This window comes from Enhydra lutris, unplaced genomic scaffold, assembly GCF_002288905.1.
Source record: "Enhydra lutris kenyoni isolate GAN:26980312 unplaced genomic scaffold, ASM228890v2 scaffoldscaffold113, whole genome shotgun sequence".
Classification (NCBI taxonomy): domain Eukaryota; kingdom Metazoa; phylum Chordata; class Mammalia; order Carnivora; family Mustelidae; genus Enhydra; species Enhydra lutris.
The window spans coordinates 39360-539472 of record NW_019154197.1 but is presented as its reverse complement, the minus strand read 5'-3'; the positions used below and the strand labels follow the sequence as shown (position 1 = coordinate 539472).

General features: G+C 40.0%; 2 protein-coding genes and 1 pseudogene across 2 annotated transcripts; all 3 read right to left on the bottom strand.

The window, feature by feature from the left end:
- Positions 1-62312: 62312 nt before the first annotated feature.
- Positions 62313-134282, bottom strand: LOC111139699 (glutamate decarboxylase 2). Its single transcript, XM_022492029.1, has 16 exons — positions 133784-134282; positions 133023-133082; positions 132677-132826; positions 131475-131708; positions 126702-126792; positions 126030-126142; positions 121996-122111; positions 109674-109753; positions 87530-87584; positions 85301-85417; positions 84356-84420; positions 78160-78238; positions 74267-74416; positions 69033-69140; positions 68605-68694; positions 62313-63111 (listed from the first exon to the last, which is right to left on the bottom strand). The coding sequence occupies exons 1-16, from the start codon at positions 133857-133859 to the stop codon at positions 62938-62940; spliced, it is 1758 nt and encodes a 585-aa protein (XP_022347737.1). The 5' UTR covers positions 133860-134282; the 3' UTR covers positions 62313-62937.
- A 4249-nt stretch (positions 134283-138531) lies between these two features.
- Positions 138532-379382, bottom strand: LOC111139708 (myosin IIIA). The gene is made up of 34 exons (XM_022492055.1): positions 379339-379382; positions 364597-364781; positions 361685-361819; positions 340253-340357; positions 339585-339684; positions 322641-322717; positions 319275-319420; positions 316485-316550; positions 313548-313703; positions 270865-270964; positions 269087-269203; positions 267771-267875; positions 267581-267664; positions 262764-262966; positions 251658-251756; positions 251456-251570; positions 237374-237500; positions 232573-232783; positions 228338-228485; positions 210113-210266; positions 208591-208679; positions 206579-206708; positions 199760-199839; positions 199225-199302; positions 192762-192967; positions 185599-185710; positions 183178-183340; positions 181467-181590; positions 176770-177661; positions 174705-174849; positions 153986-154092; positions 146150-146190; positions 144633-144776; positions 138532-138649 (listed from the first exon to the last, which is right to left on the bottom strand). Exons 2-34 carry the CDS (start codon positions 364762-364764, stop codon positions 138532-138534), a joined length of 4845 nt encoding a protein of 1614 aa, XP_022347763.1. The 5' UTR covers positions 364765-364781; positions 379339-379382.
- On the bottom strand, positions 149750-153552 carry LOC111139697 (annotated as a pseudogene).
- Positions 379383-500113: the final 120731 nt, after the last annotated feature.

The window sequence follows — 500113 nt, the reverse complement described above, 5'->3', positions numbered from 1 at the left end:
GGCAGACAGAATGGCAGGCAGAGGCAGAGGGAGAAGCAGGCTCCCTGACGAGCAAGGAGCCCGATGTGGGACTCGATCCCAGGACGCTGGGATCATGACCTGAGCCGAAGGCAGCTGCCCAACCAACTGAGCCACCCAGGCGTCCCTAACAGGCTGTTTTAATTATCAATGTTTGATAATACATATTAATATCTCAGGATTCTTTTTTTGAAGACTTAATTTTTTTTTAAAAAGCTTTTATTTATTTATTTGACAGAGGGAGACACAGCAAGAGAGGGAATACAGGCAGACAGAATGGCAGGCAGAGGCAGAGGGAGAAGCAGGCTCCCTGACGAGCAAGGAGCCCGATGTGGGACTCGATCCCAGGACACTGGGATCATGACCTGAGCCGAAGGCAGCTGCTTAACCAACTGAGCCACCCAGGCGTCCCTAAAACTATCGTTTGTATTAATTATGCTGACTTGTATTGATTTTTAAAATCACATTTATTTATGTTCTTGCTCTCTCTCTCTCTTTTTCCCCTTTTAAGAGTATTTGGGGCTTTCTTCAAGCATACTTCAGTTACCTCCTTATTTTTAGAACCCTCAAGAATTCTCACCTTTTTACACTTGCCTTTAACTCTGCTTTGTTTCCTTTGCATTTGTACTCCCTGCAAATTAGTCTTAAGCAGCCAATATATAAAGATGGTTATAATTGTTATGTTTTTTTTTTTCTATTGACATTGCTGTATAAAATGACACTTCTTCCTTTTTTTTTTTTTTTTTTTTTTTTGAGAGAGAGAGAGAGAGTGAGTGAGTGCGAGGCGGGGCGGGGGGCAGAAGAAAAGGGAGAGAGAGAATCTTAAGTTCCAGGCTGCACCCTGACATGGGGCTTGATCTTACCACCATGAGATCATGACTGAGCCAAAATCAAGAGTTGGACGCTTAAATGGCTGAGGCACCCAGGCACCTCGGCACTGCTTCTTGTAAAAAATTATAAAAATCAAATTTGTCATAAGGAAGCCCTGTGGGGAAATGTAATATCCAATTTAGCCATGTACAGGTTCAGACTGAATGGTGATGACTTTCCTACTGATATCTTCTGTAGTTTGGGAACATTCCTGCTGAATCTGACTTGTTTACTCTTGTGTTAATATTTGGGAGATCAGCAAAGCACCTTTTTTCTAGCCATTAAGTCAGCTAATGAGCAGAGAAAGGCAAACTTCATGGGATAATCAAAGCTTTATGTGACATATTGAAATGTTCAGTACGAGAGCCAAGGTAAAAACTTTTTGTTTCAACCATAATAACCAATGTCTCAACACTATTCACTGACACTGACCTAAGAGGGAGGCTTGTGTCCTTGGTGTGGTTATAAAATAAAGCCTTGAGATGGAACTGAAGGGCTGGTGAGGAGTAAAAGTCTCTATCTCTGAGACTGGGATTCTTTTTTTTTTTTTTTTTTAAAGATTTTATTTATTTGTCAGAGAGAGAGAGTACACACAAGCAGGCAGAGAGGCAGGCAGAGAGAGAGGAGGAAGCAGGCTCCCTGCCGAGCAAGGAGCCCGATGTGGGACTCGATCCCAAGACCCCAGGATCATGACCCGAGCCGAAGGCAGTGGCTCAACCCACTGAGCCACCCAGGCGTCCCTGAGACTGGGATTCTTAAGCCTGCCACAGATGATGTACTTGGCTCTATGTTTGGCTTATTTTCAGCCACATTAAGAGACAGTCGCATTTGATATTAGCTAGCAGTGTAAGAGCACCCAATCCATGAATGTTAAAGTCACCCAGACTATAATTTTTTAAAAAATATCAAAGATAGGAATATAGCATGTGTCTGATGTAGTCTACCCTCAAGGAATTTTCAGTCGAAAGATATCATCATCTTTATGTTGTTTATTTAAACCCAGATGTTTAAATATTTCTTACTGTTGTTAGTGCAATGTTTCCTGATCATATAATTAATCTTATAAAAGCTAGTTTTTTAACAAGTGGTTTCTGAATGAATATATTTACATATTCCTAGCTACTGGGAGATGTCTATGAGGGGTATAAAGTATAATATATCATACATAAATTGTATGTTGAAATATCAGGGATGCTGAGTTGCACATATTTTGCATTTAAGTGAGTTTAACTGCTATATATAAGAGTTAAAGATACTTAAGGAATGAATATTTTTTTCTGGGGTTTATAATTCTTTAAAGTACACTTTTGTGTGTCTTAGCTAGGGCTACTTTAATAAAATATCAGGGTGGCTTAAAAAGCAGAGATTTATTTTCTCACAGTTCTAGAGGCTGAATGTCCAAGATCAAGGTCTTGGATGATTTGGTTTCTGGTGAGAGTTATTCTCCTGGTCTTCTAGCTATGTCCTCATGCAGCCTTTTTTTTTTTTTTTTTTTTTTTTTTTGCGTGCACACAGGAGGAGTGATGTGGGTATAGGGTCATTGGATGGAGAGAGAGAGAGAGAATTCTCTGGTCTTTTTATTTGTAAGGACGTTAATCCTATTGGATCAGACCTTATGACCTCATTTAATCTTAATTACTTCCTTAAAGGCCTCATCTCCAAATATAGCTTCTCTAGGCGTTAGGACTTCAACATATGAATTTGGGGATGGTGAAACACAGACAATTAGTCCATAACAATGGGTAATCCACAGTTTCACATAGAGAAGTTAAATTATCCTTTACTTTATGAGAGCTGGATGGAATTTCCACATATAGTTGGGGGAATTAAGTTATGAGATACTGTTGTAATTGATATTTGAGTAATAAGCATAGACATACCATGGATTAATGCGAAGTTGCCTTCATTTTTTTTAGTCATTTACATTTAATAGAGTACTATCAGTGCCGTTCTTTCATTGTGTGTAAGCTAATTAAAAACACTAATATGTCATTTATTCCCATTCCACTCCTAATAACCATTTGTGGAATAATTAGCATGTTCCAGACACTAGCTAAAATTTTTATATTTATTAATCTGTATGATAACTGTGTTAATAAGAGGAATTTTACTCTCTTTATGGTGGTCTTGAGAAGTAAATGACTTGCCAAGTTCACGGGGCTTATTCTGGCAGAAGCCTTAAGTGAATCTGTTTAACTATCTCAAAACTTGTGCCTTTTTCTTGCATCACTGTTTCTTAAAAGAGAGTGCTATATGTACAGGGATGTAATGGAATCAAAGGCAGTACTACATTGGGATTCCCCAACTTTGGGATTCTGGATCATTTAACCTTGTTCCTATTTACTGGGCAGGATAGCTATAAGAATGCTCTATTTAAATAAGCCCAGGGGTGCCTGGATGGCACGGTCCATTGAACCCCCTACTCTTGGTTTGGGCTCAGGTCATGATCTCAGGGTCATGAGATCCAGCCCTCCATTGAGCTTCTCACTTGGTGTGGAGTCTGCTTGGGACTCTTTCTTCCTCGCCCTTTGCCCCTCCCCCACTTATGCTTATGTGCACTCTTTCTCTCAAATAAATAAAACTTAAAAAAAAAAGATTTAAATAAGTCCAACACTATAGCCCTTACCTATTGAACTCCAAGAGAAATTTGTTTTTTAAGATTTTATTTATTCATTTGACTGACAGAGATCACAAGTAGGCAGAGAGTCAGGCAGAGAGAGAGGAAGGGAAGCAGGCTCTCTGCTGAGCAGAGGGCCCGACATGGGGCTCAATCCCAAGACCCTGAGATCATGACCTTTGCCGAAGACAGAGGCTTTAACCCACTGAGCCACCCGGGAGCCCCTCCAAGAGAAATTAAAAAAAAAAAATGTTCAAGTAACCACATTGAGAGCTATGAATATGTACATCTTTAATGATAGTATCCAAGTAACTTAGGCTGTATTTCTGCAGAGCAGTCTGGAGCCTAGGCTGAATGTTTGGTAGCTACATTCAAGCAGAGTTGGTTTTTTTTATTTTTTATTTTTTTATTTGACAGACAGAAATCACAAGTAGGCAGAGAGGCAGGCAGAGAGAGAAGAAGGGAAGCAGGCTCCCCGCTGAGCAGAGAGCCTGATGTGGGGCTTGATCCCAGGACCCCAGGGTCATGACCCGAGCCAAAGGCAGTGGCCTTAACCCACTGAGCCACCCAGGGGCCCCTCAAGCAGAGTTTTGATGCTTCATTTTTCACTTGTATAGTATGGGTTAATGACCTCCTAAAAATTTAAGTCAGTTCTTTCTGGTAACTGGTGCTCTTTTAGGGCTACAACACAGTAGCATGGGAATTTACATCAGGATTTACCAATAGTTATCTGTTGAACAGCAAGTATTAAATGAACTTCATATTTGGAGGGGAGGGGTGTGGAAGATTGGGGGAGCCTGGCGATGGGTATTATGGAGGACATGTATTGCATGGAGCACTGGATGTGGTGCATAAACAATGAATTCTGGAACATTGGAAATAAAAAAAAAAAAAAGCCCATGAAGTCAGCAGATGCCAGAGAAATGTTGGCTACAGGGCATGAACGTGGACTCCTGACATGATATGGACAGCTTTAAGGAAGTGGCAAGATAAAAATAAATTAGAGAAGAACTAAGTTCCATCCAGGTCTTGACCAGGCCTGCCCAGCTGGCTTTCTATAAACTTGTCTATACTGATGAGTATGTAGGGCCATCTTCTTGGTTTCCATTAAAATCTACTTGGGCAGAGAAAGGTGTCCTTACTCCTATTTTCTTTTTTATCATAATTTAATATTTTCATTTCACCTAGAAGTTGAAGACAGATCATAACCTATAGTTAAAATGATAGGAAGTTGTTACTGAAGGGATATATATATCCTTACAAATCCATGAAGCATCCCATTCCAACTTTACTTTGTGCTGAGTTGGGCAAGTTTTTGCACTTATTTCAAATGATAGTTAATTAAAATTTGAAAGCATTTAAATTTTCACATAAAGTTACATTTTACAACTCTTTCATTGCAATGATAGCAATTCAGCAGTTTTAGAATTTCTTTTTATAGCTTTTGAAATTGTTTACTAGAGATTTTGACATTCTAATATTATGTTAAATTTGCAAAGGTGGATTTAGATAGCACTGCAATGATAATATAACACACTTAAGGTTCTAAAAATAATTGACTCTATTTTGGAGTGGCATTGATATGACTATTTCAAAAAGAAAATCTTCATTATATCTAATTGCATTAAGAGAAGGAGAATCTCGTATCAGTGGGGGTCCAGTTAAGAGGTGGAAACATACTGTTAATTCAAACGGGGAAAATTTAATGTAAAAATTATCATTTTCAACCACTTGGGCTGCTATAACAAAACACCACAGACTCTATAGCTTATAAACAACAGAAACTAATTTTGCACTGTTTTTGAGATCAGAAGTCCAAGATCAGGGTGCCAGCATGATCAAATGAGGGCCCATTGCCAAGTCCTTTTGTTGTATTCTCATATGGCAAAAGTGGGGAAGGCAGCTGTCTGGGATCTCTCTTATAAAGGCATTAATCTCATTCATGAGGGTTTTTACCCTCATTTTCTAATCACCACCCAAAGGTCCCACTTAACTAATACTGTCACAATGGGCATTAGGATTTCAGTATATGAATCTTAAAGGGACACACATTCAGACACAGCAATTATTAACTAGGGAAATGTAGGTCATTACTAAAAGGAGTAAAAGAAATTTGCAGACAATAGAGCAATAACAAAGTTAGGGAAGAGCTGCTACCTCTAGGGCTAAGGGGGAAAATCCAAGCAAAGAATAAACTTGCAAGAGGGCTCTTTCCACCCTAGAATAGATATTCAGACCTCTTTGAGAGGATACATCTGTAGCCTACTAGATGCAAAAGAGGTTCCTGAAGTCCCTAAGTGCCTCAGACCAGAGCTGGTTGTAGCTGTTGGGCTGGGGCTGGTGAAGAAGGAATTTTTCTGGCTAGGGTGCTAGCCAGATTTGCTGAAAGGTGAGAACCAGTGGGTCTTTCACATCCACTGGTAGCCTCACCATAGATGTAAGAAGAAAAGCACATTCAAATGAGGAAGAAAAACTCCTTTCTCTTACAGTGTGCCTTCCGTGGCCTCTGCAGAAAAGCTTTACCTTGTGGAAGAAGACAAAGAAAAAATGTTTATAAGGTCTAGCTTCACTATCACAAAGCACTGTAAAGAAGGGTAATTCCACAGTGAGCTACCACTTCACATATACTAGGATGGCTATCAATGTCAGAAAGATCACAGGTATTGACAATGGTGTGGATCAACTGGAACTCTCATGCATTGCTGGTCAGAATGGAAGAAAGTCCTGCAGCTGCTTTGCAACAGCCTGGCAGTTAGTTCCTCAAGTGATAACATTGTTACCATATGACCTGACAGTTCCACTCATAGGTACACAGTCAAAAGAAATGAAAACACAGGTCCACACAAACCCCTGCACACAAATGTTTATAACAAAAATTTTCATAATATTCCCAAAGTGATAACAACACTTGTCCATTAGTTGATAAAAGGATAGGTTGATAAAATTTGATATAACCATTACAATGGAATATTATTTGGCAGTAGAAAGGAATGAAGTCCTGATTCATGCTACAACATGGGTGACAGTAGAAAACATTATGCTAAATGAAAGAAGCCAGTTACTAAAGATCATACATTTTATGATTCCATTTATTTGAAATGTCCAGAATAGACAGAACTATAGAGACAGAAAGTAGATTCGCAGCTGTCTGGGTGGGTAGAGGATGGAGAATAGGAGGTGATGGCTAAATGTAAAGAGTTTCTTTTTTTTTTTTTTAAGATTTTATTTATTTATTTATTTATTTATTTATTTATTTATTTATTTATTTAGAGTGAGCAGGGGGAGGGGCAGAAGGAGAGGGAGAGAAAGAATCTCAAGCAGATTCTGCACTGAGGGCAGAGCCCAATGTGGGGCTGAGTCTTACCACCCTGAGTTCATGATCTGAGCTGAAATCAAGAGCCAGATGCCCAACTGACTGAGCCACCCAGGCATACCTAGAGAAGAGTTTCTTTGGGGGGAGATGAAAATGTTCTAAAACTGATTGTGGTGATGATCATGTAACTCTATGAATATTCTCAAAACCACTAAATTGTATATGGTAAGAGGGTGAATTGTATGGCATGTGAATCATATCTCAATAAAATGTTATAGGCTTTTTTTAATTAATAAAAGGATAGATTTGGAGACAAATTGATTCCTTGTACAAATCTTAATACTTTGGACAACAATGTAGCCATTTTACTATGTTAAATTATTTTTATTTTTACAGGAAGCTACCAAAAATATCTGAAGCCAAGAAGATAGGTAAGTTGCTCAGAACATGTTTTTCCTGTTTCCCTGTCTATTGTTGTTATATAAGTAGTATTGTCTTATACAATACTACTTCAAGAGAGTCTTTAAGAAAGGATTCACACTTTTGTCCTTCCCAGAGAGAGACGCTGTCTGAGAAATGTGTAGCAGAACTTATCTCTGGCTTAGAGGTTAAAGGGTCAAAGTATCAAACAATTTGTTAATATGAAAATACAGGTCTGGGTAGGAACATGGCCTCAGGTCCAGGTATGAAAAACAGCTAGTTGGAAAATACATTACCAGTCTGAAGATTAAAGGACTGTTGATGGAATGAAGGTAGTATTTTGTATTAAATGACTAAGTTTTTGAGTTTTGCTAAGTAGAGACTCCTTTCTTAATACAAGAGAACATTTTTTCTCACGTGCATTACTCTTGTAGTGCCTTACATTTAAAATTTTCAGGACATAAATCAGTACAGACAATTCTGGATCATGCTTTAAATAACTTCTCTCTCTGATAATTCACACCCAAGATTGTTTAGTTGTAGAGTTTATGTTCATCTGTAGATGATTTGTAATGGTTTTCTCATTTTCACTCTATCTTTCTTCTATCCCCTCTAGTTTGACAAACCAGGAATAGGAAGCCATAGTATTACTCTAAATATTGATCCTAGTTGTATTTAAAGAGATCATTTTCTTTCTTGAACTATGGAAGTATCATAACTAATGTTTTTGTTTTATTTTGGAGGTTAAACCTTCTAAAAAGATCAGGAATGTAGAAATGTTATTTTTACTTTTAAAGGAAGAAAAGAAAATATATACATTTCATGTTAACTGAAGGAGACATGTGGTTTTTTGTTTTTGTTTTTTTTTTTTTGTCTTGGAGACCCATTTAATGTGGATACTTGAGGCCTGGACAGAGTGGGGATTGCCCTGGAATTGGGGCAGGCAGGCAAAGGTCTCAGGCCCACACCTGACCCCAGGAAGGGGTCATGCTAAGGGTAGTAGCAGAAGGGTGGCCCAGGCAAGCAGAAGTTATGAGAGCCCAGACCAGAGCCTTGCCCAGGGAAGCAGGGTTGAGGCTGGTTGGGGGCTTCCAGAATCTAGGGACTGAGCAGTGCTAGACGCCTCCCTAAACTGCTGCTGGAATTCAGGGCATGTCTACATGTTAAACTCAAGAAGCTCCTAGGAAGGAGTGGGGGTGGTCATTCTTCTCCTCTGAGTGGGTCAGTCAGGAGTTGATCTGGTCAAATGTGGAATTGTTGGCAGCATATTCTGTTTCCCCGAAGTGGTGGTCCTTATCATCCATATCCACCTCCACTGGCTTGCATAGGTTCCCACAGGGGAACAATACTGTGGGCTCAGACACCATGAGGGCCACGCTATGATGGAACTTGGTGACTGTGCAGCCTACAGCCAGTGCTTACTATTTTTAAACAATTTTTATATTTTCCTGAGTGGCTTCAAATACACTGAAGGTCTCAGTGTATCATTTAATCTTACCCTTCTATTTCATTTTTAAATATTTTTTAAAAGACTTCATTTATTTATTGGAGAGAGGGAAAAAAGTGTGCACACATGTGAGAGAGCTCACGAGAATAAGCAGGCTCCCCACTGAATAGGGAGGCTGATCGATCCTGGGCTAGATCCCGGTACTCTAGGATCATGACCTGAGCCAAAGGCAGATGCTTAACCAACTGAGCCACCCAGATGCCCCTAATCTTACTCTTTTAAACTAATTATAATTTTTAGAATTTGAATATTTTCCTACAGTGGAACAACTCTCATTACCATATAGTAATATGATTCATAAATATTAAACACAAGTTTTGGACAATATCATAGCTAATAACTCAATAAAAATATTAGGTTCCTTTGTAGTTTTGTCATGTGAGTTGGTTTATTTTTATTTTTTTACTTATGAGAGAAAGAGAGGAAGAGAGAGAGGCAGAGGGAGAAGCAGGCCTCCCACTGAGCAGGGATGGAGTGGATAGCCAGAGTCTTCATTCACATCATTTGAGGTCAATCCTGCATCATTTAAGTAGAGCATAAGCTCCTTGACAGTGGGATTAGGTCAAATGCTCTAATGGTAGATTTAGTGAAAGAACCAGAGAAGATTTTCCTGAAATGAATAATAAAGTTCAGTTAGTAAATGTTTCCACATCTTTGGGAAATCTGGCATAAAGCCCTCTACATGGGTATTTAAAATTCAAATAGCCTGTTTCTAGACAAAAAGAGCAAAATATTAAATGGCCTTAATTGAGATGATATGAATGTGCTTGGTCGTTCAAACTTACTTACAAATATAGGAGCTTTCAAGTTTTAAGAAAACATGTTTGACAAAAAGAAAAGAAAAGAAAAGAAAACATGTTTCACACTTATATTTTGAGAAAGTTTTTGCACTAGTTCTACAAAGATAATCTGAAAAATGAAGTTCATTAAAAGGCAGAAAATCAGGGGCACTCGGTGGCTCAGTTTCTTGAGCCTCTAACTCTTGATTTTGGCTCAGGTCATGATCTCAGGGTCTTGAGATGGAGCTCCATGTTGGGCTCTGTGCTCATTGTGGAGTCTGCTTGTCCCTCTCCCTTTTGCTCCTCCCCCACTCTCACTCGCTCTCTCTCACTCTAAAATAAATAAATAAAATCTTAAAAAAAAGAGAGAAGAAAATCAAAAGCTGAAATGGATTTTCTCTCCTGTCTGCTGTGCTGTCATTGGCATTTCTTTGCTTCTTTAGTTGAAGCAGAGTGGACTGGTTCTATGCTACTGCACCACCTGGGAAGTGAAATGGTTCTTCATACTGTTTGTAGGTTGCAGGTGGGAAAGAGAACCTAAAGAATAACTTACCTGCACTATTACTTCATAAGTTGGAGGCCAGCAGATGTCAGCATAAAGACACAATTTCTGCTGATTTCTGTTAGCTAGCTGAAAAATTGGGTCCTGCTGCTCATATAAATGACAGCACCTGGAGCTTTCTCCCCCTTCCAGATGATAATCCTCCCTCTAGGGTGATAGCAGCACTTATAAGTATGTGTAGAAGAATTATTTCATGCTTTTTGAAATCACCTGTCCTTGTACACATGACAAATGCCACCTCTCAGGATTCTCATTCTACATTCCCAGAGGAGTATCTTGGATTCTGTGTCTTTGATAATCTCTACAGATTTTTGTGATGCCCAGTTAAGATTGAGAACTCATGTCTGAAGGAGTAATAACAAATATATAACTTTTTCTTCTTTGCATACTTGTTTTTATCTAAGTGTGTCCTTGGATTTTACTCTTCTTTGAAAGCTATTTGTTGATTTATTGGGCCATTTTTCGTTAATTCATTTATAAATTACTGAGTCTACTATGCCCCAGGAATTGTGCTAAGTAAGGTTGAGAAGAGTACCCTTAAGTGTGGTTGAGAAAATATATAAACAAGGAATTTAATATAAGGTGACAACTATGATGGAGATAAACTCAGCAGTGAGGAGGAGCTTTTAAATTAAGAAACATGGTCATGGCATGACTAAAATATTGATAGGGAGGAAAGGAAAAGAAGCCTGGACAGTCATTTGTGCCCCTGTCCTTGGTGCTGAACCGTCTCTTCATATGCTAGGGTAAAGAAGTTTTTCCTAATACCTTAATTTACCTATACCTTAATATAATTTGTGTGTTATTATTTTTATTGTTGGACAAATCACCACATTTTTGCCAGTGAGCATTTCTTCAGGTTGTGTCATGAATGATTTGAAGTATGGTCAATGTACTGTATTTTAAAATTATTTGAAATAATGTCTCTCCGTGTTTGTCATCAGTTTGATAAACAGATGACTTTGAGGATTTTGCTTTTGATATTTAGGGATTGCTTTTTTCATTCTGATTTGTTTTAAAGTTATATAAAATATTTACATGATTCCAAAGTCAAGTCTAAAACACATCATATTGTATTCAGAAAAGTCAAGTATCTGACTCCAGCTCTTCTCTCTTCTATAGATAATCCTTTGATGTATTTTATAGGTTATCCTTTAAAAGTAAAAGTGTGCATGTGAGAGTCTTTCTTTCTTTGTTTTTTTCTTTCTTCCTTTCTTCTCCTTTTCTTAGATAAATACTACGTATATTCTTCTCCATCTCGTTTTTTTCCAGCTAGGGTTATATTTTGATAATCACTTCATACTAGTGTATAGAAGTAATCTCCATTCTTTTTTATAACTGTGAGTTGTAATAGGAAGCTTAACTTACAATCTGTTTTATACTTTGTAATAGATCCTTTATATTTAGTATATATAGAATAGATTCTGTTCTCAGCAACTGTATTCAAACCAATAAAACACCCTAAAAAAAATCTCTTAAGTGAACACTGAGACATCAAAAGAATATTCACAGAAGCATTGTTTGTAGTGACAAAACCTGGAAATAACCTAAATATCCATCAAGGAGGAAGGATGAATATATACTGGTCAACAAATAGAATGTTGTAATAATGAAAATAAATGACCTATAGTTGTGTACATTCAACATGGATGAATCTTAGAAATATAATATCATGCCCAAAAGACAAGTTGTAGATATACATTATTTCATTTTTAAAGAAATAAAAAATGTGCAAAATGAAACCATATATTATATGGTTTTTACAAAGATACAATCATAGCACTAAAACCAGAACTAAAAGCAAGGTAATGAGAAACACAAACTCTAAAATGGTGAAATACCAAAGGGAGTAGAGGGGGTAAGGAGGAAGAACAGTGAGATAAGCCCTCAGAGGGCTCCAAAAGACAAGGGAATGCTCATTTGTTATGCTAAGTGTAGAATGCATGACATTCTTCTTTGGGCTTAGGAGTAGTTATAACTCCAACAGGTGTTATAAATATTTTGTATTTACTCAATATTTAATATATTTTTCTAAAGATTCATACATCAAGGGGTAATGTTTAGAGATCAAGGACATGCAACTCTAAGATGAATTGAAAAGTCAACTGACAGTATTCTGTGAATAGTTGTTCATGGCTTGGAATAAATATTTCACAGCCAGAGTCTTACTTATAAAATGTAACAACAATGTGCTCGGGAAAACTGTACTCAGTGACTCCAAAAGTGAGTTGAGTAAGGGTGAAGATGATGATGTCAAAGGTACAGGTGAATAATTTGAATACAATTGTTTTAATGTAATGAGAGAGTGGAAAAAATCACCATTGGTAAGTTAAAAGAATTTTAATAATACATGACTTAAGTATATATATGTAATTGGGTTAAAAACAGTATTATCAACAGGTAGATGTTTGACTATTTTGTATACGTTTGTATATCCAAATTGACCAAAACCCCTGTAAGTGATTTGTACAATACCACCTCCCCACCTCCTGTAAATGTAATGAAGGGTTGTAGAAATGAGACGAATCATTCTCTCTCTTCCCTCTTTTCCTCCCCTTCCCATAGGGCAAAATTAACTTTCTTGGTAGCCATAGTTATTTTTTTTAATAATTTTTTAAAGATTTTATTTATTTATTTTAGAAAGAGCATGGACAGGAGGGGCAGAGAGAGAGAGGGAGATAGAATTTCAAGCAGATTCCATGCTGAGCACGGAGCCTTATGTGAGGCTTAATCTCATGATTCTAGGATCACGACCTGAGCCAAAACCAAGAACCAGTCATTCAATGAACTGCACCACCCAGGTGTCATAGTTATTTTTAAATGATGTCACCTATTTCATCCCTTTATTTTTGTCGTCTGAAAACCATAGGCTCCTGGAACTAGCTGAATCCAAAGGTATGGCTGTGGTGAAGGCTTCAGAATCCACATGCTTCTCGGGCCTACCTAGGCTCTTGGAAGTCTTACCTGCATGGCTTTTTTAATGGCTGCTTTTATCCTGAGCAATAGAAGACACTGAAAGTTTTGCTGAGCACTGCTCTAAATCACTGGGTCACTGTAGTTCTTCGTTTCCTGTTCCCAAAGTATTGACTGTTTTCTTGCTCTAGAGCTATGCAGTTTCACCAGATATATTTTTAGGCTATTGAATTTTCTTGGCTTGTTTTTTACTTCCCCTTTAATTTAGCATTTCCAAGTTTGCTTCCTTTTCTTTGTCTCCTATCTGTGGGTATCTTCTACTTTATGGATTCACCAAGTTCCTCTTCCTTTTTATCACTTTCTGTGAGTGCTCAATTGATTTTTTTTTTCACATTGCCAGATATTGTTATGAAGTCTCTGAATTACCTAGACAGGTCCTCAGAGTGGTCATAGATTTTCAATAAATTCTGTAAATTTTTGGTGATAAAAAGATAATACTACTAATACCACCATTTAAGCTACCTATTTACTATGCTATTCAGGCGTTGCACTAGGCACCTTCCCTAAGTAGGAAACCCTTGACTGGTAATTTAATTTACAGTTTTAAGTTGTACAACCTTACAATTTTGATTTTTAAATTTATTTTATAAAAAGTCAGGCTTTCCCAATTTCTACTTACCCAAACCACTTTTTTTCTTTTAGACAAACAAAAGGCACATTAAAAATACATGCAATTCAAAACATTGACATAGTCAATCTCTTATATTCATTGTTTATGGGTTTCTAAAACTGGAGCTGATACTAACTAGCAGGTGGGCACCATTATGGTATCAGTTCTGATTGGTTGAGCTTCCATTCTGAATGGTCAGTACACATTCCCTACCAAACATTAAATATTTATTAAACATTTTTATTATCCTCCTCCCTAAGGTGCTATAATCTCATTCTACCATAGATCTGATACAGAAATTGAAATGGAATATGGAATAGTTTAAGGAAATTTTCAGTGGCAGGTAATTTTTCAGGATGAAGCATTACTCCTTCTAAAGAGCTGGTGCTCTAATTACCTCAGCAGCAGTAAGGTCATGGCCACTCACAATTCTTGAGCTCCTTCATTAGGTAATTTCTCATGACTAGCCAAGTCTTAAACACTCAGAATGTGATGCAACAAATACAGAATCATTTCTGTATATTTAAGGACACCCATGCATACACTATATCCTTTGGACTAGCTCTGCCACAATGCAAATATAACCTTCCAACAGAAAATTTAGAATGAATTTTTTTCTTTCAAGGATTTTCAGAACTGAATTATATACCTTAACATGTTTTCATTTTAGAATGCTATTCCTTTTTTATGATTAAGCTTGGACTTTCCATTTAAAAATTCTGCAACATTTGGAAAAATAGACTTTCCAAGGGTAGCATTAACACAAATAGTAGGTGTATAGAAGGAAAACAGTCGGCCTGAGAAGGTACAGTACCTCTGGTTGGTAGGTGTTATTGATGAGGATTTAGAACTATGAGGACAGGATCTATGTGCCAGCTCAAGGGTTGGTGAGATTCTGATGGAGAATCAGAACAGAGCCCCAAAGAGCAACCTAGGACAATGGTGCAAGACCATCCCATAATATGCTGTATAAACTTCACTTATTTTGAAACCATTGTGAGTATTTGGTATTGTCTCACCTGGTTTCCCAGATAGAAAGCTCCAGTGTGGGGACTGTCTGATTCAAAACCACACTTTTGGCAAGGCTTGTTGCTTGGCAAATATTGGAGTAAATACTTCGGTTGTGGCAGAAAAGGAAGTGAAGAGAAAAGAAGAAAAAATAAAGAAAAAATGGAAGAACATAAAAAGAGATATAGAAATAAACAGATTAGGAGGAAAAAAGATCAGAAGACTGAGATGGTAAACAAGGGGTGAGAAGAGGGAAAAGCGGCCAAGGACATTTTTTTAATGGAAGAGTATGAAAGAATAGTGGGTTGGGAAGAAGGCAAGAGACTAAAATGTGATTGCTGTAGGGTGAGATCAATGGGGGCAACTGAGCAGATGTGAAGTGAAGGGAATGAAGGATGTGGATGTGGTTTCCCCATGCTGATGTTCCCATTGCTCATTGCTTTAGCAGGAAGGCTGGTTCTGAGGATCAGCAGAGGCAGGACAGGAAGCTGGATCCAAGGAGAGCCAAGTCAAAGCTGCAGGAAGAACAGGGGTCAGATGGGAAATAGGTTGATTTCAGAAAACTACTCAGAGGAGGGGCCTGGAACAAGATGAACAGTCGGATGGTGAGAAAACACAGACAGAGAGCTCTCTCCCAGCCAAGGAGCCTCTAATCCACTCCTATCGGGTCAGGAACAAAATCCAAGGCTTGGCTCCTGAGTCTCTATTTGAAAGCTGCTAACAAGGTAGGAAATATGGTGCATGATGTCAGAGGCATACTTAGTCTTTCGTCAAGTGCTGTTCTTCCTTGGAAACTGGGTATTGATTCCAGCTGAAATAATAAGCCCATTGGAAGCTTTACAGCACCAAAACGAGATTTGAAAATAGTTGTCTCTAATCATGTTAAGTATAGTAGGAGTCAATGACCCAGTGACTCCATTATACAATCTAAAAACCCATTATTTTAAGAAATTTAGGCAGCAAATTTAAGGTGAACATTTAAAATTGGGTGAAATTCTGTGTAGAATTCACATTCCATTGAATTCTTGTCTTAAGGAGAAATGGGTTGTGTTTAGAATTCAGGCTGCATAGAACTGAATGTACAGGTTTAAACCAGCAAGCTTTAAATCAGACCAATAGCCACATGTCAGAAGAGGCTGTGCTAGTGTAATTTTGGTTTTAAAGGAAGCAAAAACTGATGACTATCTTCAAAGACCTTGACTACAAATTGAATCAGAGGGTTAAGTCTCCTGAAAACCTCATATAAATGTTCACAAGTGTTTCAAAAGGCAAAGTAAAGAGAAACTGTGGAGGACTTTTTATGACCTTCTCATCTTGCAGATCCTCTGAGAAATATTTCTAATGGACGAGTCTGCCTCATGGAGAGCTCATAAAAAATACGGAATGGTAAAGAATGTTTATCATTTCTACAATTTTTAACATTAATTATGTGAGATTGACCATTTTTTGTCCATTTTTAGAGCATCTCCTGCTTTATCACACACGATAGTTTTTCAGGTATATATTGGAGACTTGTTATTAGCCAAGGTCTTCCCAAGAGAGGGAATTGATGTTTATTGCTTTTCAGCACACATGCTCCCATCTAAAGACATGTGTGAGGGGCACCTGGGTGACTTAGTTGGTTATGTGTCCAACTCTTGATTTCAGCTCTGGTCATGACCTCAGGGTCTTGGGGCTCCATGCTTAGCAGGGATCTGCTTGAGATTCTCTCTCTCTTTCTTCCTCTGCCCCTCCCCCCCTCACATGGCACTCCTGTGCTCTCTCTCTCTCTCTCTCCTAATAATAAATACATAAATAATCTTAAAAAAAAAAGGCATGTGGGGGATCTCAGAGACAGATTGTGTGAACCAGAAAAGGAGAGACAAGAAAAACAGCAGCAACTCCTCATCACAGGACCCTTTTCCCAAAATCATTTTGCTGAAGGACACATGGTACTTCCTCTCTCAAAGCTCTTAAACTTATTTGTCAGCTGCTTGAAAATCTCTCATTTTCCCCATTCTCTGTTATCCTATACATAGACCCCAAGATGTTCTCTCTCCCAGCCCCATTTCTTTTGAAAGAGACATTTGCACATAGAAGAACCCTGTTCAGGGTATACCCCTTCCCTCAAACAAAAACAAAAAAAAAAAACATGGGTTTTCTTTCAGTTTTTGTTTTGCTTTTATTTAAGAGAAAGGACCCCTTTCCTTTACAATTAGACATCTGCTCAGTCTTTGGGACATCTTGGACTCATCTGTAGAATTCTACCACTCATCTGTCACCCCACAAATATTTGCTTATGGACTCTGTTTCTTTCTAAATATAAGCTCTGATAAAAGCTGAGAGAAATCATAGAATCATTCCATATAAAATGCTCCAAGTGGATTTTTCTCTGAAGAACATAAAGTTTTCGGTCAGCTAAATATTCTTTTATCAAATGAGAGAAATAGAGAAATTGTATCCATATAAGATAAACATGTACAGGTAGATTTACGCATCTACTGCTGCATTCAATCTGTTGTGATATGTTGTTTTGATTAAAATATATGAAGAAAACTTGGCCTCTCATAGATATGCAGTCTGCAAAAGAGTATTTTGGTAGTCATTTCAGATAAGTGAGTTGTACTGGGAAATCCAAAACCCTATCTGTGAAGTTTTAGTACTCTGCTGCCTTAAATTCCACTTGTTTGTCTTACATTTTTAATGGGTCTTTTAGCTGAGTATGATTTTGTAACATTATTTATGGGTCATGTAGAAAATAATGATATATTGAATTATGTAAATATTCCAGATATTGGCACACTTAATTACATAATATAAAAATCATATTCGTGAAAATCATCATCGTTATTATCCTAAAAGTTTTAAAAAGTTTATGGTGGTGGATATGAATTTTCTAAAATTCTAATTTTTTGCTTGAAAGGTTCAGAGTGGGGTAGGCAGAAAAGTTCATCCTGGCACCTCTTGAAGTTGACTCTCTAGGTTGTGTACAGGGCTATATTTTAAGTCCACGATATTTAAGAATTTTGACATCTTATTGGAGATTAGAAGATGTCCTTTCAAAGATGGAGCTTAGGTTTGGCAAGTCCCAAGTTCGAGATCTCTTTCATCCTCTTTGTGCAGCATATTATTATGTACCATCATCTACATTCAATTTGATCAATGATTTACATGCCCCCCACTTCATGGCTCTTTAACATGATATTTATTTTTAATTTTTAGCTATATTTCCTATCCAACTGGTATAGATGGAAGGAGGTACTTGTCATCCAACTATTATTAAAAATCTCGTATAAATGTTAAGAGAGCCCATGAACCAGGGTGAGTTCTGAGTCTTGAGTTATGAGAAAATGCAGAAACTCATCACAGCAATTTGCAATGAAAATTTGAATATTACTGGAAGCAGGAATGCTGATTATATTGAAATGGACAGAAATAGCACCTCATTCACTTGCAAATAGACAACTTAATTTCAAATGAGTTTTTCTAGGTTGTGATATTTTTTGCTACCTTCTAAAACTGTTTCTCCTCAAAAAAAGGCCACATCCTTTCAAAAAAAGGAAGGTGCATTTTATTAAAAGGTCAAATAATTTGCAAAGCTCATACAGTGAGTGTAGAAACAGGATATTAAAAATCTGTCCATGTCTACTTTCATATTTTACCCTTGAGAAAATTAAAACAATATACATCTTCTGAACAATTAGTATTACCATCTGTTACTACTCACAGATGTAGTCAATAACCTTGTGCTTTTAGCTTCTTGATTTTTAACATTATTCTTCTAAAACCACTTTTTGGGGTGGGGGCAAGAGGTCTGAGCTTTCTGTAATGCCACAGTAGGAAACTAAGTTTCTTTTTAAAATATTTTCACAAGTGATCTGGATAAAGGAAAACAAGAGCATGCATATCAGATTCACATACCATACTGAATTGGTTGGGACTGAAAACCTGCATGAGTTGTACTGATACTTCATGATATTAGAACAAAATTTAAGTAGAAATTGAGAAATCAGAAAAATAGTCACACACAAAGAGGGCAGAATTGGGATAGAGAAGTGGGTCACTTCCTCGGTGCCCGCGCCTCCTTCTCTGTGAGCGTGACTGTCCCCATTACCCTGGAAAGGCTTCTTACTTTCTATGTAACATTGACCCTTGTCCACGGCTGACTGGAAGAAAGTTGTCACTTGACCTTCATCATGAGCCACCCAGATTCTCTCTTGTGGGAATCTGGAATAACAACAAGGACAGCAAGGAAATTTTGCTTCATGTTATTAATATATATTTCCGAGACATACAATGTCAGGACTCCAGGTGAATCTGTAAAAGCCAGAGCCACACGAAGAAAGTTACAGGAGAGGAGCAAGATTTGGATCCTCCTAGAGGAGGTAGATGGAGAGTACAGCTGATGGGTAGGAGAAAAAAAAAGATGATCCTCTGTCTTGGCTAGGTGATGAACATTGGGTAGGGTATGTGCTATGCTGAGTGCTGTGAATTGTGTAAGACTGATGAATTACAAACCTGTACCTCTGAAACAAATAATACATTATATGTTAATAAAAAAAAGATGAGAAATCATTGTTCTATCACTTTATTTTTCCTTTAATCTTCTGTTTCTCCATCAGTGGCAAGGGACGGAGTTATGGGAGATGAGGCGGAGGACTATGCTGGAGCTTGACCATAAGTGTTGTCTAAGGCCAAATTAAGGATTGTGAGTCTTGGCCTCAGGGTCATGGGCGTTAGTCAGGAGTGGCCTGATCCTACTTGTTTTAGGAAAATCTCTCTGGCTGAAAAGTGGAGAGTGGATGCCTGTGGCCTGGAAAGACAGAGAATGTTGAGAGGTGGATGATAGGAAGAATAACTCCCTTTTAGCTTTAACTTTCCTTGTGGCTCAAGTTTCAATGTCCTTAATATAACCTTGTCTTATCCTTGAGATTTTTCTTTTCTTTTCTTTCTTTTTTTGTTTAGCACCTAAGCAACCCAGATTTCCCAGCAGAACTGCTGGGTAAATATTTCCACATGGATTCCCACAGTTACCTCAGAGGTTAAGATGTTCACAACAGAGCTTTGACCCTGTGCTCCTTGTTTGAGAGAGTCTCATAAAACTAGAATTTTTCCTTGCTTTTTTGGTCTTCTTCAATTCCCCATATCTAGTTTGTGACTAAGTCCTACCAGTCCTTCCTAGTACATCTTAAGTCTGTGTACCCTTTATGCCTCCTGACTTTGTTTTCTGGAGGCTTCATCAGCTCTCACCCCTGTTCTCCCCACTCTCGACTCTTCCATCTTCAATGCACATTTCCCCATGGATGCCAGGTGGAGCTTTTTGAAACATGAATTTGTCTATGTCACTCCTGAAATAAAATCGGCTCAGTTTCCAACATCTAGCCCTAATTTATCACCCAGCTTTACATCCCACCAATCTCCAAACCAAACCTTGCAAGTGCATTAACTTTTCATTGAACTTGCTTTCTGTTATTCTGTCTCCTTTCCTTTATTTATTTTATATCCTTTGTCATGAGGTACATTTCCTACCACACTTTTACCATCTAGTGTCTATGTTCTCTTCAAACTCAGGAAGAAGAAAGCTTTTTTTTTTTTTTTTTTTTTAATTTTATTTTTCATAAACATATAATATCTTTTTATCCCCAGGGGTACAGGTCTGTGAATCGCCAGGTTTACACACTTCACAGCACTCACCATAGCACATACCCTCCCCAATGTCCATAATCCCACCCCCCCACACCCCCCCATTAACCCTCAGTTTGTTTTGTGAGATTAAGAGTCATTTATGGTTTGTCTCCCTCCCAATCCCATCTTGTTTCATTTACTCTTCTCCTACCCCCTTAACCCCCCATGTTGCATCTCCTCTCCCTCATATCAGGGAGATCATATGATAGTTGTCTTTCTCCGATTGACTTATTTCGCTAAGCATGATACCCTCTAGTTCCATCCATGTCGTCGCAAAAGGCAAGATTTCATTTCTTTTGATGGCTGCATAGTATTCCATTGTGTATATATACCACATCTTCTTTATCCATTCGTCTGTTGATGGACATCTAGGTTCTTTCCATAGTTTGGCTATTGTAGACATTGCTGCTATAAACATTCGGGTGCACGTGCCCCTTTGGATCACTACGTTTGTATCTTTAGGGTAAATACCCAGCAGTGCAATTGCTGGGTCATAGGGTAGTTCTATTTTCAACATTTTGAGGAACCTCCATGCTGTTTTCCAGAGTGGTTGCACCAGCTTGCATTCCCACCAACAGTGTAGGAGGGTTCCCCTTTCTCCGCATCCTCGCCAGCATCTGTCATTTCCTGACTTGTTAATTTTAGCCATTCTGACTGGTGTGAGGTGGTATCTCATTGTGGTTTTGATTTGTATTTCCCTGATGCCGAGTGATGTGGAGCACTTTTTCATGTGTCTGTTGGCCATCTGGATGTCTTCTTTGCAGAAATGTCTGTTCATGTCTTCTGCCCATTTCTTGATTGGATTATTTGTTCTTTGGGTGTTGAGTTTGCTAAGTTCTTTATAGATTTTGGACACTAGCCCTTTATCCGATATGTCATTTGCAAATATCTTCTCCCATTCTGTCAGTTGTCTTTTGGTTTTGTTAACTGTTTCCTTTGCTGTGCAAAAGCTTTTGATCTTGATGAAATCCCAATAGTTCATTTTTGCCCTTGCTTCCCTTGCCTTTGGCGATGTTCCTAGAAGAAAGCTTTATTAACACCAGAGCATAGAGCAGCAGTGGGGATAGAGGTAATCTGAAAACATTTTATTGGGGCTAAAGTGCATCACTGATGATTTTATGTGAGATTTGAGAAGGCAGACAGAAACTTAAAAAAAATTAGAAAATCATTTTTTGGTTATCAGGTACTGTATAGGGTTGGAGTTGTATGAGATCTGGAGCCCAGGCTCAAGAAGATTGTGATCTGGCAAGAACATAGTTTTCCAATACAGTAAGCTATCTGGAAACTACTCTCTTTATCTTTAAGAGCTAGGTGCATACGCACACATTCCAGACTGTTCTAAAGATTGCTGACATGGTACCAGAAGATGGCTTCTGGAAATACTGACCTTTGTTCTGATTCCCAGCACTAAGTTCAGAAATGAACTTGAACCCAGCAGGAAGACCCTAGGAGGTGGAGAATGGTGTGTTTGTGTTTGAGATGGTTCCATTGCCTGTATAACTCCATGATGGGTGAGGTGTCTTCAGCACAGGTGAGGTGATCTTTAGCACACTTTCCGATTAGGACTGATGGGAAGGAGAGCAGTTAGGCTTTAAGTACCATCAGCAGTTGTGCTTCCCTAGGAGGGATTTTTAGAGTCCAGAAACTCGTACCCCTGGCTCTCCAGGGTGACGTTGCTGATCTCTTTACTGTGCATCTTGGCTGTACTTTGTGTCCTTTCTATGAATAACCTCTTCAATTTACTTAAATCTAGTCTGTTCCCAAACTATGAAAGCCTGAGCCAACTATTATATTTGTCAAAATGGTACCAGCTTTATTTATAGATTTATTTTTTGCTCTTTTGAGGCTTTCTAAAAGCTATACCCTTGAGAAGTATTGGGATCTAACTGCATTTTTTCAGATGTTCAAGAAATAGATAATTCTGATGCCTTTATAACTGTACTAGAATATAGAGAAAGACAAGTTTTTTATAAAACCAGCATATAAGTTTTGACGAAAATAGCACAAAAAAGAAAATTATAGGCTAGTCTCACATGTGAATGTCTATGCAAAAATCCTAAATAACGAGGCAAATAAAATCCAGTAATAAACTAAAAAAGTAGACAAAACCACATAGAGTTTATTCTTTAAGACTTTAAAGAAGGCTTAATCAAGACATTTATTGACAGCTCACCTTATTAATAGACCAAAAGGTAAAAAGATACACTCATATCGATAGGTATAGAAGAGGTATTTGATAAGTTAATGTTTATTTCTGACTTTAAAGAAATCATAGGAAAATAAGGGTAAATGAATAGTCCTTAATATTTTAAGAATATATTTTTAAATCACAATGTAGGACTATACATACAGCAAACACTGGAAGCATTCATGTTAAAATCACAGATAAGATTAAGTTCATGTTAAACTCACAGGTAAAACTAGGATGCCATTACCCTTACTACTACTTAACATTAATATATAAAAGTTAGTAGTTTTCTTATATAACCAAAAATTAGGAAATAAAATGGACAGACCAAGTCCTGTCACCATAAAGATGTTTGCAAATATCTCTATAGAAGTATATAAAAGAAGACAAATAAATAGAGAAGCATACCTTATTCATGGAAAGGAAGACTCCTTAGACTTATCAATTCTTCTTAAACCAATGTGTATATTCGCTAGGATTCCCCATGTAAAACTAGCCCAAGATTCTGGGGAAAATATGTCAAAAATAATTCTGAAGTTCTTCTGAAAAAATAAGCATAAAGGAATATTCGGAGAGAGAAGAGTCACAAAAGGAGAATAACTTTATGACATCAAGTTGTGTCATGAGACAGCTGAGAATAATGACTAAGAGGTTGTCTTTAGGGCTAGACAATCTAGGTTTAAATCTGGCTCCTCCACTTAATATCTGTGTGAACTTGGGTAAACTATTGAACTTCCCTATGCTTTATGTTCCACATGTAAAAAAAAACACAACAGTATCAGCACATAATAAACATTCAATAAATCAACAAAATAAAATTGCTGTTGTCATTATAAAGTGACTTTAATTAATATATTAGGGTACTTATACTGAAATGGGTGGTATAATCAATGGAAATGATGGAGAATTCAGACATAAATGCAAGAATTTATATGATTTCAGTATATAAAGAAAAGTGGTATTTATAATAATTGAAAAAGTAAATTAATAAATAATGTTAGAACAAGTGGTTAGCCATTAATAAATAGATCCCTCCATTACTTCTTAAATACAAAATAATCTGGAAGAAATTCAGATGGAACAAAGACTTAAATATGAGAAAGAAAGGCACAGAAAAGCTAAAAAGAAATGAGAAAAACTACTTTTATAATTTTGGGGGTGTGGAGGGCCTTTATGAGTAGGCATAAAGACCGAACATGCTAATAAATAAAAGATAATAATAAATAATAGTAACTAAGATAATAATAATAAATCATAGTAAAATAATAAAAAAATAATAAAAACAAAATGCTAATACCTTTGCTTCTGTGAGAAGTAAAACTTTCTTTATGACCAAAGGAGAGCTAACAATCAAAACAAAAATGAAAGCAAAAACAAAATTCCCCTCCACTCATTAAAAAAATATGCTAATGAAAGTCAAGAATAAGATTGACTAAGTTTCTGTGCCTGAAAAAATGAGCAGCATTTGCTTTTGCTCTAAGGAAGAAGGTGTAGAAAAGAAACGTGAACAGACAAAGATGGCGCTCACTACTGGGGCTGCCTCACTGTCTTTGCTCCTCCCTTAGAGCTCAGTTGGGCAGCTTCTTTCTTGTGGGTTCTTTCTGCCACTACGTCCTCTTCTCCTTGTGACAGAAGCATGTTCTGCTCATATACTCTGGTGGACTGGTTCAGTCATCTTAAAATAGCACCTGGCCTATAGTAGGTTTTTAATAAATGTTAATCATAGTAAAGATAATAAGTGATTTTTAAAATTAATTAATCTCTTGTGTTACTCTGTCTCTTGCAAATACCTATGTCTTCAGTGTCTCCCCTCGCATCCCAGATGACCTTGCAAAAGAATTTTTTTTTTTGTAAAAAAAAATTTAAATAAATGCAGTTGCCATCCTGAGAGGAATTACAGTGCCCGGGATAATGAATAAATGTGTAAATACATGTGAATATATATGTACATTTATACATCTATATGTGTACATATATATACACACATGCCTCTATACACACATTCACACAAACACAAATTTACCTAGAAATATAGCCTGAACACATCCGTATATTTCTGAAATTTGCCCTGTACATGTTTGGTTCTATGTTCAGTAATACATATAAATCCAGAAACGCATATACTTATAGATATGTTCATATATACCAATTTTATTCTATGCCTATATAAGCGTATGTACTGGTACATCTCTACATTTGCAAATGTGTAGAAAAATTCCAGTGATCACACTCTCAAATCTCTTCACAGAAGTTATCTATAGGGAAGGGCTGTCAGGTATGTTTCTTACTTTTCTGTATGGGTTGGGTTTTCCAGATGTTTTATTATTTTGGCAAAATGATAGACTTAAAACTGAAATCGTTTGGAAAAAATCATAAAAGATAAAGTAAAGATAGAAAATATTCCCATGTTTAAAATTTCCAAGAAAATACTCGAAGTCATTTTTACCACCATCATATTCCAAATGAGTGGAGGACGGCTCCTTGAATCTTGGGCCCTCTACTTAAAAAAGACCAACAGAAAGGAGAAGCAGTAACCACCAAGAAGGGGACTGGTGATCCTCTGCCATAATTCCTCTGCATCCTGCAGGGGCTTGTGTGCCACTTGGAGAAACATGGAGGCACTGGAGGGATGGAGAGGGGTGTCTCTCCATCCCTTAGGAGCCCAATCTGGATTATCCAGTCTCCTGACTTGTCCCCCTATTCTTTTGGACCATTTTTCCTATTTCTTATCATCATTCTGGGGAAAGGGAAATGGAAAGAGAAAGAATACAGATCCTAATTCGTTCTCTCCCCCTCCCCCCATCCCCGTGTTTGTGTGTGTGTGTGTGTGTGTGTGTGTGTGAGAGAGAGAGAGAGAGAGAGAGAGAAAGAGAGAGAGAGAATTTTTCCTAATAGCTACTGTTAAGTGTTCTTATAGGAGAACCTCACGGAAGCAATTGTTGCCTATTGTAGACTTGAGTGCTGGGGAGTAATATAACACCTCGCATGTCACATTTAAGGATTTTAGACCATTTTACTTTTTAAAAGTACCAATAATTATGATTTGCCAGCCTCAGCAACAGCGCTCATCAGTATGCTGGCACTGTGGCTCAGAATACAGTTTCTTTTTATTTAAATGTGCTCAGTTCCCCTCTCTGCTTGTGAAAGGAAACTGAGAGGTCTAATTATATATGAAGAATAGATAAATGGCAAAAGAAATCTTTGTCCTCCAAGAACCACAATAGAGAAGTAGGAATAGAAGACGAAGACATGGCAAGAATACCAAGTAATTATTTTCTTCATGTCCTTAGAAATCGAGGTGAAATCTGGCACACGCCAGAAGCTTACCAATGATGAGAGAGTTCACAGAAACTGCTGGCTATTGAAGGAAGACTACCCGCTCTCAAAAATAAAACTGTCTTTGTGTTCCATGTGTCCTTCAGTGTGAAATGAGCAGAAGAAAATAAACGAGGACCCAGAAAACATTTTTCCCCAGGGTGATCTCTGAAACAGTTGATGAGTCCATTCTTTGTCAGTGAATACTGGAGGGAAAGAATGCAAATGTAGATGCTACCTTGTGGCACAAAAAAAAAAAACTGGAGGAAAAACAACATGGATTCCTTGAGGAAGACACTGCTACTGACGGGCATTGCCCTTTGAACAGGTGAAAACTATAGAGGTCCAGATTCTAGAACAGGTGCCCTGATATTATAAATTGGTGCCAATGTCTGAACATCATAGTGCCAGGCATGAGCCAGGAAGACGCTGGTGCAAAATTTCAGGCGACTCCATCTCACTCTGAAGGGTGGATGGGTGGGCGATTCTAGTGATCACTGGGTGTGGATGTGGAGGTTTTAGAAGCTGATCATGGGCTGGAGGAAAGGGTCAGGGGTGAAAAGAATTGGGAAGGAACACTCCAGACACTGAGGCTTTGGTTTTGTGTTGGGTTCATGCATCTCACTCAAGTTTCTGTTGGTTTTATGCACATCCCAAGTACATCATAGTTTTCCAGCTCATGTTACACTGTTCACTAAGGTAAAGTAAGTGACTGGATATGCTGAGTGATTCAAGTCCAACTCTGCCAATGTAGTTTTATGCAGCCTTGTCTTTTAAATGTGGCACTATCGTAATGCAGTATTGGCAACCATGCTCAAGGCTCAAGGGAATAATTATAGTTGAAAATTTAAAAGCCCTGTAGAGAAGCTTTCTATGAGAAAAAGGTGGTGCTTTTCTATGACAGAAAGGTAGTGCTTTTCTTAAATACCATATTCTGGGAAAAGCTGATGAGACTCTTTGAAATTTTCTTGTGGGATCTCTTTGAAGATGTCATAGAATTTTCTGCATGGGACAAAAGACTTAAACATAATTTTAGTTGAGGTGAGTCTCAAGTTGTTAATGATAACTGGAATGTTTATGGACATCTGTAGTACTTGAGGTTTGCTTCATGTAGAGTAATCTTGTTTTCCCAAAGTAAGTCCATTGGTGTCACTCTCAGACCTATAGTCTCTGGATAAATCAGGTTATTAGTTCTTGCTTCAGTCGATATCTATTGTAGACAGAAATGGCTGGTGTCTGACAAGTCAGATTTGGCAAAGATGGGGCCACAGTGGGGCAGGGCTGGGCAGGGAGTAAAGAGATGGCAAGGAGGGGGTCAGCAGGGAAATGAGTCGCCATTACTTACCGCGAATTGCTTTGCACATGGTAGAGCTCATAGGCCTGTTCATTGTCATAAACTGAGACATTTATGGAGATATAGATTCCCAGTTGAGATTTCCCTTAGAAGCCAGGAAAGAATTCTAAGTAAGGGGCATCAAAAAAATCTATGAAAAATTCCCAACAAGCAAGCAAAGGCTTGGAGCAGGAATCCTGGGTTCTCTTGCTTTTCTTGGACTTATTTCTCATTCTTATGTTAGGTGATCTAACCTTAGAGCTACACATCTTCTACTCCTTTTTCCTGTGTGCCTTTTTGGAATTCAGTGCAATACAGTACAGCAATAAAGGCAGCTGGGAACTGTTGTCTACAGTGGGGAATATGCATTAATGAGGTGAGAAAGCAATTAGAGAGAAAAAGAATCACATGAATATTACTTTGGAACCATTAAAATTCTGAGTATCTCAAACTTGCTTAGGAAAACAATGGAAGCTATTTAGGACAAAATAATATCTTTTAAGATAAAAAAAAAATCTTTTCAAAGAAGGAGATTGCAAACTTGAGAGCATGCTTGCTGAACGGTGCCAAATGCATTTTTGTGCAAGGAAACCAGGGGTTGCCGGGTCTGAGGTTATAACCATGTGAAGAAAGGAAATTTAGGGAGACTGCTAATATATTAAGTATTCCCAGCATTTCACAGATGAGGAACAGTCACAGACACAGGGCTGTGTCCTCCAATAGGACATTGCTATTGTAGGGATGCCTTGGCCCGAGTTCCTTCTCCAGGTGTTTAATTCTAAAATAGGAGTGTTGTAATTAGTTTCATCACTGATTTTGACAGGTTCTATATTTTATTTTGTTTATGTAAGAGTTGCCAGTGAGATGAAGTATATTTTAATACAGATTTTGAGTGTCACCAAGCCCCTTTTAATCTAGAATGATTGGTATGACCAGTAGGATATTTCAGTTAACTATTTTTCTATAAAGGCAGAATAAGCATTAACATATTTTATTAAAGGCAATAAAATGCATTTGTCATTAATGCTTTCATTTGTTTCATATGTGGCTTGAAGATGGCTTTGCTTTTTCTAGACTATGCAAAAGCATTTCAGGGACCTATTCTTCTAAGTGTCATTTTTACTCACAATAATATACAGCATCAAACAAGATGTTCCTTATGAGTTTCTGAATGATTCTATTCTGTGTAAATTGTGGTTCTTGGACATTGGTTGGTTATCCTTATTATTTTTTTTCAATTCACAAAATGTTTACTGAGCACCTACTACATGTCATCACAATGCCAGCTGTGGGCACACACATGTGAACAGAGCAGAATTACAGGCTTTGGGGTGGGGGAGTGTCACAGCCTGGGAAGGGAAACAGCTGAATAAAAAGTAAACTGGTCACATGCTTAGGTGGTTGCAACCATTCATGCCTATGCAAGGAACAGAGCTAGCAAAGAGGAGGACAAGAGTAGAGGGGACTTGAGGGCAGCTGTTTTGAGGAGATGGTGGGTGAACAGCTCTTTGAAGGACAGATGAAGGAAAGATGTTCCCGACAGAGGCGCACTCTGTGTAGTGTGCTGGGGAGTCCAACATAGTCGGTATGGCCAGGAGGGGAAGGGCTAGGATGCTTGGGGCACAGAAAGGAGATCTTGGCAAGACTGTAGGCTGGAGAGATAAGAAAGACCAGGAACATAAAGGGTTTGTATATCATGCTCGAGAATTTGGACCTAATAATTAGAGATGAAAAGGGAGCCTGTGAAAAGTATTAAGAAGGACAGTTACCTAACACTTTGGTGAGAGAGTGGAAGGTGTTATGGAAATCGGAAGGTTGAACTAACAGATTAGCTTTTTCATAGTGTGATTGTCCTTGATGACTAGAGAAGACGATGACAGTAAGAAACTTATTTTTATGTAAATAAAAGTACATATTTGATTGATGTGTTTATTAAAATTTTGTAAAAGTTTAGTTTTGTTAAATTGGCTTTAAGGACTTCAAAGAAAAACTCAGAAGAAATGAGAAGGGGAATGTTTTAAAGCCAATTTTGAGTCCTGGTGTGGTGTAGCTTATTACTCAGAACAATCGTTTTTACATTTGAATTTTGCAGAGACTTTCATAAATTTCAATTTTCCTGAATAAAGGAGAGTTCAGATGAGTAGAAGCAAAGCTGAGGCAAGTCAAGCCTAGAAATTCCAAAGCCATTACCATCACAAAGGGATCAGTCACAATTCAAAAGTCATGTGCTTAGAGTTTTTTTTTTTTTTTTAAAGATTTTATCTACTTATTTGACAGAGAGAGAGATCACAAGTAGGCAGAGAGGCAGGCAGAGAGAGAGAGAGGAGGGGAAGCAGGCTTCCTGCTGAGCAGAGAGCCCGATGCGGGGCTCGATCCCAGGACCCTGGGATCATGACCTGAGCCGAAGGCAGAGGCTTAACCCACTGAGCCACCCAGGCGCCCCTAGAAAGTTTTTTAAAATTATTTTTTAAAAGATTTTATTTATTTATTTGAGATAGAGAGCAACCACAAACGGGGGGAATGGTAGGCAGAGGTAGAGGGAGAATCCCCTGATCAGGGAGCCCAATGCCTGGCTCGATTCAGGACCCTGGGATGGTGACCTGAGCTGAGGGCAGGCACTTAACCAACTGAGCCACTCAGGCGCCCCAGAAAGTTTTCTTTTTAAAAATATTTTATGTATTTCTTTATTTATTTGGAGAGTGAGCAGGGAAGGGACAGAAGAAGGAGGGAGAATCTTTTTTGTTTTTTCTAAATGTCCTTGAATATATTATTTATTTATCTGATAGAGCATGTGGGCACGGGGGAGGAAGGTGAGGTGAGCGGGGAACAGAAGCAGACTTCGTGATGAGAGGAGTCCAAGGCAAGGCTCCATCCCAAGACCCCAAGATCATGACCTGAGCCAAAATCAAGAGCCTGTCACTCAACTGACTGAGCTACCCAGGCGCCCTGCATTGATTTTTCTTTTTTATTTAGAGTTCTGCTTATGGTGAAGCCTTGAGGTAGAGAAATTGGGGGAAGTTTTTCCTCATTCAGGTTCAGTTTTAGGAATCCTCTTGCACTGGGATGGTGGTGGTAGGGGCAAGCTACTCCCCAAGCCCATTCCCAGGGGTTTCTCCTGAATTTTACACAAATGAGTTGCTAGTCATGAAGGCTTTTTACTTTTGTACATATTTTGCAAAAATTTTGCCTCTTGCTATTAATATTTGCTTTGTAAAAATTACATTTAATAAACCTGGGCAGGCTCCCCTTCTTAGAATGGGGTCATAGATGCTGCAGCTTGGAGCCCTTGGATAGGGTCACTATTAATCCGTTATAAAATAGTGTTTACTGCTGCTGGGCAATCAGAAGTACTTTTTTTTTTCAGACAGACATAATTGTAAGTATTATTTCCACATGATGTTACATTAAACTATCCTTAAAGGGGAAAAAAAAATCTTCAAGAGGATTTAATAGTTCCCTTTGAGAGACCAGATTTATATACTCAAGAAAGGCAATGCTTTCTGTGCCTCTTTGTGTCAGGTGATGGCTGTGTCTTAATTTGGAAAGAAAAAAATTCAAAAGGAAAGAAACAATTTCTGAGACTTTTCAAGCCTGAACTGTGGCTTTACTCAGAAGACGTTGAAGGTCAACACTGCCAGAGTAAAATAATTCCACAGAAATAGAAACTCCCTGGCCTTTCCCTGGATCCTTCAATAATGGCATAATTTTACATTTATGTAGGTGGCTTTCTCAGAATTCACAGAAAAGTAGTTACACGAAACCAGTAGTAAGAGGGTTAACTTTGCTCTTTGAATTTCAAAGCCTATTCTAAATTCATTCATTATCATTCTGTCTGAATGTTGTGTGGGAACTGGTGGAATAGGGTCTTGTCTGGAAGGCCCGGTTTAAGTAAACTCTGCCTCACAAGGGCCTCAGACTCAGGACCCCAAGATCAAGGGTTGCATGTTGTACCTACTGGGCCAACCAGGGGCTGGAAGGTCTGGTTTAAACTGAGTACCCTACGGAGTGCAAAAAACAGCCAAACTCGGTCTGGGTGAGCAAGTGTCATGCCACTTTATATCAGAAACAGTATATGATTTAGACTTTTTGTATTCAGTTACCTGATTCAGTTTAATAAAGCTTGATACACATTTATTGACCAAGATATTTTTGGCAGGCACTAATAGAAGTTTTAGAAATGAGTAAGGTGAAGTCACAGCTCTCAAGTAAATAGGGAGAAGGAAAGACAAATAAATAGACTTCTAAACTTGCCAGTTCAGTTTATTTTTTAAAAATTTTATTTATTTATTTGAGAGAGCAAGAGAGAGAGAGAGAGAGTGCATAACGGGGAGGGGCAGAGGAAAGGGAGAAGCTGACTCCCCGCTGAGCAGGGAGCCCAAGGAGGTGAGGGGCTCTATCCCAGGATCCTGGGATTATGACCTGAGCCAAAGGCAGACATTTAAAAGACTGAGCCACCCAGGCTCCTGAGAATTGTGATTATTCTTAATGACTGCAAGAGGATGTCAGTATAGCCATATTTCCAAGTTGGGTTCTAAACTAGGATTTGCATCAGAATCACATGGAGCTTTTTAAGAAAATGCACTTGTCTGGCCTCCTATCACTAGAGATTGTGATTCAGTAATGCCCAAACCTAATTCTTAGGAGTCCACTCTTAATGTAATTCTTACCAGACAGGGAGCACCTGGCTTGCTCTGTCATTTGAGCATCTGCCTTTGGTTCAGGTCATGATCTTGGGGTCCTAGGATGGAGCCCCACGTCTGGCTCTGTGCTAAGTGGGGAGTCTGCTTCTTCTCCTTCGGCTCTTCCCCCTGCTCATGCTCTCTCTCTCTCTCTCAAATAAATAAAAAAATGAGACAGAAGGCCTGCATTTTGATACAAATCCAGTTGGGGGAAAGGTTTATGGGGTATTGAATGAGGGACATAGGCATATCCATTCTTCTACACGATCAAGGTTTCATCCCTGGATCAAGTGGTAAAATCAGGGAGGCACTTTTTTTTTTTTTAAGATTTTATTCATTTATTTGACAGAGAGAGAGAGATCACAAGTAGACAGAGAGGCAGGCTGAGGAAGAGGGGGAAGCAGGCTCCCTGCTGAGCAGAGAGCCCGATTCGAGGCTCGATCCCAGGACCCTGAGACCATGACCCGAGCTGAAAGCAGAGGCTTAACCCACTGAGCCGCCCAGGCATCCCCAGGGAGGCACTTTTAAGGACATGTTCCTTAGTTCCCTATTAAAATGCTTTCATTAGTTATCTTTTCGACCTTCTCACAAGACTTAGTACCTTATTGCTGTTGATGAGATACAGATCTCTGCATGTCTCCAGTGCCCTGCGTGAAACCCCAGGTGGAAAGTTTCTGAGAGATTCATGCTAGAAATAATTGCTTTCTCTCTTTCCTTTCTTTCTCTGTATGGGTAACAGAAGATATGAAACTGACGGGATCCATTTCCAGGGGCTGCCACAGCAAAGTACCTCATAGTGGGTGGTTCAAGTAACAACACATAGAGTTTCATGGCTCTGGCATCTAGAATTTCAAAAGCAAGGTGTTAGCAGAGTTGGTTTCTTCTGAGAGCTTTGAGGGAGAATCTGTTTCATGCTTCTCTCTTAGCTTCTGGTGATGTGTTGGCCATCTTTGGCATCCCTTGTAGGTGGCATTCTCCCTGTGTGTTCACATTGTCTTCCCTCTGTACGTGTCTGTCTCTGTGTCCACATTTCTCCTTCTTATGAGGATGCCAGTCATATTGGGCCCATAAGGCCCAACATAACAATCTCATCTTAATGTGATCTCATCTTCACCTGCAAAAATGCTATTTCCAACTAAGGTCATGATAGATAACAAAGGTTAGGATTTGAACATCTCTTGGGAAGATATAGTTCAACCCATAACACTGCCCATGTTTCTGATTTCACTTTAGTTGCCAGGAGACTCAGCACCCAATTTGAGGTACAACTATGATAACCATTAGAACCTCAGGGGTTAAATATTTGCATTTTATTTGTCATCTTTTATGATTGTATGCAAGTATATGTTTTCACTGATCTTGATTTTTTAAAATTTTACTTCTCCATTTTATTAAATATTTCCTGTATGCCATTTAAATACCTTTTTGTTACAAGTTGACGTAGAAGGAATGAAAAGAATATTTATTATATTTCTCCTGTGGCAAGCTGTAAGCAAAGACTTTCAAGAGCTTATGCACATTGGTGAGAATTAGATGAGCTCACGAATGATTCAGACATTAAGAGTGGGAGAAATACAGGGAGATCAAAGAAGGGAAATAACATTGGGGTAAGTGTGGTAAGGGTCTGGAAGAGCTTTGGGAAAGAGATGAGCCTCATAGAACAGGTAGAATTTAAATGATCAGAGCATTCATTTTTGGATGGGAGAAATATTTTAAATGAATGCTTAGAGGTGGAAAAGCACAAGACAATACTGACAACAGTTCAAGTTTGGATGGAGGAGGAAGTTTTTTGGAGGAAGCAGGGAAAATGAGCTGGAGAGAAGGTTGAGTCTATTACAGCGGTTCCTAAAAGGTGAATTCATCCTTGCTAATCCAATGAACACATTTGGGCTCAAGGGAGAATAAGCTGACTGACCTCAGTGCGAAAGATGGGTTGGGTCACAGGAAAGCAGGAGGTAGGAGGTGGATATTCTATTGCACAATTACTGTGATTGCTAGTCTCCAGCTTCCCGTTCCTGGGGGCCTGCATTCAGTGATAGGGATGCAATGAAAAGGAGGACAGCTGCAGAAGTACTTGAAAAGTAAGAGTGTCACTTGGTGATTTGTGTAAGGGAGGAAAGAGAAAGAGGAGGTAAATGGCTCTATTTTTTCCTTTACCAATTCTCTGTTTTAACTCTACAATACAAGAAAAAGTAACACATCAGCATGATTTAAAAAAAAAAGAGGACTCCTCTGGATCTCCCCCTTTGCATTTGAATTTGCAAAAATCAAGCAATGTTTTTTCACTAGAGACCTCATTCTGGATTCACCCATCCGTCAACAGGTCCACGGTTGTTGAGGCCCATGCTCCATATACAGAGCTATGTGTTGGGGACACAACAATAAGTAAGACACCGTTACGGGCTTCAGTGATTTGACAGTGTAACTTTGGAGCCGGTGAGCCCTGCTTCTCAAGCACTGTGGGAGACAACAGGAATAACATTCAGCAGACGCCTAAGTGCGGTGACAGGAATGGCATCTCAGTTCAAGAAGCTGTTTGTGTTCTCAAAACATCCTTGCTCATTTTTTAGAGGGAACCGATTTTCCTGAGACTTCTAAAAAATCCACTTTCTTTTTTAGAGCAGGTTTAGATTTGCAGCAAAATTGAGCAGAAGGCATAGCAATTTCTTACGTACTGCCCCCCCACCCGCCCCCGCCACCACTCATGCCTAATTGGCCCCATGATCAACAGCCCCCGCCAGACTGGTACAATTTTTGTGATTGATGAACCACCATGGACACATCGTAATCGCCCCAAGTCCATAGTCCATATGTTAGGGTTCCCTCTTGATGTTACAGAATCTGTATTTGGACAGATGTATAATGACATGTCTCCACAATTATAGGATAATATGGGATAGTTTCACTGCCCTAAACATCTTCTGTGCTCCCCACCCTTCCCCAAATCCTAGCAATACCTGGTCTTTTTATTGTCTCCGTAAGTTGTGCCTTTTTTGGAATGGCATACAGTTGGAGTCATACAGTTTGTCGCTGTCTCACATTAGTTTCTTTCACTTGGTAATATGCATTTAAGTTTCCTCCAAGCCTTTTCTTGGCTTGATGGCTTGTTTCTTTTTAGCACTGCATAGTATTTCATTGTATGGATGTGCTATGGTTTGTTTATTCATTCATTCACTGAAGAACATCTTGGTTGCTTCCAAGTTTTTAAAAAAATATATAAATAATTAATTGATTAATTTTTATTATGTTCAGTTAGCCACCATATAGTACATCATTAGTTTCATATAATAATTTGTTAGTTGCATGTAACAGCTAGTGCTCATCACCGCATGTGCCCTCCTCAATACCCACCACCCGGCCACCCCATCCCCACACACACACATACCCCCACCTCTGAACCCCTCAGTTTGTTTCCCAGAGTCCATAGTCTCTAATGGTTTGTCTCTCTCTCTCTGATTTCTTCCCCTTCAGTTTTCCCTCCCTTCCCCTCTGGTCTTCCACGCTATTCCTTATGTTCCACATAGGAATGAAACCACATGATAATTGTTTTTCTCTGCTTGACTTATTTCTCTTAGCATAATCCCCTCCAGTTCTATCCATGTTGATGCAAATTGTGGGTATTCATCCTTTCTGATGGATGAGTAATATTCTATTGTCTTTTTATCCATCCATCTTCTTCTTTATCCATCTTCTTTATCCATCCATCTGTTGAAGGGCATCTCAGCGCCTTCCACAGTTTGGCTATTGTAGACATTGGTGCTATGAACATTGGGTGTTAAATGCCCCTTTTTTTCACTATGTCTGTATCTTTGTGGTAAATACCTGGTAGTACAATTGCTGGGTTGTAGGGTAGCTCTATTTTTAACTTTTTGAGGAACTTCCATACTGTTTTCCCAAGTGGCTCTATGTCTTCTTTGGAGAAGTGTTTGTTTATGTCTTCTGCCCATTTTTGGACTGGATCATTTGTTTTTTGGGTGTTGAGTTTGAGAAGTTTTTACAGATCTTGGATACCAGCCCTTTATCTGTAATGTCATTTGCAAACACCTTCTCTTATTCTGTGGGTTGCCTTTTAGTTTTGTTGATTATTTCCTTTGCTGTGCAGAAGCTTTTTATCTTGATGAAGTCCCAAAAGTTCATTTTTGCTTTTGTTTCCATTGCTTTTGCAGATTTGTCTTGAAAGAAGTTGCTGTGGCTGATGTCGAAGAGCTTACTGCCTATGTTCTCCTCTAGGTTTTGATGGATTCCTGTCTCATGTTGAGGTCTTTCCTCCATTTTGAGTTTATCTTTGTGTGTGGTATGGTATAAGAGAACAGTCAAGTTTCATTCTTCAATCATAGCTGTCCAGTTTTCCCAGCACCATTTATTGAAGAGACTGTCTTTTTTCCATTGGATATTTTTTCCTAATTTGTTGAAGATGGGTTGGCCATAGAGTTGAGGGTCCATTTTTTGGAGTTTCTATTCTGTTCCATTGGCCTATGTATCTGTTTTTGTGTCAATACCATGATGTCTTGGTGATCACAGCTTTGTAATATAGCCTGAAGTTAGGCAACATGATGCTCCCAGCTTTGTTTTTCTTTTTCAACATTCCTTTGGCGATTCTGATTCCACACAAATTTTAGGATTGTTTGTTCCAGCTTTTTGAGAAATACCAGTGGTATTTGAATAGGGATGGCATTGAAAGTGTAGATTGCTAAAGTTTTTAAAAAAATATTTTATTTATTTGAGAGAGAGAGCAAGCATAAGCTTGGGGAGGGGAGGAACCAGAGGAAGAAGAAGACTTCCTGCTGAGCAGAGAGCCCAGTGAGGGGCTCAATCCCAGGATCCTGGGATCACGACCTAAGCCAAAGGCAGACACTTAACCAACTGAGCCACCCAGGTGCCCCAGTTGCTTCCAAATTTTGACAATAATGAATAAGGTTTCTATAAATATCTGTGGGCAGATTTTTGTATGGATATAAGTTTTAATTCATTTAGGTAAGTACATAGGGATGCACTTACTGGATCCTATGGTCAGACTATGTTTAGTTTTGTGAGAAATTAGCAAACTGTCTTCCAAAGTGACTGTATCATTTTGCTTTCCACCAGCAATGAATGAGAGTTCCTTATGCCGCATATCCTCACCAGCATTTGATGTTAGTGTTCTGGATTTTGGCCATTCTAACAGGTGTGTAGTGGTATCTCATTGCTGTGTTCCTTAGACTTGTAAGACAATACAGCATATAGGAGAGGTGGAGGCAAGTAAGGAAGAAAATACTGTTGGGTGGAGATGGACATCAGTAGCATCAACTGAAGGAGATATCAGGGAATCTGACAGCTTGGACAAGAAAGAGAGACTATCACAACTGTCATATCCCGATTCTAGACTCAACTAGGAATAGAGAACTATTCCAGGAAAGAAAAAAGTAGTCAAGACATCAAAATGTTTACAGAATGTCTGGCAAATGTTTGGTAATTTTTTTCTCCTTCTACATATGTCTAGAAAGTTCCCTATAACTTGGTGATATCACTTTGTTCTAATAGTGGCCAAGCAGAATTGTGGTTCTTTTGTAATTCCTAAAAAATTGCTTTGAACTTTTCCTTGGAGAAATGCTGTTATTTTGTGGCACCAGATTCTGAAAAGGATCAAGGAGTAAAGAATGGGATCAGTTTTCCAGCTAGTAAATTACTGATTGGGAGCCTCTTCCAAGGTCTTGTTTACCCATATATATAAAAGTTTAGGTATCACTGGCTAGGAGCATAGTAAGAGATTGACCTCCCCTGACTTGTGTCAGACATCCCTAAATAAGATTTATGCACAGGTGTTTTTTTTAATTATAGATGTGTGTGTGTTTGGGATGTTTTTTAATTATAGATGTGTGTGTGTTGCCAAAAGTCCAAAGCTAAACAGTCCCTGGAAAGAAGAAATTTTGTTGTCAAAGTGAACCTGCCAACACATTAATTTGCCCATGGTCCCATGAGAAGGAAATGTGTGTGCATGTGTGCGTGTGTGTGTATGTGTGTGGTGGACAGGGAAGAGGGCAAAGGAATACATGCCTTGAATATAAAGGTAATATGGAATTATTGGACCTCAAAGTACAAGCCTCTCTGAGCTACCTGATATATCTTTTAAGCACCTTTGAGGACAGGCTTAGTTAGGCTGTAGCAAATTGCTGTGTAGGAGTGCATGGCACAGCTCCAGAGGGCGCTATTCACATAGACAACGAAATGAATCGTGCCCCCAGGGATTATGTCAAAAGACAGCTCTGGCTTGGGTTTTTACCCATCTTTAAATTCTCTGTCTCTGTGGGGCACCTGGGTGGCTCAGTGGTTAAGCTTCTGCCTTCAGCTCAGGTCATGATCTCAGGGTCCTGGGATCGAGTCCCACATCGGGCTCTCTGCTCTGCAGGGAGCCTGCTTCCTCCTCTCTCTCTCTCTCTGCTTGCCTCTCTGCCCACTTGTGATCTCTTTCTGTCAAATAAATAAAATCTTAAAAAAAAAACCCTTTAAAAAAATTCTCTGTCTCTGCAAATCAGAGTTATGCAATAAATCTCTGTTGACTCCATCAGGAACTTTGTGTAGCTTTTTAAATAAGCGGTGTTGTCAGTTCCTTTCTATCACAAATATTTGGCTCATTCAAGGAGTTTTCGACCTAATGAAACTTTTTAATACAGCTCTCTCAAAAAGTGGCATACAGGATATGGAGAAAAGGGAACCCTGTATACTGCTGGTGGGAATGTAAATTGGTGCAGCCATTGTGGAAAATATGGAGTTTCCTCAAAAAACTAAAAATGGAACTACCATATGATTCAGCAATTCCACTTCTGCGTATTTACCTAAAGAAAATGAAAATTCTAATTCAGAAGGATATGTGCATCCCTATTTTATTGCAGCATTATTTACAATAGCTAAGATATGGGAGCAACCTCAGTGTCCATTGGTAAATGAATGGGTAAAGAAGATGAGATGTGGTTATATATATATGCAATGGAATATCATTCAAGCCATAACAAAGAATGAAATCTTGCCATTTGTGACAACATGGGTGGACCTAGAGGGTATCATGCTAAGTGATATAAGCCAGATAAAGACAAATACCATATGATTTCACTTATATGTGGAATCTAAAAAACAAAGCAAATGAACAAACAAATAACAGAGAGAAATAGACTCAAATACAGAGAATAAAGTGGTGTTGCCAAAGGGGGAAGGGGTATGGGCATGGGTGAGATGGGTGATGGGGATTAAGAGATATGAACTTCCAGTTATAAAATAAATAATCCTGGGGATGAAAAGTACAACATAGGGAATATAGTCAATAATAATTATAATATATTGTATATATAACCCAATAATATTGTGGTACACTTACCATGGTGAGCATTTTGTAATTTTGTACTTATTGAATCACTATGTTGTATAACAGAAACTAATTTAATATTATGTCAACCATACTTCAATTAAAAATAAAACTTTTTAAAAAAGAACTGATAGTGAAAAAAAATGATATACAAGGCAGAAAGTGTATGGATATTTAGTATTTATTCACTAAATATTAGATGCCTACCATGTTCCAGGAACTGTTCCTTATTCTGAGTATTACAGCAAGGTAAAAATAAGCAAAACTCCTTGTCATCATGGGGTTATATTCCAGTGAACACAGGGGATTTAAGAAAATTTTACGGTTAGATTATATATACATGTGTATAACTATCATATAGAAAATATATACATAGAGTTTGGGGATTTTGTGTATATATATATATTGAGAACATACATAAGCCCCCACACAGAGATCTATATTCAAATCCATGCAAATGACTCTACATATCTATGAAAATCAGTAAATGTCATTGTCATTTTTTTTAAGATTTATGTATTTTAGAGAGAGAGAGAGAGCAGAGTGGGGTGGGGACAGGGACAAAGGCAGAGGGAGAGAGAGAATCCACAAGCAGACTCCGTGATGAGTGAGGAGCCTGATGCAGGGCTCCATCTCAGGACCCTGAGGTCATGACCTGAGCTGAAACCAAGAGTTGGACGCCTAACTGACTGAGCCACCCAGGCACCCCAGATGTCACTGTCATTCTATTATGCAGGCTGTATTTCCAACTATGGTTCATTACAACTAGTGAATAACAAGAAGATAGTCAAAAATAACTCATCACTCGAAAATTAAGAATACTGTTCCATATACTTCTTCACGTGTTAAACAGAAAATAAAAACCAAAACTATAGGCAATTAGAAACAAATAACAATGAAAGTACTTTAAATTAATATCTATGAAGAGGGGAGAAAGCAGTGCTCAGAAGAAAATCTATAGACCTCATTGTGTTTACTAGAAGAAAGGAAAGACGGAATAGAAGTAGAGCAGGTAACAGCCGACTGTTGCAGTCCGTGTGGGGAACTACTTGGTGTTTCAGGTGAAGGTGTTGAGAAGTGTTTGATAATGGATTAGATTTCACAGAAGTGTGAGTGAGTTGGTGAGGGAAAGGGAAAGTATTAGCCATTGTCGGATAACATTTCAGTGAAATGAATTCCAGCCAATTTGGTAATTAAATTAAACATTTACGATTTAACCTTCTCTCTCTCCCCTCCTCCCATTGGAAGAGAAAAGCTTTATTTCAGAATGAAGGACTTTTAGGCATCGGTAAGAACGTAAGTGAATCTTTTGAAGCATGAGGCGAAGCAGAAATTTCCTGAGATAACTCGATACCCACTTGCAAAACCTATTGTGAAGTTAACTGAGCTTACTTCTTTCAGGGTGTGGTATGGTCATCACAGTGACTCGGGAGGTAGGAAACAGGGGCAGGGCTGATGGGTGGATGCTGGCAAAAGAGAAAGGGTGGGGACTGCAGGTTCCCAATTAGCCCTTCCCCATCCCCTGGATGGCTGGAACAGGGGTGACCCAGCCATGGCTCTCTGAGATTTGGTGGGGGTGAGCAGTACTAAGTGGAGTCTTCTATAAATTCTCCCTGGAGGAGGAGACAAAGGCTTTCTCCTCCCTGAGGCTGCTTTCTCTGCCTCTTATCCCCATTTCTTGCCTGAACACATACAGAGGTCATCTGCTCTTCCAGACCTCTCTCCTTCCCCCACAGGCTTCCCAAATGCGTACTCTTGTTTTCTTAAAACTCTATATTATTTTAGTCGGTATTAAATAATTTCCCATACTAAAACCTCACTGATAACTGCAAGAATTGGCCTTTGAGGCTGGAGCATGGGGTTCTAGTTCAGATGTTGCTACCCATTGGCTTGGTGACATTATTTGTCTCCCTGTGCTTTAGTTTCCTAACTGCTGCTAATGGAGTTGAACCCCACGATGTCCTCTGGCGCCATTGCTTGGATTCCCATCCAGTACCACAACTTGGAATAAAATCTCTCACAAAGAGGTGTTTTGTTAGAAAGCATCCCATTTTTTTTTGGTATGATGGTGCTGTAAACCCTTTACAGCAAATTGGCTCATTTTGATTCTCTTATAATTTCCACTCATGGTACATGATTTTTCCAATTGAAAAATCTAAGTGTGAAAATGGGGGCAGGGTGGAACTACAATGCTGGTTTGGGAAAATGCTTGAAAAGGAAATTTTTAAAAGGAGGGAAAAACACTAGATTTTCATTGTTTAAAGGAGAACAATTTTGAAGATTACTATTCTTATGGCATTTCTTATTTAGCTTGTACATCAAACAATTCAGGGAACCATTATACTTACAGACAACTAAAAACTTATATCTGGGAAGACTTTTTTCTCTTTTAAGAACATTTACATTCATTAAAGTATTTAGACACTACCAAACTAGAAACTATTTTTAAAATGGTTTTTATTTCGGGGTACCTGGGTGGCTCAGTGGGTTAAGCCACTGCCTTCGGCTCAGGTCATGGTCTCAAGGTCCTGGAATTGAGCCCCGCATCGGGCTCTCTGCTCCATGGGGAGCCTGCTTCCTCCCCTCTCTCCACCTGCCTCTGCCTACTTGCGACCTCTCTCTGTCAAATAAATAAAATCTTTAAAAATAAATAAATAAATAAAATGGTTTTTATTTCAACCATTGTTCAACATCTCTTGTTTTATCTTTAAGATTATGTTTATCCCAACCTCAGATTGGATCCTTATGTCTTTAAGATAATCACTGTGTGGAGAGCATGTTAAAAATGTATTTGACAGGGGTGCCTGGGTGGCTCAGTGGGTTAAGCCTCTGCCTTCAGCTCAGGTCATGATCTCAGTTCTGGGATCGAGTCCCGCATCGGACTCTCCGCTCAGCGGGGAGCCTGCTTCCTCCTCTCTCTCTCTGCCTGCCTCTCTGCCTACTTGTGATCTCTCTCTGTCAAATAAATAAATAAAATCTTTTAAAAAAATGCATTTGACAGGGGTGCCTGAGTGGCTCAGTGGTTAAACATCTGCCTTCAGCTCAGGTCGTGATCCCAGGGTCCTGGGATTGAGCCCCATGTCAAGCTCCCTGCTCAGTGGGAGGCTTGCTCCTTGTCTCCCACTCCCCCTGCTTGTGTTCCCTCTCTCTCTGTATCTCTCTCTGTCAAATAAATAAATAAATAAAATCTTTTAAAAAATGCATTTGACAGACTTATTTAGCTTACCATGATATACTCTAGATCTATCTACGTCATTGCAAATGGGCAAGATTTCATTCTATTTGGTGGCTGAGTAATATTCCATATTGTGTGGAATTTATCCATTGTGTGTCTTTCTCCATTCATTCATTGATGGGCATCTGGACTCTTTCCTTCTTTCCACAGTTTAGCTATTGTGGACATTCCTGCTATAAACATTGAGGTGTAGGTGCTCCTTTGAATCACTGTTTTTGTATCCTTTGGATAAATACCTAGTAGTGCAACTGCTGGGTCATAGGGTAGCTCTATTTTTAACTTTTTGAGGAGACTCCATACTGTTTTCCAGAGTGGTTGCACCAGTTTGCATTCCAACCAGCAGTGGCTTCATGGTGACACATTAAAGAGGAAACCTGTCTGTAGTCTGCTTTGTTTCCTTACTTCAGAGTAAAACAATGTGCTTTTAGAAACTAGTAACTGAATGAAGAGTATTCTGGAATTGCTTGCCACAATCTGGAACTCTTTCATTAGGCAACTCTCAGTAAAACACAGAAATGAATGTGTGTGGTTTTGTTTTTTTTTGTTTTTTTGGTTTTTTTTGTGGTTTCCATGTTCCCTAAAGAAATGGTAATGGGAAGTATGTTCTGTTGAGTTGCTATTCTGAACACAGCATGCTGTGATGGTAGAGCAACATTGACATTCACTTTCAGGTGCTTTTTACTGAACTTTCATGTCCACTTTCCACTTTCCTTAACTTTTCATCTCTTTATCTCTTCCTTATACTTTTTGGGATAGTATCTTGACCCATTTTTCCAGGGTACTTGCTGGTTCTTGGTTTGTATCCACTCTGCTTTTTAGCTTATCCTGTAAAGGCATTACTACCATTATATGTTTTGTACCCTGTGTCACCTGGTTTCTTTTTGATAACTATTTCTTCTTACTTCATGTTTTCAGTATCCTTCCTTATCTCTCTGAAGATATTTCTGAGGCTTAGCTTAAAGCTTCAGTCTGTCTGAGTTATTGATTCCCCTTCTCTTAATATAGATTGTCCTATTTTTTATGTCTTTCTTTTGTAATATCCATGGTTCCAAATATCTCATAGTTTTCTCAGGAGTTTATGGTCTCACCCAGCCATGTTGGTTTCTCGAGTGTGCTATGACCTCAGGTCTCCTAGCCTGGCCCCTTCCGGTGAGTTGGGGAGGGTTGCTGTTAAAATCTAGGCTCGGCGTCTTCCCATTTGTGCTCATTGTGAGCTACCATTGCTCCTCACAGAATCTCCTAGTACTTCCACTTGAGGGACTGCTATTTTCCAAAAGTTTCTCCCAAGCTTCTCTCTCTCTCTCTTTTTAAAGATATTTATTTATTTATTTATTTAAGAGAGCACGAGTGGGAGGAGGGGCAGAGGGAGAGAGAGAATCCCAGACAAACTTCCTGCCCAGTGTGGAGCCCCATGTGGGGCTTGATCTCATAACACTGAGATCATGACCTGAGCTGAAATCAAGAGTCAGAGGCTCAGTGGACTGAGGCACCCAGGTGTCCCTTTTCCCTTGCTTCTAATTACATTGCCTATAGGTTGGAGATGGGGAGGAGATGATAATGCCCAGGGTCTGGATAATGCACACGGTCTGACTGATACTCCAGTTGGCACTGTACTGCCTGATGTGACCCTGCTGTCCCAAGCCAGTGCTGTCCAGGTACTGTTGTTTTTCTATTCTGGAAGCAGGTGAGCCTCTCTGATGTTCTTGCCAGAGGAATATGGGTGAAAAACAGGGTACAACAAAAAAGTCGTTCCCTTAAAAGTTCCTTGTGTGTGGCAGACTGTATCTGCTCAAGGCTGGCATTTCTCCTCCAATCTGGGATCCAACCACCACACTCTCTTTCTCATCTGCGGGGTGGACCAAGGACCCATATTTTTGCTACATGATACCATCATCTTGGTTGTGGCTACTTTGACCAGAATGGACACTTGACCCAAACAAAGCTCACCCAGCCAGATTCTTCCTTAAGAATAAGAACAAGAGACAGAGACTGGGTCAGGTAATTCAGAGCTGGGTCAGGTAATCAATAATTAATGGTGGGACAATAGATGGACCAAGCCCAAACTCTTGCAACTAGGGTCTTTGGAGCATGCTGATCAGTGTTTTCCCAAGTCCTGGCCATCCCTGGGGTTCCTGAGACTCTATGAGCTTTCTAGAATCCTAACAATTTTTTTTTTTCCTAAGCTTGTTCAGTTGATTTTCATTACTTGCTGGCAAAAGAACATCATCTAATAGAAGGTAAATGGTATCACAACCTTCCCAGTTAGAAATTAGGGCCAGCACGGAGATGAGTGGCAGCAGTAATAGGGAGGGAATGATGGATTCAAAGTAGTGGAACTGATATTGCTAGAACTTGGTGACACCTGGGTGTGGTTCACTAGATTTCATTTTCTTAGAGCACAGTGACTGATGAGGTTTTTTCCTCCTTTCTGAGGTGGCCCAACCTTTCTTTCTTTCTTTCTTTTTTTTTTTTAAAGATTGTATTTATTTATTTGACAGACAGAGATCACAGGTAGGCAGAGAGGCAGGCAGAGAGAGGAAGTGAAGCAGGCTCCCCGCCGAGCAGAGAGCCCAATGCGGGGCTAGATCCCAGGACCCTGGGATCATGACCTGAGCCAAAGGCAGAGGCTTTAACCCACTGAGCCACCCAGGCGCCCCTGGCCCAACCTTTCTTAAAGCTTTATGGCACTGAAGGATTACTGAACCCATGGCTAGTCCTAAAACTGGATTTGTTCAATACTATCTATCCTTGGGGAAACACAGCTTTTAGGGAAGCAAAATTTTCACATAAGACTTCTGAGTGGTACTCTGTACAGAATCAGGGTTGCAGAGGAGGTGCTGGAAAGTTCTGCCTGGGCTCTGCCTTGGCCCTGGGAGGCCTCTCCTAGGAAACCCCCACCCCAAACAAAAGTGATTTTGTCTGCCAGCCTCCACATCACCCCTTTACTCATAGATGCTTCCAGGACAATGACTATTTTAAGTTTGCTTTTCAATGCCTATTATGCAACAATGGTCTCTACGGCCAGAATGCAGGGCCGCCCACAGCCACATGCTGGTTCCTAGGCTGTCCCTTCTCTCAGAGTTCGGCCCCTGGGGAGGGATACCCAGGGCTTCCTCACGCTCTGTGCAAGACCCAGATGCCGCTCCCTCTTGTCCTTATGGAAAACATCCTTCACAGAACTCTGGCTAGTACCATGTCCTGTATGGATTTGCTTCTTGGTCTCTCTTGCCACACTGTAAGCAAGTTGAAGTCCGAGACTACAATATCTCCCCCTAGTCCCCCAGGAGCTAACATGGCAGAAATACTCCATCTTTCTGCTGATCTACTCTTTTGGTGCTAGACCACGACTCCCGGAAGGCCAGAGAAGGGGAATAGGGCTGTGGGCCCAGGGAGTTTAGATAGTGTATAGATTATGCTTTTTAACATGAGAAGTTTATATTTATATCTTGTGCACCACGATGGGTCACCCCACTCCTGAAGCAAACTGTGTGTTATTTAACATCAGAGGGAATACTGACTAGGCCCTTTTCCATTTCTTTCCTCTCTTCCTTCTGTTTTTCTTCTTGTCCGGGCACAGAGAAGATGAGATAATTATGGGTTCTGTGCCAGACAGAACTTGAAAGGACATGGTCCCTCTGTAGGGCTGTTCTTAGCTGATAGGAGTCCTTGTGTATGATCCTATTAAGTGTCCTGGGGAGAGACAGGGAGAGCAGCTTTCTTGGCCTGTGCATGACAGGGGTGAGGCAAAATGAGATTCTTCTTGAACATGGGTCTTGTGGTGTGGGATGTGAGAGACACAGCCTAGCTGATTCTTTTCCTTGCATGCTGAGGCCTTCCATGGAGCATGTGAGTCTGCCCCACAGCTGCCTTGGTGTCTGTCAACCTGCCGTCCTCTGTCTCAGGTGTCTGGGGCTCACCAGCTAATAAGTGATTATCTGGTCTGCGCCTTGCGGGGCCCTATCTAAATAGAATCCAATAAAACACTTATAAATGAGTTTACTGGAGCATAACCCACTCCCAGTGTTCCCGATCTTTCCACAGAAGCAGATGCTCTCAGTTGATGTTTTGTTGAAACGAGTGAACGAAAGAACAAAAACCCCTCAGTTTCTATGAAGAGCTTCCCAGGGCGGCAAACAATCACATTCACGGTGAATGTTTTGCTCTGGTTGACTCCCAGCAGCGATTCCAACAGCGGTAATTCTGATGGTGTAAGGAAGAAGAGCAGTGACGGGACAGGGGAGAGAAAAGGAGGGAACAGTCTCTGGCAGCTCTTGCCAAGGGCCTGAAGATATTTTCTCATTGAATCTTTACAACCCTCTGCGATAAGTATCACTAACCTGTTTGTTTGTTTTCTTTTAAAGATTTTATTTATTTATTTGATAGAGACAGAGATCACAAGTAAGCAGAGAGGCAGGCAGAGAGAGAGAGAGGGAAGCAGGCTTCCCGCTGAGCCGAGAGCCCGATGCGGGGCTTGATCCCAGGACTCTGAGATCATGACCTGAGCCGAAGGCAGAGGCTTAACCCACTGAGTCACCCAGGCGCCCCTCACCTGATTTTTTAAAAAAAGATTTATTCATGTATGTATGTATGTATTTATTTATTTGGGGGGGGTGCGGAGGGAGAGAAGCAGATTCCCTGATAAGCGTGGAGCCTGACATGGGGCTTGATCTCAGGACCCTGAGATCATGATCTAAGCTGAATTCAAGCGTCGGTCGCTTAACCAACTGAGACAGCTGGGTGCCCCTCACTCACCTGATTTTACAGATGAGGAAAAGACGTTCAGCATTTATGGAGACAAGGGACAATACATGATGGGGTGTAGGGAATTTTGTCCTTAGTCCAAGAAGTGTCAAAGGGGCTTCTGGAATTCTAAAATAGCTGTCTTAGATTCAGAATGATTAAGGCAAAAGCTTTGGCCACGGTTCTGCCCATTCTTCCAGCCCTCGATTCCTGCATTGAATATTGCTGTAATTTCTAGATTAATTGGTGTCAGTGGCTTGGGACTCTTCATCCATTAAATTTATTCCCAGATTGAATAATCTCTTATGATAAACTGTTATAGCTCATCATGACAGGAGCAGGGATAATGACTCAATGTCAGAGTTTAATTTTCTACCCATACCTCAGTGTAGATGTTTCATCTTCGATCAATATTTTACCTGAAATTTCCATCCATCCTTTGGAAAAAGTGAAGTGCGGGATTGCCTTGTTTTTGCAACCTTGATAAGCACATATATGGAAAGAAAGAATACTGTTTCCTCATGTCTTGGCTGCTAAGTCATTATGGGAACCTGAGTATAAACCAGCGTGGGCCCAGCCGGCCATGGGGACCCACAATGAGGAATGTTTCTCCCTCTAGAATAGGTCTCAGTGGCACAGAGGTAATGTTAACCTTCCAAAACAACCTAAATAAAAGGATACTAACAAAAATCCCTATTCTCTACTGTCTTGATCTTGACAATCCTAAAACAGATATAAAAGGAGATCGAGGGAAGGCAAAAGATTTAGTAGCAGGATTTCCTTGACTGACTAAAATCTGAATGGAAAGAAATCCTTTGCATGTCTCTTTTTCTCAGGTTTGTATAATTGAATTTTCTTGGAATCTACAAGGTTAGCGTGTTCAGATAAATTGAAATTCCTCTTAAAGTCATTTTCTTGCCAGCTCTGATAAGCTTTTCATTACTTTGCCACAGTCAGAAGCCCTAGTTCTGACTAATCAAGATCACAAAAATTTTTTCCAAAAACAGGCGATAGGAGTCCAGGTAGAGAGTGGCTTTGTAGCCATGTGAGTATATATTCCGCTTGTGTTTATCTGTGCACACACCACAGGCCAGGACTCATGACAACAGATGCTGGGCAGGGAGGATCTTCAACTCAGAACTCTTAGTGTTTCTTTGCTACTTGCTTTTTGATGTATTGGAGGCTCTTCAATGACTTGGGGGGGTCACTGGTATGCCCCATTGACTCATTCTCATTGTATAAATGGCACCTCCTAAGCCTTAGTGAAGTGACCATATTAGCAATTCCAGTGAAGCCAAAGCTGATGTTCTGTGCCATTTAAAAAAATATATATATTATTTATTTGGCAGAGAGAAATACAGTGAGAGAGGGAAGGAACAGTAGCAGGGAGAGTGGAAAAGGGAGAAGCAGACTCCCCGCCGAGTGGGGAGCCTGACGCGGGGCTTGATCCCAGGACCCTGGGACCATGACCGGAGCCAAAGGCAGACATGTAACGACTGAGCCATCCAGGTGCTCCTGTTCTGTGCCATTTTGCGCTAACTCTGACGGTGGCTTGTCTGACACAAGGATGTGCTATGGGGAAAGGTGTTCAAAACAAGAACTGGGTAATTCATCCCAACTAACATAGCTTACTTCCTCATTCTCGGCCTCTTTCCTTGGCTATCCTGTCCGGCCTGTGTGGGTCTCCTCCCAGTCTCTATCATCACTGAGACCAAGATGACCAAGCCTTCTTCAGTCAACAGCCTGCTGTCCTCACGGGTGATTCAATGGCCTTGTGCAGGAAGATGCTGCTGTGACCCCCTCTCCGCGATCAGGATAATCTTCTCTAGATGAGTTAAGAATGAAGGGCTTCATCTGAAGCCTGGTCCTTACGGGCACAGAATAAAAATAAAATGAACATATATTGAACATTTTCTATGTTCTAGGCATGTGGTTTTCTTCTCACCTGAATCTTACTATCACCTATGAGATAAGTATTATTTTTATCCTTGCTTTATGGATGACAGAACTGACGTTCAGAGAGGTAAAGTGATTTGCTCAGGGTCACAGAGCCGATACAAGGCAGAGCTGATATCTGAGGCCAGGCAGTCTGACTCCAGCAGCTGCCTCATTGGGCGAAAGTAAACATGAACACAGGGATCCAGTCTCTCCTGGCCAAAGCCCGGGTTTCCAGGCTGCCACAAAACCCATTGCAATGGGCCTCCTCCCATGAATTATAGTATTCGTAAACACTTATGTACTCAACCAGATTTGTAGTTATTTAGCCATGAAGTCGTTGGGAAGGGAGCTGATAGGACTTGGTGCCACTGTGGATGGCAAGGACAAGAAGAGGGTCCCCTGGGAACCCTCAGCTTGCGTAATTAACACATCTGGTGTGTTGTTTTATCATAAATCCTAGGCAGGTCATTCCAACACCAGTTGGGTGAACACAGTGATTAGAATCCTTTTACTATTACACATGAAAAAAATACCATGTGAGGAATATGTTTTAAAATCTCATATACATTGGGAGAATACTGTTTTTTACAGTTTAAACAAATCCCTTCAGTTATTTGGTCTTACAGTCCCCCCATTTACGTATGGGATGGCGAGGTTAACACAGAGCTTGGTTTCTCTCCTCCTACCCTTCTTCTTCCCCAGTCCACACTGCAGACTTCTAGGAATTAACCAGGAAGGCAAGAGTCAAGGAAATCCCTGGGCTTTTAAAGTCTTTGCCAATCAGAGTTTCCTCCACATAAACAAAGACAGATGTTAAAACAGGTGCTTTTCCTAAATGGACATTTTGATAGATGTTGTCGGGATTTGTCAAATTCCACGCAGCGGCCAATGGTGTTGAATGTGTAAATGAATCGCAGACAAGGAAACTTTGGGAAATGTGAAGTAGGGAAAGAATTGCTGTTCTACTCACTGGAGCGTCGGAAACATCCCAATTATGAAGCAGCCCTATAACTCACTCTCACACAAAGTCCACAGACTGAAGCCAAGAGGGGGCTTTTGTCCTTCCCAGGTACAGCTTCTCCTCCGTCTATCAAAGAGTAATTTGAAAGTTTTTAGCTTCTAATATCTTCCTTTAAAAAAAAAGGTTTTATTTATTTGTTAGAGAGAGAAAGAGAGCGTGTGCACAAGCAGAAGGAGCGGCAGGCAGAGGGAGACGGAGAAGCAGGCTCCCCGCTGAGCAGAGAGCCCGATGTGGGACTCGATCCCAGCACCCTGGGATCATGACCTGAGCCGAAGGCAGAGGCTTAACTGACTGAGCCACCCAGGCGTCCCTCTAATATCTTTTAACAGCTGGCCTGTGCAGAAAATGAAAATCTTATAAGATTGCATGGCCACAGTACAGCCCCTGCTTGGGTAAATCACAATAAAATGCAATCAATCAAGGAAGACTCCAATGCCAGGAAGTATGGGGATGTGTGCGAACTTGAAAGTGAAAATGTTATTGGTGGATAAGTAGCTTCTAGCAACATGGAGATGACACCCCAATCCACAGTCTTCCCAAGTTTTCCCTTTGATTTGCAAATACTCAAGCCAATTTAAATTGCATTAATTTTAAAGGCCCATCAACTGCCCTGAAATGGAAGTTGGGGTGGGGAGAAGCTGAAAGCCTTGATTAAATTAGTGACTCTCAGATTTATGGTTTATATTTAAAAACGCTGTTAGCAGAGCTGGTAACTCTTTCTTTCACCATCAGTATCATTTTAAAAATGACAGGGGCATCGATGAGAAACGTCAACAACGAAATGTAACAAGGGCATCATCTGAGCTGAGAGACCGCCCTTCCAAATGAATGGCTTTGGTGGTACAAAATCCCTTCTTTGTTGTCCTGGTGTTAGGGGTTAGTTGGACAGTTAGGTAGTCGGGGCTGGGGTCCCCAGCAAGAAAATCTGGAGTCAGGACAGTGAAAATAAAACAGCACTGACATCTTGTTCTGGAACCTAGACAGGACTGCACTATCATTCTGCTTTGCAGCCTTTGCAGATAGGACTTCTGCAAAACATCCTGACCTAAGGCAATTAGTCACAAAGTATTTGTCACCGTCATAAGCAAGGGACCAGTTAAGACACAAGCCCCCAGATGTCAGCAAAAAAGACCATCAGCACATGGACATCAGCCTAATAATGTAGACAGATATGTGGCCAAAGCCCCGACTGGCATGACTCAGGGCACCCTGATTGCTAACGATAGCTCTGCAAAAGAGCTCATAAAAACCCCTAAACTTAGAAACTCCGAGGGCAACCCTCTCAGGTTCCCTCCCTCCTGGGTTCCTTCCTTCTCCAGGAGCTTTATACTATTACTCAACAAACTTTGCCTCACTGCCCACCACTCTTCATCCGGTCTACCTCTTCATTCTTCATGACCGAGAACCATGGGCACTAAAGGCAGAGAAATCCTGCGACACTGATCTTCTCTATTTTGCCCCAGATTGGAGATATCTTCACTCCCCTTGGGTCCCTGACCCAGGGCTTGCAAAACTATGGACCAGTTGATCTTGAAGAGGGAAATTACCCAGAGCAGGCTGGGCTGGCAGGCCCCAGAGGATGGAAATTTATTAGCAATAGTGAGAGATAAGCAGAAGCCCCCCTGGGAGTGAGAGATAACCAGCCGTTTCTGCTTCTGTAGACACCCGCCACCAGGTCCGCTTCCCGCCACCAGTTTCCTGCACTGCCCTAACCCCTCTTCCTGCCGAAAGCAACCCTCCCCCCAAATTAACCCCACCTACCAGCAGTCAGCGCAGCCCTTTGAGAACCTGAGGTCAGGTACTTCCCTAGAAAAGCTTTGTAACCCCGCTGCCCGGGACCCAGAATTTCCAGCATGAGCTCGTCTGGGTCCGCCAGTGGAAAATAAACTGAGTGCTCCTACTTCTCTGGGTGTCGCTTGGTTTCTTGCCGGTCTAGGTTCCTGCAACAGTCTTTCAGCATCTTTCTAGGTCTTGAAGCCTAGGAGTAGGAGGCCTGTCTCTGTCCTGGAAGTATGACAGACAGACTAGATTCACAGATGACAAACAAGCTGGAGAATGTTTCCAAAGCAGCATGGCATGGGTGCTGGCCAGCATCACACAGACGGAGCCTCTGAAGGCAGTGTGTTTTCTAGAGGGTACTCGAGGAAGGCTTTGTTGGAAGGTAAAGCCGAGTCAGGTTTTGTGTTGAGTAGGTGTTGTCTTCTAATGAGAGATTTGGCAAGTGAGAGTAGCTCCCTTGGACTGGGCTACCAAGCGGAGACCTGGCGAGCTGGGTGTGGAGAAGGGGCTCCAGTGTTCCTCAGCAGAGACGTAGACCTCAGGTGGCCATGCTCACTTACCCCGACTTTGGGGTCTTTCCAGCCACCCCTGGGCCCCTCATGTCAGTTTTATCCCATCTTTCTTTTCCCATGCAATCATCTGCTGTCTCTATAACAGAAGTTTGTCCACTTGTAGTTCTGTTACCCTTTCAGAGCAATTTTTATGGTACGTTTTCCTCAGATAACAATAGCTTAGGGGTTGGGAGAAGGATGAATGGTGGCTAAAGGGGGCACATCGGTGGTGCAGTTACTCCTGGGAACCTGCTACCCTCCTCAGCCTCCCTTCTCCTGGCCTACCTCCTTTCTGGGCCTCCCCATTCACAGGCATAAAGAAACAATCATGCCTCTTTTTTTTTTTTTTTAATTTATTTTCAGCATAACAGTATTCATTGTTTTTGCACCACACCCAGGGCTCCATGCAATCCGTGCCCTCTCCAGTACCCACCACCTGGTTCCCCCAACCTCCCACCCCCTGCCCCTTCAAAACCCTCAGATTGTTTTTCAGAGTCCATAGTCTCTCATGGTTCACCTCCCCTTCCAATTTCCCTCAACTCCCTTCTCCTCTCTAACTCCCCTTGTCCTCCATGCTATTTGTTATGCTCCACAAATCAGTGAAACCATATGATAATTGATTCTCTCTGCTTGACTTACTTCACTCAGCATAATCTCTTCCAGTCCCGTCCATGTTGCTACAAAAGTTGGGTATTCATCCTTTCTGATGGAGGCATAATACTCCATAGTGTATATGGACCACATCTTCCTTATCCATCCGTCCGTTGAAGGGCATCTTGGTTCTTTCCACAGTTTGGCGACTGTGGCCATTGCTGCTATAAACGTTGGGGTACAGATGGTCCTTCTTTTCACTACATCTGTGTCTTTGGGGTAAATACCCAGTAGTGCAATTGCAGGGTCATAGGGAAGTTCTATTTTTAATTTCTTGAGGAATCTCCATACTGTTCTCCAAAGTGGCTGCACCAACTTGCATTCCCAACAACAGTGTAAGAGGGTTCCCCTTTCTCCACATCCCCTCCAACACATGTTGTTTCCTGTCTTGCTAATTTTGGCCATTCTAAGTGGTGTAAGGTGGTATCTCAATGTGGTTTTAATTTGAATCTCCCTGATGGCTAGTGATGATGAACATTTTTCATGTGTCTGATAGCCATTTGTATGTCTTCATTGGAGAAGTGTCTGTTCATATCTTCTGCCCATTTTTTGATATGATTGTCTGTTTTGTGTGTGTTGAGTTTGAGGAGTTCTTTATAGATCCTGGATATCAACCTTTTTCTGTACTGTCATTTGCAAATATCTTCTCCCATTCCATGGGTTGCCTCTTTGTTTTGTTGACTGTTTCCTTTGCTGTGCAGAAGCTTTTGATTTTGATGAAGTCCCAAAAGTTCATTTTCGCTTTTGTTTCCTTTGCCTTTGGAGACATATCTTGAAAGAAGTTGCTGAGGCTGTTATCGAAGAGATTACTATCTATATTCTCCTCTAGGATTCTGATGGATTCTTGTCTCATGTTGAGGTCTTTTATCCATTTTGAGTTTATTTTTGTGTACGGTGTAAGAGAATGGTCTTGGATTGGAAGAATAAACATTGTTAAAAATGTCTATACTGCCTAGAGCAATCTATACTTTTAATGCCATTCTGATCAAAATTCCACCGGTATTTTTCAAAGAGCTGGAGCAAATAATCCAAAAATTTGTATGGAATCAGAAGAGACCCCGAATCACTAAGGAAATGTTGAAAAACAAAAATAAAACTGGTGGCATCACGTTACCTGATTTCAAGCTTTACTACAAAGCTGTGATCACCAAGACAGCATGGTACTGGCATAAAAACAGACACATAGACTGAGTAGAGAGCCCAGATATGGACCCTCAACTCTATGGTCAAATAATCTTCGACAAAACAGGAAAAAATATACAGTGGAAAAAAGACAGTCTCTTCAATAAATGGTGCTGGGAAAACTGGACAGCTATATGTAGAAGAATGAATCTCGACCATTCTCTTACAGTCATGCCTCTTAATCAGTCAATGATAACAGAGTATTTTTCTAGCACACTTGCTTATTGGGAAATCAACCCTTCCCATTCTCCTTAAACTTGGTCTCTGAACTATTGATCATTTGGTGAGCGTTTTCTCCTATTTTATGTCAATAACTGAAACAGATTTGAATTTTATTATTATACCACTGAGTCCATCAAATTGTAGTGGATGTGTGTGTGCGCAAGTACATTTTATATATGTAATTATATACAAGTGTATACAACTGTGTATCTAGATGGAATACATAGACACACACACACACATATTTGTGTATGTGTGTTTGAATAGGCAAATAAATTAAAGAAGACAGTATTGGCTGGCCCTGTTATTGGAAAATGTAAATGAAACCTCAGACAGGGTTGCCTGAGATGATAAAAATTGAGCTAACTGGACATTGCCTTGGGTTTAATTTTAGTGCTAGATGTGTTCACTTAATTGGATTAGGAAGCAGTTCTTTTTGCTGGCTCAAAAATTAAACAAACAAACAAAAATCTAGTTTGTAAAAGCCGAGTGTAAGAAGCCCAAGTTAAAATGTGAAGAATCACGTAGTAGAAAATTTTAAGCTCTAGTTGAGGTGCGGGTGACCAGAAAAAGCTAACATAGGGCAGGGCACTATTAAAGAACCTTTAGGAATTGTGTATTATCAGGGTGTCAGAATGGGGCATACTGTTCCTCTTGTATAAGGATCTGTGAACTTTCTCATTTGACAATGATAGAGTCTGAGATTTTGGCTTGAATCATACATTGCTGTGGCTAGGCAATGGTTTGCATTTTTATTTCCCACTGGGGCATTTTAGAAGTTTGTGAGAAATAAATGATGAAAATATTATTATGAAAAAATTAAATGAAATGGCATGATAAAGAGTGAAGAAAGTCACATCAGTTGGTCTGAGAGGGCCTTGCCAAGGAGGTGGTTGGAGCCCAGCCTGACTGAGAAGAAGGAGCCAGCTCTGAGAAATTCTGGGGACAGCAAGTTCTCAGTAGTAGGCATGGCAGGGGCAAAGGCCCTGAGGCAGGACTCAGAAAAGGCCAGGTGGCATTGAATGTGGGGGAGCATGGTAACAATGGAGGTGGGAGATGTAGGCAGGTTATTAAGGTAGACCAGAGGAAGTCAGGCTGCCTAGCAGGTTGGGCAGGTCCTGAGGCTTCACCAGGAGTCTCATCTTAGTGCAAAGTGCTGCTTGTGCTGTGAATTCACTGACTTTGGAAAATGGCTAAACTTCTCTAAGCCTCAGTTTTCCCAACTGTCAAATGAAGGTGCTGGATTAACATATGAGAGCATCCGGGGGCCCCTGAGGGGTGCAGGTGTTTGAACATCCAGCTCTTAGTTTCAGGTTAGGACATGAACTTGGGGTTGGAAAGTTGGGCCCTGTGTCCAGCTCTGCCTTCAGGGCAGAGTCTCCTTGGGTTTCTCTCTCCCTTTCCCTCGGTCCCCTCTCCCCTTGCTCATTCTCTCTTTCTCAAATAAATAAATATTTTAAAAAATATATGAAAGCATCTGACATATGGTAACTCCTCAATACAAGTTAGCTGAATCCATTAATGCATCCTAAGGGCCTTCCGAATTTATAAACCTGTAATCTTTTTTCCCCCCACTTAGTCCTTTTATTTATTATTTATTTAATTTTTTTTACTTTTTAAGTAGGATCCATGGCCCATGTGGGGCTTGAACTTACAACCCTGAGATCAAGAGTCACAGGTTCTACTGGCTGAGGCAGCCAGGCACCCCCTACTTATTTATTTTTAAAATTGAAGTATAGTAGACACACAATGTTACATTAATTTCAGGTGTACAACATAGTGGTTAGAGAAATTTATACAAGATGTTACGCTCACCACAAGTGTAACCCATCTGTCACTCTACAGCATTATGACAATATTATTGACTATATTCTCCATGCTCTACCTTTTATTCCTAAGACCTATTCATTTCATAACTGGAAGCTTGTATCTCCCCCACCCCTTCACCCATTTTGCCCATCTCCTACCCTCTCCTCTCCTCCGGAAACCATCAGTTTGTTCTCTGTATTTGTGGGTCTATTTCTGCTTTATATTTGTGTTTATTCGTTTTTGTTTTTTTTTTCTTTTAGATTCCACATATAAGTAAAGTCATATAGTATTTTCCTTTCTCATATAATATTTGTCTGACATATTTCTTTTAACATAATACTCTCTAGTTCCAACCATGTTGTTGCAAATGACAAGATCTCATACTGTTTTATGGCTGAGTAGTATTCCATGGTGTGTGTGTGTGTATCTTTGCCTATTATTTATATATATATATATAAATTTATATATATGTGTGTGTATATATATATATATATCTCTCACACATCTATAGCTATCTAAATACTACATCTTTATCTCTTCATCTCTTGATGGACACTTGGGTTGTTTTCATATCTTGGCTATTGTAAACAATTCTGCTATAAACATAGAGGGGCACGTATCCTTTCAAATTAGTGTTTGTTTTCTTTGGCAAATACCCAGCAGTGGAATTACTGTATTATATGGTATTTCTTTTTTTAAAAAATATTTTGGGGCACCTGGTGGCTCAGTCCATTAAGCATCAGCCTCTGGCTCAGGTCATGATCCCAGAGTTCTGGAATGGAGTCCCTCTTTGGGGTTTCTGCTCAGTTGGGAGTCTGTTTCTCCCTCTCCTCTGGTGCCCCTCCTGCTTGTGTTCTCTCATCCTTATTAAATAAATAAATAAATAAATAAATAAAATCTTTAAAACAAAATATTTTGAGGAACATCCATACTGTTGTCCACAGAGGCTGCACCAGTTTACGGTCACACCTACAGTGCACAAGGGTTCCTCTTTCTTCACACCTTCGCCAAACTTGTCTCTTGTCTTTTTCATTCTAGCTATTTTTATGCATGTAAGATGGTATCTTATTATGGTTTTTTGGTTTTTATGGTTTATTTGTATTTCCCAGATGATGAGAGAAAATGAGCACCTTTTCAAATGCCTGTTGGCCATCTGTATGTCTTCTTTGGAAAATTTTCTGTTCAGGTCCTCTGCCCATTTTAAATCAGATTATTTGATTTTCTTGGTGTGGGGTTGTATAAGTTCTTTATGTATTTTGGATGTCCTCCCTTTATCAGATATATCAGCTGAAAATATCTTCTCCCATTCATAAACCTGTAATCTTTAAGATTTTATTTATTTATTTGACACAGAGAGAGAGATCACAAGTAGGCAGAGCAGCAGGCAGAGAGAGAGGGGGGAAGCAGGCTCCCTGCTGAGCAGAGAGCCCGATGCGGTGCTCGATCCCAGGACCCTGGGATCATGACCTGAGCTGAAGGCAGAGGCTTTAACCCACTGAGCCACCCAGGTGTCCCAAACCTGTAATCTTAAACCACCTACATTCTTCCTTGGAGATCAAGTGCACCCCCACCCCCCTTTTCTCAGCTGAGGATGTTGTCTTGTCTAGAATCACACCACACACCAGGGGAAGATCCAGTGTTGGTATGGATGGTGTGTGCCTTCTACTTGTGGGACACCAGTGGAGACTGCACAATTTTGTCGGGGGTATGTGTGTTGCTGGAGGGGAGGACAAAGAGAGGGGTGATAATGTAGAAGGATGAGAAATAGACTCTGCTTACAATCTACATTGTTCAAACAGAAGAAACTACAAAAGATGGTATTTCCAGCCTGAGCGTGTTAGATGAGTGGAGTGCCTGTGAACACTACGGACCAAGAGCAAGTAGTTGGGGAATTCAGAGGGTGACAAAGCTGACTTGTAGAAGTCTTATATAATTACCAGCATTGGTACAAGAACAAGAGTGTTGAAAGCTTTTTGGATGCAAAGCACTATGCTGAGTGCTATACATACATTTTATTTAACCCCCTCCAAAACCTCATGAAGAAATCTACTATTGCAACACTATCCATGAGATTCTGCTTCCTAGGGCAAGGAGGAATGGGAGATTCTTCCCAGGATGAGGGAATAATGTGAACAAAGGCAGTAATGCACAAAATGTTGTCTCCTTTGGCTGTTGTCTTTGTTCTCCTATAAGCAATATTGAAATTATCTAGAAACCTTGTCTCCCCCTTCTTATTGTGTCCTCCCCCAGTCCTGTGTCTGCCTGAGGTAGTATCTGTTTACTCTAGACTAAAACCTTTAAGGGCATCTTGAACCCACTGGGGCAGCCTGGACCTGATAAGGCACATTAGGATATATTCCACCAATTAGATTCCCATTGTTTTCTAGTGTTTAACCTGCCAGCCCCTCTTTAGCTCTAAGAGCACTGGAGAAAAGCCCCTAAACATGATAGCCCCAAGATTCAGAACCCACAGAGGTGCAGAAATAACCAGTAATATACAAGAACATACACATAGCCCATGTATATATAGCACTGGATCGTGGGCCTGAATCATCCATGTCCCAGCTCTCCTGAAAGCTGTGTGGGCCTCTCTCGCTTTCCTGGGCCACAAGCCATAGACTATAGGTTTTGCTATAGATTTGAGACCCAGGGAAATGGGAACATCAACTGAATATTTGCTACCGTTGTGACGTTATTATATTTTTAATTGTGATCATCGTATTGAGGACTTTGTTTTGTTTTTAGGAGCCCTTAACTTGTACAGATTCATATAAAAATAATTTGGTGTTAGGGAGGATGTGGGGTGGGGGAATAGGTGAAAAGATGTTCAGTCTCTGAATCAGTAAATGTTGAAGCTAGGTGAAAACTTTGTAAGAATTTGTTTTACTATTTTCTCTACTTTTATATGTATATGAAATTTTCCATTATAAAATGTTTTCTAAAAAAAGGACTGGATCAGCTTCAAGGATTGAAGCGTGGGGGGTAAAACAATATCCTTCAAAAGTGACAGTAAGAGTGATGGCAGAAGTAAGAGCCCTTTTTTTTCCAACAAAGACCCAAAGACCCTCAGACCTCTGTGAAAGGCAAGGTCCTTGTATTCAGGGAACTTGTTAAAAATGAGCTCCACAACAAGGCAAAATCAGAAATAAGCAAGCAGAGCCTGAGACGTGACCACATTTACACATTTATTTGGGTTTAGAGAGACAACACAGATAAAATACTTTGATCATACACAAGTTTATATTTGGTAAGAAGAACAGGTTGTCACGTGTTTATATGTTTTATTTTTTTCTGTCTTTAGTAAATGGCATAATGTTGGGGAGATGTTGATGTCTTTCAGAAACACCAATTGGGAACAGTATTTTGGAGCACAAAACTAATAAATACACAGTGTTTGTACGTAGCATCTGAAAACAGGAGAGCACGTGCAAGATGATACCCACCGTGAGGGTCCTTGATTCCCTGTCCTGCTGCTATATTTACACCCTACTATATTTACACCAGAACATCCATGTCCTTAAGGAGTGGCTCCTACTCCAAACCCCAGTGGGGACAATACCTGCAATTTGGGCGGTTTGTGACACTCCATATGGGTCTCCTCTATTCTCGGAGATGAGCGGCGTTCCCCTTGCATTTTTGTGTAATCACACTGTTCTCAAAGGAGATTTCTCAGTAGGGAGCTTAGATGAGGGCATGTTCTCTATTAGAGCAGATGTGGAGGGCATACAGTTTAGCAGAGAGAGGGAGAGAGCGCGCACAGAACAGATGCGGGTGTTGTTCTCATAATATCGATACAGCTACCACACAGAAAAAGACATGTCAATAATATATTGTACAAGCTTTTACAGCAACACAGTTGATTTGCAACACTGTACAGTTCAGAGCTAAAGTGCACAACCCCAATCTGAGGTGACAAGACAGTACTATCAATATAAGGAAGGCAACACAATTTATACACACGATTGATTTCCTTTGCTTTCTTTGCAGCCTTGTGACAGTACACAAAGTCAATATTGTTTTTGCATCTCAGATAAAGACATACCACACGTTTTTTCAAGTATTTAAAAATAATGAACACAATATTGCTGAATAAATGAAAATGGCCATGCCAAATCTGATTAACCTAACCCTAGACTTTTCTAAAATTTGGAAAGGATGGTCCCACATAAAGGTCTTTGGACGGGAATTTGACCTAATGTTCACAACCACCTCCCTCCCTCTCTCTCTTCCAAGTAGATTACAGACCTACTTTAAAGAATATTTTATTTGACTACTGGGACCTATTGGGCTTTTATTTACCTCCTTTGCTGGATTGTGGTTGGCAGGAATTTCACTGCATAGAATTGAGCAAGACTCCCAGCCAACTTGGGGAAGGATCTGGAAGGGACAGGGAGAGGGGAAAACAACCTATTTGTAAAAATTATTTTGCTGGAATTTCATACACAGGTGCAAATGCTTCTCCTTTTAAATTCCATCATACTGTCAAGTTAAAAAGCAGCAGCTTCTCCTAGAGGATCTGTACTGCAAGGCATAGCATCCTAAAGTTGAGAGGCGTCTATCTATGTCAGGGCCCTGGGCTTCACTGTCTTCTCCAAGCAGGACAGTGGGTTTGACAGTTAGTGTCTCTGCCTCTGAGGTAGGACCTTTTGGCCTGAGGCTCCAGATAGATGGGCAGCTATGTGCTTAGTCTCAATGGCCCATTTCTAGAAAGGAAAGGGATGCTTGGCCATGAAACATAACCTCGAATGGGAGGCTATTCCTTCATGAAATTCTGGGGCACAGATAAAAGTTTTCTCCTAATCATCATAGGGAACCCATTTTCTTCCTAGACAGGAAGGACCCAAACCTATGTTCCTTTCAAGTGTCAGTGTTTTTGGATATAATGTGGGAGAAAGAATGTAGGGGCAAGCTCATGCAGATTCCAGATGGTTGGATCTTGTGGTTATATTATAGGCCATTTCTTTCTTTCTTCTCTTGTATACCTATAGTCTTTCTAAGGTACATATAGAAAGAATGAATGTTCTAAGTTGCTACCTGCAGTCCGCATAGATGAGTCTGTAGTCATCTCACTAGTACTTGGAACCTGACAAACTGTGGTCCCACAAATATCTATGGGAGCTCTTGTTAGCTTGGGTCTCTCCATCAGGTTTTCAGGGGAAGAAGAATGCTTTAAAATATTATCCTGAATTCTAAGGATCTTACTATCTCTGTATATTCTGGTCACTTTGGATCTTGACGAGTGGCAGATAAAAGAAGGTCCTAGGATGCTGTCTCAAAATTTCAGGTGAGGAGACCACTTCATGAGAGGAAAATAACCACCCATGGGATAGAAATTAATTATTTGGGATTCCAGTGATTGGGAGCCCAGCAGGAGAGAACTTTTGTGGGTAGGAGAGGGGAGGGAATGGGAATAAGCAATTACCCAGGAGGTAAATGACTCCTTTCTGGACAGTGACAATATGGTGCCCAGGATGACTTCATTGTTCTCACACAGAGATCCTTTCTCTCAAGGCCGAGTTTAATTTTCTGGGCTCACCACCTTCTGGAGTGTGCGTCATTTCTTTTTGTTCAGGCTGATTAGATTTTATTTTTATTTTCCCTAATTAATCCAAATGACCTAATAAAAGAATACGGTTTGGGAAGATGTCTCAAGAATGGGCATCCACCTTCTGTTCAAAAAAGCTGAACTGGAAAGCAGAGTCCAAACAATTACCCTAGTTTTAGTCTAAGATGAAGCTTGGCTTTTCATGCTTACTGAGTGGGTCTGCTCAGGGTCAACTGGGCAGAAAACTCAACTGAGAAGAGAATCATTTTGTCGATCTGGTCAGTCATTTTAAAGAACCTACAATATTCTTTTGTGTTTATTTTGTAATACTAACTTTAGAGATATGGTAAGCCCTCACATGAATAGAAAGAAGGCATCATACCTTTTAAGAATTTTGTGGGCCTATGTTTCAAAATAACTTTACTCAGTGTTTTATTGTGCCTCCATTAAAAGAAAGAGAAAAAAAATCTGGCTTAGTTTTTATATCTGCCCCTGCAGTTTGTATAACCCATATAAAATAAAAATCTATATGTTACAAAATAGGATTTCTTTTTAATATATATATTTTCCTTTTGTAAAATTATATGTATTTAAATACATTTGAAATGTTGCTATAGGTAAATTAGAAATTTTTTTTCTAATACTATGAAAAAGGCAAGAGTTTTTATTGTCAACATACATTTTATATGTACTTTTTCCTTTGGACTGCACCCCAAAGAACCTTTTAGGATTCAGGGGCAATTTGGCACTATTCAATCCTACTACTCTGAAGTGAAAATAAAGCTTGATTTGCATACTATATTAAAAGTAAGGGAAGTAGTTATAACAATTTTAAGCTTTTCATTATTGATTAGAACACAGCCTTTTGTCACTAATTTTTAGAGAGGTATTCTAAACTTAGGAAAGGATTTTTAAAAGGAGCAATGTCTTTTGGATTTTTAAACTGTACTCTACTTTGACACCACAATATAGAAATAGATTTACTTTGGAACAAACTACAAATACATTCACACAGTTTGTGACAACTTAATTGTCTACCTAGAGAATTGAAACAGCTTAGTGAGCTATGTTATTATAAATCTTGTCCAAGGCGTTCTATTTCTTCAATCAGGAAGTCAATGTCTTGGTGAGTTGCTGCGGGGTTTGAGATGACCATGCGGAAGAAATTGACCTTGTCTCCCAAGGGCTGGTAGCTGACCATTGTGGTCCCATACTCCATCATTCTGGCTTTAATCACTGGGGCCACCTGTGGGAGAGACCAGAGCCACATGGTGATCCCTGGGGACTCTTCCTCTACTAAAAGAACCCAATATCAAGTAGCATTTTTAGTTTTTAAGTAAACAACCAGACTCATATTTGTTTCCATTAAAGGAACAGTCCCCAAGGTTTTGTTTTTTGTTTTTTTCTGTATCAGAGCACTAGGACAATTTAATACATCCAAATTCTTGAAGGTGATAAGATGAGTGATAAATGATAGGCTCTCAGGTGCTTGCCCCCTCATCCTTGACCTTGTGAAAAAGAAAACTGCAGACCCCAATAGAGTCATGCTAGGCCACATCGCCAACCCTGGGCTTTATACCTAACCCAACTGCACTTTCAACTTCCCCCAGGAATATACTCTTAACTGGTCAGTAAGGAATCCTCTGGTCAGCACCAATATGGTACTTAGTCCCATGGCCCCTCCCCATCCCCCAAAGAAACATGAGGTAATCACCTCATAAGACCCTTTTCCCCAAAGAAAGACGAGCTCACCCAAAATAATTCTCTTTTCTGTTTGTGACTTCCTTGTCCTACCTTTAAAAACCTCTCGCTTTCTATAGCCCCTTGGAGCTCCCATCTACTTCCTAGATGGGATGCTGCCTAACGCCAATTAGATCTTTAAAACATACTCAGTTGAGTTTTTTTATTTAACAACTTGTAGTTATGGATTTGGGAGAATGGGAAGAATTGGGTATTGGTTCCAAGGCTAAATGGTTTAGCAATATAACATTTTCAGGGAGGCCTTTTTGTTTTTTTCCTCAGTAGAAGTAAAAACACTGGAAATAGAACATAGCGCAGAGAATGGTTACCAAGAGATAAGCATCAATCTCCAGTGATGTCTGAAAATAAGCAGAATTTTGAGGCCTTAAAGCACTTTTCTTTCTTGAGACCCTAAAGCCTTCCAGTTTCTTTTCATTCTCCTTTTGCATTATCTCAGTTTGTAAGATTTTTTGAAATACATTCCTTAATCATGATGGAGATCAGCTGAGGCCAAAAGTAGAGCCCACAAAGACTTAACATTACAGACGAGGATCATAGGCGAGATTTTACCCCATGTACGCCAGAATGATTATAGATAGCGTCAGTAGTTCTCTGATGACTGTGTAGGAGATGAAGTTCAAACTCTTGAGCTCAGTGCAAAGGTATTTTGTCCCCCAACTCTGGGAACTCATCTTCCAGTGCTCACTAAAATCAATCTTCAACTCTGACAAGATGTACAGTCAAAATCCCTTGAATGTGCCATGTATATTTTTCTCCCTTCACACTTGTTCTCAGTCCTACTGTGTCACACATGTTGTCTTGGCCTCGAGTCCCCCTTCTCTCCCATGTCACATCCTACACAAGACTCCCCACAGACTTACAACCATGATAAAGCCTTTCCTGACTCCCCTAGTCCAGTAGCATCTTTTCTCTTTTAAGTGGTAAACACATGATCCTTACCCATAGCATCTGTTTATAGACTATTTCCTTGTCCTATTCCTTAATTGAAATGTAAATACATACATAGAAAAGGAATTCCAAATCCATGTGTCTGTAGGAATTTCTGGAAGAATCACATAACTATTCCTTAATTTTTATTTGTGTAATAAATCATGCTTATTCTTTAGAACTGATTAAAAACAAGGTATGATAATGCTTTACTCAGTGAATTAAACTCTGATTTCATTTTCATGGGCAATCCAAGCAAAACCAGATAGAAATGGTATTTATTATTAAAGACAATCATCTCTAACTTTTCAGATAAATCAAATCAAATCAAAGGTCAAAAATTTAAATAGTAACAGTCATCATCCCAAACAGGTTTTGGTATAAAGTCAGATCGGATCCTTCCAGTTGCTGAAGCTAGCTGGCTTGGAGAAATCACAGCTGTCTAAACACATATGACTTTTGGCTGCTTCCAGAAAATGTAGATGAACTAAAATTAGCAGGGACATGGAACATCTACTTCATTGAATAATCACTAATTGCAAGTACAGAAGGAAAATAAGAGTCTGACTCTTCTGATGAGTCTATAACATTTTCTCTTATTTTGAGGTGTTGTCTTTTGATCTCATTCTTGGATTTGTTGAATAAAGATAGTCAGGAAAGAGAGGCTACACGTTGAAGGTTTCACGAAAGACCTCAGCAGAAGCTCTTGGGGCTGCTTTATGAGTTTTAGGATGTCATTTTCTCCCTTGTGTCATGAGATTTTTCAATCCCTTAGAAAACAACCAGAGAACTATCCCATAATTTGAATCCACTTTTTTTTTTTTTCTCCCAAGAGATCTCAGGTTAAAGTCACGGAATCATGGAAATGTATTTTTTCACTATGTGTCACAAAACCTTTCTGTTTCAAAATCTTGGAATCATGAATGAAATTTCTGGAAAAATGAAAAAGCAGATGATCTATTTTATTTTATCTCCACTGTTTTCCCTCTGGGATTGTGTGTGTGTGTGTGTGTGTGTGTGTGTGAAGATTTACTGGTCCCTAGACATTATACTTTAAGGGCTTTGTACTTAAGAAGAAGCTTTTGTGTGACTCTGAAAAATTACTGATATAAATAAACAAAAGTTAACCCTGATATTTTATGTGGTTGTATTGTGAATTCCAACTCTGACTTGCTGAATTCTCTATCTTGAAAATGGAATCCCAGAAGAGGAAAAAATTAAGAGAACTCACTTTGCAATCCCCAGACTTTCAAATTTGAATTACCAACTGTATAAAAATAATTGACTTATATTCTCATGGCTCTCCCCAAGAAATTATCTCCATTCCCATCGTAGTTTATGTGATTTGCTAAAACCTGAGAGGCATCTGGAGAGAGCTATATTAAAATGGGGGGGGATTCAGGGTTGATTTTTGCACAGAAAGTGATGGGAAACCTCACTTTCTGTTCTGTTTTCTCATCTTGCCCCATCCCTCACCCCAGCAATAATGAATTGATTCAACAATTGAAATTGGCCAGATTATTCCATGGACTCTGTCTGGTCAGTGGGTTTATAAAAGAGGTAAAGCCTGTAAGAATGGAAACATCTAATTTTTAACTAACTTGTTAAACAAAATTAGTTATGGGTAAGATGATACATACTATGGAGAAGCCGCATCCTAAAACCTCAGGAAAAAAAATATTATTTCTTTCCTGTCAAATGACAACAGGCCCCTTATTGCCTCCCTAGCGTCTTCTTCAGTGGGACCCTCACCCTGCCTCCCTCCCACCTCTTGAGCTTGATTTCTGGGAATGAGCAAATGAGCCAACTTCACTAACACTTCAGACATGACCATGACCCCTTCTACCCAGACACATGCACCAATAGATCCCCGTTCTAGAAGCTTTCTTCCATACATTCCTCTAGGTCAGTGGCTCTCAGGCTGGGCTGCACCTTGGGATCACCTGGAGAACTTTTAGAACCATTCCCAAGCCCATCCCAAAACCAACTGAATTAAATTCTCAGGGTTAAGACCTGGTCATCGGTGTTTTCTATAAAACTTCAGACTGACTCTAGTGTGTGGCCAGGATTGCAAACCATTACTCTAATTCGGAAGATTGACTGAAACACCTTAACCATGCGTCGGTTTCCTCCTGAGGAGGGTCTGATCCTGGATTGTCTTCTGGCAGGTGTTCACATTTATAAGCCTTTCTGGAGGTTTTAAACCACACAAAATCCTGCTGTTTGACATAGAAGGAAATGAAGTATTCGGAAAGGTCAGTGAGGCAACCCAGCCTTCTTCACAGTGAGGGAGAGGGCCTGCCCTGCTCCTGGCAGCGACTGGAAGAAGTCCCCTTCTTTGTGATAAATGGAAAACAAATGAACCAACTAACCCAGCCTCTGAGATCCAAATAGACACAATCATCCCTGGTTTCCTATTCCTCAACACTGGGATGTGGCCCCACATTTACCTCCCTTCAAGATTCTCTTTGGGTACATCGTAAACCAAATTCACCCGTGTGTAAATGATGAGAGCAGGAGAGGAAAAAAGATCAAGGGTATATTACTGGCTACAGAACTCTGAATCTCAAGCCCTCTGGCTCTGGACTCAGTGATTTGGGGAAAGTGGTTTTTTTTTTTTTTTTTTCCCTTCCCTGTGCTTCAGTTTCCCCATAGGAAAATGGGGAGACAGCAATGCTTCCCACACTAGGTTTCTCAGACTGAAGTAAGTGTTTAGACCCACGATGGGGCTGCTCCTGTCCAGATATCACATCAGGAAACAGACACTTAACTTTCACATCCTTGTAAATGCTCTGTTTGACAAGAAACATGGAAAATCCAGTCAGCCAATCCCCAAGACCAAGCCAACCCTAGCTCTGTACTTATTTTGTTGTTCCTCACTCATTTTTTTCTTTCTTTTTTAGAGAGAGTGAGAGAGGGTGCATGAATGTGTGCGTGTAAGCACACAAATGGGGAGGGGAGGGGAGGGGGAGAGGGAAAGCGAGAATCTCAAGCTTGTCCCACACCCAGTGCAGAGTGCGACACGTAGCTCCATCTCACGACCCTGAAATCATGACCTGAGCCAAAATCAAGAGTTGGACACGTAACCAACTGAGTCACCCAGGTGCCCCTCCTTATTCATTTTCTATCTGTCTCTTCTCGTTCCTTGTTCTTAATCCTATAAAAGCTTCTTGCATTCCACCCCATTCTGCAGTTCTGTGGGTCCCTGGGAATGGAGGCTGCCTGCTTCATGAAGTGTTAAATCAAGTTTGCTTACATCACCTAAATCGTCTTCTTTAGTCATTTCTAACACTTACGATAGCTGAGTGATCTAATGCTAGATCAGAGTTGAGCCTGGGACACGGTGTGTGCTCTACACGGTGGCTGTTAGTATTGTTCCTGCCCTGGTCCCTTCTGGGGTTCACCATGGCTCTAAAGATTCCACAGGGTGGCCTTGACCTTAGCATCTCAAGGGGTCACAGTGGCCCCGATTTCTAACCATTGCCGGCTCCTGAAATCTCTTCTGTGCTTCTAATGGTTTTGCTGGGCAGGTCAGCCAACTTCACCAAGGGTTCTTATTGCATCGTGAATGGAAGCAAAACTGTCACCTGATGGCTTATTTTAAGATAGCATAAACTTGCTCTCAGAAGAAAAGAAGCTGGGGCATCTGGGTGGCTCAGTGGGTTGAGCCTCTGCCTTCAGCTCGGGTTCTGATTTCAGGGTCCTGGGATCGAGCCCCGCATCAGGGTCTCTGCTCAGCGGGGAGCCTGCTTCCCCCTCTCTCTCTGCCTGCCTCTCTGCCTACTTGTGATCTCTCCCTCTTTGTTAAATAAATAAAAAAATCTTTAAAAAAAAAAAAAGAAGAAAAGAAGCAAACAGAGTAGTCAAAATTCTAGATATACCAGCTCCGAATGGCTTTGTTTCGTAGGAGTCCAGGAAGGGGAGCGCGCCTGTGCACCAAGGTCAAGGTTGGGTTTCTCCTAGAGACATATGCACGGCAGAGAGACGCCATGCATGTGAAAGGCCCAGTGGACGCACCGAGGTCTGGACCAGAAGAGCCTGTATCCCTTACCTTTGAGAGGCGGCTCATTCTCTCTTCATTGTCTTCTAGGACACGCAAACTTGGTGGCACGTACCAGAAGCAGACATTTGTGTGCTGAGGCTACAAGGAAGAAAGTAAGATTCACACTAGGCCCATCGTGGCAATTTAGAAAATCCCAAGGGCATTTCAAATCTATTCTGCAGCTTCCCAATAGAATTCCTGTTTTAAACCCGTAATCATTTTGCAGTGCCTGACTCTCATCACACTATACAGAGTTAGTTTTGTGAGTTTGCGTTTTTTACGCCAGCTTAGAACAGTGACCCCCTCAGCCCAGCTTCTCCTTTGTAATGGCCCCACTTACCTGGACAGTACGTGATTGACATAACAACAAAAAAAAATCAGTGATAAGTACTGGAACTGACTAAACTTCCTGGGACCGTAGAGATCAGAATACGTACCTTTCCATCAAACACCATTTCGTATCCTTCTCGGTTTTTTATGATATTGTATAAATACTCTGCCAGCTCCAAGCACTTATCAATATGTGCTTCAAACCCAGTGGTGCCCTGAGTGAGAGAAGAAGAAAGCTTATCAGGCAGCCTGAGGAAGGTGGGTGGGCTCCCTGTGGACTGATCTCTCTGGAGACTGAGGTTTTCTCTGCCACTTCCGCCTCAGCTCTGCCCCATACTTTCCTCGCTCAAGACTGTGCTTCTGAGGCTTTTCTGGTGATTATTTCTCCCTCGATGCTCTCACCTCAGGTGTTTTTGTTCCTTTCATGTCACCACAGCTCCCTACAGCGGATTCCTTTTCTTCCTGAGCCCCCATTCTCTAGGCAATTATTTTGATTACTCGAGGGGAAAATTTGCCTCTGCCATTCCGAGGGTAATTATGGAAGTCATTAATGACAGGAGGCTGGGCTGTTCTCTTCCTGCGGAGAAGCAGCATCCTCAGAGGGCCCTCCGCAGGACTGCTTGGCCCCTGCCCATCATGAAAAGGTACCATTTCCGGATCCCACTTTTGTTCACCAACATACCCCCATTATAGAACAAACAGGCTAGGTACTCAATGAATATTTGTTGAACAAATGAATGTATGAAGCTCAAGGGGCACACAGATGCTTTGTTAGCCTGTCATTCTGCAAAAAGCTCATTAGATTTCTCCTCTGGGGATAAATGACTCATAGGTTCGTAACGGGGGAACATTATCAGGGCGGTCTTTCAGTTCCCGGCACTAGACGCCCAGGACCAGGACTTGGGAAAACAACACTAGAGCCGTGGACTGGAGCTGTTTGATGGACCTTGGGACACTCCAGGGAATGACTTTTTCCAAAACGGCTTTCCTCCTAACTCCTTCAGCATTTGGGGAGGGCTAATGGAAAGCTTAGACAAACAGCTAATGCTCAAACAGCTAATGCTCAGATTAATCAACCAGTGATTAATCCAACATGGAAACTGGAGGGAGCAGCTGTAATGGCTGTAAGATGGGCCTACACTCCTACTGATGGTCACGTCCTCTCAGCTAAAAGGGAGAGGCAGCACAGCCAGTGCTCTAACATCTGAAGCCTTAAAAAGTCTGATGGGTTCAGGAATCATTTCTACGGAGATTGTTGCCCTCGTTGATTGGTCAAAGAGTCTGACTGGTTCCTGATGACCCCAAGGAAGGATGCTGATCGATGCCTGAACACTTGGGCCAGAACCTACACCATGTACTCTATGACTTTGTGGTGCCAAGGATTTGGGGTTGGTTTGGACTGACCTTGCTGTTTGGGTATGCTGAGGATGGACCCTAGATAGGAAGGAGGGAAGTTCATTGCTCTCTAAACTTGACCCTTTGGGCCAGTCCAAGGTTGGCTTTAAACTTGCCTGTACCTGATCTAAGATATGGAACCAGTAGGACTCTGACCCTGTCCAGCCCCATGGCCTTGACTAATCTTACTGGTCACATGGGAAGTGTGGTGCCTGTGTGATATCCCTCCCACACGGGGACATGGTAACATAAAACGAATTCTCTGAAAAGGAGTTTGGTTGTATTGCAAAGGCAGGGGGATTATCACAGGCTGGGGGTGGGCAATTCCTGTAGTCTTTGCTAGTCTGGGACTTTACTTGAGAGGATAGGGAGTAACCTGGCCATCCCCTTAGTTGTAAGCTAAAGAGGTACAGGGCGAAGTGCACAGGAAACTCTCGTGTCCTCTTAAGAGCCTGGCCTCTCTTCATGTTGGATATTTATAGGAATAAGACCCATGTTTTATTTTCAGGGTTCTGAAGCCTTTTAGGAAATTCTCCAAAATGTACTCATTCATCAAATACTTGCTGAGCACTTGTCATATGCCACACAGTCGTTACTCTGACGATAACAACAGCCCCTGGAACACTCCATCAGGCATGGTCTCTCCATGATCTGGGTTGCTATGAAGGAAGCTTGAGGGCTCTGAGGGGCGCGTCTCAGTGGAAGTCTGGACTCCAGCATCCAGGTTACGTGGAAGGAGCCGCAGGAGAAGAATGATTTCATTTCCTCCCTCTTTGTCCACACACTTAGGGTTGGTTTAGATTGACCTGGCCGAAATGCACGCTCCACAAGGTGTTTCTCTCATTCACTACTGTCTCCCTCTTACCAGCAGGGCTGGCATACAGTAGGTGCTCAATGTGTATTTGTCGAATGAGTGGATGAATGGATGGGAGTCTCCTTTTAATCCCTGGGGCAGTGTTTTTACACAGTATGCTGTGAGGAGTCATCTGTATTGACATCAGGTTAATTGTGTTAATAACGTAGCCCTGCTGGTTGAAATCCTACGTATTCTACCTATCCTGTTCTACACACTTCTCCAGGGCGACCTCTTAATAAATCATGCTTAGCTCTCAAACTAGGAATGGGCTCCCCATCCTTTAACTTCTTAAGGTGCATCCTTCCCCCCTTCTTCTCTCTCCCTCCCTTCCTTCCTTCCTTCCTTTCTTTCTTCCTCTTTCTCTCTCTCTCCTCTTTCCTTCTTTCTTTTGTTTGTTCATTCATTTTTTTTTCCTATCTACACTGAGTTTTAACCACTGGGGTAATCTGTGAAATCTGGAAAATAATCATCAAGGCTTATTTAGCATTCTCTAATAAAATACAGACAAAATGAAAGATCTCCTGATTAAGAACAGAGCTGAGGGCAGGCACAGGACCTTTGCTCATGACAGGCTTACATATGGTATTACTGTCTGGAAAGCCTGCCAGCATTCAGATCAAGAAGCTGTTTTTTTTTTCTTTCATACATTTGCTTTCATCAAGTTCTCTTGGACTTAATGGGATGGCTGTGGTCAGTACATTTAGCTCCATCAGTCATTAACAGGTGAAGGATTATTTATAGTCAGGTTACTAGTTTTCCTGTGGTTTGTACTGCCAAGGAGAAAATGTGGAAATGGGGATTCACTGGAATACCGTAGTCTCCAGGCATCTCTGAGAATAGAGGGTTTACTGCTTAATGCTGCCTCCTCCTCAGTATTGTTTTTGCAAGATCATTCTCTCATGCCCGAGGGGATGCAAGACAGAATGTCACGGTCAACACTTTCTCAGTTCTGCTGCAGGCAGGCTGACATCTTCCCTGGCTGGCAGCACCGAGAGCTCTCACAAGAGCGTGATGACCCTCCCACCTCCTCTGGATTATAGGACGGAGCTTAGGGCTTTTATCATTATTACCACTTTGTTTTGCAAAACATGCAGGTTTAAGTAAAAAAAAGAAATAGAAGTTGTCTAGATGCTTAAGGTTTGCCATGAGGCATTAAAGGAATATGCATCCCTAGTTTATGGGTAAATTATGCGACTGCTGGGATAGTTCCTTTTTTCTCTTTTTTTATTCCCTCTCTTGATGCCTTTATTTCAGCGCGTTAGAGCTGAGCTCCCCGGCCCTTATTTCAGGCTTCAGTCGTTCCTGTTGTTTCCTTCACACCTGATGGCCTCCACGTTATTTCTCTTATGGCCAAAGACTGCCCCATGCTGGTGAGGAGGCTTCAGCTGGGAAAGGAGCAGCAGGAGCTGATGAAGCGTGAGAGGAACACTTTTGGGTAAATACAGCTAATGATCATCCTCTTAATAGAAACGCCGCAGGCAAGGGGGGCAAAAAGGATGATCCTGAGCAGTATTTAGAGATCACGCTTTCCTCAACTACCTAGCTCATGTTCATGTTCATCCCTTTTGATTCCCACCAATCAAGGAAATGAAAAAACTACTCATTTTCGAACAGTTGGAGAGGACGCCAATAATTCCTGTTCCCGATTTACTTATTTTTGCCAAAGGAGACATTCTAAGTCTCATCTTGGGTGGTGGGGACCCAGTAAATGTCCTTGTCAGGCTCTCATCTTTTGAGAGAGGAGGGGGCTCGTGCCCATCCCACCATCTTTCCCAGTTCAACAACTCGGGGCAGCTGCTCGATACTTAGCACCACTTAGAGGAAATTCAGGTAGGGCAAAGACTTACGGAGGCTCGTCTCAAGAATATGCAAGCCCAGCCATCCCCAGAAACCCTCTGAGAATCTTTTCTGCATTCACCGAGAACATCTTTCTAGTTAAACCGCCTTTCCCCCCGAATAGCTCTAAAGAATCTTCCGTAAGATAGTTGCTAACTGAATGATTTCACTCCCAAACCCCCTCTGTTTCCTGTTAGCTATCTGCCTCTCTCCCTGCTCAAGGCTTTCCGTTGACTTTGAAACGTCTTACAAACCAAGACGTAGGGAACTTTCTGCTGTAGACGTGGTTCCTTACACAGACGCAATCTGTGGCCTCAACCTGGCAGGTCACACGTGTGCCGACCAAGTTATCTGTGCGTCCTCTGGGATGGGAGGGCATCCCCGTTTGTATGGGCTACTGAGAAAGCATCCGGCCCAATCCATGGCCCCTCCCTCAAACACTGAGTGCCTCGGGGTGTACCAGCCTCCCTCTAATCTTGCCCTTTCTTTTGTCAAGTCTCCCTTGTGGAGTCTTTGAGCGGTTGTGTTTTCTAACTGTGTGTCTCTGGCATGTCCAGCTGGCTCTGGCCATTGCCTCCTGTGGGAGGTAAATGAAACCAGGTGGGAAGTCACTGATTTGTGACACCAAAATTAGGAATCTGGTCCAAATGAGAAAGAAAACTCTTTGACCTTTCCAGCCTCCTTACAATTTGGCATGCAGGTATCCTCTTTGAAGGCTGCCTATAGAGTTTCTGTTTCTGAGAGGAGTGATCAAGTGTGGTTAAATTCTGGGGTAAACAGAGAAACCTTACAAAAGGAGGTCACTGGGTAGTTCCAGGTTTTGTTTTTTTGTTTTGGTTTTAAAGACATGATAGACGATATCCCTTGAAACGTCAAAAGGAAGCTATCGTGGTGCGTTCTGTCCTCCAAACAAAAAGAGGGCATCAGACCTCCCAAGGGATCCATCACTGGGTAAAAGCCCAGAGTTGAGAGACGACAACAGCAAGATCACAACAACAACAAAATGCCTCTTAAGAATCCAGATGTTCTGCCGTAGAAAGCAACCTGGCTTTGTTTTCTAAATGAGCGAGCACGGGAAGCAATTTGGCTTCTGTCCTTGCCCGTGCGGAAGGCAGGTATCTAGATACGGGATTAAAGAAGCTTAATCTCGGGTGATTTTCAATTTGGAAATCCATTTTTAACCTCATAATTTTTAACCTCACCAGATACAGTTTCTGTCTTTAGTCAACACTCGGACGGTCGACCTGTGCTTACCTTTGCCCTCCACATTAGCCATAATTTGAAAACATCGACATGGCGTCCGCACTGTAGGGCCTTGTCCCCAGTGTCGTAGGACAGGTCGTAGTGCTTGTCTTGCTGGAAGAGGTAGGAGGCATGCATCTGGTTGCAACTCTGCATCAATCCCTGGAAGAGAAGAGAAGACTTAGGAAAACCTCCTGAATTGATCAAGTACTCCGTTAGATTTACATTGTGATGAAAATGATTAAGGAAAAAAAATTTTTTAAAGGGACACTGAATTTCCTGGAGGAAGAAAGCAGGAAGAATCAAGTGTTGGAAATGGGGCCAATCGGTACCTTGGCTCAGGTGATTGAGTGACTCTTGATTTCAGCTCAGGTCATGATCTCAGGGTCGTGAAATTGAGCCCCACGTCAGGATCTGCAGGGAGCCTGCTTAAGATTCTCCTTTCTGCCCCCCCACCACTGTTTGTGTGCTCGTGCGAGCACGCATGTGCACTGTCTCTCTCTCGCTCTCTCTCTGAACAGGTGAAAAATAAAATAAAATGGGACCAATATCTGGACAGGATGAGCTGTTGCGATAGGACAGTTCTGTGGGATAAATGGCCCAGGGTCAAATGTAACTACAGGTTAATAACAAGCGCATATGTGCTTTAACTCTCCATTTGAGAGAATGCTTATTTCTTTAGCAACAATCATAATCAGGGACACCTGGTGGCTCAGTCGTTTAAAGCCTCCGCCTTCAGCTCAGGTAATGATCCCAGGGTCCTGGGATCGAGCCCCACAACGGGCTCTCTGCTCCATGGGGAGCCTGCTTCCTCCTCTCTCTCTCTCTGCCTGCCTCTCCGCCTACTTGTAATCTCTGTCTGTCAAATAAATAAATAAAATCTTGAAAAAAAAGTAACAATCTTGATCAGAGTATAGTGTTCATTCTTTGAGGGAACATCCTGCTGTTTTGGTTTTGTTGTAATTGAAATACTTTAAAATCCCTTTGGTTCCATAAAATACTAAGAGTCCGATTCATCTAGTGTTTCATCCGTACTTAGTTCAAGGACTTTATCATTTGGCTATTAGGGCTTGAGTCCTCTTTGGAAGTCATAGCTTTTGAGATAGTTTATTGTTATTGTTATGTGCTGATGTTGTTATCCTGAGATGTCTTAAGTACCCAATCTTTCAAATGCCATAGTCTCCTTTCAAGAGTGGTTACTACTGCATTTTTATACTCAGTTGCTCGGGGTGGTTAGAGTGGGATGTTTCACTGCCAATGATCATTAATTTGTCCCAGCACCAGAAGCTTAGTATGGAAAATGGGTGGCAAAGTGACTGAACTATTCCGAAGAACAGTGAATGAATCATGCGCTCTGACTAAAACAGCATTGTCAGTCTCCTCACCAGAAACCCCACCACGTTTCCATTTGTCATGAACCACAGGAAGCCTTCAACTCTTTCATTATCTACAATATAACTGTGATTTTACAAAAGCTTTGGCATTTGTTGTTTTTTTTCCCCTTGTGACTCATGACAAGAGAAGACCAAAACATGATCACCTAGTTGAAGTTAGAAGTGAGAATTCTTTAAAAAAAAAAAAAAAAAAAGTACCCAATGAAAACATAATGTTTTGCAACTACAATTTAACTGAGTCCTGAAAGACCAGATAGTAGGCAATGAAGCTGGGTTTGACCCTATAGTTTGGGCTTCATTTGCAGTGGAATTCATCGAGAGTGAGGGAAATTAAATAATTGTAATAGAGCCATAGAATGACAATGGATTTGAAAAAGAAAATTCACTCGAAGACCAATAAGATTGAATATTGCAATAGGTGCTTCTGTTTCATTTTGTGGTCACAGAAGCTTGACATGCAATCTCGCTCACAAAAAGGTGCCACCAGTCGTAAGGGAGATCACCCCAGGGTCTGGAATGATGGATAGAGCAGACCTGGGATAGGAAAAACAACTCAAAACACAGGCTCTCCCAAAGGCTGGCCAGCACCAGTCTCACTGTACAAAAGGATAAATGAAAGTCATGTTTTTCACATAAAGGGCCCTGATGAGACAATACTCTGATTCCAACCCGTCAAACAGTTATAGACCGTTATGTGGCCAATGATTATAAGTGCACTGATAATTGCTGTGCTGTCAAACAGTTGATATAAAAGAAAGTCCCAGGGTCAAATAAATTAAGGAAACTCAATATCATAAATCCCTTCTTCAAGGATAGTTTCAATATATATCAGCACATTAAAGGCTCTGATATGCCCTGAGGTAACAAAACTTCCTTTTCAGTCTTTAATCTAAAATATCCCAAGTTTTTTTTAAACCCTGAACTCTCTTATCACAGAATACTTAATACAGTCCTGTACAGCAGCATTATTTCTTGTATCTCAATAAGGAACATGCTGTCAGAGCATCATAACTCTTGGATTTGGAAGGGATCTTAGAGCTTATTTTACTCCTTCTCAGTGAAGGAATCTTTTCTATCCTCTTACTAATAATTAGCTGTCCAATCTCCAATCACTTCTCCTGGCAGTGAATTGATTCCAAGGGAAACCATTCATTGCCTTTGGGGAAGCTTAATTTTTAGAAGAGCTTTCCTTTGATTGACTGGAAGTCAGACCTAAAGTCATGGCATATTCTGATTGAGCCACCAAATCAAACCCAGTACTACTGACCCACTTCCCCAAAGCTGCAAGGAAAAAATGAATCTCTTCCCCTTGCAAGTCATTTAAACTGTGAAGGCTGTCATCCTCCAGCCCTTCAAGTTTCTTTTTCTTTTTAAAGTTAAACATCCTTAGTTATTTCAGTCATCCCTCTCACATGTTCACCAGTTGTTTTCCACTGTTGGAACCCTAGCTTGATGGGATCCCATAAGCAATCTGGCCTTGACCTAAGCAACCACTTGAGGCATGGTTTAACCAGAGGACGGTGGGAGACTACAACCTTCCTCATCCTGACACTCCACTTTTTTTTAACTCATTAATATTTTATGAATGCTAAGTTTCTCTTGACTCATGGTTGACCTTGCTGAGTACAACCTAACACATTCTATGCCCTTTTCACAAGTACAATGTAGCTAAACCCATATATCTATGGCTGAATGATTTTCAACAAGGGTGCCAAGACCATTCAATGGAGAAAGAGTTGTCTCTTCAATAAATGGTAGTGGGAGAATGGAGTATCCGCATGCAAACTCCTACCTCACACCATACACAAACATTAACTCAAAAGGGTTCAGAGACCTAAATTTAAGAGCTAAATTTAGCCCTGTTTTCTTAGAAGTGTTGGCAAGGATGTAGAGTAAGTTGGAACTCTCATGCATGCTGGTGGGAAAGTAAAATGGGTCAGCCACTTTGGCAGTTCCTCAGTAAGGTAAATACAGAATTACCATATGATTCAGCAGCTCCATTCCTCCATTGAAAACAGGTCCATCATTTGAAAACAGAGAGTCAAACAAATAATTGTCCACAAACACTCAGAGTAGCTCTATTCATAACAGCCAAAAAGCAGAATTAACCCAAATGTCCACTGAAGGATGAATGGATAAACAAACTGTGGTATATTCACACAATGGAATATTGTTCAGCCACAAAAGGAATGAAATTTGGGTACGTGCTATGACATAAATGAACCTTGCAAACATTATGCTAAATAAAGTAAGCCTGACACAGGCACAAACACACACAGTACAATTTAGCCATGTATGAAACATGCCTGTCTTGTTGACTCAAAATAGAACCATCCTATACATGGAAATAAGAATAGGACTTCATAATTATCCTCATGAACAATTCCCCCTTTCTGGATATGGCTCACTGTTCTAGCCTGTGAATCATCCTGTGTTTGGATTCTGTCACTACACACATTTACTCTACCAAACTCCACTGATGGACTGGGCCATGAATCAGGAAAGACGTACCTCTTCTCTAACCAGGAGAGCTGAGCACTGCAAAGGGACACCCATCATCTTGTGGGGGTTCCATGTCACAGAGTTGGCCCTAAAGGAAAGAAATGGATTTAAGAGGGTGACACCTATGACTGGCTCAGACTACAAGGTCCTGTGCCAGGACAACAGAGCTTTGAGGTTCTTACCACTATTTCTCACGCTAAATTTACCAAAAAAGATGTGGACTCTTAAATCTACAACCTTTTTTCATCTACAGAGAGAGTAAGCAAGTGTGGACATCTTCATGGGCTCCCTCCCTTAGCTCCCATGGAGGAATTTGGCCAGCCTCCATATGGTCTGAGAGTCCCTTTGAGTGACTGGGGTCATCCACTCCCGCATCCTGCCTTTGGTGGCCAAGGAGGAGGGCACCATGCAGGTGAAGGGGCTATCCTCGAGTGCCTCTGTTGTTCCTGGAGGCATTACCATAGTGGCCTGGGGCTCAGAGCGATGGCTCATTTCACTGCTTAATTTTGTTCTTCTCACCCATCTTCTCCTTCTTCCTCTTCAAATGAATTACATTTTTCATATCTGTCCTTTCATAATAGCTTCTAGTTCATCCCATTTCCATCTCTTCTCTGACCTAGATACGTCCGTCTAGACCACAGGTGGGATATGCTATGGCTTCAATAGCAGTTTCCAAACTATTTTATCCCAGCACACTTGAGAACCATGATGCTCTCCCATCAGTGGAGATACAATCTCTCTCTAAGGTCTGATGTCTGAGGACATCAGACCTCCCATCAATAGAGATGGTCAAGGATTTATGCTTTTTGAAATTCTAAACCATAGTTCTGTGTCATATTCTTGTAGTAGTAGTAGTAGTAGTAGTAGTAGTAGTAGTAGTAGTAGTAATAGTAATGATAAAAATAATGATGATGATGGTGATGATGATGCCATCAGGGGTGCGTATAGGCCATATGTTCAGTCTTGTGTCCTCGCTCTATCCCATGCCCATTTTCATTTTTCATGACACCATTTTCATCACACCAGATTATTTTTTATTCTCAGAAAATTCTATTTTTATGCTCCTGGGTCTCTTAATGCTATTTTCTCTTCCTGGAATTCATCTCTCTTTGCTTCACTTGGATAAATCTTACTTATTGTTAAGTAAGATCAGTGATCAAGTGTTATTTTCTCTTCAAACTTCTTCAATTTCATTCATCTTCTCTCCCTCACTCCCCCTGAACTGCTGCAACCAGCTCCCCCTCCAGCTCCCAGGGAAAGCAAGTGTCCCCTCCATGAGTGAGTTCCCATTGCTCACTTGATGTATTTATCAGGCCAGATGAACCCCTGTGCGTCTTCTGAGAGCCTAAGGGATTCCTTGGGGATGAGAATCATGAATGTGACCTTGGTATAAACAGATGCACAAGAAGAGGGAAAGTAGAGCAACCCAGGGCAGCTGTCTCCAAAGTGTTATGGGTCGCTGCCTGTTCTCTGGCTGAACAACAGACTTGGGCTTACCTGCTCCCTGCACTCAAGGTGCAAGAACCTTGGGAAGAAATGAGAAGCTGGGAATGATCCCATTCTTCTGTCTGATGAATGGCGGGCATCAGCTGGCCAGTCAGAGAACGCTTACTGGCCTGGGGATCTCATCTGAATCAGTGAATAGGCCAGCTCATCTTCTGATACACAGTAAGCATTAAATAAGGTTGGATCCTACTATTAATTCCAATTCTAACATTTACATACTTTGTGCCATTGAGTGCATATACACTGCTTCTAGAATATTCCACAGCTTCATGCCTAATCCTGACGAAACTCAGCTTTTTCAGTAATGACACCTGATGGGGAAGAAAATTTCTCTGACTGGAGGTGTTTGTTTAGATGCAGTGGCCAACTTGTCTTTCAAAGACTAGAGCAGATTCTGCCGAGCCCCACAACGACCTTCACTGAGTTCCCTGTCCTGCCTCTCTCACAGAGGGGCTGCCTCATAAACGCAGCAAAAAGCTGCACAGAGTGATTCAGTGACATGCCCTTAGTCTGTTTGAGAAATGTTGGCAATTTATGAAAAACAGCCCCAGGTTCTTTCAAAGTATTTTGCTGTGAGGTTCAGTCACGTGGTTTCTTTGATTTACTCTAAGTTACAGAAAGCTGACTCCCTGAGGGCTGTCTTAAGACCTGTCCTTGTGCCCTCATTTGCCCCTCAAACTTAGCAGACCCCACACAAATTCATTAACTTGCCCCTCCTCATCCTTCCAGATCTGTTCTTTCTCGTGTGTTCTGTGCCTCAGCGCCTCACACTGTCTTCCTCCCACACATCCAGCTCTCAAACCTCAGCGTGTTAGTAACATTTTCTTCTTCCTGCTCTCCCGACATCTCCCCTTTCAGGTCTAGCTTTTTTTTTTTTAAACTCTGTATAAAGTGCTTTATTCTATAGTACTTCATGCTTGGAATTTTGGAGGAAGATGTTTCAGAGAGTACAACAAGCTAATGCTAGCTGGGTCAAAGATATCTACAAAAAAATGTTATCCATACTTTTCAACATATTATAGAAGTCTGTAAAGTCTGTCAAGATGGAAAGTCTCGGGTGCCTGGGTGGCTCAGTGGGTTAAGCCTCTGCCTTCGTCTCAGGTCATGGTCTCGGGGTCCTGGGATAGAGTTCCACGTCGGGCTCTCTGCTCAGCAGGGAGCCTGCTTCCCCACTCTCTCTGCCTACTTGTGATCTCTCTCTGTGCATCAAATAAATAAATAAAATCTAAAAAAAAAATGGAAAGTCTCTGGAATTTCTTAAAGTATTGGAAAATAAGTCAAAAAGAAGTATTATATACAAAGAGTGTCAAAGCATTCTATAATATACAAGGCTCTTCGTGTAACTAGAAAGCGACTTATCTATATAAACACACAGAATGTTTCAGAAGCAGGGGAGGTCAACAGAAGCACCGGCTCTTTGAATTATATGTGGTCCTGTAGATGAGCAGGTCCCTGTGATGGTTCGTCCTGTTGCCTGGATAAGCCACACTGCTCGGTCCCTCCATTCATTGCCCTCCTGGGAGCTACTGCCCAGTTTGTACCCTCAGCTTCTCCCACCACCACTACCCCTCACCTGGACATTCTCAAGAGCTCAGTGGCTTCTACTGGGTCCCTGGCCTCCATCTCCTCTGAATCCAGAGCTGCCTCTCCAAAGGGCAGGTGAGATCATATGACTTGTCCCCTCACTGCCCCCTACCCCCTCTGCCCCCCACCCATGGCTGCTATGACAAGGGCTTTCATTCCCCACTCCAAGCTGAGATACAGAATGCTGTCCATGCAAAATAGTGGCTCCTACAGCAGGGACCCTCAGCTCAGGGATTTACGGATCCTGACTTGGCCCTGTGGGCAGGCCCTCCATTGAGACTCCCTGCGCAACACCTGTGGACACCCCACGAGCTTCCTAGTCACAGCCGTGAGTCCCACAGGCTCCCTCCAAACTTATCTGGACTTCTTCCAACGACCCTTCCAGACCTCCGTGCCCTTGATCTTCACCTTGAGCGTCCATCTTCTACTTCCATCTGAGGCAGCACCAGTGCCCACACCCATGCGAAGGCTTCCTTGAATGACCCTGTTTAGCAGGAATCGTCCCTTTCTGTGCTTGCCAATCAGCTTGCTTGTCTGCCTCTGAGCCTTTACTTCCTCTGCCTTGAAGCTGAAGCCATCATTGGCTGTCACTCTTCCCTACTAGATTCCAGGTCCTCTGAAAACAGGCTTCACACCACAGTCGTCTCTGTGCCCTCGCTGGGCCTGCTGCTGTGCCTTGCATAGGGCAGAGGTTCAATCTCTCCTGAACTGAATTTCTAAACCCCTGGCTCTTGGGGCAGGAGTGAGGACAGTGATTGGTAATAAGGCTGAAGTTGTTCCAGGACCTTCAGCTGGGCCAGAAAGGCTTCAGAGGGGGCGGCCACAGGGGGACACTGCAGGCAAGCCACAGCCTGCTGTGGAGAGGGATTAAAGGAGACAGCTGGCAGTGCACAGAAGCATACTTGGGGGTGTTAGGACCCTTGACACACCCTCTCGGCTATGCTGTCTCTAGAAAATTTGACAGCATTAGCAAGGAAGAAAGCCATTACTAAGAACTTGGTAGGTATTTGCACAGAATGCCGGGTAGGCTCTGGTTACTTGTGCCATTCTGTTAAGAGGATGACTGTCTGGGCACGGGAGCACCTCCTGATCTGGGGACAAGAACTGACCACCAGTTTCCTCCCCTTTAGAGTAAATCTTTGGGAAACTGGGTACCCCCAAGGGAGGCAAATTTCTGTCCCTAAACGAATGCCCATGTCCTTATGCCCAGGGGTTTCCACTGGCTCTACAACCGCATTCAGCAAAGACGGTGTGCCTTTTGCCAATAAGTCAGCAAGACAGACGGTCTCGGGCATGTAGGTGGCAGTCCCTCATTTTCGGGGGCTTCATCTTTGGCTCTTCGACTTTGTAGATCCAGTTACAATATGGTTTCAGAACTGCGGCAATTGGAGGAGACTCCATGTTCCATGCTGAATGTTCGAAGCTTTGCTCCGAAATAATAGTCTTTAGTTCAAAAGTGTGTGGGTGTTTATTTTTCCAAGGCTCAGGGTGGGTAATTTAGTGAGCTTTTAAGTCATCACTGGGGAGGACGCGCCAGGGCTTTCAGCACTCAGAGTCCTAGGTGGCATTAAAGGTACAATAATAGACGCTTACTTTTTGTGCCAGTCAGAAAGAAACTGAAGGAGAGAAAGTACTGCGGACAGGCCAACTCTCAAAGCACGAGAATTCGGTTTTGCTCTGATCATCTGAGCAGGCACCTTCCAAGCTGTTCTTTTTTCCCCTCCCATCATCTCTCCCTGTGTAGTGCGTTGCCTTCTCCTTTAGTGTCTGCTTTCGTAGAGATCTTCATGGCAAAAAGGAACTGGGCAAGGGAGGAGCCCCAGAGGACCAGAGGCAGAGGCCAAGACTGGCTCAGGCTGGCTGGGGCTCTGCCCGCCTTCAGCCTCCCATCGCTAAATGGGAACCTGCCATCAGGGCACGGGTGTGCTCCCTGCCAGCGCCTGACCCCAGTCGGCTGGCTCAGGGACAGCTGCCCTGCTGACTTGGGCCTCCGCTGGTCTCTCGAGTCTTCCACGGGCAAGGCACTGTACCCCTGACTCTGCCTCGGTGGCCCCCACCCCGTCGGGTTCTCTGCATGTGAATGGGTCTGGGCATCGCGGAGCCTGCCCTGCACATCCATCCCAGGCTGGCCGCATGGCGTCTGTGCCGACAGGTGCTCCCACGCTCCATCAGCTCCTCACCTCATCCCGGAACAGAAACTGTGCCAAGATGTCTAGCGGCAGATCCAGTGGGAAACTCTTCCTGGGCGGCATCTGGCTACTCGGCAGGGCATGGTGGGCCCTTGGCGGCCTCTCGGACAAGCTCAGGCTTTCTCGGTTAGTTGCCTGGAGGGTCAGAGCTCACCTCTGCTGTTGACCTGCCAGGATGTCATGGGAGAACTGGGGAACGCCGAGCTTCCTCTGTGCACGGTCCGCAAAGCCCAAGGCTGATTTTGCATTCTATCATTTTTTCCCCCTTTTCTCTTGAGATCTGAATATGTTTTACGTTAATCAAGTATCACCTCTTCACCTCTTTTAGGTTTAGTAGCTTTTCTCAACCCTCTACTGCTTAGTCTCTGGGTGGGGGAAAGCTGCTTTGCGACATCAAAGCTACATAAAAAAAAGGAAATTATCATGGGAATGAAACCATGAAATGATGCTCTCACAAGTAAGTTTTGCTTTCCACTGGCCGTATTAAACCCCAAACCCATGCTTTCAATGCTGACAAATTATACGGTGCAAAGTCACTTGTTGGTTTACTTGCAGCAGCGGAAGTTATCCTTTTAGGATAGATCTTCTCCCCAGGAAACTATGACCTGTCAATAGGTTTTAAATAATTTTGGTCGTTGGTTCAGAGATTGTAGGAAGGTCATTCCTGAGTCCTCTGGCCAGCCATGGACTCCAGGTAGGAATCTCTATTTGAGAAACATTCTGCCTGGGCCACTGGATAGAGCATTGGATGTCTTTCTGTTATTTATACATGATATTCATGGGTCTACGACCACACAGGTCAAGGCACACAAACACTGCAGAGAATGGGCTCACGTGTGTTCCAAGAGTGCTTGGAAATTGTATACAACTTGCTTTTCACATTTAGCTTTCACACATTACATCGTTAACAAGAAAAGTGGGTGTACCTCTCCACGCCGCTCAGTTTCCATTTGTGCTTCCGGGACATCAGTAATCCCCCACCCCAAGCTGCCTGCGAAAGGAAGATCATAGAAGAACAACTCACACTGTGAATCAGGGGAGGAAAAGAAGACTGGTAACCACTATGCAGGGGAACACTGGGGGATCATGGAAATCTTCCTGGTTCAGCCTTGCTGAGTAATAGTGGATTAGTAACAAGCCGTCTGCAGATAACAGCTGGTCTTTGAGTCATACTGGTCTAAGCTTAAATTGCTTCTATTTGTCCTTCTAAATCTTGACAATTTTTTTTCTTAATTTGAAAATGTTTTGGTGGGCACATCTTCATTTCAGTGTGACTAGGTCTGGAGTAAAAAACATTTCAAATATAATTTATCTTCTTAGCTGGTTCAGCTAAGGAACTGGAAACCTGGTGGCCCATACATCCTAGTAAGCATACATCTCGTGTCTGCTTTCCTCTCCAAATATACAAATATCTGACTTGAGTTTGAGTGCCCCCCACCCCTGGGGCTTCCTATGTAAATGTAACTCTTTTTTACCTCTTGGATCATTCTTATAGGGAAGTACAAACTACTGTGTGTGGTTGTGTATGGATGTGCGTAGTTGCATTCCTCCAAGGATGTTACAGACTGAAGAATGAAGAGCTAAATGCTCAGCGTGGGTACTGGTCATAAAAACAAGCATATTATCATGTTGGGGACATTGAGGCAGGTCAGCCTCTGACTTCCTCCAGTCAACGTTGGGGTTTGTGTGAGTTGTGTGCTACTTTATCTCTGCATGCTTCAAAAGCTTAAATATCCCCATTCTGAAAATAGGCTCCCAAAGGGAAAAAACAGAGAGAGAGAGAAAGAGAGAGAAAACAGATTTCATTCCATGAGCCCCAAATGAATAAATGTGCAAGGACGTTTTCGTGGCCACCCCTATGGGATACTCACATCCACATGCATCCAGATCTTGTACTTTTTGCAAATATCAGCAACCGCCAGGAGGGGGTCAAATGCTCCGTACACAGTGGTCCCAGCCGTGGCGCTCACAAGGAAAGGAACAAATCCCTACACAAACAAGAAAGCCCCAAACAATGTCAAACAGGGTGTCAAGGATTTTTAAAAAAAAATTTTTTTAGGGACGCCTGGGTGGCTCAGTTGGTTAAGCAGCTGCCTTCGGCTCAGGTCATGATCCCGGCGTCCTGGGATCGAGTCCCACATCGGGCTCCTTGCTCATCAGGGAGCCTGCTTCTCCCTCTGCCTCTGCCTGCCATTCTGTCTGCCTGTGCTTGCTCTCTCTCCCTCTCTCTCTCTGACAAATAAATAAATAAAATCTAAAAAAAAAAAAAATTTTTTTTTAAAAAGATTTTGTTTGTTTGTTAGAGAGAGAGCGCGTGCACGAGCGCACAAGCAAGGGGAACAGCAGGCAGAGGTAGAGGGAAGAAGCAGACTCCCCGCTGAGCAGGGAGCCTGATGGACCCTGGACTCGATCCCAGGACCCTAAGATCATGACCTGAGCCGAAGGCAGACACTTAAACAACTAAGCCACCAAGGAGTCCTGATTATTATTATTTTTTTAAGCTGATAAAAACAGCGGATATTCTCCCTCTGTCATACATACATCTCCAGTTTTGGAACCATGACGAGGACTGTTGACCCTTTAGAGCCTGGGAGGATAGTAGAGATCTCCAGGATCTGAGTTCTCCAGGCCATTCTGTTGGACCTGCCAGTTGCCTTAGGAGAACAGACACTGGTTCTCAGGAGAGGCCACACTGGACCCAGAGGTGAGGGAGCTTTATGGTGGCCTGCAGCCATTTATATATTCCAGGTAGATACTCTTTGCCCCAACTTTGTTCACTTTCTAGTCTTCCTTTTTGCTCACTTTCTAATCTTACTTTTACATAACAGTCCCCTAGAGTGAGCAGGCAAAAGAATAAGAAGGAAATCTTACCAACCCCATTATTCCTTTTTGGAAAACTGTGAGATCATTTATTTGGGATGCCTTAGAGGGAAGGGTTCATGGGCTAGACAATAAGCCATGACCATTATCTAAGTAGTCTTCAGTCTGTCTGGCCCTGGCTAAATGAAAGTTGCTAGACACTAGTAGAAGAGTGCCTCAAACAGAATGAACAGCTGTGATGTGACAGGATGTCGGAGTCCGTCTTTAGGTGGCAGCAAAGGTTTAATCTTGTGGTTTACTATCCTAGAAGTAGTTCGAATACAGAAGCACAGGGAACCTCCTGCTGCCACTTTGTAGAAAAAAAAAAGAAAAAGAAAAAGAAAAGGCAGAGAAAAGAAATAACTACTCCTAAGTTGATAATAATCAAATACACATAGCCTGCCATTGAATGAAGAACTGTAGGTCTTATCCACTAAAAGTTACATTAAGGGAGTTCTACAAACAAGCTCTCTGGTTTGCAAACCACCCAGGGATAGAAATGACTTTCTAGAGCTTTGTGGAAATCCTTCACAGGTCTCCAGAACTTGCTGCTTCTATGACTTCTAAATTGCTTGCCGGAGAAAAAGATGCTTGGAGAGCCAATCATAACCATAGTCCTAGGCAGGAAAAATTGGCCCCTTTCAAAGAACCACACCGTGGTAACTCATGCTGCATTGGTATTGTGGTATCTTCCACTTGTGAAAATGATCTTTCAAATGGATGTCTGTTTAATGCCAACTCTCAGCGTATAAAAAGACGAATGCTGTAGAAACTCCTACAGCATCACCGTATATGTTATCACAGGGTATATTATTTAAACAGCAACTTAGATATTTCCAAAGCAGGGGCTGCAACTCAGAGAAATGAGTAATGACTAGATATAAAAATCCCATATTCTCAGTAAAGCGGGGAGGTTGAGAATTGGGTCCTCTTTTCAAAACAAAACCAAAGTGGCAGCACCTGGGTGGCTAAGTTGGTAAAGTGTCTGACTCTTGATTTTTGGCTCAGGTCATGATCTCAGGGTTGTGAGATCCAGCCCCACACTGGGCTCTGCACTGGCTGTGGGACTTGTTTGGGATTCTCTCTCCCTTTCCCTCTGCCCCCCACTACAGCCCCACCCAAAACCCCAAAAGCAAACAAACAAAAAAATCCAAACCAAAGAGTGTTCTCCACTAGATGGAATCAGAAATATGTACCCTTAGCTTGTTATGGGCTGGATGAAGCTCCCTACAAGCACTTACTTTTTGTTTGGCTTCAAGGATCCTTCTTTCAAGATCAGATGGGATCATTTTCCCCCTGACAGGAAAAATAAATATATTAGGGGTTTGCTTCAAATAGTTTACTTTGTGGTCTTTACAAGCAGCCGCATCAGGGTAAGAGGTCAACCCTAAATGATCAGTTAAAACAACTCGTTGACTGTGTCCAGGAAGAAACACAGTTTCTCCCTGAAAGATGCAGGATGTAATTTCTGACACATCGAGGGGACTCAGGAGCACACGGTGCTGTTAGAACGGCCACGGGGCCCTCTAGGCTACACAGAACCTGCTTTTTAGGTCATCCCCCTAACTCGGTTGAAAACAAGCCTGCTTTGGCATAAGACGCTTGGCAATGAAAGGACAGTGCGGAAAAGAGGTTTGTATTCCCAATCTTCGAATGAATGTAGCTGCAATTTCACATATAGATGACATGCCAAGAAGAGAAATCCATTCGAAACAATTGAATGAAAATATGAAGTAAAAGAGCTACCTAATTACATTCTAAGTACTAAAAGCCTGAAGCCGGCCAGAAAAACAGGGGCTCAAATTTCAAACAATTAGATACACGGACTTTGGAAAAAGACACATCCTTTCTTTCCTCCCCGAAATGTTTCTTTCCTAAAATAAAAACACAGATAGTTCTAGGCTAATTATAAAACCCCATTATTATAATAATCAAAGGAGTTGGTTTCTATAAGAAGAGAGATGGAGCTAGATGCGTGATCTTAGTCAGGTGACTTGATTTCTCTGTGCCTCTCATTACTGTCCCTGGAACACAGTGATAATAATATTACTTATGGAGTTATGAGGTTTAAATGAGTTGATAACTGCAAAATGATTTTAAAAGTGCTCAGCATGTGGGAACACTCCATAATTGTTAGGTTTTATTGTTGAGATTGTTATGTAACATGACATCCATCTCCCAAGACTTTGGGGGGGAAAAACAAGGAAAGGAGAGAGTCATTGCTTGGTGCCAGGAACAGTGAAAAAAAAAATTATTTTAAAGATTTTATTTATTTATTTGACAGACAGAGATCACAAGTAGGCAAAGAGTCAGGCAGAGATAGAGGGGGAAGCAGGCTCCCCTCTGAGCAGGATCCTGGGACCATAACCTGAGCCGAAAGCAGAGGCTTCAACCCACCCAGGCGCCCCAATAGTGAAAAAATTTTAAAATAGCTCTCTTGAGGTTGCTAAACTGGCTTAACTTTTCACATCAGGGTCATTGATCTAGGTTTTTAAAAGGCAGTTTGGAAAAATAAATTATGGGCAGGAGGTTGTCACAATAACAGATGGGAAAGGCTATTGCATTTAGGGAGCAGTGTGGGGAGGGGCTGGTATTTGTCTTGAGGTCAATAATTCATTCCTGGCTGTCCCTGTGATTTTAAGTACAGAGCAAGCATTGGGCTACTTCATTATATCTTCTAAGTTTTACATACTGAAACTTGTTATTTTATTATGACTTACTTTCCTAACACCCATTTTATAAAAATACTTCGAGCATTATATAGTAAGTTTTATTTCCAGCAACTTTCATTCCAGGCTTACAAAGGAGGCACCGCAAAGTAGTTGGCGTGTAAAGCAGACATTAGGCCTGAACGCTTCAAGAACCACTAATTTATGTGAAGCTGTCTTCCAAAGGAAGGCAGTTAAAACGCAATTATCTGGCAACAGGAAGGGACAAGTTACCAGTCATTAGTCAGGCTGGGTTGGAACAAAGGCCAGTGAACCTATCTATGGTGGTAAGGGTACAATCTTGGGTGGGAGCAGCCCATCTCTGGGGAACTTTGGTGAGATGGGGCTTCTGAAGGAGGGACAGAGGGAAGGGAAAAGCAGGGGGCTGTGGCGGGGACAAGGACTTCACTCCCTACACTTCTCCTTACACTTCACAGCTCGGCCTTGGGGGCAGCCCACGAAGCAGTGATTTTCCATGTCTCTAGATCAGGCTATGCTCAAACACCTTGCTTCAGCGCTGATCTAAATAAAATGTGCCGATTTCAGAAGAAATTTGGGTATTGAAGCTGTCTTTTACATAAAGCTTTCAGCACATTAAAATTGCCATTGTATTTTTCTAGGTAAATGTAGAAGCTGAGAGAGGATTCTCAGAGACAGGTTGCAAATCCCCAACTTTCCCTAGTTTTCTACGTGCCCAAGGAGAGTAAAACACTCTCTTTTGGAGAGTTTTGGGTGACAAGTTTGAGAGCGGCAATTCGCGGGTCTAATCACACCTGGGTGTTTTGTTAAGCATAGGCAGTAAGGTGTCACCAAGAAGTCACAGATCAGGATACATTATAATCGGAAGGGGCTGAAGACCTGTTTCCAGTCTAATTGTGTCATTTTTCAAACAAGGAAGTGGCCAAGAGAAGGGAGGTGACTGCCCAAGATCAAATGTTGGTAAAAAGTTGATTGTAACTAGACAGGAGACACCAAGCTTCCTAGAAAGGTCAAGCAGATAGGAAACCTATTTAGAAAGATTGGAGTCTTTTAAGATAATAATCCTCGCCGATAATACCTGACTTTGCTGGATCAGAAGTGTCATTCAAGTGCGCTGGGGAGAACAGTAACGAACAGACAGTCTGTTCCATTTCCCTATCAGAGTTTTGGGGCGGGCTGGTAAAATAATCAAGTTCAGGCAGAAAGCAATGGCTGTGGCTCTTGACGGGGACAGGTTCCAGACACCCTTGGGCACTGTGCCCAAGATACTTGTTCTATCCACTTAGGATCCCAGAGCCTGAAGGTGGCGGGTATGTGCTGGAGGTTACGCGAGAGGAAGGCAGAAGTTTAACTCAGGGTTGATAGTAATTTGGTGACTTTACCTTAATGACTGGCCAGACAGCTAGTATGGGGGCCTCTGGGGCCAAAACTTTTCATCTTTCTGTTTATCTTAGAATTTGCTCAATTACTTTAGAACAAGGGTTCTTAAAATTTAAGTGTGCATAAAAAATCACTTGGGTGTGCCTTTAAAATGCAGATTCCTTGGCCCCGCTCCTAGGGATTTTGATTCAGGAGGTCGATTATCGGGCCCAGGAATTAATTCTTTCCACAAATATGTACTGAGTGCATACTAGGCGCCACACACTATTGGGGGAACAGACCAGTTTTTACTCTTCAGGGCTTCCATGCTAACAAGAGAAACAAATGATCCCACAGTCGAAAGGACAGACAGGCAGAGGAATCTGCATTTCTAACAAGCCCCCCAGAGCGTTCTGACCTGGATCCACATGCTGGGAAAAGATTGCTTTGGAAATGGAAATTTTAGCCTGGTAGGCATTAAACAATTGTGTGACAGACTAGCCAAGGACCAATCGTTAGTAGGACGGCCATCAGGGCCGAAGGGCAGGGAGCAGAAGGAGCTCCAGATAGGGATCGTACATTCCCTGCTGGTGCTGTGGGGCGAGAGAACATCTGGGTGACATCCAGCAGGTCCTCTGAGGACTAGAAGCTGTCTGGCCAGGCCTGGAATTTCCAGATGAACATCTCTTGGTGCAGGAAGGCTCTGGACGGCAGCTGTTGCATTCTGTAGGTCTGGCCTCAAAGTATCTCCAATAGCAAAAAATGCATATCTTTAATGTTTACACATCTTAGCCTTTCGGCACACAATTAAGTAGTGACTGGTGCTTTGTAATGCTGTTCTCTGGTAGTTGTTAGTGTTTATGAAAAGGGCTGCTATGGAAGCGGGGACTGTTGGACCAGACTTCTGCCTTGGATGTGGCTGCCTTATACTGAGATTTCTGATTTTGCAACAGTCTTTAAAAATGTATATAAATGCTACCAGGTCAGATAACATCACAAAATTTCCTGGGTAAAAATCCCACCATGGCAGCTAGAGCTGCCAACAGGAAAATCTTGTAGGAAGAAGTTAAAAACACAGATTCATGAAGGAGAAAGCGAGCTTACCAACAGGAGAATGTTGACTAGAGAATTCATATGTCTAGGCAGGCATCCCAATAGTCACAAAGCAGGTGCTGGGGTCCTTGGTGACCCTGCTCATTGGCCCTGATGAACCTGTAGTAATTCTATCAAGTGAGTAGAGGTTGTCTCTGTTTGCAGAGATGTGTGCAAAGAAGGGATACGTCTTACTCCATGATCTCTGACCCTCCTGCCAACACTCTACAAAGGTTACCATTGTTCGGATCTCACAGACAAGGAAACTGTGGCTCAGGGAGGCAGGTAGATGGGCAGAAACTCAGAACGTGGAGACAGAATCACCAGGTTCTTGTCCCAAGACCTAGGCTCATTGTGTGTCCTTTAAGAATTAAGTTCTTCCTTGGGCTCATTCATAAAACGATGACAATAGGACCTCCCCTCACAAGGATTCCATGAGGATTAAATGGGATCATAAATAGAAAACACTACAAAGCACTGAGTATAAAACTCTGTCTTCATATAGCCACCGCTCAGTACATATGAGGTGGTCTCTCTGTTGTCATTACTAGCCGTGGTTCTAGTGGTGTGTGACCTGCCGGGTGCCACGCAGCTAGCAGGGGGCAGACAGCAAACCTAGAGCTGTCTTGTATCAGAATGCAGGCTCTTAGCACCGTACACCAGATGTCTTCCAGAGCATTTAAGGGGTTCAAACAAAATATCCGCCTATCTGAAAGGTTGAGTTCTAGAACTGCAATAACGTATGTAGGGTTTTTTGGAAGCCCCTCGAAGTGAGTACTTCCTTGATCCCAATTCTTTTGGCTATTAGTACTGTTTAGTAAAATAAAAACTTATCACCTCCTACCAAAATATTTTGCTCCATCATTCCCTGGTGATACAGTTCCTTCTAGAATAGTATCTAAATCGTAGTGGAGTAACCAAAGTTGGCCAATTTTTTGGTTTTGTTTTTTTTTTAAGTAGTCAGCACGAAGCAAAACTATTTTTTTTAAACATAGATTGTGATACAGGGATGGTAAAGGGAACTCATGGACACAAGCCAATTTTCAAACTGCCCAGACTGTGTGGTAACTTGAAAATTTCAAGGACTAACTGGGGAAGACTGTTACAGGAATTGTGGAGCAGCGGGGAAACTTACGAGAGAGATCTCCTGGGGAGAAAGCTCTGTGTGTCTGCACATGGCTGCTGCCCATGTGGGTAACCTACTCTAGGACATGACCAGAAGACAGACTAGCAAACTCAAATCCAAACCGACCATTCCGGAAGTACTTGTATTATGAAACCAAACCCTCTGCCAAAAATTTTTACCATAATTAGAAACACTAAGCTTCTTTGGTCCCTTTAATATGGAGTTTGATTTGGAAAAAAGAATTTTAACTTTAACAGATAACCACAGATAACTTTAACAGATAACAGATAACCACATTTTACTCTTTTAAGATTTGTTTTCCAATACACACGATGGGATCACCCAGCATTACAGCCAGGATAGAGGAATAGGACATTTTGGGTGACTTTTGTATCTAATTCCAGCAATTTTTAAAAAATTACTTTCTCCAAACACATTTAATTCACACAGACACACACACACACACACACACACACACTCACTCACTATACAACAATCCAAGTGATGTGCAACCGAGGAGGCCAGCTGTGATGTGGTAAGGAGCTACTTTCGTTTTCACACAAACCCCCCAGATCGCTGTCATTGGGGGCCAGCATTGAAGCTCACAGGGAAGTATGTGACCAAGGAAAGTGTCTACGGGCAAGAAGAAGTGCTGGCCATTTCTCATCACTGCCTCAACTTCCCCAAACTGCCATTCCACCTTCCTGAACACACTGGTAGAGAAAAGAGGGGGATTGTGATAAAAAGTTTAATTCCCCCTGTAAGAAAGCATACTTGGCTTATTCTAAATAACTTCTGAGTCAGGGAGGAAATCAGAACTGCAATTACAGAACATTAAAAATTAATGACATGGGAATACCACATGTGAAAATATGAGAAGCACCCTAAATCATCTTCAGAGGAATACGAATAGCCTGATGGGCTTTTAAAGTTAAATAACAGAGAATAAAAATAACTAAATATTTAACCCAAGAAGCTAGGAAAATGAAAACAAACAGTATAGACAGAGAGAATGAATGAATTTTTCAATGAATTAGAAACTTTATTATGTAGACTAATTTAATAAATTCAGAAGCTGGTATATTGAAAATATCAGTGAATAGACAAATATCTGATTGGTTCAGTAAAGAGAGAAAATGTAACATTTGAAATAAGAGAGGAGGTTATGGAAAAGATATTTTAGTATTATAAAACTTTCTATATAGAGATTTGTGCTAATCTTAAAATTTTTGAGGAAATAGATAATTTTCCCCTACTAAAATGTAAATTAAAAGAAGTGATTCAAGAATATATAGAAAATTTGATGCATGCCTGGGTGGCTCAGTGGGTTGAAGCCTTTGCCTTCTGCTCAGGTCATGATCCCAGAGTCCTGGGATTGAGCCCCATATCGGGCTCTCTGCTCAGCGGGGAGCCTGCTTCCTCCTCTCTCTCTCTCTGCCTGCCTCTCCGCCTACTTGTGATCTCTGTCTGTCGAATAAATAAATAAAATCTTAAAAAAAAAAAAAGAATATATAGAAAATTTGAAAAAAAAATTATAATCAAGAAGTAAGTAGGGAAAAAAGTTACCAAAAACAACCCGCCAAAATGACAGGCCCAGATGTTTTAATAGTGAATTTTAACACATTATTACTGGTGGATAATGCCCTCTAAACACTTATACAGAAGACAATGGGAAGCTGCTGGATTTATTTCTAGAAACTACCTAATTCTAAAAGCAAGATCTGTCAAAGGTAGCCCAGAAAAGCTTACCAACATATCTTATAATATAGATACATAAATCCTGACTTCGTTTTTAAAATATAATACAGAGAAAATTACAGATTAACATGGAACCAAGTAGAATTTGTTGCAAGAATACAAAGAATGGAAGGGAGATAAAATAATAACTAGTATCTGAAACTATAAATGAGTAACCTGAAATAATGTATAAAAAGAAAAACACAGATCTTTACCAAAGGATGCAAAAAAACGATTTGAATAAAGAGACACGTGTTCTTTGATGAGAAAACTCAACATTGCAAATACAGTTGATCTCTAAACATAACACAATTCCAACTGGCTCCCCACTGTTTTAGGGGAGTTTAGGGGAATGGGAATCTGAGACAACAAATCGAAAGCACAACTAATAAAGAATATTCAATTAAAAAGAGGGCAGGGGTCATATTTTTCTCTACTAGAATGTAGAACATATTATAACACTATAGTGATTAAAAGTATGGCAATTGAGCCTAAATAAGCAAATCAGTGGAACAAAAATAGAAGACTAGGAAGTGATTAAAGCATTTTGTTTGATCACACATGGTGTTGGAACAATGTTAAGCAAAAACTAAGTGGATAAAAAATAAAAAATAATTATATATCACTCAAACACCACAGATCAAAATAAATTTCAGTTAGATCAACTATTAAAATAATAATATAAAGGTTCTAGGAAAAAAGATGAATATTAGTATGTACTAAGAATGGAGAAGACTTTCTAGAAAGGACACTGGAGGTAGAAAATGTATAATTGATGATAGCTCTATCAAAAAATGGAATACTTTTATAAATACCATAAATAAAAGCGAATGATACATTTTGTAAAACATTGACAACATACATGACAAAAACGGCTTTGTGTTCTTTTTCAACTATGAATGACATAAAATGTTCAACTTTGCAAATTATTGAAAATGAAAATATAAATAATTAAAAAATGTTTCTACTCCTCAAGTTGACACAGGTCACTTAAGGTTTTAGTTTCTAGGATTAGTAAGAACATGGTGAGCAGCCACACCTTTATACTGCTTGGGAGAATTGTAAATTGGCTGGTTCTTTTCTGAAGGGCAACATGCCAGCAAGTATCCTAACTCTTAGTGCAGACTAGTCCAAGGCTCAGAAACCTATGTTTAGGAATTTATCCTAGGAAAATAATATAGGTATGTGTGCAAATATTTAGCCACACTGATACTTTAATTAGCAATTGTTTAAATAATAAAAATTCGAAGTAGCTTACATGTCTAACAACAGACTTGTTAAGTAATGTAAATTCTAAACAATAGGTTATTAAATAGTAATTAAAAATTGTACTGGAGAATTTCTAATGACATGAAAGTTGCCCAAAATATTTTATTAAGTAAAAAACAAATTTCTAATCAGTAGGTTTTATATTTAAAGACATATAATGTATTTGGAACAATATGCACCAAAGAATTATGAAAGATTATGTCTAAGTCCTCCCACTTTCCTGTTTTTCTACAATGAATATGTGCTGTTTCTGGAGAGAATTTATTATAAGAAAATAATATTGTAATTGTAAGAAAATAAGAAAAGAATGTTATGTTTGTTTTTTATAAAAAGAATGGGCTATCCCTCACCTAATACCAAATACAAAAATTAACCCAAAATGGGTCAAGACCTGAACGTAAGAGCTAAAACTATAAAACTATTAGAAGAAAGCAGAAAGCATACAGCAAAGCTTCATGACATTGGATTTGGCAATGGATATTTTCATGGACACAATGCCAAAGGAACAATCAACAAAAGGAAAAATAGACAAATTGGACTTCATAAAAATGAAAAATTCTTGTGCATTAAAAGGCACCATCAGTAGAGTAAAAAGCATCCCACAGAATGGAAGACAGTATTTACAAATTGTTGCAAAATCTGATAAAGGACTAACATCCCAAATACATAAAGCACTCCTTAAGTTCAACAACAAAAAAAAACAAACAACCCAATTCAAAGATAACCAAATGGACCTAAGAGGCACAGACAGAACATTCCATCCAACCGAAGCTGATACACATTCTTCTCAAGTGCACACAGACGTTCTCCAGAATAGATCATATGCTAGACCACAATAAAACATTTTAACAAGTTTAAGAAGACTGAAATCAACAGGATCACCCAGCATGTACATCACCTTGTACTGTCTTTTACAACCACAGTGGTATGAAACTAGAAATCAATTAACAGAAGGAATAAAAAATAATTTTACACACACACACACACACACACACACACACACACACACACACAAAATGGAATATGATGCAGCCATCAAAAAACTGAAATCTTGCTATTTGCAATGATGTGGATGGAACTAGAGGGTATTTTGCTAAGGGAAATAAGTCAATCAGAGAAAGACATTTATCATATGATCTCTCCAATATGAGGAATTTGAGAGGCAGGGCAGGGGGCTGTAGAGGGTAGGGAGGGAAAAAATGAAATAAGATGGGACCGGGGAGGGAGACAAACCATAGGAGACTCTTAATCCCAGGAAACAAATGGAGGGTTGCTGAGGGATGGGAGGGGAGAGATAGGGTGGCTGGGTTATGGACATTGGGTATGTGCTGTTAATTGTGTAAGACTGATGATTCACAGACCTGTACCCCTTAAGCAAATAATTCATTATATGTTAATAAAAAATAAAATAAAATAACCAGAAATTAACAATCAAATAAATAAATAAATAAATAATAAAAGGATTAATGCCAATCTTTCCCAAACTCTCCTAGAAAACTGAATAGTAGGAAACATTTCCAAACTCATTTTATGAGACCAGCATTACCCTCATACCAAAGCCAGGTAAGAACACTATAAGAAAAGAAAATTGTAGGCCAATATCTCTGAAGAACACAGACGCAAAATTTCTCACCAAAAACTAGCAAACCAAACTCAGCAATATATTAAAAGGATAATACACATAATCAAGTGGGATTTATCCCTGGGATGCAAGAATGGTTCGACGTCTGCACATCCATCAATTTGATGCACCACATTAACAGAATGAAGGACAGAAATCATATGATTATCTCATATGATATCAATAGATACAGAAAAAAACATTTAACAAAATTCAACATCCTTTCATGATAAAAAATTGTCAATAAATTGGGGTTAGAGGGAAAGTATCTCAACATAATGAAGGCCACATATGACAATCCCATAAGTAACATTATACTCAATGATTAAAAGCTGAAAGATTTTCTTTTAAGATTAGGAAGAAGGCAAGAGTGCCCACTCTTACCACTTCTATTCAGTATAGTACTGGAAGTCCTAGCCAGAGAAATTATGCAAGACTGAGAAAAAAAAAAAGACATTCATATTGGAAAGTAAGAAGTCAAATTGCCTGTGTTGCAGATTACATAATCTTATATATAGAAAGCCCTAAAGACTCTACAAACAAAACCTTGTTGGAACTAATAAACAAATTCAATAAAGTTTCAGGATATGAAACGAACATAAAAAAGTCAATCCCATTTATAGAAACATGAAAAAGAATCAAATACTTAGAAATAAATTTAACCAAGGAGATAAAAGATAAAAACAAATTGCCATGTGACCTGTCAATTCCACTTCTGAGTATACCCAAAGGAATGAAAAGCAAGGCTCAAAGAGATATTTGCAGACCTGTAGCCAGAGCAGCACTGTTCACAATAGCTAAAACATGGAACCAACCCCAGTGGTATAGACATACAATGAAATATTATTCAGCCCTAGAAAGGAAGGAGCTGATGACATTTGCTTCAACATGGATGAACCCTGAGGACATTATGCGAAGTGAAACAAGTCAATCAATCACAAGAAGACAAGAGAGTCAGGTGCCTAGAGTGGTTGAATTCATAGAAACACAAAGTAGAATGTGGCTGGGGGTGTTTTGAGACGAGAGAGGAGAAAGGGGGATGGGGAGCTTTTGTTGAATGGATATAAAGTTTCCATCTTACAAGATGGAAAGAGTTTTGGAGATGGATAGTGCTGATGTGCACAGCACGAATGTCCTTCATATCACTGCACAACTGTATACTTAAAAATGACTAAGATGTTAAATTTTATGTGTATTTGGCCACAATTAAAAATTCAGGGGAAAGGAGACAAAGGACCAGGCCTGACTGGTAAACACAAGAGTTCTGAGTCCAAGCCCCAATTCTTCACTTTCCAGCGAGATGATCACAGACATGTGCCTCTCTACCAGGGTTATAAATCGAACAGGGAAAGGGGAACTCACCACACTGCTTGGGACTCTTATGTACCTAGAAACTTCACAAACTGGTGCTGGCACCAGGGAAATGTGAGGGGATATACTCTTCTGTGTCTCTAATAAGTGAATTAATTAGATCAATTGTGCAAAATGCTTAGGAGTCCGCCTGGCACATAATAAACACTCACGAAGTGTCAGCTTATTTTATAATCCTTCCTGATATAGGACATAATGAAACACATACACCTCAACACTGCTGAGTTCTCTTCATCTAAACCCATAGGAAATACGACTCTCAAAGGGCTGACCCCAGTCCTGCTCAATAATTGATTCAGAGTCTCTGTGAAGTCTATCCCATTACAGTGCACTCAACAGCTCCCCAAGGGCCTGAAAGAGTTAATTAGCTTCCCTAACCGCTTTCACACTCTGGCCACAATTGAGCTAATTTAATAAGAGAGTATAATGACCCCAGATTATTTATACTTTCAATTGTTTAAATCGATTGAGTGATGAAGTGTGGTATTTAACAAGCACAAGGAAATATTATCTGACTGTAATTTATAAAGCTAAGGGATAGATTAACCTGAAAAACTAAAATTTTTACAAAAATATAAGTGTTCATTTTGTGGTATACAAGTATTAATCAAAATACCTACCAGAGATCTTGTGCTAGGTGGAATATAGGAAGGCCGGTGACTCTTCCAGTCTTCTGCCAACCAGGTATCATGTATTTTGCTCAGATTTGTTTTCTCTAAGGTTTTACAGCAATTTGGATAATTTTTTCAAAGATTTTATTTATTTGTCAGAGAGTGCAAGCACAATCAAGGGCAGAGGGAGAAGCAGGCTTCCTGCTCAGCAGAGAGCCCAATGAGGGACTGGATCCCAGGACCATGGGATCATGACCTTAACCAACTGAGCCACTCAGGCGTTCAATTTAGATAATTTAAAGGAAACCCCAAAGGGAGGAGTAAGAGATAGAAAATGGGAAGAGAGTGGCAGAGAGTGCTAGAGAGAATTAATTTCTCAAAGCACCTGTGAGTCCGTAGTGATGGTAAATACATCGCACACACGGAGTGGGGAGAGGTTTCCTTACAGTAGTAGAGTGACAGGAACGAATAGAGAAGAAATGATAGCATTAGAACATCGTATTTTACAACCATCATCACCATAATTCAGGCCAGAATCTTCCTGGTGAATGAATGTTTAGGAGGAACAGAATATTTATATAGTCTCAGAGCATCACCTATAAGATAACCCTCAAAGTAGAGAGCAGTCATTTTACAGGGGAGAAATCTGGCGGACACGATCCTAACAAAATGGTCAACGTTGACATTACTAATAATATGACAGTCCTCTTGGAGAGGTTATGACTGAGAAAGACAAGGATCACCTCCCTGGAATTCCTACCTAAAATGCGTTGCCTGAATCTAACCATGAGGAAATATGAGACAAACTCAAATTAAGACATCTTCTACAAAATAAATACATGCTTCAAAAATATCAATGTCATGAGAGATAAAGGAAGGATGAGGAAATGTTCCAGATGAAAGGAAACATGAAAACATGACATGAAAACGGAGTGTAATGTGTGGTCCTGGACTGGGAAAAACATAGCTTTAAAGAATATTATTGTGAGAATTGATGAAATCTGAATAAGGTATATTGATTAAATAATAGTCTTGTGTCAATGTCATCTGATTTTGATCATTATACTGTGATTATGTAAGTGACTAGCCTTGTTCTTAGGAAATGCACATTGAAGTTTTTTTTTTTTTTTGCACATTGAAGTCTTAAGGGGTAAAGAGTATGATGTCTGCAAGGAATTCTTAATTGGTTTAGAAAAAGCTGCTATCTATAATGCACATATAATTTGTATTTATAATATTATAATATTCATTACATTCAAGAGAGAATACTGAATAATGCACTTGGAGAGAAAAAGAACTCCAAAGATGTATATTAAAACTCAAAATGGATTAAAGACCTAAATGTGAGACCTGAAACCATAAAAATCCTAGTAGAGGCAGTAATTCCTCTGATATTGATCATAGCACCATTTTTCTAGATACGTCTCCTAAGGCAAAGGAAACAAAAACAAAATAAACCATTGGGACTATATCAAAATAAAAAAGCTTTTGCACAGAAAAGGAAACCATCAACAAAACAAAAAGACAACCTACTGAAGGGGAGAAGAAATTTACAAATGATATATCTGATAAGGGGTTGGTACCCAAAATATATAAAGATACAATTCAATACCAAAAAAAAAAAATCAAATAATCCAATTAAAAATGGGCAGAGGATCTGAACAGAAGTTTTTTCAAGGAAGACATACGGATGGCCAACAGACACATGAAAAGTTGCTCAACATCACCTATCATCAGGGAAAAGCAAGTCAAAACCACAATAAGATATCACCTTACACCAGTAAGAACAGCTAAAATCAAAATGACAAGGAGAACAAGTGTGGGTGATGATTGGTGAGAAAGGAACCCTCATTCACTGTTGGTGGGAATGCAAACTGGGGCGGTCATTGTGAGAAATAGTATGGAGGTTCCTCCAAAAATTAAAAAGAGAAATACCACATGATCCAATAATTCCACTACTAGGTATTTACCCAAAGAAAATGAAAACACTAATTTGAAAAGATACACGCACCCCTGTGTTTATTGTAACATTATTTACAATAGTCAAGATATGGAAGTAGACTAAGTGGCCATTAATAGACAAATGGATAAGGAAAATGTGGCGTGTGTGTATCTATATACACACACATATACATATGTGTATATATATGTATACACACACATACATACATATATACAAAATAGGAAAAAACAGAAATTGGAAAAAAAAAAGTTGGGATATGTTAATGTCTAAGAACCTTTCCAACCCTGAGGGTTTCTGAATTGAAATCCATTCACAGCTTCAGTCTGGTGTAAGCCCAGGGCTTTGCCCCTCCCTCACTCACAGGTCCCTAACCTCTCCCCAGACCTTCCAGAACCACTCCTGCTTTCTCCCCTTGTTTTCTTCCAGCTGTATAATGTAAGACAACTGCACAATTCTTGTGAGCTCTTCAGAGAAAGATTCTACACAATTTTAGCAAAAGCAATAAGGAACTCCCAAGAGAAATTAAACTTCTGCTATGTATTTTATTCCTTCTTTTCATATAATTCATATTTCCTGTCTAGCAGGTCCTCCGTCTCACAGTTAAATATGCCTTAAGCACCCTCCTTAAAACAACGAAACCAAAAACCATCCTGAATTCAACACCCCTCCAACTTCTAACCTCCCCAGTTCCCGTCAGGGCTCCACCTTTAGAGAAGGGGTCTGTATCTGCTCTCCCCGCACATCCCTCCCTCCCAACTCCCGCCTACCCTTCACCAGCTGCAAACTGCCTTCTGCCTTCACCCCTCTACTGAAGCTACTTTTACCAACTCACCAGCCACCTCCTGATAAGTAAAGCTGATGGGCAGTTGTTGATCCTTATTTCATCTGTTGGTAGTATTTGATGCCATTAACCACTTCTAGAAAGATTCTCAAGCCCTCATGCCCCAGTTCCTCATCCTCCTCCAAGGACTCTGGCTATTCCTTCTCAGTCCCCACTGAGGGCTCCTCTGACTCAGTCTGTCCCTGAAATGTGGATGCTCCCTAGAATTCTGTAGTAGGCCTACTCTATCTGGCTTCCAGGGCATAACTTCAGAGCCTTGGGCTCATATTTCTGCATGCCTATGTGACACCCCCATTTGGATGCCTCATAAGTTCTTCAAACGCAACATCTTCAAATCTGAACTCTTCACTTTGGCCAGGGTTCCCTGTCTCAGAGAACAGCAAGCCTGGCATTCATCCTTGACTCTTCTCTCAACCTGCACACTTATCTGTCAATAATTCCTAGAAATTCCAGCACTCATCTACATCAGGCCAGCCCACCATTCAGCACCTACTTATATTACTACCACAGCCACCAACTTCCAGCCTCCAACCTATACTTCACTCTGCATTTAAGATGATCTTTCTAATGCCAAAACAGGCATTTAAAATGATCTTTCTAATGCCAAAATATGATGTCACTTTGCTGCTCAGAACTTTTCAGGGGCATCTCACGTCTTCAAATCTACAGTTCAAACAGCTTAGGATGGTTCATAATGTCCTTCATGACAAGGTCATTCTGACCACTTCCCCCAAGAACTTCTTTTCAGTCCTTTGGGTAAGCCAACATCCCTCACATCCATGGCTTAGAATGTGCCATGACCTCTGCCTGGAACATTCTGTCCTTGTCATCTGGCTAATTCCCATCATGATCCCTCTGGATGTAGAATTAGATATGTATCAATAGCAGCCTGTACTCTGCCTCTCACGACACATACCTTTCTCAGGTGTTACCACTTGTTTCAAAGTCTGCCTCTGCACACTGGACTAAGTTTTGCAGTATCTGTGACCATGTCCACCTTGTTCACCACTGTGTTCACTGTATGTCACTCAGAGGGCTCCCATTTGCATCATATGGGAACTCCATATTCTTACAAATTATCATTCCTAGAAGTTTTCTCCTCTCCTCTGTCTGAACCTTTAGGAAACATCTTTTTGCTTAGTGGCCCTATCCAATTCTGAAATACCACTCAGCGTCTTCCACAAATATTTATTTTCCTTAGGTATTAACTCACACCATCAATGCAGCATTAACTTGGATTCCACTAATTCAAAATTTGCAACTATTAGACCCGATGATACTTTAAAAAAATTTTTTTAAAGATTTTATTTATTTATTTGACAGAGACAGCAAGAGAGGGAACACAAGCAGGGGAGTGGGAGAGGGAGAAGCAGGATTTCCACAGAGCAGGGGAGCCTGATGTAGGGCTCGATCCCGGGACCCCGGGATCATGACCTGAGCTGAAGCCAGATGCTTAACAACTGAGCCACCCAGGCGCCCCTAGACCCAGTGATACCTGAATAAAAATTCATCAATCCCATTACTGTGAAGATTCAACTTTTTGCTTCTAAGGAAAAAAAAAAAACTCTTACACTAGAACTTATGAAGTTGAAGATTCATTTAGCACGTTATCCTCTTCTGAATTTAATAATTAATTTTCACAAAAATAGGGCATTCTCTTTAGTTATGATACTTCACATTCATATGTAAGCCATGGTGCAATGAGATTTTCCATTGTCATATTTTATTTATTAGAGTAATAATAAATTTAATATGCCTCTTGGGGTGCCTGGGTGGCTCAGTGGGTTAAGCTGCTGCCTTCGGCTCAGGTCATGATCTCGGGGTTCCAGGATCGAGCCCCACATTGGGCTCTCTGCTCAGCAGGGAGCCTGCTTCCCCCCACCCCCTGCCTGCCTCTCTGCCTACTTGTGATCTCTCTCTCTCTCTGTCAAATAAATAAATAAAATCTTTAAAAAAAATTTAATATGCCTCTTGATTTTCAACTTTGAAAGAATCTTTTCCATGAAGATTTATTATACATTTTTCTTTCTTTAACTGAGTATCATGTTTCACTTTGAATGGTTAATCAAACTGAACCCCTGTAATGACTAATTAAGAGATAGTACCTTGCAGTATTTTCTTCCATATGTGGCATTGGACTAGAAGACTATACTTCTTCACTAGGACATTTTCCTTCATTATTAGCTTCCTACTGAGTCAACTGTCTGTAGAACAAAATAAAACCTATCACCCAGACTAATGGTTTATAGTTTATAGATAGGTTTATAGATAAATAAAATAGGTTATAGATAGATAAAACCTATCACCCAGACAGACTAATAGGCAGAGTCAGAAAGAGTTACTAAGAAATGAATGTCTTTCAACTGACAGAATGGGAGAAGATATTTGCAAACAACATATCTGATAAAGGGCTAGTATCCAAAATCTATAAAGAACTTATCTAACTCAACACCCAAAGAACAAATAACCCATTCAAGAACTGGGCAGAGGACATGAACAGACATTTCTGCACAGAAGACATCCAGATGGCCAACAGACACATGAAAAAGTGCTCCACATCACTCACCATCAGGGAAATACAAATCAAAATGACAATGAGATACCACCTCACACCAGTCAGATTGGCTAAAATTAACAAGTCAGGGAATGACAGATGCTGGTGACAATGCAGAGAAAGGGGAACCCTCCTACACTGTTGGTGGGAGTGCAAGCTGGTGCAACCACTCTGGAAAACAGCATTGAGGTTCCTCAAAAAGTTGAAAATAGAGCTACGCTATGACCCAGCAATCGCACTACTGGGTATTTACCCTAAAGATACAAATGTAGTGATCCAAAGGGGAACATGCACTCGAATGTTTATAGCAGCAATGTCCACAATAGCCAAACTATGGAAAGAACCTAGATGTCCATCAACAGATGAATGGATAAAGAAGATGTGGTATATATATACAATGGAATACTATGCAGCCATCAAAAGAAATGAAATCTTGCTATTTGTGATGACATGGATGGAACTAGAGGGTATTATGCTTAGCAAAATAAGTCAATCAGAGAAAGGCAATGATCATATGATCTCCCTGATATGAGGAAGTTGAGAGGCAATGTGGGGGGTTTGGGGGAAGGAAAGGAATAAATGAAACAGGATGGGATTGAAAGGGAGACAAACCATAAGAGACTCTTAATCTCACAAAACAAACTGAGGGTTGCTGGGAAGAGGGGGATAGGGAGAGGGTGGTTGGGTTATGGACATTGGGGAAGGTATGTGCTATGGTGAGTGCTGTGAAGTGTAAACCTGGCAATTCACAGACCTGTACCCTTAGGGCTAATAATATATTATATGTTAATAAAAAAAAAAGAAATGAATGTTTTTGAGAGCAGGTCCAGGTTTATGTTTATAAAACCTGGATGAACTTTGCAAAGTACATTAGGAGAAATGAGAAGGCAGATATGCCCTTTGTCAGCCTCAAGGGATTTTCTGACCCACACATCTAACTTTCACAAGGACATGATTAATAAAAACAAAATGGCTGCCAAGCATGCTTTAACTGATTCTGACTGGAATGGTGGCTACAGATGACTATCCAAAGCCTGCTCCTTGGCCCCTGACCTGAAATACTTCAATTTCACTTAAGCTATTAGGCCAGACTCTCAGTGTTAAACCTAGTCTAGAGAGATGATGTGAATTATCAACACAGAATTAAAGACTACATGTAGCTACCAATACAGCTTTAATTTTTCCCCCAACATGCTTTCATACAATACTGCTGGGAGAATAAATTGGTGAAACATTTTGAAAGCCAATATGGCCTGATGTATCACTTTCCTTAATAATACTCATATAATTTAAGTTAGCAATTATACTAAGAAATAATGCTAAATGGAGAAGCCTGGGCACACATGTTCAATGAAAGATGGAAGGATTATTTATAATAGCAACACCAGAAACAGGGAAATGAATTGGGGGGGAGTAATACTTTGTGTTTGCTTTCTACTACTTCATATCATTTTTAGTATTTTACACTTGTGAACACATTTAATCTTTGTAACAACCCTATGAAACAGGGCCCTTACTTTTTCCTTTTTTCAGATAAGAAAATATGAGAAGCACAGAGGGATTTACCCAAGCTAGCACTGGAGCTGAGACAGGAAGGGAGAGGGGGGTCAAAGAGTCCAGCTCTGGAAACTGCCCTGCAACGCACTATCATGCTTTCTCATAGGTTTTGTAGTAGAGTGTGTTTGCAATAACGTGGGAAAATACTTATCATGTCTAGTTAGAAAAAGAAACATGGTCACAAATATGTAAATTAAAATAGGAAAAGAAAAAAACCCAAACCTCTATGCTTGGAAAAAGAGTTTCAAGATTTAGACACCGTCTGGTGCTACTGATTATCTTTGGATGGTGGAAAGACAATTTTTCCCTGTAATTTTGTATTTTTTAAAGGCATGTATTGCTGTTTAGATGGTAAAAATGATCATTATTCCTCTTTAAAACCTCTCATGTGCTTCTTGCTCCCAGGTCTGAACTGTGCAGGTCCATTTACACACAGATACTATTTTTTAAAGATTTTTAAATTTTTGAGTAACCCCCCTGTGGGGCTCAAACTCACAGCCTTGAGATCAAGAGTCACCTGCTCCACCAACGGAGCCCCCCCCAACACATGGCTATTTTTTTGATAAATACAATACAATACAGTAAATATATTTCCTTTATGACTTTGTTAATAACATTTCTTTTCTCTAGCTTACTTTATTGTAACAATATAGTATGTAATATATATAACATACAAAATATGTGTTAATTGACTGGTTATGTCATCAGTAAAGCTTCTGGTCAACAGTAGGCTCTTAGTAGTTTAGTTTTGGAGGAGTCAAAGGTTATATGTGAATTTTTGATTGCAAGGGGTGGGGGTGTTAGTGCCCCTGACCCCCCACGTTTTCAACTGTACTTCCTTCCTCCTTGCTTCACTTTGTACTTCCATTGCAATTTTTTTCCCCCTCCTGGGCCTTATTTCTCCCCTCTTTTATTTCTTTTTCATTTTGCTCTTTCTTCTTCCTCCTGTATTGTTCTCTCCTCCCTTCCCCATCCCACAAGGCTCATGACCAGAAGGGGGAAAAGCCCCCATAGCCCTAGGTGCCTGGTAGTCCCTTCCCTGTGTCCCCTCCCAACGGATGTATGTGGCAGGGTAGGGCGGGGGGTGGGGAGGATTTGCAGGGGAAAGTGAGGTATTTTATGAAAAACAAAAACAAAAACAAAAACAAACAGTCATTGTTTTAACATTGTGTTTTAGTGTTTTTACTGGCTTCTGAAACTGGTGACATAAAATTCTTTGACCTAAAAATTTCAGGTGACATGGCTAGCCACTTATTTTAGACCCCACCGGTTTCCCCGTATGCTCTGCTTTCTGCTCCTTTCTCTGCTATTGGTGAACAACAGACATCTTTCGGCATCTGTTCCTGGCAGCCTCATCTGCGTTCCCTGTTCCTGCAACTTTTTTGCTTTTCCTTCTTGCCTTTCCTTCTTTCAGGCCTGCACTTCTCTTTGGAGCACACTTCTGCCCTCAGACCATCCGTAGTCCTGAGGCCGGCCTCTGGTTCCCAGGAATGCCTGGCTGCCTGGTTTGGTGGGCTCATCCCAAGCCCTCTTGCACCGTTACAACCTGATTCTCACAGGAGTAGAAGCAGTGACATTGATGCCTCGAGGAGTGGCGTGAGGAGTACCCTCTGTTCTCCCAGGTCATCCCTCACCCACTGGGGTTCAAGGTCAAGAACACCTGCTAACCAGACTAGATTAGAAGATGGAGTAGGTCAGCTAACAGGGCCTGTCTAGACCATCCTTCCCTGAATTCTAGGCTCCATATAAGAGTTGGCTACAGATTAAGAACAAATATTAAAGTCATCTAAACCTTTATTCCCTGTTAATTTTTGCAGCCGTGCCAGTTTTCTTCTTGAATCTCAGTTCTTAAGTATCTGAGAGTACTGGTCTTAAAAAATCTTTAAAAAATCTTGGAAAAGTCTTAAAAAATAACCAGTTCCAGGGCGCCTGGGTGGCTCAGGGGTTAAGTGTCTGCCTTCGGCTCAGGGATGGCTCAGGTCAGGATCCCAAGGTCCTGGGATCCGAGTCCCACATAAGGCTCCCTGCTCAGTGGGAAGCCTTCGTCTCCCTCTCCCACTCCCACTGCTTCTCTTCCTTTTCTGTGTCTCTCTTTGTCAAATAAATAAATAAAATATTAAAAAAAAAATCCACAAGCAGTTCCTTCTTCAAAATGTCCCAGCCTTGCTCCAATTTTTCTAATCTGCCATCTGTCTTAATGCTAAAGCCTCACAGCCGGCCTCACTGACCCAGGTCTCTCTTTGCCTTGCTTCCTGAAGGATGGTTTCCATCATGCCCTTCTCGGATAAAAAAAAATGCTTTCAGGTGACCTTGATTACTGATCCATCAAACTCAAGTGCTAAGTTTAGCCTCCTCCTACCACAACAAGGAAAAATAAAACATCCCTCTTTCTTTCTGATTGTGAAAGTAGCACGTGTTCATTGCAAACAACCAAATCAGATCAGGCAAGACATAAAAGTGTGGACGAGAAAATGGCAATCCCTTGTAATTTTCCCTGCCGGAGAGAGATGCATCCTTAACCGTGTGTTTTGTTGAGCCTTCAACATCCCACATGGCCCACCAGGCTTGCCATGGCTCTTCCTCCTGGACACCCCTGGTCATACCGCTTTCCTCGCTGGAGCCCCACAAGCTCACTCCTACTTCTGGGGCTTTGCTTGTGGGATTCAGCCCTCTGTGATGGCGCCCATACTTCCCCTCCATCCATTCAGTTCATCCCTCACTTTGAAAACCCTTTGAAAACACAAGTCTTGCTTGTTGTGCGGAGCCTTCCAAGCTCTAGCAATCTACACAAGAGGTGTTCTGTGCCACAGGATTCAACCCTGTAACTGTGTCCTTCGGGTGCCACCCCATCTCCCTTAGATCACAGACTGTCAGGGAAACGGGATGATGCCTTATGCTTTTCTGGAACCTAAAGACATGGTGGGCAAACATAAAATCTGCCTAATAAATACATATAAAAAACAGATGGCTAATTGAGTAGCTTCCTTCTAATTTGGTGAAATTGCTTACTCAATTCTTTAGAGATTAAATTAATTCTTTATCAGTTCTAGTGAAGATTTACATGGATATTCTAGAAATGCTTTTTAATCCTACACCTATTTCCAGACTACCTATGAGGTTTGGGCACCCAGTAAGGCAGGGATTTTCCCTAGGAGAGCTCTTTGGTTCCGGCACGAAGTGGATGAGTTTCTGGGGGCATCATTTACTTCCTGTTTACTAAACTGTCCCCACTCCTGTAATCGGTCCATCCATCTCACACCATCCACGGCGCCTGGAATGACGACACTTCCATAAATCGATGCTCAAACCGCTGGTTGTTGCTTAAGGACCCTGGTGACAAAATCACCCCCATACCATCTTGTGACTGATTTAACAAAGGTTCCAATTCAGTCAAGGGCCATGGAAGGCTCCACAGCACTGAAGAACGACACCCCAGGACTCCAAGCAAGAGCCCACATGAAAAAGAAACAGCGAACAGCAAGGCGGGATGGAGGCGGGTTTGCCCCCCACCCCACAGTCAACGCCTGCGTCTGGACTAAGAGAGACAGGTGTGGAGTCACAAACTGCCAACCAATGAGGCTACAGATGCGTACTCACCTCTCATCGCATTTAATCAGAATCACGCTGTCGGTTCCGATCCCCAAAGCTGCAGCTCCCTTCTTGAGAGAAAAATGACTCTGTTAAAAAAAAAAAAATTGTAATTAGTTGCACATAAATTCAAAAAGACCTCAGCTGGTCTTTTTCCTCCTTTTATTTCTAATCTCCCTCAACAGCCTGGATTGCTGAGAGAAGATGGCATCCTTCCGCTGAGCCTTTTTTTTTTTAAACTGTGGTAAAACTGTGGTAAAATCTACATAACGTAGGATTTGCCACCTTAACCATGTTTAAGTGTACAGTTCCGTGGCCTTAAAGACATTTACGTGGCTGTGCAACCTGCACCACTGTCCACCTCTGGCATTCTTTTCATCTTGTCACAGGGAAATTCTGTACCCATTGAAGGATAACTCTTCATGCCTCCTTCCCTCAGCCCCCAGCAACCACGATTCTACTTCCTGTTTCTATGAATTTGACTACATTAAGTGCCTCATGTACGTGGAACCCTGTAGGATTTGTTGTTTTGTGACTGGCTTATTTCACTCAGCGCAATGGCTCTGAGGTTCATTCCTGTTGTAGAATGTGTCAGAATTCCCTTCCTTTTTAAGGCTGACTCCTGTTCATTGTAGGTGTACCCACAGTTCCACTCATCCATCAGTGGGTACTGGGGTGGCTTCCACCTTTTGGCCATGAGGGATAACGGTGCTATGAGCGAGGGTGTACAAACATCTCTTCGAGACCTGATTTCCATTCTTTTGGGTGTATCCCCAGAAATGGAATTGCTGGGTCTTATGGTCATTCTATTTTTTTTTTAAGATTTTATTTATTTGACAGACAGAGATCACAAGCAGGAAGCGGCGGGGGGGGGGGAAGCAGGCTCCCCAAAGAGCAGAGAGCCCGATGTGGGGCTCAATCCCAGGACCCTGAAATCATGACCAGAGCTGAAGTCAGAGGCTTTAACCCACTGAGCCACCAGGGGCCCCGGTCATTCTATTTTTGACGAATTGCCATCCTATTTCCCACAGCAGCTGCGCCTTTTTGTGTCCCCACCAGCAGGGCTCAATGATTCCAATTTCTCTACAACCTCGTCAAGAGTTGTTATTTTCTGGTTTCTGATACTAGTCATTCAAATGGGGGTGGGATGATACCTCATTATGGTTTAGATTTGTATTTCCCTAATGATTAGTGATGTTGAGTATCTTTTTATTGGCTCATCGGCCCTTTGTACATCATCTTTAAAGAAATGTCTCTCTGAGGGGCACCTGGGTGGCTCAGTGGGTTAAGCCTCTGCCTCCGGCTCAGGTCATGATCTCAGGGTCCTAGGCTCGAACCCTGCATCAGGCTCTCTGCTCAGCGGGGAGCCTGCTTCTCTCTCCCTCTCTGCCTGCCTCTCTGCCTACTTGTGATCTCTGTCTGTCAAATAAATAAATAAAATCTTAAAAAAAAAAAAAAGAAATGTCTCTATGAGTCCTTTGCCCATTTTGAATGGGTGGTTTTGTGGTGGTGGTTGTTGAACTCACCTGAGTTTCTGGGTGAAGATAACAAGACCCTGGGACTTTTCAATGGACCTGCCATCCCAACACACAGTAACCCAAGCCACTTTTACATATAAGACATAAAAACAAGCCAACTGCCTCCAGGAACTAGGTACTGTATGGTTTCCAGGCTTATATTTTCCTACCAAGAGAGGACACGCAGTCTCTGTCAACTTTAGTGAAACTGGGGGCACTCAAGTAAGAGAAGAAGTTCAGTCCAGCATTCTCTTCATCCCAGACTTGTTGGGGAGCTAACGCCGGTGCAGGCGATGGCTCGGCCTGAAGGAGGACCGGGGAGAAGGCACCAGTCCCTGGCTTGGGCAGTACGGTGTGCAGAGAAAGGCCACACTGACAAGCCACCGCCAGATCTTCGTGCTTTTGGGTACAGAATCCCGGGTAGGATGCTGAATCTCAATGGCTGTAATCATGGGGTAATTTGGAGAGCTGAGAGAGGCTAACGTAAGCCCAGCTGTATGGCATCTGCCCAGCAGCCTCTTACTATTAACTACAGATCATTAAGCTGTCCAAAAGGAGGGCTTCCTCAATTTACATCTCCAAAGGGTTGCTGACTGGAATTTTAAGTTAGCAGTCCATAGTGTCCTCTCCCTGAATGCCCACTTTTGACTCATCTGAATTCTTAAATACGCAGCACAGGCACTGTTAACATGTGTATTTTTAGGGGATGTGTCTGATAAGCAAGAAGAAATCACATTTCTAACAGTGGCCAATAACATGAACCAAGACACGAGGCACCGCCTAGAGGAGTTTAAAGGGCCCAGTGTAGCTGAGACGTGGTGAGAAGGGGCCATTAGCTCATTTTACAAACTCAGAAAGACAAAGTAGACCATCCTTCCCGAGATACCTGGAAACTAGGAGAGAAAGCTTAACTGGGTTTGTAACAGTGAATGATAACAACAACAACAAACAGAAGTGTTCCCTCTTGCATGGTTAGCAGATCCCTGGGAGGCTCCCAGAAGAATGAGCTGGTGGGGGGGAGGGGGGTGACATCAGTGTGTCACTGCAGGGCGGGCACAGAACAGAGGAGCCAGCTGTCCACTGAGCAAGCACAAGGCCCCTCAGTGAATGAGCTTGAAAGCACTGCTCAAATCAAGCACACACAGAGACCAGACTTGAAAATTTCCTAAGCCAGACAAAAGCCAGTTTAGTCATACAAGCAAAGCTTAATTTAGCTTATTTTGCATGACAAATGAGGCTAACGACCTGGGTCACATCGCGCTTATGCCTCTGAACATCATAACCGAAACTTAAATTCTTCCCCCAAACTGATAGGAGGTAACCACTAACCAATTCACTTTCATTGAAGAAAATTCTAATGTTGTTACCAATCCCTGTTAAGAATTAACCGTCCCTCCCTCGGAGCTCCCTAAGCTGCTTTATAACAAAATTCTCTGAGTCTCAAGCTTATGTTTTGGTTTCAGGGCTCCCAGTTTGCAAACTGCCCTTTTTTGGCGTGTGCACAATAAACCTTAACTAATTACTACTTCAGTGATTCCTTGGTTTTACTTCTGTCTCTGTTTCAGTCCTAAACTGCCAAATGGCAAATTGAGGCCAAGTAAGAGATCTGGCGCACCTGGTCAATGAGAGGCAGTAATCTTGTCTGGTCTTTAATGAGAAAGAATAGGGATGCTCAAATGAGGAGCAATTACCTAGGATAATTGATCACTGTAGCAAATGCCACACACTTAAAGAAAAACACAGGCCCAAAGAGAAAGCTTCAAGATGGAGAACAAAGGTTATATGAGGCATGAAAATAGAAGATCAGGGACCGAACACTGAGCCTGTTTACATTTTCGGGAAAGGGAAAAGGGAAATCACTAGATGTTATCCACAAATAGTAAGGACCGTGGCAAGCAAGGGGCCAGAGGGCGGCGGTTGGGGGTTGGGGGGGATAAAAAAGACACTACCTAATGAGGAAGAAACAGTGAAAACAGCTTCAATAGCACGTCTCCGTGCTGGTGAGACAGCACAAGTGTAATCATTTTTAATCCTTGGCACCACGTTTAATGGAACTACTTGTTGATGAACCACAGCAGAGCAGCAGGCTGGAAGCCGAAGAGCCCGGAAACCGGCATCTGGAGAGAGCTCAGAGGACGCCTGCTCATGAGCAGAGGGCAATAGGGACATGTGGTGTCAAGGTGAGAGAAAAGGGATCGATGGCTCAGGGTGGCTTCAGAAGGTAAAGCTATGAACAAAAATTGAAAGCCATAGGGAGTCAGATGTGTCCCCAAATCATCAAGGCCCTGGTAATGATCAGTCATTCATCACTAGAATGGCTGGGGGTGCAGGGGTGCGCCTGGATGGCTCAGTCAGTTAAGCGTCTGCCTTCAGCTCAGGTCATGATCTCAGGGTCCTGGGATCGAGCCCCACATTGGGCTCTCTCTCTCCTTCTCCCTCTCCCACTCCCCCTGCTTGTGCTCTCTCTCTCTCTCTGTCAAATAAGTAAATAAATAGCTCAGGTCATGATCTCAGGGTACTGGAATCGAGCCCCACATCGGGCTCTCTCTCTCCTTCTCCCTCTCCCACTCCCCCTGCTTGTGCTCTCTCTCTCTCTGTCAAATAAATAAATAAAATCTTAAAAAAAAAAAAAAAACGGCTGGGGAATGAGTTAATGAATATCTCCTCCACCCTGATTTTGGAAAAATATTATTAGACTTGATAGAACCTAATGCTTATTTAGAACTAACTCGTATTTTTATTTGGGTAACAGATGTTAAAACCCATCTGATTTTTATTTTTTACTAAAGAAAAACTTTAAGGTTGATGGAAGATTAATTTCTCGATCTTTTTAAAAATATCATAAGTAATCTAGATACAGATTACATGATTCAGCTGACATTTGAAAGATGTGCAAATGACCATGGGGTTTTATGGTTATAAAATAATTGTCTTTACAAAGTAAGCAAGCTTTCTGGGCTTGAGGAGGATGAGATTATCCAGAGTAAGAATTCATGAGAATGAGAGCCCATAGGCTGAGGCAGGGGCAGGAGCTCCGTCATTCCATCTAGCCCTGTGACTAGGGTGGCGCATCCGCTGCTTGCTTCTGTAATGGAGACAATAAATCTGTCCTGTCTTTAGGGATGGTGAGAGAATGAGGGGAGCGGTGGAAAGCTCTGAGACAAACCACTCAGTCTCTTGACATGCTGGTTTCTCTTCCTCTATTGCAATTTAGATAAGCAGTTAAGTATCTGGATGTGACCATTGTTGGTCACATCCAGATACTTAACTGAGACACAGATTCAACTGCCTGGTGGATCACAGGGCTTCAGGGAAAGCCTCTGCTAAGCCTGGAGACACAAAGGTTATTAAAACAGCCCTCAGTCTCTGGCTACCTCCCCTACCTTGTTTCCTGCCTCCCCTCCTCTTGCTTTCTCTACCTGATGGTATTGGACTTTCCAGTCTTTGGTGAGCTTGCTAAATTTGTTCCTCTCAGTCTTTGTATTTGCTATTCCATTTCTCGGAAAATCCTTTCCATATATATATATATATATATATATATACATATATATATATATATGTATATATATATATATATATATTTAAAGATTTTATTTATTTATTTGACAGAGAGAGAGATCACAAGTAGGCAGAGAGGCAGGCAGAGAGAGAGGAGGAAGCAGGCTCCCTGCCCAGCAGAGAGCCCAATGCGGGGCCCGATCCCAGGACCCTGAGATCATGACCTGAGCTGAAGGCAGAGGCTCAACCCACTGAGCCACCCAGGCGCCCCCTTCCCTCAGATATTTATGTGGCTCCCTCTCTCATTTGATGTAGGTCCCTGTGACTATATATCCTCTCCACAGAGACCTTTTATGACCATCTTGTCAAACAGCCCCCTTCTGCCCTATTCTCTTGTCAGCATGTGACATTAGAGTAAATACTTGTTTACTATCTGTCCCCTACTAGAACATAGGTTCCATGAGGGCAAGGACTTTGGTGGTTGGTTTAGCAAATATTTATTATTAGCAAATATTGATTGAATTTGACCATATGCTTAGCAAGTCCAGAAAAATGTCCACTACTTATTGCCATCAATCTCTGGCCACAAATCCCAATACTGAGGTGTGGCTTTAGTAATTGGAGCCAATTGTGAGCTAAATAGACCCCAACACCTCTCATCTAAAGCCCACTATAAAAGCAAGTCCAGAGATCTTCTTGACACCCACCCCAAAAGGCCCAAGATGGGGTCCTTCCCAAGTCGGAAACAGCTATAGGCCCTTCTAGCCAAAGTAGCTGCTTTGGGGAAGAAGCAACTCATAACTTCAAAAGAAGGAAAAGGGCACACTAAGTTGGAAATCTCAGCTCTTCTCTCTTCTGACATTCTGTCAAAAGCTCTGTCTTCTAGCCCTAAGGCCTATTGATTGTCCTTGGACTTGAACACCTTTGTGAATGGAGTGAATGAGGTGTGTGTAGAGATATAGGACAGAGATGAATGGGGTGGGGGCTTACACATCAGGACCCCCAACAAATAGATCCTAAAGCCCACCAATGAATGAGTTGAAATCTGCTTCTTTGATCCCTCCACATGCTTTGGACACCCTGCCCCACTCAGCGATATTAGGACTAACAGTCTTCTTCTTCTCCACACTTCTTCCACACATTCATTGATTTGCTCTCTATACATCCTGGGATTTGAGGAAAATGATAGCTTTTTCTGCCTTAGACAGACTGGTAGTTCTTGTTCTTGCTTTTATTCATCAAGTGGCCTTAAAAGAGCATTCTGCTTTCTAAAGCATCTGATTTACAAAGAAGCTGGTACTCTGTGAGACCACTTCATTGATTTCTAATTATAATGATTTGGAGGATAGGGGATCTCCAAACCATGTTCTCAGAGACTCTGTGTGATACTGACGTGATATGGATCTGGTACAAGGCGTTTCTGGGAGGCTGCTACTTATTACTCATAGTTGTACAGTGTAAAGTTACCTGTTGTGAATTTGTGCCCTAAGTAAGTCCTAAAAGAATGATGTGTACGAAGATTAAGTTGACATGAGGAGAGATCCAAGGATGATATCTGGTGACAAATGTGGACATCAGCACTGAGCATGAATTCAGTTATAGTGATCACTCAGTGTCGTCTCGGGGCACTGAGAAGAGTGACTGTCCCTTCCAGACCCCCATCTTTTCCTTCCCCCACTGTACACTATGTGCCTCTTGAGAGCAGGCACTGGGTCTCTTCTGTTCACTGTTGTCTGCCCAGTGCCTGAAGCAATGCCTGGCACAGAGCATACTGAGTGAAGGTATAAAGAACACATCCCACCGCCCCATGGCCCCATGGCCGCACTGTGCCTTCCTGCCTTGTACCTTTGTCTCCTACTGCAATAGAAATGCCCCCACAAGAGGCCACACCTAGGTTTTACCCATCACTTACAGGACTCTCAGGCTCTTTCCTGAGAGTAGGTCTTGATAGGATTGAATAGAAGGAGAAAATAACACAGGGGTGATGAGGGCCCTGAAATGAACAGGAGGTGGGAATGCAGAGGCTGAAGGTAACCTGCATTTAGCTCACAATTTCACTTACTGAAGTTCTGTCAGACTAAGCCTCTGTCTAATGGAGAGCATTACACGGGAGCTGTCTTTCCAAGCTGCCTGGGTCACTGTAAGTTCTTTTTTTTTTTTTTTAAACATAAAAAACATCTGTTTTTGGAATGGAGCCCTCTCACATAGTGTTGTGATATGAAAACCATCTTTCTAAACAATTATTACAATCATCTCCCTGTGTAAGTGGGCGGAGGCCATGAGGAGTCTCAGCAGAACATTGGCGACTGGCTGTGAAGAGTGGAGTGAGTTGTGGTGATTTGCCTAAAAGATCCCACTACCTATCCTGATTATGAAGAACATTTTTCCTTGATGCAAATACGCTGTTTCACTGAGGCTATTTCTGGGAGAGCTTGTTGCACACAAAGAAATAAGAGGAATTTGTAATGAAGCTTGTTTGGGCTTTCGAAGGATTCAAGCAGAGATGCGAATTATTCATCCAGAGTCTTAACTTCCCTCTAAACCTAGTTTCAAGAAGGGACTCTAAACTCATCAGATTAATTTTTGCCAAGATCCTCTATTACTGAAGATTCGGTGACAAGGATGAGATTCCAGCAAAGAACGAGTATGGAATCAGACAATCTTTAAGATCCTTTCCAATTCTGATTTTTTGTGATTCCATATTGGGGAGGAAAATAATCTTAAAATTCTTTACTCAGAGTGCTATCTCTTGTTTCAACTCAGTGATAATATTTACTTCTTCTTTTAAAAATTTAAAAAAATTTTTTTAAAGATTTTATTTATTTATTTGACAGAGAGAGATCACAAGTAGGCAGAGAGACAGGCAGAGAGAGAGGGGGAACAGGCTCCCTGCTGAGCAGAAAGCCTGATGCGGGACTCGATCCCAGGACCCTGAGATCATGACCTGAGCCGAAGGCAGAGGCCTTAACCCACTGGGCCACCCAGGCGCCCCATATTTACTTCTTCTAATGTTCTTCATAGCAATACTATTTGTTTAATTTAGTCCTACTCAAAATTTCCAGAGAACAATTGGATTTGAACAAACAGAAAAATGTAATAGCTCGACCTCCTTATCAACAAAGAGAAACTTCTTGTCTGAGTTGGTGTCCAGAAAAGGGATCGGTAGCTTTTGGGGTACAACAGAGACGGTGAAGGCCATTTAGTAAACAAAAGATGACCCTTCCCTTCCTCAGTGTGTGATGTTTCTCAATGTCATTTCCATCCCTATGGCTCTATACACATGCCAAGTTTTAAACTCACTGCTCAGACTAGAAGAAAGGACAGTAACTTGACCTGGCTCAATAGATCAGGAAATTAAATTAGCACTAGAATAACCAACATGTGGAAAATAAGGTTTTAGCAAGGATGCTACACGTGAATTTAGAGCAGCCAGCTAGAGTGGTGTAGAGGTCACCCAACCCAGTAGTTGAAAGAACAGTGTTGGGATTGTCAGGAAACAGGCTCAAGGTTTGACTCTGCCACTGACTAGCTAAAAACCCTGGGCAAAGCATCTCCCACCTCTGGGATTTGGGTTCCTCATCTATAAGTAAGGTTGTGGGGTTTAAAAAATTTTACTTAATATTTATGTAGCGTTTCCTACATCCCAGGAGCTGAGGTGAGTTGTTTTATAAGAGACTCTCATTTGATTCTCAAAAGTATTGGGCCTTGGAAACTCTCAAAGAGCTTGGAGAGAGATAATACTTGAAGCAGCTTCTGCCATAGCCTTTGGTCTTCCTTCCCTCCACTGGATCCCAAAGCAGCTTTCCCACTACTGTTTCTCCTTGCAGGTCAAGGACTCAGGAATGAAACCACCATGCAAAGATGGAAATTGTCTGGCCTGGAGAAAAGGAATTACATGACTTGATAATCTTTTTCAGCTTGTGAAGATCTATTTTCGGGGCTGGTGGAGTCAAGGTAATTGTAAAACTTGGAAAAATTAAGGAATTTATGGCAGGCCTGAAGCTGGAAGCAATTATACTAAGTGATGAATGGAATGGAATGGAATGACCCTGAGGTCTAGAACCCAGAAGAACCTAGATATAGAGATCATGTTACCTCTTAACCCAAATCTTCATGAGCAAGGCTACTTCAAGGGTTCATCTGTCCAGAATGGTTTAGATCAAGTGTTCAATGAGACATAGCAGTGCTTTAAATGAGCTCTAACTGTCCCCTCCAGTCCAGCCCTGTGAGATAATAAGTAAAGTTTTGTTGTTGTTGTTTTGTTTTATTTTTAGTGTGGAGAGTAATAATTTAGCAACACAGTCACAGTACAAGAAAAGATCTTGGTGGAAATTTTACTTGGGAAGGTATAAAATGTCAAATTAATTGATGTGCTGTGGCATACAAGATGTTGTCACTGAATCTTTTGATTTGATTTCTACATAGGTAGTTGGGGCATGGACCTCACTGGCCTGGGAGTCAGGAAAACTATTTAATCCCGGCTCTACCTGCGGCCTCTTCATTCAAAAAATGCTAATAATAACCTCTGCTCTGCCTGTCCTACAAGAATGTCGTGAGAATCAAATGAGCTAATGTATATTGGAAGTGTGGTGGAAATAGTCAAATAGTTATAGGATATCAGGTATCATAAATTAGATATCATAAATTAGGATATCATAAATTAGAAAAAGAGTTCATCTGTCAAAAAATAGGTATAGAGGGGCGCCTGGGTGGCTCTGTGGGTTAAACCTCTGCCTTCAGCTCAGGTCATGATCTCAGGGTCCTGGGATCGAGCCCCACATCAGGCTCTCTGCTCTGTGGGGAGACTGCTTCCCCCTCCCCATCTGCCTGCCTCTCTGCCTGCTTGTGATCTCTCTCTCTCTGTCAAATAAATAAAATCTTTAAAAAAATAGGTATAGAGTTAGAACCAATTGGTATTTTAGGAAAGGTTCATAATTCAAATGTTCTTTCATAATTATGTGCATGGATAAAGGTACAAGAAGGAGGAGGAAGAATGGAATGGCTGTTGTACAGCTGAATCACCTTTCTTTCACTTAGAAGTCAAGAATTAGCCTCTTAGTTTGCTGTAGCAAGAAACAGAGGCATAGCATAGAATTATTCTCAAACCACATGACCTGGGCTTTGTGAGCAAGGTTAAGTCAATTTCCATGAAGCTTGAGCCAAGAAATTCACACGAAACTAGAGAGCACAGGGCAGCTTTCTGGTTGACCAAGCTCATTTCGGGTTATGCAAACAGCATGGAAGCAAAAAGAAGATGCTCAGTATAAGATCATCTGAGCTTTTTGAGACTGAGAATAGAGTAACATTTAACTATTTAGAGGTACAATAGTATAGGGAAATAGTAACTGGAAAAAATATATCATGGTTTTCTCTCCCGAGAAGCTGAAAAATGAAAATTATCTCATTGTGAGATACTGGCTTAATAGGTTGAACAATGCTCTTTCTGCAAAGATGTTCACATCCTAATCCTTGAAACCTAAGAATATTTTACCTTACATGGCAAAAGGGACTTTGAAGATGTGATTAAGCTAAGGGTCTTGGGTTGGGAGATTGTCCTAGGTTATGTGGATGGACCCAATGTCATCACAAAGATCTTTGTGATAGGGGTAGGGAAGAGAGTCAGAACCAGAGAAGATGTGGTGACGGAAGCAGAGGTCTGGGAGAGAGAGATTTGAAGATGTTCAGCTACTGGTTTTGAATTGGAAGAAGGGGCTATGAACCAAGGCAGGCAGGTGGCCTCTAGAAGGTAGAAAAAACAAGGACATGGATTCTCCCCTACTGTCTCCAAAGGAACAGAGCGTTGCCTGACCTATTATAGATTTCTGACTTCCAAAACTATAAGATAATAAATTTATGTTGGCTTACTCCATTAAGTTTGTGGTAATTTTTTAAGTAGCAATAGGAAAGTAGCAAATAGGAAAGCAAAGGCAGGTAATTTCAGGCTGTGAATGTCTCTGCTAAATTTGACCTCTGTAAGTTGAGGAAGGACAAAGGAACAAAACAAGAAAATGATAAAACATGACCAAAAACAGAATGCTGACGATAATTTGTTAACATAAATCACTAGTTTCTTTGAATCAATGGCTACTGCTATGGTTGTGAATTGTATTCACTGGTTTCTAGTTTGTACTTGCCCTTTGCTCCCTTGTTATGGACACACACACACACACACACACACACACACACACACATCACTTAAAGCAGAAAAATTAAAGTTGTATGGAGATCTGCCTTGACTCCCACTATAACTCCCTGCCTCTCCAACTGATGTCTCTTTACAGGAATCTCTCATTTCCCTATAGACCCCTATACCTTCCCCATCTCCCATTTCCCCCACCATCAGAGGGCTTTTTGATCTTCTCTGAGGCAACTCTTTCCCAGACCCTAGGCTACTCTGAGGCAGAGGTTGTGAAGGAAAAATCTCAGGAATTCCACAGCAGGTAATGCTTACTAACGCCTGACAAGAACAGCCTCTGGTTTACTGCAGGGCTGTGTGTTGGGAGAATTTGGAGCCAAGATGTTGCTCAAACAGCTACAAAGCATAACTTTGAGCTCGTGTGTGGTTTTATCTCTGCAAAGGAAGGAAAGCTGGAGGCCTAGCAGAGGGAAGCCATCTAGGTTGTGAACAGGGTGGGCCACTTTATTCAATGTGTCCTCAGAGGTAGGGAGAACGGCTTTAACTCTTTGAAAGCCATGGAAAGAATATGAAGTACTATGCTGTGGCACTCAGCTAGGAAGTCCCAGCTCTCAGCATCCTGCCTGGCCAGCAGCCTAGCAGGACACAGGAGGCTGTAATGGGCTGAGACAGAACTGACCCGAAGATCAGATATGACAGATAGGACCGCTAGGCCATTTCTCCAGAGTGGTGAATCCTCTGGTTAAGTCCGCCAAAGATAAGCATTAAATGGTGCAAGTCACCATTAAGATAGAACATCTGGTCAGAATTTTCATACAGAAAGATTGTTATCAGTGGGACACTCCGGAGATTTGAGTTATGTAATCATGGCCTCAGTCGTCCAAATGAGTTCATAGTCACTCTGGCTTCTCCTCTCTTCCTTCCCCCACCCCCCACAACATTATTACAGAAAAATGATGTGTAGAAACTAGGAGTAAAACATCCTGCTTTCTCTTTGAGGGTTTTCCTACATTTCAAAGAGAAAGGGGTTCACCCCATTGTGCCACTCAACTGATCTCTCCCCTCATTCTCTCCCAAGAAGTATCTACTCACTGGGGATAAAGCATTTCCAAATATGACTCTTTCCACTTGGGCTTTACAGACTGTAACTTTAAACTTGGAAATAACAGAAACAACGTACATGCTCTGATGTGAAGGCAATGAGCCTGGGAACAGCAGCCATTCCTTTCTCCTTGACTTCTGGGAACATCTTAAACCGTGCAATCAGCATGGCATACATGTTAGATATAGCGCCACCTAAAGGAAGTAATAGCAACACACAGTGACCTTTTGTAGTCCTTACCAACATCATTTCACATGCAAGAACCATTCTTTATTTCCATTGACCTAGACTCCTCCTTGGACACAGGGAAAGGCCATATTTATTGGTTATTCTTTGAACTGAATCCTCAAACTCAGACTGAATCCTCAGGCTAGGAGGGTCAAGAGAAGGGAGCATCGGGCCAAACCATAGGACACATGCCACCCCTTTGTATCCCAACTGAACAGAACTGCCAATTGATTCTGCTTTTGCTGGGACTCCTCTGAAGAGGTTCTTTAGAACTGAGAAATTGTTGCCTTCCTTCGCACCATGTAAACGTGGTCATTCTTCATTAGGCCTGTGGAAATCTTATTTTTATCCTGATGGAGAAAACATTTCTTTTCATTTCAACTCAGGCAATGTCTTGTACTTGCACAAAGATAAGTCTGTTGTAGCTAATGGTGTGGACTGTTAATCCACAATTCTCATAGAATGAGGATAAACATCCAAGCCCATTTCATCAGACTCATCTGTGCATTTCCCCAGAAATTCTTTCCACTCAAAGACATCACAGAAATATAATTGTAATAGCTGAACAAAATCTTATTTCATAATGATAAGAAAACACAAAACTAAGGGAATTTTAAGTCTATGTTGAATTGCCTTTCCTGTGTCATCCTAAGATTGTCAAGGATTTCACACCATAACATTTGTATCTTATAAGTAAGGTCTCCAGCAAAGAAAAGTGAGCTTTCCCCCAAGATTGTTGGAAAGTTTAGAATTTTTGCAACATAAGATGGAGACAGGTTGTTGTGCATGCAAATGGAAATGATGACATGGAAACAGGGACATCATGAGGCAGAGTGAGGCCACTATCTCCTCCTTTCCCATAGGGGACACACTGGGCTTTGAGTTCCCTTCCCTTTGGGTGGCTGAGGAGCAGAGAGCTCTTTGTACCAAACTGAATGGCTCACATAGGGCCATGACTTTTGCCTCATGCACCCTGGGTCCTGAAGCAAGAAGGCAGCCTGGCCCTGGCTCTGTCTTCAGTCAGAATAAGGGCAATTTCTACGTCTTCTGAACCCCAGAGACATGCGGCAAGCAGAATCCAGGCGTGCTTTGAGCAGACACCTTGTCTACAAGGGCTGAGGTTGTAGGATGCTGCTGGGAAAGGGACCAGCTTTTAAAGGAAATTCCATTCCATCCTATGGTTTTTCAGTTTGGGCATGAGAACGGCTTGTTGGGTGGCGGGGAGCGGGGGTGTGTACTGTTCTGTGCACTGCAGGGTGTTTAACAGCATCCCCGACTGTTATCCATTAGAGGCTGCTAGTACTACCTGCCTCACCCGCACCCCCGCCCAGCTGTGACAATTGAGAACTTCTCCATTCAAGGCCAAATGTCCCCTAGGGGTACAAGAGCCCCAACAGAGAAGCACTGCCCCTGTTGTTCTTGTGAGAGAGGCTGGGGAGAAAGGAGGCAGGAGAAAAAGGGGAAGATGAACACAAAGAAAACACGTCACATAGCACAGTTATTCAAGAACCTTCCAGCTCTACCTTGCCACTCCTCATTTTGTCTCCTCACTCCAATTATTCTCTGTCTAAAGATCCAGGAGCCCTGAGAGACATGAAGAAGATTCTGGATCGTTAGAGCAGACTGCTTTGTGTCACCCAGGCAGGAGGACAGATGAATCTTGAGAGGAAGGATGGAATAAACAAGCTCTGAATCGTCAGGAAAATCCCGTTAGACAGGGAAAAGTTTGTGACTAAGCCAACATATCCTTTTCTTCTCCTTTGGTCCTTCATGACTTACTGAGTAGTGAGGAATACTCCAGTAGTCTTCAGCTCCCAGGCATAGGTGACATCACATAAACAGATTTCTTCTAGAAGTTCCAGAGAACTTTCCATGAAGCCTCTGGATGTTATAGACGGAGGTTTAAAGTAAAATGAGCTGAGCTATGTATTCAAGTCACAGACCTAAATCTCTGTGTTTAGTCCCAGGCAATGGGACTTTCAGATCTCAGGCACATACGAGGTATGATTTCCCCTATCCCGACTCCTTAAATTGGAAGACCCTATATCCTAGGAGTAAGGCTGGAGACTACCTGGAAAGGCATCCATTTGCAAGCGAGGTTGCTATAATCCATCTCTCCTCTGTAATGCAGAGGTATATGTAATGCAGAAACAGGTTGCCAATGGCCTTTTCTTCTGTCCCCTCCCCACTTTGCAATGTCTACATTATACTTAGCATGACGTCAGTGGCTTCCATCTTGACATGAGAGGATATGGATCTTTAGGCTCCAAGGAAGAAGCCCCATGATCAAGGTTAAGTCTTTCCACATGATCATCTTCTGTCATTGATGGGGGCATCCATACTTAGCAGAACTGCCAAAGAGGGTTCTTTCTCTGGGTGTATATTTTCTGGGGCAAGAGGGTTCCAAGAACAGCTAAATTAGGCCTGGCCCAAGCCCCCTTAGCCAAGCTTTCAGGGTTGGCAGGAGCAGCTGTTCTCTTGTCTCTCCTGGGAACCACTAAAGAGAGCTCAGGATGCTCAATCACATAACCAACCTTGTAAGAGGAAGAATAGAATAGAAACAATGCTGGTCTTTGAACACTACCTAATTCCTCATGAAAAATACCTTAAGAGCCTCAGTTCCAGACAATGATGACAAAGTTCCCTCCATGGGGAATGGTTTTCCAAAGGAGAACTGAGTTCCCTTACAAAATAAAGGCTAGCTTTAAATTCATCACAGCTGGTGTTTAATGGAAAAAAAAAAAAGGCTAATTTTCCCTTCCATTTAACTAACATGTTTTCCTTCAGCACCTGAAAAATGGTGTTGTATCTTTAAAAGCATAAAATATAATAGCAGATCTAAGCTTGTAGGTAAGGCTGCTTAATTTAAGCCCTACCCTTGAGGCCACTGTTGCCTGCCTATCATTTCTTCTTTCAACCTGTTCTTTATTTTTCTCTCTCCCTCATCATCCACTTGTCTCTGTGGGTTTGTGGAAGGGACATCCTGACATGGCCCTTGCTAACATAATGGCAGGAGTGGCTGTGGCCTCCCCAACAGGGCCAGTCTCCATGCACGGAGCGCCGGCCCCATTCTGATGACCCTCTCCTGCCACTGATTAGGTGATGGTCTGCGCACCAGGTTTATTTTCCACGGGTCAGTGACTCTCCCTCCCAACCACCTTTCTAACTTCTATTTCTTCTCTGCGTCAAAACCAAGGTCACATACAGATCCGGAACCAAGGGCAAGGCTTTTTTGTGTCAGGTTTGATTCTCTTGGCTGCAAGAGGTGTGAACAATGGAGTTTAGAATCCAGTGGCTGGTGATAAAAAGCAGGATGCAGGAAGGGAAGGCGAGAGAAGCCTCTGGAAGGAATCAACACCCTCTTTTTCAGCTTTAAGAAATGGTTTCCCAAGTCACTGTCTGCCCTCCTTGAAATTGATGTAAATCAGCTTCTCTGGTTGTTACTTGAAAGGGACAGAGTACCTACGCTCTATTACATAGCTGTGCCTCATAATGCATCCCGAAACAGAGAAGGCTTTATTAAATGAGGCTACCCTTTCACTAATTGTGGGAAGAGTTTCAGAGAGTGAATTCCCTTATGAGGAATCTTTATTCTTCTGTTCTTCATGATCCACACATCTTCTAGATAGGATCACAGTAGAAAGACTGGGTAAATTTCCACCTGTTTATCCTCTTTCTGAACACAAATAACTATTGCTCAAGCATGGGGAGTTGGCTTGGAAGCATGGTCAATGGTCATGAATTATCACACTCATGCTTTTGATCAACATAACCTATTTAACATAAGCAGAAATACAGACTAGGTATTTAGTCGCTCCTGTGTTCATAATGAGGCACTGCATATCAGAAGAAAAAATACAAAGAAAGGTTGAAATATCATATACCAGGAGAAAATATCCCGTCGCCAGAGCCCCCTGGCCAGCCAATGATTTCTCTCATTTTCTTTAGCGTGACATATTCCAAGAGCACAAAGACTGGAGCAATTTCATAGGTGAACCTGAAATGTAGTAATGGCCACATTTTATGTATGTATATAACTCGAAGAAATACTTCATTGTTACAACATCTATAGAACTACTGTACATCCCTTTTCAAACTCTACATTCACAAAGGTTTTGATTATAACATTGAACAGAGAGAAAATTATGTCTTCTTAAAGGTTGCCCATTTTTCTATATTCCTAAAGTCAAGAGCTTAATGCTCAAGGGTCATTTATCATATTGAATAAATAAAGAACATTACAGAGTAATACTACTTAAAAGACATCATCTGGTCCCGTTTCTTGTTCGCATTATACATAATTATAAATCCAAAATGCCAAAGAAAGTGCCTTTTGTGTTTGAAAAATGTTATATAACTTTGATTGCATGAAAGATACATCAGGACTCTTTTAAGTTAAAGTGAACACCCATATACTTCTGAAGTTTGTATCACTATGTTAGAGGCTACCTAATTAAAAAGAGATTTTCACATGAGAAGTAGAATAAAGACCACAAAATCTCACTAATAATGATCCTGGATTAAAAAAAAAAACAACCCCACATTTAACGACTTACATGTTCGTGTTTGCTGTTGATGTCAACCAGTCTGCTGCTAATCCAACCATATCCAGTCCAGTGGAAAGTTGATTGAAATATCTGGGATGCCCTGAATATAATGGAAAACCAGAATCAGGGCTGCATCCAGTGAAACTAAATGCCTCTCAAACACAGGATCACTCTAGCTAAAGAACTTTGAAATATCCTTCAGTAATAGGAAATCCATATTCAGAAATCCATCATGTGCGTGCGCGCGCGTGTGTGTGTGTGTGTGTGTGTAGGTGCGTTCACACAGGCGCACCCAAAAGGAGCATTTCATCTAACAAGAGGGACTATTTTGGGTTTTGGTATTTCTTAAAACACACTCTTAAAAAAACTTCCCCTAAACATTATCCTATTAAAAAAAAAAAATAACAAGTGGGGTTTGCAATGTGTATGCTAGTTTATTTCCTAGCATCCCTTCAATACAGTTGCAAACTAAAAATGCTCATGTAATCCAAAGCTATTCTTGCTTACGCTCGTGCTGCTAAAAGTCCTTTTTTGTTGAAGTTGTTCTGGGAATCAGTCATAGCATGACATCCGCCAGGCATGCCAATATTCGTAATGATATCAGTGACAAATGACTGATGATTACAAAAGACAAGGCAAAAATGGGAAAATAGGACACTCTGTTGAGTGATTTGTCCTGGATTCAAAAGGTGATGGTTGCCTATAGAGGGCATGGGCAAATCTAATTCTTGTTGATTCTTTTCGGTCCAAATATTTGATTACAAACAACAGAACTCCTTCACAGTTGTGATTTAAAATAAAGCGGGATACAGTCAACATCACTGCCTTGTCAACAAGATACATGAAGATATATTCAATGGGCTGATGAGTCCATTAGCAAGGCTTATCTAATTAACTTCTAGATTTCTCTGAAACTCTCTAAAGGAGTTGACATCCAGATACTCCTGAGGCTATTATTTTAAATGTGATTGTAAATACCTCATTAGAATTCCATTCCTTGTCTTGCCCCATAAAAGCCTATCTCTAAATCTGTGATTTGCTTGGCAGAAAAAATTTTAGAAGATGATCAATTATGGAAATAGCATCTGATAAGAAGGCGGCCTCCACTTACGGACACCTGTGTGAAGCCCGGGGATGACGGTCTCTCGGGCCAGCATGGGCGGAACAAGATAAAGGAAAGCAATGGGGAAAGCAGGGACAAAAGTCAATACAGAGCTTATCTGTAGGACTGGAGTGCTCTTATCAGCCTCCGGCATGTGGCTAAACAATTAGACACGGAGAAAAGATAGGAGCTGGAAAAGGGCGCATTTCAAAGAGACTGGGATTTGTGTGGCTCTCACTCACTCTCGGGCTTTGTTTTGCCTCCCCGTGGCTGTGCACAGTGCCCTTCTACCTTTTCGCTCTTTACCAGGCCCTCTGATGCTGACCCTGTCAGTTTATGTATCCAGGGAAAGTGAGAAAGCTGCCGCCCGGGGGCCATGGTCTGGAACAGCTCTCCCCTGTCTCTGCCTCATTGACTCCCCATTTCATTAGAGCTCACAGCTGAAATCACAGCCGCTTCTCCCTCCCGATGCCCCTTCATTTCTCTTTCCCTAAGCCATATCTTTAAAGCAGGAAATTAATAAAGATTAGCAAATCAATCCATTAATCTACTCTCCCAATTCATATGCATTTTCTGGATGAATGTGGCATCTATTATCACACACTATTTAACACTCTGGAAACTTTGGCATGAAAACCTCTGCAAAAAGAGAGAGAGAGAGAGAGAGAGAGAGAGATAAATTCCAAGGTATGTGTCCAGCCCCAGGATATCAAAAGGCCATTTCATCCTGCTACCTGCCACTGGAAAATTGGGAAGTAAGTCTGAGGCTTCCATGGCTTGACTCCCTTCTCTATTTTTTTGACTCGATCTCCCAAGGCACCTGAATCTCTCGTGCTTCAAATTTTTCGTTCACTGACGGTGATGTGAAAAAAAAAATGGAGGGAGATAGTTTGACAGGTTAGAACAACATGTCCTCTTGATTTCTGCAGGAGTATGCTACAGAAATACTCTATTTGCTCCCTCCCCGTGACTCCCCGCAGGCTGCCGGCGAATCCCGGCAGGGCTCTCCGAGAGAAAGGGTGTGAGAGACCTGCTTTGGAGGCTGCCAGCTGTCCCAGCCGTCCTGGGCATCCAGCTGCCGCCGCCGCCGCCGCCCCCACCCCACCGGTGCAGCAAGGAGGAAACGTGAGATTAGAGCCGCTCACGCCTCTGGAACGCTCCCCACAGATTAGCAAATGAGCCGCGAAGGCTGCACGGCCTCGGCCAACAACCAGCCCCTGGCGGCCCTGACCCTCTTGTCCACCATCAGCTGGCGAGGTCTACAGAGTCGGTCCAAACTGCTCTCTGGGTACCCGCAGCACGCACCCAAGGATGGCCTCATTTATCGATGCTTCCATTTCTTTGTCTGATGGCTCCGTTAAAAGACTCAAGACATTAACCCCTGCGCTCCAACCCCCCTACCACTACCACTACCAAGTCCAATGGGCCCCGAAAATGTTAATTATTCCAGAATTCTATCATTCTCTGCAGTTTTCAGTTTTCTGTTCCAACAGTTCTTACAGATGTAATTTTAACAATACATGAAGACTGTCGTTTGCAAGTATCTTCCCCACTGCCCTTCACTCCTCTCTGAGCTTGGAGCCCAAATGGAAATTAGATTACGGACTCCTTGGTAGAAAGCAGGTGCTAATGTATTTTATAAAAACATCTCCTGAGGAGAACTAAAATGCCTAATGGTCACAGAGATGGTAACAACTTTACAGACCCTAAATAGGGCTAGTGGTCAAATACTAGTTATAGCATAAAAACCTGTAAACTTGCCAGTCAGAAAGAGGTGGACGGTGTTAATTCTTTGAACTGCTATTTGGGGGTGGAACAGGGAAGACCAGAAGACTACATATGTTATGAATAATATTGATATTGATGCTTAGAAATCCAACTTCATCCCATTTTCCTCTGAACTTCAAATAAAATGCATCAGAACTACATTTGACCAACAGTTTCACAAGGATTATGGCAAAATCTAAGAACTGAATGGTCCCATCTTCTCCTGATGCTAAATGAAGCATTGACGGACAGAACTATGACTTTCATTGACTTGCAATTCCCATTATCTTAACTCTTTAAATTACACGTCAGACATCACCAGCTTTTAAGGATGAAGATGTAAAACATTTTTATAGGTTCTTTTCAGTTTGGTAGCAATAAAAATAATAGGTAGCAACCTACTATTATCATATTGAAATATTAGGGTAGGGGAATGGGTCAAACAAAAATGAATTAAAGGCACTGTTCAGGTTTGCACCCACACATACATCAAAAGCTGGGAGGAAGAACATCTGTAATGCCTTGTATATACATCGTGTGGATTCTCTGTGAACATAATTGAGAATGATAACTAATAAGCCTTCAAAATTCATACTCCACAGACCAAGTGTGATCAAAATCACCAAGTTCAACTCCTTTCCCTATGTACCTAGTTCTAAGTCTATAGTCCCACAGAAGCGGATACTAATAATGCAGCAGATCGATTTCCCTAGGCTGCTTCTTTGCATACTTTTCCTCTCTGTTGGTATAACAAATGGAAAAACAAAACCCCAAAAAGTAGCTAAATGTCACACAGCAAACATCCGTAAAATGCTTGTTGTTGATGAGAGCAATATGATAATTCATTAACCAAAGAAATGGCAACATAAAAAGATCAAGTTCCTATGGTAATTAATATTCATGTGACATTTTTATTTGCCAGCGGATCTTTTTTAAGGCTACAAATCAATTTAGAGCCACAAGGTATTCTATCCCTTGTGGTATTCATTCATACTTAGTTTTATTGCTTTAAGGAAGTGTAGTGATATCATGCATCAGCATGGTTAGAGACAAGGCAGGAAAAGAAGGGGTAGTCGTGATCTGGGGAGACAAACAGCTGATTTTTGCGTAGATAAAATGAAAGCTTAGAATGTGCCCAAATAAATGTTACACCTGGGGCTGCAAAATGAATAGTGTATGAAGACTACTGTGAAAAAAAAAGCAATAAATACAAAATACATTTTAAAATAAGGATAAGGATACTTGATTCCCCTCCCCCACCCATTTTCTTCATTTTATATTCAGAATGGCTACGAAGCACACACACATCCTTGTATATAACACGGTTGAATAGTTAAGCTAGTTTGTATTGTGTTTTCTTTTGTGGACATTTCTTTTAAAAAAGGAGAAAACCTGGGGTTTGAATCTGAGGTCCTGGCCATTTGAGACAATGCCAAATTATTGTCTCTCTGTAGCGATAATTACATAGAATGGTTTGTCCAATGTCTGACCATTCCTACTCCGTGGAAATGACTAGCACTACACTAGTATTGGGCTTCTGTTTGGATCATGCCTTTTGCGCTTTCATTTCTATACTCCCTTTCTGTCTCCATTTTGGGTCACTTCTACTGGCCTCTGCTGACAAATGGTTGCTTCTACATCAGTGATTAATCTCCACGGCCAAATGCATGCAATGTAAAATCTGATGATTTATACTTGATACATTTATAATGTTTCTGATATTATCAACTTCAAAAACATCAATAGTAAAGGGTGCCTTTGCTTTATAGCATTCTAATAATGACTTTTTTAATTGATGAAAATAACTCTGTAAATGTGAAAATACCAGTAACCCCAAAACAGAAAACATTTTTATAGAAAATAAAAATTGTAAAAGGAAAAAAGGAGCTTTATTATTTTTGACTGGACAATACCTGTTTTAATTGCATATTTTAGAGTCGTTTGGCAATGCATCAAAATTTCCTCCAAATTTTGTGGTTGGTCTGCCAATTCCCAGTTATACTCTTGAAGGAGCTCATTAGGGTAATGGAAATCAATCACTTTGGTTGATCTATCGAAACTTTTCACCACATACTGAAGCAAAATGTCCATAACGTCTTGCAGAAACGCCAAAGTGGGCCTTTCTCCATCACATGCTGGCAGCAGGTCTAAAGAATGGAATAAAAAATGCCACATTTTAATTTTACCGTGAAAATATCCAGGCAAGATCTTGATTCGGCAATTTCTCTTTGGATTGAGAGATGTTGTGCTTTAAAAATCTGGAAACGCAGAGTGTTTTCTTTAAAGGGGAGGTATTTTTCAAAGATGAAGGAAAAAGAGAAATTGCGGTTTCTCCCCCCACCCCAAATTAGTTCTTGCATTTCAATCCACAACGTGTTGTTTGCTTTCTTTTTAAAAAGACTATGCCTCCATTCATCTGTTTCACAGGGGTCCTTCCAAATGTTATATCTCAGTAAATCATCTTAAACGATTATGGAAATACGTCACATCAGAAATGTTTGAGGATTGCCTTTGGGCAACTCAGGTAAAGTGGAGCATGCAATGTTAGGATCTCTGACCCATTAAGATGGCTCGCCATTTCCCAAGTCTGTGTGTGTGTATGTGTGTGTGTGCGCGCGCTAGCGCGCTCATTTATGTGACTGGGTGTGTAAACACAGGGGAGTAAAACCCCGTACAGGTCTCATGTGAATGTAATAGTTTCCCCGTGAAACTGCATCTATGAATTACTCTTTTGATCTAAAGACCTAGAACGTCTCAGCAACCAAGTCCTATTCGTTTCAGCGGCCACCAAGAAGCCGACCTCGAGGTTCAGCGCGCGCGGGGACCTGCGCTAAACGCAAACCCAAGGGCGGCTCTGGGACTAGAGCGCCGAGGCCCTGGAGTCCCCTTGGAACGCCCGCGCCCAACGCTGCGCATAGGCCGGGGTTGGGGCTCAGATGAAGGGACAGGCACAGTGTTTCTCGCTTACAGCTGAAGATTCACCCAAGGTCCGCCCGCCTCCGCCCTGATTCTCGACGACTTGGGTCAGGGCCCTGGCACTGGGTCCCTTTTCGTCGCGGTGGGTGGGGCTGTGCGAGGGACAGTGGTTCCCGGGGACCTCACGAAGCGCATTTACCTGTTGCATGTAGAAACGCATAGTTGACATCCGCTTTGGGGCAGCTGCAAGGCTTCTGATTACAAGCGCAGGCGGCCTTCCGGGAGGGGGCCCGCGGGGGCTGGCTCCCGCCACTCTCCGAGGGCTTCTCGGCGTCTCCGTAGAGCAGGGCTAGGCAAACACAACGAGAGCGCTGGTCAGCCGGCTGCCGACCCCGGGTCCCTCGCCCCTGCCTATCCTTGGCCAAGAAACCTCAGCTCCGCTGTTGGGGATGCGGAGGTGAGAAGGTGACATTGCCCCGCGGGACCCAGAGGCGACTGACTGGCCGTGTTCGATTCCCTCCCCCCCTCATGAGCAGGGCACTCACCGCACAGCTTGTTTCCGATGCCGCCTGTGAACTTCTGAGCCACCTGACACCAGGCTCTCGCTGCAGGGAAAGACAGGTAGGAGGACAGCGAGGCAGAAAGAGAATGGCAGACGTGTGAAATTTCGTTCTACGGGAACAAACGCACTAAACCCGGGGTGGGGAAAAGGGCCGCCGGGAGCTCCGCACAGAGGACAGGTGCAGGAGGCGCGCGGCAGCCAGGCGGCCCGGCCCAGCCCGACCTTACGTTCGCTGATTTGTTTTCAAGAGAAACCCAGACTCCAGCCCTTTGCACTTGCCTTCCAGGTGCCAATAGGAACGTTCAGGCAAACCCCCCTTCCTGCCTTGCGAGTTTTCCTAGATATCGAAGCTGTCCATTTTCCTCGCAGGCTCTCCTTCCAGACCAAGAATTCTCTCCCATTTTCCCCCGTTTCCCACAGCCACTCTATCCCTCTACAGGGTCCAGACACCAAGATGGTGGGAGTGCCCCAGGCCCACGGAATTCGGTTTCGAGGAGACGCCTCTGTGTTTGGGGGGCTCTCCCAAACTTCACTGAAAGGAGTCTGAGATTCTTGGGCGTCTTTCCCAAGAGATAAGGGCATGTGGGGTTTTGGTCTCTTGGGACATCAGGGACCTACAGCGAGGGCAGGGCGAAGTGTCCGAAGTTTCCTGTTGCAGATGGAAAAACCTCCTTCGTCTTCCCTAGCACTGCAAACCCCAGTCCACCCGCAAAGCTCTCCTGGAGCAGATCCTTGTTCCCCTACCTGTGCCGGGGTTCTCGGGATCCCCGGAGCCATCTTCAGACCCGAAGGACCAAAAGCCGGAGCCCGGAGATGCCATCAGCGCTGTGCGACTGGAGCGGGTCGCCTCCGAGTGCGAACTGTCGGCGAGTTGCCCTCGGCTCGGCTCGGCTCTGCGCGCGCGTGCGTGAGTGTGGCGGGAGGAGGGTACCGTGTGGGGACCCGCGCGGCCGTGCGGCAGAGGGTGGGTGTCACACAGGGACAGGAAACGTGCGTGTCTGCGTGTTAGTGCGTGTATGTGTGCTGGGGTTAGGGCTTAGAGACGTGGCTGAGGTTAGATAGGGAGGGAGACCGAAGGGTCCGCGCCGCAGGGATATGGGAAAGCGCCGAGCGCCCGAACTGCTTTTGAAGGGGAAGGAGTCCAATCCGGATGGATGAGGGGGCGGCGGAGAGGAAAAAAAAAAATGGGAGCGGGAGGATGCGAGGCAGACGTGCTCACGAGCTGGAGTCAGAGCGTGTGGGTGGGAGGCGTGCAGGGGAGCCCCTGGGGAGCGCTAGCCGCGAGCCTGCAGACAGCCCCCGCGGGCTCGGGAGCGCTGTCCAGAGTGCTAACGCGGCCGACTGCGCGCGGCTTCAGCGAGGGGTAGACCAGACAGACCTTGGCGAGGCGGAGCCGGTGGCCGAACCGAGTCACACACAGGCATCGATTGGCGTATTGTTTGAGGTCTGGCTCCTGCTGCCGGGAAGGAGGCGCGATTTCCGCGCCGCCTTCCTCCAAGACGGTGCTGAGGTCGCTGTGACCTCGAGAGTCCCGGCGGCTGGGCTGGAATCACGAGCGGTTCGTGAGCTTGGGGAGGGGACGGTGGGGGGAGGGCGCCTACGCACTGAAAGGCTCATTTCAGCTCTTGAGTGGAGCCTGACGCCTTCCTACTGAGGCGCGCGGTGGTCGGGAGCGCGTCATTCCCGTGCTTCGGGGAGCGCGGTCACCGAACCCACCGTCAAGGATCTGAGTGACGGCTGGGAGAAAGACTGCTGATGGAGGCAATTAAAATCCATGCAGGAGCCTATCACCGAGGACCTGGGCTGCGGAAAAAAAAATAAATAAAACGAATGGAAACTTCTTGGAGGGGGCCGAGGGAGAACTACTAGAATCAGCAGGCAGGATTGACAGCTGATAGGGTCAGCTGATCGGGTCATTTGGTGACCTTGGCCCGCGGAGGCGTGGAAGGGTTTGCTGCTTCCGTATGACCGGAATCGACGTGTGCGTGGGACGCAAGTACAGTTTCCAGCTAAGCAATCTGAGCTTTCCAAATTCAAGGCGGAAAGAAGGCATCGCCTGCTGGGGCCTCGAGTCTGCAGGCCTCAAATCGATCATCTCCTCCCCACCCCCAACCCCTCCGGGAATCTTCACGATAGCGGGGGGAGGGTAGTGGGGGCGGCGAGATTCACTATTTCTGAGGCCTTCTGATAAAGTCAGAATCGCGACTCTCGTACAATATCCTTTACGTTAAAAGCTGTTAAACAAAGGGAAGACGCCCTGAGACATTTGGGGCGTGTTGAGTTCGCGCTGCTTCTCTTGGTAGCGGAGATCAGCGTCACGCACATCTTGCGGCTCCTGGGCTCTGAGAGAGAGGCCGAGGAAGACCCTGGAAAGGCTGTGTCCTGCCTTCCGCCGCGTGCATTCCCTTGAGCGAACGTTTTTCATTTCCATTCTGTTCACAAGCCCTCATTTCTCTGCTCTCCTCAATCAAGTTACCAAAGCCGCTGCCAAAGCAGAGACTCACGGATCCTCTCTTGGCCACAGCCCTTCGATCCTCGCTTAGGGAGAGCGTCGTGGGGCCTGCGTGGCCGCATTCAAGCCCAAGTCCTACGTCTCAGGCACGCGGGGGCCTGGTAAAGTCTTTCCACGAAGCTTTGTCTTCTTTCGTGCGCGGGAGAGGAGGGGCACCAGGATCCAAACCCCTGCCCCCGAGTGTTGGCAGGGAAGGGCGCTGGCCAAGGTCCTGCTGTTAGACTTGTTGCAAAACCGGCTGTGTCGGGAAGCCTGCCTCCGGCCGTGGGCGCTTAATGGGCATGGACCCAGGCCTCAGTGTGGCCACCTTCTCCGGAGCTCTCGGCTTCAGAGGACCCAGGTTACAACGCCAGGGTGTAAAGACTCCGTGGTTCAGCCGTCTGCGCGCGGGCAGGGCAGCTGCGCGGCTCGCGCTCCAGCAGTCGGAGAGATCGGTTCTTTGTTTAAATCCACACCAAATTCTGCAATGTTTTGCTTCAACCCAGAACGCTGGGGTTGCAGAACTTCTCTGCAATGGATAAGTGGTCGAAGACATAAAGATTCTTTAAAACAAGCTTTTAAAACACTCACAAAGCCCCGAAGGAAGAAACGGATTAAAACACAGGGAAGGTAGAAACCACAACACCTGTACTTAACATAATTTTTTTTTTTTTAACGCGGCATAAAATCCCACTGTTTAAACTCGATTAAATCCCACAGCTCTGGAGTACTTTGAGTCTAATGGCGGTATTTAGATTTTTTATTTAACATACCCTACTTCACTGCACTCAGGGATCTGATTTGTCTTCCCTTAACGTGGTCCCTCCCTAGACGGCAATTTGCTTCATAAAGACTTTGATTTTGTAAAGGAGCCCACTCCCCCCACTCCTGGGCTTGGCACTGGAGATAACAAAAGAGCTCAGCGAGGTAATAATTACAGTCATTAGTTCACAAAGGAGGCAGCCACAGAATGGGAAGGGGGGCGCAGCACTCTGGGGAAAAGCTTTCGAAGCCTCTTTCTCAGCAGGGGGCGAGAGACCCAAGCTCCCAGTGCTGCTCTCCTGGGCAGGTTTCCTGCGTTGACCTATTTTTTTGTCCGTGGGTTATCCAGAGATCGCACTACAGGTCTCCCAAAGAAGAATGTCTGCTACAAGTTTTCCCTTGAGTCTTCCCAGGGCCCAAATGTCAAAGGACAGAAAAAGGGAGATGGAAAGAGAGAAAAAGAAGGAGAAAAAACAAAGAAATACAAAAGAAAAAAAAAAGGGAAATAACACTGAAACCTTTCACTGTGTGTTTGCGATTCTCTTTTTCAGTTCCACTGAAAAAGGGGGTGGAGAGTTTAGGGAGGGCATCTATTGCCTCCCAGTCCAGTGACGGAAGGGCTGGGCTCCAGGTCTCTGGTCCACTGTGGGCCACCTTGAAGCTTGAAGAGGCCTGGTAGCCTAGCAGCGGAGCTCAGCTTTTCCCCCCAGAGGGCCTCCTGGTGGCGGGTGGATGCGTGGGTTGGGGCATGGGAACTCGATTCACGATGCGTTCCAGAATCTCTCCCCTTGACAGTGGGCAGCGCGCCCGCGCTGGTTTCACTGGTGCCTGTGTTAGGCCCAGCCTGCAGCCCGTCACAACAGCTGTCACCCCAAGGGCTGACTCCTGAGTGGAGGCGGCAACCAGAACCTAGAGAAGGAGCAGGGCCTACAGTGCACCTGAACTCTGAGCTCTGCTCTGCCACAGCGGGAGGTTTTCCGTGGAGCTGGTCTCATCTGTAAAGTGAGGAGGCTGACCGAGTTATCTTTTGGGGGACTTTTCGGCCTCAGCATTTTGGGTTGGAGAGTACCTTACATCTGGTGGGCGAGCTGCGCAACAAACACCCGCTCTCACTCGATCCTCCAAAAATTTCCCCCAAGTCTCCTGGTTCTGGGCCGCAGGTGCAACATACCCCATACCCCAAACCCATCTCCCAATTCTGTCCTCCTGAAATCATCTCACCATCCCTCCTGACGCTCTTCAGACAGCGTAGACACGGACGGTGTCAGTGCCATAGAAGAGCTCACCCAGGTTTTAAAATGAGATGCAGTCAACTGGGGAAGGCAAACCTCTGCCCACCCGTTGCCCTCCCCTCTCTCTTAAATACACCAAAATTCGGAGCCGAGGAGATTGCCTTAAATCTGCAGACTAGGAGAACCTAAAAAACTTGACAGTTGGCGCAATGGGGCTAAAGGTGTGTGTGCCAACGAGCAGTGTGGAGGGATTTGGGGGATCGTCCGGAGGCCAAGTTTGGGTGGCAAGACCTGGGTTTTAACGTTGATGGTATGTTTGTTTGGGAGGGTTGGAGACAGGGGCTGTTCGCTGGAGACAGGCACCGCCGCCCCCCTGCCTGGGCACCTGCACCCGCGCAGCTGGACGGGAGCTGTCCAGTCCTAAAGGGGAATATCTGTGGACCAGCCCCGAAAGCCACGGACTTTCCAAGGCACTTCCTTTATTTAATAACCGCGGGAAGAGAAAGCGCGAGTGTGAGATGAAGTTCCATCTTCAAAGCTTCCCCCGCCCTCGCCTCTCCTCCCATCCGGGCTTTGTTTTGCTCGCCCCTCGAGTGTCCCGAGGGCCTGGGAGAGCCGTTTCCAAGGGAAAAGAAATTTGTGAAGTCAAGCAAAACGACGGGGAGGGATCGGCGAGAGCTCAGGCGCAGTCGGGTCCACAGGAGTTGCAAATGAGTGAACAAAGAGATACACGGGGGGCCAGGGACTGGGATGCCCGGACTGGCGGGCTGGTGGGAGTGGAGGGTGCCGGAGTGAGGGGACACGGTGGCCGAAGAACTCTCACTTCTCCGCCTTCGAAGAGTTGGGCCAGGCACTCGAGGGGCGAGGGCAGCGGGCAGCCCGTGCCAGGGTCAGGGCCTCGGCTTCAGCTCCCTGTGGCGCTAGCGTCCGAGGGTCTCCCGCTTTGGCCCCTGCAAAGCCCCGCAGTCTGCGCACATTCCCATGGGGTGGCCTCCGGAACTGCCGGACTACACCTGCTGCACGAGGCGCTGCCGCTGGGAGGTCTTGCGCAGGAGCCTCCTGTAGTCGTAGGGGTTGGCTGCAGAGTCCTTTTCCTCCTGCTCCTGATTCTCCTGCGCCCAGCACCTGCAGCGAGACCCAGAGTCAGCGGCGCCACGCGACAGCGCCGCCCCGCCCACCCAGCTAGACGGTTCCACTCCTCACACCTCCCACCACTGGCCGACATTTAAGAGCCGCACACTCAAAACATCAGGATAGTGGCCAAATGCAACCGTGTAATTTTCTCAGAAGGTTTTCAGTTTTCCCCAAGCAGGCAGGGGAAGCTGGTGACTCTGTCTTCAGATGACAGCTAGGGAAGGCGTCAGAACGTATAGCTGAGAGAGCTCAGCTTCCCTCCGTCTGCAAGAACTCACAACCAATAAACAACTATTTGTTTTAGTACCTTAATTTTCTTTAAACACATTTTAGTCAAGCAGGAAAGTTCAAAGTGCCTAAATAGACAACCATCGTTTTGCATTTTAAAACCGCTCAAACGTTTCTCTGCAGCACTCCTGCCACATCTGATCCACCACTGCTAGCTGAGCGCCCAGTCAGCTCTTTCAAGGAGGCTTTTGGGCCACTTTTCCGGAACCTACACCTGGGAAAGCCTCCCAGCTTTACCTTCAGATTCTGAAACTTGCCTGAGGAAGAAGGTGCTTCCTTACACAGCTACACAGATGTATTCATTTACTTATGCCTACTAAGTGTTAGCCGTCAGCGTAGGCTAAAGGTGAACTAAAGTCCCCAGGCTCATGGACTTTAATCTAGTATGGGAGAGGACCACAGACAACCTTCATATGCCACGTGGTGAGAGGGGAATGCAGACAAGTAAGGCAGGCTAATGAGATAAGACTGATGCAGTATACAAGCAATTACATTGAGGGTGACCAGGAAAGGCCTCTCTGATAAGGTGACATTTGAGAAGAGACCTGAAGGGAAGAGGAGGGGTGGGGCAGGCAGATCTCTTAGGGAAGAACAGTCATTCCAGGGCAATGGGTCAACCAGTATAAAGGCCCTAAGACTACAGTGTGTATATTGTGTTCTTGGAATGACAAGGAGGCCATTATGGCTTGAGCAAGGATTGAGAACAGGAGGAATGAAGGGACAACTGGCAGATAATTGAGTGCTTTGGGACCATGGCAAGGATCTGAATTTTACTTAGAGCTAGACAGACATTGGAGGGGTCTGAGTGGAGGAATGGTTCATTAAAGGATATGGTTGCTAGAGTAGGTAAAGTAAGGAGGTCTGTTACAAGATATTGCAATGGTCCCAGCTAGACTGATAGCGGCTTGGATGAGGCTTACAGAAGAGGAAAGAACCGATCAGGTTTGAAAGAGTTTGCTAATACATCGGATGTGGGGTGTAAATGAAAGGGATCAAGAAGGTCTCCAAGGTTTTTGGCTTAAAACTGGAAGGATAAAGTTGCCATTTAATGAGAAGGGGAAGGTTATAAGAGGAGTATATTTGGGGGAAAGAGGAGGATAAATATTTTGGTTTTGGTTTTGCAAAGTTTGAGATATTCATTAGTCAAGAGAAGATGATGAACAGGCAGTTGGATATATAAATCCTAATCCAGACTAGAGATTTCAGTTTAGGAATTTTAGGTACAGAGGTGATATTTAAGGTCATGACAGTATGTGTTGATAAAGCAAAGGACTGGGACACTCTCATGAGGAGAGGTCCGTGAAATGAGGAGATATCAGCAAAGAAGAATGAGAAGGAGCAGCCTGTGAGGTAGGAGGTAAGTCAAGGGAAGTACTGTCCTAGAGGCCAATGCAGAAAATGAAGAAAATTTCAAAAGAAAAAATGAGAAATGCTTCTGATGGGACAAGATAAGGATTGAGAGTAGATCATGGGATATGGCAGAATTGAGATAATCTTTGACCTTGGTAGGGGCCGTTTCAGTGGTGTGGTGGGGAGGGAATCCTGTGTGCAGTGGCCCATGAGGGAATGGGAAGCAAGAACATTGAGGAGGAAGGACTGCTCTCACAGAACTCTTTTGCTATCATCAAGAGCAGGAACACGGGGCTTGGAAGGGGGAATGGGTCCAGGGTGTTTTTTTATGATGGGTCCAACTGCATCAGTTCACAGACTGTCGTAAATGGTGCCATAAAGAGGAAAAACACTCAAGATGCAGAAGAGGGAGGGGACAGCTGCAGGACAATGTTCTTGATAGATGGAAGGACCTGGATTCAGGGCACAACAGGAATGTCTGGCCTTAAATAGGATGACAGATGCCCTCGGTAGTAAGCTGAGGGAAGTCTATGGGCAAGTGGTAGATTTGGCGGTGGCAGTATGTGTCTGTTCTCTATTATTTCCCAGTAATATAGGAAAGAAGATAGGAAATATAGTAGTAGTATATAGGAAAGTAATATAGTATATATGGTAGTAATATAGGAAAGAAAGCAAGGAGGTTTTGAAGGTTTGAGGAGAGAGGAAGGGGTCTGAAAGAGTGGACTGGGAAAGTGGTACAGCGGAATTTTAGGGAAGTATTGCAAAATAACTCTAAGGGCCTGCCCCTGGTGTGCGCTCATGTAACTTGAGTGAGATTTGGTTGTGTTTTTCTCTAGCCATGTACAGCTATGTAGGTGCAGGGATGGATTGGGTAGAAAGTTGGGTTTACCTAGTGCTGGGGTTTGTCGGTTGACGATAACTGAGGGAGAAAAGGGTCACTGAAGGTATACGCAAAGCAGTGAAAATAATAATGAAAGGATAGGGCTAGATTTCTGCTTGTAGATGAACATGCCGTTATTCTGGTCCATTCTGAATAGGGAATTGTTAAAAAAAAAAAAGACACCTTTGGGAAGGTCTTTAGGGCATCTTGAGCTCAGCGGATACTTGACAGGGAAGGTCTTGGGTAGCATCATCATGGGCATCTACAGGGCAGGTGATCATTCTCCTCTGATGAACTGACTTGAATTCTCATGTCTATTCAGCTCATTTCCGTTATGAGAATATTGAGTATCAACCCTCTGCTAGGTACACCAGACGCATTATCTCGAATTCCAAGGACAGCTTGGCAAGACCTGAAGTTCTCCTTAGCCTTGATCTGCATATGAGGAAACAGACCAGTTCTACCTGATAGAGCACGTGAGGAGTGGAGTGAGGGTTCAAATCCATGGCCACACCACTCAGATCTCATACTTTCCCCACTGTATTCCTCTGTCTCTTTGCTGCTGGTGCTCCCTTCAGGATTTTCCTATCCCTTAACCAAGGCACTCTTGTTCCAGTTTATTCCCCCACCCTTTACCGTCCTCGCTGTAGCTCCTTGTTATAATGACAACCTGGCTATGCCTTCAAAACCCCACCTCTCTCATTATTGCTCAACACAGACCCCACCAAGACCCACCTTAGGAGGACAGGAGGGAACATCAGTTTTCTTGTCTTCTAATGACATTCTCTAATCACTACCTACTACTGCTTTTACTCATTTAAAATCCAGGAGACTCTCAACTTCATCACTGCTGTGGTCCCTGATTCCCAGACCCACTCATACCTTCCTGGGTGACATTAGTACCTGGTGTGTATGTGTGTGCACATATTCAATATATGGTATGGAAAGTATTATCAGAATAATATACTTATAAGTATATAAAATAATATACTTGTTTATATGTAAGATATATATTTGTCATAATAATTTAATGTATATGATAATTATATATATATTCTTTCTGCAATAATATCTTCCAATATAAGTCTAATGCCAAGTTTCTCTGTCCTCAAATGTCTTTTAGAGCTATTTTTTTGTTTTTTATTTTCTATTTTATTTTTTTGTTTGTTTTAGAGGTAGTATTCAGTGATTCATCAGGTACATATGACACCCAGTCCTCATTACATCAATTGTTTTCTATTTTAAATCCAAGATCCCATCAAAGTTTACTTAGGGTACTTGTAGTTTTATCTTTTTAGTCTTCCTTAGCTCAGAAAAATCCCCTCTTGGAATTACCTTGTTTGATCATTTACTCTCTCTCTGGAGTCAAGCTCCTTGGTGATAAGGATGGCTTTGTGTGCCCCCCTGTGTCCACGCCTTCCTCAAGCACGCAGCACAGGGCTTTGAACACGGAGGCAATAGAGTAGTGATCCAAGTTGTTGACTTGAAACTCCAAAAGGCCTGTGTTCAAATCATGGTTCCTTCACTTTCTATCTGGGTGACTTTGCATTCGTTAAATGTTGTCGGCTTAGCGTCCTCATCTCTAATATGGAGCACTAAGAGGTACGGCCTCACAAGTTTGCTGTGAGGATCAAATAGCTGAACAGCATAGTGTCCAGGCCAAAGGAAGCACTCAACCAATGGAGGCTTCTAGCATTCTCAGTCTAGTGAGTATTAACTACACATCCCCAGACACCGCTGGAACCCCAGGCTGTATTTCAGGGACATAATGCTTTTACAGCAGATGTGTGTCTGTCGTTGGGGGAAGGGGAAAAAGAATATACTAGAGAGGAGGCAGATTGGGTTGTTAAAATGGGAAGCAGGTAAGTCAGTGGAAAACAATTTGAGCAAGAAGTGAAAAACCTTGGATTTTAGTTCACTAACGCAATGTGTAGCTTGGAGCCAGTCACTTAACCTTTCTGGGCACTTGTGCAGAACCCTGTGACTAGACTAAATTCTAAGCTGCACCAGTACGTTACAGGTCTTGACCTCAAGATACAAGACACACATCTCCTTTTGGAGACGGGGCAGAAATCAAGTAGATTATGGAAAACCAAATAAAGATGAAGAGAGCCACCATTCATGGAACCTCTCCCCTATGCCACATGTCCTTCGCATTTTGCTTAATCTCTAGGACAATGTGGTGAGACAGTTATGAGTGAATCCTTTTCCAGATGTGGAAACGAGCCTCGACAGGTTTGGTACTATGAGCAAGGTCCCTCAACTACCAAGTGGCAGAATCAGGATCCAAATCTAAGACCCACTGACTTTAAAACCTCTTGTCTTAACTACCGGGTCATACTGTATAAAAGAGATGGGGAGGGTTGTGAGTGCCCAAGGCTCACGGGAGCTTGACTTAGGATTTTGGAAGAACAGCTTCCCATAGGCTGTCATTACTCCCTTTTCTTGTATACCACATTTCCATTTTACTTTGTGCCCTCAATTTCAAAACTTCATAAAGAATTTTTTGGGGGGAAAAATTCCCAAAGTAGTAAGTAAGCTACAAATGGTCTAAGATACTTTGTGTCAAACAAAGTTAGAGGCGAACTGAGAGGTCAAGTCCAAAACACACATTTCGGGGCACCTAGGTAGCTCAGTCAGTTCAGTGTCTGCCTTCAGCTCAGCTCATGATCTCCAGGTCCTGGGATCAAGCCCCGCATTGGGCTCCCTGCTCAGCAGGGAGTCTGCTTTGCTCTCTGTCTCTCTCTCTTTGCACCTCCCTACCGCTCGTTCTCTCTCTCAAATAAATAAATAAAATCTTCTAAACCCTCCCCAAATCCCACATATTTCTATATGAATCTCTCTTCCAGATATTATTTTGGTTTGATGTCATGGATTCTAAGAAATTACGCAGCATAACTGGGAAGCCAATAGGAGTTTAAGATTACACTGGTTAGAACTTAAACACAGATCTTGGATGTGGTTTATTGCTTGTAATCAGTATGACCATTTAATTTATCATCCAAAGTGAGGTATTTCTTAAATTAAAAAAAAATTTTTTTTAAAGATGTTTATTTATTTGAAAGAGACAGAGAGAGAGCGCGTGTGCACATGCAAGTTGGGGAAGGGGCAGAGGGAGAGAATCTTCAAGCAGACTCCCAGCTGAGTACAGAGCCCAAAAGCCCATGGGATCATGACTTGAGCTGAAATCAAGAGCCACCCAGGTACCCCTAAAGTGAGTTACTTTTAAGAGAGGGTGCTATTAACAATGACACCAAGAAAATAGGTATGCAACTGGGTTGTCTGAACACCTACCATAATCCTTGAGTTTTCTTTTAAACAGTGCATCAGTCTTAAGAGGCAGTATTCAGTGAGAATATTTTGCTCTAGTCCAAACAAACACAATGGCAGTGCTTTAGAAATGGAACTGGGAGTAGACTGTGGAGAAGGCTTGTTCTTTAGGAGGTCGCTTATTACCTTTCGTTAGCATTAAAACCTTGATGCTGGTATTCTCCCTGTTGTCTTCCTTCTCTTAAACCAGGGTTATGTTCCTTCGGTGCTGAATGACTGGGCAAAAATTCCTTATAATAGAAATCTTCCAGGTCTAATAATTTTCCCTGACTGTAAACAAACACATAAACACATCATAGTTTTGGTCTGCTTTTCTACTCAATCTTACAGGATACTGGTTTTCTTCTTTTATCTTGTATAATTTAGGAGTAACACATCCATGTCCACAGAAACAAGAGGAGTCTTGGAATGCATACAACAGTACAAACCATAAGTTAAAGAGAAAAAATGAAACCCTCATCTCTCACTTTTACGAGAACATTAGCTGCTAGAGCAGGTTTTCCTGGCTTCATCTCATTCACCTTGGCAGAAAACTAGAAGCTGCTAGACAGCCAGGTGACTGCAAAGTTCTTGTTTGGCCAGTCTAGGGCAGGTTCACAACTGACCCTTGGGCCAGTCTAAGAAAAGCTAACCTTTAGGTGCCAACACACAGCATCTTCCAATTTTCTCAGCCATCCGTTAAGTACAATGATGATAGCGTTTCATTGATCTCACCTTACTTCCTTCATAGGTTACTTTCTGTCCTCTCCTTACGGTTGGCCTGTAGTGGGCTAATTTTTGTGCTAAATTTTAATTCCCGCACATGATATACACATGGGTGTGTGTGACCATCATAATTCTTGGATTTACCCATACTAGTTCTGGTTCCTGTGGTGCTCAGTCCCTATAGTCTGATGGGACTTCATACGAGGTAAACAGGTAGAGGTCTGGAAGATGACCACATGTTACAGTGTTTCTGGGGCAAAGTGCTTTTCCAGCGACGGATACTGATTTACAAATGAACTTTCAGAATGCCACTGATGCATAAGTCAAGGGCTCAGTGTCCACTGGTGCTTAATAGAAGAACCCTCGATTGTTCTTAGCACTCTCTGGAAGTCAGTTCATTGCAATAAGGTTTTAACATTAAAATGCAAAAGTACCGGTGGGCTGAAACGTTACAGGAAAAGGGGACTGGGGTGAGTCTAAGCTGCCACTGGTGACACAAACCGTATTTCCTGACGGATCCATAAACAGTACAAGGAGTGAGATTTAGCATGTGTTGAAGAACAAAAAGCAAAGGAGTTTGGGAAAAGAAAGTTCAGGGACACAAGCATGTTCAAATTGTCTGATCAAAACCATGTCAACGGACGAAGAAAAGCAAATTCTGTATTGGGACAATACAATTCATTCATAAACTACTGGAGTTCTTAATGTATGCCTTGCACTGTGCTAGCTCAATATATTTCCAATAGGTAAGATGATCTTCTAAATGACATATAAAGCATATGTTTATAATAAAAGTAAGTGTATTGAGAGGATGCTACTTTCCAAATCTATCCATGTAAGACAGATGATTTTTTTAAAAGGGGACTGTCAATCGTAATTTGAACATATGGAATTATATTTTGGTTTGATGACACTGAAATCTAGAAATAATAATTTACCTATCTTTCCTTGGTCTTCGTTTTTCTTCTTGGATTGACTTCTAAAAGGAACAGAAAAAAATTAAATCAATAAAAAAATTAAAAATCAATATAATAATAGAACTAAAATAATGTAATCAATAGAAAATAATTGATATATTTATTATAATCTTAACATATAAATATATTTGTTCCTATAAAGCCAACTTAGAAAGAAGCAAGTGGATACAATGTTTTAAAAATCGAATGAAATACAATTCACTCAAAATTTGCCAATTATGAATTTGTGATTATATTTTGCCAGGCCTGGACTGTAATTAATCTTTGCATTCCATGCCCAAAAAAGAGTTTACCGCATAGTGGCCAATTACGAGATTACCTAAGATTACCCAAGGTCCATCTACCTACCAATGAGAAAACATGTATCAGAATTCCTGGAAAACCCGTCTATGACACATACAGTGGGACAACACATACAGTGAGTTAGGCAGGTTGATTCCTTTGAAGTCTTGTTTCTATGTCATTGTTGGCCACTGGCAAAGCAGATGAGTGGACAGTGAAGGCAGGTTTAACAGTTCACAAAAGAATGGAAGTGTGGCTTCACTAACCCACAGAAGCCCATTTATGGCCTAAAAGTAAGAGCACAGATGATATATGTGTTCATTTGCAAAATTTTCTCCCAGTTGAGACTTGGTGTATCAAGGCACAAATCACAATATGTAAGCCTGGATTTAATTAGATACGTTTTAATCAAGACCTCAGTCTGAACTCTAAGGAAAGGTACTTCATTTTACCTTACACACAAAGCAGTATCACCTTTTGAATTGTAACACCAGTAATGTGTTTCATTATGTGTGCCAGTGCTAGGTATCTGGACTCACTTATTTATATGTTGCAAGAGCCTGCCTGACTCCGAGGCTGAGACAACAAATAGCACTCACCTTGAACAAGCTAAAGATACTGAAATATGCAAATATTAAGTCGCACCATAAACATGCAAGACAACAAAAATGGCAAATAACAATTGTTTGTCAATATTGAGGGTTGTCCCTAGTATTTTTAGGCACACTAAATCATTTATCTTTCTTATGATTTATCATTGGTAATACACTAAAACGTCAGATGAGTCAAACAGTTCATAGTTTCATCTCTTCTTGGTTGGTATTTTAGTGGGTGGAGGAGGTAGAAGGGAATGCTTAAATGTATCGAGTCTGGGAGCGGACTGTTCAAGGAGTGACCACGTAAGGGCAGGAGACCAATTACATCCCTGTCCTCCTTCCCATTTCCTATTGCAGTCTTGATCCGATGCCCTGGGCCAGGAGGTGCTCACAAATAATTGTACTGCCACTGCCATAGGTACAATGGCCCCCAAGTGAATGATCCCTGCACCCCAGGTGGTGTTTTTTGGGGTTGTTGTTGTCCTAATATGACAAAGGTCCTGTGTCCTTGATCCATTATCTGAAAAGATGTCCCTTGTTCTTGGTAACCATTTTCTATAACCCAAAGTTATGCTTAACTTTGGTTATGCAACAGTACGGCATTCTGTTGAGTGATGGAGATCCCCTTTACACCACCATGAATCAAATAACCTTCTGGCCCTGAATTCTGAACCTGGAGATGACCCCTTTTTATTCAGCATCTGCATTTCCCTCTGGGAGGTGGTGTATATAATTTGGTTCTCAGTTACAGGAATTCTTAGTAGAGGGAATACCATTCAGGCTTATACTTATATTTCACTCTTGGCCATGCTAGAATTATCTAGAATTATAGAATTATAGAATTATGCTAGAATTATCACTCGATATTATATTTTTTCTAAAAATTATTTAAGGCGGTTTATCATGGAAGCAATTACACAAGCAAGGTAATAAAGTGGAAATTGTAAATAAGGAACAAAGAGGACAAAAGTGTTAGGATGGAGCCTTATGTTTGTCCCTCAGTGTCCTGGCAGCTGGGGCCAAAAGGGACACACGAAACCGCACTCTTCATCATGAAGACGGAAGCGAATTGTCCCTCAAGGGAGTGGCCTTAATACTAATTTTATCACCTGGAGTTTGTATTAGTGGCTTTATTTAAAACAATGTTTTCAACAATAGTTCTGAAATGACAAACCACTAACTTGAAATTTGAAATGAAAAGAAAGAAGCAAATGTCCAGTGGCAGTTTCTTGCAGAGCTAGAGTAAAGAAGGGAGTGCAAGAAGGAGAGAAAGATGGCGCAAGGAGCAGATGTTCTGGGGAGGCTATTTCTTGAGGAGGTCTTTGGAAGAGGGAAGCCTTTGCTTAAAGGACTCTCAAGAATCTGTCCTCAGTCAGCTACACTACAACCCCTCCTCAGAATTTTAAAATTCATATCCGTCACATTACGGTGGACACAATCTTACATTCCTTTTGGAAATACACGAACACTTTATTTACTTAGATGGCTTCACAAGGGTGAAGAAGGAGCCAAAAGGTAGAAGGAAAAAAAACACATCCCAACACCCAAACTACCTATTTCTCTTACCTACTTACTAGTTTAGGGAAGGTACTAGAGAATAATAACACCGGAAGGACCTTTGAAGTGATTGTGTTTAGTTCCTCAGTTTTGGAGGAAACTGTTGGCCCATCACTTCTGCTGATAGCTGCACAGCTGAGTACCAGAAACAACAGGGTGTGTGTGCTCAGCTCACTCTGATTTTGGACACAAAAATAGCAATGTTTCGGGGGCACCTGCGAGGCTCAGTCAGTTAAGCATTAACTCTTAATTTCGGCTCAGGTCATGATCTCAGGGTCCAGAGATTGAGCCCCGTGTGGGGCTCCCTGCTCCACGGTGTCTGCTTCTCTCTCTTTCCCCCACTCCCTCTGCCCTTCCCCCTGCTCCTACTCATGCCTTTCTCTCTAAAATAAACAAATCTTTAAAAAAGTAGCAATGTTTCCTAGATGTAAGAGATTAAGAGCCTCACATCATAGAAGAGAGCTGGTATTGGTTTGGGTAGTCAGAATGACCATGGAAAGAAGGGACCTTTAAGGAGAAACAAGAACTATAGGAAAAGGTGAAGCAACGGGGCACAGAGCTCTTTGTGTGGGGAGGGGCAGGGGCTTGAATCCCATGGCTCAGCAGAGGGGCTGTAACTGCTAGTGAGTTCCTGCCTTCACAGAGCGCATAGTCTGGAGTGGAGAGGCAGACAGGAGGAGAGAACACGTATATTTCTTCATCTCTGAAGAAAATGAAGCAGGGCCAGGAGAATACAGAGAGATGGGATGCTACCTCGTAAATCTAAATAAATACAACAATTTTTCCCTCAGTGGCCTTGGGTCATGAAGGAACGGTTTACAGTGTGTAGTATAATTTAGAAAGAGTATCATGAAAACCATTTCAAATTACAGGGAGTGTTTTTGTTTTTGTTTTTGGAAACAGATCTTTTATTATGTGTGAATCATGAATTCATGTTCCTCCTTCAATTCAAATGCTTTACCGGAAGTGTCTATAATCTTCACTTATTGCATACCTCATTCCCTAGAGCCACATTCCTTGTGTCTGTGGGTGTCTTTGTGTGGTTTGGTTGTTTCTTATATGAGGAGGGGGTTAGGCATGGCAGTTTTGGGGGGGGTTTCCAATGCCATAACCATTGCTTTCTTTTTCAGGAACTATATCCAAATCTTTGCTTCATTTTCCTCAACAGAAATGAGGTGCTTGGTTTGTATTTTATGTTTTCTCTTTTTTGGATGCAGTTGGTCATACTACATATAATAAAGAATACAACTCTTCTAAAGTCTTGAGATTTATAGATCGCACAATCCCGTCCTACATCCCATTCCATCCTCTGGAAGAAGTAGACCATGGTGCTCTCCATCAGTAAGCCACTCAAGATGGCCCAAAGGAGAGCTTTCAGTTGATCTTCAGGGTCAATTTAATTGTCTGAAAATTTGATTTAAGGACAAATACTGTAATGAGTCTGGGGAACAGGAGTGTGTTATCATATTCCCAAATGACAGCTGGAAGCAGTAAGAGTTTCCCACAGCTAGATAATAATAATAATAATGCTTTCAACAACAAAATGAAGTTGAGGGTTTTTTTTTTCTTCCCTGCTGTCATCGTTCGTTCTACCCACAGGAAAGTAAAAATGCCAACCAAAAACGGCAGTTTGTTCCAGAGAAGCAACCGCAAACATGTTGGAGAAATCCCATTTCTTGGTATATCTGATGAAATCGTCAGGTTCGGTGCTCTGGTTTGAATCTTGCAGCCGTCACCACCTTAGGAATGCTTCACAAAGCAAACAAAATGTGCAGAGTTTTTCCTGCATGTTTGTTTTAGTATTAAAAAGAAGATGCCTCTAAGGCCTGGGCTTTGCATAAAATAGGATTAATCAGGGACGCCTGGGTGGCTCAGCTGGTTGGACGACTGCTTTCAGCTCAGGTCATGATCCTGGAGTCCCGGGATCGAGTCCCGCATCGGGCTCCCAGCTCCACGGGGAGTCTGCTTCTCCCTCTGACCTTCTCCTCGCTCATGCTCTCTCTCACTGCCTCTCTCTCAAATAAATAAATAAAATCTTTAAAAAAATAGCATTAATCAAGATGATAACAGGATCATACTTGATACATTCTGTCTACAGGTTTTATGACAGGATTTGCCGACGGTTACCTTCACTCCACAGTTACCGTCTTGGTACAACTCCTCGGCCCCCTGGTTGCATTCAATGCACTTGTACTGGCAGGAGGCCGAGGCATCCGTGGCAATGGCTGCCTCCCCCTCTGTGTTCCCCTTGCCCGGTGGTTACCACTCCACCTACTGGAGCCCACTTCCATGTAATTATAGCCAACCTAAAATTCCAGAAAGTGTTTTCCCGGTTAAAGCATGTGGGTCTCACATCTAGAGCTATAGATTCCACTCTGCGTCACGCCCCAAATTTGGGTAAGGGCCAGATAAAGAGGACCATGTCGTATGTTGTTGCTTATACTAATATCCTGGGTTTCTGTGCTTTATTTTTCATGGAAGCCACAGATTTCAAGACTTAGGGTTATAAAAAGAATTCAAGTCCTTAATAGTTGAAGAGGTATTAAACCCTCTACATTGATTTAAAAAAGAGTAATAGGAAGGCAAAGTCAACTTCTGGAGGGCAGGGACTCATCTGTGAGGGTCAGGATCTGCTGCATGATTCCCAGTGAACAGGCCGTTGTCGGTAACAGACACTGCACCATATTTCAATCTCTTATCAGCTCTCACGTTGAGAGTGGCATCCATTGTTGAAGCCCTCACAGTCAATGGTCATTCTGGCCGCAGTTAATAAAGGTCACTGAGCACCATTTACCACTTCCATTCAGATTTAAGAGGGAATGTCAGGTAATTTCTAATCTTGTTCTCTGCTCTTCTTTCCATTTCACCACATAAACACATGTCAGGCTATGAGCTTCCTTTTGGGGTGGGCAGTGTAGAAAAAAAATCTGTTTTCAAGATTTTCATAAAGTAAGAGTCAAATGGAGCTACCTGGAACTTCCGCTTCCTCGATTTACTTCTGACTGCATTTCGCTCACACTGCTCTGCGCTCGTCTGTACCATAAATATTTATTGCACACCGACTATGTGTCAAGCTAAACGCAACAGGCAAACTCCTTGACCTCATGGAAACCTCATGGAGCTCCTTTGGGATTTGGGAGTATCAGGAAGGCTTCCTGAAGAAAAAGACATTGAGACTGAGGTATTTTGTCCCCATAAGGTGAGAACAGAAAAAGGAATTGGTTCTGGGCCGAGGACAGAGCATGTCCAGGGACAGCTGCCTACTGACAATGTGAAGCTTGGGTACAGGTTAACGAGAGGGAATGGCTGGAGAGGAGAGAAAAAAGGGGTGACTGAATGTCAGGAGCTGAGGCCGGGAAGGTAGGCAGGGCCCTGGTGTTGACCAGCCCTTCTATCATAGGACACTAGGAAGTCATTACGAGGTTTTCCATCAGAGGGTGGTGCGACCAGATGTTAATTTTAGAAACCCAACTGTACAGTGTGAAAGATGCATTAATGAGAAGGGGAGTAAAACAAGAGAACTGAGAGGGAGGACAGATGCAGAAATATCAACTGGGAATGCTGGGCTCATGGTGTGGAGAGAAACAGAAATTCAGGAGATATTTGAGAGGTAGGTTTTTGGATATGAGATGAGAAAGGGGGATGGGTCAGGATTTTATTCTGATTGCTGTTTTGTAAAAAGAGCTGGTCGTTCATTCACAGGGACCATGTGTCACACATTTCTATTTATATGAAATGTTTAGAACATAGATTATAGATTAGTGGTTGCCTAGGGCTGGAGGGAGGTAATGGGGAATGACTGTTAATGGGTATGGAGTTTCTTTTTGGGGTGATGAAAATATTCTAAAACTGATTATGGTGATGGCTGTACAACTCTGAATATAATGAAAACCATTTTATTATATATTTTAGGTGGGCGAATTGTATGGTATATGACATATACCATAGCTCAGTAAAGCTGTGTGTGTGTGTGTGTGTGTGTGTGTGTGTGCATATCCATGTACAATATGTAAGACAAACACTAGCCAGTTTGAGATCTGAGTGTAGAGCTTGAGAAAGATCTGGCCAGAGGCGAAGATTTGGGAATGGGTAGTAACTGAGGTCATGAGATTGTCCAAAGGTAATGAGAGGAGAAGAAAGCCTAAGGTTGAGCGCTAGGCAACACCAATGTGGAAGGGGAGCCTTCCAAAGACACTGGAGAGAAACCCCTAGAAAGAAGAGAAGACTAGGAGGCTGTTTGACTTGGAAATCAAGTGGGAGCTCTATTTTCTGCCGAAAAGCTAGGAAAAATTCCAACGGATGGGAAGCATTCTCTGGGTGTGGAGGGAGAATCCTTGTGGCAGTGGGGGTGGAAGAGGGAATAAGCATGGCAGAGGGAAGGATCAGCAGGTGCAAAGGTCTAAGGGACGTGAGGCCATGGCTGTCAGGATTTCCGGCAGTTAGCCGTGGCTAGTGGACATGGGGCCTGGAGAAGGGGCTGACAAGTAGTCCTGAGGCCCATGAGGAGAGCCCCCAGCATCTGGACTTCATGCTGAAGGAACTGCTGAGTTCTCAGAGGCATCAGCAATGGAGGAACTCTCTCACAAGATGGTCTAGAGAAACATTCTGGTAGGGGCTGGAGACGCCAACATTGGCAGCCTGAAATATTCTAGGTGAGGAACGAAGGTAGTCTAAAGTGTCGCCGCTGGGGTCGGAGACACGGCACGCATGGGAGTGAGCCTCGGCCAGGAGAAGCCCTGCTTTAGGCAACAGATGGATGTCAGGAATGAGAGAGAGGGCAAGATCCAGGACGATTCCCAGGTTCTTGGTCCGGGTCACCAGTGGATGATGGTGGCATTTCACGGAGAGCAGGAGCAGGAGAGGAAGCGCAGGTTGGCGGATGCACACAGGGAGTAAGCAGGGCCTGTGCAGTAACCTCTTACTGCACATAGCTAATGACCTGAGCATAGCTGATGACCCCGGCAGCTCTGGGGTGCCTATCTGGGTCTGAGTCCTGACCAGTGAGAGGAGGACACCACCTGAAGGGCTCTTCATAGGATTAGATGTCACAGTGTGTGTGAACACCCCTCTTTCTAGGCCTGGAATTTAAAAGTTGCTTAAGTAAATGTCTCTTTCTTCCTCTTTTCCCTTCTTTTCCTTAAGCTCGCCCTTTGACCAGAGGTGGCCCTCTGGAGAGCTCCTGTTAACGACCGCTTCTCTTTCTGGGTTGGTATTTGCATCTCAGCTCACCTAATGCACGCTCAGAGAAGACTGCTGGAGGATGGGGGGTTTACAGGACTGTGGGGGCAGGCTTGGACCACGATGAAGAGGGGTGTTAGTGGATGCTATGGCTCCCATCTGGTAGTAAGAGTGAGCCACTTACATGTAGCAGGTAATAGTATGTGGAGTCCTCAGGGCTATTTAATGTTTTGGGTTTCCGGGGCCGTCTTGGGGGTCTCAATATTTTTGGCTCTTCTTCTTTAGAGATACCTATGAGAAAGGTGATCATAAACAAGCATTCAATTACAAGGACTATTATCAAGCAATGTGTTCTTTTGGGGTAAATAAGAAATTATATACATACAACTGGGGCTCAAGCTGGGAGAAAGAGGAAAGACCTTTGTTCCCCCAACCAACCCTTGTCATATCCCTCACCACACATTCCTTCTGACTGTTTGGTGGTCTGGGGCTTTGACAGGTAAGGGAAAGGAAAGAAGGGGAAGAAAAGAAATGCATAGTTTGGTAATGTGGAATAGCGTACAGAAATTCAGAGGATGATGAGGAGAGGAGTTGAAGCTACTAGAAAATTCTTCAAAAGGGGTATTATGCCAAACATTTAAAGAAGAGTTAATACCTGTTCTTCTCAAACTATTCCAATACATAGAAAAGGAAGGAGAATTTTCAAATTCATTCTATGAGGCCAGCATTACCCTGAGAGCAAAACCGGATAAAGACATCACAAGTAAGAAGAACTACAGGCCAGTATCTCTGATGAACATAGATGTGGAAATACTCCACAAGATACTAGCAAACCGAACCCAACAATACATTGAAGAAAATCACTCACTATGATCAACCCAGGGATTTATTCCTGGGGTTGCATGGGTGGTTCACTAGTCATGAATCAATCAACATGATACATCACGTTAATAAAAGAAAGGGTAAGAACCATATGATCATTTCAATAGATACAGAAAGAACAGCTGACAAGGTACACACGTATTCATGATAAAAACCCTCAACAAAGTAGGTTTTGAGGGCACATACCCGAACATAATAAAGGCCATTTATGAAAAACTCACAGCTAATATCCTCGATAGGGAAAAACTGAGAGTTTTCCTCCAAAGTCAGGAAGAAGACAGGGATGTACATTCTCACCACTTTTACTCAACATGGTCCTGGAGGTCCTAGCCTCAGCATCAGACAACAAAAAGGAATCAAAGGCATCTAAATTGGCAAAGAAGAAGTAAGACTTTCACTCTTTGCAAGGTGACAGGACACCCTACATAGAAAACACAAAAGACTCTGCTAAAAACATGCTGGACCTGATAATTCCATAAAGTCTCAGCTTACAAACTCAATGCACAGAAATCCATCCAAGCCGTGCTCCATCCAATCTCTACTTCAAGGACCATCTCCTAATTTGTGCCCGAATAAGAACACTGCTCATTTGCTGGCTCGACTCCCTTCTAACTGTAGAACCTCAAGCTATTAGGGTCTTCAGACCTGGCTTTAAAAACCTTCACCAAGAACAAATAAAGTTTGTCGTCATCTTCTGCTCTTTTTTCAATGTAGCCAAGTTCTTAAAGCTGCAGCAGCATCATTAGTTTCTGACGTTCTATGCACTGGGTTGGTAGTGCTCGTCACACGTGGCTTTACATTTACAGAGCCAATGGGCATCTCAGCAAGAATTTGTCTGTTTGTCATGATTCATGACCACTGCGTCTCCTGACTGCTTTTGTGCAGAAATGTCTGTTCAATGGATACATCAAGATCAAGATCAAGATCAGGGTGGGAACAGGGTAGGGTGCTTATTGGAGAATGACTTACATTCAACTTACATCTGACCATACGTTTGTTGACTGGACTTTAAAGGCAATAATAGATCATGACTTTGTGTAATAAAGGGGAAGGGATGATTCCTCATCTACATGTAGAAATACACAGAGAAACTGAATTTCTCCAAACCATACTAACCAACTCAAGTCAAAGAGAATCAAATCAATGAATATCTCTACTATGTGTAAATAACCACAACTGGTAGTGCAAACCAGTTTCAACCAGGATAGAGACTCGAAGTTGTCTAACTTTCTAGTCTCATGCCCAGTCCACTAGGTGAACATGCTTATCACAATGACATTCATATTCTCACATAATCTAGCTCAATCACTTCAGAATCTATGAGAAACTACTGGATGGCAAAGATAGATCAGCGAGCTGGGAGTACTTTATAGATGTGTAATGCATGGAACAATCAGAGACAACCCCAGAAATCATACATTCTTTTTTGAATAAGACAAAGAAAATGAGATCTTCATTAAGGAGACCCTGTTAATAGACATCAGTGATAGGAAGGGTGAAAGCCCTTTCCCAACTAATCTCTGGAGTTTTGTCTCCTGTTCTCTCTCTCTGTTTCTCTCTACAGGGATAGAAAAAGGAGTGGAGGGAATCCAAGTATCTGAGCCCTTTCGGATCCTGTCTTAGATTTTCACAAACACCAGGAAAGATGATAAAAGCTGGATTCTTGCCGCCAGCACAAATAGTGGTCTTTTAGTTTTTTCTTTCTCCTGCTTATCATCTCTCAGTGCTTATTAAACAGCTTCTACGGCTCTTGCAAAGTCTTATCATTGTAAAATGTTTTGGTTTTATCCTCTTATGTTATTCATTTGAATTTGAATGGGAAGAAACAAACATATGGTATGAAGATACTGTTTTTAGAAGCATGAAACTGCCCTGTGACTAAATTTTAACTTGACTTTATTTACTTATTTTTAAAAGGTTTTATTTATTTATTTGAGAGACAGATACATATAGATATATATAGAGAGAAAGAGAGAGAGAGAGAGAGAGCAGGAGCAGGGGCAGCGGCAGAGGGAGAGGGAGAAGCAGACTCTCCACTGAGCAGAAAGCCCGATGTGGGACTTGATCCCAGGACCCTGAGATCATGGTCTGAGCCGAAAGCAGATACTTAACCAACTGAACCACCCAGGTGCCCTAACTTGATTTTAATGTTAAAGTCTGAATTAAAATATCAGGGTTTTACTATTGTAACAGAAGTTAATTAAGCAGAAGGTGGCAAAGAATCTGAATAAAGGCCAGGAGAGTGGAAAACAAAACCAGTTCTGGCAATAAAGAGAGACCTGCTCTTGTCTCCACTGTCTCATCAAAGGTTCCCCCATTCAATCTCATTTCTATTACCCAGACTATTGAAACTGCCTTCTACAAAGTCAAGGGTGACCACTTTATTGACAAATACGAAGGCCCTTTATCTGTCCCTCAATGGCTGACTTCATCATTTAACATTATCGACCACCCCTGACTTTCATGACTGAGGGTGAGATTTCAGAGGGGCGATCCCTTATCTGATTTAACTTCGTATTCCTGGCACTTAAGGACATGCTTGACATACAGTCAGTGCTTAATAAAATGTTGCTGGATGAGCAAATAATCCCTTTGCCTCCTGGACTGAGTCACTCCCCTCTTCGTTCCTTGCACTTCCCACAGTGGACTCCATACTGAAAAGCTTCCGGATGCCCAGCTTAGGGTTGACGTTCTCACCCCGCCAGAGCTCCTGTCCCAATGTCTTATGCCCTGTTGAGTACTTCCGTCTCAAACTCTCAGGCTCAAATGCACTGGTGGTCACTTTCTTCTCCATGTAGGATTCTATAGATCACAAGCTCCATGGCACGCATCATCATTTCTGTCCCCCACCCCCACCCCGCTCCAGCTTAAAATGTGGACATCACCTTTGCCTTATCCCTTTTGCTCATTTCCTATAAACAGACAATCATCAACTTCTGTCAATTTTTGGATACATACTTTGAGATGTCTAATAGTCACCCACTGTTTCTTCCTGTCTACCACTGCTACCACTCTGGGCTAAACTGCTCATTTAATAATTACAGCACAGCCTTCACCTGTTCTCTATGTTTCATCTCACAAATGAACACCAGCTACCCCCACCCCCTTAACTATCATTTTAATTATGAGGTTTCATTTTCAAAAGTCTATGATGCTTTTTTTTTTTTTTTTTTTTTTTGCTTCTTTGATTAAGCCTAAACTTCTCCTAAATCCAGATTACTTAGAATCTCGGCAGTTCCAATTTTATAACCCACTTCCCCCAAAAATGAACTATCACCTCTGGTCAATCTACTTACCTCACTGAACCCTGACACACCATGTCTATAGCCATCACTTTGCTTATTCTCATTTTCTACAGAAAAGCTTCTCATGGCCTCACTGAAATCTTAAGCATGCTTTTCCATGAAGCTCTCACCAACTGTCCAGTGACCCCCCCCTCTCAGGGACACCAACAGTACTCATAGTCTGTACAGATCATTCGAAATGAGTTGTATCCGCTCAAAATTCACATGTGAAGGACCTCGCCCCCAGTACCTCAGAATATGACCGGAGAAAACGTCTTTAAAGTGAGGTGACAAGGATGGGTCCTGATTCAATATGACTGTGTTCTTATAAGAAGAGGAGATTAGGACACAGACTCACACAGAAGGAAGACCATGTAAAGGCACAGAGAGAAGACTGCCATCTACAAGCCAAGGAGAGCGACCTCAGAAGAAACCAACCTTGCCAACATACAGATCTTGAGTTCCTAATCTCCAGAACTATGAGGAAATAAATTTCTGTTGTTTAAACTACCATCTGTGGAACTTTGTCATGGAGCCCTAGACAAACATAAAATCTTACTCTTTTTATCTGTGATTTTTTTTTTTTTTAAAGTGGAGCCATACGTTTTTTGAGTGGTAGAGATCATGACTTATGTTTTGATGTCCTCCTGCCTTTTCATGATTGTTCTCCATGTGGTAGGTGTTTGGAGATGGTAAGAGGTTAGATGGATCCATTTTAGCTCAGAGACAGAGCGGTAAGTGAATTTTGTTAACTGCAACACCATTCTCACTTTTTACAGGAAAATAAATTCCTGATGCTTCCAAGATAAGTGTAAGTAGAAGAACCAATAAAACTCTTGAAAGAGAAACCAGAGGAATTCAGGAACAATCTAGGGGTATGAATATCTTAACCAAAATCCAGAAGTCATAAAAAAGTAGACATATTTGGCTATTAAAAATAGATAAAGATTAATACGGCAACAAAATCTGAAGACACAAGATAGATTTGGAAAACTATATTTACCATACGAACGACAAGTCAAGGGATTGTATTTGTAATACATAAAAGTGCTAGCAAATGACCATAAAAATACAGACCAGCAGGGCTGCCTGGGTGGTTCAGTGGGTTAAGCCTCTGCCTTCAGCTCAGGTCATGATCTCAGGGTCCTGGGATCGAGTCCCACATCGGGCTCTCTGCTAGGCAGGGAGCCTGCTTCCTCCTCTCTCTCTCTCTCTCTCTCTCTCTCTCTCTGCTTGCCTCTCTGCCTACTTGTGATCTCTCTCTGTCAAATAAATAAAATCTTTAAAAAAAAATACAGACCAGCAGAAAAAGAGGGCAAAAGTTTTAAAAAGGAAGTTCAAGATGAGCAAATCTAAAAAGTCAATAAGCATAGGAAGGTGCCAGTGCTGGCTAGTAGACAAGGCAATATAGGTTAAAATAACAAGAAAATATTATTTTACTTTAGGGACATTTAGCAAAGATTAAGAAGAAGGTTAACAACAGTACTGAATAGGGTGTAAAAAAAAAAGTATGTTCTCACAAATTGTTAAAGAAAATGTTGATTGATAGGGCTTTTGGGAAAGCAGTCTATCAAAACTAAACATACCTTTCAACTCAATAACCCTACCCTGGGAACTTATCCCACAAAACTAAAATCCTGGCATACCGGGACATTTTCTCAAAGATGTTATCTAAAACCTCTTTCATAGTGGCCAAAGATTGAAACAGTGAATGTCTAGCAAGAGAGAAAAGTTTATTTAAGTCACTGTGAAATACACATGAAATATTATCTAGCCAGTAAAAAGAATGAGTTAGAGCTATGCCAGCTGATGTGCAGGGAATCCTGCTAAGGAACTGAAGGAGAAAAGCAAGATGTGTATACATTTATATTATGATCTTATTTATATAAAACAATGACAAAAATCTCTGTATGTGTACGTGGGTATAAGTGCATGCATGTATATCTGTGTATCTGCAAAAGCAATGAAAACATACATGCTTTAGGATAAAGGTTGTCTTGAGGGGGCAGGCAATGTGGGCTGGGGAGGGACAACAGGGGTAAGGAAATAGGGGAAAAAGGGTATATCAAAAAATACTTCATTTATGTAAAATTACAAATAGGCAAGTGGGTATGTGTATATTATAGAGATAAAAAATGTCAAAATGTGTTGGATTTTAAGAATTTCTTTTTAATTCTTGTCTCTTGCAGAATCTGTTCTCATGTTCATCCACGGACTTTTTTCCTTCACCAGGATAATGAGACGCAGAGGGCTGAATGTTCTTAAAAGGGTGTCTCACTTAAGATATTGCCATGCAAAGTGGCCAGCCAGTAAGTGAAAATTATTGATGAGTGTGTTCAACAGGGTCTGATTGCATTTAAATTAAATTTCCCCAGACTATTTTTTATTTTTGAAGACCAAACTTCCCATGAACTTATCAGCATACAAATATTCCAGAAAGGCAAGTTGATTTTGCCCTCTAAATTTTTGTTCTTTTCGGGGGGGGGGGGGCGGTACAAACACTGTCCGCTAACGTCATTCTAACCCCTTAATTACGTAAGTGGCATAAACATTTGTAATCCCAAATTATCAGCAATGTTGGCAGTAGCAAAATTAGGTTTGTGTCTGTTTTGTGTGATGCGCATGATAAATATTAGCTTGTAAAGGTTATTGCTACATTAAATAGCCAGAAGGTAAAATATTTATTTATACTGTAGTTCTGGTAATATTTAGGTGGTTTAGTTTACCAGGAATGCACATTTCTTTGACTAGTGAAAGGACAAACAGTTCAATATATTTTTTTTTTTTGGATGAAAGCTTAAAAGTCATTGGCAATATTTGCTTTAGAAACTTATTATCTCCGTATTATTCTCATTTTAATAATAATTAACTATTTTACTTAAGTATACATTGAGAGTATAATTTGCATAAGTATCATCTAAATCAGATATTAGCAGAACAGAAAGGCACTTCTGTTATTGTAATTTTTTAAGAAATCCATTTTTTAGTTCTTTGTAAATTTCCCATTTACTGCTGACAGTCTGTGAACTTTAAGCAATATATTTGACCTACAGGAAATCTTAGAAGAGAGGAATATTCATTGCTGCATGTCAAAGGCAGAATTCATGCACTCAGGATTGCAACCTGCCTTCCAGAAGGTACTGTTTCCACAGCCAGGCCAGCCAGTGTGGAGAAGACAAGGTACAGTTCAGTCTACACTGGTCCTCTCTCCCTTGCACTCCCTTGCACGCTCTGGAGACATTTTCATTTCTTGTGGTTACCTTGGATTTGGCCATTTGCTTTCCTGTATGGTCTGCCTGTGCTCTCTTGAGTCTACCCGAGGGGAAAGGTTATAAGGGGAGGTGCTTCTGCTATTCTGAGTGTCCTTACCGCTCTGGGGATGCCTTACCATGCCCTGGGTCTGACTCACAGGCTTCCTCTGACCTTCTCGATTGGCCGCTACTGGCCTCCATACCCATTTAGGACTGCCCAAGTGACTCCTTCGGCTCGTTCTTTTCTACCAACCAAAAACTGATGTCCCAGAGCCCGAGTGCATCTGCGCTTATTCCGTAGGGCATGGGCTCTTCAGCTTTTTGCCACTCCCTGATGTAGGCACATTGAGCTAATATCCAGAACCTTGAGAAGTGAGCATTTGGTTTTTAAATTGTGTTCCTAGGTTTAGGTAAGGTGCTGCCCTCCAAGCCTGCCCCTCATGTCTATTCTAGTTAGGTCACAGGAGAAACACAGGAGAATAAAGCTGCTCTGTTTGTGGGGGAGGGGGGCAAAGAGACATGCCCTCTAGATTACCATTTGGCTCTTGGACATGATCACTGCATATCTGCTTTCGGTGGCAGGCACCCTCGTTGGGCTGAGGTCTTGGACTAGAGGCCTCAAAGCCTAGCTCTGCTCTAGTCATGGGGTTGGTTATGTCCTTACTTGCAGCTGTCTTGCACACACGTGCACAGTCATCCAAGCAGGACGCCCTAAGAGAGAACACACACGGTGACAATGATGATCTCTCGAGAGTGCCTTCTTCCTGGGGGATGGCGGACCGTCATGCCGGGCGACTGTCCACGGGACTATGGGCACGGTCAGACAACAAAACACAAGCCTACTTGCCCGGAGAACCATATTTAAGGCCCCTCATTACATCTTGGCTGTTTTTGAAGGACAGAAGATCTTAATCTATCTGAAAAGTATCTGCGTAGATAGCCTGAGGGGGAACCAAAGTTAATTTTTCCCGAAGAGCCCAGTTTTAGATAGACTGATTCATAGTCATTTTCTCAGATTGGCCTTTGGAAAACACAATAGAAGAACGTTATCTGATTCTAAACACACAACGTTTACTCTCTTCTTGCCCTCTGCTCCTACTTGGTAACACGCAGATTAGGTGGTTCCTGTCCAGGTGGGGTGAGAAAGGCTCACAGTTTTAGTTAAGCCATTCTTCCTGACTAGAGCCTGTCTGGTCCAGAGCATGGCTGGAGGAAATGTCAAGAAGGCTCTCAGTGACCCAAGCCAACCTGGCAACAAAGAGGACGTCTCTGGAGGTGACACTCTAGTCTTCCCACACATGGCACTAGAGGCTCTGTACCAGGCTTCAGTAACATTATTCAGAATTTGATGCAGAGGTGGACTCTGAAGGCCCACGTCAGCGAGGGATGGAGAAGTTCCACTCTCTGGAGAGTGCGCACCTCGTTCTCCCTCAGCCAGTACACCCGGCTTTTCTAGAGCCTTTTGCCCAGGTGCTCTTCTTAATGAGCCGCCTCACAGGGAGGTTAAGCTGATTATTCACAGCATTCAAATTCCAATTCTGTAATATTTTATCCAGTAGTTAGGTTAGCTAGCCGTTTGCCAAGGTTATTCTTTGAAAAATGAATTTTCGGCGCTGTTAATATTCGATCTATGGACGTGTCATTACTTATTAATCATTTTCTTCTTGTCTCATTTTATTTTTTGCCAGTACATAAATTTTTCCTCTTGCAGTTGTTTCCTTAGGCTATGTCCTCGTAAGTGGGTTTATTGGGTCAATGATGCACACCTATTTCCATTTTTTTCTGTATTGCTAAATCACTTTCGAAATACTGACTCTACAGTCTTACCATTAGTGTTTGGTGAGAATAATTAAATAATTAAATTAGTGTTGGAGAAAAATTAAACATTCTCATCACTGTTAAATATTTTTTCATCCTTGCCATTTTGCTAAGTAAAAAACAACTTGCTCTAACTTGTATTTCTATTTCTAGGTCATATATATTCTTATATATCATATATATAATCATATATATTATGATCATATATATTCTTATTCGTCACTTGCATTGATCAATGTCTTGTGCCCATTTTTCCATTGGGTATGTTAATGTTTTTCCTGATTATTTATAAGAGCCCTTTGGGCAATACACATGTTCACCTTTTCCATTTGTTCTAAGTTTCTTGTCTTGTGTTTGGTTCTTTAACTTCTAATGACACTTGATAATCTCTCGAAGGCTTAAACGTTTATGCAGGCCAAAGCTAGCCTATCTCTTCTTTTAAATTTAAAAATTCCTTTTATTACTCCTTATGTTGGATTCTTTCCTAAGCAGAGATTGTACAGACTTAGTTCATATCATTTGGCTGCTTTTGGTTTATTTCTTACAATGAAATCATTAACGTATCTGGGAAATATTTGCATATCCAGCCTGAAGTAGGATTATCTTATTTCTTCTCTCCACATCAGAAAAATTTGACAAATTATCCATTTACCTCTTATTGTTCTGCTGTGTGTCTTTTTGTGACAGGTTTTGATATATATTAGGGTTAATTTTAGGGCTATTCTACTTCTTTAGTCTGTAGGTTGGTTTTTATAACAGAGGCCTATGGTTTTAATTATTAGAGCTTCATGTTATTCATTTTACTATCTAATAAAGAAAGTCCTCCTTTGTAATTATTCTTTTTTTCTGAAATTTACAAATGATCTTTAGGGACATCTCAAGTTCTAAAGAAAATCTCATAGAGATTGAATCGCAGTTTTCTTTTTCAACTTAGAAATGAATTTTAGAATAGTCCTGTTAACAATATCTTATGTTCCAATCCAGAAACAGTGTGTCATTCCATTATCCACATCTTTTTTGCCTCTTTGTGGTTTTCTTGCCAGCTTTATTTCAAACTCCTCCACCTTTTTGGGTTATTATTTCTAATGTGCTCTTTTCCCATTATACACTTTTACAGGAAAGAAGATCTACTTACCTATTCACATATATATCTTTGCTGAATATTGCTGGTACCCGTCATTTTGGTTCACTCCTTGCATTTTTAAGACAGAAATTCATGTTTTCTACTAATTCCCTTACAACTTCTCCTTTTCAATAGCTATGCTATTATAGTAACTTCTGTTCACTGGGGTGCCTGGGTGGCTCAGTCGTTTAAGCGTCTGCCTTTGGCTCAGGTCCTGGGATCAAGTACCTCATTGGGCTTCCTGCTCAGCGGGGAGTCTGCTTCTCCCTCTGCCCCCGCCCCACCAGGCTTGCGCTCATGCTCTCTCTTTCTCTTTCTCAAAAATAAATAAATAAAAATTTTTAAAGAGTAAAAAAAAAAAAAAAGACTTCCTTTTCCTGTTTCATTCCATCAGGGAGAAGTTCCCAAATAATGTAGAAGAGTATAGTCACTAGCATGCTTATCTTAATCCTACTGTCTAATGGAACTGTTTCCAGTGTTTTACAGGAAATAATGATATTGACAATTGGCTTAAGAAGTGTGGTCTTCATATTGTTAAAGAATCTCCTCCTATTTTTAATTTGCTTTTCATCAGGACCAGGTGTTATTTTATTGAAAACTGTTTCAGTGTTTATCAAGATGACTTTTTTCTTTTGACCTTTTGATACCATGTTCCATTAATACGAGCTATTTAGAGAGTCTCTTAGTGTAATATTGCTTTCAATTAGTATTGCTCTTAGGAGTTTTACCTCTAAATCGTGAGATTGGCTCATAGCTTCCTTTCTTTCTCCCCACCCCCTTCCCTCCTTCCTTTCTAAAATGTTACCTGTCAGACTTTGGTTTCAGGGTATGTGACCTTCATAAAATAGGTAATTTTCTATATTACCCTTTTTTCCCTCAGATTACATAACGTGGGAATTACTTGTCTCATGAACTTTAAATGTAGTTGTCTAAAATACTGAGTTCTTGTCAACTTTTCTTTGACAGACACATCATCATGTTGACTGACTTCTTTTCAGAAATTTATATTTCATCCTCAAGTTGTTTTTGTGAAACTGACTGCATTTATAGTATGGTAGGATTTTGGTATTATCAACTGCATTTGTTATAATGTTCTTACTTCTAATTTTTTGTGGATTCTTTTTTAAGTAATTAGGAATTTATTTTGTTGTTTTATTTTCAAATTCTTATCAAGTTATTTTCAAATAAAACTATTAGCTTAGCTTCATTTAGATATTTGGTATATTTTTGTCATATCGTAATTATTTCTTTTTTCTGTTTTTCCTGGTGTTGAATAACCTTGAATCTCCTTTAAAAATTTCTCAACTTACATTCTTTTTCATTATTTTTTCTCAGTTAATAATGAAAACATTTAAGGATTTGAATTTTCCTATGCATATAGACCTGGATGCAACCCATACATAGTTTTTATATGTGGCTACTCCCATTTTTATTAATTAAAAATAATTTATAGCTCTAATTATTTACTTCATATTATCTTACTGATTTTTAATTTCCTGATATGTGTTTTTTCAATTCTATCTCAATTGCATTATGGTTAGAAAATGTAATCTCGTTTGATTACGATTTTGGGGAGTTTGTGGACTGGCCTAGTGTGTCTAGTTAGAAGAAACAAAGGAGATTGGGGAAGGGAGAGAGACCAAGACAGAGGCAAAAGGCAAAGGAAAATATTAATAATATTCAATCTGTGGTGAGTACTAGGTGTTGTATGGAAGTACTGAATCACTATATTATACCCTTGATACTAATATTACACTGTATGTTAACTGGAATTAAAATAAAAAATAAAAAAAACACTGAAAAAAATACAACAGATATTTGAAAAAAAAAGCTATTGTCTCTACAGGATGTGAAATTATAGATAGACATGAATTTATGGTGTTGATTATACTATTGTATTAACTATAATTTCTCTTTGAATTGATCCCACGTAGCTAAGTAGTACGGTGTCAAAATAGGTAAAGAAGAAACTCAGTTTCCAGTGCTGCTGATATTATTGCTATTTTTGTGTGCATTTTAATCAAAACTTTAAAGGGAAGTTGGGGGAAAGTTTATTAGCTACATGATAGGAAGTGTATTAGCTACCTCCACAGTTTAGAGTAAATAAAAAGTGTAGAATGGGGGGAAATATTTTGAGTGCCAAAAGTGCAGCTGTTTCCATCAGAAGCTTCTGGGTCAAGTGTTTTGTCTGAACTAATTCAGTTAATTCATCAGAAATCCATAATTTAGACTGTAAACTTATGTGAAACAAACTCCTTTATGTGATTAGTATTTAGTATGTAATTAAATGATCCTCACTGAATTGTAAGATTGTAAATAAAGTCATTTAATTTTATATACTGACTTTTCTTCTTAAGAGACTTGGAGAATTAGTATTACTTCTTATGAAGAAAGAGGAATAGCAAATAAACTCAGGAAGAGAAATATTGGGTGGGAAGCAATAGAATTCTGAAATCTCTCTATTTTTCACTCTTACTAAAAAAATAATTCTATAAAATACATAAGCCAACATTATTTGAGCTAGCTGGCTATCCCATGGATGTGAGCATGTGGACAGACACAGGTGGACATATATTCTTGAAAAGTCTGCAAAATGCATTTCTAGGTGCTGGCATCACAATGGCAAGGTGAGAGGCAATCCTAAATAATCAAGCAGATCAAATCTGCATCATAATAACTGAACGTATCACAGGTCATTGCATGAGTCTAAATGCCATAAAAATTTAGAAATCAATGGAAAATTATGATTTCCCCCCCCTGACATTTACTCTCAAAGCAACCTAAAAGCATCTGTATTATATCCACTGCATGTGTACATGGCAAGGGACTGCTTTGATCTAGTGTTGAATATCCTGTTGATATTATGTAAATGAAGCATGAGAATTACAATAGCATCCTTATTTGTTAACCTTGCAACCCATTAAAAAATTACAGCCTGTTGGATAGTCACAGCTTCTTTGTAAATGGAAAGAAAGAGAATATGCTTTTGTGTTCCCAGAATTTGTCCTGCAATTAATCTTTTTTCTTCTCTTCACGATGGTCAAAACAAATTGCCAGGTGTACCATAATTAGGAAGCAAAACATCTCCCCCAAACACCAGGCAGGGAGAAATAACGCAATGTCATTGTATACTTATGAACACGACAGAATGTATTAGGATGTATGACCCAACGGCTATGCTCTGGGTATACATACCTTACACTACCTTTCTCTCAACAGAAATGCAAGTGCAGTTAGCACCTGTCAGGTTCAATTTTTTAGAACTGCTATCAAAAGAAAGATATAAAATAAGTAGTTCATGCACTTACCTTACTTTATTTTTAAATTTCTTAACTAGCTGCTCAGTCTTCATTTGGACATTATTTTACCTTCACACTTGTGCACATTAAACAATACATCTCACAGAGAGATAAACCTTACAGGGAAAGTTATAACTTATTAAAATTAACTTGGAAAGTTTAGTTATCGGGGCACCTGTGTGGCTCAGTTGGTTAAGCGTCTGCCTTTGGGTCAGGACCCTGGGATCCTGGAATCCAGCCCCTCAACAGGCTCCCCGCTCAGTGGGGAGTCTCTTTATCCCTCGCTTTCTGCCCCTACCTCTCCGCTCGTGCGCTCTCCCCCTCTCTCAAATAAACAAATAAAATCTTACAAAAAAAAAAAAAAAAAAAGAAAAATTTAATTATCTTCGCACACTATCCATGTTTTCTAGGGCTTTTTTTTTTTTCTTTTTAGAATAGGTAAGACGTTCTCCCAGGCCACTTTATAGAATCCAGCTAAAGCTTACTGAGTCCTACAATAGAGTCTGGAGTAGCAGATAGTTGGAGATGCCTATTGATTTCTGAGACTCATGAGAGAATTAAAATTTCAGGTGAGGGCGGCTGGGTGGCTCCGTGGGTTAAGCCTCTGCCTTCGGCTTAGGTCATGATCTCAGGATCCTGGGATCGAGCCCCGCATCGGGCTCTCTGCTCAGCGGGGAGCCTGCTTCCCCCACTTTGCCTGCCTCTCTGCCTACTTGTGATCTCTCTGTCAAATTAAAAAAAAAATTCAGGTGACTCTTAGGCTTATTTTAATGATGGACTTACTTATAAATGAGCTTGACTTTGGTTTCCCAACTGAAATTCTTCCTGGGGAGGCACAGTTTGCCAAGAAGGTCTGTACTGCAGGGGTAGACTGAGGAACCTGAGCTAAGAGCATCAGCTAAATCTGCCTCCACAGGTGAGGGTGGCAGCCAAAGTCGGCACTTAATAATTCTGATGATCTAAGGAAACAGGACTTCTATATATTATAAGAATGTTTTTACCTGGGGTGCCTGGATGGCACAGTCGGTTAAGCATTTGACTCTTGGTTTTGACTCAGGTTGTGATTTCAGGGTTGTGAGATCAAGTTGGGTTCTGTGCTCGGCACAGTGTCTGCTTGAGTTTCTCTCTCCCTTTCCCTTTGCCCCCGCCCCCTGCCATGCTCTCTCTAAAATAAATAAATAAATATTTTTAAAGATTTTATTTATTTGTGTGAGAGAGAGAGAGAGCAAGCAGGGAGAACAGCAGCAGAGGCAGAGGGAGAAAGAGGCTCCCTGTGAGCGTGATGCGGGACTCGATCCCAGGACCCTGAGATCATGACCTGAGCTGAAGGCAGACGTTAACTGACTGAGCCATTTAGGTGTCCCATAAATCTCTCTCTCTCTCTCTCTTTAAAGAACCTTTTTTTTAAACCCCTGACTGGAGGGGTTGAAAATCACATAATATATAAAAATCAATGAACAGGGGCACCTAGGTGGCTCAGTCATTAAGCGTCTGCCTTCGGCTCAGGTCGTGGTACAGGGGTCCTGGGACCGAGCCCCACATCAGGCTACCTACCCTGCAGAAGGCCTGCTTCTCCCTCTCCCACTCCTCCTGCTTGTGTTCCCTCTCTCACTGTGTCTCTCTCTGTCAAATAAATAAATAAATAAAATCTTTAAAAAAAATAAAAATCAATGAACATTTAAAGAATGTAATGTTGCATTTTTTGTTCTTATAAAATCCATAGGTTCAAATCTTCACTCCATTGGCCACTAGACTTGTTCTACTGTAATTCTTGGAGGAAATTAAGCAGCTTCCTGGCCAATTAATAAGCAGCTACTGAATGTCTACTGTGTGATGAATGTGTAATAAATAGGGTAACAGAAAAATGAGCAGAGAGTGGTATATGTTGAAAATCTATTTGAGGAGGACAAAACTAATCTACATAAAATGACTTTGAGGAAGAGTAAATGCTGACTGCTGTAGTCATAATCCACTCCTCCAACAAGTGTGCTCCTGTGCAAAGTTTGTGATGCCGGCAGGTGTCGGAAAATACCGGAGAAAAACCACTAGAACTGGAGAAACAGCGAATGGGTTATGGGAGTTCTTGGCTTAAATGTGGTTAGGTGATTAGGAAACTTGGTTTGTTTTATAAAGAGAATCAGAGTCTAAAACTTAGACTGGAGTTTGCCTCTTCTGAAGTAAGAAAAGCACATGTAAAGGTACAATGATGGATCTAGAACCAGGGCAGGGATTAAATATTGACAACTGACAAAGCAAAATCTGGCCCAATTTGTGATCGCAGTTGGAATTCTTTTCTTTTCTTTCTTTCTTTCTTTTTTTTTTTTTTTAAAATTTTTTTTTTTTTTTAAGAGAGGGGGGGGGGGGGGGGGGGGGGGGGAGGGAGAGCGCAAGCATGGGGTATGATAGGCAGAGGGAGAAACAGGCTCCCCACTGAGCAAGGAACCCAAGACCCTATCCCAGGACTCTGGGATCACGACCTGAGCTGAAGGCCGATGCTTAACTGACTGAGCCACCCAGGCGCCCCTCAGTTGGAATTCTTCAAACTATATTTGCCATAAATTTTCACAAACTATTCAAGAAATTTTTTAAAAAGTTGCATTGATCTTTAAAGTACATGAATATAGATTCTCTCAAATGATAAAGCCTAGCAGATGTAGTAGGTGAAATTTCCCCAAATGTAGCACAATGATTATTGGCATCCCCTTTTCCATTTGTATCTATTCTGACATTAAAAAAACTCTGTGAATTTAGTAAGTAGTTGTCAATGCATAGGAAATTCAATGGATAGTTTACAATTCTCTTCTTAATTGACTCTGTTAGCATCATTCTACACGACACCCCAAAAATCTTCTTCATGGAGCTTCTAGGGTAATGGGACCCCCCCATGTTCTTCCCACCTCCCCAGTTGCTCCTCTTTGCTGGTTCATCTCTCCCTGATCTGTATGGGTCTGAAATCTTACTCTAGGCTCCCTTCTCTTCTCATGGTCAGTGACTTCCTGAATGATCTCATGGCTTCTGTAGCCACATACTTATCCACCTGCCTAGCTAGCAGGTCTTCTATTGTCTAAACTTGACCTCTAACAGTCACCACCTCAGCCACCATTGCATCCAATCCACCATCATCTCTTGCTGGCCTTCCACATGTATCCTTTGTGCCATCAAATGCTATCCCTACAACTCAATAGGAATGATCTTTCAAAAATGCAGTTGTCTATTGTAGGGTTGAGTTTTCGGTGTACAACAATTCAGATGTACAAAAATGCAGTATGATTTTCCTAAAACTAGACTTAATTTTTACCCTTTAGTGCTCATTTCCATTTTCTAGTGTTATATTATTTTTTTAAAAAGATTATTTATTTCCTTGAGGGAGTGCGTGTGTGTGAATGGGGGAGGGGCAGAGGGAGAGATTCTCAAGCAGGCTCCCTGCTGAGTGCAGGGCTGATGCGGGGGTTGGGGGGGCTGGATCCCATGAACCTTGAGATTATGACCTGAGCGGAAATCACAAGTTGGCTATTCAACCGACTGAGCCATCCAGGAGCCCCAAGTGTTCCATTATTTTTAATGAGTCTGAGTTAAACTCAGTCTCTTTCAATTTTCTTAGTGTCTTCTGAGTAAACTTAGTCATTTGAGGTTTCTGACCCTCCTCTTTTCTCCCTGGGGCCACATCCAGGTTGGGAATGGGGTGGGGGGCTTTTGCAGCCTCACAGCATCAATGAAGTTAGTCCTTCCTCTCTGTAGCTACATCTCAGACTTTCACTGGCATCTGCCGAGAGTAACTGCTCTCTAGTCTCTGGTCACTAGGATCTACTACTTCTGCCAACATCTTCCCTTTCTCCTTGGTTCTGGGTTGTCGGGTCCACCCAGATCCTTCTGTGTCTTTAGGCCACTTCACAGTCTCTTGTGGGCTCCTCCCCTGCTGTTCTCTGGGACACAGGACAACTCAGATGTTTACCAAGTTCACCTTAAAAAAGCGTCATAGAGTATGCAACCTGTCTCTATAGAACGAAAAGGCTCTCTCTCCGCTAAACCTCAAGTTAAAGAAATGTCCTGAATTACAATCCTTTCCACATGAACTGAAATTTTATTCCTGGCATTTTTCTTAGGTCCATTTAAAAAATGTCAGATTGAAGAATAAAGTGAACGAATTCAACTTTCTGATAATATTCTGCTGCTTTAGTTCTCTCCAAAGTCCTCAACAGAGAATTCTGAGAGAGAAAAACAGAGTTGGAAGCATCATACTTCCTGATTTCAAGCTATATTATGAAGTTAGAGTAACCAAGAAAGTAGGATGTTGGCATGAAAACAGACACCAAGATCAATGGAACAGAATAGAGAACACAGAAATGAACCCAAGCATATATGGTCAACTAATTTTTGACAGGGGCACCCAGAAGACACAAGGGGAAAGGATAGTTCCTTCAACAGATGGTGCTGGGGAAACTGGATATCCACTGGCAAAAAAATAAAACTGGACTCCTCTTACATTGCAAAAAAAAGCACCTCAAAACGGATTAAGGACTTAAACATGAAACCTGAAGCCATAAAAATCCTAGAATAAGACATAGGGAACAAGCTCCTTGACATTGGCTTTGGCAATAGTTTTTTGGATATGACACTCAAAGCTTAAGAAACTATCAAAAAAGCTTCTGCTTGGCAAAGGAAACCAACAAAATAAAAAGGCAGTGTATGGGATAGGGGAAGGTATTTGCAAGCCATCTATCAGGTAAAGAGTGAATATCAGATAAACAATTAATATCCAAAATATATAGGGAACTCACACAACTCAACAGCAAGAAGATAAGCAACCCCAGTTTAAAATTTGGAAAATGACCCAAAGTGGCATTATTCCAAAGAAGACACACCAATGGCCAATAGTAAATGAAAAGGAGTTCAATATCACTGATCATGCAGAAAATACAGATCAAAATCCCAATGTGATATCATTTCAACATCTGCTGGGAGGCATATTATCAAGAAGGCAAGAGAAACAACTGTGGCAAGGACGTGGAGAAAGGGGACACTTATACACGGTGGGAATGCAAACTGGTGTGGCCAGTCTGGAAAACAATAAGGAGGTTCCTCAAAAAAAGAAAACTAGAACTACTCTCCGATCCAGCAATCTCACGTCTGGGTACATAACCAAAGGAAGCAAAATCAGTACTTCGAAGAGATATCTGTGCTCCCATGTTCACTGCAGCATTACTCACAATAGCCAAGACATGAAAACAATGAAAGTGTCCACCAACAGGTGAATAAAGAAGGCGCAGCGTGCCCACAGCCACGTACACAATGGAGTATTATTCAGCGATGAGAAAGAAGGGAGTCTTGCCATTTGGGACAGTATGAGTAAATCAGAAAGACATTAGGCTAGGTGAAATACATGAAACACAGAAAGAAAAAAAAATGCATTATCTTGTATGTAGAATCCAAAAAAAAAAAAAAAATCAAATGCATGGAAGCAGAGAGAACAACTGTGGTTAGCAGCCATGGGGAGGTGGGAGGATATGAGATGTTGGTTATAGGGCGCATGGTTACAGTTACGTATGATCACTAAGTCTAGAGATCTAATGCAGAGCATGAGGATTATAGTTTATAATACTGTACTAAATACTGGAAATTGGCTAAGAGAATACATCTTGGGCACTCACGTCGTACACATACCCAATGGTAACTGTGTGAAAAGAAGGAACGTTAAGTAGCTTGACTGTAGTAATCATTTCGCTGTGTATATTTTGTATCAAATCATCAAGTGGTACGCCTTAAATATACACAATTTTTATTAAACACACACACACAGTCCCTGATATGTTTAAAAGTGTAAGTCATAACAAAACATCAGTAGGCTCTCCTCCCTCCCTATCTCCCTGTCCCTAGGAAGCCACCTCCCCGCCCCATCCCTCCTTTCTCCTTAAGCACAGGGCTGAGCTGCTTACACAGGGAGCCCCGCCTGGCATCCCTTACTTCCCCGACACCACCATCCCCTTAGTGCCCTGCACTCACCAGGCCTGCTGCACATACAACCAAGAGGGAAGCCAAAGTCCCCGCCTTCCCCCTCTATCAGCAGGCCATCTGCGCATGCGTCACATGAGGCCATCAAACCAATGGGCATCTGGGCTCCAACGTGTTAAGTTGTTTCTTAACAACAAGGGGTTCTGGGCCAGTGCTTGACAGCAGTGGCGAGAAAGTGCCAGAGAGCCACTTTTTTTTTTTTTTTTTAAAGCTTTTGACTTGAAAATAATGTGACCGCATAATTGATCGAAACATTAAGATATTTTCCTTTCTTCCCCTATCAGACAAATAGTCAGGCTCATCTTAGTATTTTCCTGCCTAAGGGATTTTCGCAGAAGCTGCGTAAGGTGAGCAGCATTTCCAGGTAGGGGAGGAGGGTGCTGAGCGAGTGTGAAGCCTCCAAGAATGTGAGGGATAAGAAATACAGATTCTCCCAGACAGAGGTCAGCAGCGGTGGTGATAAGGCTTCAGAGAAGAGGGCTACTTGGAGCATGTGTGGACCAGGTGAGACTCCTAACCTAACCGTTTCCGGGAGCCTCCTGCAGTTTTCAGGTATAGGAGCAGGAGCTCCTGACTTGAAGGGGTCATGAGGCCAGTGAGGAGATGGGTGTCCCAACAGTAACTCTGTGGGTAAATAACTAGTGACCTCAAGCTCTACCTGATCCTTGGGTAGGTATATAATGCCACAGGGCCTTTGCACGGTCTTGGACAGCGGAAGGTCTGATAAATACTGAGTCTGAATCCCCTACCAGTTTGGTGAAATGGGAGCAGAGGGTGACTTAGGTTGACCAGAAGAAAATGTAATAATGCATTTGGGTTTGTACAACTGAATGGAGATTTGAACCTTCCATACTCTACTTAAGGTTGCAGACATTGACAAAAGGAATGGATATATTTCATTTTTTGCTCCCTCTTATCAAACCTGCACCCTGCCCCACTCCCCCAAACTCCATCCATTTCTACTCCCTTCTGGTATCATATGCCAAGTTCTAGTTAAAGTGTATATAAAGGGAAAAAAGAAAAAAAGAGAGAGAATGAAGTCAGAGAAAATAGGAGGTATGTGGAATATTCTGGAAAGGTTTTTATCTATTTATGAGAAATGGAATGAAATGAAGGTTCTCCCCAAAACAGAACATTAATTATCTCAAACCTGCCAGAGAATAAAGATCAGAAACAATAAACAAAGTATCTGGCACTGCCTTTCCCATCAGGAGGTTCTAACTCTACTGATTTTTACCTGAGAGGCACTGCTGAGAAGAAACTCGTCTATTAATTGGCTTATGAGGACAGTTACCCAGATAGAGAGGCTTCAGTTGCTGTGACAAAATCATTTCATTCAGTTTTTTCTGCAGAATGAAATATTCTTCAGATAACTTTGAAATCTAAAAAGAAGGTCATGTGTCAGATTAGATCAAGGAAAAGAATTCACAGGGCTCCAGAGGTACCCTGGGGGCTGGTAAATGCCTGACTGACAGTCCCCCAGACTCTTCTCCAGAACCCACCCTTACCCTGGTCTGAAAACCCAAGGTCTGGAAAAGTCCTCCCCTGGCCAAGCCTCCTCCCCCTTCGTGCTGCTTGCGCGTCTCACATTTTCCATTTAAAACTGCCAAACGTGTTATGCTACTCGAAGCGTTCCATCCTGATCAACTCCTCCCGGGGTTCCTGACACCAGGTTCCTGACCCTGTCCCTCCGCAGCAATTTTGCCTTGTAGAAACCCTCTTTTGCCTTGGAGTGTGTTAACCCCGTCTTCTCCTTTCCAGTGTTCTCAGTCTGACTTCAGGCCACTCTCCTCTCCTTCCACCTGGCCCCTCTGCCTCTGTCTGGTCTGCCTCCGGGCTCTGTTACACAGCTGTGCTACTGGGCCACATGTGGGGCTCCTGCTCTTTTGCCTCTAGCTTCGTCCCCGTGGAGCACTGAAGCTACTCCTGGGGCATTATTAGCCAGCTCCAGGGAGACAGCTTGGAAATGCTACATCTCCTCCACATCTCTGACACACAGTAGGTCAGGATTTGAATCTCCAATCTGGTCTTTAGGGTGAGAAAACGTATGCACCAAGGAAAAGAAAGACCGTATGTGTATTAAACTCTGTATTTCCATGTACTTAAAAAAAATAGAACAGGAGGGCACTGGCAGAGCTGTAGGAACAGTCAGACATTGGGAGATGTTTGGGCCACACCTCTAACATGAAAGAGGGGTCCAGGAGCAGCTATGGTGTTTTTGTATGGACTCACTGTCAGAGACAAAATGCAGAGTTTAGGGTCCATGAGTATTAGGCAGTCCCTCTTTGATCTAACTCATGATGAGATCCATCCCTCCATCCCTCCAACCCTCCCTCCCTCCCTCCCTTCCTTTTTAAAAGTACTTTCCATGCCCAGCATGGACCCTGATGCAGGGCTCGATCTCACAATGCTGAGATCAAGACCTGAGCTGAGATCAAGAGTTGGATGCGTAACTGTCTGAGCCACCCAGGTGTCCCTAATGATATTTCTTCCATGATTTTATATGCTATTGACTATTCTGGCAATGCATATTAACTTATAATATGCATTTTAGAGGTCATCTAGTTAAAATCATTCACTTTACATAAGAGAAAATAAAGGTGCCCACGCACAAAGTGATTTACTGAAGGTTGAACGCCTAGACAGAAAGCAAGATCTGGAATCGGCATTTCCAGGAGCTGCTCGCTGTGGTCTCCCTCCAGAGCAATGATTATCAACGTTCCATACACAACCCATGAGAAGCCCTAAAGCCACCTGCCTCCTTCTAGAAACAGCTGAAACATGCCTACTCATGGCACGGATATTCTCCAACAGGGAGTCTTTCTTTGTGGGTTTTCTCTATGGCCTCATTGTCATGGTATAACATGTAGAGTTTCATCTTCATTGCACATATGTCTGAGTATGGCGATGCCTAATTTTGAAACCTAGAGAGGTCTACTCAAAATTTGGGGCAGAAAATGCATAGACTTCAGAGGATTTATAAAACTTTTTTTTTCCTTAGCTATAATGAAAGATCTCAGATATGGAAATCTGCATTGTCAAACGCCAACATTTTAGTTAGGTGTAGGACTACTGGTCTCTTTACTATGTAAGATTTCTGTCATATCTTACATTATTTCTTATGACATATTGTTATAAAAAATTATGGCTATTTGAATGGCAAAACCCTTGAGGCATTACAAAAGAGGTTTGCAGTTTCATAAAAACAGGTGAAATAGAATATCAGTTACTCATGAGCTGTAGGTTTACTTCAGTTACTGTGTGGTTCCCCGAGATTTCTACTAGTAAATCTATTTACGTACCTGTTTTGAAAAGATGGCCAAATCACATGCTTCTTTCTCTAAATCTGCTTTCAGGTCTTTGTCATTCTTTGTCCTGAAATTACAAGATTCCTCATGTGTTGTGGGACAGGAATACAGATCGTGAGTATTTCTTGCTACTTCGGTCTGTGTTGCAACAATCTTTTGATTTTTAAGAGAAGATGTCCTGTCCTTCCTTACTTGCTGCCTTCTCTTGTAGCCCCGGAATTTGCTCTGAATGAACACAGCTGCTCTATCTTCTTCCTGCACTTGGACTGTTGCTTTGGACTGTCTCTCTTGGACCATCTCCGGTCTCAGATGGCTGCATGCTGGTGCCTTCTGGGTGACCACCGATGTCTTCTTTTCCTTTTCCTTGCTATCTGCGTTTTGGTGGACTGACTTTTGGCTAAGACTAGGTTCCAAAGCTTTTTTAAAAGAAGGCTGCTTTGTCTCATTTTCCCCTGACCAAAGTCTTGGGGAGCTTGGCCTTTCTAACAGGGCCTTCCTTTCTAGATATATTGCTTTGGATTCTTCAAAATTCCTTTCCTCTGCATACGTCTGGTAGTAATTCTGGACCACAGAGTCCTCCTTCTCCACTCTCCTTATCTTACTGTTCTCTTCCGGGTCTCTCATGCACTTCTTTTTGGGGTGTCCTTCTGCCCAAGGGTCTCCCACCAGCTGTGGTTCTCGCTTAGCCTCTTCCCCAAACATGTTATTCATTTTGTTCTGAGTTTGATATTTTCTGTTGTTATTTTCAATGGCCAGAGTGCCTTCCTCTTCAGCTTTGAAAGTAGAAATGTTCACTACAGATGTACTTCCCTTATGGTTTGGAGCTGGAATGATTATTTCATTAGTAGAGACTGCATTTTCTGTCTGTTTCTTCACAGAAGATTCCCTGGGAGAAACAGATTGCATCTGAGTACAGGATACTGAACTGGAAATTATTTACCGCTTCCAGCAACAGCTCCACACTACCTGGTGTTGGGACAACAGTCCAAGGGGCGAAACAAGCTCAAAGTAAAAGTTTCTCAAGTCACGTTAATCAAGTCCTTCCCAAACATTCTCTCTGGCAGCAGAAGTTGGTGGCCACTCAGATTAATGATAAAACCAGTTTCAACTTTGGGTGAGAAATATCCTAGTGTATTTTCACCTGAGGCATCAAAATTCTAGGAATTTAATCACTTCAAGATGTGTCTTTTTCAAAAGGAAGCACCTACAGGGAAGAGAAGTTGTGGAAAATGTGCCTAAACTTGAAACTAGCAAGCTGGGTGTGTTCACTAGGCTGACGTGCTGTATAAGCGCGAAGTCTGCTGATCACAGGAAGTATCATACAAAATTAAGGGAAGCAATGTTCCCGCTACAGTTCATGATCATGTAATATGCTGACCAAAAGTGCACAGCTGTTACTTTACCAATATTCTTCCAAAATGATTTTCCCTTACCTTGAAGATAACATCTTCTCTACAGCCTTTTTTTTTTTAAGCCACGTTTTTTTTTTCCCCTTTTGGTGAGGACAAAACCCTCACAAGAGCAATATGGCCATAAAAAGTGTGCTAAGGTACAGTGAAAAAGTCATAACCTGACATGCTACTTGGGGGAGTTTTGCCAAAAACTTTTCGATTTTAGCTCAGGAAAGCCATGGAAGAGTTTTGGTCTTTTGCAGTCTGTTTGTACGTAAGGACCTGTCTTAAAGCTGAACTTGGAAAAAGTTATTGGAACTCAAATTTCCTAATCCCATTGGCTACTTCCTAGGCCTATGATAGCATCTTTAGGTTTATGTGGGAGGCACAGTAGAGTCTCTGTTACTCTGCTAGGGACAGAGAACTAGGTGGGGTACCAAGAACCCATCATTTCAATGAGTGGCTATGCTAGTATTTTGAATACTATGAATACTATGAATACTTTGAATACTATGCTAGTATTTTGAATACCTTCAAAATACCCCCAGAGAATGCCTTTATTAGTCAGAATACAAGTAATGAAAAAAAGATAAGCAAACTATATCACAAAGCTATAGTAATCAAAACAATGTGGTACTGGCCTAAAAACAGACTCATAGACCAATGGAACAGAATAGAGAGCCCAAAGTAAGCACGTGCATTTATGGTCAATTAATTTATGACAAAGGAGCTAAGAATGTACAATGAAGATAGAATGGTCTATTCAATAAATGGTGTTGGGAAATTAGACAGCCACACACAAAATAATGAAACTGGATTCCTGTCTTACACTACTATAAAAACTAACTCCAAATGGATTAAGACTTGAACATAAGACCTGAAATCCTATAACTCCTAGAAGAAAATGTAGGCGGTAAGTTCCTTAACTTTGGTCTTGGTAATGGTTTTGTTTTTTGTTTTTTGTTTTTTTTTTTTGATTTGATACCAAAAGCAAAGGCAACAAAAGCAAAAAAGAACAAGTGGGACTACATAAAATGAAAAAGCTAAAAACAAAAACCAAAAACCAAACAAACAAAACAAAACAAAAAAAAAAAAAGAAAAAGAAAAAGCTTCTGTGCACCACAGGAAACTATCAATAAAATTAAAAGGTGACTTACCGAATGGGAGAAAATAGGTGCAACTCATATATCTGATAAAGGGTTAATATCCAAAATATATAAAGAACTTATGCAACTCAAAAGCAAAAAAATAACCTGATTTAAAAATGGGTAGAGGATCTGAGCAGATGTTATTCAAAGAAGATATGAAAATGGCCAACAGGTGCATGAAAAGGGGCTCAACATTAGTAATAACCCAGAAAAATACAAATCAAAATCATGAGATGTCACCTCCACCTGTGAGAATGGCTATTATCACAAAAGACGAGAAAACACGTATTGGTGAAGATGTGAAGAAAAGAGAGTGCTTATGCAATGAGAATGTTGTATGTTGGTGGGAATGAAAATTGGTACCATTACAGGAAACAGTATGGAGTTTCCTCAAAAAAACTCAATAGTAATACCAGCAATCCAACTGCTGGCACTATATTTAAAGGAAACAATGATCTTAAAGAGATCTCTGCACTTCCATGTTCATTGCAGTATTTCTCACAAAAACCAAGAGCTGGAAATAACCCAAATGTCCATTAATGGATGAATGGATAAAGAAGTTACAGTATATGTATACAATGGAGTATTATTCAGCCACAAGAAAGAAGGAAATTCCACCTTTCATGATAACATGGATGAAATAAACCAGACAGGAGAAGAAAAACACGGTATTCACTTATGTGTGGAATCTGAAAAAGAAAAAAAAAAGCAAAAAGACAAAAAAAGAAACAGAGAGTTTTGGCTGTGAAAGGGTTAGGTGGGGGAAATAGGGAGACTGGTAAAAGGATAGAGCCTTCCAGCTATTCGATGAGTAGGAGTAATCACTGTTCAGTAGAACTGAATTTTGCTAAGGGAGTACAACTGAAATGTTCTCACCAAAAAAGCATCAAAGAGAACTATGTAAGGTGATGGATGTAGTAATGAATTAAATGGGGAAATCCTTCCACAATGTATATGTATATCAAATCATCATAATGCACACTTTAAATATAATTTTATATGTAAATAATTTATAATTTTATATGTAAACCATAAATTTTCTATGTAAATACCTCATGTAGTGGAAATTTTTAAAAAGATGAACCAGTTCTTGGGATCTAGCATACAGCATGGTGGCTCTTGATGATACTGTATAATGGACTTGAAAGTTGCTAAGGGAGGTGTTCTTACCACACACGGTTGTAATTACCGAGGTGAGGGAAATGTTAACTAACCTCACTGTGGTAATTATTTTACAATATATACATGCATCAAATCATCATGTTGTACACCTTAAACTGACCCAGTGTTACATGCCAATTCAATCCCAGTAAATTCGGGAAAAAAAAAAAAAAGACAAGGGGCCTCAGATTGGGGCTGGAATGATCTCTATCTCTTATAAGGAGATACAACTTAGGCATCTTTCGATCAATTCAAGTTTTATCAATGAGGCAAAATCTACATATTATATCCCTTCCCCTTAATCCCTACCGAGATCCTCCACGTCCCTACTGTACCCTTTGCACATCTTTACAGCAGAGTTAACTCGTGTTTCTAGAATCATGCATTTATTAGTTATATTTCTTTTCCATGAATCTGTGAGCAACTTTTAGGACCAGGGTTTTGTCTTAATTATCTATGTGTCCCCACAGCTTAGCATAAAGCCTTCTGTATGAACGAATTCAGGTGGATCTACTAATACGTACTTAGAAATATGATATGGAGGTTCAAGAGAAGAAAGGGCCAAGGGCCATGTTTTGAAGATTGGATTACGGCTTAGGAATTAATGGCATATTGGATATTAAGGCCATGGGAATGAATGAGAGAGCCCAGAGATGATGATATTTAGATGTGAAGGAGGATTTAAATATGGGGAGAAGAGGAGGAATGAGCAAAGGATACTTAGAATTAGGAGCAGAAATGTAGAGAGAAGTCTGGCAGAAGCCTAGGAAGAGAAAAGCTGTGGAAGGAAAGAGCGGTCATCAGTGAGAAATGCCAGTGGACTTTCCAATAGGATAAAGAACACAAGAGTGGCCACTGGGTGTTCACTGACATTTAATGGTTCAGTATTCGGACCTGATTAGGTGCAAGAAAGAGTGAACTTTATTTTGACTTCACAGATTTGGAAAAAATGTATAATGTCAAAATGGCATAAGAATGAACATCATTATACCTTTTATTTTCAAAGTTTTTCTTGTAGTCAAATTCCTGATCATAGGTTTGAATGGTTGTTGTTGCTGTGTTTTTCATGTTAACATTTTCTTTTCTTTGTTTCCTGACTAGATGTCCTCTTGCAGCTGAAACATATAAGGTGGGGAGTAGTGCTAATTAGAATAAAGACAAAGACACATTACTTAAGTAATAGAAACACTTTTTTTTTTGACCATCAGTGTCAAAGAGGAAAATTAAAGACTCCAAATAGAACATGTTCATTGAAAATACTGTTCATTAAAAAGTATTGTTCATTAACAAGATTCTTCTAGATGACAAGCTATAGTAAGAAAATAACTAAGGCACCTTTTGTACTAAGGAGAGTCTGGGGATGAAACTGAAATGAAAGAGATTGGCTAAGCTGATGAAAAAGACAAAGTATATTCATTTGCTTAAAATCTGCTGATAACTACTTCGGCTATTTATGGGAGAAAGTCCCTGTTAACTGAGTGTGATGTTTTGGACTTTTTGGGCAATTATCCTTGGAGCCAGATACATTTCAGAATTCAGATTTAAACTTTTTTATTTTATAAAGGTAATTCAAAGCAAATAATATACATTCTGTAACGTTCCCCATGCCAGGGAAGCATTCCATAATTAAAACCATGAATATTTCTCTGGGAAAACTGTATTTTTACCATGGGCGATGAATAAAGGGCTATAAATATTAGGTCATGTTTCACTGCTAGATGAGGTATGATAAACCTTTTCTTTAGTGTTTTACAAATTTTGGAATTGAGGATAAAGAATTTGACCCCAAATTATAGGGATTTGCATTTTGATGTTTCAGTGAGAAGTTAAGGGCTTTAAAATCCCCAAAGATATGAACCATTACGAACGGACAGACCTGCGACTAGAACATGAATCTTTCAAATGTTAGTCAACGATTCTGCCCACCATGTCCGTGTTCTCCAGAAGGCAGGCTGCAAATCCATGGTAGATTAGAGAATCGATTTAGTGGGCCAAACCTCGTGTCTAAAAATGAAGTGAAATAAACCAGAATAGAAAACATCAGAGTGCCTCGCTTGTAGTAGGAGTGTGTATCAGGCTGCAGAGTAAAATATGGTTTTTACTATGGAAGTCCAATTAACGTATTTTGAAAGTTACTGTATTAAACCATGCCAGGCTCTAAAGTTAGTTTCTCCTAGAAAAATGGAAAGTGAAATCTAAAGTCCACTGACACATTTTAATAAAAACATGTGAAGTAAGATTTTAAATATTATTTCCCTAGAGTTAACAGAAAGAAATGGATGACCTTTAACAAAATGAGATTTAATCAAGTGGTCAAAAATTAGGGCAAATGTAACCTTTGGAATAAAGTAGGAAAAATGTTATTGTCCAAGGTATGTAATAATATGATTCCTGTAATTTGTAATTAATTTGATCACTTGTTGTATCTTACACAATAGGTCAACTGTGTTTCACTGATGCCTGACAGAAAATTGAAAAATTGAATTATTTTATCTAAAACAAAGACTTCAAATATTAAAAGTGCCCATCACTAAAACAATCTGATTTAGATGTGGTATAGAGAAAATATTAACATGACAGAGTCTGGAATGAAACACAAAAGCTACGTAAAAATGGAGGTTTGTATATATGATTAGATTTTATGTCCATCCCCAAATGTAACATTATGTTTTGTTACATCGGGAGACCACCTAAGTGATTACCTGACTGTATTACTATAGCACTCTCTTTCCTTTTCTCCTGTATTTTTTGGTATCTTCTTGAATCCAAGAATCCTCTGACACAGGCTTGAATCAAAATAAGCTTGTCAATGGCTTCCTTTCGCATTAAATTTAACTGTTCCACATGGTAATATTTCAGGAACACCTTAGAAGAATTAAAATAAAATACAAATAAAAACGATGACACACAAATGTGAACATGTCACGTGCTACGCTTTGCAGAACAGACTGTATTCTGACTCTTTTTAGATTTTGGACATCACTACCTTTCGCTTCTTTGGCCTGGATTTTGCTGTAACGTTATGGATTTCTATTCTTGAAGGAAACCTCTGTTGGAGAAGGAATACTGTCTAGCAATCGTACGGTTATTTGCAACAGGTTTTGTGGAATGGGCCAGTGAGCGTGGAGGGTGTTCAGCTCTTTGACTGAAGTTTTAGCATCATATATTTGGAGCAAAGCTAATTTTTGCGTTTCTTAAAAACTGTATTTCCCAAAGTTAAAAAATCTTATAAACCTAGTTGTAAGATAGAGGACACTTACAGGTATAGTGATTCATCTGTCAAACCTTTATTGAGACCTGCTGTTATGTACTCATCTGCTGGGGATACAGAGGTGAATAAGGCAAGGGTGCTGTCCCTCAGGGGCTCACAAGGGGAATAAGGCAGAGCGATGGCCCCAGACGCAATTAAAAACATTCTCACCAGACCAGTGGCCACCATCAAGAAAGGAGGGCTGACTTTTCAATCACTGTATAACCAAAATGAATCAGGGAAATACAGGAGCCAGAGGCCTGGAATGGTTCTCATTTAAGAGTTTTCTTCCTCCTTCAGGAAATACGAAGATTTTTTTTCTTTTAATATATTTACTAATAAAAGTCACCTAAAAGAGAGTCGATGGAACACACTAAGAGAGTTACTTCAATTCAAAAGTAAGAGCTCAGTCATGAGAACTGGAAACACGGAAAGTTAGTTCCATTACTTGAAAGCTTGGCATCACAGGCAAACAGTCTAGCATTATAGGTTCTGATGGAATCCAGTTTTAATTTCTATGGGACACTATGTGTTAATATATTTAGTCCATTCTACTGTTGACAATTGATTTAAAATTCAATCTGTTTAAAAAGGTCATCCTTTTATTTCTTCATTTATTTTGCACAGCGTTAGAAATGCTTCTGTATTGAATACTTTTATCCATCTTAATGAGTTGGAAAAGGTGAAGTGGAAAAAAAACAAATAGCTTTAAAATGCTACTTAAATACCAAGCAGAACTGGAACTGCAAAGGGTCGTTTTACAAGTTAGAACTCTGTTGGAAGTCAGGCATGTGTTTCAGACCATAAATCGTGAGATTTCAGCCTGATGAAATTAATCATTGTGATCATCTCAAAGAAAATGGTGTAAATAGGGGCGCCTGGGTGGCTCAGGGGGTTAAAGCCTCTGCCTTTGGCTCAGGTCATGATCCCAGCGTCCTAGGATCGAGCCCTGCATCAGGCTCTCTGCTCCGTGGGGAGCCTGCTTCCTCTCTCTCTCTCTCTGCCTACTTGTGATCTCTGTCAAATAAAAAAATAAAATCTTAAAAAAAAAAAAAAAAGAAAATGGTGTAAATAAAAAGCACATCTTTTTGGTGCTCAGCATGTGTCCTTACTCAATAGTGAAGGAAATATGGATTACTGGTACCCTCTTTATTTCCTTACCTCCCCATTTTATCATGCTGGAGGGTATCTGAAAAGCCATCCTTTCCCCAAGCTGCAACCTGTCTTACTTCCATATTCAAAATTTATTATGATTTTTTTACTTCATTCTCGAAGGGATTAAGTAAATTAAGATCTCTCAGGTCTCAAGTTCAATACATAAACACACCAATCTCCAAATACATACAGCAAGTTTACTAACAACGGTGAATAGTTTGCTCCAGATAAATTTCAAGTTTACAGCAGACGCAGATTTGAGAATTAGGAAGAAAAAATTAGATAATTATAATTCAGATCATTACGATTCTCTGCAGAATATATTCTGTATCTATATTATATGATATTAATATATATTAATGTATTCTGAATATTTACTGACTATATTTGGTGGCAATAAGATAAAATGTGTCAGTATGTTTTTAGTACTATATGAAATGAGGAATTTTTTTGATAAATTTTTGTTTTTTGATAAATTTTCAAGAGAAACTTTTCTTGAATTTCTTAAAAGAAACCTTTATAACAACAAAGTGTTTCATTTTGCTGAAGAAAACCTTTATAGATTTATAAATTCTATCTATACTCCCTATTTTAAGCTAGAGATTCAGTAACACAAAAAAGCCATAATATTTTTAAGTACTGTATAATGTTAGAATGCTCAGTAAAGGCAGCACAATCGTTAATTGTATTTTTCTTAAAAATTACACAAAAACATTACTTTTGTTTTTCCAAGAGCCCAATTATCCAGACCAGCTTTTTCCAAAATGGCGGCGCAGGAGTCAGGACTCACTGGGGGCTCTTCGTTCCATTTGTAGCAGAGAACATGGTACCTTCAAGTGGAAGAAAGGGCTGGTTAGTATTTCACAAAGTTTCCACACCTCAGTAGCCTGGTGGACACTTGACAACTCTGTGTAGGGAAGGAAGAGACTCCCAGACTTAATGCAGGGGCTCCTGCTGGCATTCTCAGAACTCGCAAGTAGACTGACAAAAATTCGGACCCGTCTGTTTGTGTACATTTGAGGACTGTTTTCTCAGTTTAGCGATTACTTTTCAACACTTACCACTGAAATCCCCCCACAAAAACCCCATTACTAAAAAAAAAAAAAAAAAAAAAAAAAAAAAAAAAAAAAAATTAGTTGAGTCTTTTTTAAAAGATTTTTATCATTTATTTGACAGAGAGAGAGAAAGAGAGCGAGCACAAGCAGGGGGAGTGGCAGGCAGAGGGAGAGGGAGAAGCAGACTCCCTGCTGAGCAAGGAGCCTGATGTGGGACTCGATCCCGGGACTCTGAGACAATGACCTGGGCTGAAAGCAGACACTTAATGACTGAGCTGCCAAACCTAGTTGAGTATTTTTAAAGAAGCAAACTTTGCCTGGGTACAAAAAGCAGAAGGATGGCAGTGGCAAGAAGCAGAGGGCAAGATTTTATTCTTTTTTTTTTTTTTTTTAATCTTCACAAAAATGTTGGAAGCTGATCTTAAAATTGGACAGAGTTAATTCTCTGCGAACTTCCCACCACTGTATATATGCCTTTGATCACTGTTTTTCCTTGAGTTACACTATGTCTCTCCCTGGACATTTTCTCTATTGGTTTAATACATATAATTGAGGAAAGGAAGCAAGTAAGGGCTTAATGTTGGAGAGAACTGAAATAGGCCCTTAGGTTTTCAAACTGACCAGGTGAATGAAAGGAAGAAAATCTGGTTTACCCTGGTCAACAATCTTATGCAAAAAAGGCCGCTTTCTACAGGTTTTAACACTCCCTTATTTTTTTTTTTAATTTCTTGGTGCAAGATTAACCTGCCAGTCCAGAGGAGACAAAGCATTGAGTTTTGGTAGGTTCTGAATTTCAAAAGAGAAGTCATGGTGTGTGGAAGACTGGGGTAGCATGGTCAGGAGAGTTGAGTTCTGATATTGACTAATTACGTGTGTAAATTGAGACACATCAGGGAACCTCTTTAAGTACCAATTTCTTCCTCTAAACATGAGCCTGTATATAAAACCTCTAAGAAGAACATATTCTAGCTCCACCAAGTGTCATCCTATTAAACATGTGGATGAACCAGTTTCTGTTAGGCTCTTTGGAGAATTCTGACCTAGAATGGTCTAGAAAGATGTGATGATCATAGTTTTTGCTGCCTGTGTAAATAATCTTGGGGGGGGGTGCCCATTAGAGGGCCCTTATCCTTCAGGACTGCCAACTTGAGGACTAAATTTACTTGTGGACACCTTGTGACTGAGGAGCTACTCTGTCCTCTCAGCCTCCCAACCATCTCCTGGATTTGCTTCTTTCCAGATCCAGCCAGGATCTCATGGCTCATCATACGAGCAACCTTTAGTGAGCTCCCTTTTCTATTTGTAGAGTGACAGCTATCCTTTTCTTATGTCTCCCGTTGAGTTGACAGGTGTTCAGAATGATTCGGAAGCTATCTGGCTGAATTCCTGGGACCAGACAAAACTAAGGTCTCCTACTCCTCCACCATCTTGGACTCCTCCTCTCCCTCTTGGTCTTTTGTTGCATGTGCTCTGCAAACATGCAAACCTGGACCCCCCAGTCATTGTTCTCTGCCTTCCTGTCAGGCTTTGGAAACCTGCCAGGGAAAATTACTGTTCATTACCAGTGTTCTCCCCTATAAGCCCGCAGTTTCCTGAGTTAGCCCAACCCACAGAAACACCAGAATCCTGACTAGTGTCCATGACCACATTCCTCATTCAATCCTCACAAGTGTTTAATCTCTCCTGCCCTGTTCTCCCCTCTCTGCACTGCTCTCAGCAGGTAAACATGACTGCTAGTTTACCAGAGGCCTCCAGACCCAAGCTCTACTGATCTCTTCCTCAGCTATAGATATGTTTGTCCACTCTTCCCTTCTTCTTCTTCTTCAGAGGAGATCTCCACCCTCCATCTGCCCATGTTCTAGATGCCACCTCCTCCTTCTCTTCTCTTCTCTTCTGTGTATTTTCAATCCCTTTTCTCTCTCCTGGCTCCTTCCATTTAGTATAAAACAAACCCTCTCCATCTGTCTCACCTGAAAGAATTCTCTGTCTCCTACTAGCTTTAGAGATCAGTTGAAAGATTGCTTAAAGGAGCTCTCCATTTCTCCACTTCCCATCACTGTGTAGCTCCTGGAATCTGATTTAGTCACACAGTAAGGAGGACTCTTACTCCAACACATAAGACGTTTTAGAGATGAAATCTAAAGGGATGTCTTCCATCCTAATCCTAAGTGTTCTTTCTGTAGATTTGGATATTGTTGACACCTTTCTCTGGCTTGAGTGTCCCCACGACTGTATCCCATGTTGTCCCTGGCTTCTTCTCCCTGTTGGTCTCCTGCCATGCCTCACATTTAGAGTTGCTGCACAAATGCTAGTGTTCTCCAATGTCCCGTCTCTTTCTAAGCTCTCCCCACAGGGGTCTCATCTACAGGCAGAGTTCTGACCATTCTCCAGTGGATGAGTCCTAAATCTTCCTCTTCTGCCTTCTTTACACCAACTCGAAACACATCACTCTGCCGGCCTGCTCTACACCTTCCTGCTCTTCCCATGGACACTCCAAACTCAGCAAGTCATCACCTTCCCTCTCCTCTGCTAGTTTCTACCCTTGTGAATGGTATCACCTCCTTTCCAAAGGCAATAAAGCTAGAAATCTGTGTGTCATCCTACATTCTTCTTTATTCTCCACTCAGTGCATCCAACAAGCTTAAAAACTGCTCTGAAATCCATTTCTTTCTGCCTATTCCTCCTGCCATTGCTTGACCCTGCTCATCATCTCCTCCCCTCCGGCCCTCTGTAATTGCCTTCCAACTGGTCATGTCCACCCTCCCCCAGCTCTGTCTGAACTGTCTTAATAAGATGAAAATCTGATCATGTCCTTTCCTGAATTGAAAGTTTCCAATAATATCCCCAGTTCTAAGCCGTGATGTCAAAAACAGGTGCCTTCAAAGGCTGGGCACACAACATATGTAATTTGGAGAGCGGCAGACATGTAGGAAATACAAAGGTCACACCTGCCAAAAAGCAGTCATTTAAAATGAGCTGACATATATAAAGATGGCACGAAATCACCCTCCTCCTCCGTATCCCTGACTGCCTTTCCAGCCTCACCTTTGGCTAGTTTCCATGGACAGCTCGAGGTCCAGTCATAAAAGCTATTTAAAATTATGCCAAAAGGCCATGTTTGCTCATGCCTCCTGCCTTTGTATGTGTTGTTCTCTCTGCCTGCATGTCCTTCATCCTCACCGCTTGTTCCTTTATGGAAGACTCACACTTTCGATATTCTAGAAACTCTCCCTAATGTATCTTTTTTTTTTAATTTCATTTTTTTGTGTGTGTTCCAAGATTCATTGTGTTTATGCACCACACCCAGTGCTCCATGCAATAAATGGCCTCCATAATACCCACCACCAGGCTCACCCAACCTCCCAACCCCTCTCCCCTCCAAAATCCTCAGTTTGTTTCTCAGAGTCCACAGCTCTCATGGTTTGTCTTCCCCTCCCTCATGTATTTTTGATGAATAGACTAACTGGGTTAACTGGCATTCTCTTTCCCTGGGTAAGACGCACCGGCTGGGGTCCACGGCACACTTGGAGCTCAGGGGTGGCAGCACTCACTCGTGGGCTCGTGTGCTTCTCCTCCTGCTGGGTGAGCTGTGTTTGCTGCCAATCCTGTTTACACCTGCACTTGAGGTGACATGATTCAAAAACATATTACATAAGGGCACCTGGGTGGCTCAGTCGGTTAAGTGTCTGCCTTTGGCTCAGGTCAGGTCCCAGGGTTCCTCTCATCAGGCTCCCTGCACTGTGAGAAGCCTGCTTCTCCCTCTCCCACTCCCCCTGCTTGTGTTCCCTCTCTCTCTATGTCTCTCTCTGTCAAATAAATAAGTAAAATCTTAAAAAGAAAATCAAGTGTTCTTTCATTCACTTGATAAATATTTATTGAGTACCTGCTATGTGCCAGGGACCCTTCTAAGTGCTGGGGATCCAGCAGTGAACACAACAGATGGGTACCCTTGTCCCTGGAGTTGACATTACATTGTATGGTAATGTACATAATTAGGTCCTTCTTCCCACAACTAGTCTGTGAGTTTCTTAATGTCAGAAGCTCTTTTGTTAATCTTTAGATGAAGATTGGGGTTAATCTTTTTTTCAAGGGCTAGAACATCATGGGTGCTCAATTAAATGTCTGCTAAAGGACTAATGACCTGCCTCTGGGACTTGCTGGGTTAATAACCATTCAGATAGACCAGCTGCTATGGAGGAAAGTCCCCACATACCCCAACATACTATCTTCTGCTTTGCTTTTAATGGGCTAGCTTTATGGTTTCTGTTGTGGGATTCAAGACCACAGCACTGTAGGTAAAAAAATAATTTGGGGAGCTTGGGGCTGAGGCAAGAGTAATAATGAAAATAATTATAACTAAACTGTATTAAGGACATTTTGTTCTTTGAATAAACGCCATATATATTATTTCATTTAGTGCTCATAACCACCTAATGAGTAGATACTGTTCTGATCATCGTTATTTGCAGATGAGAAAGATCGAGGCTTGAAGTTTACAGCAGTTACTCAAAGTCACTTTGAACAAGGTCACACAGTTTGATAGTGATAGAATTGGGGTTTGAACTTAGATTTTCTTTCTTTTCCCCCCACCCCAAAACCTGGGTTTTCTGAATTCAAAGCATGTTTACTTCCCTACTTCCCTACACTAGTGCCTTCAATGAGTCCTGGTTGTGTTAGAGTTCCAGAAGCTGAACCACGGTGTGTACGTGCCTCGTGGAAAAACAGAGCCCACTTCGGGAGCCTCTGAGTAAAAGGGTTCATTTGAAACAACTATAGTAAAAACCCTGTGCAAGGTAAGTTCATGTAGTGTATCTTCCCCTACGATTATCTCTTTTTCACAAAACAGAAGAGTTTATCTACAACAGAAGAGACAAAGCGTCTGATGAACTTTACATCTCACACGGAGGTTTAGTCAAAGGCTAAGGCAGGACAGAGGAGAATGATTTTGTCCTATTTACACCTCCACGGGGCCTCTGAAAATTGTTCTGCCTCCTGAGAGTCTCTGCCAATTTAGATGACAGATTTCAAATTAGTGACGGAGAAAAGGTTTAGCCTTTTAGTTCTGGAACTTCCTGTATTCAGAATAGCTCTTCTCATGTTCTTTGTATACTTAGTTTTTTCCCCCTTCCTCATTTATCATGTAGTAATTTGGTATTCTATATAGCATGGGACTTTGAAATACATTTATGAATTTATTCTTACTTCTGACCTTCTAAATAAGCAACTTTCAACTACAATATCATCAAGAAAATAGGCTTAGTTTTCCTTACTGTCCGTAGTGTAAAACCACGAATAGCTGAAACTGTAATTAATCCAGCCTTCAAGGCTCTCTTGATGTAATTTTAACCTGGTCAGTTTTCCCATCTTATCCTCTGCCAATTTTTGTCACTTCACTAATGCCCACTGTGCTAATTCAAACAAATCCAAAACCTTCTAAGCTTTTGACATGCCAAACAGTATGCTGAGAAAGACTTTTCCTGTCTTTTCCAGAAACGGCACCTACCGTTAGATTCTAGTTTCAACCTTCTTCCCTGATTCTCTTACGGGCCCTCCTGGAGATAATCTTTCTCTTCTCTGATCTCTTGCACTGTGTATATCATTCCCTTGGATCTTGGTATTTATTATCTTCCACTGCTTATTAACTTTCCATGTCTATGACTCTGGCCATCTTAACTGGATGGTTAATTCTTGAGGTTCAAGACAGTTTTAAAATATGGTGTCCTCTGCAATGCTTAGCGTACTCCCAGCATGGAGCCAGCATGGGTCTTGAACTCACAAACATGAGATTAAGACCTGAGCCAAGAACAAGAGTCACACTTAACCAACTGAGCCACCCAGGTGCCCCAGCAGAGTACCTAAAGAAAAGGTCACTGAAATGCCTTGGTAATTATATTAATATTATTTATATTAATTTTTAAGCAAGTTAAAGATCAACTCTTCTCCCAAAAAATGAAAAACATGGGACACCTGAGTGGCTCAGTCAGTTAAGCCACTGCCTTCGGCTTAGGTCATGATCCGAGGGTCCTGGGATCGAGTCCCGCATCAGGCTCCTTGCTTGGTGGGGAGCCTGCTTTTCCCTCTGCCTTTGCCTGCCACTCTGCCTGCTTGTGTGCTCTCGCTCTCTTTCTGACAAATAAATAAATAAAATCTTAAAAAAAAAAAAAAAAAGAAAACAGGTCATATTTTGATTTTAATTTGACCTTTGAAATTTCTTTGTATCAAGTACTTTTAGGTTCTCTGCATTCACGTACAGGATGGAGAATTTACTGATAGCCAGTAAGAAATTCCAGTATTTTTTATTTCTTAGTTTTGGATATAAAATTGGGTCTGCTCTGTGAGAAGGGAAGTAAGTCAGTGATTGGATAATTACTGTACTTCTGAACCCTACAGTCTGAGGCTTTAAAATCTGTCTTAAATGATCACTGAAGATTTGCCGTTTATGAGAGTTACCATATTTGTGTAATTTGGCTCTCCATCATGAAGAAGTGGTAGGGTTTCCTTTACTTTAAGGTGCTCAAAATCAATACCTTTCTTATCTTTTTTTTCCTTAATTATAAATCAAAATGAAATATTTACTTATTTATTTACTAGGTTTAAAAACTTATTTCTTAAAAAACAAGCTAGGTAATAATTACTGAATACCTGAATGCTTTCAAAACTTTCTTTTCTTTTTCTTTTTTAAAAAAATACCTTTCTTTTCTTTGCCAGGTTTCCAAAGGTGGGGGGGGGGAGGAAAGAACTACCACAGATTGCTGAAGATACAATAACTTGCAAAAATAATTAGAATTTTTATTTTACTTGGAACCTTGAAAAGAAATCCACATACCGCTTTATGAAGTTGGAGAAAAGTATCCGATGAGAGTAGCCCAGCCTCCGAATTCTTGCTGTTTCCAGAATTCCAGTGTAGCGCAGCTGTACGAGAACTTTCTCTTTGTCATATTTTCTTGCCTGACGTTCGTTATTGGGTTTGATGCAACGGACAAAGTGAGGTTGGCCCACCACCATTTTGGATAACAAATCCATCAGGGAATACTGTAATATGTAAGAAAAATAAATTTCCCAGTGTAACATACATATGTAACACACATAAACTTAGAGGCTTGCAAGTGTTTTTATTTATTTATTTATTTAAAAATATTTTATTTATTTGTCAGAGAGAGAGAGAGAGAGAGAGACAGAGAGAGAGCACAGGCAGGCAGAGTGGCAGGCAGAGGCAGAGGGAGAAGCAGCCTCCCCACTGAGCAAGGAGCTTGATGTGGGACTCGATCCCAGGACTTCTGGATCATGACCTGAGCTGAAGGCAGCCACCCAACCGACTGAGCCACCCAGATGTGGGAGGCTGCAATAAGGCTTGAGATGAGGACCAAACCAGGCCCTGACTTGTGCCTCCTTTAAAGTCCGAATAACCTAACAAAAGGTTTAGGATGGGAAAAGTTGAATAGCACTGAGAAAGGGTCTGTGCTATGTGTTGTGCGCTCGCCTACGTGACTTCCCACACGCTTGCTAAACAAATGAGAACAATTTGGTTGGGGTCATAAGTTCATGGCTGGTCCTTGCTGCCCTAGTACAGCCCATAAATTACTTTCAGGTTTGCTGTATCAATACAGAACACTTGTACTGGCATCAGCCATTTGGCATCACGAGGTCTGCTTATAGTTAAATGTGAAACTTATTATGGGAACTCGTGGTTGTTTAACTAGACACAGATGTTTTGCTTCTCCTATTGTAATATCACTATCTATATGGCCTTAATGCTTTGAATAAACTTAGCACTGTTGGACATCCTCCTCAGTGCTCCTCCTGCCCCCATCTCTCTGCTTCTCAAGTTCTTTTCTTCATCCTCCTACCCTCACGTTCCTGGTCGATTTGTCGTGCCGGCCGCAACACCCAGATGTCCCAAGTCTTTCTTTTTATTATAAGAAAAAAAAACCCCTGAAAACTGAATGTTATACCTGTTCACATTAATTCACAGTCAATGGAGAAAAATCCATATTAATGAAAATTTTATTTATAGCATATTTTTAAAAACACAGATCTACTAAAAAAAATGTAGAGGCATTAACTCAGAACTTAGCTATCAAAAGGTTGCCTGATCCAAATCGGCAAAGAAGAATTCAAACTATCACTCTTTGCAGATGATATGATACTATATGTGGAAAACCCAAAAGACTCCACTCCAAAACTTCTAGAACTTGTACAGGAATTCAGTAAAGTGTCAGGATATAAAATCAATCCACAGAAATCAGTTGCATTTCTCTACACCAACAACAAGACAGAAGAAAGAGAAATTAAGGAGTCAATCCCATTTACAATTGCACCCAAAACTATAAGATACCTAGGAATAAACCTAACCAAAGAGGCTAAGAATCTATACACAGAAAACTATAAAGTACTCATGAAAGAAATTGAGGAAATGGAAAGAAATGGAAAAATGTTCCATGCTCCTGGATTGGAAGAATAAATATTGTGAAAATGTCTATGCTACCTAAAGCAATCTACACATTTAATGCAATTCCTATCAAAATACCATCCATTTTTTTCAAAGAAATGGAACAAATAATCCTAAAATTTATATGGAACCAGAAAAGACCTCGAATAGCCAAAGCAATATTGAAAAAGAAAGCCAAAGTGGGTGGCATCACAATTCCGGACTTCAAGCTGTATTACAAAGCTGTCATCATCAAGACAGCATGGTACTGGCACAAAACAGACACATAGATCAATGGAACAGAATAGACAGCCCAGAAATAGACCCTCAACTCTATGGTCAACTAATCTTCGACAAAGCAGGAAAGAATGTCCAATGGAAAAAAGACAGCCTCTTCAATAAATGGTGTTGGGAAAAATTGGACAGCCACATGCAGAAAAATGAAATTGGACCATTTCCTTACACCACACACGAAAATAGACTCAAAATGGATGAAAGACCTCAATGTGAGAAAGGTATCCTTCAAAATCCTTGAGGACAACACAGGCAGTGACCTCTTCGACCTCAGCCGCAGCAACATCTTCTTAGGAACATCGCCAAAGGCAAGGGAAGCAAGGGCAAAAATGAACTATTGGGATTTTATCAAGATCAAAAGCTTTTGCACAGCAAAGGAAACAGTTAACAAAACCAAAAGACAACTGACAGAATGGGAGAAGATATTTGCAAACGACATATCAGATAAAGGACTAGTGTCCAAAATCTATAAAGAATTTAGCAAACTCAACAGCCAAAGAACAAATAATCCAATCAAGAAATGGGCAGAAGACATGAACAGACATTTCTGCAAAGAAGACATCCAGATGGCCAACAGACACATGAAAAAGTGCTCCATATCACTCACCATCAGGGAAATACAAATCAAAACCACAATGAGATATCACCTCACACCAGTCAGAATGGCTAAAATTAACAAGTCAGGAAATGACAGATGCTGGCGAGGATGCGGAGAAAGGGGAACCCTCCTACACTGTTGGTGGGAATGCAAGCTGGTACAACCACTCTGGAAAACAGCATGGAGGTTCCTCAAAATGTTGAAAATAGAACTACCCTATGACCCAGCAATTGCACTACTGGGTATTTACCCTAAAGATACAAACGTAGTGATTTGAAGGGGCAGGTGCACCCGAATGTTTATAGCAGCAATGTCTACAATAGCCAAACTAGGGAAACAACCTAGATGTCCATCAACAGTCGAATGGATAAAGAAGATGTGGTATATATACACAATGGAATACTATGCAGCCATCAAAAGAAATGAAATCTTGCCATTTGCGACGACATGGATGGAACTAGAGGGTATCATGCTTAGCGAAATAAGTCAATCGGAGAAAGACAACTATCATATGATCTCCCTGATATGAGAAAGTGGAGATGTAACATGGGGGGTTAAGGGGGTAGGAGAAGAATAAATGAAACAAGATGGGATTGGGAGGGAGACAAACCATAAGTGACTCTTAATCTCACAAAACAAACTGAAGGTTGCTGGGGGGCGGGGGGTTGGGAGAAGGGGTTGGGGTTATGGACATTGGGGAGGGTATGTGCTATGGTGAGTGCTGTGAAGTGTGTAAACCTGGCGATTCACAGACCTGTACCCCTGTGGATAAAAAATATGTTTATAAAAAATAAAAATTAAAAAAAAAAGTTGCCTGTACATTCTTAAGGCAACTTTAATTAATAGATAATATTACTCTTCATATATTGGGGCACCTGGGTGGCTCAGTGGGTTAAGTCTCTGCCTTCAGCTCAGGTCATGATCCCAGGGTCCTGGGATTGAGTCCTGAGTCAGGCTCTCTATTCAGCAGGGAGCCTGCTTCCCTTCTCTCTCTCTCTCTCTCTCTCTCTCTCTGCCTGCCTCTCTGCCTACTGGTGATCTCTGACTGTGAAATAAATTTAAAAAAATATTTTAAAAAAATTACTTTTCATATAATTTGTTTGTAAGTAATTATATCCCTTCATGGAAGCTTGCTGATATATAATATTAAGGCATATGACTTAATTTCTTGCTTATACTATTAATTTCCTTGTCTAATTCCTTCTTTATAGAAAGTATGACAGTAAACCCTTCAAGGCCTGTCAGAATCATCTCCTGGGCTAACATAAGAAATGAGAAGTGAAAGCAGTTTACTATATAGGATGTAAGAGTTACAAAAAGAAGCAAAGGCATTTAGTATTCTAATGTGCTCTAGCTTGATAATTTTCTTATTTATTTTAGAATTTTCAAAGTCACATAGATAGGAAAAATGTGTGTTCACCAATGGCTTATTAAAGTGGTAACCAATGACAGGACAACTAAGTATAACAATAGAATAATCACAGTTCACCTAAAAGGGGAATCTTAGAAAATGATGTTGAAGAGCAGCACTGCTATTCACTGGCAAGAAAACGAATGTGTGAACAGAGACAGTTGGTGTTGGTTGGATTTGCTTTTAGTGTTGGAAACATAGAAGCCTATGGTTACAAAGCCAGAGGAAGCCAAATATGGAATTACACAAATGACAAAGCCTTGGATTTGCTCAGCTTCTTTTTGAGCACTGAAACTCGGATGTGATCCTCTCACAGCTGGGCTTGCCACTTGGGAGCCCCTTTTGAACAAAACATTATAGGGGTGCCTGGCTGGCTCAGTGGGTTAAAGCCTCTGCCTTTGGCTCAGGTCATGATCCCAGGGTCCTGTGATGGAGCCCCGCATCGGGCTCTCTGCCTGGTGGAGAGCCTGTTATCCTCCTCTCTCTCTACCTGCCTCTCTGCCTACTTGTGATCTATGTCTGTCAAAACAAACAAACAAACAAACAAACAAACAAAAAAACCTTAAAAAAAATTAAAAAATCATTATATACTATGTGGAATTATCTTCCATCACTTTTCACTTCAGCTTGAGGAGGAAAATGATTTTACGAACTAATGTTTTAAACACACGCACAGTCTTGGATGCCAGCAACAGTGGACTGATGATGGTCTTGGATAACTCACTTAAAAAAAGGGAGATAATCTGTCTGTAAGTACACTTGCTAATTTAGCTCTGCCGTGGTCTTGCTGGAAGGTACCAGCAGGAAATGTGAGATAGTAAGCATATAAAGGTACTATGAGCTACTCAAAGATGATTAAGCACACACTCTCTGCTATGAGCTTACGACTTGAAAAAGTATTTAATAAAATCACCCAGCTATTTTTAAAAGCATTTCATGATTCTGTTAGAAAACTGAATTTACTCACTGAACACTTATAGTAAATTTAGCCTAATTTCCTCTCCTTCTGCCTTAAGTTATATTGCTAATAATTTCCAATTTTTAATTGGTATTTTCTTCATTTTCATTGGCTGGTTAATATGATTTGTTATTAATTTTTAAATTGTTTTTAAAGATTTTATTTATTTGAGAGTGAGCGAGTGAGTGACAGCATGAGAGTGGAGAGAGGCGCGGAGGGAAAGGACCCCAGGATCATGACCTGATGGAGGCAGACATTTAATTGACTAAGCCACCCAGGTGCCCCAATACAATTTTATCTGAAGAGATAAAGAAGAATGGACACCAATAATGAGGGCAGGGGTATCTAGAGTTCTTCAGAGAACAGAGGAAGTAAAGTATTTCTTATCTTCCTTTTTTCCCCTATTGTCCAAGGAAGAAAGGTAAGATAAGATCACCTTGACCTCATGCTAAGGACACAGTGGCTGACTTTCCTGGCATGTTACTATGCTTCCCTGATATCCTTTCTTCTTGCCCCACACCTATACCAGTTCTTCTTTTGAGGTTTTCATCTTGTCTATGTGCAGGGAGATATGGAATGGACCTGGATGCTCAGCCTTGTCCGATCTGCCCACCCAAAGATCATTTAGGAGTGGGAAGAAGAAGTGGTAGGTATTTATCATAGCACTGAATTAAAAAACCTGTCAGGTTTTGTTCTAGTGGAAAAGTGTTTGGTTCTTTGGACGAATCTTTTTTTTTTTTTTTTTAAATATTTTATTTATTTATTTGACAGAGATCACAAGTAGGCAGAGAGGCAGGCAGAGAGAGAGAGAGAGAGAGAGAGAGAGAGAGGGAAGCAGGCTCCCCGCTGAGCAGAGAACCCGATGTGGGGCTCGATCCCAGGACCCTGAGATCATGACCCGAGCCGAAGGCAGCGGCCCAACCCACTGAGCCACCCAGACGCCCCTCTTTGGACGAATCTTAACCAAAGTAGAAACTCTGATTAACTTAGCATGCAATAATTTTATAGATAAAATATCAAAGCAAACCAATCCATGGGTTTTTGACAGTATTCCCTACTATGTTCTGTATCTAACAAATAGTAAATGGAATACAATGAGAATTATCTTTTGCTAATAGTACTGTGATACTTATTACTAGCTTTTGATTTGTAACTCTCATTTAAAATAAATAACAGGGACATCTGGTGGCTCATTCAGTTGAGTGTCTGTTTTTGGCTCAGGTCATGATCCCAGAGTCCCGGGTTGGAGTCCCGTGTTGGGCTCCCTGCTCAGCAGGGTGTCTGCTTTTCCCTCTCCCCTTACCCCTCCCCCTCCTGTCTCCTCTCTCACTTTCTCTTTCTTAAATAAATAAATAGAATCTTAAAGAAATTAAAATAAATAAATAACACTCCTGGGGTGACTGAATGGCTCAGTTAAGTCTCCGACTCTTGATTTGGATCAGGTCATGATCTTATGGGTCATGAGATCAAGCTCCGCATTGGGCTCTGTGCTGGGCGTGGAACCTCCTTAGGGTTCTCTTTCTTCATCTCACTCTGCCCTTCCCTCTGTCTGAAATAAATAACATTCCTAAGCACAACACACCATAATTTAATAACTTACTCTAAAATATGATGCCACTGTTTGTGTCTTCATGTTGGTTGTCTCTATGGCATGACGTGTGGCTTCTCCACTTTGATCCTACAAAGACCAAGAAAGACAGTGATGCTTCAGTATCCACTATACTCTATGATCTACAAGGAGCCCACGGAATTTCCTTCGGGTTTTCATGGTCTATGCTTTCAAATACATAAAATAACAAAAGGTTAATATTTTGCTTAGGGTAATTGTTTTGTCAACCCCACTGGAATTTTAATTGGTTGTGCAAGGAATGTGAACTTAACTAATATATTTTTAGTTGGTCTTAGTGTAACATTAAAACGAGCTATAAAGGAAGGGTTAGGAATGTATCATAACTGCATGATTCTTTTAGTGGCTAGCAGTAATATGAACATAACATAGCCGTTTAAGCAGAAAAAAAGATCAAAGGGAGGAAACCTAATAAGTAAAATGCTACTTACTTTTAGGAGCACACAAACACTGTTGTTCTCAAGGTTAGATTTTTAGACTCACTGTCATACAAAATGCATGTTCTTACCTTGGTCAAGTTGATTGATTTTTCTGAAGTCCTCATTTGATAATTTATTAAATTTCCAGTTTTAGAATGTGGCAGATTACCTATAGGAATGTGGATGAAATTAACATACATTTTAGAATTCTTAATCACTAAAAGACTTTCCCCATTTAGTTAAGTATTAAAATAAACATTGTTGATGTCATAATAGTTATCCTTGGTTAAGTATTTATGAGAAATTTAAGGATAAAATAATATTACAAAATAATTTTAAATAAATTTTAAATTCAGAAAAAAAACAGTTTGGAGCTTAGAAAAAATAGAGGTAAGTGTTGGATTTCCTTTAATTGCTACAAGATATGATGATATCAACTAATTTGCTGTGTGTGTATGTGCACGTGTATGTATGCATGTATGTGTTAAATGGATCTGAGATTTTCTTTAATGCAAAGGTACACTTTACAATGGGACTTAAAAATCACATGGATTATTAATTCATATGAAATGGTTATAAGAAAATCAAGAATGGTTGAAAGCAATGGATATGTTCAATCTAACATTCAGAAATATGTGCCTGTTACTAGGTCTACTTAAATGTGCACAACCCAAGGCCTTGAAAATGTTCTGGTGTAGTGAAAAATTATGGTCCCAGAAGCCAGGAAGACATGGATTTGAATACTAGCTGTAGTACTTAAATTGTGTTGCCTGTGGATCATTTACTTAGTCTCTGAGTTGCATTTTGAAACCATAGAATGGTGATAATGTTGCCTGCCTCACAGAATTTTGATGACATGTGACAGTATGTCAGGTGCATGGTGCGTGCCTGGAAATGTTCATTCTTATTCTCTCTTGTCCCACACCTCACCAAGCACAATAAACAACCAACCCACAATCCAAGAGTTCATCATTCCACCAGTAATGTTCAAATATATCTCCAGAATTCAGTATCACTTCAGAAAGATTATTTCTTTTCATTCTCATTCTTTTAGGTGAGAAGTAGAGGTGACGTGTTTTTTGTTTGTGTGTTTTTTAGAGGAGAGAGTGTTGTGTGCATGCCAGGGGTGGGGTGGGGACAGACAGAGAGGGAGAGAGAATTTTAAGTAGGCTCCATGCCCAGTGCAGAGCCTGATGCAGGGATCAATCTCGAGACCCTGTGATCATGACCTGAGTCAAGATCATGAACTGAACTGAAATCAAGAGTCAAGTGCTTAACTAGCTGAGCTACCCAGGTGCCCCAAGGTGACATGTTTTTGACAAATCCTTCACATTCTTTGTGGTGGTGAAAGCTGCCTCTGAAGTGATGATGCAGGTGGGACCCTGCCTGGGATGCAGCTGGCAGTGCCTCTGCTGTGCTGTTGTTCCCCTTCCCTCGTTATCAGGAAAAGTGCTGTGATGGGTGTGCACACTGGCTTTCATGCTGGGCTGCACACTGGACTGTTCACTCTTCAGCTGTGAGACTTACTGTAGGCAGCAGAGTGGACAGAGATAGTAACACATGGTATTCAGAGGGGCAGCTGTGGACTTTCATTTGTTTTTTGTTTTTTTTTAGGGAAAGTTTTAGAAAAAATTACCAAAATCACTACAGACTAATACAAAGGACTAGTAGCACATTAATTAGAATAAACCCAGTACTTAATAGATACCATTACTTAATATTAGCCAAATAAGAAATAAAATTTAAGTTTCTCTGAAAACTGAAAGACTAGAGGAAATTTACTAAAGGATTAATAATTTCAATGTAACAAAATTTATACACTAGTCATCAAATTCTTTAACAACAAAATAAATGAAAGCCTTCTAAAAATTCATTAATGCATATCAACAGGAACTAAAATTAGCATAGATCTTAATTTCAGAAAATATATCCACTTTGCCTTTATAGCTGACTGATGAACAAACCTGTAATAAACCAAGGTAGCAATGCGAGCTACAAGGAACTGTAGTACATTTCCTCTTAATAATGTCTGAATTCTATTTCATATTTTAAGTCATACGTGCAACAGGTTATCTCAGAATCTTGGAGACAGTGTAATATAGGACTGAAAAACCCAAACTTTCAAGCCCACTTCTAAGACTTCCCACAGGGGCAACACTGGGAAAGTTGCTGAACATTTCCAAGACTCAGTGTCTCATCTGTAACAGTAATTCCTCCTCAGAGTGTTGCTATTAGGAGTAAATAAAAGTAGTCAGCACAGTGCCTAACACATTGCAACTTCTAAACAAATTCATGAAAAAAATAAAAAAAAAATAGGGGCTCCTGGGTGGCTCAGTGGGTTAAGCCTCTGCCTTCGGCTCCGGTCATGATCTCAGAGTCCTGGGATCGAGCCCCACATTGGGCTCTCTGCTTGGCAGTGAGCCTGCTTCCTCCTCTCTCTGCCTGCCTCTCTGCCTGCTTGTGATCTCTCTCTCGTTCTGTCAAATAGATATATAGACTCTTTAAAAATAAAAAAAAATAAAAAATAAAAATAAACAAATAAACAAATTTATGTATTTTTGTTGTTGTCATTATTATTATTATGTTTGCATATCTAGATGAATATAAAACCCAAATGTCTCTGATAGCTTTGAGATTCGGAGTCACTGAAACATCTTTGATTATGAAATTCTCTTTTCCCTGGCTAATGAAACATGGTTTTGCTGAGTCAGGAGACAGAACATAGTATTGAGAACCTGGCTGCATATTTTATAAAGGTAAAAAACATGACATTAAGTGCACGGATGCAGTTGGTGGATATAGAAAGAGATGACAATTGTTAAAGTCAAAATTGAAGACATTTGTTTCTGGGCAGGATAAAGCAACACAGACTGGATTAACTGAATGACTAAAAGAAAAAAAAAACAACAAACAACCATACAATATATATGAGGCAACAGTTTTTCTTCCTTTTCATTTTTTATTGTAAAACTTACATATCATAAAATTTAGCATCTTAATCATTTATAAGTGCACAGGTCAGTAGTATTAAATACATTCATAATGTTATGCAACCATCACCACCATACATGCCCATAACTTTTTTCATCTTGTAAAACTGAAACTTTATACCCATTAAATACTGGCTCCCCATTCCTCCCACCCCCAGCCCCTGGCAACCACCATTCTGCTTTCTGTCTGCATGATTTTAACTGCCCTAAGTACCTTATTCTGAATAATCATACCATATTTGTCTAGGAATAACAGTGTTTATACATTGTGCATCAAACAGTACAGGACACTGATCCCCAAATGAGGGGAAACAAATGAGGTGAACCCTATGAGTATCCCAGCTTTCTGTCTAAAGAGATTTACACTGCAAGGAGGGGAACTCAGGTGAAGACTAGGGAAAATAACAGATGTAACCAATAGAAAACATGTCAAACCATAGAGTCAGTCAAACACAACATATCAATAATCACATTAAATATAAATGGTTTGATCACCTCAATTAAAAGGCAGAGATATTTAGAATTTAAAAAGGCCCAACTACACGCTGTTTACAAAAAAAGCCCTCTTTAAATACAAACAAAAATAAGATGAAGTTGAAAGTATAAAAAAAGACATACCATTCAACCACTAATCCTAAGAAAGTTGGAATCTCTATATTATCAAGCAAGTAGATTTCAGAGCAAAAACTATTACCAAGGATAAAAATAGTATTAATAAAGGGGTCTGGTCATCAAGAAGCCATAATAATAATTCTAGGGGCGCCTGGGTGGCTCAGTGGGTTAAGCCTCTGCCTTCAGCTCAGGTAATGATTCAGGGTACTGGGATTGAGCCCCGCATTAGGTTCTCTGCTCAGCAGGGAGCCTGCTTCCTCCCCTCTCTCTCTCTCTGCTTGCCTCTCTGCCTACTTGTGATCTCTGTCTGTCAGATAAATAAATAAAAAATCTTTAAAAAAAAATACATGAAGTGAAAACTGATAGAAATGAAAGACAAAATAGACAAATTAGATTATAATCAGATATTTTAAAACTCTTCTCTTAGTAACTGGTAGAACCAGGAGAGAAAAAACCAGTAAGGATATAGGAGATTTGACCAATACTATCAACCATGTTGACCCAATTGACATTTATATAATTCTCCATCCAACACAGTGAAATACACATTGTTTTTAAGTGTAAATGAAACATAAAATAAGATATATTCTGGGCCATAAAACATGTCTCTGTAAATTTAAGTGGATTAAATCATACAAAATATGCTTTCTGAGCACTATGGAATTATATTACAAGGCCACAACACAAAGATATGGAAAATCCCAATATTTTTAGAATTAAAATTTAATACTTATACATAATCCATATAAGTACTTACATTAGAAAAGAAATGCTTTCTTAAATCAACGACCTATGATCTCACCTTAGAAATTAGAAAAAAGGAGACAAAATAAAACCCCACGTAAACAGAAGAAAGGAAACAAGAATGAAACCCCCCCCCAAAAAAAGAAAGAAAGGAGGGAAAAAAATAACAAAATAGAGAGCAATATCAATGGAGAAAAATCAGTGAAACTATAAACTAAATGCTGGTTCTTTGAGAAAATCAGTAAAATTGACAAATCTCTAGAAAATCTATCAAGAATAAAGTGAAAGAGGACACAAAAGATTCAGATCAGGAATGAGAGAGCTGATAAAACTCCAAGATCTATAGATATTAAAGGATAATATAAGGGAACACTATAATCAAAATTATGTCAATGAATGTGACTACATAGATGAAACAGACAAATTTCTTAAAAGATACAACCTACTAAAGCTCATTCAAAAAATTAGATAATTAAATATTCTAATATTTGTTAAAGAAATTGATTGAATTTGTAATTCAAAACCTTCTCACAAAAAAAGCCTTCTGGCCCAGATGGCTTCATTAGTGAATTCTACAGAGGAATTCAGAAAGAATTAATACTCTACTTTTCCTGGAAGCAATACTTCTGAATTCATTCTATGAGGCCAATATTACTCTGATCCCAACATTAGAAGAAAATTAGAAGAAAATTATAGTCCAATATCCCTCATGAACACAGATACAAAAATTCTTAACAAAACATCAGCAAATTTAATCTAGCAATACATGAAAGTCCAAAGCATCATGACCACGTCACATTTTTCCCAGGAATAAAAAGTTGGCATAATATTAAAAAATCAATCAAAGTAACTCATCATATTTACAGATTAAAAAAATAAATGAATGATCGTTTCAATACATGCAAAAACGCATCTGACAAAATTCAAATATGCCTGCCTGGTAAATACTCAGGAAGCTAGGAATAGAAAGAACTCCTCCTCCTGAGAAAGAAAGTCTATGAAAACCCTACAGAGAACATCCTATTTACTGGGGAAAAACTGAAAGCTTTCCCCCCAAAATGAGGAGTAAGACAAGAATGTTCATTTTTAGCACTTGTACTCAATATTGTGTTGGTGATTCTAGCCAGTGCAACCAGGCAAGATGAAGACATAAAAAGTAAACAGAATGGAGAAGAAAGGGGGAACTCTTTTTTCACAGGTGACATGATTATCTATATAGAAAAATCCTATGGAATTTACAAAAAAAAGAAAGTTACTCTAATAAACGAGCTTAACAATACTGCAGGGTGAAAGATTAATACACAGAGATCACCTGGACTTCTATATACTAGCAACAAACAATTTGAATTAAAATTACCATTTATAATAGCATAAAATGTGATATATAAGCAGATAATTTGACAAAGATATACAAGTTGCACACACTGAAAACTACAAAATATTACTGGGAGAAATTAAGGAAGACAAATAAATGGAGAGCTCTATTGTGCTCCCTGATTGGAAGACCTAATATTGTGAAGATATCAATTCCCCCAAAATTAATCTATAGCTTCAGTGTATCCCAATCAAAGTCTCACCAGGATTTTTGGTGGAAATTGACAAGCTTATTCTAAAATTTATATGGAAAAGCAAAGGAATTATAATTGCCTTGACAGCTCTGAAAAAGAAGAGTTGGGTAGCTTATACTACCTGATTTCATTTTTTTTTAAATTAAACTACAGTAATCAAGAAGTGTTGCACTACCTTAAAGATAGACAAATATCAGGGACACACAATAGAAAAGTCTAGAAGGAGACCTACATGTATATAGTCAATTGATTTTCAACAGGGCGCCCAAGCAATTCAATGGGGGAAAGAACAATTCTTTCAACCAGTGGTGCTAGAACAAATAGAGAAGGGTCAGGAGTGGGGATGGGAGGGATTCCAGAGTCATGAGGAAACATCATCTGGGGGTGATGAATATGTTTACTACTGAATGTGGTGATGGTTTTACAAGTATATATGCCTGTCAAAAACGTATCACATTTTACTGTCTAAACATGTCTTTTTTATTGTGTCAGTTATATCTCAATAAAACTGTAAAAAGAAATGCAAAATAATAAAACAAACTCCAATAAAGAAAAATAACCCAAACTACAGTTTTTTTCTACTTAAAAGCAAATGCAAACATGTATATGGTTGGGTGGAACAAAGGCATGTAAGTTTTTAACCAATAAGGCAGAGCTAACTAAACCTATAGAGCCTTCAATACTAACCCGAAAGCTGTCCAGTCCTGAAGCAGAGGTCACTCTGAACTTTTCAGAGGGGAGCATGTTTTTCTAGTGAGTAGCTAAAATACCACCCTATTTTCTGGTTCGTTCTACAGACACTTTTCTTTAATGAAAACCTAGTTTGTTTATACTCACTTTTACATGTTCTTCAGACAGTTTGGGCAGAATGTATTAAAAAAATGCATATTTAGTGAGCTAAAAACAAACCAACATAAAAAAATTGAGACTTATACTCATGAAAATCACAGTCAGAAACTATAGGATTGGGCCCAAGGAAGTTGCCTTAGCTTACCTGTTTTTGTCAGAGGGTGACTGACGAGTTGGCGAATTACACTGTTTTCTGATGACCTCAAAAGGAGCACAATATCCGTTGGAAGAGTGTCTCTATTCTTAGCTAAGAAGCCACTTGCGTTATAGAGCACCTGTTGATGAAGTACATTTCAGTGTCACAGTCAATGTCATCCTCCTCGTCATCATCACCATCAACAGTGGCAGGGGCAGAACCATCAACAGGTATTTACTGAGAACTTCCTCTGTGCTGAGTGACAGGTATACAAAATTCATAAAGGCAGTCCTTTACAACGTGGTTGGAGGAGCAAACTTTTCCATGTCTACAGTATTTTTTGTCAGAAAAAAATCTGTGTCTCGCTAATTTTATTTGGGTTGAAATCGTGGTTTGATTCTTCTCACTTATTATGCTGGAAATTTGGTATTGTTTCCTTTCTCTGTTTGGAGGGTAGAGGGTGGCATAAAGGAGGCACCTGAGGCCACCAGGCATTCTCATTTCCATGATAATTGAGTCACGCACAGTGAATCGGCCATTACAGATTTTCGTCTCAGTAAGGAGTATGATCTAAGTACACTATGAACATTCACATTTCTGGCACTTCTAAATAATTTTAGGACTTTCTAAAGATCAACGTAACCCAAAGATTTCTGTAGGATGATCTAATATGGTTTTTGTTATGGGTTGAATTGTGTCCCTCCAAAATTAATATGTTGAATTCCCGATCCCAAATGTGACTGTATTTGGCTAGGGTCTTTAAGGAGGTAATTAAAGTTAAATGTGGTCCTAAGGGTGGGACCCTAATCCCATAGGACTGGTATCCTTGTAAGAAGAGAAAGACCCACTGGAGATCCCTTTCTCCTTCTCATGTACTCAGAGAAAAGGCCACAGGAGGACACTGAAGGATACACCCATCAGCAAGCCAGGGAGAGAGGTCTCCTGACCTTGCTGGTACCTTGATCTTGAACTGTGAGAAAATAAGTTTCTGTGCTTTAAGCCACCCATCCTGCATTATTTTTCTTATGACAGTCCAAGCGGGCTAATACAGCTCTTAAAAACAACTGGATAAAATGATCCTAGGAAATTCTTAATGGATGTTTTTTTAAAAAGCTTGTTTGGAAAAATCACATGCTGAACACCATGGGAGAGGCCATAACTATAATATTGAAGGCAGATTTTTTTTTTTTCCAGTGACAGAAGCCTGTGGAACAGAGAAATCTTAGCAGACATGAATCTTCCAGGTTCTGTGTTATTTTTTGTTGTTCATGTGTTTTTCATTCTAGGCATTTCTTTCTTAATTTTAGTATCTTCTCAGTCCTCCAATGTTTACCACATCATTGTGAAGGAGTGACCTCTGCAGAAGGGAGACAGAGCATCCTCTGGGTTTAGGTTTATCGCTGAGGTCTGCTCTGCTGTGGGAATGTGCATAGACAGCCAACTGCTAAACAGTCCATCAGGCAGCCCTACCGAGGCTAGCTCCGTTATCTAACCACACCTCCAATCTAGCACTTTCTCCTGTTGGGCGGGAGGAGAGACAAAGTCTTCTGTGGAGAGAGAAGCACCTCAATACTGAAAAAGGCAGTTTATGTAAAAGGTTCCCCGCTATCATTCAAAGAAGCAAAAATAGGTCCCCATTGCCAGCCAATCTCACCCAAAGCCAGATCTTAGGGTCAGAAAGATGGAGGCTTTGATGCTTGTCTCTTTGTTTTCCTTTAGTTTCTTAATAAAAATTCCTGTAGAAAAACTAGAGCATTTGTGTTTGAAAAAGTAGGAGAAGGATTTTTTGGTTAACCTTTTCAGGATAGATGTTAGAGCTGGACGTTCTGGAGTGGGAGTGGCTGGCAGTGGATTGGACAGATTGGAGGAAGCTGGAGAACAGTTAGGGCCAGTTTGGGGCAGAAACAGATGGCCATCTCATTTTAACCATCTAAATATTTCGGGCCATAGCTTTCATGTTTCTCATTATTATTTGATAAAGGACTAAGAGAAACTCAGTTATAATTCTTCACAGTTCTTACCTTTCCTGCATAATGGTGAATTCCAAAACTAAGTTCCATTCTTTTGGGCCTCCAGAAGTATTGCGATTTCAGGTTCCCTTCAAATTTTTCTATAGAGAAAAAAAAAATTGAACTCCACCCTCAAGCCATGTAAGGAGATCCTCAGAAAATACTGATTAACAGAATCATCTCTTTCACTGTAAAATGGACAATGTGCACTGAAAGGACAATTTTACATGGCTGACAAATGCAGATTTGAAGCAAAAATGGTGAGACCGAACTCAAGATCGTGACTGTAACCATTCTATTATGATTTAGAGCAACAACTCTTAAACCTTGGCAAGCAACAGAACCACCCCTGGAAGGCCTATTAAAACACAGAGTTTCTGACTTAGTAGGTCTGGGCATGGGTGGAATCCAAGAAGTCACATTTCTAGAAAGTTCTCAGGTGAGGCTGATGTTCCTGGTCTGGGAAACCACATTTTTTTTTTTTTTTTTTTTAAGATCCCACTTCTTTATTTGACAGAGAGAGACACAGCAAGAGAGGGAACACAAGCAGAGAGAGTGGGAGAGGGAGAAGCAGGCTTCCCGCTGAGCTCCATGTCCTAGAAGGGACATTTTAACCTCAAAATCAAGTGATTGCTATGAGACATTTAACCCCAGAACTTTGGGGTTGTTTTGCTCTCCATTAGTATTGTCCAATTAGAGGAGAGAATAAGCCAATGAGTGAGTCAGCAGGAAGCAACCTCACAGACTTAATGGTAAGAAACAGACTGTCACCCAAAATAAATGAGAGAAAATGTGAATCCAAATTTTCTGCAAATATTTATTATATATAATCAATATCTCCTACCATCAGGGAATATGGTATTTCTATATTAAAAATGATTTTTTTTTTTACCTGAACAAGCTAAAGTTTTATTTTTTAATCTAAGGAATAAGACATTTAAAATTTTTACCATTTTAAATGATAATCATTTAAATACAGCATACATAACTTTGCCTTCTTAAACAGAAAAAAATGAATTCATTTATGCTTTCTTTGATGACTCAGGATTATTGTGAATATTTATTAATGTACTATAATTTAGAAATTACTAAGGTACTAGAGGCTGTCTGCCTCTATTAGTCAAGTGATGAATTTATTTCCTTCTCATTAGCTATCTCTTTCCAAATTCCAGAGCTGGCCTTGTGCCCTGCCCTCCAATTTCTAATTTGGAGCTGGGTAGTTCCTTTTTTGAGGAGGGGGGCTTGATAATTTCTAAGGTTATTTCTAACATAAGATCCTACGACTGAGGGCTCTACCACTGTAAGGAAAAGTCCAATATCAAACTTGTTTAATTCATCACTAAATATTCCATCCTATTTTAAACATTCACTGGTCCAGATATGAGACCTAGAGCCTCGTCTTTAAAGTTACATATGCAGGCTTTGTGATAGCTACTTTCTCCCAGATAATTGAAAACCTATTATTTTTAAGTCATTCAAAACATTAGATGACTGCAGCACAAAACGAGGCAGACATACTGGATTGGAAACTCACCCACAAGGGTCTGGTCTGTGGCCTTGGGAAATCGACTTTCTTCATCGAGTAGGGATAGCAAACCCATTGGCTTCTGCAGAAACATATCTAGGAGGGACAGGTTATCTTCATATTCAATCACTCTGGCATTAACACCCTCATTTAGGTATTCATTCTGTAACAGGACATGACACATAGAAGAAATTCACTCAAAAATGTGTGAATTGTGACATCGTGAATTTTTGATAGGTAGCTTGACAGTAATTACCCCAAACTCTCTTTTACGCATATTATAATAAATTGCTTCCTATGACATTGCCCTTAAACTGAGGCTATCATTTTATTTTTCTTTCCCTAAAACTGTTAGTTCATTAAAGTCATCGGTGACTTGGTAATAATAAAATTTTCTAGTCTCTATACCAGAATTATAGACATCTGAGGTATTCAAAATGCAAGAGAATGTGTTGGTAACGAGCAGTAATAAAGTTACGCTCCAGAATTTATAGAATATCAATTAGGTATATCTTAGAGTTATATTATCCCCAATTTAAACCTTTGATCTAGTTTCAGAATCATATGGTTTCACTTACTTGTGCAGCATAAGGAATAGCATGAAGGACATTAGGAGAAGGAAAAGAAAAGTAAATTGGGGGAAATCAGAGGGGGAGATGAACCATGAGAGACTATGGACTCCAAGAAACAAACTGAGGGTTTTGGAGGGGACGGGAGTGGGGGGGTTGGGTGAGCCTGGTAGTGGGTATTAAGGAGGGCACGTATTGCATGGAGCACTGGGTGTGGTGCATAAACAATGAATTTTGGAACACTGAAAAAATTAAATTAAATTAAAAATGAAAACAACAAAAAAAAGAAAACAGATGAACATAAGGGAAGGGAAGGAAAAAATAAAAGTAATAAAAATAATAAAAATAAATAAAAAATAAAATAAGATAAAAACAGAGAGGGAGGTGAGCCACAAGAGACTCTTATCTATAAGGAGCAAACTAAGGGTTGCTGGAGGGGCAGTGGGTGTGGGGGGTAATCAAGGAATATGCATTAAGGAGGGCACTTGATTTAATGAGCACTGGGTGTTAGATGCGACCAATGAATCTCTAAATTCTACCCCTGAAACTAAGAATACACTACATGTTAACTAACTTGAATACAAATAAAATCTAAGAATAGTGGAGTAAAAAAAAAAATAAAAAAAAGAAAAGAAATGGATCTCTCAAGAACATTTACCTAACTTCTCAGTCATGATGACATTTACATTGTCAATAGGGTGGACAACCGTGGGTCATAGGAATGACCAATGGATTTAGAACCAACAACCCATAGGTGCATATCCAGACTCTGCCTCTTAACTGGCCATATAATTCTTTTGAAATTTTTTTGACTCTATAATCTCCCACCGTCTCATTTATCACATGGAGGAAACAATTTTCATCTAACAAAGTAAGTCTATCTGGTACATTAATAACCAGTTGTTATTGAGTATACCATAAGTTGCATAAAATAAAAAGGATAAATAACAACTAGTGTTAAGATCATGGGGCCCAGGCAACATGGGTATTGATGATCTATTTTACCAAAGGGGCATGAAGAATGGTGCTCTTGGGGTGCCTGGGTGGCTCAGTGGGTTAAAGCCTCTGCCTTCGGCTCAGGTCATGATCCCAGGGTCCTGGGATCCAGCCCTGCATCGGGCTTTCCGCTCAGCGGGGAGCCTGCTTCCCTTCCTCTCTCTCTGCCTGACTCTCTGCCTACTTGTGATCTCTGTCTGGCAAATAAATAAATAAAATCTTATAAAAAAAAAAAAAGAATGGTGCTGTTGCTCCGTTCCTATGACTCTTCCCCCACACTGGGCCCCTACCCCAGTGCCGCAGGCTATTAGAGGACATGCATGACCCTGGGACGACTGGAAGTTATGCTCCCATGCAGGGCGCTCATGAGTTCTCAGGTGATAAAGCAGTTATCACTGGGAAGTGTAGGAAATAACTCTTGCCTCGGGCAGAATATTCTTCACCATTCAGAACTATAAAATGACAGGGTATTTTCATTATTATTTTAACTTAAAAAATTTTTTTTAAGGAGGCTCCATGCCAGGCCTGAACTCACAACCCAGAGACCAAGACCGGAACTGAGACCAAGAGTTGGACGCCAGCTGAATGAGCCACCCAGGGGCCCCTTCATTATTATTTTAATATAGTCTTTAATGCATTAAGTATTTTCACTGAACATCCTATAATAAGGCATCGTGATGGGTGATAAAGAGATGTTTAACACAAACTCCCTGTCCTCAGGTGGATTTAAGATAGAACTTGAGTGATAAGGTTAGTAAATAAATACTCAAATGCAAGGTAACATACGATAGATAAACGATACTTACAACGTACTCTATGGAGTTCAGGGAAAGATAATCAATTTCTGGCAACTTTGTGGAGGAATTTAGCCAATGGCAGGTGGGGCACTTAATAAGCCTAAATTTATAACCAGTATTTTGAAGACTTATGAAATTGAAATCTCATTTCAAGGGCGTCACCAGGAAAAAGAAATATACATTTTTTAAGACAAAAAAATTAATACGTAAAAATTTGGCAGTGCCCCTTGGCCTGAAAGGTAGACCACCTGAAAGCCATTTGGTTTATCCAGTACATCAAAATGGAAACAATGTCTGGAAGTTTCACAGCCTTTGCATTTGAAGGTAACCTTGAGAGCCATATGTAGACCCAGAATGACTTCGCTAGTAGACGTATCAGGCTGACAGCACATTACAGCTTAAATGACAACTGCAAAGTTCAGAAGAGGTTTTGTATGTTTTGTATAGAAAGCACACAAGGTTAAGGTCTCAATCAGTGCATTTATCATTTCTATTTGCCTGTGTCAAAACCCACGGAATGCTTTTGTGGCAGGTCAGACAGGAAAGAGATGAGTTACGTGGGAAACAATGGGCTCCCCTTGAAGATACTTGTAAGTATTAGGGACTCCAGGCAAACCGACGGACAGAACATGCTGTTATGGAGGAGTTATAAAGCATTTTGAGTAAAATGAGCTTGCATAGAACAACCGATTATGTATTTTTGTAGAGGTTATGACCTCAAAATACTTAGTTGTTTTTAAGCGTAAGTGGAGCAACGAAGCTCTTAGAACTCTTAAGAAAGTCCTTTGCTATGCCCTGTATGTTAAAAATACATTTAGAGCAGAAGATAAGTGGAGTTATTAACTTCAGTAAAGGACTGCTTAGCATATATTATCTCTGCTCTGTTCGGATGGCCTGAGTTCCCTTTTGAGAAGGGCAGATGAATAATTATTTAAGTATAAATCAAGGAGGGGAGGGAAATCAGAAGACTTGGATGTTAAGGAGGCTTCATGCCTGAGTCGAAGGCTTGCTTGTTTTTCACTGAGTTTTCAGGGCGAGTTGGGAAAAGGACACGGTGGCAAGGAAACCCGTGGAAGGTGGCCCCCCACGCACAGCTCTGGCCTAGACACAGGGCTATAACGTGTCCCCACAGGAGAGATTCTCGATGTCGAAGGTGAGTCCTCCGCCTCACACAGCAGTGTGGAAGGGTGGCTCCCGTAGGCTGAGAGGCTGCAAGCTTCCACGTGGCTTGGAAGGTGGATGGGGACGTTGGTTTCCACCCCTGGGCACAGACTGTCACTCAGTTGAGGATGGACTCTCACCTCCTCGGGAGACCTTCCCCCATGGTCCAGACTAATTCAGCAACACCCACCCCCCCGCCCCACCATTCATCAGCTGGTGACTCCCTATCTCTCTGCCGCCATGTTTCACATTCTTTCACAGTATTTCTAGCATTTTTACTGGTTTATTATTCTCCTTCTCTTGTTAGAATGGGAACTCCAAGAGGACAAGCACTTTTACTTACCTCTCTATTTTTGAGCTCAATATCTAGGGAGACCTGAGCGTATTAAATAAATGACTTTGTGTTAGGGATTGAACTGCTCCCCGCTCCTGCCCCAGCCAAGTTCATATGTTGAAGCCTTCGTATCCAATGTGACTGCATTTGGAGATAGGGCTGTTCAGGAGGTGATTAAGGTCAAATGAGGTCATAAGGGCATGGCTGGAATCCCATAGGATGGGTTTTCTTTTATCTTTAGCACAGATTAGCTGGTCAACTCGTGAATGTTTCACAGGCTCATAATGAGCATTTCTAGACTGATTTATTTTAAAGCTTGCAGCAAGGTGCTTTCTAATCAGCCCTGCACATATGCTCCTATGTGTAGGCACTTGCTGCGTCCTCGCCAGCACTGAATATTCTCATTAAAGAACTTTTTCTGGTATTTTTGAGAGGTGAAAATTATAGCGCATTGTTGTAGTTGCATTTCTTTGACTGGATCTTAAACTACTTGAGAGGATGGTTTAGAGGGAAACAACATATGTCTATGCTTGGCACGTATTACACAATGCCCGTGGGCTACTATGGAGAGTGTTATTATTCTGGAACGGATAATCATGACCATAATTTAGCTTCTTCTTGGGCTCAGAGGTAACATCACACCACCATCCATTGTTGTGATATCGCCGAAGATTCAGGAAGGAAGAGATCAGAGGTAAAACAGAGGAAAAGCTAAGGGGCTTCACTGAGAACATCCTGATGTCAGGTTAACTTTTTAACTTTTGTTCTTTTGTCTCTTCCGCATTTGTTTCTACATGTTCTCCTGGTCATGGGTTAACTCTGTCTTCCTTAGGAGTTCATTCTGAAGATGCCTGGCTGGCTTAGTCAGCAGAGAATATGCCTCTTGATCTTGGGGTTATAAATTTGAGCCCCACAGTGGGTACAGTGTTGGAGGCCACGGCATGGTTGGAGTTGTGGATCAAACCAGGCCCTGACTTGTGTCTCCTTTAAAGTCCGGACGCCTTGATAAGGGGTTAAGGACAGGAAAGTTGAGTAACACTGAGGAAGGGTCTGTGCTATGTGTAGTGTGCTCGCCTACGTGACTTCCCACACGCTCTCCCTACAGAAGGGAACAATGTGGTCAGGGTCATGAATTCTTAGTTGGTCCTCGTTGTTCTTGTACTTTCCATAATCCACTCCCTGGTTGATTGTAACTTCTTGTATCAATAGTAGCTAATGGCATTAGCCGTGACTACCTGGCATCACGAGATTTGTTTGTAGTTAATGTAAACTTGTTATAGGAACTTGCGGTTATCTGACTAGATACTGATGTATTACTCCTCCTATTGTGGTCTGCCTTATAAATGCTTGTAAGATGTGGAATAAAATCGGCACTGTTGGACATCCTCCTCAGTGCTCCTTCTGCCCCCATCTCTTTGTCTCTTAATTTCTTTTCACCATCTCTTACCCTCACGTTCCTGGTTGATTTGTCGTGCCGGCCGCGACAGTACAGAGATTACTTAAAAATAAAACCTTAAAAAAAAAAAAAAAAGGAATTCATTCCTGAAGCTGGATTCTGAGTGTCTTTCCTGGGGAAATTATCTTCTTTTTCCTCCCCCAGCTTCACTGAGGTATAGCGGACATATAACATTGTGTTAGTTTAAGGTGTATTGTGTACTGACCTGACATACTTATATATTACAAAATGATCACCACCATAGAGTCAGCTAACTCCTCCATCACATCACTAACTACTAGTTCTTTTTTTTGTGGTGAGAATTTTTAAGATCTATTCTCTTAAGAATTTTTAAGAATATGGTTCAGTTTTATTGGCTGTGATCACCACACTGTACATTATTAGGCCCATAGGGCTTACTTGTCTTCAGACTGAAACGTTACACTTTGACCAACATCTCCCTATTTCCCGCAGCTCTCAGGCACTGGTGACCACCATTTTAATCTCTGATTTTCACTTAGCATAATGCTCTCAAATTTCCATCTATGTTGTCACAATTAATAGGATTTCTTTCTTTCTCATGGCTAAACACATTCCATGGGGTATGTGGGGGGGGTGTGTGTTTATGTGTAAGATTCTCTATCTAGTCATCCTTTGACGAAACCATTGTTGTTGTTTCCACTATTGTGAGCAATGCTTCAATGAACATGGGAGTGCAGACATCTCTCACAGATCTTGTTTTGATTTCCTTTGGATATATACCCAGAAGTGGGATTGCTCAATCATATGGCAGTTCTATTTTTAATTTTTTGAGAAGACTTCATACTGTTTTCCATAGTGGTTACAGTGATTTATATTCCCACCAATAAGGCACAAGCATTCCCTTTTGTCTACACCTTCACCAACACTTGTTATCTTTTTAAATGATAGCCATTCTAACAGGTGTGAGGGGATACCTTGTTGTGGTTTTGATTTGCATTCTCCTGATGATTAACAACGTCAAGCACCTTTTCATGTACTTGTTAGCCACTTGTGTGTCTTTGGAAAAAGTCTGTTCAGATCCTTTGCCCACGTTTTAATCAGAATTTTTGTTTTTGCTTTTGCTCTTCAGTTGTATGAGTTCTATATGTTTTGGGTATTAACCCCTTATCAGATATATGATTGACAAATATTTTCTCCCATTGCATAAGTTGTCTTTTCATTTTGTTGATGGTTCCCTTTCCTGAGCAGAAGCTTTTTAGTTTGATGTAGTCCCACTTGTTTAGTTTTGTTTCTTTGGTCAAATCCAAAAAAACATTGCCAAGAATGATATCAATGAGTTATCCCTTATATTTTCTTCTAGGAATTTCACAGTTTCAGATCTTGTGTTCAAGTCTTTTAATCCATTTTGAGTTGATTTTTGTGCATGGTGTAAGACAGGGGTCCAATTTCATTCTTTTGCATATGGCCTCCCAGTTTTCCCAGCACCATTTATTAAAGAGACAATCCTTTCCCCATTGGGGAAATTCATTGGGGAAATGGGGACCATTCTTGGGACCCCTGTCAAAAATTAATTGACCATATGCTTGGGTTCATTTCTGGGCTCTCTACATTGTTCCATTGATCTATGTGTGTTTTTATGCCAATACCGCACTGTTTTGATTACTATGGCTTTGTAATGTAAATTTGAAATCAGGATGTGTGGTGTCTCCAGCTTTGTTCTTTCTTAAGATTGCTTTGGCTTTGGGGTGCCTGGGTGGCTCAGTGGGTTAAGCCTCTGCCTTCAGCTCAGGTCATGATCCCAGGGTCCTGGGATCGAGCCCCACATTGGGCTCTCTGCTCCGCGGGGAGCCTGCTTCCTCCTCTCTCTCTGCCTGCTGCTCTGCCTACTTGTGATCTCTGTCTGTCAAATAAATAAATAAAATCTTAAAAAAAAAAAGATTGCTTTGGCTTTTTGAGGTCTTTTGTGATTCGATACAAATTTGAGGACTGTTTGTACTGTTTCTGTGAAAAATGTCATCAGAATTTTGTTAGGGACTGCACTGTATCTCTAAATTGCTTTGGGCATTTTAACAATATTAATTCTTCCATTTATTTATGGCTTCTTCTATTTCTTTCCTCAATGTATTATAGTTCTCAATATACAGATCTTTCACCTCCTTGGTTAAATTTTATTCCTAAGTATTCTTTTTGATGTTATTATAAATAGGACTGTTACCTTAATTTTTTTCCCGATAGATTGTTGTTAGTGTATAGAAAAATAAATGATTTTTTTATATTGATTTTGTATTCTGCAACTTTACTGAATTTGTTGAATTAATTCTCATAATTTTTTGGTGGAGTCTTCAGAGTTCTCTACATGGAATTTCATGTCATCTGCAAATAGAAACCATTTTACTTTTTCCTTTCCAATTTGAATGTCTTTTATTTCATTTGCTTGCCTAATTGCTCTGGCTAGGATTTCCAATACTATGTGGAATAAAACTGGTGACAGCCGGCATCTTTGTCTTGTTCCTGATCATGCAGGAAAATCTCTCAGCTTTTCACCTTTCAGTATGGTAGCTGTGGATTTGTCCTATATGGCCTTTATTATGTTGAGGTATGTTCCCTCTATATCCACTTTGTTGAGACTTTTTTTTTTTAAATCACGAATGGAATTTAAATTTTGTCAACTGCTTTTTCCGCTTCATTCTGTTAATCTGGTGTACCATACTAATGATTTGTGTCTGTTGAACCATCCTTGTACCCCTGGAATAAATTTCACTTGATTATGGTATGTGATAGTTTTAATGTATTGTCAAATTTGGTTTGCTAATATTTTGTTGAAGACTTTTGCATCTATTGTTCATCAGGGATATTGGTCTGCAATTTTCTTTTCTGGTAGTGTCCTTGCCTGGCTTTGGTATCAAGGTAATGTTTGAAGTTCCCTCCTCTTTTATATTTTCAAAAGAGTTTGAGAAGAACTGGTATTAATTAATTCTTAATTGAAAAATAAATAAATAAATAATAAATATAAATAATAATATAATAAATATAAAAATAATTATGTATAATATGTTACCAATATGAACATTAATCACCATAATTATAGTCATCAAATATTATTCATTATCAATTATATTAATTAATTAAAATAATTATTATATGATTGATTATCTTGAGACTGGTTAATTATTAGTTATTATTAATTCTTAATAATTCATTGGTAGAATTTTTCGATGAAATTATATGGCCCTAGACTTTTCTCTGTTGGGAGATTTTTAATTACTGATTCAATCTCTTTACTAGTAATCGACTTGTTGATATTTTCTCTTTCTTCATGATTTAGTCTTGTTAGGTTTTGTGTTTCTAAAAATTTGTCCATTTTTTCTAGGTTTTCCAGTTTGTTGGTGTATTCATAGTAGTCTCTTATAATCATTTGTATTTCTGTAATATCAATTGTAAAGTCTTCATTTTCATTTCTAATTTTATTTACCTCAGTGCTCTCTCTTTCTTTTTTGGTTAGTCTTCCTGAAGATTTGTCAATTTTATTTATTTTTTTTTTAAAAAATCACAGTTCCGGGGTGCTTGGGTGGTTCAGTTGGTTAAGTGACTGCCTTCGACTCAGGTCACGATCCCGGAGTCCTGGGATTGAGTCCCACATCAGGCTCCCAGCTCCATGGGGAGTCTGCTTCTCCCTCTGACCTCCCCTCTCATGCTCTCTTGCTCTCTCTCTCTCAAATAAATAAATAAAATCTTAAAAAAAAACAAAACAAAACACAACTCCTGGCTTAATTGTTCTCCTCTATTGTCTTTTTAGTCTCTACTTCATTTATTTCTGCTCTGATCTTTGTTATTTCCTTCCAACTTTGAGCTTAGCTTGTTTCTTCTAGTTCACTTAGGTATAAAGTTCAATTTATTTATTTGAGATCTTTTTTTTCCCCTTAATGTATATGTTTATCGTTACAAACTCCCTCTTAGAACTGCCTTTGCTGCATCCCCTAAATTTTGATATGTGGTGTTTTCATTTCCATTTGTCTCAAGGTACTTTGATTTTTTCTTTCCATTTCCATTTGACCCATTGGTTGCTCAGGAATACACTGTTTAATTTTCACATATTTGTGAAAACAGGCGGACTGCATCAGCACCACCTCATCATTAAACCGTGGGAGAATACTTTCCACTACCATCTAGGAGTTTGGTCTAAGTATGAAATTTCCGAAAGATTTTCGTGAAATCACCAGGGTTTCAAACAAGGAATCTGGCTCAGATGATATTTTTCTTTTATGAAAGGTGGGCATATGTAACAACACGGAGCAATGGAGTCCTTCACTGAAATAACACCTGTGAAATGAGGTCATAGTGAGTCTATTGTTTGACACTGCTCCATAGTTTCAACTATTTAAGAACTAGAAATATATTAAACAGCTGGTATAGATGATCATCAATATTTATTCTCTTATGTTTGCAATTTGGAAGTCATAAATCAGTATCTCTTTTATTTTTAGAAGGACAGCCCACTTAATACAGGATTTATATCAAGGGATGATATCAGGATTCCATTTAGGTTTGCGGCATTCTGGATAGACCATCGTAGAAGATGGCACATACTGACATTCCTCAGACATCCGTGGAACACCTACTACATGTGTGTTTAAGAGAAGGTGGGCCTGGTTAAGGTAGACATGAAGACAAAAAGGTAGAGTCCCAGTCCTTTAGGGCACAGTGAATAGTCTCTCTGCCTTTCCATTGTAACCCTGAAGTCACATCCCAGGATTTCTTTGCTGGTGCTCTATTTTCTTTTTCAATTGTTCCTTTAGTTCCACGTCCTTCTTTTCAGATGGTTTCTGCTTCCTCCAGTGTCCCAGTCTCTGCTACCAACACCGCCTGCCCCAGTGCTGATGCTCTCTCCAGTTTCCTTCTTTCCTGCCTTACGTGGAACCCCCTTGGCCTTTCATGTGAAAGACTGCTCCTTTCTCTCTTTTCCTTCCTTCCTCTCTCTCTTCCTCTTTCCTTTCTTTCAACTCAACGGAGCACCCTTTTCTTCCACATGAGATTTATTTTGTTAGCTCCCTGGTTCTTCTCAACTTTGCTTATTTGTTTGTTTGTGAGAAGAACCCCAGATATGTAGCAGAACTTCCAGATTCTGGTCCTGGCTCTATTTCAACAGACTGTGACTTTGAGTAAGTAACAAGGAGTCATTTTTATCTGTCATATATAGATGATCTACTTAGGTTTCTTTTGGTTCAAACATTTCAAAATGTCCAAACTGCCTGAATGTGATGTGAAACTTAATGAATGAATGCATAAACCTTCCGCTGATGGAACATGTGCAAGGGGTGGGTGGAGGGGAAGGAAGCCAGATAAACACATTTATCCCTTGATGTCTGCCTTTTAGGAAAAGAATTCTTACTCACCAATTGCTCAATGAGTGTTCACATTTATGGAAACACTGCCCCCAGAGGAAAGAAACTATTGAGAAGAAGTTACTCATTCTAATAATCTTCATTCTAGGAAAAACATTTTAAAGGTTGAAAATCTAGGATTTAGGGGGCTATTACTACTCAAAGTGAGTTGAGTGTTTTTATGATAGTGAAAAGAGAAACTGTGCTGCCTTTCATTTTGAAGTAAGTTCAAATGTAAAGAAAAGTTGCAAGAATAGGACAAAGAACTTCCGTGTGCCCAAAGTTCCCCCAGTTCTCCAACTGCTGGTATTTTACCATATTTACTTTATCATTCACTCCCTTTCTATATATATATATACACAGTATTTTTAGTAGGAACATTTCACTGAAGTAACTAAATATTTGTAAAAACTAAAAACGAAGAAAACAAGGTAGTGATATGTGTGCTGTAAAAATCTAAACTCTTGATGTAAAATAATAATTATGATTTGAAATCTATCTCCTCCTGTGCTTTCTATCCAAAGCAGATCTCAATGATCCTGTTGATTTTTACATAAATGTTAATGGGAGGCCACATCATTAACTTGGGAAGACACAGGTCACTGATTCAGAATTTGGCAAGTAAATTACTGAGAAACTATTTTAGATAATTTGTAATAAAACATACTTGTTTTATTTTACATATATTTAATAAAATTTTGGGGGAAAAGTTTTAAATGGTGCTTCCTAGAGCAGCTTCCTTTTTTAGAAAAACAAAAAAGCAAACAATGTATGTTAACGTGAACATTCTTTTTTTTTCAAATGAGCATTTTTTTAAAAAGATTATTTATTTATTTATTTGACGACGGAGATCACAAGTAGGCAGAGAGGCAGGCAGAGAGAGAGAGAGAGGAGGAAGCAGGCTCCCTGCTGAGCAGAGAGCCTGACACGGGGCTCAATCCCAGGACCCTGGGATCATGACCTGAGCCGAAGACAGAGGCTTTAATCCACTGAGCCACCCAGGCGCCCGTAAGGTGAACATTCTAACGTAGGCACTTTTTGTATAGGATACCTACTCTTGAAAACTCTTCAAAAGCCATAAAAGATCTTACAAATTTATATTCTACTGGCAGGTGACAGTTTTTGGCTTATAAGGATCAGTTTTGTCAATAGTAGGCTCGAACCTGACATGAAGAAAACTAGAGTCACTGAATAGATCTATGCTCCCAATTATGTATTCCTTTAAAAATTATTTTATATCATAATGAAAATATATTTTTTTATTTTTTAAAATTTAAAAAAATTTTTTTTTAAGATTTTATTTGACAGAGAGAGAAATCACAAGTAGGCAGAGAGGCAGGCAGAGAGAGAGGAGGAAGCAGGCTCCCTGCTGAGCAGACAGCCCGATGCGGGGCTCGATGCCAGGACCCTGAAATCATGACCCGAGCCGAAGGCAGAGGCTTTAATCCACTGAGCCACCCAGGCGCCCCATGAAAATATTTTTTAAAAGTTTGAAAACAATACCAAATTATCAAAATAAGTACCACAAATCCTCACATCACATTAGAGGTGCTGACCCAACTTCACTGATAAAAGAAAAACTGTGTGTGCAGCACGGGTGTGGGGCAAGGGATGAGGGGGACACGGAGCCCAGGAGGCAGCCTGCCAAGAGCCAGCAGGAGAGCTGCGAGCTGCTGTAGGGATGCTCCACACACGGACCCAATCACTTGGATTATCAACTTCCAAACTCGCTCAGTATGTGAGAAGTTTAAGGAACATTTGTATGTGATCTCAAATAGTAACCCAAACCTTGGCTAAGCATTTAAAGAGCAAGATGTTTTGTATCAAGGGTTTCTTTGTTTTTTTTTTTTTTTTTCCCTGAAGATTTTATTTTATTTGAGAGAAAGAGAGAGAGCACAAGTGGGGTAAGGGGGAGGGAGTGAGAAAGGGAGAGGGACAAGCAGACTCCCTACTGAGCACAGAGTCCAACGAGGGGCTCAATCCCACAATCCCGAGATCATGACCTGAGTCGAAGTCATGTGTTTAAGTGACTGAGCCACCCAGGTGTCCCTTGCTGTATCAAAGTTTTCTTAAATGAACGGCTGTTTTAATGCTTAAAGAAAATGCCTATAAAATGGCCTTTATCACTTGGAGAGCTAAAATAAGACTAATGCTACCACCACTGCACACATATGGTTTGTTTCATGGGGAAGAAATTTGGATATGAAATAGAAATTCACATTTTGCAAGCAAAACAACTTGAAGAGATTTATAAGGAATTTATTTTGAATTGCCCACACATTTTTTTTTATCAAATGACTGACTCTTTTTACTTTGTAATGTAAAAAAAAGTTGAAAGTGTAGATACTGTATAATGGATGGATTTTTGTCCTTTGTAATTGCCACAAGTTATGTATTGGAGCCCATATTCAACATCTCAAAAGCTTCAAACTTTAGGCTATGAACAGCTGGAGAGGAAAGTCATATACATTACTTACTCCAAGAGAAGCCAGAGCCGTTAATTGCGGTTCTTGTTTCCATTATGTGCTGTAAATGGTTTCCTGCTTATAAAATGACTTCCAACTTTTAATTTTAAACCCACGGGCAGATATATAAATGATATATGTACATCTTTGTACAGAACAAATATTGATAGCTCACTTTAAAAATGAACTTTAGTTCTGTTAATAGCCAGGAAGATGTGTTCCACTAATGGATAAGAATATTCCCCTTAGGTATAAGTAGGAGTAGAAGCAAGTAGAGTGAATCTTCAAGATTCTAGAACAACACTTTGTAGGATACCTAATGGGTTCCAAAGAACAATGGCATTTGTTCCAACTCAAACAGATGCCCATTGGTGACTCATCAATGGTTGGTTGTTCATTCCCCTTGATTTGAAACAAACTTCTAGGGAACAGGGTTCATTTCTTTTGAATGTGCTACACCACAATCGTTACACCGTAGTGCCCGATCGAAAGAACAGACAAAACCCACCAACTACAGCATCAGCTTGACTCCAACTTGAAGAGAACTTCAAGCTTTCTATCACACTTTGATTACTGGTGTCCTCTCTCTCATATTGAAGAAAGGCAGAAAACAAACAAAATGACCAAACAGAGGCAGAATCTTGGCTAACAGCCCGTGTGAAGGCTACTGTAGAGAGGCCCCCCTTACCAGACTTGGAGCTACTTGTTTGCTGCCCTTTGAGCTGCTAACTAAAAGCTTCTGGAAAAATATAGGAGTAGACATCCCATAATAATGCCAATACAAGTATAATAGGGAAAGCTGACCCATGAACACCTTATTTGTCAAATTAAAAAAATTGACAGAAATAATGATACATTTTTCAGCTGCAACTCATTTAGAAGAATTTGAATCTTGAACATTAAAAGGTTACAACTATACTCTTAATGTCTATTTGTAGGGGGAGGGACTGCTATTGTTATTTGATTTTCAGACCATTGTTTTTAGATATAAAATGGTCCCTTTAAATTTTGTTAAAATCAATATATTTAAAACGGTTCACCTACTGCTGGAAAAGGACGGCAGCTTCAGCATCAAACTCCAGAACAATTTCAGGAGTTATGTGTTCTTGAAGACTATCCACCCAGCAAACTATGGATTAAGTCAGTGCCATAAATTCATTCACTAAAAATTTAGTCTATTGATTATTGGTATAACTGTAGTCTATTGATTATTGTTTTAACGGAAAGTAAAGGGGGAGGGGCACCTGGGTGGCTCAGGAGTCTGGACTCTTGATTTCCGCTCAGATCTTGATCTCAGGGTTGTGAGTTCAAGCCCTGTAGCAGGGCCAGCCCTGCACATTTGGCACAGGTTCTCTCAATGGTAACATTAACAGCAACAAAAAGGAAGTAATGGGAAAACGATATTCAAAATACCTTTATAACCAACTTTGCTGAAGTGTCCCATATTATTAATTAATTAATACATTACAAATACAAATAATACACAGGAGTGTCCTGTATATGACCTATCAGTTAACTTGGGCTAAATAAGGAGAAACCCTTTTCTTATAAATGCTCATTGGAACATAAATAAAGGTTCCGATGTTGTAGGACTGACTGTCTGTAGAGATAATGTCTGTTGGTTTAAATAGAACCAGAAGCTGTTTCATCTGTGAAGGTGTTGCCTGAGGCTTTTGTCTTGCTCAGACTGCTCTGATTATCTGAATGTCCATAAAATCGAGAATGGTATGTCTTACTGATAAGCAATAACGGAACTATTAAATCAAGGCGCTCTCTGGTCAAACCTATGATTATATTGGATCAAGAAAATGTGACCATGACTTTAATTAATGTTTTGGCTTAATAGCTGTTTCTTACTTACAGAAATCAGAATAAGTGCATTCTTTATTTTGTTTGTTTTTTAAGATTTTATTTATTTGACAGAGAGAGAGAGAAAGAGATCACAAGTAGGCAGAGAGGCAGGCAGAGAGAGAGGGGGAAGCAGGCTCCCCGCTGAGCAGAGAGCCCGATGCAGGGTTCGATTCCAGGACCCTGAGATCATGACCTGAGCCGAAGGCAGAGGCTTAACCCACTGAGCCACCCAGGCGCCGCAGAATAAGTACATTCCCCACCTGTGATAGCTACAACACGTAGCTGTAGTTAGCATTTCTCAGTTACAATTTTTGCATTCACAGAGAAGTGACAGAGTGGGGAAAAACAAAACAAAACAAAACAAACATGTGCACGCACATGTTAAAATCTAGAGACTTACTGACTAATCCCCTATCCAGCGAATCACACATCAACACATCAACAGCCAGATCACTAAGCTACCAATGCCAGGCCCATAAGATTAGGAAGCAGGGATTCTTGAGTAGTTACCCCAGGAAGGCACTTGAAAGGACTGTGAATGGCCTGGATTCTAATTGAAATTTTAACCCGCTGGGGGCAATTTTGAGTTGTTTTGTTTTGAAAGTCTCTCGAGGATATTTAAAAGAGCCTTCCAGAATAGTTTCATTTGTATCAGGCCCAAAGGCAAAAATCATTAAGAGCATTAGGATCATGGATAAAATTCAAGACTATCAATCAAAGTGCACTGTAAAATATAACAACCTATAAAAAGTGAAAAGCAAATAATTATTGAAAATTATGGGGGTGCCTGGGTGGCTCAGTCATAAGGCATCTGCCTTTGGCTCAGGTCATGATCCCAGGGTCCTGGGATCGAGCCCCACGTCAGGCTCCCTGCTCAGCAGGAAGCCTGCTTCTCCTTCTCCCACTTCCCTTGTTTGTGTTCTCTCTTGCAGTCTCTCTCTCTCTCTGTCAAAAATAAATAAAATCTTAAAAAAAGAGAGAAAATTATGTACACTGGTTTAAAGGTTAGTTCCAATAAAACCAGGTTCTAACCTCAACCCCAAAGAAAAGAATCACAGAGATCTCCCAAGACAGGCTGTTAATTAATCAGACAGGAAATACATGAGGATGTACCCAGTTCCACGAGGGAGGTAATTCTAATAGAAGCCTACCGAAAAGTCCAAACAAACAAACAGACAAAATTTACTTATTTCAGGCTCTGGTTAGAAAGGATTCTGTGAACACTGTGAGGAATTAAAGCAAGATGACACTAATTTAATGAATATTCATCAAGCACTCGCTACATGTTGGGCTCTGAAGATACAAAATTAATTAAAACATAATCCTTGACCTCAAGGAGTCTGCAGCCTAGCGAGAAAGGCAGAATTATAAACCAAATATTTTTACTGGAGCACAGAGGAGGGAAGAACATGAACAAGTCACATTAATTTTCTGGATTTCAGTAATGAGAAATGAAATGTAACACGACATTCTGGCATGAGTAAGTGGGTGGACAGAGATGTCACTCACTGAAGAAGAAAGATGACAAGTTCAGTTCCAGGTAAAGTTCTGGAAACTAGCTTAAATGGAGGCCAAGAATTCAAAAAGTGGGATGGGTGGGAGATGGGGGCTTGAGCATCACTAGCATGAAGGGATGACTGAAATAATGGAAACAAATGATCTTTCCTAGTGAGTGTAAGAGGGTCAAGGACAGAACACTTCAGGGCAGTTAGCATTTAGGACAGTAATTCCCAACCTTGGCTGTATGTAGGAATAGAGTGGGAAAATTTAGAAGATATTGATGCCTGGGTCTCATCCCAAGAGACCTGATTTAATTGGTCTGGAGAGGGTCTGGGCACTGGGATTTTACAAAGTTACCCAAGTCATTCTAAAATGGAGCCAGGATTGAGAACTACTCATCTATGGGACGGTACAGGAAAAATAACAAAAAGATGGTATTTGGGATGCCAAAGGAGGGGTCTTCCAGAAACACGAACCTGCCAACCACATTGAAAATTACAGTAAGGCTGATAACGTAGAGACTAAAATGTTTCTGATACAAATAATGACTGATGAGATTAGGAAGGCCCATTCCAGTAGGGCAGGGGATGTCAGAGCCAGATGCTACAAACTCAGTGTATGCAGGTGGGGCAGAATCAATCCAGCGCAATGAATACCAAACATGCTTTCAAGAAGTTTGGCGGTGAAGGGAAGAGAGAGGCCATGGCTAAGAGATAAGCATATTGGAGAAGGGCTTTTTTTTTTTTTTTTTTTTTTTTTTTTTAAAGATTTCATTATTTATCTAGACTGAGGGACGGCACTAGCAGAGAGAGGAGTAGAGAGCGACAGAGACAAAGCCAGAGAAGAGAATGAGAAAGAAGAGAAGGAATGAATATTTGGTGGACCAGCTCCTGGGGGTAGATGAAAGCTATGCAAACACAGATAAAATCTTATATTTTTGCAACCCCCCCCCCCCTTTTTTGGGGCCCAAGAAATGTCAAGATCTAAATGTTTTCTTTTGGTACTAGTGTTTTCACAGTGCAATTCTAAAGTAAATTCTCAATAAACCTATTTTGAATTGAAAGAGGTATATGTCCCTCTAATTTATCTCAAATTTAAATAAAAACTTCGGTTCTAATCTTTAAGCACAAAACAGTTTCATACTATTAAAGGGAGCCCAATGACATACGAAACGATATAAAATATGACTGCTTCTCTTAGACCTGATAAAATAGTTTAAATAATTTCAATACTACAGCTTTGCCAAATGTAATTCAATTAAGTCTCTGATTTTTGAAGCTGAATCATAAATTACACGTTGTACCCTGACAAAATTGCCATTTCGTGGCATTTGCATCAAACCCATTATCTTGTGTTCTGTTGCCTAGTTACGGGAATTCTGAAGTTTAATGCATTTTAGACGGATATTTAAATTTGACACAGAATTTCAGCTATGCAGTCTACAGAAAGAGGAACAGTTGGACACATCTGCTTCCTTAAATTTCCAAAGGAAACTTCTTTGTTTACACAGGCTCAGACCTGCTAGGTTTTCTGGCAGGGTGCATTCATTTTCATTGGAGGACATTCAATACCACACATTGAGACACAATGAAATTATCCTTGTTTTCTGGTTTTGTTTTTGTTTTTACTACGGGCACAGAGAAAAGAAAATCTTTCCTTTGCCTATCTGTTTAAGGCTTGAAAACTGTGAAGTCCTGCTTTGTTGGTAGAATTCTGCATATAACACATACACAGGCAGGCCTCTCTATAGTGGCTTGACTTACCTGTTCCCAGGTGAACACATGTTGATTGAAATAATACTGAATTTGTTCATTTGCAATATTAATGCACAGCTGCTCAAAGGAATTTTTTTTGAAATTTTCGAAGCCAAATATATCCAGAATACCGATGCTTAGTTCATCACCATTCTCACTGGAAAATTAAAGAGGCAGGATTTTGAGTTCTTACTTACTTTCTCAAGAGGGAATGTATAGTGGGGTATCTTCAAGCATACTTTTGTGATTTAGCTAAGAAACTACTACCAAGACGGAGAGTGAAAATTTCTCCAATGAATATAAAGTAGGTAGCATTAACTTTAATTTATAAAAGATACACAATTTGCCTTGTACTACAGACACAGCTCCTTCAGTTTCTCATGGAGGTTCATGGGTGTAAGAGCATAGCCCGAAGTCCTGAATCATAGGGAAAACCTGGCCAGCACTCCGAACACAGCAAAAATATGTTCAGTAAAAATTATAGCAGAAAAGTGAAAATTCTGTGTAAGAGTATCTTTAGTCTTCCACTTTAGGACAATTAAAACATGTTGCTAAAAATATTTACCTCTTTTAAAGAATCAATATTTACTTTTGAGTTATTCATTCATAATAATTTAATATAGAATAAATAGTAACCTGGAGAAAGATATAAATATATTTGGATTTATTTTATAATCAAATACTTTAAAATGCAGTTAAATATTATTTTATTATTTTTTAAAAATATTTTATTTATCTGAGAGAGAGTGAGAGAGAGAGAGAGAGCATGAGCAGGGTGAGGGGCCAGACTCTCTGCTGAGCGGGGAGCCAGACCTGGGGCAATCCCAGGACTCCAGGATCTTGACTTCAGCCAAAGGCAGATGCTTAACCAACTGAGCCACCCAGGCACCCTAAATAACTATTTTATAATTAAATATTCCAAATGCATGCTTTTCCTGTTCCTCCATAATAATTAATTCCTCTCTGTTCATTAAAAGTTAGATACTTGGGGCGCCTGGGTGGGCTCAGTGGGTTAAAGCCTCTGCCTTCGGTTCGGGTCGTGATCTCAGGGTCCTGGGATCGGACCCTGCATCGGGCTCTCTGCTCAATGGGGAGCCTGCTTCCTCCTCTCTCTCTGCCTGCCTCTCTGCCTGCTTGTGATCTCTCTCTGTCACATAAATAAACAAAATTAAAAAAAAAAAAAGATACTTGGTCAAAAGTTTACCACTCCCCCAAGAAATATATGCATTGCAAAGTTACTTTCATGTCAATTTAAAAAGGAGAGAATAGAGGTGCCTGGGTGGCTCTGCAGGTTGAGCGTCAAGACTCTTGGTTTTATCTCAGGTCTTAATCTCAGGGTCATGAGTTCAAATCCAGTGTGGAGTCTACTTGAAAAAAAATTGAGAGAGTATAAACATCTCTCTGTATTCACTATTTATGTAACCTAGGTTAACTCTTGGTGCTGTGTGAGGAAGTGATTTGGAAATGATTGTTGTCAGCTGCACGCTGAGAAGTGAAATATATTCTCTGTATTTAGAGGAACTGACTGAACTTAGAATGCAAACTTCCAGGACCCTGTGACGGGATGGACAAACGGAAAGCTATCCAAGTACTATTTATGAAGAGTGAGTATAAATTTTTGCTGGTTTAGTCAAAATTATCATTCTTTAAAAAAACTGTTGTCCCGCAGGATCCCACTGAGATAGATATTTAACTTGTTTAATAATGTGTTAGAACCAGAAGACCTTGGAGTTGACCTTATTCAGGGATTCTTAAATTGGGATCTGCTAATGGCCATCAAGGGTCTGGAGTCACAATCACGTGCCATATTTTGGTGGGTAGGTGTCCATTTTTTATTTTGGAGTGAAGAATGTAGTTTTCAAGAGATTCTTAAAAGGCTCCAAGTTACCTGCCAACAATTAAGACCACTGACTTGTCATTCCACGCCTTTACTGAACAGGCTGAAGAAGACAGATGCACAGAAAGGCAGTGACTTGCCCAGGGCTGCACAACAAGTTAGCGGCAGAGCCCGGCACAGAATGCAGGCTCTTCCAAATCTTAAATGTAAATCTGTCCAGGTTGAACTAAACTATTTGAATGGTCCTATTTTAGTTTCTTAAACATTCTGTAAAAAAATTAAAAAATGGGCAGAAGATATGAACAGACACTTCTCCAATGAAGACATCCAAATGGCTATCAGACACATGAAAAAATGGTCATCATCACTAGCCATCAGGGAGATTCAAATTAAAACCACATTGAGATACCACCTTACACCAGTTAGAATGGCCAAATTAGCAAGACAGTAAACAACTTGTGTTGGAGGGGATGTGGAGAAAGGGGAACCCTCTTACACTGTTGGTGGGAATGCAAGTTGGTGCAGCCACTTTGGAGAACAGTGTGGAGATTCCTCAAGAAATTAAAAATAGAGCTTCCCTATGACCCTGCAATTGCACTACTGGGTATTTACCCCAAAGATACAGATGTAGTGAAAAGAAGGGCCATCTGTACCCCAGTGTTCATAGCAGCAATGGCCACGGTCGCCAAACTGTGGAAAGAACCAAGATGCCCTTCAACAGATGAATGGATAAGGAAGATGTGGTCCATATACACTATGGAGTATGATGCCTCCATCAGAAAGGATGAATCCCCAACTTTTGTAGCAACATGGACGGGACTGGAAGAGATTATGCTGAGTGAAATAAGTCAAGCAGAGAGAGTCAATTATCATATGGTTTCACTGATTTGTGGAGCATAACAAATAGCATGGAGGACATGGGGAGATGGAGAGGAGAAGGGGGTTGAGGGAAATTGGAAGGGGAGGTGAACCATGAGAGACTATGGACTCTGAAAAACAACCTGAGGGTCTTGAAGGGGCAGGGGGTGGGAGGTTGGGGGAACAAGGTGGTGGGTAGTAGGGAGGGCACAGATTGCATGGAGCACTGGGTGTGGTGCAAAAAACAATGAATACTGTTACACTGAAAAGAAATTAAAAAAAATAATAAAAAAAATAAAAATCTAAGATTTGGATAGCTTCCTTTACTGTAGGGAAAGGAAAGTGACTAAGGAGTGACTAGGCTCTAGCCAAATTTTCAGCAGATCGCCTGTTTGGGTTGTACTCTTCCGGGTACCAATGAGGGGCCAGATGTACAGATGGTAACTAACACAGCGAGGCTGTCTGTGGAATATACCAATACTGAAAATTCTCGAATGTTTCCATTTTCACTTAAAAGTGTGGCATCCTACAGATGGCTACACATGAACATACAAACTATCTTGACCGTTAAATCCTAATGGGCAAATTGGATTTGATTTGCAGACCCAGTCAGATAGGCTACAGGGAGGCAAGAAGCAATTCCGAGGGATTCAGAGTTGAGAACAGGGAGGAATAATGGACAGTCTCTCAGGCGTTTTGGATAATATTATGGAGTGGTACGTATTTTAGCGGAAACATGAGAGTGAGTTACTCATCTGAAATGTGTATAAAATGGTCTTTTATGCTTAGCAAGCAAATGTGAGCAAGGTAACTTAGGGTGGGCAGCTATCTTATTTTTTTGTATACAGATATCTACAGATTGTATAATTTGTGGCAGAACAAAGTTTTAGGTGTAAATGTAGGGACTTATATCTACGCACAACTCCTGGTAGGTACACAGACAGCATTCAGTTAATGGTGGCTGTGATTCTTTATTTCTAAGATGAGGGCATAGACTTATGGTCAAATAACATTATTGTTTATATATGGGTTCTATCATTTACTATTTATTTAGAGTGTTTCTGAACCAAATTTCATTACAGGTCATAAGACCTACCCTTACAGGGTTATGGTGACAGTTAAAATATAAAGAGAAAGTTTTCCTTTGTCTTCAAGATTTAATATGATCCCTTAGAACAAAGAAAACATGAAAAAAAAAACCCCTGCTAAAATGACATTTCATGCAAGTATCAAATGGTTTATACTTCACAACACACTCTCTTATTAAAAGAACATATACATGGATAAGATGTCACAGGAAAAATTCACTTTCTATTATATTTGTTCATGTTGCTACTATTTTATGTTCCAGCACTTTAAATATTTTATAGCTATCTGGCCGAATAAAGTGCTACTAGGAAATAAAGCAGATCTATTGAAAGGGAACTTTAATAATGACACGGTAACATTAAGAACATCCTCAGAAGGACTCCTATACAAATCCGTAAATTAGAAAACAGATCTACATCACGTGACATTTGGGGAAAAAATGTCTCCTGAGGAATTTTACCTTAGTGAGGCGCCATGCTTCAGTAAGCTGTTGATATGATTGACGATCCAACTGAAGAGTCGCCCGTACAAAGTTTTCGCCATGGCATCTCGGACATCAGTGGCTTTTTCTACGGTATTGGGTCGTATGATGGTTTCTCCTCTAGTGACCACACAGTGGGAGGTGAGAGCTTCTTGGAGCTCATCTGCCTGAATGCAAAGCAGAGAAGCAGCTGGAAGAAAGAAACAGAGGTGCTGTTAGAAAAAGTCACGGCCATGCAGTCACTTCCCATAGAATGAAAACGTCTCAGTCTACCTTCTTCCAAAAACATGAAATAAATACGGGAAGACTTCATAATGTAAAAATAAGTTCCTATACAGTAGTTGTCCTGGGTCTTCTTGATCATTTTTCTCTACTTGACTGGTCAAATGTAGGCTGCCGTGTAATACAGCACAACCCAGACCGAACTGGCTGACAGCAGGGAAAACATTCGCACCAGCCAGTGGTTGTTTATGTAATGCTAAACACAGTTCCATTGAATTATGTTAAATAATGTAAAATTTAAATTATTCATTTAAATAAAGAATAGATTTGGAATAATTTCGATACCCATCATTACATACATATTTTTTAAAATGCAGAAATTAATTGGAAGATTACTTAGACTTTAGGGATAAACCCAAACAAATGTATTTTATGTAACTTCTGCAATATTTAACCAAAAAAGCATAAACCTTATCTTGACATACATATATATGTACATAAATATATATATATATATATATATATATATATATATATATTTAATCATACTACTTCTCAGTTACACATTTTAATTACTGAAGTTTGTTAAAATGTGATGCCTGGAACATTTATTTATATTTAATGATAAATATCACAGGGAATTTTAAATAAATAATATTTAAATTCAGTGGAGAAAACTCATTTTTTTTTAATTTTTTTTAAAGATTTTTTTTTTAATTTATTCATTTGACAGATAGAGATCACAAGTAGGCAGAGAGACAGGCAGAGAGAGAGGAGGAAGCAGGCTCCCCGCTGAGCAGAGAGCCCAATGTGGGGCTCGATCCCAGGACCCTGGGATCATGACCTGAGCCGAAGGCAGAGACTTTAACCCACTGAGCCACCCAGGCGGCCCGAGAAAACTCATTTTTGAATATAGTAATCATCTTTAACCCAAACTATTACATGACAGACTATTTTTTAAAATCAGTGGTTCTCCTTTCAAATTATTTTCTACATTTTGAACTTACTTTTAGCATTTGGGACAAGCTATTTCTTGGCTATGTGGCTAGGATCATTGAACCTTACTTAAATAATTTTTTTTTTTTCAGGGATGCCTGGGTGGCTCAGTTGGTTAAGTATCTGGCTTCGGCTCGGGTCATGAGCCCAGGGTCCTGGGATTGAGTCCTGCATTGAGCTCCTTGCTCAGTGGACAGCCTGATTTTTCTCTGCCTGCCGTTCCCCCTGCTTGTGTACTCTCTCTCTCTGACAAATAAATAAAATTTTAAAATCTTTAAAAAATTGAAAAAAATATTTTTTTCAGACTGTGGAAGTAACACAAAGTCACTGCAGAAATCTTACCTTTGAAGTTAACATTCTGCATTTTTTTTCCTTTAAGCATGCTTACTGCTGTTATCCTGCACATACAATTCATCTTAATAAAATATCTTAAGCATTTCTCATTTTGTTAAATATTGCTTATAAATGATTTAATTTGTTATATAATATTCTGCTCTATGTCATAATATATAAACAATTTTTAAGTTGTTGGATGTTTAGGTCATTTCCATATGTTCATAATTATAAAGAATGCTGGGATAAATATTTGGGGCATGAAGCTGGGTTCTTGTATTATTGTCTTAGCATAAAGTGCCTAAGTTCAACAACTAGTCCAGAGTATATAAACATATGTAAGCCTTTTGATATATACTATTTAGCTGCTCTTTAGAATCTCTGAACCAATTACATTATTATCAGACAAGTAAAAAACCAATAATTTCAATGCAATTTCATGGACACCACAGATTTTTTGAAAATAACCAATTTGATAGGAAAAAATGCCTTCGTTTTTCAATTTGTTTTTAACTGACTCTTAGTGAAGCTAACTACTTTCTTCTCTTCATATTTTTTATTAGTGATTTGTGGTTTTATTTTATAAACGGACTTTTGTCATTGATATATTTGTCTTTTCCTAATCAGCTTAGAAGAGTTCTTTATAGCTCACACATATTGCTTATGTATGTGTTGGAAATATTTTCTCTCATTTTTCACTTGTATTGTAATTTCATTTATCTTTCTTTTGTTAGTATGAAAGTTTTTAATTTTTATGTAGTCAAATATCCATTAAAAAATCCTTTCTGCTTTTGCTTCTCTGCACATAAAATCCTTCAAGTCTTTTCTCATCTCAGAATTATATAAATGTACTTTGTCTTGTGCTTTTATGATTTTTTGCACTTAAATTGATAAAGGTTTGGAATTTATTTTGGTATATGGTATATGACAAGAATTCAGATTCTTCTCCCAAATGGCTAGCCAGTTCACTGTCCCTACAGCACTGATTCCCTAGTGATTTTGTAATGCCATTTCCAGCAATTCTACCTGGATCTGTTTCTGAATAGTGTCTCCCATTGATTAATATGTCTATTTCTATTCCTACATTGTTCATTCATTCGACGTATATTTATTGAGTGTCTACTATATGCCAAGCATTCTACCTGGGAATATATTACTAAGTATAATACCTTATAAGACAGACTTCTAGTTTTGATCATCTTTATCCAGAAGGAATGGGAAACTAATCAAGAAATTTAAGTGGGAAGATAGAAGGAGAAGAGGGAGAGGAAGTACAAGGAGGGGGGAGAGGGACACTGAGAGAACCCACTGCTACACGCACTCAGTGGTTTCTGAATGATTGTGGAGAATGGCCTGGAAAAGCTCAAGAGTTGATGTGAAGGGACAATCGGGAGGTCCCTTAGCTCAGGTGAGAGGTGATTTTGTCTTCAGTGAGAATGATGATAATGGAGATAAAGTGGTTAGTTTTGAGAGATATTTGTAGAACAGACAGAACATATGCCTGATTGAAACAATGCACGTATAAATCCAACAGGAAACATGGCCTTGGTTTGCAGATAATTCCTTGCAACTTTAATTACAAACTATTTTAAGTAAGTCAGCAAAAATTTCTATTTTCCATGAATGGCTATTCCGGAAAGCACTTTAATTAATTTTAACTATATTCCCATTAATATTAACCTTCTGTGACCCATTTGACTGTCTTCTTCTATCCAGAAAAGGGTTCTCACTTATCAAAGTCATTTCTTAGTTTGGTAGTTTCCAAGTATATGCATATCTACAACACAGCTCTATTGTAAATCATTCTATTCACTGCTGATAACTTTTCTAATTATAATCAGTGGTGAGATTTGAATCCATCATTGGAGTTTTCTGTTTTTTCCTTCCACTTCTGATAACTGAGGACTGCTGGGAGCTACAGATCAGCTCGGAGCTACTGGCTCACGGATGCCAAAAACTACTAGATTTACTGAATGAAAGGTCAGCCTGGGATTTAAGCAACCTGCAGCACATTGGCTAAAAGAAGGCCCAGCTTTTTGTGGGCTGGAAGGAGCTCTATGGCTCAGAAAATCAATCAATAAATATCAGTCTAAAACCTTCTGTGCCAATTGACTTCATTTATATATGAAAAATCAGAGCAGGTTCCCAGGGCCATGCCAGTCATTATATGCCAAACTCAGTCCTGCTGTATTACCAAGCTGGTCCCAGAGACACAGTGGGAGGGAGATGATAGGGATCTGGGGACAGGTTCAGGCCAGGATGCCTGGCATCTTGTCCCCTGAAATTACCCTAAAACATCTCATTCTGTTTCTTATTAAGTATAAATCAGAAAAAATACATATAAATAAAAATTTATATCATAATTCCTTAAGTTATGAATGAAATGTCTAGAAAATCTGGAACTATGGGGGCTTATGACCATATTAAAAATAAAAAAAAGTGTATATTCTAAATAAAAAAGCTATGTCACCACAAGATCAATGGGAAAACTTAAGTTATTGGAATAATTCATCAAACTTTGCTAGTTAGAGAAAAATGTTGATTTGAAGCAAATACCATGATGCACTTTTCTTATATAGAAAATGATCACAGGGGGCCTGGGTGGCTCAGTGGGTTAAGACTCTGCCTTCGGCTCAGGTCATGATCTCAGGGTCCTGGGATCCAGCCCTGCATTGGGCTCTCTGCTCAGCTGAGAGCCTTCTTCCCCATCTCTCTCTGCCTACCTCTCTGCCTACTTGTGATCTCTCTCAGTCAGATAAATTTAAAAAATCTTAAAAAAAGAAAAAGAAAATGATCGTAAAATCAGTCAACCCAGGGTGAGTGAGTATAAAAACCACCCAGTATGAAAATAAATATACAAGTCTTTATTACTTATAAAATGATACAGATGCTAAATCTATAAAATAATAGCTTTTACTCCTTTCAGATCAGTTTACTAAATTTTAGTGATATTTTCTGTGTTTTTACAGTGAAACATCAATAGCTCCTAAAATAAGAAAGCCTAGTCTTGAGAAGAGTTTTCTACAGTAATCAGTTAATTTGTAGGCATGAAGATCTGTTTCAAATATTGGCCTTTAAAAACTTCATTTTATGCAAATTGAATTGGAGTATTCTTTTTTAGGATTCCAGATAAGTACAACTGCCTGAGATTATCTTTATGAGACACTTACAGTATTCCATTAGGCGTTTTTCAAGAGTTCAGTTTTGAGCAGAAGATAGTAACACTCACAGTTCTCCAGAGCTGCATGATTGGAAATGTGGCTCTTGTCAATCTGGTGTTCAGTTGCCACGGAAGAAAACTCGATGTTGCCAACATTCAAGATTGCAGCCAGGATACTGTATATACTTCCAAGTTGCTGAAACACACCATACAAATGTTAGCATCACCCTCCCCTGGAGGGCGGTGGCGATGGCTGGGGACAGAGCGGGCAAGAATCCCAAGGCTCCAGCACAAGGTCATTCTGCAGAGGATGATGTCAGCCTCTGAGACCCATGTAGGCTCAGTCTCCTTAGTCATTTTAGTATGAGAGGTGGGCATGGTGCCTCTTTGCCAGTGAGTGCTAAAAAAATATTTTATGAATGCAAATACCAGTAAAAAATAGAAACGAGGAGTTCCCCTAGGAGGAAGTAGAAATAATTGAATTCCTTAGGCCACAGATCAATCTATCTACATGAAACTGAACTTCAGAACTTAATGTGGTCCTGTCCAGATGCTCCTTTCCCTTGAGGCATTCTTAAAAGTGACATTATATGTGTGGATAAATGAGAGTGAGGAAAGAGAAATCCAAAGAGCCCAGCGCCCAAATCAAAGGATATGTGTGATTTAAGTTTAGGCATGAAAACTTTGGACAACAGCTTAGAGTTTATAGTGGTAAAACCCTTTTAAATAAGGTACATCAAAATACATCAGAAACACACCCACACCCACACTCTTCTTGGAGGCACTGGAGGCATTTTGCCAAGGAGACTATGGTCATTGTAGTTGTCATTCCAGCTATGTTCAAGGTGCAGTAAAGTATAGGAAAGAGACAAAATCCTTTATTGTTGTCTTATGTTGCTGCCTTGATTCTAACTCAGCTCCTCCACTTATCAGAAATGATTATCCCATCCGCTCCAACATCCCAATTCATGATAAAAACTATCATGAAAAAAATGGAAAAACTATCATGAAAACTATATGAAAAAAAATCTTCAGGGATATTTATTCATTCATATATAACATATATATGAGTATAGATTAAATGAATATATAAACATTAAAATAAATATATTTATTGAATGACTATACAGACATATCTTTGACTATCTGTGTTCTCACTTATCTGGTGCAACATATACTTTATGCCAGGCCTGCTTTAGTCACAGGGGTTTCAGCAGAGGCAAGACGAAGACATTTGTTTCCTTGGGGTGTTCAGGCAATGAGAAGGCCGACATTAAGAAAACAAACAAAGAGATGAACATGACATTTTCAGTAACTAAATGGGCTGTGAAGGAAATAAAATGTAGAGGAGTGAGAATGACTGGGGAAGGCAGGGAGGGCCTTTTGAGGTGGGGAGGTTAGAGAAGGCAGTCCTTTGGGAAGCAGAGACCTGGATGACAAGGGAGTCGGCCAGGAAAGAACTGGAATCAGACTGTTCCAGGCAGAGGGGACAGCAAGGACAAGAGCCTGCTTTGCAGAAAGAAGGCCAGAGTGGGGCTGGAGGACAGCGAGTAAGGGGCAGGGATGTGGGTGTGACAGGGGCCACGATGGTGAGCTTGGACAAGACCAGCCAGGCCCTCGGTGCCACCAGAAAGGGTGTGGGTTTCATTCAAAGGGCCATGGAGAGCCACTAGAGATTCCAAAGTAGGCAGCTGTGATATTTGAAACATGACTCTGCCAGGATGTGGAAATGAACGGATTGGAGGCAGATGGAAAAGTAGAATGGGCAGGAGGCTAGGGAGAGGTGGTGGCTTGGACTAGGACAGTGGCAGAGATGGAAAGCAGAGGATGGACTGGGGCATATTTTGGGAGTAGAGCAGTAAATACGCTGATGGGCTGGTGTGAATCAATTTTCTAAGAAAATTCTCTTGGTAAGGAATTTCCATTTGTAAAACGCATAACTTGTAAAGAACCAGCCAGCGTGGGCTTCAGTGGCACGTGGAGAGTTAAACAGAGCCTCTGACATCCTGCTCTACTTCTCACAAGGCAACGACAGACCTTGTGGATAATCTACACCAGGAATACTTCATAATTAGGTTGTTGAAAACTATTCCTTCGACACTTCGACACTGTGTGTATTTGTCAATTAGGGACTGGAAAGTTCAGATGCGTCCATTCCAAAGTCATATTTGAACAGTGTTTAGAGATCCACAATAGAGAATCACATGCTGAATCGATGGACATACAATTCTTATTCAGCTGTTTATGAGAAGGGTTGAGTAATCCTCCCAGGCTGGGGCTCTCCTTGATATCCTATAGTTGCAGTATCCATTTGGATTAAAGTTGGAGGCAAAAAATCAGGGCCCTGGCTCAGTTTGGCTTGACAGCTAGCTTGATGGGGCTCAAAAGGGCCTGACCTCCGGTATAGGTATGACCTTGACCAAGCACTTGGGTTATTCATGGTACAAAGACTAATCATCTCTGATGTTGGTCACCCTAAGGAATTCAAAACAATTTTTGTTTGATGGTTAACAATAATAAGCAAAAGAACATTTTCCCATATAAAACTACCGAGGCAATCTAACAACTTTCCATGAGCTTTGAATGAGCTGAGCTTTGAATCCTGACTCCTAGCCCATTGAATGTGCTATACCTTCCCACGGAGGAAGAGTGGTTTGCAGGAAAAGTGTGCTCCAAGTGCTCTGCAGAGTCTGGAAAACACTCACAATCCCTTCTACCCACTCCACCTCCTGCTGTACAGCTCTGTCTGTCCTTGAGAGAGCAGGACTGCTATTGCTTTTGCTATATTTGCAAGGACAAACACAGTTCTGGTTTGCTGGAGAGTCAGACCTTCATGGTTCTGATGCATCAGGCTCGAGCCTATTCCACTGCTGCTGGACATTTCTGCTTTCTGTGCTTGTACACTAGGCTGGTCTGCTAGGCAGACAGCAAACCAAAACTATGTGTGTGGGCAAGGTCCCTTTCCTCTCTACGCCAAGTTAATCTGCCCAAGGCAAAAGAATTCTGTTAGAAGGACTCTCCCTCTTCCAGAAGTTTACTGTCCTACCCCTCTTATTCAGTCATCCACCCATCCATTCATTCATTCAACCGTCTTCTGTTGACTATTTATTAAGCATTATGGGAGATACTGGGTATATACCGGGAAATAAGAATAATTTCTGCTCTCAAGTACTTTACATGTTCCTAGAACCAAAGGGCATGGATCATTTCCTATATTGAATTTCTATATGGGTCATGTCTACTTTCTGTATTTTATTATAGTTTTAAAAAAATTAATAGGCTTTATTTTTAGAGTAGTTTTCGGTTCACAACAAAACTGAGTGAAAGTGCATAGTTCCTATGTAGCCCCTGTCCCCCCCGCTCCACACACACAGCTTCCCCCATTATCAATATCCTGCATTAGAGCGATACATATGTCATAATCAATGAACTACACTGACACATCATTATCACTCAAAGTCCACAGTTTATGTTAGAGTTCACTATTGGTTTTGTACATTCTCTGGGTTTTTACAAAGGTAAAAATGATACATTTCTACCATTAGAGAAATTCCATTACCCCAAAAGTTCTCTGTGCTCTGCCTGTTTATCTCTCTTTCTCACAATCTCTAACCACCACTGGTCTTTTACTGTCTCCATGGTTTTGCCTTTTCCAGAATGTCATATAGTTGGGATCCTACAGTATACAGCCTTTTCAGATTGGCTTCTTCCATCCAGTAATGTGTATTTAAGGTTCCTCCATGTCTTTTCATGGCTTGATAGCCCAGTTCTTTTTATTTTTTTCTTAAGATATTATTTATTTATTTGACAGACAGAGATCACAAGTAGGCAGAGAGAGAGGAAGAAGCAGGCTCCCCACTGAGCAGAAAGCGCCATGCAGGGCTTGATCCCAGGACCCTGGGATCATGACCTGAGCTGAAGACAGAGGCTTTAACCCACTGAGCCACCCAGGTGCCCCGAGCCCAGTTCTTTTTAGTGCTGAAAAATATCCTATTGTTGGGATGTACCATAATTTATTTATCCATTCACCCACTGAACTTGACATCGCAATTACTTCAAGTTTTGGCGATCAGAAATAAAGCTTCTATAAACGTTAATGCACAGGTTTTTGTGTGGACATACGTTTTCAATTCCTTTGGGTAAATACCAAGGTCCTTGATTGCTGGATCACATGATGAGAGCAGGAGAACTCTTCCCATGGAGAATGTCACGTGAAGAAGAACTTTTTATTTTTTTTAAGATTTTTATTTTTAAGTCATCTCTACACCCAATGTGGGGCTCAAACTAATAACCCTCATAACCCTGAGATCAAGAATCACATGCTCTACTGACTGAGCCACCCAGGCGCCCTCTGCCATGTGAAGAAGAAGACAGAAATCAAGGTGAGGCATCTGCAGTCCAAGAATCACTAAGGATTGCCAGGGAATCACCAGAAAGTAGGGAAGAGGCATGGATCGTCCCTCACAGCCCTTAGAAGAAACCAACCTTGTCTCAAACTTCTCAGCTCTAGAACTGTGAGGAAATACATTTCTGTTGTTTAAGTCACCCAGTCTGTGGTACACTGTTATGGCAGCCCCAGCAAAGAAATATAGTATCAATGCTTTTTTGTTGCATTAATGAATAAGATATATAGCCTTGGGATAAGCAACGTGTTTTTTATCCTTAACTGTTTAAAAAGCTTAAGGGAAATATCAAAGACATAGTAAGAAATATCAAAGACATAGTAAGACAATTACTTTTGTGACTTGAATGTAAATACTTACTTGATAGTACACTTATAATTTTAATTTGAAAAGCATAACATAATTTGATTGCAAATTATTTTCAAATGTATAAGATAACTTGATCTACTACATTAGTAATTTTGAATTATTATATTTTCAGGGCTAATAAATTTAAGTGTTTAGGAAGATTTTAGTTAAATGATCAGGAAGTTTAGAAAGTCCTTAACATTCTTTGTAAGACTGCTGTGTCGTCATTCAGAATATTTGAAAGACTGAGATGCACTAAATTTTTATCTGGTTTCAGGGATTTAAAGAACTTAATTAATGATGTCGGTTTAGGACAACTTGAGGTTCTATTTATGAGTTAAGTGAACAAAGTTACTGAATGTTGTTTCTATTCTCATAGAAACACTGTTAGATGCACAAATTCAAACAAAAGATGTGTCAAGAGAATGAGAAGACAAGCTCCAGATTGGAAGAAAATATTTGCAAAAGGTACATCTGGGAAAGGACTGTTATCCAAAACATACAAAGATTTTTTTAAAGTCAACAGTAACGGACGCCTGGGTGGCTCAGTTGGTTAAGCGGCTGCCTTCGGCTCAGGTCATGATCCCGGTGTCCTGGATCGAGTCCCACATCCGGCTGCTTGCTCAGCAGGGAGTCTGCTTCTCCCTTTGCCACTCTGTCTGCCTATGCTCTCTCTCTCTCTCTCTCTCTCTGACAAATAAATAAAATCTTAAAAAAAAAAACTCAACAGTAAAAAAATAAATAAATAAAAAACGTAAAAAAACGAGTTAAGGACCTTAACAGACCCCTCACCAAAGAAGATATACAGATGTAAAACAAGTATATGAAAGATGTTCTAGATCATGTGTCATCAGGAAAACACAAATTAAAAACACAAGGGTAGGGGCACCTGGATGGCTCAGTGGGTTAAAGCCTCTGCCTTTGGCTCAGGTCATGATCCCAGGGTCCTGGGATTGAGCCCTGCATCGGGTTCTCTATTCAGCAGGGAGCCTGCTTCCCCTCATCCCCTGCCTGCCTCTCTGCCCACTTGTAATCTCTGTCTGTCAAATAAATAAATAAAATCTTAAAAAAAAAAAAGAATTTAAAAACACCAGGGGATACCACAGCATACCTCTTAGATTGGCGAAAATCCAAAACACTGACACCACCGAATGTGATAACTCATAGTCCAAAGAAAATGTATTCGGTTATTATTTTAGAGAATCATAAGAAATGTAAGCAAAATTAAAGCGGAAAAAGGCATTTTCATTTTGGACTTCAGACATATGACTCTGGGGGCGCCTGGGTGGCTCAGTGGGCTAAGCCTCTGCCTTCAGCTTAGGTCATGATCTCAGGGTCCTGGGATCGAGCCACGCATCAGGCTTTCTGCACAACAGGGAGCCTGCTTCCTCCTCTCTCTCTGCCTGCCTCTCTGCCTACTTGTGATCTCTCTCTGTCAAATAAATAAAATCTTAAAAAAAAAAAAAAGACATATGACTCTGTGCGAAGAAAAACAAATAAAACTTCCTGTCATGACACAGTAAGTACCCTCTCTAAAATAAGCTGAATCATAAAACTAGTCATCATTTATTTTAAAAACTGTGGCAGGAAAATGGCTGAGGAAATCATGTGTTTTAAAAAGTTTTAGAATTTTCCAATTTGTGTGATTTTTAGAGGCTATCTGATTCGGCTTTGCCTCCTTTCCTTTGGATTATAATGACTCGCCAGTGCACAAGTGAATTACAGCTTCGGGACACAGATACCATGGGTGCTATCAACAACCAACTAGAGAAAGCTAAGGGGGAGGGGAGAAAGGGAGGGAGAGAAAGATACTCCTCTTGGAGAATCACCGTAACTATGCTGCAGCCTCTGACACAGGACACACTAAGAAAGCCAGTGAGATTAAAAAAAAAAAAATCAGGACTTGGATAAAAAGGAAGTAAGCACCTACTCAGTTTACGTCCACTGTCTTCCAAACCTGGTCAGTCTGCCCCGTTAACTCTCGGAGTCTCTGCTTTCAGATGGGAGACACCACGTCTTAGGAGAGTCACGCTGGACTGGACTAAAAGTTATTATTTAGCAGGGACTGTGTTTCACTTCAGCCACAGATTTTATATTTTCCTTTATTCTAAGCTGTGTGTTTTGATGTTCCCATGTCGGATGAACGCTGAGCATGTTTAAGTTTGGAATATGATGTTTGAGAGAAACAAACTTGACGTGCCAGTAGATGTTAAACGCAAGGCTGGTTTAATGTTACTGAACATTGTTCTACCAAGCAAGAGGAAGGGGCTGAGCCAAATAGAAGTAAAACCCTGCCTCTAACGAGGGGGACTTAGAAGTAAACAAACCAATTAAAAATGATTCTCTGCTTCTAAGCTACCAGCCTCTGGGGGAGGGAACTGCTAAGATCGGGTCTTCTGATGGCAAAGAGCAGGGAAAAGAGCTACAAAGGGATCCAGCCCTGGCCAGAAGCAGGAGCTGTCTGCCTGGGGTACAACATGCCTCCAGCTTGGAGAAGGCCCTGAGATGCGGTTAACCTGTGATGTGTCCCCCCAACCCGTCGGCCAGTGGGGCCACACCACAGTCCAGAGGGGCACCTACCACTAGCAACACTCATCTTATGACCAAGGACTGGAGGGGAGGGTAGATGGCTGCTTTTTTCTTTATTCGTGGCCCACCAATCAACTGGCTTCTGCTTTGAGAGCTAGGAAACCCCTCCTTCCCCCCAGTGCTGAAATCAACTTGTCCCCACAGGTACAAGCTATGGGTGAGGGCAGGGTTAGGGAGGGCAAGTGACAGAGCAGAAGGGGAGGAGCCAGGTTTGAATTGGAATTTTGCCAGGCAAAGTGGGGAAGGTGCTCGGGGCAGCAGGGAGGGACTGGGGTTGGAGTAGGGTTAGGGTTAAACTAATTCCTACCATGTCAGCAGGCAGAGCAGCAAACATCCTAATTTCACTCATGATGCAGCCAATCTAGGATTATACTGTGTTGAAACACTCAGGAGGACAAGGTTTTGGCCCTTTGAGCCAGAGAGCAAAAGACTCCAGTGGTCACCTGTGATGCTCGGGACATCAGGAGTAGAGCATAAGAAAGGGAGCTGGAGTATGGCTGAAACTCATGCCTCCCGAGTCAGGGACTTCCTCACCCAGAGCTGAAGCAGTGACAAACACATTTATTTTACCTATAATAAAAGTAACAGTTATATTAGGAGACCTATGAGGGATATCTGTGACCTTGGATATGACAGTTCAGGTGTTGTTCTTAAAAGGCAGTCAAGTGGACACAATGCCACACCCAGACCTCAGAGCACATAGCGGGTGGACAGCACTCTACTCCTTCCGTGAGAAGCCACGGGAAATTCTATACCACCAATCAACTGTCAACTCCTGTGCCGTCCTCATTGTTTCTCTCCCAGCTCTCCAACGAAGCCTGCTATTGGTCAAGCCAATTCTCCCATCCTCATATATCCATTCAGTCGCCCTGCCAACTCTGTTGTCACTGTTGTCTTCTCTTGTGAGGGCAGAGCGGGGGAATGAGATTCACACACGGGCCACTGTAAGAACCAGGCAGCTCTCTCCCCAGAGAACGTTCTTCACAGTAACATTATAGCTAAGAGCAGAGTACAAGCTTCCTCCAAAACCTTCCTCCAAAACCTCCAAAACCAAAACCAAACCAAAAATGGATTCTTTGTTCCATTTTATGGCCTAAAAGCTATCTAATGCATCGACCAAGAGAAGGCCCCCAGTCATCTCCTTTTTTTTTTTTTTTTTTGGTTTGTTTTTAAAGATTTTATTTATTTATTTGACAGAGAGAGATCACAAGTAGGCAGAGAGGCAGGCAGAGAGAGAGGAAGAAGCAGGCTCCCTGCCAAGCAGAGAGCCTGATGCGGGGCTCGATCCCAGGACCCTGAGATCATGACCTGAGCTGAAGGTAGAGGCTTAACCCACCGAGCCACCCAGGCGCCCCTCATTTCCTTTCTGCCCAGGTACCTTGGAGCCACCAAGTTTCCCGATCTGAGCGACAGTTTACTGGCTCTGGACTTGATGACAGCTTGAGTTGTAAGACCATAGCTACAGGCAGGGTCGGTGAATCGACAGACAGCTGGCAAGCTGAAGTCTCTATTTGTAAGCCAAAGAGTTACTCAACTTCAGCTCAAGACCTCTCAGGATTAAACTATTTGACTCAGGCTGGATTCCACCTTGGCTTGCTGTTGAATCTACCGTATTGTTTTCCTCCTGTCCATGTAATTCACAGTTGTCTGGCAAAAACGGAGAAGTCTTTGGGGAAAGTCATGTGATAACTCCTCTGTGATCTAGAAAGTTATTTCTCCTTGGTTGGTCCTGGAAACAGCCTGCTAGTTTCCCTATGAATGCTCAACCTTTTAGCCACTTCTCCAGTTAATTCATCAAGGAAGATTACATTAAGTTTATTCCAGAAATGTTAAGGATACTTACATATTAAGAAATCTATCAACATAGTAAGTGATATCAACAAGTTGCTGCAGAAAAATATGATCATGTCAATCGATGATAAAAAGACATTTGATAAAATTCTATAGTATTCCTAAGAGCAGCCCTAAGCAAAGCAACAATAAAAGGAAATTATGTGATAAAAGCTCTTTGTCAGAAATAAGAGCAAAACACTGAAACTATTTTTATTTAAAATCAGAAAAGAGACAGGGAGGCAAGTTATAATCCTTAGTAATTAATATCGAGACCCTAAGTCTTAGATGCTTTAAGTACACAAAAGAATAAAATGACTGATATAAGAGGAAAAAAAGTATAAAACTATCCCTTTTGCTGATGACATGATTATATATTTACAAAAGTCTACCAGCAGAAAAAAAATATTGAGGATTACACTAAAAACCATGACCTGGTTAGAAAAAAAATCCTAAAAATAGAGCTTAAGTTCTAGATAAATAAAAACATAAATTATTAAAAAACTCAAACAACACTTAAACAAAGGGAAAGACATGTCATGATCTGGGATGAGAAGACATAAACAACATTATCAAAATGACAATGCCCCAGAAGTTAATATATAAATTTAATACAGTTCTCCTTAGAAGTCCAGCTGGGGGTTTGAGAAGCAGATAAGTTAATCTTAAAGTTTCTATAGAGAAACAGATACCAGACAATAGCTAAGGCAAGTACTGAAAAGAAGAAAGTGAGAACAGGACTTGCCTTCTTGATAGGGATGACTTACTAAAAATATAGTATTAAACCACTGTAATCAAGTCAACAGAATATTGTTATAGAGACAGAAACACAGACTGATGGATAAAAGAGAGACTCAGAAAGAGATTTCATGTTATATAAGACCTTAATATAAGAGAGGTCAAGCCAGTAGGCAAAGGGTAGTCTTTAGGAGTCTCATGCTCTACCGACTGAGCTAGCCGGGCAGTTAAGGGTAGTCTTTAATATAGTGTGAGGCATGACTGGCTCATCACTGGAAGGAAATAAAAGTGATGCCCTATTTGGTACTATGTGAAAAGTAAATTTCAAATAGATTAAATATATTTAATACAGTGAGTATATTTTTTAAGCTTTCTAAAAAAAAATCTGGGAGACTACATGTAGTAAGGGAGACAAAGGGGAGAATTTTTAAACCAAGTTGAGATCTCTGATGTCACAAAAAAGATAAACTTGTCCGAATACATAAAAATTAAAACCCCATTTTTGTATGGTAAAAGATGTGACTTAAAAGTAAGTATGTCATGGGGGTGCCTGGGTGGTTTAGTCAGCTGAGGTCTGACTCTTGATTTCAGCTCAGGTCATGATCTCAACGTTGTGAGATCGAGCCCCGTACTGGGCTCTGCTCAGTGTGGAGTTTGCTTGAGATTCTCTCTCTCTCTCTCTGCCCCTCCCCAGCTCGTGCACACACACCCTCTCTCTCAAATAAAGAAATACATAAGAGCTTTAAAAAAGTAAGCCAAAACATATTTATAACACAAATGATAAAAAAAGTCTATAATGTTCAATGAGAACTTACAAACTGACTCAGAAATGGCTCAATAAAAAGGACAACATAAAAATACAGTTCATACAGAAGGAAACCCAAGTAGCCAGCAAACAAATGGAATTAACTCAAATTCACAATTAGTCAAGGATATGCAAACTTGAGTTGGTACTCACACCCATCATCAGATTAACAAATATTTAAAAAGCTACAACACAAGGCAGAGATGGTGATGGGAAAGATAGTCACATACAATGCTGGTGGAAATATGAAGTATTTCATAGTTGTTGGAAGGCAATATTGTAATTCATATTCAAATTTAAAGTATACATACCCTTTGACCCAGCAATCCCACTGCTAGGGACCTATCCTATAGAAATAAATAGCACCAGGAAATAAAGGCATTATTTTGGTTTTGCTCAGAGTGACAAAGATCTGGAAACATTAAGAGACGTATGCCCAGTCATATGTGAATGGCAGAATAAATTATGGTAGTACACGCCATGGGACACTATGTTGCCTTTAAGAGTACTGATTTAGGGCTATACTAGATAAGTTGAAGGGATTTCTGGAAGCTATTGCTGAGTGAGAGAAACCAGGTATAGAAAAGTTGTGTGATATAATGCCGTATTAATAAACAATGACCATCCCTCCAGAGGCATGTGTATGTTATATATGTGTACATGTATGTATGTGGTGTGTACAATGTTTTATGAGCAGGGAGACAAAAATGAAATTTTGGATTACATATGCTGAGTTGTTAACATTCATTGGCTGGGGAAAGGGAAAGAGAGCAGATGTGGATGGGAGGGGTGAGATGGGGAAGAGAGAGCTGAACAAAAGCAAAGTTTTACAAGCCCGCACTAGAAAGTGATGAGCTGATCCCCAAATTTCACACAGAAATTTGAGGGACCCAAAACAATCTTGCAAAAGAACCCACACGCTCCAATTTCAAAACTTATTATAAAGACACAATAATCAAGACATGCTACTAACATAAACACAGACAGAGAAGTCACTATCTTAGAATTGAGAATTCAGAAGTAAAGCTCTACATTTATACATTTATGTCCAACTGATTTCCAACAAGGATGCCAAAACCAGTCAATGGGGACAGAAGAGTCTGCAACAAATGGCTGTGGTATGACTGCGTGTCCATGTGCAAAAGAAGTTACTTCGCACCAGAAACAAAAATTAACTCAAAGAGGAACAGCAACCTGTATGTAAGAGCAAAAACTATGCAGCTCTTAGAAGAAAACTAAGGCATAAATCTCTGTGGCTTTAGATTAGACAATAGTTTCTAATCTATGATACCAAAATCAAAAGCAATAGAAGGAAAAAACAGGTAAACTAGACCCCATAAAAATTAAAAACGTGTATACTTCAAAGGACACCATCAAGAAAGTAAAAAAACAACTAATGGGAGAAAATTTCTGCAAATCCTACCTCTGATAAGAGACTTGTATTTACAATATAAATAATTCTTACAACTCGATAATAATACACAACCCATTTTTTTTAAAAGGTAAAGTATGTGAATAGATATTTTTTCAAAGAAGAGATATAAATGACCAGTAAGTACACGTAAAGAAGTTCAGGGTCACAAGCCATTAGGGACATGCATATCAAAACCACAGTGAGATATACTTCATACCCACTAGGATGGCTCAAATATAAAAGATAGATGGGATGTGGAGAAAGGGGAGCCCTCCTACACTGTGGGTGGGAATGCAACTGGCGCAGCCACTCTGGAGAACAGCATGGAGGTTCCTCAGAAAGTTGAAAATATAGCTACCCTACAATCACACTACTGTGTATTTACCCTAAAGATACAAATGTGGTGATCTGAAGGGGCACGTGCACCCTAATGTTTATAGCAGCAATGTCCACAATGTCCCAAAAGAACCTAGATGTTCATCAACAGATGAATGGATAAAGAAGATGTGGTGTATACACACACACACACACACACACACACACACACACACACTCATACATACATACATACAATGGAATACTATGCAGCCATCAAAAGAAATGAAATCTTGCCATTTGCAACAAGGATGGAACTAGAGGGTATATATTGAGCAAAATAAATCAATCAGAGAAAGACAATTATCATATGATCTCTCTGATATGAGGGATCTGAGAGAAGGGCAATGGGTAGTGGGGGGATATGGAGGGAAAAAATGAAACAAGATGGGGTCAGGAGGGAGACAAACCATAAGAGACTCTTAATCTCACAAAACAAACTGAGGGTTGCTGGGGGTTGGGAGTTAGGGATAAGGTTTGGGTTATGGACATTGGGGAGGGTATGTGCTATGATGAGTGCTGTGAAATATGTAGGCCTGATGATTCACAGACCTGTACCCCTGGAACAAATAATACACTATGTTAATTAAAAAAATAAAAAATAAAATGAAGGACAGATGATAGTAAGTATTGGGGAGGATATGGAGAAATTTGAAATGTCATACACTCCTGGTTAGGGTATAAAACAGTGCAGCTGCTTTGGAAAACAGCCTAGAAGTTCCTCAAAAGGTTAAACACTGTTACCCTATGACCCAGTAGTTCTACTCCTAGATTTGTACCAGGAGAAATGAAAACTTATGTCCACACAAAACAGTTGTACATGAATGTCTGCAGCAACATTATGCCTAACAGCCCCAGAATGCACCAACCTAAATATCTATCAACAGATGAATGGATACATAACATGAGGTAAATCTATAAGGAGAAATATTATTCAACAATGAAAAGCAATGAAGTGCTGTCACATGTTATAACTTGAAAACTTTAGAAAGTTGAATGAGAGAAGCCAGTCACAAAGGATGATATATCGTATCACTCTGTTTTTGGGAACTTTCCAGAAGAAAAAACTCTACGGTGATAGGAAGCAGAGATGAGGCAGGAATGGGGAGGAACTCCTAAATGCTAACATGTTTCTTTTAGGAGTGAAAAATTTAGAGCATGAAAATATCCTAAAAATGATTATAGTGATAGAGGCGCAACTGTGACTATACTAAAAGTCACTAAAATGTACCCTTTCAAGGGCTGACTTGTATGGTACGTGAACTACATCTTAATAAAGTTGTATTTAAAAAGTTGCATTGAAAACAAGACTGCACTAAAAAAATAACATGCCATTTGCTCCTGCTTATGCATTTGTATAAAATGTTAATTATATGGGGAGAGGCAAATGTAAGCAAAAGATTAAGAACAAAACCAAATTCAATTATATGTCAAGACCACTGTTTCTTTATGTATAAAGTAAATATTGTAACATTCTAGTAAATATTCTAGTTATTTCATGAGGTTGTTTCAGTAACTAAAAGGACAATTCACATAAAACACTTGATACAATGTCTGGCATGTATTAGTCACTCAATAAATGGTCATTCTTACCATGAGCGATGACAAAAAGGTACTTCCTAAAGAGGTTCGATGTCTTTCAAACTTACCTCCATCGTAAAACCTAGGACTTTGAAACATTGCTCAATTAATTCATGTTGGGATTTATAGAAACTATTATTCATCATGTCCTGTACTGTTCTGAGGTGGTCGTTTTGTAGGTATCTGAAAAAATATGAAAGGATGAGTCAAAATCTAAAGTTCAATGGAAAGTGAAAGCATTACTTAGAAAAGTGCCACCTGCTGTGTTACCTGGGAGGCTTATTTTCAGGTAATTTGTAATGGGCTAGTTTCTTCTTTTCAGCTAATCCAGCATAGATGTAGTAAAAGATATGAAAATTTTTTTCTCCACTGAAAAAATAAGACATTTTCAGTAAGGCAATTTAGTAGGAATATTTGCTAGTTGTTAAAATTACTTGAAAATATAATTATCAGAACAACTATGAGCACCACCACAGGCTTCCCGGAGTACTGAATTTTGGCTCGTTATCGTCATCATCACTATTTTCAACAACCACTATCATTAAATTCCAGACACTGCTAAGAACTTCATAGGAATCATTCAGTGCACATGTGTGAGTGATTACCAGGCATTGTTCTAGACACTGGAAATGTGGCAGGAGTGAAATAGTCAACAATTACTAAACTCTTGGATTTTATATGCCAGTGGGAGCAGAGAGTAAAAGAAACAATTTTATGATGATATATCAAATGGTCAGAAGGGCTACATTATCCCATTTACCTGCTGTAACACCCTAGTTACTCAGAGGAGTCTCTCATTTTATATACATGGATACTAAGGCTTAGAGGGGTACCATTCTCCCCTCAGGTCACACAGTTGATGACTAAATTGGATTCAAACCAGGGCTGTTAACTTTAAAAAAGTTTTTTGGGTTAGTTTTATTTTCTTTCCTTATTTTTTAAAAATTTTTATTGTGTTATGTTAGTCACCATACAATACATCATCAGGTTTTTAAAATTTTTATTTTTTTTAGTGTTCCAAAATTCATTGTTTATGAGCACATCATTAGTTTTTGATATAGTGTTCCAAGAGTCATTGTTTACATATAACACCCACCGCTCCTTGCAATACATACCCTCCTTAATACCCACCACCAGGCTCACCCATCCTCCCCCTCCGCCCCACCGCTCTTCCTCTAAAACCCTCAGTTTGTTTCTCAGAGTCCACAGTCTTTCAAGGTTCGTCTCCCCCTCTGATTTCCCCCAGTTAACTTTTCCTTTCCTTCTCCTAATGTCCTCTATGCTATTCCTTACATTCTACAAGTAAGTGAAACCATATGATAACTGACTTTCTCTGCTTGACTTATTTCACTCAGCATAATCTCCTCCAGTCTCACACATGTTGATGCAAAAGTTGGGTATTCATCCTTTCTGATGGCTGAGTAATATTCCAGTGTATATATGGACCACATCTTTATCCATTCATCTGTTGAAGGGCATCTCAGCTCTTTCCACAGTCTGGCTAATTGTAGACATTGCTGCTATGAACACTGGGGCACATATAGCCCTTCTTTTCACTACATCTGTATCTTTGGGGTAAATACCCAATAGGGCAATTGCTGGGTCGCAGGGTAGCTCTATTTTTAATTTTTTGAGGACTTTCCACACTGTTTTCCAAAGTGGCTGCACCAACTGGCATTCTCATCAACAGTGTAAGACGGTTCCCCTTTCTCCACATCCTCTCCAACATTTGTTGTTTCCTGCCTTGTTAATCTTTGCCATTCTAACTGGTGTTAAGGGGGTATCTCAATGTGGGTTTGATTTGAATTTCCCTGATGGCTAATGATGAACAGTTTTTGATGTGTCTGCTAGCCACGTGCATGTCTTCATTGGAGGAGTGTCTGTTCATGTTTTCTGCCCATTTTTTGACTTATCTGTTTTTTGGGCGTTGAGTTTCAGAAGTTCTTTATAGATCTTGGATATTAGCGCTTTGTCTGTAGTGTCATTTGTGAATATCTTCTCCCATTCTGTGGGTTGTCTGTTTGTTTTGTTGACTGTTTCCTTTGCTGTGCAGAAGCTTTTTATCTTGATGAAGTCCCAAAAGTTGATTTTCGATTTTGTTTCCCTTGCTTTTGGAGGCCTGTCTTGAAAGAAGTTGCTGTGGCCCATGTCGAAGAGGTTATTGCCTATGTTCTCCTCTAGGATTTTTAGGGATTCCTGTCTCACATTGAGCTCTTTCATCCATTTAGAGTTTATTTTTGTGTATATTATAAGAGAACTGTCAAGTTTCATTCTTCTACACATAGCTGTCCAATTTTCCCAGCACCATTTATTGAAGAGACTGTCTTTTTTCCACTGTATATTTTTTTCTACTTTGTCAAAGATTATTTGGCCATAGAGTTGAGGGTCCATATTTGGGCTCTCTACTCTGTACCACTGGTCTATATGTCTGTTTTTGTAGCAGTACCATGCTGTCTAACCAGGGCTGTTTAAGGCCAAAGCCTCATCTTTAACTACCTTGTTAACAGCCTTTCTGGGGTTTAGTTTTCTCACTTGCACAAGAAATCTCTGTGGTCTATGTATAAACAGCATTCCCCAGCTTCTGGAATAATACAAATAAAGGAGTAATAGCAATAATATATTCAATTATGTACGCTTATGTGTACATATAATAAATATACATGTGTATATATTATGTATGCTTATATATGATGAAATAAATCATAGCAATGAAATGAGGGACTGGAGAGTAAAACTAAAATTATTTTGTTATTATAAGATGTTATTATAAGGTACTGACTATCATGTTATTTGAAGGAAGACTTGGATTAGTGATAAGTATATATTGAAAACTCTAAGGTAACCACTAAAAAAGTGAAAAAAGAAGTATCATCAAAATATGCTAAGAAAGGTGAGAAAACAGAATCATAGAGAATGCTCAATTAAAAACCACAGAAGGCAGAAAAAGAGTGGGAGACAAAAATAGGAACAAAGAACAAGGGCAACAATAAGAAAACAGTAATATGATAGCTATGAATCCAATTATATCAGTAATCACTTTGAACATCAATGGCTTAAATAATACCAATTAAAAGACAGAAATTGTCAGAGGGATCAAAAAAACAAGACTTATACATATGTTGTCTATAAGAAACATACTTTAAATATAAAGACACATATTGATTAAAAATAAATGAATATTTATTTATCCATTAAATAAATGGGTGGCTGGGTCATTAAGTGTCTGCCTTCGGCTCAGGTCATGATCCCAGGGCCCTGGGATCGAGCCCCGTACTGAGCTCCCTGCTCAGTGGGGAACCTGCTTTTCTTTCTCCCTCTGCCTCTCCCCCAGCTTGTGCTCTCTGTCTCACCCTCTCTCTCAAATAAGTAAAATAAAATCTTTTAAAAAAATAAATGGATAAAGGAAAATATACCATGCTAACACTTATCAAAAGAAAGCAGGAACAACTATTATATTTCATACAGAGTAGGCTTTAAAGCAAGGAATTTATCAGGGATTAAGAAATATATTACATAATGATAAAGGGTTAAATTCCCCAAGAGACATAATAATCCTTAATGTTTACAGACATAACAATGGAGCATAAAACTATGTGAGGCAAAAACTGATAAAAGTGCAAGGAGAAAGAGAAGAATCCACTATTGTAGCTGGGAACTTAAACACACGTCTCTCAGAAATGGACAGATCCAGCAAGCAGAAAAGCAGTAAGGGCACAGTTGAATGCAACAATAATATCAATCAACTGGACATAACTGATATCCTCTAGACTACATCATCCAAAAGCAGCAGAACTCAAATTCTTCTCAAGCTCATATGGAACATTCATCAAGACAGATCACATCTTAGGCCATAAAACAAACCTTAACAAATTAAAAATAATTGACATCATATAATCTCTTCTCTTAGATCACAATAGAGAGACTAGAAATCAATAACAAAGATAACTGGAAAATTCCAAAATACATGGTGATCAAACACTGCAGTTCTAAATAATACATGGTTCAAAAGATAAATATTAAAAGAAATTTTAAAACATTTTGAACTAGGTGAGAATGAAACTACAACTTACCAAAATTCATGGGATGCAGTAAAAGTAGTGTTTAGAGGACAATTTAGAGCCTTCAATGACTCTATTAAGAAGAAGAAAGATCTAAAAACAATAATCTAACTTTTCATTTTAGAAAGCTAGTTAAATGAGCAAATTAAATCTAAAGTAGAAATTGAGAGGAATCCAAAGCAGAAGACAAGAAATAACAAGAAGTAGAGCAGAAATCAATGAAATTAGAAATCAGTAGAGAAAAACCAAAAGCTTTTTTTTTTTTTTTTAAAGATCAATAAAATCAATAAGCTTCTAGGCAGGCAGACTAAGAAAAAAAAAAAGAGGACCAAAATAACTAATATCAGAAATAAAAGAAGGGACATCACTTACCAGCCCATGGAAATTAAAAGGATAATAAAAGAATACTATGAAAAACTCCATTCTTCAAAACCTAGATGAAATGGACCAATTCTTTTGAAAGGTCCAATTTGCCAAAACACACACAAAAGGAAATAGACAATCTGAAGAGGCTCAAAAATCTATTAAAGATATTGAATCAATAATTAATAATCTTCCAAAATAGAAAGCTATTGAATGGGTTCGCTGTTGAATTATGCCAAATATTTGAATTATGCCACATGGATTCACTGTTAATTATACCAAATATTTCCTGTAGAATTTATGCCAATTCTCTACAGTCTCTTTGAGAAGATAGATGCAAAGTGAATACTTAACTTGTTCAATGAGGCCAGCATTATCCTAATACCAAAACCAAATAAAGATATCATGAGAAAATTGTAGACCAATAGCTTCCATGAACCTAGATGAAAAAATCCTCAACAAAACTTAAACAAATTGAATCTGGCAATGAATAAACAGAATTACATACCATGACCAAATGGTATATACCCCAGGTATGCGTGGCTATTTGAACATTCAAAAAATTAATCCGTGTAATTCATCATCTCAGTAGGTTAAAGAAGAAAAATCACATGATCATACCAGTAGATACAGAAAAATAATTTGACAAAACCCAACAGCCATTCATGACAAAAACTCTCAGTAAACTAGTAATAGAGGGAGACTTCCTCAACTTGGTAAAGAAGATCTATAAAAAAACACTACAGGTGACATCACACTTCATAGTGAGAAACTGAAAGCTTTCACACTAGGATCAAGAACAAGGCAAGGATGTCCCTTTTCAACTCCTTTTCAACATTGCATTGGAAGTCCTAACTCGTGTATACAGTTTGAGAGGGGGAAAGCAAAACTGTATTTCTTTACAGATGACATTATTGTCCATACAGAAAAAGCTAAAGAATTGACAAAAAAAAACCCTCCTTGAACTAATAAGCAATCATAGCAAGTCTGCAGGATACAGGTTAACCTATAAAAGTCAATCTCATTCAAAATCCGAGCAAGTTATTTTGTGGATATTGACATTTAGATCCTAAAGTTTATATAGAGAAGCAAAAGACCCAGAATAGCTAACACAATATTGAAGAAGAAAAAGTTTAATGGACTGACATTGCCTGACTTCAAGAATTCTTAGAAAGCTGTAGTAATCGAGACAGTGTAGTATTGACCAAAAAAGACAAACAGATCAATGAAACACAGAAACACAGAGAGGGCCCAGAATAAATACAGTCCATTGACTCTTGATATAGGAGCAAAGGTAATACAATGAAGCAAAGACAACTGGACATCTACCAGCAAAACAAACAAACAAGCAAAAACAAAACAAAACAGAACAAAACAAAAAACCAGGAATCCAAAGACCTTACACCTTTCACAAAAATTAATTCAAAATGGGTCATAGACCTAAATATGTAAAACACAGAATTATAAAACTCCAAGAAGATCATGTAAGAGAGAAATGAGCTGATGGTGGCTATGTAATGACTTTTTAGATGGGACACCAAAACCATGATCCCTGAAAGACATAAGTGATACACCGGACTTCATTAAGGTTAAAAACTTCTCTGTAAGAGAGGTTTTCAAGAGGTTTTAAAATAACATTGTTAAACATTTGATATTTGTGCCTCATCCATAACTCTGTAAGACACTCTATTCAGTCTTTAACAAATAAAAACGCTTAATATGAAGGTGTGTGACTTGATGGAGTGATGAATGCGGATTCTTGCTTTCCTTGTTAGTATTTCAAAAAGAATCCAACATTTTGAAAGAAAAAAGTAACACTGTTTTTGATTAGTATACCTTCTGGGTTGAGACTCTCCCCTAAGTCTGGGATGGTATAATATCACCGCACCTTGGAAGAGAGTTCAAAGGGCCAGGAAGTCCAAACCTTTCAAATGTCTGAATCAGAGGGAACAAGGGCTCGAGACAAAATAGTAGCAGAGAACGGGAAAGCAGAGAAGAGCTGTGAAAGTCATTCTAGAGATCGACTCCCAAGTCTTTAGACATGGAGAGTGAAGGGAAGGTCAGAGGTTTTCTATAAATGGAGGAGGATGGTTTCCTACCCCCAAAAGGGGACCAGCAGGAAAAGAAAGACATTTAGGACTATACATATACAGTTGAGTTCTATATGGCAGCAGGATATCTAGGTACATGGAAATGAAAAATGTGAACTTAGGTGGGAGTGAGAAGTACATCTTTGGGTGTCAGTCACATAGAACTAGTTGTTGGGGCCACGACAGCAGAAGAATTGCTAAGTGAGAGAGTAGAGAGAGAAAGAGGGACAACCAGAAGACCACGCTTTGGTAAACACACATTTGGGGAATGGATGGATGAATCAAAGTCAGAGAAAAAAAAATTCAGAGAAGTAGGAGAAGAATCAGGAGAATCCAGTTGGGGAACCAAAGACAGGTGAGCTTTTCAAGCAAAGGGTGGTGCATGGGCTCGGACGTTGAAGCAAGGACCACATGTCCTTAAGAATGATGTTCCCAGCCATCCCTTGTGCAGTCCCCAGTAACGCTTCAGTGAACACCAGCATTGTGCATGAGCAAGGTCAGAACCAAGCTACAAGTTTACTTCTTGCCTTTTCTCACCACGACAAAAGTTCTCAAAGACTGGCACAGCACATAATTTAGTTTGTTTTGTTCTAACAAAATCACATCAATTGCTCTACACATCACACCTTTAATGCTTAAACGGTTGCAGTGTACAATTAGAGATGTGAGTCATAAATGTAGAAACACAAAACTGCTGGTTTTCTCTTTAATTATCAGTTTACATTTACTGAGAATTGTAATTGGACAGGCCCTGGAGATGCTATAGGAAATACATCAACCTCCGGTTGGATAAACAATCAGAGAATTAAAGAAACAGGAAAAGAAGATACTGCCAATGATTTCCTATCTCATATGCTGCCCCAACTACATCAAAACTGCATTTCAGAAGACAGAAGACCACAGCATCCCATACATGCTCATAGGACCAGTGGTTCCCAGGACAGAATGGCTGGGGACAAACACAGGGTCTCGGCAATTTACCAAGTAATATTTCTCCACCCCTAACTGTGGATCTTCTAATACTTCTTCACTCAGCCATTTGCAGAAGGGTCCTCAGGTCTGTCTCATGTGTATTCATCTGCTTGGAGCCTGGAGGTCACCTATGTGGCCAAGACCTATAACACCCTCAAAACTGTGGCAAAGTTCTCACAGGGGTGTGGCTTACCCTAACTGTGAAACTTCTGAATCTTCAACAAAGTGGCCAGCAATAAGGCTGGGAAAGCCAACAGTGCAGCTTTGCCTTCATAAGGCCTCAGTGTTTTTAATTTTCCATTTTTAATTCCAGCTTCCTCCACCAAGGACTCCTTCCTCCAAGACACATAGTCTCCTCAATCCCTCTCCCTTGGCTGCTCACACTGAGCAGATAAACTCATTGCCTACTTTCCTGGGAGACTAGAAACCAACAAGTGTTCAGCAAGCTTTGTTTCAAAGCACACATGATCCAGAAGCCTGAGCTGCTATACTAGAGGAATCCTACCTCACTCAGCTTTGTATCTCCTGTGCCCACTAGAGTTCCTGGCACATAGTCGCACTCAATTAATATTTGCCAAAAGGATGGATGGACGGATGGATGGGCGGACGGACAGACAGATGGAAGAATGGTGGATGTTGGAGTCAGACAGAGACATGGGTTCAAACCCCAACTCAGCCATTTATTAGTTTTTTGGTATTATGTGACTTATTACAATTCTCAGTCCCAGCCTCCTCATTTACAAAATAGACAATAATATCCATTCTATCACTGTTAAAATTAAAATAGATAATGCATATAAAGTGCTTAGCACAGTGCCCAACACACAGTAAGTGCTCCATAAACAATATTTTCCTTCCTCCATAGAGAGCACCACAACTGACCACAACTGCCACTTTGTGGATGCCTCCTGCAGCATCTGGTGCAAGGCTGGGCCTCTAGAGGAGCACAGTCAATGCTTTGTTGCAGGAAACTATAGTAATGGGAGACAAGGGCAGTGAAACAGCTATAATTTCTATTCGTGAGAATTACTGAGGATTGACTTCAATCTGCTCCTTTTCTTCTTGAAATTAAGGAGCCCCTTTTAAGATTTCTTCATTAAGCCACAACTGACATGATTCTGCCATCATTAGGAACAAAAAAATATATATATATAACAAACATAAATATATATTTATAAATAGTTAAATATATAAGTATATATTTATAAATTACTTATGAATCATTTATAAATATTTAAACATATATAAGTAAATAGAACTATCTATAAAAATAAATGTGGTCAGAAAATAAATGTGGGTGGGACAACATGGGCAGAAGCAAAAAGAAAAAGGAAATTATTCTCTTAAGGGCCACCTGGGTGGCTCAGTTGTTAAGCAGCTGCCTTTGGCTCAGGTCAGATCCCAGGGAACTGGGGTTGAGCCCCCCGTGTCTGGCTCCCTGCTCGGTGGGAAGCCTGCTTCTCCCTCCCCCACCCCCCTGCTTATGTTCCCTCTCTCGCGGTCTCTCTCTCTGTCAAATATATAAATTAAAAAATCTTAAAAAAAAAAAAAGAACTTATTCCCTTAAAATAAAGAGTAGGTTCATTTTAAGACATAAACATCTGTTCTGGTTCTTGCCTGCCTCCTCGGATCTATTCTCTACTCTTTGTTTTATGCTCTGTGACCTAGGAATTCTTCAGTAATCTACTTGGTACTTCATTTTCAAAGACCCCAAGAAGCTTCTCTAGAATTTACAAATGCTATTGAAATTAAGTGGAAGAAGAAAATGGGGGTAAAAAAATTTAAAGAATGAAAAACTATAAGGCAGCCACGCTCCAGTGACAAACAGACGGATTTCAAGTTGATTGTGAATTTGGAACTTAAAGTGTTGACTGGGGGACCCAATAAACAACACTATAAAACTAGAATAGTTCTTTAGGATAGTTGGAAAAAAGCTTCACTAATTCACAGTATGTCTAAAATATAATCCCAATTGTACCATTTCCTAAAATGTATCCAACCGTATAGCAGTCAGTACTAACAAGATTATGTCTATGGTTACAAACCCCAGGGCTTCAGTGGGGAGCTCCAGAGGTTACTGTTTCCAAGGAATTCGTGACTGGCACCCCAGCACAGAGCTCCAGAGAAGCCGCTGTGAATGGTGCCCCCGACACTGTGTATCATGGTGTCCCCCCGAATCTCAGGAGTCAGCCTATTAGGTCGTTCTTCCCCAGAGGCCTCAAGGAGAGTCTTACACAGTTATGAGAACAGGACAGATTAGAGAACTGGTTCCATCTCCCCATCTGGGTGAGACCCCTGAGGTTCCTCTAGGTGGCCGAGGGGCTGACATGCATATCCAGTAAGTTCTGGGGACCCAGCACACAGTGCTACCAGTGGCTGTCATTTACCGAGCATATTCAGTGTCCCAGGTACTGCGCTAGGTATCATTTCTAAGCTTCACACAACTATCCACACTATTACTGCTAACAATGGCTTAGGCTTACGGGGTTCTCCCTACGTGTCATCCATCGTGCTACATACTTCACAGGCATCCTCTTAACTGAGAGGTAAGTACTACTGTTATTTTCCTTTTCGTGATGAAAAACTGAGGTACAGAGAGGTTAAGTATTTCAAATCACACACACACATCGGAAATTGCAGAACCCAGATCCTAGAAGGGTTTTTAGGGTTTAAATAACTGACCCAAAGTGAACTAACATGTATGTGGTGAAGCTGCAACACAAAATATTCATCTCGTAGTCATTCCCTGTGTATTTTGAATTGAGGATCAAAGCATAATTTTCCACAGTGAAAGCCGAGTTCAGGAGGTGGACTCCAGGCAACTTATATTCACAATTTATTCATAAATTGAATAGTAGCAAATTTGAAGGTATTTATATTAAATTTAATAATGTACTGGTATATAATAAGATTTGTGTTCCCATGATTTTAACAAAAGACCTATTTCTATAGTAATGTAGATATGCTTGGTGTAAAACCAACATAAGAAAAATGAAAGATTCTACCATGCCACACTTTTAAAAAGATTTTTAAAGATTTATTTATTTATTTGAGAGAAAGAGCCTGCATGAGGGGAAAGGGGCAGAGGGGGAGGGAGAGGGACAGACTCCATGACGAATGTGGAGCTCAATGCGGGGCTTGTTCCTAGGTGCTGGGATCACAACCTGAGCTGAATTCAAGAGTTAGATGCTCAATGATGGAGCCACCCAGGTGCCCCTAACTTGCCACACTTTAAAAAAATAATGTAACAATAAGGTAACAACTAAATCCAATGTTTTGAATATAGTTCCCACATAAGAATAACAAAGATAATTGGAATCATTAGGACAGTAGAGAAATTTTGTCATTCAGCTACAAACTACCAAAAGGAACTCAGTCAACCTAACACCAAAACATTGTATTGGTGGCTGAAATCGGCTGGAAATTAACAGGACAGTACAATTAAGCCCATACCTGAGACTTTTATTTCGTCTCTTATATATAACCATGGGAGGGATAGAATTAATACAAAGATCTATCTATATATTCTAGCACTAAAAAGAAAAAAGACTCTTATTTCTAATTAAATTTCACATTAGTTTTATGTAAAGAAATATATTCTCTTCTACTTCAGAAATCTCTACAATTTATCCTATTAGCATCTATGATGTTTATAGGTTTTATATCTGGTATCATAAATTCAGGTGATTTATTACCTCTTCTACTAGACGCAATATGTGAGAATAAGACAGTGCCGAGGGATCTCTTTGATTCTAACAATAAGTGCCTTTCACATAGAGGATAATCAATAACATTTTGCTGAGTTTTTTGAATAAGTAAGACATTCTGCTAGTAAAACAAAAGCATTCTTTGCTTGTTCCCCAGGAAAAAAAAAATATTTGACACCAACTTACAGAGCTTGGCGGATAACTCGCGATTTCTCCAGAAGGTATTCAGAAATCTGTGCTCCCACGACAGCTCCGGAAGAGGAAAATTTCATTTCTAAGTATTTCCCAAATCGGCTGGAATTGTCATTTATGATAGTGGAGGCATTGCCGAAGGCTTCCACCAAATTGTTCACTTGTAAAATCTTCTCTTGCAGGGTTCTGTTATTAGCCTAGAGAAAATGTCAAGATATATTTTTAATGTAAAAAATTAATTCTGTATATAATAAAATGTCTCTTCATTGATAAGCACTACATGTAGACATAAAGGTCTTGACAGCACATTCTTGGCATAATGCCAGATGTTACAATATCTGGCCCACTTTTCCCTTCCTCTAGGTGAGTTCCCACTTGCTTTCTTCAAGGGGCAAAGAGATGTTTTATACTTTTTCAACTGAATACAGTTCTGTTCAGTGCCCGATTTACAAAGACAATTTGTAAGCAGTCTACGCATGGTGGGGTACACCTCTCATTTTATTATTCCTCCTCTACCTCTCTGGGGCCCATTCAAATATTCCCCAAAGTCAGAACCACTTCTGTTGCTTCCACGGAAGCTCCTACAGCTGAAAACCAGGGAGTAAAGATTATTTTGAATTCAGAAGCAGGGGAAATGGAATTATTGTGAAAACTGAGAAGAACTCAAAAGTATGGATGGAAGCGGGTCTGCTTGGCTGTCCTTCTATTTTCTCCTACACTGTCTCATATATTCCTTCCCTCAAATAAGCTTGTTATGATTATTATTATTTCCTTATATACCACTTTACTGGGTGTTCCATCAAGTAGAAATTTATTTGGTTAAAAATCAACCTCTAGGAGTGCCTGGGTGGCTTAGTTGTTAAGCATCTGCCTTGGCTCAGGTCATGATCCCAGGGTCCTGGGGTCGAGCCCCACATCATTTCGGGATCCCTATTGGGCGGGAAGCCTGCTTCTCCCTCTCCCACTCCCCCTGCTTGTGTTTCCTCTCTCTCTGTGTCTCTGTCAAATAAATGAATAAAATCTTTTAAGAAATGATTAAAAAAAATCAATCTCTTTTAGAATGCATTTTCCACTCTAAGACAATTAAGGAGGTATCGGTCATTCACATCTTGGTAGAAATTAGATCGAGTAGATTATGTTTAGGGTAATACCTTGTTGAGATCAGCTATGTTGAAGGTATGCAAATTATATAAGGAAGGGAGAGGAGCAGTTGGTATTTCTGGAACATAGGCCACATTAGTACATAGACGGGCTAGAGGGGGCATTCACAGTGAGGGTCTGAAGGCATATAAAGCCTTTTAGTATCTTCCAAAAGAGGCAGTAAACATTGCGAGAAGACAGTAATGAGCACTGGGACAAACTTGGCTCTTCTAAAATGTTTGGGGCTGATCTTGCACTCATGAGAAAGGTGAGAAAGCATCTTTGTCCGCCTGTATTAAAGAGCAGTGCCCTCCTAAGATTTTGAGGCCTGCATATTACAAATGTAAATTTACTCCACCAAACATCCCATTTTTGTATCTGGCAAATCTTTATCGAGGAGAAAAGTAAAAAAATATAGTAAGATCTAATAAGGGGAGGATTCTGGGGAATGGAGATAAAATATACATATATATTCCCAATTAATATTAAGTCACATTTTTAGATCTAGGAAAAGAGAAGGTGATTAAATAAGTCTGCTGACCCTACAAACAAAATTCACATACAAATTAATCCATCTTTGATGAGACCCTCTATCAAGCCACAAACCAAGAAGGAATAGCAAAGGCCCTCATGGACGGCCCTTGAGTAAATTAATTCAGGGGTTCAACTCTTCTATATGCTGTGCCTCCCTCAAAATTACATCTCTTTTTCACTGTGATGTTTATTCTAGTATTAAGGAGGGGGAAAGTGGATGGGCAGTGAGATGGGAAAGGGATGGAGATGACAGTCCTGAGCACTAGCTTCCTGGTCTCTACTGGCTCTTCTAGTCGTGAGGGGGTCAAAGGTCTGGTTAGTGGAGGGCAAATTAACCCAGTGACCAAGGTATTTTTCTATTCCATATCCACACACGAGATTGAAAATACTAAAATTAGTTAATTGACTTTTAATAAAAACACAGAAATCTTTCAACTCATTCTGAAAATGAATTATACTCCATTAAGCACTTGTTCTGATAAGATGAAAAGGCTTCACCTTTTTATAGAGAGATTGGTTCTGTCCTAGCACACACAGTACTTTGTAACATAAGATTCCTATAATCACAGTGATGGCAAAAATTTTAACATAATGCTATATAACTATGTAGATCATAATAAAAATATTCACAGGGATAAGTTGTATACAATGGGTTTTGAGGGGCTCTTTTGTTTGGGGTATTTTTTAGTCACCCTAATAAGAACATATAATTCTTGACTTATTTCAAGGACCCTATCTGGAAAATCAAGCCAAATCTCTATCATCAACTTCCTTTTTTCAAAAATTAAGGTATATTTTATATACAATAAGTTTCATCCTTTATAGAGGACTGTTCTAAATGTTTTTTATAGATAATTTTTTAGGGTTTTATTTATTTGAGAGACAGAGAGAGCAAGAAAGAGCACAGGGAGAGGGAGAATTGGACTCCCCACTGAGCAGGGAGTCCAACGTGGGGGTCGATTTCAGGACCCTGAGATCATGACCTGAGCCAAAGACAGATGCTTAACCAACTGAGCCACCCAGGTGTCCCTAAGAGTTTTTATAAACATATACAACTATATAATCCTTACTACAATCCACACATAGGACAGTTCCATCACTCCCCAAAACTGTATCATTACCTTCTGTAGCCAACACCTCCCTTCATCCCCAGCCTGTGAAAATGACTGATCTGTTTTCTGTCTCTACAATTTTAACTTTTCAGGAATGACATATAAAGTGAATGATATAGTCTGTAGTCTTCTGAATCTGACTTCTTTGACTTAGCACAATGCATCTGAACTTCATCCAAGTCTCATCTAATGAGATTCACTCCTTGTATCATTCTTTGCTCCTTTTTGTTACTGGGCAATATTACATTGTTTTGTTTACCCATTCCTGGAGATTACAAATAAAGCCATTATAGATACTTGTTTGTGGTTTTTGTGTAAACATGAGTTTTCATTTTATTTGTATAAATAAGTAGGATTGCTGGGCTGTACAGTAAGTGTGGTTTAATTTTATAAAAAACTTCCAAGCTGTTTTCCAAAGTGACTGCACTATTTTGCATTTCACCAGCACATACGACAGTTCCAGCTACTCCACGTCCTTCTTGGCTGTTGGTACTGTTAGACTTAACAAAAAATGTAACCATTTTAATAGGTGGGTAGTGATGTCCCACTGTGTTTTAATCTGCATTTCCCTAATGACAACTGATGTTGAACATGTTTTCTTTTTTTTTTCTTTTTTTTTTTTCTTTTTTAAGATTTTATTTATTCATTTGACACAGAGAGAGAGAGAGATCACAAGTAGGCAGAGGCAGGCAGGGGCGGGGGGGGAAGCAGGCTCCCTGCTTAGTAGAGAGCCCGATGCAGGACTCCATCCCAGGACCCTGGGATCATGAGCTGAGCCAAAGGCAGAGGCTTAACCCACTGAGCCACCCAGGCACCCCAAGAACATCTCATTTGTTTATTTGCCATCTACATATTGTCTTTGGTGAAGTAATTTTCAAATCCTCTGTTTATTTTTTAATATATTTTATTATTTAAGAATAGTTGATATGCTCTTTTGTTCATTTTTTTGTTATTTGATCTCTTATTATTGAGTTTTTAAGTTTTTTTTTTTTTTTTTTTTTTATAATATATGCTTTAAGGATGCAGATATTTTATCAGATATGTGACTTGCAAATAGTTTCTTTGAGGATGTACCTTGTGGTTTCATCTGCTTATAAATGTCATTCAGAGAGCAGAAGAAGTTCTTAATTTTGGTGAAATATAATTTTTTCCTTTGTGGATTATGCTTTTAGAAGTCCAATGCGCTATCCATTGCGCCACGGAGCCACCTGGATTATGCTTTTAATGTTGAATATAACTATTGTAGCTTTACAGTAAGTCTGTTGTTCTTTTTCAAAATTGATTATTACAGCTCCTTTGCATTTCCATATAATTTTTTAACTCAGCTTGCCAATTTTTACAAAAAAAAAAATTCCTGCTGGGATTTTTATTGTAACAGCACTGAATCTACAGATCAATTTGTGAAGATGTGGCATAATAATATGGGTGTTTTAATCCATAAACATGGTATATCTCTCCATTTATTGGGGTATTCTATGATTTCTTTTATCAGTTTTTTCTACTTTTCAGCATACAAATTCCATATATGTTTTATAAGACTTCGATTTAAATAGTTAACTTTTTGGTGCTATTGTAAATGAGACTTCTAAATTTCAGTTTTCAATGAGTTGATTATTGCTGAGAGAGAGATATATATATATATGTTGCAAATTAACTTTTGTATTATATATACGTTTATAATGTATATAACATATATAAATACAATTGATTTTTGTATATGAACCTGCAAGCAACAAAAGGAAAAAAGTAAAGAGAGTATTCAGTAAATGTACTTGGGCTAAAAAGGGAGAAAATCACATTTATAAAGCCTTCCCTACTAAGGGTGACAAAAGTTAGAATACCCTCAAAACGGAGCATACACTTTTTCTACTGTTTGTTATATTTTAAACTCACAGAAGATAGCAAGCGTGTTTTATAATTTCTGTACCTTATTTAATGTGGGAATCAGTGAACATTAATCTAATCAGCTATATTAGGCTTTGAAATATAACAAATATTTCTGTTAGGATAGAGAAAACATTGTACCTTTCCAAGAACCGTCAGCTGTTGAACCAAAAGATGAGCACTTTCTGTCTTTCCAGCACCACTTTCTCCAGAAATAACAATGCACTGCACAATAAGAAAAGGAAACCATGAGAAGACTTTATCCTCACAAGATGTGGCGCACACACGAGAAGCTAAGAGGGGAATTTCTAAGATGTGAGACTCTCCTTACCTGATCTGAACTGTATGTTACCATTGACTGGTATCCTAAGTCAGCCATTGCAAAAATGTGAGGAGGATTGGCAGTTCTTTTTGCTCCAATATATAGTTTGGAATGCTAAAGGTTAAAAAGAACACATTTTATGGGGCTTTTCTTTTTGTTTTTGTTTAAGTCTTAGATTATTTACAGGCAGAACTGCCAATTTTTTAAAGCAAAACACAAGTCAAAATACATTTTCACCAAAACATGACACACACTCCACACACGTACTATACACACATATATGCACAATTATATAAAATAAAAGCTTGACATAAAAGAGCCCAGATATGTGATGTAACATAATAGCATACATCACTCTGGTAGCAGTATTTAAAAGGAGACTCTTGAAAGCGCATAACCACTTCCAAAGCAGAACTTAATGTTTCAAAATACTATTATCTCTTTAAATAAAAAGATACTATAAATAAGACAACCAGGTATCATTTCGTTGACTATTCCCTGGATATAATCCTGTCTGACATACGATCACCACTTTTTTCTTTTCACATCACTTGACATATAGTCTATCATTTGACTTGTCCAAATCACCAAGTTAACTGATAACAGAATTTAATGAAAGCCCAAACTTCTGGAACTTAAGTTCAAGGCTCATTAATTTACCATTATTCTTGTAAATTTTAAGGTGGTAGAGAATGAGAGAATTCTTTACTTCTCACATATAAAAAAGCTATTAATCATAATATTAACTGATTTTCTAGAATACACAAATTGCTAAAAGAGAATAGGTCCAATTAAAAATGAAAGACAGCTTAACTCAATTCCAGAAAACTGTTCTATATTTAAACCATTAGGGCTTGAATAATGGATAATTATATACTCATATTCATAAAACACACTCTACCTGATACTAAAAACCAATATGTCAAAAGGAATTTTTAAATTCATAATGACAAGTTTCATAGCCACTAAGTATATATTACCTGTGAGACAATGTAATTATACTCTTGACTCTCCCATACTTGGTTCAGAGGGAGATAATACCCTGCACTTTCACAGGTATCTGTTTATCATTATGATGCATCGTATAGACCAGTTACCAGTGACTGGAAGTAGTCACCTTTCTGCCATAGAGTTTTGGAGGAAGGAAGACCAGGAACCACATCCAGATTGATTCACCTATTTTTTCCATCTCTCTGTTCTAGCAGTAACTACTTGTGTTTTCAAGGCACTGAATGAAATTATCTTCGGCCTCATCTAAATTAATTTAAAATCTGAATAGTGTAATTATTAGTACAAAGTAGAAGAATGCAAACCAGACCACATACCTTTGTGGAATAAAGACCCAGACTCTGAAAAGGGTTCAGAGCAATGAGTATATCTCCCACATACATATAAATCTGATCTCTGCAATAACACTTCTCAAGTTGTTCTGAGACTATATTCTAAAATAAAACAAAAAGAATTTTTTTCTTAAAAATCATTTAAGGTCACTTACAACTTAAAATATAGACAGTAATAAATTAAACATCTGGAATTTGGACTGAGGATCAGAAAGGAATAGACACACGGAGTCTAACACTGGGTCAGCAAGTATCTTTCCACCTGACAGACATTTTCTGTTTTGAGGGCCATAGAGGGATGGCACTGTTCTCCATGTTTTCCAAAGGCCATGTGAGATATTACATGGGTATTATGTATAGAGAACCTTCCAGAAAATAAGTAAATGCAGAAGGCGACATAAAGAGAAAGACCAATAGAAAAGGAAGGGGAGGATACAGAGAACATGACTTTATTGCAAATCAAGGTTATTTAGTGGTTCTGTAGAACGTCCTAGCCCTTTGCTGAGACATTTGGCTTTATGAGACACAGCAAAAAGTTCAGAAAAGTAACTTTCATAGTTGATAAATTGTGAGTACATGAAATCAATTTTAATAGTGTCAGAAATCATCATTTACAGTGTGACAGAAGAGGAGAGCAGATCATAGCTCAAAAATGAGAAGAAAACAAAAGCACAGACAACAGAAACAAACAAGCCCCGTGTCTAACATATAGGTCATCAGTATGATGAGCAAAGTCTTCTTTATAATCCACAAGCCTAGAAACTCCCATCATTAGAGAAATTGGTATGAAAAGATTTATAAAGGTGCTGGCAATCTTTGACTTGCAAACACTACTTGATTAAAAGATGTTTGATGTTCTCAAGAAAGATTATTTTGAGGAAGTAGAGTTGTTTAAGCAACCCTAAATTTACCAAATGACTACCTCTGTTCAGAAAATGTCTCCTGATTTGTTGAATTTCTAAGCAAATCTCAGGCATTTATTAGATGTATTTAAAGAACACTGATGATCAGGCAGGATAGAGATCCTAACCTTTTACTGAAAAGGAGCTTATTTCTCTAATGATCTGATTATCCAGAATAAAGGGAGATGAGGGGAAGGGAGACTGAAACTGTAATTTACTGGCTTGTATTTGTACCTTTACAAGAGATGCTTGAAATAGTTCTGAGGTCACTGGGATAAGAGGAGTTTCAAGCAGAATTCTGAGTAGGGACTTTGGGATCCCATGAGGGGGACAATGGCCATTGTAAGAGAGACAGGCTCTCAGGGTTTCCTAGAGGCCTCTGGGTACAGCCACTGAGAGTGTAGCAGAAGAGAAAATACAGGGAAAACAGCAGAAGAGAAAATAGAGCAGAAGAGAAAATAGAAAAAATGCTCTGTGGAGACTGTAGGAGGCAGACCATTTTCTGACCTCAGTATATCATCCCTCTGAGACTCCCAGAATGAATTCAGGGGAGGAAGGGTCTATAACTTATAAGCAACTCACGCTAGTGGGAATCCAAACCTTTGTAATTTGACAATAAAAGAAAGAAAGAAAGAAAGAGAGAGAGAGAACGAAAGAGAACGAAAGAAAGGAAGATGGACATCAGGCTGAAGAGATCTGGAAATCTGAGTTACACATATTCAAAGTGAAGATAGGAGAGATAATCAGGACGCCAAGAGACAAGCAAAGCTTGTAGATATTCCAACAGCCTCCTGAGCATATCACTTCTATAAATTAAACAAAATCTAGAATGTTTAGGTTTAATTAAACTGAGTCTCTTACCTCATCCAAAACTTCTAGGGTTGCCAAATCGTCTACATCCTTCAGACTGGACATTAGTGATCTATTGAAGTTACTTTTCTTGGTGTGAATGCGTTCGTGTCTGTAGAGCAGTATAAAGAGAGAAACCCCTTCTGACTTGAGAACTTATTACTGATCACAGTGGAGGTAAGTTTTAGATACATATGAGACTACAAAACTTCTATAAAGCTGATTTTCCTAAATTCAACACTAACCATCTCCCAGAAAATAGCCTAATATATTTGGTCTGTTTTCTCCTCTCTATAGGAAAATTACAACATGTCAAACTTCCTTCACCGATGATGAAAAGAGTTCATTATTTCTATCAAGAACTCTCCCATATATAATTTGCTTTAAAGCTTCCTCCACATTGTGATTTAATCTGTTACAAAGTGGTGAGTCAGAGAGATGTGAATTCATAAGATTCCCAATGGTGTCTGAGACCGTGTCAGGCCATTGGTGGCTAAGCAATGGTTACATTAGAAATTATTATTCAGCAGAATTTAAGAGGAATGCAAAATCAACTCCACTGTGGATTTTCAAATGGTTAAATGGATGAAGGAAATTGGTTTCAGGCACCGGAAAGTTTATTTTCAAGGAAAAACATTTCAGCAACTTCTGACAACAGCCAGAGGATCTTGATTTGACACGAAGGCTGGAGAAGTTGCTGAGATAAACACCAGGGTTTGTTTCAACTTTTCTGGACAGGAAATTATCATCTACTTGGTATTTTGAACAAAACTGTACCTTCAATGTTTATTTTGGGAGATAAGTAGACTTTTGAAACAACATGGGGTTAGAGGTGCCAACCCCCATGCAGTCAAAAAACCCAGCTATAACTTTTGAGTCTTCAAACCTTGACTACTAATAGCCTTCTGTTGACCAGAAGCCTTACCGATAACATAAACAATGGATTAACACATATTTTCTGGGTTTTTTTTATATATATAGTATTCTTATAGTAAAGTAAGCTAGGAAAAGAAAATGCTATTAAGAAAATCATAAAGAGGAAATATACTTAGAGTGTTAGACTGTATTTATCGAAAAAATCTGCATACAAGTAAACCCATGCAGCTCAAACCTGTGTTACTCAAGGGTCGACTGTACTGTCAAGCATTTCAATTTGTCCATTAGTAAAAGGAGTAAGTAGACTGTGAGGAATAATAAGAACCATATCACTTACTCAGCAAACAACATGTCAAACTTCCTTCACTGATGATGAAAGAGTTCATTATTTCTATCAAGAACTCTCCCATATATAATTTGCTTTAAAGCATCCTCCACACTGTGATTTAATCTGTTACAAAGTGGTGAGTCAGAGAGATGTGAATTCATAAGATTCCCAGTGGTGAATTAAGTCACTATTTTTTTTTTTAAACTTTAATTCCAGTGTAGTTAACATATGGTGTTGCATTCATTTCAGACGTACAATATAGTGATTCAATAATTCCATATATGACTCAGTGTTCATCACCATAAAAGTGCTCTTAATCCCCTTCACCTAATTCAGCCACACCCCACTCACCTGCCTCTGGCTACCACCACCAGTTTGTTGTCTATAGTTAAGAGTCTGTTTTTGGTTTATCCCTTTTTTCCCTTTGTTCGTCTTGTTTCTTAAATTCCATGTATGAGTGAAATCATGTGTTATTTGTCTTTCTCTGATTGGCTTACTTCACTTAGTATTATATAAACTCTCTAGCTCCATCCATGTTGTCCTCAATGGCAAGACTTCATTCTTTTTAATGGCTGGATAATACCACATCTTCTTTATCCACTCATCTACTGATGGACACTTGGGCTGCTTCCAGACTTTGGCTATTGTAAATAATGCTACAGTAAACATGGGGGTGCATGTATCCCTTTGAATTAGTATTTTTGTATTCTTTGGGTAAATACCCAGTAGTGTGATTACTGGATTATATGGTAGGTCTATTTTTAGTTTTGGGGGGAACTTCCGTACTGTCTTCCACAGTGACTGCACCAGTTTGCATTCCCACCGCCAGTGCACGAGGTGTCCTTTTTCTCCACATTCCTGTCAACACTGGTTGTTTTAAAATTAAGTCACTATTGGGATGCCTGGATGGCTCAGTTAGTTAAATGTTTGCCTTTGGCTCACGTCATAATCCCAGTGTCGGGGATCGAGGCCTTTATGAGGCTCCCTGCTCAGTGGGGAGTGTGCTTCTCCCTCTCTCTATACCCCTCTCCCCTGCTTATGCTCTCTCTCCCTCTTAAAAAAAAAAGAAAAAGAATTAAGTTACTATTGATAATCTGTCCCCCCTCTACCCTCGGCCAGCCCTTCCTCTGGTTCACTGGATCTACCTTCTTTCACTTACTCAAGGACACCACTGGTTCCTCTCTCATCCTAACGTCCTTCAATTTTTCCTCTCAGCTATCATAGTACTTGTCTCAAAAGTCTCAAAAGAAACAAGCACAACACCCTTCCTTGACTTCCATTTTTCCCCCCATCTACTGTTCTATTTCCTTGCTTTATAACAAAAATTCTCATAAGAATTATCTATACTTAATTTCTTTCCATCCAGTAGGAAAACTCGTTTCAGCCAGGCTGCCATCTCTCAACCCATGGAAACAGCTTCTGTTAGGAATATTAATGGCCTCACACTGCTAAGTCCAATGGGTAAGTCTAAGTCCTCATTTTATTTAACAGACTGGCAGCACTGACCAACTTCTTCTTAAATACACTTGTTTTGGTGTCTTGTACACCTCTCTTAATTCTTTTCCTTGCCTCACTGGCATCTCCATCTGAGAATCATTTTCTGGTTCCTCCTCATCTTTCGATTACATTTGGGATCTCTGGAGCTTCAATCCTTGCAGTTTTTTTCTTCTCTATCTACATTCACTTCCTGCTTTAACTACCACCCACACACTGACAACTCTGCTGATCTTCAGGCTTAAGCATCCAAATGCTTACTCAACACTTCAGCTGGAAGTCTAATTGGCAGGCTTAAGACATCCCAAACCATGCTCCTGAATACGCAGCCCCAAACCTGCTGTTGCCCCATGATTCTCATCCCAGTAGGCGGTGACTCCCCTCTTCTGATTGTTCAAGTGGTCCTTGGATCTTCTTTTTTCTCATATCCTTCATGCAATCCATATACAAATTTTATCAGCTCTACTGACAAACTCTATCTAGAACAAACCATTTCTCACCGCCATCACCTCCACCATATTGCATCCCACTACCACTATGGCCTCCCACCCCACTGCCACCTTTGCCTTCCACACTCTTCTCAACATTATAGTTAGTAAGATTTGTCCTTCATTTATATTAGTTCCTCCTCAGCTCCACCTGTGTGATGAAACTTTATTCATTTTTCACAGCTCACCGCAAATGCCACCTCTTCAAAGCTTCTCAGCATAATTCTATACAACCTTCAGAACAAATATTTTAGTTCGATCACTTCAACCAATCATTTGTATATGGGTCTTACTCACTTTACTAGATTGAGAAGTTCCCCGGGATGAGGAAATCTCTTCAACCTATGGAGCTGGAAGAGCTGGACATCCATATGCAAAAATTTAAAAATCTAGACACTAACCAGACCCCTTTAACAAAAATTAACCCAAATGGATCACAGACCTAAATGTAAAATGCAAAATTATAAAACTCCTAGAAGATAACATAGGAGAATATCTTGATAACCTTGGGTTTGGAATGAATTTTTAGATACAGCATGAAAACCACCATCCATAAAAGAAAAAAATCAATAAGTTGGACTTCATTAAAATTAAAAACTTCTGCTCTACAAAAGATACTGTTAAGAGAACAAAAGGAAAGCCACAGACTTGGAGAAAATATTAGCAAATCACGTATCCGATAAAGGACTTGTATCTAATAAGGATAGTTGTACTCTTATTTTCAATTCTTAGGTTCCTCCATCTTTATGGCATTTATAAACATTCACAGATATGCCCTTATTGGTATGGATAATTTAGTTACTATTTGAATACCTTACTACACTGTAAATTCCAAGATACATGAGACTATTATGTGTCTTTGGTTCCCCCCCCGCGACTGTATCTGGGGAAGAAGCAGATTATTTAAAACATAGTAGGTTCTCAATAAACATTAGTTGAATAAAGTAAGTCAGAGTATACCCCCACAGTTTCTGGCACAGAAGTTCTACATAGTTGGTCTCAGTATTTGCTGAATTCAATAGGTATCATCTTACTTACGCCCCTATTTCCAAAGAGACTCATATTATTTTTGAGAAAACAGAAAAAGAAGTCTAATTACCCATTTAATTAAAGTGAAGAACGCTGAATTTTTCATCTGTTTTTTATAGGTTAATTTGGCAGCTTAAGACTATTCCTGGAGAATTACAAGAAGCAGGTGGTGAAGAACTGGGAGATCAATATTTGGCTGGCTAATACTCCTGTGAATCCATCCACTCCTGTGAATTCTTCCTCCTTGATGCTTCTGATATTAGTTTCCAAAAACTTAGAAAAGATGTTGTTATTGTAATGATTGAAAGCCTCCAAGGACTCCCCATTTTCTACAGCATGACTTAAAGACTTCTTGGCATGGAATTCATGTCTCTTCACAGCCTTGTCTCGAAGAGCTTTTCCAGCTTCATCAACCATCATCTCTGTACAGAACATTCTCCAATATGCCAATTATTCTGAGATTCAGTGCTTCATTCATTCCATTTTCTTTGCCTGGAATTAGTTTCCTTCCATGTCTCCGAAGTTCTACTTATCATGCAAAGTCAGGCTCAAGTTTCACCCTCTCTGAAGCTGTTGCAGGACTTTCAAGAGAGAGAATGTACCCCTAGCAGGGAAACTTTCACCTTTAACTAGGCATGTTACCATTTTTAACCAGACTAGGAGAAACTTGTGGGCAGAGACCAAGAATTATTCATCTTTCTATGCCTGGTATCAAGGATATAGAAGTATGAAATACCCAACTAGTCAGTGTGCAAAACATAATCTCTCTTAATGTAACCAATCCTTGTCCTTCCCTTTTAGTTCATATCCCGTGATTTCTGGCAAACCTTTCAATAAGTCAGCTGACACCAGAACCTACTTGACCTACCATTTTTCAAACCTCTTACCAATATCCACAGAATTAAATTCCATGATTCACAGGTTCTTTTTGGTTTTGTTTTGAGAGAGAGAGAGAGAGTGAGAATGGGGTGGTGGGAGCAGAAGGGGAGAGAGAGAGAATCTTCAGCAGGTTCCACGTTCAGTGCGGAGCCTAATGCGGGGTTTGATCTCACAACCCTGGGATCATGACCTGAGCTGAAATCAAGAGTCGGATGCTTAACTGACTGAGCCACCCAGGTGCCCCCTGTGATTCACAGTTTTAATGGAAAATATGAAATTTAGCTTTGGTATGTATGTACCCAAGTGTGGAGAGGTTGTCAGGGTGTTATCTGCTGGGAAAAGAGGGAGAAGCACGTGTGGAGGCCTGAAGACAGGCTATAGGACATGCCCAGGAAGGGCCCTGTCACTGAAACAGTGAGAGGGACCCTGGTGCCCAGTGAGCCTGGACTCCAGTCATAATGGGAAGTTAAAGAAACATTTTAATCAAGAGGGGGAGCCTGGAAAGAACAGAGTGGAGTAGCATATTCTAGTCAAGGAAAAAAGTCATTTTATTGTACTCTAAAAACAAACATTATCAACTAAACATCATCACACTTAGGACAGCCAAGAAAAGTTAGAATTCTAGTAGTAAATATCTTATAATTTAGGGTCATACATTCTAAGAACATATTATAAATGTGGCATTTCAAATTAGTAGAGAAAGAAAAAATTCAAGAAATTGTGCTGGAACAGCTAGTTAAAAATTTGGGAATCATGTACCTTATGTAAAAATAAAGCCCAAGTGTATTAACAAACTTACAGATTTAAAAAAACACTCATAAAAGTTCTAGGAGAAGATACAGAAGAGTTGTATAATAATAATAATGGGGTAGGAATGGAATTTTTAAGTATGATAAGATAGAAAAGAGAATAAAAATATGGTATAGATTTGGCAAGATAACAATTTTAATAAATGAGTATAATAAAAACCTAAGTTATAAGGAAAATAAAAAAATTTGCAGTGTGTATGATGGACAAAGGATTAATATGTTTAATATTTCAAGAACTTTTGAAATTCAATAAAAAGAACACTGAAAATGAGATCTCATGAGATATTAGGATAGTGAAATTGTACTGAACACATAAATTTTTAGGCTTTTCTATTTTGATTTGGGAAGATAAATCCATTACTATCATTTCCTAAAAAGACATGTTATCACCAGAAAATACTTAAAGCTAATAATCTTACCTAGACTGATGGTGTTAAAATAGCTGAATCATATAATCTCTGTTGACTCTTCCAGACCTGGAATTCTATAATTTGTCAACCTAATGGGCTTGATAGTTCTGTGTACTGATTAGGTGTATTACCCAGAAGGTGGGCAATTGCTTCATTACAAAGAGAAAATGAGGAACCATTTTCTGTGACTCTGAAAAACTCGTGGTTTTGCTTTGTGTGTCACTTATAAAGACTTTATCAGGGTAATTGTGGAGTTGGCTTGGCTCTACTCTAGAACATGACTCCTCTATTAAGATTTCTCTTCAACTCAAGGGTAGAGAGGCTGACGGATTCAGGGCATGATTGGGCCAGTAGCGATAATGGGTATAAAGTCAGGGTAGATTATGGATTGACTGATAAATTATTAGACATGGAATTGAATTCTGAGATAGTTGATGGAAAATCAAAAGTTATTTCTGAAGTTGATGGAAAATCAAAAGTTATTCTGAAACCAAGTTGCCTTGGTTTGGATTGTGGTATTCATGATACCAAAGTAACACCAGGAGCAAGGGCTCTAGAATCAGAATGCTCAGAGCAAACACCAAAAGAGTTTGTGAGGATAAGTAAAATAGATTATTTCATGGAAACTGCTTATTTGGAATGGGCATATGAAAATGTCTAATACATAACAGCTACTATTATGTCAGTTGTGGTTTTGTCACTTATTAGCCATGTGACCTTGGGCATGTAACTTACTCCACTTTCTCAGACATAAGATGGGAATAATGCAAGTCTATTTCATAAGGCTGTTATGGGGTGAAGTTCCATAACGTATGTAAAGTGATTCATTCAGCACCTGCTATGGTTAATAAATTTTAACCATTATTTTTATGGTCATGGGTTCAAGCCTCATCTATATTTATATTTACATTTAATATTTACTTTTAATTTAGATTTAATTATATTTTAAATTTATATATATATATATATACATATATATATATATATATGTATTTAAAGATTTTATTTATTTATTTGAGAGAGAGAGAGCACAAGCAGGGGGAGCAGTAGAGGGAGAGGGAGAAGCAGGCTCCCTGCGGAGCAGAGAGCCCGATGAGGGTCTTGATCCTAGGACCCCAGGATCATGACCTGAGCCGAAGAAGGACACTTAACCATCTGAGCCACCCAGGTGCCCCTTAAATGTATATTTATACTAACTTTATATTTAGCTGTCTCCATCCTCTTCTCATTCCACAGATACCCTCCTGCCTTCAACAAACACGAATTGTAAAAACGTGGCACTGGGCTCAGCTCAAACCGAGCAAGAAATGGGAAGAATTTGGGCCCGGGTCTTGTGAAGGATTTCACCGTATTTATTATTAAATCCTATGTATACCCGGAGGGTAGTAGCTCAGCAGGAATTAGGCATTCTGTCAGATGACAGGGAAATAAGCAAACTCTTCTTTTTCCCCTCCTCCCTATTCTCATAGCAGTGTTTTGAGCAGTGTTGAGCAGTGTCTTAGGCTGACTTTACAGAACAGAGCTGAAGTTTAGTTCGGTTCATGGCGAGAAGCTACACAGCTGTCTAGCACATCTGGGTTCCTACAAACCTCCCTCCCGCCTCTTGCTGATCAGGACCGAGCGCTGCTCTCTGCCAGGTCCGTTAAACTGGAGAAGAACCCCCGTGGCCACTGGACTTGCCTCTCCATACTTCTGCCCTATCTGTATGCCTGCACTGTCAGTTCCTGTTAGACAAGGCTATCACGATGGGCTGCTCTGGAAAGCATGGTCAGCACTGCTGTCACTTGGTTGGGCCTTACACAGTATGGAGACAACAAGGCAGAAACACACACACACACACACACACACACACACACACGAAAATAGTTCCAGCTGTCATAACAAAATAGCAATAGTGAGTGACTCACTTTTGTATTCTTTTATGTGGCATTGATATATGACTAGTTGAGTCAATTATATCCTTGTTCAGCTTTAAAATTAGCTTAACATAGAAAAAGCAACTCAGTTAACAGTACATAAGATCAAAGGGCATAAGAGTGAAAAGAACAGTTAAATATATAACAGTCCAATTTCCTTTCATTTTAAGAATTATGAAAAGTGAGGTCAGCAAGCCTGTGACATGTCCAACCTTGTATCAAAACACAATGAACCAGGTGATTGATATGACATCTCCATTCCTATCCTGGTTTGTTAGGCTTTTCCCCCCAAATCTCTCTCTCTCTCTCTCTCACACACACACACACACACACACACACACACACACACACCAAACCCCAAGCAGAGTCTTAAATTATACATGTTTCAACATCTATTATTGCATTCATTCATTCAACAAATATTTACATTTCTGCAGCATCCAATATGTCTCAGACAATTTGGAGCTTGGCTAAAGCTAGGAAAAAAACAGATAAGGTCTGTGACCACACAGAGCACACACATCCTGATGGAACAGTTAACAATACACGTATAAGCAAAAAAGTTAAGATAAGTTGAGCTAGGCCTGATATGTTTGCACAGATTCATTTTTGAAGAAGAATGTGCTAAAATCCAGTAGCACTGGTTTTTGCCTCAAATTCTACTCAATTAACGGACAAAACTATATTTGCTCACATGGGTGCAGGGTGGGTCATGTGGGGTGGATGTCTTTGGTAATCAGTTGTGGCCAACAAAGAATAACCAGACCCTGAAAAGGAAGTAAGCCACTGAAGGTGCTATCAATAGGGATGTAAATGTTATAAGTTTCCTTGGTTAGCTTTCTACAAAAGACCAACAACTAAAGGCCCTTGTTGGCAGCCCTGTCGGGACCCCTGTCACTCTTGAGAGCTTTTTCTGTATCTTTACTTAATAAACTTCTATCGCTTTACTCACAAAAAAAAAAAAACACACACAAAAAAAAAAAACCAAAAAACAAACCAAAAAAACCATGTTATTCACAGTTAATTCAGGTGCATGCAATTAGTGTATAAGAGCTTTCTCTGTAAGTTAAATACTTTGAAAGCTATTAAAGTTGTAATGAATGATTAAGAAAAACTGAATTATATTCTATGAACAAAAATTTTAAAAGAATTGGCAACTGTGAAAATATTTTACACCTTACTTGTCTCTTTCGGTCACTAATATATCGTAAGCACCTAAACAGTAGCTGGGAGATAGTAGATAATAATAGAAGTAGATGGAATAAATGAGAGGATAAATGATTATTTGTCAAAGAAAGATGTCTAGTTCAATCTGTGTCACTACCTTAATATGATATCCATGTTTGTCTGAAACAAACTGAATTCTTTGGAGTTTGTGTAAATAAAAGCTTTCAATTTTTCCTAGTATAATATTGGGTATTTCTTTTAAAAAAATTATTCCTTTATTTGAGAGAGAGCAAGAGAGGGAGCATAAGCGGAAGGGGAGGGTCAGAGGGAGAGGGAGAAGCAGGCTCTCCACTCAGCAGGGAGCCAGACTTTGGACTTGATCCCAGGACCCTGGGATCATGACCTGAGCTGAAGTCAGACACTTAGATGACTGAGCCATCAAGATGCCCCAATATTAACTATTTCTTAAAATGAGGATGTATACCTAGATTTTTAAAAGAACATCTAAATGTTTCTATAATTTTATACACTAGTGGGTATTTAATTAATCATCACTGCTATTGTTCTGGTCAACTTTCATTTTTTTGGTATCAAATTTAAAAAAAATGCACCCGATGATTTGTTAGATTTAACTACATACTAAATACCTGACAGTAGCATTGTTAGGCAAAAATTTTTTGATAGTTCAAAAAAAACATGTTAGGGGCGCCTGGGTGGCTCAGTGGGTTAAAGCCTCTGCCTTCTGCTCAGGTCATGGTCCCAGGGTCCTGGGATCGAGCCCCGCCGCATCGGGCTCTCTGCTCAGCAGGGAGCCTGCTTCCCTTCCTCTCTCTCTGCCTGCCTCTGCCTACTTGTGATCTCTGTCTGTCAAATAAATAAATAAAATCTTTAAAACAAAAAAACATGCTTATAGAAAGGGATAGCTATTGATTTCAGAAGCACATTTCCTTTAGAATCTTCTTACATCAGTGTCATTTTAATAAAAACCTAACTGTGCGATTCAGTCCAACCTGTATTTATTGAGACCCTGCTATGGGCCGGGCATTGTCCTAAGTGTTGCGGGGTTACTGTAGGTGAAAAGGAATACAGACCCTACATTCAATGAGTTTCAGTCAAGTGTGAGCTATAAAAACATTTAAAACAACACAAGGCATATGGTTAAGTGCCAAAACTGAAGTAAAAATCAAATATTAGAGAAATAGCAAGGAGGCAATAATTCCCTTCTGGGGAACGGGGAATGGGGCTCTGCAGGTCTGGCACTCAGTCTTGGTATTTGAGTAGGAGCAGGATTCCGTGAGCTGAGGAAGAGTGTTTGTAGGTGCAGTGGTCACTGGTGGGTGGTCAAGTCTGTGGCAGCAGCACGTGGGAATGGGCAATGTAGGCAGGTGCCCCACGACAGTGACGGTCTGTCGCAGCCAGAATGCAGAACGCTAGTGTGGGAGAGGCTGGAGGATGAGGAAACTAGGTTGGAGAGGGCATGATTGTTGAGAAACACAGACCTCTCCCATGCATTCAAATTCCAAATGTCCAGAAAGCAAAGCATGGACTTCTGTAAGGAAGCCTAGAACTTCTCCGGGGTTTCTCACTGACTGACCCCCCATCTGATTGGCTGCACATGCCAGAGATCTGCCTCCCTCTCACCTCCTATATCCACGCCATCACCAGGTTACTTTGTTTTCTTCTCCTTAAACTTTGTTGGGGCTCCGTTTCTCTCCATCTCCAGTGAGGAGAGGATGGCCCGTTGACTGAGGTTGGGAACAGTAAGAAAGGCAGGAAAAAACAAATCGGAGGTCATGAAAGCTACAGAAAACATGTAAGAACAGCTTAGAAATGTTGCCAGGGGCTGCTGATTTGATACGGGGCAGAGGTGGTGGTGGTGTTATTTCTTACAACTAAACTATTCTGCTCTCCTTCTAATGCCTCAACAGAGAGGTATTCAATCAGACCTCAAATGTCTATTTCTGAAGTAAAAACTCTACTCCTATTCCTTGAAGATCAAGCCCCCACTATTCTTTACTTGGATTATTACAAATAGTGACAGTGACTTTTTAGAACGTCAGATAGGTGACTCCCTGGTCAGTGCCTTCCAATGGTCCCATGTCACCCAGAGAAAGGTCCCATGTAAACCCACCCAACCCTACCCCGCTATGTCAGACCTTGTCTCCTAACGCTGTCCCCCTGCTCCCCTCCTGGCAGGGCTTCCAACACCTGGCACACTCCTGCCTCAGAGGCCTCCAGACTCTGCCCCCACCTGTAGACCCACTCCCCCCACCCCTGCCAGGACTCGAAATCCTCCTTCCCTTTCTCTATACTTACTCCAGCGCACACTGCCATCTAACATGCTACCTCATTACTGACTTATTTTATTCTTTGTCTAAGTTTTCCCTTTGATAATGTAAGCGCCACACTAGGTTTTGTTTTGGTTTGGTTTTTTGTTTTTTGACCTGTTGACTGATCTACCCCTTACTCCTAGGCCAGATTCTTGCAAATGGTAGGTTCTCAAAATGTTTCTTGGATAAAGGAGTGAATAGTTTGTTTTACTAAATGTTCATTGACCGTGGAGCCAAAGAAATTTTATTGTTTTTTCCTCTGGTTATAAACAATTGGAAGATTAGAGAAAAGGGGTGTGTGTGTGCGTGTGCGTGTGCGTGTGTGTGTATGTATACACACACACATATATATATATATACACATACACACAGATACACATACACACACACACATATATATATATACATAAACATACACAGATACACATATATACATATACTTCAAGATAATTTTACACTTCTAACATTTTCCTTTGGCCTTCATTTTATAGAACTGGTTTCCATTCTTGTCACTTTATTAAATATTTTACTTCTGAAAGACTTGGAAAAAGCAAAGTCAGAATCCTTCCCTAAGATTTTTGTCCTTTTGTGAAAAGTACAGCTTTTTAAACAGATTATATTTCTCATTTACTCTGTCATACTGGAGAGACATAGTTTCAGACTATAAATATTTTCTCTCTGCGTTGTCAAAGGTCACACATACCCCGAGGGTGCTTATTATGGCTTCACTTGCGTTTCAGTTCTGCTCACGGAAAAAAGAAACTATTGCTGCCCGATGTTAAGTTTTTATCCTGCCTCTACAGTTGTACTATTGTCATGCAACAGCTTTATTTGCTTTTACTTTGGTAAAATATACTCTTGTAAATATCAAGCTCTGTCTTCTAAGGTAAGGCAGAAGCCACCGGGGGTAGTGTTGAAATCCTTCATCAAACATAAAATCAGTGGCTTTTTTTTTAGTTTCCTTATCCATCTTTAAATTCCAGTACCTAAGTCACAACTGGCGGTACCATGGGAGTGTAGGCTCTCGCTGGGACGCCCTGGAAGACCAGTTGTATTTACGTGCACTTGTGCCCCTTTGGCCAAGTATGTAGTTGTGAAACGATGGTGGGGAAGGGAGCACACACCAGGCCGGCCAGCCAGATCAGCAGGCCAACTCTGGCCATGACTGCAGTGACGGATGTCAGAGTCACCCAGCCCCCAAGACATTTCTAATTGTCTTTTTCATTCACAGAGCTCTTCCTCTCTCACATATAATTTTGTAAAGATGTGCTTTCATCTGGACTGTACAGATACACACTTGTTCACAAAATCTGTGGCAATGCTAGAAGGACAAAGTTGGAAAAATGATATGTGAAAGCAGATGAAAATCTATACTGACATCTTCCTTAATTTATTCCAAATCTCTGCAATAAATATCCCTACTATTTTCTCCCTACTATTCTAAACCTCTCTACTACTTTGCCCGGGGATGGAAGCATATGAAATAAATGGACACCCAAAGATACTGTCTATAATTAGCATGTTGTAATATGATACTCTGTACCATTATAATTTCATTATTGACACGTTTAAAAATCACTCCTTGATTTTTCTTTTCTCTAATGTTATTTGCCCATTCATCACCGTGACCGAGATTCCATACTCTAGAATAGGGATTGGCAAATTTTCTCTGTAAAAAAAAAAAACCCAGATAAATAAATATTTTCATCTTTGTTTTTTTTAATTTTTTTTAAATAATTTTTTTTAATTTATTTATTTGACAGACAGAGATCACAAGCAGGCAGAGAGGCAGGCAGAGAGAGGAGGAAGCAGGCTCCTTGCCGAGCAGAGAAACCAATGCGGGGCTCGATCCCAGGACCCTGAGATCATGACCTGAGCCGAAGGCAGCGGCTTAACCCACTGAGCCACCCAGGCGCCCCATATTTTCATCTTTGAAGGCCATCTGACCTGTGTCACAACTACTCAACCTTATTACAGTGTGAAAACAGCCATAGGGATAATACATGAGCAAATAGACATGACTCTGTTCTAATAAAATTTCATTTACAAACTAGGAGGCAGGCCAGTTTGGCCTGTAAGCCGTAGCTTGGGGACCCTCTGTTAGGCAAGAGATCTGGACAAAAAGAAAGGTGTAGAAGACAGGGATGGTAGATATTACCAGTGATCAGTGGGTCAAAGATAGATAGTTTTTAAAAATAAATAAATATATTAAAGATTAATATATGCTTGATGACTGAGAATGAAACTATTTTTTTAAAAACTAAACCATGAAGTGCTTAGTATTACATTAAAACTCACAAGCTAGTTGCAGAACACGTGAGGCATATCATTTAATATAATTAATGTGTCCATGAAAGAGGTATGGGGGATCAAGGTTTGAGAAAGTGAATCTTTTCTCCAATCACTCACACTTTAATTTTAGAAAGATATTAACCCTGACTACTATTTTTCAATGGCTTCTAACATTATAGGCATCCTTGATGTTTTAAGTGATAAAGCATGTTAAAATGATGTTTAAGAGCCTTGTTAAATTTTCCATTAGTGCTGTAGTTAGTTGCTTGAACATAAATAGGTTTCTAGAAAGACACACAAAACACTGGACATATTGGTTGCCTTTGGGCATAAGTAAGGAGACTATTTTTCCTGATGGTTCTTTTGCACTACTTCAATATGCATGCGTTACCTATTCAAAAAACAGAATGAGGGGCGCCTGGGTGGCTCAGTGGGTTAAGCCTCTGCCTTCAACTCAGGTCATGATCTCAGGGTCCTGGGATCAAACCCTGCATCAGGCTCTCTGCTCAGCAGGAAGCCTGCTTCTCTTCCTCTCTCTGCCTGCCTCTCTGCCTACTTGTCATCTCTGTCTGTCAAATAAATATATAAAATCTTAAAAAAAAAACAGAATGAAAGAAAATATAGTTTATGTTCTAGTATAGATTTTGATTTAAAACTACAAAGCAACTGCATCAAGAGAAACTATATGGGGCGCCTGGGTGGCTCAGTGGGTTAAGTGTCTGCATTCAGCTCAGGTCATGATCCCAGGGTCCTGGGATCGAGCCCCCGTGTCAGGCTCCCTGCTCAGCGGGGAGTCTGCTTCTCCTTCTCCCTTTGCCCCCCTCCTTTGCTTGTCTTCTCTCTCTCTCTCTCTCGTTTGCTCTTTCTCAAATAAATAAAATCTTTTTTTAGAAAAAGAAACTCCTTTATGAGTTGGACAAAAGGCAGTCTCACCTATCGAAAGGACTAATTTTATTAAGACAATTAGCAAGCTTTAAGTAACACATACTACCTGGTACTCTCTGTTAGGTGGTTCTGGGCAGGGGAGAGGGAGCCTGTGTGCTCTTAAGAAAAAATCAGATATCTGGAAGCTGATGAAAAATGTTCCCAGTGGGAAATCTTCTCTCTTTCTGCTGTAAATGTGACTTTTCTGTGCTATTATTTTAGATAGAGTGACCTGTTTTTAGATGTTGAAATAAGACTGACATCTTAGTTTACAAGAATATCTGACGGCTATTGTCCAAGGGCTTCTTACCTCTTTCTTCTCCTCACTCTCAGCTTATAAACAGGAGAGTAGAGAAGAGCCAGTTTCTATAAGGAGACTTCTGTGGCAAAGATGGAGAGACTGGTTCCTTCCATAGGCAGAATTACCAATGCCACAGTAAGTATCCATAGGGAAACCGCCATTATAGAAGATTAATCTGTTTACGAACAAACATGGCCAGGGAGTTTTGTGTAGTTTGCCTGGTTGAAGAATGATGGCAGGAAGGGTCACTAGAAAGTGTGTGATTATCTTGGTTACATTCACTTTTTTCCCCAAATATAAAAATAAACTACATTCTTTGTTTAAAAAATTGAAAAATGTCAAAAGGTGAAAGCAACAAAATCACCTATAGCTCCATCGCCAAGAGATAACCCCGATTAACATTCTGGTGTTTTACCTTCTAGTCTTTTTTCTATATACTTGTATTTTAAACACGTTAGACTTTTCTCTTGGCCTCCTTTCTGGTTGGCATGGATTAAAGTGTCTCTACTCTGAGCAAAGGCCAGTTCACCCATTCTTCCCTTCCATATGCTTTGTCAACCTCTTCCTGCCGGGATCTCAACACGCTCTACCAGCCCCCAGCTTTCAACATCTCTCTTTGGATGCTCCATGACTTCCAGCAGCTGCGCCGTATCTGCCCCTTTCACAGCTGAGATTCCTCAAGGAGCAGACCCCGTTCTCTTCTTTCTCAGACACCTCTCTCCTTAACCACACCCAGCCGGGGCTTCCCTTCACCCATTCTGCGGAGCTGGCCCTTGTCAGGGTCACTGAAGAACTTCCAGTGTCCGAACTGTCAGTCTATTTTTGAATTTTCAGCACTATTTCTCCTTGAAATACTTGGTTCATGTGTCTTACAACAGACCACACTCCCTCAATCTCCTCTCCCTCTGTGGGATTCCTAAATGTTGGTGTCTCCCAGAGCTCTGGCCTAGGTCCCCTTCATTCCTCTTTCTAAACACTCACCCAGTGCCATGGCATTTGTTCTATAAGCAAATGACAAAAAAACCATTTCAAACACGAACTTCCTCCCTGAAGTCCAGACCCCTCTATCCAGCTACCTACTTAGTAGCTTTACTTTTATGCTTCATGGGCAAGTCAAATTTAACATCCCCCAAACAGAATTCATGACCATCCTCCACCTATTTGAATAAATATGGGGGAACTATGCTATTCTCCATAGACCGTGAACAACACCTACATTTTAGGCCAGGCTTTCCAGGTAATGTTTAGACAGATAGATAGATAGATAGGGCATCGATAGAGATAATTTTTTTTGAGGAACCTGTGGTACAGTAATAGCCATATAGAATCAACCATGACATAATAGTATTCCATTTCAGTTTCTGTCCCCAAGACTGAAATTGTCATAGTTAAGTATTATTTATTTCCCCTCCTTTCCTCTTTTTGAAAAAACCCTGAGCATTCTGACTTCAGATTTTTCCCTAAAAAAACCCCACAAAAAACAAAAACAAAACCCAGCTGTATTTATATAAATGTATAAAAATCTAACTTCAAAGTGAATCATGATCTTCCAAAACTAAAAAAATTCTGTTAAATACAGCCTTTTTTTTTTTTTTTTTGCAGAGATTACAAAACTAAATGGGGAAGCAAACAAGATTAGGGCAGCTGAACAGCTAGAGATAAAGCTTTGCGTGTTTGGCAGTGAGAAATGAGGGGCATGTCATTTTAAATTCTACTCAGAAAGACTGAAATATTGTGCTCTAAACCTTGACTTCTATCCTTAAAAAATATTTCTCTCCTCTAACATGGCAAAAAGATGGTTACAAGTTTTAGCTCATTTAAAGCACAAAATTTTCCAGTAAGTTATGCTCAGTCATCTTTTACTGCCTTTGACATGATGGCGAAAATATATTTAGAGGATAAAAATGTGAAGACACTCAGGGAAAATGGTATGTCTGCCCTCCACACACCCTGTGCATCTTGCCTGGCTGCAAAAAAATGAGTATCATTCACACTGTGTGTCCTGCCTCCTTGTGAGACACAGCAGAATCCAATATTTAATGTAATCTTAAGCAAATGCATCTCTTCTTATGGCAACAACACCAAAAATGGATGCATTGAAATCCTAGACCATTGCTAATTTAAAAAAAAAAAAAAAAAAAGAGAGAGAGATAATATTGCAGTATTTCTTGCAATCTTTAAAAAGTAGGTCAAGGCTTTTAACAATCAAAAGACAACCAAAACAAAAAGGTTATTTTTCCCCCTCTAGAATAAAAAAAATTTTAAAGGCTAATGCTTTGAATGAAAGACCAAAAGATGTATATGCAGAATTTTTCAGGAAATTTTGTTCTTTTTAGAAAAATGTGTCCTATTTTGCTTTATTTAAGTACATGCACTGTTGGATTTATACCATTTTACCCCGTGAAATCAAATGTAATCATTTTCAGGAAACTCTTTAAATAAAATAATTATAAAATTATAAGAAAAAGTATAAATATTTTTAAAACAAGGGGTTGAATCAGTTTAATATATCTAAAAATGGGTAATGCTACCATTAAAATAATGATTTCTAGAGTATCACTGCCAAATTGACATTACAGGAATTTGGGAATCTGATACAAGCTTTCAGAATCTGTAAAGTGATCCTAATGTCTGACAAAATTTAAATTACCCTATAAATTACATATATACTATAATTAGCATATTTTAATACTAAACGTTAATGAAAAATGATCTTCCATTAACTGAAGCTGAAGATATCATGAAAATGATGCAAATCAGTTCACCTGAACTTCAAGGAAATATCAGAGGATTTCATCCTCGTATGTATGCTGAAAACATTTTTATGTGAAAGCAACTTTATGTGAAAGTACTGAAGGGGACAACATTTTTCAGGCTAAATCAGGACCCTGATAATAAGCAATGAACCAGAGAAACCAGGGAGAGCTTTTTATTCTACCTAGTTCTCTGCCTGTCTTAACGTCCTGTCGACACAGCTAATATCACAGATATTCTGGGTTGTAGAACAAATGCGCTCAGAATTTTCCCAGGCTCGTGATCCACAGTTCACACTGCACAACTCCAGAGGGCACCATGAATCTTGGATCTTGGGGCTCCAGGGTGAAAGTGTTCACGTAATCTATGACATCAATTGTACCTTCTGGATTTGTCCAGCCTGGGTCACCCCATATCACTTAGAGGTACGACAGGGGTCATAACACAAGCCATCCTAGTTTGCTGCTTTATTGCATCACATGTAGGGCTTTTGTTGTCTTCGTCCCATAAGGATGTGTCGCAATTGCTCATCCACTCCAGCTAGACATCGCTGTTACTCAGCTCTTGTTTGGCTGAGTATCAGTCTCCTTCCCACTTTGCCAGGCAGACAGTGGCTGCCTCCCTGTTGGTCCCTGGGCGCCACTGCAACTCCTCTGTGTGTGGAGTCCTTGCCAGTGAGGCTGGGCGTGTTCGGCTTCACTCATCAGGCACAATAGCGTCTCTGGGCACTGCATTCTTTGCTCCTCTGCTGATAATCCTCTGGTTCATTGTGGAAATGACGTGTCTTTTCCCCTTGTGTTCCATGCTGACTGAGACAGGGCACGTTGTTGCTTGAACCCCATTTATAGGTTGAGGGAAGCACCTCTTTCAGTTTCTACTTATAACCTTGCTCTTCATTAGGTCCCAGAGATGTACCCATGTGGCTGGGCTAGGCTTGGGATGGCTTTCGTTAAGAGCCAATACTTGTATTTAGAATTGTGACTCCTTCTAACCACTAGGGCTTTATGATTGGGTAAAATCCGTGTTCTTTCCCTTAGTGTCAGTCATCTCATAGAAGATTCTATGACCTTTGGCAGAAAGACTCCTGCTGGGCCAACCCACCACCTACAAGAAATGCTTGGCTTCATGAAAGAAATTGAAGAAGACACAAAAAGATGGAAGACCATTCCCGCTCTTGGATTGGAAGAATAAACATTGTTAAAATGTCTATACTGTCTAGAGCAATCTATACTTTTAATGCCATTCCAATCAAAATTCCACCGGTATTCTTTAAAGAGCTGGAGCAAATAATCCAAAAATTTGTATGGAACCAGAAGAGACCCTGAATCGCTAAGGAAATGTTGAAAAACAAAAATAAAACTGGTAGCATCACGTTACCTGATTTCAAGCTTTACTACAAAGCTGTGATCACCAAGACAGCATGGTACTGGCAAAAAACAGACACATAGACCAGTGGAACAGAGTAGAGAGCCCAGATATGGACCCTCAACTCTATGGTCAGTTAATCTTAGACAAAACAGGAAAAAATATACTGTGGAAAAAAGACAGTCTCTTCAATAAATGGTGCTGGGAAAACTGGGCAGCTATATGTAGAAGAATGAAACTCGACCATTCTCTTACACTGTACACAAAGATAAACTCAAAATGGATAAAAGACCTCAACGTGAGACAGGAATCCATCAGAATCCTAGAGGAGAACATAGGCAGTAATCTCTTCGATATCAGCCACAGCAACTTCTTTCAAGATATGTCTCCAAAGGCAAAGGAAACAAAAGCGAAAATGAACTTTTGGGACTTCATCAAAATCAAAAGCTTCTGCACAGCAAAGGAAACAGTCAAGAAAACAAAGAGGCAACCCACGGAATGGGAGAAGCTATTTGCAAATGACAGTACAGACAAAAGATTGATATCCAGGATCTATAAAGAACTCCTCAAACTCAACACACACAAAACAGATAATCATATCAAAAAATGGGCAGAAGATATGAACAGACACTTCTCCAACGAAGACATACAAATGGCTATCAGACACATGAAAAAATGTTCATCACCACTAGCCATCAGGGAGATTCAAATTAAAACCACATTGAGATACCACCTTACACCAGTTAGAATGGCCAAAATTAGCAAGACAGGAAACAACATGTGTTGGAGGGGATGTGGAGAAAGGGGAACCCTCTTACACTGTTGGTGGGAATGCAAGTTGGTGCAGCCTCTTTGGAGAACAGTGTGGAGATTCTCAAGAAATTAAAAATAGAGCTTCCCTATGACCCTGCAATTGCACTACTGGGTATTTACCCCAAAGATACAGATGTAGTGAAAAGAAGGACCATCTGTACCCCAATGTTTATAGCAGCAATGGCCACAGTTGCCAAACTGTGGAAAGAACCAAAATGCCCTTCAATGGACGAATGGATAAGGAAGATGTGGTCCATATACACTATGGAGTATTATGCCTCCATCAGAAAGGATGAATACCCAACTTTTGTAGCAACATGGATGGGACTGGAAGAGATTATGCTGAGTGAAATAAGTCAAGCAGAGAGAGTCAATTATCATATGGTTTCACTGATTTGTGGAGCATAACAAATAGCATGGAGGACATGGGGAGTTAGGAGAAGGGAGTTGGGGGAAATTGGAAGGGGAGGTGAACAATGAGAGACTATGGACTCTGAAAAACAATCTGAAGGGTCTGAAGAGGTGGGGAGGTGGGAGGTTGGGGGAACCAGGTGGTGGGTATTAGAGAGGGCAGGGATTGCATGGAGCACTGGTGTGGTACAAAAACAATGAATACTGTTATGCTGAAAATAAATTAAAAAAAGTGATTAAAAAAAAACAAAACAAACAAACAAAAAAGTTAGAAGACAAAAAAAAAAAAAAAAAAAGAAATGCTTGGCTTGCGGAAGTTGGCACAGTTTCCGTTCCTTTCCCAGAAGGCCTGGGTGTCCTTCACCTACGCGAACAGACTCTCCTTACTGGTTGCCCAGACATGTCTGAATCTCCCTTACATTCAAGGTGGTACTTGTTACATAAACCATCCAAGAGTGTTAAACCACATTAGTACTATGAATATTGGTAATTTCAGTAAGATTCAGATCCTCCTGTTCTAGTTATTCATTGCTGTGTAACAATTATCCCCAAACTCTGCAGCTTCATTCAACGATTTTATAATATCTCATGATTTGTGGGTCAGGGATTCATGCAGGATTCACAGATAGGAAACTCTTCCGCTCCATGTTGTATCGGTTAAGGTCATTCAGTGCTAGTCATCTGGTGAGTAGGCTGGTCTGAAGGAGCCAAGATAGTGTCACTCATAGAGTTGGCACTGGGAGGCTGGGCTCAACTAGGATGGTTGCTCGGAGTGGTTGACGTGTCTCTCTCCGGCATGGTGATCATGGTTAGTCACACTTCCTTCATGGCAGTTCTGGGATCTCAGAGGTTGTTCCAAGAGACAAGAAGCAGACAATACCAGTTTTTTTAAGGGCTTAAAACTGTCATAGCCTTACTTCGGCTATCTTTTATTAACTGAGGATGTCAGAGAAAGTACTGGGCCGCAGGGGTTGGCAACATAGACTCCCCAACAAGAAGCACCCAAAAACTGTGGCAATCTCTAATTCACACCCTGTCCTATTTTATCAGGAAGCTGGCCAAGAGTTACTTCAAGTTAAAGATCATAGAGTAAAGTAATTATTCATTTCCTTGACAACTCATTAAACAACAAAAAGGAGGAAGAATTGAAAAGTGTCTTTCTTTAATGAAAAAACAGAAATGGCCATAGTCCCAAAGCATAATCATAATGGTCAAATAATGAGAAATCTGTATTAAAATGAGAAAGGAAGCTGAAAACCAGCATGTGACCCCTTAGGCCTCCCCTTTTCTGAGTTCTTTAATTATTCTCTTGGGTAGCTAAATTGTGACACCACATGGTTATTTCCAGAAAGGGACTTTGCTGAAAGAAAGTGCACCACCCTGAGAGTGGGATTCAATGAGCCTTTTCTCAGAGCTGTCGGTTCCAGGGGTGTGAGAAGTCCATAGTGGGAAGTGGGAAAAAGTCCTGAGAAGACCCGGTTCACATTCAGGAAAGCAAGGGGTGGGAGAAGACCAGGGAAGAGTGACCTATCATCTACTTGTCAGTAAAGGAGTGGTTGGTGGCCAGGGGAAGGCCAGGTAGAGGGAGCAGGGAAGCAGCAGCAGTCGATAATCAAGATATGACATGACACAGAGAGACTGTCATTAGAGAGACCATGGTATGAATGGTGTTCCCTGGGCTGGTACCGGCCAGTGGCCTTGTACAGTGACTTCTTAAAGGCTCAAAACTGAGGGGAGAAGGCAAAGAAAATGCAGATTTGGTAGGAGGGTGTTCAAGAGAATCAACCTAATCCAAGCTGAAGAAGTTTCAAATCATCCTTCTTCCATTCACCCTTATTTTTTTGGTTAGCACACAGCTATTTCCAATTCTACTTGGAAGACATCCATCACCGTATATTCTTCTAACCAAAACCAAAACCAAAACCAAAACAAAAACAAAAATGGGCGAGGGGAGAAAGAGGAGTAATTAAGGATTGATTATAAGCACAAGGTAACTGAAGAATATATATACCACAGGAAAGAATTGCAGAAAATTTTCAGACAGAAGTTCTCCATCCTTCAAAGATGCTTCTTATATGATCTCATTAAGACAGCAAACTCTGAAGATTTTTTTTTCTCTTGAAAGAGATGGTCCAAAGATTTAATAAACAGATTATAAGACAATAGAAAGAGATAAAAACTGAGTTGTCTGTGATCAGAAAAGGGACAGAGGAAAAATCATGACTGAAGAAAAGATGGGGAATAAACATGACTGAATTCACAGACAGGGTAAGGCACATGGGTTAAGTACACAAAATGAAAGAGAAAAGAACAAAGATTCAGTTGGCTCTCATGAGGCAGTGGGAGTTAGCTCCTACACGTGGCCCAGTGTAAATGAAATGGATCTGGAAAAATGGTCATTAAGACACAGCTTCGTGAAGCTTCTGACCCCCCAAAAGACATCCTGTGAAAGAACCAGCCATGAACAAAGGGAGGAGGCTCATTGCCTTGGTTCTCTCAATAGCAATACACCTGCCCCAGACAGAGTGGAACAGGGTTTGCAGTGTTTTGAGGAGAAGAAAACACCGACCTAAGTCTACTTTACCTAACTAACCTGAGCTTCAAGCTTAAGAAAGCAAGAATTTAGGGTTTGAGGCTTTCTAGAAATAATTAGGAGTTGACACCATTTACTGACCCAAGAGAATAATTAAAATAAGGTTCTCAGAAAAGGAAGGGTATAGTCGAAAAGACTGGAGGTGTACATTGAATCGACTTAAATACAGAAAAAAGATTAAACAGCCCTAGAAATTGGCTCACAGATGGACTACAAACATGAAGCATTAATTACATAAAAGAATGCGGTAACAAGTCCAGGATGTGGACATCAAGGAGATGGGAGGAAGTGTAACTATGCTAACTTCATTCTTCAGAGCAAGGAGGTAGCAGAGGTTGTCTAGAACTGAATCAAAATGAATCTAACCTTTTAATTTAAGCAAAACCCAAAAAGTCTTGAGGTGAAGAGATAAACATTTATTTGACTTTCAACAATTTTTTTTCCTTTTTGCCCTAAGTTTCTCTTTCTTCTGTTAAGTTGGAGTAAAATACTTCAAAGAGTATTTATATAGTTTTATGAAGTATAACCATTGAGAGAAATTGGGCAGATGATACATGGGTCTGTCTATATTATTTCCTACAAATGCATGTAAATTTATAATATGTCAATAAAAATTTCAATAAAATAGTACTTATAGAAGAATTCCACATTTGTAAAAACTATCTTTCTTGCTACACACACACATACAGAAAGAAATCTAGAATTGTGTTCATCAAATGTTTATGTTGGGTATTTTTTTCCCCTCCTCTTGGTGCTGTGGTTTCAAGGGATTTCCTAAAACTTCTTTTATATTTTTATGTATTTGTTGGGTTTTTAAATAATAAGTAAGAGTCACTTTTAGAAATAAACTAATATCCATATTCATTATTCTTTCAAAAGAATTAAGAAGCAGAGACAATCAAAACAAGTTTCAAAGCAAAAGTTTCCAATGGCTCCCATCTGAGAAAAGTCATGGAGTGAGACAGGCAAAGATTAAGTGGGAGCATGTGAATACTGTGTTGGCAAAACTGTAAAACCAGAGTGATAATGAAAGCTTGAGTCCTTTAAATTGGGGCTTCAAACAGAATATGCAATATTCTCTTACAAGAGGCAGAATTGACATCGTAGAACCTCATGTACTGGTTATAATAAGACACTGGCATGCCCAAATCCATTCACTCTGTAACTTCCACTATGAAAACACCTCTAAAACACAAGATTTACCCTCAGGGTATTGGTTAGATTCTCCTGATGAATGGATAACTGCATTTCTAGAAAAAACACAGAGATGAAAGTTAGAAGTTTCAGTCCTACCTCTGCAAGGGCTCACTGTGCCTTAATGGTGTTATCGTAAAAGAAAGAACATGACCCATGAGCACACAACTTCATAGAGATGACTTTAGAAACAAATGAGAGGTTTGTGTAAATTTTATTATTTTTTCCCAAGTCCTCTGTTTCTGCCCCTATCCCAGCAAGAAAACTATAAAAAGAAGTTTTCTCTAGAAAAAAATGAAAAAATCCTTCTCTCAAGAAAAATCTTTCATGTTGGTTCTCCATTATTTTTATAGTTGAGTAATAAATAGTTAAATACACTATTAATTGTGTCTGTTAAATATATAAAGCCAGATGAGGGCTTTCTATTTCAGATCTCAACCCAAGCTCTTTAAGTCAAGATTATATACAGTTGGGACACCTGGGTGGCTCAGTCGGTTAAGTGCCTGCCTTGGGCTTAGGTCATGATCCCAGGGTCCTGGGATTGAGTCCTGAATCCAGCTCCTTGCTCAGCTTTTGAACCCTCTGCTTGTCACTTTCTATTTGCATTCTCTCTCTCTGTCAAATAAATAGATAAAATCTTTGAAAAAAAAAAGTTTATATACAGTTGATCTTTGAACAACATGGGTTTGAGCTGCATGGGTCCACTTGCATGTGAATTTTTTTTTTTCCAAAAAATACAGTACAGTACTGTAAATGTATTTTCTTTCCCTTATGATTTTCTTCTTCCTAGATTACTTTATGGCAAAAATAGAGTATATAAAATATATAGCATGCAAAATGTGCTAATTGACTGTTTATGTTCTTAGTAAGCCTTCGGGTCAATGGTGGGTTACTAGCAGTTCAGGTTTGGGGGAGTCAAAAGTTATATTTGGATTTTTGACTGCACAACCTCATGCTGTTCAAGGGTCAACAGTATATTTATTGAGCACTCACTGCTTGCAAAGTCCTGGACCCAGCACTGGAGATCCAAAGATGATTAAGATTCACAAAATATATTGTATATAAGTACCATTAAGTGATGGCGATAACTTACACTGTGCCAGGTACCACGCCCATGCTTTTTAGGTGTTTTACATTTATCCTCACAGCTTCATGGGGTAAGCAGTATTTGCATTCCCATTTCATAGACAAGAATTAACTGGGTCTAAGGAGAGGTTCAGTTACGTGCCCAGAGTCACAAAACTAGTACATGGCAGGACTAGTACACGGAAGGATGAGGACTTGAGTCTAAGTCTGTCTGGCTCTGAAGCAGGAACAAGGGGCTGCATGACCACAGAAGACAGAAAATGTAAATATACTTAGGGATTGGGGAAGGCATCTCAAAAGTGGTGAACTGACTTTTGGAGATACAGTTTTGAAGTGTATTTTCAAGGAGAGAATGAAGAGGGGAGATTTCAAGGAGAGAATACTGCATGAGTCCAGAGATGAATGAAAAAGCATAGCCAGTGCCCTTGTGGCCAGGGTGAAAATGGGGAATGGGATAGGGAAGGGATGGACACGTTGGTGGTCACAGGCCCACACACTGTCACCAGTGACATGCTAGGAGCCACTGAGAACTTGTCCTTTCAGACCTCAATGAAACTAAAGACTGAAAAATAGCACACTAGAAGAAGTCTCGGAGTGTGGTTTAACTTCAAGTAGCAATTACCAGAGAAATGGGACAAAGTGTTTTATAAGTTAATGCAGTTTTGTTGGCCCTCACTGTTCACTTGCTTACTAATAACAAATGCAAATCCTTAAACTCATTGCAGAGATAAGGGGCTCTTTCCAAGAGAAATGAAAAGACCACTACATTGATGATCAATTTTTGTCCAGTTGTCACTAAAATCAAGTTAGTACATGACTGTATCCCAAATATTTCAAAAATGCTGCCAATGAGACTTCCATTTTAGACTTACTTATTTCTATACTCTACCCTCTTGATTAAAACAAAGAAGTCTAGGGGCACCTGGGTGGCTCAGTGGGTTAAAGCCTCTGCCTTCGGCTCAGGTCATGATCCCAGGGTCCTGGGATCGAGCCCCGCATCGGGCTCTCTGCTCAGCAGGGAGCCTGCTTCCTCCTCTCTCTCTGCCTGTCTCTCTGCCTACTTGTGATCTCTATCTGTCAAATGAATAAATAAAAAAATCTTAAAAAAAAAACAAAAATAAAAAAACAAAGAAGTCTAGGGAAATGTGAGCAAAGATTTCTTGACCCTTGAACATGCTACTCAGTAAAGTGCAGGATCGCAAAGAAATTGGTAAAGGCCGAAATGTCCATTAGGAGTAAAATCATACAAAGCAGTCCCCAAAAGTCCAACAAAAACTCTTTGTATCACCAGTTTTGTGAAGGCCAATTTCTACTTCCAGTGAGAGATACAGAAACCAGTAAGAGTACTGTTCTGAAAATCCTGGGATTTGAGCTACATACAACCCTGTGCTGGCCACAAGCTTGCTACTGAATTGGGAGGACTGGATTTCTATGGGCTTCCATTCTGGTCTCTACAAAAAGGAACCAGAAGAGAAGTTCCTTCCAGTAATAGTAGTCTCTTTTAGTATGACTATTCTCTGGAGGAAAAAAAAGAGGGGGGCAGGATGATACGGACAGAAACTGAACGAGGTGTTAGGACAAATGGGTTCTGGCCCCAGATCTTCATGACAGAACAGAAAATGACCCTGAACACATTCTTCCCCCCCCCACCTTGGTTGACAGTTATTTTTCCCCTGTCCTTGGCGGTTTCTTCCTGTTTGTAAAGAATTTTATTCTGAAACCTCAGTGTAACTTACTCCTAGGCATTATTCACAGCTTGTTAGGACATTTTAACAACTTCTTCTTCCTGTTTATTTGAATTCCTTTATTTATTGAGACTTAAAAGCAGAGATATGCATAATGGGTTAATGGGTCTTCCCTAGAGAATGCTTATTCACTAGCCTGTTCCTTATAAAACTCCTTAAGGGACCATGCTTAGAAGTTACTTAGCTCTTATGTGGGAGCTTTTCTGGAAGAGGAAGTAGTAAAGAAAGGCATAAGGATCTATTTTAAGGGGGAAGGATAAGTTATCACTTGTTTTCTAAATTTCCTGGTACTAGATGGGCCCTTAATACATTCCCCCATTTCCACCTGTCATTTTTCTCGATTCCCTATCTTGGCCAGATGCTGTCACCTGTTTGTGCCTTATAAAGAACTTTTCTCTTAGATTTTATATGGACAATTCCTTCACCCCTTATTTTGGCCAAGATAAACCTGGAATTTTCCAAAATAAAATTTACTTAGAATATATAAGCACGTGTACACAGATGCATACATCAAACAATTAAAACAACTCACAAATACATAGAAATAAATATACCAATTGATTTGTCATCTCCAAATAGCCAAACACTAGCCATTAATGTGTTGGTCATTCAATATGATGGAGACCAACTTCTTTCACTTTAAAAAAAATATATAATAGTTTTAAGTTAGGAAGAAATACTGGGGACAAAAAAAGCATCCCAAAGTACTGCCATAAACAGTCTTGGTGCTCTGTCTCTGTGGTCGGCTCTCTGTGGGTATCTCCAACCATATTTCTTGAGTTTTCCCCTTACAACTTTGATTAAATGCTTGCCTTTCTGTGAGCATTGCCTTTCTCCTTGCTTTCTTGATTTTGCTCAGGCTGTTCTTTCTAGAAATAATGTTCAGCAGGTGGTAACTCTATTTTCACACGTGACTAAGTCCTGTTTATTCCAGTGGGGTTTCAAAGGCCACCTCCTGGATAAGCCTCCCTGTCCCTGTTACCAAAAACATTCTCTGCTTCTTCTAACTCTCACAGGACACGGTTTGTATTCCTTTCATGGGACTGGAACGTCTTATTTTGTATAATGGTTTTTTACAGGCTTGCCTTATCCCTTTTATTAAAACAGAAGCCCCCAGGTGCACAGACTATATACGCTTCAGCCGTCAGCTCCCACATGGTAGCATGCGGTCCAGGTCTTTACACAATGGCCTCAATAAACACTGGGACAACATCGGCATTATCTCAATTCATGATTTCCATGGTAGCAAGGATTTTGGCACCATTGGTGTTGGGTTGAATGGGGGCATAAGAAATTTAGCCGTCCTCTGGACTAACACAGAAAGTAGGAAAGAAGAATACTTCAAAATAATCCCTAGATTTCTGGTTGGCATAAGGAATTGAGCAGTGGTGCCATTAATAAGAAAGGGACCAAAGAACTGATTTTGGGTGGGACAGTGTAAATTCAATTTTGGACATGTTCATTTTGAAGTGTCTTTGAAATATTCATGTGGAGATGGGAATCAAAAAGAATGGTTATTATAAGAGCCAGGATAAGCATTTTAAAAGCCCCACATATTAAGGGAAATGAATAAACGTTCCAAAGGGTACATAATTCTCACGAAGACATAGTTACAGCCATTAGAGAAAAATTATCATGCCCAGAAAATAGAATAAAATAGAATCATGCATTGTAACACACTGAAAAAACCCTATTATTACTTCCTACTGATTTTTCTGGGTTTTTTTCTTTCTTTTTTTTTCTGTAAAATCAGGATCCCATTCAACTGAATTTTCATGACATAAAGTCTTATATCTAAATAAAGAATTGAGAACTTGAACCAAGGCTTTCAGTCCTGAAGAGTTGGAAAACTTAGTTTGTCTTTCATTTGTTAATCCTTTCAGATCTGTCTCAAAGTCGCCTTATATCCTGGTTTGAAAACCATATATGCTGGGACAAGTGGGGTGATTTTCTTTTAATTTTATTTTTTATAAACATATATTTTTATCCCCAGGTGTACAGGTCTGTGAATCGCCAGGTTTACACACTTCACAGCACTCAATATAGCACATACCCTCCCCAATGTCCATAACCCCCCCCCCCCCTCCCCCAAACCCCCTCCCCCCATCAACCCTCCGTTTGTTTTGTGAGATTAAGAGTCACTTATGGTTTGTCTCCCTCCCAATCCCATCTTGTTTCATTTACTCTTCTCCTACCCCCTTAACCCCCTATGTTGCATCTCCTCTCCCTCATATCAGGGAGATCATATGATAGTTGTCTTTCTCTGATTGGCTTATTTCGCTAAGCATGATACCCTCTAGTTCCATCCATGTCGTCGCAAATGGCAAGATTTCATTTCTTTTGATGGCTGCATAGTATTCCATTGTGTATATATACCACGTCTTCTTTATCCATTCGTCTGTTGATGGACATCTAGGTTCTTTCCATAGTTTGGCTATTGTAGACATTGCTGCTATAAACATTTGGGTGCATGTGCCCCTTCGGATCACTACGTTTGTATCTTTAGGGTAAATATCCAGTAGTGCAATTGCTGGGTCATAGGGTAGTTCTATTTTCAACATTTTGAGGAACCTCCATGCTGTTTTCCAGAGTGGTTGCACCAGCTTGCATTCCCACCAACAGTGTAGGAGGGTTCCCCTTTCTCCGCATCCTTGCCAGCATCTGTCATTTCCTGACTTGTTAATTTTAGCCATTCTGACTGGTGTGAGATGTTATCTCATTGTGGTTTTGATTTGTATTTCCCTGATGCCAAGTGATATGGAGCACTTTTTCATGTGTCTGTTGGCCATCTGGATGTCTTCTTTGCAGAAATGTCTGTTCATGTCTTCTGCCCATTTCTTGATTAGATTATTTGTTCTTTGGGTGTTGAGTTTGCTAAGTTCTTTATAAATTTTGGACACTAGCCCTTTATCTGATATGTCGTTTGCAAGTATCTTCTCCCATTCTGTCAGTTGTCTTTTGGTTTTGTTAACTGTTTCCTTTGCTGTGCAAAAGCTTTTGATCTTGATAAAATCCCAATAGTTCATTTTTGCCCTTGCTTCCGTTGCCTTTTGCGATGTTCCTAAGAAGATGTTGCTGCGGCTGAGGTCAAAGAGGTTGCTGCCTGTGTTTTCCTCAAGGATTTGGATGGATTCCTTTCTCACATTGAGGTCCTTCATCCATTTTGAGTCTATTTTCGTGTGTGGTGTAAGGAAATGATCCAATTTCATTTTTCTACATGTGGCTGTCCAATTTTCCCAACACCATTTATTGAAGAGGCTGTCTTTGTTCCATTGGACATTCTTTCCTGCTTTGTCGAAGATTAGTTGACCATAGAGTTGAGGGTCTATTTCTGGGCTCTCTATTCTGTTCCATTGATCTATGTGTCTGTTTTTGTGCCAGTACCATGCTGTCTTGATGATGACAGCTTTGTAATAGAGCTTGAAGTCTGGAATTGTGATGCCACCAACTTCGGCTTTCTTTTTCAATATTCCTTTGGCTATTCGAGGTCTTTTCTGGTTCCATATAAATTTTAGGATTATTTGTTCCATTTCTTTGAAAAAAATGGATGGTACTTTGATAGGAATTGCATTAAATGTGTAGATTGCTTTAGGTAGCATAGACATTTTCACAATATTTATTCTTCCAATCCAGGAGCATGGAACATTTTACCATTTCTTTGTGTCTTCCTCAATTTCTTTCATGAGTACTTTATAGTTTTCTGTGTATAGATTCTTAGTCTCTTTGGTTAGGTTTATTCCTAGGTATCTTATAGTTTGGGCGCAATTGTAAATGGGATTGACTCCTTAATTTCTCTTTCTTCTGTCTTGTTGTTGGTGTAGAGAAATGCAACTGACTTCTGTGCATTGATTTTATATCCTGACACTTTACTGAATTCCTGTACAAGTTCTAGCAGTTTTGGAGTGGAGTCTTTTGGGTTTTCCACATATAGTATCATATCATCTGCAAAGAGTGATAGTTTGACTTCTTCTTTGCCGATTTGGATGCCTTTAATTTCCTTTTGTTGTCTGATTGCCGAGGCTAGGACTTCTAGTACTATGTTGAATAGCAGTGCTGATAACGGACATCCCTGCCATGTTCCTGACCTTAGCGGAAAAGCTTTCAGTTTTTCTCCATTGAAAATGAGATTTGCGGTGGGTTTTTCATAGATGGCTTTGATAATATTGAAGTATGTGCCCTCTATCCCTACACTTTGAAGAGTTTTGATCAGGAAGGGATGCTGTACTTTGTCAAATGCTTTTTCAGCATCTATTGAGAGTATCATATGGTTCTTGTTCTTTCTTTTATTAATGTGTTGTATCACATTGATTGATTTGCAGATGTTGAACCAACCTTGCAGCCCTGGAATAAATCCCACTTGGTCGTGGTGAATAATCCTTTTAATGTACTGTTGAATCCTATTGGCTAGTATTTTGGTAAGAATTTTTGCATCTGTGTTCATCAAGGATATTGGTCTGGCGTTCTCTTTTTTGATGGGATCCTTGTCTGGTTTTGGGATCAAGGTGATGCTGGCCTCATAAAATGAGCTTGGAAGTTTTCCTTCCATTTCTATTTTTTGGAACAGTTTCAGGAGAATAGGAATTAGTTCTTCTTTAAATGTTTGGTAGAATTCCCCTGGGAAGCCATCTGGCCCTGGGCTTTTGTTTGTTTGAAGATTTTGATGACTGTTTCAATCTCCTTACTGGTTATGGGTCTGTTCAGGCTATTTCTTCCTGGTTCAGTTGTGGTAGTTTATATTTCTCTAGGAATGCATCCGTTTCTTCCAGATTGTCAAATTTGTTGGCGTAGAGTTGCTCATAGTATGTTCTTATAATTGTCTGTATTTCTATGGTGTTAGTTGTGATCTCTCCTCTTTCATTCATGATTTTATTTATTTGGGTCCTTTCTCTTTTCTTTTTGATAAGTCTGGCCAGGGGTTTATCAATCTTATTAATTCTTTCAAAGAACCAGCTCTTAGTTTCATTGATTTATTCTATTGTTTTTTTGATTTCTATTTCATTGATTTCTGCTCTGATCTTTATGATTTCTCTTCTCCTGCTGGGTTTAGGGTTTCTTTCTTGTTCTTTCTCCAGCTCCTTTAGGTGTAGGGTTAGGTTGTGTACCTGAGACCTTTCTTGTTTCTTGAGAAAGGCTTGTACCGCTATATATTTTCCTCTCAGGACTGCCTTTGTTGTGTCCCACAGATTTTGAACCGTTGTGTTTTCATTATCATTTGTTTCCATGAATTTTTTCAATTCTTCTTTAATTTCCTGGTTGACCCATTCATTCTTTAGAAGGATGCTGTTTAGTCTCCATGTATTTGGGTTCTTTCCAAATTTCCTCTTGTGATTGAGTTCTAGCTTCAGAGCATTGTGGTCTGAAAATATGCAGGGAATGATCCCAATCTTTTGATATTGGTTGAGACCTGATTTAGGACCGAGGATGTCATCTATTCTGGAGAATGTTCCATGTGCACTAGAGAAGAATGTGTATTCTGTTGCTTTGGGATGAAATGTTCTGAATATATCTGTGATGTCCATCTGGTCCAATGTGTCATTTAAGGCCTTTATTTCCTTGTTGATCTTTTGCTTGGATGATCTGTCCATTTCAGTGAGGGGAGTGTTAAAGTCCCCTACTATTATTGTATTATTGTTGATGTGTTTCTTTGATTTTGTTATTAATTGGTTTATATAGTTGGCTGCTCCCACGTTAGGGGCATAGATATTTAAAATTGTTAGACCTTCTTGTTGGACAGATCCTTTGAGAATGATATAGTGTCCTTCCTCATCTCTTATTATAGTCTTTGGCTTAAAATCTAATTGATCTGATATAAGGATTGCCACTCCTGCTTTCTTCTGATGTCCATTAGCATGGTAAATTCTTTTCCACCCCCTCACTTTAAATCTGGAGGTGTCTTCGGGTTTAAAATGAGTTTCTTGTAGGCAACATATAGATGGGTTTTGTTTTTTTATCCATTCTGATACCCTGTGTCTTTTGATTGGGGCATTTAGCCCATTAACATTCAGGGTAACTACTGAGAGATATGAATTTAGTGCCATTGTATTGCCTGTAAGGTGACTGTTATTGTATATTGTCTCTGTTCCTTTCTGTTCTACTACTTTTAGGGTCTCTCTTTGCTTAGAGGACCCCTTTCAATATTTCCTGTAGAGCTGGTTTGGTGTTTGCAAATTCTTTCAGTTTTTTTTTGTCCTGGAAGCTTTTAATCTCTCCTTCTATTTTCAATGATAGCCTAGTTGGATATAGTATTCTTGGCTGTATGTTTTTCTCGTTTAGTGCTCTGAATATATCATGCCAGCTCTTTCTGGCCTGCCAGGTCTCTGTGGATAAGTCTGCTGCCAATCTAATATTTTTACCATTGTATGTTACAGACTTCTTTTCCCGGGCTGCTTTCAGGATCTTCTCTTTGTCACTAAGACTTGTAAATTTTACTATTAGGTGACGGGGTGTGGACCTATTCTTATTGATTTTGAGGGGGGTTCTCTGAACCTCCTGGATTTTGATGCTTGTTCCCTTTGACATATTGGGGAAATTCTCTCCAATAATTCTCTCCAATATACCTTCTGCTCCCCTCTCTCTTTCTTCTTCTTCTGGAATTCCAATTATTCTAATGTTGTTTCGTCTTATGGTGTCACTTATCTCTCGAATTCTCCCATTGTGGTCCAGTAGCTCTTTGTCCCTCTTTTGCTCAGCTTCTTTATTTTCTGTCATTTGGTCTTCTATATCACTAATTCTTTCTTCTGCCTCATTTATCCTAGCAGTCAGAGCCTCCATTTTTGATTGCAGCTCATTAATACCTTTTTTGATTTCAACTTGGTTAGATTTAGTTCTTTTATTTCTCCAGAAAGGGCTTTTATATCTCCCGAGAGGGTTTCTCTAATATCTTCCATGCCTTTTTCGAGCCCGGCTAGAACCTTGAGAATCGTCATTCTGAACTCTAAATCTGACATATTACCAATGTCTGTATTGATTAGGTCCCTAGCCTTTGGTACTGCCTCTTGTTCTTTTTTTTGTGGTGAATTTTTCCACCTTGTCATTTTGTCCAGATAAGAGTACATGAAGGAGCAAGTAAAATACTAAAAGGGTGGCAACAACCCCAGGAAAATATGCTTTAGCCAAATCAGAAGAGATCCCAAATCGTAAGGGGGGAGAAAAGGGATAAAAAGGTTCAGAAAGAAAAGAAAAAAAAAAAACAATTAAAAAAGAAAACCAATAAAGAAAAAATATAAAAAGGAAAAAATATATATATATTAGATAAACTAGTTAAAAAATGTTAAAAAAGAAAAGGGTAAAAGTTAAAAAAAATTTAGCAGAAGAAGAGAAAAAAAATTGAAAAAGAAAAAAAAATTAAATTAACTGCAAGGCTAAAGTATCATGGGGAGAAAGCCATGAGTTCCGTGCTTTGCTTTCTCCTCCTCTGGAATTCCGCAGCTCTCCTTGGTATTGAAACTGCACTCCTTGGTAGGTGAACTTGGTCCTGGCTGGGTTTCTTGTTGATCTTCTGGGGGAGGGGCCTGTTGTAGTGATTCTCAAGTGTCTTTGCCCCGGGCGGAGTTGCACTGCCCTTACCAGGGGTCGGTCTGAGTAATCCGCTCAGGTTTGCTTTCAGGAGCTTTTGTTCCCTGAGCGCTTTCCGTAGAGTTCCGGAGGGCGGGAATGAAGATGGCGGCCTCCCGGTCTCCAGCCCGGAGGAGCCGAGAGCCCGGGGTCCCACTCCTCAGTGCGCCCTCAGAGAACAGCGCCCAATTACTCCCGTCACCCTGCCTCCGGCCGCGCTCCGAGCTGACCGAGCCTGCGACCGGTTCAAGGTAACCCCGAGCTTAGAGCTCACTCCTCGGCTCTTCTCTGTAGCCGGATTCCCCGTTCTAATACCTGTAAGCTCTGCGACACTCAGACGCCCCCGATCCTTCTGTGACCCTGCGGGACCTGAGGCCACGCTGACCCCGCATGGGCTTCACCCCGGTTAAGCCTCTGAAGCGATGTCCCTCAGCAGAACAGACTTTTAAAAGTCCTGATTTTGTGCTCAGTTGCTCTGCGCTTGCCAGGAGCCAGCCCCTCCCCCCGCGATCTACCTTCCCGTCGCTTTGGATTCACTTCTCCGCCAGTCCTACCTTTCAGAAAGTAGTTGATTTTCTGTTTCTAGAATTGCTGTTATTCTTCTCTTTGATCTCCCGTTGGATTTGTAGGTGTTTGCAATCTTTAGATAAGCTATCTAGCTGATCTCCCGCTACCTGAAGTAGTCTCAGCCTGCTACTTCTCCGCCATCTTGACTCCTCCAAGTGGGGTGATTTTAAGACCACCACAAATACAGCCATTATTTTTGGCCTAAGAAATAACTATGTTTGAGTTACTTAATTCTTACAAACATTCCTTTTTGCTTCTATAAAATATAACCAAAACACAATTTATACACATCAAAGTTAATCACCACTAGCATATCGAGGGTATCAAGCAAAATACTAAAGTTATTTTGCTTTGTATATAAAATGTTAAAGGTAACATGTTAATAATATAAACACCACAAAACGAAAATTTTTAAAAGAGTGATTGATTGATTGATAGTTAGCAAGTGGGAAGAGAGGCAGAGGGAGAGAATTTTTCAAGTAGACTCCCCACTGAGCATGGAGCCTGATGTGGGGCTTGATCCCAGGACCCATGAGATCTCAACCCACAAGATCATGACCTGAGCCAAAACCAAGAGTTGGAAGCTCAACCGACTGAGCCACCCAGGCGCCTCACAAAATGAAATCCTGGTTTGGGATTTATCATTCAACTATGTACTGGGGTAGGTTTTGCCTTTATTTATAAGGAATGCACATCATACCTTAAATAACACTTTTAGGTAAAGGTTCAAGATACATAAAAGAAAGAATTTCAGAAGCTGTTTGCATATTCCACATAATTTATTGCTTTAGTATCTCAAAATAGCTTTCCTTTCTGGGGAGAAATTCCACGATGGTGGCAAGAAAGGATTCTGCCTCATACAGATACCAGAAGTAAGGGAGAAGCAAGGGCTTCTCACTGCATTTTCTTCACCTACAACATGGATTTGTGACCTAAGAATGGGAACCAGATGGTCTTGTATTGGAACTTAGAGTCTTGAGGGAGTGACAAAGCTCAAGGTCAGTTTACAAATATTTTGGGGTGGTTGTGGCATTTCAGAAAGCAGTGTTGCTGTAGGACTTGGAGCAGGGAGGGTGGGTGTCAGTGGTGGCTTCTTAGAAGCAGCTCTTGGGGGAGGCTATTTGAGGCTTCCTTTGCTTCAGGCATAAGCCTGGCACTCTAACTTCCTCTCAATTCTCTGAGCCAGCCAGCATTTTTCCCTCAATTGCTTTTCTTCTTAAATTGGGCTGGATTGTTTTTAGTCAAGAAAGCTTAATAGTACATTTCAATTACAAATGACTTTATCTATTCCCATGAAATCAGGCAACTGAATACAATACTGGATTCAAGAGCCAAACTTTTCCTTTTTAAAGATTTTATTTATTTTTCATTTGAGAGAGGGAGAATTGAGAGAATGAGTAGGAGGAGGGGCAGAGGGAGAAGCAGAGTACCTGTGCAGCAGGGAGCCCGATGTGGGACTCGATACCAGGACCCTGGGATCATGACCTGAGCTGAAGGCAGACGCTTCTCCGACTGAGCCTCCCCGGTGCCCAAGCCAAACTTTTCTTTTAAAATATTTTACAATTAAAAGTTCTCACTGATTCAGTCTGCATTGTAACACTTTCAATTTAACTCCTGTGAAAATGCATTTCCATGGTTTGAGAGTTAGTCATGGAAGCAACTGCGGCTTCTATGCATCTCAATTCCTCAGACTAGTTGAGTAAGTTATGCGAGTGACTTGTTATATTCAGGCCTTGACTCAAAAAAGAAAGTTCTTGTATCCATCCCACAGTGCCTTCTAACATTGCCCCCGGCCATTATTGGGAAATTTAAAGTACTCAGTTTGTATTCAATTTATCATAGGACAGTCTTCTTTAAAACCAAATTAGGATTTTTAAAAAAAATTATCCAGCCAAATACATATATCAACCCAATTTCAAAATGTCAATATCACATACAAAAAGATGTCAGCTTTGAGTTAGCCATGTTGATTTAGTACAGTCAGATTTTGGATCAACTTTACCAGTGCTGGGAACTGTACCAAATCAAATAATTCTGCTTGATTTTGAAGACTACTTTTTCCCAAGGTGTTGCAAGTGGCTCCCTGCAGTGTCTCTTCTTTTGCCTGAATATATTTCACACTTTGGAACTAGTATAAAAATGCTGAGAGCAGGAAAATACTTCCTCTTCCTACGACCTCAGACTAAGTTCTATGGCCAAAAGTGTGTTGTATATTAATGATCCAAACTTTACTCTCACCCCCTCCAAATATACACTTGTGAAAGATGAAATATTTTTTAAAATATTTTTTAAGTTGAATTAAAACGACAAAGACCTTCTCCAAAACAAGATGAACATGACAGTGGACCTAAAAAGTCAGATACACCCTGGGAAGGAGGGCAGAAACCACAGGCTGACAAAAGTCCAGGACTAGAAAAAGGCGGAAAAGGCCAGGACAGTAAAGGCAATGAAACACCCCACTCACAGTGAAGGCCCTAAGCTAGGCTGGGAGCTGAATGTGGGAAGGGTTGTCTCTTACCTAAAAGAGAACACTGAAAGAATTCTGCATCTTCTTTCTTTTTTGGACCCAAGTACCTGTGATGGCAAGACCAAGCATACACTGGGTCTACTTCCTACTGTTTCCATGACCAGATCTGCAATATCCTCAAAGTGCTACTGAGCAGAAAGACTCCTGAAGCCATATTACGGCTAAGGCAAAACTTTCAAAATAGGAGAAAAGAATGTAGAAGAAAAGAAAAAGCAGAGCAAACTGCCCCTCCCCACCCCCGGTTCCAGGCAGGAGAGCAAATCAAAATTCTAAACCCCAGAAGGAAACCAAATATTAAGGAAGCAAATAAACTCAATAATCAGGACAATTCACCCTGGTTGGAATATAAATCAAAAAATGACTGTTAAAGAGTCTATAGAGAAAAAGAAAAGAATTACATTCACACACACACAAAATAAATTAGCCAGATATGAACAGCCAGATATAAAAACAGAAATGAATAAGGAACGTTTACAAAAAGTAAGAAACTGTAGAAATGAAAAATACAGCTGTTGACAGAAATATCAGCCTGAAAAAAAAGTTTACAGGGTAACTCTAGACTAGTCCTATTCTAAGGATTAGTGAATTGAGAAACAATTTTGAAGAAATCATCCAAAATACAGCAGAGGATTGATAAAGGAAAGACAAACATAAAGGAGAAAGCATAAGACACATAAGGTATATTGGGACATTGCATTATTTATCTCTTAGAAAATAAAAAGAATAAGAGAAGATCAATATTTAACGGAATAATGACTGAAAATTTTCCACAATTCTTAGTGAAACAGAAGTTCTCACATTGAAAACATATTCTGAATTCTTAACAAGATAAACAAGAATCAATTTTGTGACTCAAACACAAGGGTTGAATTTAATGTGGTGCCCAATGTAGAGTTGTTTTCAATAATTTTTTTCTTTGTTTTTATCTCTGGAACTTAGAGCAACAGACTTAGAATCTAAATATTGTTTAATTCAACCATTCTTATGATGTTTGAATGCTGGGAGACAATTATCCATGGGTCTCTCTCATTTCTGCATGTCTTATATTAGCTTTGTTTCCAGACTGTATTTCCAAGAATGCTTGTATAGCAAATGATGGAAATTAGAGATAGTGTCTCTCTCCATGACAGATGGAAGTTGTTTGCTTAACAAAATAGTAAAGATAATGTCTGCTCCAGGACAAAGTTTGGGCAGGTTCACTAGCCCTTCCCTTTTCAAAGATTGGAGTTTCCCAAGCTCAGGGTCCCTACACTATCTGGCAAACCCACTGTATACACCAATCTATCTAGGTCATTCCACATCAGCACTAGGATTTGTGGGACAAGAATAACCATCATGAATATAAAACTTATGTTCCTGGCTTAACAAGAATAGTAAGGTCCTTTGTCTCTGATCCTGGAGTCTCATATCTTCTGCCAATATGCTTGTAACTGGCAGGTCAACTTATTAGCTTGCAAGTAAGGTAAAATCTCAAATTTTCCATAGTTCTTGAGCACCCAACATGATGCTGGTACACTTCAATTTCTGTTCATTTTGTTTGTTTGCTTGTTGTTTGTCCACTTGCTCTGGGAAGTGTGGGATTGTGGCTGACTATGGAACTACAGTCACAAAAAGAAGGAAGGAAGGACATGTGTGAGCCCAGGGCCATCTCCTCACTGTAAACTACATGCCTCCTTCCTTCTTCTCTGTAATTCATTCCACTCACAATGTAATGTTTCCTCACTACAGGTATATGAGTTCTGTTTCTCTAGCAAGGCTGTAAACTCATATAGGCAAGGCCTAACCTCCAGAGATGTCTACTATCATTTACTCATGTGAATAAAGCCTGGGTTTAGGGACCAGGATTTGAATTCCTGCTAGGTCATTCATTGCCTGTGTTGCCTTGTAGAAGTTAATTAGCCTCTGTAAACTTTGGTTCTTCTCAGCTGTGAAAATGGAGTGTCCTATATCAGGGATGTTACAAAATCACATGAGATAATATAAAGTCCTAACAATGTCTGGCACACAGTTAGGCATTAAACAAATAGGAATGAAACATGTGACCCCTGACAGGAACTCAAATAGAATCACCTTTTAAGTCATGCACTATTTTCTTTTTTTTTTTTTTAAGACTTTATTTATTTGACAGACAGAGATCACAAGTAGGCAGAGAGGCAGGCAGAGAGAGAGGAGGAAGCAGGCTCCCTGCTGAGCAGAGAGCCTGATGTGGGGCTTGATCCCAGAACCCTGGGATCATGACCTGAGCCAAAAGCAGAGGCTTAACCCACTGAGCCACCCAGGCGCCCCCATGCACCATTTTCCACTCACTTCTCCTCTCTTAGCCCTTAAATAATGATATGCTCCTTAAATGAAACTGATAGAATTCTCAAGAATAAACTGAAACTACAAAAGGCTACCCTTTGACTTAGCACTGTATCTAGGAACTTATCTTAAGAAAAGAATAATAAGGGATTCATGTGCAACTCTGTTCATTACAAAGTTACTTATCAGAGATAGAAACAATTAGTAACAACCTAAATATCTAATAATAGGTGATTATTTAAATCAATCATTAAAAAGTCATACAAGGTAATGCTGGCAGTATTTAAAAAATCTGTCATAGAATAATATGAATGACATGGATTTAATGACATGGCTATTCACTCTTCAGTGGAAAAAAGCAGGCTCCAACACATAGATCAATGGAAGAGGATAGAGAGCCCAGAAATAAACCTACTCTTATATGGTCAATTAATCTATGAAAAAGGAGGCAAGAATATACAATGGGATAAAGACAGTTTCTTCAATGGTATTGGGAAACTTGGGCAGCTACGTGTAAAAGAATGAAACTGGACTACTTTCTTACACAAAAATAAAGTCAAGATGGATTAAAGACCTAAATGTGAGACCTGAAACCATAAAACTAAAAGATAACACAGGCAGTATTCTCTTGGACATTGGTTTGGACATTGGCCTGGACATTGGCCTTAGCAACATTATTTATGGACATGTTTCTTCAGGCAAGGAAAACAAAAGCAGAAATAAATTGTCAGGACTACATCAAAATAAAAACCTTTTGCACGACAAAGGAGACCACTAACAAAATGAAAAAGCAACCTACTGAATGGGAAAAGATATATGCAAATGATATATCCAATAAGGGATTTAATATCCAAAATATATAAAGAACTTTTACAACCCAACATTAACAAATAATCTGATTAAAAATGGAAGAAGACATGAATAGACATTTTCTCAAAGATATACAGATGACCAACAGACACGAGAAGATGTTCAAGATCCCTAATCATCAGGGAAATGCAAATCAAAACCACAATGAGATATCAGCTCATACCTGTCAGAATGGCTAGTATCAAAAAGACAAGAAATAATGTGTTGGTGAGGATGTGGAAAAAAGGGACTGTTCACACACTGTTGGTGAGAATGGAAACTGGTGTAGTTACTCTGCAAAACAGTATGGAGATTCCTCAAAAAATTTAAAATAGCAATACCATACAATCCAGTAATTCCACTAATAGCTATTTACCCAAATAAAATGAAAAACTAATTTGAAAAGATATATGCACCCATGTGTTCACTGTGCCATCATTTACAGTAGTCAAGATACGGAAGCAACCCAAGTGTCTATGGAAAGGTGAATGGGGGGACACCTGGGTGGCTCAGTTGGTTAAGCAGCTGCCTTCGGCTCAGGTCATGATCCCAGCGTCCTGGGATCGAGTCCCACATCGGGCTCCTTGCTCATCAGGGAGCCTGCTTCTCCCTCTGCCTCTGCCTGCCATTCTGTCTGCCTGTGCTTGCTCTCTCTCCCTCTCTCTCTCTGACAAATAAATAAATAAAATCTTAAAAAAAAAAAAAAAAAAAAAGAAAGGTGAATGGGTAAAGAAGATGTAGTATAACTATATAATGGAATATTACTCAACTATAAAAGGAATGAGATCTTGCCATTTGAAAAACATGGATGGACCTAGAGGGTATATGCTAAGTAAAACAATCCAACAGAGAAAGACAAATATCATCTCATTTCACTTATATGTGGAATCTAAAAAACCAAACAAACAAACAAACAAAAATCCCCAAACAGTCTCATAAATACAGAGAACAAACTGGTGGTTGTCAGACGGGAGACAGTATGGGGGATGGGTGAAATAGGTGATGGGGATTACCAAGGGAAAAAAAAAGTAGGTTCCAGGACACATATAAATAGTATTCTAATTTTTAAAAAACGTATATCCATTCATAAGATACTAGAAGGTTATAGATTAAAATAATATACTTGATTCATTTTGTTGTGTACTTCTCTGTATCCTCTTAGTTCCCTGACATAAACATATATACTATCTATAATAAGTAAAAGGCATATTCAATATTACATAAACTATACATAGTAGATTATTAGAAACCCAAATAGGAAGTAGGAGTAATGATATTTAAAATATTTCTGAATAGAGTTCAACCAGAAAAAAATGATACCAAGAAATAATACTTACCAGAAAGTCTTTTCAGGTTTATGTCTCTTTTTAAGTCCCAGATATAAGATACCTTAACTTTACGGAAGATCAGAAAACACAAGAAAATGTATGCCAACACTAATCATCTACTAAAGTTTACGTTCTTTATTCTGATGAAGTTGTTTAGAAAATGCTGCAAGCAACGTTACCAATATCGGGATGCAACTCAACACATGAATTCACTTTTCATGCAAATATCCCCTTATCTCAGAACCCACAGTGCACTAATTTAAATGAGTTCTTTTTTTTTAACCTTCAGCACTATTGCATTATAAAACTGTGCAGTGTTATTAGGTGATGTTTGGACTTTGTGAATGAAGATGTTATTCGATTACCTGGCCTTTTCTGTGCCTCCCATGCCTTGATGAATGCCGATGAATTCCATGAGCTGTTTTTGCAACATCATGTCTTTGCCCTCGATTTGAGTAATGAATTTATGCTGTAAAAGATCTGACACTGTTGGGCGCTTTTCATAATCTTTGGTCAAGCACCTGCACTGGCCAAAAAAAAAAAAAAAGAGAGAGAGAGAGAGAGAGCAAGAGAGAAGGAAAGAAAGATGTAATTACTAGATAAGTTCAAGTTTTGACGTTATTATTCATACTCCTAACAACTAGTGTAACACAAGAGAGCAACGCTCCTCACAGTGTTCATCCTGAGAGGCATGTCTCAAAGCATGTTAACCTGCAATATGGTGGAACGCATGTTTGTGAACGAGGACACGTCTGGGAGCAAGGCCATGTAGCCTTCCCAACTGCTGACTAAACACGGCCCCCTTGTGCAAGCATGTTGGCATAGAGGTGAAGAAACGCAATCTCCCCTGCAGGCCCCCTTACAAGCCAGCAGCTAAAGAATGAAGGATTGAAGTCATTACAGTTTGAAAGCTTATCTAAAATTAAAACAAACTTTTCCGTTTCCCTCCCCTAATGCTTTTAAAGGCTTCTCGGTTGATCTATTTCTTTTCTACGTGATAAAACTGCTAAACTAATGTGCTGGGGATGTTTAAATTCCACATTGGTGCACATCATTGGGGGTCTAGATTGTAGCATGAGAAAGGATAAAGTTAGTGAGGACACTTGAAACAGCATCACAGGAGGGACAGTTGAACAAGTGGGACATTGAATCAGCCATGACAGCTGTCTTCAAATATCTGGAAGAGAGATTCGACTAGTTTTCAGTGGTCACAAGAGACAAAGAACCCAGGATCGATTTGTGGAATTATGAGAGAAAGAGATTTGAGGGCAGCATATGGAAGAACTTTTCAACAGGGAGGCTTCTCAAAGTTACAATGGGCTGCACTGGGTAGGATCACCTTAATTAGGGATGAGGACATCCTGATGGGATGGCCACTCAGTGCACATGCTCGGGAAGGATTTATGCCCTGGATATGGCTTGGACTGTGTCAACTTCCAGTACCCTTCCCACCCTAGGATTCAGAGGATCTGTGCTTGTGAGACAACTGATCAGTGCTGGGCTGGCACTTGGTGACATAGAAAAAAAAAGAAAGAGGAAGAAGGAGCCATGCCTTGACTTGGGCCGTGGCATTTCTAATCTGTACTGTCACTCCTCCTGGGATGATGATTTGGCCATTTACTTTCCTGGGCTTAACCAGTAACATATTTCCCAAGGATGGTAAAATACACTAAGGAACCAGGATGATGATATCTGAGCATTATGAATAAGTGCTCTTCGTGATCATTTAGTTTAACAGAATGCATCCTTTCCTGACATCTGGAGTTCTTGGTCAATGGATTGAGTGTAGTCACATATGCGACTCTTTTCTCCAAGTAAAAGTGTATCAAAGAGCTGGTATGTACCAGGCACTCTGTAGGACGGAGGCGTTACAGGGACAAGTAAGGCATATTCAGTGCCCTGAAGTTCCTGTCTGGGAAGAGAGGCTTCCAAACAGCTGTTCCTCACGGAAGAGGAATAAAACGCAGCAAGGGCACACAGGGCAGAATGCTAACTAGCTGCTGGGAGGAAGTCGGGAAATGTTTCCGGCGGGGTGTGGGGGGACTGTGTGAAGTGCGTTAAAGCCACAAGTTCCACTGAGGATCTCTGTGGAAGGACCGCAAACATGGGGCACAATTACGAATTGTCGGGGCCCTTCAAAGTTCTTGGTGATTCTCCCAGAAGATGCGTAAGGTCTGACTACACTTCATCAAATCTTCTGTACTGCACGGTCCGTACTCAATAACAGATGCTCATGTGAAAACTAGGGAACAAAATTTGACTATCAGTCCGCAGGTTTTCATACCCCTTAACTCTAAGCCTTTTGTCTTTGCAGGAATAAGGGAATAAGCAGATACTCTTGGTAGAAACACCAATGACTCTAGTATGGGTATGACTGGGTCCTCCACTTTCTTTGCCCTTTCTACATTTTCTGAGTGGTGTCCAACACACATAATCTTTTTTGGGGGGTGGGGCTTTATTTACTTATTTGAGAGACAGAGAGCATGAGCAGGGGTAACAGCAGAGAGAGAAGGAGACTCCCTGCTAAGCAGGGAGCCCAACCTGGGGTTCGATCCCAGGGTCCTGGGATCATGACCTGAGCCAAAGACAGACACTTAACCAACTGAGCCACCTAGATGCCCTGACACATGTAATCTTAATGTCCCCTGTCTCCCATTTACAACTTGGAGTCATCCCTTACCTTATTTATCAATATTATTGTTGTTTATGGTGAGGACATAATAAAATTGTGATAAGAGGTTTGTGGGGCAGATATTCAGAAACTGTTGACTCATATCTTCCAGTCGATTGCCCAGAGGCACTGCCCTTGTGCTAAATATTTGTCAAATTAAAATGTTCACTGAATTTCAAATAATAAGCATTTTATCAAACAATTATCTGATTCAGTGACTGCAATGAAAATTCCAACTGTGAAGGGAATGAGTGATGCAGATAAACAAAGGGTTAAAAATAGTGGACTGAACCAACAGGGGGTGAGTAGGTGGGAGATGGGAGGGTGTGACTTACAAAAAGCAGGTAGATGGAAGGATGTGTTTATGGACCATGAAGCAACCTCAGAGGCATAGCTATCTTTAAGCACATGAACATGACCCTAAGATCATTATTTGAGCAATAGTGGATTCACCAAACATTCAGAAGACAGTACAAATGCTGGTTTTGTAGACAATAGTGGACACCCTCTGGGGCTGTTCCATAGAAAAGAAATAAGGAGGAGATTCAGAAGTGTTGTAAAAGGCACATTTCCAAGTTCTAGCAGGATGGTATCTCTTGGTTTTTTAAAAAAAGACTCTGTTGTTACTCACTTGCTAATGAAGTCATTGAATTCTGCTGACCATATCTCAGGCTGCCTTAGTTTGGGGGGTGGATTCCTGGAAAAAATAAGAACCAAGGTTGGATTGTGCACATTGGCCAGTCGGTGCAGAGTCAGAGCTGAACAGACTAGAGCATGAGTGCGATCGGGGGTTCTACCAGGCATAATCAAGCATGACCACAGTTTTCTGATTCAAAGACAGATGATTCGTTATTAAGCACTCTTCATATAAAACGACAGCTTCCGGGGCGCCTGGGTGGCTCAGTGGGTTAAAGCCTCTGCCTTCGGCTCAGGTCATGATCCCAGGGTCCTGGGATCGAGCCCCGCATCGGGCTTTCTGCTCAGCAGGGAGCCTGCTTCCTCCTCTCTCTCTCTGCCTGCCTCTCTGCCTACTTGTGATCTCTGTCAAAAAAAAAAAAAAAAAAAAAGACAGCTTCCTTGTTTCTCAGACAGCACTTAATATATGACCCAATTTTTCTGATAATTTTTTTCTTTTAAGGAATCTTTTTCCTTTTACCCGAGTGTCCTAGAGGGAAACCTCTAAACTTGGCAAAATAGAAACAGCGAATACTGGGGAATTTTAAAATTTTTATTATTTTTTTTTAACTTGAGTCCTGCAGAAGTCTCTGAGGAATAGCCAAGGTACACAGAGGTGACCTGAAAGGTGGATCTTTCAGAGTACAAGGGACACCGTAGCAGACAAGAGCAGAGTAGAATGCCTTTAGTAGGAGTTGTTCTGTTGCTGTTGGAAATAAGGTTATGGAAGTAAGGAACTGGAAAATATGATTAGCTGGAAAGCTCTGAATGCCACTTAAAATATTTTGTTATTAGTTGCCTTTATTTTAAGGCCAAACAAATCTTGTTCTTCTTTGGCATGATCATGAATACAAAGGCACATCCCTTGAAAATGAGGCTGATCTAACTCCGTCATCAAGCAGCACCGATCAACCATGATGGCTGAATTCGCTGAAATACTGCTTTCCACTAATCCTAACAGCTCTTTGTTTTCATTAGTGGGATGGAAACACTTTGTCTTCAGTTCTGCATTACTCCTTAAATAGCTTATAATGAAATTAGTGTATAGTTTATACAGGCTCATTAAAGAAAAGTGCAGCCACTCATCTACCCTAGATCATGCCTCGAGCTCATTGTACAAGTCTTAGGACTATCTGAAGATTGCTGATTTGCACATTAAAAGAAGTCATTCTCTTCCCCAAGAGACTTGCTTTGCTTCTTGTCCTCCTGAAAATTTCCTAAGATTTATTGGCTTGCTTGGAGTACAACAAAGTTTTGATGATTTTAGAACATTTAGAACGGGGTAGCTTTTCAGAGCCCTTATTTTTTTTTTCCTCATTATTTCTATAGCTCATGTTCTAAGACCTTCATGCTAGAGATATAATGGTGGCAGAAGTAGGAGGAAGTAAGTAAGAGGATGCAATTTCCAGAAGCACCTTGCTCTCAGGTACACGAAACATCAGTGTTGTCATCCCTTGTCCATCCAGGGTTATCACCAAGAATCACTGCATCCAGCTAACTCTGGTAGTTTAAACCATAAATAAAAGGGCTCAGAAAGTGTAGTGCTTCATGCCAACACCAAGAGTTAGTGTATATATTTTTTCTGTTTTCCTCATATTTAATGAAATGTCTTAGACTTGGCATAGGTTTTCTATTCTTTTTTGTAATCTTATTTCCCCACTTAGCAACCAAACAGCATATTTTACAAATAACTAGACCTGAGATTTACTTAGAAATTGTTATGTAAAGGATGATAAAGTCATGATAATTTAGAACATAGGTATCAGAAAGGAAGTTCAAAGATAAAGTGAAAAATACATTCAAAAATCTTTGGTCTTCTACTGATTTAAATACGTGCCAAATATTCCAAATAGATCCCTTTCAACATGAATGTAACATATTGGCATTATTTCTTTAGAACTGGAGAACTGTTCCCCAGGGCTTTGAATATATGGTCCTAAGTACTATAGGCATTAAGATGACAAAATTTGTTTGAAAAAAGTATGTAACTTATCACCTTACCACTGTGCATTCTACTGGGACTACAGTACCGGGCATAATCCTTAAGACAGTCCTCAAAAGGGAACACATATATCATAAAAATAGGCAGTCTTTTCAAGTCAGTGTTCTGAAATGTCTAGGAACTAACCAAAACATATATAAAATAATATTTAATTAATAATAGGATAGACACGGGAACGTTTGTCAATATATCCACCGAAGGGAAAGGTCTACACAGAGAGGAAAGTGCTTTCATGACTCCAAAGGGATTATTCTAAGTTTACTGTTTTATATGAATATATTCAAATATTAACATATTTAAAGTCTTTGCTATTGTATCAGTAAATTTTGTGTATCATTTTATTAATGATATCATTTTAAACCTCCAGAGAGAAGTCTTAGCAAGTAGTAAAAAAAAAAAAATCACTGGATTGATAGAGCAAAGCAAAGCCTATCATTGTGGCACCTAAGGTGGCCCCGGGCCTTACTGACAAATTTGGGAGTAGATAAAGAATGGGAGGAACTGCTGCTCTCAGAGCTCAAATCCCTGCAAAAGGAAGACACATTAAGTACCTAGAGAAAGCTCTTACTTAGATCAGGGAAATGAAACCACTGAGTACATACAGTGTTTCAGAAGAGGCAGAAGATATCCCAGGCCACTGTGCTCCCACTTTGCTAAAATACATTGACTATTTCCCTGATGAGCACCAGCTGAAGGGAGAAAGACGGGCTACAGACACCGTACCCCCCATGTTAGTCCTCTGACCTTGGAATTTTGAAGAGCGCTCTCATGGGATGCAGGTCAGCTAGCGGAGGCTCTCCATCCCCTAGCTCGATGGCCGTGACCCCCAGGGACCAGGTGTCACACCTGGCATCATAAGTGGTATCCAATTGCTGCTCACATGCAATCACCTAGCAGAAAATGCAAAACAAGTAAATAAATAAATAAATAAAAACAAAAAAACCAGGGTGAAGTTTGTGATTTTAGCAAACACTGTAACAAAAGTAAGCGTAAAAGTCCCAAGTTTTATATTAAAAATTCATGTGACAAATATTTACAAGTTTTAGTCCTAATAGCCCCAAAGTGAAAACAAGCCAAATGTCCATCAACTGGTGGTGGGTAAACAAAATACTGTGCATACATACAATGAAATATTATTCAGCCATCAAAAGGAACGGACCATTGATGTATGCTACAACATGTGTAAACACTAAGAGAAAGAAGCCAGACACAAAGGTCACATACTGTTATGATTCCATTTACATGACACGTCCAGAAGAGGCAATTCCATAGACAAAAAGCAGATTAGTGGTTGTGGAGTGACTGCTAATGAGTAAGGGGTTTCTTTTAGGGGGAAAGAAAATGCTCTAAAATTAGACTGTGATGATGGTTGCACAACCCTGTGAACATACAGTTAACAATCATTAAACTGTACATATCAAATGAGTTAATTCTATGGTAGATGAATTATATCTCTAAAAAGCTGTTTAAAATAAAAAACACATTCAGATGAATTTTCTCTTCTTTTGGGTCTCTTGGTCTTCCTTAGTATAAAAATGTATTTTGCCCCACCAACTTTTTTTTTTTGTTGCTGTTGTTATTTTTTGACGTCATATATGTGGTCTAGGAATAGCTTGCCAAAGGCTTGGGTGAATTTTTGCTCCAATATGCCTAAAAAATCCTTAGCTTATACTTTCCTAGGGTTACTGTAAATACAATCCCCTTTTTCTTGGCAAAATCTCGTGGCTTATAAAAATGAAGGGTCACCTACCACGGTCACTCTTTCCCTAGTCCCTTTCATCCTGAAACACACACACGGACCCCAGTCTGGGAAGGATGGCTTTATGTTACCAGCAAATGCTTCCTCTGAACTAGAATTTAATTTAAAAATGTCAGTAGAGAGTTCCACTGTTCAACTGATAAATGAACAATATTGCCTCTGAGGCCCTAAAAACACTGAAATAATTCTATGCCATTAGTTATGGAGAATATATTAAATTTTATTTACTTTGCTGCTTTCTAATTCTATGAGATTGGTCATTAATAACATAGAGCTGGTGTATAACCCATGACTTCACGAGTTAGAGAGCTGGTTATTCAAAATATATATACTTCAACAATTCTAGGTAAATGGAAATTTATTGAAATACTGCCAATCATTCATAAGTTGGGAAATGTTTATTACAGAAAAATAAGTACAATATGCATAAAATCTGGAACATGCACATATTTACACAACAGTTTGAAAAGATCACAGTGAGGGCACCGGGGTGGCTCAGTGGGTTAAAGCCTCTGTTTTCGGCTCAGGTCATGATCTCAGGGTCCTGGGATCAAGCCCTGCATTGGGCTGTCTACTCAGCAGGGAGCCTGCTTTCCCCTCTCTCTCTGCCTGCCTCTCTGCCTACTTGTGATCTCTCTCTGTCAAATAAATAAATAAAATCTTAAAAAAAAATCACAGTGAACCTTTCCCTTTTAGGTAACATCCACTGGTTTGTTAAGCAGAAAAGAACTTTCAAACTGTGTTTGTGCTATTGGAGTTTTACTAGTAGCAAATAATGACTTATCAGTAAGATGACAGTCCCATAATTGCATATTAAGAAGTGTCAATTTTAATTATTAACTCATTTAATACTCTGGTAATTAAATTTTAGATAGATCAAAATATTTTCTCTTACTTAGACAGTGGTTCCAAGATTCACTAATCAAAATTGCTTTTTTAACTAGAAGAAAACTTAAATACCTAGCAATGGCTTTGTTACTATAACATGGAAAATACAAAACTAGGTTATTAACTATTTAATATTAATCAAGTAATAACATAATTATTACATAGTATAATATTTATTGTTTTTCTATATTACTAAAATACATAAATAAGCTGCACTGTTTAATATTAACCCCATATTTTATTAATTTCCAATTTTAAAATTTTTTTCATAAGCTTTTAAAACACTACTAATATATCAGAACAAACTGAAGAAACTCTCACTTGACATTCTCTTACTCAATTTTGGTTTTCTCTATATGACCACACTTCCTATTTCTATTCCAAGGTGTACATCCTGTTTAAAAATTTTTGAATCCAGGGTACCTGGCTGGCTCAGTTGGTTAAGTGTCTGCCTTCATTTGGCTCAGGTCATGATCTCAGGGTCCCGGAATTGAGCTCTGTATAGGGCTCCCTGCTCAGTGAGGAGTCTGCTTCTCTCTCTCCCTCTGCTTGCCATTCCCCTGTGTGTGCTGCTCTCTCTCTCTCTCTCTCTGTGTCAAATAAATAAAATCTTAAAAAAAAGCTTTTGAATTCACTGGAATTTTTAAAATTCTAAAGATAATGTATCCTTTCTCATGTTTTATATTCCATTTACATTTACATTTCACTTTTTTGCAAGTACTAATTGAATTAATATTAAAAAACACAAGGGTTTAATCCCCAAACACATTTCATTCTAAGGCTTTGCAATATTAATGTAGTATTTGAACCACTTCCCGCCCTTGACTCCCTGGAAAATGGTAAATAAATAGCAGAACATTTCCCAGAGGTTGAAGAGAGAGCTTTCAAACATAAGTGTTCTTTATGGATAAACATAATTAAAAAGATTAAAGGCATTAAGAGTGGCTGTGGAGGGAAGATGGGATTCTAGAAAACTTTTTCCCTCAGGAATTTTGGCAGTTCATCCACAACTTCCCAAAGGTAACGGTTTGAAAAGAGTCTATTTAAGTTCAATGTTGCCCCCAAGCAAGACAGGCCCAATGTAGGAACCTGTGATACAGGTTAGTCACCACAAATCTGATCTTCAAGGCTAGGGATTTTCTTAATATTTCTACTATAATATTAATAATATGGATGCATGTTAAGCAAATAAAATTAAATTTAATTTAAAAAATTAAGGCTGCAAGCAGTTTCTCTTTACCTCATCTGATTCATTCATTCACTCCTTCATTTATTCATATTCATTCATAGTCCATTTACTGAACATCTCCCATGTTCCTTCTCACATATGCAAAAACCTTGCATAAAAACAACTGACATTTTCTTCTAGTACCTTCCAAAACACATATGGAGATAGAGTATGCATGGAAAGGAAAGTCAGAAAAGATCAAATATTACATCTGTCCCTCTCAAAACTATCTGACCTCAGGAGCCATCCAAAATGGCGTTCCTACGGAGGTGTTCCGACGGTGCCGAGTGCTGGTGAGCTGTGCAGACACACCTGAAAGAAAGACACAAGACTTCAATTCTTGCATTAATTACTCAGGCAAAGAGACTCCAGCGGCAGTATATTTCCTTACAAACTACCATTAAAATTCTGTTCCTTTAAAGTTGCCATGGGACTTGAACTTCATATTAAAGTATTCTAAGTCAGGATTTCCTCATCGCCAAAATACAGAAAGGTCCTCTAATTTTCTGCTTCTCATATCCAACATCTCTATCATTAAAGCCCCATTTAAAACATTAAAGTCAAGTTTTATTCTTCTATGCTGACAGCTGGTCCTGATCATACTAACCTTTATTTTTTGACCTCCTATATTTTTAACTACCTGTCTATATTATGTAGTTTGGCATGTAATTGTTATTTGAATGATAAGATTCCTCCCCTCTCTCCTCCTCCCTTTGCCTACTACCAAATTCCGGTGAGTTTGAGACTTTTTCTATGGTGGTATGCATATAGTAGATTTGTGAATGTGAATAAAATTATTTTCCATCACATGATAAACTTTGGAAAAAAATCACACCCTGTCTAGAAGTTTTAAATTAATGGTATCTATTTAATCCAATAATGGAAATACAATCAGTTCTATTCCTTTAGAGAGATTATAGAAGGAAGGACTACAATGAAGAGGTAAAACCAAAAATTTCAATCATGTCATCCCACTAATTACACCTGGTTAGATATAATCATAATTGACCTTTAAGAAGATTAGGAGTAAAGTCTTTCCTTGCATTTCACATTCCTGCTCCTCATGCAGACAGCAGGCCTGGCCTGGTTACCTCTGGCCTTCCAGTGCTCTTCCCTTGACCTGCTCTGAACTTGATGGGTTACACCCAAACCATGGGCTTCCCTTCCCTGATTTCCCTGTTTTGAAGATTTTATTTTAGAAACAGAAAGAGCGAGAGCAAGAAGGGGGAGAGGCAGAGAGAGAGTCTCAAGCAGATTCCATGCTGAGCCTAGAACCCAATGCAGGGCTTGATCTCACAACCCTGAGATCATGACCTGAGCTGAAACCAAGAGTCGCACACTTAACGGACTAAGTAACCCAGGCATCCCCTGATTTCCCTGTTTTGAAAAGTGCCTCCAAGGTTGTCACATTTATTTTAGGCTCTGTCTATTTATCTTACAAGCCAAGTAAGACAAAGGCATTAATTAAGATTTAAATTTGGATTCATTTGATTCTTCCAAGTTGGCCTTTGACATTTATCATGAAACTCAAAGGCCATATTCAGCCAAAAGGGTATTTTGATGGTGGAAATACGTTTAAATATTGTTGGAGTATACTTGGGCGTAGGGTAGGCAGTATGTTTCAGTGCCATATTAACTGCATCTCACAATGACCTAACCTACCTATTCCACTGATGTATAGTATAAATCCTGCCCCAAACAGAATCTTCATCTATGGCCTTCAAATTCTGTCTTTGAAAAAGTTAATCTTTTGACAGAAAAAAGTATCCTCACTAAATAATTTTTCAAATTCAAGGGAGATGATCTAATCTGTGCATGAAGATTGTCTCTTAAATATTTTTTAACAGTTTACCTGAAGAAAGAGCATCATTGCTTAACAGGACATTTCTCCAGAATATACCCCCTACCTCCATCTCTACTCCAGGCATTTTAACCTTTAGAAAAATTAAATTTAAATCTAAACATTTCATATTGTCTTTTTCTATAAATTAAAAGAAGTGATTAAGCTCAGATTTTATGAGAGCATCAGAATATTGTAATTTATTTACATAAGTGGGAAAAGCACATGGATTTTTTTTTTTTGAGATTTTATTTATTTGAGAGAGAGAAAGAGAGAGCATGAGCAGTGCGAGGGGCAGAGTGAAAGGGACAAGCAGACGCCCTGCTGAGCATGGAGCCAGATGTAGTCTGATCCCGGGACCCTGGGAACAGGACCAGAGAGGAAGTCAGATGCTTAACCAACTGAGCCCCCTGGGTGCCCCGCAAATGGATGTTAAAATCAATTCAATTTAAAACTGATTCTAAATTTACTGAGATTTATTCTAAGGTATCTATCTATCTAAATTTACATTTTACTTGATCCTGTTGCACATTTGTCTCAATTTCTTAAAGAAAGTTTAAAAATTCAAATGTCATTTAACTGAAATGTAAAGGGAAAGGAAAAAAAACCACAACCAAGTAATAAAAAAAAAATCAAAAGTTTTGCTTCAGGCAGGAAAATGACCTTTTAGAGTAATCATGTGATATATTTATTCTCTTTTTGAATATGAAGAAAAGATTACAACACTAGGGTTGACATTTCTCAGCAAGTAGTCATGTCCTGGTGTCTGAATTTATAACCATGGATGTTTGGAAAGGACCTTCCTGCCACACTCCACAGGAAATAAATACATATGGAAAGATACTAGCAAAAGGTTTTTTAGGGTGTGATATGTGACCCAAGGTAGTCCATTCAGGTTCTTTTTCTTGGAAACGTGAATCTTGAGTGGAGTGGACTCTCAGGGAGGAGGTAACTAGAGCAGAGTCATCCAATGGCAGGGCTCGAAGGTCCAAGTGACGCTGCCCCTGAGGACAAGGGCTGCCATGGCCCTTCCTAGGAGGCCAGATAGCCCAGCTTCTTCTCCCTTGACTTTGTAAGCCTGTCGGTGTTGTTTTCAGTATCCTTGCCTCAGTTGGTCAGAGTTAGTTTCTGTTGCTCACAAGCAAGGAACTCTAGCTAACATAAGACCCAAATGATTTTACACACAAAGGAGCAAATTAGTAAGAGTAATAGTCAATAATGCGTTTACAAAGTCTACGAGTTATTAGGTTTTATATTAATATGAGACTATATTACATTTATATGTTACTATGAGATTAAAATTTTTCTAGGACAGCGTTTGGCCTCCAAACTCTTTAATCACACATCCCAAAGAAGAAGAAACTCATAAGTAAACATACAAATATAGATATGGCTACAGATATTCTCCATATATTTTCTATTATATTAACTTACGCATTCTGAAGCACATAAAGATAATTTTAAAGGATGAGATTAAATAATAACTGTATTATGACTATGTCATAATTAGTATGGGTATTTTTTCTGCATCCCCATGATGTCTTGTAAGCATGCTGGCATTGACACCCCCTTCAAAGACCACTGGTCAGAATGTGGGCTAATGAATTAGTGTTCTTGGGGTCTCACATATCATTAAGTGGCTTTTGGGATCCTGCACAAAGAATGTTTTACACCTGATTCCCATACAGGAAAAAGACACTGTAAAACTATAAACAAGAAAACTGTAGCCCAGAATGTGAAGAAGAAAAACAAAAAGTCTCAAGAAAGTGAAAAAGAAACAATGCCACTAGGTAGAATAAAAAACCTGTGGGTCGGGGCACCTGGGTGGCTCAGTTGGTTAAGCATGTGCCTTCAGCTCAGGTCATGATCTTGGGGTTCTGGGACTGAGCCCTGCATCAGGCTCCCTGGTCAGCAGGGATTCTGCTTCTCTCTCTACCTCTGTCCTTCCCCTTGCTTGTGTGCTTTCCCTCTCTCTCTCTCAAATATCTCTCTCAAAAAATAAATAAAATCTTAAAAGGAAAACTAACACTTGAGTCTGATAATATTGGATGATATTAATGTTAAAAATAAGACACACAACTGGGCGCCTGGGTGGCTCGGTGGGTTGAAGCCTCTGCCTTTGGCTCGGGTCATGATCTCAGGGTCCTGGGATGGAGCCCCGCATCAGGCTCTCTGCTCAGCAGGGAGCCTGCTTCCTCCTTCTCTCTCTCTGCCTGCCTCTCTGCCTGCTTGTGATCTCTGTCTGTCAAATAAATAAATAAAATCTCTAAAAAAAAAAAATAAGACACACAACTAGGAAAGAGTGACAGAAGACCTTTGCCAAATTTCATGTGTGTGTTGAATGTTTCTGTAATCTTTCTTAAACCTCAACATCATTTTACCAACACAACCAAATAGCTTTGAAGCTAGAAGGCAACTTATCGGTCATAAAGTCTAACGTGTTCATTTTCAGCTTAGTAAACTTCAGCTGAAGAGAAAAGTAAGTTTCCCGAGGACACATGACATTTTTATTTGGTATGAATTCTCACAGGAAAAGTAGCTAAGAAGGTAGAAAAATGCAAAATTCTATTAAAAACGATTGCCATAAATTACTTTAAAAGGCAACAGGAATCCAAATTATGAGTTCAGAAGGCCTAGGAAGTAAAGAAGATTAGGAAAATCATCTTGTCCAGAGAGGAAATAATGGACTAAGTCACCAAAGTAAACAGTTATGTAAGCATCTCAAGGGATAAGATGCTAAAAGTTTGGAAAATTCCATTTTCCAACAGGAGGAAAGGAAGGAACAGGAGGCCAGAGGGAAATAGGGCTGAACAGAAAACAGGCTAGAAGAGTGAACAATGATCCATTGAAAGTCAAAGCCTCAGGAACATTAGGAGGTGTATGTTAATGATTCTTAAGCCCTTTGCTTTGATTATATTGAAATTTACATGCTGTTTTAGGCCCTTCCAACAAGGCTTTCTGGCTGTTTGATTATTGTACAGCCAACTCTGTTCCCTATTGTCTAAGTGCTTCTTCTAGGGAGAAAAAGGTGCCAAGAGATCTCTGAGAGCCTTAGGGAGTCAGAAGAAACATGAAATATGTGGTTTCCAATGTGGTTTCAACAGGACAACTTCAGGAAACTTGATTTGCTACCCATACAGCAAAACCCCTGACATCTAAAGAGGGCAAAGGGAAGAGCATGGGATTTTGTTGTTGTTGCTAAAAATAAAATACTGCAGGAATGAGAATTGAAATTCTAAAAATATGGATTTTTTTCAACAAGAAGAGGCCTTAAAATTTATTATACCATTCAATATCCTCATTTTGTTGATGAAGTTAAGATAGTGTGAAGATGAATCTGGGCATGGTACCCAAATATTTGGTCAACTATTATTCCAGATGTTTCTGTGACTATGTTCTGGATGAAATTAACTGTGAATTAAGCAGATTATCCTCCATACCATGGATAAGCCTTGGTCAGTAAGTGAAGGGCCTTAACAGAACAGAGACTGACCTCCACTGGGTAAGAAGGACTTCTGCCAGCAGCCTACCTTTGGACTCAAACTGTAACTTTTCCCTGGGTCTTCAGCCTGCCAGCTTAACATTACATTTTGGAGTCACCAAGCTTTCATAGTCACATGAACAATTCCTTTAAAATAAGTCAGTTTCCTCTCCACCCGCCACCCCTGCCCACCATAGTTGTTGATTCTGTTTCTCTGGAGAACTCTGGCTGATACAGATTTTGGTACTGAGAATAGTTAGAGGAACTGAATCTTAAAGACGAGCCTGGGGTATGATGTGGTGATAGAGGTACACAAAATACCAGCACTGGATACTTCTAATTAAACACTTACAAGAGGCATGGTTCAGGGTGGAATCGCTGGGCATCTTGACAAAGTAATGAATATAATGAAACTGGCTGGTTTCTACTAATGTTGCTGGACAAAGTGAGGAGAAAAAGAAAGATGAACTCAGGGATTCGAATTCCCAGCTCCAGTGCTGCATAATGACCTGAAAGTTTCTATGTCTGCCCTGAAAGAGACCCTTCTCTCCAGTCAATAAAGAGTTGAGATTAGTGAAAGCCAAACCTAGAATCTCCTTATTAAGGGTGTGGGTTGATGGAGAAAGGAATAACTTGGATCAGGCTGAACTTCCCGATAGACCCACTAAGCAGAGACTTTGCATTTAATATTGCAGCTTAGAAAGTCAGAAAGTGTTGGCTGGTTGGCTGGGACATGGACGAAAAAGTTGACCTAGTAAATGATCTTGAAATGCCAGAACCATACTGGTTTACTCTAGAGGAAGAGATTCAAAGACTTAGGAAGACTGGAATGTTAGAGTGGATTCTTCATTTCAGACCTACTCACCCAACAAGGGAGCATCCAGAGGATGCCTTTCAACATAACTGTGAGAAACCCATTTTTGAGGGGAGCCCCAGCATCCTTGAGAGCTCTTTTACCATTCTTCCGTGTAGGCTAAAACTTACATTAGGAGCTGCTGCCACTGAATTAGGAAAGCTAAGTGCAGTGGGAGTAATTGGATCATAGAGTGGCAGGGGCCAGCTAGTGGTCCTTAGTGGCCAAGCACAAGGTGGGCACAGTTACCATAATGGGTGGCAGGGCCAAAGCAGTCACCAGAAGTCTCTGAATTGCTGTTGCCTAGTTGACCTTGCTGTTACGAAAAGTGAAATAGATGGGAAGCCTACTAAATTCGTTAATCTGAACAAGCAAAATAGTTCTATGTTAAATGAACAAAAGTCTCACTTGAATCATCAAAACAGTCGTGGCCCCTCCATCAGTCCCAAAATTTGAGCTGGTTTACAGACCCAGAACCTCTTGAAGGGGAGGTCACCCCTTGAGAAAGGGACCCCAGTATATTGCCCAAAATGTACACTGTTAAAACTGCCTCCCAGCCTTCCCCAAAGGGACCAATGGCCTTTTACCAGGGTGTCTGTGCACTGGGGAAAAGGAAATAATAAGACTTTTGCAGGATTTCTAGAGACTAGATCTGAATTGACACCAGTTCCAGGAGACCCCAAATGTCACTGTGCTCTACCAGTCAGAGTAGGGACTTAACAGAGGTCAGGTGAGCAACGAGGTTCCATTCAGATCCATCTCATGGTAGGCTCAGGCTTCTGTTTCATCATTGTTAGTTCAGGAGACTGGGGTAAATCAATGACTCTTTATGATTTTGGGGGTCACAAACTGCTTAGTGAGTTTTGTGAAAGCTTTATACTTTCTCATTAGGAAATTCATATTCACATAATGTTTTGCATATAAGGGATATCAAAAACCTCCTGGCATTCTTATACTTAATATACCCAGTGATGTTCAAGGTTATCTCCAGCTTTAGCTTTTAGCAAGTCTAAAGATGACACAAGGTAAGTGACTCTGTGCAACCACTACTCCTATCCATACTAATGTGATTTCCCTTGGAAATCTGTCCTCTCTCCAGTCTACCTGGCACTAGATCTTTCCCTTTTTTTAATACTCAGCTCACACTGTGTAATGGAGATTGTGTAGTGCTTTCTCTAAAGACATCAAGATTACCCTGCTCACTGCCAACTCCTTGGCTTTGAACAAATAAACCACGCACTTTGAGCTGTATGTGCATTTGATTCCATATGACTTTGTGCGTGTATATAGATGCATAGCATTGAACCTGTTACAGAGAGTTGAGTACAGTCAACCCTTGAACAATGTGGGGCCTAGGAATGCCAACCCCCACACACAGTCAAAAATATGCATATAACTTTTTAAAAAATTTATTTATTTATTTTATCTTTATTTTTTTATTTTTTATTTTTTTTATAAACATATAATGTATTTTTGTCCCCAGGGGTACAGGTCTGTGAATCGCCAGGTTTACACACTTCACAGCACTCACCATAGCACATACCCTCCCCAATGTCCATAACCCCACCCCCCTCTGCCAACTCCTCTCCCCACAGCAATCCTCAGTTTGTTTTGTGAGATTAAGTGTCACTTATGGTTTGTCTCCCTCCCGATCCCATCTTGTTTCATTTATTCTTCTCCTACCCCCCAACCCCCCACGTTACATCTCCACTCATGCTTAGTGAAATAAGTCAATCAGAGAAAGACAACTATCATATGATCTCCCTGATATGAGGAAATGCATATAACTTTTGACTCACCAAAAACTTAACTGCTAATAGCCTGCTGTTGACCTGAAAACTTACCAATAACATAAACAGTCAATTGCCACATATTTTGTACATCATATATGTTATATACTGTCTTTGTACGACAGAGTAAGCTGGAGAAAGGAAAATGTTATTAAGAAAATCACAGGGGTGCCTGGCTGGCTCGCTCGGTTAAGTAACTGACTCTTGGTTTTAGCTCAGGTCATGATCACAGGGTCTTAGGATCGAGCCCCACGTCAGCTCTGCACTGAGCGTGGAGTCTGATGGAAATTCTCTCTCTCCTTCTCCCTCTGTTCCTCCTGCTTGTGCTCTTTCTCAAAGAAATAAATAAAATATTTTTAAAAAAGAAGAGAAATACACTCACATTACTATACTGGATTACAAATAACACATGTATAAGTGGATCCATACATTCAAACCTGTGCTGTTCAAGGGTCAACTGTCTATAGAATACTCCTTAAGTATGGTGTACTATTATCACTGATCCCTTCTTATCTTATTTTTTCATTCCCTTTTATTCCCAATTACCTCTCCCATTGTCCTGTCTTCTGTTCCACCATAAAAGTCCTTTTGCTTAAAGCTTTTCAGGAATTGGAATTTTAGAATTACAGATTAAGATAATATAATTTTAGTCTAAACAATTATTTTATAGTAAGAAAAACTGGGGGTGCCTGTATGGCTGTTGGTTAAGCATCAGACTCTTGATTTCTGCTCTGGTCATGATTTCAGGGTTGTGAGGTTAAGCCCCAAGTCAGGCTCCATGCCCAGCTTATGATGCTCCCTCTCCTGCTCCCTCTGTACCTCCCCTCTTTGTCTCAAAAGAAGAAAGAAAAAAAGAAAAGGAGAGAGAGAGAAAGGACGGAGGAAGGGAGGGAGGGATGGGTAATTCTTACAAAAATATAAGAAAAGTCCTCTTTGATTAACCTAAAGTCATCAGACTTTACCATTACTACGAGAGAGGTATACCTGGTACTCTTATTAAAATGTCTACAGCTGCATTGAGGTAAGTAGATTGTTTTATGTTGGGTAAGTCCCTAGATATCAAGTTTTCTCTGTTACCAAATACAAACTCTTTCAAAACATCGGAAATCCATTCTTGACTTCATAACAGAATTTTTTGGTATACTTCATGTAATTTAACTTCAACAATTAAAAACTAAAATTTTGACCATCTCTTGGAATATAGGGCCATGCATATCCATAAGAAAACAAGTTATCTAGAATATTTAGAAAATATCTTTGTCTTTCCTTTTCCATAACCCTCTTTTTAAAAAATCTTTCTTTATTCACAGCTACTTGCAAAATGGGATGGCTCAGGGAGGCTTGCTTGTGCCATGTCGGCCCACTCCCTGGTCATGATTAACTGAATCAAAGGAGAGTACCTGACCCAGCTTGTCCAACTGAGCTCCTTCTTCTACTTCAAACTCCTTTTGCTTGGGGTGCTAAAAATCCAGGCCAGGTTAGCTATTGCCATTGGACCCAGAGGCCACAGAGGCTGAGAAGGCTGAGACTACTCTTTCAAGTAGCCTTGATGGGCAACATGAAAACTCCAGAGGCTGGTCTGGAGACACCCAGAGAGAACAGAGAGGAGAGATTTGGTTTCTCCAGTGAGAAAGCAAGAGACAGCAAGTGGTTGTGGTTCTTGCCTTCCATTCTTCTGTCGGTTCCAATCCTCTGAGTCCTGTTCTTCCTATCTTGTCCTTTGTGTCTTACTTTTGGGGAGCTCGTTTGGTTTTCCTGCCCCTACAACTACAAGACCCTTGACTGAGACATATAACATTACCTATGATGTTAAATAACTTAATTCAGCTTTGGAAAATATTGAGTTTGGAATACGTAAGCCTATAGGTTCAGTTGGAACCACACAGCCATAAAACAAATAGCCCATTTAGTCATGGTTCTGCTGTAGATAACGAAGGAATTACAAATGTCATTTCTTTCAAATAAAGGTCACCTCCCCAAAGTACAAAAATAAATTCTAGCTGAGTGAAATATTGGGTTTTTGTGTAAGTATGAAAATTCTAAAGCTCTGCCAACTTGTAAAAATGGTTCTTTTCCCTCATTTTTTCCATTATTTCTTTCTATAAAGCACTAAATCTCACATTTTCAAGATTCATAACAACCAGCTACCAATACACACATATATATATACACACATAGACATATATATATATAATATCTTTAGACATATATATAAACATCTTTCTACTTCAATAGTAAATCTCCAACTCTATTCCACAGTTTAAAAAGGTTTTTGATATAATTTCAACCTTAGAGAAAAGTTGGCCAGAGAGGTACAAATAACTTCTTTCCTTCACCACTGAAAAGTAGGCGACGGGATGCCCCTTTACCCCACAAAGACTTTAGTGTGTGAGTGCTGCCAACAAGGACATTCCCCTACATACCAACTGTACAACTAACAAAGTCAGGAGATGAGCACTGATATATTTCTACCATCTAATCTACAAACCCTATTCAAAATTCATCAATTGTTCCACATGGGTCTGTCCTTACAACAAAAGGATCCAATCCGGGATCACGTGTCACATTTAGTTGTCATGTGTTTTTAGCTTCCTTCGATCTGGAGGAGTTCTTTAATCTTTCCTTGAATTGTATGACTGTCACACTTTGTAGAATGTTCCTGAATTTGGATTTATCAGATATTCCCTCACGAGTGTATTTCTGGTGGCAATATCATGGAAGTGACACTGAGGTTATCCCATCGCATCCTAGCAGATGGGAGGTGACTGTCACTTGCCCCATTCCTGGCTGTGTTCATGCTGATCAATTGATTAAGTTTTGTCTGCCAGGCTCCTGTCCTGTAAAGTTTCTTTCTTTCTCTCTCTCTCTCTTTCTTTCACCCTGCCTCCTTCCCTCCCTTCCTTTCTTTTTAAGATTTTACTTATTTCTTTGACAGAGAGAGTGCACACACAAGCAGGGGGAGCAGCAGGCAGAGAGCCTGACGTGGGGCTGGATCCCAGGACCCTGGGACTATGACCTGAGCTGCAGGCAAATGCTTAACCGTCTGAGCAACCCATGTGCCCCTTCTGTGAAGTTTCTGTTTTTCTTTTGTAATTATGTATTTTATGAAATATTTTAAGACTATGTAAATAGCCTATTTCTAGTTAAAACTTAACACACTAGTTTAGGATCCACTGAAGTTTGGGGATGAATTAATTATTACTATGATGATTGCCAAATGATAATTTAAAAATCTTCATTATTCCTTCTGCTATTTATTAGTTGGCATTCTTCTGCAAGGAAAAGTTTCTTTCCATTCATTTATTTATAGATATAAGTAGGCAGCTACGGATTAATAGATATCTGTTTTATTCAATGGGTGACCATCATTACTATTATTATTATTTTGCGTCTCAAATTTTCCCAGATTTGCTCAGTGAGAATTCCTTTAATTTGGCTTCATGTACTTTTGATATGTCTCCATCATTCTTTTAATATTTCCTTCTTTTTCAGCACATTCAGTTCCAGGTTCATCCTGTATAGCCCATAATGGCCAAGAATCCTGGCTTCCTCTTGGTTGAGAATTATATTTAAAAAAACAAGAGGTAGGTGCTTGATGGGTTTGCTTAGGGCACCAATGTTTGCTAGTCTCTTAGTGGAAAGAGCTGAATAATACGTACACATACACCCATACATGCCCATCCTACATGCACGTTCCATCATATTTATTTTTATATTTATTTTATGTTTGTCTCTGTATTTTGAAAGCCATGAGTTCACACTGATACCTGTGATTCCAATCCCTAACACCCCTGGGGGTTCAGTTTTCTTCCTTTCCATATTTGTAATTCTTTTCTACAACATTAAGAAACCTGGCTCCCCTTGTTCTTATTATATTTCCTGATGGTATTAATTCCCCTTCATGTAACAATCTCTTGTCTCCATCGTGACCCCCTACACAGATGTCCTTCGTATCTAGCTTCGGCTCTGACAGCCTGATGTGGGGTCATCACTATCTCTCCAAACAGATCCTCTCCTTGCCCCACTTGGGGGCTCAACACTCCATACCAAGCACAGCTACCACCCCCTTCCCGGCATGGATGCCCTTCTCATCCCCTTCAGGCCCAAACTACATGGCGAGCTCACCCCACACTCCTCTGCCTGCTCACCACCACCCTCCCCCAACTCTTTTATTCTGAATTGTTTGAGAGGAATGGAAGGAACTTCACAGTTTTTAAGTTCAGGTATGACTGCCTCACTGGATGCTAGAAGTGGGTTATTAATAAATAAATCACAACTTCACTTTGACCTACATTACTCATGGGGGATTTGGTCTAAAATTGGGCATGTGGGTAATAAGAGATTTAAAGTCATAAAATATTCTGTCATAAGAACAGTGTCTAAATAAATCACAAGAAGTACATTCTGTACTTTCGTATTGAAATGTTAACTATCCTATTAGAAATGAAGTTCCCCAGAGAGAAATCATTGAAATGAGAACTGGGAACTGCCCTTCAAATTCAGTCTCTCTTTCATTTTCCAGTCCAGATAAGGACTGCTTTTCCAGACATCAGTCTGTTTGCCTAAAGGGGTTTACTTCCTGGGAGATCATATTATTTATTGATTGATTATATACCAGTGACTGTTAATGTATTTCATTAATAAACATTTACAAGTTCCCTTGTCTTTTTACTTTCTGAGGTGTCTGGGGGATTTCTATAAAAACATAACCATTGAGCAACAACAAAAAAGGTTTTCTTAAAGGCTGTATTCATAAGGAGCATTAGCCAACTGAATCTTACTTTTAGTATAATTAAGTAGCTTAATATAATACTTAAAATACTTAAAATAATACCAAATTTATTCTAGCAAAGGACTACTTTTTATTTTTGAAACAGAAGCTATTTTGGGAACTCATATTTTCAGTATTTAGCAACTATTTTAAAAAATATTTAGTTACTATTTATCAAGTACGTACTAAGCGTGCAGCACTGAGCTAGGGGTTAAGGGAGAACTCGAATTCATGATAATGGTAATAGCTCAAGTTTTTACAATGATAAAATGTCAATAATTATACTAAGTAGTTTACCGGATCATGCAATTTACTTTTCACAGCAATCAACCATCTGAGGTAGAGAATACTCTTTTTCCTATTTGTAGATGAGCATTTTGAGGTCCCGTGGAAAATTTTGCCTCTCATTCATTCACTCATTTGAAAGTATTTACTGAACACTTTCAAGGTGTTGGGACCATGTTTGGCTCTGGGGACCAAGTGCTAGACCAGAGACCATGGCACCATGAAGCCTACAGCTTAGCAGGGAAAGTGGTCACATTAAACATATGAGTACAATCAAGTGTGACAACTGTTGGCTAAACAGAGTGTGGGGTGTTGGGGGTACTCCGCCAGGCAAACAGAAGTCAGCTGGGTGTAGGGGTGAAGGGAGGTTTCTTTCTTTCTTTTTTTTTTTTTAAAGATTTTATTTATTTATTTGACAGACAGAGATCACAAGTAGACAGAGAGGCAGGCAGAGAGAGAGAGAGGGAAGAGGCTCCCTGCTGAGCAGAGAGCCTGATGCGGGACTCGATCCCAGGACCCTGAGATCATGACCTGAGCCGAAGGCAGCGGCTTAACCCACTGAGCCACCCAGGCGCCCCTGAAGGGAGGTTTCTAGGCAAGGAACCCATCATGTCTGTAACCGGTCACAACATTTAATAACACTGCACTAAGACACCCAGAGCAACTGTAGTTTCTTCCATTTGCCTCTGCTGTGCCTCTTTTTATGCCTCTACCTGCTGGCAGGGAGGGCAGGAAACCTTAGTCAGATCTAATAAACCTATAAAGTCCTTTCAGACAGAATCCAGTCTCCCTTGGATAAAACTGTCTGGTCCATCTCTCCAATGGCGTCCCTACTCCTTCCTCCCTCCTGAAGATGGGACCGTGTGTATAGGATGAGGAAGGGTCCTTGGGTGTGGAGGGTCACTAGCCGTGGGGACCACATACCCATGTGTCTGCCCAACTGGCCTCCCTGGCTGGTGCTGGCATCAGCTGAGCTTGCAGTCCACTCTCTGCATGTAGGCGGGCCTCCCTGGGCCTCCCTGGCAGACTCAGGCTCACGTGGGCTTCAGGGGCAGCTGAGAATACTTTGCAGTCTGGCTGTGCCTGCTGTTCAGACCAGCCCAGGTGATTTGCTCTGCGCCTCACTGCCCACGCTGAGCAACCCCTCTAGGAACTTCCCAGATCCTCAGTGACTTTTGGGCTTCTGGACACTAAGGGAAGGGTTTGGGGAAGCTCAACTTGAGTACTTCTACTGAACCACTTTATAGGTCCAGGTGTAAATGATAAGGACATTGCTCACTCCAGTCTGCAGCAGTGTCCTCTCTGGAACATGGATGACAATGGTGGGGAGTGTGTAGGTGACAGCCTCCTCCTGCCCTCGCTGTCAGCTTCACTTTTATAAATCTCATCTCACTCTCCTGCCTCTTTCTCTGTTTCATCTTTCCACAGTCTCCCTAGAATTGGAAAGGGTTCCCCTCTTCTTTCTGTTCTCGCTTGGGTGGAATACTTTGGGGTATCCCTGGAAATTTCCCCTGTATGCTAAAGACAAGACAAAACAATTCAGACAGACTTTCCTCAAGAGGTAGCCTGGGTCTTGCTACTCAGACAATCATAAGGCAAAAGCCTACGCAAGGGCTGGTGGAAGGCAATGACCAGAATACTGAGCAAGACCGGGCCAGGATCAGCTACACTTTCCGAAAGGGTCCCCCCAGGTTACAGTGCAGAGAATGGATTGGAAGAAAGGAAGAAAGACTGGACGTAGGGAGTTTAGGGAAGTAAAGTGGAGGAGGTCTGGTGGCCAGGACTAGAGAGAAGCCAGAGAAGTGGAGTCTGGGGACACATGTAATAGAGCTTCGGACTAGTTGTAGATGTGGGAGGCGAAGGGGAAGAAAGACTCGAATAAGCCTAAGATTTCTGACTTAAGCAACGAAACCAGACTGCTGACTTTTTTGAAGAGAAGAAACTCCAGATATGAAGCAGATTTCTGGGGATGGCTGAGGTGGTGAAGCTCCACTGGGACATTCTGAGGACTGGCAGGCATCTGGGCACAGTCCTTCGGGAGCCAATAACGAGTTCACTGTTGATTTTGTGAGGTGAGAAGTTCAAATAAAAGGTATCCTAAAACGCTTTACTCCCAGCTGCAGCCTTCCCTGAACCTTTGATTTCAACATTACATGAGGACATCTGTTTTCAGCGTAAATTCTGCCGGTTGTGGTTTATCCCATCTGGCCCCTTCTGCCCTTGAGGAGTTTCACTAGGCTTGCAACTCCTCCCCCCAGGTTTTAATTCCTTTGAAAACCAACAAATGGTTTTAGGCAAACTGAATCCAAGTCCTCTTACCGCGGAGAACAGAAATATAAGCATTATCTTATATGCAAATAATAGCATTTTCGTATCCGGCGCTGTGAACACACGGAGTAGGTGACTGGCCCTCTTTCCTAACTGTTGCTGAAAATAAAGTCTGTAACTCAGTTCATCCAGAACCAAAGCCCTCCCTTTGTCAGTTTCCCAACTTACAATTATTTACAAAGGTATCACATAAAAGGTCACTTTATTAATTATCTAGGCATATGATTTTAATCTCGGCTACTTTGGAGGGTGTCCCAAGAAGGTGCATTTCTCAAAGCTACTTGGTTTATCAGTTTTTCTTACATGACTGAAGAGAATGACCCTTCGTATGGAGAAAGGTAAAGGGTTTTGTTGTTCTTTTCCACTTTGGGCACAAGTTGCTGTTAGTATACTAACGCAGCCAGACTGTTCAAACACACAGCTCTGAGCTCAACCAGCAACGCAGACTAGCTGCATCCCAGCTGTTCATCAGAAATTCACTGTCCAGCTCACTGTTGCTCAGCAGTTTTTGAAAGCTCAATTGAGGAAAAAAAAAAAAAAAAAGGAAGGTACATGCATGGCTGTTTGAAGGACATGCGATTCATCAGCTCCTCTCTAGATGCTCTGAAATTCATTCTGGGGTTAGCCAGATGAACAGGGAGCTACACACTCAAACATTAAACTCAATTAACTTCCACCTTCCCTAAGCTTGTTTCCAAAATGCAAACTGAAGTAATATTCATTCATTCAACTATTACTCCCTGAACTACTACACCCAAAGCATTAGGTCTACAAAATAGAATAAGACAAAATGCTACTTCTGAAAGACCCTGTCTGTTTACATTTCTAAGTATTTTTATCAAAGGAAAAGGACCTAATAGATAATAAAAGTCCTATGAGATAATCACAAAATGGGAGGAGTATCAAGAGTAAAGAAGCACCAAGAGGAACACCTTCCCCAGTCAGAGTAAGGGAAAGGTGACTGAAGGACACTCAACACGGAGATGTTCTAGAATCATGCGGCCCACTGTCCTGGGAGCAGCGCGCTCACAGGAATCCAATGGGAGGAGGTGTGGGAGGACACAGTCACACCACTAAGTAACCACCCAGATGAACAGGGGACAACTGATGCGCTGTCCTTTGGCTAAGACACAGAAACCCGTCTGGCTTAGTAAATACGGAAATGTATTTTCCCACGTGACAAAAGTTCCAGAGTTAGGGCAGGTGCCAGAATCCGTTAATTCGGTGGCTCAATTCTACCATGGAGGACCCTTGTTCTTCCTGCCTCTCAGCTCTGCCTCTCCCAGGACAGCTGTCCTCTCGGGACAGAGCAGCTCAGGACGGAGCAAGATAGATGGAGCAAGATGGCCGCAGCACGTTCACATATGGCAGCAAGACAGATGGGAACCTGAGAAAGAAAGAGACCACCTCTCCCCGTGCCTCCTTAGGACGGAAACAATTTTCCTAGAGACCTTTGAAGGTTTCCCCTCTTGCCTCAAAATGCTGCATTTGGACCCATGCCCATTTGTAAAGCACCTAATAAGGGCTGTGGGACTACCACACAGGCCTAATGTAATCATTTGGGGGGCTGTCAATTTTAGACCATTGATCACGCCGACTGCTACTGTGGTGTTTTGGGCACAAGCTCACTGGCTTGAAGAGTCACCCTTTCTTCTGGGAATCTCTCACTGACCATATTCACAAAAAAAATCTCTAACTTTCCTACCCCAGTGGAATACTGTTTTTTTTCTCCACTTTCAATGCCTAGAAAGCGAGACTCATGGAAAATGATCAAATTTTTATCATAACTACTCATTTTACAGAAAACTCACCCATTTTCAGCAACACTTACCAAAGTCTACGAGTTTGACTCCACCTTCAGTGGTCAACAGAATGTTATTTCCTTTTACATCACGGTGGATGGTTTTGTTGTTATGCAAATGCTGAAGTCCCTAAGGGGTGGGAAACACAAGACTTTTAAAGAAAGCATCAAACAACATTTTTCAGAGGGTGGCATTTGTGCACAATCAATTGGAAATACATGTCAAAATTAACACTCAAATAGTCTTAAAATGTTTCGCAATGAGTAAGTCAAATCAAAGTACCTCATTTCTGCTGTGGAGTTTATAAAAATTCATAAACTAGAGCACCCTCTTCCTTAACTCTTATCAAATACTTCATTAAAAATGTGTTGATCTCAGTAGATGAAACATTCTGTATATTTATTTTAAATAATGGCAAATAAAAACCAATTAGTAAAAAAGACACAGTATCTGCCTTCATCACAATCAGTCTCGGAAGTATAGGTAGGACATCAGAATTCAGGGTTCTGTTAACATATAAGGAGGGTAGGTTTCTAATAAAACAAGGAAGTAGTAATGCCAAACATTTCAGATTCTGTCCATACTCTTGCATCAATCAATACTAAGGCAGTGATATTTTTCTAAAATTAGGATCCACGTTTTTTATTGAACGGTGACTGCCTCATAATTAATGCGTGACCAATTTAAATTGCCTTACCAATAGTGCTTCATGTAAAATATAGGCAATTACGGGTTCACTCATTCTTTGGCCCCTCTTCAGAAATCCCTTCACAAGATCAGCTACTGATCCTCCATTGCACAGCTATAAAGGAATATTCCAAGATATTAAAATGGATATGACATTTTAAGTACTTGCTCTAAAAGGTTTTCTGAAAACATTTTTTTGAAACTGTCTCGATGTTTTGTTTCAAATGATTACTCTCATCATCTTTATGGCTTCATAAATGAATGTGTAAATTGTACTAATGTGCAATTAATTATTAGAAAACAGTTTTCATGTGAGTTACTTTTTAGAGAAGCCCTGGGCTTGATTTTTAAATTCAAGGAGAATAATTATGATTCCACAAACTAGTCCCCAATTTTAGCATCTAGGGCTTAAAAAAAAAAGTAGTCTTGATTTCTGATTGTTTCATTAATAGTGCAAAAAAGACCTCAATACAAGGATATATACTATTTTGTATATACATTCATTAAAAACATGACCCCCGTTATGGCAAAATTGCAGAATGCATTAAAATAAGGACTACAAATAACATTTCAGGTAACTCTTCTAAATATGCTTCTCAGGCTCTTTAGTTTCCTTCCACCCCACCCCACAAAAGTAGGGGAATCTAAGTGAAAAAACAAAAGGGAAGACCACGGTAAAGGATTTTTCATACGAAGGTTCTCCATAGCTAGGTACACAGAAAACTTTCAAAAGACCTACAGATTTGCAGAACAGAGAAGCACCAGTATTAGCCCTGGAATACAAGAGGGGCGATAATTAGGTAAATGGTTCCAGTGAAGCTTGGACCCCATTGAGTACTTGATCTTTTAATCTCTGACCCTTTAGCCTCTACCTTCTGCCCTGATTCTCCTCTGGGGCTCTGGTCCATGGTCTGACCCTGACCTTTCATCCTCCTCTCCTGCCTGCCTTTGTTACCCACCAGTGCCTGGGAGCTAAAAGCCATAATTTCCCTGACTCTCTAACCTAAATAGAGGCAGAGAAAATAGGTCAGAGGACATCGTAAACCCCTGGCATCCTAGTTTGAAATAATGAACACATTTTCTCCCCAACTTTTTCATAACATGGTAATTCGATTTTATTGGATGCCCAACACTTCTGATACATTATGGATTAGGTAATCATAGTTCAAATGTGTTAAGTGCATACTTTGTGCCAGGGACATTTCTAATCCATTCACATGAGTTACCTCTATACCTCATCTCTCCCTAAATAGGGTATGATCTTCTCCGTATTAAAGATTGGGAAAGTGAGACACAAAATGATAAAGTAACTCGCAAAAGATCATGCAGTAGTGACAGAGCTAAGAGAGGCACTTGGACAGTCTGATTCTAGAATGGAGCCTTCACACTTAGCCAATTTGCAGCTCATGTCTTTCTAATTCAAAGAAAACTTCTTTCAGCTCAGAGAGGAGCCCCAGCATTCCCAAACCTGCATTTTTTTCTGCATCAGGAAGGGGAACAATGTTTCGTGGGACAAACAAAGACCCTTGTTGTCTAGGCAGCCAGAGAACAGGGTCACCCTGCCCCCATTGTGGCCTAGCATGACTGGCTCAAAAAATTACTCAAAATTGAAAAGAAATTCAAAATTCTTTCAATTGCATGGCACTTTCAAAGAATCAAGTTTTAGGGGTGCTGGGGTGGCTCAGTTGGCTAAGTGTCTGACTCTTGATTTCAACGCAGGTCATGATCTTGGGGTCATGAGATCAAGCCCCGCATGAGGCTCTGTGTTGGGTGTGGAACCTTAAGATTCTCTGTCTCTCTCTCCTTCTGCCTCTCCCCTGCTTGTTCTCCTTCTCTCAGAAGAAAGAAAGAAAGAAGAAAAGTAAAGAAAAAGTACCAAATTTTAGGGCCGGTTTTAAAATATCTAAAAATCACTGTGGAGAAACTAAATGTCCTTTGCAATTTCTCCAAAGTGTGGCTTCTTTTTGGCTGCATCTTCTGGGGCTGACTATTATGTTAACGCAAGAGGAAATAGCTGGAAAGTTGCGGGGCGGGGAGTGGGGGGGGAGGGATAAAGGAACCCTAAAGAATGTGCAGGAAATAAAATAAAAAATGAAATACAGGAAGAACTAATGCAACCTTGTAATTCACACTGAGCAGTTTAAATTTTATTTTCTCTAGTCAACTTTTATTTCAGTTGTTTTTCCCATTGAGTCAAGGTTAGAATACAGGATTTCTTTATAATAAATTCTCACTTTGTTTTTTAAAATGAGGTATATTGAGATATAATTTACATAAAATAAATTTAACCCAATTTAACTGAAATTCTGAGTTTTGACAAGTGCATTCATCATCTAACCGCTACCACAATCAAGATACAGAAAAAATTCAGGACATAAAAATCTTCCTTGTGTTTCTTTGTAGTCAAACCCCTACCCAGCCCCTGGAAACCACTAATCTGTTTTCTGTCCCCATGGCATCACCTTTGCAATACTGTCATAGAAACTGAGTCATAAGGTTGAAGCCCATTGAGTCTGATTTCTTTGACTTTACCTAATGCATCTAAAATTCATCTCTATTGAGTATTTCTTTTCTAGAAATTTTTTTAGAATTTTCTAGAATATTGAATATTCTAGAAAAGAATATTTCTTTCCTAATGTTTTAATGTTCATTCCTTTTTTGTTTGTTTGTTTTAGAGAGAGGAGTGTGAGAGAGCATGAGTGGGGAGAGCGGCAGTGGCGGGGGGAGAGATTCTCAAGCAGACTCCACACTGCCCAGCCTGATGTGGGGCTCAGTCTCATGACCGAGAGATCATGACCAGAGCCAAAATCAAGAATACGATGCTCAACCAACTGAGCCATCCAAGTGCACCACTGTTCATTACCTTTTTGATGCTGAATATTCCATTGAATATTCCATTGAACAGATAAGCCACTGTTTGTTTATTCACTAACTGAAAGACATTTGAGGTATTTCTAATTTGGGGCCATTATGACCAAAACCATTGTAAACATTGCATACAGGTCCTTACATGAATATACTTTTCATTTCTCTTGGGTAAGTACCTAGGACAGGGGACTGTTGAGTCCTATGAGTCATATGTTTAACCTTCTAAGCATCATCCAAACTATTTGTCAAAGTAGCTATCCCATTCTGCATTCCCACTAGTGGTGTAATATACTTTAAATGCATATTGTTAAGAACAATCCACAATCATTTGAGCTAAAACTGACAGCCCAAGACTGAAAAACTCTGCATTAAAGAGATTAAATAACAGTTACCAAGATTATACATTAAGTCTTGAATTATTACATGGGAAAATATATTATTTACATGGAAAAATAATAATGAGCAAGTACTGTGGAATACCATAGATGGACTGGTAACATCAAGTTGGAAGGGAAAAAAGGAAAAGATTTAAAGACAGGCTAGAATCTGCCCTTGAAGATGTTGACAAGTTTTCTCCTGCTGTTCTGGTGTACTGACTTTGGTTACGGTGTCTTCTGCAATTCAGAAGTGTACTTTGGGGAGCGGCGGATTCAAATTTATCAACTTTTTTCTTAATGTTCCCTGTTTTACTTGGTCATGCTTAGAAGAAAGGCTTTTCCCTAAACTAAGATCATTACAACATTTTTGTGTTTTCTTTTTATGATTTTATGTCTTTTAACATATTTTGATCTTTATTTCACTTACAGTATTTTATTTTTTAATTTATTTCCTTTCTTTAAAGACTTATTTATTTCAGAGAGAGAGAGAGCAGGGGAGGGGCAGAGGGAGAGGGAGAAAAGGAATCTTAAGCAGGTTCCATGCCCTACGTGAAATTGACACTTGACCTGAAATCAAGAATCGGACTCTCAACTGACCGAGCCATCCAGGTGGCCCTCACTTCCAGGGTTTTAAATGTGTAATATTGAGTTTGTTTCCAGTAGACAGTCTGCTACTGGATGTGATGTCACCATTGCTATACTCTGCATTCCAGTGAATGCCTGGGCCTTTCTCTAGATTATCTACGAAATTCCTCTGATTTCTCTGTTCTTGTGAAGTATCAACTTGTTTTAAAGCCTGTTTTAAAGCTTGTTTAACAGTTGGTTTATCAAATAAGTCATCTCTTATTATCTTTCCAAAAATTTCTGGGCTCTTCCTGCACATGTACTCTTCTAGATGAAATTCAGAACCAGCTTCTCAAAGACAGGACTATAAATAATTTGAATAGCACAATAAATTAATTGTTTCAATAATGTAATTATTTCATACGACATTTGAAAAAGAATGATCATTGATTGGTTGAAACTTTTAACCATATGAAGATAGAATGACCAAAATTTTAAAAAAATGACCAATTACCAATCAATGACTAAAAAGTTAAAAAAAAAAAAAAAGAAAGAAAAGGAAACTTCTAAAGTGGGGAGGATTTTAAAAGCCCACTAAAATCCTTAAATTACAGATCAAAAAGAAAAAGAAAACTCCAAAACATTATTTGAGTTTAATATATGGAAGGACTAGAGTAAATTAAAGAGAATAAATAAATTATGAAAACCAGATATTCGTGTTTTACTTCCAGATAATGTGAATTTGAGATAACAGAAGCTTTATTTTTTCATTTAAATCTTTTACTGTACTGTTTGCTATATATTGTGATTATTAATAATATACATACAATTTGTTTTCAGAAGTATTATTTAAAATAAATATCCAAATACTTGCAGCTTTTAAAATATCTAGTTTATGATACTTAGGTTTTATTAAAAATCCAAGCCCAGTCTAACCATTTGCATACCATCATTGCTTTTCCAGGGTTTCATTAAATAATTAGTGCCTGGTTAGAGAGTGCACTTGAACTAAAAATATTTGGTGCCTACTACATGCATGACCCTATGACAGCTATTGACGGTCTACCTCAAGTTGAGAGTCTTGAAGACTTCTTGATGAGGGACAAAACTGGTCCCTTACCACTGCTTAGCATGGACCTTCTATCAGCACCCTTCCATGGGAGCATCTAGTCTGTTTTCAATGTTCACCTGGGCCTCACCTTCCCAAGATCGTAAACACTACCCTCACAGGAAAAGAGAGATTAAAGTACAAAGACCAAAAATAACTCCTGTTTAGAAACCAGGAAGAAAAGAGACAACAAAACAACATAAAATTGCAAAGGGATGGAAAGTAACAATGAAATCAGAGACAGAACTTCCCCAAAGTACAGAGACTCTGATGTGCGATATTTTTATCAGGAGGTCTCATTCTCCATCTGGGAGTAGTGTTAAGGTGGGAAACGAAGAGAAAGGGGAAAATGCCTTTTTCTTTTGTGTACCTACTTTGCAAAGGATAGGTACCTCAGATTTTATATCTTCTAGTATTTATAGCTCCAAAAGTTAGAGTGTGTAAATCTAGACGCCTGCCCTTTGAAGTCATAAAATTCCCATTTTACATAGCTTGAGGCACAGACATTTTGCCCACTTACTTGTTGATTCATTTTATTTTATTTTTTTTTATTACTTATGCTGAAGAAAAAAACTGCCTCCAAATAGTCTTTTTTTAAGAGGTTAATGACAGAGAAAATCACAAATATTTTTAAATTGAAAATCCTCCCCCTCGTGGAATCTATGCTGGTTCTCTGCTTGACTATGGTCATGCCTGCTGGTAGGGGAAATTACTGCATGAGGCTTTGTGTGGACCTTGACCAAGAGGAATTGAAGATGTGGACGATTCCCTCTTTTTGGATCCTGCCCAATGCCTCCTACCCATGTTCTGTACAGAGAATAGCAAAGTTTGTTTCTCTGGCTGCTGTGGTTTGGTCTCTAGGATAGAAAAGAGTCTTCTGAATGAAGGTTTAAGAAAGTAGGTTGAAATGAAAGCCCAACGGGGGAAGAGGGCAAATATAACAAACATGGAAATTATGAAACAGACTATAGGTGCCAAATGTCAATAAACCACAAATGAATGTGTTGTTGAACTATTCCTAAAGATGCTCGAAATGAAACAGCACCATGAATTCTCAAAACCTCACTTAGAATTACTGGTATTTCAAATACCAATACTCTTGGTGAAATATGCTTTTGCTCAACTAGCACAAAATACCTTTCTTTCATATAAAGAAAAGTAAAAACAATAAATTTTAAATCGAAGTGTACTTGTTTTTAAATGATCATGAAGGATTAAATATATAAAATGATGTTTCTGAATTAGGCAATACATCATTAAAAATGAAATTGACCTTAGGTTTTCCTTTAAAAAGAACTGCATCCAGATGAATGGTCATATTTAGCTTATGCAATTCTTAAATCGCCAACATAAACTAAGATGGGGACCTGTAATGGGGGACTGAAAACCCTTAAGGATAGTTTTGAAACACAATGCTATCAGGAGCCCTTAGTGTTCTTTAATCAAAAAAAACTGAAGTATAATTTTCTTAAACCAGAGTTACACTAATAACAGAGCAGCACTAAAAATGAATTCTCTAATCAGGCTACAGTCGAACATTTTAAAAAACAATCTAAATCAAAAGGGATGAGATTCTATAAACAGACCATTACAACTAACTTCCAAAGACAGCCTTTATAAGTTTTCTAAATGTATTGTGTCTACATGATGTTTGGAAAGCATATATTTCTACTCAAATTTCTGAAAGAAGGCTACTAATTTCTATAATTGGCATTTCTGACCTTTGCCATTTTTCAATTTTTTTCATTATTGGATCTGTTTCTGGATTCTTTATTTATTGCATTCATCTATCTAGCTTTTCCTGCAACAATATCCACCATATTAATAACTATAGCTTTTTAACAAGAATTATATTTTCTCAGGCAAGTCTTTGTGATGTCAATTTTTTTTTCATTCATTCTGGGAATGCTCTAAGGCCATATATAGTCTTAAGACCATATTCTGTGGGAGGCCACAAAAGCAGAAACTTGTATTCTCTAAAACTCATTTCTAATTTTCACTTTGCTCATCAACATTCGTGTTTGAATATTTTTGTAGAAACCAGTCTTAGGGAATGCCTACAGGTGAAACTTGGATTATATGGGTTCATGTGTAACATTAGAAGACACCGTTGTACCATATGCAAAGTAGCTGTGCCATTTCATGTTGCCTAAGCAAAATGAAGAGTTTGATGGACCCCACAATCTCACCAATATTCTGTTTTATTAGTCTGTAATTATAGTCACTTTTAGTGGATGTGTAGCACAGTGTGATTGTGGTTTTAATTTAAATTTTACCAAAGATATTGAATATATTATATATATGCTTTTGTGAAGACTTCAAGCTTTTTACTTATTTTTTAAAAATTTGGGTAGATGCACTTTGTTAGGTGAAATTTCCATCTATTCCTCATGTGCTGAAAGTGTCTTATCACAAAGGGGTATTGAATTTTGGCAGGTGTTTTCCATGATTTTTTTTTCTTTGATTCTTCTAATGCAGTGATTTGTAATGCAGAAAATTGTAATTTTTTATTAACATTTTAGTAAACTTGTGTGCTAGGGACAGAGCCCATTTAATCATGATCTATTAACATTTTCATATATGTTACTGAATTTGTTAATATTTTACGAAGGACATTTACATATATAGTTATGTGGAATGTTAGAATATAGTTTTCTTTTTTTGTAATATCTTCACTTTCTTTTGTCAGTATAAAGCTGTCCTCATAGATGAGTCAACAAGACTGATTCTTTCTTAAAGATGTCATAGGATTGGTTTTTCCCCCTGAATGGAATTGTGAAGAACTCTGTGGACCTATTCCCCCATGAAACAACAAGAACTGGTAAAAATTTAAAAATAAACAACCATTTAATGTCTTCAGAAATTGTTATAAGGACATATAGCAAATAAAGAAACATTGGAGAACAAAACTCAATCTTGGTAAGAATAGTTAGAGTCTGTGGCAACCGAACCACCCTGCTGTTCTCACCCCCAACCAGGGCATAGTGACAAAAGCTCTACTCAGCATGAACATAACCAAGAAGATAGGGTGCTCTTCCCATCAGTTCCTGAATGGGAGGTCTATGGTATCTTTTTTGGGAGGGGCAGACCACCAGCATTTCTCACCCCTTACCCAACTTTGTGCTACCAAGCCAGCTACAGAGTCCACCTTCCTAATCCACAGTGCTGCTTCTCAAACAGGATGAGATGGGCCACTCTCCAAGACATGCTGCCAGTTCCAGAACAGTGGCTCAGATATTTAGCCCAGGGAGAGAGGCAGGCCACAAAAACAGAGAGCTCCAAGGTTGGACCTGACATCTGAGAGAGAGTGGGGAAGATCAAGCCTAAGGATTTTCTTGAAAACAGTGGAGGCTTTGGAAATTATAAGGAGGCAGGTAACTCCATGAGAACAAGTAGGTAACCACAGACCAGCTAGCTTAACAGATTCAAGGAAAGAAACAGCTAAGAATAACTCTCTTGGGGTCAGAAAAATCTCAAAGGACTCACCTCAAAAAGCACCCAGGCATAGACCCAAATTAATTAGATCAGACTGGGAAGTAATTTTTGCCCCAGGACATTGTTGAAAACAATAGAGGAATCAGCTGGCAATTAGTGGAGCCTAATAACTGAGTGTTCACCATAGAGACAGAAAGCCTTCTAGAAAGATCAGGGAAGGAGAGGTGTAAAGCACTGTTAAACCCATTGCCATCTGAGGGTGACTGCACAGGCCCAAAGCGTACCCTCTGAGAAGGAACATCAGAGGCTTCATACCATGGGGGATAAGCCAAGTTACTAAACAAACAAGCAAACAAAAAAATAAGCTTCCCCTTATCAGTATCTAGAAGTCCTATAATACATTAAATATATGACATAGAATATCCAGTTTTTAATCAAAAAAATTATGATATGCAAAGAAACAGAAAAGTGTCATTCATACACACAAAAAAGAGCAGGCCACAGAAACTGCCCATGAGAGAGCCCAGATGATGAACTCAGTAGACAAAGACTTCAAAGTAGGAATTATAAATATGTTCAGAGGATTAAAGAAAATCATGCTTTAAGAAGTGAGGAATGGTATGATGATAATGTCTCATCAATAAAAAATATCAATAAAGAGATGGAACTCATAAAAAAAGAACCAAATGAAAGTTCTAGAGACGAAAATTATATTACAGTAATGTATATGATAAATTCAACAGGGGACCTCACCAGTAGATTTGAAATGGCAGAAGAAAGAACCCGCAAACTTGAAGTTAGATTGATAGAGGTTATGAAATGTGAGAGAAGATAGAAATAAGATAAATGAACAGTTTCAAGGAAATGTATGTATGCCCATATAAATGTATGGGTAGGCCAGAAGAAAGAAAGAATAAGGAGCAGAAAAAAATAGTGCAAGAAACAATAGCTGAATCTTCCCAAGTTTGATAAAAACAGTATTATTCTATACATCCAAGAAGCTCAATGAACTCAAGCAGAATAAACACAAAGAGATCCATAGTCAGATAAAATAAAAATAGCCTAAGCGTGCCTGGGTGGCTCAGTGGGTTAAGCCGCTGCCTTCGGCTCAGGTCATGATCTCAGGGTCTTGGGATCGAGTCCCGCATCAGGCTCTCTGCTCAGCAGGGAGCCTGCTTCCCTCCCTCTCTCTGCCTGCCTCTCTGTCTACTTGTGACCTCTCTCTGTCAAATAAATAAATAAAATCTTAAAAAAAAACAAAAAACAAGATTCTCTCTAAAAAATAAATAAATAAATAAAAATAAAAATAGCCTAAGATTAAAAACAAAAAAGAGTATCTTGAAAATAATAGGAGAAAATTAATTGTTATGGGAAAAAGAACCCCAATAAGATTAACTGCTGACTTCTTATCAGGAACTACTGAGCCCAGAAGGGAGAAGGAAGATATACTCCAGGGGCTCAATAAAAAATATCTGTCCACCAAGAGTCTTATATCCAGCAAGAATATCTTCAAAATTAAAGAGGAAATTAATACATTGCTATGTAAACAAAATCGAGATAATTTGTTGCTAGCAGATCCAACTTATAAGAAATACCAAAGAAAGTTCTTTAGGATTAAAGCAAGTCATCACAGAGAGTTATTTGAAACCACATTAGAAAATAAAGAGCATTAGAAAAGGTAATTATTTTTTTTAATTTTTTATTTTTTAAAGATTTTATTTATTTATTTGACAGACAGAGATCACAAGTAGACAGAGAGGCAGGCAGGGGTTGGGAGGGAAGCAGGCTCCCCACTGAGTGGAGAGCCCAATGCGGGGCTCGATCCCAGGACCCTGGGATCATGACCTGAGCCGAAGGCAGAGAGGCCTTAACCCACTGAGGCACCCAGGTGCCCCAGTAAAGGTAATTATATTATCATAAAAGACAGTATACATGCTTGTTACTTTTTCCTTAACTGATTTAAAAAGCAATCCTATAAAACAATATGTACACAATTGTATTATTTGGTCTACAGTATATAGAAATGCAATATGTTTGACAGTAAGAGCACTAAAGAGGTGGGCTGGAAGAAAGTTGGATTGATGTGATGATACCAGAGGGTAACTGGAATTCACAGGAAGAAATGAAGAGAACTGAAAATGTTAAGTGAGAAAGTTAATATAAAAAACTCTATGATTATACACTTGCTGTCCTTTCTTCTCTCAACTTTGCCAAAATACATAAAATTAAATACAGTAGTTATGAAAATTATTGTACCATTTATGTGAAATGTATAATAATGATAGTTGTAAAAATGAGTAAGACAGACTAGAAATATACAGGAAGAATAATTTCTGTATCTCTCTGGAATTTAGTTGGTATAAATATTTGATAGAATTTACCAGTGAAGAAACTGGGTCTGGTATTCTCTTTATTTTTTATGGGAAGCATTATGAATTAAGTTTCTTTTATTTTTTTTTAAGATTTTATTTATTTATTTGACAGACAGAGATCACAAGTAGGCAGAGAAGCAGGCAGAGAGGGGGGTGGGAAGCAGGCTCCCTGCTGAGCAGAGAGCCCAATGCGGGGCTCGATCCAAGGACCCTGAGATCATGACCTGAGCTGAAAGCAGAGGCTTTAACCCACTGAGCCACCCAGGCGTCCCAGTTTCTTTTATTAATATAAAGCTATTTACGTTTTCTACTTCTCATATCAGTTTTATAGTTTGTGTCTTTCAAGGACAACATCAGATAATCAGTTGCCAAATTTATTAACGTAAAGTTGTTTGTGGGGCAGCTTGGTGGCTCAGTGAGTTAAGCGTCTGACTTTTGGTTTCAGCTCAGGTCATGATCTTGTGGTCATGAGGTGGAGCCCCACAACAGGCTCTATGCTCAGTGTAGTCTGTTTCAGATTCTCTCTCTCCTTTCCTCTCCCCCCACACCCCACTTGCATACCTTCTGTCTCTAATATATGAATCAATAAAAAATCTCCAAAAAATAGAAAGTTGTTCATTACATTTCATTACTATCATGCTAATGTCTATAGATACAATAGTGATTTCCCTATTTGATCCCTAAAATTGGCAATTTGTACGTCATCAATTTTTTCTGGATCTATCTAGAGATATTTGTCCAGTTTATTAATGACTTCCAAAGAACCAACTTTTGCTTTCATTTTCTCTGTTTTTGTTCATTTTCTATTGATGCTTATTATTATCTTCATTATTTATTTTCTTCAGCTTCCACTGGATTTCATTTGCTTTGATTTCTTTAGCATCTTGAGGTAAAAAATGACAAACTGGCATTGAACCTTTCTTCTTTTCTAAAATAAGCATTGAAAGGAAGTATAAATGTCCATCTAGCCACCGCCTAACTGAATCTCAGAACTTTGATATGTCATGTTTCCATTACCATTTCAAACTATTTTCTCATTTTCCTTAAAATTTCCTCTCTGAACTAAGGGTTACTTTTGAAGTACATGGTCTAATTTCTAAATATTTGGGAGTTTTTCTGATATCTTCATTTTTAATTTAATTCTCTTATGGTCAGGCAATATATTTGTCATGATTTCACTATTTTTAAATTTGTTGAGATTTGTTTCATAGTCCAGTAAACTCAAGTGTTCTTTGTTATACTGATTTTCTACTTATTCTTTAAATTACTGGGGATAGAATGTTGACTTTTCTATTTAACGTTGTGAATATATTGGGCTCCCTGCTTGGCAGGGAATCTGCCTCTTCCCCTCCCTCTCCCTCTCCCTCTGTGTGCTCACTCTCTCTCTCTCTCTCTCAAATAAATAAATACATCTAACGGAATATGTCCATTTCTTTTTTCAATTCTAATAGTTTCTGTTTCATGTATTTTAAAGCCTTGTTATTGAGTACATATTAAAGCTTAAGTACATTTGACCTTCTTTTGTTTTTAACTTGTCTATTCCCTCCCTCTCTCTGTTTCTCTGTATACTTCAAGTGTTTGTATTTGGTCTTGCTTTTCATCCAATTTGACCATTTCTGCCTTTGAAATGTAGAGTTTAGACTATTTCCATTTAATGTAATTACAAATCAGGTTAGGCTTAAGTCTACCATTTCCTATTTTTTTCTGTTTTTCTTTTAATCTTCTTTTCCTATTTTCCTACTTTCTCTGGTTTGAATGTTTGTAGTATTCCATTTTATCCTCTATTGGCCTATTAGCTATACTTACTCATTTTATTTTTTTTTTGTGCTTGCTTTAGTGTTTCCAATATGCCTCTTTAACTTATTACAGTCCCCTTAAAATAATATTACAGTAGTTCACACATAATATAAAACTCTTAAAACTATATATTTCCATTTTTCCTCTGCAGTCTTTGTTATTTTTGCCATACATTTTAGTTATACATGCTAAAACCCCCAAAATATGTAGCTAAAATTGTGGATTTAACTCATGATTTCTCTTTTAAAAATACTAAAATAATATTATTAAAAATATTTTTAATATAAAATAAAAAGTTTCTTATTTATCCTTCTATTTACCACTAATTGTATTTTTCTTTTCTTTTTGTAGATCTGAGTTTCCATCTTTTTTAAAAGATTTTATTTGCTTGTTCAAGAGAGAGAGTGTGCACAACTGGGAGTAGAGTGGAGGAAGGGCACAAGGAGAGGGAGAAGCAGGCTCCCCACTGAACAGGAAGCCTGATGTGGGGCTCCATCCCAGCACCCCAGGATCATGACCTGAGCCAAAGGCAGACACCAACCAAGTGAGCCATGCAGGCACCCCTCTGAGTTTCCACCTAAAATCATTTTCCTTCAACCTGAAAGTATTTCTTTGACATTTTCTATAGTACATGTCTCTGGTGGTAAATTCTTGTCCTTTGATGAAAATGCCTGTCCTTATTTTGCCTTCATTTATGAGTAACATTTTCACTGTACACAGAAATGTTGAGAGCACATTTTTCCCCCATTGCTTTAAAGATACCATTCCACTGTATTGGTTGTCAGTAGCGACTCTTACCTTTGACTCCTCAATGTAATGAAATCTTTTTCCCTCTTGTTGCTTTTATATATTTTTCTTCATTTTGAGTGTTTGACATCTTGATGATGGCATACTTCATGTAGTTTTGTTTCTCCTACAGTGGAGATTCTGAGCTTCTGACATCTACAGTTTCTCAGTGTTCACAAAATTCAGAAAGATTTCAGCCATTACCTTCCCCCAACCCTCACTCCTGTTTTCAGACTGCAGTTACATGTAGCTTAGAATACTAGGTAATGTCCTGTAGGTCACAGGGTCTTTTTATCTCCCCCTTTCATTTTTTCTATCTGGTCAGTCAGGACAGCTTTTATTTTCCTGTCTTCAAGTTCACTGATTTTCACTTCCACACACTTTACTTCTAATCTGCTGTTAAACTCAATATTATATATTTTTCACTACTGATATATTTTTCAGTTTTAGCAGTTACATTTAGTTCTTTTCTGTAGTTTCCCTTTCGACATCATGTTCAGGTTTTCCTTGAAATTCTTGAACATATTCGTAATATCTGTTTTAAAATTCTTACCTCCTAATTCATCAACTTTGTTATTTCTGGGTCTGTTTCTATTGACTAATTTTTCTTCTGAAAAATTCTGAAAAATCTGAATCTTCTGGAATCTTCTGAAAAATCACATTTTCCTGCTTCTTTATATATTGAGTAATTTTTTACTGGATACTAGATTTTATTAATTTTATATTTGAATTCCTAGATTCTGCTGTCTTCCATTAATGAATGCTGAGTTTTGGTCTGGCATACAATTAATTTACTTATGGACCAATGTGAACCTTTCAAGCCTTGTTTTTGAACTTTTTATGGGTATGCCTAGGGTAGCTCTTATTCTAGGGCTAATCTAGCCTTTCCTCTAATGCATAAGCTTTCAAGGGGTTTACTAAATGCCTCAGATGTTTCACAAAGTTTCTCCATTTTGGTTGGTCAGAACTCAAGTATCTCTCAACCCTGCACAAACTCTGGTAGTTGTTCAGATTACAACTTTTCAGTAATTCTCTCCCTGATCTTTTACCCAACTACCTGAAATTTTGCTCCATATATAACCAGCTTGGTTTTCGGTCAAATACCTCTTTGCAGATTTCTGAAGCTTTCTTTCTGCTTATCATCTCTTTGCAAGTCTCAGCCACATCTGCTTTTCCAGTCTTTTCAGTTCTACAAGATTACACTGACCTCCATGGGAATGCCCTCCTAGAGCCTGTGGTCTGGAAACTGCCTCCCAGAATAAAGCTGAGGTGATTGTAGAACTCCCCTTATTTATCTCCTTTACCAATGTCATAGTCCTGAGCTTTTTTTCAATGTTTGAAAAGTGTTTCATATATAAAAATATATTTTATTCAGTTCTCTAGGTATTTGTGGTATAAAAACATGAAGACAGAAGTTATTATCAAGGCCAGAAGCAGAAGTCCAGGATTATTTTTATGTACTCTGAAATTTGAGAACCTCTGACAGTGTTTTCTGAACTTTTTTTTTTAAGATTTTATTTATTTATTTGACAGACAGAGATCACAAGTAGGCAGAGAGGCAGACAGAGAGAGAGAGGAGGAAGCAGGCTCTCTGCTGAGCAGAGAACCCGATGCGGGGCTCGATCCCAGGACCCTGGGATCATGACCTGAGCCGAAGGCAGAGGCTTTAACCCACTGAGCCACCCAGGTGCCCCATGAACTTTCTTTTGATAAGAATCACTTTAGTACTTGTTATAAAAAGCAGTTTCCAAAAGCTCATTCTCAGAGTTTTTGCTTTGAGATGAAGGTGATGCTTATCATCAGAGTATTGGAGGAAATATTAAAAAATAAAAGTAACCAATTATCCTTTCTTTCTCAGGCGGCAGATTAAAATGTTACCTACTCAAATAGGCTTTCTTTGACTTGTCTCTTCAAAAAAAGTCTTCTCTTTAATTATTAACACCTCATTTATATTCTTTATAGCACTAACAAAAATGTATAATCATTTAATTAGTTTATTTAGCCTATGTTGTCTTTCTCCAACATTAGACTATAAGCACCATGATGACAGCGTTTTTCTGGTTCTCTATTGGATACCCCAAACCTACCAAAAGAGAAAGGAGCACTAATAGGTATAGATCATTGTAACTTGGGCCTGGCCCAAAGTAACAGTATACCTATGGAATTAACACATGACTGTATGAGAAAACTTAAGTTCTATACACTAACGCACACACACCTACACACATACCAAATGACAGAAGGGCATCTTTTCACATGTCTGGAAAGTACCTCTTCAAAGTGTGGATGTCTGATTAATTTCAACAAAATAATGTACCAAATTCTGCATTCCAATAAAATACTGATATAATATGAATTAGAATGGCACTATCACCTAATAGCTGTTTCCTCATGGGTAGTGTCTAACATCAGTTTTCACATTACTTTTCTAATGTGTACACTAGAAGCAGTATTTTTCAAGGTATCATTGACACATAATATAATTGACTCATTTAAATATGCAGTTTGATGTTGTTTGGTAATTTGTATACAATCACGTAACCACTAAATCAAGATATAAAACAATTCCCTCATCCTAAAAGGTTTCAAAATTCTTAGAAAAATGCCATAAAATTCTGGTAAAGTTAGAAATAAGAAATCTATGATAAAAAACAATCAAAAGAAAAGAACTTAGCAGAAATATTTTAGTGGCTGATAAAAATATACTGATTTGCCAAGTGGCAAAATATCTCTGGTGACCTCATGCTTTTCCCCCCTGAAATAATACTACAGATTTCAATCCCACTCAAAGAGCAGATGCTTTCACAATCACTGGAGTACCATTAGGGAAGAAAGACATACAAGTGTGGTATTTATTATTTATATATTTCCTGCGTTAAGAGAGGGTGAAGAAGTTTAGACTTTTAGACTGCTTTTTCCATCTTGCCCTTTAAATAAAAAAATAAAATGGAACGACTCTAGGTAATTTGCTCTCTGTTCTGTTGCAAGTACACCAAATAAGAGGCTTTTATAGGAGAGCAGGAAGGGTTGTTCCAGCCCTAAGAACATGAAAGGAATCATCCTGTCAGCCGGCTACTCCACTGCAATTGAGCACAGCTAAAGGAAGGAAGGAACAATGCTGTGCCATTAGGGCAACTCAGCCAAGCTTCCCACTCCTGCCCCACTTTTCCCTGACCCCTCCCACACCCACAAACCCGCAGTGGCTTTGTCACCCGGTCTGTGTACATGTTCTCTCCAACATGGTAACATTAAAGGGTTAACTGGGCAAATAGAAACCACTTGTTTGTGGTGACTCACGTTCTTTCCATCAGCCTATGCTTCCTTTCCTCATGACAGGTTTTATCTTACCGACCAGAGGGAAGTGTAAAAACAATGCATGAGAATCAGAGTAGTATTTATTGTCTATGAAAACTGTGTTTACCTGAAATGTGCCTTTATGACTAGTTACTGAATTTTTGGGCTTCCCAATACTACCTGTAATTTCTAGTCTTTGATCTCTTGAAAGGGATATAATTTTAAAGAGAAAAACCGCTATAATTGGAAAGCAATGGGAGAAAGCGATGTGACTGCTAAGAATGAACAAATCAGGACGGATTCAGATAACTCACAGAATGCAATCTGTAGCACCACCGGGAAAGGAGCAATTATAGCTAAAATGGGATTATGAAGGGAGGGGTCTCTCCGCAGAAAGGTGTCCGAACTCTGATTTTTGACTCCATTATGGCAGAGTGCACACTAAGTAAAAAGTCCCTGGGACAGAATGCTGGATTTCTTACCTCCTTAAAATGTGGCTGTTCTTCCAACCAAGAAGGGGGTAATTATCGTTAAATCTCAGTTCCCTTTGTGTCCATCAGTAGCAAATGCTTAATACCAGACTGATTTAACTCAATTTTGACTCATCGTTTTTAGTCTCCTGGGTCAGTGATAAACATATGCAGAAAGCGGACCACCTCCCACCCTCTGTCTCCACCACTGACGCTCAGAATAGACACTAGCACACGAAGCACAAAGACAAAAAGAGGTATCTACATTTTACTAAGCAGGTCAGTCAAGAAATATGGTAATAATAAGCAGACACGAATATATGTATGGTATTTTAAAATGGGATATAAGTAAAAAAAAAATATATTAGGTTCTCCCTTTATGCCTACATCATTAGAAAAACCGAAAATACTAAGTGACAATAAAAAGCCCCATAGACATTCTATCGGTTCCCACAGCAGAAAACTTTCCACCCCATCTGTTATTGGACAGTTCCATTTCAAATATGCAACTAGAATTTCAGAGGGCTTAGCAACTAGCACTCTTTTCCTAAATCTGGGCAACAATTAGCCCGTCTGAAAGTGAAAGTACAGAACTGAGAAGGAAATAATTCCCAAACAGGGCTCTGTGTATTATTAATGCTCAAAAACTTAATAAAACAAAATGAAAGGAAAGTACAAAGGGAAAATACAGGAAAGAGAAAAATTGTATCAAACTGAAAGAAATAATTCAAGAATCACAACTAAATAATGGAGAAAAGAGGCCTGTAAGACTGGAGTAAGTCTTATTTTTCTTATTTGGATCGAAGTATAAATAAAATGATTTTTCATGGTGAAATATCACCGAGCAGGAGTTTGTCCAAGCTGGGACGGCCTCCCCACATGCCAGGCTGACAATGAGGGCTGTCTCCAATCACTCACCCCCCCGAAGACACCACCTTCTCGAAGCAGATTCACGCCAGAAGCCCATCACTGTTAACATGACTCTGGGGGAATATCACAGCCTCTCCCTGGCCACTCTTTGGTTATCCTCGTGCAAAATAATTTATTTGGGCTTTGTTATAATAAGAGGTATAATTAGCAGTCATTTTGTAGAATAAGGTATTGATGCCACAAGCCAATTTTCTGAAAGCGCGGTACTACAGCACCTGTACCGTTCATGTTTATAAATCAGGTAATTGTACATCAAGCCACTTCAGTGTGTATGTAATTAGTCTAATTTACATATGTAAATCAATTATCTTATACACAGTTTGCCAACTTCTTGCTTTCCTTTATTTTTCCCCTCATGTTGCAAGCTCAGATAGATCAGATTTCCAAAATACCATTTTAATAAACTATCAGTTTTTTTTTTCCTCAAGCCATTTAGGGATATTTCCAATTCCTCCATCTGATAATAAAACACAAAGACAAAGTTCAAAGAAGCTGTTAAGTCTCTGCTGATTCATTATATCAGGAAGCTGCTTTACTTTTACTGGATGTTCCAAACCCTTTTAATCAATCTTTTCTGCTCTCACAAAAGAACATTTCACTATGCTCAGGTGTCTCCAACTCTCACCTAATTTCAAGTGATAATACTGAGAAATGACAATATAATTAGAATACAGATTTGATAGGCATAAAAGACAATGACTGATCTCATTCAGTTTTTTTAAACTCTGGGCAAAGATCTATACATTTACCCTTGCCATTTAGGCCTACCTGACTCTCCATTGAAATGCTGGTCTACCAGTGATTCCACATTGGAAAAAAATTGAAGATGCATTACTGAAAATGTTTTGAAGGATATAAAGATACAGAATTTTATTCAAGACCACATTAAGGATCAGATTAAGGATCTCAAATATGAACAAAAACATGAAATAAACTTCGAAAATTCTCCATTTATTTTAGAGAAAATGTTTTAAGTTCATAATGTACATTCTATTACTTAAGTAAAGTTTAGATGACTACAAGTTTTGCTTCGTTTTAATATGTGACTTAACTAAAACTATAAAGTGATCTTAATGGAGAAAAACAAAGTAATTCTCAAATGATAATACACCGCCTATTTTTTAAACAACAAAACCAGTTATTTAAAAAATTTTTAAATTTCCATAAAATAATGTAATACACAGTTTTAGATTCTGAAAGGGTACTTGAAAACACTTTCAGATTTCTGGAAGGAATTCTGAAAGGAATTAAAAGAATTAAAGGTGGTTGATGAAACATATAAATGTATTTCCTCTCACTCATTTATCTCCGTTAAAATGCTAGTAAGGGAATCAAAAAGTATAAACCACAAGAAAAAAGAGAACAGAAAAAGAGAGAGCAGTAGATAAAAGATTTCAACAAAACTTTTCAATATGAAAAGACTGGTGATGACTGATTTGGTAATGAGGGAAACCACAAAATAAAGCACTAGGTGAGAACTATTTTGTGGTTACCTGTGCACATCAACCTAGGAGTTGGGAAGGGAGGGGTAGAAAACAAGGGATCCTTTGGAAGTGTCTACTCAAAAGACTTGACACTCTCTTATCTCACATACAAAATATCAACATCCAAGAGCCTGTCCCAGCACTCCTCACATACTTACACATTCAGGCAAGAGACTGGAGGTTTTATTCCCTAGAGAAACTGAAGGGACTCAAGATTTGGTGGCATCAGTACAATGGATAATGAGAAGAAGGTGTATGAAACAGGGAAGTGAGCTTGGAAAGGGGAGGCCAAAGGATTCAGGGAACGGTGGGTTCCATGTAAGTGACCAGCAGAGACACCAGAGAGCTTGGTCTGATATGTGGCAGAACTCCACTGTGGAGCAGGATGACATACGGTTCCAGAAGCATGAAAGCTAAAACTCAAAACACAGATTATAAAATGAAGGAGTAGAGAACCTCAGCCATGTATTTCCAGATACACTTCATAAGCACAGACCTGCTCAGGAGAAGGAGGCACCACTAACCGAATCGGCATTCCTACTGCTCTGTATTACAAGCCTTTTGGTTCTCCTTGCTTTTTGTTAACCAGGTGAATGTATTTATTTTGCAAAGAGTAAAAATGATTAAGTCTATCTGAAATTATGTTGAGTGAAAAAAGAGGAAAAGTTCATAAATAATACCGCCAATCATTTTAAACATACCAAAAAAAAAAAAAAAAAAGATGAAGGAAATATGTTAAATGTTGAGAGTGGTTCTTTTTATAGTTTCAAGCATTTTCTACAATGATCAGCTATTTAAAATCATTTAAAGAATTATTTAAAAGGCGTAATAGAAAAAATATAAAGTATGAAAACCATACAATTTATAAGTGTGTCACTGCCGAAAAAAACCAACAAAACTTTCTGAAAGAAATACAATAATCAAATGCTAATAAAATCATAATGAACATAATAAATATATATTATTACAGTGAACCAATGAAGGTTTTCCTAGTCCTGAGTTTGATAAAAGCAACTATTTAAAACACTTGTGAATTTTACCAGAATTAATGATTACCTCACTTTAATAATATTCAATGAAAATTAGAAAAACTACATTCTTTTAGGACAGTTACCTTACTTAACAGGGCACCTTCCTGTATATATTCCTGCATCAGAGAGAACCCACTCCTAGGAGACTACAGCTTCCCTTTGGGGACTTACTTAGTATTCAACACCATTTCTGATAATGTTTTTTTCCCCCGTAAATGTAAATACCTGGTTCTATAGTTTATGACATTAGTATTCAATGAGGACAGAAAAAAAAAAATCACAGCTTTCCATTTTTGTCTAATGAAGCCTCACTTACATTAATTTTCTCTTGTACCCTAGCACCTGGCACAGAGCCTCTGTCACGTGTTAGCTGAGCAAAATACAGATGAATAAATCAATATTTTAATGAAGTCCCTTTCCAGCTTGTTCTTCCGCAAGGCAAAGAACCCGTTTCTTTTTTTCTTTTCTTTCTTTTTTTTTTTTTTAAGATTTTTTATTTATTTATTTGACAGAGAGAGATCACGAGTAGACAGAGAGGCAGGCAGAGAGAGAGAGAGAAGCAGGCTCCCTGCTGAGCAGAGAGCCCGATGCGGGACTCGATCCCATGACCCTGAGATCATGACCTGAGCCGAAGGCAGCGGCTTAACCCACTGAGTCACCCAGGCGCCCCAGAACCCCTGTTTCTTGAGTCTTTTATTGTGGAGATATTTCCTCTTAGTCGTTAATAGTCTTTGTGGCTTTTCTTTAATTTCCTAATGTGTCCTAAAAGGACAAGGCCAGAACGGGGCAAAACATTCTGCTAAGCCTGTGACCAGTTAGGAACAAATTAAAGGAAGGGTTTCCTGGTGTCCATGTTACATAAACATTCAGTCATCCCAAGGCTACACTATAAATTTCCACACAGAGAATAATGTTGAAACACTCACCTCAAGAACCAACCACAACTTGTCTCCATTTATTTTATCCTTCTTAAAGTACATCCCATAGAATCTGACCACATTGGGGTGGTCGGAAAGCGTCTTTAAGATGTTATACTCTGCTTCAATCTCTTCGTCAATGTCCTAGTTTCAAAAAGTCAAAGGAAGAAAACCATGAGAAAAACATGAATTACGTCAAAGAGACACATTAGAGACCACCAAATAGAGAATTTAATTTTGTCAAAGCAAGGTTATAATAATGGCTTTTATTGTGCTCAATAGTACACATTAAAATTTCTCATGCCATTATGTAAGGGGAGAGATTGTGATTTTCCTGCTAATCAAATACATCTCTAATTATGTTAATTTCACTGAGTTAAAAAGGGACAAATAAAAGACTATTTTTGTATGCAATTAGGAAGAAACATACATGAAGAAGGATTCCAAAGGATATTCCTTTCTTTGCAGTGTTACCTTTGTTTCTGTGGCAAAGCCACTGATTTGAAATAAAAACTTTTAGGTGGTTCATTTGGTGCCTTTGAAATAGACAATATATAGAAGTTTTCTAAAAGTAGTCATACAAGCAATAAATGCCTATCTTTCTGAAAAAGTAAAATAAAGTTACACATAAGATGCCATTTCGCCTTCAGTTCACTACAGGCTCAGTCGCCAGAAGTAGAACAGGTTGCTACCCTTGCCAACAAAGATGCAAGATAAACACTTAGTCATGTTTGTAGAAAACCACATCCCATGAAAGGACTCAAGAGTAGTAATAAGAGAAAGGCTTCGAACACTGTTTTTACAGCAACATTTAGTGTCCACGTTGTTTTATGACAAAATCATGTAATCACAGAGCCGGAAAGAATTTTAGACCAGAGCTCTAATTTGAGAAAAAGAAGCTAAAGCTCAGAGAGGTTGGTCACAGAGCTGGTTAGTGTAAAATCAGGACTAGCTTGCAAGTCCCCTGCCTCCTTCTTTCTAATCCCATTCATTGTATCTCGTATCAAAAGTTATAAGACTCTCTTACTTAAGAAAAAGCCACTCTATAAAGTGCTTGGGATGCATTTAAACTTATTTCACGAAGATTATAATCTCTTGGTTATAAATCTTTTTTATTTGGCTTGTGACATTATGAAGGAAGAGGAAATAGATAATTCTGAGAAAAACATACATGTACTATAACAAGAATAAAAGCAGCAGAAGAGCCAATTTCATACCAGAGTTATAAAACCAATATATTTTATTAAAGCAATAGAACAAAACATGATTTTAAAGGTTCATAGGATATGAAACAGGAGTAAATTATAAAAGAACAATGTCCACGTGTATTCATAATCCATTTGTCCTTCTCCGTTAAGAAGTGGAGGAATGGGAGAGACACGCTGGTTATGGCACCAGACATGGGATCCGGCTGGAGCCCTTTCTTTTGCCATCATGAACCCCAACCTCTACTTGCAAAGACCAGAGGAGATAGGTACAGTCACTCTGGTACAGCTTCATTTGTATTTGTGTCTCTCGTCCTTCAGTTTAAATGGTAAGGACTGCCTGGGTGGCTCAATTGGTTAAGCATCTGCTTTTGGCTCAGGTCATGATCTTGGGGTCCTGCGATAGAACTCCATGTCAGACTCCCTGCTCAGTGGGGTGTTTCCTTCTCCCTTTGCCCCTCCCCCCACCCTTAATCCCGCTCATGCTCGCTCTCTCTCTCTCTTTCAAATAAACAAATAAACAAAATCTTTTAAAAAATGGTGAGAACTTTCCAATAGGGGAATATGAAAACATTCAGCATCAGTTAAGTCTGGACATAGCTGTCTCTCTCTTTTTCTTCCCCCAGCGTATGTAATTTATTGCTTGAAAATAAACCCCTACTCTCCCTCTCCTCTGCTCAAAATAATATGAAACGCTGTAGTTATAATGGGTTTAGTAGGAATAAACAATCAAAAACAGAAAGTGCAATCCTGGAGACCTTTTGCAGAGTCCTACAGTTTGTTAGTGTAAGAGCTATGACAAGGACCAGGAGTCCCATGTCCTTCCCAAACACATCATGTCACCCCATCATGTGTGCAAGGGTCAGGTAACTGGAGAAACCGCTCTCAATAGAAGTTCAGGGATTATGGGATCACTGACCTCCTTTTGGCTCACCCAAGTGCTGCGGGGGAGCTACATATTTCCCAGGAGCTGAAAATGTTCCAAAACAGCCAGTTCTCATTCCCAGAAAAAAAAAGGGGGGGGGGCAGGAGGGGAACTCATCAACTTCTTTACACTCTTCAAGCCCCCCCCCCAAAAAAGCCTAGAAGATTCCCTTATCACAACTGCTATTCCAAAAAAAGCAAAAAGAGTACCCCTACTGGGGCATCACTTACAGAGGCCAAAAGACTACACATGAAATTTCAGTTCTTCACAAGGAAACTGACCCTGATTATAAGGGAATACCATTTCTGCTTAGAAACATTTCAGCAAACCTGAAAATTAATTTCCTATCTCTGAGAGAAATATAATTTAACATAAATTATTTCTGGGTTAGCTTAAGAGATATTCTGCCTGAAGCCTCAATAAAAGCAGGAAGAAAAAGAGATCTGGCCAAGATGACATCTGAGAATGACTTCTAGACCCTTGAGTCTGTTCTTACAACCTGTTTGAAATCTAAAATAACATTAAATCAACTGCCGAGCTATTAAGAGTTGTATTTATTCATTTACTTATTTGTATTACATATTTGTTCAATTAAATATTTATTGGTCCCTACTGTATGTGTTAAGTGTATATAACAAGAAAAGCCTAACAGACTTTTTTTTTTTACATTTTCTTCAATGGCAATTGACATTGTGACAAATCAATAAAGTTACTGTAGACTTTTTAACTCTTTAGTACAAATAAAAACAAAGTTAATTCGTAGGAAAAAACTGAAAAATAATGTGACATACATGAATCGGGTCCAGAATTTTCACTGCTGCTTTTTGGCCATTTTTCTTATTCAACACTTTAAAAACTTTCCCGTAAGTTCCTTTGCCAATTGTTTCGGTGATTTCCCATGTATCAGAAGGATCAGGAAAGTTATCAAAGATGATTGTTTTTCCAGTTAATGGAAGCATCTCACAAGTCTAAATCCCTAGAGAGAAAAAGTATAGTTTCAGCTACATTTGATTTGGGATATTAAATCACACACATAAACTCATGGGAAAATATCTAACATTTCACTGACATGATAGAAAATACACAGCAGTAACCAAATGTACTCAGAATTACAGAAAATTTTAATTTCAATTCTTTTTGCAAACAGATCAATATGAGTTTAATAATCCTTTGTAAACAGGGCTTTATTTCTACGTTTAATACAGTCCCATATTAATTGCTCTTCATTCTTCTCATATTAAAATAAGAGGCACATATTTAAATCACTTTGATATACTGCTTTATATTCAGATATTAATACAATGAATAAAAAAATTAAAATTAACCATAGAGATGATAAAATTCAATTTTGTTAAGGCAAATCCTACACTTTGAAGTGATTATGTGTCTCCTCTATGTAAAACCCAACAATGGGTCCCCTCATATTGCTTTTAGGAGTTGGCTTTTTGTTTTTTGTTTTTTTTTATATTTTATTTATTTGACAGAGAGAAAGAGAGAGAGAGAGCACAAGCAGGGGGAGCAGCAGGCAGAGGGAGAGGGAGAGGCAGTCTCCCCGCCGAGCAGGGAAGCCAAAGTGGGGCTCAATCCCAGGACTCTAGGATCACGACCTGAGCCAAAATCAGATGCTTAACTGACTGAGCCACCCAGATTCTCATACTACTTTTAGGATGAAATTTAACACAACCTACCAGATCCTTTAAAGTATGGCCCTCGCTTAATGTCCTAGCTTCATGTCTCAACTCTTTTTTTCCCGGATACTACACACCAGTCACTCGGGATCATTTAAATTCATTTCTTTCTTGCTTAACAATCTTAGTAGACATGAATCCCTCCCACATCTGCCTGTGGTTTCTTTACTAAATTCCAACACCTTCTTATCTTTTAGCTCTTGGCTTATTAGTCATTACCTCTGAATGCGACCACTCTCCATCCCATGTGGGTTGCATGTCCAACCCTATACTCACGTAGCACTCTACCCTGTTTATCCGATCTTACAATATGCCCTACACCTGGCACAGTGCTGAGATAATTAGAATACAGCCAATGAGGTCAGGTGACTTTTAAAAGCAGATGTTATATGTGACCTGAAATAAGATCCCAGGTTTCTTGACTTCCCAGTAATGTTTTTAACCTTCTATGTTCTTCCTATATTATATTCAACAATTTATATAGAATTACCAAAACAAAAAACAAAAAAAAAGTAACAGAAGGGGCTCCCACAACTTCTGGTGGCCCTTACATTTTTTTCAATTATCTGTGTAAACGCTCACTATCTTTGGTGTTAAAAAGTTGTGTGCAGTTGTGCTTGTATGTGTACGCATACATGCAGAAACGTATCTTTTAATAAATAGGTATCATTGCTACATAATAATGTCAGCCCATGAAATTCATCGGTCTAACCACAATTTTGTATCTCAGCTACACCACTGATCCACTGAGTCCTCTCTTTATAGCCATCAACCTGTTCATTTTTCATTCCTTCTTCATTTGCTTCTTCCCAGCATAAATTCTATAGCTTGAATTACTATGATTTCCTTGCAAATACCCTTAACTCTCTTGTTCCTCTTTCTCCGCCATCAGTCTCCCAGAATAAAAAAAGCCAAGTCTGATTAAACCCTACATGTCCTCACACCCGTGACTATAGCTAGACAAAAACTACACAACCATATTGACTGGTTTCACTTCAAATTCAGAATAACAAACCTACAAGTAGACCCTGGACACTACCTAGAAGTCCTACTGTGTTTCCCTGGTTTGTCTATTCCTTTCTCATTATTTCACAGCGATCTCTGTTCTCACATTATTCTGTCCTCAAATTGTTCCTCTTTATTCTCTATCCCATTGCACAAAATTTCCCAAATGATGCCCGTACTTAGTAAGTACTGAAAAGACAAAAGCAACAATAAACTCCTTAAAACTACAAACTTCTCATCCTGAAGACTACAAACCAATGTGCATCAAACATGAATTCATTCTCATTGATTCTATCATCGATTTTTGCTCTTTGGCCTCAACTAGTCTGTTTCTTCAGTTCCTTCTCAGCCTGCAGATCCTGGCTAAAACATCACTTTCTTAGGAGGGCCTTTCTTGACCAACCTACATAAAGTTACAAAAGAGTATAGGCTTTATTTTTACTACCATAACTGCCATTCCCAGAATAACGCCTAGCAAAAAAATAAGGATTAGGGAGAGCAGGAAAGAATTTTGAAATTCTAAACAAAATAAGGATCATGTTCTGATTCATTATACTTAAGGGCACATCATCTCACAAATGGCTATGAATGGCTCTAAAAATTACATCACTACATAAAAACACCCTCATGAATAGTTCTCAGAACACTTAATCTTTCTAAAATTTGTGCCTTTGATCCAAAATGCAATGGAATAAGTAGGAGGTAATCAGTAATAATCATCGCCTTTAGTGATTTCACAATCAGTAACATGATAACTACTTCTTACATCTATGTACTTGAATCATGCAAATAAGCATTTATGCCATCCATATAATGTAAAAGTTAGACCAAAAGACCAAATTAAATCTTGTTAAATGCCTGAAATAAGCATTTTTACCCACAAGAGACATTCATTATACGGAATACTGCTTTTCAAGTGGTAGAGTTATTCAACATGATTTTAATTTCTGCGACATTAATTGTTAGGAATTAACTATTGGTATTTAAATATACAGACATAAAATGACTGAATACCTAATGTATGCAGAGTATGTTAGAGTCTTGGGGATACAAAGATAGTCAACTCATAGATAGATATATGTAAGTAATATTATGAAAAGTGACAGATAATGGAAACAAGCTTAAAGTGCTATAGAAGCCCAGGTGAAGAAGCAATTAATTCTGGAGTGATCATAAAAAGATACAGAAAATAAGCAGGATTGGAGCTGGACATTAAACATGAATGGAAGTTTGTCCAAAACATAATTTCCTCTTTAACAATTCTCAGTAAGATAAACATTTAAAGCAGTGCATTGTTATATTATAAAAAATTATAAAACAATAATCACAGAATAACTAAAGCCCAGGTGTTTGGGAAACAGAATACACTTAGTCAAATGTCATTTAAAAGAAAAAAAACTCCCAAGAAGTAGATGAAATGAAGTCTAAAATGACATCCTCAGAATTAAACATTAAAGAATTCAAAACCTTAGAATAGAAACAAGTCTTCTGAATTTTACGCTGTACTTTTTCCAGTACTGATAGGTTATTATTAAGAATAAAATATCAGTTAGTAAACAAACGATTATTTAATGATTATAGTAGGTTGCATCCTACATGGCAATGATCGTTCTTATTTTTTCTAGTCCTTTACCACTCACGGAATAAAAAATAATTCTCTAGCTCATAAAAATGAATAACTTCTTAATTATATGATCATATATGCTAAATATCTTTTTGGCATATATACAGTAAGTACATATTTTGTACACATGTATGTACATTATGTATTATAGTATATATTATATATATATTTTGACATATGTATTTACCATAATTCAAAAATTTTAAAAGCTACATTTAAAAATTTAAAAGCTACATTAAAAATTTTAAAAAATACATTTAAGCTTCCATTTTAAAAGCTACATTTAAAAAATGAAAAATCATCTTTTTGAATTGATTTACTATGTATTGAGCTGCTGAGGGGTTTTTTTCATGATTAAAAAAAGACTATATTACAATGAAAAAAGTATCTTACTTCAGGATCTTATCAGTCATATTAACACTTATTTTGACTGCTTTTGTAAACCTTTCTTCCATTCTTCTTTACTAAAATAACCAAACTGACTTCATGCTCATTCTAAAACACAGCAGGGCTGATCTCCCTTTGGGCTATGTTTTCCCTCTGCCTGGAATGCTCTTTCTCTAGATATCCATGTTGCTTACTTCCTCACTTTCTTTAATTCTTGCATCAGCCATCACATCCTCAGTAAGTCTTATCCTAACCTAACCACCCTGTTTAAAATGCCACCTTACCCCCCTCCACCCTATCCTATCTCCAAACTCCTGGTCCCTCTTTCCCCACTATATTTTCATAACATTTTTTATCTCCTTGATGCTACAACACTTCCGGTTTATTATGTTTTAATTATTGGTTTTCTATACTACTAGAATTTAAGCCCATGAGCACTGAAATTTTATCCAGGTTGTTCACTGATATATCCCAAAGACTCTAAACCCGTGACAGGCACAGAAGTACTCAATAAGTACTTGTTGAATATTGGATAGAAATGAATAGAACACAGTAACCAGAAAATTTTCAGGTGATTTTACCAATGAATTCAATAAAATGATTAAGAAAGAAAGAATGTCATCCGATGCAAGCTTTTTTCAGAGACCAGTGATAGACAGAACACTTGAAAGTACCTACAAAGAGACAGAAGTTTTTGTTTTTTTTTAAAGAACCAAACAGAAATTCCAGATATGAAAATTAAAATAATTGAATTGAAAAATTCCCTGGACAAGTTTAATAACAGACTTGCACAGGCAGAAGAAAACCAACAAACTTAAAGCCAAGTAATTTGAAATTATCAAGTCTGAGGGGAAAAAAAGAAAAAGAAATGTAGAAAAATGAACAGAGCCTAAGGGACTCATGAGATCCCATCAAGAGGACCAATATAAGCATTACGAGTAAGAGAAGAAGAAGAAGAAAAAGAAAAAGAATGAGATAAGGAGAATATTTGAAGAAATGATGGCTGAAAACATCATAAATTTAAGTAAAAGACATGGATATACAAATTCAAGTAGATGGATCTACAAACCTAAGAGGCCTCCAAAACTGCAAAGATAAATCCCAAGAAACCCACACTGAGACATACTTTCGACACACTTTGTCGAAAGACAAAGACAAAGAAGGAATCTTGAAGGCAGCAAAAGAAAAGCAACTCACCATTTACAAGATTTCCCAGCAGAAATCTTGTAAGTCAGAAGGTAGTGGGACAACACAGTTAATGTGCTGAAAGAAAGACTTGTCAACTGAGAATTTTATATGCAGCAAAAGTGTCCTTCAAATATGAGAAAGAAATTAACACTTCCCCAAATAAATAACAGCTGAGGGAGTTCATTGCCACTAGATCTGTCCTACAAGAATTGCTAAAGAGAGTCCTTCGGGTTGAAGTGAAGGATGCTACACATTACATAATGATAAAAGGATTAACTCACCAAGAAGATATAACAATTATAAATATATATGCACAAAACATCAAAGTTCCAAAATATATAAAATAAACACTGATGTAATTGAAGGAGAAATAAACAGCTCTACTATAATAGCAGGAAACTTCAATACGTTGCCTTCCATAACAGGTAAAACAAAGAGACAGAGGCCAGTAAGGAAATACAGCACTTGAACAACACTATGGCCCAAATGGATCTAAAAGACACATACAGAATGTCCATCTAACGACAGCAGAATACACATTTTTCTCAAGTGTAGATGGAACATTCTCCAAGATAAACCACATGTTTGGCCACAAAACAAGTCTTAATAAAATTTAAAAGGCTGAAAATATACAAAATACCTTTTTCAGTCGGAACATGATGGAACTAGAAATCAACAGCCAAAGGAAAACTGGAAAATTGATATATACATGGAAATTAAACAACACACCATTAAATTAATAAGTCCTCTAAGAAATCACAAGGAAAATTAGAAAATATCTTGAAGCAAATGAGACTACAACATAGCAAAACTTAAGGGATACAGCAAAAGCAGTGTGAAGAGGCAAATTTATGTTAAATTTAACATAATATTTATGTTAAACATAAATATTATGTTAAAAAAAGAAAAATCTCAAGTCCTAATTTTATACCCTAAAACTAAAATTAAAGGAAGAGGAACAAATTAAACCCAAAAGAAAAGGAAATAATAAATACTAGAGCAGTGATAAATAAACAGAAAAGACAAAAACAACAGAAAAAAATCAACAAAGCCAAGAGTTTGTTCTTCAAAAGATAAACAAAATCGACAAACATTTAGTTAGAAAGAAAAAAAAAAAAGGAGAAGAAACAAATAAGCAAAACCAGAAATGGAAGAGGGGGCATTACTACTAATTTCATAAAAATAGAAAGGATTGAACTAGGAAAAATTACATGCCCACACAATGGATAAAATAGATGAAATGGACAAATTCCTAAAAACACACAAGCTACCAAGGCTGAATCATGAAAAAATTAAAAATCTGAATAGGCCTATAACTAGTGAGGAGATTGAATCAGTCATCAAAATTCTCAACAGCAGGGACGCCTGGGTGGCTCAGTTGGTTAAGCAGCTGCCTTCGGCTCAGGTCATGATCCCAGTGTCCTGGGATCGAGTCCCACATTGGGCTCCTTGATCATCAGGGAGCCTGCTTCTCCCTCTGCCTCTGCCTGCCATTCTGCCTGCCTGTGCTTGCTCTCTCTCTCTCTGACAAATAAATAAATAAAATCTTAAAAAAAAAAAAATTCTCAACAGCAAAAGAAGCTCAGGACCACGTAGATATACTGGTTAATTCTACCAAACACTGAGGATAAGTTAACACCTTAAACAAAATTTAACACCTTAAACTCCTAACAAATGAGGACTAAGAATTCTTAAACTTCCAAAAAATTTAAGAGGAGTGAACACTGCCTAACTCGTTCTATGAGTCCAGCTTTACCCTGATACCAAAGCCAGGCAAGGACATTGCAAGAATACCAATATTCCAATAAACACTGATACAAAAATCTTCAAATAAAATACCACCACTCTGACTTCAACAGCGTATTCAAAGGGTCTCAATAGCATATTCAAAGGATCATACATGATGACCGAGTGGGATTTAGTCCTGGAATGCAGGAATGGTTCAATATATGAAAATCAATCAATGTAATACATGATATTAACAAAATAAAGGGTAAAAAATGTTCATTTAAATTGATGCAAAAATGTGTTTGATAAAATTTAATATTTATTTAAGATTTAAAAAAAAAAAAACCTCAAACGAAGAATAGAAGAAAATTCCCTGGACATAATAAAGGCCATGTATGAAAAACCCATAGCAAACATCACACTCATTGGTGAAAGACTGACAGCCTTTCCTCTTAGCACAGGAACAGGTAAGGAGGCCTACTTTTGCCATTTCTATTCAACACAGTACCAGAAGTCCTTGCCAGAGCAAGTAGTCAAGAAAAAGAAAAGACATCCATAGATAAAGAAGGTGTGGTATATATATAAAATGTAATATTAGCCATCAAAAAAAAATCTTGCCATTTGCAATGATGTGGATGGAAGAGGGTATCAGTCTAAGCAAAATAAGTCAGTCAGAGAAAGACAATTATCATATGATTGCACTCATGCAGAGTTTAAGAAACAAAACAGACAAGCATAGAGGAAGAGAGGGAAAAATGAAACAAGATAAAATCAGAGAGGGAGACAAACCAAGAGACACTTAACTATAGGAAACAAACTGAGGGTTCTTGGAGGGGAAGGAAGTGGGGGGATGGGGTAACTGGGCGATGGGTATTAAGAAGGGCACGTGATATAATGAGCACTGGGTATTATATAAGTCTGACGAATCACTGAACTTTACCTCTGAAACTAATAATACACTATATGTTAATTAATTGAATGTAAATAAAATTAAACTAAAAAAAAAAAAGAATAAAGCCTTCCCATAACAAAAGTAAAAAAAATCCAAATTGGAAGGGACGTTTAAAATTATCTCTATTTCTCTATTCACAGATGACTTGATCTTATATGCAGAAAACCCTAAAGAAGCCACAAAAAGACTCTAAGAGCTAACCAATGAATTCAGAAAAGCTGTGAGATATTAAGTCAGTTTCATTTCTATACATAACAATGAATCTGAGAAGGAAATCCAGAAAACAATTCTCTTTACAATAGCACCAAAAAGAATAGAATACTTAGGAATAAAGTTAAGCAAGGAGGCAAGAGACTTGTACAGTATAAACTATAAAGTACTGTTGAAAGAAATTAAACAAGACACAAAGAAATGTAGAGACAACCTGTGTTCACATATTGGAAGACTTGATATTGTTAAGATGTCAACACTACCCCAATCTACAGATGCATTCCCTATCAAAATCCCAAAAAGAAATAGAAAAAAAAATCCATCTTAAAAATCATATGGAATCTGAAAGAATCTCAAATAACCCAAACAATCCTAAAAAGAAGGATAAAGTTGGAGGTCTCACACTTCCTGATTCCAAAACTTACTTCAAAGTTACAGTAATCAAAACAGTGTGATCCTGGCAGAAAGACAAATACATAGACCAAAAGAATAAATTAGAGAACCCAGAAATAAAACCTCATATATATGATCAAATGATTTTCAACAAGACTGCCAAGATCATTAAATAGGGAAAGAACAATCTTTTCGACAACTGGTGTTAAGAGAACTGGATAACCACATGTAAAAGAATAAGCTGAATTCTTCTGTTATACCATATACAAAAAATTAATGCCCCCCCCCCACATCAGGTTCTGGGATCAGCAGGGAGTCTGATTGGGAATCTCTCTCTCTCCTCCTCCTCTGCCCCTCCCCCCATGCATGCTTGCTCTCTCGCTCTTTCTCAAGTAAATAAAGCTTTAAAAATTAAGAAAGATCCAAAAAATTAACCCTAAATGTATCAAAGACTTAAACCTAAGAGGTAAAACTGTAGTACTTAGAAGAAAACATAGGGGAAAAGCTTCTTGGCAGTGGATTTGGCAGTGATTTCTTGGATCTGACACTCAAACACAGGCAACAGAAAAAAACAGATAAACTGGATTTAATAAAAATTAAAAACTCTTGTGCATCAAAGGATGCTATCAACAGAGTGAAAAGACAACCTACAGACAGAAGAAAATATTTGCAAGTCATATATTATATAAAGGGTTAACAAGAATGTAAAAAGAACTCCTAAAGGACAACAAAATAACCCAATTTAAAATATGGGCAAAGAACATGAATAGATACTTGTCCAAAAAGATACACAAATGGCCAATAAGCAAATGAAATGACGCTCATCACTACTAATCATTAGGAAAATGCAAATTGAAACCATAATGAAATACCACTTCATACCCATTAGGATAGCTATTATAAAAAACACAGAAAACAAGTGTTGTTGAGGTTGGGAGAAATTGGAACTCTTGAACATTGCTGGTGGGAACGTAAACTAGTACATTTGCTGTGGAAAATGGGATAGTGGTTACTCAGAAAAACACAGAATTAACAACAATTCTACTTTGGTTATATATTTAAAAGAACAGAAAGACGGTTCTCAAAGAGATATATGCATATTCATGTTCATAGCTGTATTACTCTCAGTAGCTCAAAAGCAGGAGAAAGCCACATGTCCATCAATGGACGACATGCATTAATGCTGTATGGATCTACAATGGAATATTACTTAGCCTTAGAAGGGCAAGGACATTCTGACACATGCTGCAACATGGATTAGCCTAGAAGACCTTATGCTTTCCGAAAAAAGGCCTCCAAAGACCCTACCTCCCAACACCCTGGTGGTCAGGATTTCAACACAGGAATTTTGGAAGGACCCAAACATTCAGACCAGAACACCATCTGAAATTCCCTGTTGAAGTATCTGGTATTAACTGTTTTCCAGACTGACTCAGTCCAACACATCCAATCCATCTGAGGAGAGACTAGAGAGAATGGAGAAAAAGCCACAGGTAATGGCTGAGAGTTTTCCCAAATAGGTGAAAGGTGTGAACACTCAGAGTTAGGAAGCTCAAGTAGGGCAGATAAAAAGAAATCCACAGTTAGACACACACCACAGTAAAACCATGGAACATCAAAGACAAAAGCTCTTAAAACCAACCAACTAGAAATGATATATTACGTGTAGAGGAAAACAATTAGAATGACTGCTGATATTTCCTTTTTTTTAGATTTATTTATTTGAGAGAGAGACAGACAGACAGACAGACAGCTAGGGGAGGGGCAAAGGGAAAGGGAGACAAGCAGACTCCCTGCTGAGAAGGGAGCCCCACACAGGGTTCGATCCCAAGACCCTGAGATCATGACCTGAGCAGAAATCAAGAGTCAGACACTCAGCTGACAGCCTTCCAGGTGCCCCTTGATGGCTGATATTTCAGTAGAAAGCGGAAGTATGATATATTCAAAATATATATATATACACACTCAAATGAAAGAAAATAATTGTTAATCTAAAAATAAACAAAAATATCCACAAAAGTATCTTGCAAGATAAATTCATTTTTCACCAAAAAAAATTTGTGTTTAACAATAACGACCCCTGAGAAAGAGCACGTGTATAGGATACCTTTCAAGAATAATAATGATCCACAAGAAAAGTCTGAATTGCCAAAAACAGCAAAGAAACTGTTACGCATGTGTATAAATCTAAACCAGCACTGCCTGCAGGACAAATAATACATAATAATGAATGATAATAATAATGAATTGAATAATAATGAATAAAATGAATAATAATGACAAATAATGAAAAGTGCCAATAGGATTTCAATGTTCCTAAATTCCTTATATGGTTAAAGAGGCACTTAGAAATAATAACTTCAGACTTTTAAGATAGATATACATGCCAAATACCTACATTAAACATGAGAACCTCAAAATACCATTCTATAAAGAAAGTAGCAGGTGGCTTTACTCAAAGCCAAGCGATATTGTAATACCTCGGTTCTTACTTTTAAAAAAATACTCATCATATATATTTGCAGAACATTATTGAAGGATCCTTCCCTTCACGCACTCACTTCCACCAAGCTCTTTCAACTTCCCCACATAAAGTTTAAGTTAGATTCCAAAGGAACTCCTGCCTCTGACAGAAAAAACATACTGGAAGGTCAACAGGTCAGCTACCTAAGCTGTCCCTCTCCACAGGGCAGCCAGAATGATCTCAAAACAGAAAATCAGATCACATTATTTTCTTGCTCACAAGCCTTCAACATCCATATCCCTACTGCCTTCCCCAGACCCTGAACATCTGGCTCTTTCTGATACCCCTAAACTCACCCCAAGTTTTTCTTCACCACTCCCTGTGTCTTCTGCCTTCTGACAGGTCTTAGGACACCGTAAAGTCTTGTCTGCCACAGGAGGTCCTGTTGTCTTGGCCTAGCTGCTTCCCCAAACCCTCTGCCTGGCTGGCCTGACCTTCTCTGGTACATATACCATGAAGATCACATACAGTTACTACAGCCACAAATGAACTACCCCTGCTTTTATTGTCCGATTATCCTCTTGGCATGATGTGAAAGTAATAAAGCCTCCCTGGTTAAAAGAAGCCCACTGAAAAGTGTGCTTGCCATATAAAACAACTTTGCAGAACAGGCTGAATCATCACACAAATTTGGGGTATCTCCTCTTACAGAATTTTAAAACACACTCACAGAAATCTCTGGTCTAACTTAACTGTAGATCCGATGAACTAGACACATACCCCTTTCAGCTTTCCAATAACATAGGTAATAAAGTATAGCTTAAAACAGACCTTTGTCTAGTTATATATATGGTCTGTTTTGAATCAGCCATAATCAATGTTGTGTTCCCTTCAATCTGCTTAAAGATGCTCTGTCGAGAGAGAAAACAAAGACTACTGATGCACTTCCATACATGTATTCTCTCTACCACCCCTTTCCTTAGTTTGTAATTATGGGGATAAAAGTACCCGCTTAAAATAAATGCTGAAACCAAAAGAAAGGCTATCATTTCCTAGCAAATTTCCCCATAGTTAAAAAGTGGCATTAGTAGGATGCCTGACTGGGTCAGTTGGTTAAGTGTCTGCCTTTGGCTCAGGTCATGATCCCAGGGTTCAGGGATCAAGTTCCACGTTAGGAATCCTTGCTCAGCGGGGAGTCTGCTTCTCCCTTTGCCTGCTGCTCCCCCACTTGTGCTCTCTCTCTCTCTGTCTCTCTGACAAATAAATAAAATCTAAAATAAAATAAAATGTGGCATTAATAAAAACCTAAAACAACTTTAAGTCATCAGAACACTATCTTTAGTTTTCAAACAAACTTATAAGCTTCAATGTCCACAGCCATAAAATGCAATGAAAATGCGTGTCTGAACTATTTCTGAGTTGATTTAAGTATCAAATAAGGAAATGCTTTATAAATTGTGATACAGGACTACTGTACTCCTTTTTAAAGGAAAAAAGTTGGATTATGGTTTTGGCCACAGAATTACCCAAATTAGTAAGGCATATTCTCTAAGTCCGAAATCATAACCTGAAATGTTTGAGATGTGAAATAAATGAGTGAAGCAGGTGGGAGGAAGTACAGGCAGAGAGTGACCTTGTGAAACCTGGACGGTGTAGGCCCCCCATCCAAAATGGGCCAACCACCTGCTGGCTTCAGCAGCTAGCAGCTGTAAGCTCTACCTTGTAACTGTTTTTCAGGAAAAGCTAGAACTCTGGGAACTTATATAAAAAGTACTAATTTAAAAAATATTGGTAAATGAAGGGTGCCTGAGTGGCTCAGTCAGTTAAGCGTTTGCCTTTGGTTCAGGTCATGATCCCATAATCCCAGGGGTCGAGTCCCCCACCCCACTGCATCCAGCTCCCTGCTCAGTGGGGAGTCTGCTTCTCCCTCTCTCTCTGCCCCTCCCCCAGCTTGTGCTTGCTCTCTCTCTCTCTCTCACTCATTCTCAAATAAATAAGCAAAATCTTTAAAAGAAAATTAAAATATTGGTAAATGATTTTAAAGTATTCAATTATTTTTAAGTGATGAGCTCACCCAAATCAACATATCTCAAGACCAAATTCAGCTTTTAAGCTATTGCCTTATGACTTCTACATGAGGTTTTCTGTTCTTTGCAAGAAATGGACAATGGACAAAAACCTAACCACATGGTGGAATCATCCTCAGAGCTCAGGAAAATGGAAACTAACAGCAGCTAGCATTTTTCTGACTGACTGCAATATGCCAGGTGCCTACTATGCTTATAACTTTATAAGCATTATGTCATTTAAGACTTAATGAGAGGCACCTGGGTGGCTCAGTCATTAAGTGTCTGCCTTCAGCTCAGGTCATGATCCCAGGGTCCTGGGATCAAGCCCCACATTGGGCTCCCGGCTCTGTGGGAGGCCTGCTTCTCCTTTTGGGGTGCCTGGGTGGCTCAGTGGGTTAAAGCCTCTGCCTTCGGCTCCGATCATGATCCCAGAGTCCTGGGATGGAGCCCCGCATCCGGCTCTCTGCTCAGCAGGGAGCCTGCTCCCTTTCCCCTCTCTCTGTCTGCCTCTCTGCCTACTTGTGATCTCTGTCAAATAAATAAAATCTTTAAAAAAAAAAAAAAACTTAATGAGAAACATTCCAGAAAGGCATTACTGTAACCCGCAACCTGGGATTAGACAGAGTTTTTTTGTTTGTTTTTTTTTTTTAAAGATTATTTATTTATTTATTTATTTGACAGACAGAGATCACAAGTAGGCAGAGAGACAGGCAGAGAGAGAGGAAGAGAAGCAGGCTCTCTGCTGAGCAGAAAGCCAGATGCGGGGCTCGATCCCAGGACCCTGGGATCATGACCTGAGCCGAAGGCAGAGGCTTTAACCCACTGAGCCACCCAGGCGCCCTAGACAGAGTTTTTAAGGTCAAAATGCTGGTGAATGGTGGAGTCAAGCAAAAGACCAGGTCAAAGCCCATGGTAGAAAGCTGCTGTTCAATGATGGATTATTTTAGTTCAGAAGAGTAATGCTCCCCAGGTAGAGGCTCCTGACTCCCTGTGTGTCCCCAAAATGGTAAAAGGTCTTCTGTGACTTATTTTGAAAGTCTATTGGAAATCTATTTACTCTCTAATGGATAACTGAGTTTGTTTCCTATTACCAAGGAAAGGGGGTTTGCTTCTTAGATACAGTCTTTCAAATTATAGCTCCAGGGGAAAGATTAATGAAGGGATCTTTGTTTAAAAAAAAAAAAAAAGGTGGAAATGAAAAGAAAATGAAAATGAAAAGTTTAGAGCACTGACATTACAGAAATCATTAAAATGATAAAAACATTGTTACATCAAAACTTTATATAATCTACATTCATATACTATAAAGTAGATTTGTACTTCCAAATACTTGTTCACAAAACTATTAGTAGCAACTAGTGGACCTTCAAATATTTTGGATTTGGCAGAGAAAAGTTATTTTTCAAACACTTGCCCAAAAAATTGTGGCCGTAAAGATACAGTTGAAAAAGGAAGGCAAGACAATGCTATCTCCTTTTGTGATGTGACCACAATCTCCACAAATTGATATACCAAGCTGGTATTAAAGACCATCAAGTTTAATCTTTCATTTTGGACTTTTTCCTCCCACCAACAATAATAAAAAAGGACTAAGACAAATGAGAGTAATTTTTCACACACGCTAGACCTCACATCAATATATTCATAAAAAACAAGTTATCGTTGAAATCTTACACATCTCTAAGTTCTCCCATTTGAAAACAATTATCTTTTATAAGGTAATAAAAACCAATATGGCATGAATAACATGGACCCTCATTTATTTGTCAAAACTTGGAACTTAGGCTCCAGCAAACCCAGAAAACTGGTCAACTTTATCACCTACCTTTAGAAAAGTCTGAAAGTAAAACACAATATTGCTCAGATATAAGACATCAAGTGTCCAGGCTGCAGCTGCGGTCCTGGGCCTGTGACACACAACAGCGAAGTCATGGTGTTACAGGGATAAGCATCCAGGATCTGGGGAAAATAATTAGAAGATGAACTTACAAACATGTAAGCACTATGGCAGGACTACAATTTTTTCCTCCGTTTTAGCATTTTTACACAACTAATACGGAGCACAAAGCACTTCATCTCCTATACCAGCATAAAACAAATCTAAAGTCACTGGATCAAAGCGAATTACAAAAATAAAAATTAAAATTAAAATTAAAAAATTAAGGCTTTAAGAGCAATTACAATCACCAAGAAAACTGCAGACACAATGAAACCCATGAGTATTCTTCGGATTTTCAAACTTTTTTTTTTTTTTTTTTTTAATTTTAGTGCCCTTACAAGCTATTTCAAGGCTTACGTCTAATCACCATCCTAGTACTAATGATCTCTTAAAATTTGTTTTAAATTTCTCTTAGGAAAATGTCAGCAAGGTGCAAAAAGTAGAAACTACTGGAAAACAGAACGGGACTGTTAGCAAGTTGAAACGACATCGTTTCTGGGAGGATTCCCCTATTTCTCAACAAGGATCACAGTGCTCTGGTCTGCCCTTTCTCTCCCCTTAGAAAACTTTCCAGAGACGTTTGGAGTTGCAGGGACCCCCAGCCCCACCGACCTGCTCCTACAGAAACCATCCCCGAGCAAGAGCTCCCTGGGGCCGACCTAGCGCGACATGGCGCCACAGGTTCCCCCCGGGCCGCCGGGGCGAGGTGCGTCCTCCCCTCGGCTTCTCTCCGCACCGCCTTCACGCTCCCCCTCCAGATCTCCCGGCCGGCGTGGGGAAGCGCACGGGCACCCTGGCCTCGCACTCTCGGAGCCCGGGGCGCGCCCTCCACGCCCCCCCCAACCCCCGGGGCCCGAATGCGGCTCCGCCTCCTGCGCCGCGCAGGCCCCGCCCCCTCCCCGGGCTCCTTGCCAGACTGGCGCGGCCCTGACCCCTACCTGGGCCGGAAGTGGGTGCCCGCTTACTCCCTTCCCGGGGCGCGGGAACGTGCTTCCTCCCCGCCGCGCCCCCGCTGCACCCCACGCGCGCCGAGAGGGATGGCCGCGCCACCTGCGCCTCGGAACCTCGCAGGGCAGTGGGCTGGCGGCGGGGGCTGCGAGGGCCTCCCCAGACTCGACCTGCGCCTCCCTCGCCTGGCGCCCGGGACGCGGGGGAAGGGGAGTGCAGCGCCCACCGTGGGGCGCCCCGGATCCCTGGAATTTCCCGGACGGGCCCATTGTCTCGGAACAAATTCAACTCGTTTTAATGCGCGGTGTCTCCCCTGTCCCTCCACCCCCACCCCTCCAAGAACTTCCCCTAATTTATGGGGTTCAAGCCAGCGGCAGGCTCCCGGCTGAAAATAAACATCGGTTTTTAGACCTGAGAAGGGAAAGTGACTAATGAAGTCGCCCCCAGGTACCAATTCACTTTGGCGTTTTAAAGAGCCTGGGGTGAGGCTGAATGAAAGCTAGAAGCTCTTCTCCCGGAAGACTCCCGTCAATTACCAGTCCTCTAGCTAGTCCTGCGCCGGTCCTGTCCTCCCTGTCCTGACAGTTCTGAGCTCACCGAATGGATCCATGCTGACCACATTGTGCACATAGTTAGGCCTTCCTCCCATCAACAGGTGCGAACCACAGTCAAAATGTCCTTTAATTCTGTTAATCATGTAAATGGGCCTGACATTGATGATGTTATCTAAGTGAGAATTCTAGAAGAGAACAGAGGTCATCCAGTCCTACTCAATGCATCTGCCTTAAGAAAAAACATGATCATTTGAACAGATGCCAAAAAGGCATTCAGCATATTCAAGATCCTTCCTTAGAAAAGATCTCTGAAATCTAGAAATTGAACAATGAGTTTTTGTCAGAATATCGTGTATCTTATCTGATATCTGAGGTTATCTCAGAATATTGAGAATATCATATCAATACTAACACATACACAGACTCAAAATTTTAAGTTACTTCTTTAAAAACCAGCCTATCAAATATATTATTTAACATAATAAAAAAATAACCACTGCCCACATACAAAATAAAATAGGCCAACAATAACCAATTAAAATACAATGGGAAAATGGATCCCATTCACAATAGCAACAAAGAATATGAAATGACTAGGAATAATAAAAAAATGAGAAATGTAGATTTAAAAAGAAAAATGCAGAACTATCCAGGAAGTATTTATAAAATATTTTATTAACTAGGGAGACAGAGGATATCCTTAAAAGATAAGGTTTTAAATACATTAAATTAAAACACAAAAATATTCTAGAATTCATCCGAGAAACTACATAAACTAGAAAAGCTAAGGCCAGTGGTTCTCAGACTGCAGCCTTGGGATGTTTGAGGTCATTCAAGGGTTTCACAAAATCAAAATTGCTTTCATGATAGTATTAAGATTTTTTTTTTTCACTCCTTTTTTGTATCCATTCTTTCACAAGTATACAGTCGTGTTTTCCAGTGGCTACATCTTATGTGTTATCACAAGAGATTGAATGCAGAATCAGATATATCTGCTCTCATGCCAAGCATGAAACAAATTTGCAAGAATATAAAGGAATGCCATTTCTTCCATTAAATTTCTTTTTTTTAAATAATTTTTTTTATTTTTTTATAAACATATAATGTATTATTAGCCCCAGGGGTACAGGTCTGTGACTCGCCAGATTTACACACTTCATAGCACTCACCATAGCACATACCTTCCCCAATGTCCATAACCCCACCACCCTCTCCCTGCCCCCCCAACCCTCAGTTTGTTTTGTGAGATTAAGAGTCTCTTATGGTTTGTCTCCCTCCCGATCCCATCTTGTTTCATTTATTCTTTTCCTACCCCCCAAACCCCCCACATTACATCTCCACTTCCTCATATCGGGGAGATCATATGATAGTTGTCTTTCTCTGATGGACTTATTTCGCTAAGCATAATACCCTCTAGTTCCATCCATGTCGTCGCAAATGGCAAGATTTCATTTCTTTTGATGGCTGCATAAATTTCTTTTGTTTTAGAAATGGTAGTTATTTTTTATTAAAAATGTTATCTATACTAACATGCAATGAATTTACTAGCGTTTTTAAATTAATTTTTAAATAAATATATTTTTTGATTTCTCAGTGTAATTTCTAATACAGGAAATATCAGTAGACATAACACATAAACGAAAGCTCATTGGTGTCCTCAAATAATTTTTAAGAGTATAAAAGAGGGTCCGAGACCAAAAAGTTTGACAACTTTTTTTATAACAATGAAATAAAAACATATTAGTAAGCTATAATAATTAAGAGTATGGCGTAACACAAGAATAGAAAAGTATGCACAATCCAACCAGCCTAAGACCATCAAGGACAAAACCTGTGGTCTCACCGTCAAGTTTACGGACTCGTTGCAGCATAGAGACTGTCTACCACAAGGCAGAGTTTTGATAAACTCAAAGCCCAGCGGGGCTGGGAATGAAGGAGCCAACATGAGGGTTGGACTGCAAAACAAACCCAGGGTTTGCTTCCTTGGATAAACGTGGAATGTCATATTCAGAAACATCTCACATGAAGCTCTGCTCCTGGGTTGTAAAATCAAGGTCATTTCTCTGTATCAAAGTGAGTTAGAACTTCCAAGCAAGAATGGGATGTTTCATTCTTACTGATATAATTTCTGAAATTAAAATCTCTGATCATCTAGGGTTTTAGAAAATACTATTTTCCAATGAGTAAGCAAGTAGTAGTTACTCAAAGAAGATGTCTGTTGTGGTACTTTAGAACTGCAGTGTGCCTTGGAAGATATATGGTTTCCTATTCCTCTTGCAGCTGGCTATCCCAGTCTGATAAATAGACAGATCCACTGGACTTTTCCTTTCTCAGTCTGTCCTTTTTGTTTTTCAAAAGAAACTACTGAAATAGTTCCTGATAGATTTGGGTTAAATTTACCAGTTATTTTCCTTTATGGTCTGCTAATAGACACAAGAACTTAACATATGATCTGAAGCCATAAAAAGCAATATTGGAGAAAAATTTTATTCAATAAATGACTGTAGGACTATTGGCTAGCTTTTAGGCAAATATGTAATTAGATCAGTGTGTCAAACCATGCACAAGAGAGCTACAATAAGGATTAAAAAGTTAGATTTAGAAAATCAAACTGGAAGTCTAGAAAAATTAAAATCAATATCTATCAAATTTCTGGATGGAAAATATTTTACGATTAAAAGCAATCATATAGGAAAACAATTGACAAATTTAACTAAATAATGCCGTATGCCCCTTGAAAACATCAACCAAAACAAACAAAAAACAACAGAAATAAAAAGAGAAATAGTGCTCTGGGAGAAATAAAGGCAGCAGATCAAATAGGGTTTGTATCTTTACTATATTTTAAAAAGTGCAATGAAATTGTTAAGAAAAGCGCCAGGATTTTAACAGATAAAGAATGCTCTATAGAGATGACAGATGCTCTTTGAGAGGGAGGGCAGGAGGCTGTGGCAGCACAAAGGATTAAGTTTCTAATTCTATGTGGATCTGGGTTGAGAGGTTGGATACAGGCCAGGAGAAAAGGGTAGCAGTCAGGGAAGGCTTCTCGGAGGAGGTGTTTGGTTTGAGCCATAAGGCTGAGTAGGAGAAAGAAGGTCACATCAGACAGACAGAAAAACAGACCTGGAGGAAAACAAAATACTCCAATATGGCTGGAGAGGCATGGGAGATAAAGCTGTAAAATGAGTGACTTTGGTCAAAAGGCCCACATGCCCAGTCAAAGAGATGTGTTTGACCATGAAAGTTATTAAAGAATATTTGGGGGCTCCTAACGATTTTTGATGGCCAGATTTAAGAACTGAATGTGGGAAAAGGCAAAGGAGGTAAGAATCACTGAAATGTTGCCTTGGCTGTCATTACACAGAAAGGAACCCTATTCTGTCAACAGCCTTCCTCCTGTCCCCTGCAAGAGATCTATTTTTGTCGGAGGAATAACTTGATAGGCACACCTGGACACACACATTATCCTCCCTGTCCCCAACAAGAACCGTGCCTGATTTATAACAAATGGTCGCAGAACTGTCTTCCAGGAAAGTTGGATTCAGCCATCTGAGGGCTTTGTTCTGCTGAGTAGAACTGAAAAGTTTAGGAGAAGATTCTAGGCAAAGAAGGAGGCCCGGGAGACATTTGATTACGTTTTCCTGGAGCTTGAGGGATGGAACCAGCTCTTCTGTCTCCCCATGAAACCTTCAGTAAAATCTGCAGGCAGGATTAGGTAGATGTGGGATGGAAGCAAGGCGAAGTATGAAGTCTGGCCTCAAGATATCCCAGACAGACGTAAACGATTCTAGTTGTGCGAACTTGTCACAGAACTGTGGCCCCAGAAAACAGCAGGAGATGGGATTTGGGATGGAAACGATAAATTCTAAATTTTACATATTGACTTTGAAGTGTAAAGGATCCTTAGGCATAAGAGACAACTTTTGAGAATGCCCAAAGTCTGTCTCTTTTCGAATAGATCCGTATCTGTGTGTCATTCCAAGAAGAACGGGGTTTGCTTTTCTTTTGTCTTCTGTGTCACTTTTTTCTGCTTTTAAGCTCGTTTTGCTGAGTTAGTTCTCTGCGTTCTCACAGTATTTTTTTCTATTGTTATTTTTTTCCCTTTTATCCAGGAGATGCTCATCGTCCCCATCAGAGGTTGATGGGACTAAATCGCACACATATTCTGAATTATTTCTAACAAATCAGAAAAGAGCCACAAAGAGCTAAGGCTCAGAGTACAATGTCATCTTCATTACTGTTCGAACAGAATTGAAGAGAAAACCCAGGCCTCTTACCTCCTGTCCCATCCAGTGTCAGGCAGAGAGGCTCAGAGAAAGCAGACAGTTCAGTGGACTGACCAGAAGCAAGACCCCACCTTGGACGCTCACAGCACCTTGTGAATGAGCCCAGCTCAACAGCTGCAGAGATCCAGGAGAGCAGGCAAGGGAAGAAACAGTGCTCAGCCCTGCTTTCTGAACCTCAGAAACTCCACCGTGCCAGATCTGTCCAAGAACCTTGGTCCAATTAAATTTGTTCTCAAGTGTATCCTTGCACTGGTGTGGCCTTAATTCAGACGTCACCGTCCTAGCCAGTTCCACTTTTCTCCTGATTTTTGCCTCTGTCTTGTGCTCTCAACTTTATAATAAATTAAATTATTAGATGTATTCCTCAAACCCTTGGTAAGAAGTTACCTTGCATTGATTTTGCACATCTATGTAGTGATCTTCTTGGTCAAGAAAATATAATAAACAGTCTGCAGGTCTTACTACCAGGTCTCTCTTTTAAATGTGCAAGCTTTCTTCAAGTGCATTATCTCCTTTTTTGTGCACAATATTCCCCTCTCATGGAAAATTCCTGTAAGGAATAAGTGTCTGTATCTACTGACAAGGAAACAGAAGCAGGCACCCAATAATGACTTCTCAAAGGCCACAATCTTAATAAAGTCATCACTTCGAGATAAGACATTCCAAAGGCTGCCACCTCCGTAAATGCTCAAAATAGAGTTTGATCTTCACAGAGGGATCGAGGATGAAAGCATGATGCTTCAAGTCATCTAAACCCCATTTACAGCTTCCCAGTCGAAGGGCTAGACTTTGGCCAGATGAGTCTTCCTTGGGAACCTTTCTCTGGCTCCATTCAAACTGAGCCCCACTCTCCTCTCTGCTTACTGAACCATAAAAATCTCAGTCGTGATATACTTGATTGTTCTTTTCCTGTGGAAAGCCCTTTGCCAGAATCAGTATGATGGGTACAGTAGACATTTTTTTAAAAGAATTTCGTCTCTTCATTCTTGATTCATCACTCCATAAATATTTACTCAGTGTTTCTATAGACTAGAGCTGTTCCAGGCATTGAATTTAAAACCCGTCTTTGCTATATATGCCTGTAGAACATTTGCAGCATTTGCTATCTATACGAGCTGACATTCCAGAACTAAGCAGAAGACTACTAATATCGGATTACTCATATAAATGATACTCAAATAGTTGAGACTAACACATTCTTTCACCACTAACCTTATGTAAATCATTTAACTTGTCTGGATTCAAGACTCGTTCAAAAAGTTGGTCCAGGTGTTTTCTTAATATTTGTTCCGGGCCCTTTGGCTAGTGGTTACCCACCTGCTATCAGTTTCTCAGCTCTAAGGACCCTTACACATTTACATATGCATTATTACGAGTGCAAGTATATCAAAACTATCATTTGTACTTCATCTATTCAGACAGAGTCCACATTTGACTTTTATATGTCCATAAAATATTCCACATTTTAAGATCTCATTGGGGTCACCAACTTGATTTTTCTTTATGAGTTTTGAACTTCTGCCATTGCTTTGTATTAGGTTGTGTGGGAAGGAGGAGCTGTGAAATACTGCTATGTAATTTAGTTGAAATGTTCACTGCTGTAAAGATTATACAAGCTGTTTCAAATAGCAGGCATTGCATAGGCTTTCTTTCCCTCTTGCTCCTTATGTGTCAGGCGGTAAAACAATGAATAGAAAGGAAGAACATGTCTTGTTTAGTTAATGATGATTTTTGTTGTTGGTTATTTTTTTTTTTTACCTTGACCTAAATTCATTTAGTATCCCATACTTCCTCTGAAGCTCCTCAGTTGGCAAGATGATGTATCAGATAATCATTATCAAAATAAAAATATTTGTTTTGGATTCTTAACCAGACATAAAACTGTAATTTAAAAATAGTTTCAAGCTGGGTTAAGCCTCTGCCTTCGGCTCAGGTCATGATCTCAGGGTCCTGGGATCGAGCCCCACATCGGGCTCTCTGCTCAGCGGGGAGCCTGCTTCCTCCTCTCTCTCTCTGCCTACTTATGATCTCTCTCTATCAAATAAATAAAAATCTTTAAAAAAAAATAGTTTCAAGCTTTGCGCAGTGGCAGTATCGTAGCCAATGAGGTTTATCCGAGGCGCGATTATTGCTAATTAAAAATAGTTTCATTTTAGGGGCGCCTGGATGGTGCGGTCAGTTGGGTGACCAACTCTTGGTGGGGGAAAAAGGGCAAGAATTGAGGGTATAAAGCGGGGTTTAAAATCTTTTCAGAAAGTAGGGGAAGGTATTTGACATCTTTCCTTCAGAATATTTGTAGCTAACATAGCTTTTTAAAAATTTGAAACGGGTTGCGAGATTTCTCGGTTTCATATTTGTCTTTGTTTGTTTTTTTTCTCGGTTTCATATTTGTCTTTGTTTTTTTAAGCTGTCTCTGGATTGTTACAGACTGTTTATAATTGTGCTTTTTTTCCTTATGGAGGATTTTGGGTTGGAAGATGGACAGTCATGGTAGAAGGAATTTAAGGGAAATTTCAACATCTTGTACTTCAACCCCCTGTTTTATAGAGTAGGACACGGGGGGTTAGTTCACTTGCCTGAGATCACACATCAAGGAGGTAGCATCCCCAAGGGAAGAGCACTGACCTTCTTTGTTTTGGCCCACATTCTTGCCAGAACATTGCTCTCTCTGCCTTATTAATTTTGGGGTGGGTTTTGGGCTGCTGGGAACTTGGTTGGAAAGGTACCCATGGTATACAAACAGATACAAATTATTATGATCTTTATTATTAAGCTTATCCTTGTGGACCCCAGCACAGTTCCTATAGAAAACAGAGACCCTTAAATCTCTTTAGGTCAATGTTTTGGGTTTGGCCATCCTAATTGTAAAGGATCAAGATATAGAAGAGAATTAAGAAAATAAATAATTTTTAATTTCATTCATTAAAAAATATGGATCAAAAGCTTCCTGTATGCCAGGTGCATTCTCAATGTAGGTGATCTGACAATCCAAGAAATGGTCAAAATCCATGCTTGAAAGGAGCTTGTGTTCTAGTAGTAGAGACTAAATAAATAAGTCAAGTATATTTCACTTCAGATAGTAACAAATATGAAAGAAATAGAGCAGGGAAAGGGGGATAAAAAGGTAGGGGGTAGAGGCTGTAAGAAGTAGTGTGGGGAGGGGTAAGGCCAACTGAGAAGGTGGCATTCAGGCCCTGTGGGAATGAGGATACAAGAACTAACATGGTGGCCAGAGCTCATGAAACACGGAGGCTCTTTCGATCCCCTGGAGAAGGGTCCTCCTGTGGGGCAGAGTTGTCTCTCCTGAAGCACCCAGATCTTCAGGGTGCCTTGTTTTCTCTCTGTTCAGTGGAGGTGAGGCCTCTGTGAGTTTACTTGCTGTCCAAAAGAATCCCAAGTGTTTAGTGATTTAAAATGTGATGAGCACTTGTCCTCAGGGAAGAGCACAGGAAGAAGGAACTAATTGCTGGGAGGTAACCCACAGTGAGTCGGAGATTGTGCAAAACAATTGACATCAGTTTCCAAACTGTTCTTTTTTTTTTTTTTTTTTCCAGCTCTACTGAGATATAACTGACATATAACATTGTGTAAGTTTTAAGGAGTCCAAGTATGGATTTCATACATTTATATATTACAAAATGATTACCACATAATATTGGTTATTACTTCTAGCTTGTCCATTTCATCTTTGTGGTGAGAATATTTAAGATTTACAATCTTAGTAACTTTCATGTATAGAATAGTTTTAATTATTAGCTATCATCCCCATGCTATACATTATATCCCCAGAATCTATTCATCTTATAACTGAAAGTTTCTACCCTTTGACCAACATCTCCTTGTTTCCCCACCCTGTAGCCCCTGGCAACCACCATTCTCTCTATTTCTAGGAATTTAGCTTTTTTAGATTCTGCTTTTGAGGGATATCATAGAGTATTTTTCATTCTCTGACACTTAGCATGATGCCCTCAAAATTCATCCAAGTTGTCACAAATGGCAGGATTTCCTTCCTCTTCATGGTTGAATAACATTCCAGTGTGTGTGTGTGTGTGTGTGTGTGTGTGTGTGTGTTATCTTCTTTATCTACTCATCTGCTGACAGAATATTCCTAATTTAGCAGCATCATGCAGATTGTGACTACTCAGGAAACTTAATAGTGAGTCCAGTAATCCCATAAAGTGGTTGTCTGGAGAGTCCTGGGTAGATACACACACCACAATATTGTAGAGATGTATGGAGGTTCCAAGTAGAATCAATTTTGGAAGGAAATGACCTAAAAACATGGAATCGAGTTCCTGTTTTCCACTCAGTGACCAATGATTTTAGGAATCTTCTGCCCGACTTTAAAAATTATGGAATTAACAAAGCATTCAGTCTTTTTGTATGATCAGATACTGGGATGTGAGGAATTTTCAGGTCAAAGTGCATGTGTGTTAATATCTCCTATTGACACTGTAATATTAGAGATAACCTGTGGGAGATCCTGAACATATTCAGGCAAAAGCAGGCCAAGAAACATTCAGGATGTTCCAAGTATAGAAAATTCTTGGGGTTAAATATGGCCAGGGAGTAGGTATAAGAGAGTAAACAGAAGGAAAAGATCCTAGAGTCATAAAAATGCTGCCAATGTATAAGAGTGTTTCAAAAATACTCTATTCTTTTTTTTTTTTTAAGTTTTATTTATTATGTTTTAGAGAAAGAGAGAGTAGGGGAAAGGGCAGTGGGAGAGAGAAACTTAAGCAGAATCTATGCTGGGCTCAATCTCATGACCCTGAGATCACAACCTGAGCCAAAACCAAGAGTCGGGTACTTACCAATGGAGCCACCCAGGCGCCCCCCACCAGATACTCTTGGTATGGTATTCTACAATATATCCTACAATACCCAGCATGTTTTAGTTATCTAGACCCATCCAGACCATTACATTTCAGTAGAGTTTATTTCACTTACTTTGGTTTATTTTTTCCCACATGAAAGTCAACTCTTATTCTAGCTTAGCAGTAAAAAAGGAAATTAGGATTTATCATACACATTTAATTAATTTATTGTTAGCTGACCTCCTGGCTATGTACAATGTACAATATATATTTGCAATTTGTACATTATTTAAGGTTTCTGTGTCTCAATTTACTTACCTAGAAAATGGTGAAAAATAAGAATGTTATTTACATCATAGAGCAATTTTGAGGATTAAATGAAGTTATCACTATAGGAACTCTGTACCTTAAATGGCATATAATACATAATTAACATATAATAGCTTTAATTATTACTGTTGTCATCAGTATGATAATTATCATCTTCCTCTCATGGAAGGATTTCAGGGCTCCTATTACAAAATTCTTTTCTTTATATTCCATTATGCTAGCTATTCAAATCAAGAAACTCAAATAATTTCATAGAGAATGGTCTTTATAATCTCACGGAGAGAAAGTGACCTTTATTATCACTGAGATTCACTCTAGTACTAGCTGTGTGAATTTTATTCAATTCTTTTAATTTCTCCAAACATTATTTTTCTCTTTTATATGACAAAATATTTATTATTAACACCTTCACAGAGATATGTATAATCAAGTTCAGAGATGTTAAGGACTAAAAAGATAAATGTAAGTTCTGGTACTTTGTTGACTCATTAGATGATAACTACTGCTTTTAGTTATTATTTCCTTCAGGAAAACCTGGATACTGAAACTATGTGTTTCTTCAAACAGAGGCAGCCAAAGTCAAGACTAATAGAGACTTCCCTCCAGAAGTACCTCTTAGGAATTGAATGTTTCCTGCTTCTTAACTGCCCAGTATTAAGTCTTAAGCAGAAATCTAAATAAAGAGGTGGCCATGGCTTCCAAAAACCTACTGCTTTATGTTACTCATATTTCTTCACTGAATGAGGAGCCTGAAAAGTGTAAACAAGCCCTATCTTCCTTTGGGTAGATGATCGAATGTACCAAAACAAGAAGACACGCAGCAATTGCCCAGCCCCTTCGCAAGGCTAACTAACACACACAGGGGTCTGGTTCTGTCACTGAAGAGAGAACCTCATTTAAGTTCTCATAGAGGAGGACAGAGCACTGCCACTCACTGGCTTTTGGCAGTTCCTTTGACTGATCTGATCCAAACCGAAAGGAGGGAAGGAGCCTCAGAAGAACCGCCCCAGAGTTTAAGCCAGACCTACTCTTTCTAATGAGGAATCCTATGGGCAATTACAGGTGAATCGTAGAACAAATGGAAGCAACCATTCTTAGGAGACAATTGCATTTTGTCCATGTTCCCGTGTTAGTTCATTATTGCTGAAATGTCCTTCTTTGGCAGAGACTTTCCAAAAAGCACTGCACAACAGAAAGAGAAGAAAAGGAGGAGGGATGGAAAAGTCAACAGAAAAAAATAAATTTTGCACATCCCACTCCAAAACAAGCCTCTCTGAACACAATGGGAAAGGCACAGAGGGACTAAGTAAGTCTCCTTAAACGACCATGAACTAGAGCTTTTAGGCAAACATGGTTCAGGGTAAACTTTTCCTGATTAACAATATAATTAGCCTTCGCTATGATTATAATAATTAACAGGCCAAGGATTCAGGACGTGGATGTTTTGTTCTCTTTGATTTAAGCAACACCAGTAAAAATCCCAATGCACATTCTCTTTGGAAAGTTCTTGAAGCTGAAATGAAGTCATAGCCTTAGCTTCTATAGGACAGACTTATCTCTGATTTCAAAACTTCAAAATTCTTTATCATGGTATGAATTCAAGGCCGAGAAGCATCAAATGATGGGGTGATGCAAGTTGTCCTGCTGGTGTTAAATTATACATTTGCTTAAAGCTGAGGTAAAGTAATCCCACGGTTTGTTAAAATATTTACATTGCTAATTAGTGTAATGGGAGCAGTAGATTCTATACAAGGTAGCTCTGAAAAGCAGGAAAACCAGGAAAGCAAACATTAAAAAAGAAGAAGAAGAAGAAGAAGAAGAAGAAGAAGAAGAAGAAGAAGAAAAGAAAGAAAACAAACGACAAGATCCACCTTTGGAAATAAATTTTCAAATGTTTTCAGATCCATGACATGTTTTCTCCTGAAGTCTACCAAATATGTGGTTTTTGCACCTCTGAGGGTGCAGGCTCTGATGCTTAAAATTATGTGCAGGGACATCTTTCTGGCACAGCAGAGAGGAGCAAATCATTCTAACCCTTGCTGTGCGTGGCTCTCCCCATTGGTGCAGAACGTGCATGAGCAGCGGAGCCGGAGGGGCGAGCGGTAAAAACTATTGCTTCTTGTGGTGCCAAAAAGAAATCGATGCTTAAATGTACATCTGATGCTACAAAGTTACAAAGTCCCCATTACCTTCCAGAAGAAGAATGAGATCACCGCCCTTCCTTCCATCCGTATCTTTGTTGACTGGGACCCCTAGGGTATAATTAATTCTCGTTTCAGCGAACTTATCGATACAAGGAAACATGTTGAGAACTGACTGTACCATATGCCAATGAGGCGGTTTGCTTCTATCATTTACTGCAACCCTCGCAAGACCCTGATTGGAAAGAAATGGGCATTTCCAGTTTATAGGAGAGTAAAGGAAGGCTAAGAGAGGTTGAGTAATTAACCCAAGGCACTCCTGTTTATAAGTGGTGGCTTCCGGTACTGAGAAACAAGTTTATATGCAGGTGAGTTTTATAGAGTATGGGCTATGTAGCAGACTTACTTATTTTAAAACTTGCTTAAAATAATAAATTCTAATGGCATATCTTTTTTTATTTTTAAAAAATTTTAAACTCTTTGGAAGATTTTATTAATTTGTTAGAGAGAGAACGTGCACAAGGGAGAGAGATAGAGAGAGAGACAGTGTGTACACAGGAGCGGGGACAGAGGGAGAAGCAGGCTCCCTGCTGAGCAGAAAACCCTTTACCAGGCTTGATCCCAGGACCCTGGGATCAGGACCTGAGCTAAAGGCAGACTGTTAACTGACTTAGCCACCCAGGCACTCTCTTTGTTTTTTTTTTAGACACTATTTACAGACAATTGTTCAGATAAGAAATGGGGACTTTGATTTTTGTTTGTTTTTTATGTTCAGTTAGCCACTGTATAGTATATCATTAGTTTTTGTTGAAGTGTTCAATGATTCATTAGTTAAGTATAACACCCAGTGCTCATCACAGCACGTGCCCTTCTCAATACCCATCACCCTGTTACTGCCTCCCCCCACCCTTTCCCCTTCTGAGACCCCGATTGTTTCCTGGGGTCCATAGTCTCTCATGGTTCATCTCCCTCTCTGATGTCTCCCCCTTCAGATTTCCCTCCCTTCCCCTATGGTCCTCCATGCTCTTTCTTATGTTCCACAGAGGAATGAAACCATATGCTTGGCTTACTACACTTAATATAATCCCCTCCACTTCCGTCCATGTTGATGCAAATGGTGAGTATTCATCCTTTCTGATGGCTGAGTAATATTCCATTGTGTATATGGACCACATCTTCTTTATCCATTCATCTGTTGAAGAGCATCTCACCTCCTTCCACAGTTTGGCTATTGTGAACATTGCCACTATGAACATTGGGGTGCACATGCCCCTTCTTTGCACTACATCTCTATCTTTGGGGTAAATACCTAATCGTACAATTGCTGGGTCGTAGGGTAGCTCTATTCTTAACTTCTTGAGGAACCTCCATACTGTTTTCCAGAGTGGCTGCACCAGCTTGCATTCCCACCAACAGAGTAAGAGGGTTCCCCTTTCTCCACATACTTACCAACATTTGTTGTTTCCTGTTTTGTTAATTTTTGCCATTCTAACTGATGTAAGGTGGTATCTCATTTTGGTTTTGATTTGTAAAAAATGGGGGACTTTGATGTGCCAAATTGGTTGACTGCCTTTTAAAAAAATTCTGGCAAAATACACATAACATTTACCATTTTTTGTTATTTTTAAGTGTACATTTCAGTGGCATTAAGTACATTCACACTGTGGTGCAACTATCCCCACCAACCATCCACAAAACTCTTTTCATCTTGTAAACCTGAAATTTTGTCCTCATTAACAGTAATGAGCATTTTCCATTGCCCCTGGCCCTGACACCATGAGAAGCAATAATGCTCAGTGCTCACCCCTTCATTCTACTTTTTTTTTAAAGATTTTATTTATTTATTTATTTGACAGACAGAGATCACACGTAGGCAGAGAGGCAGGCAGAGAGAGAGGAAGGGAAGCAGGCTCCCTGCTGAGCAGAGAGCCCAGTGCGGGGTTCAATCCCAGGGCTCTGGGATCATGATCCAAGCTGAAGGCAGAGGCTTTAACCCACTGAGCTACCCAGGCGCCCCTGTTACATTGTTTTTGATAGTAGCCACTTTCATGGGTGAGGGGTGAGGTTGATTGCCTTTTAAGCACAGGTTTGCTTCTGTATAGAAAGGTAGGAAACTTAATAGATATCCAAAATATCCTCTCTATTTCCTAACAACTGAATCTGGAATTCTTTACAATGTGTGAATCATTCAAAGCGCTCAACAAGATGGATATTAGCTATTAATGATTAATAGCATTTGTAAAATTGATTTCACATATGTTTAATCCTTACAACATTCCTGTGAGGTCAGTGTTAATATCCCCATGTTACACATGATGAAACTGAGGTCTGAACTGTTCCAGAGCTCAGAGACTCAAATTCAGATCCTTTGGCTCCAAATCCTGGATAGTCCAACACTGCTGGAGGCTGGAGGCAGTTGGGAAAGGTGTTAAAAGGGGAAATTGTTATCACTGGTTAAAACTTTTTGGATTAGTGGGGCACCTGTGTGACACAGTCAGTTAAGCCTCTGACTCCTGATTTTGGCTTCTGTTGTGATCTCAGGATCCTGGGATTGAGCCCTGCATCAGGCTCTGCACTCAGCAGGGAGTCTGCCTGAGGATTCTTTCCCTCTCCTTCTGTTCCTACCCGCCCCCCCCCACATGCTCTTTCTCTGTAAAATAAAATAAATAAATCTTAAAAAACAAACAAAAAAACATTGGGTTGATGAGTAGAGAGCAGGACCTGAGGGAGTATGGAATTTGGCACTCCTAAATTGGGGTTGAAGTGAAACTAAATTCAAATGAAGGATTCCACACTCTGAAGAAGTGGCAGAGTTTTCAGAGGAGAAGAATGTTGGAGTGAAAATTGAGAAAACTGAACATAACCATAACCTGTTTTTTATTCTTTTGCAAAGGGAGGCCTTTGCCTTCTTGCAGATTTGCTACTGACACACCTCGAAACACTGGGCAAGATTGTTTCTATCCTGCTCAATTTTCAACCTGAAAAACAGAGATTACTCTGTTTTTCACTCTCCCTCACAGGAAAAGCCAAAGCATTTGAATATGTATCATTTTCTAAGCCTCTTTTTTTTTTTTAAGCTTCTTGGAGAAAAATGCTTACTGTATTTTATTTACTTGATTTTACTCTGAAAAGTGACAAAGATAATTAAACATTCTTTCTGTGTTTAACACAAACTTGAATATTTAGAATGAAACTCCATTTCAGAAATTGTTATATTATAGCTCCAAAATTACCAGGGACACCATTCATTTAAAAAAAATAAACCTTTAGTAATGTTTGACACTCTAATAATGCAATTTTAAAAAATCCCTTCAAGATGAGTGTCTTATGATAAGTTGGACAGTAAGAAATAAGAAGAGCAGACATTAGGACCCCATTCACTTGCTCATTATCTAATCAACTAAGAACTTTAGAGTATGGATAACCATTTAATAACCTACTGACTTTATTACTTAAATTATTTGGAAGAATGGAACAGTAATATGTTGAACTCAGAAATGATACAAAATTAGAAACATGAATAAACAGGAAAAATATAAGGAAGGAATAAGGGGAATAAGCTTCAGAATGGTATAATACAACCAGGTATCCCTAATAAAAATCATTTTCTAATAGTACTTGACCCATTTCATAGTATTTCCTAGTTGCACTGAAGTGTGCCAGAGGTGCCCATAATTGGGACATTCACCATGACCTCTAAGTATAAGTTTAAAACTAAACCACTTCCAGAATCATGCTCTATCTCCAAGGCTGCACATCACCAGTGACATTATATGCATTTCTTCTAAAAAAGATTGTGAATTAGGCCCCATAAAATATCAAGAATGGAGCTTTACTTAAAGTCTTGAGATAAAAACAGAGACCCTACCTATATCTCTTGCTGAATGTGATATGGAAGATTATTTCCATGGCTCATTATAGTTACCTGGCCACATGCCTCCTCAGCAAATGTTACCCAACTGACTGACTCATGGAGCGAGATCTAATTTCTAGAACAGTCTTGGAAATTAGGATATAAAGTTTGATCATTCTCCAAAGGATAGACTCTGATTAATGGTGATTTTGGACAGTTTGACATCTTTAAAAGTTATCCTAAAAGAACAAATTGTGATTAAAGTACTTCTACAAAGCAGGTCAAGAAAAGCCCCAGAATACGAACCAGACCAGGTAGACCAGAATACCCATCCTCACCAAATATCTCTAAAATGGTACACACATACACACAAATAGAGACAGTCTCGAAGGTTTTGTCTATCAAATGAATTTCATTATGTGTGTATATGTAAACATACATACATATCCGGGATGATTCTTATTTCACTCAAAATCACAAATATTTTTAAAATAAATGGATAGCAAAGAAGAAAAATTATCCAGGGGAGATCCTCTTAAGAAGTCTGAGGATAAGGGAAAGAAAGAGAGCAGTGTAGGAAAGCCTCTTTTTTTTTAGGCTAGTGGAGATGGGAGCAAGAAAAAGGAGCCAACAGAAAAGGAACAGCTGAAGATCCCGTACCAATCTATCTCGGAAAAGAAAAGAGATAGCATATGTTAAGCACATGTGTCATGCCCTGGGCAAATGGCTTGCCATTAGTTTTCTCAGATAGCTCTGAAGCGTGGACCTTCTTTTCTCCCCCCTGCAGTAACATTAAAACAGTGCTGATCCCATTATATTAAATTTTTGTTTATGCGTCTCCTTGAAGGCAGACACAATCCTTTATCCATTTTTGTGTCCTCAGTGCTTAGCACAGGATGGAAGTTCTGTTTGGCAAATTGAATAAGTGCCTGGATGTGACGACGGGAGAAAAGAGGGAGAAGCAAGGAGTGAATCCAGGAGAGTGTCGACAGGGCAGGCTCACGAACACACAGGCACTACTAGCCGTGGAAAGGTAATTAATGTTAGTCTTCAGGAATGTAGGTAAAAGACCTAGAGAGCAAATATGTGGAAATTATTTGAAATAGAAAGATGAAACATAAAGGGAAGGTGGGCCAGTGCCTTACAATGCTATTTGGTAGAGTATGTGGGTATATAGTTAGAGTATGAATGTGTGCACGTGTGTGGGTTGAGGCCGGGTCTCCTAGACAGGAGAAGGATTTGGTAGCAGAAAACTATAAGGAGAACGTGAAGACATTGATGGGTACTCAAGAGGATGGGTGATGGGCAAGTATTTGAAGTCAATTCAATACAGGAGCTAGAAGTCTTATCTCTCACAATGGTTGGCAGTTAAAGAAGGGGGACTAGCAAGGTGAATGGTGCAGAAAGTCAAGGAAGGAAGCCATTACAGGATGGCAACAAGTATATTAGAAATCTAGTCTGGAAGGATGCAGGACAGAATGTCACTCAATGAGGCCCCAGTCTGTCTGATTCATTCATTTTTTCTGGATAAGCCAAGGCTAGAAACTTCCAGTTTTGCGCCCTTCTCTAAAAGTAGCCAGAGCTTCCTCAAAAATTAGGCTGACTAATATTCAGAGAGTGTTTTAGTCCAAGGAGTCAGCTTTGATTACAGAAACTGGTATCCTCAGCCCAAACCACATGCTACACAGAGACAGAACAAATCTAACTGCGAGAGGGAGGCTGACTCGCGAAAAGAAATGTGTGTGGCCAAACGATGCGGCCACCATCAAATCATCGTCACCTCACTTTGATTGATCTAGGATCTCCAGGTTTCCTTTGGTGTCCATTAGGAAAAGCTTATGGTCAGGAAATTTCCTGCCTTTTCTGTGGGGTGAATTACCCAGAAAAATATAGCAAAACATTAAAGTTCAACTAACACTGCTCGGCTAAATCTATTATTGCTCCCATTAAAGAATGTCCACTGCCTGTTGACATCATCGATGCTTCCATGGAGAGGGCCTTGCAGGTCACAATGGTCCAACATGAGCGCTTCACATATATTAACATTAATAGGCAACACATGTTTATCCAGGTGATACATTATCTCTTTCTCTGTGATTCCAAACTATCTTTCTGATTCTTAAACACTTCCCACAGTTCATATCTGATCGTCTGAGTCTTTCTGAGAGTAAATACAAGAAACAGCTACACTTGACACTTTGACTCCAGGACCCCTTTTCTCAAAATCATTTTTGTGCCAGCAGCTACCCAACTTGAAGATGCTGGATATCATTGCTGCTAGTGAATAAGCATCTGAGAAATGCAAAATGAATCTGATCAGGAACCAGACATTCTCCATGAAGAACCCACCCTCCTTCACCCTCAATCTCTCATTTCTTTTTTCTTCTTCTTTAACTTGTATTCATGTCTGTCTTTAAGAAGTTTTGTTATCTTATTAATACTATGATTGCTCTCAGTGACCAAATGTTTATTTCCTCCTTACTAAAACAGGGATACCTGGGTGGCTCAGTGGGTTAAGTGTCTGCCTTCAACTCAGGTCATGATCTTGGGGTCCTGGGATCGAATCCCACATTGGGCTGTCTGCTCAGTGAGGAGTCAGCTTCTCTCTCTCTCTTCTCCTTTTGTCCATCTCCCTGCTTGTGTTCTCTCGCTCACTCTCTCTCTCAAATAAATAAATGAAAATCTTTTAAAAAATTAAAAAAATAAATCACCCATCTGTGTAGTACTGTGTTATGTCCCCTCATTGAACAGAAAGGTCAATGAAATGGCTCCTGCCTTCAAATAGTTAATAGTTATATGTGTCTCATTGTACATTTTTCTATATGGTTGTTTTTTTTCCCCTCTGGATTTTCCACAATCCCTGTATGTTCTCAATATAATATACATTGTGACACAATTCTGCCAGAAGTCTGTTCATGTCCTTTCCCATTTTGCTGCATGTCTTCTTTGTCATCTTATTGTTTTATAACAATTCTTTATATATTTTGGATATAAACCTGATGTCAGTTACATGTGTTGAAATTTCTTCTTCCAGATTGTGTGTTTTTTTTTCTACTTTCTTTATAAAGTCTTTAGGAAATTATAATTGTAATTTTTCCAATGGTGAGTTACTATTTTTGTATTTTGTTTAAGAACTCCTTCTCCAAGGGCTCCTGGGTGGTTCAGTCCGTTAAGTGGCTTCCTTTGGCTCAGGTCATGATCCTGGGGTCCTGGGTTGGAGTCCAGTGTCAGGCTCCCCACCCAGCAAGAAGCCTGATTCTCCTTCTCCCTGCCATTCCTCCTGCCCGCACTTTTTCTCTCTCTGTCAAATAAATAAATAAAATCTTACAAAAGAAGAAGAAGAAGAAGAAGAAGAAGAAGAAGAAGAAGTCCTTCTCCATATCAGTCATAAGGATATTCACCTACATGTTCTACATTTTATAATTTTGTAATTTACATTTGGAACTAATTATTATATATGATTTGGAAAGACTCCATTTTTTTTTCCATATTGTTGAAAATTTGCCCAGGGAAACTTCTGTAAATAGTTCATTTTTTTCCCCTACTGATTTGAAATGTCATAAATGAAGTTTCTTTTTTTTTTTTTTTTAAGATTTTATGTATTTATTTGACAGAGAGAGAGATCACAAGTAGACAGAGAGACAGGCAGAGAGAGAGGGGGAAGCAGGCTCCCTGCTGAGCAGAGAGCCCATTGCGGGACTCAATCCCAGGACCATAAGATCCCAGGACCCTAAGTTCATGACCTGAGCTGAAGGCAGAGGCTTAACCCACTGAGCCACCCAGGCGCCCATAAATGAAGTTTCTTAATAAATGGAATTTCCCCCCTAGGTTACTTAGTCTACTCCATTGGTTTACTCTTCACTTATGTGCCAATGCTACTGCACAACTTTGAAGGAGCCTACTTGGATATAAATCTTGGTTTTCCTATTTACTGTTGATTTGGCCTTTGGGTACTTAACCACAGTTATTGCTTTATTTAGTTCATCTAAAAAACTGTAATAAGGTCCCACTTCACCTCGACTACCAGGCCCACCACTTGGGTTCTATTGTCATGTTGTCTCTCCTGATCCTGGGGTCTGGGGAAATTCTGATTAGTTGTCAAATAGTCATTGCTATTCTGGGACCCCACTACCTTCTTAATATCTATCTAGGATAGGGGGATATAAGTCAGCCTGGGTCTCCAGATCTATGTGGGATTTCTGTTCCCACCCTCATCTGTCTGGCCCCTCATGTTTTCTCTTTACATCAAGGAGCATTGAACACCTTAGCAAATGTCTTAGGGAAATAGCACCAGGTAGAGAGGGAGAGGAGGGGGAGAGGCAGAGAGAGAAACTTAAGTGGGTTCCATGCCCAGTGGGGAGCCTGACTCAGGGCTCCATCTCACAACCCAGAGATCATGACCTGAGCCGAAATTAAGTCTGACATTGAACTAACTGAGCCACCCAGGCACCTCATAGTCTACATTTAAATACAAGTAGACAAAATGATTTATATTGCAACTGTTTTGAAGAAATGGGAATCTCTATACTTCTCAATTTGACTATTACATAAAAATACTATTTTCAAAAGTCCCTATAAGAGCACTATCCACAGGGCGGTTGGGTGGCTCAGTTGGTTAAGCAGCTCCCTTAGGCTCAGGTCATGATCTCAGGGGCCTGGGATGGAGCCCTGCTTTGGGCTCCCTGCTCATGGGGAGCCTGTTTCCCCGTCCCTTTGCTGCTCATCCTGATGGTGCTCTCTCTAAAATAAATAAATAAAGTATTTAAAAAATAAGTGCTATACAGGTTTCCGCTTACCAAATTTGGCCTTTTTATTTTATTTTATTTATTTATTTTTAAAGATTTTGTTTATTTATTTGACAGAGAGAGATCACAAGTAGGCAGAGAGGCAGGCAGAGAGAGAGGGGGGAAGCAGGCTCCCCACTGAGCAGAGAGCCCGAAGCGGAACTCGATCCCAGGACCCCAAGATCATGACCTGAGCTGAAGGCAGAGGCTTTAACCCACTGAGCCACACAGGCACCCCCCAAATTCGGCCTTTTTTTAAAAAAAAAAAGTTTTTATTTATTTATTTATTTGACAGAGAGAGACACGGCGAGAGAGGGAACATAAGCAGGGTGAGTGGGAGAGAAGAAGGCTTCCCTCTGAGCAGGGAGCCCGATGCGGGACTGATCCCAGGACCCTGGGACTGTGACCTGAGTGGAAGGCAGACACTTAATGACTGAGCCACCCAGGTGCCCCAAACTTGGCTTCTAAACAAAAGTTAACTTGAACTTTAAATGAAAGGAGAATTATTATTTTTAGGTAAAAGTTTTTCATCTGAAAAGACAAACTTGGATGATTCTATCTAAATTATTCATTGCTGTAGCTAGTTAATGAATATATAGAGCACTTAGATATTTTCTCAGGCAAAGATTGTAACTTCATTTGATAGATACTAATTTCTGAGAAGTTCTTATTTATTGAGGCTTATTAAATTGTACATAACAAAAGATACTCCCTGAAAAGAGACGAATCCATGCCTCTTCCTTAGCTTTAAGGAAAAATTGTCTTCTCTTTTTTTCCTCTAGTGGTTTCACCACCTTTTGGTTCTGAGGTATGATAGATACTCATTTTGGACCCCAGTACTAAGAATTTTGTGTAATTGTTGATAGAGTCGGTCTAAATTTGATTTCACGTTCGCAGATTCTTTCTTTGCTAACTATAAATTGTAGAATAGCTTTTAAAGCTTACAAGGTTGACAAATTACTTATTTTCAAGAATCTCAACTATTTGAGAAGTACCTATTTAGGTACTATTTAGCTATCAAGCTTTCTTAACTACAGTCAGAACACCTCCCTTATGGGCACTAGATTTTCTTCTCCGATAGTTTGAATCCTTATAATTATGCTGTTGTTGGCCATGACAATAATGTAAGTATACATGTTTGTGGGTATTAATGGAGTTAGGGTCCATCTATAATCTCTGTCTCTTGTTTTCTGGGTGGTAGTTCCAACATTAGTTTGGTTTTCACCTTTGTTGTGCTGGTTGGATCTACCTGATGAATGCCACTTTGGATTTAATCTAGGATTTGGCTAGTGGTTTATATCATAGTTCAGTTCTTTTTTTCTTTTTTAAGATATTTTTTATTTATTTGACAGAGAGAGAGAGAGAGAGAGAGGTCACAAGTAGGCAGAGAGGCAGGCAGAGAGAGAAGAGGAAGCAGACTCCCTGCTGAGCAGAGAGCCGGATGCGGGGCTTGATTCCAGGACCCTGGGATCATGACCTGAGCCAAAGGCAGAGCCTTTAACCCACTGAGCCACCCAGGTGCCCTCGTAGTTTAGTTCTTAAAACTCGTGTTATACTCCTGGGGGTATGTTCAGAACACGCTCAGCTTGGTAATAAGTCCAGAACTTATTCATAACATGAATAGGAGATCACCTTCTCTAGCACTGTTAACTCTGGGGTAACTCACACGTTGTCTGGCTCCAGGGTCCCCTTTCCCCTCTTCCTCAGGACAGCGTGAGGTTTTCTCTCTTCTCTCTGGGTTTTAAATGTCAAGAGTTGCTGCCACAGCAAAGGAGTTCCCCAAGCCAGGGTTGGCCTCAGGACAGGGCTGGAGGGCAAAAGGGTTAGGAAAAAGGAAAACCACTGGGGATTTCTGCCACACTCTGGCACTTAGAGGGCCCTTCTCCTGGTCTACTGACTAGAACTAGGGAGTTTCTCTCTGAGTTTTGGCAGCACATTTCTGCCAATGGGCTTGCCCACAGGTCAAGACTGGGCTGCAAAGGAATGAAAAGCAAACAGGGATTCTCACCCATGCAGCAGATCATTATTTAGGTTTTAGCAGCAGCCCCAATAAGTGGGCTTATGTGATCGAGGCTGACACCAGATGTTCTGGATCTTTAAGAGCACACATGGAGACTGACCACATGGACTAGGGAATTGAACCAAGGCTCAGCTGTGTACACCCAGTGCAGCTGCTCTGGTAATGGGCGCCTTCTCAATGATGCTAATTACATTAAAATTGAAAAGGCACATGAAAGGAAATAAGAAATCACTGCAGGCAGAACTGTGTGTAGTCTGTTCAGTTCTATCTTAAGGGAAGCTCTGAGGAGGAATCTGGGACAGATTTATGACATAGGCAAAGATGGAGGCCCTGAGGGAAAGAATTTGAGAGAGCTTCTAGGGACCTCTGGGTGTCATCTGACCCAGTGGCCTTTGGATCAAGGTCAGTGTGAGCAACTTAACAGAGGTATGTATATTTATGAATATTTATACATATATTCATATGTATGAATACATATATACGAATATACATCCTGTTCCGTTTGTCAGCATAACTGTGAGAAAGAGGCTGAGCTGGGAGAAGATGGCCGCCCACCTTCTGTTGCCCTGGGTGGTTTGCCTTGGAGCTAAGCCCCAGGCAAGGTGCCGCTTATATCTGCTTCTTGCCCTCAGGGCGGGGCCTTTTACAGAGGGGATTGGAACAGAAATTTGCTATCAATTATAGTTTAAGCCTGATTATATCTAAAATCGGCCTTTAAACTTTTTTTATTTTTATGTTTTGAGATAAAATTCCAATTACAGTCTTATTTGTTTATTGGTTGGTACCTTGCTTTTATCCTTTACCATGAACTTTTGGTCCTCATTTCTAAGTGGATTAAACATGAAAGTTTTTTGATTTTTTTTTTTTTTGGCCGTACCTGTTATCCTCAATTAGGGTCTTCGATGATTACCATGTGCCAAGCACTGTCCTGGGTGGTTTTGCATAAATTACCTCCTTTACATCTCAGAGCAATATACAGAGCTCAGAGAGATTTTGCAATCTGCAAAAGAGCCAAGTTGAGATTCCAACCCGGAAATATTGTTTAACTCTTGTGCTCCCTTTCAATGTCATGGGTAATAGACAGTTGTTCCCTTGTACTCTATTTGTCTTCTACAACCTCTGGTGTCCAAACACATGTACATTTGTTATCACTAGTTTTTGTTATTAAAAAAAACTGAGCAACTTGGTTTTGGAAACGCTTGGCAAGTGTTTGGAATATCAAGAACCTTGGCCACTGCCAGACCTTAATTCCATAGGGAACCCAAGAGGGTTTGCTTTTACAAGGCACTGCCACTGATCCCTATCACCTCAAAGAGTCACCATGACCTTTGACATCTTGTTCATAGCCTGGACATTGAGCTCCTAACCGGGCTGGATACCTAGCTCAGGGCCTGGCTGTGCAGCCTTCCCAGGAAAGGAGAGGGGGTCACCTCTTTCACTAAGGCCAGTTCCTCTACTGGGAAAAATCTCATGGGTAGTATCAGAACAGTGACTCTCCTTTGGGGCTGCCCAGAAGTCACGGCAGAGCAGCCTGTGATGGAAAGACACGATAGCTAGAAATGTTGTGATCCTGGTCCCATCTAAGATGGGAGAGATGATGTGGATGAGGATATAGAACACTTAAAATTTAAATGAAGCACTAATTGACATAGACTAGTGAAAATTCAGTGTACAGTAGTGCCCCCTTATCTGCAGGGGGTCCGTTCAAGACACCTAGCGGGTGCTTGAAACTGCAGCAAGTACCAAACCATAGAGATACTGTGTTTTTTCTTCTACGTATATACCTGTGATAAAACTTAATTTATAGTGGCACCTGGGTGGCTCAGTGGGTTAAGCCTCTGCCTTCGACTCAGGTCGTGATCTCAGGGTCCTGGGATGGAGCCCCGCATCGGGCTCTCTGCTCAGCAGGGAGCCTGCTTCACCCTCTCTCTCTTTGCCTGCCTCTCTGCCTACTTGTGATCTCTGTCAAATAAATAAGTAAAATCTTAAAAAAAAAAACTTAATTTATAAGTTAAGCACAAGAGATGAATAACAATAACTAACAATGACATAGAACAATTATTATAATTACTATAATAAAAGTTATGTGAATATAGTCTCTCTCTCTCTCAAAATAGCTTACTGTATCCCCCTTCTTGCGATGATGTGTGATGATAAAATGCCTATGTGATGAGATGAAGCGAGGGGCATGACACAGGCACTGTGCAGAGCACTTGGCCACAGCTGACCTTTTGACCATGCGTCAGAAAGAGAACCACCTGCTTCTGGACTGCAGTTCACCGCAGGTAACTAAAACTGCAGAAAGCAAAACTATGTCGAGGAGGAAGACTATTGTATTTGCATAATTTGTATTTTGAGGAATCTGTGCACATTTTTCTTATACTCTTACCCAGCAATTTCTTTCTTTCTTTTTCTTTTCTTTTTTTTTTAAAGATTTTATTTATTTATTTGACACACAGAGAGAGAGATCACAAGTAGCAGAGAGGCAGGCAGGGAGAGAGAGGGTGAAGCAGGCTCCCTGCTGAGCAGAGAGCCCGATGAGGATCTCTATTCCAGGACCCTGAGATCATGACCTGAGCCAAAGGCAGAGCCTTTAACCCACTGAGCCACCCAGGCGCCCCAGCAATTTTTTTCTTTTCTTTTCTTTTCTTTTTTTTAAAGATTTTAAAATTTATTTTATTTGACATGAAGAGAGAGAGAGCACAAGAAGGGGGAGCAGCAGGCAGGGGGAGAGTAAAAACAGGCTCTCCGCTGAGCAGGGAACCTGATGCAGGGCTCGATCCCAGAATCCTGGGATCGTGACCTGAGCTAAAAGCAGATGCTTAACAGACTGAGCCACTCAGGCATCCCCAGAAATTTCTTTCTACAGTGCCCTAGCAGTAAGCATTATAAATGTAAAAGGGAGCATTAAAAGCCAGGGATGTGTGCTTAGAAGAATAATAACCAAGTCCAGATGTAGGAAATTCAGTTGAATAATTTAGGAATTTTTTCCTATTAATTTTATTGTTTTCAGCCACCGATTTGTAATTTGCACTCATATGTGAAGACCCAATCACAGATTGTCAATTTTAAAGCCACAAAGCGGATGTTCCGCATCCAGTGCTTTGCCAAGTCTGCATTCCTTTAGAGTCTCCCGCAGCTCTGCCTTCAGCTCTGGTGTTTAACTTCGCTCGCATGCAGGGCTTGCTACTGTGGTTGTCAGCACCCTGCAGAGGGAACAGCCCCCAAAGGAGCCCGGGTCACAACAGGCCTTGGGCAGCTGCCTCTAAGCAATGTCTTCCCACCAGCTCACAGGTACCTCTGGGTGGCATGAAGACACCGTGACGATGTCAAGGGCAACTGCTTCCCCATCAATAGCGGAGTGAACTCTTTCCTACCCATCTTCTTGCTTTCCATCTTCCCCAAGTCTTTTCAAAAGCTGGATTTGCATGTCTTTTTCCAGATGGAAAACCTAGCCACCAAACAAACAAAAAAAGCCCACTGCACCTGAGCTTTACCCTCTTGTTTTACCAACAGTAGCACTTGAGATCTGCAGACAAGTCGGCGGAGAAAATATCATGTATTTCAAGGAAGGGTTTATTTAACAAAGTCATTTCTGGCTGGCAGGTGATCTGAACAACTTATGTGAAGGACTAGGTGATGGGAAATTCTTGAATAACCCTACACAAGATAATTCTCTCTCTGGTCCAGAATGTAATGTCATCTTACACATCATATTTTCCGTCAGTCAATTTCCACATCCAATCAGACATGAGCTTTTTAAACTACAACTTACAGGAGCGCTCATTTTTCATTTAGGCTCTAAATAGAGGGAAATTATTGTTTCTACAGAGGCTCTCAGATTAATCGCACGATGATCAAGGTGCACTGAGGGAATTCGGGAGCCAACCAGGAACAGCACCACTGATGTCTTTTTTTTCTTTTTTTAAAGATTTTATTTATTTATTTGACAGACAGAGATCACAAGTAGGCAGACAGGCAGGCAGAGAGAGGAGGAAGCAGACTCCCCACTGAGCAGAGAGCCCGACCTAGGGCTTGATCCCAGGACCCTGGGATCATGACCTGAGCCGAAGGCAGTGGCCCCAACCCACTGAGCCACCCAGGCGCCCCAGCCACTGATGTCTTAAGGAAGACTCGAGCTGAAGGGAAATCTACGGGCACGGGACACTCAGGGGACAGAACTAGGATGTGTCATGGTCATTCTCTCAAAAGCAAATTGAGACAACAGAATCATCTGCTGTGATAATGCAGAATTTGGATGTCCTGCCTCAGATCAGGCACCAGGGAGAAGAGTCACATAGACTATCCTGCGGAGACTATGGCCAGCATTTCAGCTTGTCCCCAGGAAGCAGCCGTGTTTTCTTTATTTTCCTCTGGAGCTCACACTCTGTGGACAGATGCGAAGGGGGCTTTGGGGAGAGGCCCTGGAGACAGGAAGCCCCCGGGCATGCTCAGAAGCTAGCATTCAGATCTCTCAGGCAGGCATGGAGAGCTGGCAGGACAGCCTACCGGAAGTGTCTGCCTGAGAGACAGGGAGTGAATGAGGAGAGAGCTTCCCCTAAGGGAAGAAGGAGTCGTGACAAGCTTGACCCAAAAACAAAGCCTTAGTCATCGGAGGGGAGCACAGAGCAAAAGCTGTCACTCAACCAAGTCCCTGGACCCTGACTGAGTCCAAGGGCAAGGATGGAAGCCATAAGTGAAGCAACTGAACAGCTGTGACACCAGAAGCTGAGTTTCTGTGTGGGTGGCGCAGATTTGATGCTCTTTAAACACGATGAGAGCAAGGACACCAAGATGCCCCTTCTGCCACAGACCAGCACAAATTCCAAGTCTCTGAGGGCTCCTAAACATCTGTGGTGGTCCAGATATGGGATGACAGAATCATGGCGGTGGATGGGACTGTCATCTATGATGATCTGATCATCAGAGAGCCTGGGGAATACTGGGCAGAGACCAGGGTGTTGCATGGGGAGTTCCTAGGGATAGTGGGAACCATCCCAATGATGTTCTTTTGTGGGATACATATTTATTAACTTTTTTCCTTCCCTTAATTATTTTGATACAATACAGTCAAATGCCTTACATCAAGGAAGCTACAACACTGTCCTTAACACCTAATTCCTAAATTTTGTAGATGGAGAGTCGGAATAAAATCAATGTGATCAACCCCCAGTTAGTTACTCAGGCCCTCTAAGCTTCTGTGCAGCTCTTGTGATATCTAGCCCACCCACTCTCTTAGGGAAGGCTAGATTCATGGAAGCTAGCCAGGATAGCTTCCCGGAGATGGGGGTTCAGGGTACAGAATAAAGAATCAGGCCAACCATAGCATCAAAACAAAAAAAGATACACACAAGAGTGCAAAGTTGGGCCTGGAGGAAACATGGCCAAACCATGCGGTCAACTTGAGGTGTGCACATTAAGCAGAAATAAAGCTATGGAAACAAAAATGGGGCAAAGCAAGAGATGAAGAATTCCCCTGGGGCAGGGCTTCAAGACATCCTGGAGCCTTCCTAAAGATGCACCTCTCTGGCCTTCCTAGGTGTACTTTGTGCATTTAAGGGCAGGAAACAAAATGCACAGGTTTTATGATCCCAAGCTAGAGTAATTTGTTGGAGCTCCACCACGGTAAATTACCACAAACCAGGTGGTTGAAAGGACAAAAATTGCATTTGCTCGCCATTCTGGAGGTTAGAAGTTTGAGATCAAGGTGTCAATAGAGTTGGTTTCAGCAGAGGTCCCTCTCCTTGGCTTGTAGATGGCCACCTTCTCCCTGTGTCTTGACATGGTCTTCCTTCTGCGTAAGTCTGTGTCTTCATCTCCTCCTCTTATAAGGACACAAGTTGTATTGGATTAGGGTCCACACGAAAGACCTCATTGAACCCTCATTGTCTCTGTAAAAACCCTATCTCCAAATACCACTACATTCTGAGGCACTGGGGGTTAGGAACTTCAACATCTGAATTTTGGGGAAACATAATTCAGGCCATCACATGTTTTAAAAATAATTATATCAGAGTGTATATTTATGGTTATCTTCCTAGTAATTAATGAGTAAAGAAGTAGTCTCTATTATAATACCCTCTGCACTGAGAAGACACCAGACAGTAGAGAAAGGAAATTGAGGGCAGTTCAGGCTAGGACACAGGTTAGTAGGAGACTAGGTCATCACCATTTCCAACCCTGCTGTCAGATATTATTTATCTTTGGGAGAGAGCTGGACAGCAGATTCTGTCTGTCTGCCTTTTGGGGACAGTGGTTCTTTTAAGCCAAGGAGTAGGAAAATGGTGGAAGAGAGTGGCACCCAATCAGCCTAGTCAGTGTCTCAAGAAGGAGACACTATATCCCTCTTGAGGGGAGGGTTTGAGTGCTGGGAGTTTACAAGGGAGTGTCCTCTGGGTCAATACCTGTGAAGAAAATAAGGGTGGGCAGAGGGAGGCATTGGACCCCAGGCTGGCATCGTACATCCAACAACAGCCTGAGCTGATCCCAGAGTTCCGGAGCTGGGATGGCCCCTCTAAGTTGAACCCCCATTAGACGAGAGGCTGGTTCCCCCCACCCCACATATATCAAGGGCAAGTTTTTAGATAAGGACCATCCCCAGGGATGGCACATGATCTTAGACAAGGAGTTCTCTTTACACCCGCAAGAGCTGGAGGATGAAGGGTCTTAGTCTCAGAGGGAGGATCCAAGTGACTCATTACAGCACCCACAGGAGTCAGTTGTATATACATATGGAGAGAGAGAGAGAGAGAATTCTTCAGAAAAGAATCGTTCAGGGGCCCATGAGAAGATAAGCTCCCAAATAACAAATACCAACATGAAATTAGTCTTTGATCATCCCTGATCAAAAAATGTGAATCCTATAAAAGGTGGTCATGATGTTGGTTTCAAACTGCAGTATCCTCTAAAATTAGAAAGATTTTTAAAATGGGTTCATGTGATCCATTGGCCCCCAAAATGCCAATTAAGTAACTACAATCAGCAAAATTCCTGAACTTACATTTGTCTTTTCCACGTGACTGTTTTTGGGATTAACAGAGAATTTGTAAACAACCACTCTGTATATAGTGAGCTATTTCTTACCTTTATAGATACATAGAAACATATAAAATATGTGTATCTCACCTTTCTCCATCTCTGGCCATTCAAAGAAGAGCAAAAATAAATCCTTACACATCTAATGTATTTGAACTCTGGGCATTTACAAGATTCAATTTTTCAATTGCCCATGGGTTTCAGCAGATATTTCCTGAACATCTTCTGTATGCCCAGCACAATGAGTGAACTGAGACTTGGAAGTGCTTTAAAAAAAAAAAAAAATGGCCCAGCTCAGTTATTTACAGTCATTGGATGACCCAGACTAAAAAAAAAAAAAAAAAAAAGTAAAAAATGAAATAAAATAATTAGACATTGTTTTATGTGCTATTAAGAGAGTGCCAATCTAGAGAATAACTGAGGTAAAGGGGACAGTTGGTTTTGCTGGAGTATTGAGAAGGCCTCCCTGAGGAGGTGACCTTGAAGCTCTGGTTTGAAGGTCAGGAAGGGAATGGACATTTGCTATAAAGGAAGGGTCCCCGGTAGAGAGAACGGCATGTGCAAAGGATCTGAGGTGAGAAGGAGCATTGAATGATTGATGTGTAGTGAGGGAGGGAGTGACAGGAGGTGGCATTAGGAGGGAAAAGAGGGTGCAGATCAGGTAGGGCTTCAGAGGGGGTTAGATTTTATTCAAAGTGCAACCAGAAGGCATTGAAGTGTTGCCAGCTGGGAAGAGAGGTGCCTGATGTATGTTTCAAGAAGATGGCTCTGGTCTTGTGTGGAGAATGAATCCAGGGAGGGAAGGGGGGGAGGGGTGCTTGAGCAACAGCAGGGAGAGGAGTTAAGAGGCAGGCACAGAACACTAGGGATGGAGGATGAAGAAACTGGAATGACTGGGATTGCACTGTGGGTGGGCGGGGCGAGCCAGGGATGGGGGGAAATGGGCGTGGTTAGAGGGACTCTGAGATACTCCCCTGAAGCAACTTTACTGAGATGGAAAGAGCCAGGAACAGAAATAAGATTCGAGTGTTAGGGGTGGAGAGTGAATTAGCATTGACTTTCTGCTTCTTTCTCTTCCTCCTATCACACACATTCTCCTTCCATGCGCCTATGCATACCTTCACAGCATGTAGATATTAATTAAATGTAATACCACCCATTCATTAATATTATAAAAATACTAATGATAATAACTAGTACCATGTTTTGCATATAAACCAGGGACTTGGCTAGGAGTCGTATATGCCTTATCTCATTCATCCTCATTATAACCCTGAGCGGAGACCCCAATTGGTTGGGGACAAAACCAAAGCCTACAGAATATAAGTCACTTGCTCAAAGTCACATTATGACTTACGTGGCATTGAACCCAGGAAGCTGGACTCCAAAGCCGACAACGTCTTTCTACATCCTGAATTTAAGTCTTTGGAGATGTTAATTCTCTGACGGTTTTCATGACACATTCAAACATTTCTCTGCAGAGAAAACTATTTCCTTCATACCGTCATGGGGCAGTTTCAGTTAATATTTCTTCACCATCTGTATGTGATCAGTTTAGCAGCAGTAAGTCAAAGTCTGCCAATGTTTTGTTTCAACATAAGCCTTCTGCTTGGTTTCAAATATGTTCAAACTGAGCCTAAGAATAGAGAGCATGACGAACTGTCAAATCCATGTCTGTCGTTTTTCTAGGGATTTCTGCCTGTAGTTTCCATTAACGTTGAAGGTAGTTAATTTTGTTTGATAGTGAACAGACCCTTTTGAGTTGAAAATAGGAATGATTCTAAAACGCCCGGGGACTGGATATTTGGATCTTATGGATTACTGATAACACCTACTGCCTTTTCTTTATTGCAGGCTGAGCAGTCTATGCCTCACCAGCCAGGGTGGGTGGGGAAGGATGTTACTTGTGGCTATAATTGCCGGTCCTGGTGACCGGCTTCCAGTAGAGTTGCTGTGAATGTCAGCCGCTGTGCTGGGGGTTTCATATACGGTGTCTTTGACTTTCAACATTAAATCACAGAGAAGGAAAACAAGGCCAAAAGCAACGCTGCGTGTCCTCAGAGACTTTCCCCTTTAACAACTTTTTCTTGCTTCTCCCCATAACTTCATATTAAATTTTAAATTAATTAATTTTCTATTTTCAAGATGTGTTCTTAGAAATGATGGTCACTGTAGGGAACTGAGACATTGTATCAAAATAAAAATAAATCACCTATATTCACGTTATCCAGATATAACTGCGGTTGAAATGTTGTCATTCCTTCAAGTCTTGAACGACTATAAATCAGTTTAATTTTGTATGGACTACTTCAATTTTATTTTAAAACAATATAACCTACAAGAAGTTTTCCATGTTGCCTATTTGTCAAAACAAAAACACTTAAAAATATTTATAATGTTCTGGGATACAGCTATATCCTCATAATTTCCCTAATGTTTGACATTAAAAGTTGCACAAGGGAAGATTACATTGCCGGAACTACTACACCAAAAAAGTGTAATGGTACTAACACAATATTTACACATATCCGACTGAAAGAGGACCAAAGAGAATTTGGAAGATTTTTGTTCGTGTTGTTATTTTGAAACAACCTCAAACTTATAAAAATGTTGTAAGAATGTTTATTTATTCCTGAACCATTTGAGACCAAGTTGCTTACATGATGCTCCCTGAAAACTTTAGTGTGTATTTCCTGGGAGCAAAGGTATTCTGCTACATAATTATAATATTATCATCAAATCCAGGAAATTAACATTGCTACACGGCTACTGTCTAATCTTCAGTCCCCATTCCAGTTTCAACAATTGTTCCCAAAATGTCCTTTATATAAAATGATCCAATCCAGATCACATTGTATCCAGTGGCCATGTCATTCATTTTAGCCTCCTTAAATGTAGAGCAGTCCCTCAGGATTTCCTTGCCTTTCATGACCTTGGTGCTCTTGAAGATTACCGATCAGTTATTTGGTAGAATGTCCTTAATGAGTTTGATGTTTCCTCGGGATTAGATTCCTGTTCTGCAACTTTGTCAGGGATACCACGGAGGTGATGTTATGCTCTTATTACATTCTATCAGGATTTGTCCCACTATGGGTGACAAATTTTATTAAAAAAAAAAATTATTTATTTATTTTAGAGAAAGGAGGGGGGCAAAGGAAGAGAGAGAATCTCAAACAGACTCCCCACTGAGTGCAGAACCCAACACAGGTCTCAATCTCATGACCCTGAGATCATGATCCCAACTGAAATCAAGAGTCAGATAGATGCCCAAGGGACAGAGCCTCCCAGGCACCCTAGTGATGTTCACTCTAAACACTTGTTTAACATTATGTCTATCAAGATTTTTTACTATAAAGTTACTCTTTCTGTCTCTGTCATTAATAAGTATTTTGAGGGGAACGAGTTTCACCTCAAATTTTCAATTGATTCATTATTAATTTAAGTCAGTATGGGCTCATGGATTCCTGTTTTGTTCAATGGATTGTAATCTAGAACTACCATTTATTTTGATACACAAATCACTCCAGATTTGGCCAGTAAGATGTCCTATGACCTTCTGAATTATCTCCAATATCCTTTGAGCACTTTCTTACTTTGAACAAAATTAGATGTTTTAGGTCCATTTTATACTTTCCCACCCCAGCCCTGGAATCAACCTTTTCTTCCTAAGACTCCTTGTTTCTTTTACTGGAATTTAGAAACCATGGTCTGGATTCCACACTTGCTCATTACTGCTATGGTATTTTTTTCCCCAGGTCCTGTAGGTAAACAGAACTAGGGAAGATATAGAGAGAATACATACACTTTCACATCAGTATCTATTTCTATGATTATATTGAGTTTTTATATATTTTTTATATATTATATATATTTTTATATATGCAATCTATCATTAATTTTAAATTTGTCATGTCTTCCATTATTTTTATGTCATTTTATGTCATTAAAGTCCATTCTCGTCAAGCTGATTCTTTGTTTACATCTTCTAGTTTTCTGATGGGTTTCCTTATTATGTTTAGCTTCTCACCTAGAATTAATTTGGAGTATGTTATAAGATGAAACTCTTTCCTGTTTACTGTTTCAAGGCATCAGTCAATCCCCAATATAATTTATGGAGTAATATATCCCTCCTTCATTTATAATATTCTCTTTTTTTTTTAAGATTTTATTTATTTATTTGACAGAGAGAAATCACAAGTAGGCAGAGAGGCATGCAGAGAGAGAGGAGGAAGCAGGCTCCCCGCCGAGCAGAAAGCCCGATGTGGGGCTCGAACCCAGGACCTGGGATCATGACCTGAGCCAAAGGCAGTGGCTTAACCCACTGAGCCACCCAGGCACCCCTATAATATTCTCTTTTCAATAGTTTGTCATATATATTAGAGTTTCAAGGCTATCCATTCTGTCTGTTGGCTCTTTTGCCTCAGACATTCAATTTTCATTATCGTAGCATTATATTGTATTTTAGTATCTGTCAGGGTAACTTCTCTTCACCAGAAATCTTGCATGCCAAGGGACTAATATTGTGTTGCTCCCAGAACATTTGGAAGCACTGTCAAATGACTAAGGAAGCGACTTGGAGTCTGGGGACTTTGTGTCCTTTCCCAAATTTGTTACACATGTAGCCGTTTCCTTTGTTTGCCCTGAATTCTGGAGCAAATAGGAGGTGTCATCTAGAATATTCTGGCAGAATTCAGGCACGCTGGGGACTCCCTCCTAACTGGATAGCTGGCCAGAGCATCTGCAGGGATTTGAATAACCAGCACAGTAGGGGAAGGCAGATTTGGGTCCTCTCATACAAAGAGAAAAACTAAAGTTCACTCAGTTGTAATATTATTCAACAACTTTCTAGTCCTCTCTTTTGTTTGCCTTTATTAGCTATCACTGGAGCCTAACAGGTTGCACTTTAGAGTAAACCAGAGGAAGGACTACAGATAGCATAGGAGTTAAGACCTAACAATTACAATGAAAATGATGTATTATGAGCATAATTAAAAAAAAAAAAAAAGAAGTAATGCATTAAAAACAGATCTTCAGGCAGCAACTCTTGTGCCCATGGGTCCTCTCCCTGTGCTTTAATAAAACCACCTTTTTGCACCAAGAATTCTTTCTTCAGGGGTACCTGTGTGGCTCAGATGGTTAAGCATCTGCTTTTGGCTCAGGTCATGATCTCCAGGTCATGAGCATCAGGCTCCCTGCTCAGTGGGGAGTTTGCTTTTCCCTCTTCCCTCTGCCTCTCTCCTTCTCCCTGCTTATACTCTGTCTCTCTCCCTCTCTCAAATAAACAAATAAAATCTTTAAAAACAAACAAACAAACAAACAAACCAGATCCTCATTTTTAGGTTATAAAATGCAGGCAATTCATTTTATCATATCCTAGTCTGATTATCACTGTGCCTTGTTAATTTCTCCTAGTGATTAAGACAAGCCTGTTTCTTTGGAGGGGCGGGGTTATTCAGTCGGAGGTACAATAGGCAGCAGAGAGACGGCAAGGTAATCCTTTACATTTACTGTTATTGGTATTCTACAGGGAAGGCTGCCAGTGTGTCCTTAATTTCTTGCTCCACTAATTTACAAATGGTAACTGTATAGCTGGGAATCAACACAGTGACAGACTTTTTAAAAAGCCCCTCATTTCTTAAATGGCTAGCCGGCAAGTGTCCAGAAAGCATTGTTATCTGAAACAGCAGAGTGACAATGGAAACATTGATGTTGGCAGATAACAAGTCACAAAGCTACATGAGAATACTAGGTCATTGGTGCTTCAATGTTTCATATTGTTTTCAGATGTGCAACTTTTTTTTATGATTCAGTTCCGCAGTGGTACGTTTAGGTGGAAGTACTGAGTGACTTCGAGATAAAATTTTGTGAAGTATGACAAATAAGAGCCTTAAAGAGAAACAGTGGCATCAATATTTCAGTTTGAAATAGGTCTTCATATTGCCTTCATATTCACAATACACTACTAAGTCTATTTTCTCTTTTCTGCATCTAAAAAATAATTGTGCTGATAGAGTACTTTGGGCTTATAAAATGTTTTCACATACATTAGCTCTTTTTTTTTTTAAAGACAAACATTTATTGAGGCCTTGCTCAGCATTAGACATGATGAGAGAGCAGAGAAGCATTCTCATTGACTCCTCACAAAGGCAACATGGGGCAACTTTCAGATTAGCTCTATTAAATAAGTGAGGGAACAGAGAAATTAAAGAGGTCAGGTAATTTCCCAGGGTTCTGTTCCATTTCTAGCAAGTGCTAAGAGGCAGTTCTTCTTTCTGAATTTTGCTAACCTGCCCCGACTTCCCATAGACTTCAGAGGCTAGTTAGGAAGTTTCTTGTTAAGCCAATTTTTCCAGTATTAGTTATCCTCTGATGTCTCCTTTGGTACCTAATGTCTCCCCCAATCTGCAAAGTTTTCATGGGAGCAGCCACAAGGAGGAGTTTAGTATGAACCCATGGGTGGAGCACCTGCCATCTTGACCACTCTGGAAGGATCAGGTACCAGATGATGAGATGAAATTCAGAATATCAGGGTCTGATAAAATGTATTTAAAATACTCGGGACTCAGAGATGCAGACTAATATCTGTTCCCCTCTAGCACTGGGATATAAAGCTATACATTTTGTCTTTGCAAGATAAAACAGGGAACTTCATTCTCTCCCACTTACATCAGGGCTTGAAGGAAGAAAGAATCCCTTTGTTCCCTCTCCCCTTGATCGGTGGTCATGATTAAAGCCCAATCTGAGTTTAAATCTTAGATCCAGACTTCATAAGATAGATTTAGGGAAGTAACTCACTCTCCCTGGGCCTCAGTGTTCTTGGTGTTTCTTCATGGTGTTAGGGGACTAACTCAGCTTCCAGACACAGCAGAGGCTCAAAGTGGTGTTCGTTTTTCTTCTTCTTAACTATTATTTTTACTTAAAAAGAGGCTCTGGCTTTCTTAGGGGATCCTTACAAAGTTTCAGGTACCTCCTGCTACCAGCTTTGCTTGCCTGCCCCTCGTGAGCCCCATCCCCTCCACTTCCATAGGGGCTGCTGTAGACTTGGGTAGGATTGAAAATCATGCCCTAGAGAGCCCGGAGCCCCTTCATCGTGTCCAGCTTGGTTGTGTACCAAGTATTTCTCTGGGGCTCCTGACGACATCTCTTTCCCTGGCTTCTGGCACCTGATCATATCTCTAGGTGCCAGTGGACAATTCTTGGATTGTCTCAAACTCACCCTGAATTCAACACATCATAGAACCGTCTCAACACATTCTCCCCCACAAAACTACTCTTCTTCCTGTTTCCTACCTCCCTTCTCTCCTACCTCCAACATCATTTTTCCTTTTTTCGTTTTGCTTAAATATAAGTTATCAAAAACAGTGTCTCACTGTTGTTGATGGCAACCATCAACCTTTGTTTTCAACTACTCATAAAGTCAAGACTTCTTTACAGGTCTTTATCACTATTGGTTGACTGTTTCCTCCCTGTTAGACAGTCAGACCCATGAAGTCTGGGTCATGTCTGGTTTCTCATGACAGTATCTTTAGGACCTATCACAACCTCTGATAATGGTTGGCACACAACAACTGGCAACTGACTGTTGAACTACTCTCCGTGCCACTTGTAGGGTTCCCCCCCCAATCCCATCCCATAATTTCTAATGACATCTTCCCTAGTGAAATTATCAAAGCCTCTCACTTGAGTTTGAATTCCGGTTCTGCAACTTATTAGCTGTATAGACTTCGGGAATTTTTTTGGTTTTCCTAGTTCTAGTATGGAAATGATAAGATGTACCCATAGGGTTGAAAGATTAAATGAAATAATTTATCTGAAGGGCTTTGAAAGTATCTGGCACATAGTAAATTCTCCATGCAGGTTGCCAAGAGGGAAATGTGAAATGAGGGGCATAAAAGACAGATTTCTCCCTAATTTTCAATATGTATAAGATTACCTGCTCTGGCACTCTATTTCCTTCAAATATCCTTTAAATCTAATATCTGAATTTCATTCCCTCAGGACCTTACTCTTTCCATTTGAAACTAACAGCTAATCTGATAAACCAATATATGCTAAAGGCTGGTCTCTCAGGGGCGTAAAGTGTTATCTCTCTGGTAATATTTTTTAACTTAACAGATCCTCTAAAGAAAAAAAAAATGAAAATGACTTTAAATAGGAGACATTTAAGCACATGGCAGGCAGCCCGGTGTTTTTGGCATGCCAAATAACCCCACCCAGTATCTTCTTTTCTCTTCCAATAGCTCTGCCTCGTGCCTCTGTCCCTTGTGCTCAGCTTCGTAAAAAGTTTCAAAGATAAACCTCTACAGGAGAGCAAATGAATCAGAGAGTGCTCGTCTGACACTTTGAGACTCTCAACGGGTTCTTTCGCAGCCAGTTTGACTTAAACCCTAAATGTTCTGTCTCGCTGCTCTCCCAGTACTCTTGTCCTTCTAGAAATAAAGCCTGCATTTATTTCTCTTTCTAATCTTGTACCATTGCCCCAAATCCTAGATACCCTGCTGGGTTCCTGCTATGCTCTGATAGATTTCCCTCAATGCTAATTCTCTCTGCTTGCTTGATTCTAAAGGCTGTTGCTTTGGAATTACATGTGCTCCTTTCTGCTTGTGTGTGTAGAATTCCCTCCCCTGACACCATGTCAACTATACAGAATACTTCATGCTTCATGTCTGGTCCCCTTGGTTCTGGATGCCAAACACTTTTTACTCAACTGACTTATATTTTGGAAACTGTTTTGTTGTTATTCTTCTTCTTCTTTTTCTTTTTCTTTCCTTTCCTTTCCTTTCTTTCTTTCTTTCTTTTTTTTTTTTTTGAGAGAGTGAGAGTGGGGGAGGAACAGAGAGAGAGAGTCTCAAGCAGACTCCCCCTCTATGTGGAGCCCCACCTGAGGCTTGATCTCACAATCATGAGATCATGACCTGAGCCAAAATCAAGAGTTGGATACTCAACTGATAAAGCCACCCAGGTGCCCCTGGAAACTCCAGTCAATCTTCACCCAATGGATTTAACTGAATCTTTCTTAGCTATGACCCTAAGATAAGAGATGCAGTGCAGGCTGGCCTTTTTGCTACTAATCTAATCATTTTATGGACAGTTACTTCTCCTTTATGAGAGCTAATATCTTCAACTCCTTAAGTTAGGAATATCTAGAGAGACATTTAAAAAAAAAAAACACTTGGAATAGTAAACAAAACAAAATACAAATAAAAACAAGAACACAACCATGAAAACTTCACACTGAATTATAATTAACCCTAGATTCCCATACTATATGTATTCTTATATTAACATATTATATATTTAATGTAATCGCAAAAGTTGTTGCTGCTTGTCAGCAATGAAATAGTTGTACTCATGACAAGATTTGTAAGTCCTAGTCACATGGCCTCCATCTTTAGGTCTGTTGCAAAATAATCTGTAAAGTTCTCAAAATAGTAACTTAAATTTTACTTAATGTGGAAGACAAATAGGCAATAGCGCATTTATCATGAGATGGGACAGATTTATGTAATTATAACTTCAAAGTGATACATAATTACAATTTCCAAAAGCTTTGGAGTGATTGGGATCTGCTTTTGGAAGCAAAGCCTCTGTGACAACAGAGGATTAATGGCATATAGGTCATCTTCTCTCATTTGGACTTTATCTGGAATTCTTCAGGCAGCCCACACAATATTATAAATTGTGATTAAAATCTTAGGGCACAGAACCCACATCTTTGGCAAATGTGCAAATATTTAATGAGATTTCTATAAGAAAAGTATTTTGTTCTCCAAGGAAGTTATTAACAAAGGGAGAATACCTCTTTTTAGTGTCCTACAGCATGACCTTAAAGGTGAAAAGAATAGTCACCGGGCTCCTGCTTCCTCCACAGTGTATAAAGTGACACTAGGTTTGCCCTCTCTTGAAAACAACTGGAAACCCTGACAAAGGGTTTTGAGACATCAGTTGACAGACAGCACATGGTTGGGATACCTGAGACAAAGTAAACAAGTCATGTGAGCCTTTAATTGCCCGAGATTTCTGTCAGGAAGTACCTCAGAACTCTGTCATAAAGGGGGAATGTGAGCCAACTATGACTCCCTGAGTTGTACTGGCAGAGGCTGTTGGGTTCATGGAGCCTCTTGCAGCTAGTTTTCCAGAAAGAACACTGGAGAGGAGGGGGTTACACAGAAATATGTCTCTTTGGGGTGAGATGTCATGAGTCAGAGCGAGGAACTACCAGAGCTGTAAACTGAAGATTTCCAAACAGTTGAGTCCTGACTAGCCAGTGACAAAGCTCCTTGAATGGCCAGGGTACATTAAGCCATATCAGCGGGGCTAACCCAGCCCTGGAGTAAAGCTATTCTAGACCTCTCCCAACATCATTTCTTTACTATGTGTCCAGTCACAAAGTGTCCAGTCAAAAACCTGCTTAAAATTTTTTTTTTATTAAAAAATCAGCATTCCTTACAGCTAGATTTGTTTACGTGTTAGGTCTAGGTAGCTGTAGTTTAAGTGAAAACCACTGTGAGTCGTTTCTGAGAAAGTTCTTTAAAGAAGCCAACTCATCTGGCTTTTGTCCCTTTCACTCTTGCTCATTCCCTTCTTGCCTACTGGAACCCAAAAGTGATACGGAGCATCACAAAAAGGGATGTAGAGTAGCCATCTTGAAACATAAAGGAATCGGCTTGAGAATTAAGATGCTCACTGAGGTTGGCTAAGAGGAAATCTAGAGGGACCCTATTTTCTCATGAAGGTATTGTTGCACTACCATACTGGTCCTCAACTGCCTACAGAGGTTCCTACTTAAGAAAATGGTTGAGAAAAATAAAATCCATAAATTTGAAAACTCCTGCTTAAACTAGTTTTCTGTTTGTTTGTTTGTTTGTTTGTTTTTTTAAACATTCAAATATGTCCTAAGTTCTTTTTGGAGACTTTTTGTAGCTATTCTCAGATGCTTATTCCTTTAGATAAAATCTACATTAAAAAATTCTGAAGAAGTCATCTTATTTGGATTTTGATTGGAATCTCCTTCATATAAATTACTGTGGGCAATTTAACTTAGGCTGTGACCCAGACTGCCTGGCTTTCTTTAAACAGGAGTATGCCAGTTAGTAGCTGTATAACCACAGGGTATCAGTTTTTCACTAGTAAAATGGGGAATATTATAGCACCAAATTCTTAGGGTTGCTGTGAGTTGAAATGTCTAAAACATTTAGAATATAAATAGGCACAGAGAAAGTGTTTGCTTAAGTGTTAACTATTCTTATTTTATATTTTAATTAATTAATTTATTTTATATATATATATATATATATTTTTAAGATTTTATTTATTTATTTGACAGAGATCACAAGTAGGCGGAGTGCAGGCAGAGAGGAGGAAGCAGACTCCCCAGTGAGCAGAGAGCCCGATGCGGGGCTCAATCCGAGGACCCTGGGATCATGATCTGAGCTGAAGGCAGAGGCTTAACCCACTGAGCCACCCAGGTGCCCCTATTTTAATTTATTTTTTAAAGATTTATTTAATTTAGGGAGAGAGAAAGAGAGCATGTGAGAGGGGGTAGGGACAGAGGAAGAGGGAGAGAGAGAGAGAGAGAGAGAGAGAGAATCCTTAAGCAGATTCCCTGCTGAGTGCAGAGCCCAATGTGGGCTTGATCCCAGGACCCGGAGATCATGACCTGAGTCAAAATCAAGAGTCAGATACTTAACTGACCAAGCCAGCCAGGCTCTCCTAGGTATTACTATTTTAAAATAGATGTGTTTGGAAAGTATTGGTTCTGAGATATTGAATCTTATTACCTGGAAACAACTACACTTTTTATTATATTCAAATTTCATTTTGCAAGATTCTAGAGTTCTAAACATTTTATTAAACATTTAGCTTTTTCTTTTTTAGACAATTTCTAATTTCAGTGCAAATGATTATATTTCAGTGAACACATATTTGCTCTTCTCATCCACAAATCAAATCCTTCTTGGATATAAAAAGGTAACAATGTATGCTAAATTGAATAATTCTCTTATCCCATTTCAATGAAATTCAAGACGCAATTGTAATTTGAGGAAAAAGAGAACATTATAAAATAATTAATAATCAATTTTTCAGTTTTGTTAGTTTGAGATACTTGTAGCAATCTCAGTGATTTACATTTTACAATGAGTTTCTTACATAGCACAAAGTATTATTTTCTAGAAAGAAATGTAATGAAGAAAGAAGAGTGAGTTCCATGAAAATTGGTTCCACTGGCTGCTTTCATTTCCAATAAACACACACAATTCCAAACTGAAACATACATGTGTACCAAGGAAAAATACTATTAATAAACAGTGTACCCAAATGTCAGAGCCATGCAGAATTTGTAGTTTTGGAAACACACTCCAAAATCCAAATGTCATAAATGCTCAAGTGACCTTTGTGTTCCAAACAGAGACCAAATGGCCAAATCTGGCTTGGGTTACCATGGAGACACATTTTGATGGAAGGAGCTCTGATGAGGTTGAGCAGCATGGGTGATTGCGGGTCGCATTGTAACAAACAGTAATATGTGTCAGCGTGGCACTCTCTGTAAGAGATTAAGGATGTACGTACTTGATAGATAGCATTGTTTAAGAAAATATCACATCAGCTAATGTCTACAAGTGAGAAGCAAGCCAAAAATATTTTTAATGTCCTCTTTGGGGCTCTTAATACACAAATGTCAGGTATGAGAAAGACCATTTTAATGATAAGTTAATCACAAGAATAATTTATTTTGTTGTGCTTCTCAACAAATACTGTTCTATGTTCTAAGGAACACTACGTGATCAAATTCAAAAAAAGGTATTATAGAACTGTCATTCCAAGCACAGTACAAAGATAAACTTTCTCTTATTGGTGGAAACAAGCTACAAATTCAGATCAATTCAATTTCATTCACAGATGGTATCCCTACTATGTGGATAGCACTATTATGTATAATGGAAATACAAAAATAAGAGACACTGTACTTGGTGTGAAGGAGGAACAAGTTCATACACAGTAAATTATGCTGTATCTTATAACTTAGTCATAACAAAGATTAAAATTAAGTACCATAAGGATGAAATGTAGAAGGATATTAACATTGGGACAGGGGCATCAGAGAAGTCTTCAAGGAACAGAATGTCCTCAAGTTGAGCAAAGAAATGTCTAGCAAGAGTCTCACTAGAATAGCCAAAGCTTGACGGAAGAAAAGCAAAAGATAAATACCCATAAGGGTTATTCAGCGAATGCGTACACAGGGTATCACAGGGGACACAGTCAGAGAGAAATGAGAATGGATGAAATGGCACACTAAGTGCCTATGCCTTCCCTCAGTTGCAAAAATTATCTATGTAAATATTATGTTAAAAAGAAAAAAAATCCATAATAGTAGGTGAAGATAAGATTCCAATCAATGCACCAGAAATTTTGAGGAATCTTTGATATATATCTACCAGGATCAGGTCTACAGAGAAATATAAATGGGGGGAATATCAGCTCATCAAATATGCTGTCTGGATGGGATAAGTCAGAACAGCTCCAACCCTAGAGGCAAAAAGCCCAAGGAACAGAAGGGGACCTTATGGTAGTTCTCAGGGTTATTTCCTGGAGAATTGTGTCTTGAGCTGTAAGATAATTTGATCTCCCCCCTTCTACAAAACCAGGGACAACAGAGTTTTTGTCCTCAGAGGAAAGCATCAGGGTGGGTGCTGAGCTCCAGGGATAGGCAGGATGTCAGAAAGATAGCAATGAATGGGAGTGACAGGGAGACTTCACTCTCAGAAAACAAGCTACACAAGTTGGAGGGAGGTGAAAGTGTTTAAATGTTCTTGCCTTTACATGAAGATAACAAGAATATCTTAAATTTCAAAAATAAAATGGATGTTAGAAAAATATATATGTAAGAAATGAAAGGCTTTTGGAGGAACAATTTCCCTACAAAATAGGAATTTATAGAACAAAAAATCATCCATTAATCTAACAAAAGACGAAAGGAAACAAAAAGAACCCCCCCAAAAAAGAAAGAAAAATAACCTGTAAGTACAGAAAAACAACAAAATGATATTAATAAGTCCAGGAATATCACTAATAACAGCATTATGAATTAATTGGTTAAGTTTTCCTAATAAAACAAAGAGGGGTTCAGTATGTAATCTGAGTTCAATTATAGGTTGTTTCCAGGAAGCACAACTGTAAATATGACAGAACATATGAATAAAAAAATTATATAAGCAAATAAAGAGTAGAATAGAATTCAATGTAAGATGTATTATATGGGAGAAAAATTGATTCTTTAATGGGAGAGAAATCAGTCAAGAGTATGTCTACTATACACATGTAATTAACAATACATCCTTAAGTTAAATGAAGCAAAAATAATAATAGCGATAAAAACTTGATATATTTACAAATATTGTGGGAAACTCAATACATTTCATAAACTAATGAATCAAAAAGAAAAGAATTAAGTAAGGATGTAGAGAATTTAAATAGCACAATTAACAAGTTTGATCCTTTAGATTTAAATAGACCTTTGAAACAATACATAATTTTTAAACCCACAGAGAATGTTAAAAAGTAGATTAAATTAAACCATAAACAAACTTGCAATAAAATCTTAAAAACACAGATTCTAGGGGTGCTTGGGTGGCTCAGTAGGTTAAGCGTTCACCTCCTTTTTAAAAATTTTTTTAAAATATTTTATTTATTTATTAGGGAGAGAGCATGGGGGGCTATGGTGAGGGGCAGAGGGAAAAACAGACTCCCCACTGAGCAGGAAGCCTAATGTGAGGCTTGATCCCAGGACCCTGGGATCATGACCTGAGCCAAAGGCAGAGCTTAACCACTGAGCCACCCAGGTGTCCCAAGTGTTCAACTCTTGATTTCATCTCAGGTCAGGATCTCAGGGTCTTGGGATCAAGCCCCATGTCAGCCTCCACAGGGGATACTCTCACTCCCTTTCCCTCTGCCCCTCCACCACCCTACTTGCACTCAGTCTCTCTATCTTAAAAAAAAAAAAGCATGGATTCTATAAACCAGTCATTGATAAGAATGAAGTGCTATTAATAACAAAAAAATAACTTTTAGGCTCAAGAGGAAAACAAAATAAAAATTATAAACTAGAAACAAAGAAATGAATAAAGATGAGGACACTACAAAACAACTTTGAGATAGGTATTTAATAGCAGAATTCAATGAGATAGAGGACAAATTATCAGTATAGTTAATTTAAAAATAGATAATATTTTGAGAAGCCTAATAAAATAATCATGCCTGGTATATCTGATCAAGAATAAAAATATAGTAAATATTTAGTTCATTGTAATTTTAGTAGAATGACCCCAAGAGCTCTTAACATACAAAAATATGGAAAATTTCTCAGCTACTGAGTACAGATACTAAGATCAAAGATTCATTTGGAAAGAAGGAAGGAAAAAAATGGTAGTTCAGTTAAACTATGTGGCCCTTCACCATCATATATATAATAATAGCAAATAAAACCAGCTGTATAGTAAAAGAATCACACCAAGTAGGGTTTATATCAGAAATGAAAAATGCTGTAGACTTAATGTAACTCCTATGGAAATTCCAGCAGTTTTTTTTTTTTTTTCTTTGAGAAATTGACAATCTTTACATCTATATAAAAATACCTAGATTGGCCAAAAAACAAACACAAACAAACTTTTAAGAAGAAGAATAAAACTGGAGAGCTTTCACTTTCCTGATTTGGAAACTTACTGTAGAGCTACAGCTAAAAAGAAAGCATGGAACTGGCGATGAGAATAGACATATAGAACTACAAAATGATGCAGCAGACCTAAGAAAGAATTCTTTATATTCTAGGCAACTGATTTTAAGAAAGGTGTCAAGGCAATTTACTGGGGGGAAAGGATAGTTTGTTTAATGAACAGTGCTAGGAGAACTGGATATCCACATGCAAAAAGATGAACTTAGACCCTTATCTCACACCTCACACTCGTTAACACAAAGCTGTCTCTAAATGGATCACAGCCTTAAATGTAAGACCTAAAACAGTGTAACCTTTAGAAATACAAGGATGGGTTGATTAAAAAAAAAAAAAAGCTACCTCAATAAATTAAAAGAAGTGATCATCCCGAGATTAAAAAAAAAAAAAAATCATTGGTTAGATTTCAACACTCATTCTGAATTTCAGTAAATAAATAAAATCTTTAAAAATACAGGGATTGGGGGAAGGGTAGCCTGGGTGGTTCAGTCATTAAGCATCTGTCTTCAGCTGAGGTCATGGTCCCAGGGTTCTGGGATCAGGCCCTACGTGGGGCTCCCTGCTCAGCGGGAAGACTGCTTCCCCCTTTCGCGCTCCCTCTGCTTGTGTTCCCTCTCTCGCTGTCTCTCTCTCTGTCAGATAAATAAATAAAATTGTAAAAAAAGAAATAAAGGAAGGAAGAAAGAAAGAAAGAGTTTCAGTGAGCTAGGAATAGGAGGAAGCTTCCTAACCTTGAAATATAGAAATCTGTCTGCAACCCATAACTACTTTCTGTCATCATTAAGGTGAACATTAAAAGAATTTATCCAAAAGGCAGGAAAAATTCCAACATGCCTTTCATCACCTTTACTAAACAACATTTTACTGAAGTAAATGAACTTAGGTCCTTCTTGTAGTGGTACAAGAAGACAAAAAAAGAAATGCAGAGGAAGTATGAGAGGGAGAGAGAAATCTGTCATTATTTGCATATTTTTTGATTTGTCTATCTATAAAATGCAAGTAAATAAAAATAATTATATGGGATATTATTCAGCCATAAAAAAAGAGTGAAATCTTGCCATTTGCAACAACATGAATAGATCTACAAGGTATAATGCTGAGTGAAATAAGTCAGTAAAAGAAAGACAAATACCATATAATTTCACTCATACATGACCTTTAAGAAACAAAGCAAATGAGCAAAGGAAAAAAGAAAGAGACAAACCAAGAAACAGAGTCTTAACTATATAGAACAAACTGATGGTTACCAGAAGGGTGGTGGGGGGATGGGGGGATGGGTGAAGTAGGTGATGGGGATTAAAGAATGCACTTACGATGAAAAATAAAATAATAAAAAACTCAACAAATTATACCACTTTAGCTTTAAAATAAAAATAATAAAAATTATGATGTGTCATAAAAACAGTTTAGTCAGATAGCCAGACAGGATATCAACATTAAAAATCTGTCACTAAAAATATATTAGTAATACCAACTTTGGAAATGCAATGGAAATGTCTCATTCACAATATCAGGAAGTAACAAACTATCTAATAAGCTGAACAAGTCTTCTTTAACCTACCTACCTTCCTTCCTTCCTTCCCTCCTTCCTTCCTTTTCTCCTTCTCTCCCTCCTTCCCACCATATACTCATTCATTCACTGATTTGAGTACCTACTATGTACCAGAAATTACCCTTCCACACCTAGGTGCCTACCCAACAGAAAGCAAATACACATACACCAAAAGGCATGTTCAAGATATATTCAAGTAGCCTTGATCATAACCCAAAAATGAAACAAACATTGATTATAGAAAGCACAAATGAATCATGATACATTCAAAGGATAGAATTTAGACAGCAATGAGAATGAACTCACTACCGCTATATGCAGGAACAGAGATGAATATCTTAAAGCATAATATTGAGCAAAAAAGTCAAACACAAAGGCATGTTTACTTTCAGAATTCCATTTCATAGTTAAGCAAAACTAACTGATACTATCAGAATTCAGGAGAGTGGTTTGCTTCTGGTTGAGAAAGTTTCCAGGGCATGGAGTGAGGGAGGTCCCAGGGGTGCTGGTGGTGTCTTTCTTTTCTTTCTTTCTTTCTTTTCAAAAATTTATTTATTTATTTTAGAGAGAGAGAGAGAGAGAGAGATCATAAGCAGGATGGGGAGAGGGAGAGAGAGAATCCCAAGTAGACTTCACACTGAGTGCACCCTGACACGGGGTTTGATCTCACAGTCCTGAGTCACAACCTGAGCCGAAACCAAGAGTCGGATTCTTAACAACTGAGCCACCCAGGTGCCCCTGTTGGTGTCTATTTCTTGATCAAGGTGGCAGTTACACAGTTTCATTCATACTCTGTGAAAATTCATTGAGCTGTCTATTTATGGTGTGGGCATTTCACTCTTTCTTTGATTGTGGTAAAATGACATAGAATTTACCATCTTGGGGCACCTGGGTGGCTCAGTGGGTTAAGCCTCTGCCTTCAGCTCAGGTCATGATCTCAGGGTCTTGGGATCAAGACCTGCATTGGGCTCTCTGCTCAGCTTTCTGCTCCACACCCCCGTCTCTGCCTGCCTACTTGTGATCCCACTCTCTCTGTTAGATAAATAAATAAGATCTTTTAAAAAATTACCGTCTTAATTATTTTTAAGTGTGTGATTCTGTGGTATTAAATACACTCACATTGTTGTGCAACCGTCATCATCCCATCCAAATTCCATAACTCTTTTTGTCTTGTCAAAGTGAAATTCTTTTATTGTTATTATTGTTATTTTTTTATTAACATATAAGGTATTATTTGCCCCAGGGGACCAGGTCTGTGAATCATCAGTCAACATCAATCATCAATCAATCAATCAACAGTTTGACATCAGTCAATCATCAATCAACATTTCACCGCACTCACCATAGCACATACCCTCCCCAATGTCCATAACCCAACCACCCTCTCCATACCACCCTCCCACCAGCAACCCTCAGTTTGTTTTGTGAGATTAAGAGTCTTTTATGGTCAGTCTCCCTTCTTGGTCCCATTTTGTTTCATTTTTTCCCTCCCTTCCCCCCATGACCCCTTGCCCTGCCTCTCAAATTCCTCATATAGGAGAAATCATATGATAACTGTCTTTTTCTGATTGACTTATTTTGCTCAGCATTATATCCTCTAGTTCCATCCACATTTTGCAAATGGCAAGATTTCAGTTTTTTTGATGGCTTCATAGTGTTCCATTGTGTATATATACCACATCTTCTTCATCCATTCATCTGTTGATGGACACCTAGGTTCTTTCTGTAGTTTGGCTATTGTGGTCATTGCTGCTATCCAGGTGCATGTGCCCCTTCAGATCACTACATTTGTATCATTAGGGTAAATACCTAGTAGCGTGATTGCTGAGTCATAGGGTAGCTCTATTTTCAACTTTTGGAGGAACCTCCATATTGTTTTCCAGAATGGCTGCACGAACTTGCATTCCCACCAAGAGCATAAGAGGGTTCTCCTTTCTCTGCATCCTTGCCAACACCTGTCATTTCCTGACTGGTTAATTTTAGCCATTCTGACTGGTGTGAGGTGGTATCTTATTGTGGTTTTGATTTGTAGTTCCCTGATGCCAAGTGATGTTGAGCACTTTTTCATGTGTCTGTTGGCCTTTTGGATGTCTTCTTTGCAGAAATGTCTGTTCATGTCTTCTGCCCATTTCTTGATTGGATTATTTGTTCTTTGGGTGTTGAGTTTGATAAATTCTTTGTAGATTTTGGATACTAGCCTTTTACCTGATATGTCATTTACAAGTATCTTCTTCCATTCTGTCAGTTGTCTTTTGGTTTTGTTGACTGTTTCCTTTGCTGTGCAAAAGCTTTTGATCTTGGTGAAGTCCCAATAGTTCATTTTTGCCCTTGCTTCCTTGTCTTTAGTGGTGTTTCTAGGAAGAAGTTGCAGGGATTGTGGTGGAAGACGTTGTTGCCTGAGTTCTTCTCAAGGATTTTGATGGTTTCTTGTCTCACAATGAGGTCTTTCATCCATTTTGAGTCTATTTTTGTGTGTGGTGTAAGAAAATGGTCCAGTTTCATTCTTCTGCATGTGGCTGTTCAATTTTCCTAACACCATTTGTTGAAGAGACTGTCTTTTTTCCATTGGACATTCTTTCCTGCTTTGTCAAATATTAGTTGACCATAGAGTTGAGGGTCCATTTCTGGGCTCTCTATTCTGTTCCATTGATCTATGTTTCTGTACCATATTGTACCAGTACCATATTGTCTGATGATTACAGCTTTGTAACAGAGCTTAAAGTCTGGAATTGTGATGCTGCCAACTTTGGTTTTCTTTTTCAACCTTCCACTAGCTATTTGGGGTCTTTTCTGGTTCCATATAAATTTTAGGATTATTTGTTCCATTTCTTTGAAAAAAATTGATGGTATTATGATAGGGATTGCGTTAAATGTGTAGATAGCTCTAGGTAGCATAGACTTTTTCAGAATATTTGTTCTTCCAATCCATGAGCATGGAATGTTTTTCCATTTCTTTGTGTCTTCCTCAATTTCTTTTATGAGTACTTCAGTTACCTGAGTATGATTCTTTGCCTCTTTGGTTAAGTTTATTCCTATTATCTTATGGTTTTGGGTGCAACTGTAAATGGGATTGACTCCTTAATTTCTTTTTCTTCTGTCTTGCTGTTGGTGTATAGAAAGGCAACTGATTTCTGTGCATTGATTTTATATCCTGGCACTTTACTGAATTCCTGTATGAGTTCTAGCAGTTTTGGAGTGGAGTGTTTTGGGTTTTCTACCTAAAGTATCATATCATCTGCAAAGAGAGAGAGTTTGACTTCTTTGCTGATTCAGATGCCTTTTATTTCTTTTTGTTGTCTGATTGCTGAGGCAATCAGATAGTACTATGCAATCAATAGTACTATGTTGAATAGCAGTGGTTATAGGGGACATCCCTGCCATGTTCCTGACCTTAAGGGATAAAGCTCCCAGTTTTTTCCCCATTGAGAATTTGCTGTGGGTTTTTCATAGATGACTTTTATGATATTGAGGTATGTACCCTCTATCCCTACACTGTGAAGAGTTTAGATCAAGAAAGGATGTTGTACTTTGCCAAATGCTTTTCAGCATCTATTGAGAGTGTCATATGGTTCTTGTTCTTTCCTTTATTAATATATTTTATCATGTTGATTGATTTGTGGATGTTGAACCAGCTTTGCAGCCCAGGAATAAATCCCACTTGGTCATGGTGACTAATCCTTTTAATGTACTTGTTGGATTCTATCGGCTACTTTTTTGGTGAGAATTTTTTGCATCCATGTTCATCAGGATTATTGGTCTGTAATTCTTCTTTTTGATGAGGTCTTTGGTTTTGGGATCAAGGTAATGCTGGCCTCATAAAATGAGTTTGGAAGTTTTCCTTCCATTTCTATTTTTTGGAACAGTTTCAGGAGAATAGGTATTAATTCTTCTTTAAATGTTTGGTAGAATTCCCCTGGGAAGCTGTATGGCCCTGGGCTCTTGTTTGTTGGGAGATTTTTGATGACTGTTTCAATCTCCTTACTGGTTATGGGTCTGTTCAGGTTTTCTATTTCTTCCTGGTTCAGTTTTGGTAGTTCATATGTCTCTAGGAATGCATTCATTTCTTCCAGATTGTCAAATTTGCTGGCTTGTACTTGCTCATAATATGTTCTTATAATTGTTTGTATTTCTTTGGTGTTGGTTGTGATCTCTCCTCTTTCATTCATGATTTTATTAATTTGGGTCCTTTCTCTTTTCTTTTTGATAAGTCTGGCGAGGGGTTTATCAATCTTATTAGTCCTTTCAAAGAATGAGCTCCTAGTTTCATTGATTTGTTCTACTGTTCTTTTGGTTTCTATTTCATTGATTTCTGCTCTGATCTTTATTATTTCTCTTTTCCTGCTGGGTTTAGGCTTTCCTTGCTGTTCTTTCTCCAGCTGTTTTTTTTTTTTTTTTAAAAGATTTTATTTATTTATTTGACAGACAGAGATCACAAGTAGGCAGAGAGGCAGGCAGAGAGAGAGGAAGGGAAGCAGGCTCCCTGCTGAGCAGAGAGCCCGATGCGGGACTCGATCCCAGGACCCTGAGATCATGACCTGAGCCGAAGGCAGCGGCTTAACCCACTGAGCCACCCAGGCGCCCTCTCCAGCTGTTTTAAGTGAAGGGTTATGTTGTGTACTTGAGACCTTTCTTATTTCTTAAGAAAGTTTTGTATTGCTATATACTTTCCTCTCAGGACCACCTTCGCTGTGTCCCAAAGATTTTGGATAGTTGTTTTCATTTTCATTTGTTTCCATGAATTATTTTTATTCTTTAATTTCCTGGTTGACCCATTCATTCTTTAGTAGGATGCTCTTTAGCCTCCATGTATTTGAGTTCTTCCCAACTTTCCTCTTGTGGTTGAGTTCTAGTTTCAAAGCATTATGGTCTGAAAATATGCAGGGAATGATCCTAATTTTTTGGTACTTGTTGATATTTGTGACCCAAAATGTAATCTATTCTGGAGAATGTTCCATGTGCACTAGAGAATAATGTGTATTCTGTTGCTTTGGGATGGAATATTCTGAATATACTTGTGATGTCCACCTGGTCCAGTGTATCATTTAAAGCCTTTATTTCCATGTTGGTCTTTTGCTTAGATTATCTGTCCATTTCAGTGGGGGGGGGGTGTTAAAGTCCCCTATGATTACTGTATTATTGTCAATGTGTAACTTTGATTTTGTTATTAATTGTTTTATATAATTGGCTGCTCCCATGTTAGGGGCATAGATATTTAAAATTATTAGATCTTCTTGTTGAACAGACCCTTTAAGTAGGATATAGTGTCCTTCATCATCTTTAATTATAGACTTTGGCTTAAAATCTAATTTGCCTAATATAAGGACTGCCAACCCAGCTTTCTTTTGATGCCCATTAGCATGGTAAATTGTATTCCACCCCCTTTTAAATCTGGAGGTGTTTTTGGGGCTAAAATGAGTTTCTTGTGGATCATATATCAATAAGTCTTGTTTTTTTATCCATTCTGATACCCTGTGTCTTTTGATTTGGGCATTTAGCCCATTTACATTCAGAGTAACTATTGAAAGATATGAATTTAGTTCCATTGTATTGCCTGTAAAACATATATATACAAAAATAAGGGTAACAATGAAGGGATGGAATATGAGTATAAAGATGAAAATTTTAAAAGATTATAAAAAAGGAATTGATAAGAAGTTTGTTGAAAAATGAAAAAAAAAAAAAAGAAAGAGGAAAGAATGTGATCAGGCTGGAGAATAGAACAAAGCCATGTGCTATATGTAGGGTATATTTTGATCTGTTAGAAGAAACTGTATCCTGGGGCACCTGGGTGACTCAGTGGGTTAAGGCCTCTGCCTTCGGCTCAGGTCATGATCCCAGGGTCCTGGGATCGAGCCCCGCATCGGACTCTCTGCTCAGTGGGGAGACTGCTTCCTCCTCTCTCTCTGCCTGCCTCTCTGCCTACTTGTGATTTCTGTCTGTCAAATAAATAAATAAAAAATCTAAAAAAAAAAAAAAGAAAAAAAGAAACTGTATCCCAAAATTTTAAAGAAAAAAAACCTGTACGTATACAAAAAAATGAGATTAAATACAATGAAGGGATAGAATATGACTATAACAATGAAAATTTTAAAAGATTTCTATTTTTTATTATTATTTGTATTTTTAATTTTTTTACAGATTTTATTTATTTGACAGAGAGACACAGCGAGAGAGGGAACAAGCAGGGGGAGTGGGAGAGGGAGAAGCAGGCTTCCCGATGAGCAGAGAGCCCGATGTGGGGCTCATTCCCAGGATCATGACCTGAGCTGAAGGCAGATGCTTAATGACTGAGACACCCAGGCCCCCTAAAAAAGATTTTTAAAAACATATCGATAAGATAAAATATTTAAAAAACATTAAAATAGGAAAGAGGAAAAAAATTTTAAAAATAGAATAAGAAAAAAATAAAATTAAAAAAATTTAACTTTGAAAGACTAAAGAACCATGGGGGAAAAAGCCATGAATTCTATGTGTTGTATTCCCATAACTCTGAAGTTTTGCCATTCTTACTGATCAGTGAACTTGGTTTTGGCTGAATGTTCTTGCGGATCTTCTGGGGCAGAGGCCTGTTGCCGTGATTCTCAAATGTCTTTGCCCAAGGTGGAATTGCACTATCCTTGCCAGGGGCCTGGCTAAGTAATCTGTGAAGTTTTGGTCTCGGGAGATTTTGTTCTCTGAATGCTTTCTGTAGAGCTCTGGAGGATGGGAATGAATATGGTGGCCTCCCAATCTCCCAACACAGAGAAGCCAAGAGCGTGGGGCTCCACTCCTCAGTGCGCCCTCAGAGAAAAGCAGTCAATCCCTTGGAGAAAAGCAATCAATCTCTCCCATCTCCTTAGTCTCCAGCCGCACTCAGAGCTCACCCAGCCTGTGACTGAGCATTTCTATCTCTGGCGCACGGCCCCGTTTGGAGTCTCCAAACCCAGCAGGTTCCTGCAATGTGGTCCTGCACCACTCCTCCCTGGGGAGAAGGTGAGTGTCCCTGGATCTGCCATTTGTGGGGTCCCTGCTCGAAGAGCAGTGGTCCAACTGTGCCTCAGATCATGGTTTAAGGTAATGCTGACCTGAAAGCCCCTCCCCAGCTCCATCTCTGCAGCCAGCTTCCTCGCTCCCATACCTGGGAGCTCTGCCACATGCAGAGACCCCTTGGTCTTCCGTCACCCCATGGGACCTGAGACCACACTGTCCTGGAGAGGCCTCCACCCCCCGCTTAACCTCTCGAGCTACATCCCTCAGTGGAGCAGACTTCTAAAAGTTCTGATTTTGTGCTCTGGTGCTCTACCATTTTCCAGGAGCTGACCCCTCCCCCCACGGTCTCTCTTCCCTCCTATCCCCTCAGATTCACTTCTCCACACATCCTACTTTCCAGAAAGTGGTCACTTTTCTGTTCCTAGAATTGCAGCTCTTCTTCTCTTCGATCTCCTGTTGAGTGTTTAGATGTTCAGAATGGTTTGATAACTGTCTCGCTGAACACCTGGGACCCAATGATATGAAGTCTTTCCTCCTCCGCCATTTTGCTCCTCCTCCTTCAGAGTGAAATTCTATACCCATTAAACAGTATTTTCTCATTCTCTCAACCACCCCAGGCCCTGGTAACCACCATTCTACTTTCTGCCTTTTTGCTTTTGACTATTCTAAGTGCCTCATGTAAGTGTAGTCATACAATATTTGTCTTTTGTGACTGGTTCATTTCACATAGCATATTGCCCTCAAGGTTCATCCATGTTGTAGCATCCTGGAAAATTTCCTTTCTTTCTAAGGTTATAATACTATTCCACTGTACGGAAATACCATTTTTTACTTATCCATTCATCTGTGGATGGACATTTTGTTTGCTTCCATGTCGTAGTTATTGGGTGCACAAATGTATGCAAGACACTGCTTTCAATCCTTGGGGTATAAACCCAGAAGTGGAATTGTTGGATCACATGGTAATTCTCTTTTTAATTTTTTAGGAACCTCCATATTATTTTCCACAGGAGCAATACCATTTTACATGCCCACCAACAGTGCACAACAGTTCCAATTTCTTCACATCCTTTCCAACACTTGTTTCTGATTTTGGGGGGGTTAGCAGCTATTCAAATGAGTAGTGAAGTTACAGTTTGTGCACAAACATATTTACTTATTTATTTATTTGACACACAGAGAAAGAGAGGACAAGCAGGGGGAGCAGCAGGCAGAGGGAGAAGCAGACTTCTCACTGAGCAAGGATCCTGACACAGGGCTCGATCCCAGGATCCTGGGATCATGATCTGAGCCAAATGCAGTTGCTCAAGTGACTGAGCCACCCAGGCACCCCTGTTTGTGCATTTTTATGTATATGTGTTATACAGCAATAAAAAGTTACTTTAAAGAAGTGAGTGGGTTTTGAGGAAGTAAGATAAGAGCTTAGTTCATACTAATTTTTCAAGTAGTTTAACAGTAGCAGAAAGGAGAAAAATATCAGTAAATGGAAACATAAAAAAATGGAGAAGAAAACTTTGTTTTCTTCTGTTTGTAGACAAAAGGGGAAAAGTTGAAGGCTGTGTGGGGACAGCTGGAGGGAAGGAATCTGAAACACGGAGCAGTTATCCTTGGAAAAGAGGAACAAAGGGATACAGAGAAACTGACAGTTCAGGAAAACGTTGAGATGGAGATTTTATATGAAAGAACCTTAATCTTCTTAGCTAGGCTGGAGGCTGAGGGTGTTGGTAAGCTGTTTCTACCTTACTGTTGAAGGAAAGAAGCTCTTTGATAAAACTGAGAGTTGAGATATAATGATGCAAGATATGGTGACTGCTTCTAGAGGACACCATGCATTTAATTTTTGGAAATAAAATCAGTTTTGAAACATATTTGAAACAACTACACTCATATTTTAAATAAAATCTAGGAAGGGAACATTGAATGACTTGTATCATAATTATATAAGAAAAGTTTGTCTTTATGATACGGGTTGTATAAGCAGTAGAAATGGGGGATTGACTTATGTCATAGAGTACCCAATAAGAGTTTGAGGAAGTTTGAAAAACAAATGAACACTTCTAGCCAAATTATTGAGCGGTTGCAATGCCCACTGGAAGCCAGAGCTCCTAGACAGCTGGATGCTTCAGGGGAGAGTCGTCCCTAGGACAGCATGAGCAGCTCAGCCACCAATGTGGTCCTACTGTCTACAGTGAGCTCCCCTGGTACCACGCCCTTGCAGCAAGGTCTGATGGCCTGGATGGCAACTATCCCTCAGTAGGCTCTTTCCTGCAATTGCTGGGGCCTACAGTGAGGAATAAAGGCTGAGCACTCAAGACTTGATGTCCTGACCAGAAGCTGGAGGAAGCCCCTTAAGCTTACCAACAGCAGTTTGGTCCTGGCTACCACGAGATGAAAGATTTTGGAGTGAGCCCAGATCTGGAGTAAACTTGAGCTTTGTGGGGGTTTCAGTGAGATACTAAAGAAGGACAGGTTTGTAGATGGATTAGCCTAATCAAGAAATTTAAATTGAAAAAAAAGGAGGGGCACCTGGGTGGCTCAGTTGGTTAAGACTCCAACTCCTGATTTTGGCTCAGGTCATGATTTCAGGGTCATGGGATTGAGACCTGCTTTGGGTTCCATGCTGGGTGTAGAACCTGCATCCCCAACCCCCTGGGCTCTCTATTTATCTCAGATGGTGGTGGTTGGGTGGGGGGGATGGCAGGGAATGCTGTTCCTGTAGAGGAGTTAACCAAGGTGATGTGGAATCTGGGGCTAGGCAAATGTTTGTGTGACCCCTTACCTGAACTTTTGTGATGTTAATTGTGAATTAGTGAGAACAGTATCTATAAAGAGAATAAAGAAAATATATACTCTATGAAATAGAGAATGTAAAAAATAAGTTGCATGCAATTACTAGAGCAGAATCTCTAACTTCAGATAAGTGACCAGGTATTTTGCTATTTGAGATTTTTTTTTAAGATTTTATTTATTTATTTGAGAGAGAGAGAGAGAGAAAGCATGAGAGGAGAGAGGTCAGCAGGAGAAGCAGACCCCCTGCCAAGCAGGGAGCCTGATGTGGGACTCGATCCCAGGACTCCAGGATCATGACCTGAGCCGAAGGCAGTTGCCCAACCAACTGAGCCACCCAGAAGCCCCACTATTTTGCTATTTGAAGTAACAGAAAGTAGAAACTCTTATAGGAACAGCTGGACCACGTAGGAAACTATATTTTATTTGATGTTACTTATCCCTACAATTATTGGCTTCTCTTATAGAGTCCTCCTAATATTCTTCTTGGTTTATAGTGCATTGACATCAACTAATGTGGTTTAACATGCACTTAAAAAGAAGCAATTCAAAAGTCGGTGAACTTAAGATCATACCAGAAATTTCAATCAAAAAATTTTAATCATTTTATCAAGCATCATTTACTGAGGGCAATGTTGGGGGCTAGGAGAGATTAAAAAAAAGTCATTCTCCACACTTGTCTGAATTATACATATTAACAAGGGATATAAAACACACACTTGCATGTTCATTCATTCATTCATTCATTTACTCATTCATACACATAGCAAGTCCCTCAGCAAACACTTTGTTGGAAAAGTCCTCCTTGCTGTTGGAGAGCTAATGATGAATATGGCAATAGCCCCTCTCCTTGAAAAATTTATAGTACAGAGCAGGAAACAAATCTGTAAACAATTTTAACCCAAAGGGATATACTGTCGTGCATCAAGTGTTAAAAACCAACAAAAGTAATAGCAAGTGTGAATCTTCTATTTTAACAATATGTAGCTCTATATTTCTGGACAGAGGGCCTCTGTGAATCAGAGTGGTCCTACGGGACAAAAAGAATGTTCTGAGAAATTGCTGATCAGAATCTCCACTCCGCACTCATTACTGGATGACCTTGAAGAAGACATTTCACTCATCACCTCCCAGCTTCCTTGTCTAGAATTTGAGAATGATAATTCCTTTCTCAGTGGTCTATTATAAAGATTAAATGAGATAAAGCATATGTGGCCCAGATGTCCCAGCTCTGACTACAGAGTAAGGTCACATTCGCTTCAATACTAGCATTAAATGACTGAATCTCCATAAGTCCTTCCAGACAGCAAGTCTCATCTCCCAGGACCTAACCCTGGGATCTTTATTTTGGAATGTCCAAGAGTCCAGGATGCCTTCTTACCCATGAAGATTAGTCTTGTGATTCTCAGCTCTCCTGTAAGTCAGAACAAAGCCTCCAGGCAGGGCAGAGGTTCAGGGATATCTTCTTAATGTCCTAGACAGAAAATCAGAGCTGGTGCCTTTTTAATTGTTAATAGGAAGATGGAAATCCAAGCAGTGTTTTGGGGCCTAAAATCCCAAGCTTGGAGCTTTCCATCCTAATGAAATAAGGAAAAAAAAGGGGGGTAACAGAAAAGGAAGAAGAGGTTTTGAGGATACAGGGTAGTATGATGGTGGTGAGTATTTTTGTTTTGTTTTCTTAAATCAAAATGCACCAGATTAGTTTATCAATCTCTCTGTGATCCAGGAATATCCAATGAGAATAGACCATGAATGGGTTGCGACTATATGTTCAAAAATCTCTCAATGTTGCCATTGCTTATAGAAGATGAAAATAAAAAACAGCAAATATGTATTTTCTAGAAATATATATCTATATTATCTCAATAACACTTCAGTTCTTTCTGGTGTGATTTTAGTAAATATTTATAGAGTATTTTACTTGATTCTCTATGAACTAGATTATACGACCCTAGGTTTGTGTTATGCAGGATTGAAACCATCAAAAAACCCCCAAACCAAAAAAAAAAAAACAAAAACAAAACTGTAACCATTTCATTCAGTCCTAATTTTAACTCCGTTTTTTTTTTTTTTTTTTTGTAACTGTTCTTCTTTCTCCTAAACCTATACTCTCAGTCGTCCCTGGAGTCATCTCAACTGTTAGATGACTTAGATGACTGGATGTAGAGATAAATTTTACTTCTGTCTCTGTGCTGGTGACCCATCGGGCCAGGATAAATTAAAGGGTGGATACTTAGTTTTTACTTAGAAAATACTTTAAGAATTTTATTGATGAACACTGTTGATAATAATGAACTCTCATTAGTCTACTCAGCCCTTCTGAGTTCCTCCTTATTCTCAGCAGATGACATTGTTTTCTGCTTTCCTTAGAAACGCATGTAGGTGCCATCAGTGGGGATTTGTCCCTGCACCGCCTCTCCACATAGTCCTCTTTGTCACTTAAGTGCTCTCACTCCTGTGTTTATTGACTGGGTGCCCATCATTCTCTCCAATCCTTGGGTCCCATCAGTTAGCTCTTGAGGCTCTCCTTCCCCTTCTTCCTCTGATTTCTCCCCTTTTATGGCGATGCCTGGGAGGTAGAGTAGTAAATTCCTTGTCTAAAGAGCCCTGATCTCACCTCCCAAAATATAGCCAAGTGGACTTTGATATTGAGAACACTACTGGGGGGACAAGACAGTTGGGGTTTACAAGAGGTCCCTGTAAATCTCACCACACTGAGTGATTCCAGGTATCTCAGAACTGGTCTCATTGGCCTTATTCATTTTATTCTTATCTTTCATGATAATAAAGCCAACTGACACCTTGAGAATACTGACCCTGGATTACTCCTTCCTTCGGCTCACCCCAAACCTCACCCCCAGACACTGTGGCTCTATTCTCAATACGGTGCCTGATGCCCTGACCGGCCTGCTGGACTCTCCCTCCCTTCAGTCCTAATGGAAGTTTGTTTTTCACCCTCTGGTTCCCCTGTGTACTTATTTCCATGTGGTAGCTGAACTGGTCCTTCTTCTGGCCTGTTCCAGACTTATCCACCTTCTCCCACCTGAACAACTATATCCTCCTTCCCCAAGGTGCTTCCTCTCATTCCCCATATAGAGCAGCTTATTTATTTCCTTTGCTCAGAATAGCTGAGGTGTTCATGCAATATCTGCTCATCTCCCAGGGTTAATATAGATGCTGCTGAAGCGAGCATTAATCTCCCAGGGTTAAAAAGACAAAGGAACAAAACACCCAGGAGGTGCGGGGGAGAGGGGTAAGAGAGGGGTAAAGAGAACAGTGAGAACTCAGAACAAGGTCCAGGGAGCTTGTCCTTAGAGTAAGGCTGATTTAGCCTTCTAGATCTTTGGAGAAATTAAAATGCAGAATGGATTCCTCTCTGAAATACCTTCATTTTACCTTATTTAATAATATATATGTGATTTAAAATGACACAAGTTAGCAAAAAAAAAAAAAAAACCACCCTCAGAAAATTTAGTTATAAAAACTTAAATAAATAACTTTGAAAAGCACGGAATTATATTTTACAGTGAAACCCAAGGGAATGCACATGAAGTATTATATTTTAATCAGTTTTGACCATTATCTCTGGTTCAAACAAGGCGGCATAATAGGATGGTCATGGAAATTAATACTTGGGCCAGAGCTGTGTGTCCCTCTAAGCAAAGGAAGATGAAAGTCATTCTTCTTTCAGAATGATTTTGAGACCCAGGACAGAAACCTCTGAGAGAATGTGTCACCCAACCCCCAGCCCCCAATCCAATCAGTGCAGGCTCCAGGAAATGAATGAAAAGATTTGTAGCAAAGAGTATCAACACTCAAGCCACAACTAAATAAAAATTAAATGTAGATAATCAGGGATTTCATGGAATTTTTTGTTTCCCTTTGTAGTCATTCCGGTCTAGATTGTTATTTTTATTGCTGATATTTCAGTTATCATTTTCTAGAATAGTAACTTTTTCTAAAAGGCACATCCCTGGGGCACCTGGGTGGCTCAGTGGGTTGAGCCTCTGCCTTAGGCTCAGGTCATGATCCCAGAGTCCTGGGGTCAAGCCCCACATTGGGCTCCCTGCTCAGGGGGGAGCCTGCTTCCTCATCTCTCTCTGCCTGCCTCTCTGCCTACTTGTGATCTCTCTCTGTCTCTGAGTCAAAAAAAAAAAAAAATTAAAAGGCATATCCTGTATCCTGTAGCAGGAACTTGTAATAGAAACTGTTCTTCGTATATATATTTTTTCTTCATGTGTACATAACTACTGGCATTTTATTTTATTAGTTCTGGCTACATATTCTACATATAGTCTAATTCGTTAAAAAATAACATGTTAAACTTAACTAGCTAATTTGAAAATGATGGTTTATGACAATTGAATATAATCAGATAGATAGTTTCTTTTTTTTTGCAAAAACTGAAATAATATATAACCTGAGAAATATCCCTAAAAGCAAACATTTCTTTAGTTTGTTATTTTGCTGAAAAGAGTAATACTTTTTAAAGATTTTATCTATTTATTTTAGAGAGAGAGAGAGAAAGAGAGAGAGAATGAGCATGAGTCAGGAGAGGAGCAAAGAGGGAGGGAAAGGAACAGGGAGAGAATCTCCAGCAGACTCCATGCTGAGCACGGAGGCTCATTTGGGCTCGATCCCATGACGCTGAGATCACAACCCAGAGATTACAACCAGAGATCACAACCAAAGCCAAATCCAAGAGTTGGCATTTAGCCAACTGAGCCACCCAGGAGCCCCTAAAAAGACTAATTAAAAAAAAAAAAAAAGAAACTTAGATCACATCCAAGCAACACAAGAGTTTTAACTATATTCTAGTCTAAATTTTCATTCCTTTTTATGTGGAATCATGTGGGCAGTGATAAAATTGAGATAAGAATGATGACTTAGTGAGAGGCTGTTAGCCAGAGTGTTCTATAGTGAACCATTTCTACTGGGGGACCAGATGCTGAGACCTTAGATAGTGGACAGTTGTCACAAGTGTCGATTGTTGGGTTGCACCAAACCCATCTCCATTCTGTCATTCTCGGGCATCTCAGCATTTAGTATTCTCCACCAGCAATTTTGCTTTACCAGTATTTAACTAGACATGTCATTTCAACTTTAAATACCAGAAATGCAATTTAAATTAATTTTGTTCATGACTCCTGTATCTGACAAAAGATTTGATGGAAAAGATAAAGTGAACATTTACTTGACATATTCCAAGTTACTTTTTTTTAAAGTAGGGGCCGTGCTAAACATGGAGCCCAACACAGGGCTTGAACTCATAATCCCGAGATCAAGACCTGAGCCCGAGATCAAGAGTCAGAAGCTTCACTGAATGCGCCACCCAGGCTCCCTTATTTTTAGTTACTTTTCATAAGACATAAAGCTTCCCCCCAAATCCTTGAGATGTGTACTGATATTCCCATTTTACAGTTGAGGAAAATAAAATTCAGGATAATGTGGTAGTCTGGGTCTAAGTCCAGATTTATTGACTCCAAAATCTGTATCCTTTCATTTCTCCTATTCTCTTTCCCAAAAGACAGAAGGCTGAAACTATTGACTGAGAGAATGTTTGGAGATGATCAAAAGCATTTCAGCCCTGTATCTAATTCCCATTATTATTATCAAAGATTTAAACAACCACACAACAGTTCATAACATACCCAAGCTCCAGATGCATTATCCTCACACTGGGGATCTGAATAACAAAATTCTCCCATAAAATATCTAATGCTCTTCAGCTTGCTGTGTGAGTAATAATTCTCCTGAGAGTGGAACTGTTGTCTTGGGTGGATAAATTGCTATGATTTTGGGCACATGAGTACCCAGGGAAATAGGTTATGTCACTCACACCTGGAAGCCTCTTTGCCCTAAAGCAACTCCCACACTTATCTCAGTAGTCAAAGAGGGTTTTGAATTTGGAGTTAGAACCAATTAAAAACATAATTCTAGGGGTGCCTGGGTGCTCAGTTGGTTAAGGGTCCAACTCTTGATTTTGGCTCAGGTTATGATCTCGGGGTCGGGAGAATGACCCTTGTGTATGTGTGTGTCTGTAGGGGGATGTTCTGCACACATGGAGCCTGCTTAAGATTCTCTTTTCTCTCTCCCTCTGCACAAAACCCTTCCTCCTCTCTCTCTCTCTCTCTCTCTCTCTCTCTCTCTCTCTCAACACACCCCCATACACCCACACACATACACAAAACCACCATAATTCTATCTGGATAGGCAGGTGTGGTTAGTAATGAGATATCATTAGCCATTATACTTTATCTCAAACTAGACTGCCAGATTAATCAACTTGCTATTTAGAAGGCCTGTCCTAGGAAGTGGGAGCCAAGACTTGTTGGTTTGGAGGGAAGAGGAAGAAACAAAACAAAACAAAACAAAACAAAACAAAACAAAACAAAAACCTAAAGAACACTGAGCAAGTTTGGGTAGAATGCTGCACTGGAAGAAAATTCCCATGTGAATAGACTCCATAAAACTCCAAGTAAGATGCCCTTCAATTCTGAGTTCTATAACTAAACAATATTACAGAAAGGCAAGCTTCAATTTTTAAAATCAATTTGCCTACAACTGACTTTGCATAAGTCAATCAATACAGATTTCTTAAATTTCAAATACGACAAAATAGACAAAGACCAAAATTCCCCAACAACAGCCGTTCCTACTACACTCCTACTGACAGTTTCCTCATGGCACGCCAAATCCCACAAGCCCTCTAGTGTACCCTCTGGAAATATAGCTTCTGGGTCTATGCTTACTTGAAGTATTTGCTCTTCCAAAGAATTTCCAGAGCAGCCTGCTTAAAATCTATTTATCCTGCATAGTCAACATGTATTGATGTTTTTTCCAGTGTTCATACCTGCCATTATTTCACCTTGTTTATTCATCCCCACCCGATTCTCAAAAATGTCTTATGAGAATGCATAAAATATGATGAGATTGGATATGTTAAACTGTGTTGAATGATAAAAGAAAACCAAGGGCGAGGCAAAAACGATCAAGGAATTAGATTAAAATACATAAAGTAACAATCAACCATCTTTCTATTGATAGACTGTCGAGTTAGCTGTACACGTTTACATTACACAATAAACAGGTAACATATGAGGAAGATCTGTAGAACAAACCCTTTTGCATGGGGTCTCCTAAAACAAACATGTGAAGCAGACACAAACAAAATGGCATGATCAACATCTGCACCTAACTGCTCCCAGGTTAGATATCACCAGTATGGATGTTTCCATCTGTGTGCTCACCCCTCCCTTCACATTTAAGTTGATTGAGCCATATCTAAGGACAAGTCTTGGCCCTAAGATGGATCCCCAAGCAGAAAATAAGTATTGACAAGAAACTCATGCTGGAGAGATCTCACTCCATTGCTACCCATCAACATTCCTGTTCCATCTAGCCCTAGTAGAACCCCCCACTTGGCCTACCCATCCAGAGGGCTGAGTAGGTCATCTTATCCGGTATGAGTGAAGTAGCTGCCAGGAGCTGGTGATTCTACAAACTAGAATGAATCCTTTTCCCCCATACAGCTGGGACTTCATCAATTGCCTTCAATCTCTGTGTCCTCTAATTTATCTTGCACACGTTGCCTACCCTAATCAGACAATCTTAGTTTTACTCAGAGAATTAAATCCATTTATATTTGATTACTAATTAAATTACTAATTTACTAATTAGTTTTTAAATTGCTAATTTACCAATTACTAATATAGATTTATACCCTCTTCCTATTCATTTTTTAATTTGGCCCATCAATGTATGTTCCTTTTTCTTCTTTTCATCAAGATCATTTCTTATGAACCCATTTCCCTTCTCTTAACAATAAATTATGCATACTTTTACTATAGTGTTAGTGTTTCTCCTAGAGTTCAACATTCATTTGCTTTCAGTCTGCTAAAATTTTAATTTTATTTTTTATTTTTTGGTAAGCTCTACACTCAACGTGGGACTTGAACTCATGACCTGAGATCAAGAGTCACATGCTCTACCAACTGAGCCAGTCATGTGCCCCTAGTCTATTAAATTTTTTATCTTACCAATTTTTATCTTATCATTTCTCCAATACTTCTAGAACTTTTGTACTCTTTAATTCCATCCCTTCTTGTGCATCATTGTTGTCATGCATTTTAAAACAATTATTGATTTGTATAGTCAGTACTAATGTACATTTACCGACACAATTACCTTTTTTGGGTATTATTTATTCCATACTCTATTTCCACTTTTCCACATGGGATCATTTTCCTTCTGCCTGAGTAAGTCTCCACTTTTACTTCTAATGCAGTTCTACTGATGAAAAATTCTTCCAACTGCCTTTTGTCTAAAGGCGTCTATTTCACCTTTAGTTTTGAAGGGTACTTTTGCTGAGTATAAAATTTTAGATTGAGAGTTATTTTCTTCCAGTAATTTAAAAATATTCTATTGCTTCTCCCATTTGTCTTCCCATTTGTCTTGAGTGGTCAGCTGTCATTATTGTTGCTCTTTGAAGATGATACTTCAAAAAAATCACATTATTGAAGTCTGACTTACATACCATAAAAGTCAGTCATTTTAAGTATATAATTTAGAGATTTTTCAAATGGATACAGTCATGTCCATTACCTCAAAGAGTTTCTCATGCAACTCTGCAATCAACCCCTTTTCTCCAAATCTGACCCTGTTCAACTACTTGATCTAATTTATGTGACCATAGTTTTGCCTTTTCTAGCATTTCATATAAACGGAATAGTAGAGTATGTAGCATTTTATAGCTAACTTCTCTCACTGAACATAATGCTTTGAGGTCTATCTTTGCTGATGTATGTTTCAGTAGTTTCTTTCTGTTGCCAAGTAGTTTTCAGTTGTATGGTTTTACCAGAGTTTACTCAGATAGTCATTAGTTGATAGACATTTAATTGGTTTCCAGTGTTAGGTTATCCAGTGAACAAATGTTCTTTGAACAGTCACATGGTAAATGTCTGTTTTACTTTGTGAAAAACCATCCTCCAGGGACACCTGGGTGGCTCAGTTGGTTAAGCATCTTCCTTCAGCTCAGGTCATGATCCCAGGACCCTGGGATGGAGCCTTGCATTGGGCTCTCTGTTTGGCAGGAAGCCTGCTTCTCCTTCTCTCACTCCCCCTGCTTGTGTTCCATTTCTCTCTGTGTCTCTCTCTGTCAAATAAATAAATAAAATCTTTAAAAAAAGTCCTCCAAAATGGATGTAACAATTTGCATTTGTTACCAGCAAGGCATGAGGGTTTCAGTTCCACTCCCTTACCAGCATATACCATTGTCATTCTTTTTTATTTTAAACATTGTCATGTGTGTGTCCTGGTTTATAATTGTGGTTTTAATTTGCATTTTCCCAATGACTAATGATGTTGAATATTTTTATGTGCTTACATGCTATTTGTCTATCTTTCTTTCAGAAATGCTTTTTCATGTATTTTGCCTCCTCTTTTGTAAAATTAGGTAGTTTGTTTTCTTATTATTTGAACTGTAGAATTTTTATATATTATGGTAATGTTACTTTTTTCTGGATTCTTTTAAGATTTTCTCGTTTCTTTGGATTTTGACAGTCTGATATGATATTATTTAGGTATGAATTTCTTTTGCTTGTCTATTTACCCTATTTCAGTTTCTCTGGGCTTTCTACATTTGTGGGTTATTGTGTTGTTTCACTTTTATCAATTCTGGAAAAGAGCCATTTTTCTCTTAGAACATCCCATTTTTCCTCTGTCATCTCTTTCTGGGACTCTGACTATATATATGTAGACGTATTAAACATGTTCCACATATCTCCTATTTCAAATGTTCTTTTTCTCTGTGCTCTATTTTGGTTGTTTTCAGTTGATTTGTCTTTCTGTTTGCAAATACTGTTTTCTGTTGTGTTGAAATTGGTGTGTTTATTTAAACTGCTCTATCCATTTGATTCTTTTCTTACCTTTTATTTATTTTTAAAGATTTTACTTATTTATTTGAGAGAGAGAGCATGAGAGGGCAGGGGCAGAAGGGCAGAGAAGAAGCCGACTCCCCTTTGGTCAGGGAGCCTGATGCAGGGCTCCATTCCAGGACTCAGGGATCATGATCTGAGCTAAAGGCAGACGCTTAACCAACTGAGCCAGCAGGTACCCTCGACTCTTTTTTTTTTTTTTTTTTAATGATTCAGATATTCTTATGAAATTGTCTTATGAAATTCTTATGAAATTGTCCATTATTTCCTTAATTTCCACATTTTTAAAAATTTACTAATCATAGCTTTTTAAAAATAAGCTTTGAAAATTTAGGAAAGGTTTAGATTTACAAAAAAAGTTGAGAAGGTGTTAGAGATATTGTTCACATCTAGTTTCCCCTATTGTTAATGTCATGTTATGTGACTATGATACATTGGTCATCAGCTCCTAGGTCTTCCTCTTTTGACTCCCCCATTATCACAATCTCCCTTTATCTCTGATTCCACTCTGCTCTTACCAAGAGAGTGGAACTTCATGGATTCCTTAGAATGCATAATGAATACTATTGCTAAAACTCTATATCCCACACATGCTACGATGAAAATAGGCTTGCTTAAGGATGTAGGGTTCATCAGTGGCAGTAAGTGGACAAAACCCAATAAACACTCATCACAAACCTAATACTCATTTTAGTAAACAACAACAACAAAAATCCCAATTCAACATAAGCATCTAAAGTAAAATTGAAATGAAAAGAACTCAAACTTCCTGCTTAATTCTACCCACTACTTCTCTTACCTGACACATCAGTTATCATTATTATTATTATTTATGTCACAGCCACATCTATGTACTTAGTTTATTAGACTCTGGAGTAGGAAGATTGACTTCAAAACTTTCTACTAAAAATCCATAAAATTAGCCATTGTTGAGAAAATAGCAGAGGAGAGCAAAGGAAGAGTAAAATATGAATACATTATGGAGAAAATATCTATGTACACATATAATCTCAATAATTATTTTCAAATACTGTTATTATGATCTTTACCATTTAGACTTCCAGTATCTTATGTGATATAAAACACAGCAAAGTGAGACAAGACAGACAGTACCAATAAAATACCATAAATAATAAATAGGTAAATAGTGTTAGTGCTCCAACTCAGAGGAATACAAAAAACTTGTTTAAAATGAATATCATTTGATCAATAAAAGTTTAGGTCTAGGATAAGGGCTGAGGCAAAAAATTAAATTATTTTATTTAGAAAAGAGAAAGATGAAGTTAAAATAAATGTCTTTATATATAAAATTAATATATCATGAATGATCACTTGTTATTTTAGTATAAACTGCCTCAAATCCGCCATGGAATGAAGCAGGGTATAAAGCATTCAATCAATGCATCCCAAGCCTCAATTTCAACAGTGTCCTGTGTCATCTGTGCTACTATTTCTGAAATCTTCTTTTCCATTTTTGTTCTCTTCTTGATAGTGTTGCAGTATTTCTAAATGCTTATTGAAGCTTTCTCCTTGAATTATCAAAGCCAAGTTCACTATCACCTTCCACCCACCAATCCACCCACTTGTTCATTTCCCACTCTCTGTCGGTGGCACCACCATAATTTTCTGCATTATTAAAGCTTAATTTTTTGAGTCATCATTGGTTGACTCATTTTTCTTATCTTCTGATTTTTAGTCACCATAAAATCCTATATAATTGTTTTGCAAAATATCTCTGGATTCCATTTATTTTCTTTTCATGAGCTCATCACATTGCCCTTCTGTAGCTCAAATGCTCCTTGTGCACTTGAGTTCACATGCTACATCAAGTTAGAGGAACAGCAATCTGACTAAAAAATAAAACTGATGACAATTCAAGTCTTCACTTAGTCTCTCAAGAAATGCACAGTGTAGTGGTTAGGAGTGAGAGTCTGAACTCTGACCGCCTGGGTTAGGAACTGGCTCTGTCAATTCCCAGCAATTCCTTCATTGGCCTCAATGACTTTATCTGTAAAGTGGGAATAATAATGGAACCCGTATCATACGATTATTATACGATTATTAAAATGACTCAATACATGTGAAACATGTATAGCATTTGCAACAAAGTCTGGCCCGTGGTGAGTTATTACCTTTTATCATTGATTTCATTGTTATTAAAAATCCTTTAGTCTCCATCACTATCAAAAAAGATAGCAGTTATTTTCCTTTAATTATTGCTTATCTCCACTCTTAAATTCCTACCCAGATACTCTCCCAAAAGCCAGCCTATCCTGTTCTTAATATCTCTGGCCAGTTTTTCAACTTGCTGGACATTTTTCTTCTCTTTTTTCAATGTAAAATTCCCTAGTGCCTTTCTGATCCTTTCAATTTTTTCAAACTTTCTACCAAGGAAAGGATGGTGAAAGCAGTCTACCAGGTGCAGGTGATAAGGGGTACCTCCACTGCAGAGAACTTAAAATCAATAACCAAAGTGGTGAAAAGTCAGCTTGATTTTTATCTTTGCCATATGCTGGTGATTATTGAGATACAGGTGATAAATTACTTCCCTCCCCACCAATCTTTTAGTGATTTAGTTGCTATGGTTACGGTTGAGTTTTGATAACATACCTTTATGTTAATGTAAATATACACATTACATATTTTATTTATTTATGTATAGTATATTAAATATACATATTACATATTAAATTGAGGCTTGGGATGCATTGATTGAATGCTTTATACCCTGCTTCATTCCATGGAGGATTTGTATATTACATGTACATGTACATGTAAGCTTTACATTACTGTGTTTTTATTCCATATCCTTTAGTCAACATTGGATTCCACCTATAAATTAATTCTGAGAACTCCCAGTTACCCAGTTGACTCTCAACACATGTATCCTTTTTGAGAAAAAGTTCATGAGAGTTACAAGTCATTCCAGCTGCTTTAGGCACAATTTTTGTCTCCAATTCCTGCATTTAAACAGTAGATTCAAAATAAGCTTTGATAGCACAGTGACTGTAAAGACAAAGAAATTGAACATGAGTTACTTCAATTCTCCCATTCTGTGTGACCACTTTGAGTTTTAATTTGTATTTTTTTGTGAATAAAGCAATAAGAAGTTTATCAAGTGAAGATACAGGAAGAGTTCTAAAACAATAAAAGGAAGGATGAACAACAATGTATATTTTACTGAATTCAAATAACATCTTTAAAATAGATATGTAGGGGCGCCTGGGTGGCTCAGTGGGTTAAACCTCTGCCTTCGGCTCAGGTCATGGTCACAGGGTCCTGGGATCAAGACCCTTATCAGGCATCCTACATGGTTTGAACATACAAATAACAACAATAGTAATTATTTTGAAGTATTTATTGAACATTGTGGCTATCAGCTGTCATTGGTTGTTGATACAGGTTCAAAAGCAGAATGGAAATTTCTTTGGATGAAGAGGGGATCCTAAGAAAAGTCATGCATTCATCATAACACTTAATTGAGGGTCAAGAAAAGGTGTCCTCGAAATCTCTCCTTCAGTTCCCAGTATTGCAAAAACTCCACCCAACCTCGCCCTGCCTTGGATCCACTCTCAGTTGAGAAAAGACTCTGATCATGGGTTAACTCTAAACCGTGAATCCCCCAAACACCGTTTCTGTTGCTGTAGTATTCATTGCAGAAACAAGTAATGTGGTTTCACCACTGAAGAATAAAGTCACTAGATTTGTGCCACTGGAGGGGGAATGTTCCATATGTCGAGTTCACATCGATTTTAATTATTGACTTTACCTGAGTCATTCAATACATATTTGAGTTTGCTCAACTTTGGACACTGTCTTTCTTTTTTAGCTTTTGTTTTTCTTGCATTTCCATTGTTCAAACCTTCTTATTGTACAGTTGCACCATATCACTAAGATAGTCCGTTCTCTCAACCATGGCATAATATCTACTGCATTAAATCTGCATTTTCCTTGAAGATGTTCTTTCTGTAGCTTCAGACTTCCCGTTTCCATGGGACTGGTTGATCTTTTTCCTTAGCAGCCATCATTTTAGGAGCAAGCTTTTTAGTTTTAAAGATTATCTAATTCATTTTGTTAAAGTAGTGTAAGATGTTGAGGAATGCATTTCTTTCTTCTGTCCCACAACTGCATTTAGTGGGAATGTCGCCAAATATGTTCTTACTTTTTGTTTGTGATTGGGTCTTGTTGTTAATTATCTACCTCCTTTTCATGGGAAATTGGGAGAAACCTCTGGTAGTATTCTGCACTGATAACCTGGAATTCTGTATTTGCGTATTTCCTTTTGGCTTCCTCCATGATTTCAAGGACTTTGGTATCATTGATGTAATGTAGAGTATGTCTCCTGGAGATTGTTGAAGTCCTTTATTTCATACAATTGACCTATTTAGAGAAGAAAAAACTTTTTCCTGGTTTCTACTTCTATTGTCCCCTGAAAAAGTTGTCATTCATGAAACTGAATCAGCCAGATTGTAGGGGGGTCACCTCTTTAGTTGAATAGCAGGATGATAAATGGAGTAACTACATCTCTCTCTTTCCTGGCATCTGAGTCAGCTCAACTACTTTCACAGGACTTCCTCAACCATCTCAGCCATGTTTAATCTGGATTTCTGACTTCATATAAATATTAAAACTGCATGTTTCTAGACTTTTTATTTTGAAAAATTAAAAGCCTACAGAGAAGTAAAAAGTGTATTACAACAAACACCCAAATATCCTTAACCTAGACTCACCAATGATTAACTTTTGGCCACGTCTCTGTGTACATGGACAATTATTGTTTTGGTTTTGCTGAACCACCTGAAAGATGTAGAATTGCAGACTTCATGACACTTTACTTTTAAATACTTCAGCGTGTACTTCCCAGAGCCAACTCATGCTCTAGTATAATGACAATACCATCACTCTACTAAAAAATTTAATTACATTGATACAATAATATCATCTGCTAATATTATCTGATACACAGTCTCTACTCAAATTTATCCAATGTCCCAATAATATGCTTCCTAGATATTTTCTCGAGCTAGGCTCTAATCAAGGATCAGGTCCTGCATTCGGTGGTCATTTTTCTCCGGTCTCCTTTAATCTGGAAGACTTACTCTGCTTTTATATTTCAAACTCAGATTATAGTGCAGGAATAGAAAGGGTTATGTTTCCGGTTTATCTGAAGCTTTAATGTCTCTGATTTATAATAGTGGTAAAATGACTTATGTTTGAATGGATTATGGTCCAAAAAAAAATTAATTATCACTGTGCTAATCTGCAGAGTATCTCTTAATGGCTAATACTACATCTTTCTTTATTAACATAAGTCGAACAAATTACTCTCATTATAAACATTTATAGCTTACAAATTGTTGTTCAAATTAAAAATACTTTAATGCAGAAGGTTCATTTCACCCATGACTAAGATGCATAAGTGCGTCTTTTAATCACCAATCCTTCCCTCCTTCTGTCCATATTTGACACTCATTTTATTACTTCTTTTCATTTTGCATCTAATTGTATCGCCTCTCTCCTCATTTTCACTATCTGTTGCCTTCCCTCCCCACACCCATCATTTTTTCTCTATTCCCCACCTGCCTTTACCATACCATTGTCCATAGCAGCAGTGAGGAACCTATCCCTGTTAGGAACATTTTTGTGGCATGGAATAAACAGGCAAACATTGAGTTAGAAGACCTGAGATTAATTCTTGTTTCTGTTAAATAATGGGTGACTTTTTAAGGTTAATTTCTTTTTTTTTTTAAGATTTTATTTATTTATTTGACAGAGAGAAAGAGAGATCACAGGTAGGCAGAGGGGGAGGGGGAGGCAGGCTCCCTGCTGAGCAGAGAGCCCGATGCAGTCCTGGATCCCAGGACCCTGAGATCATGACCTGAGCCAAAGGCAGAGGCTTACCCCACTGAGCCACCTAGGAGCCCCTAAGGTTAATTTCAATTAGCCTCAGTAAAGGTTTAAAAGAACGTGAATACCGTCTGAGGCACAGAGATGTCAAATATCTTGCCTAGTATCACAGAGCCGGTAAATGGTGAAACTGGGATGTAAACCCAAGTGACTGAATCACGTCCATGACACTAACCATTTTACTCTATTGCCTCCCCAAGACCAGATGGCCAAGGGAATTTGAATTTACCATCCCTATTTTTGTTTCTAAGGGCATCACCTGTGGCCATTCTGTCCTACTTGGTAGCGAGCTTCCCAGTAGTTTTCCTTGGACTCTGTCTCTGATGACTTTTTGGTTCCTTGCCCTTCTTGGCTGCCTCCCAGGACCTGCCTCTCCTTGTCTCCTGCAGCATGGGTTGTGGCCACATCAGCTCCTTTCATTATAGCTTCTATTTGCGGGGGAAGGGAGGCTTCTCATCTAGCAGACTGAAGATAGTGGAGGAAAATAGTCCTTCAGTGTGCAGAAGTATCCATCCATCTTCTACAATGAACCTGTTTTTCTATTTTGAATTCTGGTTCCAAAGGTCCCCTCAGTTAGGTCCTACTTAGTAGGACCTAACCTGTCAGGCCCTGGAAAGGGGTGGAAAACATGATGATTCACTGGAATTAACTATAATTAGGTGAATTCCTTTATTGCTTTAGGCCTGAGACAACATAGCCTTAAAATAAGGGCTCCATACTCCCTCGAGTGTGAGATAAAATAAACCACGTCTACCATGGAGGAGAAAAACTAGTAAAACAAAACAAAACAAGCCAACAACAACAAGAAAAACAGAAACAAACACTGAGAAAATGGTAGGTATTCTTAGTTTATCTAACCAAGAGTCTTTTGTGAGTTGAAGCAGTTTTTTCTGAGGCTCCGGTAATATTTCTGGGTGGTTATGAGTATTCCTGGGGTCCTGAAATACGTTTATGTCACCGAGACCTGATATACATCCAAGATTATCTGAAAAAATCCTGAATATATGGGAATTACCTCTAGGATGTGTTTTTCTGTGCTATGGGTTTTGTTAAGTAGCTCTGCAGGGGGAGGGGTATCCGACTCCATGATACATTATCATCATTTTATTTAAGAGTAATTACACGGGACAGATAGCAACAGCAGTGTGGTGTGATTCCTGATTTAGGCGAGCAGATGTATATTTCATAAATTTACAAGAAACAGACATCACAGGTGTGGATTACCTACAATTGGAAGCTTCTGTTTTGGCCTTGGGAGTCATTACAAACATGATTTACTTGGACAGTTTGAAAACACACAAAGAACTGGCCTTGAACAAGGGTTTCTCAATCTCAGTGCTATTGTCATTGGGGCTGAAATTCTTTGCTGGGGGCACAGTCCTGTGCATTGTGGGATGTTTGGCCTTGAATTGGCTTCTACTCTTTTAGTGCTAGTAGCACCTTCTCACTTGTGACAACCAGAAATGTCTCCAGACGTGGCCAGGTGTCCCCCTGGGGTGGCAGTGGGGTGGCGCAAAGTCACCCTGTTTGAGAATCACAGCCTTAAACTCACCCTGTATTTAATTTACTGAAGAAGGTCATCAAACACTGGAGAAAACAGTTCCCAGCAGGAAAAAAGGTGAAAAGAAGCAAGAGGCTTAAGATGATCCATTCCTATTGATTTTGCATCTAGGACATTATTTTGGTCAAGATCGTTGCCTAAAAGTTTCTGAAAAGAATCCGCCCACCATTCTCAGGAAAGCACTTACAACACCTTTCTCCCTGACGCGTCATTCCCAGGCACAGCGAAGAGCTCCTGATGGCTGCAATTTATTTCAGAATTCAATACACCGATTTCCTCCTCACATCTTGAGCTCTTGCTCTCATCCCAGTGTCACATGGCAGCGGCTCCCTCCCATCACTTCAGAGACTATCTTCTTCCAGACACTCTAATGTTAAGGACTCCGTATTCGCAATTAAATGGTCCATTTTAAGACTTTGCAAAGCTTGGCGGATTCATTTAAAGACTCTTTTTTTTTTAAATTTTATTTATTTATTTGTTAGAGAGAGAGAGAGAGAGCACAGGCAGACAGAGAGGCAGGCAGAGGGAGAAGCAGGCTCCCTGTTGAGAAGGAGCCTGATGTGGGACTCGATCCCAGAACACTGGGATCATGACCTGAGCTGAAGGCAGCCGCCCAACCAACTGAGCCACCCAGGCGTCCCTCGGCGGATTCATTTAAATAGTGACTCATCGCATCATCCTTCTCCAGAAGCAAAACCCACTTTCCATTCCCCCATTTATTGCTTCCCTACACAGCGTGCTTGAGGTTTAAAATCTCAGGAGCCTGGTAGAACCCAAACGCAACATATTTTCCCATTAAGATGGTGTGGCCCATCCAAAGGGTCACGGAGATGCCAGGACTTATCAGATCTTTGATGGTGAGCAATTGACTTACTTCATTTTACAAAGCGGTCTTGTCTTCCCTGTTTTTACTACCCCAGTGACTCTTAGCACTGTGTATCAAATTGCCACCCCTGTTTGGAGAAAGTTCCCATTAATCTGGTGTGTGATTAAGACACAGAACTTTTCAGGTCATAAGGAAACGAGAGATTTGATTTCATAGGATACTGGCTGAGACAACTGGGTTGAGTTGAACTGCTTCTCTTCTGTGCCTGTTCCCATCCCAGCCATTGATGTCTGCTCTTGAACCCGAACCAAGAAGATGGTGAGGTTTGGGGGCTAATTGCTGTAAAGGGGTAAACTGTTGACAGATGCTGTATTCCGATTCAGGGATTGGGTGACTGTTTCTAGCTCTACTAGAGAACACGGAGGAACATGAGCAGGCAGGGGGTCTGAAGCAGTTTCCGGCACAGTCTGTCTACCCCATGACTCCAGCCATCTCTTGGGGGGGAGGAAGATGAGGTCCATCTCTCTGACAATCTGACTGCCTCTGGAAGGGCTAAGTTGTGGTATCTAAACTCAAATCACTGCCATCTTTCCACGTCTGGCTCAGATGTCTCCTTTTCAGGCGACCTTGTCCATTACTCAGTCAGACACAGCCCTCAGCCCTTTCTATGGGAACCTCTCTTAAGGCTCTTCCCCCTTGACAACCGTGTTGGCAGCACCTTCTGTATAAGCTGTAGATCTCTTACTAGTCTGTGATCTCCTTCAGAGCAGGCTCTGTGGGGTTGTCTGGCTAAGGCACCCTCCTCTGAGCTACAGTCTTTGTTTTCTCTGAACAAAGAGTAGAGGAGACCACGTGCTTTCATGGCAGACCATCCCTAAAGTTTAAGTCTTCCGAACCCCCGGCTCTAAGCTGACACGGTGGCAGAGGTGATAAACACCCTAACATCTTTGCTTCCCTTGGTTTACGTTGTATCAGCAAATGTCACTCAAGCAATAGTAGTGACTACACGTATCAACCCAGGAAATCTGAGTTTCCTACTAGAAAACTGTAGGAAACTCAGAAAGGGTTTTCTTCCTCCTTACCTTCCTCCCTCCCTACCTCACTCTTCCCTCCCTCTCTTCCTCCTTTCCCTCTTCCTCTCTCCCTCCCTCCCTCCCTCCCTCTCTCCTATCATTAAATATTTTAGTGTTTACCACATGCTGAGTACTGATCTAGTACTGAACAGGATATGGATATGAATGTAATATGATACATGAATATGGTGCAGTCCCTATCGTCATTAAATTTACATTTTAGCGTACATTGCAGATTTATCTTGAAGCTCTTAAAGTGACTTGAGATCTCTACCTTCTTCCCCCCCGGGTGATACCTGCTGGGTCCTGACAAGTGGGGAGCAGAGCCAGCCATCATCTTCCTTTGGAAAGGCCAGGGCACCAAGGCTCCCTCCAACACTCCTGCCTCCTGCTAGGGCTGGCATCCCGTGTTCCTCATGACATTGTGTCTCCCGTTGGGGTCGGTGTGCTGCCAGATGAGGAGAGGCATCAGGGCACATCCTCAGTTGTAGATTAAAAAAGACGTTTTGTAAAGTTGGAGTCAACATGACAATAATTTATCTTTAATTATATTATGCTAAATAATCGACGTGGTGGGTTTCGTGCCCAGTGCCAGGTAAGTGAAGCCAGTACTCTCATACTGGTGCATTCCCAAGTGGGAAACACTAGCCCTTCCAGATAAAGCTATACCTTGGCAGCCCAGCCCACTCCGATTTCCCAAGCATACTTTATTAATCCTTCTTTCTCTTATACCAGATGTTCTTTGTGAACCACTGGCCTCACTTCCTCTTCCCACTAGACAAGCTCCCGACACCAAGAGTAGGGCGCCACATGTGCATTTCTTCGCATGAACTCAAAGAACACATTCCTTCGGGGAGCCAGCCCCTCGAGCATCCGGTCTTGCCCACTATGACAAGAACCCGTCCCACAGTCCAGACCACATATCATGGGTGCTCCTGAGCCAGCAGTGCACGGGGAACAGGAAGGACACAGAACCCGCCAGCCCCTGTCCAGTGCTCAGACTCAGCACCCGGTGGCTCCAGGTCTTTGGTCAAATTGTGAAACGTCTCAACCTCACTTTCCTTAAGTGTATTACACCATCTGGGTGGCTGTCAAAACTGCAGAAATGATCTCTAACTTTCCTATTGTTTTCCATCCTGGTCTCACACTCCTCTCTTGCTGTCTCTAGTGACACCGTCTCCTTCAGCTTAAACATGTGGCTTGGATCCCTCCGTGTTCGTACCTGCTGATCCTTCTTCCAGGAACACCGTTTTTTTCTGTTGCTGGAACATTGGCGGCTTCTTATTCTTCAGGCCTCATTTCACACGTCACTTCCAAGGGCTCCTGGATGGCTTAGTCGGCTAAGCGTCTCCTGAGGCTCAGGTCGTCATCCCAGAGTTCCTGCTGAGCCGAGTCTGCTCCTCCCTCTCCCTCTGTCCCTCTCCCTCTCCGTCTATCCCTCTCCCTCTCTCCCCACCCTCTCCCTGCTCATTTTCTCTCTCTCTATCTCTCAAATAAATCATATAATTGTTACTTGTATGTTTTTGTTATTATTCCTCTAGACTGCCAGCTGTCTGCTACATCCGTTTGGTTCACTAATAAATGCTCCACATGACGCGGTGTTTGGCCCATAAAGATGCAGACTAAGGATTATATATTTATCCTCATGTTAGGTGAAAGAAACAAAAAACTGCGGTAGTGGAACTGACTTGGCTCATTATACTATTATCTGAAAGGAATCTAGAGCTTGAGTCCGGGTCTGCCTTCCTCCCATCTTCCAGCACTTCCTTTCCTTCCCACCAGCCATTCTTGGTCGGGCAGAAAGATGGTGCCCAAACCACAGAGGGAGCATTACTCTGTAATGTTTGAAAAAGCATGGTGGGTCTTACGATGGAATTTTATACCTGAAAAATGGAAAAAAAAATGGTTTTCCTTTGCACACAGCAGAAGACAAAGCTCCACGTTGTCTTGACTGGCTGGGTAGAGGTGAACAATGCAGCTGATGAAAACCACGCTGTCCCATGGTTGAGGAGGCCTCCGTCGGGCAACCTGTGCTCGTGGAAGACCCTGGAAGTCTCCCTTTGGCTTTCCTCCTTTTCCTTCATCCCCATCCTCTGTCAATAACCAGGTCCTGTGTGTTTATCCCCACAATACATCTCCATACCCACTGAAATTAGTAGCCTCGTGTAGGCAACCATCATCCTTGCTATCTCTTTTCCCCACCCACCCCCTCAAGCCTTGCCTGAACTGTGTTTGCCAGACAGGACCATCTTTATTTATATACTTATTTTTAAAAGGGATATTTTTAAAAGAATATTTATTAGGAGAATCTCCTCTATTCCCACCCATGTTAATGCAAATGTTGGGTATTCATCCTTTCCGATGGCTGATCAATATTCCATGGTGTATATGGACCACATCTTCTTTATCCATTCGTCTGATGCTGAAGGGCATCCCGGCTCCTTCCACAGTTTGGCTATTGTAGACATTGCTGCTGTGAGTATTGGGGTTCATATAGCCCTTCTTTTCACTACGTCTGTATCTTTGGGATAAATACCCAGTAGTGCAATTGCTATGTCGCAGGGTATGTCTATGTTTAATAAGGGGATGGGTGGGGGCGCCTGGGTGGCTCAGTGGGTTAAGGCCTCTGCCTTTGGCTCAGGTCATGATCCCAGGGTCCTGAGATTGAGCCCGGCATCGGGCTCTCTGCTCGGCGGGGAGCCTGCTTCCTCCAATCTCTCTCTCTGCCTACTTGAGATTTCTGTCTGTCAAATAAATAAATAAAAATCTTAAAAAAAAATAAGGGGATGGGTGAGCCTGGTGGTGGGTATTAAGGAGGGCACGGATTGCATGGAGCACTGGGTGTTATATGCAAACAATGAATCATAGAACACTACAACAAAAACTAATGAAGTACTGTATGGTGATTAACATAACATAATACAAAATGAAATTGAAAAATAAAAAATGAAATAAAAAAGAATATTTATTAGAGAGAGAGAGAGAGAGCCCACTAAGCAGCGGGAAGGGCAGAGGGAGAAGCAGACTCCCTGTTGAGTGCAGAGCCTGCCACCCAGGGCTCAATCCCAGGACCCTGAGATCATGACCTGAGCCAAAGGCATGCTTAATGGACAGAGCCACCCAGGTGCCCCAGACAGGACCATTTTTAGTTCCTCAAACAAGCCACTTTCTCCTTTGGCATGGCACTTTTGCAAACACCCTGTGAATATCTATGGCATTGTATGCAATCATAGGAAAGGGCAGGTTTCTACATATGCTTGCTCACACCGGTGTTATTGTTCTATATAAAATTTGATAATTTGATGGGCCAAGGGGAGCCCTGCCTATGGCCGGTCAGAACTGTGTTTCTTAAACCATGGAAAGATCATTAACAACAAAATTCCTATCCATCACAGGCGAATGCTTTAATAAAATAGAATAGATCATGAATTACCAGAAAAAGAATTTTAAAAATTAAAAACATATCATTGGAATAACTTACACATATGTGTGTGTGTGTGTGTGTGTGTGTGTGTGTATAGCTACTAGACGAATAGACATAAAATTGTTTTAGAGTTTCTAAATGTTTACATTCAATTTCTGATCTTAGCTCATAAGGGGCCATGCACAGAGTGGCACTGACCTAGAAGCAAGGAGGTCAGACCAACACAAATTAACAGGAAGAAGATGTAGGAAGGCTTGTGGGTTCAGCTCTGTTCAACCAGCAAAGGGACAGCCTTCTTGGAATCTGCAACAATCCCGCCATTATGGTAGAAGAGGTCGGGAGCTGAGAATTTTCCCACTCAGCTGCTGCTTTGTGGATTTTAATTTATCTACTTATTTATATATTTTTTATTACATTCAGTTAGCAACAAATAGTTTCTTTAAACACAGTGTAATAGACCTGAAATCAAACCACTAGCTTAATCCATTGGAGAGATCCCCCAGATTTCTGGATAAGAGCTCATGCTGCTAAGTTGCATCACTCTTGAAATATTACTCAAGCTTTCATGCCACTAGCATCTCTGACAGAAAGTGTTCTGAAGAAATATGCATGCATATGCTTAGTTGTATGCTAAACATAGCAATGGTTCTCTGACCAAAACACATTTTTTTTATCATGTGTTGCTTTAGGTCCTGAACATATGCCCAGGAAAGCTGAGATAAGCAACAGTTGCTAAGCTGAGATTTGACCAATAAAACCAAAGGCTGAAGTGAGGGTGAAATGAGGTGAAGAATATTTGTTAGAAAGAGAGCAGAAAGCACATGTGGGGTAAACACAGAGGCAGCTGGGATGATGAAGAGGATTTATAGATGGCCAGGAGACAAATGGCCAATAATTTTTCCTTGGATAAGCCTGAATTACTCAAGGCTATGTGCATTATAAAATACGAAGAACCAAAAAAATAAGAAAAGCCAAAGGCAAACTTATGTGGATCATTAATCATTGATAAAGAAGAAAGACAAGGTCTATTTGAAGGCTCAGAATAATGACTTTGAAGATTTTTTTACCACTAAAGCCTGGGTAGATTGTAAATATGAGTCAGAATAAGAGCATGGGAATCACCGGAGTCTTTGTGACAAGATCTGAGTGCTGTGCCCACGGTCCCGATCCCAGGGAACACACACAGAAGTCCAGGAAGGGAAATTCGAGGGAAGTGTAGTTTGTGCCTTTGTGAAGTTCAGAATGAGTTGAGTTAATTCAGAAGATCAGAGTGCTGAGGGTTCAGCAAATCATAATTATGGATGTCCACGCTTTCTCAGTGACTTTTTCTTACTGTGCGAATATAGCCTTGAAATTGCATGAGCTGTATTAAAAATACTAGAACAGCTTGGTGAGTCCATGAGGGTGCTGGCCTTGGTTTTGGGAGGCCCAAGACCTCAACACCTGCCCGCCTGACCTCGAAAAAGTCACCAAACCTCTTCTTGTCTCCCATCTCCTTATCTTATCATCTCTTGGTGTCTGACTTACCAAGTTTGCTGTAAGGGTGAGATCAGATCATGCACGAGGGGTAGGACAGGACAAAATGACTGAGATGTGTAAGATCTGAGAAACTCCAGATGCACTCAACTATGGGTTCACTTGGACTCGATCCTTTAGAGATGATGGAATTAATAAATGGAAAGCCTGATTTATTTATCTTTTTAGCTTATCCCAGATAGTTGTTAAGGTCTCTGTGTGGGCTCTGTTCAATAAGGTCATATTAACGACTTACGGAACAGAATTTTCTTTCTCACGGGGTAAAACTGAAGAACGATGCACAACAATATAGTGCCTTTTTGGTTTTGTTGTAGGTGACAATGCGGTTTTTTTTATCCTTACCTTTCTCCTCCTCATCAAATATTTCTTAATGGAAATGGACTAGAATCAAATGGCTTTTCTCCGCCACTGAGTCTGGGGTATTCTCAGATCAGTCCCTTGTGGCTCAGAGCAGAAAAGCGACCCAACGCCAATGTAGCTTTCTGGCTTCTTGGACCTAGAGCTTCGGATGGGAGAGAGAGAGAGGGTCGCCATCAGACTGTGGGTTCCAAAACTCCAGTTTGATCCTCTGCTTCTCTCTTTGAACTCAGGGTGACAATCAAAGGTGATAGTATGAATAAGCCTAGCCACCTGGGTCACGGATCTGGGTCCTGTTTGCTGGCAAGAAGCCAGCCTAATTTCTCCAAAGCCTGCCTATATGTAAATATCCCCAGCCCCGACACAGGCGCAGCTGCTAACCTCAAATGCCTTAATTGCTAGAGCCTCCTTTCCATTAATACGCTTGCCTTTGTTCCTATCGCTCCATTAATGGCATACAAATTAGCACAATTTATTACGTGGGAAATCCATAATGGTGTCCAGTGCATTTTAGCGCTAAGGATCTCTCCTGATACATTGTCCACATTCTAGAAAGAAAGAATAGCCTCTGGGGAGCATTTCTCATTTCCAGGAGAAACATTTGACCTGATTTAAAATGGATTTATATTGCTTTTCAATATTTAAGAGGAAGTGGTGGCAGGGGCAGTAAAGATTAAGTGACTGAATTCCAAGCAGTTCCTGGTGGAAAAGCTAAGCTTTAAACTGAATCTTTCTCTACTATTATTGCAGGAGGTCAGCGGACTCAAAGATATCAAGTAAACTTAATCTGGGCTCTGAAGATACGCTGCCAGGGACGGCTGTGGCTGTAGCCTTTTGACAGCCTTGATGTGCTTGCTGAGCTGGAGGAAGGGCAGGAGGGTCCTTAAGATATCCAAAAGAAATGAAATTAAACGTATTGCATTGCAAACAAATGGGTTTTTCATTCATCGCAATGTGGTCATAAGAAGGATAGATATCTAGTCATCCACTTAAAACTCTGAATAAGCAGAGATAAGAGCTGCAGATCATAGTTTTGGGGGGGTTGTATTGTTTTGTTTTTTCCTTTTTTAGAGAGAGACCGAAAATGGGGGGTGCGGGGGGGGCAAGCAGAAAGAGAGACTGACTCCTAAGCAGTCTCCACACCCAGTGCGTGGCCTGACTGGGGGGCTTGATCTCACAACCTTTTAGATTTTGACCTGAGTCAAAATCTAGAGTCAGATGCTTAACCGCCTGAGCCACCCGGGCACCCTGGATAGTTTTTGTTTTAAGGTCAGTATTTCCATTGTTAAATTGATCCTACTATTAAATACAAGATTCAACACAAGACCAAATGCTTAACTAGGGAGTATACAATAATGGATGACTTCAGAAATATGACTATGGAAATATGACTATTGGAAGAGATTTGCATATAGCCCATAAACATTAAACAGTAGAGTAATCCAATGCAAAGAACAGATGAGATGTAGGATGTTATGATTAAAGACCAATGACGTTGTAACATTAAGGGTAAACAGTGTATTTTTAAGACATCCCAGAGAATAACTTAGCGCTACAGGTTGATAATGGTGAGAGAGAGCATTATGCTCTCTGAACTACGTGGCCTTGTGTACGTGACTTAAGCCCTTTGCGTCTCAGTAAAATGGTGATTAAAAACAGCTCACCCTTCATGAGGTTGCTGTGAGATCAAATAAAATAATATAGGAAGTGTTTCCAACAATGCCTGTGCAGAGTAAGCACTCTTCGGAGGTCAATATTACTACTACTGTTACTACCCCATTTACGACTGCACTTACTAATTCTCCCTTTACTGTCTGCATATATTCTTCCAGAAAAAAAATTATATGGATATCCAAACTCCTAAGTCTCCATTCTGAGCAATGCTTTTGAGAATCTCTTGAAGACAGATTTTCCACTTCCAGGGCCATGGATTTAGTTGTGGACGACTCACAAAAATTTTGTGGAATTTGGAAAAAGTTGAGGCACTTCTGTGCAGTAGCTTTCCAAGAAACATTTAAAATGAAAGGGTAACAAAATTCTACGTCCACTCCGGGTGAGAGTGGGAAGCAGACACAATGGCTAAGAAGCGGTGGGTAATAAACCCACCTGATTCTTGAATAGACCACACATAGCGCACCTCTATCTTAGAGGGAATGGCTTTTCCCGACCAAATCTTTACCCAGTTTCTTATTACTGCTATTTGAGAGATTCAATTTCTTTAGTTTCCTTCATATTCTTCTTTCCACATATACTGGACTTAAGAGGTAGCACAATCAGAGATGCGGTTAGCTCAAACATTAGAATATGACAACGTCCGAGCCTCTTTCCTGAGTTTAGCGCACAAGCAAGCCTGATCATCTCATTAGTTCATCAGTTTGATTTAGAGTGAACAGAAGGTTAACTGTGGCCCAGTATTTGAAAAATGTGTTTTTTTTAGCTACTTTTGTATTTTCTGATGAGATGCAGGCCTATGAGGTGTTTTTTTTAAGTCAGTATACATTTCATGGAATTGACAAGATGAAAATGACATCATTATGGATGAATTCATAATTGAATACATTTACTTGTCATTCCAGATTATAAATTTGCTCAAATTAAGCTCTTTGACTTCAGAACATGGACATATGCAAAAATCCTCAAAAGGTTAACTCAGGATCCTGGTGACACACTATACCATTTTTTTAAAATGTCTCTTCCTTTACCAACTAGTGGGGAAACACTGGACCAAACTCATCTCCACACTTGCGCAGACAGGGTCATGGTCAACAGAGCCGTCTGGCTTTAGTCTCAAGCTTGAGAGGTTTCATGTTTTGGGTATTCTTCTGTTGCTTGGTGGTGGCTAGGGGAGCAAGACAAGTCTCATCACGGCTTTGGATCTACATGGAAATAGATCAGTTAGATTGAAATCCATCAATCTATGAATGGGGATGAATCCATTCGTGGAGTGTTTTGGAACACCTGACCCCCCCTCCTGACACTTTGAAATTCAGGACCTATGTAAAAGGATGAGAGATGTGAACCCAGAAACTAAAACGATGAACATGAATAGTGACCTAGTGGCCCAGACTTTCTCTCTCTTTGACTTGCTCCCTGTATTTCAGACTATCAGTGATAATGTCTAAGTGGACAAAGTTGTGACTTAGAATAAGTGAGTAGAACTTATTGTCCTGATGACTTAGCACATTTCTTCAAATCTCAATTTGCAATAGAAATCTTTTATGATATTAAATGACTTCTCAAACTATTTCTCATTTATCAATAAATGTTTATAAGTTCTCATGCCCTTGATTCTAGACTAAGCTCTGTGAAGATAAATTTCATCAGATATAATCCTTGATTCTTGGTAATTCATAGTTAGTAACTGACATGGCCATTTACAACAAATCAAAGGGTAGTTTTTAATGCAAAGTCTGTCTTTTTGATCTTATAATTCTATGCATAGTGCATAACAAGTCAGTAGGATTTGATCACTTGAACCATTTGCTTCCTCATTGATTTGAAATTATACCTTCAACCATTTCATGAATGCTGTATACTCAAACTAATTTTTCTCCAAGACAAAGCTCAGGTATTTTTAAAAATTTCTGGAGGTGAAGAAAAGTAGAAACTTTCAACTCCAAATTTGTTGATCAATATGTAGTGTGATATGCAACAACATAATCAGAGACAATATAAATTAATGTTCGGAATCAAACGGCTCCCTTTTTGGAGGCACAATAACGATGATGCCTTCCCCACTCCTGCTCCCCCTGCTCTGGGCTTACCAGGGCTGAGGCACAGTGGAGTCACCATCTTTCTTTTTCTCACCAGCTGGGCTACGGAAGAGTTAAGAAACAGTCACTCTTGCTCCCAATCTTTGCTCCAATAAGCCATTGTTGTTGTTTTTTTAAATTTTTTTTAAAGATCTTATTTATTTGTCAGAGAAAGAGATAGAGAGGGAGCACAAGCAAGGGGAGCAGCAGGCAGAGGGAGAAGCAGGCTTCCTGCCGAGCAAAGAGCCCGATGTCCGACTCAATTCCAGGAGCCTGGGATCATGACTTGAGCTGAAAGCAGACCCTTAAGCAAGTGAGCCACCCAGGCACCCCTAATAAGCCATTGTTAAAAAGCCCTCCTTTTCCCTCACAACTTCAGATACTTTACTCATGGTAGGAGCCCCTAAACTATGTAAGCATGAAAGCACAACTATCGTGCCTTCTACCCAACCTTGATCCTCCTTGGTCTTCCTCCTGTTAATGATGTCACCCATCATACATAATCTGTTTATTATACCTACCTTCCTCCACATCCGATGAGTCTCCAAGTTTTTCAAATTCTGCCCACAAAATATTTCTACAACCATTGTCTTTTCTTCATTCTTGCTGATTTAATCCTGGTATAAGCCTTCATTGCATTTATAATTTTTTTTCTGGATTGTATGGTCTTTGGAAGCACACATCGTATGTTGTGTCTCTTTATATCCCTTAGCAGGTGGGACCGTATCTGCTCACAGACACTCTCAACATATTCAGTAGAGGCTCTTTATTTTGCATCATGAAACCACTGCTCAAAAATGGCTCTCTCTAAGGGCGCCCGGGTGGCTCAGTTGTTAAGTGTCTGCCTTCAGCTCAGGTCATGATCCCAGGGTCCTGGGATCGAGCCCCGCATTGGGCTGCCTCCTCAGCGAGGTGCCTGCTTTTCCCTCTCCCACTTCCCCTGCTTGTGTTCCCTCTCTCTCTCTCTCTGTCAAATAAATAAATGAAATCTTTAAAAAAAAAATGGTTCTCTCTCAAATTCAAATGTCCTTAGGTACCTTTTAAATTATCCACTTAAAATTTGTGAATTCATTTTTTCAGTTTGCTAGAAAACAGATACACACGTATTACACAAAGAACTGGTTTGTGAGTTATTTGCTTACAAATCACATTATTCATGAAATTTGAGTTATTTCTCTATTTAGTCATTGCTTTCATGTTTTACATCAATCTGCGGTCAAAATGTTATTGTTACCTTTTCTGGATCTTTAACTGATATTGAAATGCTTATACTATACTATTAAGACAGCTACATTTTAGAAAAACAGGAGCTGTTATTTCAAGCCAGTGAAATAGAGTGGCACATTTTGGTCTTGGTTAATAGTGTCCGTAAATCTATTCCTCGGCGGTTCATATGCCACAAGCTCGTACCAGTCAAGCATAACAGGGCCAGATGTATGTACTTTTCAGTCTGAAATGAGGGCATAAATGCTTTGTGCAAGCCCTTCGGCTAGTGCGCACAGCGTGTCTGTGGGGAAGTCAGCATCCCGGATTTGTGCCCGAACGAACTCCTTTGGTGCGTGCGTGGGGAAGTCACAGCTGACCAGTTATCAGGAAGGACCACTCTTGCTTCGAGGGTCTTCTCTCTGGTTCCATAAAGATCCTTGAACATTTCAAACTGCTCCTTGACAGATCTGTTTTAATATTTTACTGCTTTACACCGCTCACATAAGTCAAATTATAGTCTTCATTGGTGTGGACACATGAGATGTCTGTTGGCCAGAAGAGCTTTGACTACAATGGAGGAATGGATTTCACATACTAGAAATAGCTAAACTTGAAAATTAGAGGAAATAAAAAAACCCCAAATGATCTTTAAGTTCTCTTCTACAAATCTTGACACTAGTTTACAGACACTAACAAGATTTTTTGCACATATGTATAAAATTTTCGTTCTAATAGACCTAACACACATGTGTGCAAGTACACACACACACACACACACACACACACACACACACAAAGCTGTATGAGCATGCACACACACATGGTCCATGAGCCTTCAGGCCCAGCTTTTAATGAGATAATCAGATTCTATTGAAAGGGGCCCAAAGTTAAATAGCCATATAATGATTTATGCTGCGTGGTGAATGGTCATATTTGGACAGGAGAGGAGGTTTGGCACAGTGTTTGTAGACACGATAATCTCTAAATGTTTCTTCCATATTTGTCTGATTTCCTTAGAAGCTCCCTTAGAAGTGCATGAGTTCTAAATTCTTACATGTGTGGATTTTCTCCAGTTATATATATTTTTCAAGTTCTAGGTTAATTGCATTGTTTCTCAAGCAAGAGCTATACAAGATCGGTTCTTTTTTTTTTTAAGATTTTATTCATTTACTTGACAGACAGAGATCACAAGCAGGCAGAGGGGCAGGCAGAGAGAGAGGAAGGGAAGCAGGCTCCCTGCTGAGCAGAGAGCCCGATGCGGGACTCGATCCCAGGACCCTGGGATCATGACCTGAGCCGGATGCAGAGGCTTTAACCCACTGAGTCACCCAGGCACCCCAAGATCAGTTCTTTAAATTTATGGAAACTTAGGTAATGGCCTATTCACCAGCAATTTTAGCAGGTAGGCACTCTAAATATTGCATGTGACGTTTGAATATGTTCATTGGTTCAAGCTTACTAATTATAGGCTCTTTCTATATATTTACTAAATTTCAGATTGCTTAAGCTATCGTTACTGAAAGAGATGTGTTAATCTCTATTATGTGAATTTTTCTTTTTTACTTTACGGACATTGAATCTATGTTAATAAGCATATACATGTTTAGAACTGTTAGTTTTCCTGGGGAACGTAAGGATTTATCACTATTAGTGTCTCTCCTTATTGTTATAGATCTTTTGCCCTAAAGTCTATTCCATGTGATTAAAAGACAGCTTCAGATTTTTTGTTAGTGTTTTCCAATTATATGTTTTTTTTTTTTTTTCCCAATTTTGCCTTTTGTTTTGGGGTATCTCTTGTAAAGGGCCTATAGTTAGGTCATTTTTATCCAGCTTGACAATTTTTGCTTTTTAATAGCAGAACTCTATGTGCTTAATTGTATTATTGATATTGTTAGTCTTATTTCTTCCATTTTACTTTGTGTTTTTGATTTATTCTGACTTTCTATTTACTTCCTTTTCTTTTAGCCTTGACCTCTGCCCCCTCTGCGTTTTTCTTTTTTTAATTTATTAAATATTTTTGACATATACTGTTATGTAAATTTAAGGAATACTACATGTTTATTTGATACATTTATATGTTGTAATATGATTGCCATGATAGCACCTCTATCACATTATATAATTATCCTTTCTTTTTAGTGGTTGGAATAATTAAGTTATACTCTCTTAGCAAGTTTGATGAGTACAGGAGTATATTATTGTCTATGTTCGTTATTCTGTGCATTAGAGCTTATTTACTACTTGTTGCAACTTTGTACCCCTAAACTTCTGTCTTACCCTTCTCCGCATAGTTTATCCCCTGATAAACACTATTTTACTCTCTGTTTTTAAGAGTTTGGCTTTTTTAGCTTCCACATTTAAGTGATATCATGATAGCACTTGTCTTTCTCTGATTTATCTCACTTAGCTGGATGGGCCCACTCTGCTTTTTAAAAAAATTGATTTTATTGTTATTTTTCTCACTCCGCTTTTTTCCCTTATCAGGATGGAAATCACGAAACCCCTTTCTCTATCACTAATGGTTACCCTGGAAATTTTAACATGTACCCTAACTCTAAGAGTAATCAGTGTCTTTTCATTATCTTTCTCCAAACCATACAAAGACTTTATAATGCTTGAAGGTCTAGTATCCTACTTCCCACTTCTGTACTATTGCTCTTAAGTATCTTACAAAACAAATTAGACATTATTATTGTCTTAGAGTTAATATTTATCCACCTGGGTGGCTCAGTTGGTTAAGCGTCTGTCTGTGGCTCAGGTCATGATCCTGGGGTCCAGTTATGGCGCCAGGAGTTCAGTTCCCTGCTCGGCAGGGAATCCTCTACTTCCTCTTCCTCTGACCCTGCCCCCAGCTCCAGGCTCTCACATGCTCTTTCTCTCTCTCTCTCTCTCAAATGAATAAATAAAAAAACTCTTAAAAAATATTTATCCACTTTTTTAACATGTTCCTTTCTCTTGTTAGTTATGACTTCATCTTGGGATCCTCCCTTTTCTACCTGAAGTACATCATGAGGTTTCCTGAAGCCACATGCTATTACTGCTCAAGCCAGGCACAAAACAACGTCTTCTTTTCTTCTACCTTCCAATCTTCTACGAGCACTTTCTTTTGGTGGAGCCCAATCATTAGCCCAGTGGCAAGAGAACCTAGGAAATGTAGTTTTCAGGATTATAGCTCCAGGTCAGCTAGAAGAGAGCTCAGTAAGGCAGGGATAGAACTAAGCGTTACCAGACAACAATTGGCTTAAGGATTGTGAAAATTATGTGAAAACTGAATTATGTGACATTTCGCCAGCTCTATCACAGCAGCTGTAAAACAGGCTAGTATCTCTTTTGACTTCCTTGAGCAGTATGCCCTGCCCCCTCAATTCATGTTTTTTTTTGTTTTGTTTTTTCCTGGTGGCCCTTCAGTACCCTAGATTTATTTTGTAAATTGTATTGTCATTAGCTTTTGCTTTTGTTCCCCTGTGTGGCCACTCAGTTACCAAAAGTGAAGTCATCGGTCACTAGGTCTCGAAGTAATATTGCCAACTGTATTCCTCAGTGTAGATTAGGTTGCTGCAGCAATATCGGATTCTTAAATTCCACTGACTTTAAAACTGAGCTTTATTTCTCATTCACAGTACACACTCACAGTGCCAGCTGGGGTCTCTGCTCCACACGGAGGACCCGCCCTCTACTGCCCCTATGGTCTATTGCAAAGCAAAGGGTCACTGTGAATCACCTCTGCTCCTTAAAGGCTTTCCTTTTGAAATGACACACATAGCCTTGCCTCAAATTTCCTTAGCCAAGGAAAGTCCAAGTTCAATGCTGGGAAGGACCTCTTCAGGTTGCAGACTACCCAGCTTCTCAAGGCACAAAGAGATGAGAGCACTCTTTGAGGTCTTTCTTAGAAGAGTACTAATCCCACTCATGAGTATTCTACCCTGATGACCTAATCACCTCCCAAAGGCTGCACCTCTTAAACTGATTACACTGGGGGTCAGGATTTCAACGTACGAATTAGAGGACATAGTCACTCCATCGCATCAACTCATCCCTGCATTGCTATAGCCCTGCAACGTCCACTCATTTCATGAAACCAGGTGGCCTCTCAAGTGAGCACACTGGGACATCGACTTGCCAGCTCAAATTACTTTCGACCCTGAAAGAGGGTTCTTCTGAGAGGCGTTAACATGTTTTACTTTAATGCAACCCTCCAATTTCCAGAGTGAGCTCCATAGATCTGTTCCTCACGTAGGCATCCTTTAATAGCCCAGTGTTTTGCTGCCCTTCTGCTAACCATATGGACAGGCCATTGCCCATTGCCCATGAGTTGATTAAAAAGCCAAACTTGGAGAAAACATGCAAGTCATGCAAGTCACCCCTCTGGGCTTATTTTTGCCTTCATTGATCCGAGTAGCAACCTTCCAAATAGGATGCTGTCTGATCACCTGGGAACTGCTATCCATAAACCAGGAAGTTGTTTTTTTTTTTTTTTCCTTCAGTCAATCAAGAGCTGTTTATAGGGCACTGTCCAAGTGGTAATAAAATCCAGCAGCAACTGAAATGATTGTATAATCAGTCCTAGGGGAAAAGATTCTACCTGCCCATAATGTCAAATAAGAATAAAATAGTATGTTCATGCACAAATCAATCTTATTTTACTATAGAACTAGTCTGGGCACTGCCCTCACCACTAGAGCATTCTCTGATATTACCCAAGACATGAGTCTTCCATGTTTCAAGATTATTTTATGTCCTTCCATCAGGTGGGCAGTGACAACTCATGTCCGATGGCAGCAAGCTAGTAAGCGCTATCTTCCTTCACATACAAACTCCTGCCCTTTTTCTTTGCTTTATTTTTCTCTTCATAGCACTCATTACTACCTTGCATAATGTGCATTTTACTTAAGGATCTTGTGTTTGTTAATCTCCTCCCCACCCCATGCCAGAATGGAAACCTCACAAGGGGAGGGATTCCGGTGTGTGTTACTTACTGCTTTATCCCCATTGCCTCGAATGAATGGGTTTATAAAGACACAGATCAACAGAGCATAATACTTCACAGAGAAAGAAATCTCAGGCTATAAATAATATTTGATAAAACTGATAGCATAACTCAATGGATAAGGGAAGGAATAGTCAGGAAATACTGGTGAGCCCATTACATTAGTAAGGTCTTTCTTTAGTCAGCAAGTTAGATTAGGTGTTTCTTTTCATCTTATAATAAAAAAAGTCTAGATGTATTCAAGAGAGAAAATGTAAAATGAAATAACCTCAGGCTCAAACTCCATTAGCTATCGGTGTGTAAAAAAACTTTCCAAGCATAAAAGTGATTAGAGAAATCACAAAGGACAAACTTTTTTTTTTTAAAGATTTTATTTATTTGACAGACAGAGATCACAAGTAGGCAGAGGCAGGCAGAGAGAGAGGGGGAAGCAGGCTCCCTGCTGAGCAGAGAGCCCCATGAGGGACTCGATCGCAGGACCCTGAGATCATGACCTGAGCTGAAGTTAGAGGCTTTAACCCACTGAGCCACCCAGGCATCCAAGGACAAACTTTTTGAAACTAATGATATAAAATTATTTACATCAATATTCTTAAAAACTAAAGGGCTAGTGTCAAATAAAAATAAAACAGTTAAGATAGTTATGGCAGACAAAGGGTTAATATCCTTACTAGAAAGTGTCCTACAGTTAGAACAAGTCAAACAGTAAAAAGTGAAGAGTTATGGCCAAATAATTCATGAAGGAAAAAGATATATTAATTAATAATATATTAATAAAAGACATATTAATTAATTAATTAATTAATTAATAAAATTGCAAAGAGGGGCACCTAGGTGGCTCAGTCAGTTAAGCAAGTGACTCTTGGTTTCACCTCAGGTCTTGATTGCAGGGTCCTGGGATCGAGCTGGGAATCTGGCTGCCAGATTAGCGTTTTTTGTTTTGTTTTAATTAAAAAATTTTTTTAATTAATTTTTTTTTAAGATTTTTAAAATTTATTTGACAGAGATCACAAGTAGGCAGAGAGGCAGGCGGCAGAGGGCAGGAGGAAGCTGGCTCCCTGCTGAGCAGAGAGCCCGATGTGGGGCTCGATCCAAGAACCCTGGGATCATGACCTGAGCTGAAGGCAGAGACTTAACACTCTGAGCACCCAGGCGCCCCCAGATTAGCATTTAGCTGGAAGTCTGTTTGTCCCTCTGTCCCCACTCCCTGCCCCCCATTTGTGTTCCCTCTCTCTCAAATAAATAAATAAAATCTTTAAAAAGATTGCAAAGACTGTTCAACTATGCCAATAATCCAAGAAATGGATATTTCAGTGTCAGTTAGAATTTTTCAAAAAGTCAAGCTGTAAAAATGCTCAAATGATATTACTCATCACTAGTGAAGATGGGGTGAGGAAGCATTCACAAACCATTGGCGAGACCGACAATTATCATACCTCTCAAAATGAATGAAGCAAGATTATGCAGATGAAAGTAAAAAGAGTCTCCAGAATGTTCTTTCTTTTGATCCTTTCATACCCCTTATTATAACTATTACTGACTGGATTAGAGATGTGAATAGATAGTTGTGTATCAGGATGTTCAGTAGAGCATTTATTTACAATAAAAGAAAAAAAATAAAAAATTTTAAATGTTACAAATGGGCAATGGTTAAATTTTGGCACAATCACATGTTAGAAAATTATGTGGCTGTTAAAAAAACATATCTTAGAGGATATTTAGTGATATGAGTAAATGTTCACGGTATTAAATAAGTGTGAAAAAGGGATATATAGTCATATATATAGTTTATATAAATAGGCATGAGTAGAGTTAATTGTATATGTGTGTGTTCTGGATATATGTATGTGTGTGAGTGTATAAAATTGTAAAGGAAATATACCACACATTAACCTGAGAGGTGGTGTGATTATAATTAACGTTTTGTGCTCATTTTGAAATTTTATTATATTTGCTAAATATTCTATAGTAAGTAGGTATTGTCCTTCTAAGCAGACCAAAAAGTAAATATAATGGAAGTAGTCTCAAAGGTAATGCAAAACAAATACCAAAAACCCCAAGCAGAAGGGTGAATGATATTCACCATCTTACATTCCTTTGGGAGAAGTTCCTTGAGTGTGCAGCCTTTCTGAGGTGCACGCTTTGAAAGGAACACATGCCAGCTGACTTTTATCACTGGAAAAATTCTCAAATTTGAGTTTCACAAGTGAACTTGAACTTCTGGTGCATCCTGCGTATTTTCATCAAAAGTGCTCGAAAGAGGGCAGACCTCCAAATGAATGGACTACGTGTTCTAGAAAAGGACCCGGCACACTTTTGAAGGGAATCTCAATTTGGAAAAGTTGTATGGTTTTAGCACTCAAAGGAAGTATTGTGAACAGAAATTCACTTCTGCAGAGTCTGATGAGTTCTCAGCTTGCCCAATGAGCCAAGAAGGAGAAAAATCCCCTTTTCTTATATAAATCAAGGATTCATACCATATTTGCAAATCTAAAAGTAGTACAGTTAGTTGTAGGTTTATGGATTTAATGGTAGTAACTGAAGCCAAAGGCAGTCTTAATTCCTAACAGCTTAATATTCTTTCCTGAAGTAATAAAATTTTCAATTATCTATATTTTATTTTTATTTTAAGATAAGAGAAATTAGGGGGTGCCTGGGTAGCTCAGTCAGTTAAGTGTCTGCTTTTGGCTCAGGTCATGATCTCAGGGTCCTGGAATTGAGTCCCACATTAGCCTTCCTGCTCATATAATCTTTAAAAAAATTAAAAATAATAAAATAAGAGATATCAAGGAGAAAGCAATATTCACACTAAATCTACGTTGTCTTTTGAAACCTGAAGTCTGTTGTTTTTGTTATGTGTCTGACAGTGTCTACCGGCTCTAAATTTCTCTTCGCCTAGGCAAGGAACACAGCCCTATTGTAGAGAGTTATGTCTACCTCAAATGGGTCTGTTCTCAAATGTGAACTAACTGTGAAAAAAATAAATGAACTAAACTCCTACAGATTGAATTAAATACCTCCTTTCATCTCAGACCTGTTGGGAGTGATGTGCCCCCTGATCTCCCGCCTTGACGGCTTCTTACTGAATATAAACAGGAAATTAACTAAGCTTTAGGTTTCTGTGTTTTTCACAGTTAGAAAAATGTCGTATAAATCTTTCATCATGCAAAAGCAAAGTTTCTCCCAACATGAGCCTTGCCTTCTTTCTTGGTAATTCCCACGGCTCATCGCTTTGACGCTGCAGTCTAGAAATCTAGAACTACTTCCAGGAAGACCCCATGACCTGTGACTTGCCCTGTTGTTCCCACTTTCTGAGGGGAGAGGGAACAGGATAGACTCTATATGAAGATGGCAAAAGTTTGTGTCTTGTCTGTCCTCTGGCCAATATCTACCCTAAATTTTAAATGTATTAAAGACACCAGCAATCTAATGAGTGTGACAAGCTTACATTATACCCAATTCACTCTTGGGATGAGAAAGGGAATTTCATGCCAGGTTTTGAACACTCACCTTTCTGAATGATCTCCTAAGCCTCTTTTGAGGTTTTCCTTGTGATAATTCTCTGTTTCTCTGCTTCTCTTAATAGGATTCTTTTGCATATTTTATTTGTTGCCATCCTGTGGAGTAGTGGTTTTTTTCCTCCAAATAATACCCAACAAAATGTCACACCTGAACCAGTGATTAACTCTAGGTAAAGCCGAGGAAAGCCCTCACTATGGCTTCTCACTGGCCAGATACCCTGTGGAGGCAATGAGAGAATTCCAAATTTTTTTGTGGGGAGGGACTACTTCTTCCTCACATCCTCCTGGATGAGCATCCTAATTAAAAAATGTATATTCTGGGAGGATCATTTGGGAGAACAGCTCTTCTGGTGCTTTCCAAAGGGCTAGCCTGGATTGGAAAGTGATTTCCATTTTCTCTCAGCTTTCCTTTTATGCTCTTCATTTAGAATAAGAACATACCCTTCTCTTGTAGCCAAAAAAGTAACTGTCAGCAATGACATTGAGCAGGAGACTCCAAGCTCGGAGTTCTTTTTCCTCGTGTTCTCTGAAGAGAAAATGATTATACTGTGGCTTGCCATTGATTAACTACAATCATCCAGCTATAGAGAAAGGAGAAAGCGTTGCCCAGGAACCATAGCAACCTCCATGAAAATGACTGCTGTGATGACACATTTTCAGAATGTCCAGGTTTCCAGGTGGCAACTGCTCACAGTGTTTTTCTGTGATACCGGTTCGTCCACAATGGCGCTGCCCAGAGCTCCCGTGTGAGGGCCATCCTCATTACGGAGGGGGAGCTCACACAGGTTGCTGAGACGGAGCAACAAAAAAAATGAGCTTTGGATATATTGTATCAACAAGGAGGGATTGTCTATACTCACCTCACTGCTTTGGGAATCTTTATATATCTTATGTATCCGTCTATTCAGGCTGTTGTAACAAATACCATAGATCCTATACTAGGTGGCCTAAATGTCAGACCTTTATTTCTCACAGTTCTGGAGAGTAGGAAGGCTCAGATAAAGGCACCAGCAGATTCGGTATCTGGTGAAAGCCGTCTTCTCACTGAGTCTTCACACGGCAGAAGGAGCAAGGGAACTTTCTGGTGTCTCTTTTATAAAGGCACTAACCCCATTTGTGAGAGCTGCACCCTCATGACCTAATCATTTCCTAAAGGTCCCACCTCCAAAATACTGTCACACTGGGGATTAGGCTTCAATTTATGAATTTTGGGGGAGACAAACATTCAGCCTATGGCATATCTGTGATCATTAATCCATGTTTTAATTTCACTCGATCAACTAGGAGTTAGTCTCATTTCAGACTACAAAGTCTCTTCTATTTTGTGAGACAGCTCTCTCATCAGGGACTACTTTTGTTATCAAAGAGCAAGAATATTGTAAGTGGTATCTTATATTTTCATATTTATGAAGACATCTATTTCATTGCCAACCCTAAATTCCAAAGGTGAGAGATTGCTGCTCTAGACATGATAACTTCAATAGGAGTATGATGTCTGGAAATCGGAGGGCAAGGCCAGAAATAATGGCCTTTCTTTACTTAAGTTAGGAGATTTTTTTTCACCAATTAGAATCACCCTTATTATATTTGCAAAAAAAAAAAAATTATCTAGTCCCTGTATTTGTACATACAAAGCCCAAAGAAGATAGCGGTCTTTTGACATCATTGCTTTGATATTTAAGAATTTGTTGATCTATGGTACAACCCACTATCAAAGGCCAGCATTGAAAATAACTTTATAGATTACAACTTTAAATGCAGCCTTTTGTTTATTTAGAAGAATCAAAAGACACTTTACCCAAACTTAGTCAAACTACCCAAACTAATTAGTTTTATATAACACTAATTAGTTTTTTATAACACTGTTTAAAAAAGATACTTTTCATTCATTCATTCTTTCATCTTTTTTTTTTTTTTAAGCAAACAAGCAAGAGGATATTGAAAGTCTAGCATGTGCTAATTATTTCAGTGGGCACTGAGACAACCAAGATAAAAAAATATCTTCCTTCAAGGGAACTGGAGCCTAGAAATCCTCAATTCCTCCTGGTTAATAGATCATGGATAGCTAAAGGTTTTAGGCTATTTGCTGAGGGAAGTTTGCTACCAACTGAAATGGCTCCAGATACCTTTCTTGTTTTCTCTTTTTTAGAGAATTATTTACTTATTTATTTATTTGGGAGGGGGGAAGGGCAGAGGGAGAGGGAGAGAGAATGTCTACCCAATGGAGGGGGGTGGGGGGGCTCGATCTCGTGACCCTGAGATCATGACCTGACTGAAATCAAGAGTCAGACGCTCAGCTGACTGAGCCTCCCAGGTGCCCCCGAAGCTCTTCTTTTTTATAGGCTACTTAGGCTTATGTATTAATCTTTTATTATAATGACTCTCAAGGGATAATGGAAGCCTCCCATTTGGTAATGAAAATGTACCTCTATTTAAGATTTCTCTAGGCTGCAATTAGACCAAAAGGAGCCAGGCTTTAGGCCATGATCAAAAGGGGCAGAGGCAAGCAGATACCTCAGGGATGGTAAGGGCAGAGCAGATCTTTTAGAAACTACAAATTTTGAGTCATGTCCATATAATTTTCTTTTATCTATGACTGTTTCCATGTGACTAAGTCTTCCATCCTTAGCAAGAACTTTACTCCCTGGGTAGACAAACTATCTTACATTCCCTTTCTTTATCCATAGTACACATGGGTGTTTACTGACTTAACATCACTCTCATAATTTAAATTATGATGTAAATGCATGAAACAGTTGGAAACATAGTGCAATCTGTGACTTTGGAAAATTATAGCAGTGTGTTCTTTTAAGAGATTTAATATCAGCTTCAAACTTGACATTGGGTTTTAGTCATTATTTAAATCCACTTTGGGGTTATGTAAGGCTATTTCTCGAAGCTAAATATAATGACAAATACATAAGTTTGCATTTCACATTCTCCTTTTAAAGAACTAATTTAGCTTATCTCTCAGAAACAGGTTTGATTAATTTAAAATATGCCCTTGGATTTTGACTTTTCGGAATGAAAATCTGTAATAAGCTCAGTGCACACCCGAGATGTGAACTGATCAGGGAAAACAAAAAACAAACTTTGGAGTCAGCAGAATCCTTACCACTTTCCAAGGGCTTGACCTCTAATGTCATGTGGTTAATGTGTCTTTATTATTCTTTATTATCTTTAATTATTGGTTTTAACATGATTGGTAAATGTGTAGGGTGGTAAATGTGTAGGTGGTCAGGAGATGCATTTATCAGCTGTCGTGTGAAAGGGTTTTCAAATATATAAAATCCATCATCAGGCAAGAATTTACATAGCAAGTTTTGTGGCTAATCCTTTGCTTTGAGGTAAGCAGTATGTGTGGGAGGTGGAGGAGTAAAGTGTTTAGTTAATATTCACTGCCGGTGGGTTATTAGAGTTGAAGTCATGATAGAGATGATTTTGCTTATATAACTAAAATTTGTATTATCTGTCCTATTGGAGGCAAAAAGGCATTGAAAATGTGAAAATTACTGTCAGCTTATACTGGAATATAACTATATATAGAGAGAGGATTTTGAAAGACATGATGACTCAGCAGTTTTTTAAAAAAGTAGTCTTTGGGGTGCATCCATTTTCATGACAACGATGAAAACACGTTCTTCCCCCACTGCTCTGTCTCTGTCATGTGTCAATAGCTGATCTGGGAGTTTTCTTTCCTGGACCTTGTGGGCATTATCAGAAGTCTGAACAGCAATTCCAACTCTTTGGTTAACTACACATAGCATTTTTGTTTACATAACTAGACGTTTCATCAACCAGACTTCGCTCTTCAGGCAGCACTGGAATCTGAATCCAAGTCTTAGGGAGACATCCAAGTGTCCTGTTTTAAAGCATTGGTGAGGGGGCACCTGGGTGGCTCAGTGGGTTAAGCCTCTGCCTTGGGCTCAGGTCATGGTCTCAGGGTCCTCGGATTGAGCCCTGCATAGGGCTCTCTGCTCAGCGGGGAGCCTGCTTCCCCATCTCTCTCTGCCTGCCTCTCTGCCTACTTGTGATCTATCTCTCTGTCAAATAAATAAATAAAATCTTAAAAAAGAAATAAAGCATTGGTGAGACTCAACCTGATAGGGTTTTTAATCTTGGCTTGGACATCTACTTGCTTTGTGTCAGTGTGCAAATTATGAAACCTTGAGGCCAAGAATAAGCATTTAATAAATGGTAGTCATCTCTTGATTTTATTAACATGGTGGAATGTTTAATTATCAGTATGGCCTGGAGATGTTGTGACTTAATGTAGATTTCTGATTCGATTCCTTATATCTCTCTGCAAAACTGTTTTCTCCCCTCACCACCTTACAGATGTGCCAGATGAGGACTCCAGGTTCTACTTTACGTCATGTTTCAGTTATATGTTTCCATATAATTTGGCAACTTGAAATAAATTGTATCTATGTAACCAGGGCCAAAACAAGCAAACAAACAAACATAAATGTAGGGTATTAATAAGATGATATGAATATTCCAAATCAAGCCTATATCATGAGACTAGAGCTGTGGGTGCTCAGAGACAAATTCTTCATGTTAAATGTTTGACACTAGAAAAATAATAACAACAAAAGTATAAGGAAAAGCAAAAAAAACCCCAAAACCGAGATAAAAGCAGAAATTGTTGAAAAAGAAAACAGGCAAAAAGAATAAAAATAAGTCGAAGAATTTTCTTCTTTTTAGTTTGGGTGGGGGGATGTCAGACAGCTGTGCTATTAAAGGAAGGCAGAACACAAATACAGCAAATGTGGAACCAAATAATGTAATATCGGTGGAATGACAGTTATGATTATAACAAAATATTATGTAGAAAGTCATTATGTATAATAAATTGAGAGTATCAGAGTTGAAAATTTCTTTAAAAAATATAAAGTACCAAAAAAAAAAAAGTACTAACTCAAGAAATAGCTAGCCTTCGCTGACCAGTGATAATGGAAGAGAATTTAAATATTGTCAAAAAATTGTCCCCAAAAAGGTTCTGGTTCCATACAATTTTACCGGTTCATTCTTAAGATATTTTCCAAAACAAATAACTGTTTTGCTATACACAGTGATCAAGAGCATGAAGAGAGAGAAAGGGATTTTTTAAAAATTCATTCATGATTCACAAAAGTGAATTATAAATCTGAGATAGCCAGCATAAATTTATTTAAGGTTCAGTGATACATGTTATCATAAATGTAAAAATTTCCAAGTTAAAATTAATACATCTCATTCATCAATGTAACAAAATAATAGGATGTCATAACCTATTTGTAAGGAAATTAATACCACATTTCATTGATTGGAAAGGAGAAAATTATCAGACAACAGTAAGGCATTTAGAAATTCAACCTCTGTACTTGATTTTTGAATTGTCGCATTAAGCTAAATTTTGAAAAAATATTTATATTGCATAGTTTGTCAAATATATCTCAAAATCAACTTAATATGTTTAATGGTGAAACAACATAGGCACATAAACATTAAATCATAATCATAAAATAAATCATAATCTTTAAATCAGGGGAAGAAAGATGCCTGAGAGCATTACTGTTTTTCATTCCTGCTGAATTCCATTTGTCTAATCCTTCTTTTAGTTTATGGATAAATTCTATTTAATATTATTTTATTTAAAACTCTTTATATTGGTGTTTACTCAGAAGTGAGAATTATTTTTAGTCTTTATTTTTTGTACTACCTTAGTCTGATTTGGGTATTATTGTGATTATGGCTTCAAAAAAAAAAAAAAGAATTTTCCGTCATTTTTCTCTAGAGCATTTTAAATGTGTATTTTATATTTATTTAAAAGTATTTGTTGTTGTTGTTGACTGTAGGAAAAGATTCACATGATCTTCTTTTCTTATTTTACTATCTTAAGAGATGTTCCTGTGAACACAGTTAGTTTTCCAAGGGGCTGGGCAGGTCACTGGAAGTGTCATACAAGATATTCTGTTTCTAGTAGCCATGATGTCAGAAACCAGAGTTGAACCCACCGTCTGACAAGAGGGTAGAGGACAGAAAATCAGAAAACTACATTCACTGTGTTGTCTCCTGACGCTGGGACACAGCCTGTGATGGGCCACACAGCTACCAGGCGCTCATCTCCTCCCGCAGTCACTTCTCCGAAGTCCACGGGAGGGGGTCCCGTCAGGCGCAGGCACGACCCGGCCTGTATTTAGCAGGAGGTACAGCTGACTCAGCTCCCGCTCGTGACTCCCGGGTGCTAATCAGAGGTCTATTGTGGGGTGTAAGAGCTGAGCCATCACTTCGACAGCTCTGGCTTGTGTACCAATGATGCCTGCTCTGGGAGGGCTCTTCCTGAGAAATGATCCACGGATTGCGCAGAAAAGTTCTCAAATGGGCTAGAGTGATGCACCAAAAGAAACTGGTTCCTTGGACATAGTTCTTTCTTATTGTATAATGGTGAAATGCACTGAAGGGTATGGCCAGAATTTCCTACAGATCCATCCATTTCACAGATGGAGAAACTGAGGTCTGGAAAGTTGAAATGTTTTTCTTAAGGTTTCTCAGTTTTTACAAGGCAAAAACAGAGAGGCTGGTGAAAAATAAGAGACTCTTAACTGTAGAGAACACACTGAGGGTTGCTGGAGGGGTGGTGGGTAGGGGGTGGGGTAACTGTGGTGGGCATTAAGGAGGACACTTGTGATGAGCACTGGGTGTTGTATGTAAGTGATGAATCACTAAATTCTACTCCTGAAACCAGTACTACACTATATGTTAACTAACTTGAATTTAAATTAAAAAAAAAAAGAATAAAATAAAATAAAGAATAGAAAGAAAAGGTTTCTCATATTTTAGTGACTAAATGATATTTCACAACCAGATTTCCTGATTTTGAGCCTTTCCTCTCTCTCTGTCTCTTGGTCCACCAGTAAGCAGAATTTAATAGTCTATGTAAGGACTTTTGTATTTAGTTGCACAGGCTGTGCACTGCACAACTCCAGGTGGTGGCATCCTATAGACTAAGAAACAGGAGAATGGATAGTGCCACCTCCCACCCTGCACTTGTCCCGTGCCACTGACACTGGGAGTTAAGGTAAGAAGACAGCTGTTTCCTGATGTTTGCTCTAACGTAAATTCTTCTGAGAATACAGTTTCCTCCCTAAAACTCAGGTGTTATTAAATAAGGATTGAGTCAGAAGTTGTTCACTGGCTGATAGAACAATCACCCTTTTCCTTAGAATATAACACATTCTTCCTAGTCCTATTATGGGGTTTAACTGGCTTCTCCTTCAGATGTCTTATTTTGCAAAGTCCTTGCTTCTTGATGTGAAAGAAATCTTTGGCTGGCTCATGCTACCAGACTTTCAGACATGGTCAGGTACGTCTCTCTCAGCCTCAAGTGGAGAGCGCCCCCATGCATGAACGATAAAGTTGGTTCTCTGAAAGGATTCGTACATGCTAGAAGAGGGTTCTCACGACTCAGCAGAAAGAAAGCAGAGTAAGGGGCCCGGGGAATCTGCGTTCTTACCTGAATCCTCTACCCGCCACATGGATGGCTGGGAAAAGTATTTCAGCGCTCTCTTCCTCATCTCTTCATACATCATCTTACTTCCCAACACAGATTCAATAAAATTGGTTCGCCATTCCTGTTGTAAATATTATATGATGTAAGCGTTTTGTTTTCTGTAGCATCTGTTTCTCCAGACACATTCGACCCAGCCGGAGGAGACCAGCTGGCCACCTGATGTTCCTATCACTTTGAATTAACAACTTCAGCCATGGTTGTATCTGTTATTGGGTCCATGGGATGGGATCAGATTCTGAGGTCACAGATAGAAGAAGAATGGCTGGAAACCTTCTAGACTCAGGTGCACATCTATTTATGGCTCCAGTTGCTGGACAGAAAGGTGACAGCTTACCTGTAGTGACTCGAGAGGGGCCTCTTTACCTATGGCATCCCTCACTCTGCCTTGTCGTGATACTGGAAGAGTCTGGTCCTTGGAAACTGGGTCAGTCTTTCACAATGCCCCGAGGAGGGCTGGGGTGAGGGAGGCACATGAGATTCAGGACCTCTTGGTTTAAGTAGGTCCAGTCCCGACACAATAAGGACCTCACCCTGACATAAGTAGGACAGCTACTCAAGGGACTGGGGGATCCTGAAAGAGGAAATAAGAAAGTTCCACAGCCCAGCCTCCCCCACATTTTGTAATTCCCCCAGAACTGGAAAGGCTTTCAGACACCACTGGCTGAAGAGGAAGGCCTGGTCCTATTACCTCCTCCCGTAGAAAGAGTTCCCCTACCATCTGCACATATGAATTTACTCATTTCAGGGTTGCTTAGCAATCTAAATTGTCGGTTCCCTCCTCCCCTCACACACTGAGGTGACAGCTGAAGACCCTTATTGCTCACGTGTATGCCAGAGTTTGAGAGACATGCATGGGGTGATCTCTGGTTCCACGCTATTCCTGCCCACTCTGCTGTTCTGAGTTCATCAGGAGCTAACCTTCCAGGAGCTATTGTACAGATAATGCTAGCTTATCTTCAATTTTCAGTTTTGATTTTCATTGCCTTAATAATAAAAGTGTTTTCATCCTCTTCAGCCTTCCCCACCATACCCTGCATCGCCACTTCCAACAAATTAGGTGAAGGATGACGGATGTCAGAGCTACGGACAAATCCAGCTCCATGAAAGGAAAAAAAAAAAAAAATCCATGGACTAAAAGTCAATGCTTTGTAACTACACACAATTTTCTTCTCCCATCAGCCATCCACAAAGGAGGAAGAGAGGGCAACATGAGCTTCCTAATTTCACTAAAAGGTTATTCTATAATGTGTCGAACCTGGGGGAGCGAAAAGAATGTGTACTCAAAGCCATTTACCTCTGACTGCAATTTTCCCCTCTATTACTCATCGTGCTAAAGACGAGTTTACGTGACAATTTTTCCTCCTAAAACCACAGTACTGAAATTGGAAAACGCCAGTGAGATCTAATTAGAGTTTCTGACATTGTTGAATTCTCTAAAGGTGAGCCCTCATGCTTATCTTTATGATGTTGGAAAAGGTAAAAAAAAAAAAAAAAAAAAAAGACAAAACTCTCAACTCAGACTTTGTTTTTGTTTCCCCGAGGAAGCATATTTTGCTGCTTGGAGGCTGGAGTTTCTGTGGAGTAAATTCTTGAGATGAATGTGAGTCAGAAGCAGGAGGTGAGAAGCTGTTAATTCAAAGTGACAGAAAATTAGGAAAATGTTTAGATCAATCTATCTCTGTAACATGTTTCACGAGTATTAAGATCAAGCAAAGTGATACGTCTTTTGGTGGGAATTTTGCCCAGTGAATAATACCGAATTGAGAGCTTTAAATGGTAAGCAGATCCAATACCCAATCATTAGCTCTGCTCCTTCTACTAACAGTTAAAATATTTTCAAAGAGCAAAATCCGTGATATAAAACAGACTATAATCAAGCCACTAGGATATGATGGCATTTCTCCCCAAACTGTAGAATTGCTTCCTTTCTGTTGGGAGTAGCTGGATTTAGTTTTATCTCCCCATCGGCGATGGAATATGAGAAATAATTAGAGGGCTGTGACGTAGGATTTGTTTTTCATCCTTCCCTATGAGGGCTGGGAGGCAGACACCTAGAAGCTGAAACAATAAGTCTGGCCGTGGATCCTGTCTGGGGAATGGAGCAGGACTCCTGTGTCAGAAGCCCAGGCAGATATTTCTTTCATTCATTCATTCATTCATTCATTCATTCATTCATCGGTGACAGGCTGGGTGGTTCCTATGAGCCACGTGCTTTTTTAGACACTAGACAGTTGGGTGCATCCGTGGAAAAGAGAAAGATCCTTGTCTTTTGGAGCATACACGCTAGTGGTGGGACAGGGGCAAAGTACAAAATACGGTTACTGAGTTAAGTGCTATAGGGCGTTGGAAGTTGAGAAATGCTAATGGCAAAAAGGGGTGCCATAAGGATCAGAGGTGCCATGGGTGCATGTGGAGGGTGGGTTTCATGTTTTACATCGGGTAGTCGAGGGAGCTCTCATGAGAAAGGCATCCTTTGACTGAAAGACTAGGAGGACCTAAGGATCTCAGCCATGTGGATTTCTGGGCCACGCATTCCAGGGGGAGGAAATGGTTAATACAAAGGCCACAAGGTAGGGACAGTAGGTGAGATGGCTGGCTCAGGGCTGAGCAATGCAGAGAGGGAAAGAGGACACCAGGGCTGTAAGGGAAGTGAGTGTGACCCTCGCAGGTGACAGTAGGTACCTGGGCTTTTACTCTAAGTGCGACGCGAGCCACTGGGGGCTGTGCAGCCCTTTCTGTGGTGAATAAAACGTTCATCCATCAGCTGACAGAGGAACATTCTGGGTGATTATTGTGCAGGTCGACAGTTCAGTTTCAGCAGTGTTGCTGACTGCCCAGAAAGTTTGCGTAATTATTTATTTTATTTTATTGCGTTTTAATTTATTATTTTCATAAAAATTAAGTTCTGGCCCTAACAGAATTGAGACAAAGTTGGAAATCATATCTGTCATTCTCAGTCCTGGTAGTGAACTAGAATGCCTTGGAAAGCTGGTATGGCCTCCTGTACCCAGAAATTCTGATTCAAGTATAACCTAGGAAAGAGCCTCTGAATCAGTGTTTTCAAAAAAACACACAAAAACCAGAACAAAGAAACGAAATTTCCCAGTGATTCTAATGCCCCTACAGGACTGAGCAATTTTACCAGAGATGTTTTGAAGAAGGTCTTTAGCTCATTGAACTGAAACCAGCAGACCATGTGTTTATTAATATTAAAAAGAACCACATTTCAAGAATATGTGTGAAATCTTCAAAAGATCATCAGGTATTATGCCTAAAAAGAATAATGCAATGACACATTTTATAATATGTTCTCTCTATGTGAATGAAAACTTCACTTAACAACACATAAGTTTCTAGGAACTCCCCACATTTTATTTTACTTACAGCTTTTAGGAGCAGTTTTTTTTTTTAAAGATTTATTTATTTATTTATTTGACAGACAGAGAGAGAGATATATCACAAGTAGGCAGAGAGGGAAGCAGGCTCCCTGCTGAGCAGAGAGCCCGATGCAGGGCTCAATCTCAGGACCCTGAGATCATGACCTGAGCTGAAGGCAGAGGCTTAACCCACTGAGCCACCCAGGTGCCCTTCTAGGAGCAGTTTTTAAGTGTAGGGATTTGAGATCTCTGAAAATGACGTTTTCTTTGATGGGAGGACTATGGACTGAATTGTGTGCCCCCCTCCCCATTCATAGGTGGAAGACATGACCCCCAGTGTAATGGTGTTTGGAGGTAGCTAGGGTCTTTAGGAGGTCATTAAGGTTGAATGAGGTCAGAAGTGTGGGTCCTAATCTGATAGGACTGGTGGCCTTAGAAGAAGAGGGAGAGAGAGATCTGTGTCCATGCCCCAAGGAAGGGCCGTGGGAATAGCTAGTGAGAAGGGGGTCATCTGCAAGCCAGGAGAAGAGCTCTCACAAGAGATCAAATTGGCTGGAAACTTGATCCGGGACTTCTGGTCTCCAGAATTGTGAGAAAATGAATTTCTGTTGTTCAAACCACCCAGTCTATGGTATTTTGATATGACAGCCCTAGCAGAGGGCTGTCCTGGACTGGACAGGCCTAAAATGCATGGTTGATCCCTAATCCCCTGTCCTTGGTGGAAGGCTGTACTGTCCAGGGTTCTGGAACGAGGCAGTATCTACCTGAGCTAGCATTTTGGTTACTTTGTTGCATTAAATAAAAACAAAACACCTATGGGCAAGTAACGACTATGCATGCAGCCCATACAGGGACAAACCAAAAAGCACACTAGTTGAAAAAGACGATGAGGGCTAATAATTAGAATTTCTCTGTAACCTCGTCTTCCTGTCTGTTAGGGCAGGCAAGTAAGGGGAACCTACCTGTTATCCCCAAAGACATTGCATCATAGTAAGTAAAATCAACCTCAGCTCTTCCAAGGTGGTTTTGGCATTTGTTTTCTTGTTTTATTTTTGGATTTATTTATTTGAGAGAGAGAGCAAGCTTGGGGAATTGGCAGAGAGAGCGAGAGTCTTGTGCAAATAAAGGCCAATTCTACAGCCTAAGCAGCCAATGCTTAATACATAGAAGAGACACCATGGCCGTTTTTGCTCAGTATTTGCCTAAGATAAGACGTTCCCAGAATGTACATGTCTATTATTTGCTTTGAAAGTGGTTGTTGTCACTCTGTTTTCCTCTTGGCGCTCAATGACATAGATGGCCTGGAGAGTGTGCTGTGACGTCAAAGACAAAATGAAATACTTCGCAAACAACACTGGGTAAATTTCATCCTCTCCCTAGTAGACTAGGGAGAAAACTCCCTACCTACTCATTTTGAGCTGCTCTGATCATTGCCCTCAAAATATAGCAGCAGCCAAAATCCTCCTAATACTCGGGTGAGGAAAAGTCCATTCTCGAAAAGCCTGATTACCCAGATGGAACAGAGAAATCTGTTACGGGCCTCCACATATCAACAGTGCATAATTAGCAGCTGCTAAAATAATAGAAGTCAATTGAACAAAAATATGGCATGCTCTGCCTTCATTTATTAAATACCTTATGTTTCCAAACACTGCTTTCCACAGAGCCTTCGAGGGGCATTCCGGCAAGTATCCCCGGGCCCTGAACACAAAACATCGACCGACTTTTTTGACAAACTTTAAAAAGGAGCTGCTACCACAAACCCTCAAACGGGCACAGACGTGACTATTTTCCACGGGCCTGACAAAAATCGTATTTGTCAGAAGCAACCTTTAAGTGGGCTGCCATCATCAAAGACATCAGCAGCCCGTCTCCCTGGGAGACAGCAAAACCCCACATTTATCTAAATTATCTCAGTAATATGACAGAGTGATTGCTCACTAATGGTCAATAACAGTTTTCTTTGTCATTTTCCTAGTCATTACCTCCTCACAATGAACTGCAGAATACATTGCTTTGCGGCCCATGACCAGAATGTTAATTTCCTCCTTGCGTTTGTGGCTGGTTCCCTTCAACATGTGTACTTGGCTATCCCATTGCTGGCATCTTTCGTTTCGTGGAAATGAATACCTGCCTTAGGAAGCCCGATGAACACAAAAATACTTGACGTGCAAACAGAAAATGCTGTTCTCATTCCCCCCCATACACACCCCCACACCCCCTTGTGAATTCTGTCTTTCATCTGATAAGGCGAGTACGGACTACAGGCTCAGAATGGTCTGGCTGAGTGTCTGCTGGTGTGTGGGCTCCATTTCTGTGGCTTTATCAAGCTCTGTCTCAGATTTTCATCGTTCAGACAATCCTCCTTTGAAGAGATGGATGATACAGTAAAACCGAATGCACGTGAGAGCTGATTCCAAGAATATGTTGCTTCAACGGCGTGAGTACAGGAGCCCCTGGTCCTTTCTGAGGACGGGGAGGGGGTGACCCACTGTTGGTTGTAATTGTTCTTCTATCCTCTAAAAGCTAGATCAGACCTGAAAAAATGAAAAGCGCAAGCCAAAGGGAGAATGATAACAAAGCAGAACTTTTTTTTTCCCCAAAGAAATAGAGCTGAGGATTTTTTTTTTTTTAAATGAAGATTTAAAAATGTAGAACTGGGTGTATCAGGGAAAGTAGGGCATTGTAGTTCTCATGGCTGCTGAGCTGAGCAGCTCGATAACAGGAGCCAAAACGATGAGCCAGGACCTCAGAAAGGTAGGTGGCTGCAGGTGCCTCTCCGGGCAAGCTGTGTCTGTCATGCTGCTCCCACCCCCCCACCCCCAGCCCCGTGCAGAACTGCCCCTTCATGAAAATGGAATGAAGTGAATGGAAGCCCCACAGAGAGAAGTACGTAGGAACAGAACCACCGTGCATTTACGTGCAAAGGGAGTGGGGAGTGATTCAGCAGGCTCCTTTCAACCCAGGGCAATCTCTGCCTGCGCGACATCTCTGGGTGTTTTGACTATTTTTTTTGACTTAAAAAGCAGCCACATGACCGTTATTCTGGGGAGGCAGTCTCGGCTTGAAATGATCCGTTTCAATTGACTTAAAAATACAAATATGCTTTTCAGAATAAGCATCCCGGTGTATGCTTTGGGAACTTCCGTCACTAAACTTAGAGGAGGCCTGTGTCTCCCTCCCTGTCACTCACCGCCACCTGCCCCTCTCCTGCCTGGTGCACGGGCCAGTCCCTTCCCCTCGCTCGGGAGCACACGCATATTCCCACCCGCCAAGAAAAACTTGCAGCCTACGCGGCCGCACGGACATCTCAGAGGTATTTTATCCAGAACAACGAACTTGACATTTTCCTTCTCATTCTAGCGTTATAGTCCATTAAATGTTACAAACCAGAAAACTAATACAGTTGACCCTTGAACGACATGGGTTTGAAGCCTGCAGGATTATTCTATAGAGATTTTTTACAGGACAGTACGGTAAATGTATTTTCCCTTCCTTAAGATTTTTTTTTTAAAGATTGTATCTGTTTGTTTGTTTGTTTGTTTATTTGAGAGAGAGTGTGCCAGCAGGGGGAGGGGCCGAGGGAAAGGGAGAGAATCCTCAGGCAGACTCCAGACTCAGTGCTGAGCCGGACTTGGGGCTCAGTGTCATGACCCTGAGATCATGACCTGAGCCAAACCCAAGAATCTGATACTCCACCAACTAAGACACCCAGGCACTCCTCTTCCTTATGATTTTCCTAATAATATTTTCTTTTCTGTAGCTTACTTTATTCTAATACAGCATATAATATATAGAGAGAAATATATATATATATTTTGAAATATATATGTTATATATATATGTATGCATATAGGTATATTAATCAGCTGCTTGTGCTATCAGAAGGGTTCCAACAGGCAGTAGGTTTGGAAAAGTAAAGCTCATGGGGAATTAAAAGTTATATGCATATTTTAGGTTGTGAGGGCAATGGAGGGCTCGGTGCCCCTAATCTTTGCATTGTCAAGCATCACCTGTCCTTGTCCTAGAATCCACGTTGCCCTTCACATCCAAGCCAAACGCAGCGCATTCTGTTTTGCTCTAGAGACTAAATTTCCACCTCTGCCGGCAGCCAACCACTACAGGCTCCCTCCATCCCTAACAAAAAATCTATTCCAACAAGCTCTTATATTTCTTCATCTCCAGTTTCTTCAATTTCAGACCATTTTCCATACCGCTTTTATTTATTTATTTTTAAATTAAAACTCTAAAAATTACCTTGTCATTCTCCTGACTTAAAATACACAATACCCTTCCCCAGGAAATTCTCCAAATTCCTTATCAAGGGATTTGATTATTAATCCCTGGCACTCAGTCTCCAAGCCCCCCCTCCCCCGCAAAATCTTATGTCCTCCTCCCGGTGGAAAGAGCTTCGAGCTTCGCTTCTGCTGTCCCTTTTGTCAAAGCTGCCCTTCCCCCTCTCCTCCACTGTCACGTGTCATTTAGAAACAACCTTAAGTCCCATCTTCTTTTTTAAATTCTATTCCATCCCTTAAATAAGGTAAACTTACTTAACACTTTCTCCATTTGAGTTTTTTCTGCTCGCTTTGCTTTCCGAGCTCAATTTCCACGCCTATTATAGCACTGAGCACACTGGATGGTGGTGGTTGGCTGAAGGGCATGCTTCTCTTTCTGGTCCATCAGCCCCTCGAGGGCGGAAACTATTGCTCAGTCATCTCCGCGTGTCTGTATCCCGCAACTCACACACTCCCAACGAATACATGCTGCACTGAGTGGCCATCAATGGTCTCACTGGACATTCTAACTTGATCTTATATTTTCTCTTTCTAAATAAGGCATAAATAATTTTTTAAAAACCGACACTTTTCTCATATGATAATATTACAGCTCTGAAGACATGCTTTTTGTCTTTATGATACTAACACATCTTTCACGTAGCAATCAGCTGTTGGCTAGTTCAATTTCTGGCAGCAGAAATCCTGGGTGAATCTTGTCATCTGAATAGCAGAATGACAGATAAGAAAAGGGACATAAGCCTGTGGTTCACGGGGCTGTCTGGCTAACCCGTGGACTGTGACTCCTGTGTTAGGGGAAAGCACAGGGACAAGCTAACAAGCTCAGACTTCATCTTGCCTTTTCAAAACATTTTTCTGTACCCAGAACTTTCTTCTGAATCTAGAATCCCTCAATGTTAGCTTGAGTGGGAGGTACAATTTGGGGTGCTTTGCTAAGGGTCATTCGTATTGTTTCTCTCCTGATTAAGAAGAGTTCTTAGGGACCTCCGGGTGGCTCAGTGGGTTGCTGCCCGCCTTCAGCTCAGGGAGCCCCACAGGCTGCCTTCTCAGCCAGGAGCCTGCTTCTCCTTCTTGCTCTGCCTGCTGCTTCCCCCGCTTGTTCTCTCTCTGTCAAATAAATAAATAAAATCATAAAAGTAAAAAAGAAGAAGAATTCTTGGCCACGTCATCAACCACGAACCTTGATCTTCTCAGAGGCTCCACGTCATTGGAAAGGAGGTGCCAGAGAGCATGGTACATGAAATTGCCCTGAATCAATAATGAATCAAGACACTCCAGGTCACAACAGAAAGCCAAAAGCTGACCTTGAGGAGCACGGGGCTCAGATATAAAAGAACATTCTTAAGCTCCTCAGTGGTCCTGCCAACATGCCCGTATTATCACCCAGGACAAGGACTAATGTTCACTGTTGACAGTGAGTCATCAGTGAAAGGGTAAATTATGCTCAGTCATCTACTTAAAAAGCCAGATGAGTGTAGGAAGTTTTCAGAGGCATTTCCCCCAAATGGTAAGATTTTAAGAGTCTTGTGCTTAAAGGAATGAACTGCCATTGCCTGGTAATTTGCCTTTTGTCAACTAGCCCATTGCTTTTCCTACCCACGCAAAATCAATAGAGGTATTTATTATACCATTCGACCATCTCCAAGCCAGTAACATACCTGCAATTCATTTTTAAGCATAAATGGTTTTGGTTTTTTTTTGTTTTTTTTTTTTTAAAGGTTTTTTATTTATTTATTTGACAGACAGAGATCACAAGTAGGCAGAGAGGCAGGCAGAGAGAGAGGAGGAAGCAGGCTCCCCGCTGAGCAGAGAGCCCGACGCGGGGCTCTATCCCAGGACACTGAGATCATGACCTGAGCTGAAGGCAGAGGCTTAACCACTGAGCCACCCAGGTGCCCCAAGCATAAATGGTTTTGAATAGCATTTTATTCACCTTTGTGAGAGATAAGTGGTAGACATGGACTATTGTATATACTCAAAAACAAACTCTGAAAAATGCAAACCATTTAAAATAATTACATAGGGGTGGCTGGGTCGCTCAGTGGGTTAAGCATCTGGCTCTTGAGTTTAGCTCAGGTCATGATCTCAGGGTCGATGGAGGGAGCCCTGTGTCTGGCTCCCTGCTCAGCGGGGAATCTGCTTGACATTCTCTCTCTCCCTCTGCCCCTCCCTCAACCTGCTCTGTCTTCCTCTCTCTCTCAAATGAATAAATACGCGCCTGTGTGGCACAGTTGGTAAAGTGTCTGCCTTTGGTTTAGGTCATGATCTTGGGGTCGTCCTGCGATCAAGCCCTGCCTTGGGCTCCCTGGTCAGCAAGGAGCCTGCTTCTCTCTCTTCCTCTCCCCCTGCCCATGCATGCTCTCTCCCTCTCTCTCAAATAAAGTCCTTTAAATAAATAAATAAATAAATAAATAAATACATTTTAAAAAAATAAAATAATTACATATTGTGGCTTTCTGTTTTGCCTTATTATAAATATGTCCTCTATTTGCTTCTTTGCCTTCCTCCCAGAATAGGTGGTAAGTTCCTTGAAGCAGAATCATGTCTAATACATCTTGTGTCCTGAGCAGTACATAAAGGAAATGACTGACACTATTAATATTCTCAGCGTTAGTGGCGACAAGGGACTGTAAGCATGGAGCCCTAACCTGGTCATCACATACAGATCCTAAGTTTAAGACCAAGAAGGATTATGTCAGTCTGGAGCACCCAATGCCACAAATGGGTGAGTCCTTAATGCTTCGGGAAATACACAAGGAGGAACTGAACTGTGGCCAAATACAGAGGAATCCAAGTGTATATTTAATAGAATAATCACAATTTCAGTCACGTTTGTTTTCAAAATAAATTCTATTCTAAACCTCTAAATATCTTGAAATAGCATCAACTAGAGAAAGTTTTCCTTCTCTCAAAAGAGTGTCCATGGAGGATAGACTGACCAAGCTTATCAAGCAGTGTTTAATTCCCTAGAAGAAAGCAAAACCAGATGCCATGATATTTGAAGAACTATCTCACAAAAGAAAGAGGAAGGCAAGACGTCTCTCTTTGCTGTTTAAGTGAAAGTAGAGTCCATAAGTGCACTGCATTACAGAGGCATAGAAAGGCATAAAGGTATGTGTGTGTGAGAGAGAGACAGAGACAGACAGAAACTGAGACAGAGGCCAAGAGAAAGAAAGAGACGAAGGGGACAAGAAAATGAATAGAGAGCTAGAAGAGACATTGAGTTAGACTGTCTTATTTTTAGACCTCTCATATGGGAAGGAATAAATTCTGCCAATTAGCGAGAGATCACACGGGATGATAGTTCAAGTCCTTCCAACTCCAAATTCCATGCGTTTCATGTCTGGATGCTTACCTTACTCACAACGCAGGGGATGATCGGCAGAAATAATGACTCAGCTCCAAATGGAATCTTAATAGCAATTTTTGGTTGTCATAGCAATTCAACCTCCAGCTTCTGAAAAAATCCAATGGGAGCATGCAGACTACACACCTCCTCCAGTGCCTTTCCACCCAACAGGAGCAGAATTCCGTGCTAACCCACAGACCCAAGGCTGGTATTTTCCCTCACGAGTCCCTGTGGGACATCCTGGTCCACTGCCACACACTCGCACAAACTCAATTAAGTACAAATGACACAACCTGGGTCAAAATACAAATGCTGGGTCTTGCCAACAGCCCAGGTTCAAGTTACCTTCTGTGTTACACGTCTGCGCTTCGAGATGCCACGGCACTGACATGACCTTAAAAAATAAGTAAGACGTACCTGACGCAGAATGTGAAGGTAACTTTATAGTCCTCGAGGGCATTTGCTTTAAAGCAATAGAAGAATATTCGGGAATATGTTAGCTATACAGTCAGCTCATAAACTAGGGTAAACTAAACGTCGCAAATGGGACAAATTATAAAGAGCAGCACAACAAAGAAAAAAGCAGAAATCTGGTGGGAAAAGCAAGAGCAGAGAGAAGTAACAAAGCCAACCTTATCTCCCATGACTACTTCTTCTTCTTCTTCTTTTTTTTAAGAATTATTTATTTTGGAGACAGAGAGCACGAGCAGGTGGGGCAGAGGGAGAGGGAGTCTCAAGCAGACTCTGCAGTGAGCACAGAACTCGATCTCGGGACCCTGAAATCAGGACCTGAGCGGAAACCAAGAGTCAGACGCTTAACCGCCTGGGTCACCCAGTTGCCCCTCCAAAGACTGATTCTAAATTAAGCCGAAGATTCCTTGTAAGGAGGCTTTATGTCTCTAATTCATTTGGCGAGTGCATTTTCATAGTCAATGACAAGTGTGGGTGAGGACACGAAATGAACTAGGAGTGAACAGATGCCTGATTTGTAAAAAGTGCTTTTAAATGGCAAATGAACTTTCCAATTGCGAGAATATGCTTGTTAAGTTTTTTAACAGAAAGAGAGCATGTGGCCCGGACGCTGGCCTCTGCAAGTCCCTCGGTGTCCGCCTTTCATGATCAGACGCCTTCTCTAGGGGAGCACAAGGGTCACTTATGCGAACGCAGCATTGATGTTCCTGGGAGCCCTTGCGTTGTCGCTGCGGCGGCGAAGTGGCCCCGGTGCCTTAGCAGCAGCCTTTATGTTCCAGAACTGACAAAGAGGAGCGCGTAATCCTCCTGCTGGCAGATTGGGGTCAGTGCGACCTGTTGTCGAGAAGCTTATCGGTGACTCTGCCCCGCTCATTCCTTCTGCTATGAACATTTATTGCTCGAAGCAACATTTCAGGGAACTGGAACCCCCTTCTCATTTGGCAGACGTTTCAGCAAATTACTTTTCTTCTGCATAGCTCAAGAGAAGTGGCACTAGCTGTTAGTGCCTACCTGGCGTGTTGAGTTTCCTACAGGGGACAAACAAATCAAATGCAATTAGAAACTGTTTGTGAAGAGTATAGATCATATTTCCAGCACATAGTATTACATAACCATTTCTATCTCTGGCATAATCTATAGCTCACATAGGACACTAGTACATGGCAGGATATTACAATAAAATATACAATGCATATTCTCTTGATAAATATTATGACCCCTTTTTTGTTTCCAATATGTTTTTTGCTATGATGCCTATTCCATTATGAATCTTTACCTTTAGAGGGAAACTTTTTTTAAAAAATTTATGTATTTGTGAGAGAGCCTAAGAGAGTGAGAGAGAGAGCACGAGTGGGGTGAGGGCCAAAGGGAGAAGCAGACTCCCTGCTGAGCGGGAAGCCTGATTCGGGGCTTGATGCTAGGACCCTGGGATCATGACCTGAGCTGAAGGCAGACGCTTAACCGACTGAGCCACCCAGGTGCCCCATATCATAAAGAATCCTTTGGATTTTGAAAAGTTAAGTTTAGGATATTTTATGAATTAATTATTAAGACTAAATCTAGGGTAGGGCACCTGGGTGGCTCAATTGGTTAAGCGGCTGCCTTCGACTCAGGTCGTGATCCTGGGGTCCTGGGATCGAGCCCCACATCGGGCTCTCTCTCTCCTTCTCCCTCTCCCACTCCCCCTGCTCGATCGAGTCCTGCATCGGGCTTCCCTGCTTAGTGGGGAGTCTGCTCCTCCCTCTCCCTCTGGCCCTCTTCCCTGCTAGTGCTCTCACTCACGCTCTCCGTCTCAAATGAATAAATAAAAGATCTTTAAAAAAAAAAGACTAAATCTAAGATGTTATTAGTTATAATATGTAATTAAAGCTTGAGAAAACAAAGATCCCTTAATCAAGTATAGTTGTGCATTAAATAAGAATTTTGCATTGAAGAGACCAGAAACAAGCTAATTAATAGGTAATAGGCCTTGGTATTGACACTATATACTTATAGTTTCAAACTATGAATTTTAAATATTAGGCACCACAATTAACATATTTTGGTGTTATCAGTTCTCTCAGGAGAAATCAACAGTAATAATAACCAACAGAGATGAAAAATTCTTTTCCACAAGAGTCTAGAAATCCAATAATCCTTTCAAAAAAGGAGGGTTCATGTTGATGGGTTCAGGACACACTACCCCAAAATATGGCAATGTGGCATAGCAAATATTTCAAGTGGAGGGTCTTTGAGAAATGGAATGTGCTGGAAGGACTTTCTGATTTTTTTCTCCCAAAGCAAGTCATAAACCACTCAAGTAGGAGGTGCTCTCTCTATCCCAGAGTAAAGATGCACCCTGTCTTTGAAGACAGAGGGGAATCTGAACATTAGGCTTTGCTAAGGTTCCCACACTTACCCCATACATTTGTATAAAGATATTTTCCTCCCCTACAATGTTTTCTAACTTCTTATTGTTCTCCTGGAAAATCTGTTTTCCCCACTCTGTTATTGCATTTGAGTTTCTTCAGTCACAAAGCTGAGTGGATTTCCTTATGTCCACTGGGACTCTAACTTTTTCCTTTCACTCTCTGCTTTCTGCAGGCGTATCATCTCATTCAGATGAGCAGCCTAGAGCAAGGTAGTTTATCACCCTCTTATTCCAGGAACCAATTTGTCCTCTCCAGAAAGTTTTTCCTCTATCCTTCCAGAAATGTTATATGTGTACCCAATTAGCATATGCATATAAATATTCCTAATCTTTTTTCATACAAAACAAGAAAATAACAACGAAAATGAACCTTATTTTTCTTATCTAATGATAGGTCTTTGAGAGCTTTCCACACCAGTCCTTACAGAGTCACCTCATTCTTTATAAGAATAAACAACTTTGTAAATTGTGGACAAGTTTTACTTTTTTTTTTATGGTGATTATATTGTTAAGGTTTTCTGTCTTATATATGGTTAATATTAAAATTTATAGTTTCCAAAAACATTCATGCATTTCATGTACTTTTTCAAACTTACATAGCATTGATGATGTAGTTTCATATTTTTCTTAATTTCTCCTGTATATGTAGTAATCTTTTTGCTTTCATTTAATTTATAATTAAATTTTGTCACTTTTTTCTTTGCTAGTTACCTAGGTATCTATTTTATGATTGTTTCCAATGAAATGAAACAATGAATAAATTTTCCACAGTCTTTAATTTTTGTTAGAATCACCATTTCTTCCTTCCTTCTGCTTTCTTTAAATATATCTTTAAAATTTTTTCTCATTTTGAATTGGATACATTTGCTGTTGTGTATTCATTCCCCCTAGCTTTATTGAGGCATAATTCACAAATAAAATTAATACATTTAAGGTGAAAGAGGATGATTGATATATGATTACCACAATGAAGTTACTGTGTGTGTGTGTGTGTGTGTGTGTGGTGAGAACAATTAAGATCTGCTCTATTAGCAAATTTTGAGTAAACAATACAGTATTGCTAAGTATAGTCACCGTGCTATAGTTTAGATCCCCAGAACTTATTCATTTTTTAACTGACAATTTGTACCCTTTGACCAACACCTCCCTGTTTCCCCCACCTCCCAGCTCCTGGCAACCACCATTCACTCTGTTTCTAGGAATTCAGTTTTTTAGATTCCACATATATGTGTGATCATTCAGTGTTTGTCTTTGTCTAACTCATTTCACTTAAGAGAAAGCCCTCAGAATTTATCCATGTTATCCCAAATGGCAGGATTTCCTTGTTCTTTTTTTTTTTTTTTTAAGTGAATCTCCATTTTTTAAAAAAGATTTTATTTATTTATTTGACAGACAGAGATCACAAGTAGGCAGAGAAGCAGGCAGAGAGATAGGAGGAAGCAGGCTCTGTGCTGAGCAGAGAGCCCGATGCGGGGCTCGATCCCAGGACCCTGGGATCATGACCTGAGCTGAAGGCAGAGGCCTAACCCACTGAGCCACCCAGGCGCCCCTCTGAATCTGTTTTTAAAGAGCAAGCTTTTGTATGCCTCATGTTGCTAAATATTGCTTTGTGCTTCAAATCTAGAATCCTTTTATTATCTTTTATTGGGAAGTTTAGTTTATTTGTATTTCTCAATATAGTAAATACCTTCAGGCCTAATCCTAACATTTGAGGGGTCTAGTGCAATAGTATGAATATAGGTGCACATGCCACAGGTCACAAATGTCCTTTTTTTCATCTTCTAATGTGCAGACCAGAGTGACTTTTTGTTGTTTGAGACTTGTGATTTTCATAGGAGCAATTCTTTTTCATTCTCATTGTTTTGATCAATTATTAAATATTCACTTAATAAGGAAGACAAAATTGTAGAGATTTGATTTGTTCAAATTCTGGATTCAATAAGATTGTCTTGCTCTTTCTCAATGTTTTTTTCCTCTGTATTCTTTCCTTTCTTTTTAAAAAAAATCCATGCATTTATTCATTTAAATTCCAGCATAGTTAACATATAAAACTATATTAGTTTCAGGTGTAAATATAGTGATTCAACAATTCTATACACGACTCAGTGCTCCTCATGATGAGTGTGTGTTTTTTTTTTAAAGATTTTTATTTACTTATTTGACAGATCACAAGTAGGCAGAGAGGCAGGCAGAGAGAGAGAGGAGGAAGCAGGCTCCCCACTGAGCAGAGAGCCCGATGCGGGGCTGGTTCCCAGGACCCTGGGATCATGACCCAAGGCGAAGGCAGAGGCTTTAACCCACTGAGCCACCGAGGCGCCCTGATGAGTGTGTTCTTAATGCCCTTCACCTGTTTCACTCACCCCCCACCCTCCGGTAACCATCTGTTCTCTAAAGTTAAGAGTCTGTTTTTTGATGTGTCTCTTCATTTCTTCTTTGTTTGTTTATTTTGTTTCTTAAATTCTACATGAGTGAAATCATATGGTGTTTGTCTTTGCTGACTGTCTTATTTCACTTAGCATTAGACTCCCTAGCTCCATCCATGTTGTTGTAAATGGCAAGATTTCCTTCTTTTTTATAGCTGAATAATATTCCATCTTGTATGTGTGTGTGTCTGTCTCACATCTTCTTTATCCCTTCTTTATCCATCTATCTATATGTATAAATATATATATATATCTCATATATATATGTAAATAATCTCACCTCTTCTTTTTTTAAAGATTTTTTATTTATTTATTTGACAGACAGAGATCACAAGTAGGCATAGAGACAGGCAGAGAGAAAGGAAGAGAAGCAGGCTCTCTGCCGAGCAGAAAGCCCGATGCCGGGCTCGATCCCAGGACTCTGGGATCATGACCTGAGCCAAAGGCAGAGGCTTTAACCCACTGAGCCACCCAGGCACCCCATATCTTCTTTATCCATTCATCTGTTAGAGGATACTTGGGCTGCTTTTGTAATTTGGCTATTGTAAATAATGCCACAGTAAACAGAGATAAATACATATATCCTTTCAAATTAATGTCTTTGTATTTTCTGGGTAAACACCTCATGGTGGGATTACTGGATCATATGGTAATTCTATTTTTAACTTTTTTTCTATTTTTTTTTTTTTAATTTTTTTTTAAGATTTTATTTATTTATTTGTCAGAGAGAGAGAGAGAGAGATCACAAGTAGGCCGAGAGGTAGGCAGAGGCAGAGGGAGAAGCAGGTTCCCTGCTGAGCAAGGAGCCCGATGCGGGACTCGATCCCGAGACGCTGGGATCATGACCTGAGCTGAAGGCAGCCGCTTAACCAACTGAGCCACCCCGGCGTCCC

Bases quoted from the DNA above. Each gene is read 5' to 3' on its own strand.
- LOC111139708 (XM_022492055.1), bottom strand. From the start codon at position 364,764: ATGCTTCCATTAACTGGAAAAACAATCATCTTTGATAACTTTCCTGAT. The intron at 316,551-319,274 runs GTCAGAGGACTA...TATTTTTTCCAG, and splicing joins GCGCTCTTCAAAATTCCAAG to GAATCCACCCCCCAAACTAA. The intron at 210,267-228,337 runs GTAAGTCAAGCC...GTCCTGTTACAG, and splicing joins ATGTGTTCACCTGGGAACAG to AATGAATACCTAAATGAGGG.
- LOC111139699 (XM_022492029.1), bottom strand. From the start codon at position 133,859: ATGGCATCTCCGGGCTCCGGCTTTTGGTCCTTCGGGTCTGAAGATGGC. The intron at 122,112-126,029 runs GTATATGATATT...TACTTCCTTTAG, and splicing joins CGACGGGATATTTTCTCCTG to GTGGCGCTATATCTAACATG. The intron at 74,417-78,159 runs GTACGTCTTTCC...CTTCTCTTCCAG, and splicing joins CTCTCCTGGTTAGAGAAGAG to GGATTGATGCAGAGTTGCAA.